Source organism: Amblyomma americanum, chromosome 3, assembly GCF_052857255.1.
Source record: "Amblyomma americanum isolate KBUSLIRL-KWMA chromosome 3, ASM5285725v1, whole genome shotgun sequence".
Taxonomy (NCBI): domain Eukaryota; kingdom Metazoa; phylum Arthropoda; class Arachnida; order Ixodida; family Ixodidae; genus Amblyomma; species Amblyomma americanum.
In genome coordinates, this window is record NC_135499.1 from 103,708,455 (window position 1) to 104,143,454 (window position 435,000).

Here is a 435,000-nt window from a genome sequence, read left to right on the forward strand (position 1 = left end):
TAATCCCTCGGCCTTCGAACACTTTCAACCGCCTGATTATTTCACGACTATGCCCTTTTCACTCTTTCCTTTATCGCTAACCTAGACATTACTTGCTCAAACTACCCGTAAGAATCTCAGACAGCCACCGTCAATCCGTTGCACGTATTCAGACGTGGACCTCCGCCATGAACAGCTCGTTTCTCCTCAACGCTATAGCACTTTAAAACCACCTGCCCGATAGTATCATCACATGCTCTCGTCGCCAAGTGTTTCGTGAAAAACTGGTTGCTCACTCTCTATAAAGTTGTAAGTGGAAAGAAAAGATGTTGCTAGCCTCAGCCTCTGCCATCACAACCTGAAGCACCTGAGCTGCGGCGAACGGGAGAAAATGGACAGAGAGAGGGAAGCAAAGGGAGAAGCAATAGATATAAAAGCTAAGGGCAGGGAGGCAATATGGTATACGTAAAGATACAGAATACGGTAATATTTCACTAGGTTCATAACCAATTGGTCGGCGCTGCGCATTAAATGCCATTTAAACTGTCCAAACAGTATTACGTCGTTTACGATGCCTTGTTTTTTTCACATCCTAATTATTGCAGCCTGGTCTAGCTCACAACACCTAAAGAAAATATTCATAGACTAAATGTCTTGCAGAAGAAAGTTGTTCGCATAATCGCAAACCTACCATATTTTGCGTCGGCACGTGCCTCATTTCAAAAATATGGATTGATAAACGTTGAACACAAATACGCATATCGCATTCTATCTTTTTTTCACTCCACTGCCACAGCGCTAAAAGGTTTTCTAATATCGACGGGCTGCCTGACAGCTGATGTCAGTGATGCACGTACGCGTAGCACAGACCTATGATTTGTGCCTCATTTTCGCACTAACTACAAGCTACAAACGTTACACTACGCTCTTCCTGCCAATTTTAACAAGCTTCAAGACACAAATTCTTACAAAGGAGCAGTTCTGGCAATATTTTGTAAATATCTAAGGTTTTATTGTGTCAATTCCTTCGTTTGAATGTGATGTTCAACAGAGGCATATAATTTCTTTTATTATACTTTATTCAAACAGGCGCTGCAATGCTAAAAATCTGTTTCTCATTATAAACTGTGATATACAATGCCTTTGCTACATTTCGTTATGTCGTGCTTTGTATTCCATTTGCCTTGTAGTTTTTTTTCGTTATAGATGCAAAGTAACTCAACGGTCTTTCAATGTGAAGTTACAAGTTGTGTTTCTGATTCTGTGTTTGTGAACTATTATTGCATTTTCCACTGTATTTGTGGTCTTTATAATGCCAAGTGGAGGTTTCAGTGGCCACGTCAAGCTGCCCAGAGCAGCTTTTAGCTCTGAAAGCCTTCCAGTGCAATCTGGAAAATACAAATTCAATTTTATTCAAGTCAATTCAAGTATCGGTGTCCCTTATATGTATCTTGAGTGCCTGCCTTTGCATTGTTTCTTCTGTATCCCTGGTTTTAGATTAAATTTTATTATGGTGACCTTTTCTTTTTCTCTTCATTTTTCTTTTATTTTGCGAAAACTTCAACATATAGAAGCGCCCCCCCCCCCCTTTATCTAATGCCTTCGGGCCTTTCAGTAAATGAAATGAAATGAAATCGGTGTCAAAAGTAAATGACCCCTCTCCATCTTGCCGCATTGCATGCTGGCATCTGATGAGGCGCTGATGGTGTCGAGACCAGCGCAGTGGGTCAGTTAATTTCATCCTCGATACTACTGCAACACGCGTCGCCTTGCACATAATTCCCCTTTCGCATACTGTCACCTCCGTTATTATCACATATAGAGCTCCGTAGCTGGCCGCAGAAGCGTCCTGGCTCGCTGCCAGTTCCACCGGGCGAGCCGCCGCCGCCGCCGGTGAAAGCAGCGGTACGGCATGTCACATGATACGCCGTACCGCCGCTCCTGTCTCCCGAACCAATCCAGCGATCAATCGGGCTAGTGTGACAGGCCGCATTTCCTCTCCACTTGCACCATTCCCGGACTTGGCTACTGCGTTGGCCCAGTCACCACCCGTCGCCCTCTCGACACCCTCTCTTCCCCTCCCTTTTTACCTCTCACTCCTCTACTTTTAAAGTGGTGAGGGAGATTTTCTGCCCTCCACTTTACCCCCTCTCAGCCACCTGGCAACCATCCTCCAGGAGTAGGTGGTGGTGGTGGTGGTTTTTTATTAAAATAATAGTAAAAAGGAAGGAAAATATTTTTGCTAGCCCCGGCATCTGCCATCGATATTGAAGCACCTTAGCGGGGGCAGCGGAAATAAAGGATAGCAGGCAGAATGGAGAAATTAAATGAAAGAGGTGAGGGGACATGAAGGGAGGATAGGGGAGATTTCCAGTAGACAAGATGTCGATTTTGATTACAGGCGCTGTTCGCGTTTCATTTCAGCATGGCTCAGCACGAGAAGCAGTACCTATTACATACGTTCAAGTCTGGCCCTCACAGCTTCAAGTTTTGTCCACCAGGTTGAAGTCTGAGGAAGGCTCGTTTTCCCTTTGACATAATAAAAAAAGAAAAGGTCTAGCTATGTCACCAAAATGCTTCTGCGAACAGGAAAATACGTGAGGGACGGAATTATCTCTTTTAAACATGCATTAAGTTCAACGATAGAGAAAAATCAGAACATTTGAGTATATATACCTGGAACCCTCTAGGATACACAGGAGGCAAGAACAGTTGAAAAAAAAACATTAAAAATTCACGCAAGGCGCGCACTTCCACGGTCACAGAATTGCAGGAATAATCTTAAAGAAATCTGCAGACTTTGCCCTAATAATTATTTTATTCATCACCCAAACCTGTTTCCACACAAAAAAAACATCAGCTGCCGTGTCCTATAGTGAAGGATTCTGAAGCGTTAGAGCGGAAAGAAATTAAACCACCGGGCTGCACAGCCCAGGCTGGATGTTGGAGTTCCCGACATCCTTTTCTATTTATTGATTTCGAAAAGCAAGTCAATATTCTAGAAAAAAAGTTTCATTGCCATTGTGGTGTGTCCAGCATGCACCTTAAATATAGTCGGCTTCAATGACTTCGTGAACACAATACAAGGCGCTTCAAGAGAGAAAAATTGTGGAAAGACGCGGGCGCCAACCTAGGCGTCGTGCCACAAAGGGTTATGTACACAAGCTGTTTCGAAACTTGAAGAGTAGCTACGAAATTTACAGTTGGTGCATTTTTGAACCACTTAAGCTATCAAGGCGTTGCGTCCAAGCTGGCAAAAAGGATAAGAAACCAGCAATCAGAACCAACAAAGGAAGCCATATAGCTTTCCTGCACCATCGCTCTTCTGTGTCACATGCATCTTCGTTGCGGCATCCTGCACAGCCTTGCATAACAGATTCCCAAAATTCCTCATTTGCTTTGAAGTTTTAGTGCCAGATCTCTAAATTGGTCGCTAGCAAAAAAGGCATCCTGCGTCGGAATGAAGCCGTAGGAGCAACAACAGCTGCGGAGCTTGTGCTAGTGGACACCACCGCCAAGTACCACAAGGTGCGATTGAGGTATCCACAGACGCAGGGAGGCACTAATGCACCTTTTATTTCCTTAATATAGAAGTAGTCTACAATATTGTCAACGCCAAAGAACCCAATGAGCGCCGGTGGCCCTTTTATCTAGCTTAGCGCTTCTGTGACAACGTTGTCAACGTTAACGAATGCAGCGCGCCTGTCTGTCACTACTTCCACGTAGCTCAAAACGCGTCAGAGGTGACCACGGACCAAGTGGAGAAGTTACAATTGCTGCTAAAGAAAACTCTGGCGCAAGCGGGACCCAACCCCAATGAATACGAACACATTTGGCGGGTGAGAGACAGTCTTTCCAGAGGGGAGTGATAATGGTTTTGGTGTGTGCTCCGCTCGTAAGACGAAGTTGAGAAGAGAAAAGGTTCCTGTATACTCCGGGAGTAATGCTTGTAAATATCGTCTGATACCTACTCATTGCTTCTATGCTATCGCACATATACGCATTGATTTACAAGCAATGAAAAACCTTAACACTTCTTTTTGTTCCTCTCTTTAACATACACTAGACATCTGCTTCAGTAAGTTTCATTTGAAAGTGACGCTATATCTCTGTAAAATTTTTGTCTTGTACGGCATATTTTTTACCTTCTTCAAAACGAATATTCAACATTGAAAAATTTTTAGAAGATTTGTGTTGTGAAGGGTATTTCGGAAATGTTACTTCTTTGATAACAATTCTTTTAAAAATTTGGCGCTTTCAGAACAGTATACGTGACTAGATTTGTCAGAACCAGTGAAGCTCCACTGTGGGACTTTAACCTTTATTGATAACGTACAGCAAAAGGTTTCACATTTAACGGTTTGTGCCTGCTTAATGTCCAATACGTCTTTTTGTCAGCGATGTGAAAAATCTGTGTTAATATGATATTTCCTGTGGGAAAATTACCCTTTCTCCAAAAGCTCGACATTAAGCGCAAATTCTGCATTGCTATCGCCATTAGGATAAACATGCAAGGATGAAAGGCACCCAGTGGAAAGCTAGGCACGCAAACCCCACTCTCTACCCCCACATCCTTATCAGCTGCGTCTGCAGCCCATGAGGATGCAGATATGAGTCATGGCTGCAGCCATGAGGAATTTGCACTGAAATCGGTCCTTTTTTTGTCTAGCGGCTGCTTATCGAGCGGGGAAAGAGATAGAAAGAGAATACACTCTATTGACGAACTGGTATTTAGAACTGCTTGACGATCAGATAGATGACGTCATCATTCCAAAACTCCACTGGCCCCGTCAGCTTCATGAACCTGGTAGATGAGCTCCAGCTGACTTGCCAAGGACACGCTACTAAGTTGAGCATAACACTGCTCGTAAGACGTTTGTGTAGTTTTTAAAGGTTCATGCTTGTCCTCACACTCCTTTGACCGGTGGAAAATGAGGAACTTGTGTCACGCCAGAGGCAGGTATTGAGTAAGATACATTTTAATTTATTTATGTATGTCTCAAATTAAGTTTTCTTGTATTTGGAGTAAGCCTAGACCGTCAGTCGCACCTAGGTCTTTTCGTGGTGGGGGTATCTCCTATACGGTAATGAGATAGTGTTGGTAGTCGTCCTCTATATTTTGTTGGAAGGGATGTGCGGTGAGCATAGGAAGGAACCGCTCTGTTAATCAGTGCTCGGGATAGGTCATGAGCCACCTCGTTGTCCTCTAACCCGTGATGACCCGGTGTCCAAGTATATCGGTGATGTTCCTGGAAAGGGGAAGCAGCAAAATTTTCTACTGCTCTTTTCGGTGGTCTGCCGGCCGCATAATAACAGAAAGCGTGCTTTGAGTCTGTGATGGCAGCGAAAAAGCGCAGTAGTGGGTGCTTTCTCGCTGTCTTTATATGATGTTCAAGAGGTCCGACCCATCTATAATACAGAGTAATTTTTTTCAGACACAAACGTCCGTTTCCTCGCTGCAAGACTCAAAATCAAAGCGTGACCTACAGGAGTGGTATATGGATTTTTAATGTCATAAAGCTGCACATTGCCTAGTGTGAAACTCCATGGTGGAAGCGTTCGGTGTAGTTAGGGCCACCTGGACTTGGTTAAATTAGTTGTAATCAGAAAATACTTGGGCATTTTTGCATTCCGTCTCTACCAAAATTGGGCCCGTGCGGCCGGAATTCTTTTCCCGCAATCTCTCTTTATATAAATTGACATTTGCGGCACAATTTGGTCAGTTGTTTGGGTCAGCTTTATTAGCCTTCTCGCTTCGCCGCTGCCTTTTCCACAGCGTGCTTAATACCGGCCGATGCTGCACCCGTCACGGCTCCGATTGCAATGGCTTTGGCAATGAGCAAAATGAGAGAGTGCTCGTCGGTTTCTTCCCCCGTGAGGCTCAGGGCATTGATGGCGTCCAGCACACTGTCTCGCTCTTCAGCCGTGTTCATAGAAACGTCGCCCTGGAGGAGCTTTCCAAGGGTTTCCACTGTCTTTCCGGCTTTAGCCAGGGCAGCTGGATTGACATCTGCAATCGGTAGAGAAAACAGAGAAGTCTTTTGGTGCACTGCGGTCGCTAGTATGTGCCTCTGTATATTTTGTGAGAGGTGGCGGCTTAAACATTTCAGCGAAACTTATTTACTTTTGAAATGTTGCGATAGATTTGTGAGCAGTATGAGCTCCCAGAGCTGAAACGCGTGCGCGAAGAGGTACCGTTGTCACATTATATTAATTATAAGGAATAAAGAACCGCTGCGTTACACCAGCATTTACAAGAGTCCCCATAGCCGAGCACTTTGATATGGAGGACAACTGCAACTAAACTATTAGTTGGGAGGTTTGCCATCCTGATGCACTTTATTGATTGATGTATCACGTACAATGGGTTACTTTGCACTCGTAATAAAAAAGCAGTCATGAATGAGTTACTTTTTGTCTCTCGGGTGGCTAAGCTCAGCACAAACATCCCCGTAACCACGCCTCCATTTCGGGTTGTCGACTGTAAGATGTCACGCCTGCTTAATAGTAAAGGAAAACAAAAACTTCTGCGGTGATGAACACAATAGCTTTAGGAAGTGCTTTTTCAAGGCAAAGCAAATACGACGGAAAAACTAAAATGCATGTGACCTCTTCTATGTTGTTTATTACTTTGCTTTGAATGGCTACGGTTTGAACCAAAATAACGGAATGCATTTTATTGGCGGTTCTTTCACCCATAAGGTAATTGAACAAACGCGACAAGAATGATGAAAAATGGAGATGGCATGGAACGTAACAGAGTATTGCTTTTACAAAAAATTATTAACAACTGGGGCTCATCTAGGAGTGAGCGAAGGGTGAGGTGTGAAACTCATGACTGCGAATCCTCGCACCCTCCAAGAAAAAAAAAACACTGAACAAGTGCTTCGAGGAGAGGATTCTTCGCCTTTTCCTGGAGTGAAGTATTTTCGAAAATCTCTTGAGCAAGCTTTGAATCTATGAAACATCATTAAATGTATTGTTAGAACACCTATTCTTTTCGAAAAAAATGACCACATCGTAAGGTACTTTCAGTTATTGTATTCCTTCAGTGAGTAATTCTGAAAAAATTGCAATAAAAATTGCTAGCCAGTTGACAACTTTTCATGATTTGAACGAGCCGTTTCGAATGCAAGAAGTCAGGAGCCCCAATGTTCTAATAATATGTATATGAACAGCTCATATGCAGAGCCGTAAGGGTACCACCGGAATAATATGTAGTGCATCAAACACGTATATTGGGATACAACTGGTTAAAAAATCATTAGTAAGAGAAATTTGCTTCAAACGCAGCATTTCTCACCTTTCCAAACCTTCTCCCCTTCAATGCCTCCTGCTTCTTGTCTGAAAGGCAAGTATACCGTTTTTCAAGTTAGGAAATACTTGCCGCGCTTATCTTGAGGTGTGTCGAAGATAATATATTGCTTTTAGGATCAGAACACAATGAACGATTTGCATTCAGTCGCAAGGGAGCTTTATTACATGACTTTTCTATCTTAGAAATACGACAGTAAACTCTATGTTGGAGGGAACAGCAAGAGCAGAGACTGCAACATCAAACACTTCGCATTAACAGTTACTGCACCTGCAGACAACAAGCAGCTGCCACACGTCAAACGTATGCTGAATCGATATTCCAGAATTTTATCTATATCAAGGTTTAGAACGGATGACGCTATTACATTGAACCGTGAAAATTGTTTTGCCTGCGATTTTCAGTAGTGATTTTATCCTAATAAGGCCGCGACGATGTTCGAGCTCCTCCTTAATATTTCGGGTAAGTGCTTGGAAGTGCAGTCGTCTATGCTGATATTTCATATTTACACTGCCTTCGCTTACAGCTTGTCGTGCACCATCGGAGGCCGCCAAAGTACAATCCGTGCGCGTTGCCGTCGGCGACGTATGGTTTCGTTGGAAAAGAGTTTGCGCGCTTAAATTTTACGGCTTTGGTAGGTGGCGTCATGATCGGGCCCCCTAATGGCGATTTGTGCTGCAAAGAAGCCTGAACGAAACCGTGAATTTGTTTGACTAACACCTCTCGATATTAAATGCTACCCTAGAAAGCCTTCGTATTCTTACCCACTAGTTTCACAGCTTGGACTCCTTAAGATTGTCTTATTCGAGAGCTCTTCAGTTGTCCTTTGAATGATCCGCATTGTTGAGATGAAGGTTTTAAGCAGATGCAAATCGAGGATTTGTGAAAAATGGTGCCTTTCTGTTGTACGTTTACAGTCAAGTAACAAGCAGAAAGGAGCAACATGGGCTCACTATATAATTTTTCTGTTAGCCATACAGCAGGTGAGAATTTTAGGTAATGTCACGCAGCCTTAATATTCGCGTTTCACTTATTCAAGAGGAAAAAGAAAAAGAGTTGAAATATGAAGACACACTTACACAATAGCCGCATCTGGTAGGCATGAAATGAAAAAAAGTAAGAAAAGAAATATTAGTATGGTATGCACTTAAAATTCAGAGTTCTAAAGAATCGTCGCAAGTTTGCGCTCTGCTTCTGTGTTCATTGCTATGGATACTGCCAGGGTGACTGAATACGTCCCTAGGGATCATGTAGCATTTATTTATAGGTATCAGAGTTCTGCATGCCACAAAGAGTGACACACCTTACATCTCTTGAGGAGCAGAGGCTTCTGTTTCAGATGAGAGCTTGCCGTCATTCGCAGAAATATTGTACTGGGCTAGCTGAACGCGAAATTTTTTGCTGCCCAACATAAAGTAAGCAACTTTGTCATGTAGGCTGTAATCGATGACTTTATAAGTGTTTCCTTTATCAATTAAAAAAAAGCTTGTGTAATATCCTGTTGTGCACAAATGAAAGCCACTGCTTCTTCAAGGTTATTAATTTAAAATATTTTTTGATGCCCATGGATAAAGCATTTGATTGCATCCTTCATTCGGTTCTACTTGATACGCTTGAAATCTAGGGTATTCGAGGGCACTGTGGAAGCCTTATAAAATCGTATCTTGATAATCGCTATCAATACGTTGAAATAAACAATAGCCGCTCAAATTTGAAACATATCACCAGCGGCGTTCCTCAGGGTAGTATTCTTGGCCCGTTCCTGTTTATTGTATATATTAATTACTTAGTAAATATCTATAAAGATGCGAAATACGTAATGTACGCAGACGATGCGAGTATATTTTTTTCATCACCTGACATTAGTAGCCTTGAGAATACAGCTAACACTGCTCTGAAAATTCTTCATTTATGGTCAAAACAAAACTGCCTACAAATCAATATTAACAAAACAAAAGCAATAATCTTTAGGCCCAAATCTAAGCAAATAATCGGTTCCGTCAACCTTGTCTATGACGATGTAAACATAGAAATTGTAGATAGTTTTAAAATACTTGGAGTTATTTTCACACAGAATATGCTTTGGGACATGCACATAGAATCGACATTGGGCAAATTATCTCGTGTAGTTGCCATGATGGTGCGGCTGAGACCACTATTACCTTACAGAATCAAGGTTCTTGTTTATAACACCCTATTTTTCTCTACACTTTATTACTGTCTGCTCGTGTGGGGTACCACATCACGTACGAATCTAGAAAAGATACATATACTTCAGAAAAAGATTTTGCGAGTACTATTAACATGCCTTACAATGCCCACACATCAGACTTATTTCCGAAAGCAAATATAATACCCGTGTTTAACCTTTATCATTACAAATTAAGTCCAGCTTTCAAACCAGAGGTAAAAGAGAATTTACAGTTCCTTCATGAGTTATCTAATCTCACCAGGAACACACCTTCTTACATCACAAGGTGTACGGAACAGTGGAAGGTAGTCACTCCGCGTGCCAATTATTCTACACAAAAGATATCATACACACTACCAACACTTTTAAATTTGTTTCTGAAATCAAGTCTTGATATTTATATAACTGATGTACGAGCTTTACGTCAACACTTTGTCACTCAATCTTTCTTAAATAATTGAAGAGCGTATTTCAGGTAATTTGTGTTTTTGCGTTTATTTTTGTGCAAATTTCACATGTGGTCAATTGCTATGTATATATCCTGCTCAATCGCTGTTTGCCTTGTAAAGGAGGCTGCGGGCTCTAGCGAAGTCGCTTGCCTCTAAAGCGACTTTTACTCGCAGTCTCCACCATCACTGATGGAAATAAAGAAGTTATTATTATTATTATTATTATTATTATTATTATTATTATTATTATTATTATTATTATTATTATTATTATTATTATTATTATTATTATTATTATTATTATTATTATTATTATTATTATTATTATTATTATTATTATTATTATTATTATTATTATTATTATTATTATCGCCCTCTCTCAAAGCAAAACGTATGTCTAGACAAATGCAGACGCGTAGTCGGCTTTATTTTCAATGGTGTACTCTGTCGTCATTCGTAATGACCGGTTTCTCCCCGCATCCAAAATATCAGGCAATTCTCGTGACCGGTCAAAAAGCGCAATCATAAAACGCTAACTAGAGCATATTGCTTCCAGGAGCCGTTTTCTTTATTGAGCAAATAGTTTGTAGCAGAGCGCAATGAAACTGTCAGTCATTCCTTGCGAAGAGCACGACGCAGTTTATGAAAGCAGTAAACGGACGCCTCACATCGGATATTAAGATCTTTAAAACTCTTAGCATCGTTGCTGCAGACAACAACTTAAAATCTTTCAAAACGAATGTGCACGGGGTCGATTACGTCTTCTTAAGAACTAATAAGGATAAGAAAATTTACTGTTATTAATTTTCTTTCTGCTCATTCAGGAAATCAAGGTTTCAGTCTTAACCTTAATATCTACCAACCAAAGTAAAACAATAGGCTTCATGTAAAAGAAAACGGATGCTTTAATGCTTTCGTATACTGATGGTCACATCTCAGCAATAAAAAGATTATAAACGCTAGAAAACATATTCCAGGATGCTGAAATGAAAAATGAATATCTCCCTATTATTCTTTCTGTATATGTTAGGGGCAGTCAACGTTAAGAAAGATTTATGCGTGACAAAGTTTTACGTGTGGCATATCTCGAGGTCTGAAGGAAACAAACACTCACCTAATGTTGTAGTAACAGCCAAAAGGACCAGAAAAATGAACATCTGCATGTTGAATAGTTTCCTGTGCAAAAAGAAGTCAATAGGTTGGTAGTATATCTACTGTGTATGAGGCTATTTCTTATAACTTTGAAGCACGACCTGTGCTTTCGAGCCGCGGCAGCTTAAGACAAGTAGCAAGCAAAGATAGAGCGGAAGGAATACCATTTTCCGAGTTCTTAATCATCATCAGTTCTTTAGCAACCGAATCTCATTAATTGCTAGGCTTCAATATTTTCTTCTGCACAAAAAAACGACACAGCAAAAGAACTTTATGCATTACCGACAACATTCTGGCTTGTCAGAAACGAACAATGACCACGGAAAGGTTAGGTAAGTTAAGGGAGTTTAACATTATGAAACAGCGCGTCAGCTACGAGCGCACAGTAGTCGAGGGCTCAAGATTGATTTTGACCATTGGAGGCACATGACGCTGACTTTCTTTGTACTCCACACGGTTGTCTTTGCATCGCGCTTGAAGAAATCTTGGGCGCCGCAGTTTGTGTTTCATACCGTCACTTAACCCTATTTAGTTTGGGCTTCACGATTTGCAAGGAAAATTCATATTTAGGGATAGATATTGATATCTGGATTATATGTGGAACATATATTTTCATAAAGTTCGCGAAGTTATGAAAATGCGAATGTCTTTTACTAATCCCAACACCTTAGTTTCCGGGTTTCAGTTGCAATAGAAAGCAAAGCGTTTCAAATAGGTCATCACATTAAATGCAGGGCTGCGGTCTTAGCCGAGTAGACCTAAGGCACCGAAAAACGAACCTCCTGAGTTTCCACTAATACTCAGACGTATCGCACTTGGCTCTACAGTGAGGAAAGTTTTTCGCTCATTGTAACGAAAAAGGTCGAAATTTTTTCAAGCATGTGCGAGACACGTTTGGCCATAGGTTCCCTAGAGTTTCTGGATGATGTCAAAAATTTAAAGAGATGAAAGCTAAAATTTTTTATGATGAATGAAAAAAGAACGAATATACGAAAAATCAAGCGCGGTAGAAAAATCAGACGCGAAAGCACAGCCTTAGAGAGAGAAGTTATTCAAACATGCAAAGATGCGAGCACAATGAGACGCAAAGGCTACGCTAAGTAATAAATTAGGAAAATAAAAGTTTATAGGAGACAATTACTAGAAACAAAATGAATGCAAAGTTCTGGGCAGGCGATATAATTTTGGCTTAAAAGGGCTGCTAAAATATATTGCGGTGGAGCACTGGCGGAAAGGAAGAATATAAATTAAGGAACAAAATCTAAAACAGTGAAACAAGACTGACTTCTACAACATTCGAATCCGTTGTAAGCCCGTAGGACTTGAGACTGGTAGAAACGTGGAGCTGTCCGCGCTACCTTATATCGTGTTAATTCGAAAAAAGTAATGCATACTAGTTGAGGGCGCACACCAGATGTTCAACTAAGAGGTTTCTCAATTTTTCAAAACAGGCTTTTGATTTCCAAGAGCGCTTTTCCGGCCTAGCAGTGTGTGCGGTGTAGCGCTTCTGAATACAGCTAAGACATACTAGCTATTAGGTTTGTCAGTAAATATCGAATAGCTCACTTTCTAATTATTATTGTTAGTGCCGTTATTAAGTGCGAGGTGTATAGCAGGCCGCAAGTGATATCAATATCAGCATTTGTAATTTCTAAACGCAGTTAGCCATGGCGCTGTGGCTGAACAAATTCTGGCTGCATTGCGCCAAAAAAGATGCACTTTCAAGGACCTCAGAAGGAGAAGAACGTCAACCTTCCTATTTTTAAAAACTGCTGAACATCTTATAATAAAATCCGGTTTGGGTATATGACATCGAAGCAGTTCGTAGAAAATTATTATATCCGACGAGCACGGTACCAGTGAACAGCACTGAAATATACTGGCTTGGTTCAACTGAATCCTCGACTGGAAGTCATGAAAAAATACGTTGCTTGAGTGTGCAAGAAAATCTTTCAGAAATTGACCGATTTAGAAATAGTTTCACTTTATTATGCCACCCAAGAATTCACATGCTAATTAAAAAAAAATTGGCGAACTTGTGTAATAATAATTATAATATTTTTGGTTTTGTATGTAGAATTGGAAGAAAATTGCGCATTTGGAATACGTCATCTTCTGTTTTTACGCTTTCGGTAAGACCGCATTATATAAACGAGGCTCTGAAATGTATAGCAATATTTAAAACCTGTGCTTTAGGAGCTCTCTCTGAAGCTGCATTTTGCTCGTAGTTGCATAGAGAACATTATATAAAGGAGGCTCCAAGATGTGTAGGAATATTTAGAGCCAGAGCTCTAAGAGGTCTGTCTGAAACTGCATTTTGCCCGTAGTTGCAAAGAAAGCTGCACTGCAAATAATTAACGGCTGGCGCTGCAATCTGAATTCAAGAATATCACACATGCAGGCACTTTGAAAAGCAAGGCGGCTTACCTGCTCTCTCCACCTGAAAGACAGAGGACGATGCTAGACGTTGTGAAGGGTGGCTTTTATATAGCCTAGACATTAATGTCAGCGCATTTATCATGGCGAGCGCAATACAATGCTTTGATGGCAGTGGACACGAGCTGCGATATCATTTCCTACTTGAGTGATATCGAGAACTGCCAGACAGGATAATGCGATTGCGTAGGCCACATTCAGAATATTATATGAGGACATCGCTCTTGACAGAATTGCTCTCGGTGCAGCTCTGAACGATAGGATACACGCATCATCTAGTCTCAGTGAGAAATAAATGCATTTGTCTCGTGTAGCCGTGCTGCATAGATAATCCATCATTTAAACTCCTCCGCTTCTGCAATGATGTGACCATGCAATAATATTCGACATAGCGGAGCGTGGAAAATTCCATTCGCTGCAAATTAACTGCAATATATATTCGCTGTAAATTTCATGACCAATCTGAGCGTTCATTGTACGGATCACAACACTTGTTGATGCGTGGTGGATAACGATCAGTCATATGGCTGTGTTATGCTAAAGAACGTTAGTCGGAACCTTGCTAATTACTATTGACGAACGAAAGCGTGCATTGGAGACGGCGCTGAATTCTGTATGAAAATTATAATTTAACAATTACAAGGCGTATTCATTTTTATGTGCCGGTGTAACAGCTCAGCCTATAAATTCAGGGCTGTAGGTCAAAACAATGCGGTCAAGTAGTATTGCACTTTTGTTGAATACAGGAACGCCCTTTGTTTTGTCATTTATGGCGTTTTTGGAAGTACTTTTGCATTTTACTGCATATTTATGATGGATGTAAAGGCCGCGGTATTGCGCGCCTGAGGAACAACACACTCGAACAGGAAACAGAACTCCTCAGCCACAATATGAAAGAATGATCTCGGGTGCACCATCACAGTAGCCATCTCGTGAGCGACTCTGCGCGATCACCAGGAGTCTTCCACTATGTCCAAAAATATCTCAAAACTAATCAAGCACCTGCTTTTCATCCCTTAATACAAAACTGCCTGATGCCAGGCTTCTGCACTTTCGCGATGGAAGCATCGCAAAGCGCCTGACAAACATCGATGCTCGCCGATTGTTCACGTCTGATGCTGCAGCACACCACAATTGAATGGCTTCCTCGTGTCAGCGCAGAGCTTTACGCGAACCGCACGTCATCGCAGACTTTGTCCTGACTTCTTTTAATGATGGCAGTTTTGCGCTGATCTGTTCTTACAGATAGAGCAGCCAAATTCCGGTGACAGCCATAGGGCGGCCACAAAAACAGATTCCTTATGTTTTGCGGCATGAACGTTCGCCGTCATGACCTCAGCAGCGCAGACCCTCCACGTACCATGAAGCCATCATGTCCATATAGTCGAAGCTAGTTTGAAAATTTAAATCAACAGCGCCCACGACAGACCTGCTGGCACCTTTAGAGCATGCATTTCTTTAAATTACAAGGGCGTCAGTATCTGACAGGACGCTTCATGTCCCTTTTACGTGTATAATTTTTGTACATCTAATTTTAACCAGCACTTTATAGTAGTCTCTGATGTGTTCTTTCAATTTCCTCTTTTTCGCTTCATATTGCGTCAGTTTCCAGTTTCCAAAACAACAGTAAGTTAAATGTGTACCAAGACGTGCTTCGTATATGAACCAACGCAGCTAGAAATGCCCAAGGCAGACACAGTTTTCGCTCAATAACATGGACACAATACGGTTCAGACGGTGACTGACGTGCTCGAACTGTGCATAACACTCTCGTCATTTGAGCTCCTCAGCAGCTGGCTGACTGGTTTTAAGAGTGTAAAAACCAGTTACACTGCTGAAGCCCTATTGGGTATTTGATCTCCACTCTCCTACATGTCATTTTGAGTTCGCCCTGGACGTGATGACTTCAAATTGAAAATATCAAGAGTGATTTCCCCTAAACCGTTTACGGTGCAGCTGCCTTACCCATGAAGGCGTTCTGCGCTTTCAGAGTTTTTCCTCATCGCTTGCCTCACGGAAGCAGGATATCTCTGATATTGCTGCTGCGTGTGTTATCTGAATTTCATGCCAAAATACCCATATACCATTATGACAAGAACCTGACCCTGTATCATTAGAATATCGGCAATTTGTAAATAGTGGGACTATTATTATAGCTTACTTGTATAAACTTCTTTCTAGCCATTTATTCCTAAGCAGATAAGACAGGGTGCGGTAATTCTCATGCGATCCTGCATAAACAAGTTGAAACACGATTTCTTCACCGAAAATCAGTGGTAACAACCCCATGCGTAGCGATGTGTTGCCGTTTTAGTTACGAAAATACAACCTGGTGTTGTAGTAGATAAAGGCCTAGTCGCTACTTTTAAACTCAGTTCGCAACTGCTTTTTAAGGGCGGCGTGTACAAAAGAAGAACACCCTTGCCTAATCAACGCGTGTTTTTTAAACGAACGCAGGTTAGTAAAAAACATAGTCGCCTGTCCACAATACTGCAACTCGGAAACCAATATTAGCTTTGATGCGTTAAGGCGCTCAAATATAATTTCTATCTATTAGTCATCAGTGTTATCCCTGTGGGATGATTTCAATGTTGTCAGTTTTTCTGGCTTTTTCTACCTTGTAATGAGATATATTAGGGCTAAAGCGGATGATGTAGACTTCGTAATAGTGAATAAAGATTTCTTATGGACATCGGCACGTCAAATGTTTATCTTTGACGATGGTTAGTGGTCTTAAAATGTGCTCTTTGCAATATGACTCACACTGGCCAGGTGCTGCACCATCAAATATCCAGGTATGTCAGTTTACGCGACCAATGAGGACAAATGTTCATTACTTAGGTTAGTTCGTTTATCAGCATACTGACAAAGTCAGGAGCCTTGAATTTTACCTGTGGCAAGCCTTTCTTACAAATTAAACCTGGTGATATCTTGGTCGATTCATCAGTCTGTAAGCTCTGCTTTTGGGTAACAAATGGCAAGCAAGCTGAAGGCCTGCTTCTGAACGAATGGATAGATTAGCGTCGTTCTACTGCTCTACAACTGACAAACGAAGGATTCTTTTCAAAGTTCCAGCTAATATTGATTGCAGCTGACCCACAGCCAAAGGTAAAACTTATGAGGAACCAGGGTATGTTCCGAACAAAGCAGAACCACACACACACACACACACACACACACACACACACACACACACACACACACACACACACACACACACACACACACACACACACACACACACACACACACACACACACACACACACACACACACACACACACACACACACACACACACACACACACACACACACACACACACACACACACACACACACACACACACACACACACACACACACACACACACACACACACACACACACACACACACACACACACACACACACACACACACACACACACACACACACACACACACACACACACACACACACACACACACACACACACACACACACACACACACACACACACACACACACACACACACACACACACACACACACACACACACACACACACACACACACACACACACACACACACACACACACACACACACACACACACACACACACACACACACACACACACACACACACACACACACACACACACACACACACACACACACACACACACACACACACACACACACACACACACACACACACACACACACACACACACACACACACACACACACACACACACACACACACACACACACACACACACACACACACACACACACACACACACACACACACACACACACACACACACACACACACACACACACACACACACACACACACACACACACACACACACACACACACACACACACACACACACACACACACACACACACACACACACACACACACACACACACACACACACACACACACACACACACACACACACACACACACACACACACACACACACACACACACACACACACACACACACACACACACACACACACACGCGCGCGCGCGCGCGCACGCACGCACGCACACACACACACACACACACACACACACACGCACGCACACACACACACACACACACACACACACACACACACACGCGCGCGCAAGAAGTTTATACAAGTAGGCTATAATAATAGTCACACTATTTACCGTTCACTGTCCGTGAGGCAAGCGATGAGGAAAAACTCTGAAAGCGCAGAACGCCTTCATGGGTAAGGCAGCTGCACCGTAAACGGTTTAGGGAAAATCACTCTTCATATTTTCAATTTGAAGCCATCACGTCCAGGGCGAACTCAAAATGACATGTAGGAGAGTGGAGATCAAATACCAAAATAGGGCTTCAGCAGTGTAACTGGTTTTTACACTCTTTAAACCAGTAAGCCAGATGCTGAAGGGCTCAAATGACGAGAGTGTTATGCACAGTTCGAGCACGTCAGTCACCGTCTGAACCGTATTGTGTCCATGTTATTGAGCGAAAACTGTGTCTGCCTTGGGCATTTCTAGCTGCGTTGGTTCATATATGAAGCACGTCTTGGTACACATTTAACTTAATGTTGTTTTGGAAACTGGAAACTGACGCAATATGGAGCGAAAAGGAGGAAATTGAAAGAACACATCACAGACTACTATAAAGTGCTGGTTAAAATTAGATGTACAAAAATTATACACGTAAAAGGGACATGAAGCGTCCTGTCAGATACTGACGCCCTTGTAATTTAAAGAAATGCATGCTCTAAAGGTGTCAGCAGGTCTGTCGTGGGCGCTGTTGATTTAAATTTTCGAACTAGCTTCGACTATATGGACATGATGGCTTCATGGTACGTGGAGGGTCTGCGCTGCTGTGGTCATGACGGCGAACGTTCATGCTGCAAAACATAAGGAATCTGTTTTTGTGGCCGCCCTATGGCTGTCACCGGAATTTGGCTGCTCTATCTGTAAGAACAGATCAGCGCAAAACTGTCATCATTAAAAGAAGTCAGGACAAAGTCTGCGATGACGTGCGGTTCGCGTAAAGCTCTGCGCTGACACGAGGAAGCCATTCAATTGTGGTGTGCTGCAGCATCAGACGTGAACAATCGGCGAGCATCGATGTTTGTCAGGCGCTTTGCGATGCTTCCATCGCGAAAGTGCAGAAGCCTGGCATCAGGCAGTTTTGTAATAAGGGATGAAAAGCAGGTGCTTGATTAGTTTTGAGATATTTTTGGACATAGTGGAAGACTGCTGGTGATCGCGCAGTGTCGTTCACGAGATGGCTAATGTGACGGTTCACCCGAGATCATTCTTTCATATTGTGGCTGATGAGTTCTGTTTCCTGTTCGAGTGTGTTGTTCCTCAGGCGCGCAATACCGCGGCCTTTACATCCATCATAAATATGCAGTAAAATGCAAAAGTATTTTCAGAAGCGCCAGAAATGACAAAACAAAGGGCGTTCCTTGTATTCAACAAAAGTGCAATACTACTTGACCGCATTGTTTTGACCTACAGCCCTGAATTTACAGGCTGAGCTGTTGCACCGGCACATAAAAATGAATACGCCTTGTAATTGTTAAATTATAATTTTCATACACAATTTAGCGCCATCTCCAATGCACGCTTTTGTTCGTCAATAGTAAATACCAAGGTTCCGACTAACGCTCTTTAGCCTAACACAGCCAATGAGTGGTCGTTAACCACCATGCATCAACAAGTGTGGTGATCCGTACAATGAACGCTCAGGTTGATCATGGAATTTCCAGCGAATGGAATTTTCTAAGCTCCGATATGTCGAATGTTGTTGCATGGTCAGATCATTGCAGACGCGGAGGAGTTTAAATGATGGATTATCTATGCAGCATGGCGACACGTGACAAATGCATTTATTTCTCGCTGAGACTCGATGATGCGTGTGTCCTATCGTTCAGAGCTGCACCGAGAGCAATTCTGTCAAGAGCGATGTCCTCATGATATATTCTGAATGTAGCCTACGCAATCGCATTATCCTGTCTCGCAGTTCTCGGTATCACACAAGTAGGAAATGATATCGCAGCTCGAGTTCATTGCCATCCGCGCATTGTATTGCAATCGCCATGATAAATGCGCTGTCATTAATGTCTGGGCTATATAAAAGCGATTCTTCACAACGTCTGGCATCGTCCTCTGTCTTTCAGTTGGAGAGAGCAGGTAAGCCGCCTTGCTTTTCAAAGTGCCTGCATGTGTGATATTCTTGAATTTAGATTGCAGCGCCAGCCGTTAATTATTTGCAGTGCTACTTGCAATGCAACTACGGGCAAAATGCAGTTTCAGACAGAGCTCTTACAGCTCTGGCTCTGAATATTCCTATACATTTTGGAGCCTCCTTTATATAATGTTCTCTATGCAACTACGAACAAAATACAGCTTCAGATAGAGCTCCTAAAGCACAGGTTTTAAATATTGCTATACATTTCAGGGCCTCGTTTATATAATGCGGTCTTACCGAAAGCGTAAAAACAGAAGATGACGTATTCCAAATGCGCAATTTTCTTCCAATTCTACATACAAAACCAAAAATATTATAATTATTATTACACAAGTTCGCCAATTTTTTTTTAATTAGCATGTGAATTCTTGGGTGGCATATTAAAGTGAAACTATTTCTAAATCGGTCGATTTCTGAAAGATTTTCTTGCACACTCAAGCAACCTATTTTTTCATGACTTCCAGTCGAGGATTCAGTTGAAACAAGCCAGTATATTTCAGTGCGGTTCACTGGTGCCGTGCTCGTCGGATATAATAATTTTCTACGAACTGCTTCGATGTCATATACCCGAACCGGATTTTATTATAAGATGTTCAGCAGTTTTTAAAAATAGGAAGGTTGACGTTCTTCTCCTTCTGAGGTCCTTGAAAGTGCATCTTTTTTGGCGCAATGCAGCCAGAATTTGTTCAGCCACAGCGCCGTGGCTAACTGCGTTTAGAAATTACAAATGCTGATATTGATATCACTTGCAGTCTGCTACACACCTCTCACTTAATAACGACACTAACAATAATAATTAGAAAGTGAGATATTCGATGTTTACTGACCAACCTAATCGCTAGTATGCCTTAGCTATATTCAGAAGCGCTATACCACACACACGGCTAGGCCAAAAAAGCGCTCTTGAAAATACAAGGCCTGTTTTTAAAAATTGAGAAACATTTTAGTTGAAACATCTGGTGTGCGCCCTAAACTAGTAATCATTTCATTTTCGAATAAAAACGATATAAGGTATTGCCGACAGCTCCACTTTTCTACCCTTCTCAAGTCCTACGGATTCATAACGGATGCAATAGCTGTCGAAGTCCCGTTTTGTTGTTTTAGATTTTTTTCTTTACTTGCATTGTTTCTTTCCGCCTGTGCTCCGCCGCATTATATCCTTAGCAGCCCTTTTAAACCGAACTTTATATCGCCTGCCCGGAACTGTGCATTTATTTTGCTTCTACTAATTCTCTCCTCTTAACCTTTAATTTTCCTAATTTATTACTTATCGCAGCCTTTCCGTCCCATTGTGCTCTCATCTTTGCATGTTTGGATTATTTTTTCTCTCTCTAAAGCTTTCCTTTCGTGTCTGATTTTTCTACTGCGCTTGATTGTTTGTATATTCGTTCTTTTTTCATTCATCCTAAAAAGTTTTAGCTCTCATCACCTGTAATTTTTGACATCATCCAGAAACTTTAGTGAACCTGTGGCCAAACGTGTCCCGCACATGCTTGAAAAAAATTTCAACCTTTTTCGTTACACTGATAGCCATGAGCGAAAAACTGTCCTCACTGTGGAGCCATGCGCAATTTGGTCTAGTGTTGGCGGAAACTACAAAGGTTCGTTTTTCGGTGCCTTAGGTCCACTCAGCTAAGACCGCAGCCCTGAATTTAATGGAATGGCCTATTTGAAACGCTTTGCTTTCTATTGCAGATGTAACCTGGAAACAAAGCTGTACGGATTAGTAAAGTTGTTTGCATTTTCACAACTTCTCAAACTATATGAAAACATATGTTCCACATATAATCCCGATAACAATATATATCCCTAAAAATGAATTTTCTTTGCAAATCGTGACGCCCAAACTTAATAGGGTTAAGTCAAGGCATGAAACACAAACTGCGGCCCCCAAGATTTCTTAAAGCGCGATACAAAGACAACCGTGTGGAGTGCAAAGACTGTGCAGCGCCAGTGCCTCTAATGATCAAAATCAACCTTGAGCCCTCGACTACTGTGCGCTCATAGCTGACGCGCAGTTTCGCAATGTTAAATTTAACTCACCAAACCTTTCCGTGGTTATTGTTGGTTTCTGACCAGCCAGCATGTTGTTAATAATGTGTATAGTTCTCTTGCTGTGTCGTTAATTTGTGCAGAAGAAAATATTGAAGCCTAGCAATTAATGAGATTCGGTTGCTAAAGAACTGAGGATGATTATGAACTCAAAAAATTGTATTCCTTCTGTTCTATCCTTGCTTGCTACTTATCCTAAGCTGCCGCTGCTCGAATGCAAAGCTCGTGCCTCAAAGCGATACGAAATAGTCTTGTACTCAGTGAATATCCCACCAACCTATTGACTTCTTTTTGCACAGGAAACCATTCAACATGCAGATGTTCATTTTTCTGGTCCTTTTGGCGGTTACTACAACATTAGGTGAGTTTTTGTTTCCTTTAGACCTCAAGTTATGCGACACGTAAAACTTGGTCACGCATAAATCTTTCTTAACGTGGACTGCAACTTATATGTACAGAAATAATAATAGGCAGATATTTATTTTCTATTTCACCATCCTTGAACATGTTTTCTAGCGTTTATAATCTTTTTATTGCTGAGATGTGACCATCAATATACGAAGGCATTAAAGAAGCAATTTTTGCTTACATGAGTACTATTGCTATACTTTGGTAGGTCGATATTAAGATTAAAACCAAAACCTTTATTTTCTAATGAGCAGAGAGAGAAAATTAATAACAGAAAATTTCCTTATCCTTATTACTTCTTAAGAACACATAATTAACCCCATGCACATTCCTTCCGACAGATTTTCAACTTGTTGCTTGCAGTAACGATGCTAAGAGTTTTAAAGATCTTAATATCCCACATGAGGCGTCCGTTTACTGCTTTCATAAACTGCGAGGTGCTCTTCTCAAGGAATGGCTGACAGCTGCATTGCGCTCTGCTACAAACGATTTGCTCATAAAAGAAAACGGCTCCTGAAAGCAATATACTGTAATTAGCGTTTTATAATGGCCCTTTTTGACCAGTCACGAGAATTGCCTGATATTCTCAATGCAGCAAGAAACCAATCATTAAGAATGACGCCGGAGTACACCATTGGAAATCAAGCCGACTCCGCACCACTGTTTCTCTAGACATGCGTTTTGCTTTGAGAGGGGGCGTAATCCATGGGCATCAAGAAAGAATTTAAATTAATCACCTTGAAGAAGCAGTGGCTTTGATTTGTGCACAACAGGATATTACTTAATCTTTTTGATTGATAAAGGAAACACTTATAAGGTAATCGATTACAGCCTACATGACAGGGTTGCTTTATTTCTGTTGGGCAGCAAAAAAAGTAGTGTTCAGCTAGCCCAGTGCAATATTTCTGCGAATGACGGCATGCTCTGACCTGAAAAAAAGCCTCTGCTGCTCAACAAATGGTGCGTGTGTCAATCTTGGTGACATGCAGATTTATGATACCTATAAATAAATGCTACATGATCCCTAGAAACATATTCAAGCACCCTGGCAGTATCCACAGCAATGAACACAGAAGCAGAACGCAAACTTGCGACGATTCTTTAAAACTCTCACTTTTAGGTGCATACCATGCTAATATTTCTTTTCTTACTTTTTTTCATCTCATGCCTACCAGATGCGGCTATCGTGTAAGTGCGTCTTCATATTTCAACTTTTTTCTTTTTCCTCTTGAAAAATTGAAATGCGAATAATAAGGCTGGGTGACATTACCTAAAATTCTCACCTACTGTATGGCTAACAGAAAAATTATATAGTGAGCCCTTGTTGCTCCTTCATGCTTGTTACTTGACTGTAAACGTACAACTGAAAGGCACCATTTTTCACAAATCCTCGATTGGTATCTGCTTAAAATCTTCATCACAACAATGCGGATCATTCAAAGGGCAACTGAACAGCTTTCGAATAAGAAAATCTTAAGGGGCCCAAGCTGTGAAACTAGTGTGTAAGAATACGAAGGCTTTCTAGGCTAGCATTTAAAATAGAGAGGTGTTAGTCAAATAAATGCACGATGGCGTTCAGACTACTTTGCAGCGCATATCGCCATGTGGGGGGCCCGATCATGACGCCACCTACCAAAGCCGTAAAATTTAAGCGCGCAAACTCTTTTCCAACGAAACCATACGTCGCCGACGACAGCGCGCGCGGAGTGTTCTTTGGCGGCATCGGATGGTGCACGACAAGCTGTATGCGAAGGCAATGTAAATATGAAATATCAGCATAGACGACTGCACTTCCAAGCACTTACCCGAAATTTTAAGGAGAAGCTCGAACATCGTCGCGGCTTTGTTAGGAGATAACATCCCTACTGAAAATGCAGGAAAAAAATTTGGCACGGTTCAATGTAATAGCGTCATCCGTTCTAAACCTTGAGATAAGTAAAATTCTGGAATATCGATTCAGCATACGCTTGACGTGTGGCAGCTGCTTGTTGTCCGCAGGTGCAGTAACTGTTAATGCGAAGTGTTCGATGTTGCAGTCTCTGCTGTTGCTGTTCCCTCCAACATAGAGTTTACTGTCGTATTTCTAAGATAGAAACGTCATGTAATAAAGCTCCCTTGCGACTGAATGCAAATCGTTCATTGTGTTCTGATCGTAACAGCAACATATTATCTTTCGACACGCCTCAAGATAAGCTCGGCAAGTATTTCCTAACTTGAATAACGGTATATTTGCCTTTCAGACAAGAAGCAGGAGGCATTGAAGGGGAGAAGATTTGGAAAGGTGAGAAATTTTGTGTTCGAAGCAGTTTCACTTATTATGTTTTAACCAGTTGTATCCCAAGATACGTGTTTGATGCCCTGCATATTATTCCCGTGGTACCCTCATGGCTCTGAATATGAGCTTTTCATAAATATAGTACTAGAACATTGGGACTCCTGACTTCTTGCCTTCAAATGGGCTCGTTCAAATAATGAAAACTTGTCAAATGGCTAGCAATTTTTATTGCAAGTTTTTCAGAATTACTCACTGAAGGAACACAATAAACTGAAAATACCTTACGATGAGATAATTTTTCCGCAAAGAATAGGTGTTCTTACCATACCAGTTAATGACTCCACAAAGATTCAAGGATTGCTCAAGAGTTTTTTGAAAATACTTCACTCCAGAAAAAGGCGAAGAATCCTCTCCTCGATGCACTTGTTCAGTGTTTATTTTTTTTTTTGGGGGGGGGGGGGGGGGTGCGAGGATTCGCAGTCACGAGTTTCACACCTCTCCCTTCGCTCACGCTTAGATGAGCCCCAGCTGTTAATAATTTTTTTTTGTAAAAGCAATATTTTTTTACGTTCGATGCCATCTACAATTTTCATCATTTTTGTCGTGTTTGTTCAATTTCCTTAAGGGTGAAAAAACCGTAAATAAAATGTGCTCTCTGATTTTGGTTCAAAACGTAGCCATTCCAAGCAAAGCAATAAACAACATAGAAGAGGTCACTTGCGTTTTAGTTTTTCTGTCTTATTCGCTTTGCCTTGAAAATGCACTTCCTAATGCTATTGTGTTCATTATCGTAGAAGTTTTTGTTTTCCTTTAATATTAAGCAGGCGTGACATCTTACAGTCGACTACCCGAAATGGAGGCGTGGTTACGGGAATGTTTGTGCTGAGCTTAGCCAACCGAGAGACAGAAAGTAACTCATTCATGACAGCTTTTTTATTATGAGTGCAAAGAAACCCATTTTACGTCATACATCAATCAATAAAGTGCATCAGGACGGCAAACCTCCCAACTAATAGTTCAGTTGCAGTTGTCCTGCGTATCAAAGTGCTCGGCTATGGGGACTCTTGTAAATGCTGGTGTAACGCAGTGGTTCTTTATTCCTTATAATTAATATAACGTGACAACGGTACCTCTTCGCGCACGCGTTTATGCTCTGGGAGCTCATACTGCTCAAAAATCTATCGCAACATTTCAAAAGTAAATAAGTTTCGCTGAAATGCTTAAGCCGCCACCTCTCACAAAATATACAGAGGCACATACTAGCGACCGCAGTGCACCAAAAGACTTCTCTGTTTTCTCTACCGATTGCAGATGTCAATCCAGCTGCCCTGGCTAAAGCCGGAAAGACAGTGGAAACCCTTGGAAAGCTCCTCCAGGGCGACGTTTCTATGAACACGGCTGAAGAGCGAGACAGTGTGCTGGACGCCATCAATGCCCTGAGCCTCACGGGGGAAGAAACCGACGAGCACTCTCTCATTTTGCTCATTGCCAAGGCCATTGCAATCGGAGCCGTGACGGGTGCAGCATCGGCCGGTATCAAGCACGCTGTGGAAAAGGCAGCGGCGAAGCGAGAAGGCTAAGAAAGCTGACCCAAACAACTGACCCAATTGTGCCGCAAATGTCAATTTCTATAATGAGAGATTGCGGGAAAAGAATTCCGGCCGCACGGGCCCAATTTCGGTAGAGACGGAATGCAAAAATGCCCATGTATTTTCTGATTACAACTAATTTAACCATGTCCAGGTGGCCCTAACTAAACCGAACGCTTCCACCATGGAGTTTCACATTAGGCAATGTGCAGCTTTATGACATTAAAAATCCATATACCACTCCTGTAGGTCACGCTTTGATTTTGAGTCTTGCAGCGAGGAAACGGACGTTTGTGTCTGAAAAAAATTACTGAGTATTACAGATCGCACTGACCTCTTGAACATCATATAAAGACAGCGAAAAAGCACCCACTATTGCGCTTTTCCGCCGCCATCACAGACTGACAGCCCGCTTTCTGTTATTATGCGGCCGGCAGACCCCCGAGAAAAGCAGTAGAACTTCTTGCTGCTTCCGCTTTCCAGGAACATCACCGATATACTTGGACACCGGGTCATCACGGGTTAGAGGACAACGAGGTGGCTCATGACCTAACACAAGCACTAATTAACCGAGCGGTTCCTTCTCATGCTCACCTCACATCCCTTCCAACAAAATATAGATGACTACCAGCATTTGCACAAATACAGTGGAAAATGCAATAATAGTTCACAAACACAGAATCAGAAACACAACTTGTAACTTCACATTGAAAGACCGTTGAGTTAGTCAGTTTGCTTCTATAACGAAAAAAAAACTACAAGGCAAATCGAATACAAAGCACAACATAACGAAATGTAGCAAAGGCAGTGTATATCACAGTTTATAATGTGAAACGATCAGATTTTTAGCATTGCAGCACCTGCTTGAACAAAGTATAATAAAATAAATTATATGTCTCAGTTGAACATCACATTCAAACGAAGGAGTTGACACAATAAAACCTTAGATATTTACAAAATATTGCCAAAACTGCTCCTTTGTGAGAATTTGTGTCTTGAAACTTGTTAAGAATGGCAGGAAGAGCGTAGTGTAACGTTTGTAGCTTGTAGTTAGTGCGAAAATGAGGCACAAACCATAGGTGTGTGCTACGCGTACGTGCATCACTGACATCAGCTGTCAGGCAGCCCGTCGATATTAGAAAACCTTTTAGTGTTGTGGCAGTCGAGTGAAAAAAAGATAGAATGCGATATGCGTATTGGTGTTCAATGTTTATCAATCAATATTTTTTAAATGAGGCACGTGTCGACGCAAAATATGGTAGGTTTGCTATTATGCGAACAACTTTCTTTTGCAAAACATTTAGTCTATGAATATTTTCTTTAGTTGTTGTGAGCTAGACCAGGCTGCAATAATTAAGATGTGAAAAAAACAAGGCATCGTAAACGACGTAATACTGTTTGGACAGTTTAAATGACATTTAATGCACAGCACCGACCAATGGGTTATGAACCTAGTGAAATATTTTTGTGTTCTGTATTTTTACATATACCATATTGCCTCCCTGCCCTTAGCTTTTATATCTATCGCTTCTCCCTTTGTTTCCCTCTCTCTGTCCTTTGTCTCCCGTTCGCCGCAGCTCAGGTGCTTCAGGTTTTGATGGCAGAGGCTGAGGCTAGCAACATCTTTTCTTTCCACTTAGCACAACTTCATAAAGAATGAGCAACCAGTTTTTCGCGAAACACTTGGTGGCGAGAGCATGTGATGATACTATCGGGCAGGTTGTTTTAAAGTGCTATAGCGTTGAGGAGAAACGAGCTGTTCATGGCGCAGCTCCACGTCTGAATGCGTGCGACGGAATGACGGTGGCTGTCTGATATTCTTAAGGGTAGTTTGAGCAAGTAATGTCAAGGTTAGCGATAAAGGAAAAAGTAAAAAAGGCATAGACGTGAAATAACCAGGCGGTTGAAAGTGTTCGAAGGCCGAGGGATTATTTTATTTAAGTAACACTGGTTTTTCTTGATTAATTTGATGTGAAAAAAACGGGCGGCTCGATTTTGAACTGTTTATAGATATGAGGTGAGATATGGTTACGAAGTATGCACCACAGATGACACGTTTTCTGGTTTCGGACGGACGAACTTCATGTATGACAACTGTTTAACGTCGGAGGATGCGGATTTTAGATTGCGCGGGAGGTAACCAAGTGTGCCTGGTGCCTTAAATCGGATGGTTCGGATATGTGAGTCATGATAACGATAACGTAAACTGCACTTCTAGCTTTTTATAACGTTATATTGAGCCAATGGCAACTGGTTTATTCTGCTAAGTGCTGCCAGTTATTGTGCGTTTGTGAGAGAATGACATAGATATGCATCCGTTCGTATTAAGTGGCACGTGTCATTTATCGCACCACCATGTGATAGAGTTTACGTCCTGTAGGATAGTAGTGATGTCGATAGAGCTTAGGATGAGGCTGCAAAAGATGCAGTCATCGGAAAATAAACGAACCGTAAATTTCATGTTAGCAGGCAGCTCATTGATATATATCAGAAATAACAGTGGTAATATGTCTAGGCCTTCCGGGACACCAGGTGTCACGTTACTGAAAGATGAGCGGCCGTTGTTTACATAGGCGGATTGCTGGCGCCCTTTGAGGAAGTGTTCTAAACAGCGCAGCAAGTTTTGTGCAATTCCAAAGCATGAGACATTTAGAAGAAGAAGAATATGAGAGACACGGTCAAAGAATTTTGAGAAATCTAGGAAGTCCGTGTCTACCTCAACAATGTCTTCTAAATACTGCAAAATATCGTGAGTGAATTCTGCGAGCTTGGACTCGAATGATAAATGCTTCCGGAAGATGTGCTGATCGGTGCAGAAAAAATCTATGGACTCATTGAACTGAAGCAAATAATAAGCTCATGTATTTTAGACGAAATACTGGGGAGAGAAATTGAGCGATAGTTAATAGGGCTTGTGCGGTAATGAGCTTTTGTAAGAGCGTAATATTAGCCTCTTTATAATAATTAGGAACAACCCCGGTTTCTAGAGATCCTGTAAAGATCTGATGCAGTGACTGCCTAAAGAATAGAGTGGTGTTTTCAGTAATTTATTGCTATTTTATTATAAGCTAGCAGATGTTGATGGCTTGAGAGACGCGATAAGTTACATATGCGCTTAGGGTGGATTTCGCTTCGGGACATTTGTTGGGGGTGTGTGCGTGTACCTGCGTGTGCGCGTATGTGTGTTTGTGCGTGCGTGCGTGCGCGTACGTGCGTGTGCACGTATGAGTGTTTGTGCCTACGTGCGTGAGTCCGTGTGTGTCGCCATGTACCGTGTGTTTCAAATAGTTTACAATCCACCGTACAGTTCTTCTCTATGGCGCAGTGGACAGCGAATTTTCGCAACAGATAGTCCCGCCCCAGTGACATCAACTTTCCATCAGTGACAGGCAAAGAAACTAGTGTATAAATGTAAAGCCCCGGCAGCAGTATTTAGGAGGCGCTTCAGCAATCAGACTCAGGGAGAGGCTTACCTAACGAAACTTGGCAAGTGCTTTATACAGATGTTAGTATATGCCGCCAGTGCGCTCATATGTGATTCAAAAAAGTTATCATATCTTCTCTACGGATTACTTGTAAAGCTCCAAACGCTGAATCGCACGTGCTTTCAATATTTTGTCGGCGCCTGTAAATACTGCTTCTCAAACCTTTTATACCTTCTCTTCGCGCAGCGTGTACCCAAGAGTAAGAACGCTCGTGCATGAGCTGAAGCGTTGTGCTTTTGTCTATTTCCGGTGGCTTTCCTAGTGCATCATGATCCGCTGTATATATATATATATATATATATATATATATATATATATATATATATATATATATATATATATATATATATATATATATATATATATATATATATATATATATATATATATATATTCAACCTTATCTTATAGAAGCAATGCAAAATATTTTTGTCTTCTATATTTCTGCAACAAAAAAAAGGCCGCCACAGTCTGGAAGACGCTGAAGTAAAGAGCGTTAGCTGTTTGGTTTACTAGATGAAGAAAGCGAAGAAGAACGCACCGCTCGTCTTGAGAAACGGAATGCAATACCCTTTGAAACGGGGTGGATTGCCCCATGCTCGGCTGCGCGTGCACGCATGCCGCTTAGCGGAACGATCGCCGCCTAGCGCCATCTATCAGAGAAATTACGATGCACGTTTGCCCATTGTCGAGTTGCACCCATCAAGATACGTCCCAAGCGGAATTTGCTTCGTTTGGGGTGGTCAAAGTGGGCCTGGAACTCGGCTTGCGGTTCGATATGGTAACGCTTCAATTAGTAATTGCATGTATACGTTGTTTACCTATTATTTAAGTGTGGCTTTTTTTCTATACCACCACCAATAGGGTTTTATTTGCCTACAAAATTCAGTATACAACCGACCCCAGATCGGTGCCCGTTGTTCCTCTCCTATCTTTTACCCCTCCGTAGACTATCTGTTACTTCAACTTACGGGTCCAATTAGACTTATTTTTGGAAATGTAGTGTAGTTTTGCTTGGTGCATGGTCGTGTACGAAGTTTATATCGCTTCTCGGCCTTTTGGCTCTATCAGACGACAAGGACTTCGCCTGCTGATCGCCTGCTCTGCCTGCTGTGTTCCTGCGTGCGTTCCGGCCGCCGGCTTGCGTCGGTGGCCGGTGTTCGACCACCAAGAGTGATCTTTTGTTCCGGTGCCCTTCGGCTGGCGGGCGCCTCAACATGGTGAGCCAGCCACCTACAAAGGCCCTTGCCTTTGGTGTCGTCGTCCCTGAGGGGGCTAGTCCGGAAGATGTCGTCGATGCGACAGCCTCCGTAGTTCGTTTGGAAGAAGTTTACTGTGTCCAGCACTTCGGTGGACGCAACTACCAAGTTACCGTAAAGAGTGAAGCCGCCATGGCTGCAATCGTTGATGCGTCTTGCCTCATCATCGGCAACGAACGCGTCCCCATCGTTCCCCTGAGCCCCCAGGTGACTCAGGTGACTGTTCTTTTTCTGCCCGCCCGAGTACCAAGTGATGCCCTTGCCAAGGCTCTTTCTCCTTATGGCAAGGTGCTGCACATAAGTCGCGGCATCATGGGGTCGCGTCCCACTGTCACCACCGGGACGCGGTATGTCCGAATTGAAATGAAGCCCGAGTCGCCCGTGCCTAACTACATCAAGGTCGCTGGCCACCGCATGACATGCGATTACAAAGGCATGCAGCGTGTTTGTCGACGTTGTGGCTCGACATCACACTTCAGAGCACAGTGCACGGCTCCGTTCTGCGCCCGCTGCGGCGTCTTTGGGCACCAAGGCCAAGGTTGTGTGCTGCCGTGTCGACGTTGTGGTGATCCACACGCTACCGTGGCATGCGCGATCAAGCCCTCGTACTCTGAGGCTGCGGCCCGACCTGCACCTCCACCGGCTGCACAGGCAGCCGATGAAGCCATCAAGGAACGCGGCGTTTCCGACACCAACGGCTTTGTGAGTGGTTCCTCGGCGTCTCTGAATGTATCGGTGGAGGAAGCGGTGCCTACGGCTGATGCGTCCAGTGATGCACCTCGCAAGCCGGCATTAAATGTGCCTGCTATGTCAGCCTCAGTCTCTCCAAGTGTACCTGCCGCTACGGAGGCCGAGCCCATTGCGCCCCTGCAGGTCTCTGATGCTGGGGACAGGCCGCTCTCGCAGCCTGCGCGGCAGCCCGCAGCCAGCGTTGCGGTTTTGAGCGACAACGCCAGTGTATCTGAGGCCGATGGTGACGAGAGCAGCTTGTCGTCCTCAGCTTCTTCAGTCAACCTCGTCATCGACGAGACTATCATCGTGCCTGGGCAGGAGCCGAGGCCGCCGTCGTCATCTCCTTCGTCATCCCAGTTTAGTGTCGGCACAAATATTTCGCCTGGGCAGGAGCCAAGGCCATCTCCTGACGTGGAATCTGTGCAGTCGCCGTCCTCTTCTGCGTCGAGGATTAGCGCCAGCACTTCTAGTACTCTCTCTTCGGATGTTGAGATGGTCGCTTTGAGCTCCAGCTTAAAGCGTCCACATACGTCGACTACGGACTCGGACAACTCTTCTGGTCGGGCAAGGAGGCATCGTGCCTCCTCTGGTCCGACTCTACGAAAACAGTGAGATGGTTTGGCGCCGTTCGTAGCGCGCATTGTATTGCTTAGACATCACAACTCGTTGTTTTTTGTCTTTTTTTTCATTACCAAAATGGCTACACTTAACATCATCACGCTTAACGTGCAAGGGTTTCGCAATGTTATGAAGCAGACCGAGGTGGTCGCTTTCGCTCGTTCATCGGGCTGCGATATCCTCTGCCTGCAAGAAACTAATTTTTTTCGCCTCAGTGACGTGTTGGAATTTAAGCGTAGGTTTGGTATCGATGCTTTCTTTTCGTACGCTAGCACGCGTTCTAGCGGAGTTGGCGTTCTTGTTCTGAACCGAATACTTCTGCGAGACCATCATGTTACCTACGATGCGCTTTGACGCGTGCTGGCGTTCGACTGCACGTTTAACTCACTTCGTCTGAGACTTCTTTGCATCTACGCACCTGCGCATTCTAATTTGGTAAACTCATTTTATAAAAATCTTGATGTGTATTTTCTTGGAGGACGAAACGTTTTGATGTTGGGCGATTTCAACTGCGTGCTCGATACGGTCGCTGATGTGCAGGGCCCTGGCAGAGGCAGACCAAGCTGGAATGCGCGCGAGTTGCGCCGCCTAGTCAACCAGTTTCTGTTAACAGATGCTTATGAGCTCCTGCATGGCGGCGTCTTTGTGTGGACTTGGCGTCGCGGATTGTCGTCAAGCAGGCTAGACAGGGCGTACGTACCGACGGGCCTTTCGAGGACAGTGGGTGCTGCTAATGTAATTACGCTGCCATCCTCACCAGTACACATATCAGACCATCGCCCCTTTCTTCTGTCGCTCAGGGTTCCGGCGGCTGCAGTGTCTCCTTTCAGACCATGGCGTTTGGATGTACGCATCCTTCACGATGCCAGCACGAGAGAAGGACTAACGCGGGCCTTGCGGTTTTCGGTTGTTGGGGCCGTGCCTGGTGACTGGGATCGTCTGAAGGAGCAGTGGCGTCACCATTGCGCCGCTTCTGGTCGAGCCCTTAGAGCTCGCGTCTCAGCTGAGGTTCGTGTTATGACGGCGAGGCTCCGTATAGCTCAGCGCACCCCGTCGCCATCGGCGCTTATGTGTGCATGGAAAGAGGAACTTTCAGAGCGTCTCCAGCGTCTTTTACGATCATCCTCTCTGACAGCGGCCGCATGGCGTTGTCGGCGCAATCCAACTTCTCATCCAGAGGTGCTTCGGTTTGCACGCCAGGAGCTGTTGTGCGCTCAAGGTGCCCCTGCTTTTACCTCTTCCGTCGGTGCTGTGGCCCAGCCAGTTGGCAGGAATTTCAGTGCGTTTTTCGTCCATTTCAGGGATATTGCTCAGTCGCACTTTTTGGTTCATCGCGATGACGTTTCCGCACACCCTTTTTTTGCAGGCTTGCCGCAGGTTGCGGATGAACTTCATGATGGCCTTATGGCTCCGCCAACAACAGATGAAATCAAGGAGGCGTTAGATTCCATGAAACGAGGCTCAACGCCTGGGCCAGATGGTCTTCCTGTGGAGTTCTATTTACAATTCTGGCATATAGTAGGCCCCATTTTCACGGAAGTGTTAAAAATCTGTTTCACTCGGAATGTCCTTCCTAATTCATTTAAAAGAGGCCGCATCGTTCTGATCCCTAAAAAGTCTTCTTTCTCGACATGTCCGGCAGATTGGCGCCCTATTACCTTACTAAATACAGATTATAAAGTATTAGCAAAATTACTCGTCCGCCGTTTACGGGCTCTTCTCCCGTCCCTCATTTCCTGCCACCAGGTTTGCTCCATTCCGGGCCGTGAAATACATAGTTTATCTTCTGTAACGAGAGATATCCTAGAGTATACTATACGGCGGCGCGCACAGGGTCTTCTTGTTTCTCTAGATCAAGAGAAGGCATTCGACTTTCTAGAGCATGAGTATATTTACGGTACACTGGATGCTTTCGGTTTCCCACCTTCTTTAGTGCTACTTATTAAAGAGATGTACAGAGATATTTCAAGCACTCTGTTCCTCGATGGCTGGGAAAGTACCGCATTTGATGTTGGCCGCGGCGTCCGTCAAGGTTGTCCGCTCTCCCCTCTTTTGTTTGTCTTAGCATTAGAGCCTTTCCTTTTGGCAGTCAATCACCATTCTCTCATTAGCGGTCTGGCATTGCCAGGCAGTGAGAGTGTACGCGTCACTGCTTATGCAGATGACATCACGCTATACTTAGCTGATGAACGCAGCCTGCTCGAAGTTTTAAACGTTTTTCGAGAGTACGCCTCCTTGTCGGGGGCTGCTCTTAATTATTCCAAGAGTCATTACTTTTTTGTAGGGTCACCTCAGAGACGTATAACGAGTACAATACCTTTGCAGTGGTGTGAGCAGATGCGCATTTTAGGAGTGACCTACGACTGTGCTGGAGTATGGGATGGTATGTGGTCTTCGGTCGTAGAGGGTATTACAGCTCGTGTGCAGAGGGCACAGACCTTTGACCTTCCTCTGCTTGAGAGGCGCTACCTGGTTCAGTCGGTCGTGCTGGGTGCCTTTTGGTACCTTTGCCACATTGTTAAACCACCCCTGCGCGTCATAAGGCGGGTGCAGACTACAGTTTTTTCTTTTTTTTGGTCAGGCGGAACCGAGCTTGTGCCTCGTGCTGTTCTTGGACAACCACGTGAGAGAGGTGGTTTTGCCTTCCCAACGTTGACCATCACGTCCTCACTGTTAGCATTGAAGTGCATGTTGCGTATCCTGCTGGGGGACGCGTCTCCGGCGCGAACCCTGGCGCGGTATTTTTTGGGCCCTTCCTTGCGCTTTTTGGATCCCTCGGCCCCAGTTAATCATGGTCCTCAATCAGAGAAGCCTACCGCTATATATACTACGGCAGTGGCCTTTTTCAGGCATGCAAGCGCAGTAGCACCTGACGTCAACATCCTTACAGACCGTGTCGTGAATATTATGGGCTCGCTGTTGTTGCCTGTTGTGCCGGCGGCTCGCCGTTCACCGATGCGCCGCGTTCAATGGGCGCGCATAACATCGACGCCTCTCCCAGACCATCTACGTGACTTTGTGTGGAAACTTGGTTGGGCAGTGCTGCCTACTTGTGATCGGCTGGAGCGGTGGGGCGTTTTACGCTCCAGTACCTGTCCGAATTGCCCGCTTCCGGAATCTAATCGCCATGCTACAGTCACCTGCATGGTAGCACGTGTCTTTTGGCGCGCCGTTCATGCGGGATTCCGTGGGCAGGGCATTTCGAGCTTTGTCTCCCGCGGCCGCTTCCCCAGCGGCCGTTTTGCTCGCCTGTTAATTGTTGCAGGTCTTTTTAGTTTATGGCGCAATCGATGCACCGCGGTCGCTGGTGGCTTTCGACGCCGAGCTGTGTGGCCAATACTTGGCCGTCTTAGAAGGGAGCTGATCAGTTTCTTGTCAGAGGAGCTCTTTTTCTTGGGAGAGGAAGAGTTTCTCCGGCAGTGGTCATGCCCATTCATTTCTGTTCACAATGAACGTCTTGTTCTGGTCTTTAGACCAAACTGGCGCTAAGGTCTTCTTCTTTATTTCCCCCCCCCCCTTTTTTTTCCGTGTCAGATTTTTCCGGTATCACTCACTGTTAATAATCATGCCACGCCGCTTTAAATCGCACACAAGAAATTCCTGTTAGTTATTCAAAGATGTTTTGGCACTCTAATTGGCTCGCCTTACATGCTGAGCGTCATGTCAACTTGTGAATGTCAAATGTATCCGGTAACCTTGGCATGTGTACATATGTAAATAAAATTTTTTTCTAATCATTTTTGGAAATGTGGCGGAGAGTTTTAAGGATGCTTCAGTCCCGCAACCCGTTGGCCCGGTATTGCACTGCCTCCGGGATCGGCCTTGTCTTTAGCGCGTCTTTACTATCCTGTCTTTCTATCCCATCTTTCAACTCTCCTACTATCTGCACGTGGTAGCGATTGTGGCTCGGCTTGAGCCAGTGGGCAGTCCTGAGCACTTTACTTTTCTTTCTTCCTGGCGACAACCTCACTTTCTCACTCTTTCATCACGCGGCAGCGAGCGTGGCTCGGCTTGAGCCAGTAGGCAGGCCCGTGCTCTTTCCTTTTCCTTCTTCCTCCCAGCAACATCAATCAGTCAGGCAGGCAGTCAGTCAGTCAGTGTGTCAGTCAGTAATTTATAGCGGTCTCGTAACGGGGAGTTTTCTTACCTGTTTTGGGATATTTTTTGTGAGGGGGGGATGAGAGAGCAGAACTAATTATAATGGCCGCCATCTTGCATTCACGCAACCAAATCTATGCCGCCATTTCGTCCCCTGACGTCATACTCGCACAGTTCCACCTCTATCCACCATATTGGGCAGTGATGTCATCATTGGCACGCGTCAGATGGTTGTTTCCGCAATGCTATTGTAGATGGCGCTACAAATGCGAGATGCGCTATTTGCAGCCACAGGTCGCGCTTTGATCTCAGGGTGGTAGGAGACCTCACAAAATCTCGAAACGTGATGAGTAATTGCTGCCACAGATGGAGCAGTGTTCAAGGGTGGTAGCAGACCCCACGAAATCTCGAATCGTCATGAGTAAGAGCTAACGCTCATAATATTATAAAACATTGCTGAAAAGTAAGGAATTCCAAAAGGGCAGCATTTAGGACCGTAATGGCACAAAAACAGTTAAGAGCCGCGGACTTAAATTTTTTCTGACTATACATCCGCTCCTTTTACTGTTGGCGGAAAATTCTCGCACTTGTATAGCGGTGAGATATTTTTATTCAGGCGATGAAATCATCTCCAATTGAAAAAAAAATTTTGGAAAAAGGAGAACTTTGACGGAGATTTAAAAAACGCTTGCTCTCCGATTTTCATTTAAAATTTTCTCGAATACCTTCAGCACCTTGTAATTTCATACCCAATGCACAGGAAATTGTTGCATTGTATTGCAAGCTATCAAATAAAATCCTAACACTGACCATGTTTCCTTCAGCTACCGTTACTGGATATCGAGCAGACAAGGGAGGGAAACGAGGGGCTCGTCCTGACATAATGGCAGAAGCCAAGAGTCACATAAACCCTGGAGTGTAAGGGATGTTCTGGTTTTCTTTTCTTTTCATCAGTGTGATTACAATCCGGTAATATTATTACCATTTTAACATAACTGATTCAAAAGCACAAGAAAAAACAACCACATGCCGCTGATGGAATACGAACCCACAACCTCCGAATTTGGCATCCGGCACTCTAACCGCTGAGATACGGCAACGGTTATCCAACCTTCTACTTTGGGGGTATTTGTGTGTAGTGTAACCGAACTTTGAGAGTATTCGCCAGCGCCACCCTATTTGATAGCGGCGGACGTATAACTTCCTGTATAACCGCCAGTGCTACGCATAAACATGATCCACCGGCGAGGGCGAAAGACGTGCCACAACCATTTTATGCGACCTATGGCATCAAGACTGCCAGAAGCGAGGCCCTCGTTAGCAATTCAGCCATCAAGGGAATGGGAGAGAGGGGCTCATTATGCATACATAGGGAGCATAGGGTACGTTTTCAATATCTTTTTCTGTAATCAGTGACTGTTGGCATCCTTCACATATCTATATATAAAAGGATAAATCCACCACCCAGCGAAACCAAGCAGCAAAGAAGAATGTACGTCTTTTCGTGGTGGTGTTGACAGGGAAACTAATAGTGTATTTTATCGCTGATAATAAAGTATATATATATATATATATATATATATATATATATATATATATATATATATATATATATATATATATATATATATATAAAAATACGGCACAGGCACTTGAAATAAAACAAATAATGCGTGTAATAACGTAGTATGAAAGAAACAAAGCTAGTATTGTACAGAAATAAAACAACAAACAGATCAAAATAAAATATCCAATTATACTATAATGCGCATAATACAAAATATACAAAATCTCTTAGTCCATGGTTTGCTTTAACAAATGCTGGAAGGATTGTAAGTTAACCTCAGTAGCTATGTATGATGGCAGTTTGTTCTAGTCTGTTATGGTGCGAGGAATTAATGATTGCGCGTAAAGCGATGAACAGCATGTTATGCGTTTAGTTTTGTTATCGTGGTCACGGCGAAGAAAGACAGAAGGGGGTGGCAAAAAGAAGTCGTCGTGGAGGGTGGGATGATGATAGAGCTAATGAAGTAAGGTTAGGCAGCGAGATTTCGTCGTCATGATAGTGGGTCGAACTCGGCACATTGTTTTAATGTTTTTACAGTGGTAAAGCGTGAATAATCTGAAAAGATAAAGCGAACAGCTGGGTTTTGAAGGAATCCTATGTTGTTTATGACGTATGCTAGTTGAAGATTCCATATGGTTGAAGCGTACTTAACTCGGGTGGATTAGCGTGATGTAAGAAGTCTTTTTTTCTTTAGTGCGAAGGCGCGTGTTTGATATTATGTCTAAGAAGGCCGAGTGCACGGTTTGCTGATGTAAGATTGTGTTAATATAGAAATGCCAAGAGAGGTCAGGCTGAAAGTTATACCTAGGTACTTGAAAGTTGTTGTAAGTTCTACGTTATCTTTATTGAAGAAGTAGGCAGTAGGAATTCGAGTGGAGCGGTTAGTAAACGAAATTAACTTTTGTTTAGATGCATTTAGAGATAATATTCAGGAGGAACACCAAGCCATTACAACGTCAAGATCTGTTTGAAGGGACTGGAGGTCGGTTTCATTAGTAATATTGTGATTTGCACCGCAATAATCCGCGAATAACCTAATTTCACAGGATACAAACTTGGGTACATCGCTCATAAAACTTTCAAAAAGCAGAGCACCAAGTATTGATCTCCCATTCAAAAACACGGCTGCGTGCTTATGCCTGGTGCCTTCTGCAACACCCTCTATGGACATTCGCGCAAAACTCAATAAGCCGAAGTGCAATTCCTGAGTTCATTCCCCTCTTATTTAAACCATAATCCTCGTTCTTCAGCGAAGCTCTAAAAGCTTACCAGACTGCCTGGGCACCTATGCAGGGTGCCTGCACTGCATTGTGCCAAATTTTAAAAGTCCCAGCGTGCTTTACGACGATTCGACTACCGCAGTGCTGTATGCAGTCCTCCTGATCCTACTAACCATTTCTGAAATACTGCTCGCTAACTAAATAAGAGAGATAATTCAGCGAATTTTCTGTTATCTTAAACGTAAAGGTTTCTTTGGAATTTTGCATCACCTTCAGAAATGCTCACATTTTCCTTTACGTCACAGAAACTTCAGCGTGTTTTTTTTTTCTTTCTGAGCTCACAAGAAAGTTTTGCAAGGTTTATCAAATCTCAGTGATAATATGCGCTCTCTTTTCGCAATATTAGCTGCCTCGAACTCCCCCTGACAGAAGGAAGAAGGTCGCAAGAAGGATGAGCACATCGTTTTTTAGAGTCATGGTGCTGCAATTATAGCCCGACCGCGTTCGACTGGAAGAAATTACCTCTGCTATGGCGTAAAACACGCTACAGCATGGTTGTGATCGTGGTGCAACATCATGGTTATGAAGACGTATTTCAATTAGCAATCCGGAGTACGTCTTCGTGCTTCACTAATTGACGAGCCTGCTTCAATTAGTGATTTGGACTCAAGTTTTTAATTTTTGTGGGCCCGTACGCATTTTGGGCTCATTCGAGAATTCAATGACGATGTTTCAGATCGCCTATCGGAACAAGCCAACAAGGAAACAAGTGCCTCTGTTCATCGCGAAACCATTGCTTTTGACTGCAGGCCCCTTGAATTCACTCTGAATTTGTGCAGCCCCGTTCAAGCGATAGCAATGCATTTGAATGGGCTTACGTCCCGACTTGCGAGCGAAGTGATGAGGCAATTTACAATTTTATTTATCGTCATCTGAAATTACTTTTACTGCTGGCTTGTTTTGAATTCAGCTCAAAAACATTGAAAATACTAATTATTTTCGAGAAACCCACCTAAATGCGAATTTCTTAACATGCTTTGTTTTCGCTGCCCCATCTTAGGTGTATGAGTGTTGATGGCAAACGCAAGCGCTCGCAAAAATCTTTTCGTTTATTTTATTATTATTCTAATAAACCACCTACTGTTACTAGATGCTTTGCATCGTTTCCATTGAAACTTGTGTGCTTTGGTCAATTTTAAAAATCAAACAAGCTATATTTAGTTACCAAATCAGGCCGAATAAAACGCGCAGATCAGCTGACGGCTAGAGCCTACAGCGCTGCAACAGTTGAATCTTCGTAGAACACGTGCTCCTTTCTAGAATTTCCACAGCATGCAGGCAACACCCCGTATTCTTCTCATGGGTTCCCGTACTCTCTCAAGCACAATTGGTTTAAGGGGTCCTGTTAGAGCCTCTCCGTGAAAAAAAATTGAGGCAACGTTTCTCGTTATTATAGCAGCGGATGTGAGCATCCGCACGAAGATAAGATAACGAAAAACAACTACTCGCAAAGTGCAATATCAGGCAGCTCGCGTGCGTCCTCCATCAGACCCGATTGGCAAGTACATTTTTATTTCACTATAGCCACTCTGTCAGTGCAGCGAGAGAGGTTATGCGCGATAATCAACGGTCGACGGTATTGCTCAAGAGGTAGAAGGCTCAAAGTCGATGTCTCCCCAGCATGAAGCGGTAGGAGACGATAGAAAGTAAGAAAAAGCGCAGAAAAATATAGATGAAGAGAAAAAGATTGAACTATGTGATAGCCTTAACAATCGCTCAGTTAGGAACAATTCCTTATATCAGAAAAAACGTATATGCAGCGAGATAAAAGCACTATACATTTGTGGGCCCAACGTCCAGGAAGAAAAGCATTCAACTGTTCGAAACACTTTACCAGACCTAAAACCATAAATCATCTCTCCCGATTTCTAATTTTGTTTGTGTATAATTGAGCGATAAGAGGTTACCGAAGCAATGACATTAATATACATCATTACAGTGCCTTAGTGCATCATTGCTTAGTGAAATTGCAACCTGATAATGGAAAGGAACTTGCCACCAAGCTTTTTTGAATTCCGAAATAATCTTCTTGAGACCATCGCAAAGAATAAATGCTATAAAACTCTGCTTAACTTTTTTGCCGCTCCCAGTGCTATAACATCATCATCATCAGCCTTACTACACCCACTGCAGGGCAAAGGCCTCTCCCATGTCTCTCCAATTAACCCTGTCCTTTGCCAGCTGCATCCAGCCTTTGCCTGTAAACTTCTTAATCTCATCCGCCCACCTAACTTTCTGCCGCCCCCTGCTACGCTTACTTTCTCTTGGAATCCACTCCGGCACCCTTAAGGACCAGCGGTTATCTTGCCTTCGCATTACATGCCCTGCCCAAGCCCATTTCTTTCTCTTGATTTCGATTAGGATGTCATTAACCCGTGTTTGTTCCCTCACCCACTCTGCCCGCTTCCGATCTCTTAACGTTACACCTATCATTTTTCTTTCCATGGCTCGCTGCGTTGTCCTTAACTTAAGCTGAACTCTTTTCGTTAGCCTCCACGTTTCTGCCCCGTAGGTGAGTACCGGTAAGATTATGCTGTTGTACACTTTCCTCTTGAGGGAAATTGGTAAACTGCCACTCATGATCTGCGAGAATTTGCCATATGCGCTCCACCCCATTCTTATCCTTCTAGTTATCTCCCTCTCATGATCCGGATCAGCTGTCACTATCTGCCCTAAGTAGACGTATTCCGTCACTATTTCTAGGCTCTCGCTGCCAATTGTAAACTGTTGTTCCCTTGCTGGGCTGTTGAACATTACCTTGGTTTTCTGCATGCTAATTTTTAGACCCATCGATCTGCTCTGCCTGTCTAACTCATTGATCGTGATTTGCAGTTCACCTCCTGAGTGACTCAGCAAGGCAATGTCATCAGCAAATCGCAGATTATTTAGGTACTCTCCATTTATTCTTATTCCCAACTGTTCCCAATTCAGGCCTCGAAATACCTCCTGTAAACATGCGGTGAACAGCATTGGCGAGACCGTGTCTCCTTGCCTGACGCCCTTCCTTATTGGAATTTTATTGCTGACTTTATGGAGGACTATAGTAGCTGTGCAGTTGCTATATATATCTTCCAGTATTTGGACATAAGGCTCTTCTACCCGCTGATTACGCAATGCCTGTATGACTGCTGAGGTTTCCACTGAGTCGAATGTTTTCTCGTAATCAATGAAAGCTATATATAGAGGTTGGTTATATTCTGCGCATTTCTCTATCACCTGATTGATAGTGTGAATATGATCTATTGTGGAATATTCTTTACGAAAGCCTGCCTGATCATTTGGTTGATTCATACTATGCGCTAAACCTGGCATCATTCAGGATGTGGCCGTCCTCGGAAAGGTACGTTGTAGCGGCCACAGAATGGTAAGGTCTAGAATTAGCTTAGACTTGAGGAGGGAACGGAATAAGCTAGTGAAGAGGAAGACCATTAACGAGTTAGCCGTAAGAGGGAAAGCACAGGAGTTTAGGATAGCGCTGCAAAACCGATATTCGGCTTTAACTGAGGAAGATGATCTTGATGTTCATTCAATGCACGATAATCTGACATCAATAATTACGGAGTGCGCAGTAGAAGTAGGCGGTAGGACAGTTCGAAAGGATACCGGGAAGCTATCTCAGGTGACGAAAGATCTGATTAAGAAGCGCCAAAACATGAAGGCATCTAACCCTACCGATAGAATAGAACTAACGGAGATATCAAAGTTAATAAATAAGGGCAAGGTGGCCGACATAAGGAAGTTTAATATGGAGAGAATCAAGCATGCTATAAAGAACGGAGGTAGCCTAAAAACAGTGAAGAGAAAACTAGGCATGGGTAAAAACCAGATGTATGCATTAAGAGACAAGCAGGGCAATGTCATTAACAATATGGATAAGATAGTTAACGTAGCCGAAGAGTTATACACAGACCTGTACAGTAGCCAATGTAATCAGAGCGCTAATGAGAAAGACAGCAGTGCACAGCAATGCGTCATCCCGCCAGTAACGAAAGATGAAGTAAAGAAAGCCTTAGAAGCAATGAAAAGGGGAAAAGCAGCTGGGGAGGATCAGGTAACAGCAGATCTGTTGAAGGATGGAGGGGACATCGTGCTTGAAAAACTAGCCACCCTGTATACGCAATGCCTTATGACCTCGACTGTACCAGAAGCCTGGAAGAATGCAAACATTATCTTAATTCATAAGAAGGGAGACGCCAAGGACTTGAAAAATTACAGGCCGATCAGCTTACTATCCGTTGCCTACAAAGTATTTACTAAGGTAATCGCTAATAGAGTCAGGGCAACGTTAGACTTTATTCAACTAAATGATCAGGCAGGCTATAACAATGCATGATCAAAAGTGATTATTAAACCACGTGGATGTAGCAAGGGAAAGCAAAAGTTTCAGCCTGTTTGCTGATCTACTGTGAGACGTTTTCTTCTAAAAATGCAAGCTGAAACATAGCCACTCCTATACCATTGCATGCGGTACATAGCAAACGACAAACTATTTATGAAGTGCACTGCCGTAAACTTCGCGGCGCACACGAAAACCGGAGCCTCGACACAGTCTTGAGTCGTTATACCCCGAGAAGAAATGGATGCTTCCCACACGGTGAGGCAATTGGTGGCGCTCTACGCAACCGCGTCCTCAGTACTGTAGACAATGGCCCAAATTCAGTATTTGGTCCACACTGCCGAAATATCGCACTGGACGAGCCATTTTGCTCGTGTACGTCGAAGCACTGTGTTCCAAGCAATCGTTCTTAGGTACTATTGTAGCGGGGAAGAATATATTTACAAGTATTTACAGAGAGACATATATCGCAGCCGGCATAGCTGCGAGCCATGCCGACAAGACCGAGAGAGAGAGAGGGGTCTTCGTCGTCTTCGTCTGCCGTCGACTTGTGGCATTGCGCACTTCTTCATCGTAGTCGCTACATGACGCCGGGCGGCAGAAGCGCCGTTCCGGCATCAGGGTACCAGAGAGTGCCAGCGACGTGGTAGGGTTTAAGGCGGCGGACGTGGTCGATGTCAGTGACGGGGAGAGCGGACGATAGTGAGGACGCCATGGACAGCGGTTTCATAGTAGACGTCAGTCACTCTGCGCATCACAGGGTAAGGAAGGGCTAATGTTGTGGGAAAGAATTTTCTCGTGGATACCTACACGACGCGAAGGCGACCAGAGGAGGACGAGTGATCCAGGTTCGTAGTTGACTTCACGGCGTCTGCTGTCGTAGGCGGACCTCTGGGACGCTTGCTTGACAGGCTTGGAGCCGACGGCGGGCGGTTTGTCGCGCCTGGGTGGCTCGAATAATAGTGTCACGGGCGTAAGCAGTCGTAATGACTGGAGAAGGCCGCATGACTGCTTTCAAGGGCCATGTGGGTGCCTACCAACAAAAGGTTGAAAGGGTAGGGGGTCGAAAAGTGGTGTCATGCAGTGAAGAATTGTATGCGAATGTCACATAACGCAAGGCACTGTCCCAGTCTCGGTGGTCTGGGGAGACATACATAGACAACATATCGGTAAAAGCTCGGTTGAGCCGCAATGTAAGCCCATTGGTTTGTAGATGATACGCTGTGGGGAGCTTGTAGTGCGTGGAGCCTGAACGGAGGATGTCTTCAACGACTCTGGACAGACAAGTAATGTCCCGGTCTTTGAGTAGTTGCTCAGGAACGCCATGCACCAGAATAACATTTTGCAACATAAAATGCGCAACATCAGTAGCGCCTTTCGTCGGCAAGGCACGTGTGATGGCGTACCGAGTCGCATCGTTCGTTGCTAAAGTGGTCCCTTTGTCTAGGGTTGTAGGAAGAGGGCCAAAAAGGTCGGGGCCAACACAGTAAAAAGGTTCCAGAGGGACATCAATGGGATTCAGAAGACCGGCAGGCAAGTGGAAGGCCTCTTCTGACGTTGACACAGGTCACAAGGGCCGACGTAAAGCGTGACAGCACGTTATAAATAAGGCAAAAAAAGTGGTGTCGGATTCGAGAGTGCAAGACACACCAAGGTGTCTAGATCTCGGTATATTATGGAGATCTTGAAGGACAGAGGTGCGTAGCTGTAGAGGAACGACAAGTAGTAGCTAAGGTCCATCAGGGCTAGACCAAGTTGGTTAAGAATTCCATTCTGACGATCATATACTGTCAGGGACGGATTAGGGTTTTCTGAGCTCAGGCCATCAGCGAAGGTTTGTAAGGATGAATCTTGGCACTGTTCATCGGCGATGTTGAGAAGATCAGAAAAGCAAAGCGACAAGGCACAATATGAGTTTCACGAAGATCACAGATTAGTGAGACAAGCAGTCAGTGTCTTGGTGGAGACGCCCTGAATTGTGCATGATGGTGTACGATTATTCTTGGAGGTATAGCGCCCAGTGCCCAATGCGGCAGGTGGTGTCTTTCATGGAAGAGAGCTAACAGAAGGCGAGGTGGTCCGTGTCGACTCAGAAAAAACCGCCGAAATGGTAGGGCCAATATTTTGCGACTGCCCAGGAAAGGGCGAGACACTCAAGCTCAGTAAATGAGTAATTTTTGTCGGCATTGTAAAGAAGCAGGCTGGCATAAGCAATGACGCGGTCGTGACCGTGGGCACGTTGCGCGAGCACGGCGCGAATCCCGTAACCACAGGCATCGGTGCGAAATTTGGTGGGAGCAGACGGATTTAAATGGGCTAAAATGTCTTGAGTGGTGAGCAGCCGGATGAATGAAGAAAACGCTTTCGCCTGGCAGGGCCCCAGGCAAAGGGGGTGTCGTTTTTAAGAAGATCGACGAAGGGAGTACCCGGAGAAATGTTTAATAAAACCGTGGAAGTATGAGCACAAGCCAACACAACTTCACACAACCTTCAAAACCGGGATAAAGGAAAATATTTCACGGCTCAAATTTAAGCGGGATCTATCCGTACTACTGAGGCGTCAACCAGATGTCCGAGAACGATCAGTTGTCGGCAACCGAATCTGTATTTGGAGGAGTCGAGCTGCAGTCTGGCTGTACGGAACACTGCCAGAATACTCGTTAGACGGTCGAGGTGCATGGTAAAGGTAGGCGGAAAGCCACAACATCATCACGTAACAAAGGCAGGTAGGCCACCCAAAGCCACGAAGAAGGCAGTCCATAATGCGCTCGAAGGTATCCGGCGCGTTACGAAAGCCGAACGGCATCACTTTAAGCTGATACAAGCCGTCAGGTGTCATGAAGGCGGTCATGTCATCGACAGTAATTTTCCAGCACCTAGACCGAAGATCTCTTGAATAAAAGTACTTGAATTCATGAAGAAAATACAATGCACCATTGATCCTAGGCAAATGACAGACGTCCTTCTTAGTGATGCGGTTGAGGTTCCAGTAATTGACGCATAATTGTCATCTCCCATCGTTCTTTTTAACGAGGACGACAGGTGAAACCCAAGGGCTTGACGATGGTTCGATGGTGTTTTTACAGAACATCTTGTCCACCTCAAGCTGTATTGTGGGACGTTATGCACTTGGGCACTCTATTGGCCGTCTGTCAAGAAGGGCGGCATCACCTGTGTTTAAGCGATGCTTCAAAATAGACGGTCACCAAAGTCGAAGACGTCGCGAAAAGAAAATAGTAGATATCGCAGATCTTGGGCTTGAGCTTGTGACAGGCCAGAAGTGATCATTTTGCCGTAATGGTCGGTTGGTGTCAGGGTAGGCAAAGGGCGGTGAGTAGAGTGTGAGAAACAGTTGGCCACAGCCGATATGTCACGTTCTGCGGGGGTGAGCGTGGCGAGCGGCATACCTTGCGGGAGCGGCTCGACATACGAGGCAAAGTTGATGACTGGAAGGTACGCTCGATTTGCAGATATTGTGACGACGGTATGGGCAAGCGCAATGATTCGGCTGAGGGACACATCAAGGGCTAGACTGACGATGTAATCACCATCGGGGACGAGTGTGACACAGGAAAAAGACATGTAAATGGCGGCGTCAGTGCACGGACGGACAAATTCGACTGTAGAAAGATGGGGCACAACTTGAGGCGGCGACTCTGCAGAAAGAGAAAGATCAAGCTTAACAACTCGTGTCGCGCAGTCGATTAGGGCGACATAATCAGAAAGGTAGTTAAGGCCGAGATTGACATCGTGAGGGTACGAGTCTAGAACGGGGAAAAGAACGGAGCTGTGGCGGCCAGAGGTTGTCGCACGGGCTGTGCATAGTTCGACTAATAGAGGCATCCAATCACCGGCTACACGACAATGGCTATAGGGGCTGGCGTAAGTATTTTGCTGTGATGGCGGCATAGGTGTGAACTTTTGACGGATACTTGCGCACCGGTATTGATCACGGCTGTGACAGGTACTTCATCAACGTGAATGCCGAGTGAATTACTTCGTGCACGAAAGGCTAAGCCAGGATTTTCGATCCGGGTCTATATTGCAGCATTACCTCCAGACGCTGCTGCCCCTACTTTTTCATTTGGAAGCGTCCGCTGGGGCCCGGACAGGTGAAGCGGCGACGTTGGGGCGAACAGGACTGGCGGCGTAGAGTGAACGGTAAGGGGCTCAAGCGGGGAGTCTGGACGTCAGCGGCAGTGCTCTGCAGGTTCGCGCTCGGGGAGAAATCACACGAGCCGTTCTTCGAGTGCAGCAAAAGCTGGGCATGCAACTGGACGTATAAGGAATGAACCCGTGGCTGCGACAGTGGCGGGCGATGTGACCGACACTCGAACAGTGGAAAACAAATGGGCCGGCCATCGGGTGTCCGCGAGTCGGAAGGGTTGCGTCGGCGCAGGGCGAGGTACTGAGGTCGTCTATAATTAATGCAGTAATGTACGGGGCTTTAGAATGAGGCATGGTGCTGGTAGACTAGAGACACAGGCTGCAAATTCTTGGCCTACTACGGCGGGGTTGTGACAGGTGGCGGGCAATTGATAGTCGGCATCACGTGGCTGCTGAGGGACTCTGAACATATCCTCAAGTTGTCATCGGATGGTGCGGGTGACAATATCAGGTGGTGCGGAGGTTGTCGGGGCAGCAGACTAAACATGATAATGTCGCAGCCGTGTTGGAGACACGGGCCAACTTCGGGCTAATACGCCGGCTTTTGGCTTCCTCGAGGCGGTGACATTCCTTTTTGATACCAGCTTCCATTGAGCAATTTTGATAAACTAGTAGGTTGACAGTGTCATCTCCAATTTTATTCAAAACGTGGCCCACTTTGTCCGATTTAGACATTTTACCGTCAAGTTTGGGGCAAAGGGACAGTACGTGTTGCATATATGAAGTCGGCAATGAAACGTTGTATTTGGTCGAAGTTTGGCCGCAGGAAGCAAGGTCCCTCTTGGCAGCAAGTTGTCGGCCGGGCATTATTCCGAACAGTTCGCGAAGTTTTTGCTTGAATGTGTCCCATATGGTCAGATAACCTTCACGAGTCTCGTACCACACACGAGCGGCGCATTTAAAATAGAATATTACATTGGCAAGCATAAGGCCCGGGTCTCATTGGTTGTACGTACTTAAACGTTCATACATGTTGAGCCAGTCTTCTACGCAGGCGGCACCTGTGCTGGAAAATGTCCCAGGGTCACGAGGGTGAGCCAGAACGACCAATGGCGTGACCGGCGGCGTTGTTCGCTGCGAGGGGATTTGGGGCATGGCTAAGTTGCTGAGCTGGCGTCCGCTGTGTAGCTCCGTCGCTTGCAGAAGGCATTGGCGATATCTGCACTGACCAAATTTGTAACGGCGAAGAATATATTTCCATATATTTACAGGGAGACAAATACCAGCAGCCGGGATAGCTTCGAGATTATGCTGAGCTGGGTAAGATTGAGTGGACGAATCATGGAAAATTCAGCGCAACAAGGACGACTGCAGCGCTCGTCTTTTTCTTCTTCTTTTATACTCGTCCTTTTGCTGCAATGCCAGGGCCCCATTCCTTGTTCATTGGTTGGTTGCAGCAGATGACCAATCTGGTTCAGGCGCCCACCGCTCCGCGCTTACGTCCTTTGGGTTCGGAAGCTGATCATCCTTCTGTGGTCATCATTTGCGCTCCACGGGGCCAAAAACAATATAAGCAACAAAAGGCTTCTGAGGTCTCTCTTCCGAAGAGCGTTATGGATGCACCTTCTATGGACTGTGTGGATATGAAGTCGAATATCCGCGCCCAGATACGAAGTGGGTCTCCTTTGAATATTGCAGGTACATCTTGCCCCCAGTTGAAGACAAAGAAAAATAACGCTAGTCAAAATCCCAAGACGAGGATTCTAGAAAAGGCACTCGCGGCTACGGAACTCCAACCAAGGCAGGCTTCTTAAGAACACTCTGGTGGAATTGCTGTTCTATATTCTCAGCTTCAACAGATTTAAATTTCCTATGCAACCAGCTTCTACCAGATTTATCTGCATTGCAGGAAAAATTGCTAAATACAAATTGCAATTATCATATACAAAAATACTGTACGTTCCGGCTTGACCGGTCATAACGAGGGGGAGGGTTGTTAGTGCTCATCTCTAAAAAGTTTTTTCACAGGGCATGCATTTCTTTCCAATATGCGGACAATAAATGTGAACTCCTTGCTGTTGACCGTGGTGTCCCAGGTCAACAGCCCTTTACGGTAGCTAACGCATATGTACCGTCAAGTGTGCATGACTCTCGGCCTCTTGACTCACTCATGTCTAGTAGCCGTCCTCAGGTTTTATTAGTTGGGGACTTCAATTCGCACCATGTGACGGGGGGGTTTAAAACAGACAGCTTTTGTTCTAGACGATTTGACTAGGTTTCGGACAACAGCTTTGTCTGCAATAATTCCGGATTTCCTACATTTGTACGGAGTCAATGCTTTTCTGCCTTATATTTAACGTTTTCCGCCTCAGGAGTCTCTGTTACGTCTTGGGCGCCTGTTGACTCCGCAACAAAGAATGATCATCTACCGATTAGTTTCAATTTTTCGTGTAAATTAACTCTTTCAGAGCGACATCATCGCTCATTAATAAATTTCACTTGCTTTAAAGAAACGCTAAAATCAGCTCTCAGAATCACTTCAGACCCATGCGCTGAGACAAGTATCGAATGCAAAGCTACACATCAAAGTTCAGTGTTGGAACGTGCAAGGCGAAAGTCTGAATGTTTGGTCAAGGGAACTAAGGATACAATCGCCAGTAATTGGTGGAACGCTGATTTCACGCGTGCATATACACGACGGAAAGCAGCTTAGAACAAACTTCTCATAAATCGCAACCCAAAAAATTGGTTGGATTATTAGTATGTCGCAGTAAAATTTAGGCGCACTGTCTTCCGCGCAAAGGAGGAGTATAATACAAAGCATTATGATTTTATTTCCCAATCAGGAAATAAACGAGGTTTGTTTAATTTCATGAGGAGAAAAAAAAGTGGTTCCACCGACTGTCAACATTAAATCCCTCTTTAAGTCTCCTGCTGACGTCGCCAAGGCCTTAGAGGATATTGTGTGTGGTCTGGAGCTTCGCTTTACATCTGCTCTACCTTCTCCAGCTATAGTCATATCCACCTCAAGTCATTTCACTGAGGTGTCTATGCCTGAGCTGTAACAAATTGTTCTGCGCTTATCCCCAGCGGCTCCTGCCCCCGATAAGGTAACTTCATCCATGATTAAAATTTTGTTTAATGAATCTCCTGAAAACGACTGGCTCTAGTTAAACATTAAATTAAAGGACCTTTGATTTCCCATTAGTGGCGTCTTGGCGAAATAGTTCTATTGCCTAAAAAGCAAGGGGAGGGTTTTACTTTAGGCAACATACGACCTATTTCAATAACATCGAACCGAGTGAATTTGGTGGAAAGGGTCCTTCTCAGGCGTGTCATGTCATTCATATGGGAAAACGCTCTCTTGAATCTGTGTCAAATTGATTTCTAGCAGGGCTGTTCAAACTGGTGTGCTCATACTGACCTAGAGAGTCGTATTAAATAAGCTCGCAACAGAAAACAGTTTTCTGCGTTTGTCACTTTGGATGTCAGTAAAGCCTACGACTGGGTTGAGCAATCGACTCTGTTACCCAGATTACAGAAACTCAATTTCCCAAACTATTCTGTAGCCTGGATTTATGCCTTTTTTATAGACATTTTTATTGCTGCCGAAATGTTGTTTTCTTTAGGATATTCCAACATACAACAAGTGTACCACAAAGGTCAGTTCTCTCACCTGTTCTTTTTAACAATTTTCTAAGCTCAATTCCATGCATTCAAAATGTGAAAACATAATTATACGCCAACGATATTGCATTATTTTTGCATCAGCAGGTGACATTCACCCTCTTTATCGAACCCTGCAAAATGACTTCATTCTTCTTGACGACTGGTTAGGAAGAATTCATCTGTCCTTCAATGTGAAGAAATGCGCATTGTTGGTATTTCCGGTTTCTGTTCCTGCAAATATCTGCCTGGTCTGTAGAAACCACATTATTCTTCAAGTTCAGAGGGTGAAATATCACGAAGTAATATACGACACTACTCTATCCTGGCGGCCACACACTGGGCAAGTTATTGCAAAAGAAGCTCGGGCCTTTAGCACCCTGCACAGGCTTTTCAGTGCTAGATAAGGCATGATAAGGCACACAATTCTGCTGATTTATAAAATGTACGTCAGCCCAACTTTGTAGTTCGGCTGTGTTTTATTCTCAATAGCTCTTGAGTTAAAGCTCCGCCCTGTTGTGCTCTTGGAGCGTGAGCGTTGCGTCTCTGTCTGGGGCTTCCAAATTATATCGCCAATGTTATTCTGCTCCTTGAGGCGCGATTCCCACCTTTATCAGCTAGGATTCGTCTTTTAACAGTTTAAACGCTTTTAAAATTGTGCGACTCGCCTCTTCACGCCTCCAGTATAATATTTCTTAGTCAACCTGCAGTCTCTTTAGTGCCGCCTGGTCTCGTTTGCATACTCCGCAGACTTCGCATACTTCGCATCGTGGACTTCCTGCCGTGCCTGAGCCCGTTCTGGAGAGTCAACGGAGGACGCTACCACCTTCTACGGCCAAGGGTTTCTCCAGCGCTGTTGCACCCATCCGGGTAGTGCCTGCAACGCCAACAACACCGGCATCACCTCCACGGGCGCTTAGACCGGGAGCTTATACGACTCAGCCACCGACGCCAGCCCAAGCACGTCGAACGCCACCTCGACGCCGGCTACTGGATCCATACAACGCCGCAGCCGCACCGAACATACCGTGAGCACGAACGCCGACCACAAACAGTAGAACGGTAATAGTAGACGCTGGTAGCAGGGTTCCCGGGTCATGTGTATTTATAGTCTTTGGGTTTTGTGTTAGCTTTGTTAGTTTTGTGTTCTAGTGTGTGCCTCATGTAGGGTGTATTAAATGTGCGTCTGTGTGGGTACACCTTTCGCCTAGTCCATTCTTTCGCTCCGAGTGTTATTCGGGGAGATCCGTGACAGGAACTCGTTACGTAAATGAATTGTCTCGGCTTCGTCACGATCACCACAAACGCCATCTTTCGGGCACGCTGAGCGCCTTCGGGCGCTCAGGGCGTCCACGAGGAGCCCCGGGACTGTGTGACCAGCTTCGCGTAATTCCCGGCGGACGCCCTCTCAGGTACAGCTACTGCCGTGGAAAGCCGCACCGCACTTAACGAATGTGAGCCAGCCAGCTTTATTGAAAACAAACTCCTTTAAAATTCGACCATCCTACACGGGCATCTTTATATTATTCATATCTGTAATATTGGAGTTGAAAGTGCAACAAAATGTTCCAGATATAGGTAACGCCTCCATGGCTAAAACTATTTAAATGCGTTTTCGAAGAACCGCTATACGGAACCATTTTAAATAAATGTTTTTACAGTACGTAACAACGCTGCCACGTGTCCCGTTCTCATTGTCTCCTTGAAACCTTCATTTAGTTCTGACCCCGCGGCTTGAGCTCAACTGCTCTTCACAACGACTAAGTGTTGTTGCTCAGCGTGTAATTTTAAAGCGTCCCTGTGAATGACAGAAGTGCAGAGCTCATATATGAGAATTTACGTGTTTCCCTAGCCTGAATTTGCAGGATTGAATACATATAACGACTGTATACGAATCGTCAAATCTAAGAGATTCTTCAGGCGTTTTGAAGCAGGCTGATACTGACATTATGACGTCGTTATTTATTTGTTATTTATGCGTTTTATATCCCACACAAGTCCATTATAACCACAATATCATTCGCTGAATCCGTTAACATAAAATATAGCTTACTGTCGAACAGCTGAACGTTTTCAAGAAATATTTAGCTCGTAATCGGAGCCTGGCTCTTACTAGGAAAAAAGCTCCTTGTCCCTGGTGAATATTTCCGACACCCTAAGTTCTATCCGAAACAAAAGATTCACCCGCCAATTCTGCCTGCATCGGCTGAGATGTGAGTCGCATGCTCCGAATTCATGAAATGGCGTCGTGCGATGCCTAATGCTCATGACAATCCAGTGATCTTGTCCCAGATCTAAGTCAACACAATCTGCACCGACCAATAAGCCCAAAATCAAGTGCGCCTAAAATACGGTTCTTTACCTCAAGGTTGCCCAAGCTGTGATCTGAACTTTTCGATTATGTGTCACATAATCTGTAGAAAGTTCATTATGTGCGCTGTCAGATTTTCATGGTTCTTCTCGTATGAGAAAAGTTAGGAAATACTGACAAGAACCAATAGTTTACTTTAAATTAATCCAACAATTCTGGACCAACTCGGTCACTTCTTCGGGGGTCGGGCTGTTTCTTTTATGGTCAGAAATTCTCTTCGTCGTAAAACCTCACAAGCAAGGCAAAGATAGTAGGAGATCTACGCGGGTGCATTAACTATTTGTGCAGAATCATATTTTATGGAGCCTGCAAATATTCTGTGCGTTCGGGCTAACGTACACATAGCTATAACAATATGAATGTGCTTAGAACTTATCCGCATTTAAAATGATTACAACACACTCAGAGTTGCAGATGGATAACGCTTCCACGGAAAGAAAAAATGTGCCCAAACAGAGCTTATGCACACGATCCTCGCAAGCAAGACCTAAGGTGGTGCCCATTTTCACAAAGTGACACAGCCTCGAAGCGGTCGCGAAGAGACAGGCCGTCATTGTAGTGTTATCACAAATATTCGAGGTATCCACCTGATCCACCTATTGGGCTTATTTGTGTGGGACATGGCTACGACAAGCGCATGAAACCCTAGCGAGGCCGCCGTGTCTTCTCGAGTCCTGTGTCGGAAAAACGGATTACTTCATTTGCATGTAACTGAAGGATGAGAGATTGTACCTTGTACAAGAAGAAAAGGATGGTATTCATAAGCCGATGCCCCACTTGGTACGCATGTGTGAGCAGTGAAATTGAGATGCAAAGATTTTATGAAATATTTTTTTTTAATTTATAAAAAGGCAAACTGACGCGGAAGCGACCATTCTGTTTTAGTAAATCAGGCGTAGAGGTACTTTGTCTCCATTGTACCCTTCGTACTAATTAGACTCTGCTTTTCCCATCTTGATTTCAACTGATGGCGCTGTGTGCTGACCATGCGTGGCTAGGTGGCTTGAGCCATTGCCCGATTTAAAGGGTTGAGCCTTATCCATCCATGCATCTTATCCATCCATCCATGCATGGGCTGCGTGATTGAATTTACATAACTGTGTGAGGGCTCAGTATGATTTAGTGGCGAGTAGTGCATCATCCCGTAAGTCTTTCGTGTGTGTTTCTTGTATGTATTCAGGCGCTATATGCCGTTCTTTAATATACAGATCCGTGTAACTATAGGCTCGTGTGTTCTTTGTTCAAGAAAATGAATTAATAGCATCGCTGAATTTTTGTGTAAACTTAGCGGCTGAAGTTGAACTTTTGACAGCCAGAATGGCATGCAGATTATTTGACCTGGTTTTCTTTCTTAATTCACCAGCATCACTTTCAACACTACCCACGTGCATGAATTAACACTTCGTAGTGGTAATTTCTTCTGTCATCTAGCTCCCTTTTCAGTGCACCACCTGCGGAGCATCCTTCTGAAAACAACGCTCTGTAGCTATGGTTTTTCCGCTCCAAAATACCTTCAACATAGAGCGGTTTATGAAGACTCCTTTTCTATCGACTAGCGATGCTCATGCGAAGTGCACAGTTCCTAAAGCTATTCAAATCTTAGTGGTTTAGGGTTGTCAGTGTCATGGGTAACCGAATAGTGTGCAGTAACATAATTTGATTTTGACCACCCTTCTGCACTGGCACTATTATTATGATATTCCGTGATCGCTAGACACACTGTGCCAAAAGATCCAGTCAACATAGCCAAGTTCATTTCTTCGCCTAATGATCTCTGAAAAAGCGAGCTTCATAGCACTCTCTGAATGCGCGAATTTCATTGAACAAAACAGTGTGTGAAACCCATTTACTGTTCCGCAAGTATCTATTCAACGCATTTCCAGCTACTGCATTGAATTAAGTTGTCACAGCTGCTCACCAGTATGAGTATGCACGTTGAAAACTCATCATCCGGTACAAGGAAGCTCTCGTGTTGCTTCACACAGTTTTTCAATCCTTTTTCCTCCTCCTCAGAACAATTGTCTTCGCGCTGTGCACGCCTTGCGTCTTACAAGGGTGTACGGCTCTCCAGCTATGAATAACGTTACTCCCAAATTTTTTTTTCGGAATTGAGGTGCAACTTAATATTCGGTTCATTACAAAGTTCGAAGTTTTCAATCATATAAAAATTAATGGTCATTAATTTGTCTAGATAGCTGCCTTGAAAATTTAAAGCATCGCTTATGTTCGTCTTTATAAACGTTTGCCACTAACTAAATAGAATTTCAGGCACTGCCACTACGCACCTTATTACAGAAGCATAACGCCATGGATGATGTCGTTTGATCGTGAACAACACTAATGGCAAGAACGATACCTACTGCAAACAACTCTTGGTGGCACGGATATAATCAACTCTTTATTGACTGCGAAAAATTGGTACGCTAGAGTGGCAAGTCACACTCATGCAGCGTTCACACACTTTATTTGTCGGCCAGTCATTGTCATGATTAAGCGCTGAACATGAAAACTAAGGTTACAGCTTCCAGTGTTCAGTGCTCTATTGAAGAACGCTTGTTCCCTTTGACAAAATAGGATTCAGATTGGTCGATGTCCTGAGACGTCTCTTCAAAGAGTTGATAGCAGTTGATAGCAGCCGGCCAGGGCAAATTAATCGTGTTCAGGATAAGGATCTGGCAGGAAAGGGGGAGGGTTCCATGGTTTCTGCCACGGCTTGCCAGGCCAAAGTGATCGGGCGACCCTGGTGAGCTTGCGGTCCATAAACGTAGCCAGGGGCTCCTCGGCTGTGTGCTCATCTAGTAGAAAATGAAGGTAAGTTGAGAAAATCTATACAATATTCTGTGTATTATGCTATTTAGGCTAAGCATTTTTGCTTTTTTATTCGTGTAAAAGAGCGTACTATGCCTTTATGCACAGCTGGTAAATTCGCAGTCACCACACTTCTCCTTGTTTCATTTCTTTCAATTGTCATTCTGCATTCTTAGGTTCATAGCTATAGTTTCATTGATGTGCAACTTTGCGCAAAGTATCCTCAAATTATTTATTTTACTGATGTTTCTCTCAGCAAAACTAATGAGATGTCTACCGACAATTCCATCTCCATAACATCTTAAAAGGACCAAAATTGGCATCAAAGTGCGTAGAAACTGGTACGGGTGTAAGCGAAAAATATCATGAGAACTTCCAAGACCTCCGATGATCGATTACAGGCAAGTTTCTGGGAATACTGATGAATTTGATTTTAAAGTCGAAACCGGTTTTGTCGGAACTACTATACTAGTAGATGAGGACGATTTAAACATGAACCGAGCAATTACTTGCCAGCTGGCTTAATAAAAGCAGTGCAAATCCAGTTAATTCAAGTACTTAACCTATGAAATATACGGTGACACTAACATCACCTTCCAAAGCAACGCAACGACCATACTAGCGACATCTGCGAAATCACTTAATTTATTCTCGATTGACACGCGGAAAGGACTCTTCGCTGGAAGAGACTACCAGCTCTTCCCTGAAATGTGGATCCTTGCTGGAGCAGTGAATGGAGTTAAAGGCTTTAAATCTAACCTCTTGATCGCAGCGGTGGCCTAGTCATTAGAGCATCTGCCTCGCATGCGAGAGGTGCGGGGTTCAATCCCCAGTGTCGCCGCGTACCCACCGGCGATAAAAAGGGTACAAGCTTCCCCATCGTCTGTTCCTCGGCTTGTTTAGGGTGAAATGCTTGGGAAATGGGTCTTTGACCCCGACTTGAGTAGAAGAAAATATCTTATGCCATGGCGTTTTTTGGCCACAGATGCCCTTGCGCCATAAAAATCTATAATAGTAAATAATACAAATAAGCTCGAAATGCTTTCGCATTTACAAAATGCACGTTAATTTTTTTCTGTCCCGGTTTAGTTACTACGACTGCAGGACACTATGAATCATTGTTAGCGGACGATGTAAACAGTCTGCTTCGAAAACGAAGGTACAGCAAGCTAATAAAAAATGAAACAAATAACTTAGGCAAGTAACCCACCCGATACACGGTCCTCTCTCACTACGTGCAATTTTCGGCCCCCTGCTCCTTCGCAACGACGGCGGTTATAATGACGAGACTTTTCATGCGCGCTGCAGTGCCTATGCTATACGAATGCATTATTGTTCTACATTTAGAATAGTTCACTAGGCACAGTAAGCTGGTTAGTCTTCAAGCTTTTAACTTCTTGGCGTCTCATTTATTATTGATAAATATTACGTTAGCGTCCTTCGGGATTTATAGTAAGGCGGAACATAAAAATTACAATTCCTCATCATGACAACAACACAGGCGGGGTTTCACTTCCTAAGGGTCATTGTCATTATGATAACCATAACTGTTTCCGCTGCTGCTCAAAGGCCTTTCCCATATCCCCCATACTAGCATTTTCATCTGTCAGCTGTGGCCACCATATCCCGTAAACTTCCTAATCTCGTCCACCCAGCACACTTTGTGACGATTGGTGCTAAACTTGTCTTCTCTTTAAATCTGCACAGGCCACGCCCACGTCTTCTCGATTTCGAATTGGACATCAATATCTCCGGTCTACTGAAATAACCAGCATGCTCTCTCTGGATAACTATGAGCTTTGCACTTATTAGTTATATTTCCACAGCTGATTGCGCTCTTCTCTAATTAAGTTCAACCCTCCCCTCCACTCTCCACGTTTCTGTCATGTAGGTTACCACCGGTAACATACGACTGTTTTATAGTTTCCTCTTGATTCATATTGCTAAACTACAATTCATGACCTGAGCCTGCCTGCCTAATGCTCACCATCCATTCTTAACTCTCCGAGTTAACTCTCATGGCTCTAATCAGCGGTCGCTGCTGCCCTTAGTAAGTGTATTCCCTTACCATTTCCACGATATCTTTGTCTTGAAAACTGTTGTTTTCTTTTGAGAGTGCTGAACATTTGTTTATATTTCTTTATACTAATTTATATGCCCACATTTCTGCTTGGGCTTACAAGGTCTTCGATCATGCTTTGCAATTCCTCCCCTCCATTGCTTAGGAGGGCAATCTTATCAGCAAATCAGAGATTAATCACATATTGTCAATACATTTCATTCCCAACTCTTTAGTTCTCTAGATACTCTTGTAAAGAAGCGGTGAATAGGTCTGCAAAGGTCGTCTCGCCTTGCCTGACGTCCGTTTTTATTTTTATTTTATCAATTCCACGTGTATGACTATGGTCGCTGTGCCACCGCCATACACTTATAAAAATGCTTCTTGTGCATTCTGGTTACACAATACATTCATACCTGCTCATATTTCGACTGAGGGAAATACTTTCTCGCAATCTATATAAATATACAAGATATATGTCCTTCTGTATTCGCCTTGGTGGCCCAAAATCCTTCACCAACACTGGCTGGCATGTCAGCACCGTTTTGACGCCGGCTGAATTCTGTCCCTTTCATTAATGTACTTCTCAATTTATCTCGAAATCTATAAAGTCCATATGAAGAGGTTGGTGATGATGTGCTTATTTTTTTTCACCTCAATGATGTCGTGAATATAGGCCGTTTTTGAGTAGCCTTTCCGAAAACCAGACTGATTCTTTGCATGACTAAATTCTAAGGGCGCTCTCATACTATTGGCCATTACCTCACGAAATAACTTCTAAACGAGGCAGAGTAAGGAGGTCGGCCTTCAAGGTTTTCACTTCTTGACGTCTCAGTTGTTATGGATAAATATTACGTTAACGTCCTTCAAAATTAGTACCCTCGAGGTAATGAGGAACTTAGTACACGGGGTAGCAAGTCTTTCCAGCACATTGTCCCCACCGACTTTCAAGAAATCTCAAGATACCTTGTCCTCACCCGCCACTTCACCATTTGTGTTGCCTGTAACGCTCTTTACTTTCCCTTTTGTTACAGAGGGGATGCCCAATCATTCCACACAACAGGCTTCATCATTGTCATCCTGTTTATTGCGGGCACTGTAAACATGTGTGTAAAGTTCCTTAGACAATTTAAAATCTTATCTGTGGTGGTGACATTCTCCTCCTTGTTTGTAAGGGCGAACATCTGATTTTTGTCCTTGGCCGACTTCTTCTCGACCAGTTTTAGGCTACCTTCCCTCTTAAGAACCTACTCGATCCTCTCCATAATATACTCATTTATGTAGTGTCAGCATCACTCTAACTACATCTACTTCAGGACAAAAACCTATCCTATATATCACCAGTTGGTTCTTTTCTGTGCGAATAGCCGCCATATTATCCCGGAAACTTCCTAGACTCATCCGCCAATTTGGCTTTCCGCCGGCACCTGCTTCACTTGCCTTTCCTTGCAGCACAATCCGTTAGGTTGAAAATCCCTTATCTTGCCTTCACAATGCATACGCAGCTTATGACATTTTTTCTTGATGCAAACTAGGATTTTATTAGCTTGCCTTTGCCCTCTAATTCATTCTGCACTCCATTCTGTTAACTCAGCACCTATCATTTTTATTGCGATAGCTCGCTGCGTTGTCCTCAATATAAGTTCAAACCTTTTCGTTGGTGTCTATGTTTCTTCCCCATAGGTAAAATACAGCTGTTATTTACTTTCCGCTTCAGGGGTATTGGCAAACTGCTATTCATCACCTGAGAATGCCTGCCCCATGTACATCGAATATTTTTTTATATTCCTGGTTATTTCAGTTTCGTAGTCCTGATCTGCGGTTACTGCCTGCCCTAAGTAAATGTTTTTCATTACCACTTTCAATGCTGCTCTGTTGTGATTGTGGATAAATGTGATTGTGGATATTGTGATTATGGATAAGTGTTAGGTGAGAAATAAGAAAAGGAATAAAACTAGAAAAAAGGAGAATGCGCTAGCACGTCTACTCTAAGGCGAAGCCTATACGTCCTCGTAATTTTTTTTTGTGGCACAATCTCTCTACAGTCTTTTAACGAATTCCTATAGTTACTTGATCATCGCCTGGTTCTTTTCCTCTTTTCATTGCCTGTACGCCTTTGTTTGCTTTCTCTTTCGTTACCAGCCGGATACACAATTCTTGACTCCACTCTCACTTCCGCCATTATTATGTCGTCAACTGCGCAGACCTATGTAGAATTTTTTGGCTACCTTGACTGCCTCAGCCATATTGCTATCGATACTGCCCTAATTACTCGTGTTTTGACCGTCACCGTGCACGATTTCGGTGCAGATATGCTTTCCCACACAGGGTATTGCTGTCTTCCGGATGGGCTGCTCTCAATGCAACTTTTTAGAAGGACTCTGAGGAAAAAATCATTTCGGCCCTGTCCATCGGTTACGGCATTCTAACATCAAAATCGCTACTAGCACTTGAAGCGGAGCTTTTACAAGCCAGAAAAGCCAGTGATGTAATAGAGGTGTCGCTATCATCTGCCAATTTCGGAAGAAAACTGCGGTTCATGTGGACAGTTCTTTTTCGCGCAGATTCCAGAGGATGAACGCTACGATGACACTAACATAAAGACAGTATTCGCGGAGTCTTTCTCGGTAAAGACGTCAGGAGTTCGAAACGTATGACGAGAAGAATCTCAAACGCAATTTTCACAGCAACAAACCTGTCTTTTGCTCCCACACATCATCGACATGGCCAGAAAGAGGCAAAACATATTATCTTAAACGGAAAATTTTGCATCGGTTGTCTTTTGGTGTCCCTTCAAAAAGTCGTAAAGATGCAAAAAAATTTTTCCTTTCATCAAATAAAAGTATGTTCTGCACTACGCTGTGCTTATGTGACCTACAAAGCAAGACTTGATAAAAATCAACGTACTAATCTGATGATTAACACGCTAACTCTCGCGGAGTTTTCAATCCATTCTGCCGGTTGCCACCATCTATTATTTGCGTGTAAGCGCATTTTTTAAGGGGGAGAAAGGAGACCGTTTAGTACACAAACTCTTAAACTTACCGTCGTCATCTTGGCCCGAGTATCTGTAAAGAAGACATCAAGATAAATTGAATATTTTTTTTCTAATTCCAACAAAAAACAATGCAGACTTTTTTGTACACAATTAAATGAAGTTCGGTGGCTCCAAACAAATAAATTTTATGATGATCTCCTTGGCAGAGACATCGGCATCGCCTCTGCTGCGCACAGCGCACTCGCTCACCGAATATTTTATTATATTCCGCCGTCAGTTTTGCGAAGCAGATCTCTAAAGGGTCACTGAGACAGCATGCTTGGCTTTACCTTGAACGCTTTGTTTATTTTTATTTATTTATTTATTTATACCTCACAGGCATCGAAGAGCATTGAGGAAGATGGTATCAAGGAAAGTAATATATAGAAATAATAAACAACGATAACGGTCCAAGGACGCGGTACAAGGCAGCACAAAGATGATTTAAAACGGTAAGAGCACAAAGTTGATTTAAAACGGACCAAAAACATCTCAACAAAAAAACAGAAAATGCTAAAAAAGCGCAAAACACGAATATGCGAAGAAGTAGTATTCAGGTGCACTCAAAAACAGTGGTACATCAGAGAAAATATAAAACCAACTGAAATTGTAGAACAGCATTTGAAACAATACCAAAGGGATAAATGCGTACATAGGGCCGTTTTAACTCTACAGAAACCAGACCACGGTATTATGTTGTCCGGAAGATTATTCCAGAGCCTAATTGCGTTAGGTAATACAGGTGAGTTAAATTAATGTGTTTTGACATATATACGATTGAAGCTAAATTGAGTTTGATCTGCAGTCTCTCGCATGTGAACGATTAGCGCCAAGTTATTTTTCATACTAAGCAGCAGTCTCCACGCAAGCTATCACGTTACACACTTACGCATGTCGCAGTACTAATCTGACGCCGTCTCTAATGCCAATTGTATTTTTCGTGCACCATACTATCAACGCCAGCGTATTTTTACCGATCAAACTCGGCCGGTTTCTCGTCGAGTAGCAAAACCTGCCACTGGGACTCGACCTGCTTCCTGTCAATGAGAAGAGCACGCTATAAGGACCGAGCAAGCGTCACTCCCGGTCGCCTCCTCTTCCGCCAACTCCGTTATTTAGGAGTTTCAGAGCAGTGTCACATAGTGGTCAAGAGAGTCACGTAAGCTAGAAAATAGCAGAATGACTCCATGTGAGACTATTTATTGGAGTGAACTTGCGCCCACAGACACATGTCGACGGCTGCTATAACAGGATACGCGTTCTATAGACGTCGGGTTAGATTGCGCGGTCTTGTCAGGCGCGCTAAGCATCGGCATGGGAGTTTCGAATTGAGGAGCCTAAAACACCATCCACAGTGGCGAACTTCGTAGAAACAGACGCGCTGACCAACACCCTCCCAGGGCGCTCTGGCTGTGCGTCGCGTACCGAAGAAAGCGATGAGGCTGTTTCCCGACGACTACAAGCAAAACACATAAAAAAATCATAGACGCCACTTCGCGGAAATTTCTTCCATGCAGGGTGGTGATTAAAATGATTAAAGGAAACATTTTCGCTACTTTGAACAACCCGACAATAAAATCCAATACTGTCTTTTTTTCCTTGGGGCAAGCTGCCATTTGAATCGAGTACCTGCATCACGAAACTAAGCTGTAGTGATTAGCCAAAGAATCCCAGCCTCGCACGCACCTAGCTGGTCTTTCTGGTTTTCCTGCTAGGTAATCCTGGTTCCACTGACGACCGATCTGTGAGAATGCCATCGTGTCACTAGGTGGCACAAAAGGTGGCGGGTTCTGTGGACGCTCCCATGGAAACTTGCCCCAGATGCGATACTCATCACTGTTGTCGCCTGCAAAAAGCAGAACATAATCATAGGTCTTATGCTCAGAGATCTCCAAGACATTTCACGCTGCGGACATTTCACACTGCGTGAAAATGATCGCCCTTATCCGTTTGTTTGTAAACCAATCTATGTTTCCTTCTGCTCAGTTTACGAAATTAACAAAACTCCTTCATAATTCCAAATTAACTGTTACATGAAGACAGTAGCATTTACAAACTGTGATAAAAGACTTAATAAACAGGAAATAACTATTTCAGTACACAGAACAAGACTACTTCTTACAGTTATCTGTTCACAGAACTGATGATTTACTGCTTTAAACCTAAGCGTTAATTCACGACATTCGAAATAATGACCGCAGTGGTCTTACTTGCTCATGAAGCTTGAGTACAACTTTCTTTGTCATTGTGCATATGTCCTGCTTTTAATAAGTGATGTATTTAAATCAGTCGATGCCATTGTGATCTCACTATGCACCCTATCCCCTCCAACTATCCACCTCCCACACGTGTCAATCGCCCTGCTCTCCTTCCCGCCCTTTCTTTCCCGCTCTCAGCTCCCCTCTGCATTAAAGTCTCCTCACAAAAAATATCCGGCATGGTGGTTTGTGAAACATTCGCTGATTGATCGAGTAAGTTATGACGTCATCAGCTCATGTTCCAAGTCACATGACACCCTTAGCTCAGCCCCTTTCTTCATCTGCCAACCGTCCGCCTCTCCTGCCTCCACTCTCCTCGCCACATTAAAAGCCTAATCACGGAACAAAAAAATATGTTGATGTATGTAATCAAAAATCGCTTATTGGTGGCATTGTGGCTTGTCACAAATTCTCTCATTAGTCGCGACAGTTATGACGTACTCGGGTCAAGTAAAGTGAAACCTACCAATTGTGCTCGGCATGGACAGAACAAACACGCACGAGCGCCAGCCAGCAGCCTGCAGATGCCGTCAGATTATCACGTGTAATCGGCAAATAAGCGTCTCCCTTGTTGCAGCACATACTCTTGCTTTCGGAAGGGCAAATATTTTACACCATAAAGTAAGCAGCTCCACAAATTTGGAATAAAGTGTCAAAAACTCCAGTTTTGAGTTAGGCAACTGTAACAGGGTAAAGAACATGTTCAGTAGTGACGGAAAACGGTAGCTTTAGTTTGGGATTGGTAATCGTTATAAATAACGTGTCCAGCAGAGTTAACTTCTTCGAATGTATCCCACTGTCACATTGACAAAACGCATCCAAATGAACTCCAACTGCCAATACAATTCTGAACTCCAAACACAATCCACACTTCCGGCTGAGCGAGGGCCTTAGTTGTCTGTACAATTTTTCTGAAGAAAACTGTTCTACAAGAAAATTGTTACAGCTTTTGCTTCGTCAACAAATTGTGCCCAACGTCGCGAAATGACATCATACCGATTTTTAAAACACGGTGGCCGAGGCAGTTTTCTAGCTTACTTTTTCTATCCTCTACGCATCTTCTTCTTTACAATGTGTTTACTAGCTCTCAGGGTTGCAGGTATAACTGTAGTTTTCTTCATCACTACTATATTTTTTGAAAGTTATATGCAGTGTTTTACCTGTATGATACACCGTGGAAAGTGCCGCTCCAATCTAATTTGACATATCGTGTTGAATAGAATCAACTTTTATTCTTTAACGCTTCGCGTGAAGAACTTTCTCTTCAGCGCATAAGCGTTCTTAGTTTCTGCCAAGAGCACGCCGCGAACTTCAAGATCTGCGCTGCGTCGATCGAAATATGGTGTGATGGTGCGTTTACATTAAGTCGAATATTTTGGTGCCCAAAGCCGAAATCAATGGGATCCTTGATCATGTTGTAAATGGTGTTGTTTAGAGCGATTTCGTTTGCATTGATTTTTATTTTTATTTTGACGCCTCCTGAACGAAAATACTTGTTACTTACCTTGGTATTCCTTCAAGATGTCTCTGAAATTAAAACAGAAGGATGAACGTAAGGTTCTTCTTCAGAAACCATTATATTTTTTTGCACTACGGGCGCGAAAAATATTGTCACTTAGTTCATAAAGTGCAAGCAATCTGACATTTTTGCCGCCCTGAAAGCTTCTGACGTTCTTGTAAAGGCGACGTTCAGAGCAAAAAATTACGAGCCTTCATCCTTTAAAACCAAGCAGATTTTTTTTTAAAGCGGGCAGCTGCTTAAGCAGCCATTTTCAAAGAAAACACGCAGTAATTTTTTTGTTCTCCTCTGAGTGGATAAAGAGGAATATGACGTAATGATACTTCAGATGCAACAGCAGAATGGACTCCTTTGTATTAACAGTCTTGCCTTGTTTATTGGCAGCATTCTTTAGAAGGCAGCCAAGCGAACCCAATTTTGTTCTTATTAGGAAACACACGTATACATTGTAAACGTAATCTAGAGGAATATCAATCGAATACACCATTGTCGCTTTTTAAAAAGCACACTAAAGCAATCTAGTGCTTGTCGCAGATTTACTTAAATCGCTGTTAGCCTGAAATATTCTCACAAGTACAAGAATGGATAGTGGGATGCGTTCTTTTTGGTCCGCTATGAAGGAAAAACACCGCGCCGATCCAGGACAGATTTATAGACAGAACTGTGCGCTGTACTTGTCTCTATCTGCATCTCTCCCTTTTGTGCATGATCTTTTTCTTTGATTATGATATTTGCTGAAGCGCCGATTATTGTGCGATTCATTCATTTTTGAAAAGCTGTTTCGCACTATTTCTTTACCTGACATGGCTGCAGAGATTATAATAAAATTCTTTCACTTTGCTCGCTATGCCCGGTATAGAGGTATCGTCTCAGACAATAGAACTTACATAGCTCCTCACGCTGCGTAGCCTTCCAGTAAACTCTGTTTTCTTAAACTTGCGAAAGCATTTTTTTTTGCTCATTAGCACCCCGAAAACATTTGAAAAGAGTGGGACAGCGACAAGAAACACGTACACACACAGAGCTGCGCTCTGTGTGTGTACGTGTTGCTTGTTTCATGCATATATAACTATGAATCCCTCCCGACAAACTGCCATTTTATTTTTATGAACGTCATCCAAATTCATGTATATATGCCTTATAATACCTAGGACGAAATGCCCCGCCGCGGAGGCTCAGTGGTTACGGCGCTTGGCTGCTGACCCGAAAAACCAGGGTTCGATCCCAGCCGTGGCGGTCGAATTTCGATGGAGGCGAAATTCTAAAGCCCCGTGTACTGTGCGATGTCAGTGCACGTTAAAGAACCCCAGGTGGTCGAAATTTCCGGAGTCCTTCGCTACGGCATCCCTCATAGCCTGAGTCGCTTTGGGACGTTAAACGCCTAAAAAGCCATAAGCCAAACCTAGCACGAAATGACAGATCGGTATGATACACTAGCAAAAATCAAAAAGGCTCACGTTCTTCCCGCATCCACGTAACGGAATGGAAAAAAGTTAATTTTGCGAGAAAACAGTGTACTATGACGTGAGCTGTAGCGAAAATCTCTACTATAATGCTAATTACGTAAGGCTTTTAACCTGTACCTAAGCCTCAGTAATTCGCGTTCACAAATGTGTCTCATAGCACTGAGTATTGCACCTTATACCCATGCTCAGCGTATGAATACCTTAGCATTGAGCTAATGCAGCGGCTTCAAATCATGACGAAATTTCTAAGGAAAGGGTTAAGTCCAGAAACGTTTTATAAAGCCTTTCAACCCTGTTTAATTAGAACCGTTTCTGCAGCGTTTGTTAGAGAAGCCAGTGCTTTAACTCAACCGTCGTGGATATATGCAGGCCTTACTTACCTCCAAGGTCCCGAGGGGTCGTCCGATGTCCTCTTTAGGCTCCTCCATCGGCCGGTCCGGGGCATTAGGAAATCATCTGGCGGGAAGATTGGCGGCGGGTTTCCTGGCTGGTCCCACGGGAACTGGCCCCACTGGCGGTATTCGCTCGTCTTGTCGTCTGGCCAAAATGCGGCATGCCGGAAAAGACCAAGCTTAATGTCACCTAATGCACGCATCTCGGGTTTCTAGGGCTCCAGTGCTCAAGAAACAGCAGATTTTTTGGGTACCCTCTCGGGAACTAGCATGAATGCTGCACTTCCCGTGCTTTTCACAGCGTAGAAGGCGGCACTGCGAAGCGAGTAACGTTAATGCCCTCTAATGCAGCCGGGTGGATGTTCCTAACCTCTGGGGCATAAGCATCAATACAAACAACCTCAGAGAGCACCGGGTTTGACAGAAATAAACAGAGCCCCAGAGTTGAGTTGAGTTGAGTTCAGTTGTATGCTACAGGTAGGATTAGCGTTGCTTATTCTGCCGGCAATTTCTCCACCGTCGCGTCACTTATATGTTAATAATGACCTAAAACCTGTCCGATCTACTCCGATATGCGCACAGTCACTTATAATAGCACATATTCCAATCCCGCAGTAACCATCTATGCACACATTCACTCACAGTAGAACATAGTCCACTCAAGAAGTCACCATCTATGCACATATTCAGTGACAGTAGAACATAATCCATTGCAGTGCCACCATCCATGCACACATTCACTCACAGCATAACATGGTCCACTCCAGAAGACACCATCTACGCACACATTCAATCACAGGAGACCATAGTCCGTTCCTGCTGTCACCATTTAGAGACAAGATCAGTGTCCTGCAGAAATGTTAAAAGAAGCTGTGCAGCCTCCCAATCGCATGTACACTTCAAGCTTAGTACTGTGACTTTTCCACCACAATTATTCTACTGCATATTCGTTGGTATGTGATTTTTTTACAAACATGAGTTTCACCCTCGATCATTCTCATAAGCTTTCCGAAAGATGTCGTGGCTGTGATGTTAGTTTGCGAAACTACACATCTACTGCCTGCAGCTAACAGCGGGCCCAAGCAATAACATATTCTAGACAAATGCTTTTGAAATTTAACAAAGCTGAAGAGGAGAACGTGCGATGCTTAGGTAGCTCAATAATCAGGACTAAGACATCATGGAATTGCAGCGCTGGCAGAAAAGGACACAGAGAGAACACACACATACAATTGCGCTGATTGCATGTGTGTGTTCTCTCTGTGTACTTGTCTGCCAGCGCTGCGATTCATGATGTTCGACAACTACCCACTAGCCCGGCAACATACCCTGCGCATGTCTAAGAGCATATATGCGCCTGCAATCCCCGTGCTATAAAATTCTGAAGATGTAGGGAACCGTTAAGAACGACCAGCGGCATGCAGGTTAACTGTGTGCTGCGGTTTGCACAAAATCAAATACAGGTAGGACCATAGCCTAACGCAAGGATACACTGCCTGGAGCAGCACTGCCGTGATTGGCATTTAGATGTAAACCTCTTTTCGCATTTTCCAGATTGCTCTTCTATGTAAACTTAGCTAGCTCTGAGCGAATCTTGTTTATTATCGGTCATTGTAAGGACGGCTTCCTTTTAATGCCTGTCAATGCAAGTAATGCCTGTAATGCCGGCGCATCGCTTGGTGTAGATAGTAAAAAAGTGTGAGCAATTTTTTTTCTCGTCGCGAAACAATTTTATAAATACTAAGTAACTTGCTGAAAGAGTCTTTTTTCAACATATTTATCGAAGCTAGGTCGAAGTATCAGCCTCCAGAAATCCAGAACGCCTACTTCCGGGTCAGTCTATATTTTCAAGCTAAATCTAACACCAAAGCAGCCTAAAATTTATGCTGCATTGCATATAAAGAAGCCGGTTTGAATTTTGCATTTGATTTACTGTGTGCTTCCGTACTGGAGCCCAGTTTTACTATTCATTAGCATTCAGAAATCATCAAAATGAAAACTAAATATTTTGTCCGATATCTTCAATGCCTGGGATCAAACGCGGTCAAACAATGGTGGAACATATCGACATAGCTATAAAATTGGTGCGAATAACTTTTTTTACATCGTTTAGAGTAGACGACAGCCAGTTAATGGAATTCATATGGCAATAGCAAGATACAATAAATGCATTCACAACGTTCCACTGCTTCCAGCACTGACAGACGATCTCTTCAGGGAAGTGCTTACTAAGTAGAAGTAGTGTAACGCTGTGGTTCACTATTTATAGATATTTCCGGTAATTTCGGCACGAAAGAAAAAAATGAGCTGAAGTGGATTTTTCTCACCTTCATTATCGTTGTCCAGGTGCCTGAAATGTAGTGAAATAAAACGTGCCGAAAGGATTGAGCATCACTCAACATCATCACGACTTTGTTTGAGGCTAATAATTTATCATCATTTTGCTCTCATTCAAGCGACAAAAGTAGATAAGCTTCCCGCTTTTCATTAAAAATGCTTATTTTTTAACACACGCGCACCGGCCTACTATATAAACTGCACATGTCGGATTACACACCCCTTTATGGTAGCAAGGAGTAGCAGTTGCGGCGGCTCATTTCCTCGTTTTTTGTTCCGCTTTCAAATGCAACTTGTATTATCTTTTGTCATGGCCTGGAATTCTGTCATGCCGCCGGTTTCGAAAGCATTGACCGGCAGCTACTACCGTTTATATAAACGGCGCAAAGCGAAATATAAAAGGACATTTTGAAATTTCCTACTTGGCAAAAGAAAATCGAGCTTAAGTTCAACCATTCATTAACCGATTGAATTTGAAGTCGAAAAGTTATTGTTTTATTCCTTGAAGGGCTTATGGAACAACAAAAACTCGAATACAATTCAAACATTTACTACAAAATATTACAGTTCTTTTTGCACTTTTCTGGTCTTCTGTTAATGTCTGCCCAGCATACGTTAAAGAGCAAACGCAAATCTAAAACGTGTGCATCAGTCAAACATGCAACATAGTGCAATGTTCAAGCAGGTTACTGCACATTCCATGTTTGAATGGTTCTTTTCTAAAGCTACGCTACAGCTAACATTAAAAATTCTCTAGGAAACTACCAAAACATTCGTAATTGTTTCATTCAAACCGCACGTACATTCTATCCGGGTTCGGGTGCCTATTCTTCAGCATGTCCTTCGCTACGCGAAAGCGAACTTTTTTTTTTAGGCGCAGCCTCTGTTTATTATAGAAGCAGAGGGATTCAATATAGACAATGTAGAGACTCTTTTATCTTTTTTTATTCTTCCTTTACTAGAACTTCCTTGCTATATACTTACTGCTCAGTAGCCAGCGTGCGTAGTGAGGCAAGACAATCCCCTTCACGTCGTGGCTCTATTTTAAACTCTTTCTTTATAGCAGTAGTTTTAAAACGATACTGAGGTATAAATTATTTGAGATTTGCTTAAAATTGTGCTAATTGCATTAACACCTTGCACCGCATGCCCTGATTCGCTATTTATAAATTATTTCTAATAATCAATTAAGACCTTAATTAATAAACAGACTCACACTGTCGTTGCTGTAAACAATAAATTTCCTTACTGCGCACAAGCTATCATCATACACATTTAGCGTATTCTACTCGATCACACTGAGTACGTATATAAAGCGGGATAAATCCTTCTTGCAAAGGTATTTGCGTAAAGAATGGACTCACGTTCGGAAAGCGGCTCCACCTGAAAGGAATATATTTTCCCAGCATTAAACACCATATACTGAAAAGCACTAATTGCCGAATTTGCAACTGTTCGGAGCAAGAAAATGCAACTCACAGGCGACCGCGAATAGACAGGTAAGCACGAGAGGCCCCGCAAGCTTCATCGCGCCTGAAATAATAAGGCGAAAAAAAAACAATTTTTTTTACTTCCACCTATCAGGTTCCTCCGCAGTGAACATTGCTTACTAGTTCGCAAGTTTTTACAACAGGCCAATTTTGAGAATCAAGTTAAGTCATGGCTACATTGATAAAAAAAATAATTCATGCCATGAACTAAACGATGTCAAATCGTTCGTGTCGAAGGTTTTCAAAGTGCACCGCATAGCTTCAGATACCTTCATTGACATATTGATTGAAGGACAGCGAAGAAAAAGACGAGGCACTTGAAGGAACACACGACGAGCGCTCGTGTGTTTCATCAAGTGCCTCGTCTTTTTCTGCGTTGTCCTTCAATCAAGATGAACCATTACCAACATGCCCAACTTCTCGCTCTGCTTCGATTCACTGACATATTTTCGCGTGGCAACAACAAGTCATAGAAAATCGCGGTGACCTACTTGACAGTGAGTCTATCGGTATGAAAAAGGAATACAGCCTGGCTGAACCCGTTCTGAGACACGCACAATAGGCAGCTGCTTATCGAATTGCCCTGGCTCGCAGGCGAGCTCTATTCAGTCCCGACACCAATACTTTAGGATAGCTTACATGCAAGGTCATCAGCTGCCAAAACGATTATGACTCGTGAGCATGACCGCGATGCTTGACGAGATAACTAATAGCGCCGTTAAAGCGTAACTGAAATAACTTGCCGAATACCATAGGGCAGGTTGTTTATAGCCGTATTAAGGTGCCACTGGCTCAGCAGTATACGCAAGGTTATATTTATGGAAATAATTATATGCGCATCAGAATAAGCAACGTGAAGATGTGTTCAGAATTATTTTATATCGCCAATAAGCAGAATCGCGGTGGTACACTCAAAGCAAAATCACCGTTAGCACACGCGGAATCAATAAACTTCAGTGAGCTAAGGTTTAAAATACGGTGACAGGCTAAGAACGCAGAACATTTAATGCGCTCAGTGTGGACAGAACAATGACTAACGAAAGGAGGTGCCACATGAACGTAGCGCAATACCAACCAGTGCGGCACTATTGCAGTACTAACTAGCCTCTCTTCTCACATTGCTGCTAGTAATCAACAGTTAATTACCCGTAATATATTACACGTAGAAAATTCACCGTGATCTTTAGCCTCGATTATAGAGCATCATCACAAATTTTCAGGTCAGTTTTAGTCACTGAAATGTATTTCATTCTCTGAAGCATAGTGACAAAAATTATGCTAGCTACATGTGCATAACAAAGGATGCTAAGGCGATATTCCTTTCAACATCCGGCGTATCGCATACGTTGAAAACAATTAAAATAGCATAGACTTTACTGTTATCCCCCTAAAGGTAGTCATATTTTTGCGCTGCTGAAAAATCTCCTATCCCGGCATGCTTACGAAAGCAAAGAAAAATTTACAGCTGCCTGAAATAAAGAAGGCGTGCTGAAAAATCATTCATTAATAACTGCATACGGAGGTAAAAGCCACTAAATTTCCCAAGACCTTACTTCTGCGTCAGGATTACAGTATGAATTTGAATATTGCTGTTCATTTATATTATTGCGTCTGGCTAAAGAGCGGCAATTCTATCCTTCTCAGACCTAGTGAAACTCATGTAAAGAGCTAATAATAATGTCAGTCGCATTAATCTGTCCTCAATAAATGTAGCTGTTTCTATTTCTAAGGTGCTGCAATGCAAGGGCCAATACCAACAAAATATTTCGAGTTGTGAATTTTTTTCGACTTTTCCATTTCCCGGATGTGTCAGGAATCAAGTGTCCTTCCTTGGTACTGCTTGTTGCTAAATGCAGTGGGTAGCTCCTGTTGCCTGTTCGTTTCCTGTTGCCCCGATAACTACGAGCTAAAGCACCGCCATTTCAGTGCATTGGTGCTAGAAAAACACATATCGTTCGATCCTCACGCTTTCTTGGCACTTCAACTGGGACAATGCTTCTAATCTTATTTGCTTCTTTGCTCGAGAGGGGTAGTGAGGCTGCAATATAGCTGCTATCTTTTCTCGCCCTGAAAATCCTGTTTTCTTGCACTTTCCTCTTCCTTGCTTTTTCTTGACCATTGATTACGGAACATTGTAATAATACTTCAAGTACACACATGTATCTTTGGTATTTCGCAGGCAGGTGTTACAAAAGTGCATACTGAATGTCGCACCCATTTTGGTGACTTGAAGATAAAAAGAGTTTCAAAGCCACCAGCATTCACATTGCATGCCACGGAAGAACTTAAGGCTTAATTTTCTTCATCACTTTTCCTGTAGCATCTCTCGTACCCCTTAATTATGTACGCAAACTCTCCTAAATGAGATAAAAATAAGATCAGCACTGTTTATATGAAGATATGAAATTGGTCCCTGGTAGTCTTGTGCGCATAGCCCTGGTCCTGTCCAATTTGCGAACGTCTGTTCATTGCGACCGTTCATTCGAATGAAGCTTCTTGTAAGCTTATGCTGAAGCCTTCCTGCAACCAATCTTTAAATGAGTTGTTCTACTGTTTGAGATCACAGGAAAATTCGGTGATTACGGGATCACGTTGTTTCCTCATAAATAAATCTGTTCAGCAAAAAAAGCGTAATTTGTTACCTGTTCCTTCCACGACATTTTTAGGGCCCAATCAATAACTTAAAGGAAACTAACTGCAGTATTCCACAAGTTTTCCTCAGTAGCGACGACGTTTGGATTCGAGAGCTGAAGCCCCCGGACTCTATCCCTGTCGTGGCGAATGCATATTGATAAGGCAGAAATCCAAAACTCTCGGCAGCCTGAGGTTTTGGCCCACGTTAAAGAATGAGGCCTAGGCCCTCTACTACACTGCATTACTTCCTATCCGACAGGGTATCTATGACACATTGTACTTAATCAGTCAATGGCATCTGCGTCTAGTAACTAAGAAGTCTGAAAGCTCACAGTCCTTCCAAGCGACGAAATAATATCCAGGAACTTGTGTGCGGACCAAACAATCGGTTTTGTTCGAGATTTAAACCGCTCAATTTAGTGGTTTGCACTGAGCTATTGCCATGCAATGCTTACGGAAAAAGACGCCCATACACTAAGCTTTTAAATCATAGCGACATTCATGCTCTCTGCGTGACATATACTGCCAACCTTCGTGCTTGCATCGTTCAAGAAAAAAAGGCAGACATAATGTCATGTTGCATGCGACATTGAAGTATCTATTTTTGCGATTGTGATTGTTTATTGATTTCTTTCTAATACAAAGAAAAGTTTCCAATACAAGGCAGTTTATACCAAGAGTAAGAGAACCATAAGTGATTACAGACTTTTTTTTGGTGTCGCTCAAGTCCCTACCTGCTAGACGTGCTCAGGTTTGGTAGCAGAGCTTCCCAAATAGCGCCAATAAAGGCGTGCGCTAATCAAAACTAAGCATTTACAAAACTAGGACAAAACATACATGAATACATATGGTGCACTCTGAGCATGACAGTCATAAGCAATATATTTTTTTTTCTGCAGAACGCTCATGTATAAAAAGCTGCAAAGCAGTCATAACTGCTACAAAGTTTGTTACTTACTCGCTTACTCCTGTACGAATATCAGCCACGAAAGATGGCACGTCCTACTGCTCACAACGCCTCGCGCCGCATTTATACCAAAGGACAGAAAGCTAGGCGACTGGTGGGCAGCCATTGTTAGCCCTTATCACCGCCGCTCTTCTTAGATAGAACGGTCTCTCGGGAAGTTTCCGCAACCGCTGCAACTTGAGGCGTTTCGCCGCGTGCGGTTTTGCATTTGTTTGTCTCCGCATTTTTTTTTCATGGCAAGCGTCTCGGGACAACATGACTGCCTCAACGAACTATTATCGGCGGCAGCGAGCGCTAGGTATACGGTAGCAAAACTCCCTGCATACTCACTAGCCGCACTTATCGGGTGGCGCAGCTTTGGAAATTCTAGAGCGTGTGGATTCGACGTATCGGTTGCGAGCGATTAACACACACGCGTGTGGCAACTACGATTCCGCGTGACCTAAATACTTGGAGGGGCTGCCAGTGCACGTTAGCCGTTCTTTGAGAGCAAACAACGATAAAGTAAGCACGTGTTCCGGTGACGAAGCCGGAACCGGAGCAGAGGTGTTCAAAGTGGTTCTCTAGCGGGTTATTGGGACCTCGCCAAGCACAGAGTTCACATCCGCTAACGGCCGTTCTACCCTCAAAGGCTTCTTCACGTGCCAAATTTGAAAAGTAATAGAAAATTCTTGACAAAAAATTTCGTTCAACTCCAAATGTTCCGTCTCTCTTTTCCTACCCTGCTGTGGCCTTACGTTTTATGAACCTGCAGACACGAATAGTAATGGCACAAGCTCACATCCCCCAACTGCTAGATAATGGTGCTTCCATTGTCATTATCTTGTATTCATTCCCGCTCTTTGTCTCCATGTGGTGAGCCGGTGTACGTCACCGGAAATATGGGAGACAGAAAAACAGCAATGAACAAATCTGAGCGTCTAATTCTTTATCTCTGCGGCGCTTGTATTACATCTGATTAGTCGAGGCGACTGCACCGCGCTGCAAGTGCAATATCAAGGCACCTATGGCGGCAAAAAAGTTAAAAGGGTGCGATATGTAGTGATGTGGTAAATAGCTCGGTTGAATTTTCGCACGTCATCTAAGTTTCCAACAAAGCGTACCATGGCCGTGAAAAGATTATGCGCTGCCTACACGTTAAAGCAGTATGTCTACACTGAAAACGTTTCACTATGCCATTAGTTTTCAGGCGAGAGGCTATTATAAAGCACACTGGTATTCTCTTCAGTGAACAGTACCAGCACAAAGTGATATAATCAAATGTGGCATCATAAACTCAAGCCGCAATGCGAACACATACAAATTTGGTTCTTGCCCCGAGAGTAAAGCGGCCTCTCTTAATCCGAGATTTCTTAAGTGGTGTAGTAAACAAGATACTCGTCTTGTCTGCCTGCACTGTGAGCCGACAATACATAAGTGATATCTCGAGATGGGAGAGTCTGATTTGTCTGCAGTGGACGCACTCAAAAGGACCGACATATGTCTGAAAGCAGTTGAGTTTCTTTTAGTTCTGTAAATAGAACACAGTTCTTGTATTTTAAAGAGGCATCGAACAGGTTTTCTTCTGTCACATGCCTATGAAAGAATAACTAACTTAAATATAATGAAGGAAGGCAGAATTAACATAATAAAAAAACAGCAGAAAAAAGTAAAGCAAATATTTCGCGCACAAGAAAAATAAATTTATTTTCAGAAGCACCACCTCTATTCAACAGTTTATGTTTGCGTGTTTGTTCTCAGTCGCATAATATGGTGGTATTTATTAAGGTGAACGGTCACTAATAATGCACATGAGACCATTAATCCGCACTGAGGGAGCGCTTTTCATCAAAAAAAATTTAAATACTTTAAGTTGAATATTTCTAGCGCTGAGATAAATTCTGTATTAAATGCATTCGTCTTCAGAAGCATAGTTTTTTTCTTTTCAAGAAAACGAAAAGCCCTACAAAACTTAAGAATTGAGTACACAGATTTTCTGACGTCACATGACCTCTTCTCTATTATTGCTGTCTAAAGTAGTCGTTTAGACAATGTTTAGTTTAACGAACTCGAGAAAGGGATGGAATGCGGTCGTCAAGAGAAAGGAGTGATGTGTAAGTTTTCCTGAACACACACTTCGAGGGCCAGCGCCACGTAATTTACTCTAATGTGTTTCATTGTGGAGAGTTAATTTTCCTTCACCGGCTTAACAACCTCACATGGATAATAAAAGGATACTGAAGCAAATTCTGAAAAATTGGATGAAAACACTGAGAATGCAATCTCAGTAGGGAATTATACAAGATGAAGGCTTCACTTTGGGTATTTTTCAGCGGATGGCTTTATTTTTTCCATTTTATGAACCCGCACCAAGCTTCCTCGGCAAACGCGAGCCGAAGAGTGCGACGTCATAACACCCTTATCAGACAGGTAACCGGCTGCAGTACCTGAAGAGCGCTGTCGTAGAGCTGTTTGACAAAAAACCTGGCTCTGCTGAGCTGAGAATTTTATAAGACAGCGCCAAATACGACTCAGTGAGTGAAGTAGCTTTTTGTTCACAGGATTACAAAATAGCAGCTCTGGCTACAATTGGTTACCGCCAAGCGACCATGAGAAAGCGCGGACAGCGTACTTGGCGGTCGGGCTTTTGAGGCCAACACCTGGAGGTTTTCTTCCGCTTGTTCAACCTACAGTCGCAGCAAAAGTTCAAATAACGCGACGTCGGTTGATATGCAGTAGAGCTCACGTGGGAAGTTAAGAGAGAAAGCTATTAGGATTCATTCCATCAGTGCTCCACTGTATCATCCGTCGCACCGGGCTGTCCAACGCGAGTTGACCATTACAATAGCATCGGCCGTTTCGACCCACATTGAACATGAAGTTGAAGTTTCATGGCAGTTGCAAAAGCGAACTCATGCAAACGTGAGCACAAACTCAAACGCAAACACACCAGTAATCGTTATCATTCACTGCACTTTATTACACTAATCTAAGCTCCACACAGAACTAAGCTCAGCACGAAACGAAACGAACTCGAATGCGCGTAGTTTAACACTGCTTTAAACTCATCACTGCACTTTCCAACGGTTACATTGCATCCTTCTATATATGAGCACTGAACATAAGCCTTTTCATATGTAAGAAAAGGGCAATAACCTGAAATTTTCCGACTTTGCCTATCACTAGCCAACATCGAGCTCCCTTTACGCAAAAAAAAAACGCAATGTGGCTAATGTTTTCCAACGGGAAGAACGTTCAGTGTATCTCGGCTTATAAGAAGGATGAGGAGGACGAAGCGGCTTATAAGGAGAAGGAGGAGGAGGGAGAGGAGGATTAAAGGTGGGGAAGAGGAGAAGAAGAAGACGTTAACCGGTAGATGTATCCAGTTTGCTAAGCTGAACACAACAACAGTTTGCTACCCTGAACTGGGGGAAAGGGATGAAGGGACATAAAGGTCAGAGAGAAAAGAGGAGGGAGAAGAAAAACCAGAAGGCTAAAAGGCTTCGGAAACGTCACAGCCTGTCGTGCAAGTCCTACAATCCCAATGACCGCAGGAGGGTATGGCAGGCCCTCACCACCGATGATCGCCGCGGCCAGTGTCCAAGAATCTTGAAATCCGTTCGCGGGCGTGAATCTATGTGTTCTAGGGCACGGCGTAAATAATGCCTTTCAGAACTTTACGCTGGGCAGTCATAAAGAATATGAGATGTGGTCTCATCGCAGCCACAGATGTCACATGCAAGGTTGTCAGCCATGCCGATCACAGTAGATTGTGTGAACGCGACACCAAGTCACAGGCGACACAGCAAAGTTGCCTCATATCGTGGTAGGCTGGATGAATAATAATAATAATTGGTTTTGGGGGGGACAGGAAATGGCGCAGTATCTGTCTCATATATCGTTGGACACCTGAACCGCGCTGTAAGGGAAGGGTAAAGGAGGGAGTGAAAGAAGAAAGGGAGAGAGGTGCCGTAGTGGAGGGCTCCGGAATAATTTCAACCACCTGGGGATCTTTAACGTGCACTGACATCGCACAGCACACGAGCGCCTTAGCGTTTTTCCTCCATAAAAACGCAGCCGCCGCGGTCGGGTTCGAACCCGGGAACTCCGGATCAGTAGTCGAGCGCCCTAACCACTTAGCCACCGCGGCGGGGTAGGCTGGATGGAAGCCATAGCTTCAGGTCAGGCTCTGGGCATAATAGACGCGAGTTTGAAAAGTGGCCGGGATTTTTTTCAAGGCAAGCGTGATCTCCCGCGCCAGTCATCGAAGCCTACGCGCTGCGTCGGCTCTCGAGATGGGGATGGGCACAAAATCGCTCTCGTGGAGAGTTGTTCGCTCGACCTCGTCCGCGCGGTGGTTACCTGCGATGCCGATGTGCCCTGGCAGCCATTGGAAGACAATATAGTCCCATTTACTGATGACGATGTAGTGTAGCTCTCGGGTTTCCGCGACCGTTTTTTCATGAGATCGTGACGAAAAGCAGATTGTAAGACTTCGAGGGCTGATTTTCAATCAGTGAATACAGATCATTGCAGGGGTGCTTCTTCACTGATATGCTCAATGGCGACACGAATAGCGGTAAGTTCTGCACCAGTCGATGAAGCCCGGTGTGTTGGTTTCACTTTCTTTATCATGGTCCTTACGGGCTGACCGCGGAACCCGAGGAATTGAAAGGGGGACGGAGCCATGGGGTAAAACGTGAAGTCAGTGTCCATTCTTCTTATGCAAATATTCAAGATTGGTCTATTTTAATGCTCTCGGTGATTAATCTCACTTCCTTTTTGATTCCTGGTATGGAAAGAAGCACACGACGTTGGCGCAGGCTCCATAATGAAGAGGTTGGTATAGAGGCTAGTGAAGCGATGGGCAGCAATCATTTTCGCATGGGATGTACGCAGCCGGCTAGCAGGAGTACTGGCAAGATGGTGTGTGGAAATCTGAGAGAGTGGACGAATATGCGCTCACAAGGGGTCGATTGTTACGTAGGTAGTCACTGGATTCTCCTCGGCGATGAGTACTGTTGCGCCTGTAGACGCGCAATTTGGCAGCACTAGGCACGTCCGCAGAGCTTGAGCTTGAATACTTTCTAGACACCGTATGTTCGTTTGCCTCAAATTTCCTAGTGTAGGGATACTGTATCAAAAGAATCCCATGAATAATGCCGTGTAAAGTTGGAGCATCGACTGCACTGATGCTCCCCACGACTTCCCTCCGAGAAAGGAGAGAACGTGAACGATCGATTTCAGTCGCCTTTTCATGTACGAGACATGTGGGCTCCATTGTAGATTACGATCGAGAATTACTCCAAAAAAAGCGATGGCCTCTTTCGTAGGGTATTGTTGACACATATATACGTACGGGGTAATGGGTCATGCTCTTACGTGTAAAGGCAACAACGAACATTTTACAGTAGAAATCTCCAGGCCTTAAAGGCAGGGGTAGGCAACAAGAATGCTTGCTGCATTTTGAAGCCTTACTCGAACTTGTGGTCGCAAATTTCCTGATGCCCAGATACAAATATCGTCCTCATAGACTGAGAGTTGCGCCGAATGAGGTATTACATCGATAAGACTACAATAGCAAGATTGAAAAGCGTTGGGCTGAGTACTCCACCCTTTGGGACCCCACGGGAAGTGAAATGTGAAGACGTTCGTCTGTCCTCAGTCGGCATAAAGAGTGATGTGCTGGATAAATAACTGCGTATCCAGCAGAATATGGGACCACGCAGTTGCGCAGATTTCATAGAGTCCAAAATATCTTGATAAGTGAAGTTGTCGTGCGCCCTTTTAACATCCAGAAAAAAAGCCGCGGTGAAGCGCTTCAGATGCTCCAAATGTTGAACTGATGACACCACGTCAGTCACGCTATCAATAGACTAACGTATACGTTAAATCCCGGACATTAAATCTCGGTATATTTGGTAGCACTCCAGATGCCACTCAACTCGTGTAAGAACCATAGTTTATATTAGTTTGCCCGCGCAACTAGCAAATGCCATTTCACGGCACGATGCGGGGTCAAGCGGCGATATTCAGGGTTTACGGACTGGAACCAGATGACTTTATTTCCACGCGTCCGGAACTGTACCTGCACACCATGATGAGTTGAAGTGGTCTTAAAGAACACGTCGAGACTCCTGACCAAGATTTACAAGTGCAGAATATGTTACTCCATAGGGCCCCAGTGATGAATACCGTCTCCAAACAGCCATGGTGGCGTCTAGTTCTTCAATGGATAAAAAGAGGTTCATTCGCGGATTCCTATATCTATGCACTTCGTAGCAATTGAGAGGTGTGGATTGGTTCTAGGGGCCTGCTATTTTTGTGCAAAAGTCTTCATCCATTTTCGCTTCGCTACGTTCTTCATGAGATGTTCATAGACCACGCACCACACTCCGAATGCATGAGAGAGGTTTTCCAGGATCCGCCGATTCATAGAATGCCTTCCAGCGATCAGCCTGCGAGATTTGAATTCCGTGCTGTATTTTCTACTGCTTGCGCCTTGCATCGCTTTGTAAAGCGGCGGCTTTGTGCCCCTGTATCTTCGTTCTGCTCTTCGTCAGAGTGATTGGAGGCGCTGCAGCTCTGTATCCAAGTTTGTGAACTTTGGCATTGGAGTGAAGAACCATCTGGCGTTTTTCGTAGCCTCCTTGATGCGCTCTTCAATACCTTTTCTAATGACCTGCCTGCAGACATCTTCCATGAGGGTTTTAAACATCGACCAGTCTATGCGTACGAAGCGTTTGGCAGATCTGCACCCAGCGAGACCAGCAACGATAATATATGTGGGGATGTGGTCACTTCTATGCGTTTCTTTGTCGGTTAACCATCGGACGCGTCTTGCAAGGCACCAAAACCCAAACGCCAAGTCCAGATAGCTGCTGTAAGACAGCCGGCGAATGCACGTTGTATAACCGTCGTTAAGGCATTCTAGGTCGTGGTCAGATGTGAAACAGACAAGACTTCTTCCCTTCGAATTCATCCGTGTGCCTCCCCACATGGCGTGATGCGCATTAAAGTCTCCAGTGACGATCCAAGGCTCAGGTCTTACAGCCAGCAAGTCCGTCAGTCTGTCAGCGTCAAACCGTGTTGTTAGAGATAAGTACGCGCCCACAAGCGTAAACGTCAGGGTGCCCTTTTTCCCCGTTAGAAAGACGTAGGGGGAACCGTATGGTGCACATAAGTAGCCTCCCTTCTAATGCAGACGATGGCTTTGCTGTTACTCCTGTGCGTGCAGGATGCAAATGCTTCATAGGCAAAAATTCAGACGGGCTTTTGTAGATTGGGCTCACAAATTACAAGGATTGGAAATCTGTGTTTATAGACGTATTCGCGAATCTCCGAAATGCGGGAATTGAGTCCACGGACATTCCAAAGGACAATGGATGCTTCTAAGACTTAACTTTAAAATGCTATGCTAGGAGAGCCATTGCGCCTGCTACTGGAAAGTTGCAAGCACTGGATTTAGCGTGTCCAGTGCCTGCAAGGCATTCCGTCCTGATGGCGGGTGAACGCCAGACAGAATCACACGCATAACGTACATAGGGAACCTCAAGATGACGATCACCTGCACCTCCTTACCTAGGGCTGGATCTCGGCCTTGCGCTCGCTCAACTGTAGGCGTACGACAGTGGGAGCGTGGCGCGTGCTCAGACACCGAGGTCGGGCGTGTCTACGGCAGTAGTGGTCATGTCACCAGTGAACCACTCGTTTCGGATTCACCAGTCACCGGGATTACAATACTCGTTGGAAAGGGAGGACAAGTAGCAGGAGCGATGAAGGCTTCCCTGCCGCTGTCAGCCGATTGTCTAGTAGACCTTCGACGGTGAGAAAGACGCCGACGCACCGTAGAGGCGGCCTCTCTGTATGTTGATTGGTCTCGCATCATTTGCTTCAACATCACCCGTTCTTTCTTCAGACGGGGTCAGACTTTTGAAGAAGCGTCATGAAGGCCACGGCAGTTGGCACACTTGAAACCAGTAGCGCGGCAAATGTCACCGTTATGTGGCTCACAGCAAAGCGGGTACGCTATGCTGTTATCACAAACACCTCTTACATGCCCAATTTTCATGCACTTCCAGCACTGAAGCGGGTTCTGAACGAATCGGCGAACTGCATGACGAAACCGGTCACCCTTCTCAAGCTATGATATACAGTTTGCCTTTAAAGGTTAGCTTGACGCACCTTGACTTGCCGAGGCCCTGTAATTTGGTCATTTCGTCGCTGTTCATCGCTGGTTTAATGAGTATCAGCAGGTGATTATCGGTGAGTCGTAAATGACGCCAGCGGTCACGTTATTGTTTACAAAAACAATAGAGTGGACGGAGATGTCTTCGATCTTCTTGATGGTGGCTAGATTCCCCAAGGCACTCCGCTCCGTTACGTCAATGTCGATGGCAAGGAGGTTCATTGGGTTGTTGATCCTGACGTCCTTGATGACTCCCGAGACCCGAGTCTCGAGAAACACCGACGTAGCTTGTAGGAAGCTTTTAATAAATGATACCAGGGGCCCATTCAGCGCTGTTAATTTGAAGCACACTCAAATAATAAAATGACTATTAGTATTAAACACTTTCGCGCAGCTGCCACCTATGCAGTCCGGAAATAAATGGCGACTTCAGTGGAAAAGAATAAAATTAGGGTGATTAATTGGATCACTTGTCAAGGTCCATCCACTGCAGTAGATACGCGCCATTAATTCCTTGAAGATAACAGCAACTGAAGAGCATCCTTCTTACGCTCCCAATCTATCCAGTTCTGACTCTTTTCTGATTATGATTTATTCCAATTCTTACTAGATTGTCTTTTGCTCCCCAATGCACTTGAATTCTGATTGTATTCTAATTTCGACCCCGCCACTTCTAACAATGGGCCTCCTGGTTAGAACGTTGCGAGTCCTCATGTCACTACCGCCGTAGTGGCGCATCAGTTAGGGATGCGCCACTTCACGGGCAAATCGTTCTTTCAAACACAGCCACCAATGTGCGGCGCCCCGCCTGCAGGGGATGACATGGCAACGTTAATGGGTGTCCTCAGTGCCCTGGGGTCCTCTCTGCGTATCACTTTGTTATATCTTGGAGAGTCCTCATACCACAACTGGCACAGTGGTGTAGCCGTTCAGCGATGCTCCGGCAAGTGGCTGGTTCAAAAACAGCCACTGGTGAGGCTTGTGAGTCTCAGGATGCTCTTTGCGAGCTTTCCACTTATGCGCGTTGCCACACTAGACAGGTGTAAATTGCAGTGCATTGGTTTTAATTAATTTCGTTACCATTTGTCACGGGGAGGCAGGTAGCTCACAACCATTTGGCCAGGCTGCCACCTCCCATGGCTGCCAGGTTGTGATGGCTTCATAAGGTCAAGTCATTTCGCTCGACGTATCATCAATTTAACTGACCTGCTACAGTGGGAAGTTTGCTGCAATCCGGTAGGCATGTGTGATGACGTCACAAGGTCGCATGAACATGGAGGCGCGCGAGTCCCTTGCTTTTCTCGACACGCCAACACCGACGACAACGGGTTTTACGGTGAACGAGCTCCTAATGCTTTCACATTAAAAATACACTATTTGAAAACCCACTTTTTAAACAAAGCAAAGCCGACTCTCAGCGAAGGTGCACTGTTCGAGGTGGCATATTCAGCTCGCAAATCTATAGTTCATTCAGGTTCAGTGTTTATATTCGTGAATAACAACAACGAGCCTTCACGAAACTGAGCACAAACCGAATCGCCCTAGAAAAATGTCAGCAGTTTATTCAGTAACATTTTTAATGCTTGCATCTGTCATCCGTTCTCACTAAGCCGCTTTCGAGGGTCGCTTTCGTCACATGATGGAAATATCCTCTCTTCTAAACCCCTCCCCTTCTCTAACCGGCCACCAAGGAAATGCACGCCGGTGCAGCTGCAGTTTCAATGCATGGTATGTTCGGTGGGAAACCGCTTTTTTGCGTGTCACTGTACTGCCGTCCATATAGTAGACGGCGCACCGGGGAGTCTTCATCGCGCACATGGTGCACGTAGACGTTCGTGCACAAATTAACGAAGCTGGAAACAACAAAAAATTACAGCTACTAATGTTAATAATATTCATAATTAGAACGACCTACCAAATCTCCACAAGAAAGGAGCCAGTAAGTTCGCAAAGGTGGGAACGCGCTGAAGAATATTGACGAAACCCGCGAATTGCTGCGATACCTGTCTGCCTGCTTGCTTTTCTATCTATATGTCTGTATGGTGTTTTATGTTTTTTTATTGCCCGATCTACACCTGTGTCTGTCGGTCTGTGCTTTTTTTTAGTTGAGAAGGCAGCAGAACCCCTCCCGAAACTGGAGAAATCCGTCACATCGAACAGTAATACAAGCAAGCAGAGCATTAGAGATTAGAGTAGAGGAAAACGTCGAGACCCGTCAATCAGAAATCAAGATAGGTTATCTCGCGCACGGCAAAGATACCGAAGGCTTTCTGGTGCACGATGCCGGTTTGCGCTTTAAAAGTTATTCGTGACTGATAGGCTTCTGTGTTTTGTTCTTGGTTTTGTTTTCGTTTTGTTTGTGCGCTCACTCCTTTTATCTGTAATTAACTGAAGGCCAGGCAGATAAACTCCTCTAGCTTGCACAACTTCCACATCATGCCGCGATGCGCCGAGTGCTCAAAATCACCGCGGGAATTTCAAATATTCGTTACATCCCATTGATCTTCTATGGCCGTCGGAAATGGTTGGTATGAGCCCATGAAGCCTTTTATAGTTCAGATATCTGCTGGTAAGAGTGAACCTGATATCTGCCATATGGACGCAGAACCTCTGGAGATTCTCTAGTTTCCTCAGAACAGCAAGTTTAAAATGTTACTTTTTAGTTACGTGGTGGTTGTAGCAGGCAGCCATCATCTAACGCTCATTGTTGATGTCCAGGAAAGGTGGTCCTGCGTGCTGACAAAATGAATGCAAGCAGTTGATAGTAAGCGGTTTTTTGTGTCTTCTCTTCCCACTGTGGACCCCTTTTTGCACGATTTCGTGTATGATGTTCAGAAACGAAACTTCGCGGCGATATGCACTGATGCATTTGTTGGAGAAGCTGCCTCTTCCTATATGATCCGGCGGACCACTAGATGAGGCTAAATGGGAGCACACACGGTTCGCGAACCCTTTCCAACAGAGGCATAAATTGTTCATTTAAGGACTTTTCTGAGATAATTGTTTCTTATCGACAATTTCTCTGAAATGCAGTATTAGTAGCCACGTGACACATTTGCGACATATCAAGCCTGCAGCTTTGTTTGATATCCAGAAACTTCTCAGCTGGTGACGCACGTTTTCACTTCCCAAATTCTAAGGCCTGACTTTTGTTGCACCAAGTGGTGAAGGCAGGGATTTAGTTTTTAACTTCACCTGCTTTGGTTCCTTACTCTTTCTAGATGCGTAGCTGGATCCAGCAGTCTGGGAAGCCTTGGCTCGGCATGCTAAACTAGAGATTGTTTCTTGCGCACTCATCGTGTCGACACTTATCAGACAATTGGTGCAACTGGGAACTTTTTGCCACATCGTATTGCATGCACCTATCTTGCTCCTGCGCACAAATCACAACAGGATCTCCGCACAAACAAATCCATATGTAGGGAGTGCGCTCGTCCTGTGCGCTTCTTTTTTGTGTCCCGACCTTAGCGGAGTTTTTATGTTTGCAAACGTTTCTTTTCATGCCAAAATATGCAGGCGTAAAAAGTTGCGTCCATAGTTTCTGCTACACGAAGTATAATGGTAGACTAAGCCCATATTTGTTTGTTCAATGCTACTGTTAGAAACGGGCCACAGAACGCAGTCCTACAGCATGCCGTCAAGGCCAAAAATGTGCTGGCACGGCGACGACAGGATGATCATGACATCTTCGCACTGCGCTTACTAAAACACATATCAGCTTCTACTGTGGGGTCAGGGTGTCGGAATACATTCCTACTATGTTGATCCCGGAGCACAGTAGTATTGGTACAGATTAAAATGCATGTTCACACTAAGTTTCTTATTGGTATCCTTGTCCGACAAATGCTTGATTCTTGATTCTTAAGTGCCGAAGCAATTCCCAGAATGCGAAACTAGGCTGTTGCAAACTGTATCTGCATGGGACACGTTGCTTAGATTCACTACTAGTTTCCATGCTGTAGGTCAACTAGCAAGGGTTCCATTGGCTCAGCACCTCATTAAATATTCAAATATTAATATCCGACGGTAAAACCTGAAAACCTGAAATGTGGAGAAGTAACTAGGCTACTGAGTGGCTCTTTTTTTTCTGCCGAATAAGAACTGCCTATGAACAGATGTCTTTGTTCAAAGAAATGTTGATGCAGCGAAGACAGCAAAAAAGACATTGTCAGTTCTGTGCAAATATGAATGCTTCGGGTGCCTATGAGATGTGGGCTCAATAACCTGCAATGTATTTTTGGCTGAAGATGTCCGTCTTTATATATGCACTTTTAGAGTGGCTTACCTCATTTTCTTTGCCAATAATAGGCATTTAGAGATGCGGACGTCCCATACAATCCTCCTTTATTGGCTTTTATTAAATTTTGCTGGACGTAGAGCTTACAATTTTATATTGGTTCTTGTTTCTTTCCGACTTTCTGCCAGCACTCTAAAGGTAGTCACTGTGGCGATTAGTTGTTTACCCCAGGCTGCGAGATCGAATCCCGGCCACGACAGCTTCATTGCAGTGGCGACAAGCTGCAATGACACTCGTGTGCTGCGTGATTTCCGTCTATGACAAGTAACTCCGGGCAGTCGATATTATTCTGCAGCCCTTTCTGTCTACGCCACGCTCTAAGCCATATGTGCCTACAGCCTAAATAAATCTTCCGAACGTGGAAACACACATTCTGCATCACTGCACAATTCTCCAGTTTAGGCGAAAGTGTTACAGGTAGATAGAGGGTAACGCTCACACTTGCGACGGCCTTATTATAAAGAAGATTAATAACCCTAGAGAGAAACACAAAGAACTACTCGGCACAGAGAATAATTAGTACTGCATTAATGGCTCTGATGTTGTTGTAGAATGGGAAATCAAAGTCTAGCTTTCATGGAATGTCTCAACTTTACCCTTACTACCTTCGCCGCCCTCAGTGCCTCATAATAAGAAATGGCGCGACAAACACAGTATCTCGGAATAATTTCAACCTTATTTTAAGAGCGACCAAAAAGTAATGTTTTTGTTGCGCCATTCCGCTCAGGGAATCTAGGTACCGACCAGCCCAAGTAGCCACTATTCTTAAATTCAGCGCCGACGTGGGCAAGGGTAATCTGGGCCACGCCACCACAAAGGAAATACTACTTATTCGTCTCTCCTCAGACTCGCCTGGACGTTCTTCTTAGTAGGCAAAGTAACGACAGCTTCTGTCAATCTCCCCTTCTTTGATCACATGATAATATTAAGTGTCCCACGAATGGTCCGCGAGCACGGCAGATGTCGCTGCAAAAGGCAAGCCACCTCATTGCAGTTTCCGTAGTCGTTCTAAATTAGCCGTTAATCGTTTATTTTTCCTCATCAAAGCCACCACCTGCCGACTTGAATTCGTCACGTATCCAACACAGGAAGGAACGCGACGATATTCTCTCATAACGCGACGATATTCTCTCTTGGATGCTGAACGTCAACGAGCAATATTAGAAGACCAGCGCAGCGACACTCCGGCGGACACGTGCGTAGGTACAGCCCGTATTGATACCCGGCATCCAGTTGCACTGGCGCTGCCCGAATTCTCATCCAATGACATTAATGTTAGGGCGAGGTCGAGGGCGACGCGGGGGTTGAGGAAGGACGCTTCCTGGGCGCCAAGGTATTGCGAAGCACGGCACTCCTAATCCGCAAGGCAGGCCGCCCTTCAGTCCTGTTAATGGTTCCTGTAGATCTCCCACGACATAGTCTTTGAAGAAAGAATCCCCATCTGTAAAAGAAATTGTGGGTGTTGTTTAGTGTCTGCATTGGATCTTCCGAGCACAAATGTGGGCTTTTTACACAACAGGAAGGCTCTTTATCTAACAAAGCAACAATTATGCAGGGTTGCACCTTTACATAGCACGTACAATGCAATTGTTTCATGAGGTAACATAGGACTACGTCCGATATAGTTTTCATTGACCTGGTTCTTGTTCTTGTGATTTCGTTCGGGTTATTCGTTCACCTGCTTTTGTTCTGTTATTATAATACCTATGCTTATGTAGTTTTTTTTTCGTTTTTGGTTATACTAACTACTTATCCTATGTTCGTGCCTTTGCAGTGTACGTTGACAATATTTATTCTTTACTCCATATCTGTATAAATGTAATAAGTACCATTTTTCAACATTTTGTAAATATTTACACAATGCGATCGACAGTAGACTTATTCAATCCGCTACTTCATTCTTTACGTGGTAGCTTTGCTGTATTTGCGTTCTACCATTTGTTATTTTTCCTTAACACGCTCACTGCTTGAATGTTCTTGCTAATTCAAGACCACTATTTTGTCAACATAACTATGCCCTCCTCTAACAACGTCAGAAGAGATAAGCAGTGTGCATAAATAGATAATCTAAATATGCCTTTGATTTGGGTTGAGGTGCCTTGTCATTGCTTTTACAGTGCAATTCTTCTGCATGGCTTTTATAACTGCTCTACTTCGAAATACTATAAAGCTAAATACGAAATTGTTCCAAACCTCTACCGGTTTTAGTCATATAAATAATGTTTGATATGTGGGTATTGAAGACACGAGGATGAAATAACGCCCGATGTGCGACGGGGCGAATGCAAAAACATTCGTAAGACTTCACTATTTAGGAACTGAGCCAATGCAAATGGAAGCACCACACTCGAAGACAGAAGCTGCTGGACGCAACGTGCCACTAAGCGCAAAATGCGAGGTAGCTAAGTGCGAGGTAGCCGCTTTTAATACATAGGTTACCTGCATTCAACAACACCCTGCAGTGTCAGTGTGTTCCTTCCGGAGGCATGATGTGTCGGCGCACGGAGAATTTCATAGATAGAAAGGTAAAGAGGAGGAAGGAAAGAAAGGGATGTTAACCAGAAAGGGGTTCCAGTTGGCTACCCTTCGATGGAGAAGAGGGATTAGGGGACTAAGAGGAGGAAGAGAGAAAGGGAAAAGGCGTAACACACAAACACACGTACAACGCTCAGGCCTCTTCTCACCCCACGTACTATTCTTGAAGAATTTGATAGGAAAGGTTAAGAGCAATGCGAGTCTACTTCTAAGATTTCAAAATAATTGTAACCTTATTTTAAAAGCTCAGCATAAATAACATGTATGCGCACTAATTTTTCCATGTGTCTATTTTAAAGCTTATTAGATTTAATGAAACGTTCGTAGAGTAGCACCTCATTCTTTGCTTATAATACAGTTTTTCTTTACAGTTCCTTTGCTGAGTATGCAACCGAAATAATGCGCCCGCACTTGTTCGCTGGGCTATCTAAAGGTAATCTTATTTCTAGTATTTTACACAAAACAAGCAAAGTTACACCCATTTTCGCCCTAATATAATATCCTGAATTCTTCAAATATATTAGGAGCGAGTAACCAGGTCGCAAAGCTATGTTTGCAAAGACTTGAAAACTATTCTTCCGACTACATTGCTTCGGCCCATTGATTGTGACAAAAATGTGGGCTATTTTAATGCCCTTAAAGACACAATGCAACGCTGCTTGCAATACTGAAAGATGGCCTGTGAATCTTGAAAATGTTCCAACATTCAGTCTAGACTTTGTTAACATTCGGACTATTTAGATGGCCGCAGAATAATACGCACCTTTCCCGACTTCATCTTGGCCCCTGTAGAATGAGAGAAGAAAACAGATAACTGTTACGGCGTTTCTCACAACGCCAAGCACGCTGATCAACAATACTCAGATTTTTTTTAAATCCAAGATCCAAATTCTCGCAATAGAAACAGGTTTATAGTGCGCCAGTCATCGATTGCTCAGGTACGTACGACTGTGCATGAAGAGGAAACGATAAAAAAGGGTTCACCATGATAGTAAGTTCCACTTGTACAATACGGCACTGACTAGCGTCCATCAAAGCTGTCAAAGAAGAGGCTACATCGCCCATACCTGAATATATATTGCGCGTCTCTTAGTGAGGTAAGTACCATTACTATAGGTCTGACCGTCCGCATGTCGCCATACGTCTCCGCAAAGAGCATCTCCACAGAACATTACCAGCTGAGAATTACGTTTGTAAGCGGTATCCGCACTTCTGAATGTCTTCTCTCGCTTTATTCTGCTTTATTGCTTTTTTTATTGTACCGATACATTATATTGGCCCCAGTTTTTCTCTCTAATGTTTTTTTTCAGTCTTGTTATTTGGTCAATCACTATTTTTACCTCGATTTCTTTTTGGCATTCGATTTCTCGGTATCTCTACAGTGTTGGTGTTTCACATTCTCAGCATGTTATACTCTCGTAATTAGGACATTTGGGGTTTTTCTGAATAAGTAAAAATGTAAGTGGTACCAAAATGAGACAAATGCACAACATTGTAGGGTATTATAAGCGCACACGGGCTTTTCTAACAAACGCTGGCAATTACACGGAACATTACACGGAACGTTTAAGGCTTCATATATAAACTTTACCCAATCAAAATAATTAAAACCTAGGGTTTTCCCTCAAGTGCACTGTTCGCCGTAAACTTACGCATTAGTCGGGGCTCCATCTGGAAAGAACACGTCAAGTTTTACTATCAACTCCTAGGACAATAAAAGGAGTTAAGGGGAGAAGAAAAATACTGTTTTGAACACATTTCGAAGTCACAGAAACTGATTTACTTACCAGCGGTGAGACCGGCAAGTAAACATAGAAATAAAATGCCGACACACTTCATGTTCACTCCTAGTTTCAACTTGCGCTTTGTGCCTCTTCTGGACGCGCTCGTCTGAATTAAAATACATGCATATTTTAGTGCTGCGAATCATCATTATATTGGACATTATTCCAGTTTATCAGTAACTCTGTGTAGAAGTCGTCAGATAGGTATAAAGGGAATTTGAGTTATACATGTTGCTGCCTTTCTTGGTGAATATTTGACAGCCGGGAGAAGCACCGCGAGCTAAGGACAACAACGAAAAGAAAAAGCGAGGCGTGCACGCATATCCTTCCTCTCTTTCTTCATTTACTTCTAATGTTTGATTTGCGCTCCCGCTCTGCTACTGAATTCACTGAAAAAAAAAATCCAGAATTACATCACTCGGTTTTACTACTACACCAATTGCGCATTCCACTGCGGTGCTGCCAATCTATAAAAACAGCTTGGCCATACTGCTTTAACGTCAGCAATATGCGGCGCTTTTCTTGTTCCTTTGGATAGATGTAACTTAGGAAATACTCCTAATCTAGAACATTTAAGAGACGATTACAAATGGAACAAACGTGCTTACCACTCGTCGCCTGGGAGCTGAGTTTGGCTGGTCAGAGATGCTCAGCGCATGTGAACAGCACCCAGCTAACACGATGCAGGCCGTTCAGAATCAACAAGCCGCCGGTGTGCAGGGGCTCAAAGTCTGACTGCACTTATATGTTGAATTTAGCGACCACATGGGTGGGGCTCAAATATTGTTTGGGGAAGTTCCTCATTGAAGGGCAATTGTTGGTTGCCTGTCTTATCTTATCGCTCGATTAGGATCCTCCCTGCCTAGGTTTGCGGAACAAAACAATATGAGAATGGCGACTGGTATTGCTACAGGTCTCCTCTTCTTTGCATCGATAAAGGACAGGTTATTTGGTGAGAAAATCCTGAGGCAAACAGTTCTTGGCAATAGTAAGCGATTAGATATTATTGTCAAAGTGGACAGAAAAACACGCGCTGCAACTAACGAAGTGTAAGCGCGAGTGGATATTTTAGTTTCAATGCCTGCAACAAAAATATTGGCGCCGACCTTGAAAGGCAATAATCGGTTTTCCATAACAATTTTCTTGACTTCTGTTGTCTTTTTGATCAAAGAAGTATGTGAAGAGCGATAACAAGACACATGAAAACACCTAAAAAGACTCGCTTCCAAGTTAGAGTACGCGTGGCAAAAAAGCAACAGCGCTAATTGTTACCATTAATGCAGTACGATGTTTTCATCCCTATGATTGCCATCCTCTGTGAGTACCTGGACGCTGAGCATGTCCACAATAATAGCCATACTACACTGGAAGATTACGAAGTCCGGCACTGCTTTCTCGTTGTGCTTTGCGCTTGTTTCCACGTGTGCTGCTCTGCAGCACTGTGGTATCACGCAAAGAACTTTACAGCTGTAATGATAGCTCATCGCAGCTATTTATCAGAGGTAATTCGTAACTGCAACAGAAACGTCTATTGGATGCGGATTTAAGTTCTCTTTCTGTGCACCACATACGTGTACGCGCACGCTCCCCATACCCAGATTTTGTGGCGTGCTTTTGCCGAAAGCGGAGCTTACACCATTTTCCCGTATGTCTGAATGAGCTGTTCTGGTGGTGATGCCGTAAAGAACGTAAATTATGCGAGTCTGTTTTCGGTAGCCCTGCAGTCTATCAAATTTTATTAGTATTTGTGTGATGAAAATGAACAACTAATGTGGTTAAGCGAATGTCGGTGGCGCGTTTTTTTTTTAATATAAATTTCCCACTTAACAGGAACCGCATGGTTTCTGTTACGAGAGTTTGGGCATTCTCCTAGTCGTCGGGTTTGCATGAGGCGGCAAGTTTCTTCGACGCGGCATAAGACACTCACGATCCTGCCCTTCCGGCTATTTTCTTCCACCTTCGCAACTCACCACGGTAGTTCAGGCACAAACTATTACACTTATCTAGACACTATTCATGCGCGAACCCCTCCGCTGTTACAAATCTACCTCATACCATCGAGCTCAGCTTCATATGAAAAATTGAAAATTGGTTTTGAGGAAAGGAAATGGCGCACTATCTTTCTCACGTATCTCGGTGGGCACCTAAACCGCGCCGTAAGGAAGGAATAAAGGAGGGAATAAAAGAAGAAAGGAAAAAAGAGGTGCCGTAGTGGAGGGCTCCGGAATAGTTTCGACCACCTGATGTTTTTTAACGTGCACTGCTATCTCACAGCACACGGGCGCCTTTTGCGTTTCGCCTCCATGAAATGCGACCGCCGTGGTCGGGTTAGAACCAGGGTACTCCGGCTCAGTAGCCGAGCATCCTAACCACTGAACCACCATGGCGGCTCCCAGCTTCGTGTACTTTTGTTTCTGAGGACAGCTGTAGTTTCTAACGCATGACCGAAACAGAATAAGACGGTGAGTATTTGGAACAGTAATGTTCCAACGGAAATAAACTCTGATGTGCACAAGACCAATCACTTGATGTCATGGTGTCTATGAGTCGTACGAAAAATTGGGTCACTGGCCTTCTTCTGAACGCATTTCCTTTTGTCTACTACACTTGGCATTTCTTCTTTTCAGGAAACTGCCCGCTCGTAGAAAGCTCTACCAACCGCTGCAATAGTACGCTGCTTGTATTCGAGCGACTTCGATTCCCACAAAAGACTTGGCGGAGCATTCACTGCCTCCTATGCACTGAACTAAGCAGTGGCTCCTACAGGCAGTAAGAGCGCCTTAACACACATTGTAACCTTGACATGGTATGGTGTCGTATGGTATGGTATGGCATGGCATGTTATGGCATGGTATGGTATGGTATGCCATGTATGGTATGGTATGGTATGGTATGGAATGGTTTGGTATGGTATGGCATGGCATGGTATGGTATGGTATGGCACGGTATGGCATGGCATGGCATGGTATGGTACGGTACGGTATGGTATGGCATGGTATGGTATGCTACAGTATTGTACGGTGCTGTACGGCACGGTCGGTACAATATGGAATCGTATGAGAGATTTAATTTCTTGTTCCTGTACAGTGAGCTCTAAGAGACTGAGTAGTGAAGAACTGAGTAATAATTTCGACCCCCTGGAATTGTTCTATGCAGTCTCACTTCGTGCAACACATGAGTGGTTTTGCAATTTGCCTCCGTCAAAACGAGGCCGTAGCGGTCGAGACCCGAAATTGAGGCATCCGCAGCCCAACTTCGATTCCACTAAGCCACCACGGCGGGTAATTTGTATGCGTTGAGGTGCAAGGCAGAGGATCAAAGATCAACTCTGCTCTTTTAGGGAGCACCTATAGCAACGCAGCCTTCGCCTGATGTTCCTCTATACAGGGAATGTAACAGAAATGTTTCATCTTGCGCCAACCTACTCGATTTCTCATTAACTGTCTCTTTGTTTTCTATTTTCCGTACGTGCTATTGCCAGTACTTCCGGAACCTGCATCGCAAGGCTAGCGCTTTTTTTTCCTAGCCCATTGCGCGAGCAATTCCACTTATGATCACACACTGAGCGAAAAAAAAACTTTCCGGCGAAAACTAATTGCACTCGGGGCGCGAGAGAGTGTTCAAGGAACGTGTTTTTTTTTTTTTTGTCCAACGACCGGTTCTAGCCTTTACTCGGGGCGCTCTCGCCCGCAGTAAGGGTCAAAGAGGTTCAAGGTAAAAACTGGAATGAAAATGAGAATGACCCTATCTTACAGAAACAAAGAGACTTTCCCTCTGGCCTCAACTACGCGATCACGACCGCATGCTTCGGCCGCTTCAACTCTAGTACTCTCATTGCTTTAAATGTAATATTTTGCCTGCGCGATTTTGTACTGTTACGCCTCGCGACAAGGACCCTGGAAAGGAGGGTACCGAAGTGAAAGAGGAAGCAACAGAGCGCTCGATGAGAACTACAGCAACAAGAACGACAAACGAAGATAGTAGGACCGCGATAAGCGAAGTTGTGTTCGGCGACGGCAGTACAAAGAGCTTAGGTGCCTTTATCGCGACGCGCGGTGCGCCTGGTAACACCGACTCCACTTGACCGTTCCCGTGAAAAGTCTGCAAGTGCGCCTTGACCGTTGGACTGCTGCGCGACGATGGATGCAAGTTTGCTCCACTGGACAGGCCCATGCCCAGTTTGTAGGGGAGGCTATCGGTGAGAAACACAGTCATTGTCATGGAGACTTACTTTCGATGGAGAACCCCTCATGGCCTGTACTTCTTTAATGGCTGCGTGGAATATCTAAAGAAACCCGCTGAGGAAACTCGCCCATAATGATTTAGTAGAAAGACATCAAAATTTTAGATGTGTATTTTCAAGTTAATTTACAAAAGTGGCTTAAATTATTTAACAATATTTCAATAGCCCCTTCATGTATATGACATTTTTGTTCCTTTTTAGGCAGTTTCCTTGTCAAGATGCGCAGAAGTGGCATCCCTTATCACCGTATTATTGTGTCGCCACCACAAAGGGCATTTTTAGTGCTTGATTTTTGTATCTCTCTTATGCGCCTCCCCAGTGTGTCAGTAATGATCATTCAGAGGAAGACAATGAGCAATATTGAAGAAAATTTCACTTTGCTTGAACGTAATTGTTTTTAAAAGCAGGCTGCGTTGCCGTTATTTAGGCTATAACAAACGCTGCTGAAATCTCCCCATCGATGTGATTATAGCTGTCTTAAATGGTGCATTTCTTGTGGCAATGCGCGTACCCCTTGCTTTCGGACGTCTACTCGGCTTAACATGTTAAAACACTACCATTCTTTTTTCGTTGTCCTTGTAAGAAGACGAGAACCTGGTCTGTGGTTAGGGTGCAATTATCATCACAAAAGCGGGTAAGAAAACAGGGCTGATAGCAGCTGCTTATAGGATTTTTAGGAAGTTAATAAGCAGTGACTGCCTTCTCAAGTTTCGTTCCGCTTCCTTTCCAAAAGAGAACTTTATGTCGCAAACTGACTCACAGTCTCTCTCAACGTTTGTGGTGAACAATAGCGGGTTACCCTTTGAGGTGAACAATAGCAGATTACAAATATGCTTCATCTTTGAAGTAGACAATAGTTGTAGCTTACAGCTGCTCACGTATATGGCGTTAAAACTTGGAGGCTAATATAAAAGCTTCGAATTAAACTTCCTTCAAGGCAGTGAGCTATGCTGATTTAAATGTTAAAGAGATAGTCTACATAGCTTTGTAAAATATATTTTCTTTCCAGCAATCGAAATGTCTTTACCGAGCTATATGCCTAGCTGTGAGGTTCAAAAGCATAGTAGTTCACTTGAAGGCATCATTTTTTGACATTGTATTCTCGCTTTCTATTTAGTAGTTGGTATTGTATTTCCAAAAGGCTGACACTAGAGATGATATGGAGGGAAGAAAAAAATTTAGGAAAGGCCTTTTTGACACGTTTTTCGAAGGCGGAAGTCAGGGTTTCACCCTGTCAGAAAAAAGCTGAGATCACTGAGTTCCCGCCGCGGTGGCTCAGTGGTTAGGCGCTCGACTACTAAGACGGAATACCGCGGTTCGTTCACGGCCGCGGCGGCCGGATTTCGATGCAGGAGAAACACAAAGGCGCCCGTGTACTGTACGGTGTCAGTGCACGTTACAGGTCCCCAGGTGGTAGAAATTATTCCGGAGCCCTCCGCCACGGCACCTCTTTCTCTCTCTTTTTTCGGCCGCTAGGGGGCCGGGGCGAGCTGACGTATGTCACGTCGGCTCTGTCTTCCTGCAGTGATTTCTAGCGGCAAATGTTGTCGGATCGACCAGAGCTGGTTAAAATCGCCAATCGGAAGTTGAGAGGACTCTGCGGACACCAGCGTTTTTTCCGTAAGTGGATTTTTCGCCATTTTAGAACCAAACGTCTGCCAGCCGTGTGCCGACGCGCTAACCCGAACGCCGGCTACTAGGCCTAACGAGGGCTAAGGCTTACCGAGGCCCCCGGTGCCGCCGCGTCAGCTGTGCGGCAGCCAACAGGAGGTATGAATATCGCCGTGGAAGGTCGCAGCGCCGAAAAGGGCGAGCTCGACGCCCCAGATTGGATCACTGTACTCAACAAATGCAACCTCGAGGAGAAATGGGCAAGGAAAACCAAGCTCGTCTCAGAAGAAATGAAATTGATAGACACCCCACCACCATCAGCGAAACGTAACGTCAAACAGCAAACGGAGAAATCGATCGCCTCGAACCAAGTCAAGCTTCCCGAGAATGGCTGGAGAATCATTTTCCGCCCCAAGGGAGGCATGGTAGTCAAACAGTACGATGAACCAACCCTGACCGAAGCCATACATGTAAATGCGTAGATTGAATGGAACAGAGCGTACCAGCTCGTCAAGAACGAGAAGCAAGGCATTTTGGTCTTCTTCGGGCCCAGCACGGAGGCAAGAGACAAGCTCCTACGCCTCACGCATCTGGCCATTGAAGGGAAAATGCACTAGGTGACCGTTCACCTGGCAGTAACCGACAACTTCTCGAGAGGAGTCATCCGCGGAATAGGACTCACGACCTCACTGCAAAAGATCAAGCAGGGGATAGCAGAACATGAGGAGAACCCCAAGGTGCTGGAGATCAGACGACTAGGACAGAGCAAGACCATCATGCTCACATTCACCACCAAGGAGGTACCGAGGAAAATCAAGTGTCTAGGTGCCATCTTGAACTCTTATTTGTACAAGAAAAAGTACGACGTATGTTATAAGTGCGGAGACCTGGGACACCGATCCGACGTATGCGAGAGCAACGAGGAGAAGTGCAGAGGCTGCGGCATCCCCAACCCAACCGAGGGACACGACTGCAACCCCACCTGCAAGCTGTGTGGCCAGCCGCACCCCACCGGCGACAGAACCTGCAAGGAGATCTTCAGAACCCCATACATCGTTAAGAAACGACAATGGGAGAAGCTACAGCAGCAGGAGGAGGAGGAAAAGAAACTACCAGAGCATCGCAGCAGGCGGGACGCGAGCAAGACGCGGGCCACGAGCAAGGAGCGACGCCGGTCTACATCCTTTCCAAGGCTACCGCAGCAGGCCACCCCAACCCCGCCCAAGAAGCAAGGGGCACCACCCACCAAAAAGGTAGGCTGGGAAGCGGAGAATTCCCATGACTCAGACATAGTGAGGGAGCTCAAAGTGCAAATGAAACAACAACACGAAATGATGAAACAGCAACAGGAGCAATGGAAACTTTACCAGGAGCAAACACAGGCTCAGATGCAGGAGCTCCGTAATCACATTATCGAGTTGCAAAGGGAGAACACTGAGCTCAAATGAGTCAACCGGAAGCGCATCAGGAGGCCATGGAAGATAAGTCGTCTGAATCCGAGCCAGAGGTACCTACACCGCCAAAGAAAAAACGAGTTAAAAAGACCGATTCAGGCCTTACGAAGACCGAGGGCAGGGCAGACAAACTTGAGGTAGACATGCAGGAACTTAAAAGAGGTAGTACAACAGGCGGCCATAGCTACCCAGCGTAACGCGGAGAGGATAGACCAACTTTCCGTCCAGCTCAGCCAACTAGTTATTCCAATGGGAACTAGAATTGACCAACTGGCAGAACAGCAAAAACAAATCCTTCTGCGGTTGAATCATGGCCAGACTCAACACTAGGGCAAACACAATATGGCAATGGAACTGTAGGGGCTTTACAAAAAGAAGAAACGTTCTCCAAGCCTACCTTGCGGGACGCGATGGTCCCGACATCATCGCGCTGCAAGAATGTGGGAAAAACGCTAAACTGCGCGGATACAAAACGTACCCAGGCCAGTCGCCAAACACGCAGACTGCTACCCTGGTGAAGAGAAATATCACTGTCATGCAGCATGAGGTAGGATGCACGCAGATTGACTATGTGTTAACGGAGATTATACCGCAGAGGCGGAAAGAACGCAGCCTGCTAGTCTTGAACGTCTACAGCTCTCCTAAATTTAGGAAAGGCTGCGGCTTCAGGGAGGTCTTTGCCAAAGCGCAAGCACTGGCACAAGGTCAGCAGCGTCTCGTAATAGTAAGAGATTTTAATGCGCCACACCAAGCATGCGGATACAACCACTCCCAGATAAAAGGGAGGGAAGTATGGGACGCCATGACACAGTGCAATTTAACCCTCCTTAACGATCCGCTCGCACCGACGAGGCAGGGGAACAGCGTTTCATACGACACTTCCCCCGACCTGGCCATGATAGGAGTGGACGTTGAGGCTACATGGCACAACACGAGAGAGAACCTAGGCAGTGATCACATAATCATAGAGATCGTTATCCAAAACGGGGTCAACATCAAACGGGAAAGGAAAACCCTCAAATCCATCAATTGGCAGTCCTTCCGCGCCAACGGAGGAGGTTGCGGGGAGATCACCGACATAGCTGAATGGGCCAATGGCATCAAGCAGGCGTGCAAAGCACCTGAGGAGGAAGTGGAATTAGATGAGGAACAAAACTGGGTTGACAGCCACATGAGACAACTGTGGCAAAAGAAAAAAGAGGCAGAAACCGAGCTCGCCCAAAAAAGGGGCAACCGTAACCTGAGAAGGAGAATAGGTGCTCTCAACAAGGAAATTGAGAGCCATGCCCAAACACTAAATAGACAACACTGGAACGGCATCTGCGATAGACTAGACGGCCAATTAAGCTCAGTCACCGCCTGGAAACTATTGCGACACCTCCTGGACCCAGGCAGCACCAAAGCTGAGACCAGGAGAAAAATGCAAAGACTAACCCACAATTTCCAGGGATCGGAGGAGGAGATGATCAACGAGATAAAAGAGAGGTACATAGGGGAAACAAACACCGAAACATTGCCCGACTATAGCGGCGAAAACAACGAGGAGCTATACCAACCAATCTCCATAAGAGAGGTCCAAGCGGCCTTAAACAAGCTCCGCGGAAAAACTGCGGCTGGCCCAGATGGGATCAGCAATAAGATGCTTAGAAATCTCGATGACGACTCCTTCCAGCAACTAACAGCATTCATTCAAAAGTGTTGGGAACAGGGGGAGATACCCGGAGAGTGGAAAACAGCAAATCTAGTCCTCATCTCCAAACCTGGAAAAGAACTCAAACTTGAGAACCTTAGGCCAATATCGTTAACCTCCTGTGTAGGCAAGCTCATGGAGCACGTCATACAGAATAGGCTCAACGGATACTTGGAAGGTAAGGAACTCTACCCAGACAGCATGGTCGGATTCAGACAACTGTCCACAAACGATGTCATGCTACAAATCAAAGAACAAGTATTGGAAAGGAACACTAGTGACTCGAGAGTCATAGTGGGGCTTGACGTTAGCAAAGCGTTTGACAACGTCAAACACCAAGCGATCCTGTCGCACCTCAATCACCTAAATGTAGGACTCGAGCTATACAACTACATCAAAAGCTACCTCACGGACCGAACGGTAAACATAGAAATCGGGGGCACAATAAGAAAAAACATTAAGCTAGGCAACAAGGGAACACCGCAGGGATCGGTGCTCTCTCCTATTCTTTTTAACATTGCAATGATCGGGCTGCCAGAACGACTCACAAAGCTAGAGGGCCTCTGCCACACTCTCTACGCTGATGACCTCACCCTTTGGGTTGACAGAGGGGGGAGCGATGGGCAAATAGAAGACACCCTACAAATGGCAATATGGGAAACGGAAAGCTATCTGAGACCCATAGGGCTAAAATGCTCACCGGAAAAGTCGGAGATGCTAATCATGAGCCAGCAGCAGGTTAATATCCAGCTCCTGGTCAACAACACCCCGGTCCCAAGGGTGGACAAGATCAGGATACTGGGTATGTGGATACAACAAAATGGGAGAAACACCGAAACAATAAACCGACTTGAAGCCACGACCAACCAAACATGCAGGCTTCTCATGAGGATAGCAAACAAAAACGCGGGGATGAAGGAGGCGAGCCTACTTAGGCTTTTTCATTCTTTCATTATTAGCCTAATCACCTACGCTATCCCGTACATAAAGACAACTAAAGCAGAGAGAGACAAGGTAGACATTCTCATCAGGAAAGGGGTAAAAACTGCCCTAGATTTACCAGCGTGCACATCAACCGAGACGATCCTCCACCTAGGAGTGTCGAACACACTAGAGTAAATGTGCGAGGCTAAACTCACGGCACAATATGTCAGACTAACTGGCAGCAAAACGGGCAGATCCATCCTTAGGAAACTGGGCTACCAAAACCCAGAATCACGAGAGGGGATAACCACCATCCCCAAAGAGATTGCCAACAAATTAAGAATACCCCCCATCCCAAGAAACATGCACCCCATACACAACGAGGAACGCAGGAGAAGCAGAGTCCAAAGACTCCAAAGCTCCCTCCTCCAAAAACAAGGGGTTGTGTACACCGATGCGGCAGAGTACCCAGAAGACCACTACGCTGCAGTAGTAGTGAGCGACAAAGGCGAGCTAATCTCAGGCTGTAGCGTAAGACACTCTTCACCAGAGGAGGCAGAGATGGCGGCGATTGCCCTGGCAATCACAAACCCATCAACTAGAATTATCATCACCGATTCTAAAACTGCAATCAAAGCCTATGACAACGGTCAAGTGTCCAAAGAGGCCGGAAAAATTCTGCAAGCAGGCAAGGAGAACGTACCTAACGACCTAGTTAGCATAATATGGGCACCCGCCCCGTAGTGGACTCACAGGGAACGAGATCGCCAACGCGGTCGCCCGAGCACTCACACACCGGGCCCCAGCGCAGGCAGAATACTCCCTGTCCAAAAAGCGACACTTAATCACTTACAGGGAAATTCTAGAACACTACAGAATGGGGAGGAGAACCCTGCCTCCCCCCCATACATCTCTCACAAAGAAGGAAGAAGTAATCTGGCGAAAACTGCAGACGGGTACTTTTCCAAATCCGTATGTCCTACACAAATGGCATCGTGAGGTGCACTCTCCAATTTGTGAAGACTGTGAAGACATAGCAACCCTAAATCACATGCTGTGGGCTTGCCCAGCGCTAAATGGTCGACATGGAAACAGAGAGTCATGGGAATCCTCCCTCCATAGCCAGGAAGAACAAGTACAGCGACAAGTCATCGGTCATGCCCAGGCCGCCGCCGGAAGTCAACTGATTCCGTCTGACGTCTAGGGGGGAGGCAGACGGTGAAAGGGGAGCTGCGTCTCACCCATCACCCATACTCTCTGACGGGTGCAAATAAAGTGCTTTCTCTCTCTCTCTCTCTTTTTTTTTCTTTAACTCCCACTTTCTCCTTTACCTTACGGTGCGGTCCGGGGGTCCACCGAGATATGAGATAATTACTGAACCATTTCTTTTCCTCAAAAAACAATTTTCAACATTAATTGTGTGCAATCGACCGCACTCCTCTACTTCACCAACAAAAGAAAAAAGATGTGAATAACAGGGTTCTATCGCAAGCACTCACATGAAAGTATTCTTTTCTTGTTTTTCCACCTCGGAAGCGGGGAAGTAACCTGTCTAGAAGGTATGGAATCTAGGATGTTTTCTACTTCACTGTGTAATCCTAAATGCATGATGTCTAGTCAAGTGATAGACACATAAAGGACACAAAACAACAAGACAAACGCTAGCCCTGTCATTTCCTGTCTGCGTCTGGTAATTGGCTAGTGGTATTGAATTTAGAAAAGCAATATCTTCAACTTTAATATGGTGATTAACAGACAAGCTGTCTTACACCAGACCGCTATTTTCGACGTTTATTCTGGCCGAAAGCTTTTAGCACTTTCCTGAGCTATTTGCTCGACGTGCGACGATCTAGTTGTTCCCGCCTGGCGAGAGAAACATGTCAAGTGACCTCCAAAGCCCTCTGCGCACCTTCCGCCCCGACATGAAACAACGCCGCCAGTTGCGGGAACATCGTCGCCAGCTGCACTTTATGCTGCAGTCATGGTAACATAGGAAACTACTAATAAAGTTGTCCATGCATTCGCGGCAACAGACCTGGCCCTGCCCACAAGAAGCTATGAGAAGAAAAAGCCACTGCGAGCCCTCGGCCGAAAACACAGACACGATGGACTTGCATCCTTCACGGTTGGATCCTGCAAAATAAAATAAAAAATGGGACTGGAGTTCCTGTAGTCTGAATGATTATCCTGCATAGGGAAGCCTATTTTATTTTGTTTATTTCTTTACAGAATACTGCAGACCGAATCGGTCCAAGCAGGAGAGGGTACATACATTTTTTAGTAAGCATTATGCCTTGGAATCAGCAACAATTGTAAAGTTACAATTTGCAACAAGAAAAATATTAACATACATAAGCAAGGTTATAAAGCAAATACACTTTGTGAAAGTACACGCCCAAAACACACGCACATAGACAAAGAAGCACACTATCCACTGTTAATAAATAATCATCATTTCTAACCGTACAGTCCGATGTATAGGCTCTCAAAAGGTTGAAGAAAGGAGAGGTGAATCATGAGGCAGCGAATTTCAGTCAGATATTGTTTTCGGGAAAAATGAATATTTTTAGAAGTTCGTGCAAATATTCGCTTGATACTATGGCTATGTTTGTGTCGTGAAGGTCTGGTTGAGTCTCTTTCGAAGTAGTCCTATCCTCATATCGTAGCATCGGCGGCCGCAACGTCGGCTCAAGAGAAAGTTCTCAGCCATCGCCTTAACAAGGACGGAAGCCTGATGGTTACAGTGTCGACACTGCCCGCCGCCAACCGTCTGCTCATATTAACTGAGCTGGTTGGAGTGGCTGTGGAGGACCGCGTCCTATACTCGTACATGGCTTGTTATAGCAAAGTTCAAGATGTACTTGCCATTTACTCAGATAAAGACCTACAGGGGTGCCACATGACCCAGGCGTCGTCTCAGCAAAGAGGCTCCTCACTTACAGCCCCGAAAAAGTAGCATGATCACAGAGATACGTCGTCGCTTGGTTATCTTGGAATGCTTCATACAATCACCCCTGCCTGAACGGGTTGTGATTCGATTCTGTGGTTACCCTATACCCGAATACAGTGGGGCAGTAACACAATGTTACAAATCCTAGAGGCATGGTCACATTTCTGGGCATTCTACCAGTTCTATTCTTTTCAAAGTGGGGCGCCCAGTCTCACAAGGAATACACCTCGACAAGACAGCCTAAATGCGATAATTGCGGTGGTCTGTAGCAGCAGCAGCAGCGGCCTTACGCAGCACGAGCGGCCCAACTGCCGAAAATGATGACGCTGAAGTGCTCAGTGATTTTCTCAGCCTCCGTGTTTCAGTGAAACAAGATCTTCGTTGCACTCCGGCACAACATGTTTTCGGGTCGCCCCTACGTGTTGCTGGTGAATTTTTCCAGTCCACATTTTGTCTGCAAGTCATGGCCCTACCGATTACGTGACGCAGCTCCGCCATTTTTTCCGTCATCTCCGAGCGCCACATCTCCGGCGCCAGTCTCGGCCATCTTCACACGTTCCATCCGAAATAGCGACTTGCACACACGCCCTTGTTCGGCGGCACTCTGTCCGCAAGCCGTTTCGGCGCCCCTACGACGGCCCGTTTCGTGCACTCGCAAGAACAGCGAAGTTCTTCATCGTCGACATTCATGGGCGCACTAACACAACTTCAGTCGACCGCTTGAAGCCAGCCCTCACAGAAGACGTCCCGCCCATTGCACCTACATGTGCGGTATCCCTGCCCCAGCCGGCCGGCGGCCCTCCTCCCCTATCTTTCCCTGCCACTCCTCAGAAGCGGCACGTATCGTTCCGGCTCTCAGCTTCACCGGACTCCTTCACAAACAGGGGGACCTACCGCAGCAGGAGCAGCGGCCTTACGCAGCACGAGCAGCACCAGCCGCCGAAGATGATGACGCCGAAGTGCAGGCGAATTGAGCTCCCTCCTCGTGCCGGTGTCATGCACCGTTCGGTTCTCTCTGGGTCAAGGCATCATATGCTCTAGCACTTCAGTAGTAAATAAACCTTTCCTCTCATCGCGCCGGCCTCGTACAGATTGGTGCGACAGGTCCACAGCCTTCATCATGCGGAGGGAGTATTAAAAAGAAAGCTGCTACGCTTGCTCACATGGTGGAACAAATAGAAAGGAAACTGCCCAAGCGCCAAGAACCACCACCTAACCCCGAGGTGGTTTTCACAATGCTTCATACCTCTACCAAAATCCATCATCGCACGGAGAAAAGACATCTGGAAACACATACGCAGCTGGGGTCAGAAAGAAGCTTGGCAAGCACAGGTTCATCGCCTCCTGCGAAGCGAAAGCAGCATTGCGAACAAGGCCTGCCAAATGGCCACTCTCGCCCAAAGGAAGCAAAGCGGAGTGAACAAGACGACACACGCTGTTTGCTGCCATCAAGCATGTTGTCCGCGCAAACCACTCGGGAAGAAGTCTCCCAGAAGTAGAACCTCTCTTGGCAATGGGGCCATTGGCATCAGCAACACATGTTTTGCAGGGGCGTAATACATCACGGCGGTAATACTGGTTTATAAGAAGGCATCCTCACCTCTGCTGGCCATCTGCAATATCCTTCGCACATGCGTCATATTCTAGTGTAACCATCAAGAGTTACGCTCGAAACTTTCAGACTTCCGGCAGATAGTGCGAGCGTGCCGCTTACCTTTCATGGTCATCCATGAATCCCACGTCGAGGAACATTTTCGACTGCACTGTACTTGTTTCATTAATCACAACGGACCGATGACAGAGCAGATTACTGATAGCTTGCTCAAGGATATCCTTGCTTCTCTGGTGGATGTCCCGCCTCACAGTGAAAATAAATACGTGCGCACCGTAACAGTAATTGGCAGCCAAGAGCACTCTCTCATTGGAGTATACATGGAACCAGGCGAGCCACTCTTCACTTCGAGGCTTGAAAACTTTATAGCAGCGACGCCTTCCCGGCAAAAGTATTTGTGGAGGCTTCAATGCTCATAATGGAATTTGGGACAGTTCACGCACATGTGTGCAAGGTGACAGGCTTGCAGACCTTCTTTCGAATCATCATGCCTCGTCTGGTGTTTAACTGTAACACAGTATCGTGCTGTGCATTGCACATCATCGTCTTCATCATCTATTACTACTAGCGAACTAATGTCGTAGCCACACGTGCCGACGACCCAGCAAAGGAAAACAGCAAAACAAAAACATGAGCCAACAAGGCAAAACACGTGCGTTCGCACGTCTACACGGTTTAACTACATTAGAACCCTGCAACTTTTTTCTGTTATTAATTCTTCCACCTAATTTATCACCTTAGATTACGCAATAAGGAAGGAATAACCTGGTTTCAATGTGCTGTAAAGGAATGATAAAAAATATTTTGCATAAATACGTTTCATTCACGGCTGGGTTGCTAGTTGTTAGTACCGAATCAGCAACAAAATTTTACATCCTCACGACGTTTCTCCAGATTGATAACGACATAAAGCCCATTATCATGATCACTAAAGGAAAGTAACGTCTACAAGTTTTTAGTTAGATTTTTGTCCGCGAACGCTGCAAGGGATGCCAACCATAGAGCTCTCTAACACTTAGCAGCAGCAACTTCAAGGAGCCCTGAAATAAAACTACACGCCCCTAATAACTTCTTTGCTGTGTTCTTGGCTGCACACGAATGGTGTTAATGCATCCGTAGTTGAAAGACGGGGAAGAGAAAATTTTCAGCTCTCCTTAAGAGCACAAGAAAATTTATTCGCTGATTTTTACTCTACTTGGTCGCTCGTGCCAATACACCGCTGTGAGCTGCAAGACCTACGCAATGGACTTGGGCCTGTACAACACTCCGTTTAGATTAGTAGAGTGTTGTACATTATGGTAACGGTGTCATGAGCCCTGTGTTTCACAAGAAACCGCGCGGCTGCAGTTCCCCTCTCGCAAAACGAAAGTAAGTTTTCTACCAGCTTCAAACACATCACGCTTGCGCAACTTCTCGAAACACGATAATTTCTACAAATTTGGACGCAACCCTTTGTCGGAACGGCACAGGAAAAATCCACAGTACGATTAGCACTGTGTAACGCGGGATTCAGCGACAGCTTTGAATGTATTTACATTTCAGGATATCTTGAGGTGAAGACTAAGAAAATGACATCATATCTGTATGTATTTCTATAGCGTTATTTTCAACTTTCTTCGCATACTTGTTTTTCGACTAGCTCTCCTCTCCAGTACGCCGCTATAGGTGCGCGGCGTCACCGATGACCTTGTGCTTGGGTGGCGTGTTCCGAAGCAGCCGGCGCAGACGGACTACGCTACATTTCTTCGCTCTCACCAGACACGCTTCCTTCCAAGGTAGCCCTCCTTCTCCTTCTCCTTACGCGGTAACATCCCTCCAGGTAGTTCCCGTGGCAACCGCCCTCCGCTGTCACCTTACTCTCTTACATACCATCCTCCTTCCAAGATAACCAACTTCCGGCTAAGCTTTCCTGCGCTCTCCCGATACCCTCCCCCTTCCACGGTAACCACCCTCCGGATGATTCCGTAAGTAACCACCCACCAGTTACGCATTCATCCGCCCTCATCATACCCTCCACCTTCTAAGGTAACCATCCTCCTACTGCTTCTCATGGCAACGCACCTACCGGTTGCTCCAATTACTACGGCGCCAAACCCAGGAACGGGCACTTAGCAGCTCTCGCTGTAAACGTGGTGGCGACGTTAAGATACGCTTGCAAAATAGAACATGTTGCCGGGGAAGTTGGTGATTCATTCTTTCTAGGGAAATAACTCAGTGCTACTTTTTTCAGACTAGAACACTTAAAGCGCCTGCCTTCTCAAGTGTGTATGTGTACTCGTCAGAAAAAAGTGGCGCTGAATTAATTGTCAAGAAGGTGCTGGAAGGCGGGACATCCTCTTTTTTTCCTCTATTATATGTTTCCGGCTAATGTCACTGGCCGTTTGGCACTGTACTCAGAAGGCAATTTTCTACCAAAGGATCAAATGTTAGAGCAACTACAGTTTAGCTGTCATTTTAGGAAAGAGCACTGAGCGTGTGGCGTTGATAACGTCAGTGAGTAACATAGCCTAAAAGCTAAAAGCAGTGAGAGCGGGTGCAGAAAGTGTTGTAGGGAAACGATCGGTAGTATCAACATCAAAGTTACGGTCGTGGCAAGATTTTTTCCCAATAGACAAAGCAGTGCGTCCACGCTAAGATATATCTTATTTAGAAATTCACACATTTTTCTCGATTGTCGGCTTAGGCTGGCTTTAGCAGCCCACATTTCGGCACGCACATTTGCCCCTCTTCATTACAAAAAAAAATCAATTTTATAAATACTGTCCCAAAAAACATAGAATACAAAAAAATTCCGAGGGACGGCGAAAGGCTTGTGCGAGGGTTACAAAAAAAACATGTTCGTTTGCTTTGTGCCCCATTCAGGAAAACAAAACCCACCAGCAACTAACACAACAATCCCACTGCTTTCGCTTGCTCTAGAAAACTTGCTACCGCTGTTTGCGCTGTACGTCAGCAGTTGAACCTTTTGTGCTGTCGTTGAAGTCAGAGATCTGTTTCCTGATCTGACCTTCACAAAGCGCAGCCGGCCTTGAACCCGTTGCGGAGCGCAATGCGTTCTTGTTATGTCTCTTCTTTGTCCCTTCAATGCAATTCGATGAACACGTCTCGAGTAGCACTCCTCGATGGTCGTCGTATAATAATCGGGTGCGATTTGCGTGTGAGCCCACACCTTCATTGGTCACTCTTCTTTGATCACAGCACCCAGCTCACTGCGTGCGGCCACTCAGCTGTTCGGCGTCATTTCTACATGGGCCTTAACGCATGGCCATCCATTTCGGCTCTCTCTCCATACGCGATCAGGCACGCACAGCCAACAATGGCCTAAATGGTAACTCGAACCGCGGCGACGTCGCAGCACAATCGAAAGCCATCCATTCGCGGGGAATCCAGCCCCGCGTTATACTCCCCTCTCCCGTAACCTCCCCTGCATCGCGCCAACGATGGGCGGACGACTTCGACGGCGCGAAGCCATTGTGTCTCGGGGTGACTTCCGCCTCAATCGCAGTCAACGATGCGGGAAACAGGGGAATGATTCCCCGCTCCGGCGCCGCCCGGGGATCTCGCGTTTCTTCGCATCGCCTGTTGGTTGCGTTCCCCGTCGCCACCGACCGGACGGCTTCTGCAGGGAGCGGGAATAAAGGGAAGAGGCTTGGCACGGGAGGGGAAGAAAACAGGAATCAAGGCGAACAGAGCGCGAGAAAGAGCGGCGTCGGGAAGGGAAGGGAATGCGAAATCGGCACGCTGGGCGTCTAGGCTTCCCATATTATGCACTGCGTGGGCATACTTCTCGTACGCCCTCTTTCCCGCAGAGGGTCGTTAGGGCGACAGCCAAGCTAGCGACGAGGAGAGATGCCCTCGCCGGACGCGAGGTCCGGCTGTATTGTGTGCGCGAACGGAGTGGCCGACGCTGCTACGCGCGCCTCTCGCCGCGCAGCTACTGCCCGTTATGGTGCACATAAATCACGTGAATGGGCTCGAAGCGGCGGCTCGCCTATTGTTGGCCGGCACTGTACGGCCTCCGTCATTTAGCGCAGTGCGAGCTGTGTTCACGTGAAAATTGTACCCTGTGGCGACACAATATGTAGCGAGGTTTGGCTCGGTCAGTATGGAGTGGCTGGCAAGCATCGTTTCATTTCGATTTTCGAAAAGGAGTGCCTGTGATTAGTGGTGGTTCGTGTAGTTTTGTAGGAGCATTGCGCTCACAGGAGAGATAGTAGCCGCCGTGACATCCGCCGTTGTAGATAGCTGGGGCCGTGTCTTCTAATATTATTTTCTGTTTGTTTTTTCATTAACTCAAGCCTGTGACTTTAGGGCGGATATCTAAAAACGAGTTCACGTAGCTGGCTATTGTATCAAAGATAAGCAACAGCCATGCAAAGAGGAATCATAATAAATTGGAGAACAGTAACGATATATAAATACTGCGCCTCGAAAAACCTTTTATGGCAGCAAAAGCTCCCTATCACCAGCAGAGAAAGTGACATGAATTGAGGTGCTAAGCCGGCGATTACCATTTTTTCAACCAAATCTATACATTGACCTTTTCCATCTTTTTCTTATTGCAACAGTGCGCCTGCTGGCATAAAGTATTATCTGGCCCTAATCATCTGATCTGCAGCTGTAGCATCTGCAAAATTTCATATCTGTATTGCACTGTCCTCGCGGCTCTCTTTCCAAGCGTAACAGTTACTAGTGAGCACTGCTAACATCCAGCCCAGTGGTTACATCAAGTAAGTGAAGTTGGCACTTACCTTTCCAAATAAATTTGTTTAACCCCATTATGGGTGTGGCGTCTTACAACACGAGCCTGACGTATGTTGCAAGAATTTAAACACCCGCCGCGGTGGCTTGTGGTTAGGGCGCTCGCCTACTGGTCCGGAGTTCCCGGGTTCGAACGCGACCGCGGCGGCTCCGTTTCTATGGAGGCAAAACGCTAAGCCCCCTGTGTGCTGTGCGATGTCAGTGCACGTTAAAGATCCCCAGGTGGTCGAAATTATTCCGGAGCCCTCCACTGCGGCACCTCTTTCTTCTTTTCTGCTTTCATTAACTCCTTTATCCCTTTCCTTACGGCGCGGATCAAGTGTCCGCCGATCTATGAGACAGATACTGCGCCATTTCCTTTCCCCAGAAAAACAATTAATATTATTAGCAGTTTAGACGTATGCCGTGAAACTGAAATTGGTTGAAGTTGTATCGTACGCGAATGTTATTCATATGTTTGGGTGACTCGTTCAGCATGCAGTTGCAGCCACTCGCAAGGGCATTTAGCAGAGCTGCTTAGCTGAATTGCAGTACTGATCAGCGCAAGAATATGATGTGAAATGTCACTGCTCAGCATAGTAGTGACATTTAACTACTCCGCTGAGTAGCAGAGCACTCTGCTATTAGCAGAGTAGCGATATTTTTAGCTTAGACGATTTCCAGGGCCCATATTCTTATTTCACATTGTTTAATTATAATAATTGGTTTTTGGGGGAAAGGAAATGGCGCAGTATCTGTCTCATATATCGTTGGACACCCGAACCGCGCCGTAAGGGTAAGGATAAAGGCGGGAGTGAAAGAAGAAAGGGAGAGAGGTGCCGCAGTGGAGGGCTCCGGAATAATTTCGACCACCTGGGGATCTTTAACGTGCACCGACATCCCACAGCACACGGGCGCCTTAGCGTTATTCCTCCATAGAAACGCAGCCGCCGCGGTCGGGTTCGAACCCGGGAACTCCGGATCAGTAGTCGAGCGCCCTAACCACTGAGCCACCGTGGCGGGCTCGCATTATTTTCGAAATTATGTTTTTGACGACATCTAATTGACCGAAATGTCGGAAGCTGATGTCAGTTCTGCTGCGATTATGTGCGGCGGCAGAAGTCAGTGCGTTGTATTTGCCGCAGCTAGAGGTCTGGTACCAATTTAGCTCTTTTCCAAAAAGCGGAGCACGGCCAAAACAGAGAGGAGCCAGATGTTTAGTTTTGTGTCAGATGCCAGAATAAACTGACAATCCTAAGCAGGTCGATTTACCTAGCACACCTAAATAAATACGAAAAATATTACCGCTCGGTTTTTGTTTTTCATTATACAGGCGGTAAACGTACCTAACGAACAAGTAAAAGTAAATTACGCCCTTTGGGCTCCTTTTTAGAGATGAATGGCGGCTGCTACAGCCGCCTTTGATTTTTTGTAAACAACAGGAAATCCAGTTTGTTCGCACAGCATGGCGTTTTACTTTTACTTTCGAGGCGAAAACGAACAGCGATGAAAACCTTTGGCGTTCACTTACTCCCTACACAAGTGAAGCATGCTCGTTGGCATGCTGCTTGTTGCGGTGGCTATGTAGTGTTCTCGGCTATTTAGCCGTTTAGCCGTAGTATCCAGGTTCAAACCCGGACCCGGCGGTCATGGCAGCCGCATTTCGGTGAAGGCGAAACGCAAAGGCGCCCGTGTGCTGTGCGATGTCATTGCACGTTAAGGGTCTCCAGGCGGTCGAAACTACTCCGGAGCTCTAAACTAGGGCACCTCTTTCATATTTCAGAACAACTTCCTCGCTTCCCTCGCGGCGTGGTTGAGGTGTCCACCCAAAAGTCAGAAAGTTGCTGCGCCTATCATTTTCTGAAAAAAAACAACAAATGGCTGCCGTGCTCAAAGAGTGAGTCAAAGTGACGACTTTCATAAAGCAGAGCGATACTTCCTGCCTGCAGCATCAGTAAACGTAACTTTCTGCTGTGATCGGAACTCCGTTGAAACGGAAATCACGCTTGTAATCTTTTTTGCAGGCACTGCCGGAACCGCGACACAAGGCTGTTAGGCTCCTCTGAAGTAAATTATGAAAACAGATCATAGGTAGAACTCCTTGCTGTATTCACTGCCTTAAATGTGTTGGCATACCTTACCGTGAAAGTTTTCGGTGGTTCACCATGGCGCGAATCTCTCGAGGGCGCACTAATGCCTGAAAATTAACTCGCAAGCTATACTACTTCTCCCCCTATCCTCTATTCCTCTCCCCTCACCACTTTCATTTCATCTCTCCATTCTGCCTGCTATACTTTATTTCCGCTGCCCCAGCTCAGGTGCTTCAGTATCGATGGCAGATGCCGGGGCAAGCAAAAATGTTTTCCTTCCTTTTTACTTTTATTTTAATAAAAACACCACTACCACCACCAGCTAACGCGCGAGCTCTACACGGAGAACGAGTAAAATTTATTTATTTGCATTTCAGTGTTGAGAAATGTGTGAGGGAGGTCCCCATATCCAAGCAACCCTAGAGCTGCTGCAACCGCTATCGGCCGGGCGGTCAGAACAAGCTGGTAGGCCGATTTGCAACGCTAGCCATGCTGTCATTTCCCACTGCTCCAGGAAGTGCTAGGAATTCGAGGCACCACAGGATAATGTGGCACCCCCAAGTGGGGTGGTAAAGGGTAGGATGATCGTGGCACTACACGCAAGTGGAAGGAAATAGGAGAGAGTGGACGTTGCAGTATAATGAAATGTCGAGGAAAGTATTTGTCTGAAGATGTTGCTAGCGGACAGACTGCGCCCGCGAGAGTTTCAAGTGAGGGGGCAGGGAAGTGCGACCATGTGCTTCTCAAGTGTTCGAGGACACCGCGACCGTCGGAGGAAAGGGATATTTGCTAGGTTGGGGCAACCTTAAAGAATAAAAAATAATAAGCCCCTTTCTGCACTACTGACGAACAACAGCCATAACGCAAAACGAAAATAAATAAAAAGGCCCGAAGGCAACTTCTTCAGTATGCCGAAGGCAATGGTATGCTTTTGCCACCCGTAGGTAGGGAAAATGAAAAAATGAGGAGGGGGTAAAAAGCTACATAGCTACCCACAGCCGGGGCAGCGGGCCCGGGGAGACTCCCCTGATCTCCCCTGAGACGTAGCGGAAGGGGTTGGATAACAGGTTATAGGAATTGGGATAGGAATGGGCAGCGAGTTCTTGCTCTGATCCTTCATTATCTCGACTCCATCACTGGCCTTCCTGGCCAGGACAGGGAAGGCGTCAAGATTGCCCAATGGTACGGCCCCGCTCATGGGATTCCCGAGTACCCACCAACGCAACGGGCTCCGACCTCCGGAGAGAGGAAGACCTAACCCGGGGTCCGCTACTTCGGACTCCTCCACGACTTTGAGGGTTTGTTTCTGGCTTGCCAGCTACTTACCGTCGAGTGCTTTTCGCGGTTTTTCAGACACCGGAAGTATGTGCGGTGTGATCCAGGCAGTAGAGGCTTAGGTCGTCAGCCTACCGGCCCTCCGGCCCTCGGCACCATGACCTAACACCTCCAGGGTACTCACCTGTGGTTCCAACCAACCAACCATGCACTTATTTTCTCCCCTAGCTTGCTACACACCTACAGCGGAGTGAGTGTTCAAGGCTGGGCTGACTGGGCCACAAACCAAGAACGTGGCTTAGGGTGAAACAACCCGGGCCTACTCCGCCGGAACCTCACAACATCGACGGTTTTCGCACTGGTCGTACTACGCACCCCTATCTCGGCGTCCTGCAACGACCCCAATTGCCTCGCGGTCAGCCGTGAGGCTGCCTCTCCGAGGACATCGATTCCGAGGAGCCAGGCGACTGTAAACCCCCGAGCTTACCTGGCCTCTCCGTAGCCAGAAACCGGCGCGTCGGTCGCCAGTCGCGCACGCCCTCGCGTCCAGAGGCTAGCTGCATGTATTTGAAAACCTTTAGAACTTTTAACATGCCTTCCGTGCCGTATTCCGTGGGTCCAGCCTGATGATATAAACAGGTCTGCCTCCGCTCAGGCATCGGACCTCACGGGCGAAGCTGGCCCTCACAGCTGCGTGAGAGTCGCTGCCACTCCCATGGTGTTTTGCATCCCCAGAGGATGGGCCCCGGCCAACCCATCCCCACCGCTGGCGTTGCACCAGAACAAAGCCTAGTAGCCGAAACTATACACCGGCCCGTATCCGGTGGAGGAAGGTGCCACGAGCAGGCCGCACAGTCGGATTTCCTCCCCGGAGGAACGGAACAGAAGGAACAGCTCTCATCCGCCGCTCGGTAGGTAAGCGCTCCGACGTTCGAGACAGCGGCAGCGTTTCCAGTTATCCCGGCGCGGCCGCGTGCCGATGGAGACGGCCATGCAGGAAGTTACGCGCGGCGGCTTGCGAATCAGTAAAGATGAGAAGGCAGCGGCCGGCATGCAGCCAATCCTGGATAGCGAGGGCGATGGGGCTATTCGGCTCCTAGAACAGTCCTATCTGAGATGGTAAGGGCGGTGCGGACAAGGGTTGAGCATCTAGGGCCACCGCCACCATAGTGCTGCGCGCACCATATGGTTATACATCGACGCAGCGGCAGTGCGAGTATTCACTGTAGGGACACTGTAGCGCGTGAGCGCCCGCAGCTCGTCGACCAGAGTGGAAGGTAGGGTGCATGTGTGGAGGAATTTCCAGGACTGGGTAGGTCTGTCCAATGAAGGCCGAGGTGCCTTCCATGCCGTTGATCAAGTAATGGCAGACAGAATAGCCGAGACTAGCGAGAAGGGCCCGACCAGGCCGACTAGGAAGGAAGCGTTCGCTGTGGACGGTGTGTTCGGCCTCAGCATGTTCAGTAAAGGATTTGGAGATGCCTGTTCCATGAGCCTAGTAGTGGACGTACTATGTGTGAAACCCAGAGCCAGTTTGTGTGCCCGCCGCCGGATGGCATCGACCTGATCGGTCTTGCTCTTGGAAAGTGGATGAGAGAGCAGGCTATAGGAGTCGCGGCCGACGATCAGGGCCTTTAAGAAGCGGATTTGGTGTGGCCCCGCCGCCGGGAGGCTGCCAGAGTGAGGAGTCAGGCCACCCGGAAAGCGATGTAGTGAGGCGACGGATGATGTCGTCAGCGCCCCGGTGCGACTGGGGCTACATGCCCAAGATGTGAGGTTGATAACCTCTGGGATCGGTTGCCCTTTCAGCATTAGTTGCAGAGGGAATGTCTTGTCGTAGTGGGAACGCTGTACACGTAGAACCTCGGACTTCTCCGGGGAGCATATGGGACTGCAGGCTTGTGCGCACTGTTGCACTAGTTCAGAAGCCCCCTGCATGCGGTGGTTAGCCTTCTCCCCTAAGGAGCCTTTAGTAGCCCAGAGTGGGAATCCCTCAGCGTTTATCACATGTCTGGCACCAGTGATGGCATTTAGGCGTATGGGAAGACCCGCTATTGCTATGTTGATCAGCAATGGAGAGACGGCTTACCCTTGCGGGATGCCCCTGTCAGGAAGCGAGTGTAAGTCGCAATGAAGATTGACCACGCCGAGTTCCCCGTACGGTTCGAGAGAAAGGCTTTTCAGGTAAGAGCGAGCCAGCTGGCTACAGTTAAGCGCACCTTGGTTGTAAAGAACAGCGTGTGTTAGACATTGTCAAAGGTACCAGAGAGATCTCAAGTGAGAACCTCGTGCTCCGCGTAGGTAGGAACGTTAAAATAAACCTTTCCAACTTGCTGGAGGATGTCCTGAGTCGAGAACCCGGGCCGGAAGCTCGACGCGGAGCCACCTCAGCGCGGCTATTGACGCCAGTAAATGACAACGAAATACCTCCTTTGGCATGTCAAACGCGTCGGCGCAGTGACGCCTCTCCGGCCACTGACCATCCACATGATGATCAGGTTCGTGCCATCAAACATTGCGCGCGTTTAGGATGCATTTTACGGGACGTTCAGCTCTGTGTCACGTTGTTCAACGTGCTCAAACGGACACGCAATAGGTACTTCATTGATAGTTGCGCCATCCGGTTTTTCATAGACTGTATCAATTTTGGCAACAAGCCGATATTTCTCCTTAGGCCAAAGCGTTGCCGCATCTTCAAACGAAAAAAAAAGAGGGAAATTTATCGCACATCCGGTTGGTTATGGGCAAGATAATACAAGGCGGAAGTCCTGTACGTGCGCTATTTATAGCCAGCTGGCGTGCCGAAAATCGAAGTAACGCCGACGATTTCACTCCGAAGAGGAAATCCACTTCAGGGCGCGCCGCCATGTTGGCTATTTTCCTCCTTGCGGTGTTTGAGAAGGTACTACGGGAGCGTACGCTGTGTGTGTGACATCACCGTCCAGGTTCTCCGCCACTTTTCGCTGCATCCGAACGGCGACATGTGCTTTCGGCGTTTCACCCAATCAGGTGTCACTCAAAAAGACGCTTTCGAAGTAAATTCTCAACACGAGTTCATTTTGGCAAAAACTCCGTTTCCCTAACTTCCTGAAAGTTTTAGAAATCTATCGACACTATTGCTGCGTTAGGGATTAAGCTTGATGTAACATTGCGCACACGGGGAGCATTGCAGAAAAAACACAGCTGAGAAAAACGTGTACTTTTTATTTCTTTCTGACTCAAGCTCTATCAGAGTACATTTTATCAGCTTCCTGGATTGTCGCTGAGGTTACAGCGACACGGAAGTTTAGTTGCATAGTCTGGAAAATCCACTTCATCATTTCCCTGACATTGTTAATGTCATAAGTGCCGGCGCCAAGGCCTCTCTTATAACTATAACCATGTTAAGACAGCTGCGGACTCCTTTTAAATGCGTTCTGCTGGATAGGTAAAAGCATAAGGGCTCTAGCCATTTATAATGACGAAAACTGAGAGTCACTGGATGTTCCAAAAACAAAATAAAAGGGCGGCAAAAAACGAACGACATGATCAATGACTGCACAAGGTGATTCAGGGAAGACTATGTGATTTTCAAAAATAGGCTTTCTGGGGTGAAAAATATGGCTTTTGTGGCATCGTATTATCAAAGTTCGCGGACACCGGAAAGCCGTTTAAATGTCTAAGTAGTAAGCTGCTTAACTAAACTCTGATAATTATCTTTCTAACTGCACGGTTGGGCGACTGGTTGCAATTCGAGATTTGTAGGCGGTCGTTTAGATAGCCTTATCAACATTTAGAATTTAGAAAATGCGATTATCCCCGGCGCTGTGGCTTTAAAAAATTTGGCTACATAGTGCCAAAAAAAAGCACTTTCGAAAAGAACGCAGGAACCTTGCAGCGCACGTAACTACTCAAAAAGGGCAAATTTTGTCGCGCCACAACGCCAAGGCTAATTGCATTTTCTAAAATCTAAAAATGTATATGGCTATTAATAACGACCGGCTACATACCTCTAATTGCAACTCGGGACTGAATACTAATAGCTAAAAGTTAATTATTAAGCATACGTTGACCTCTAACTACTTAAAACGATTCGCCGATTTTGTGGTATCGGCCAACACTGGTAATACTACGCTGAAAAAAGCCATATTTTTACCTCAAAAAACCTATATTTAAAAATTAGTTAAATATTTCTTTGAAACTTGGTATATTTTGGAACGTAGGTCGAGTCAGAAAACAGGCACTTTGTTCGCCCAAAGGCTAGCGCAGGGTTCATAAGAAATAGTTTCGTCTCAAGCCTTTCTAGGTGTATTTGAGACAGGGCATACTTTAGTAATTAGGTTCTGTTTCTTCTTCTTTTCAGGGGAATTTTGTCTTTTTATTTCGTAGTGCACTGACATGTAGCCACATACGCAACGTAGCTCACAAGCACTGAGATATCAATGCTATTAACATTGCACTAAAAGCCTTCATACCATATCGCCTGAACTAAAAGTTGGGGTAGATTTCAAAGGCCTCTCGAGCTTCAACTAAAATCAAATATTGAACCTACCTTCGCTAGTGGCATTCGATGTTTATAAAGAGAACGCTGGATAAAAAAGAAATTTATAAGATTTTTTCAGAACTGTTAAGATGGCTAGCGTGTCATATAGCTCTCTTAAGAAAGCACTTTCTTAAATGTTTGATCTAAGTCCAAGGAGTTCTTCATATACAGGTAAGACCCAGTCTTGCACTGAAATAGTAAAGCACCGACGCGTGGTTATCTTTTTCTGCAGCTCCGCGTGTCGTTAGCTTCGTCATGAGGCTTCTCATTAGCTCTGTGAGCATAACAAATATTGATAGAAGCTACATCCAGAGCAAAAAGTAGGAGCGTGGGGAGGGGGACAAGAATAAGAATACTTTATTAACTTCATGCCCTAAACACGGGTCCGAATATTGTACATTTCAGTGACATTCTTACAGCCCGGCCGTCGACAAAACAAAGCTTCGGTACCGAGGTATAGAAACGTTTGTATCCTATTTTAAAGGCGAATTCGCTGTGCCTACATATATACTGTTCAAAAAGCAAAACAAAGAATCCCATATCCTTGCGCTGATCGCGTACTCAAGGTCGGCAGAGCTGCCCGGAATCAAAGAACTTCTGCTTCTTTAAAGAATCACTTGTGTAAAATGAGAGAAACAAAAACAAAATTATACGAATAGCTTAGCAAGTCGAGGTTGGCCTTGTTGGCGCATGGCGCATGGCGAACCAGCAGAGCGTGGTTACAAGGCAAGCGCAGGGGACGACGTTTTTCTGCAATATTTCATTTTCAGAAAGCGGGAAGCGCGTGCGTTAGTAAACCGTCCATTTCAATCAGTGAAGCTGAGGTGGCTTTTCTCGAAGGGTGTCTTTATGCTTTAATGTTTAGAAGGTAAAACACATCCAAGGACAGCAAACTAAGCAGATAAGCATAGTTTGTTGTTTCTGGATGGGGTTTACCGGCGAAAAGAGAACTTTGTAGAAACCCATACATTTAGTACTTTGACGCTGAGAGGATTTCTCTAAGGTTTTAAGTTTTGACGCTAGCTTTAGTACCTCAGCACTGAGAGAATTTCTAGAAGGTTTTAAGTTTTCATGTCCACCAATTTTTCCGAGCTTATTGTTGGTCATTCATTCGTTGTCACAGGATGTGTTAAAGCAGGAATTTTGAGATTTCGCTCCGTTTGCCTTGGCCAAGCGTGCGTCTTTGTTGTGAGGATGAATTGCTTTGCTTTTGGTTGTGCGCTCAGATAATCTTGTTACCTAGTCCAAAAATGTTTGCTTCTTGGGCGTGTAGTACTGAATGTATCTTCCAGTCTGTTAGAAGTAGCGCCTACTTCCTGCATTGTGACTGTTGTTGACAACTTCTTATTCTTTTGTGATAGGTTACAGAGATACGGCTTGAGTGCTTCATAAAATGTAAGGGTTTGGGTTAATAAACCTCAGAAGCAAGTTGGCGCCTGTCCTGTTGTGTTCTTGTGCCTCTCTCGTCCTTGTTCCTTTCGCGCCGTCCTTATATCGTCTACAGCTATGAACCGACGAGCCCAAACCAAAGTACTTCTTGGGAACACTCGAAGAGCACGTATAAACTCTTCTAAAAAGGCAGTCTTAATTGTACCCGCGGCAAGATAGAACAACGCACCGCACACAACTTGCCGCGTCCGCCTGTCGCTAACGCATCATTTGGGTACTAAGATAGTCTGTTGGCTCCAACATGTTAAATGTATGGCTGACCCGACCTGTCCATAAAGCTAGCACCATCCCGCAGGGGAGCGCGCCTGCGAGAACTTAGACAAACATTCAGATGAAGTGATGGTCTTCCGGTAGATCAACCGGCTCAATCAATCTGGAGGTGCTGGGTTCGACCCCCAGTGCCACCGGCGGCCCACCGGTTTTCTAATGAGTACAAGAGTTCCCCTGGTCTGTAGCCCGATTGCAAGACTTCTAATATGTTCAGCACATATTACCATTATTTACTGTGCTTACTGTGCTATTAGGTATCTGCCTCTTTTGAAGTGTTGCTGGGCAAAGCGCATTTCTGCACTTCGGCGAACGCAAAAGCGAATTTTGGAGGACTCATCAGAAGCAGAATTACTGTAAAATATCTCATAGCAAAAATATGAGCGTATGAATGAAGAAAATATTCTATGAAATTTTCCGCTTCATCTTCACGGTTCCTTTAACTCGAGTGGCCCATGTGGGAACCGCAGTTTTCGCATCCACTGGAAACGTTCTATTATTGCCTTCGCCGAAATATCGCGCTCAGTGGCCGCTCTAGACAATGCTGGGGATAAGTCATCTGTGCATGCTCTGAGCAATGTGTTATAAAACATAAAGGACAAGATATTTTGCTAAAATGTCAAGACAATCTACGTTCTTACCTATACCATTTGTCAAAACTCTCCACATAACTCTCGTCAAGACAAATTAGACGTGCGTACCCCGATTTAACTCTATGTTAAAAATAAAATGAAGTGCTCTATGATAGATGCTCTAACTAGCTAGACCTATCAATCCGCAGGGTTGATCTCCCGGCATGCGACAGCAGGCATTAGGCAGCTTCAGACAATCTTGCCACTACAGACAATAAATAACTTAGCGAGTATCGCCAGGCGCGTAACCTTGAACCGCCTCGAACACACCGTCGTTCCATCGACGGACAGCCGCTCCGTGGCTCGCCCTTGCGTCGCACCTCTCGGCGCAGCGACACGTAGCTTCTCGAGTCTGCCACGAGATGACTCTCCCAGTCGCACAGACGGCGGCGGCGGCTCGCATGGCTAGAACCGACGCCCCGACGCTTCGAGGCAGTATGCGGCATAAACCACGCGCGCGGCGATCAACGTGCAGACGCCAGGCGACGACGCTGGCAACAAACACACAAGCGAAACAGCGTACGGCCCAGCACAAACAGAAGTGGACAGAGGGGCTCGAGGAAGGCTCTCTGAGCGATCAGCGCGCGAGAAAGACCCTCGCGTCGCCGTGATTTTCGGGTCCTGTCCCCGGCTGACTGGGGCTTTGGGAATGAAGAAAGGAGAGGAGGAAAGGAGGACCGTGAGATACCGATCTAGGAGCGGCTGCTCACCATCCGGGAAGCGGGGATCATATGCCGGCGACGATTTCGGCGGCGCCCGGCGAGACCACAGAGCCGGAGCCGTCGTTAGCCCCGCACGCACAAACACACGCACCGAATCTCGCGCCCGAGCGGCGGCGGCAGCGATGTGTGCTGCACTTGGCGCGATGAGAAAACACTTGGTGGACCGAGTAATCACGTCGCATTACCGGCGGCGGCTCTACTTCGCACTTCGCGTCCTTGAGGAGGCCGTCCGCCGCGTCTACGGTGAGATGTGCGCGCCGTCGAAAGAGGAAAAGTATCCTGCCCGTATCAGAACGTTCAGTGCCGGTGCCGCGGCAGCAGAGAAGCTTTTATTATTCGGAGATCTGCGTCTCTCGACGGCGCCAGATACATGGATGCTCCGAGTGTAGATACGGGGAGGCGTGTCGCATTATTATAACTGCTGGTGCCAAGCGCGATGACTTGTTTACCGTTCAGAAGTCTTGTTTTCCTATTATTTTTTGTGGCGAGGTATAGTTGAGGAGAACGAAAGTTATGCATTAACTGCATTGGTGGCACGTGTTTCATTTTGCATGATAATTAAAGAAGCAGCGGTGTAATTCCCTTCCAATCGACATGCTCTGGAAAACGACTTTTTTAAGAACAACTGTAATACTTCGGCTGCATATCCTTTTTTTATTTTACAAGATGTTTTCAAGATCAAGAGTTCATGACGCAAGACGTCTTGGCTCATACAGCAGCGTGACAAAATAAAGATAACTTCTCAGCGGATAGACCTAGTTGGAATAGTTAATATTTTAACGCGACAGCGTTAAGGAACTCCAGTCGCAGAAAAACCGGTGTCGTCGGCGTCGGCGGCGTTGGCCGTGAGCGAAAAATCCTCCTCCTCGCACTCCTCCTCCTCCTTCTCCAATGCACCCCACTACCCTAACAGATAGCGCGCGACGGCAGCGCCTCCCACTCGTTTCGTTCAGGTACAGAGAGGAACGAAAAATCCCTCCTCCTCCTCCTTGCAATGTACGCCACTGCCCCAAAAGATAGCGCGCGACGGCCACGCCTCCCGCTCGTCTCGTTCGGGCGCAGTGTGGCCGTGCGGGCACGCAGGAATCACGCGGTGAGCGGCGAACGCAGCGCACATCCAAAGCGCGTTCACCACGAAGCTTGCGGCTTGCTGCCCGTTCGTTCGGCGCGGAAGCTTTTGCTGGCGTTCGTGGCATCGGATTTGTCGAGAACGATGTGCCGGCGAACTACGACTGCAACTTGAGTCCCGCGCGTTTCGGGCAAGGCGCCTGGCAGCGCTTCTACGTGGTTTGCCACCCCATGCTTCCTTTTCACCGTACATAGCAGAGCGATTTGTCTAACGGGCAAGGCGTCGCGCCGAACGGGCGATGGACTCCCGTTCCGTGGGCTCCCTGGCAATACTGCAACTCGCTGTCGCGTTTCACTCTTAAAGGCAAAGCTTAAGCGTCCTCCAATTTTTTCGCGTCCGAACGCTAATCCCACAAAGTGAAAAAAAGACATCGAAGTCGTTCGTCACATGTGGAGACAGCAGCACATTAAGAAGCATCGCAGGCCCAGAACAGGTCATAAGATCTCATCTATACTAGAAATAACCGGGTAACCGCTAATATGTTTTCTTCCATTGTTTATTTGGCAGAAGAACCGGCAAAAACGAGACATTAGCAAGCAGGAGCAGTGAATGGAGTTAAAAGGCTTTACAGATCTACCTCTTGACCACAGCGGTGCTTTAGTCGTTAGAACATCCGTGTCGCATGCGGGAGGTGCGGCGTTCGATCCCCAGTGGCGCCGGCCACCCACCGGTGATACAATGGGTACAAGCTTTCCCTTGCACGGTGCTCGGCTTCTTTAGGGTGAAATACTTGGGAAATGGGACTCTGACCACGTGTGAACCGCGCTGGACCTAAACAAACAAGAGACCTGTAAGGACTACAACAGTCGATACGCGAACTTTCAACTAATTTTATTCCGGAAGTGTTACACTTTTTATCTGGAACAGAGAATAACATGACGATCTTGGTTACAAAGAAAAAATGACCGTACCACATACAAGAACATTCAATACTCGTGCCCATTGCTCAGCGCGAAGAACTCAGCCGCAAACAGACAAAGCTGGCAAAATGAATTCATAATAGAGAAAATGGCGAAGGAATAGGAAAGTGAGCACGCTAAATTGCTGGGCCGTAACACTGATGCCAAATCAAAAATAGTAGCTGTTCAACTTATATCGGTGCATGTTGTTCTAATGCAAGCATGTCCATTTTATCTACTTTGTAAGCTAAAACAAGGGCTTCGAATTGCAATACAGCACCCTGAAGTTACTTGCAACAAGAAATTTATTAATTCACTTCACTGTACGTCTAACAGCTGCTCTCTTTAAGAAGCGTCCCTTAAGCCCCCGACGCGGAGACAACGTGCGGAAAGAGAAAATAAGAAACACAGTCGAAATAATGGGCGCGGGGCACGTAAAGTATGGTGTCATTAATGCATGGTGTCAATTTTGGGAATTTTTGTCAATTGTCAATTTTGTCTGTTGTCAATTTTGTGCGTATATTTTCTTACTTATCCCTACTGTATTTTTGCCCTTGTACGTTCACAAAATTCGCAATGTATTCCAATGTTTCCAGTATTTCTCTGCATTTGTCATGACTAAGCTGTTTCCTCGTCATACTGTCATGTGGGGCGTTATGGGGCTTTTTCAAGCCGCTGCATGCGGCTTTTACCCTTACGTCCGCTCTCATTCTGTATTCTGTGGAAAGAGAGAAATAAAGATTATTATTATTATTATTATTATTATTATTATTATTATTATTATTATTATTAATATTATTATTATTATTATTATTATTATTATTATTATTATTATTATTATTATTATTATTATTATTATTATTATTATTATTATTATTATTATTATTATTATTATTATAAAGCAATTTGCTTCAACTCGCTCCGTTCACAGTCGAAACAAATTCAATAGAATTTCCTCTGTAAGACTTTATAATGAGTCGAATTTCATAGAGCTTGTTTTGTGACTTTTCTTCATGAACTCTCTCTGTTCTGAGTCATAACAGATTCTATAGAACATGCTCGCTAAGACTTCAAAATGAGTCTAATTTTACAGAGATCGTTTCGTGCCTTCGCTATATGAAGTCTCCCTGTTGTGAGTCAAAACAATTTCAATAGAATTGCCTCCGTAAGGCTTCATAATGAGTCAAATTTTATAGGGCTTGTTTTGTGCCTTCGCTGAATGAATTCGCTCCATTCGCAGTCATCTATGGAATTCTCTAGATAAAACATCTTTATCAGCCAAATTTTAAAGAGATTGTTCACTGTCTTCACTGTGTCAGTTCGCTCTGTTCGCGGTAAAATTTTAAACCAAACTGCACCTGAGCTAGCTAGAAATAATTCAATGCGAACATATAGCATTACATTATCAAAAGGCACCGCTGAATCAACCACTGATCTCGAGTAAGAATACGGCAGAACTCAGCGGCTCATATATGTATTCGTTTCCTTTATTGAGTAAAAAACAACCTCATTGTCATTGCGATCGCTTGGAACCTCCGGAAACAGGATCAACAAAGCATACAAATGTCTCTAAACGAATATTTTTCCCTCAATTAACGACAAAATATGATCAGCTCTCACTACTGACTAATGAGCGCAAATAGGAGCGGCCTTGATCATTGCCGAAGTTACTGCATTCACCATTTTTCTAGTATGTGTTTATTAGAGTCTGCATAAGTTATTTCCTATTTTTCCTGCGGCGAAAATATGAACCTTTTTCCCGTAACGTACGGTGTATAGCATAAACATTGCGCACGTGTTCTACCCCAAACGGTGTTTGTCGACCAACCACATGACACACTGCAGAATAATAATTCAGTGCAGTATTAGCAGAACAGTTCCAAAACTTCGAAAGTCACGTTTCCTGCATAGCAAAAACACTTCTACCACGGCCTCGCTGCCCGTCCTAGGGGCAGGAGTTCGGTGCAGAGCTGAGTACTGGCAAAGCTGCATTTCACCATTCCGTCGCGATTGCAGCGGGTTGAGGGTGCATTTCACCTGCGCATAAATAATGTCTTGGCAGAGCTTCGCCTAATCCCTTTATCGCCTTAACAACACAAGCCAGAAGCGCGTGCACGAAAGGCGCGCGACATTTTTTAACAATACATTTCTCTAGTGCTCCACTCAATCTGCCCCTAAAACAGGTTTGGCCTGATTAGTGAAGATCCCTTCCGCTGTAAAGAGAAGCTGACTTTGAGGGTTCTGCAAATTAAGGGCAATGCCGACGCAGATTCCCGCGTCGTCCAAACACGCCCCGGCCCCAAGCGAGAACATGCAGTCTCGTTCTCAAGTTTTATTGTGTAGTAATCAAGCGCATTAAGTACATCGCTGCCAAAGTACTGTGTGAAAGGAATGTCCACAGGCCCGTCAAGCACATCTGTGGCTAGACGCGAAGCCAACACTGACAATTCCCTCACGCAAGCCCGAGAAGGTATTGTGGAGCGGCTTATAATGACCAAACCCCGCGCATTCCTTTCCAGCATAGAAAATATATATTTGAGACTGGCGGCCGCTACAGGAAAGAGGCCCAATGGTATGCCAGCATTGCTCCTAATTATGAGTCCTGCCGCGAAAAAGGAATTTTCACTCCCAAGAGTGACCGGATCCGGAGGAAACCGAAACTCCCGCCAGGAAACTCCCGCCAGGTGGCGGGAGTTTCGGTTTCAAAGCAAAAAAGCAAAAGAAAGGTTATCTCATTGGTGGCTAAAATCAAGAGAAGAGTAAAATTTCATAAGTCATGGCAAGGTGGCTTGAGCCACCGGCCGATTTAAAGGACGGACCATATAGCGCTTAAAACACCAGGACGAACAAAGAAAGAGACAACACGAGCGCTAACTTTGAACTGAAGCTTATTCATTGCATGTGTAGAACTTATACAGGCTGAATATCGCAGAAACACTGCCAGGCTATCATGCCGTGAGTCACCACGTAACACGTACTTACTTTTTATTTACATCATCGAGTAGTTCAATTTCTTTCTTTGAGAGCGAGATAGATGCTGCACTAACACATTTGACTTTCAGTTTTCGTATCTGTATGGCTTCTACAATCTCACGTGTTCCTTGCTGTTTATTTTTACTTATTATTCGGCATTCCTTGAAAACTGGATGGAACCCCACCGGCTTGCAATCCAAACTGTGTTCGGCAAGGTTTCCTTTGCCGTGTCTTAAAGCTATGTGGTCCGTCATTGCAAACCATCTCGCCCGAACAGACACTCTGATCGATTTAAAGGGTTCAGCCGTATCCATCCATCCTTTCATCCATCCAAAAAAATCACGTCGAAGCCAATCCAGTGCAAACCCCAAAGTCACCAGCTGCGGCACCATGTTCTTTCTGTTGCCAGGTTGCGGGTTGGGCGTTTTTTTTTTTTTTTTTTGTCTAGTAACGTTGCGTTCCGTGTTGCGCCTTGCGTGGCCTTTTCGTGCTGTGGTTCTTTGAATGTGTTAGAAAATTGCTGTGCGACTTATGCGCTTCGAAGGACGTTCTGATGTGCCTGAAGGGTTTTTGAATATATCATAAGACGTCGTATTGCGCCTTTCACCACGCCGTGACAACGCCGGCAACAACGTGGAAGAAAGGACGACCTGGCGTATTGCTTACGAATGTGAGTAGAGTCCTTGAAATTTTTTTTCAAAATATGGTGGGGTGAGTGAAGTGCGGTAAATGCTGCTGAGTGTTGTCTGATAACTTTTTCGGAGTGCAGTACAAGTTCGAGTTCCACGCAACGGCTTTCGCAAGTGTGTTGTTTTCACGTGACTGCGAGCCAGTCACACAGCTATGGAAACCGTCGCTTCGCGCCTATAACTTCACCGCAGCGAAGAAGCTGCGGTACAGCCTGCCTATTCCGCGTTACAAATGCGCACAGTACGTAGCCGTTCAGTGCCTGGAAGTGGATGACGATGCAGCTACAGCTGTCTGATTTGCGCACGTCAAATGCACAAGAAATGTTGCGGATGACTTTCGGCTCGAAAATAACTTTTCTGAATTCCTTTCCGGCGTTGTTCGCTCACAGAGAGAATTGAGCATTTTGTGGGCACTAAATTGGGTTGATTATGGTTTATTTTTGGCATTTCAAGCATGCTTCAAACTGCTGCTGTAATGAACCTCTACAAAAAAAAATAGTAACACACCTTTACACCTTCCAACATGTCGCTGCACTGTGCTGGGAATGCTTTCGTTTTTGTAATTGCACGCATTGGCCTGTACCATCACAGACTGCGCATAATGTTTTTTTCAACTCTGCTTTTAAATAACTTTATTTCAAAGGACTTGATGTGCGCAATGTTGCCACATCCAATTCCGCCAGAGTTCTTCAATGAGAGAAGTACTGACACTTAAATTTCGCCGAGATGTGCAATTAGAGCTTCCACTCATTCGGTAGTGTCGTGCCGTAAAAAGCTTGCTATTTTGCATTGTGTTTTCGCATGTCTGTGGCATTGGCGCTAATTCATTCGCCTGGCTGTAATTTTATTGCTTTTCTGCTGCAACTGAAACAATGCTTTATTGATATCACTACCAGAGTGCTACAATTTCGTGAGTTTTTATTTTGCCTGTAACTAAATGAAGACATTTAAATGCAGGCAAAGGATTATATGGGTTAGCAGTTTGAAAAGTAATTTGACATTGTTAATACACCTACTAGCTTTTTACGACTATTTCAGCAGTATTAACACTGCGTTATTGGAGCAGGAAAGGGAAAAGTATTCTAAATAGAGCAGGATCAGAATTCATGAAGGGCTTTCCTCCTTAGCAAAGGGGGTCGTCGGCATCACTGTCTTGTCAGATGTTTAGTGAGTGCAATTACTGTGTTTGAGGCACCAGTCCGAGAGACCCAGATGTAGATGCTCTGTGCTGCCTATCAGCTATGGAGGTTGAGTGACAGCTGTTGTCACAGTTTTCACTGCCCCTAATTTTTTTTACTGCAATTAACCGGTCACTTGTAAAACACAGAAGGTGAATTAGTTCTCTAAAAGCAAGTGATTGTTAACGTCATGAATTATAATGGCAGTAAATATTTAACGTTTCAGAGGAATATCGTTGCAGCCTAACGTAATAGTGCTATTATTCTCATGAAATATTTCAATATAGAAAGGGTATCAGTCAGAGCTGGATGGTGTTTACAGTTGTTTTCTAAGGGTACAATTTACCCTTAAGTCATGTTTTGAATTCGTACTTTCTGTATTAATTGTGCTTTTAGCATTCTTTTCAAAGCTAGATGGCCAGAGTGCTACTGCTTAAAGATACTGATCTGATTGTTGCTTCTGTTTGCATTAGCGTGAAAGCAGTTGTGTGTTCAGTCTCAGTGACGGATTTTTTTCTTTGGCCTATACGCAGACATCTGGGTACTTCCGACTGGCAAGCATGGGTGGCGCCTACCTGATACCTCCTCATCTCTGCACAGACAAGAACGACGCACCACATAATCTGCCAGCCAGGTCACATCTTTGGCTTACTGCAAGTCATCAGCACATTTTATGATAGAAAATACTGGTGTCTACGCAATTTAATTATTCTACTGCGGGATATGCACAATGAAGATCACATCCAAAGAATAGCTGGAAGTGCCGGCATGCACTAACAGCCTGCTTTTGCCAATTTTTATTTTCTCAATAATGCAATCAATGAAAAGATCTGAATTACAAACTAAATATGTTTACACCAGCATCGTTAGTAAGGCAAACCTCGTATCAAGCGTTTTCATATTTGAAGTGTGTGCTTTGAGTTGTTTGTTAATATCCCAGCACATTTATCCTTCTTACTATTTACTATAAAAATGCAACAAACATGAAACAGATTGGTTTTCGAAATATTTGTTTGTTTCTCCTCAAAACCGGATATGGCTTTTCTTCTCATTTTTAGTTTTGTTGACTTTATTACTACAGCACATTTTATTACTACAGCACATGATACCTTTCTTGAGAAATGAATTTGGCAGCCTGCTTCTGATAATCTTTTAGATTGTTAGAAGCAAGCTGCCTATTGTGAATCCAGAGGCAATGCAGCTCAGGAAAGCATGTGCATTGGTATAAAATTAGTTGCATGTTGGCAGCAGCAGTTGAGTGAAGAAAGGGGGCTGAAAAACAGATGACATTCACAGCTTATGTGGTCACCTGACAAGGATTGTCGAACAGCCAACTCTAAAGCGTCCTATTTTAACCGGTCTCTATTTTCTATTGATGGACCAAGCTGTACATGCAAGCCAGGGCAGGAAAAGACAAGTGACGTATATGTAATAAAAGAAACCGGTCCTTTTGTTGGGCAGAGTCATGAATTTGGTGTACAACTTTTATATGGTTAATAGCAGGTTGTGCAAACTAGTCACAACTGAAATGCCAACCAATGCACAGCCTTTTGTAAGCAATAATATGCGTGATGGTTAACTGGCTCATTACTGCTCAGTATCAGATATTAAGTTCTTGAAATTTGCATTGTCATGAGGCGCTGTTTAGTCATGTAGAGTAGAAATGAATACTGCACCCTTTCTTTTGCTCATTCTTGTATTTCATGGCTTGTTCTTATTCCTGCTTCTTAATGGAGTATAGACACGTAACGTATGGGGAAATGTTTTCTGCTTTGTAATGATGCATAAGGCATTACTATACATAGATTACCATGTGGTATTCTAATACGACCGCTAAATAATTTATAATCGACTTTCTTTCTCACACTGTTTCGTTTTCAACAGCCGAACGATGACTTTGACATCAAAGTATGCTTATAATTCACGGTAGACATGAGGAAACTGCATTATAATCGCTTCTTTGTCACTTTAGTTCGCTGCGATGCTAAAGGCAGCCGGTCTCAACAGCCGGAATGACAATAAATGTCAGTGATTTGCTGTTTTTTCATTCCTCACGTGACCTATAAGCAGTTTAACATCACATTCATTGTTCAGCTGTTGAAACAGAAACAGCATGACAGAAACACTCTCTTATCAATTATACCACCTGGCGTTTCATGCATAGTAGTATCTTCTGCATCATTGTAGAGAAGAAAACTTGCCACCAAAATTAAGTGTGTATATTCTTTCATTAACAGGTCAATTTAATACTGCACAGATCTCGCATTTGCTCTTCCAACAATTTTGATCCCTTGGTAATGTTCGCTTCTTTATTATGCTCACAGTCCTTGGACAGCTATAAACAGTGTCCTTTCAGAATGTTACATAAAGGCACATAGTGCTTTCTAACTTAATTTTCGTAGAATCAACATGCAGCTAGCCTTTTACTATGGCTCCAGCTAGCATATTGCACCTTAAGTAGGGCATAAATGAACCAAAATTAAGGCAGGCTCATACTAAGAGGTATTCAAGGGGGAAGGCTAGGCAGTATTTGAGTCGGTACTCAGCTTTTTTTTTCATGAAAACATGCTCTCTTTCAGATGTGATCTTCGTTGCCCATGTGGCATGGAAAATATTTTTAATCTAAAATTAAGTGTGGCAAATAAAATGTGCTCATACTGCTCACATGCCACACCTCCTACCAATATTCATCATAACTGCTGCAAATTACTAAGGCTCGTCAGGGGCTGCAAACATTTAATATCATAAGCCACTGTAAAAGTTGCTAAGTGAAATAAAGTTACTTGAGTGCATATGGTGTGCTGTTGCTCTGTATTTCTTGCATGCCTACAGCATTAACAGTTGTGACACCATGCTCTGTCGGGCTCTTTTCCTTCCCACCAAGAAATAGAGAACAATGTGTAACTCCATTCCATAGCAATGTTGTGGCCAAATGACTTACAGAATTTTTTTCACATTCAAAAGCAACACGCTGCAACAAAAAGGGGGTGAAAAAGCATTCCTAAATAATTCCCGAAGAGATTTCTGTAAAGAGTAATAACAGTGCATCTCTTGAAATCCACTAGCCGAGCTCTGTAGGAATTTGGCGGCCATTTAGTTATTGGAACTCATTACTCAAATCTTATACACAAACAAAAATATCACACTGCAATGAAATGAATGCATTCAAATGGATTTCTATAAAATTTCTTTAACTAGTTTCAAAATAGAATGGTTACAGTGTTTCTTTTAAAGTACATTAGCCGTGTCCCTATAACAACGCGGTTGCCAATTAGTTATGGTAACACTGTACCCTAATTCTACACACATTCAAAAGCAACACATTACAATTAAACGAGTGCACTCGAAAGGGTTTCTAAACAAACTTCTCAAGGAGTTTCTAAAGCAAGTCATAACAGTGTTTCTATTAAAGGACGTTAGCCGTGTTCCAATAATCATGCGGTGGCCAAATAGTTTTCGAAACACTGTACCCAAATTATATATAGATTCAAAAGTAGCCCATTACAATCAAGCGAGTACACTTATAAGGATTTCTAAATTTCTGAAGGAGTTTCTGAGGCAAGTGATTAGAGTATTTCTTTTAAAGGACATTAGCCCTATTCCTATAACCATGCAGTGGCCAATTAGTGATTGAAACACTGTACCCAAATTCTACAAAGATTCAAAAGGATCACATTACAATGAAAAGAGTGGGCTCAAAAGGGTTTCTACACAGACTCTTCACGGAGTTTCTGAAGCAAGTCATTGCAGTGTTTCTTTTAAAGGACGTTAGCCGTGTTCCTATAACAACGCGGTGGCCAATTAGTTATTGAAACTGTGGACAAAAATTTCGTACAGATCTAAAAGAAACACATTACATTCTATTGAGTAGATTGAAAATATTTTCTAAAGAATCAAAAAAGCAATTAAATGCAAATAGGATAGGTAGGCTGATTTCCCGCACTAGTCTACTTCCGTTATGTTTCGGGCGACCATGAAAGGGGCTCTTTCTAAGAAACATGGGAGTACATGCAACACAGGAATGGTATTTGTATTTCCTTGACCTCCAAAGTGCTTAGTGTGTATTCCTTTGTTCATCATATAGCGTGGAACAGTAAGATGCCTGTATTTGAGAGGCTGATACGTTAACACGGGAGAGGCGTGGCGGTGTTGCGCAACGGTTCAATTAGTTGGTAATCCATCCTGGAAAATTACGTCCCAAGCAGACAACCTGCAAAGAATGGGCACCACAGGCGCTGCTGGGTCCGTTTCTTGCTCCGTCTTTCACATATTTGTACCTCTAGTTTTCGCGATGCAGGAAGGGTTAGTATACCATGCAACACTGCAACATGCTGCGATGCTGATATCTTCTCCGGCCAGCTGGCAACACTACTCTGAACAAATCGAGTTGTCGATGTAAGCAAGTGTACCATCGATCGTTTCTTGTAGCCAACACTGGGAGATCATTCGTGACGTGCCCTTGCGTAACCTCAAGACGTCTTCATTCGTCAGTGCGTGTTAGAGAGCACGCGAGGATAGAAGCACTGGCTCACTCCTATAGTACAGCCTGAGCCCAGTGTTCCAAACGAGCAGCCACTAGCTGCGCTTATGGGCAGCGCGGATTCCGCAGGCCCTTCGCTTGGTACATCGGATTCAGCCTGCTGCGTGCTTTCTCCGTTTCCTTCTCTCTCTCTCTCTGTCGTTCTTTTTTCCTCTCCTGATGTCCGGGCTTAAATGCCTGCAAGAGTGGGCCAGTGGTGCCTCATTATGCGGCGTATGCTCGTGGCGGCCTCGGTGTGTCCTTGCGCACATTCGGCATTCGGAAGAAGCGGAGCTCACAGAGCGCTGACGCTTTCGCCGCCATGTGGCGCTAGCTACTTGACGACCATTTGCGGGCGCGTGCCGCAGTTTGACACTCCGCAAATAAAAAAAAATGCAAGAGTAGAAGCAGCTCCGCACAGAGGGCGATGCCGAGAGGCGTGAACGAGGAGGAGAGAGAGAGAGAGAGACGAACGTTTCCTCGCGCACTCATTCCGTAAGCCGCGTAAATCGAGTTGAAATGACTTTTCTGCTAATTGACGCGAGATTAACGTCCGCCTAATTATTCCGAACCGGGGCCTAGCGTAGGCTTTTGCATGCCGGCCTTGTGACGTTGCCATCGCTGTCTTCGCGTGTTGAGCCAGATTTCTTCGCGAGCGAGCGAGAGAGAATTTGTTTAACTTGAGCGCCACTTAGAGCACGAAGCTTCGTATAGTTCGGCGGAGTTTGAACTGCAGGAGTAAGCGAACAAAAATGCGAGATTTGCGACTGGGTCGTATTCTCCGCCCAAGTGCGTCAGTGAGCTCCGGTGCGTTCATTAGAGAGACAAAAGTCGAGAAATTGGAGAGCTAAGAGTGCTTATTATGCGGCAAAAATCGAACGCCCCAAGTCGTCATTTTAGGCACATATCAACAGACATCATAGCCCACAAACTACGACGGCTGTTTAGGAATTGTTTTTTCAAGTGAAGAAAAAGGGAAAGACATAAAACCGGCAAAAGCGCTGTTTTGCTCCTAGTCTCAGTCACTAATGCTCATGTGAATAACGATAAATATTGACATCTGTTCGCTTTCATTACGGCGAACTGTGCTTACATGAAATGGATGTTTCCTTGAAATGTAGCGAAAAATTTATGAAGCTTTATTTTTGCTCGAAGGTTGTAATTACTTCCTGTGCGTTTTGCTCCTTGATATTCCGTCCGCGCTCCTGACAAAACTTGCCGTTTGTTTTGCGTTCTTCATGGTGCTACAGCGAGAAAGAAAAATAGACCTTTTTGCGCTCTTTGCTTAAATCGCGCAATTCTGTGCTGACCTGCTCGCTCCGCCGTGGGTTTGAGTCCTAGTCACGGAAATAGTTGTTTATTTATTTATGGTATGGCCAAGGTCACCGTCAAGGTCAAGCTTCACACAATCTAGAGGAGCTGGTTTGACCTCGTCAAGTAGTGCTTTAGCGCTTTAAAATTAAGTTTGTTCTAAAACCTCCGCCCCTTTCATCGGCTGCTTAATCCCAACCTTCACGGCACGATCCAGTTCCTCGCCCACCCTAGGAAAGCTACCGCGCCTGATCTTACAGCGACTCTTAACGCGTTTACAGACCAGCTCTCTCTCTCTCTCTCTCTCTCTCTCTCTTTGTCGCTTCTGCTGAGCAAAGGCAGTCCTGCCTCGACTTATGCCATGAAACGCAGGATGGCATAAAAGTTGTCATTTTTATTTTTAGCATAAACCACGCGCCAATTCATGTTCATTCCCTCACACTCAGCGACACCAGCGCCATCCATCGGATGCGTGTTGTGTGAAAGGGGCGCGTGTTGTGTGCAAGAATAGCATCCGCCAACATGCCCTATATAAAGACAGCTCTCGATGGAAAACTTTAACGTAGCAATATGACAGAAACCTGCTATACTTGAATCCTTGCTTGCTTTCTTCAGTTATTCGCTTTGGTTTCAGACAGGGTAGATTAGTTGCGTATCTATGTCCTAAGGAGCACCTCTTGCCTCTATTTTTGCCTCTTCAGCGTATGAGAGAACAGTATGTTGCTCGTTTTAGCTTACTCGCAATAAGTTCGCAGCGCTCTAAGCAGTAGTTCTCAGCTGAGACATCATTTCCGCTTTATTCCCATTTATCTGACTGAGAACAAGAGTGTCGTCCGTCATGCCATCCAAAACTTGTGAAGCCCTGGACACAAAAAACACAATAAATTAAAAAAAATAACAAAACTAGAAGTCTTAGGGAATAATGAACGGTAATTAGTGGCGCGTTAGGAGTGTTTTTGTGAGGCAGCCAACAAACGCTCTGTTTACTATGTAGTGCCGAAAGAAAAATGACAACGAATCAGGTGCGCCAACATTTCGTTTTTCACTTCGGTTTCCGTTCGATGCTTGGTTTTCGAGGTCAAGCAGGCTTGGACAAAGATCGGCGACATCGGTGAATGGAGGCCATAGTGCTAGCGGCCAAAAATGTGATGAAATTGTAGAACGCATATGCGGTGCCGGAGGTAACGGCCAACTTATACGCAGTTTGAAAATCTTAGGCAGAATCCTGAGGTAGGAGGCAGAAGAAAAACGTAGGTAGAAGACGTCGAGGATGCAGTAGAGGCATGAAGTACTTGTACACGATCTTTTAACTAGTTTTTCTTGCAGCATATTCAAGCTTTTAAGCAGATCGTAGGCTGACACGTGAAATAGTGGAAGCCACCGAGATTTTCAGGCACGAGGGTTAATGTGTAAGCGCACCCTCGGTTTCACTGACGGAAAAAGAGTTAGCCTTTCTTTCTGGTTCTGTTTGACTTAATCTTGGTTTTACCAAGGAGTTACATTCTCTGCTTTTTTCGCCAATCTCCCTTTTATCGATTTTATTACTATCTTTTTCTTGCTTTTAGACTTACTTTTGTTGAATTTCATTTTTTGGTATTTTATCTTTCTCTCTCGGTTTTACTGCATCTCACCTTATACCTTTAGCCGTGTTTTTTGTTGGCTTCACCTTTCTTGCTCATCCCCGTTTTTGTATCCTTCAAGTTATCTAGCGCACTTCATCTTCTGTGTTAAGCTGCGTTAATTGTTGGCTTCATCTGCTTTGTTAAATTTTCGTTTGCGTGCCCGATCACTATTGTGTTTTCATTGCGTGTTTCTTTTCTTCCCACTACGCCTTTCCCATTTTTCATCACGTTTGATCTTTGTTGGTTTGTATGTTTTGGTTCAATGTTATCGGACCCCTTCTTGCAAATTCCTTTAGTTAAACCGCACCACTATTTCACGTGTCGGATGTTTTCTTTTGTTGATGACTTGGTAAAATATATTTTTTTTCTCATCTTGTTCTGGTTTTATCCTGCCCTGTTCATTTCTTTGGTTTTTATCCCTTGTCATTTTACCACTACCTGTCGTATCATTTCTGTTGTCACGAGTGCACAAAAAATTTTCGCCGCTTCTCGGCGCCTGTGTTTTTTAGGTGTATATGCAGTGTTTCGCTGTTCTTGAATAGAGTTGAAGTTCAGCGCCTGTGACGTCGTCTTCTATGTCTTCTGTCCGAGTTTTTTTTTAAGAGCTGTCAACAAAACAATAGGCTAGTTGTTGGTGTGACGTAAATTTTGCAGCTGTCCGCCTGAATTCTTACGCTAAGCTTTCAAGGCATCTAAAATTGAACTGTACCTCGAGATGAACTCTTTAAAACCTTCAGCCTAAAGGCTTGATTTCAGCAACGCTCAGTACTTGTTTGCGCATTAAAGTTAATACAGTTAGTGTGCATCGCCACAACCAACCCGCAAAACGTGCTCTTGGGACGTATCAAAGGCCTTGAAGGCGGTGAAGCCCCTTCAGTTTAAACATGGCAACCGTAGGCTTTCGCGAACAACAACAATATTATAAATTCTCCTAAAATACAGTTTTGGTTTATTTCTAGAATAGTAGAAGCTTCCTTCAACACACTGCGTACATCAGCAGTGAGCGGGCTAGGAGCAGGAAATTCCTATGAATAATTTCTCTTTTCTCACAAGCCTCCTGAACAGTTTCCCAGGAGCTTGTTCCTTTGGCTCACGAGATTTAATGGGTGAAACCAATCACCTCTAGTTCAGACGATGTTTTCCGTTCAGCAGAGATTGATTTCAGTACGATTCTATAGATAAACTATCAAACTCATGAATGAATCATTCTTTGTGCAGAATAAATTGCACCGTTTTGCTATCAACCAAGAATGTGAGTCACGGCGTTCAGGATATCAAAAGTTGAAATGTGTCGCAAATCGAGAGCATTAAAGGGTCCTGCTCAAAGGCTTAAAAAATTAAAGGTGACGGGGCACCTACTTCTCACGCATCGTCGTCTGCGCTTTCCTGATGCACAGCATACGGCGTGTACCTCGTTTTACGAGCCCTTGAGGAAGAGTGAGAACCAAGCTCTACTATTTCGCCGATTGAAATCACCAACAGGTGCACCAGCATTGTGGAATAGGAAACCACAAAGTGCGCGTTTTGAGCGAGATCTTTCGACGATTCGCTCTCGGACCTTCTAGTTTCCCTGAGGGCAGCGGCATCGTTGTCGATGTCGATGTATTCCGTAAGCGAACATTTTCGCCGTCACCTTCTGATCAAGGATTCATCAGGCTGAGCCATAGCGGGACCAGTGAGGCGTGTTGCTGCCGCTCTGGTGAGCACGCGCATCTTGCCGTGTAGTTCAGAATAGGAAGGGCAACGTGAACAATGGCAACCATGGCAGCATGGCGCGAAAATCCGGGAACTCTTTTTTTTTCGCTCTCTCTCTTTTGAAATCGATAGGCTGGATATATGCGTCCATTGCGGAATTCGCGTTACCACCCCAGAGGGTATGGGACTGCTTAGGAAACGATGCTAATTCAATAAATCTCCGTTTCCCAAGCTGCGTTCCTGTAGTAGCCATCGTTAAATGAATGCCCATACGACTGACGTTTATTAAGATTCATTCTCTTCCGAAGGCCGCGATATCCATCGCTGGCGCCAACGCCTCCTGCTCTGCGAGTTGTCCAGCTCAAACGTTCTCTCAGCATCGGCTGAGGGAGCTGATCGCCTCTCTTCAGGGCTAAGGATAAATCGAAATCGCGAAACAAGGCAGCGACGAGAGACGACAACTCTTCCATGCTACAGCGTTGCCGCGCGCGCCCAACCCGCGTAGGCTCCCGGCAGGAATAGCTCGCCGTCAGATGCCGCCCGGGAGCGCTTGCTATTCGGCAAAGCAAACACAGCCACCTATGCGGGAGCTCCGGGTTCACGACAGGGTAAGAGGATGGCTCGGCGCCTGCACACGCGCCCGCCGCGGTGCCAGCGGCGTTGCTGCCGCCGCGCAGTCAAAGTACACCGCCTCTATCCTTTATCTCAACTCGGTGTCGCTGTAATTACACCGGAATTGATGACTGTGGGTCCCGGGTACAAATGGAACGCCGTCCCCCGAGGAGAGAGAAGAGGATAGAGGGAATAAGAAAGAAGGAGAGAGAGAGACGAGGCGAGAGTGGGGTGAGTCGCACGGCTGCGCCCGAATACGTGTCTACCACCCCGCCGCCACTGGTGGCGACTGTACGTAGGGTGCGGACGCCTGCTGCGCCTGCCGTTACTTTCTAGACGGCGGGAAGCGAACAAAAATAAGCACTGTAGAAACATTAAACCGTGGGCCCATAAAGCAAATGCGGGCAACAAATCAGGATATTGTCACTTTGCTTGGAGTCACCCCCCTTGTGGGTCGCCGCGCGGTAGGGGTGTGCGTGGCGCGGTGAGGGCGTGGTGGGTTTTGTTTTTGTTTTTTTATTCGTCTTCATCTTTCTTTCTGCTGATCTCGCTTGACCAAAGGCAAAGTAGTCCCAAAGGAAGCGCTGATATATAGTGAGCGCCTTTTGTGCGTGCGGCAGAGTCGTGTCAAACGAGTGCCTGAGCGAGTTAGTTGTGACGTGCTGAGTGCCGTCGCTCCAATCTGATTTTAGACAGCACGCTGCCGCACGCAGCCACTTGCGCATATATCTGTACAAACTTAAATAAGTCACAAATAAAGTACGTAAACATGTTAGATACATTTTCACGCGATGTCAGAATGCAGGTCAGCCTGCATTGGCAATGCTTGCCGCCTGTATTTCGTTGATAATCATAGAGGAATTCGCTTTAGCTGAACCCATCCTCATAATCAACATAATCAGTTGAGTGGTGTCAAACATTTTCAGCATGCCATCTCTAAACTTGCGCATACATCTAACCAGCCGCAGATTTGTACTGCGTAACCCTAGTCCAATAAGGTGGCGGTTCGGGCTTGTTGGTAGTGCATTACGTATAAAATAGCGCAACATCAGAAAAAGGACATGAAAGGACACACCTCGCCTTTTCTTTCATGTACTTGTCTGCTGTTGCGCTATTTTATACGTCATACATTGCCCTAGTGATCGGCGCATTCCAGTCCGCACTACTTCATTTCTAGTTCTTGTGAAACCACTCCGTGAACGAGCAGAATTTACCCTTGATCACTGGCAGATTGAAAATTCCTTAACAGTTGGGCAACGCGATTTGCGCTCTCTCTGCCCATCGCACCGTCACTTGATGAAACTTCCCATGAAACTCCTTTGTCGTAAGTTCACTGTGGTTGTGTGAATGCGCTCGCAATCCTTCGCGGGAAGAAAAAAAAATTAGTGCGAACGAGTTTAAAAGCAAACCGGACAAAGACACTAGTTTCATGTTTATTTTTCCTGCGTCGATTACGCTGCATCGCAACGACACAGTTACGTCACTTTACGTAAAAGGGAGAATTCGTTGAGTAGAAGGAAAAGACACCGCATTCATAAGCTCGTCGACGCAGACAGTAATGTAGCGCCCGCAGGGTCATGCCTGTCGGTTGGGAATACGAAAGCACAATTATGCTACGTCGTTCTGTCTCCGTAGCAGAACCCTCAGGTATGTTAGCAATGTTTAGAAGGGAAAAGAAATCTGCAAAACCGAAACAACTCCCTGGACATTTAACAAGAAAAAATAATTTTTTCAGCACCTTCACTCAGTCAGGCTGCACGTAGTTCGAGATTACAGGACATGACATCCAACAAGAACCCTAGGTCAAACCTCCAATTTTTTTATTGCACAATGAAGGAAGTAATAATACAAGTTGGCGTGTTATGTTCGCCACTTTGCTTGAACTAAGTGGTGTAGGAAAACATGGTTTCCTTTAGAACGGAGAAATACATATGTATCAGCAGCGCGAACACAACCAGGAAAAAGATGCAGATAGGACAGGGAACAGAACTTCCAACTTTATTTGAAGAAACCCGAAACCCGCACTTACACAACGTGACACTCACGGCGCGCGAACGAACTGGGGATCACACTTTGTCGAGGATATCAAAAGGTAAGTCTTCTTCAATTTAACAATTGGAAGTTCAGCGCTCTTGTCCTACCTGCATCTTTTTCCTGGTTGTGTTCGCGCTGCTGATACATATGACTTCATCCGTGCTACAGAAACCATTTTTTCCTACACCACATAGCTCAACCATGGTTGCGAACATAACACGCAAACTTGCGTGTTATGGATCGCAACCAACTAAGCCCGGCTGATCGTGTGATTTGAGAAAGAAAGCCGTTGTTCTCTACTACATGCATAATTTCGTTTTAAAAAAATCTAAACGATCCTACTTTTGTCATTAACACTTTGCCGTAAACATCCACTCGTTTGTTGTAAACATAAGCTCTTTTTTCTGCGTGATTCTAAGAAAAAACCTGTTCTCTTTTCCGATACCTCTTTCCTAAAAGCATGAAGGAAGGCAACATTCACCGAAAGCTATAACTGTAGAGACCACAACAATAAATGCTGATCTTGTTACGTGAATGATTCGAATGTTCGGTAATTTCCGCACGCATGACACACATTTACTCTGTATTGTGATAACATTACATATAATAATATTAGAGATGTGTATGTGACATTTGTCTTTTCTTGACTTCCCTTCTGAACATTAAGCTACAGCCCTTTCTACTTCATCAGCGAAGGCCGCCTTCTTGAAATACTTCATTGTTGGGAGAGCGACCGCTCCATATTAACTGCAATCATACCTATTCCGGCGCAAATCAGGCCATAGGCTTTTTGTGACGTGCCTCATCAGCAATGATGTAGCTCGTGGGCACGGCATATGCTAACGAGCCGGCATATAAGTGAGTTTAAAACACTACATAGAGCTGCGTTCACATCCTTCCTGGCACTTCTCTAAGGCTTGTTTATAATTCTAAAATATGCCTCGTACTGCAGTTTCTGTAGTAAGCACCACATAGAGCACCTGCATAATGTAGTCTACCGTAATCTCTATCTTGAGGCGCTGCGCAGGCGCATACTGCTGGCGCACCCGATCTTAAAGGTGCACTGAAAAGGAATCTGAACTCGAGTTTTTACCGCGGGAACTCGATCTACACATCCCGAGCATTTTTAGAAACTTCAAATTATTGTCCTGTGTGGCCGATTTCACTAAGTTAAACGTCCCGGATCCCGCCTTTTTTTTTCTTTTAAACTCAAAGCTGAAGATGGCAGGACTCGACCAATGCGTGGAGTGCCTTTCAGCCATTCCTGTGGTGGCTTCGCTTTCGCTTTTATTTTGTTTCTTAGGTTTCTGTGAATAAACACTTTAAGTCTCGGACGACACAGCCGCAAATTAGGCCCATGGAAATAAATAGAGACGTGGACTCTGATTTACGTATCACTCCGGCGATGGCAGAGCGGCAAGCCGCCTCGGGACTGGCTGAAAGGCACTCCTCGCGTTGGTTGGCTCCTCCTACCTTCAGCGTTGAGCTAAAGAAAAAAAGGCAGGAGGCAGGACGTTTAATTCTGCTTTAATTGGGGAAATCGGCCGCAAAGTACAAAAATTCGAGGTTTCTAAGAATACCCAGAACGTATAGATAGAGTTCCCGCGGTAAAAAGGCGAGTTAAGATTCCTATTTAGCGCACCTTCAATCTGCACATATCGCGCCATGCCGGGAGTCTGCAAACGTGCTCAAACGAGCATGCGGCGCATTGCTATCGCGCAAGTTGGCTTCCAGAGCCCGCCGTAGACGGTATTCTGGACCAATAGGTGCTAGAGCGACGTTTCAGCGAAGAGGAGGTGAGGCAGTTTGTGGAGAGAATGAAAAGATTGTATACCTATCACTCAGATATTAGTTTGGTTACTGGAATCGCTGCGTGGAGAAGGAAATTATATGGAGCGCTACGAAGATTTTGCGCACGCACACTGGAGCTCTGAAGTGCTAAGCTGACAAAGAGGACCCAATGCCCATACAGTACATCCGCATACTCCAGCACCAACAGTTCCACAGCCGCAAATGTCCCCCGCCAGACAAGCACAGTAACCTCTGCCAACTGGCACCATCTGCAAACAAACACTTATTCACACCTACAAGCCGGCCACTTGGCCATTCTGCTCACGGTACATACCTTGTACCGCACCACTTGGTTGTGCCCTAACAACCCGATCCACCTCAGAAAAGCGTAGCCACAAAAATTTGGGAAATTGTCAAAAATCGCTCCGCCCCACGTATAGGAATTCTCACGATTCACTGCGGTGACATGAAGAGGTCTTCAAGAAAATGAATAGACCTAAATAAGCTTAACCAGGGGCAATTAAGCCAACACTTCACTGGGCACCGATGTCTGGCTGCAAGGTAAAAGTAAAGTTTTTCTAATCGGCGCGTCACCAGAAAAATTAAAATGCTGAAGCCGAAATTTTCCTAAAATAGCGATGTTGGTCACTCTTGTGAGGTGTTAGCTATGAAACCATGGATATGGCTCTTTAATTTTAAGCACGCTAGGATTTTATCAAGATTAGTAGGCCAGGAAGGTCAAATCGAAAAGAGCGTACTACGCGAAGCGATACGTGCACCACGTTTATTAGAAAATCTCCCAGAAAGAACCTACTGCCCTGAAGGCTTTGAGATACGGTGCTGCGGGCAGCAAAGATGAACAGGACGGCCAAGAGCCGCCGCGCGGTTCTGCGCTTTTGCGCAACCAGATTCTATTAACCGAGGCTTCCTGTTAGGAGGTGCAATACCCCAGTGCAGCTCTCAAGAAAAATAAATGCATCGAACGGATTAGGCAACGTGGCTGAGAGTCTATTCAGAAGATGAAATAAAAAATGCTTATCGCCTGTTTTTCAATGCGAGCAGAATGTGTGGAAATAAGAGCCTGGAGCTGGCACGCGCGCGGCTCAAGCGCGTCCACTTGCTTGAGCGCTGTCCGCTGCGAGCCCTCTCGGGCGTCGTACACTGGCAGGCAGCTGGGAAGGCAGGCGTTCTTGCCGTGATCGCCCCTTTCTCTTCTGTCGAGCTCGCAGCGTCGCCGCCCGGGGGCTGCCACCGTCGCTTTCCATCAAACGACGGCGATGACGCTCCTGCGTCTCGGCTTTCCGCTGGGCGGGTCTCGAATTCCGCCCGGCGCCCAGAAATGGCCTTCAATCAATAAGCAACCCGGCACACGACGCCCGCGTTAGGTGGGAGACAGGCACACTAGGGAAGCCTGACTCCCCACCTCCTTCTCCTGCCTCGCTTTCTCTATTTCTCTTATCCTGCCACCCGCAAATAAATCGGTCTCAATTAAAAGCACTTCTCGCCTCCTAAGGTGCCCCGCCGCGGTCTCTTCCTTCAATCTCCCCCTTCTACTCCTTCCGCCCTGGCCCGCCCCTTACCCTCCATATATCCTTTTAGCTCTTCATCAGCACGTTTCGCTGCTTCGTTCACTAAACACCCAAGCGCTTTCATCTTACTTTCTCTCCCTCCCTCCCTCCCTCCCTCCTTTCCTCTGCGGGGTTGGCGCTGAGCCGGAAAGAACAGCGTTGGACCTGCCCTCTTCCCCCAACCTCCCCCTCTAGGACGGATAGATTCATTCCTCAGAATTCGCGAGGCCTGCTGCAACAGCCCCTGCCTACATTTTTCTTCGGGCCCCGTACACCCTAGCGCTAGCGCCCGCTGTGCTCAGGTTTAATCACGGGTCGCTGTTAAGGCTGGCTGGCTGCACGCGTTCATCTCGCATTTGCCGGCATTTATTTCTCGACCTTTTTTTTCCCTATATGACTCACCTGAGAACGCGCAGGAGATATATATGTGGGGGACGCTATCCTGTCAAGGTGCAAATGCGTTTCCACGTCCCATTTGCCGCCGTTTCTGCTAGGCGGACGGAGAAACCGCAAAAACAAAAGAAACGAAAGGGCGCCCGTTTTGTCGTGGTCACGCAGGCCGCACTAGGAACGGATGAGTTCGAGGCAAGCGAAGGTTGTATACTTGGGACTGGCCTCGGGGCAGAGTAATTTGTATCGACCTGTTCAGCGGTATTTTTTTTTGACCAGAGGCCACCTCTTGGAATTGAGAATTTGAAGCAGGCCCGAAGCAGGTCACGGAGAAATGAGATTTGGGTTCCCTTGAGTGTTTTGGACTTAATGTGATCTGGACAAGCCCGCGGGCTCTGAAGGCAATGTTACGTGTAACCTCTTCGAAAAACAGGCGAACTTGGAATTTCTCCAGAATAATGACACTTTCTTTTCTCTTCGGTAGGGAATAAATACTTGCGCAGGTACGGTTCGAAGCAACTCGGAATAAAATGAGCCAGGCTTTCGGCCCTTTCATGTTAGGACAGTCATAAACGTGAATTTCTAGCTGAACGCGAAGGGAAAAGGAGACGTGTTGTTTGTCTGCGCTCGATGCAGCTTTAGTACTCATCACATGCCAGACGTAATACGCCAGAAGTCAACGTCTGGCAGCGCAGTTGCATACGTTAGTGTTAGGACTAAGGCCCCTTCGATCGGTTACGAGCGAATATGTACAAAAGGCACAGTTTCTTCTCATTTTCGCTGTATATACATGAACTATGACTACCTTCAGTTGAAGACAGATAGTAAAAGGCGTGCATACTCAGGACAATGCTTTGGGTGCCTTTGTGAAAGTCATACTGCAGACCTCCGCTTTCAAAAGCAACTAATCAGCCACAGCGCATTCTTTGTTATGAGCACTGCACGGCGGCCGCAGTCTGGCCAAAGAAAGGCATTTCAACACGAGAGCAGTCGCGTTCTCATCGTCGTCGAGCTGATGGGTTGCAAAATACAAGCATTCCTATTCTCCGCACAATTTTGTTATGCTAAGTCATAACTTTTAATGATAGTAGCAGTAATAAATTTTGATCAGAACGACTCTAACATGTGAAAGCAAAATAATGAGGCGCCAGAGCTGCTTCGTATCACAGACTTTCGAGAAAATCCATGGTATGGTAGCCACGGCTCCGGTCCAAAAAATGTAACGTCTTTCTTTCACGCTATTAACTTTTTATCTTGTCTATGTAAAAATTGATTTGTCTGTCAGAACCACTCATCTCTTATAAAATAAATTAAACATCATTACTATGAGTTACGTAGGAACGCGAAGGCAATGTTCTCTCTTCGACCTTTGGGTAAGTGTTTCGCAGTGCAAGGAACTGTTTTGTGAACAACAAGCGCATTGGGAGCTGTTGTTTCATCTTGCTGCTGTACCCATTTAGAGCTGCTTAGTTGCGCTCTCTTGTACACGTGCAATTTCCTTCCGGCGAGGTTCACCTTTACATCGTGGCTACGCGCACTCCCGATGGTGATGCAGTCGATGGGTGATAGCCCTGGGAAGTATGGGGATAAATCAGACTAAAATATATCCCCAGCCCCCCTCCTATCACACAGCGCTCTGGAAAAAATAAAACATAAAATTTACGCTTAGAGTGATATGTTATGATATTCCTTAATCTCTCAAGATTTCCTTCGTTGATTCATTCAGCTGGATAATTTCCGCACTACTTCTCATCTTGCCTCTTATACTCTTGAACGCCCTAAAAACTAGAGTTCTTTGGCCAGTCGTGAATGATTTTTTTTATACTTTACGCTTCCTCTATCCAGGTGTTTGTGATTAAGGCACGGTAAACGACCTTTATCTGTCCAGTTTCCGGTCCTCTACATGCGCGTCCACGGAAGGGCAAGCGCACGCAGGCTACCACCACAACGGAAATCGCCTGTTCTCGCAATCTTGCGAGCTAGCCGCAAGTAGGCGTGCGGGGAAAATCCTCGGTCGTTGTATCGACTGTCTGCGGTGGTGGGTTCCGACTCCGTGTCTCTCTGAGGTAACACAGACTCCAGAACAACGTGAGGAGGGACGAGCGATGAAGAAGGTATTACATACATACAGAAACATAAAAACACGTTGAGCACAAGGCACATAAAGCGCGCAAGACACCCCGCGGCAAAATGGGGAGGGGATGGGGGGGGGGGGGGGGGGTACGCGGGTTGGAGGGGACGCGCTCCCTCAATGGGTTCGGGGAGGGGAAGGTTTGGATTTCTATTTATTCCCAAGGGCAATCTCCCGTCCTACTCCCCGAACGTTTCACGACGCCAGTCAGGGAACGGGAGGTGTGGTCGATGGCTCCTGGGCAGTTCGCCGCCCGGTGGCGCTACAACCGAAGGAGGGCCTCAGAATGGGGAATGGCGCGGTGCATGTATGTACAGAAGAGAGGGATGGGGGAAGGCTTGCAGTTTTGGGGCTGCCATGGCAATTAGTTGGATGCAGTGCTGCGGGTTGTGACAAAGGCGTCTCTGAGGTACGGTAAGCATGACGTTACAACATCCGATTCAGGACGAATAGTTTCGGTCGAGGTAACCGCATGACCAGGTCTAGGCGCGTTGCTTTCTGAAATCTGATGCGGTCCTCGAGGAGCCCGACTGTTCGCGGGGGATCTACGACACCCTGCAGCAATTAGCCTTGTGTGCGTGCAGTTAAAGAGCATGTTCGCAGCTGATTGCGCTGCTGGGCTGCACAGGCAGTATTCATGATGAGTAAATTCATAAGAAATAGAACAACGAGGGGCTGGCCAGATGGATTCGCGATAGAAGCGATATCTGTGTGACGCTCAGAAAATTTCTACCTAAATGCGGCGCCCCACAAAGGTAAGCATGAAATTAGGTATAATTATTTAGTGGAAACGCATGCAAAAGTCGCACAAAAAATGGCCTGCCCACAGGCACCAAACCAAGTTTTAGTGCGTTTGCAGCCTTGGTGCAACACTTTGCACAGGACTTTATCAAGTTTGTTTTTGAGCGGTAAGCAGCACAATAGAGGAAAGGACACGGTGATGTGTAGGTAGTGTGGTGTTATGGGCCCAGGTCCGCTCAGGAGTGCCGGGCAGAGACACCATGTTCACGCCACACGTTTGTTGACAGATACAGACAGACAGACTCTACGATAGGGCCTAAATGGTTAGGCCTTCGCCAATGCCACTGCTCTATTGACGGTAACGTATATTTATACAACGAGAACACATGGAGTGAAGGATGAGATGCTGCAGCAAACAAAGCGATCTCCTACCACCACAATTTAAATGTCCTACATTAGGCGCCGGGGCGCGAACCGTCGTTCTTAGTTGGCGGCAGAGCGGTGAAAACTGGTCTGGTTAGCGGTCATCAGGTGTCACGTGACAGAAAGGTGCCAGGGGGCAGCATGAGCAGCCGTACCCGAAACCTATAGGTAGATGGTCAAGCTCCAAAGCAAACGTGTCCCAGCACAGCAATGCACTGCCACATCTCCGTTTGCCCACCCTAGCGTTGTCGTCGTTGTTGATGTTGTTGCCTCTGTTAGAGAGGCACATACCCCAGGCTCGAAATTGGCCAGGCTTTTGTGCAGACCGAAATGACAGATGAAATAGTGGTGCTAAGTTAATTCTAATGGCATAGGACGAATATTCTTGGAGATGACAGAATGGTAAGAATGAGGCTTGGGAAAAGAAGGTATTTTTGAAAGGAATTTGAAGATGAACAAGGCAGTCTTCCGATTGCAGTGATATAACAATGCAGGAACTCGCACATTCGTTTCAGTGCGTGCCCTATTATTGTTGTAGCTGTCGCATCAAATTCGATCGCACATACCCACGGTGGGGATTGACCAGGGTTTGGTGCATATAGATGTTAGCAGCGAGGAAGAGAACTGGAAGCGAAAGAGAGAGCTTATCTATCGCGAAGTTAATCTACAAACAATTTATTCTCTGACACGTAAACCATCGGAAGCTAAGAATATAGTGACTAAGAAGCTCTTCCTAACCGCATGATTCGCAAAAGTTGAACTATGTGGAGCCTCAACGGCGTAAATAAAAAACTTCGACGTAGCATATACTGCAGAGCAGGAGCGTCATGGGTACATTCCTTGCTTTTAGCTACACGAAGGTGCGCGCCCTGAGAATATGAAATGCTAGTATTCCACTGTGGCAAGAAGATGCTTATATGGCTCAGATAGCGAACATGCTGAAGTCGATCGAAACAGGCCGCGTTATTCCAGTCACGAGCTCGGGCTCGCCTCACCGTTGGATACGCTTAATCTTTGCCGTTGTGGTTCCACGGATTAACACAATTTACATCATCACATGTAGTTTCTTTTAGGGGTGTTATGTTTATTATCATTAGTAACTGTTATCACGCCACCAATGTATTCTGCGCCTATCAAATATAAAGGAGACACAAAAAATGAATTGCTACGAAGCGTTTTCTTCCTCCAAGACTATATATTTTCGTGGTTACAGCTGCCAAAAGAACGTTTTCTTGTCTTTTTTGTCTTCTTCGCTATAATTCTGTTGAGAATAATATATACCGGCTGCATTCTCCCCAAAAATTAATGCTAATTACCACGGGAACCTATATCTACCTAAATCGCAAGGACTCAGAATACATGCGAAGTGTGATTGTGCCCAAGCAAAAAAAAATAATGAAACAGAAAAAAAAAGAATGCAGACCGACGGTGACATGAGTAGGCAGGAAACCGACGGCAAATAGACTCAGGACGATGCTGTGCATTGCTCAATACTCTGGCATAAGACGTACGTTATCTGTGCGTATTTCTGTGAGAAGCGCTGGATGCAGAGAAATATGGCGCGGCGTGTATTGTCATAATATTACACATGTAAACGGCGAAACAGGGCGCATGCCTAAACTATACACGACGGCTGGATGTGCATTTATTTTTCTGCCAGGCGCTTAATTCACAATGGATGTTGCTGATACTTCCAGGTAAATCTAACTAGTCTAAATAGTAAAAGTGTCATAAGCTTGAAAACGGTCTCATCGGTTTAAATAACAACTGAGTGGCTAAGACAAACGCTGTACTAGTAGTATGCACCAAGCACACGAGTTAGCATTGAAATGCTGGGAGTCTAGGATGCTGCAAGTAAGGCATGGGACGTTATACACCAGTGAAACGTTCACTAATGTCCCCCAGCTCGCGGACTCTATTTGAAAAGCCACGAAACCATTTATATAAACAATTATGGGTGTTGCAGGTATAAACGAACAAAATAAAATAAATATGTTCATTAATTACCATATGATTATATATGTTCATTCGTCTCGTTCTTCAACATCATGTAGAGAGAAGCGTCCTTGCATAAAATTCGTAACTCATTTATATCCTAAAAACTGCGACAGAATCTGGCCACTCATCCGTGTGTAAAACAACACTCCAACTTTTACGCGTGAGGGAGCATATGAGGATGTCCCCATCAGTTGACCAAACTGGGCTAGCTGTACAAGATGCACGCGATAGATGGCGGCGTCACCAGAAAGCAGGAACTCCGCCATCCTCTGCAAACACGAAACGCTCGCGAACATCCCTGCCAACCGCGTTTGCATGTAACTGGCATCACAAAACTGGACAGAGCGGAGCTTGGGGAAGAAGTTTGCAGTGCTTGAAGATGGGCGAGAAGAGCCGGGGGTTAGGATGCCGCGTCGAACAGGACGAGCGTATAGCTCGCAGTAGAGCACACCGGCAGAGGGAGAGGGCAAAGCAGCGCCGGCTCATCGTTGCGCGGGCGGGTGGGGACCGCGCACTCGATGCGACCAGAATTGGGGAAGCAGGGAGCAGCGCGAGGGAGGCTTCTCCCCCCCCCCCCCCCCCTCCAGCTACGGTCGCTGGGGGAATATGAGGACTGCGCACGGCGCGTGAAGATTATCGCGGCCGCCAGCGGAGTCCGAGCCTTCGAATCCCCTTTCCCGGTATTTCCCCTCGAGCCTCTTCAATCTGGCCGTCTAATCCAGCGTCTATCTTCCCCCGAAACGCCTTTGTTTGTGTTCTCAAGGAGCGGAGGCACGCAGGAAACGCCTCGAGCGAGCCGTGAACTCCTGGCTCTGTATTTGGCTTCGACACACTGCGTGTCGGGAACATGTTAGAAGGGCGCTCTTCCCCTCCCTCCCCCCCCCCCCCAATTCGTTGTGTTTTTCTTCGCCATTTCCAATATTTTCTGCCATACTTCCCCGTGGAAAACGTCTTTTTTTGTTCTTTTTCTTCTTCATCTGTACTTCAGAAACATGCACTTTTTACATTTACAACTGCCATTTATCTGTTTGTGCGTTTTCATTCACGTAAAAATCAAAGGAAAATGTGTAACCAGCGTAAACTTAAGCACTTGCAAAGGCTGACAAGAAATTTCGGCCGAGAGAGTCCCTCCGGGAGATGTGTGTCACAGAAACGCATGCTGCAAACGAGAAGGCAATAAAAAAAAGAACAGCGTTGCCTTAGCAACGGCGAATAAAAAGACAAGAGCGCGACTGACTAAACTCCACTCAACTCAACTCGTTTCGAACCTAACCAGCTTGTGTGACGCTGGAAGGGTAAAAAAAAATTCACAGAAAACAGGGCGTAACCTACAGCTTTGCGCCGGCAATAAAAGGGCTTCAAAGTTTCTTTTGAACGTCACGCGAAACACTGGCGGAATTTCGGAACACACCGGGGGAGCAGAGCCTGTTCTGGCTTATCAGTTCGTTTTCCTTGTCAGTTTCTATCTCTCACTGAATGCGCACCTTTGACTTACGGGATTGTTTCCAGGTTTTGTGTTGTGCAGTTAAGCATGCTGTTCTACCTCGGACCTTGACAAATTCCCGAAGTCACCCCTTTATGTCACAGGTGGCATAAGCTTTTTGAGTTAGCGGGGGCTTATGTCTGGCGAACGTGTCGTTTTGCCAGCGACGTTTGAAATGCGTGAGCTAAAGGAAACCTGGTTGCAACCAGCGAAAACTAGCGCAGGACAAGGAATAGGAGGTACAGAAACAGAACACCGTGGTGCTGTGTGCGTCTCGTGTTTCTTGCCCTGCATCCGTTTTCCCCGGTTGCACCTTCTGTGCATTTGTGAATCAACTAGCCAATCAATTTACGCTCTTGAAATTTGGTTATACGAAGACACTGGTCTTTCCGGTAATAGAAATATACCCCATTCGCGAATATAAAATCACGCAGATCTCCCTGGAGGCATCCCCCGAATTCAGGTCTAATTTCGTAGTTGTCACCTATGGTATCTGTTTTGACCGATTCGAGAACATTAAACTGGCTGGCCAGGGTTCGAATGAGGCAAAAAAAGAAAACAAAACAAAACGGGGAATAACCACGGGGGACGGATGCAGGCTGTTCCGCGCTTATTTGGCAGGCAGGGATTGATGAATGGTCTCCCAGCGCAAAGGAGCTTATGCGCTGGTTGGCGCCTCCGTGTACAGCGCGGTGCCAGTTGAAGTATATCTTTGCCGCTGTTCACCAGGCGCGCCACTCCCCCACCGCTCGGCGCAGCACCAGACGCACGCGTATTCAGGCGCACACTCCACTGTCGCGCTCACATAAGCTTGCGGCGTGGCCTGTAAAGCTCTTCTCGGCTTCCTGCATAAACCGATCAGCGGACCGACCGAGTCCATTGACGCGGCTCAGAGCCCGTGACAAGTTAGTCTTGGGGAACAGGGGAGCATTCAAAATAAAGGACCACTTTTATTGTTTATTTTGTTAGGTAAAACAAGAAGAAAGAACCACGTAGGAAGAATAAATGCAGAGCGGTGTGCGTGTCCTAGGATGAAAAAGAAAAGAGAAAAAAGTTGGGGAGGCGACGGTTCCTATCTGGACTCCCCCATGCACGGTGCGAGTCCCTGAGTGACGAGCGGCGCTGAGGCGTAGCACGTTCGTCGGTAGTCGCTGCGAAGATGGCGCGCGTCGCTTGTTTGGGTTTGGGCGGCGTGACGTGTCAGCACACGTGCGGCGGCAGCACTCTGGAACAGGGGCGCCACCATGCGACATAGCGGCGGCAAGAAGATTGGGGATCCACCCCATCACCCTCCCTCCCCGTGGAAGGGCAAAAGGGAGAGGATGAATAGGTAAGGAGAACGGGGGAGGAGGCGGAGGGGTCGGCAACCTTATACTACTAGCCCGCATGTCGAGATTGGCAGAGAGCTGGGAATGTTTTTTGCCAGCGTGGGCAGCAATCAATGGGGGTATTTCTGAGAGAAGGGCTCCAACGCAGAAAGGTTAGGTAGGCGTTTGGGGACGGATCATAAGAAGTGGGGGAAGGGGAAGGTGAGGGGGGTTTAGGGGGGGGGGGGGGGTCATAAGAAGTGGGGGAAGGGGAAGGGGGGGGGGGGTGTAGGGCGGGTTTCAGCCGGGACGAGGATTGGAACCAAAGCGCGGCGCGGAGGTTGAAGTACCCTCCTCTCCTAGCGCACGAGGGATTTCAAAAGGAAGAAGGCGCATGCAGTGTTCGTTCACAAAGTGGTTTTGACCGACTCCTTGTCGTAGGGATTGATCCGGGCTTTCACGCATTTGGTTGAGAGTGTCAGCATACGCGCATGTGCGTATTTATTTTCCCCCACCCGTGCCTGTGCCAAGTGCTGAGCAGCGATGAGAGCGGCACAAAAGAAACATACGGTTCGCGCGAATTGGAGCGGTGATAAGCCAGACAGGCAATGGCCTCGCTGGGAATCGGATCTGAATAAACAGGAGTACGGTGTCGCTCCAAATCCTCCTCGAGTGCTTGCGTTGGGTAGACTTTGGCTTTTCAGTCGGTCATGCATAGGCTGGGAGGAGCCATACGAAGCCAGGAACAATACGATAAAGAAGAAAGTCGACAAACAATATTCGAAGAACATCATTTGGGCGCAATGAGAACACTTTTGAAATGCCGAATCTGTGGTATTGCAAATATTGCTCCTTTTAAGATAATAGAAGGAAAGCAAGTAATGTGAAATCATGCCACGTTTTACTTGGTTTTTGTTTACTTAGTTATTTAGTTGCTCACTGTTGTCACTCCCCCCTTGTGAAATTATTGAACCTTTGCACACCCGTTTTATTTGATGGATGAGCCATGACATACAATAAGAACCCTATTTCAATCCAATCCATTCTCATTCTGACTATATTCGCCCTTCAGCAGTGAACGTCACACCGCAGTCATTTCCACGGGATGGGATTTGGCGTCGTAGAAGATTACAAACGGTCAAACCTAAGAGAACATATTCACCAGACTTCCCCTTTGAAACGCATCCAATGCGCCAGCATAAGGTCGAGCGAGCCACTGACGTGACTTTAAGCTGCACTGACTGTATTTCCCTGCACAGGAACCACAAAAACGTTTCCTGACTAACGACGACGCATTTTACCCGGCATCTATTTTCTCGCAAGTCAACAACATGGCTCGGAAGGAATTGGTTGCTATAAATGTAACGCCTTTGTCAGTCAGTCAGTCAGTCAGTTTTTATTTGCAGGAAAATCACATCATCCTGCGGGTGGTAGAGACTAAAGGCATGGTTGCCTGACGAGGTCTCTACCCCCGTAACAAAAGGAGCAACCTACAGCAGTACAGTAGAGAGCTGGTAGAAAAAACAGAAGCTGCGTTACAGATAGTACACGCATACATACAACATATGGCTGTACTTAAGCACTATGGACAGTTTTTTTTTAAAATCACATTGAAGATTCACTCAAATATCACAAAAACACGTAAAAAGAAGTCAACAATTGAAAACAGGTATCTGCGTTAATAAAGCCGACAAGGGCCGGAATTGCAAGCAATAATTGCAATTTCGCAGTATTATGCTTGTTCATTCCATACGAATTATTCCGTCGCGATCATCGGCCAGGTTAGGTGTACTACAATAAAAAGGTCACTGGCAGTGCACTCGTTTATCTCTTTCCTTTTCCAGCCGCGTCCACCAAACACTCTTGCAAGCCTTGTAATGCATACATCGTTTGTCTGTCCAGTAAACTAGCACAAAGGCGTCAGTCTCTATGTACGTCCTCGTAAAAGCTAGTTAAGGCAAGGCATGGAAGAAAAAACAATAGTTCAACTCGTTGCTCCCCTGTAAGCTATTTCTCTCTGCAAAAAAAGTAATTCAAAAGAAAGCGACGCTGCAATTTTATTCGCAGGAACAGATTTAGCGAGCAGGAAGTCGGTGACAGGAAATTTTTATATATTTCCTCTTACAATAAGCATTGGTCAAGCACTGTTTCGAGTTAGAGTGCAGAAAAGAGTGGTGGCACAACAGCACTCGTTTTTGTGTCCCGTCGTCTTCTTGTCCCGTCTGTTGCGCTGATAATTTTTGTGTGGTGGTATGAGTACGTCATTCCTGGAGTGTAGTAATGAAGTGAAAGGTACTTTTCACTGCTTTACTACACTCCAACATGAACGTTCATTTTCAGCGTTACACCCCTCCCCCCCCCCCCCCCCCTTCCCCTTTAGTTCAGTAAATAATCTTTAATAAGTGGCCTTCAGCACAGAGAGAAATGCTTATTATGAAGGACGGCGCAGAGGTCGGCTGGAGCAACACTTTAGCCTGCGAATACAGAGCAGGGAACACGGAAAGGGGTAGTGACACAATAAAGAAAACAGTTAAGAGGCGAGGGTGAATTCGCCTTGCCACGTTGGGGCTGCATGAACGATGTCCGAAACAAAATGTACATATGCAAACATACAACATTTACACGTACATGCTCGCAGGTATCATAACATTTAAAAAATCTACCGGGACGGACATCAACGCCGGTTTCACGTGCGGGGTCCGCGCACATCCTTCATGGACGGCAGTCGGCCTTGCAAAACTGGATTACCACTTTGGACACGATGCAAACGAACATTTGTCTTGCAAGCAACCAAGAGAAAGTATCCTCGGAGGAAAGGCGCCAGCCCAGTTGTTCGACCGTCTCTCTATGTGCTCTCCTCTTATTCGTGTAGGGAGGGCGCACACGTCCATCGCGAAAAACTATCTCAGCTGCATTGCAGAGAAACTAGCTAGCGCCGTTTCTATGTCCAGCCTTTGCGAAGGTAGCGCGTCGAATATGCAACGATAGGCCTCAATTGAAAGAACAGAGCAAGAGTGGAAACTGAGGTCAAATTAAAGCTGGCCTGCATCGATAAACAGCGGAATTCTAACGACAAGGAGCATAGCCGAAAACACAGACTTCGTAACCTAGAGAAGACCAAAACTTGAATTACAAGTGTCGCCATCTTTGGTCGATTGTTCAAGTAAACAGCATGCGGCGAGACCAAATTTTTGGCCCTGATCCCAGAGGCTATGCTACGCTTCCGTCCACTTCAAAATGGTGACCAAGGAGTCCATCTGAAGGGAGACGTCCCGAGTTTGATTCCAGCAGCGGGAAACTTTTTTTAATTAGATTTTCTGAGCCATAAATGCGTTGTTTGCTGCCGGGCAGATGTTAGCGTACCCAGAAAAAGCTAGAGAATCAACTTTTATTCAGAACAACAATTGAATGTAGCTATCCTGAGAGCCCTTGTCTGGCCTCGTGGAAACTGTAACGGAAACTATACTGTGAGCCCCCAGTCAGCCTGTAAAGGCAATGCTGTCTACGCCACGCATCAGTCCAGTGCAATTGTGTGTCAACTTCTACAAAATGCGCTACTACTGGGGTTGCAGCAACAGAAATTGGAAAATGCAACTCTGATTGAACGTCTGCTCTCATGGGTCAGTCTTCATTAAACGCATTCTTGTTCGTTACCAGATATTCAGCAGTAGTTAGGAATCGGTTAAGGGCATATGGCGTGCTTAGCCCTATATGCACCATCATTGAAAAGCACAATATTAGCAACTAATTATCCATACTGTGCACTGTACTAGGTTCTTAGGAAATACCCGATACGTTACGATTACCGATTCCAACGCGAGTTCTCGTAGTCGGGCTGGTAAGTTAAACAGTTAAAGGAGCCACAAAAACCAAACCAACCATGAGAACGATGACGTCAATAAAAGTAATAAAATACTTTTGAACGGTGTCTTTCTCTTTTTCTGTCATAGTTGCTCCGCGCCACAGGGTGCTTTGACAAAGACGAAGACGCAGTTCAAGAGAAAAACAAAACAGTATATATATAAAAGCCGAAAAGAATAACCTGTGTCGGAACTGAACTAAACGCCGCAGGGAACATACTGAAATTGAATGAAAGGAGAGAGGAAGCTTAAACAAATGAGAATTCAGTTTAGAACTTGCCGTTTTTGTGGGTTGGAAACTGAAAAAAAAAAAAGTAAACTACGGCCGCTGAAAGAGGTGTTAGGCCACGCAAGTAATAAGTGGAAAACAGTGTACGCCCCTTTCCGCTCATTCAGTCTCTGCTGGCCTTCAAGGCACCAGCAACATCAAACGGAAACGAGATGGTAAAGACATAAGCAGAAAGGAAAGTGTTGCAATCTAACCGAGTGCAGACTTCCGGATTCCTCTTTTCGGTCTACAAAAACCTAACTTAACAAGTTGGTCTGAGAACTTAGCAGAACATTGCAACATCTCACCAAAATAACAAATATAGGCTCAGCGAGAACACCCGCCGCAGTGGCTCAGTGGTTAGAGTGCTCGGCTACTGATCCGGAGTTCCCGGGGTCGAACCTGACCGCAGCGGCTGCGTTTTTATGGAGGCAAAACGCTAAGGCGCCCGTGTGCTGGGTGATGTCAGTGCAGGTTAAAGATCCCCAGGTGGTCGAAATTATTACCCCGAGCCCTCCGCTACGGCACCTCTTTCTTCCTCTTATCTTTTACTCCGTCCTTTATCCTTTTCCTTACGGCGCGGCTCAGGTGTCCGCCGATTTGTGAGAGAGATACTGCGCCATTTCCTTTTGCCAAAAAGCAATTTCCATTTTTTTTCAGCGAGAACCGCTTAAATTTAAAGCGCGTAGTCTTTCGTGAGGAGTTTCTACTGACTACCTCCGGGACGGCGGGCTGATGTGAGGTACGATTTCATTTACTTTACATATTCAAAAAATGATGAACACTGAGTACGTTACGTAACCTCAAACCTTAATAAAGGCAGCATCGCGTAGAAAAAAAAGAGAGAACTCTTTGGAGAAGACTCCCAAGTAGTTCCGAAAACGCCTCTGTTTGTCGTCATTTCTGAGGCATGATGGGAAAGCAGCAATCGTTTGTCAAGTGTAGATTGTCGCACCCGTTATGAAAGGGTCGCAAAGATGGAGCACTGGTGTAACGGCCTCGGCAGAAAGAAAAAGAAATAAAATATATATATACATATGAGGGCCCGCAGCGTACAGCTGGTGACGCAGTTTGTGGCAGGCAGTGCCCGAAATCCTTACTCACTCTTCGTCTAAAACTAGAGCTACGCTCTGCCAATAAATTAAAAAGCAAAGAAAGAGAGAAAATGTTGTTCTCTCCTTATATTTGCTTCTGGCTACACTTTGTTTTCTCTTTTCACTCAGTTGAAACAAGGAAACAGAATACCGCACCCTGTCTTGAAGAACCTCCTTCCTGTGCACACAGCGAAGCCTGCGTTTCTTCAAAAGCCGTAGAACCCAAGAGTTGGAAAAGACTAAAAACAAAACAGTAAACCAGGAAACGGGAGAAAGAGGTTCACGCCTCCTCTCACCCCCTTCCACTCCACTCCTGATTTCGGCTCTCCGGCCGAGTTACGGAGCGCTCCGCAATCACTCTCTGGTTAAAGACGAAAAAAGAAGAGAGAAGCAAATCGAGCCGAAGCCAGTGTATGAAGCCGGAGCCCTTTGTCTCTCGGCGAAAGGAAACGAGCTTGGAACACACTTCGGCGCGACGCCAGCGGCAGCGTCGACGGCAAAGGTCGTTCCGATGCCGACGGCGACCAGGAGACAGAGGAGTTGAGCGCGCGGGGGGTGGGGGGGGGAGTGCGCGATGCGAGCAAGCGTGCGCGAGCGCGCGCGAAGTCCATGAAAATTTGTCAGCGCGGCAGTTTTCGTCCCATTCCACGACGGCGAGAGTCTGAGTGCTTCTTCTTCTTCTGCTGCCTCTTGTTCTTTTTGTTCCGTTCATTCGGCGGAGAAGTCGCCGCCGGTGGCTGCAGCGGCGACGGCGGCTGACGCCCCGGCGAAAAACGCCTCGATCCGAGCAACACTCGGCGCTCGGGATGCCGCTCAAGAGGAGGAGGAGTCAGAGAGAACAAGAGAGTGAGAGAGGAAAGCGAGAGAGAGAGAAAAAGGGGGGGAGAGATGGGGGAGGGCGAAACTAAAAGCGCGCATCTTGAGTCATTTGCCAACGACGCGTGAAATTGGAGTTTTTCCCCGTCAGGCCCTGTTTTTCCTTTGAGTGACGGCTTAAGGAAAAGATACGCCCCTTCTCAGCGGCTCCCAGCTGTCCTCCCTCAGCGCCACATGCACCCTCGGCTGCAGAGCCGTGGCTCGCTCGGACTCTCGCTTTTCTGTTTTCACTTCCTCGTTTAGGAGCAAAATGGGAAGAGGGCTGTCAGGAGAAACAAAAGGATGGGAGTACAGACAAGCCTGGTGATGATTAACGCAGATGAGCGGACGAGGCAGGCGTCAAGCCTAGCCAGAGCACCGTGCCATACCCTCACCTCTCAGTTCAGTTAATGCTCAGGGATCCCCGCCCCCCTCCTGCTTTCTCTCACTACAGGCCGTTTTCGGTATTCTTGCTGCCTTCACCAAACGACCGCACGGACTCAGTATATGGGCTCCTCGGCCGAGTGCTAACAGTTTTCAAGTGCCCCGGGGACGCTCGGTTAAAAGCTCGTTCTTGAAACGAAGAGAGCGCTTGGTTTTGGTGGGATGGCGCCGTGTATTTTCCATCTTGTAAAGTGTGTTAGGGGCGAAGTGTGCAAAGGCTCGGGGTGATGGGTTCCGCGTTTCGTTTGATTAACTAGTGACGTCACGGCAATGGCGAGTGGTTCGTCTGTGCGGCCATCGTTCGCTAACTGCCTGGTCTTTCTAACCCCGCGTTTGAGGTAAGGTCGTCGAACTCCTCCTGAAAAAAAGAGATGAACTCCAGTGTACGTGGCATGAGTGTGTCGTTCTTCAGTCAGGGCAGTGTAAATTAAGCAAGGCTGTTTCTTAGGAGAACTTCGCTTTCAAAGCATTGTTTATCTTCGCCGAGAAATGAATGACCGCGTAATTTAAGTCACAGTTCTGAGAGAACATCAATTATGAAATTTATTGTAGAAGTTTTTTACGCACTCCGCGAGAATAGTGCTATTAGTCTCGGCTATATTGCATGCGTCGCGAAATTTAAACCGGTACCTCAGTCTGCATCACTTGTATTTTGGTTTGCCACTGTTGCTAAATACGACAGATGACCTTTGATATGGGGCCACCAGAGCATTTTTTTCCCCTGGCAGTTGGCAATTAGTTAGCAGGTGCGTGTAAAGCCCTTTATCACCTCTCCACACGATACGCACGAGCCATGTTCGCGGCGGTAAGAACATTGCCGCATGTTGCCATATGTTGCACAACCTGAGTGCCCCGAAAATACGCGGGCAATTCAACTTGACCTTTACTCCATGCATTCGCTTGTAGCTTCAGCCCATTTGCACATAAATCTGCCGGTTTCCAGCCTCGTGCAGTTAAACACACTTGCTGCATTAGGCAATCGCCCATATGGTTCATAAAGCGCTCTGTGCGCCGCTCTTTATCGCGCCGCCGCGCGCAGCTGTCCATTGCGTCAGGATTTCTGAGTGTAAAGCCAAGCCTAAGAAAAAAGAGGGATTTGCTACGAAGTTTCACAGACAGTAACTTTCAAGAGGGTACTTAAAGAGAGCGCTATACTGTGTCAAGTGCCAATCATACTATGCAAGGAAATTCTTGATTATTATCTGTTAGGGAGGTTTACGCTCGTTGCCATGTGATGAAATGTCCTTAGAGCGCCGATTTTTATTTCAAACCGACTTAGTGAGATTCACTTATACACTGTCTATAGACAGTGATCACTAAAATTTCATTGCAGTATACTGTAATTAAATTTTAGTGATCATACATTTGCGTCTTAGGAAAGACACTTTATTTCCGCGGCAATTTCATTTTCGGATCGTAAGTTGGTGTTATTTTCTGCAGGTGCAGCGCTTCAATGGCGCTCGAGAAGAAATAGAATATAACGCCGGTTCTACCGTAATTTGGTTACGACAAATTCAGAGCGTATGCTATCCCGGTTGTACATAACAAGGTTACGATTTAATATCCAGGATTCTCATCGCCGTGCAGTCGTGCCTATTTCTAAGAAATCTGACGGTCACAAGGAGGGCGTTCCTTGTATCCGATGTTCGTAGTAAGAGTACTCCCCGCAACGCAGGCAAAATTACTAAGTCCGCGAAAAGTGGCGTAAATTTCGTAAAAACCGCTTCATTCGTGTCTACTTCTTGAGAGGAGAACCTACCGCGGCGATCTCTAGGACGGTGCTGTTCTTCTGGCCGATACCCTGCTGCCAAAACTGTGCTTTTGGGGACGGGATTAAACTAATTGTGGTTCAAGCGTCCATAGCAGCTGGTGGCAGATCAGCCACATAGTATCAGTTTTCTAACAGTTGGGGAGTGCTCTTACTTTGCGTACAACGGTTTCGTCAGAGCACGGCCCTGCGATTATTGTGTCCGCGAGAAGGTGGCCATTCGAGTCGACATCTGACCAGCTATGCATCAACGACGTGTTGCCACAAATATACATGAGTCTGATCATGTCTGTCCTCAGCAAACTCATCGGTCGTTTCTGGGCACATGCGGCGACGAAAGCAGCGCAGCGCATATGTGCGCAGAACGTATCAGATGCACTGTCTTCTATCTGGCGCGGCCGTAGCAGCACAAAAGGTAGAGCCGACTGGGTTGGCGGCGTGTAGAACTAGCGTCGCTAGCAATGCATTAAAACTTCTGAAATCGCTGCTGTTATTTAATCCGCGACCATGCGCAGTAACTTTTCCTTCCACTTTGGCATGCAGGCAATGATCACCTTGTAGGGGATCGGCGCGTGCCTGAGCGGCGGTTACCTGCAGTTTCAATTCCGACTTTTTTTTTTCTTACAGAGGTGGTGAAGTGGCTGAGAGACGCTCCTCGACCTCCGCGTTTGCTGGAACCGCAAGTTTTCCGAAATTCGAGGCCGAATTTCTGACGCCTCCTGGTTCGCTATAACGGAATTCAGTGACCACCGCTGTTCGTTGTATCTGAGACGAATTGTCATTGCCCTATTGGATATTTTGACGGTAGCACCGCAAACGTTTGTAATTAGCGAGCGTTCGTTATATCTCGGGCCGTTAAAAGTCACCTTGACTGTGCATCATTTGAGGAAACACACTGTTCCTGCCGCCAATTGTTTGTATTACCTGACTGCACACGGTGCAGTCGAATTTAAATGTACATTATTTGAAAAAAAGGGTTGAAGTTTCAACAATAAAGAGAGCATTCCTAGATTATTGCCGTTTATAAAGGAACATTCTGTCTGCCCACTTGTGCGATTTTCGTTGATGTGGACCAGCCTGGAAGGCGCCTGTCTAGCTTGAAAGCACTGCCGGTCTTCATTGAAGCAAGCTTTTCGTTCACGCATAGGCGCCGTTTCCCCGACAAAATTGTTTCTTCGCCTCAGCTGCTACATACACAATAAGGAAAAGAATGTCTACTCATTCAAGTCACCTCTAACGGCTGGTATAACTTCGGATAACTTCGTGTTCGAATGACCTGTAATACCAGGCTAGTTGGCAAAGCTGGCCATTAAGACCAAATGCTGAAAATTTTGAGCCTCCTAATCATAGCAACTGATCATGTCAGTCCAAGTGTGATCGTTATCATTGACCGCTTTCTTGCGATGTATGTTAAGCTATGTGGCAGTTTTCTCACGGATAAAAAATGCAAAAGCGTCCGTGTGCTGGAATTTCGGTGGATCTCGGAAGAACTACACTCTATTAAAATGATGCAGATTTCCCTACTGCAGTACAACGCTCCGCCATAATATTGCCTCCCCAATCAGCACAGGTAATTACATGTGCCCAACATTGCAAACGGATAGTTTCACATTCGATTCCGTGATACACTATTCTGTATTTTGGAATAGTAAACCTCTCAATAAACAGTATTTAGCCTATTTCGCTTAAACTTGCACATTTAAATTGAGAGCTTCATAGAATATTTAACAAGACGAAAACACCCTTAATGTAAGTTAGTGTAGGCCGCTATCCTGTGAGCTCTCGGAGTCATTACCATAAAGGTAATTTAACATTTTTTTACAGTGGTAGCTGCAAAGCGAATTTGCCCCGCCTCCGTACTGAGCGGTGGCGGCGATGACGGTGAGGCCCCAGTGTCAACAATCCCGTGACGCACTGATCGCAAACGCGCTGCACGTCAGGGCACTGAAGTTCGTGCCAACGCATTCCTTGCACGGCAGAGCACTCGATGTATCCCTCTTTGAATAGAAGCACAATAGTTACACACTCATGCCTGGCAGCAGCAATCAAAAGAACTCCACCTTTATCAACAGCACAAGTTGGACCTCCTAACTCCGATCAACCGCATTAAAATGGGTGTATTCGCCATTTAATTTTGCGAGCTTAACTAGTACGAAGTCTAATTTCTCAAATATTCGCACAAGCACTATATAAAGCGAAAGGAGAGGCTAATTTCTGCGCACTTTGTCTATTTGTTGTCATTTAAGTCGCAAAGATGTCGTTTCTTCATTACCTTCCTCCCTCTCACTAATTTAATCTAATCTGTGCTAGTACGTTAACGCGTGGTTCGGGCGCTTCAAATTGCCCCTAATTTCCTCCCAATCAACAAACATCGCCGACACTCGCGCATTCTATTCAGGACACGCGCCGACCGATTTGCACGTGTTCAAGCGCTGCAAAGTGACGCCAAAGAAAGTGCTGAGTGCTTAGCCTGCTGGAACAAACTGTTGGCGTCCCACTTTACGCATTCATCATTTGTCGCGCACACTTCTTGAAGGCAGCCGCATTTCAGCGATCGCTTCAGCGAACAACCCGAACAGAGAAAGAAACACGTGCGTCGACGCCACGTACTTCGCCTCGAAGCGACCTTTCTTTTGGGTCCGCATCCTGCCACTTTTGGGCCTCCGAGTTGTGGCGTTCAACTGCAGGTTACCGCGGCGCGAATGGAGGCAGGCTCGTTTCCAACGGAATCCCCTCCTAACTACTTACGTGCTCTGCGACGACAAACTCCTTCCCGAGGGGCCAACTCTCGCTCTGAAGACAACTGGAGCGCGAATCGACTTTAACCCGACTCATCTAGCGAGAAATAAAACAAACGAGACGCGGGCCCGCTCTCTCGAAGTTTGAATGGCAGGGGTTAAGAATCGCGGATTCCAGGATTTACCGCCAGACTCTACTGCGAGCCGTGTTGTGGCGACGCCGGCGGCGCCCGTGGTTCGCGCCTGTGGGCGTTCGTTATATTTAACCGCTTTACCGAGATTTCTATCGAGGGAGAGGAAGATTGTTATTAATCGTGCGACCGGCACCCGTTTGTCTTCGGGGATGAACCCCCGAGGCGGTTCTCGCGTAACACCTCGGCCCTTCGCTTCCCGACGCTCAAGCGGGAAGAGCGGGATGAAAGGAGGAACGGGGAAGGAAAGGTTTGCCCGAGAGAGAGAGAGAGAGTAGGCTGGAGAATTAACTTGAGCTCCAGTGGAGGGGGGCACCGACAGGGAAATTAATGAAACGGCCGCAAACGGAGGGTACGAGGGAGATTCAGTGGGATGTGTGTAGCGAGGTGTCAGTTGTATAGCCCGCTCCCCCTTTACCACAAAGCCTTTCTCGAGGGGAGGCGCGTGTATGGAGGATAAGCCACAAAGACTGGGCTCTAGCACGACCTTCGTTCCCGATATCTAGGAGGAGGGAAAGGGGTGAATATTTTGCGGCGAACGTGATTCCAAAGCCGTGCGCGGTATTTTCACGTGTGGACGCCGCGGTGGCTCTGTGGTTAGGGCGCTCGGCTACTGATCCGGAATTCCCGGGTTCGAACCCGACCGCGGCGGCTGCGTTTTTATGGAGGCAAAACGCTAAGGCTCCCATGTGCTGTGCGATATCAGTGCACGTTAAAGATCCTCAGGTGGTCGAAATTATTCCGGCGCCCTCCACTACGGCACCTCTTTCTTCCTTTCTTCTTTCAATCCTTCCTTTATCCCTTCCCTTACGGCGCGGTTCAGGTGTCCGCCGATATATGAGACAGATACTGCGCCATTTTCTTTCCATAAAGAACAATTATTATTATTATTATTATTATTATTATTATTATTATTATTATTATTATTATTATTATTATTATTATTATTATTATTATTATTATTTTAACTTGTGGACACCACTGGCGTTTGTCGCATTGCAGTTAATTTCGCGTATTTTTTGTTTCTTTTTGTCAGATTGGCTGTAAACCGCACCCTAATTTTTAAGCGCCGTTGAGTTACGTCAGCGACGCGCACAAGAATACGTGGACCATTCGTGTGGCTTTTTTATCGGCAGGGCGAGGGTGCTTTACATTCGCTGGATATCTATTCTTTCATCACCTTTCTGTGTATAGCTTTCATTGCACAAGCCATAAATCATAGCCCTGCCTAGTTCGGCTTGATTGTGCGTCAGTTTCATGTTCAAGTTCATGTCTCGCATTTACTGATATCTGTTGCGGTTTGTACGCGGTTGCATAGGGCACCATGACATTCAGCGGGATAAAAATAGCATATTACAATATCGTGCTGTCGGCCGCGTCTTCGACGAAAGGAACTATGTAGCATGTAGAACCGAACGTGGAGGCCTCAGCGCACTTAACTCTGAAATTGAAGCTTCAATGCATATTATCTGTTCCTTTCGTGGTTATAGTCGTCAAACTTTAAATGCACCAAGCAGACCGTTGAGTTTTGCGACTGAGTCTTCTCGTGTATTGTGTTTTACAATGAACTACACCGGAGCCAAACTCAGCGGAATATCTTCCTTTCAGAAGGAGAGGCCCTTTCATGGCATGAGGTGCCTACAGCGGCAAAAGTTCCGCCGCAGTGGTGGCACCAGAGATATGTCTTTGTTTCTTGCAGTTTAACGACATGAAACAGTGGCTCTTTTTCAGCCTCCAGACTTCATGTGCTGAGCCTTTAACCCGAAGCAATGCTCTCTTCGGGATGATCTGTATAACACAAAACTTTTTTTTTCCGTTTTGTTTCGAGCAGCGGTATGAGGTCAGACGCTATGATCATGAAGAATGCTAGTCAGAAAAATATGCGTCTGCTGCATTACAGTTATAGAGAATAAAAAATATCGTGAAAGAGCTTGCTGCAGAATCGCCTAGCTTCTCGCAGTTCTAAATCTAAAACGCACAGCTTTATGCTATTCACATCTTAACGTATCCCGAAAACAGTATTTCTCTTATTTTGTTTAGAGACGAAATTTGTTGTCAGGAACTCTAGCTGTGAACTGTGGGAAGCTTTCCAACTGCGAACTTGATTGCCCCGGACTGCCGTTTATGTAGTTGCGTCGAACGGTTCGTGGCGGCTTGATTATGATGGCGTCTGCGGATTTCATCCTTTTTCTACCCTTTTGAAACATCGGATGCCAAGTGCAAACGCACTTTTGGTCAAGCTAGGTTAGCATTCTCGAAACTAGAGAAAGGAACGGGCCGGCATTCCTTAGAGGCGGAACAAATGACGTCATCAGGTAATTCCGATAAAAGTGACTGCAGGCATGGGCGCAGCTCAGAAAATTGTCTTAGCTGCCGCCTAGGAAAGTACTCCAGAGTGTTCTACCGCCCCTTTGTTACTGGTACCCATGAGAACACAGCTGAGAACTTTGAATGAGGCGACGTCTACAACATGGCGACTTTCACGCTACGACCAACTTCTCTCTGGAATTAGCTGTGTTAGGCCATTAGCGTCACCGTTTTTCGGTTTCCCGATGGCAGTTTCAGTTTTCTGCCATTGCATTATGCTTCGCGTCTTCTTGCAAGAAAGAAAAAAAGCACCTGGAAATGTTTTCATTGAGCTCTGATGTGCAGGAGTTATTCAAAAGAGCCGTGATTGGTGAGAAATAGCCGAACTTGCTTATTGCATACTGGCTGCGCTGAAAACCTATACAGGCACTGATGTCAACTGTATCTAATTGCTGTTCTTTGTAAATATCGATTCATGGCTCTCTCTAGCTTTGTCGATGTTTGTCTGGTAGCATATTACGCATACATTGCAGATAAATTATACTTCACAATTTCCCACACCTTGATGTGAAGTCGCGCCATCAACACCCAAAGGACTCTGTGATCACACTTTGAAAGTGAAGGGCTGTGTAGCCTGACATCACGGATCCCCAGGAAGAAAATATCATTGGGGCTCTGCAGTTTTCTTGCGAAAAGGGCTGGTGGCGGCGTACCATTACTTAAAACTTTCCCGATTCTCTCGCTTTCCCGCTCGTTTTTTTTTCAGTGACGCAAGCGTCTTTTTCATAAGGGTGCGTTTATATATATAGACACTGGCCAACTTCATTCCATCCTAAGCGTCCCTTTAGAATCACAGAAACAGAGACATTATGTTGGCTACGCTCTAAGGAACCCTAACGCCACGAACTCGGGCCTTGCTCTGATCTGAAAATCAATTAGGAATTTCAGTGCAAGAATGTTCTGGCTCGCTCAAACAATGTTCAAGTTAATTACACGTGCTGGAAATCACGCCGATAGTAACCACGTTGGCACAAGGAAAAGCTTTATGACTGCAAGCGTGGGCTATACAAGGCCAAGGTCAGATCCTATGGATTCACCGTGGAGCCGTAGGTTTGAGCGAGTGAAACGGAACAGGTACATCGTTTGAAACATGTAAAAATACAAAAGTGTCACCGATGGCTGTTATGATAAACTAATGATGGGGTCCACGTGTTGGCCTTCCACGTGGAGAAGCGGGAACCTCTACATTCAATCAGAATTTTTATCGATGGTCCACGCGTCGTGTACAACGAGGTTGCCTTTGAAAGACGCCGATACTGGTCACCGGTACAGCTCGTTTAGAATTGATTTCTTTTGCCGGGACATTACCTGCACGGCAGGCGGCCTGGTCGGGTTCGATGATTTCTGTTTTCCAGATTTCTTCCGCGCACGTGTAGTCACGTTGAATAGTGTCCGTGTCGCCGAAAGCAGCTTTGAGGCGCCATGTTGGCTCATTACTGTCATTTTCACAGGCGCTTTTTACGTTGTACGCCTACTGGCGCGTGATGAGTGGAGCTTATAGAACTTAGTTTTCTTCTCCATAGTACTATGTTGTATGTGGAGTTTAACATCCAGAAGCTTCACGTGAACTATGAAAGGCACTGTAGTGGAGGTCTGGAGATTATATTTAACAGTCTGGGGTTCGAAGATTTATTTCGTTCAAAATGAATATATTGTATAGCTGACCTAAACATGCATTCTTTCACTTTTTTGCCCGATGAATAATGTAAACAACCAGGGATCCTAGGCTTTGCTAATATTTTGACAAGGCAGAGTTCTTTTTTCCACAACAATTCAGCGTTTCTTCTGGACAACACTGCAGCAGCCGTGATAAGCGCTTTGGGCCTAAGCTCGACAATGTTTTTGGTCCCCAGTGACTAAGCCTTCTTCAAGTTTTTGCAATGGCGCTTATTGCGGGATTTCAGTGGATGCTGAAAACATTTTGTCAAATTTTCCTGGCCAAGAACGATGACAGCATTATGGAAAAGCTTGAACAAAAAAGAGAGGAAAAAAAACAGAACCTGATTCAGATGAACGGCTTGAACTTGCTGCTAGTTCGGATGCTGTCAATCCTCTAAAGAGTAGCAGTGCGGATTACTTATAGGAACGGAGAGCTTTGAGAGGAAATAGACAAGAAAGTAAGTGTACTACCGGTGCACGAGTCGTATTAAAATCAACCAGTCGAGATGGACTCAAGCGCCCAAGTACAACTTTATTTTTTACTATAGCGTGCTGCTGAAAGAACTAACGTTAGGTGCCAGGATACTTCAGTGCTTTGTAAATTTGATTTGTCTGTTGACGAACCCACCGAGCGAACTTCCTTCAATACACTAAGCAGGAAAGGCTGCTCTATCGGTTTTGTTTCTTAGCTTAAACTGTTTGAATGTTCTCCGAGAGCAGCACTACGGACTATCAGTGATAGCGCTGCCTTTAGAAAGCCACAGCGCTTTCTTCACTTTTAAAATGCGCTCAAAAAAGCGCACTACTTTGTGCTGAGCCCTGAGCCCCTCTTTTCGCATAATTCTCTCCATTTTCAGAGATGCGCTCTCTCTTCGAATGTTTTGCGCCCGTCCGACTACACTGAGGCAGCGCCGCCTTTTTCTTGCTCGCAGAAAATGTTTTGGCTTCGTGCTTTAAAGAGCGTACATAGTTCTAGAACCACGTGTAGATAACACTTGGCGCATTCACGGAGACGGGCAACGCGCATATAAGTGAGAATAACTAACTTTTGAAAGCTGAATTTTGATTCTGTCGTCTGGAGATTATGCAGCCGGCTGATTACGTTTGGAGCATGAGGCAGGCAGACGCTATACTTCTTCGGATAGCACTTAGCCTCTACCTTGCGAATATATTTCATACTCGAAGGCCCTAAAATAGAAACAAAAAGAGAAATCGTATATAAATTCTGCTTAGTCTTGCACTATTTTTGACACAGCATGCATTAGAGCCCAATAAGGCCAGCCTTCGCTTTTACTAGTGATGAATGCAGTCCTACCTGGGCGGCTCAGTTCCGGACATCGGCTGCTAAGTCCGAGTTCGTGGGATCAAACGCGAGCCGCGGCGGTTCGATTTCGATGGAGGTGAAATGCAATCACGTCCGTGCGCTGCGCGATGTCAGCGCGCGTTATAGAATCCTCCCACGCGGGCGAAATAAATCTCTAGTTCTACACCGCGGTGACGGTTCCTCCGTCCCTCTTTCCTCCTCCTCCTTCGTTCTTCCCTCCCAGGGTGGCTCAGGTGTGCACCGCCAGGAAACAGCACCTGCGCCTTTACTTTCCTCAAAACCGCCGTACCAAACCCGTCCGTACAGCGGGTACAGATTCACTACGACGCAGTAGTACCGCAGTTTGATTTCATGGGCGTTACTTGTTAAACGCTTTGGTCAAAATCTCAGGGGCCTGAATCAGCTGTAGACGGTTGTGCTCGGGCACATTATGGAGGCTTGTGCAGGTGATAGACGAGTAGAAATCTTGTCATTTTCATTCTAGAATTTGCAAGCTTCAGGTGCTGTGTCCAGTAATACTCTAATTAGCACTGTACACCTTAGGGCATCCTTCCGTTTTTGTCTTAGCTGCATGCCTTTAGTTAAGGTGTCATCTTATTCGGGTATCATGTTTGAAAATGAATACTTATCCAGTGTTGTGCAAACGATTTTTACTTAAAACTTGTTGGCTGTAACTTTCCTCTGTAGTCTTTGTTTTCTGTTTTTCGTTTTCTGCTTCTTTTGCTAAACCTGTTTAACTTGTCGCGTTAATTTTTTGGGGATTTCTTTTCGATAATCAGCTTTGAATATTATAGGGTGACAGCAAGCCGACGACTACAGAACAACGTTACCAATGGTGATCGCATGATATAAGGGGTGCGAGCCTATCGCGAACTACCCATCCCTGCCACAGCCTGCTTCGTCTTCTTGTCCCTGACAAGACTCGGGGCCACCGAGATATCGTACTGATGGTGAAATAAAAGGGAACTGACAATGACAACAAGGACTTGACGAAAGACGTGACAGTAACGTTGTTCTGAGAAGAAAGAAGCTTAAACGACTTGCCGTGGCTACTGAGGATAACACGGTGATCAAATCAGCGCTGTTCTACGAAGCTTCTGGGCCACAGGTCACCAGAAACCGACGGCCAAGACCTATGACGCAACGAGCAGCAGAGGGAGGCTTCTCGGATCGGTGGGGTCATCACATCTGGTCGCGGCGTCGTCTTCGATTCTTCCCGTCTATAGGAGGCAATCACTCAAGCCATAGTGGTCGCCATTTTGGCGTCCTTGCAGCACGGGGAAAAGCTACGGTGCGTGTCTAATCGGGCTTATCCCCCCCCCCTCCCTCTCCTCCGGCCTACACCGCCGAAGCTGGGTGTTGAACGCAAAAATGCCGCCCGTGACGTCACGTGAATACCTCCTATTGGTAGGCGCGGCAGACAGCGCAGTGGGGAACGGCGAGGTCGGACCTGGTCTGGCACGCTGTGGCACAACCTGGTGGTGCGTACCGTGAATAGGCAGCCTACGACCAATGCAGACGCAGGACGACGAAGCTTCAGGACCTTGATATTGAGGGACGTCCGCAACTCAACCAAATATTATGGCTCATTGGCGTTTAACGTCCCAGTGCGACTAAGGCTAAGAGGGACGCCGTAGTGAAGGGCTCCGGAAATTTCGACCACCTGGGGTTCTTTAACGTGCACTGACATCGCACAGTTCACGGGCCTCTAGAATTTCGCCTCCATGAAAATTCTACCGCCGCGGCCGTGATCGAACGCGCGTCTTTCGGGTCAGCAGCCAAGCGCCATAACCACTGAGCCAGCGCGAAGGCTAACTACACCAAATATTACATGACGCCAAGCCGATGAAGACAAAATGACATGACGGATAGTGATTGTATGGCTTATTGGGCGCAGACACAGCACGAGCGCACCGTCCCGCGCCACTGGACGCTTCGCCTTCTTCTTGTCCGTGACAGTATGGTGTAACCCTGCCGCAGCGGTTCGGAGTAAACGCCTGCTTTAGTGTTCTGCTAAGTGACTTTGACAAAGCTGTCTACGTATATGAACCTCGAAACAACTCCCACGCTGCTCTCTGACTTAGTTACCTCCACTCTAAATCTTAATATTTGCGCTGCCTCAGTACAATATTTTAAGCGCACTGATGAAACTCTTGACAATGCCCGTAGTTTCCATTGACGACATAACTTTATGAAAGGTTTATTTTTCAGGCCTTGACGTCTGGTCGAGCCAGTGAACAATTCTAGCCGCTTACTATTTGCCCATTAGGATAGATTGAAGGGCTTTAAGCAGCTTCTTAACATTGCGTAAGGGAATCAGCGACTGAATGAAAGATGCTGGTAGAGAAAAAACTGCTAACGAGGTTTTATAGCGTGCATTATTACGCTGATCTGGCACAACGTGACTCCTGTGCACGTTAGGGATACGTTATGAAATGATGTCCGCCAAAATATTTGGATATATCACTAAGGCATCCATCTGATAACGCGCATTGCTAAAATACGCGTCTACACATTCTCTACGTGTTTTTGCTGCGTCTCTAGGTGGTGGTGGTGGTGGTGGTAGTAGCGTGAAGATGCAAGCGGAATTAGCCTTACAGAGGGCTGTCGGTAACTGCTCCGCCTTTGCCATTGATTTAAGAGGTTGTGCCCCTACCACTGCTCCATAAGACCAGTGTCCCCTAAAGATTTCAGAAGTGATCTTGACACTAGTCGTCCCTTAGTTCGGGAGTCCTCCGTGATGACGGTGCCTAAGAATATCAAATAGTCATTTATCTGAAACAGATCGGTATTTATGTTTCCTAAAACCCGTCTAATTACTTCAATATTTTTGCGTTATAACCAAATACTCAAGATTACCCCCGCTGAGTTTCCCGAAAAATATGACATGCTGCGGTCAAGATCGTAATTAGATCATGCATCATCACAGAAATATTAAACGAAATCAGGAATTGGAGGTGCGTTCTTTGAACAATCACAAGCACATTAATACCAAATTCGCCATTTGCACTCCGGGATCCATCATATGGCATGCGGCAGCTGTAACCTGTTTTTTTCCTCCCGGTCATCACAGCGCGGATACAGCGCTGGACGCGCTTGCAAACTGTATGATTTAAATACTAACGTATTAAATACCAACGTACTTAAATACTAACATATTTAAATCGTATTTAAATCATACAGTTTGCAAGAGCGTCTTGCGCTGCATCCAAGCTGTGGTGACTGGGAGAAAGTTCTAGCTTATTTAAAATTAAAGAGAACCGGCAAGAAGAAGGGACTCAAAGTGGCTTGTACATTCCTGGTACTTCGTAGTCTTTCCCACGCATGCCTTGACCGCCAACGTTTACTCTCCACTAACTGCGGGACCCCGGTCGCCAATGGGGTGAAGAGCGAGCAGCTGTTGCAGCCGTCATCGCCTCTCACTCTCTTTTTTATTTGCCCGGTGCCACAAGAGGGGGGGGGGGGGGGGGCAGGGTTGAGGGCTTCGCTCCGCGTCCACTGGGTGGCGCGGGCGCCAGCGGGCGCGCGCGGCGCTGCTCGGTCAGGTACAATGGGCGAGGGGAAAGGGCGGCGCGAAACCCGGAGCTTGAATCCCGGCGCGTGCGAGCCATCCGCGATATTCGGCTCGGCACTCCGGACCCGGACGCAGGGCGCGTTGTCGCCGCCGCTCTCTCGCGCCCCACCGGAAGAGGACCCACAGCACGGACCGCGTGTTGGGGCGAAGAGAAGTGCTCTGTCGGAGGAACGGGGGGCGCGCTCCGCTTTGATCGCCGCCGACGAAACACCGAGGCGAGCGCGGGACGCTTTTGAGATGCGCTGCCGCGTTCTCGTCCCCGACGGTTGTTGGCTTGTCAGGGTGCGCTGTTCTGGACCTCTGATCGGTGCGCCGCGTCCTCGCTGATCTGGTTCCGTGTTCGACGTGCGCCCGGAACTTGTCGGCGTTGGAGTTGTGTCGCTCCGGCGTAAATGGGCATAGCTGCCATGACTCGGGGACGCTTGGTGTTGGTGCTTCTACAGGTCTTCGCCACGCTCGGGCGATTGGCGGTGACGGCTCAAGACGGCAGTAAGTAAACGCTCTGAAGACTTCCGGCATACTTTATTCAGATACTGAGCTTCAATTTAGTATTTGCTTTAGCGGAAGAAAAAACACAGGCGTCGTGTCCTAAGTTCTTGTGTAGGGCTATTCCACATCTATATTTAACATGAGGACTGTGTCGCTTTAATCATTGAGAAAAAGAGCGCTTATTTTCTTTTTTATTAATTACAATTCGAGGTATTTACCTGTCGGGACTCTCAGTTAAACAAAAACTTCAGCCGCCTCTGGATACGTAGGCTCTTCGTCAGAAATGAATGAAAAACGCCAAAGATCTTAGGCTAAAGAAAAATCTACGCTCGCATAGACTCGTCTGGAAAAAAAAAATGTGAAAGTTGTGCCTGTTCGATTTTTTTTTTCTAGTTTTGGGTGATGCAGTCAGTTATTCACCGCTATTTGAATGACCTCAAAATGAGAACTCACGCGTATGCTACAACAAGGTCAGCAGTTCAAGAAAAACTGGACTCGATGTTATAAACAATGGTTTATTTTTCCGCAGTAAAACATCATAGGTGCACAATTCACTCTGAGATACATCCTCGGTGCTTTACTACTTTGTCAACATTGGACCCATTGCTTCATGGGACATAAAATGTTATGAACCTATTTGGTCGGCTGATTACTTCTGGCACTGCAGGAATAGAAAAGAAAGCTATAAGGAAAGGTTTATAAAAGTTGATTTCTTGCCACTAAAAAGGAGGAAAAGTATACTGGTTCCAAACATATTTCTCTAAAACAAGAGCAGAAATAGCCGCAGTAGAAATGTCAGAGTTAAAATTTCGTAAAATATAATAGGCTTACCAGAACTCGCAAGCGCCAAATCAACAAAAATATCCAACATATGAGCAAAAGGTTTCAATAGCCTATCGAAAAACAGAACAAAAGTTTTGTTTGTGGTCACAACAGGATTTCGCCTCGCATTTTACAACCTAGTTCTGTAGCAACAAGAGAAGTTTCTGCCATAAACACAGAATTTTCAGTAATCCGTCCGAAGGGACCCAGCCAGTCCTGTCGATAAAAGAGGCGAGTTCGCAATACTACAGAAAAATATGTCATTATGACAGAACAACAAAATAGTTTGTTGTTTGGGACCATTTACGTCGCATTTTTCGACTGCGAACATAAGGGGCAGCTTTGAACGAATGAACGCGACTTCAGTTTTTGAAAGTTTAAATAAAAATTGGGCTCATGAAGATCTTTAGGGTTTTTTGTATATTCTGGCCATGGGCGATTAGTTTTTCCATTATGGGACGAAATCGTGAACAGCGACCAACACAAGCTTTCTTAAGCATGGTTTATTATTTTCGTTTCGTATGTGTAGAAAGTGCGTCCATAATAATTTCTATTGCGGCATTAAACTTTGTAGTGGCATAACCACGGTTAGAATATACATCCGGTAACTGCCCTCTAAATTTTATTTTCAAAATTCATGAGAGTAGAAGCGTTCGTTAGTTACACCTTTAATGAAACGCGTCATAGAGCAGCCGGAATTTCTGTGACATAATCAGGAATTTTTTTTCTCGAGGAAGGCGCCGAAATGTTTCATGCCAAAACATGTGCGCATCGATGATCCGCGAAGAATCGTGCTCGGCGGGCAAAAAAAGTAGATTCACTCGCAAAAGAATGGGAAAATATGTACTATGTTTCCTTTCGCAGGCGTTTCGCAAATATGCGTATAAAGGCCATTAGTTGCAATAAAGAAAGCTGACCGAAAAACTGCACTAATTATTGATTATAAGTGCAGGTAAAAAGCGTATTGTGGTATCTAATCAAACCTTTTGATGCCTCTCTTAAATTTTTTGTAAAATTTCAGCGTGCAATAATTGTTGACAACTTCTTCTTAAGTGGGGAAAATGCTGAAAATGTAGACTTCCCTCAATGAACGCAATTATTTTCTTTTTGCACTGAATTCAGGGCCTAAACTTCATATCACCGTATTTTCTTTCATATGGTATTTCTCTGCATGACAACAGAAATGTGCGGTTTTTTCAGCGCACCAATACCTATATATTTGAACTCAGTTGAACCAATTTTAGGCAAAATACTATATTTATATGCACATTATAAAATTATTTGAATCGGCCGCACTGTTCCTAAAAAAGAAATTTAATTTTAGAATTTTACCAGCACAAATTTAATTTTTTTCCAATTTTGTTCTAGCATGCGCTCTCGCAAAATGCCGATGCCGGTGACATTGTGCATGGGAATCAAATCCTTGGCTTGGCAGACAACAGGGAAAGTAATGAAAAAAAGAATAAATTGTAAATTGCTGGGTTTAACGCTCAGAAGCAACACATGCATGGACTGGGTGAGACGCCGCAGAGAAAAGCTCAGAATTAATTTAGATCACCTACGCTTCTTTGAAGTGCACTGGCATCGCGCAGCACAAGAGCATTTTTGAATTTCACCTCTAACGAAATATGACCGCAGCGGCCGGGATAAAAACCGTGACTTTCAGTACAGCATCGCAATGGCAAAGCCACTGAGCCATCGTGGTGCGTCCAGAAAAGTATAAAATTAAGATATATATATTGTTGGTACGCTCCTGAACAGCGCTCATTGAACAAGAAAGAGACCAAAGGAATCCGCCGTTGCTTAAAGCTAGGCAATTCCGCGGAGGTTACAGAAACTTTGAACGCCGGAGAAAGCTTGACGTTGCAACCATACCAAGCAAGTTAAATTCCCTGAAGATAATGAGATGCAGCGGAGGAGAGACAGAATACAGAAGAGACACGGGCAAGTATTCGTGTCTCTCACAGTATTTTGCCTCTCCGGACCTACATGTAATTTGCACGAACTAGCACAAAGCGCCACCTCAGCGATGTTGAAAGAGGACTGAGTGGAAAAATGATAGGTAATGTACACTAGCTCAAGAAAGACGCAGTTTGAAAGTAATCATGGCGGATGCCGTTGGTAGACGTTTTGATTTAAAAATAAGCCGCCGTCATACTCTATTTTTTTTTTGCTCGTTGCTGAAACTGCGGTCTTAGAATGAAGCAGCTTACATCTGAGATACACAATAGGTCTGGTTGAACGGTCGTCTGTATTTTTTTTTACTTTCAAAAGAAGTGTGCTTCAGCACAGTAAGACTAGGCTTGCAGTCTGGAAGTCTCAACGTAGAAGTAGGAAAACCCTGTTTTGTATTTTTAATTATCCTTTCAGTAAGTTCAGGGTGAGTTCCGCGTTGCTCGACGATATTGTCTACGTTAAAAGATTTGGCTAAACTGAGACCAGTAATGTTCTTTTTCCGGGCATGGCATATATGAGCTCGCCATTACATCCCCCGAAATATGAGGCAAGGCTTGAAATGAGCTGCAGTGAAGATCCTTATGGAGGCATAAATTTAGGCTGCTTCGCTCTGAGCTGGCAACATCATTCTCCACTTAAGCTAAGAATCCCTGACCTGAGCTCATATGGGGTCTGCGTAATGCATGGTTGTCTGGACCGTCTCAAAGGTAATTAGGCACGGCGCGGCCTAACTTTAAGTCTCCCAGAAAAGGTCTGTTGGCTTCTCCGGCAAAGGTTTCTGCGCGGACCGATAAGAAGTCGATGCTGAAGTTTCTTTAGTAGGAAAAAAAAATCTGCAATACCGTTCACTGCGCGCTGCATTAGGTTAGTGCGGGAGGTGGTGGTCATAATATCGTTTAATGAAGGGAGGAACAGGAAGAGGTGACGTGCTGTGTTCGACCTCAACGGTGTGGCGTCGTTGATGCGCACTAAAACGGGCTTAGTAATTTTATGTTATAAAATAGGACATTCAAGCCACTTCGCCTCACTTATACTTCTTTATACTTCTTATACTTCTTTATACTGCTTATACTTCTTTATATAACTACTACACGAACGAAAATATATTGGCTCTTCTAAAGCTAGGGATCCCTAGCTCTGCTCGTAAACAGTAGTTATCTTTCCTTATTTATTTTATTTCCGCTCCTGATTGGTGGTCAGTGCCTTTGAAATGAGATTGGAGAGGTAGGAAGGAGTTTAGTGCCTTTCCGGTTATGAAGTTAGATGGAGTGGTGAGCGCTGACACAAAGTATAAAAATTCACAGGAAGGTTACCAGATTGCAACGCACATTATCTAGCTTTAGCTGGCTTATGATAGCGAAAAAATGCGGAGGTATTAGACCTGATTTATTAGCACATTTGCGTCGTATTCGGGGAGGGGGGGGGGGGGGGCAGAGGGTGCGGACGTGCAGGACGTGCAGGAGGTGCTTGGATGATGTGTCGGAAGTGCATTTTGAAGCGAATGAAAGCTTCGCTACGCTACTTGAAGCCGATTACACCGTGCGTTGCCGGTTGATCTTGAAGGGAGCCAAACGCAAAGTATGGCTATAGGCCTTACCATATGGGGTCCACCACGCTGTCACACCACTTGACCTTTGACCTTCTGATTCGCCGGTAGACGGCGGTAGAATAGTCAAGTGACAATCGTATGATGTAACGCGATGGAATCTGCCGTTGTGACGTCAGTCTGGGGAGAATATACAGGCCGCAGCGTCGATTGGATGACCAACATCTCGCGATAAAGCCTTAATTTAAATGTCGCCTGCCAGGGTGTCAGGTGGGCACACTGCCTTTCCAGTGTGCGGAACGAACTCAACATTACAGACACCAAGCCGCGTTTAGTTGCCCGATACACCACAACTTTCGCTCTCTAACCAGGTTCAGCAGAAGTTAAACCGCAGCTAATTTTGTTTACCGCTGGGGGCAAAAAAGCAAAGTTTTACCCAAGGGTGCACCCAAATGTGGGCTTGCGGACGCCGACGCCAGCGGCGCAAAACCGAGAAAGGAGCGAATAACAGCTATCGCTGTAATCGCTAGGCTACCGCCGCAGAGGCCTAGGAGTTAGAACATCCGCGTTGTACGCGAGAGGTGCTGGGCACGTAGCTGGCTAGTAGTTTTACCGGTGGGTGCCCGGCGGTGGGCCCTGCGGATGGCGCTGTCGGTGCCATATTTTGGAGGAGCCAGCTAAATGGCTCAAGCTGAAGAAAAAAAAAAGTCTGAATTGGTAAGAATCGCTGCAAAATATCACTCGATTGGTTTTTTTTTTTCTGCGAAGCAAATTATCAGCGACTTCATGCTTCTACGGTTCCAGAAAACAGGCATTCCTTGACAACGTACTCGAAGCCTGACTAGTCACATACTCGGCCGATGGTGTCCTGTCTCGGAGAGTATCGACCACAGAAGAGTATCGACCACAGGCCTGTGGCGTCACTGAAGCGCTTTGTTATCCCAGACACCATTATTAAATGCATTTTTAACCCAGAACAATTTTCATCATTAACAGCGTGACGTTCACTTTAGATTGTAGGCACCAACGGTGAATTAACGTTACCTCTCTATTCCTTCAGCCTGGTGCACTGCGTCTTTGCCAATCTGTTAAACTATTCACTAGAATTGGTTTTAAAAACCCTGTAGAAATTTATGGCACTGGATTTCAGGGTTGATTTTGGCGAGGAAATGACCAAGCTTAACTCTACTACGTAAAGCTGGCTCACAAGTTCATATAAACAAAATATTTTCAGTTTCGTGACAGCTTAGTGCCGACAACGCACCCGTAGTTTCAGGGGCTTAATAATAAAAAGTACAGTCATTCCGGTGGAACGCGCACGCCCATAGTGCTTGTCTGAATTGCGTGTACGCTCTAAACACGAATGAGCCTATATGGAGTAAGCAGAGAGTAATTTGTCCTCTAGCGCAGTCCTCTTTGGGTGCAGGGTATACCGCCCAAGTTTTGAAGTAGACTTCGATCACTAAATAAATTCAAAGCTTGCTATTGGCAACAGAAACCCACTCCCATCCCAAAGAATAGCAACTTAATTCAGTTGACAATGAAAAGCGGCTTTTAAATGCGGCACTGAAGGTCTTGAAGTTAGTAAATAGAGGAGGCGGAAACCTCAGCTAAAATCTTTGTAGCTGCTAGAATTTCGCATGTTTTTTAAAAGGGAATTTGTTTCCGTTTGCAACCGTAAGTATTCCGTATTTTCAGTGGTGGAAATCTACCTCAAAGCTTGGGCAGTGCACCATGTTCCTAGAAGGGTGTGCGCCGGAGGACAGCTTAAACCCTATTACTCCTCTAGAGAGTGTAGGTGCCTTCTCAGGAGCATAGCTCTCCACGGCGGCGCTGTTGTGCTCCAAACTCCGTGGATATTGTTTCCTACTTTGTTCGACGCTTTCGTATGAATTTTCCACCATCGTTGCTACCTGGTCAGTGTTTCAATAAGAACTTCATTCCAATCTGCCTTATGTGGTTCATTATTTTCAACCTCAGCTGCCTGACCAGCTTACTTTGTTGAAATTCATTCTTATCTGCCGTGTTTAGTCAGTTATTTCAAGGTTTTATAGGCCTAGACGATCTCTGGAGCTCCGAAAACTCTCTGAAAAATGTCGTTACTGATAGCCAAAAATAACAGGATGCTGAGATCACCAGATGCAGCAAAAATTAGCACAAACTTTTTGTTGGTGCATGTTAGCTTGCCTGCTCCATCATTTACCCCTCGCTCGCTTTTCTTTGTCATCGTGAGGAGAGAGTACGCTGCTCAATGTGCCATCGCTCAATGCCTCTGTCCAATTCGATTCACATCGGTTAGTTAGCTGTGCATGTCGCCTGAACTAGTCATGGCATTTGGAGTTTGTAGGAGCCTACAGGACATGTAGCGCGCAAATGTCATCGAAGGGATACGCACTCGTTCGAAGGAATTAGTGTTCGACTCATTTCTGTCTAAGTGATTGCAGTTCGAAAGTTCAAAACAACATTCTTAAATTTGTTCTAGCAAAGAATTGTTCTAACTAGGAAGTAACCGATTCCTACATACGGCACAATGAGCGCAACCATGTGAACTTTCGGGCTCACGCTAATACTTCTTAAGGTCTCCAGACCACTGAAGGGTAACGTCTTTAAATTCATCTTCCGCTTCCCCTCCTCAGTTTTCAATTTCGAACGCCGGCTTTGCTTTGTCTTTTTGTTTGTTTTGTACTTTGCTCCAATGGGCGCGGCTCACTTAAGTCTCCCCATTTTTAGCCAAATGAGCCGTTGCGCAAACCCCCTGCGGGTTAGTCGCAGCCATTTGGGGTAATCAGGTCGCTGTAGAGCTCATTGAAAGCGTCTCTACGTGTCTGGCAACCATAGACACGACTCATCAACGTTCATTTTTTAGCTGAAATAGTTGCTATTATACGTTCGATTATTCTGAAGCCTGAAATAACATTAACAAACTTATGTCTGAGTTTTCCAGGAAGGAAGTAAAATATATACGCATTTTGATAAAGAGTTTTGATTTGTTATTACATTCCTAGCGCCATGTTACGCTGACCGACCTAATACCTAGACAATCTCCCCAAAAGCTAACTGGGCGGAGTATAATAAGGGCTAATCAGTAGTAGTAAGTAAGTTCTCAAAACTCAAGCTATTCGTAAAAAAAAAAACGCCCTGAGCATAGAGAGTGGCACATCAGGAACGCAATGTCAATGATACGCATGCAGTTAAACGTTCACGACGTTAGCATCTATTACATTACAAATGTTGTACAACATGAAGGTACGCACAACTGAGCACATCAGAAAGGAAAGTAGTTTTCCTAGTTACGCATCACCTTCATTCTTATGGTGCCTCCTGTCACAGACAGTTCTATTGAAAGAAAACACAAAAATCAGCTGTCCATTTCCTTTTCAGGAGATTTATTTAGCACTGCGGCGCACTGCAATACAGAGCCGGGGTGCGATTCGAAAATATTTTGCACGTTTATATTTAGGATATAACCCGTTCGCTATTCCCTCTGATGGACCGCATACTTCGCAAGAAAGACTTAGTAGCGTTTCGGATCACGGCGCTTTCGAGGAGAGAAACATAATGAAGACAATATATTCTGGACATACATCGGGGACATGATAACACCCGATGGGTAAACAAATAAATAAACAGAAGAATAAAACATATTCGAGCTAGTGCAAACTGCTTGTGTCTCGGAATCAACACATAATTAGGGAACATCAGTGTTGAATGTCAGCGAAGGGGCAATCGAAGGGCTTATCAACAATCGTTTCGTGCGCAATGTCTCATAAGGAGTAGCAAGGAGAGCTTATATATTCGCATATTTTATTACAAACCGCTCAACAGGCATGCTGCGCTACTTTTGATGAGCAGGTAAAAGCAATTGGCTGCAGTTCAGATTGTTCTGCCATCTAATGAAGCGTAGTTGCGCAAGTCTCATGCGGTTCTGGGACTGGGATTACAGATCCAGAAGCTGAGTTCTTCCGCGGCTTCGACCACCGAACTGGCCCAATGGTTACTCTACGGGCCACTTTTTAAAAATTGCATCACAGAAAGAATTTAACACATTTCAACAGAAAAAAAGGCAGACGCCAACCAAGGGTTTTTGTCAAAACAGACGTGGGAAATGGCTTCTATCATCGCCAAAGAAAAGAACTGGCTTTCACGCCAGTATCTCGAGTCCTTGGTGATTCAGACCACCGAAAAAAGACAACCGTAACATCGGCAATCTCCCGCCAACCTATGCAAGATGCCTTGGACGATTATTGAAGCCTATTTAGGCTTCGCGGTTCTACAATAAAAATTTAGTGAACAAGGCTTCCGTATGAAAGCCGAAGCGTCTGTTTTGACAAAAACCTTTGGTCGGCGTCTGCCTTTTTTTCTATTGAAATGAGTTACTTACTTCCCGACAAGACAAGATTTCTTCAGACCTTAGATTTAATAAGAAGGAATTTATTTGTAATTTTGGCGATCCCTACGACGTGCGCCGTATCTCCTTACAGTAACCGTGAAGAACCAGGGATATTAACTTAGAAACATCGCATACTTCCGTTCATATACCTGGCCAGAAATAAGCAAGTGTTGTAAACAGAATCTCGCATATATCCGTCAAGAATAAAACGTTTGTCCAGCACTGTAATCAGTAATCATACTATAAAACATTGCTACTATGTGAACCGACTGAATATCTCATGAGAGGCGTATTCAAAATTTTCTAAATTTTCTCGCAGCGCACAGTCGCGAGTAAAAAAGATTAGCACAGCGATGGCACTGGAACAGCGAAAATCGCACTGCGTGGCTGGCGCGGCGCCGTGCTTTGCTTTGCGAACACAGCTCACACTTTTATTATCGGTGTGGTCGTTACCGCAGCGCCGAGCGTTGCTAACTTCTGCTTCGGTGGTACGTCACTAGTGTTAATCTATTCTTTATTCGCGACTGCACTTTAGCTTAGCAAATATACGCATAGCTTAGCAAATATAGGCATTGCATTAGTTCATATTTGTTATTTCCCTTGCACTATTTAGACGAAGCATCAAATTTTTGTCGGTAACCTTGTGTTGGTAAGTTTCCAGTGTTCTACTGTCATTGTCCCTCTGTCCTTAAATATAGCGAATAAAAGGAAGGCGTGTACGCATGTTCATAAAAGAGAAAAATGTTTCAAAGACGAGTTTTATTTGGTTTATTTTCCTCAAATTGCATATGTATAAGTGCACGGTGCTTACACGCGTTAAACATACAGGAATTTCAAGAGCAACAGAAGCAGAAAGCTCCGCTAGACTGAGAGATTATAGTTCTGGAGCTCTGCCAGCACAGAGTGAAATTCTGCGCGAAGAGATGACCTTGCTCTTGAGAAAATTTGGAAGTAACTCCTAGTTGTTTTTTCTCGATTTACACACTTAACGAAACCACTTTAGTGTAATACTCCGCGGCAATACAGACAAATGAGCTAACCTGCCGGCCTACCCGTGTAAAATGAACGAAAGAAGCGCCACCTTTCTTAGAGGTCGTACTGGCTTTTGGAACAATATTTAACATGTGGCACCACCATATAGGATCCCACTTTACTGCCTTTGGTACTGAAGTCGAACTCACCATTCAGAAAGAGCGTGAACGCCGCTGGGAACATGTGACTGGCTTGGGCCCCTTAAGTCGCTGCACACGGCGCGTCACGCAGGTAACTGGGCGGCATCCGAAACCAGTTGCGAATGGAGCCATCTTGTAACAAGAAAAACTCGCTTACCTTCCTCGAAGGTAATTGTGATTCATACAGCGAAAGCGATGAACAAGGATACGCTTTACCGGGCGCAGTTACTGTAGTCCTCAATGAACGTGGTGCCGCCTTTTGCTTACACGTACTATTTCGACTTTTCCAAGCCCTGTTCTTAGCCACGTCAAGTTCACAAACTCCAAGCCAAGTTCACAGACTCAAACTTTGTGAACTTGGAATTAGGATTTCTCCATCTAGCTAGGCATAGTATCCCCCGTTAGCCTCCCTTTAGACAGTTTCTTTCGCACCTTAACGAAGGAGGCTGGACGAGACCTTTGAAGATTGTAGTTGAACACTTTCTACCGGGCAAAAAAAAATATATAACTTTTCTACAACGTCTCCTCTCAAGTCTGCACACTTAGTCCCACAAGGTTAATTTTTTTTGTTCTAGCTAGGAGATATCCATCGTCAAAGGCAGCCGAAGAGGCACTGATGTGGAAAAGTTCACGTTTATTGAACGAAAATTTTTATACTTTTATGCTTTTATGCTACTTTTATTTCTTTCTACTTTTATACAGGCGAATCCGGAGATGAGGAGGTAGTGTAAGGGTATCCTAATGAGACGGCACTTCGCGCAAGCCGGGAGTGTATTATCGAAAAATTCCCCACTTGGTTTTCCACTTAGGTGTTCTCTCATCTACGACAACAGCTTTGCGTAATGTATTCTTGGTATTGTTTTGTATTTTAACAGCGATCGACAAGGATTACTCCTTTTCTGGCCCAAAGAACAGTGCCATCACCTTCCCAGCTGAAAAAATCTTCACTGCTTTTTTTGGAACTCTTCAGAGAGACGTTGCCTGCAGCTTTGAACACTGCCAAATATAGAACATAAAGCTGTGACATTCAACGCAGGAATACATTTATCGTCTGCATCGTAGGCATTCCTGCAGTAGTTCAGCCCTGGCGAAACACTTCTTAGCCAGCAAAATTTTATTTCGACCACAGCCATGAACAGACGCAGAGATTACATAATATTGCAATTAAGACCGCCAAACACTTCCTGAAAATGTCCTTTAAGGCGGGCTTTGCGTCGATGCTCAACAATTGCCGTACCTATCCCACAAACTATTCCTTTTGAATTGCTCGTCACAAAACTTTGCCTACTTTTTATAGTAGTAGAAATAGTAGTAGTAGTAGTGGTCGTGGTTTATTTAAAAATAAATTAAAAAACTGAAGGAAAAGAATGTTGCCGGCCACGACAATTGCTATTTAATATCTTAAGCACCCGAGCTGCAGCCGGCGGAGATGAAAGGGAAAGGAAGAGGATAGCGAAGAGAAGTAGCAACAAAGGACATGGGAGAGCTTTGTACACCATTTACAAAATACATAAAGCAATCAAGCTCGCGCCGCTCTCGCGCTAATGTTCAGGCTCTTTTCGAGCGAGATGTCTTAAACTGAATTTTATTCGGTTGTACATGCGGTGAAAAATTTCAATTTTCGGAAGGGTAGCCTGGCGGCCGGTCCTACTGGCCAAAATATCCTCAGTCCAGGACTCCGACAGTTTCTGCTATCTTACAAGCGCGCACGATAAGCTGTTACTGATCAGTCAGGTTAGAGTTGTACGGAACAGCTTGCCAAGAGGAGGCATTGGTCTTAGGCATAGGTGGCCACCGTGGACACTTTGGACACTCCCAGTTTTAGGGGTATAGGGTGGGCTCGGAGGAGATGATGGTATGCTTGTGGTGAAGATTTCCGAAGGAGATCGTCTGGAGTTGGTCCTCCATAAAGATGAAAGATGAAACTTCAACTCAACTTGAAGAGCTTCTTTTTTCTTCAGCGTGCTATATTCTGCCGATGTTTAATTTCGTTCATTCAAGAGCAATCCATCTTCATGACTTCTGTGCAGGCCCCATGGTAATTAACTGATGCCATCTTCGCTGCCATCTATTCCTTAAAGTAAATATGTTCGATAACTGGACTAAACGCCGTACTTTCCATTTTAGTTGCAACAGCTACAGCTGTCTTTCTCGATTGAAACGCATGTTGGCCGTTAAAGATTTCTGGTTCTATCACAAAAATATACCACCTACGTCAAATGTTCTTCGGATGACGAATATATATATATATATATATATATATATATATATATATATATATATATATATATATATATATATATATATATATATATATATATATATAATTATATTCTTAGTAGGAAGCTCTGGAGGCAGGCTGAACTTTCTTGTCGGCTTCAGATAAATCATATGTTTCTACTTATATTTCTGGGTTGCAACGGAGCACCTCGGGACCTTCTCGATAGACCTCTGTGCACCTGTTCCCTATCTCAACCACTTCTTTGGACTGCCACCATCAATCACCCTTGGCCTAAGTCCCGAAGAAGGCGATAGGTTCCTGCTTTTATATAATGTCTTCTTTCGTTAAAAAAGGACAGAAACCCAGCATTTTTTTCATAAAAGAAAGAAAATGGCAATTTATTTTTGACCTACTTCCCTTTTGCAGTATCAAGGCTGAAATCGGCAAGAAGTGAAGGAACGCTCGCAGCAAACTTTCAGCTGTGTCTTAGATGACGCGGTGCCAGCACTTGGCGCCTGTTCTAGTATTTATTCGTTCGCATATAAAATGCCATATTATATCGGGTTGCACTAGGCAGAAAAAAGCCATACCTAGTAACCATCAGCACCGTCTCTGCGCCGTTGACAATAAGGTGCAAACCGGATTATAGATGGCTGCAACGCTGCCTGCTCATTTAAACCTTTTTTTTCCTTTCTTCTGCAGAAACGTAGCAGCCAATGAAAAGGTGGGCAAGCATGCATTATGCACACGGACTGCTTCACATAGGGGGCAGACTTGTCTTGTATAATGGTCTTGCATAAGGCGAAAAAAGCGCTCTTGAACAAAATGCAGTGCAGCTTTTTTCAGGGCGCTGTGAAACTCGCTTAGCTTGTTGGTAGAGCAAAAATAAAATAAATGAAGATGCTGAACTGCTTATCTAGCTTATAATTTTTTTTGAGCTTCTTGACTACCTACTTTCCTCAGCTTCCAGAGAATTGTTGAGAGAATAGTTTAGCTACAATGGGCTTTATTGTCAATAAACTCGAAATCCTCGTCACGTGTAAAGATTTTTTTTTCGAAGAGAACGGAGTGTAAGTACATTTTAGCGCTCCTTAACATGAAAGCCTCTTGCACGATCCGAGAAAGTACCAAAGTGCGATATGCTATGCAGATATGACAGCTTCGTTCCCTAAGCTGACATCTGCTTGCCAACAAATACGAAGACGCCACTGCGGTTTTCTTCTTTCTATCATTTCGTCTTTTTCACGCCGGTCGATTATTTCTTCAAAACAGTTATCACGTTTACAGAGCGACGTAAAAAAAGCACCAAGAACTTTTGCGACCTGAAATGATTCTATTTCCGCGACGCAGGGTCGTGAAATCATATCCCCGGGAGCATCCCCTGCTAGCATCGCAGAACTCGGGTTCGCGTTAATTACTCGCCACTCGAGCCCAGGCAGGCACCAACGCATCCGCCTCAGAGCCCACCGGCCACGAAAGGGGAGGGGGGGGGGGGCGCAGCGAGGCCTTTCCAGCCCATACAGCGCGCGGTCAGCCATCGTGGGCTATACGACCGCTAAACCCGGCAAAGTCAAGCTTCCATCATGGTGTGGATGTTGGAGAGGGGGAGGGAATGTCAGCAGACGCGAAACGCGCACACAAGCCGCAAACAACGGTTGCGATGACTAGCAACACGGACGTGGTCCTGTCATTATGACGCTGCCCAGCAGGCGCGCCATAAAAGTTTGAAATAAAAGGCAAAGGCCAAGGTAAACAGCGCTTTATTGTGGAAAGGCAAGCGCAACAAACGTTCGAGCCCGCGTTTCAAGCAGCTACTTGGGTTGCCCCTTTGCCGCGAGCTACGCTCGGAGCGAATGCACAGTGGATAGAAAAAAGAGGTAAATAAGGCTCGGCCGTCCGGCGAAGCACGAGCCGCAGCGGCGGACGTTCGCACATTAATCTTGGCCCGCTCGTCCTGCGCCGCCCGAGAAGGGAGGTGAAGTGTCGACACCCGGCCGCCGGTCACGTTATGAGTGATGGCCCCGGGGAAGCAACGCATCCGTCCGGTGCGCCACAGAGGCAGGTCCGGTGGCCACTGCGTAACGGTGCGCCATAAGCGTAACCGAAGCGCCCTTACGTGGAGTAACCTAACGTGTATCATCTCCGGGAGCGAAATCAGGGTGGGCTCGAGAATAAACAACCGCCACTAATGCGCAGATTTGGTCATTTTTGAAAGTGAGTGTGACGTCCGCGACCGGTCATTAGTTATACGAGCGCAAGATTTCACTCTGCGTCGGCTTGAAGATGGCGGCCTCATGATACTGGCCGTGTGAATGAACAGACAAGTGCGGTCACGTCCTCACAGCGACGGCACTGAGAGTCGCGTCGTCCGGAACCGGTTTTTAATGCGAAAGCACGGGGTTTATTGTCCACGAGGTCGTGTCACCAAAGTGTGTCATCAAAAAATGTCCGCATAGACTGTGTCGTGCTCAAAAACGGTACCATCAAACGAATAATTGTGATGGATAGAGGACGATGTGAGGATGATGCGCAAAAATTTTGATGTCAATTGAATGATTAGTTAGTTAATTAGAGTAAATAATGCCGGAAACGTGTAAATAACGCCGACGTAGATATAGTGAGTGGACGGGAAAACAGCCGAGGATGGCAAAATAGAATAAAATAGGGAAATTAGTTATAATAAAGGTTTAAATGGTATAAAATGTTTTTGATGAGTGATATTTAAACGAAGAAGTTTGACCGACATGGATTAATTAGTCAATTAATTAGAAGGAAACGTCAATGGACTCAAAGAGAGGCAAAGAGAGGCGACGAATGTCGAGGAGGCGTCAATGCTTTTGCATTCCTCCAAAGCGGGTAGCCGTAGTGACCTCTGACGTTTTTCGAAGAAAAATCTTCGCGCTCAGTAAGATCTTGAAATGAGTTTATTTCTTGAATGGTTACATGGGACTGCTTGGTTTGACCGATTCCCAGAACCTGTGCTGCGCTCTGCCCGAATACACTGAAGGCGCACACATTTAAAGCCCCCGCCAAAGAAGTGCCACGAAATACTAACCCCAAATTGTTGTATTTGTTTAGGTATTAGTTGTGTATTTTTTTTCTAGATTTGAAAGGGTTGCCCTCTTTCTCTATATTGTGTGGCTGCTAATTAGACTTCTACACGTTGGATCCGATGTTATGCCCTTTGGGTGTAACTGATTCAACATATCAACGTTTAGTCCAATGAACAATGAAACAGACTTCATCGTATATTAACTGCAGTACTATGTCTATCACAGGCATCCCTTATACTGTAAAGTTTGATAAACTTTGATAAAAAGTGAGGTTCATAGTGACGGTGGGATAACTATCCAGTTCAACATAGCGCTTTGCTGTGTTAGCAATGTAACGAAAAATTGCAGAAAACGATGTTTTTCTGCACCGAATACTCGGAAAGATGATCCACGCAGTTTGCAAAACTGTTATTTCCCTTTTCATTACCTTGAAGTGCTCTGCGATCCACCCGCCTAATTTATGAAGGGACAAACTGAGAAGCAGCTCAGGTTAACAAGAGTGCGCTTTTCCTCGTGCGGGGCTGTCGCGCAGACAGCGCCCTTTACAGGGTTTAAAATTAGTAGCGGAAGGTAAGCGCGTCTTGAACCGAAAACTATCGACCATGATACGTTAGCGCAGCGATTACAACATTGTATCTTCTAGTCTTCATTTCACATTCGGAAGCACTGCCGTATAGGATGTTGTCAATACAGAGCCAATATTTCGCAACATATTTTGCCTACCTTTAACGCTACTGTTTAGGTGGTATAACTGGCTCCGCTTTTTCACAATTTCCGGAAGTGTCCAGGGCTTGAGACTGCAGCTATCATCAAGCACGGTTGTGTTCCGAAAATTCACTTACGAAGCCAGTTCTTCCCGCTTATTGCAAGGATATTCCCAGCAATTGTCACCACTTTTGAAAATCATCTACTTTTCTTCACAATAATCCATCTATTGCAGTTTTTTAAAAGAAAACAAGCCATCATAATTATCAGTCCAAAATAAAGAAAAATAAAAGCTAAAGAATTTATAAATATTCCGCGTACCTTCGCGGTGCTCGACCTTTTCTCCCTAACCTTTCAATGCATGGCGTGCAGTCAACCAATCAATGACACGTCAGTGAAGAAGTAACTGTTATTGAGTAAATTGTAATTGTACAGAAACTTTCCTAATTAATAAGATTGGGTCATCACACATGTCACCGCACAACCTGATAGCTTAAACGCAATGTCATTAAATACAAGGTTTTTCTGAGCAACTAAAGCTCAACTATAGCTTGTGATTCCCAAAGCAGATGTCAGAAAGAAAGCATTTTTTATTTTGCTTTCTATGCACACTGCTCTACTTTTCCTTCTGGATCGCAACTTGAACTGAATTTTTTTATTTGCATCATATCACATTACTCTGGAAGCGCGAGCAAAAGTTGTCTTAAGATCAATTTGGCAAAGCCCCACGCTCCCAAAGTGAGGTCACGCAACAGTGGCAAAACTATTTAGTAGCAAAAAACAAATCAAAGAGCAAGAACAATAATAACACAAGCACAAGGCTTATAAGTTGGAATTCGGGACAACAAAGTCAAACGTAAAGAAAGAGGCAAAACTGGCTAAAGAACTGAAAGCAAAAAAATACAGGAACAATTTACAGAGTATGCGCACAACGCAGTTAAGAAACAAGCCACACAAAGCAGCATACGCTCTTTAAATCTTACTGTTCCAGGAGTTACTAATAATGACTGTATTGTTTTTAAGTTAACTGCATTAAGGTAACTGTGCTAGCTATCAAGCCAATGTCGTTGGTTTAAAAGACCAAGTGGTTTAAAAGGAGTACAAAAGGATTGATTTAAAAAAATAAAAAAGGGGTCCACGCACTGGAGGGAAAACACGGGGTTCGTCCTGGCCGTGCTTCACAGAACAGGGGCAATGTCTTCTCCTTGTGGACGCTTTTCGAATGATGCTGTGGATTTCATCGAAATTAAATTTCACCTTTCACTGGCCTTCAGGTGATCAGTGAAATAAAAGTGTTAGGAAGCTAATTTTTGTTTTGTTTTTAATCTTATCATTTTAACAAGTTGAGAAATTCCCTCTTCGCGTTTTCTTTTTCTTTCTGTTAGGCCGCTGCTTTATCGGGATTTTATGCAGGGCTGCTTTATAGAGAGACGTTCCTTAAATTTTTACGCTTACTCAACGCGATTTTCCTTTCTCTTATGTAAGAATTTCGGTGAAAAGAGTCTGTGAAGCACGTTAAGTTTCTAACAAAACTAAGCACGCGTGTGCCTTCATTAAGTCTTAACCTTTCTGGCCCTTGCATCCAGAAATGAGGACAGACAAAGCAGTTTTAAGCCATATGTTTTGAACTTTGTAATGATAAAATGATTTTGTGTAATACATGTCTTCATTCAAATAAACTCGCATTTTTATGCTTCCTCATTCTTGTCCAGGTAGAAAAAAAAAGAAAATGAGGAAGTCGGTCGATGTCAGAAAACATGCACACCGCGTTTCATATATATTCTATTTTTTTTTTTGTTTTTACTCTTTCTTTGGGCCTACTGAGAACATGTGTGTTGTTCAACTTTCTCAGTGAATAACGCACTAAACTGTCCAAAGCCTGAAGTAGGGAGTAAATGCAGGGGGACGACTGTTGCGTAATCTAAAAACGAGAACTGCACGGCTTCGTGGCTAGCGTGCCACACGCGTGAAGCTATAAACTATCATTATCATCAGCTTGGTCACACCCAGTTTAGAGCAAAGGCCTCTTCAATATACCTCGAATTTACCCAGTCTTCACTACAATAAGCAAGAATATGTCAATTATAATCGAATTTACCAGCTTTTATTTAAAGTAGTGAAGCTATACCTCACTTCTTCACATTCACGTACAGAGGTTCTGTTCTAGATTTGGGATTCAAGGAGACGCGAAATATACAGAAACTGTAGAAGAGGCAGAAGTGAGAAAAGATGCAATAGTAGAGAATAGAATTTTAACGCGGCAGTGTTAAACGCTCTGTTGCGCAGAAAATCCGCTTTCAACGTTGTCGGTGTCGCCGTTGCCGGCGTTGTGCGCTCAAAATGACGTGCATGACCGGGGCACGTGATCCCCAGAGGGCAACCTAGGAGGCAGGCGGGCCACCTAGGACACGGGACCCTGCTGCGTCATCACAGCCTGCCCACCGGATTTGTGAACAAACTGCCCGCCGCGGCGGGTGGCAGTTAAATTAATGATTGGCGGCTCGAGAAGAGCCACGTAGGTCGCTCAAGAACCACAGCTGGCAGCCCCTGCCATCGAGGGTCTTCGTTTAAGCGATGCACCATTGCACCAGGACTGGTATGAGAACTCCCAGAGACCTATGACTAAAAAGTCGAGAACGATCAATTCCCCATATATGAGTGTTAAACCACTAAACCGGTCGCGCCATACCCTTAAGGTGAAGCTTCAGTCTCTCTACCAATTCCTCTTGCATTCAGCCTTACTGTAGCCGAGGCATTGACAACAAACGGCATTACGTCTCATCATAGGAAGCATGGTATGCTATCATTTTCTTCACTGAGCTGCTGAGAAGGCCAAGGTTCTCGAGGTAGGCCCCGATTGAGAATACTCGATACTACCAAATCGCTCGATGACCATTTTCAGCAATTTCACAGAAACAATGTAAGGCCGATGAAGACTTAAAGTTCAACATTCAAGTTTAGATGCTTGAACGTCGAGCTGGAACATGCAGATTTAATTGCTAAACATGATACATATATAAGCACTTGTTCAATAGAAATAAAAGCTCTAAGGCTTTCCACTTGCGCTGTTTAATGCTTTCAGCTTCATTTATGCTCAAGATAAGGGAGAAATAATTTTTCAACAGAAATAAAATCCCATGCCGAAGATGATGGTCAAAAGACCAAGTCGCGTATCGATGGAGGTTGTAACCACTCGACCTGTCGTCCTCATATGACAACGCGCTGTCATTGTTCAGTCCGTGCATGGACGAAAATTTTCTATTTTTACAGTTTCCTTGCTTACACGTAGTTAACGGCCCAGTAAAAAGTTCCTGGACAGAGGAAAAGTTGAGGGCTGAAAGCGTTCAGGTGAAATTGGAGGGATGGCTGTTCATGACAAAAATAGGAAAAACAATCATCTGCCAAACACGGGGTATGTTTTAAAATTAGTCATCGAAAGCAGAAGACATGCTCTAGCATAACAACTCGTCTAAAGCAAAAACGAAAACTGTATGGACATAATCGATTACGTAATGACGCCCTGTCGTTTCTGTTTCTGGCTAATGGGCGCTTTTTCGTTCCACCGAAAATGTTCCGGGCGTGTTCTAGACATGTACAACTGCTGAAATTTGGGTCAGCACCAATGAGACGCATAGCTTGCCGCATGGTCGTTACCATGGCGACAAGCTCCAATCGCGAGATTTTCAACGTAGAGAGGTACCAGCACAACAGGCATCTCACGAACGTTATGCTTTCATAAAAGATGCATCGAGGGCCAAACAGAGAAACCGCTCTATCCGCGCGTGTGCCTGCATTTATTTCACTATTCATTTCCTGCCGGAAAAAAAAAATGGGTCTATGGATTGCAGGTTTACTTCGCATGCATATTTTCGCATTGATTTATTCTTTCCTCATGCCTGGTGGACGCAGTGTACGAAGGATTTTGCTGAAAGGATTCGTCCATATATGTAGCAGGCAGCATGTGCGACAATAGAAAATAATACGAAAGAATTCAGATGCATGCTTATGAAAATCATACAACTATACAGCACGCATTATAACACGTGCTCTTTTATAGACAGTGCTATGACCCTTTACATAGCTTTCCAATAGATCTTTATAGAGCGCAGGATCTGCTGTATACATTGACTCGGGTGCCAGTCACGCGATAGCGTCATTTCTTTTGTGGAGGCGTTGGGCACATGTCTCAATGCGTGACTATCGATTAGAAGGTGGCGCCACTTGCCATGGCCAGACCTTGGTGGTAAGGCAGGCACCATTGGGTGCGGATGCTACGTTATCTGTTCCTGTAAGCCTTACATAAAATATAATTTCCGTGTCGAAAGACTCATTCAGAGTGCTCTGAATGTCGTTCGAAAGATGCTTCAAACGACCTTCTTTTATATTGTAGGTTTTGTTCAAACGAGCTACGACCAACGCCTTGTGAAGAGCGCATATGAGCCCGTACGCAGCACCATATCATGTAATTTAATGCCCCAGATTTGAAGGGAAGAAAAGATTTATCTTAGGAAATTACTCTACATTACGCCATAAATGTCCAATAAACATTTCTCACATGTTCGAATGTCACCTGCGGTTCAAACATGCGACTAGCAGCGTTTTTGCGTGCGCCCACCGATCAACAAAACTCGCTTTTCAGAACCTATGCATGAATCTGGACGCCGGAATCTCAAATCATATCTCCAGGTATACGTGCAAGTGGAGATAGCGTAAACATATTCTTGCATGTATAGTAATTAGGTTCACGAGAGCTGGGGTCATGCCTACCTTAAACAAAAACAAACAAACAAGCGGAGGACAAACCAAGCTGGTTCGGCAGTGAAGCACTTTTGTGATGTCGCGCTTCGCCATGCGAGTGTGCTCTGCCTTTACATGCCGCTAGCGCTTTCCGAAACGTAAGGGTGATACACCAACTACCGCCAGTAGTAGCTTCTCTTTCTCTGATTTGGTCAAAAATGGAAAACGAAATAAAACACCCTATCTCACGGTCATCTGAATGCACTGGCTAGAATGAATTGCCATCATATCATCTACCTAACCGTGTTCACTGCAGGAAAAACGCATCTAGCACATCCCTACAACTAACCTCTCCTGTAGCAACTTCCTGCACAATGTGCTCGCAAACTTTCCAATCTCCCCTTCCCACCTGACTTCCTACGGCCTACTGCTACGCTTGCCTTCTCCTGGAATCCAGTCCGGTACCATAAGAGCCCATCGCTTATATTTCCTTCGCCTTACAAGCCTTGCCTGTACACATTTTTTTCTTGGTTCGAGTATGGTCTCATTAACCCGCGTTTGTTCCATGGCCCGCTGTGGTCTTTCCTATCGCTTTACGTTACACATACCATTTTCATTTCCAAAGCTTCCTGCGCTATCATAAACTTGTAATTGCTGAATTGACAGACGTTGTGAAGTGTGTTACTTTCAAGTTGCCTTCCTGGAAGCTCCAGCCACCTTTGGTCAAACTTTCTTTTGTTCTTCTGTGACCAATTAACGGTAGTTGCGCGCCATCTCGCTTGTGTACTCATGCTGAAAAGTCTAATTTATGTACTTGTGAGCCAAACTTTCACGTCTCTAAAATCTCGCCCGCTGATCAGATCTTACTGGACCACTATCGGTTCTCCCTAACAGCCTATGGCTCAAAGCGACAAAAATACTGCCCCTTGTTACGCGTACGCTTTTCTCGATCACTAATGACCACGCAAACTTTGCCGTTGTTGCACAAAGAAATCCGTTGTGCCTGAAAACAAAGCATAAGTTCAGTCCCAGCCAAGAACGAAGCATTCTGGGGCTCACCGCACCGCGACTCGCATGGTCGCCTCTGCACAAAGCGGCTCTCTGTGCTGCGGCTACCGACAGTGCTTGGAGAGATAGCGCGAGATAAAAGTTTTGCTCAGAACAACGGTGCGAGCGCCAAGCGTGAGATATTGTGGTCGCCCCGTTCCGCTCCTACCCTTTCGAGTTGCGAAAAATATAAGCTCCTCGTTATCACCGCGAGTGTGCTGCCGGGCAGTCTATTCCGCGGAGGAGCTACCGTGGTCGTTCAGCGAGCAACGTATGAACAAAGTGCGCGTGAACGCCAGTACTAAAAGTCCGATTTTCCTGGACAGCACGCTGCCCGTCTGCCGCCCCAAAGGATTTGCTGGGACACGCTTAACGCCCGTATGTAACCCGGATAGCGGTGTCGCACGCACCGCCTCTCCCGATACGCGTCTCTCGAAAGGCGGAATGAACACTAGCAGCCTGAGCTAGAACAAATCCAAACAAATTCAAAAGCGCCCACGAGGTAACGAGTAGGGGAAGCGTAGGTGAGGGGAGGAGTGGTCGAAAAGAGAAAGCGCAATTAGCCGCTGTCGCCTGAACGCAGGGTCAACATCACCGTGCGTGAAGATAACGGGCATGGTCGCCGCAGCTCGAGCCCGTAAATAATACAGCCCTTAGCAAGCTGTGCGGCCGCTACTGCCGGCCGTCCCATTTATGAAATTAAAAGCCGCAGGTGGTGCTCCGGTCGCAAGCAGGGTTTGGGTAGTTGGCTCGGGGAGGGGTCGGGCGGGGGGGAATGGCCGTGGGGAGGTTGTAGGCAGCAGGTTACGTCTCAGCGTTGCCAGCTCTGCCTCAAAGCCGCTTGCCGTTCCTGCGCACGCACACTTCCTCTTCCATAGCGCTGCGAGACGTGCGGGCGAGAACGTGTCGAAGCGCGCGACACAGTAGCGCTGTCGCTCGGGAGATTGTCGTGACAACCAGGCACGCCACAGAATACGTAGCCGAGGACAGAAGGAAAACAAAAGGAGAACAGCGCGGGGTGGGGCCGACACGCAAACAAGACAGTGACTCGTTGTTAGCCGATCGGTGAGACGCGGCCGAGGAAGGAAGAGGCGACGAGCCGAAGAGGCTTTCGGCCGGATTATGGTTGAACGCGCCGCTTAGTGCCGTTGGCAGCCATGCGAATGACAGCGGCTGTCGGAGGAACCAGAAGAAGGAGAGAAAGAAGATTCACTGGACACCCGCTAGGTGTCGCGCGCGCGTCCAAATTTTGGTTCGGCAGTGAAAATAGGGCCCTTAAATTAGTATCCTCAGTTTGCACCGCGGAGGGTGTAGTTCTCGATTTCTTTGAAAAAGAAAAAAAAACTTCTTACACAAAGCTTGTTCACGCTTGGTTAGCCTCTAAGATATTTATTTCGTAATTTCTGCGTAGTACTATCCCAGTAGTTTTTCGCAGTGCTTGCAACTCTCGCTGCATAACCAAATCGGCCTCTCCTCTCCTGATCATACCTTTCCACTATTTTTTCCTGCCATATGTAAATCGTAACGCGTGGCTTCTTTCTTCTTTTCGACAACTGAGCACATGCTTGAGCAGAGTACTTCGATATTTTTTAGTGGCCCCGAAGTTTTAGTTTTAGAGGCTAGTTCCAAACCACGAATAGCAAATAATGGTTTTTGGTGTGTCTCTGCATGCATAGAATTAGTGTTAAGTACTGATGTGGTACTAAGCTGGAAAACGGCTTTAAGCGCGACTGCGAATTTTTGTGCGAACGCTGCAGAGAACGCATCACAAAGGAAGAAAATCCCAGAGTTCCAAAAGCACGAAAAGCTGCAGCGTTTTAAGGGACTCTGTTTCAGGTTGTCTCGTGGCAACATTGTGCGCCCAAAAGCGGATAATATTTATTTCTCGTCCGATCTCTTTTATATGCATCCTTGATTTCTTTCTTGTGCATCGCTGTATACAAAAATTATAGCCTGTTTTTATCAACCATTACCTTGTTAATGCCGGATTTATTGCACTAAAACCATTACGTGACCGCCATTTGGTCTTTGCATAAGCTTCTACGACCAGGATACCATTTGAAAGGAATGGGGTATTTGGGGCACGGGAGAGAAGGGAGGGAAGAGGGGGAAGGGAAGCATTCTCATTGGCTATAGTGAACTGACATCACCAGACGGGCGCATTCCCACTGGCTAGAAGGCAGTGACGTCATCTGACCGGAAGTGACATCTTTGCCCTAAAGGCACCAACAGCTGCACATGCTATCGCATTGTCAACACATGAAACAATTAGGTGTCCTATTTTAAGAAGTGCTTGGGATTGGACTGGTTGAAACGTGATGTAAATGGAGCACAACGTCGCAAGAAAACAGGGACTTGAACACGCAAAACACAACACAGGCGCCCACTAGCAACTGTTTTCATTATCTAGAAAGAACCGCTTATAACCACAGGATAGGAACAAAAATATACAAAACACAGGCGGCGTGAGAACGGAGAAGCAGATTAATAAACTGGCATAGAACCGCGCAGAAAGGCATTCTAAGGCTATCTCTTCGTCCTGTAAGGACGCAGACGGCTTACTCGCGCACACGGAGCCCCGCTGGTTAATCGGGTATGCCTCCATTATTTCTCTTTCCAGCCTATCTTACGACCGAGCCATTAATCTGTCTCTGTTGAAAGCAGGATAACATGTGCACGGTAAGTCGCCCCGTGACTCCCATATCCAGCATTATCCGTACAAGGACACCTAATGCACCCTGGCCAATCCCCCGCCGTGGGTACGTGCCATTTAGCCTGAGGACATCATCATCATCATCCAGCCTTCACCTGCGTTCTGTGCTGTCTCGCTCTATCATTGAAGCATTGCCCAGTTTGTCCTGCATATATTCCAGACCATAGCTAAGAGGGATGACATAGATGACATTAGCGGTGCACTCTGTGAACATAGTTTCATGCTTTTTGCGACATTCTTTGAGACCTTTATCCCTATTTAAGTTGCAAACCTGTGATAACTTGCACGGAGCAGACAGAACTACATTGACTTTATTGCGGTTGGCCAGCTTCTTGATATTATGTGATAGACAATGGATGCACGGAATTACCACGACTGGGCTCTTTTCTTTGTCCTTTTCTGTCTGATTATTCTTTGAAGCAGGTTTGAGCGTGTCCAAAAGTGTCTCACTGACATTCGTGGCTAAATGGCCCGGGTAACCCGCTCTTCGCAGTCCTTTCATTTGCGCGTTGAATCTGCGCACTACTTCATGATCACATGTTTTGTTCAGAGCTGCAGTTAAGGAGGTAAAAATTATTTCACGTCTGACAAGCTTGAATGTGCACTATCAAACGGAAACTGGTCTGTAGATGTGCGGGGATTGTAAATCCAGCAAATATGGCCGTTCTCTTTGAATACCAATCTTAAATCTAGAAACTGCAGGATATCTTCGCTAGGCTGTTCCCACGTGAAACAGGGCCCGCCGGATCCGCTGGTGAAAATGGTGACCATGTCATCAGAAATGCTGCTTGGTTTTGAAAGAGCTGCTTCCGTTCGATAGTGCCCATTCTAAGCTTGTCAAACGTGGAATAATTTTTACCTCCTTAACTGCAGCTCTGAACAAAACATGTGAGCCTGAACTAGTGCGCAGTTTCGACACGCAAATGGAAGGATTGCAAAGAGCGGGTTACCCGGGCCATTTAGCCCCGAATGTCTGTGTGACACTTTTGGACAAGCTCAAACCTGCTTCAAAGAATAATCAGACAGAAAAGGACAAAGAAAAGAGACCAGTTGTGGTAATTCTGTATACCCATGGTCTATCTCAAAATATCAGGATGGTGGCCAACTGCTATAAAATCAATGTAGTTCTGCCTGTACCCTGCAAGTTGTTGCAGATTTGCAACTTAAATAAGGATGAACGCCTCAAATAGTGTCGTAAAACGCATGAAACTATGTTCACAGAGTGCACCGCTGATGTCATCTATGTCATCCCTCTTAGCTGTGGCCTGGAATGTATAGGACAAACTGGGCAGTGATTCAATGATATGGCGAAACAGCACAGAACGTAAGTGAAGGCTGGATGTGGTAGTCACATGGTTACACACTGCAGTACGTGCAAATGTTACCCTGGTTTCTACAGAACCAGACTGATAACTCGGTCGAAAGATAGGCTGGAAATGAAAATAATGGAGGCAGACCTGATTAAGCAGTGGGGCCCCGTGAGCGTGAGTAAGCCGTCTATGTCCTTAACAGACGAAGAGATTGCCTTTCTGCGCGGTTCTATGGCAGTTTTTTTTACCTGCTTCTCCTTTCCCACACCGTCCGTGTTTTGTATATTTTTGTGCCTCTCCTGTGGTTTTGAGCGGTTCTTTCTAGATAATAAAATCCGTTGGCAGTTGGCGCCTGTCCTGTCTTTTGAGTGTTCCTGTCCCTGTTTTCTTGTGCCGTTGTATTGCATTTACGGTGTCTATTCACAACTAGCTCCAACTGAAGTCCTGCTGGATAATATGCAAGACGTACGCTACTGAGATTTCCAAGGACAGAGTCTAAGGCAACATCGCTTAACCGCTTGTGTTGTCTTTAACACTGTCCTTGCAAATCTTAGCAGCGCACATCTTGTATGTGTTGTCCTTTTTTACCCAGTGTAAGGCTTTTTTTGCTTCTTTTTGGTCGACGTCTCCTGCACTTCTTGCTCGTTATCATAGAGCTTCCGCTCTCAATACGCGTGGTCCTCTTCGACAACCTCTAGTTCTCGTGGCAGTCCGACCCGTCTTCAACTTCACGCGTTGGCTCTCGACCTTTATCACTTATTAGCTTACAAACTAAGCTAGACAGGTCATTGTGTCAACGCAGGGCACGGGAAATTTAATTTTTATTACAAAGAGAAAGCGTGCCATAATTGCCAATACACTGCAAAGTCTGCCCACGTGACCGAGTACTCAGCGGTATCAAGACACATGGCAGGAGTGGTTGCGCTGTTGCACGGGAAGGAGTCGAAACTTTCGATATTAGACGTTTTTAGCGTACCGGAGACGTACTACCGGAAACGTATACCGGTTTACCGGACCCCTCTTGCGCATGCGCAGTGGCATTGTTGGCGTGAGGGGGGACACTACGCATGCGCAGCCGGCGTCCGGTATACCGGTATACGTCGCCGGTATGCTAAAAATGTCCATTAGTAAGAACGGTAGCGTTTCTGTCCCTGATCCCTCTAGCACGTTTCATAGCAAAGGAGATTGATTTCCTGAAAGATGCTTATGAAGGATTTCTTTTTAAAGTGACGGCTCTATATGCAAGCTATGCGTTTTCTCTCTGTCCAAACGTTTTATCAGGTTGCCCTTCTCTTGTTTTTGTTTATTTGCTTTTGTGATTTTGTTTTTAAATTTTACATTTAACTCTTTTTTTTCTACGAATGCTTCACACTTCTTTTCGGCGTCTTGAACCCTATTTATTTTCTCACATCTTCCATTTATCGCCGAAGCTGTTTTCCATGCTTGATTTTCGAAAAGTTCATGTGCGTTTTTCATTTACCCGTTCCGGGTTTTGTTTCCAACGCAGTGGTTGGCTGTCTGTCAGGGACGCGTCAATTGAATTCCTGGCTTTGGGTCAATGGGCTACGTGACGCTGCTTCTGACGTATATAAATATGTGACTAGCTGCTTCAAATATATAAATTTTTAGCTTGCACATGAAATGTCGTCAATCCTATGTCGCTTTCTTCGCGCGTTTTGTGGTATGAACAAACTGGATTCTCTACTGCATTTTGAGTGCCGAATTGTTACTTAACGCATTTGACTCGCTCCACTACACTGCAGCGCTTTTGAGTAGCTTATCACCATTATGCAACAATCCTATTTAGTATTTCGAACAATCGCCGCGATTTTCTCAACAGTTTAGCAACATTCAACGTCGCCTCTGAACGCAGCGAGTGGCCCATTCTGTTTTCAGGAATTTCGGCAATCGTTCCTCGAGTGAAAAATCTTCTTAACAAAAGACGGCAGAAGCGACTGCTGATGGCCGATGGGACTACAGAACTATGGAACTAAAGCGAATAGAACAAAATAAAAGGATATATTATAAAATGATGGTAAGTACATGGATGAAGATTACTAGCGTTATGAAGGCCGTAATAATTTTTTTTTGCGTTTTTTCTATTGCTCCTAATCTAGGTTCCTTGCGCCTTAATATATTTATGAATTCACGAGTGCGATTAAGTGGAGATTGAATAGTCCAGCCATCTAATATCAGCACAATAGGGTCTCCATGATATACTGTTTCATCCAACAGTTCCTTTCAAATGAAATGCCCTTTGAGGGGCTAAGGTTGAAAGAATACGCCAATGCGCCGTTTTCACAACACACAATTTTTTTGTCTGAGTAGAAAAGACTGCTGCATAGAAATAATGTCGAAATACCGATGCGCCTAATTCAATCTAGACGCAAACACTCATGTTTTATTCTCTCTAGTTTTCTATGCCTTTGTGTCGCTTTCAGCAAACAAGAGGCATTTGTTTGGGCTCTCAGAATGTGTTCTTTCAGCCTGGCTCAAATCAATGGCAGCCTAGAAACGCCCACAGAACACTGAACTCTGGCATGCTAATTAGAGCTTAGAGGTTGCAAAACTCGACGAACGTTCAACATTACCTGGTATTAATGTCGGAACGCATGTGAAATGCGAACGCATGAAATGCATTAGTACGTTGAGTGTTTCATGTCATTATTGGCTTTTATGTTATTCTTTTTTTCATGATTACAGCCGCAGGAGTAGACGAAACAAACTTATTTGAGGCGCGTTTTTTTCCCTCATTTCTAGCCGAACAATATCGAAAAGCAAACGGTGAATTTAGTAGGGCTTGCATTGATATAATCTTCAATACCTCACACTTACATACCTGTTTCGTGTTACTCTTCTTGAAATATCGTGGGGAAATCTTGTTGCAATAGCTTCCAGAAACCAGAAACACCACCGAAGGGTTTGCCCGAAGCACTAAATGTCCGAAATAAGCTTTTAGGAGCAAATTTATGACGTAGCCCCTGCGGCAGCAGCAAAAAACAGGAACATCTAAAAAATAGTCCTGTATACATGTTACTGAGTTAGTAGTATGGTGCCTTATGTGAAAAAGGCGTGCTCGTTTATGCGTGTGTGTGTGTGTGTGTGTGTGTGTGTGTGTGTGTGTGTGTGTGTGTGTGTGTGTGTGTGTGTGTGTGTGTGTGTGTGTGTGTGTGTGTGTGTGTGTGTGTGTGTGTGTGTGTGTGTGTGTGTGTGTGTGTGTGTGTGTGTGTGTGTGTGTGTGTGTGTGTGTGTGTGTGTGTGTGTGTGTGTGTGTGTGTGTGTGTGTGTGTGTGTGTGTGTGTGTGTGTGTGTGTGTGTGTGTGTGTGTGTGTGTGTGTGTGTGTGTGTGTGTGTGTGTGTGTGTGTGTGTGTGTGTGTGTGTGTGTGTGTGTGTGTGTGTGTGTGTGTGTGTGTGTGTGTGTGTGTGTGTGTGTGTGTGTGTGTGTGTGTGTGTGTGTGTGTGTGTGTGTGTGTGTGTGTGTGTGTGTGTGTGTGTGTGTGTGTGTGTGTGTGTGTGTGTGTGTGTGTGTGTGTGTGTGTGTGTGTGTGTGTGTGTGTGTGTGTGTGTGTGTGTGTGTGTGTGTGTGTGTGTGTGTGTGTGTGTGTGTGTGTGTGTGTGTGTGTGTGTGTGTGTGTGTGTGTGTGTGTGTGTGTGTGTGTGTGTGTGTGTGTGTGTGTGTGTGTGTGTGTGTGTGTGTGTGTGTGTGTGTGTGTGTGTGTGTGTGTGTGTGTGTGTGTGTGTGTGTGTGTGTGTGTGTGTGTGTGTGTGTGTGTGTGTGTGTGTGTGTGTGTGTGTGTGTGTGTGTGTGTGTGTGTGTGTGTGTGTGTGTGTGTGTGTGTGTGTGTGTGTGTGTGTGTGTGTGTGTGTGTGTGTGTGTGTGTGTGTGTGTGTGTGTGTGTGTGTGTGTGTGTGTGTGTGTGTGTGTGTGTGTGTGTGTGTGTGTGTGTGTGTGTGTGTGTGTGTGTGTGTGTGTGTGTGTGTGTGTGTGTGTGTGTGTGTGTGTGTGTGTGTGTGTGTGTGTGTGTGTGTGTGTGTGTGTGTGTGTGTGTGTGTGTGTGTGTGTGTGTGTGTGTGTGTGTGTGTGTGTGTGTGTGTGTGTGTGTGTGTGTGTGTGTGTGTGTGTGTGTGTGTGTGTGTGTGTGTGTGTGTGTGTGTGTGTGTGTGTGTGTGTGTGTGTGTGTGTGTGTGTGTGTGTGTGTGTGTGTGTGTGTGTGTGTGTGTGTGTGTGTGTGTGTGTGTGTGTGTGTGTGTGTGTGTGTGTGTGTGTGTGTGTGTGTGTGTGTGTGTGTGTGTGTGTGTGTGTGTGTGTGTGTGTGTGTGTGTGTGTGTGTGTGTGTGTGTGTGTGTGTGTGTGTGTGTGTGTGTGTGTGTGTGTGTGTGTGTGTGTGTGTGTGTGTGTGTGTGTGTGTGTGTGTGTGTGTGTGTGTGTGTGTGTGTGTGTGTGTGTGTGTGTGTGTGTGTGTGTGTGTGTGTGTGTGTGTGTGTGTGTGTGTGTGTGTGTGTGTCCCTCCGAGCGCCCCCTGCACCCTCCAGTAGCTTCACCACCTTCACCTACCTACCAATAGCCCACAAAAGGCCACTGCTCACCAGAAGCACACGCATAAAGTGACGGCCCAACCAAATTCGAACACGCAATGGCAGAGCGATCGATGTAAAAGCGAAATCTACTGTCATTACTGCTAAAGTTTTTCGCTTATCCTCGCATGACCTCATTTGCAACATTTCTTCTTGCAGGATTTTCAAGTCCTTGTAGCACAGGGTGTTTACAGCCGTTTACAGCAATAGCTACGTGTAATATTTGTCCTATCAGTCCATAATATCCCTGGCAAAGAAACTGTGTCCGCTTATTATGGGCGTGCACCAGCTTACTCAGCCTGCCTTTATGGGCACGCTCTTTTGCGGTGCGTCACAGCGCGTGCCTATTTTCCGTGTCAAATGAAACACGAAAACGAAAATTGGAACGCGAACAGGAAAACGAGACCTAAGTTGAAGCAGTCTCAATAGCAGCTCTGTTCAATTTCTACTCGAAGTTGCAAGGGCCGTACATTAGAGGCGTTAATTATTCTTGCCTCAATTTCAACTATAACGGCTTCTGCACTTTTAAATTTGCCTTCGCATTTCATTTTAAGCTGACGGCACACCGAAAAGATGTGTAACAGCGCGGAATTCTTCGAAACGTTTTTGGAATGCAGCACGCAGCTTCTGGTGGTCGGTTTCCCTCAAGCTCGCAGCTACTTTAGTTTCATCAGGCCTTTTAAACAGCAGTAATTTTCTTTACCACAGGTCATTGTCCAATACGCTGTAAAAATCTTCGACGTGCTTCGATATCACGCATTAAAGCTGCGAACTGGGCGAGTTGGTATTGATTCATATTTTATTGCGCTGTTCAAATATGAATCGATATCACGCGTTGGTGTGGTTCTTGGGTGAAAGAAATGCGCCGCTGAGCGAGATCAGTTCGTCGTACTTGAATTCTTAGAAAACATTTCCTTTCACCACGGCACACTGAGTCGTCAGTAAAGACGTCTCAGTGCGACTTGTTTATGTCTGCTTATCCCGACAAAAGACGTGAGCCCCTAAGAGTGGTTACTGTGTGTTGCTGATGGCACATAATGAAATTAAGGCGAAGACAAGTGGCCCTGGTGAAAGTCTGTAAGTTCAACGATGACATACTTCAAACACAATTAAGGTTCTTCGTGCCTTACCTTTATCCCTAAGATTATATTCAGGCTACTGAGCAGGCTACTCTTGGTGCTGCTTAAACGATTGTTCAGGTCAATATATTTTTTGGAATGAAGAGACATGAACTGTGGACATCACTTTGCGGGCCATTTTAAGTTCAATATAATTGTCTCATGGAGGCTCCAATCTTTGGCACCTCATATAGACAGCACTCACGTTAGCACAATTGCATGAAATGTAAATAAAGCACGCTCTTAAATTTAAGTGCTGTTATTTGGACGGCAGGTTGGGCGACTTGTTACCGGTATATTAGAAAGCAACACCAGAGGAACGAAAAGGAGACAGGAAAAAACACTGACTGCAAACTAGAGCTTTTCTTCAGAACATCAGTAAAAAACCCACTCGGCTGCGCTAGCTATGCTAATGTCAGATGGAATAGACTTTTGTTCATGATTTTTTTTAAATGCGAGAGCATTATATGGCTACTGGCCAGCGAAATCCGGCTTCGGCGTTGACGAGCCGCATTGGTCCCGAAAATACCAGATGACGTCACCGTGGTATCAAAGAAAACTGATAGTGCGGCGAATTGAACCCAGGACTTTGACACTGCGAGGCAGGCACACAACCCATTGGCCACAAAACCGCGTTGGTTCTTGGCGGACAGAGATGAACCTAGATTATGCTTTGCTTATGGCTGTATTCTAATGAGTATTTGTGTCATTATAAAAGGATAAAAAGAAATTAAAAATAAAGTAAAAAGAAAACACTGCTTTATCATTGTAGCTACCTCAGTAGTCTAAATTGCCCTCCGTAATTTTTCATGCTGTTTTCTTTCCTTGAACGAGAACGCATCTACAAACGCCGCTGGCAGGGTATAAAATTTAAGTTTTGAGCCAAACATCTAGTAGGCATTCAGCGCTTCACTCATTCACATTTTATCTGGTGGTCGCTTCTTCGATGCTGCTTTTGCCTCGCAGAGCGCAATGGGGCACATTCTCTTAACACCGAAGTCGCACGCAGTGCGCGTTTGTGAGAGTTTCAATGATCCGGTTACCCACCCAAAACTGCGGTCCTCAGTTCTCAATGCGGCAAAAGGAAGCGTAATTAGATAAAAGAACCCAGTTCGCCTTAGCTTTGACGCGACTGGTACGTGACGACCTTCCAAGGCCGCCTCTGCGCTTTAAGGTCCAAGTGCTTCAGGCCGCAGTATACGCTCTTCAATCGCTACTGAGCACATAACGAGGCCACCCCTGTACAGCAAAGGGGCGCGCGGCCGACCAGGTCTGGTTCTCACTGAAGTGAGGAATCACGGTGCTTTTCGCTGTTTTCTTCCTCTCTCATCCTCCGCGAAAAGCCGCTTTATTGGCCTCAATCCCTGTTCCCAGTGCCGCCGTTTCTCTCGCGACCATCTGGGGAGTCTTACGTATTTACGAAGTGGCCACTTAGGTGCCGAGGAGAGCGCCGGCTGCCGCGGCGGTGAGCCGCTCCGCGCTGCAACATTGATCAGCTGGAAAGCGTTCCAAAAAAGGCGCTGAAAAATATACCACCTAGCGCCGTCATAACGGCGGACGAGGAGTCGTTCCCTGGGTGCTAGAGGCAGGAAATAGGCGCCGGTAAAAAGAAAAAGTATAAAGCGCGGCTCCACCGAAGAAGTAGGTCCACTCCGGTAACGAGAAACTTTATTATCCCACCAGCAGGAAATGACAGGAAAAACGTTCAGGCCGCCCGTATATACACCACGTCACTTGGCGTACTGTTCCGTCTCAGGCGCCGGAAAAACTGTCGGTCATTAGAAAAACCGCTAGACTTGAGGGGAATGATGAGCAGTTATCACAAGAAAAAAATAGCAGAAGACAAAGAACTGTATATGAAAAACAATAAGTCATTTGTCATGCCTTAAAGAAAAAAAATGAATTTGACTCCCGCTTGATCATCATTAGTGGCACGAGCTAGAAAAATAAAATACTGGGGAGTTGTTTGTAGTTTACTCGATACAACATTAAAAAAAAAAGTTCTGAAAGCACAGGGTGGTTTTCCTGAAGGCAGTATGCACAGTAGTCGAGTTGTCATTGGGGAAGCAGTTTCGAGCGGTTGTTTTTTACCTCTCAATGTTATGAACATATTCAACTCCGTTAATTACAACCAATTAATATAATGTTTTGGAGATAAACATGAACGTGTTACTGCGCTTAATGTTTTGCTCTCCGCTGCCTTCTCTGGGTTGACACGGCCACTGAATGTTAAGGAATTATTCGGAAAATAGCATGATGATTTCGCATAACTGAATATCTGTTTTTTTCTCTATATTATGCTATCATCATCATAATCATCATCATCATCACCACCACCAGCCTGACTACACCCACAGCACGGCAAATGCCTCTCCCATGTCTTTCCAATTAACCCTGTCTTTTGGTAGCTGCGTCGACCCTACGCCTGCAAACTTCTGAGTCTCATCCGCCCACCTAACGTTCTGCCCCCCCTTGCTACATTTGCCTTCTCTTGGAATCCACTCCGTTTTCTTTAAGGTCCACCGGTTATCTTGCCTTCGCAGTACATGCCCTGCCCAAGCCCATTTATTACTCTTGATTTCGACTAGGATCTCATTAACACGCGTTTGTTCCCTCGCCCACTCTGCCCGCTTCCGGTCTCTTAACATAACACCTAACATTTTTCTTTCCATGGCTCGCTGTGTTTTCCTTAACCTTTTCGTTAGCCACCATGTTTTTGCTCCGTAGGTGAGTTCCGTTAAGATACAGCAACTGTACACTTTTTTCTCGAGGGATATTGGTGACCTTGTATTCCTGATCTGAGAGAACCTGCCATATGCGCTCCACCCAATTCTTGTTCTTCTTGTTATTTTCCTCTCATGATCCGGATCAGCGGTCACTGCCTGCCCTAAGTAGACATATTCCTTTACCACATCCAGCACCCCTCTACCAATTGCGAACTACTTTTCCTTTGCCAGACTGTTGAGCATTACTTTGGTTTTCCGCATGCTAATTTTTAGACCTACCGTCCTGTTTTGCCTGTCAAACTCATTAATCATGTTTTGCAATTCATCTCCTGGGTCACTCAGCAAGGCAATGTCATCAGCGAATCGCAGATTATTTAGGTGTTCTCCATTAACTCTTATCCCCAACTGTTCACAATTCCGGCCTCGGAATACCTCCTGTAAACAGGCGGTGAATAGCTTTGGCGAGATCGTGTCTCCTTGTCTGACGCCCTTTCTTATTAAAAATGTTATTGCTGACTTTACGGAGGATTGTGGTAGCTGTGCAGTTCCTCTATCTTCCAGTGTTTTGGACCTAAGGCTCATCTACACACCGGTTCCGCAATGCCTGTATGACTGCTGAGGTTCACACTGAGTCAAATGCTTTCTCATAATTAATGAAGGCTATATATAGGAGCTGGTTATATCTGGCGCATTTCTCTATAAGCTGATTGGTAGTGTGAATATTATCTATTGTGGAATATCCTTTAGGAAAGCCTGCCTGATCATTTGGTTGATTAAAATCTAAGGTTGCTCTGACTCTATTAGCGATTACCTTAGCAAATACCTTGTAGGCAATGGACAGTAGGCTGATCGGTCTGTAATTTTTCAAGTCCCTGGTGCCTCCTTTCTTAAGATTTAAGATTATGTTTGCGTTCTCTCAAGCTTTTGGTATGGTTGAGGTCATAACGTGTTGCGTATACAGGGCGGCTAGCTTTTCTAGCACAATCCCCCTTCGACAGATCTGCTGTTACCTGATCCTCCCGAGCTGCTTTTCCCCTTTGCATTGCTTCTAAAGCTTTCTTTACTTCCTCTTTAGTTACTGGCGAGATGACGCTTTGCTGTGCGCTACTGTCTAGAGACAGATTATGCTATTGGAGCATATTAATTTTTTTGGTTTAGTTTATAATGTTTAATGCCCGAAAGAAACTCTCGCAATGAGGGACGCCGTAGTGGGGAACTCCGGAAAATTTCGACCACCTGAGGTTCTTTAACGTGTACTGACATCGCGCAGTACACTGGCATCTACATTTCCCCTCCATCGAAATGCGACCGCCGCGGCAGGGAACAATCCCGCCTCTTTTGAATTTGCAGCCCAGTACCATAACCACTGAGCCACCACGGCGGCTAGCAATTAATGTGTCATCAAGCCCGAATAATGCTGCTGATCAGCTACAATTTTAGTCTAACTGTGAAAAAAGCCGGAGTCGAATGTGTCTCAAACTAGGTCGGGCCGTTAATGCAGCACTCTCTTTGCTTGATAGCTGTCGCTGTTACGGAGTACTGTTCTTTGTAGTGGAGTGGTTAGTGATGATCATGATAGGTGCCACCAGATAGGAGTAATGGCGACAGCTTACGTATACCGTAGTACAGAAGTAAAGCAACGAACGAAACCGGAAGGCAAGCGCTGGGACCATATTCTATAAGCTGCCCATTTTCCATTGTGCATTTCGTGTCCATTTTGTGTCCATTTGGTCCTCTGTCATTGATCAATCAGATGGGCATTGTGACTGAGGGTTGAAGCTGTGGAGAATCAGCAAAAATGTAGCGTAGCATTTTTTTGCGTCATCTTAAATGCTCTTGTTCTCTTCAGTTTCGCAGATAAAGCAGAAGGTGTTTTATTACATGTTCTAATCTTTTTTTCACTTTTCTACTGTGTCTGCTTTCTGATATTCTCTTTTTAGTTTGCTCTTTTTTTGGCTCTTCCTTCTTGCGTAAAACTATTTCTCGTTCTGAGTGCCACCTCATTTCTCGAAAAACTGGATATATATCGCTATTTCCCCTTCTGTTGTTTTCTCGTCAACAGTCCGAAAACGTTTATGGCGAGCACCAAATAGATGATCTTTCGTTCATCCTATGTCCAAAGAAATACCGAAAGATAGAAGTAGAAACAATAACTACAACTAAACAATCGCCTCTGAATAGGGACTATGAAGTAACACCAAGTGTCAGAGTAAACAAAGTAAATGTTTTCAGCACAGGAATGACAGGCTAAAGTTACAGGAAAACCTTATTTTTTTAATTTGAGAAGTTGCCAATGTCGTCTAGGAAGGAATTTAATGAGATTGTGGTGGTGTTAAAGAAGTAACTGTGCCTGCCTAATGCATGGATGAGGATGTGTGCTAAGGTCTTGCTTTGTCTATCTGGAATGAAAATTTTCAGGGGTAGTTTTCTCAGCGTGTTCCTTTCTTGATAATAGTCATAAAATGAGCAAAGAAGGCATGCAAGAGATATGAGATGACATAACGCGATTGCCGTCTACTCAAAAGTAAAATTTGCTAAACCGGCTGCTCTACGTTTCTAAGATCACATTTGTCGTGTATTACTCCTCTGTGGCTATGCTGTTCGCGTGTTGACATAGCGCGACGCGTCATTTCATACCGTGGCCTGCTGCCTGCGGGCGAGAGGTGCAGGCGCGCACGTAATTCGCCACTGTGGCAGGCACTGTGTACGATGTCAACCTGCCTTTAATACTTCGTGGAACGTCACTTGCGCGAACAAATTTAATTTCTTTGCATCCAGGATGCACTGCTCGAGATTTTTTGGTCCACTGGGCAATTCTCACAATCACATCTAGACTACGCATGTATATATTTCGAGCCGTTGAAGAAAGTAGGTTTTTTTTGCTAGTATCGCCTTTCATAAAATTTTTACTTACGTTGTCCATTAAGTACGCGGACCTTTTTCCATCCTACGGACGAGGAGAACGAGTAATGTCGGCCGCTGGTTCTCATCTTCCACACGGGATGAAGTCTGGATAGTTGAAGATTCAGAAGGGTGACGACGCGCCGTGGTCATGCGCTCTTCTCTGTCATGTGTTGCTTGTTCGACTGGTTGTCGCTTTTCTGGACACGCTTCATCCGCTGGGATGCCATTCAGCCCTGCTATATGTGGCGACATGCAAAAAAAAGACAATGTCTTGCGGCGGAAAAAGACTGTGAAAGAAAGACGCGCTCCTAGTGGCGATGCCTGGAAGTGTGTCATTATTCAGTATTTTAAAATGATTTTTTTTTTCAGTAGCGTCGTTTTCGACCGTGCATTACAAGCACTATGCGTAGCAAAAACTTGACTAGCAGTGGTTCAGGAAAGTATTAAAGTCAAGTTTTTCTAATTCATCGCTTGAAACATGTCCTTGATCCCTGCTCAACTCCACCACGTTTTTAGCAATTCTTATGCAAGCAGATAAAGAAAACTTGATGGCGGAACAAGTCGATCTAAGTTCGTGCAGTCTATTCATGAACCCCATCATCACCATCACCATCATATTAACCACACCCATTGCAGGACAAAGGCCCCTTCCTTATACGGAGGTATTTACAAAAGGAAAGAAAATTTCGACCCGTGTCGGGAAAAAGAAGTTAGAAGCGTTTACAAACTGCATTGAGCTCGTCCTTAAATGATGGGAAGTTCAAGTGACGACGAAAAAACACAAAAATTTTGAGACGCAATAAAGTGAGCGCTTCTTGTAAATGTAAACAAGAAACTAGAAATAGAGGAATGTTTACAATTCCCGAAAAGTGTCTTGTCTTTTTCCAGCTCACCTTGTGGAGCCAAGATCTCCCATCTGTATGCAGAATATCTGCTGTGTTCAGGCTAATCTACGGACTATTAACCTAGTATTTCGACAGCAAAATGAACACGAAACACCTCGCTTAACCCTTAATTGCAGAAAGATTCGCTGCGCAGCGGGGTATTGTCTCCAGAAACAAATCGCTTAATTTCACTTCTTGTTTCAGAACTCATATCAGCCGGGGTGCCTTGAAACGCACTAGAAAACCACTCGTCAATATACATCCGTTGAGAATGGGTTCATTTTCCGTTCGTGATTACCTCCTTTTTCCCGCTGGCATACCCAACAATTCCGGACAAACGCGTTTTTCAGCGGAAAGCCGTTTGTTTATAAACGCAATTTTTTCTCATAATGTATGATTTCATTACAGCTGTTAACTTATCAGCAGATCACTTTTTTGCTATCGTAAAAACCGTTGCCAATTGTTTTTCTATGGCTTTTTTAACTGTTTGATGCGATCGATTAAAACACTTTAAAAGAAAGATTTTGCTCCATATCAGAATAATGGGTCACTACCTTCTATATTTCCATAATAGTATCTTACAATTTTCGTATTATCAAAATTTTTGTCCAAGAATGTTGGACATGTTTCCTCAGAGCTGAGATAGTGCACCTAAAGATACGAACATACTGCTGCTGTCATTAGAGTTCCTTGCGTGCTACTCGCATTTCGCACTGATCGTACGCAGAGGAATGTGGAAGGCAGTAAGTAGGCCGGTACCCAGCGCAGTAGCCGGGTGTTCACTGAAGACGCTTCTGCACGTTCCAACTATGTGAAATACGGAGGCCCCATTAAGGGAAAGCACGTTGCCATTGCTCAATTAGCAGCGTGAGCTCTTTTCACAGTGCCGATGCACCTCGCTTTTCGAGGCGTATGGTGCGGCTTGATGAAAAATGGTATCCAGTCAAAGCAACACCGGGTCTTTTAATTCTGTCTGAGGGTTCCTGCTGAGCGCCGAAGATTTCCATTTTCGATCCCTGCTGCGTTTGGGATATTATTCAGTAGGTAATAATTTGCAGCCTCTTTTATTTCTTTCGCACCGCAGTATGTGCAGTATCGTACCAGACCTGCACTACCCGTACTGCTTCGAATAGCTTAGAGAATACTACCTGATTGTGCTTACTATATGAGGGTGGCCTCTTTGCAAATTTTCTTTTCATAGTGTTTGCCTCGTAAAGAATTTCTACATCTCCAATTTTTCCCCACATAGCATTTGAAAACAGCTTGGAAGGGTATTGAATTGCAAATTTTCCTACCCACATGTGAGAACCGACCCTTTGATGGGAAAATACTGGGCGAAATGCTCGTCCGCTTGTCTTTGCCCATTGTTTTAGTGGTTCGATCAATCCACTCTAACCCATTTCATAAAATTGCGCACCACAGAACAAAGGTTAGCCCTGCGTGTTATGGGTTTCGTAATGTTGATTTAGAGTTGCAATTAAACTATAGCAAGGTAGGCGTGTCATGTCTCCTGCTCTGTAGGTGATGGGTACCTAAACAACATAAGATTAATAAAAAAAAACCTTCATATGTAGTTTTTCGGAAGCTTCTATCGACCGCTTTTTTTCTATCTATTCTCCATAGGCGGAGGTAACACGCTGAGAAAGAACAAACCAGATTGTTGTGACACGGCTTACATTATTTGTTGATTGAAGGACCGAGAAACTTACTGGTTATATGATTTTTAACAATAAGCTAATGCTGGTTTCGATTTGTTTTCGTTCTTTTAGCTCAATTCACAATTTTTAATTTTTTTATTCCGCACGTAAACAAATTTTTGTCTGTATCTTGTTTGTTAATAGCTTTGTTTTGCATCGCTATCAGAGAACGCGAATTAAGTAGAAGTAATTTATTAATGTATTGCTTATGTTAAAAAATGCATTTCAAGCGGGAAGAAAAGACCTAAGTGCAACGCAGCTGCCCGAAAACCTCGCGTGATCTAATTTGAGACCCCAGCAAACGTATAACAGAACTCCATCTGGAAATGTCATGTCAGCTGAAGACCATCCCACCGGTATGTTTTTTTTTTGTGCGTGTGTGTTCCACCTACGAGGAAGTAGAAACAATGCATGGATGTAGTTCGAGGACCTAATGGCGACAGAAACAAAGAGGTCTGAACCAAAGATACTGCTAAAGAAAAACTTCATGGTCTGTAGATTTGAGATAAATAAAAAAACGCGCGCACTAAAGCTTGACGAACGGTGTACAACTGTTCATGCAATTACAGAAAAAGGGGAGGAAAGGGGGAACGAAGGAAAGTTTTGTTGCTACTCGGAGGCAGCAACAGACGACGAGTACCCTCCACAAGAGCAATGTTCGTTCTCAGGTGTCACTGGCAGAAAGAGCAGTGCGCACTACCATTCCATTTGCTTCGTGCGTCTGGAAGCACTTTAGCCAAGATAGCCGGCGTAGCGACGAACCCTGGAAAGCTCGCGATATTGCGAGTTTAAACTGCGGGTATGTTCTTGCGAGAAAGCATCAGAAGAAAACAAAACAAAACGAGAATGTAGCCAGGTCGCTCTATTTCCTTGTGTACTTGCTTAGATGGCTTCAACATGGAGACCAAGAAAAAAAAGACGGAATGTTGCAAAGAAGTTTCGAAAATCAGAAACCTCCATCTTTTTATGAAGTGTGCGAAGCCTAGTGCGTATTTATATTTTCGCTCTGCATTTTTTTTTTGCAGCCGTGCAGTATGAGTCTAGAAGCCACGAGCAGGGCAGGTTCCCCGCCCTTCCATCATTCTGGTTGAAAGAGCGGTGACATATCAGTACCTGGACCAGCTTTTCGTGTGTGATAGCTTATCAAGTTTACCAGAAAAGAAAACATAGTCTTCGAAAAGATCTTCGACTATTTTTTTGTCTTAGCTGCTTTCTCTGCTAAATACTGAAGCAGAAAAAAAAAAAACTGGCGCGTAGTTGACTCAGAAATATGGCGTGGGCAGCAACTTCAAAAAAAAAAAAGCCTACTTGGAGGCTCTCTCAAGATCCCATTTCTATTTCTTATACGTTTGCTTGCCATCTATCAAGCATCTTATATGCGCACGCATGGTACAACATAAAAAAAATCAGCACTCATGCATTTGCTGTCGAGCTCCACAAGCTCAGAGAAGGCGTTCTGAAGGCTTCTCAAGAAAAAAAATATTTGACGCCAACACTGCCTCAGTGTTCGACTTAAGAGCGTTAGCTACACGAGCTTCAAGTGTTTGCAACCGTGTGCTCAGCAAACGTGGAAGTGACCAAATCCAAACATTCGCGGATGTTTCCTTTCCGGAAACATCCCTTCTGAGACATAAGCAGCGCCATCTACCTCAGGGTTTTTGAACTTCTATTGCAATTTACAGCCACCTTTGCTTTATACGTATATTTCCTCGTTATATTAGTTATTAAGTTTCTAAACGTGTTCATTACAACACGAGCAATTGTTTGACGCCATCCCGAATCCCCTGCGATAAACGGTACGGCCGTAATGGCTGTGTGAAGGTCCGCGGGATGCACGGTCTGGGGGCGGGAAGGTCGTCGTTTCGAATCCCATACTTACTTTGGGATTCATCTCAATTATTAATTTTATCTTCAGGAGCAAGCTAAGTCATTTGACACCACTTCGAACATTCTGCGTCAAACGTGCGTCTCCCAAATTTTGTGCAAATGGTGAGAGCGGAAGGGGGGGGGGGGGGGGTGAGGTGAGTGTTTCCACTTCTACGGCTCCTATACTCGCACATATAGTATAAAGGATTGAGAATATAGGTATCAACATAGGCGCCACGCGCCCAGTGTTGCTATGCGATATAGTGTGGTCAAGTGGTAACTGTTTTGGTATACTTGGCCTTCAATGCAGGCAGACACGTTCTTGAAAAACGTAAGTAGTAAACGCTACCACTCATAAACAAGCAGCTGGGCATCTGGAGTTCACCCCTACCTTACTGAGCATTTTAGACAAATACAACTGACCACGACGGTCCGCCTACGTCGCACGGCACGTAAAAACCTGTAAAGATTGTTAGCGACGAAATACGTACCACCGACTAAGCCAGCAGGGGTTCTCAATTCAACTCCACCGCCTACAAGACCTTTCCAGCCGATTGGCTTGGACCTCCTCGGCCTTTTCCCGACGCCGCGGCTGGAAACAAACAGCAATGGTCGCGACTGGCTACCTGACCCGCCACGCCAAAGCAAGAACGCTACGAAACGACACACTAGAAGAAGTCTCAAAATTTTTAATAGAATGCGTACTGCTTCGACATGGCGACCCCCAGTTACTCATAACTGATAGAAGAACAGTGTTCATGTCAGAGCTGGCGAAAGCTATCATGCGGTACAGTCAGGCGATGCACCGGAGAACTGCATGCCATCCGCAGAAAAACGGCCTTGTCATGCGCTAAAACAAGACCGTCGCAGGTATTCTTGACCAGTATGTGGACGCAGAAAACAAGAGCTGGAGTGCCGTCCTCCCTTACATCGTCTTTGACTACAACACTGCAGTACAAGAGACCACCCTTATGACGCCTTTTCGGCTCGTCCACGGAAAGGAGACTACTACACTGGACGCTATGCTACCAAACGTAACTGATCAAGGTAATCCTGTCGTCGGAGCCTACCTTCGGCGTGGAAAGGAAGCCTGATAGCTTCCTGTTAAGGAGTACGGACCAAGAGCGCTCCGGCAGCCGACTCCATAATTCCTTCGCCATCACATGGAATACAAGCTGGGCGAGTGTGTATGGGTGCCGATGCCACTTCACCGTCGCGGACTGAGTGAATAGCGTTTGCGCCGTACATTATCTCTCGTCGAATCAAATAACTCGACTACGAAGACCTCCCGATGCACTCAAAGCATCCCAGTGGCGCCACCAGAAGTTGTGCATGTCGTGCGCCTAAAAGCATATTATGCTCGTTAATGGACGCTTTGTGTTCGCACTCTGTGTTTATTTTGCAGTGTCCATCTTGTTTTTGGCTTCCTTTGTTTTCAGTCAAGCATCGGAGACAGCCCACCTCGTATCGTATCATGTCTATTCTACAATATAAAGTATTACATGCTCTTATCGGTAAAGAACACGATAACTCACGCATTAGGCTCCAGTATTCTGCGATATCCAACGATACCTTAAAGACGCTGTGCAATTGACTGGAACAACAGAATAAACAATACATTACACTCCTTTCTACAAAAAAATTATCTTATGACTGAAGCTTTATTGCTGCCGTAGACCGTTTCAGAATCATTTCGATGACGAATTTCAATATTCTTTTGAGGCAGGGGGTTGTTTTAAAAGATTTTTTTGTTACAAAGAATTCCTACATCAGTATGTTTCCTCTTGTTGCTAAAGACCTGAATATCGTTTTAATGCAAAAGCATTACTGGTTCAATTATGAAAAAAAGCCGGCGACGTGTGTGTGTACTCGCACATGGCACAGAAAGTCTCAGAAATGCAAATAGGGCGCCGTCATCAAGCGGCCGTATAACGTACACAGCAAGCCGACCACCGCCGCTTCATACAACCATATACACGTCATTTGTCTATATTCATTCACCACTGGCCGATCTCCATGTGGCTCTAGTTTTCCGACATTCTTACTTAACTTTTGGCGCTACCATTCGTGGTACAGCGTTTCGGGTGGTGTCATACGGTTTCCAGTTGCCTATACTACGTTACATGCGCTGGCCAAGTTGGAGGTCAGCTTGCTGCAGCGACTCTAACCGACGACATATGTACCGTGCATTCCCACACTTTCCTATCAAAATTGTGATGCAACTCTTCTCAGTACAGCGTTCCGGGTGGTGTCATACGAGTGTGTGTGTGTGTGTTTAGGTGGTGGGGCGCAAGCGTATAGGTCTTGCTTTTTAGTTTGCTGGTTTTGACAACTAAATTCAGCTCCCCACAAATGCGTAATTTGTGTAATCTTCTGTCGCAGTAAAGTGCAATGTTACTTCCAACCCCGTGGCGTTAACGTAGCATCTTGTTATTAATATTCATTCTGCAAATTCTCGCTTAAGCGCGTACGTGCGCAGTCCTTTGTTTTCTTAGTGTTTGCCCACCTGTGTGACGCAAAGCGACGGCGATTGTTTTGTCACACCACCGTCGGAGAACGTGCAGTGCCACACCCACTTGAATCCCTCTCTTGCTGGCTGCAGCAGTTGAATAAAGAAACTTTCGCTTTCAACATAAAATGGCAACAACTTGCGAAAGACGTAAAGCTGTCAGAAAATTATCAGGCCAAAAAGCAGATCAAAATGATCGTTGGTTAGAGTGCAAAAACACTACCTTACACGGTGAAACTCAACCACGAATCGTGTGTGAATCCTCTGAGTAACTCGTGTAAACTAGGGTTAGTTCGGAGGAGCGTCGCGCAAGATGCAGCCAATGGGAGGAAGCGCAGGAAAGTTCAGAGGAGCGTCGCACCAGCAGTAGCCAATGGGAGATCAGCTTAATCTAGATCAGTACTTAACCGGAATTTAATATCGTTGCCAGACATGCCGACGACGCAGCAAAGCAAAACCATGAGTGATCCAGGCTAAAGACATGCTCTCTAGCACGCCTATTCGGTTTAACTACGTTAAAACCCTACAAATTTTTCTCTTGTTATTAAAAACAAAAATACTTTAGTCTTCTAACAACACATCTAAGACCTTTTTGACTTCAGTCTTGATTGCCAGAACCATGTCATCTGTATTTCATCCGCTTTTCTTAGGTTTTGTCAGGCTGCATCACTTGTTGACTGATGCGGGCTCGGCGACTGTTTTTTGCCAGCCCTGTTTACTACAAAGTTAAGTCAGGGGTGTGTTCCTGAATTAGCCATGCATTCAATTACACTCCTCAGTTCACCAATAGGTACCGGTCAAAGCATACATGCTAACGAAACGCTTAAACTTAAATGCAGGGCAGCGCTATGAAATATGCGGAAATCGGTAAAGATAACTTTAAAAGACAGGACCACAGCGCTCACAAGAGCGCGAGCTTGACTATATATTATAGCTGGAATCAGAGGTAAAAATAGACCTGACAGGGATCCGTAATTCATATAGCACAAAACCTATACCCAGGTAAATTCCAAGAACAAATGAAGATGAATTCGGTGAATTGTGAATTGCCAACGGAGCGAATGAAGCCTGCACCGGCAGGAAGTAAGAGGAGAGATGAAATGGGGGGTGGGGACAGCTCCTGTTATGAATAAAAAGTCGACGTCACAAAGAGAAGGCATTTGCCTTGCATGAGACGAAGGCTTCTCAGAACCTTATTAGTGTGGTAGTGATGATGGTGATACCTGTGAGACGAAGTGAAAAAAATCCCTATATCCAAGAATTTGTTTTCGTTTTTTAACCAGAAAAAAAAAATGTGGAACGAAATTCTGTTCATTATTCCCTGCCCCGCAAGTCTGCGTTTTTGCAGGCTTTTGCCGACGGGCAGCTGCGCTATTAGCGTCCGAACGAAGTTTTTGTGCTGAATGGGCCTAATAACACTTTTTGTTTCGGAAAACTGCGATTGCAAGCGGGCATTTTGAGCGCTAACTTGCAGCATGACGCAAAGCAGAAGTCGTAATTTTTGTGGAATGCTGTTTATTGACGTAATCAGCTGTAGTTGAGCGCATTGTCACATTCTGTCCAAGTGATGATGAAGCAAACAATTTGAGGAGGTTTCACTTTGCCCATTCAAATCTGCCACCCTGTTTACTAGCACTCAGAGCGCACGAATTTCAATGCATAGTTAGGTCTGCGGCACACCAGTGCAAGGTACACCGTTTGACTAAATTAGTTTGGGTTTCTTTGGGGTTTAACTCCCAAAGGCGTATCAGGTTATGAGCGACGACGTTGTAGAGGGCTCCAGATAGTTTCGACCACCTGACGGTCTTTAATGTTCGCCGACATCACAAACTACACGGGATTCTAGCATTTCGCCCCAATGGAAATGCGGCCGCCGCGGCCGAGATCGACCCCGCGTTTTTGGGACCAGCAGCCGAGCACTTTAACGACTGGTTTACGCAGGAAAATTAGCACTTTAGAGCTGCATAATATTCTGCGACTCCTTGAAAGATACGCTTCGTTTTGCAGGTACCTCGGTCATGCTCCTCAGCCAGGTTGGCCCAAACAAGTCTCGCATCGAAAACGACAGAAACCTTATGAAGAGCGGATACCTAATCCCAGTGGATGACTCGGCCCTATTACCAGCCCTTCAGGAGAGATACATCGGCACTCAAACGAAACCCCCTACTCTCCGGAGCACATCGGAAGCCCTTGAAAAAAATTTGAACGCGCAGATCACGGAAGAAGAGCTGTACTGCGCTGTCCAAGCAGCAAGGCAAACTGCTGCAATGAGAGCAGACAAAAATAACCAATGACATGATTCGGAACCTGGGAGGAAGCTACATTCGCGTTCTCACAAACTATGTCAACGATCACTTGGGGGGTATAGGTGAAGCTCCGGCTTACGATAAACAGGTAGAAATAATGATGATTTAAAAGGAGGAAACGAAGACCAGTCTAGAGGCTCTCCGCCGAATCTCATTCACCTCGTGTATGGGGAATTATACGAGACAGGAATCCAGAAAAGGCTTCGAAAGTACATCAAAAACAAGTCTCTTTCCTCACGCCATGCCGGGGTTCAGGTCAGGTCTGTGCACACAGGACGCCTTTCTGCTCCTTGAAGTAGAGGCCCTGCCTGACATACCCCGTTGAAGTGAAAACCTAATCATGAATCTAGACCTAAAAGGAGCCTTTGATAATGTATCGCACGAGGCTTTACTAAGCGTGCTAAGCTCCATAAACGGCGAGCAACGGGTATTTGACTTCGTGAAGGCCTTCCTGCTGGATCGAACGGCAATGATAGGGATGGCAGAAGAAAGGTGCGAGACTATATGGATGTCTAACAAAGGCCCTCCAGAAGGATCAATCATCTCTCTCCTGATATTTAAGATTGCAATGATAGGAACAGCGCGCGAACCTGAAAAAGCACAGGGATCGGCTTCAACCTATACGCCGACGACATGAACCTTTGGAGATGTAGGGAGTTCAGCAGTAGGCAGCCACCTGCGTTGAACAACACGCGATCAACTGCAGCCTCCGATTTGAACAGGGAAATATCCGAGGTCATCAGGATCCAAGAGACCTAGCGCAAAAGACCTGAGGAGATCAGCATCCAATTAGAAGGGGAATGCATGAAATTAGTACCCACAATCCACAATCTTTGTTTTTGGCTACAGAGCAATCGGAAAGAGGGACACGCCATTAAGGTCCTCAAAATCACCGCTCAAAATCACCAAAGGTGATCCGCAGAATCACGAGAAACTGTAAAGGAATGAGAGAGGGCGACACCCTAAGACTGGTCCAAGTGCTGGTACATATGGAGGACAAAAAACATGGCTGGTACGGAGTAGGATCTCCTACGGCCTACCTTACCAAAAGCTCGCCAAAGGTGACATAAGCGGTGTAAGACAGTTATTCGGGGCGCAAGTATTGCCCTGGGCTTCCCAAAAAGCACAGCTAAAAACCAGTTCGGATAGTTTGTGGTGACCAACAGCTTGGAAAGCATCAGAGAACCCCCGTCTTCTGACAAGAAAGCTCGTCTACAAACCAACAGGCCCGGCCAGGCCATCTTGGAACGAGTAGGTATCCCCGCGAACACGACTGAAGCTAACACTAAGACAGACTAAGGGTGGGACGCTTGCCTAAGAACATGCATAAATACACCCATGAAGGGGGGAGAAGGGTTCGCGACGATAACATACCGAAAGCAACAAGAAATAATACGGAGACCGTATAAGTCGATGCCGCCATATATCGAAGCACCAAGAACGTAGTAGTGATCCTCGGCCACAGCCTGACTGCGCTCACCGTCATCTCCATACCATACTTCACACCTGCGACAGCAGAAACGGAAGCAATAGCCCAGACCATCAGGCAGGGTGGAGCCTAAGGCCACGCCCTGCACGTAATCTCTGACTTCCATGGGGCCTGTCGAAACTATCTGAACGGCAGGATTTCAAAGGTAGCGGCTGCTAGACTCCGCGAGGTAGGGAAGCCCACCACCTCCAGAAAGACCACATTACGTGGACCCCTGGCCTTGAGGGGCTCGAAGCGAAGGAGGCGGCCGATAGGCTAGCTCGAGGGTACACTAATCCTGTGGGTAACGAACCGAGCTTAACCCCGCTACCCGTTAAATATCGGGAGTCGCTCGGGGTAATCATAGCGAACAAGCGGCTATATCTCCCTGCACACAGAAAACTAAATGCAGAGGAGGCTAGGGCATGGCGCCAACTCCAAAAAAATTCTTACCCAACCTCCATAAATGCAGTCTAATGTACCCAGAAAAATACGAACATCTCCCCTGCCGCGCACAGACGGCTACACTGTACCAAGTTACGTGGCGATGTGTAGGCTCAAGACGATTCAAAATAAAGACACATGTCTCCATGGAGCAGTTGGAGGCGGCACTGTCCAGCTGGAACCTGGAGGAGAAACGTAACCTAGTGACACAGGTCAAACGGGCAGCTTAAGCCACCGGCGTCCTGGAATGAGGATGTCGACCATCGGACTCTTCAGCAACCTCTTTTTTCTCAGTAATGCTTTTATATCTCTCTCTCCACGCGTTTCACAAGGAAATCTGGCGGAACACAATAAATTGCCCTTTATTTAATAAGAAATGTGGCAGCAGCGTAAAATGAAGCTTAAACCCTATTTACGCGATAGCGTTAAAGGCCCGGGTACGCAGAAAATCCCGGGTTGGCGTTGTGATCGAAAAATTACGGTCACGGCTCTTGCAGGTGATCCCCAGTGAGCAACGTAGTAGGCAGGTGGGCCCCCTGGAACGCGTGACCTTACGGCGTCACCACAACGTTCCCCGTAGATAGTGAGCAAACTGCCTACCGTGGCGGGTGGCAGATAAATTAATGATTGAACGCTCGGCAAGAGCTACCTGGGCTACAAACTTGGGCCGCACAAGCGCCACTGCTGGGAGCACCTGCCATATCAAGACAATGGCGCATTGCTTAACCGTTGGAACACTGCGCCAGGAGGGGTAAGGGAACTCCTAGGTATACGTATATGAATGTTAAGTAGAGAATGAGCTTCTACTTATACGGAACTTAACTCATTACGCTATCGCGCTAGTCTCTTAAGGCGGAGCTAAACTGTCTCCAATTTTTCTTTACCCTTTTTTTCCAATATCGGCCAAATCCAGAAACCGAAACTAATTGGAATTAGTAATGGGAAGCAATGCCATGTATTATTTCCATGCAAAAACCATGATAACGGAAGGCGCACCGTAACGGCTGGATAACCTGCATGCAAATGTGATTTCAAATAAAAAATGAGCCACGTATAGGTGATGTACAGATGAAAATGACAGAAACCGAATCGTGACAGCCTTCTTTGTCAGCTTGAGCCACATGGCTTGGACTGTTTCGAATGCAGTTTCAATTATTCTTTCTCCACCGTTACCTTACGGTTGATTGTATATAAAATGAAAACACTGGCGGAAGATCTGAACCCAGAACACAGCGATAACGAATGGATCATTAGGCCCGCCGCCGAGGAAGCAACGATGCACCTCTGCTACTTTTTGCTTACGCATGTTTAGTTGGAGTAGTTGGTATTGTCTTACTAAATTAATTGTTACCACTGAAATGACAGACGTACATAGACAGGAAGCGAAAGGACTAGTCAATTGTCCTATCGTTTTGTGTCTTACCGGCGTCTCCCATTTCGCGACTAACAATAATTTAGAATGTCATTAAATTTTAGAACCCATGCATTCTAGCCATCATGCTTTCTCGCTGCCGATGTGGAGTCATAGGATAAGAAGGCTATCACCTGTGCGCCCGTGGCAGGAGCCTGCTATTTATTTTTACTTACTTGCGCTGGTCACGCAACGCAGCTCCCCTGACAACACTTTATGAATGCTCCGATTATTTTTCTGCTCAGTTCAGAGCGTTATACTTTGTAAACATGCTTTAATTACAGAGTTCGAATTATTACTGCGAAAGTAAAGTTTTTGGAACAAGGTAGGCTAAGATACGCAGTTTCACATCGTGGCGACCCAAATACGATTTTTACATGCCACTACTGAAAGAATTGTTTTCAAAAATTTTCAGTGTATAATAGTCTACTGTTGCTCCAACTTACATGAAAAGTGATTCATAAAATAGCTTTGAAAATACTGCAGTTTATGCGGATAACAAACTACCGTGTTTTTCTCAATTCATTTTCAAATTGTATTTCACTCACTTCCGAAAAAAACTATGCCATTAAATGTCACATGAAAGTTGTAATGAAGATTCCTCTTCAACATTTTATACGTGAAAGCATTGCAGGATAGACATCTCTTAACGTTGGCAAAGCGAAAACGACGAACCTGCGGCCACACTTTAGGCGGGCAGCGACTTCGTAGAGATACGCACTCGTCGATGCGCCCCTTTAGTTTCTTTCACTCGCATACGTGCCTGTGTCGATTCAGCCTTGCATTTCGTAAGATAAAAAATCGTTCCCGAACGGAAAGCGGCAGAGTCCAGCGGAGGAAGTCGGGCGGCAAGCCCCGTCTTTTGCGCAGTGGCCGAAAGGGGGAGACTCTGCCGCGCGTTGGAAGAGGGTTCGGCTGGGAATGTGTGCACACTGGGGCGCGTAGGACGCGAGGATCTTCCCAGAACTTGCGAGAGGAAAACCAAAACAAAAGAAAACAAAAAATGGAAGCAAAGAAGAAAGAACGGTATGCGTAAGGTGCTACAAGGGTAACAGGAGTTGGGAAATGGGAGACGCCGATAACAAATACACAGTCCAAACCTGAGCGCAAGTGCAAACACGACAGTAGAAGGATTCCTCGCGATAGAGAGCGTTGCCCCCTTTTTGCTTTGCGTGTCTGTGTTCGTCAGCGCGGTGTATGAATCAGCGAAAAAGACGCAAAGCGGCAAACGGCAACTCTGGCCAAGAGAACAGAAACGAGCCCGCAGCGCGGTGGAAGCGGCGGCAACAGCACAAGTCTCGCAAGGGAGACAAAATTAGATTTAGTGCTCTATACAGGAAAGGAGGAAACGGAGGAGAATAAGAGGCGGACTCCGCCGAACCACATCTCTCTGTGTGGACACTGGTCGAAGGTGAGATGAAAAACAAAAGGAGAAGGGAAGGTGGGGGAATCGGAGGAAGAAAAAAATTGTCGAGCTTCCAAGAAGGAGACAAGTCTAAGCGCATAAAACGTGGCGATACATAGTACGTACGCAGGACCGCCAGCAAGCACACGCCACGGAAAACGTGCATGTCACGAGCCGGCCGGCCGGTCTCTTCGTACGGGCAAAAAATGCTCGTACGAACAGACACGAAAACGTACTAGCTACGAGCACTGCGGGAGAGCGTGATAGAACCAGTCGCGATGCAAGTCGGAGAAGAAGAGGAAGGTTGAGCTTCGATTCCGCTGTTTCCTTTTGTTTGTTTTTTGTCCTTAAGGACGCTGGAAGAGGTTGCTGCCGGCATGGGGAGTGTGAGGATCGCCGCTTTACTTCCTGTCGTCTCGTTTCCTCTTTACCCGGCCCCTCTCCCTTCTCATGTTTCTTCTGTTGCTTTTTGGCTCGTGCTCAGCTCCATAGTACTTCCGATTTGCCTTCCGTCGCCGGTCCTGCCTGCCTGTCCATCGCCGAGTCGTAGTCCTGCCAGTGAAGGCAGCACGCACGCACTTCACGTCGTGCCTCTTTTTTCCTTTTTTTTTTTCCTGGACGAGTTAGAGTCGTCCTATCCCGGCACGCAGAAGCTCGCCAGGCTGGACCTGAGCGAAGTTTTTTCGCCTCTTCCACGTCCATATAGTTCCACTCGCGTCTTTGCTTTTAGCCGCCCGAAACTCTGTTCGCGTTCCTGTTTTGCTTCCTACCCTGTTCCCCGCACTGGTAGCGACTGACGCGCTATCGTGTGGCGTTTGTCGTCGATGTCTCTCCAACATCCTTCGCTGTTCCCTTTTTCGTCACCACCATGCTTGTTCGAGGGTATACCTTTATTTTTCCTATTTCCTATTTTTCATTTGTATATACCGACGCTCCGTACCGTTCTCACTTGGCGCTGGTAGTTTACCTTGTTGGCCCATATTCGTCGCCCATAGTACTTTCCCCACTTGTTCCATCTTCACGTTCGATTCTTTCTTCTGTTTCGACACAGGCTCTTCTCAACCTTTAGAGCGGCGCGTCCAATCTAGGCGGCCTTGTTTCCGAGTTGAGCGGCTTGCGTGTCCAGGTTCCCTCCTTTTTTAGCTGTGGGCGAATTGCCTGCCGGTCACGCGACTGTCTTCTATGCTTGTCTTTCTATCTCTCTCTCCTCCGAACGAAGCTATTCTCTTTCACTTCCTCTCTGGTATCTCCCTTGTTAGCGACACGTCTAAGGACAAGGTACTAATGAACGCCTTGGAAAGCAAAACTAAACAAAAAAAGACCGGTAGAAGTAGAGCTGGATGCGTCTGGAAAAGCAAGCGAGGTCTGGAAAAGAAGAGGCAAGAGGAAGGCCGTGCTTACAAAGCGAGTCCGCAAACGACAACCGAGCCTCGGCAGACGGAAGGCAGCGGGGTAAGAAAGGAGGGTGTCGCGGAAGAGAGCCACCATGACCAAGGCGTCGCTAGGAGCGCGACAAAACTACAATTCCTCCAAGTCCCCTCCCCCTCTTTGTCTCATCCTCCCGTGTATTGGTTCCTTTCGTTTCTCTTTCTTCGCTGTCGTCTCTTCGTACTTTCGGTATCGTTTTTTTCTCCCTTAACGCTTCTCCTGCCTCGTTCCACTCCTGGACAGTTGGCAAACCATCGCCTACGCGTGTGGGGACACGTCCCCTGTCTGCTTCCATCAGTCCGCGTCACTTTTTCTGGGCCTTCCGTACCGGGAAGCGGCAGGTTTTCTGAGTCTGCGGACCGGGACTATAAGGAAGAAGAAGATGTGGAGCCAGTGAGGCGAGCCAAGGCGGCGAGAAAACAAAAGAAGCAGAGCACACACTCGCACGCGTGCCGGTAATTAGGAACGCTGACTCATTCCAGGCCACCGTGCGCTGTGAAAACGGTGTTTATCTTCGTTTAGCCTCGGCCTCTTCCTCCTCCTTCTCTGCGGTTGCCAGCGTAGCGACGCAGTGCCCTCGTGAGGGAGCGAAGCCAAGCATATGGCGGTGCTGCGGCCGCACTTGGAACACTCCAGCTCCGCTTCCCTCCCTTCCCTTCACTTCACTCGCCCACTATGTGCTGCACCTCCGTGTGTATCTCTATCTGCGCGCGTGTTTGTGCACGCGAGCCTGGCCTGTTCAGAGCTGGCGCGCACTGCCTCTTCCGTACACCCGGACGATAGTTGTAGTCGTCAGGCGGCCTCGGTCGCGCGAAGCGTCGTTGTCGTCGTTGTTTTTCGCAGCACCAACAGCTCCGCCTCTTTCCCTTTCGTCCCTGTACTTTCTTGCTTTCATTCCTCGTTTCCCTCTCTCACTCCTTTTTTTATCGCACCGCAAGTGGCGCACCATCCCAGTCCGGCTCCCGGCGCTGTTTCGGTAGCAGTTCTTCCCCAAACTTCGTGTTTCCTGCGGCGTGGTCGTCCCCGTCGCAGAAACGCGCGTCAGCCTTTCTGGTCGTGGGCAAGCTGCACATCCGTTTCTCGATTTCTTTCATTTTGCCTTCTTCTTTTCTTCTTCTTTTGCTTCGTCTATTCTCCTGGACCTCTCAGAAGGGTGCCGAGTAATGGGTTTCTTCCAGGGGTACTCTTGTCGTTTCTGTATCGGCGTTCTTCGCTGTGCCTGTAAATCGCACAGTTTTGTTTGCCGAAGCCGGCAGACCAGCAGTGCGAGAGAACGCTGCGAACAGAAAGAAATATAAAAGTAGAGCGGCTTGAAATAGCCTGCGAGCCTGTGCCGTGCTCGACCGACCGCTAGAGGACACGCAGTGCTCCTGTTACTGCAGTCTTCGTCTCAGTTCTCTAACACCCCCCCCCCCCCCCCCCTTCTCTTTTACCCGCCTCTTGCCGAAGTGTTTTCTGTCGAAGCAACCCGCCTGCGTGAGTTTCCTATCGTCAGCGCAAACAGGGTGCGCGGAGAAAGTGAATGAGAAAAAGCAATTAGCGAATTGGGAGGGGATCTTAACCACAGGGCATCGCACATCTGTGTCAATAAACAATTTTTCCCGTCGTACTCAGCGCATTCGCTCTTTTGCGCCTGCAGAACTGAGTGGTGTTGAATTCCTATTATTCTAACGCTGGTACTCCATCATTTCGCCCGCGCTGTGGGCGGACCGATGAGCTTCCGGCTGTTTTTAAACCCTTCTTTGGTTGAGAAGAAAGAAAACTAAACACAGCAGTGCAGCCATAAAAAATAATATCATGCCTGTGTCGATATGATTGAAAAAAAAAGACCAAGGATGAAAATTGGTATTTAAAAGATAAAAATAGAGATGCGAAAAAACGTCGTGCGGGAATGGCCAACCATATAAAAAACCAAACTGCAATGAAAGAGCGATATTTCGAAAGGAAGGGTACTTAAATTCGGCGAGAAATCTCTTAATAGTCCAATCCTTTTCCAATTACGGTAACAGAGTATTGACTATTAGCCATCGTCTCGACCGACCGGAGAGGCTGACTTTATTCTCCCCTGAGCGAGTTTTTTTTTTTTTTTAGAAGCCGACAGGCATGGCGTTCATATAACCTTCGATGCTAAAAACCTAAACCGAAAGAAGCGTCACATTCTACGTCCCTTGGTCAAAGTAGCGAAGCGTAAAGAAGCCTGCAAAAGACACCAGGAAGCGCCAAAAAATCTTGAACAGCCAGTCGAGGGGCAAAAAAAAACGTATTAAAAGTAATAAGAAAAGAAAAAGAAGCACGCACTCTTCGAAAACATGGGCCAGCCATCGTGGCAGCACGTGCGAATCGAAGACACGCAGGCTGTTCGCGAAAGCTGGTGGGGAACACGCCATCCCTCTTTTTCTCTTGCTCTCCCCCACCTCCGCACGCGCTCGCGCATTTCTCGACAAAGTTTGACGGCTGCTCCCCAGTCATCCCGCACTTGGGCTCGTGTTCGCGAGAGCAGCTTGCTACGCGGCGGCGCCGCAGCACCAAACGGCTCTAGCAACGAAGCAGCCCCGTGAGCGAATGAAAAATCGTTTCCCTCAAGCGGCGCGAGCCGCCTAATGAAGTAATAAGGCCGCGCACGCCCGAACGCACGGACTGACCGGCCGGGCCTCCAGCAAGACCAGCCAATTCCCTCCGTTCAGCTGCGTGAAGAACGCACCTCGGTCCGAGCACAAGCAAGCGCCGCCGGTCTTGTGAAAAAGGATGAAGAGGGAAGAAAAGGAGGATGGGGAACTGCCCAGGAAACGGGAGCATCGGCGGCAGCACCAAGGAGAAGAACGGAGCGAGCGAGCGCGCGGCTGATCGCTCGATACGTGTCCCACGCGCTTTGGCTTTATCGAGCCGTATTGACAAATGATTCGAGCCTCCTGTGTTCCATTTTCTTGCGCTCCGGCGTCAAACGCGCCTTGATCGACGGAGCTGCCGCCGCCGAGCTGCAGATGGGAAGCGAGCGTGCGCGAGCGCTGCCTTGTACGACGCCGACGCGCTTTTGTCTCTGCTTCCCCCTCCTCACCGCGGTCAATCCCCTCCGCCCTTTTTTTCCTCATTTTCTTTTCCCTCCTTCGTTCCGTCACGAATTCACCCTCTGTCTATCCCTCATCTCCTTACTGACTGCTGGCGCTTGGCTGCTGTACCGTAAGCTGGCGTCGCACCTGGATCGATGTGTTGAGCTCCTTTCTTTCTATGCAGAGCCCTCTTAATGCGACGTAGTTAGCTGATCACAAAACCATCCTAGGCACCGGCCGCATTGAGGCTTTGCGAGCCCCACGAGGAGTCGTACGGTGCTTCCCACTAACGGCCACCGCATGCTTTCTTCTATCTGGGTCGGGAACCTGCCAGATCAGCAACAAAGTGTTTCAAGCGATGCGGAGGAGGAACGGGGATAGGGAGGGCGCTTTGCGCAGCGCTTAATGCGCTTTGTATCTGGCTATCCAGAAGAGGCATAACTGACGACACACGGTAGAAGCCGGCATTACGATGATAACGAGCAAGGCCCTCTAACGTTGGCTTCACAGTAGTAAATGTACGCAGAGATTTGTGTGGTGGTCCCTTTGAACCGAAACTTTGCGCTTTATTTCATAAGGCGACGACATGCGTCCCGAGGTATTCTTCGTCGTTACGTCTTAACAGTGAGAGACACAATGGGCCGATTAATATGCACTGACTAATGTAAGCATGCGAAAATGTTTCGTGCATACATAACGGAATAGTACTAACGAGGCCATCCGCCCAATCGACTCGTTCTTTATGTGACCAAAATGGTGACAGTTTAGCGCATCAATGGTAAGAAGAAAAAAGAGCCAGAAGGACGCCGAATGAGCTATACTATTTACTTTTCAAGCAACCAGCGCCACACAAAAGCTCTATTTTGCCTTGATGTCAGTCTCGGCTCGATACAGAACAATTACATGTTCAAAGAAAAAACTACGGTTGCTTACCTCAATGGTACAGCGAGCGATCAGTGCTCGCTCGCTCATGATTTCATCGAAGTAATGATGAGGCAACGTATAAACAGTTTGGTGATTGCTGCTTTAGTGGTGGATTCAAGCTTTCCCAGTACATGACAAGAATGCGTATTATTGCGCTCTGCCTCAGCCTTCATCGTCCCTACGCTGTTTCCGTTTCTTCCATCCTAATTATAAGCCTTCTTCAAGATGAGGAAAGTGCGGTCGTAAGAACGCAATCGATTTTACTCCTCACTACCTGCTTGAATCCAGATTGTTGGGAATGTTTCTTGTTGTTGTCGACTGTTCTTGCCCGGTTTCAAGTGGGAGGTACCCTGTTGCGACGTCGATGATGAATTTCTTTCGGCACAAACGTCTATTGGTGAAGTGCGGCAGGAAACCAAGATGGTGTTTTCCTAACAGCCGTTTCGAGACGTTTGGAGGCGTTTTGTTACGACAGTGCACCCAACGTCCACCCTGTAAACCTCTCTTCTGGTCAAACATTTCCATTCTGGATAACTGGTGAACGGAATTACAAAGAGTGAAAGCATTGTTTAACTGCCATGAATAAGTATAGGCGCCGTTCGTAGAATCCAAGAAGTGCAAAGAAGGTGTGCTGATGCCGTGTGGTTGAAAATCAATATGATGATAGCATCAACACTGAGCCCTCAGCACGGATCCACACAACGCTTTTCATCTGCTGGAGGCTTCAGATTCAAAACTATCTTTGAAAGAAGCAAGAAAAGTGAAACTTGCAGGAGAGCGCTCTAATATGTTGGGAACTACAGGACTGACGCCTGGGCTGCTTGGTCCAGCTTTACCTGAAAAGCTTTATTCAAGATGATAATGATGATTTGGTGGGGGTGGTGGTTGTCGGGGTGGTGCTCGCTAGGGACACTGCAATCTTCCTCTCCTAGTTGCGTTACATTGAGCCAGCCTCAACGAGATTTCATAGGTTGGTTAAGAATAGCGTCTACTTGGTGGCTTATGAGCAGCCAGAAATAGCATGAAAACGCCATGGTAGATTATATCCTGTGCGTTGGATTCCGTTTTATCGGCACTCTAGACTACTCAAGAACCGAGCATTTTGCTTTGCGCGGGTAGCACGTTTATACCTCATTTGTATACGCATGCGTGGCGCTCCGCAAGCCGTGGAAATTCACCGACTAATCTGGCACCGAGTCCTCTTAGTTTCCATTTCTTCTGCAGGGATCCATTTTTTTCCCTGTCGTCTTCAAATTTCGTTACTTTTTAATGTTGACCGGCGCAAATCCTGCCTATATATAAAATACAAAAACGCAGCCTAAAACTAAGGGCATTTCCGGCCAACAAAAAAGATATTTCATATTTTCTCAACACATTGTTAGGTTCAGAATACTTGACGGGAACGCGTTTAATTCTTTCACTGTCATACGCACATAAAAAACTTGTTCTTTCGCGACATTTTTATTTGTCACAATGGGAACCGAGGAATACTGACTAGTGTGCGTTGTAGTTCTGTGTAAAACAATCTGAACGCAAAACAGAAGGCTGAGGACACAAGCACTTGATTGTTTTATTTCGAATCCTCAAATGTCTGCTTGTTCCTCTGAAGCATCTTTATCTGTAGTGTTTTTGGTTAAACTAAAGCTGCTGCTTTTCTCTTTTATCTACTTCGCGATATACCTAAAAGCGCACTTTTATGGACATTTTATTGCCGACACCAGTACGAAGGATGGTTCTTCGTTGTATAAGTGAATACATCTAATTACTGCTCTCTAGACGTCCTCAATGCACGGTCAAAGAAAATATTCGCCATTTCTTTTGAGAAAACCAAGTCATAAGAAGTGCCACAAGAGGGCGAAATTGCTTTTGCGATAATTCAAAGCCGCAATACATTCTGGTATAAGCTTAAAGCGCTGAAAGACGTTTCACGGGCTGCGCTCAATTTATTGAAGTCTTCACAAATGTCACCGCGGTGCTATCTTTCCCAAAGTACTCACGTTTCAGGGACGAAACAATCGCTCAGCTTTTATGCGTACGTTTCCCCTATTACAGCGACATCTACACCACTCCTGTCTTTATACTTTCTTTCTTGTCTAGGCTTGTAGAAACGCGCCAATTTCTCTCAGCGGCAAAATTTACCTTCCTCAGGCAAGCTTTCTCACTCTACTTTTACTTAGCGCTTCTTGCCACCCACAGCACTTATTGTCAAAAGAGGAGGCGCAAGGCATCCATCTTGAGGCATCCGGTGCTCACCAAAAAGAGCACTTCTAGCGTACCACAGCTGACCTATGCTATTGATAGCGAACCCGCCGCGGTGGCTCAGTGGTGAGGGAGCTCGACTACTAATAAGGAGTTCCCGGGTTCGAACTCGACCGCGGCGGCTGCGTTTTCATGGAGGCATAACGCTAAGGCGCCCGTGTGCTGTGCGATGTCAGTGCACGTTAAAGATCACCAGGTGGTCGAAATTATCCCAGAGCCCTCCACTACGGCAACTTTTTCTTCCTTTCTTCTTTCACTCCCTCCTTTATCCCTTCCCTTACGGCGCGGTTCAGGTGTCCAACGATATATGAGACAGATACTGCGCCATTTCCTTTCACCTAAAACCAATTATTATTTACTAGAAGTGCAATATGGAAAGACGAGCATGTGGCTAGAAGGTGTTCAAGAGCAAAATCACTCCTTTTAACATTTTTTTTTTAATTCAACCCGAGCACGCGCCTCCGGGTAACAATATAGCAAACTCGTCATTTCACCTCACAGAGTACCACGTGGCGTTGAATAAAAACAAAGTTTAGAAGAGCAAAGAGTGAGCTGAAATCGAGTCATTTACCTTCGGGCGAGCGGTCTCGCAACATACTCGCCGAGGCAAGGAATGAACAAGCTTGCGGACCGTCGTGCCATTACCCGCACCCAGCTCTCTGCTTCCCAAATAGGCGTCTCAAATTGAGCGAAAGGCGTGGTGTATACGACGGGAGACGCTATTAGCTTCAACCGACAGTTGAAAAGGGCGGCCAGCTTCTCCATTCCGGAGCCAAGTGAGATTTAACTAGCTCCATTGTGCCGGGAAGCCGTTGTACTCCGCGGCCACGTTTCGCGCTATAAACGGCAGGGGGGGTGCTGCTGCGTTGGCGGCATTGGAGAGGGCTCCGTAACGAGGGAGAGGGAAGCTGATTCCTTCTTCTAATTACCCCTATTCACGGCTCCTGATTGGAACGTTAATCACACCCGAATGGGAGCGAATAGAAAGGAAGAGGGAAATGAGGTAGTGGCATGCGTGAGGGCAGAACTGGTGGGCAGTGGTTAGCGGCCCCACTCTGGGTCTGATGGGTACAGTTCGTTCCGCTTCCGTTGAGGAGCGAGACCACGTTGCTGCTTGATTTTAGTTTCCGCAACTTCGCGAGCATGTTTTTGCTGCGTTATTTATCGTCCGCGGAGTAACGGGGCATACTTCGACGTTCTGATTCCGAAACGTCAGCCCATGCTCTCCAATTATGCCCTAAAAGATGGATGACCGTAATTTCTCGACCGCTGCCAGCAGCCGCCCCCTTCAAGTCGCGAAACGGTTGCCGGTTAGCATTTTATAATTTTCTGTTCCTTCACGACTGAAACGCACTTAGTGTTGATGAAGGAAAAAAAAAACTCAATATCAAGAACGGAAAGAACCGGATTCATATTATTAGTTCCGGATTCGGGTAGCCGTGCAGCGAGCGTCCGTTGATTGCGCTGATATTTAGTGTAGTTCGACTTTATTTGCATTGTTGTGGAGCGGCTAATGGCTCGGTTAGATCAGAGGAAACTAAATTAGATTTCACGCCCTGGAGCGAAACGGCTGCTATCACTGAAGCCGATTAATTTTTATGTGCAATGACGCTGCTCTTCTCGCCTATATGTACTAACTCTACGCCATTACCTTCAACTCATTATTTCTTACCTAAATCAGGCCAAATACAGGAATATACTAAGGCTGGTTCGCCCAGCCTTTAGCATATGTTGAGCAGCAACTGTTAGAGAAGCAGCGAAATGAAAAAAAAAATGAGAGATATTAGCGAAGAAAAAACATAACTTTCACTTTTATGTAGGAGGGGGGTGGAAACTGTACTCGAATACATGAACTAACTGCGGCAGCATCCGGGTTAGAAACTTATCGAAAGTGCGTGACTGGAGTCTGGTGTGAAGAAATATTCAACATGTATAAAACAAACGCATGTGCAATTTATTTCAATTCTTACTAGTTTTTTACTAAATCTGGGTATCTTATAACATAACAATTGTTTTTTCTCCTTTTCTGATACGTATTCACCGATTACTGACCCAAACGCCCGTTCATAGGGCGACAAAATTACAAAAAAAATACAACTAACAAAATCGCTTAAATTCCCCACTACGGAGGTTCGTACACCCTCCTGCCTGTAGCAGTCGCCATCTAGGCACACTTGCTCGTTTCTGTATGCTAGTCTCTCAAGTATCTGCACTAGAAAAGAACATTCACTTGATGACTGTGTGAGCTATACTGATTAAAGAAGTTCAAAGATTGTTCGCACAATCAATGATTCGTGATGAACCTGGCAACTTCCTTCAATGATGAATTCGTACGAAAAGTTATCAATTATTTTTGTTCCGTCACAACCACGCACTGCTTTACAGCCGTATGTGATGTGCAACGTTCATTTCAAGATTATTCGAGAGCTGTTTTATGCTGTCCACGCCACAATTATCTGGGAACAAATTTGAGAAATTTACCTCGTTCACTGGGTCGCACGCGTGGGTTGAAACATGCAGCAAAGGATTTCTGGAAGATTACATAAAGTTTTCTTTTTTTACATAACATCTTAATATGATGTTTCCTTTAGTCGAACTCACCGGCTAAATGTGTTTATTTATTTACACTTATCTGCCAGGGTTTGGATATGCAGCGTATACGGGGTCCAGCTCAATTAATAGATTCGACTAAACTCGCACTCTATAACTATCTTTTCTCTTTGATGCAATCTTTTCCTGCGCTGTAATCGCTATTCGCGTCGTGTTTGCGATTCTGCCAAACTACTCAATTCAGAAAATGCCATTGAGTGTGCATCATCCACTGATCCAAGCTTTTAAAATACTGGAGAGCTCCCTGCCCTCAGTTTATTTGCCTAGACTCTAGTTAAAATAATAGCGCTAGAATTTCAATATAAAAAAGATACAAAAGAGGCTACCGTTTTATCAGAACGTTCACAGAATGCGCGTGTGCAAAACTGTTTACCGCGTTCTTTTAAATGGCTCTGCAATGATTGAACGGCGTTATCTTTCGCCGAAACTATTTTCAAACTAATATTAAACGAGTCTGGTGTGAAAAATTTCTAGTTTTAATTTCTCTTTCTTCTGGGTGCATGTTGGTTTTTTTTTAATTCCAGGCCTTCTCTTCTTAGATCTCCCTAGACATTTCTATCCATCTGCCTCTTTTGCCAGCGTCCTGCTACTTCCGGGGTGCATAAGTGGCGCAGCTCTTTGCATAGTTAAGCTATGAATCTCTTATCTTTCAGCATCAAATTTTTTGCTTGCTTAATTGCTTCAGTAAACGATGTTCACTGCGTTAAACTGTTTTTCATTCTGGGGAAATGGCTGATGTGATAGTCATAGTATAACTGCGGCATATGTGTTTTACTTTATTGCTTTTTGTGGAATAGCGTAGGGTGCGGTTGGATCTCACAAATGCTTTAAAATCCATTATCCTGACTGGTCAATACGCAAAGCGGTATCATACATAAACATTATTCAGCTCATGAGACTATGCTAGTTGGAGATGAACTATAAACGTTACCGAATATCAGAGTACACCGCTGGCGCAGAGCTAAAGCTTCAAGGTAATATTAAATGTTTTTGATGGGTACAGTGAAAGTCCACTTATAGATTACTCAAAGAAAAGGAATGTCTAAAGGGCGAAAGCTCGAAGACGGCTAATTTTAGAAGTTAGCCACTTTTTGTGAGGCACCACGCCTAACAATGCGAACAAGCTGCTGATAATCATAGTTTTTTGTTCAGTTATTTTTAGTTTCCTTTAGGGCATTCAGATCACTTTATTTATTTATTTATTTATTTATTTATTTATTTATTTATTTATTTATTTATTTATTTATTTATTTATTTACAAATACTCCAGGCAGCAGTGCTGCCCGGAAAGGAGAGGGTTACAAAAGGTTAGTTTGCCAAGAACGCTCAAAGGTATTAATGTTAGCACATTCAACAATCGAAGCAGGCAGGCAATTCTATTGTTCGATTCTGCATGAGAAAAAATATTTTTGGAACTGCTTAGTCTTGGCATTGCACGGCCTTATCACTTTTGTGTGGTTCAGCCTTGATGATATTTGTGGTGCGGAAAGTAAATACGATTCACGTGGCAATCCTGTTTTGTTATGATATAGTAAGTGCAAAAATTTTAACCTGGCAATCTGTGCGCATCTGGAGCGGCTCCAACTTATGGTGCCTCAGCATATTAGTACCGGATAATCGTTTCCGGTAATCGGAGGAGATAAGCCTGGCTGCATGACGTTGGTTACGCTCCACTTGCTGGATGTTTTTTACTTGGTACGTATCCCACACAAAAGAGGCGTACTCTAGGACTGGTTGAATCATAGTGCGACATGCTACAAGGCTTAAGCTGGTTGGGGACCCTTTTAATTTCTTGCGTTGGTAGCATAATTTCCTGATTTATTTCGAGCAAATATCATTGAGATGCGTATCCCATTTAAGTTTGGTAGCAATTTTCAGGCGCGGATATTTAATGAATGTGACTGCAATTATACATTGGTCTTATATTTTCTAAACATATTCTAGGGGATGGTTCTTAGTTGTAATTGTCACTGACGCTGTTTTAGAAAAATTGATTTTCAATGCCCTTTGTTAACACCAGTCCGCGAGTTTACATAAATTGGCATTCAGTAGTCGCTGACCTGAAGAATTCTTGATGACGCAATAAATGACGCAATCATCGGCAAAAAATTTTACAGTGATATCTTCATCAAAATTTTGAGCAATATCAATAATATATATGAGGAACAAAAGCGGTCCCAGCACTGATCCCTGAAGTACACCGGACAGAACATTCAGACCTCATTCCACCACTTTCAACAAACTGTCTGCGATTCTCTAGGTACGCTTGCAACCAACTGATAAGAATGTCTGGCATCCCGATTTATTTTCACCAATCAGCAAGTTGCGCGGCACAGAATTAAATGCCTTAGATAAATCCAAGAAAATCGCAGCTCTTTGTTCAGGTTTATTGATGGCCATAGAAAAGTCGTGAATTTAGCTAGTTCAATTTTTTTTTACTTTTCTCACGGTGGCATTTACGACCGAAAATTATACTTTAATCAGCAGTTCTTGCGCACGCAGGGTTCTCATGAAGGCTTTGGTGTAGTAACGTTTATACTGAATTCCTAAAGTTTTAATTCGTTGGCGAAAAAATCGAATCAATCCGTTTCTCATCCTATTAGGAGCAAAGCTTGCAGCAATAAAAGCAGTGCACTTTCAGAGACGGAAGCGGAAACGTTGTCCCCTTTGGAGATTGCGCACTACTTCTGAAGGAGCGCAATAGCATGTTTGTGGTTCTTTACTTTGAAATTCTTCTGACAGCTAAATTAGTTTTATGAAGGCGTTTGATGAGGTTCAAAATGTTTTTGTTACTTTCGTTTCAGATGCAAGCTGCGAGTCGCTCCATCTACGTTCATGTCCTGTTTCTCAGCGCATTCAGGCATAATACAAGAAATCCTGTATGCAAATTAGGGAACTAATTCTTAGCTTCCCAATTAAAACGATGGTTCTATTAATACGCTATTTCAAATTCTCTCAACTCCGCTTCATTCTTAGCCTTCTTATCAGCGAGTATGATGCCAGAAAGAACAGCTCCGCTATTTCAGCCTTCGCAGAGATGGGAGCGTTCATGTAATTCTTTAGGCTTAGCGCAGGGAAAACTAGTCTGCGGCATACACACTCTAGAAAATTGGCAGTGGCTTAGCTCTGCTATGCCAGGATATACTAGCGAAAGCTAACGCATAGCTTGGTTAGCCTTGGTTAATCTTGATTGCAAGTCCAGGTTAGTCTGGTTGTCTAGCTATGTTGTTGTTGCATTAAAGACGACACATAACATGCACGTCTTGCTACGGCATATTCACGGCGGCGTTTAGCCAGTCGTTCGGCGCGCTGTTCCTCTGTTTCCTGGGCGATCCGTTTCGTGTTCGTCTCGTTCCGATGTCGATTCCAGAGCTACTTCTGCTTAGCAGACTTGTCGCCGTCCATACTGCAGCCTCAACTGCGATTGCGGCGCACGCGAGCTCTCCGTTTCATTTCTCCGACTTGTTATCAGGCATGCGACACAGCTGGCGAAGCGAGCGGAGGCGAGCGCTACGAGGAGGAAAGCGGTGTGACGTCATGCCAGATGGCGCCGCGAGCGCGCGGCATCTAAATCTTTAGCGGCGTCCGCCCAGCTGCGGCGTTTGCTAGGCAACGGCTCAAGGTCTCTCTGTGCCTCCTCGAAGCACCGCCACAGCGAAATCGCAAGTTCGTGGCCAATGTAGCTTACGCTACAAAAATATCACTATATAGATGGAAACCTATCAAGGATGAGCCACTGTCCATATAATGGCGCAAGAATGTACCCTTTCTGCTAGCCGTCAGATGTCGCACAGCACTTTCATGGCCCGCCGTTGTGGATACTGCAGTGCTGCAACTTGGCTGTGCTAAGCTGGGCTCTTCGAAAAAGCACCAGTGTCGTCGCTCCACTTTTAGCAAAGGAATTTTTCTTGCCGCTGTCGGAACTAATCATTATCCGAAAATATGCTTGTGCTTCTTACAAGACATCTCTTCTTGATGAAGAATGCCGGCTAAGGAATCTAATCGCTTGCGGTGTTGTTATCGAAAGAAATCGAAAGTGGTCGGTCCGGTAATCACTTTTAAGTGCAGAGCACGTGCTTCAGACGCATGCACGGCGGACGTTATGGCTGCCTTCATTCCCTTCTCCTTTACCTTTTTTTTTTCACTGGGACTAACGTAAACTTAAGTGACTCTATTCACTTGCACGTTCGCAAGAGTGCTTTTGCACACTTTTCTTTTCGACGGAATATTAAAGAGTTTTGTGTTATGATATTTTACGACGTCAAGCTTCGGATAGATTTAGCAGTGCTACCACTGGTACAGTAATTTCGGTAATTTCACGTGCACGTCCTTCGCATAACTATTTTTTTATATTACGCTCTCTTTTAGCCAATGTACGCTTGCGTTTAATTTTTCATTGCTTATATGTCTTCTGGAGTTCTGCATTCATCTTTCCAGCTTTGTATTGCTCCGCGGCTAGTGCAGGAGGAGCAATACCAAGGCATACACACACGCGCGCTTTGCGGAGCTGGCAAATTGTAGTTGCAGACAGCATGTTTCGTTCTTCCCTTGGTTATGGCATCACGGTTACAATTGATGGCGTGTGTGAAAGAATCACACCGTTTGTCTTTGAAAGAAAATAAACAGCGCTCTTATTACAGGAACTTTTCATTGCTGCACCGCAAAATAATGCGAATGGCTGTAACTGGGCTTTCTCACTTTGACGTCTTTACCTCGCAGTGAATTCCTTGGAATACTACTAAGTGCTTAGAGGCATTGCGATTTTTTAGTAGTTGTGTTAAGCGGGCACTTTCGCGTAGTTGAGAAATAGTTACTTGCTAGCTGTAAGACAAAGAATTGTATTATTTTTTTAAAGAAAGCAAGAGTGAATTGGAGCTACGCTGTCAACGCAAGGTTTTCAGCCAAGCCAACAGCCCTAAGGAAAGCGATTAAGCGTTGTTTCTTGCTCACTTATCAAGGCGTCCCGAAGCAGTGCGCAGTGAGCACGAGAGAAAAAGAACCAGTTAGCAGCAGGAAAGCTGCTAAGTGCAATAAGCATTATCCGCTCTCTCGACGTCACTTCCATCCGGGCAATTGAAATTATCCGCTACTTTGGCGTCACTTTCTTCTAGCCAATGAACGAATTTTATGACCGATGAAAGAGTCGATAGCGCTTAAACATTAGGCAAAGACGACATACACAGTCGCGCATGCTCTATCACCATGCAATCACACTGCCGCCTACGGACAGATTCCCAGAGATAACGAAAGCACTAAGGCTAAAAACAGCGCGACCAAAGTGCAGGGTTCGACAAGCTGCTCTGAAATGAAGTCACTGCATTTTGCCTTCGACTGCGCCGTGCAGCTGCTTGAACGTTGCCAAATAAGAGAAGAAACGCCCAAAAGAGTGCACAGGAGCCCCTCGTTTTTGACTCGTCCAAAATTTAAAACGCTTGTAAAGTTTCATCTTTCTCTCTGATAGTTCGCATTCGCGTGGCGGTACAGAGCCGCTATTGACTTCGTCGACGTTCCGTCATTTCAGGTTAGGTTGCCCAGCCCTGTACATCCATGAAGTGTGGTTATCGGCAGAAGCAAGTTTGCAGCCTTCTATTTATATAAATTTTCTTCGCCTTGCATCATTCCCCCAACATGCCGTTGAAACCGGGCGACAACAAGCGACTATTCACTCTATGACTAATGGCAGTGGCTCAGTTCGGCTATGAACGCGCACGCGCGACTTCGGTTGAAATCTCTGCCTTGCGTGTGTATGAAAGTCAAGTATAGTATATTAAATCGCTCAGACAGACGCGGAGGTAAATGGTTTGAACAAAACGAAGAAGCAAGAACCCCGAAAAGGAGCAGCAAACGGGTTGGTTATTCCGCCAGTCTTCATTACTTTCTTGCCTCTCTTTACAAACGCTACAGGTGCGGCCTGACGGAAGCAGGAGCCTGCACTTGGAAGTAATCAGTTTTGATTATGAACCGAAGCTGCATGCTCGCGTACTTTCTCTTGGTCTCTCCGAGCCATCGGTTGTGGTTAGTGCGCATATATAGCTTGCGTGTTACTTGGAGCGCGTTCAAGAGAATTCGAGATATTTACTGTCTGAAGAACGCAACGTGCTGGCAATAAACTGCTTAGCTATGCGAGAAAAATGACGCGGATAACCGTCCTTCCCACTTCTGAAGCACCAGGTCGGGAAGCACTTTCATAAAGTACTATTCCTTTTTGCATTCCTTATTCTCGGTTATTTCTCTCGTTGTGCACGGCAAACCAGGATAAATGTAAAGGCGAAGGCGGAATGTGAAATGCGAAAATTCTTACTACGCTATTTTAGTTAGATGGAATGAGGTCTACAGTAACAAGATACTGCTTCGCCACAAAAACACATCCTTTTTGCAAACACTTTTTTACAAATACACATCATTTTTGTCTAGACGTAGGAGCGGTAGCGACCGTTGTTCTTCGTCGCAGGTAACACGCTAAAGCAGAAACAAGTAGGAAAGACACTTTGTGCTCGGTCACTAGCTGGTGAATTGCTTCCACGTGCATCTCTGACGGCCTTTAAGTAACTCGTATGCATGTGGCCGCAAATTACACCGGTACCCCTCTTTCTCCTTTCATCGCTTCCTTTCTCTCCCTCTCTCTCTTTTCTCTATAAAAGAGTGCAAATGCTTCTTTTTTTAACTTCGTTTCAAATTTTCTCTCTAACCTCCTTTTCTCCATCCGCCTCCCGCGCGGTCCCCAAGGGGAGCAAAACGTCCGAAAGGCCGCCTTCAAGCTCATTGACAAACGACGTCTCGCGGTCCGGCCGCTGCAACCACCGGCATCGGCTTTACAGCGTGGCACCTTCCATTCTGGACACGAGCCGTCCGCTCTCCACCGATCTATATACACACGTACGGACACACGCACACCAGCACATGCACGCACCTTGCGCAGAGGGACCACACGAGAGAGGGAGCAGAGAAGGGGAGAGTATGCGGGGCCTGGGGAAGGCGGAGAGGAATCCACGCTTTTCTTTTGACCCAGCAGCGCGGGCACTTTACAATCGACTTTACGCAGCCTCAGAAGCTTTCGCTGAATAAGTAATCCGATGCATATTACAGCGCGCGCCAGGCAGCTCGGCCGGCCCGCTGCTGCTCCTGCTGCTGCATGCGTGGTTCCCATACCGGTGGCCCGTGGCTCGTGCGCCCGAGCGGCTTTTGTGGCGGCTCCGGGGCCGCTGCTGACGAAAGAATATAAGGGTTCATATTTTAATGCTCGCGCGCCGGCCATCGCGCCAAAGTACAGCGGACCAAGCCTTTCCTCCCTCTCTTTCACATTCGCTTCCTGCTTTCCCCGCGCACAACGCTTCACAGAGAAAGCAAGCCTTCTCGCCTCAAGCGCGGAAAGCGGAGGCTTGAGCTCCCAAGGTGTGCATGTGGCGGGTGCCCAGCGATACTTGGGGAGAGGGGGAGCGGGAAGAGAAAAAAGTGGCCCCGGGTCGACTTTTGCGTGCGCATACAGGGGATGCCTGCTGGATGAAGGGAAGGAAGGAAAAAAGAACGCACATAAACGCAGACTAGAAACAAACAAGAGAGTTCGAAATATTTCTCGTTTCTTCGCGCCTTCGGGGCGGACACGGGCGGTATGTATGTTTCACGGAACGCCGGTAAATGAAGATAAATCGACCGCGGCCAGCCGCCGCAGAAGTCCTTGCTTCTGGGCAAGGCATCGAAAATATTAAAGGGAGCGAGGAACTAAAGGAGTTAAGTCAAAGGGAGGAAAGAGGTGGAGAGAGGAAGAGTTCAAAAAATAAAGCGAACAGGTATCGAGGAAGGGGCAGAAGAAAAAAAAAAGAATGCACAGCGCGTGTTTTATGCGCGGGAACAGTAAAATAGTGGCAGTATAGCAAGTAGCGCATCTAACATGAAAGTTGGGGTCCCCGTCAGGAGGCAGCAACAGCATGAAATAAACTAAGCGGGATGTATCTGCGGTTAGTGCGACCTCTCATACGAGGTGGCCCCCCGCAAGGAGACGCTTCAGGAGCGGGCTAGTGGGAACGCCTCCTCAAGCGCCGCATGAGATGCTTATCCCTCCTAGTGGTGCTTGGCCTCCCGGTCTTCGGTTAAAAGGGAAGCGGGCAGCTTGCTAAGATCCAGTCCACCCACGAACACTAGCACAGGCGTACTCTCGAACCACGTGTATTCTATGGGGCTCAGCCCTCGAATCCAACGGCCTTTTTCCTCTCGTCTCAGCTTCGCAACATAAGAGAAACAAAGAACAGGACCGCATCTGCTACCTCCTGGCTTGCGTCTGCAGATCCTTCCGCAAGGCCCTTCTTAAGCGGTTAGCCTTTACGTCCACATACTCTCTCCTCCTTCTCGATCTTTTCTTTTTTCTGCGCTGTGGTTCTTACACCGCTTCGTCGTATACATGCCCGCCTTGCTGCGAGGGGCGCCGCCTTAAATGCATTATATTTTACGGTTGCTCGTACAGTTTATCTGGACGCAGAACCCACACTAAAGACCAATTCTGCCTCCTCGAAAAAATGTTTCAAGAGAAAAATGAATAAGTAAAAGGGGGCCTTTAAAATGCAAGCTGACCGCATTTGGTCCCAGTGCTACAAGAAACTCTTCGCAGCTATCGCAGGGCCTGTAAGGCGGCGAAGCGTTCCCCGAGGCCGCGCTATGGCCCAACAAAACTCCCTCCAAGTGCGATGCCCGAGCGCCGCTCTCGCCTTCCCGAAGCGCTCCAGCGGCGGATGCCCGCCTTGTTTTCGTCTCTCTCGTGGGTGTGTAGTCTTTCCGCTTTATTTCCCTTCCTCCCCATTTTCTTCCGGGTTTCCCCCTTCTTCCCCGCGGCGCACGGAACCTGCGTCCACCGTGCACCAATGCCCACGAGCCCCTCCTAAAAGAGAATGCGCGCGCCGCTCGGAACGCAGAACCAACGGTGCGGACTCATACTCGACCACAAGAGCACGCGGGCTGGACGGCTGGTAATTTCGAAAAAGAAGACGTCGGGCACACAGTGGGTGGGCGCTCCGCTCGCGCCACTTTTTCCTGCTTTACGTGAGCGCGTACTCCGAGCGTGTCCTGCCAGAACAGAGACGTCCAGAACAAGAGGAGAGGGGAAGAGAGAGAGAAAGGCCCCGAGGAGTGCTGCGGTACGTAGCTCCGCTGGTTCGTGGCTACCACCGTGCTTCTCTCTGGCCATGATTCTGCGGTGATACCAGCTCTTGGGGGTTGAGGGCAGCCATATATGCGCCAGCGAGGAGGACGCTCGCACGCACACGGCAAAAAAAAAAAGGCTTCCGCGTACGGAAAGTGGAGGCGTGTTATGAAATATTCAGACCGGCCGCTCTCTCTACGCCTGGTGGCAGGCGTGTTGGTTTTTTATTGTCCCGAGACTCGGGCCAGACAGCAACATTCCGCGCCGTTGTTTGCTTGCCTGTCTGTTCGCTTGTTTGTTTATCTCTGGGCGTGTCTGCAGCATCTTCGGCTACGTGGGTATATCTGTCCGCCCGCCAGGAACTTCTTCTTCCCCTCTTTTTATGTTAGCTTTCCTGCTGCTTTCGAGACCTGCCGCGCCAAGAGGCGTCCTTATGTATGGCTCCACCCACCTCTTGCATTGGGAACGAGGCTCCCGCTCTGGGGACGATTCTTTCACTTCTGCTACTCTCGCGGACGCCGCTCCTGCTCTTGTGTGCGATTTTGCTTCTGGAATCCTATATCACCCTTCTTCGCTCTCATTTGCGGCTGGCTCGCATGTTGACCGGCTGCCTTGCCATAATGCAGGTGCATTGCATGCCGACACCAGACGGGGGGTCTTTCCCTTGCCGCGAAGGAGCGCGAGATCACGGGGCTTGCGATGCCCATCGCTGAAACTTTTCCGAGCCCCCGGCAAGGCTTTGTTTTTGCGTCGTTGAGCACAAGCACCGCATCGATGCTTCATTGTTTTCAACTGTTTTTGTGTTCCATCGTCTTGGCGCAAGGTCTTCATTTAAACCCAATGTAGCTTTGCTTCAGCGTGGTTTGTAGTTACATAAAATGTCTTGGAGGTTTTGTCGTGCGTCTCATCTGAACAGTGGCCTCGCCACTTGAAGCGCCCTTTTTCCATCATTGTCCTCGACTCAGTGTGTTACTAAGAAAACAGTTCTAGCGTAAACCGCCGCCTGCCCCGCTACCTCCCCCCGCCCCCTTTCGGCGAATTTGAAGTCTACTGCCATCAGCACAAGCGCTAGCGAGTAGCCGTCACTCTCCACTTTCATTCTCCAGAAGCAACTCGCACTAGTCACCTCCATACTGCGCAACTTAGCTAGGTGGCTGCCTTCACACCTACCACCACGCTAGATCCGTTACCCACCCACTCACCCAACTCTGCCACCCAGATGCACCACCCGACAACAACCACCTACCACAACCCTCCAAAAGATCTACAATGACCATAAGTCCAAATCGAACTCAAAGACGAGTGGGAAAGTCAGCTGCTCACCAGAGACACCGTCCACCGCCCCTCCCCACTGTACCACCTCCACCCTCCAGACCAATTCGGTCGTGCGTGTGAAGCCTACGCTTAGACTAGTAAATGTATTAATTAGAATAAAAAGGTCAAAATAATCATCAATGGCACACCGAACTGTTTAGCAGAATTTCAGCGACCCATGTATAAACTTCCCGTAATTATTTCACCATCCACTTCATCGCTGTCAGTCAAATTTGCGTGTCGAAAATTGCAAACCCGTCAAATTCCTCAGTGCATGTAGTCGGTTGTGTAGTCTTTCATACTTGCCCGGCACTGCAGCCATAACTGCCCCTTAGGCTGATGCAGGTTTTATTGTATGCTTGTCTCCATTACGGCGAGGTGTTTTGCTCTGTAACAATATTAACAGCTAGCATAAACCGCAAATGCCGACCAGGCTGCTATAGACGCTTTAAAGCGCCATATCATGGGGGCTGCCATCTTTGGTCACGTGAGAACGCCGCCATTACACGCCTCCTGACTGCTCGGCGCGTGCTTAGTGGCGACGGCTGCTGCGTCTGATGGTGCGGTTCCGACAGGTAGTGTTTCGGCTGATACGGTTGTAAAGGAGTGGGAAGACGACACTATGGTTTGCCCAACGAAGGACATGTCAGAACCCAAATTTTATCACCTGAGGCGTGAAAACATGATAGGTCTTCACGTCGCGGAGAGCCACTCAGCTTTCTTCGAGCCAACGGATGGATCGTCTGAATGCTTATCTGCATCCGCGGAAGGCTTTGCTTAATTGTTTTGTATTGTGATTATCTAAAACGACAAGATTTAATGCTCCTACGACAGCGCAGGTCGTTGTCGCATTGTGCACATGCATGCAGACACCGCTCTAAAACGTTCAATTGGACATATTTGTTTACAACATGTTAACGGTGCTTAGGAAACCAAAAATGTTTTCTGCTGGTTTGTTAAACACAGAAAAGCGACAAAAATAAATAGACACAAATGCTAACTATCATGGTAGCAGTACCATGCATCAAGAAGCCTTCACGAGCTGGCGTGAAATTGTTTCGAAGGATTCGCGATATAATTAATTGTCATAACACGCGCACATCAACGCGTTCATACTATACCAAGTTCACAAATATGTCAGCCTCACATATAAAATCGCGGTACCCTCTACACTCGATATGCGGACATGAAAATGCTTGATGTCTCGTTGATGGCAAGTATTCAACTTCACTCTGAGCACTGGCCTGCGACGTGGCATTTAGTGACTGTATCGCTGTGACCGTAACTGGTGACAAACACACACCACAGCAGCCGTAACGCAAATGCTTTATTCGGAATATAACGAAGTTAAACAGTATCATCCAAGATGACATGTAATCACGGACTGACGGTACGCATTGTCCGCTCGCACGGTTCTGCGCTGAACAATCTGTATTAGCGGCATCTAGGAGCTTAAGTCGTCCTTCTTTTCCGTACCTAATTCGTCCTCTGGCACTCTTTTTACTATAATGGCCGCACATCTTAGCTTACGAGCATTGGGGTCTCGCAACACACGCAAACGCAACTGCACAGCAACTGAAAGCTCGAAGTGACGGTTTGAGTGGCAGATCAGCTTATTCCTTCGACTATGTTCTGCACTTACCCTCACAGATTTTCCAAGATCGGAACCTAGCGTTCTTTCTATATTGACTATCTAGCGCTGGCGAACGTGCTTGTTGCGTTCGCTCGTTCGGAAAGGGTGCATGGCTAACGGGCGCGAACAGGGGCAGTACGTCATTGTGCAGTTCAGTTCCGCGAAACTCGCAAATAATCGCATCCCGCACCTTTAACTCCCTGTCGCAGTTCTTGCAATCCACAACACAGTACGTATTTCCTCTGCCTTTCCACACAATCGTAAAAAGAAAACATTCGTCAGGCACCCGCGATATTTCCATTATTGCTTTGATGCGTACACGCCGGCGACTTACGAGGCACGTAATGGCGCCGTGTTCCGAGCGCGATTGTGGCGCCATCTGATTTCAAATGGAAGAACTGCGCGCTGTAAACGGTCTATATGGGCTGCACTAAACAGAACGTCTGTCGCTCAGTTTGTCTGTGCTAAACTAATCGCCAAAGCTACTTTTAACATTTGCCTTTTTTGGGTTCAGCCATATTTCCACGGGGCTGTGAGAGAGCGTTCAGATTGGCGGATTTCATACGGGCATCTACTGCGCATGCGCAGCATAGCCCAACGCGCACGCGCACTCGGACAAGCTGTAATAGTTAACAAGGTCTATAATGCGTCATCTGCATTGACACTGTGCAAATTGGGCTTCTGCTTCATGTGCCTTCGCATGAAAGGGGCACAGAAACCTCTTAAGCAGCGTCAATGGCTTTCGTTTTTCCAGAAACGTAAAGCAGGGAAAAGACCTATCACTTCATGTGAACCTAAATGGTCTCATCAGCAGACTAAACCAGCTTCGCAACTGATGAACGACTCACCACCTCAGAAGAAGCGCACATAGATGCATTAGTGCAGGCGGGTAATCGGAGCTGGATCTGCCTCTGTGGAGGAGTGCAAGAGAGCGGGCAATGCAAGGGAGGAAAGCGTGTTCTGCCATGATCCTCGCCGAGGCTCGCAGGTCCGTCGCAACGGGATGCGCAAGCACGTTCACGTCGTTCTCATTGTGTGCTGCATGTTCTCAGAGGCCCTGGCGGCGGTTGCATTGAGCCATAGCCTTAAACCTATCTTCTCGCCAGCGGCAAGTTAAGACAGCCTTATGTGATAAGCACCACTTGATTTCCGTCGACATACCACGGAAGGTTACTCACGATGAACAGGGCGACCGGCTCAGCGGGCTGCTGTGTAATGATAAGACTCTCTATTAGGAATATTAAGAGCATAGCACGGCGAACGGGTCCGCATGCGCGCACGACCGAGAATGGCGACAAAGAGGGCGCGTCGTATGCTGTGTATCATAAAGAAGATAAAACTGCTGATCTAGGTACGACCAATGTGGGAGTAGTAACATTGCGCTCGCCAATGCAGGCAAGCGAGTCATTCAGAAACCCACCAGTTGCATCCGCTCGGTGTGGTACCTAGATTACGAGATAGCCGTGAAAACGCAATATCTGCAGTATGGTTTCGCTTGTGTGATTATAAAACAACCTCAATTAAGAAGCAGCTTCGTCTTAGAACGTGCATTCCGGTTGTCGCCCAGGATATGATCCGTGAAATCACGTGGGTCTTGAGTGCGTAATTCGAGAACAGTAACGATAAAATAGCGGGGTGCTTTGTAAATCTACCGCATATGCATGGTATGATTTAGGCCCTTTAGAAAAGAGGTGAAAGCAGCCAAGTCATCTGTACATTCGGTTCAGATGTGAGCAAAAGTTTGGATTTTCAGCAGTATTAAAGTAATATATATTTCTAGCTAGTCACTGTTTCTACGAGCCTGTACAAAAGAAAAAAAAAAGACAAAAACATTTCTTATTCCTCTGGACTAATTTCTCCATTCTCAACTTTACGGCTCTCTAAGCCTTCAGGGGCATCGAACAAGGACTTTCGACGTATATTTAGCTTAATACGAACATGTCAGAATGCATATATAACTAAAAATAACAAAAACTCTCTTAATGCGTTAGTGGCATTGTACATATTCAAATCAAAATTACATATAATGTTAAGGTGGAAAACGAGAAACTGGGGAGATACTATTCGACACTGTGCACAGGAGGCTGGTTTCGACAACGAAACCAACTTGGAAAGCTTCTCAGAGGACGCATGTCGATGCCCGTATTACTTCAAAAGAGAACAACGTGCGGGCAGAATCAGTACACACTTTTACTTACAATGAATTCAATAGCAAAATTGATCATTTTGTTTTTAAATGTTGTGAAAGGAAGGATGTTCATTACAATTTACAATGTACGGGGGGCACGGCGAGACAGTAAAAGCATCCAGGCTGCTGCTGTGCTGTTGTTGCCGAAAAAGCTTTGGGGTCTGTTTGATAACTCGCGATACCACTTCCGCCCTTTTCTTGTTCTTCAGAAAAGCAAGACTGCCCTCAAGTTTAGTGCAGTTAGGTCAAAAACCAGGACATTCGAGGAGCAGGCGCGAAACTAAATCCATCAGAGATGCAGTATTTGCGGGCCGCCTCCTATTCAGCTTGCTCTTATCACTGTTTTTCTGTGTTTTCCTAGTCTTTTTACTAAAAACATTTGTCCCAACTTGGGCCATAACATCAACCTGGTGATTGGTGAAAAGAATGGATAAATAAAGGCCATGCATTCAGCTACCAACATCCAAAGGGCTCCCAGCAAAGAACGCCTGAAGAGGACATCGCTTTCAGTATCAAAACTAAAAAAAAGTTCTCTCTAATCAACACATTTTACAAAAGAAAAGAAAACGAAAACTTTCGGCTTACCAAAACATTCTCTCTCTCAGAGCAGATGCCTTTTTGTGCGGGACAAGTGAGCGGCGCCATTTATCTTTCCAAAACAAAATATGAACCCAAAATTTTATTTTGCATCTTTACCATGGAAGTGCTTGCAGTAGCACTCTTGCGCGGCTCTCAATTTTGCAAGAGCGCCGCTCATTTTTCTAAAAGCCCGCCGCTTCGAGTTACAGCAGTGGTGGCGTGTCTTCTCGTGCGGGTCGCGTGCATTTTTCCCATCGGGCCTGCGGGAAAGAAATCTGGAAAGCAGCCAACAGAAGATTCGCCCCGCTGTACAGCCTGATTGTGCAAATATCACCCTCGGGTCGTTTTCTCGTTACTACAGCATGTTGCATGCGTCGGCATTATTGTCTCTTTCAGATGCGCCAGATATATCGAATGGATTTCATGTTAATATTGTTGAATGTGTTACTGGATGGGACAGAACTAGAGGACAAAAAAGACGCGCTTGTATAAATTGATGGTAACTTGCTTAATCTGACACTGCAGTGCGCTATAGCGCAAGCGCATTGAACTCGATTTCCGCCCGCGCCTTGGCTTGCGTCCCTGTCCCATTGCAGCTGATTTTAGCACCGTTTACTAAGATGAACTTTTAATGCAGAAGCATTATATTGCTCATCGGCAGCGAAGCACGACATTGTAGACAGTTTGTTTATGTATTTCGGGTGTTTTATGTTTATGTGTTGTTTCTATTGAAATTTTTTCTCAACCATGCGTTGCTAGTAGAACTGTATAATTAATCTGGTTCGTATTTTACGCCTGTAGAAACTTTTGATATGTACAAAAAAAGCGGGTTTATATTTTCTTTTTCTTCGGGAGTGTTTTGTAAAACATGTTTTTTTTGTTTCTCATCCGTTTCCGAACAGTGTCTCTTTTTCTCTTTATCTGTACATAAGTGCCAACCGCTGCTTGCCACAGGGTGGCGTGACCGCGTCAGGCAGTTTTCCACCTTTAGTCACGTCTCCAAAGACAATGATCTATTATTCTCTTGAATAAAAAAAAGGGGGGTCACGAGAAATACGAGATGACGTTACGGTGTTGTCAGAAGAATATTTTTTGCGAAAGTGCGAGGAATCGAACCCACGACTTTGAGATTGCAAGGCGAGCACGCAACCCACTGTCCGCAAAGCCGCGTTCCTTCTTCGTGGACGAAAATGAGGCTAGTGTATGCGTTGCCTTACGACTGTATGGTAATAAGTAGGTGTGTTATTAGGAAGATAAAAAATAAATATTACAAAGATTAAAAAGAAATAAAAAGAAACAATTCCTCCCCATTCAAATCACATAGTCCTTATTAAGTGGCCTCCGTAGTTCTAACAACTCGTTGAGCTGCCTGTTACTTTGCGTCCTGATGGTTGTTGCCATTGAGCAGATTTCACGACAGACACTGCCCATGGCTCACTGCACAGCTCAGCGGTGTCTTCAACAATATGAAATACATTTCAAAACACAGGAACACATAATTACATAACGTGTTGGCAACGCGACGGCATTCGCAGCTGTTCATTCCTTTGGCGGGAGCTACTGGTGTAAGTTCAGAGACCCAGGTTGTTTTCTCAGAGCATTGTGGAGAAGGTATAGCTCCCGCAATCTCCTTTTTGATCATGACAAATTTATATGGCACGCGGGCTACTGTGACCAAAGATCTCAGTGCATAAATTCTTTCGTCTAATCAAGCGGGGTGGGGGGGTGGGGGGTGGGGGGACCAAAGACTCATTTCTCAAGGACTTCACCCCAAAGAAGCTGAGCACAAAGCTAGGAGCAAGCTTGTAGACATTGCATCACCGGTGGGTGCAAGACCGCACTGGGGATCGAACCCCGCACCTGGGCATCTGTGTAAAGCCTCCACTTGCTAGGTGTGTTTAGAGAGATTTTCCTCACTTCGCCTCCCACCTGTCGACCGACCCCCTGACCTTTTGCCCCTCTCCCCTTCCCCCTATCGACCTGTAGGGGAGAAGAGAAATGACTCAGCAGGAATAAAAATGACTATGAAGAAAATAACTTGCACATCGGCAGGCCAGCGCGAAAAATATACAGACTCCCGAAGAACCCATCATCATCACCATCATCATCATCATCATCATCATCAGTCTTATTACACCCACTGCAGGGAAAAGGCCTCTCCCATGTCTCTCCAATTAACCCTGCCTTTTGCCAGCGTCATCCACCCTTTGCCTGCAAACTTCTTGATCTCATCCGCCCACCTAACCTTCTGACGTCCCCTGCTACGCTTACTTTCTCTTGGAATACAGTCTGTTACCCTTAAGGACCAGTGGTTATCTTGCCTTCGCATTACATGCCCGATCACATTTCTTCCTCTTGATTTCGACTAGGATGTCATTAACCCGCGTTTGTTCCCTCACCCACTCTGCCCGCTTCCGGTCTCTTAACGTTACACCTATCATTTTTCTTTCCATGGCTCGCTGTGTTGTCGTTAACTTAAGCTGAATTCTCTTTTCGTCAGCCTCCACGTTTCTGCCCCGTAGATGAGTACCGGTAAGATACAGCTGTTGTACACTTTTCTCTTGAGGGAAATTGGTAAACTGCCATTAATGATCTCAGAGAACCTGCCATATGCGCTCCACCCCATTCTTATCCTTGTAGTTATTTCCCTCTCATGATCTGGATCAGCTGTTACTACCTGCCCTAAGTAGACGTATTCCTTTACCACTTCCAGGTGCTCACTGCCAATTGTGAACTGCTGTTCCCTTGCTCCCGAAGTACTATCCGTACAGAAGTTAAGCTTGCCGGAGCTACTCCTTATAACATTTCTCAGGAAGAGCTACCTGCGTCTCACAACAAGCCCTACCGGTGGCTGTGATAGAAACAGCCACCTGCCAGAGCAGTTGTGCATCGCTTAACCGCCGCGCCACTGGGCTGATAGCGGTAAGAGGACTCGGCGCGATCTATGAATGCGGCACATTTTGCCAGTTGCGTAGTCGAAATTTGAAGATAATGAGAATTGAAATATATAGGTGACTGAAAGCCAATGAACTCAGAAGTGCAACAGGGTCGGAACTGGAATTGACTGCCGAGTGAAAGAAGCATGCTACCGGATTTCATCCGCACGAATCAAGCCCAACGTCACTAAGTTTTCTTCTTAGTCCTTAGGCAAGACCACCTGCCACCTGCTACGGTTGGCGAATGAAGGCTTCACATAGACGAAGCCTGTCTCGTGACGTTCCTTCCCTCTTTTCAATGGGAATTTTCCGGCGTGCTTAGTGACGTCACTGTCAGTCTGGCGATGTCATGTCCCTCTAGCCCACAGAATTGCTTTGGTCTGGTGGCATCACTGATGATGTCACGTCCCACCAGCCAATTAGCGAATTTTGCGACAGTTGACGCCGGATGTCGTCGCATTTTTTTCTCCGAATGGGCTTTAAATGCTAAATCATTATTATATTTTTCCCTTACCTACAAAGAGCGTTCAGCTGTATAGAGAGTGCCGTTCCCCTGCTCACTCAGGGCTATGGCCGGTAAGCGGTGGAATGTAATTCGGAGGTTACTTAGCTGACTTCTTTTGCTTTCTCGGATCGATTGAGAAATAAAATGACGGCAGCGTTGCGGCAACCTCGGAAATTTTCTAACTCTTGGAGCACTGGGCAGTGGACTAAGTGCACCACGCTGAGGTTATTTTTGATCGCCAGTAGAAGCGGCGCAAGTGTATATTTATATGCATCAACGAAGGCAATAGGTTTAGCTCACTTTCTCGAAGTGGAGGCCGGTGCACCAGTTCTGTAATGGACTATTGATGCGCACACATGCACACGCGCACGCTCACTCCCCCCCCCCCCCCACACACACACACGCGCACACGTACGCGCGCACACGTACACGCGCACGCATAGGCACGAACGCACGCGCGCGCGCAAGCACAAACATAATGTCACTGGTTCTTTCGGAAACCCGGGAAGGCAACCGGGAGATGGGCCAGGCGGTCCTGAACGTGAGGCTTAGCAAGAGCAGGAGCCGGGCAAAACGGTCGGGACTCAGTTCACGCGCACTCCACACGATCCTCTACTTCTCCGCTGCCGATCTGCCCCGAGCAGTCGGCTGCAGGGGCAGGTGCCACGCAAGACACTACTCTCCTCCCTAAAGACGCATCGTCCCGGTGCGCATACAGCCGTAACTAAAAAGGGTAAAACGTAAGTAGAGCCGGAAAGAGTTCGAAGACGTGCTCTTATGGGTCACAGTAATCTTTGAGGCGCACCCCGTGAACGTCAGACTGATGGGGCCGACGGGATGTTCGTGGCAGAATCGGAAGCACCTCGTAATTTACGTCGACTATACGGCGAACCACCTTGCACGGTCCAAAGTAGCGGTTCAGGAGCTCTCGCTGAGACCACGACGTCGAACTTGGAGTCCACACCCGCACTATATCGCCAGGTTAGAAATGAACATCACGGTGCCGGAGGTTGTACCTGCTTGCGTGGTTGTACCTTGGATGTGAAATCTTGCCAGCTCTGGGGCTTCTCTCGCACGCTGGGTAACGAGTTTAGCATCATCGTAAGAGTAGGCCTCTGAGTCCTGGGACAGCATAGCGTCGAGCTTGTAATTATCTATCTTCCATGCACAAAGTGGAACGGCGAAAACCCAGTGGTCGCTTGCAGAGTGGTGTTATAAGCAAAATTAACGTAAGGCGTAACTTCGTCCCATGTTCTGTGCTCAACATCCACATGCATAGAGAGATGTCTGCCAAGGTCTTATGGAGGCGCCAAGTGAGCCCGTTCGGTTGGGGATGGTATGCGGTAGTTCTACGATAGTGGGTGTGGCTTAAGCGCAAGATCTCTGCCATTAGTTGAGACATAAACGCGGCACCACGATCAGTGTACAGGACCTCTGGGACACCGTGACGAAGGATGATGGACTCGACGAAACACTTCGCCACATGCGCAGCTCCCCACGAGGGCAAAGCTCGCGACTCGGCGTAGCGCTTGAGGTAATCGGGACATAGCAAAAGGTCCAAGGAGATCCACACCTATCTGCTGGAACGGAGTCACCGTCGGGGGGATAGAGTGAAGATGTCCCGCAGGCTGCACGGGTGGAGTCTTACATCTTTGACATTCACGGCAGGTCCGGCAGTAACGACGAACCGTGTTAGCTAGTTGCGGCCAGTAGTACTTGGTGTGAATTGGAGCAAGTGTTCGACTAGACCCCAAATGTCCGGATGTTGGGTCATCATGGCAGGCCTCTATAACTTCGTTGCGTAGGGCAGCCGGAAAAACTAGCAGCCACGACCTGGCACTGGCTGCCAAGTTCTTCTTGTCCAGAACATTATGGCGTAGGCTTATGTACACACGAATAATTAACATAAATCAGTGGCTTTGGAAGAGCCACAATGATAATGGAGGCAAAAATGCTAAGTGCAACTCTTCTTTTCCTAAAAAGGCTTGCGCATTATTTTCATGAACGACTGGAGTCTGCATGACAAATTCTTTTCTCTAATTAGCGCCTGCGTTACTAATAACACGTGCAATCAAAGCTGCGCTGTGTATATGTACCTAAATATCTCCTACATAAAAAGAAAGAAAGTTTAATTAGCTTTCACGTCTACGAGTCAGTGAACACGCTTCTGGTACTTAGATACTTGAACTGCCCTTGATGACAATATATTGCCCTCTTGCGCGCCCTGGCTACAAGAGATTTTTCTTCCGGCCGGCATTTCTAAATTTAGTCATGAGTCAACGTCGACACGCCGACAGCCGCGAAACTTTACGTTCTTGATGTCGGCGACAACATGCCTCACGCAGAACTGCCGCTCAGTCTCAAGGCGCGCTTGCGCTACGTTTTTTTACTGCTTAACGACCACTAAGCTGTCCCAGCTACCAGTGCTGTAATAGAGACGAATGGGTCGTAAATTTGGGTTCGAGTGGCCGGAGAAACCGCAGTGCTCCTGTTTGCACCCATATAACCCCGACGCGACCGAAGAGAAAAAAAAAAGAAACCGTGACGCATGGAGCAATTTCACAAGAGCATGGAATGTTAAAAGCAGCAAGACGAGAGCTGAGACGGGGCCCCAGTACGAAACGGGCCCTCAAGGCCCAGTGCGGGGCGGGGGGGGGGGGGGATTTTTTTTCATGCTATATACATGGTTTCCCTATTTACTTTAGCTTCTCCTCTCCCCCGGTAGTTAAGGGGTAACCGATAAAGGAAGTAATAAGACAGAAACTATGGTCACCAGTTGCGGGCCGACAGCCAGGAAGGTTGGACGAGCTGACGTGACTATAGAAGAAAAAGTTTCCCGCATCACAGCCAACGTTCAGGAGCAAAGAAAAAGCTGTTCGTCTTGTTGTGAAGATTTTAGTCGGTCATGTTGAATGCAAGCCCTCGATAGGAGGAAGGGTGTACTGGAGTGTTTCTACCGCGGAAGAAACCTTGCGTGCTCAGAATGACCGGACGAAACAAAGAAAGAAGAGAAGGCCGCGAGGGGGAAAGCGATGCATGAAACCCACGGACAGGGCTTGACCATAAAGTTTACGGTTCTCCAAGGAGGCCCCGCCGTGGAGGGCGGTATAGGAAGCCGGATGGAATGAAGGCGCTGGAGGGGTTGAGGGTGGGGGCGAGGATGCGGATTCTTGCCAGCCTCTTCCGCCTATCGTCAGCGGGTAGGAGGACGTCCATGCTGGTCAGTAAACAGCAGGGGCGAGGCGGCCAACATTCTCGACCGTTCACTCCTCTCCTTTCTGCCCCAGCGAGGGGCAGGCGCAAGTCTCAGGCCCAGATATCCGCCGTGCTTCAAACCGGACAAACAGCGATGGAAACGGTTCGAGATGCCCCCTTCCCGCATGCGCTACGCCTCTCGAGCGGGCCAGCCTCCTCTGTCTTTTTTTTTCTTTTATTCGATGCTCGAGGAGAAGAGAACGCGCGTCCCTGTCTCTCGAAGCGGACCTGTGTATGCTCTCGCGAGCAGAGATACACCTTTCGATTGGTTTTGTTTCTCGGAGCAAAGAATTCCGGGGAACACAAGAAAACGAACGAGCCACTGCGATGCGGAAGACGACGGGAGCCTGAGCGTGTGGGGCTTGGACTGGAGGCAACGACTCCCGGAGGACCTGGCGGATCGCCGGCTGGACCGGAGAAAGAGAGCGCCGCGTATTGGAGGAGAGTCGAAATTGGCCATGGCCCATCGCGACATTATTCTTCGCTTGCTTGCCGGAATGCGGCCTTGTTTTTATTTCTGTTCGATTTGGCTCGTATTATTTCGCCGGAAAAAAAGGGGGGGGGGGGTGTTGCGAGGGAGGGCTTGTTCGCTTTGTCGTAAAGCGGGGGAGACAGGAAGCGTATTCGAGCTCGGAACAGAAAAAAAAACACGAATAGCAGCGGTCATGCCTGCCTCAAGCGCATGGGATTGTCCCGAAAATAAGGCCTGTCCGCCGTTGTACGTGACTCCTTTGACAGTGTGTCCATCTGTGCAAGCAAACAGGCGGCCTGAGGGAAGGGTGATGAAGTATCATGGCGTTCAGTAGACACTGATGACTATATAATCATTATTTTCTCCTGTCCGAACGGGGATACAAGCAAATGTAACAGCAGCATATTAGCAAAACACAAGTTAGCTACAGGGCTGGTGGGAGACTTATTGGGTATAAATAAGAACTCGACATTTGTGAGAAAAAAAAAAACACCTTTGTGGCTAAGCAATCACACTACTCGAGTCGCGTACTTAACAGAAGTTTTTATTATCAGTTTCATGCTTTAAAAAGAAAACACTTATCCATTTATTCATACCCATTTGAAGCAAGCCACCAGCCTTTGAAGACATAAAATTCATGAGGGCATGTTGCGCTTCTTTTTGGGTGTTTGCAGAGGATCGCATGAGACATGCGTCGGTTTATACGCTTTCCACTAGGCTCAGCGAAATTATCCATTATCTGAAGTGGTTGCTCCGGTAATAGCTTTCTCTACTCAACACCGCCGCAAAATACAAACCAAAATGGTAGCACTTCGCTATATTTCTTGCATTCAAAGAGCATTGCGTCTATGCTCTACATGTGCTATTGTATGTTCGTTGCTTTATCAACCCCAGGAACAGTAACCGCATGTATGGGCATGTTTGAATACATGCAGAAAGAAAAAGGTAGTGTTGTTTTCAAAACTACGGCGTTTCAGTAGATATTCTTTTTGGCTTCGCAGCACATTTGTTTATTTTTAAAACTCATTTTTTGCCCAGGAGCGTTCCCGCTTAAACGCCTTTGAAAAAAATTTAGAAAAATATAGTGCGAAACTAAAAGACTACCCCCTGAAGCTTCAGCTTTTACCTTAATGGGCATGCGCAATAGCTGTAATTCTTTTTGTTTCTATATTGGGTTTTTTGGGTCTGCTACCACTGTGTTGTACATAGAATAAGAAAAAAAAACGACGGCCTTCTGGAGCGGCTCCCATGCCAGGACATTCCAGGCGAAGCATACCTCTGCTAGCAGCAGGTGTAAAACAAGCAGAGTACACCAGCGTGCCATCGAGACGCTGTCAGAAACTAATTGTGATTAAGTAGGCTGCCGCCTGCAGAGAAAAGTTCGAGCCAGCCGCATGCCCTTCAGGCCGTGATTCTGCCAGCCCGAGAGGCGCTGAGGGTCGTCGGCCGCATCGGGGTGCAATCTATTTAATTGGAAAAGCAGTGTTACCGGCGCCCTTTTCTTCATTCCTCTATCCGAATCCCATTCACCTTATGGGCCACTCCCAAACGATACCTTCCCCGTAATGCTAAATGGTGGTCGGGGCGCAGGGCAGCGAGAAACTATTGTCTTTCTTTTTACTGCTACTCCTTCATTCGTGCCTGCTTCCCCTCCAGTCCGCTTTTTTTTTTACGCGGTTATGCTTTTTTAGCCCTTATTCTGAAACCTTCGGGGCCGAGATTGGACGGATTTGGGGTGCGGTCGCACGGGGGTCATCGAAGTCGCATGCATCAACGTCGTGATGGTGCTGGTTCTTTTGCGAGTATGGCAGACGGGAGTGAAGTTATGCCACGGGTTTCCAGCTTGGTTTTATGAGATAACGTACTTAGCCATTGCTCAAGCTCGGAATTCCTGACTATTGGGGGTGCACTTGGCGGTTCTATTCGCCAACATTCATACTATTGAAGGCTCCTTTGGGTTTCTTCGTTCTTGCTTTCTTTCTTTCGTTATTCATTTCTTTCTTTCCTGCTTTTTACTTTCTTTCTTCCTCTTCTTTCTCTACTGCCTTTCATTCTTTCTTTCTCTCTCTATTCAATTATTTCGTTCCATCCTCCTTTTATTTCTTGCTTTGTTCTGCCTTTCCCTTTCTACTTGCTTTTTTCAAGGGAACAAAGTTTCATATTACTGCGTATGATGACTTGTCTGAAAGCACGTAAAGGCTGCGTAAATGATAGGTGTAAGGTTAAGAGACCGGAAGCGGGCAGAGTGCGTGAGAGAACAAACGCGGGTTAATGACATTCCAGTCGAAATCAAGAGGAAGAAATGGGCTTAAGCAGAGCATGTAATGTGAAGGCAAGATAAACGCTGGTCCTTAAGGGTAACAGAGTAGATTCCAAGAGAATGCAAACGTAGCAGGAGGCGGAAGACAGTTGGGTGGTCGGAGGAAATTAAGAAGGTTGCGGGCATACGCTTAGCGCAGCTTGCAAAGGACAGGTTTAATTGTAGTGACACGGGAAAGGTCTTTGCCGTGCAATGGGCGTAGACAGGCTGCTAATGATGATCACGAATTCAAGTCAGTTCATTACGGGCTAAACTCGCATAAAAACGCTGGCGAAACTGCGCCTAATGGTACGCTCACCTTTCTGTCTGCATAGCTGCACAGACTCATATACATGCGTGCAAAATAGCCTTGTTATAAAACGAAAGGAGGAAGTAAGGATTCTCGATGCAGTTTTATTTCTTACTGCATTCTTTTCCAAAGGGGAAAGAAATGTTTCCAAGAGTAGCTGATTTGCACACTGAGTTTATCAAAGTAAGTGAGCGGAGCGTAACAACAAAACAAATTCCGTCGCGCTATCAGTGTCGGACCCAATTTGCGACTACAATAAATGATCCAAGGGGCGTGCCACGTGGTCGAGACTGACCCCACTTGTGTACATGCATCCCGCGTTAGCTGCCTAAACTGAAGTAGCGCTGTCTCCCTAAGTAAAAAAGGCAATGACAAAATCATGCAAACACGCAGAACTATATCCATACATTCTGCTGGTACCGAAATAGCACCCACATTTAAGACACTAGGTGCCGTTTTCCAGAACAGTCTTTCTTGGGACGCACATATTATTTACTGCGCAACAAAAGTGCCTATGTTGTAGGTTCAACATACTGTTATTTATTTAAAATGCGCTTTTCTTCTCCGGACGTAATTTTTGCCATTAAGTATAGGGAACTACGACTAAAGAAAATTTTCAAAAGCATTACAGAAAAGGTTTCACCCAGCTGCGAAAAATGTGCATACCCGTTACCACACTCACGAACAGTTCATTAGATACAACGTTATGCCAGTGATAAGGGCTTCTGATCACAGGTTGTGTAGAACCTTCACAGAAAAATAAAAAAGGAAGCTTCTTCTCTTTTGCGGCACCTATAAGACCTGCAGAAATGTTAAGGCACATAACACGCGTCATAATGAAGATTGGAATATAAAAATACAGAACAATATACGCAATGCAGACACTACAAAACAAACTACCCAGGATACTGAATCAATTACAGGGCGATCAAATCTCCTTCAGAATATCTTTTTCAAAGACTTAAAAGCAGGTTTCATGACTTGACAATTATTTTCTTAGTGAAGTCTGTTTATTTACCTGCTTCGTGCCTAAACACAAAGCTATGCTGTGCTGTGCAGTTTACTACTGCTCGTAACTAGGCAGTTTCCTTTTGTATGATGTCACTGATAACCTGTCTATTAATCTGGCTCTAATCTTTTCAAGATTTTGTTATAACTTGTTTTTTCAACGCTGTGAAATGACCAGCGTATAGGGGCCTGCGGCTTCGTCAAGCGGTTTTCCCGAGGCCAGCGTCCTGTATATTGTAGTTGATGCAAAAAAAAAACATTATTGTTATTATTTTTATTAAAATAAAAATAATCAAGATGTCTCTAGGACGCGCATCTTTTTGTTTTAAAATTACTGGTTCTGTGGTGTCCCGTTTAGTCGTGCCGCGCTTCATTTTTGGAGTAGGGTGCGTATACGCTTAATGTAGGATACAACTGAGGTATCCAGTTGCAAATCGGTTCAAAGGAGACCCTCAAGCGAATAGGGTAGAGCAATGGTCTTGAAGTCACGGTGATCCTCCTTGCACCTGCCAGCCGGGACAGGTGCAAAGCGATTAACCATGGTGTCATGAAAAGGCGAGATACTATGCGCTTGGATGTCCTCTTTTGAGCGACATTTGCCGCTGCATTCTTGAGTTGTTTGTTACTATAGCACTGAATATTTGCTTCATCGTTCGTATATTCACTGTCCTAATTGGTGGTCTTTATTCACTACTGACACCCTTGTATTCGTAACTCTTACACATCCTCCATAAAAGCAAGCCATTATTCATGCTTTAGTAATTTTTGCTACGATTTGTGTGCTGTAAATATAATAGGTGCCAGGCCTGGAGAATTTTATTTAGGTATTTAATTATTTATTCGCAAATTCTATAGGCACCATTGAAGCTTAACCACGAGACGATTACAAAAAATTACTTTACAAAGAACGCTAAAAGGTATTTTCATTAACACATAATCAAATCAAATCAAATCAAAAGAATCTTTATTTTATATTTCAAGGAAAATTTGCACAAAATATTTGAAACGATAGCCTACATGGCTAGTGTCCGGTCCAATACACAACAAGACATTTAGGCAACCGCATAAATATGTAAAGTAAAAAAAAGAAAAAAAAATTAAAACAGAGAAATAAGACAGCAAAAGCATACAGTGTCCGATCGGATGCAAAACAAGGCATTTGGGCAAAGGTATAAGGAAGCTGCACACCAGCATATAAGCAAACTATAAGCGGGGAATTCAGACAAAATGCAAACACAGAAACACAAAAGAGAATCGCATCATTACTTGATTATGGAATAAACATAATTTCGAGGACGGTTTAAAATTTCTAGCAAGCTTAATTTCCAGTGGCAATGTATTCCAGACTTTCGTCCCAATGAACTCAATTAATTTCTCACCGTATGTATCGTGATGGATCGGAAAATTAAAATTACCGTTTGCAGCGTGTCTTGTGTTGCGAACAGGCAAAGTGAATAAGCTCATCGGGAGTGGAGAGTTAGTTGTTAACATGCAATTTACTAGAAGGGAGATTTTGTAGTTGCGTAGAGCGGAAAATTTTAGTAGTCGAATTTCTTCGAACAGATTGTTGCTTGGATGATGCAATGAAGAAAATGTTTTAATCCTTAGTGCTCGTTTCTGTAAGCGTAGCAGAGCTGTGAGATAAGTTGAGTATGTGTGCCTCCATAATTCGCTGCAATAATTCAGGTGACAATGAACAAATGAAAAGTACAAGCTGCGTAATCTGTTGCGAGGAAATTGTTGTCTAGCCTTAATAAGGACGTAGCAGCCAAACGCAGCTTTATTACAAACGCTGTTCACTTGATTCCACCAGTTAAGGTTATTGTCAAATTTAACACCAAAATATTTAAATGAAGGGACTGATTCAATTACACAACGGTAATTACATGATAAAGGGAAGCCTCCTTATATCAACAGCTGCGCTATCTTTTATCGACGAGATATTTCTTTCCACACGGATATGTACTCTTACTGACCAATAGTAGTGGTTAACCTAGCATTTTAATTTGGAAGAGAAATGGCCTGCCAGCGGCCCAGTCCGCTGCTTCAAAGGTTTTCTTCGTTTATAAGGTTAGTTGCATGGCAAACACACCAGGCTCTAAACAACGCTATCAAAAATAACTAGAGCAATGACAGGCTGGCGTAATTAGCATTAATTATTCAACTTCATTGAAGAGACGAGGACAGGATGCGTTACCTTTTCATGAAGCGCTCCGTCCTTGAATGGGGTGTACGAGACAAAAGATGTTAATTCTGAGAGAGAAATGATGCGTGCCATTCTTTTAATGAACTCCTGTGACGTGCAAAACACCTCCAGAAACTTCGGCCAGGTTAGTTCACGCATGTAGAACAACGGAAACTTCAGAATTAAAAAGTTCAGAGTAAGCTAATTAAGATAAGTGTTCAATGAAATCCAAAATGGCAGGCTTGCCAGGTGTAACACATTGAGAGGCAATCGCCATAAGGGCGTAATTGTGTAGCTTGCTTCAGCAGCTGCGCTAAACTGTTTGGCTCGGCGAAAGAACGGAGCTTAATTGCAAAAAGAAGAGAGAAGCGAATAGTTTATTCTAAATTTTTAGGATTATTAAGGTCGGTTAAGGCAAAAAAAATCAAATCATTCTATAGATCCGCTTTTGTTAAGGGCCCGACACAATGAGGTCGGGCACAAGGCCATAAGTGATCGATATTGTTGATCAGATTTGGCTTGCCGATTCGACGTCTCCAAAGAAAGGGTTGTACAGGACCCCTCTAGACTTCTGCACCATGTATAATTCCTCCTGCACACGCAATGTCTATCGTACACCGGGTTTCGAACACCTACACCAGTTTACCTGCGCATTATTCCAAAATTCCGCAATGGGGTTAATGCCTCTGAAATAAGAACTGGCTTGTAGCGCACAGAGCGTTTCTGTAGGCCTGTTGCACGCTCACGTACCCGTGTACAGCGGATGTCAAGCGCACGAAAATGTCATACATTATTCAGGATGAGCTGAGAAATGGCAGAACCTGATATTGTCGATCCAGCTAGTCAGCAGCAGCAATCATTGGAGCATTCGCGCTTTGAGACATTTCTTCAATAAATGGGCTCAATCCATTATTGCGTTTCCCGGAGTGGCTCAATTGAGTTAAACTGTCTGCACCTCTAACGTTTCCCCCGTGCTTTAATGCATTTATGAACGAGGTCGTATGGACACATCGACTTAAGGGTTGCGTGGGGAAAAACGAAAATCCCGGCAGAATCCTAACGAGGAGATTGATCCACTTTGCGCACGTGCATCTGAAACGACACGCTAGGTGCCCGCAATTATGTGCCATCTAGTACGCTTTTGTGTACGTGTTTCAGCGCAGTGCTCGATATTCCAGTGGCATAAGAATTGCTACATTATCCGACATAACCAGCGATAACGCTAAAGAAAGAAGCTGACCCGTGGTACCACGAGACTGCAGAAAGCGACTGGCGAAGTTAAGGGCACTGAGAAATTTGCGTTATAGTCGAATAAAAGCTTGTTGGCCTGTTTTGGTAGGGAGTCTACAATGAGATTTGACGGGCCTCTCAGGAGGACCTCTGTGCCTTTCTTTGTAAATAACCTTCTCTATAATCATTTGCGCGTCTTATCAGCCGCTGTTTTAATGCGTTTGATTCAAAACCTCCATTACCGCAAAAATGCCCGGCTTTGGCGGCGACGCATGAAGCCTCGGGGGAGAGGAGGAAATGTGAAGACAAGGGGTGGGTAACGAGGAGATCGAGAGAGAGGTAAGGAAAATGAAGAGAGGCCGAGTCTTTGGGAGGGGACGGGTGGCAAGAGGGAATCCGCGGTGGCCAGTCAGGATCGAGAGGTGTGCAGAGTGACGAGGGGATTGACGTGGCACACTGCGATTGCTAGATTGAACCGGGCAATTGGTGAAGGGGTATGGCGTTTCACGCGGGGAATGATGGACTGTGTCACGGAGGAACAGTAATGCTAACCCACACTCTTCCACATGTATCTCAATGGTCATCAGCGGCTTTTTAAGTATATTTTTTGCTGTTCTTCATTGAAACCAATTGCGTCTTCCTACCATGCTTCTGATGCTTGCGTCTCATACATTACCGAAGCTTACAGAATATTTCGTTGTGAGGTTTAAAAGCGTCCCTTTGCCAACAGCGTCAGTGGTGCTCCAACTAACTCCGCAGAAAAAGCCCCTACACCATATAGAAGCAGTTTTAATGAAGCTCATGACCCAATCCGATGAGAAGAAAACATGTTTAGCATTGCTTTAATTCAGACCCCGTTCGTTGAATCCGAGGTAACGGCGGCCAGTCGTAATAAGCTTTTGAGCTTTTCTTATGAAACGTGTGTCAAAATACTTGCTGCCATCAGTCAATAGCCATACGATAAATATAGTAATATTTTTGAGTGATAAAATTTAAGGGCCTTTTATTTCGGCTAAATGGCAGTATCTTTCTCGAGTTAACAACCTCATTTCAAGAGATCTCCCGCAAAGCTTTCGGTAATTCGTTCTGCTGACTGCTTAGGCAAGTGCTCGGTAGACTGCATCGCCCCTAAAGAGCAAGAACTCAGTCGAACAATTACAAATCCCCAATCAGTCTGTCCAGCCGCTGCATATCGATTATATTTTGTTCACGACAGATTTAACCAACATTTTTACAACCTGTCGTGTAATTGCCTGCAGCTAACAATGTCCGCCCCCTGATTATTTAGCAGAGGTAACCTGATAAGGCACAAAGGCGGCATTTTATAGTAAGGAAATGCGGCCATTTTTTATGCACTGTGCCTTTTGCTCAAAAGCAAAATCCTGCCTTCCACCGTGCGCTGCAGTAGAGGCACTATGTGAGAATGTACTAATGCTAACCATTTTTCAATTATCTCTATCAAGACCTGGGAGATTTTCTTTTAATTTTCTAGATGTCACAACTGACAAGCTTAGAGCGAATATCTTTCACACCCTTCTGTGAAACAGATGCAGCGAGCACAGTGTATGATACCATAGTCCTAATAGCTCAGAGAACCCTGGAATCATCTTTCACTTCATGTACCATGCACTCCGCCGCGGCCATAGACTGCAGTATAGAAATATATCTTTCTTATATAATCTGCGCATTACGAATTTCGGGCGAGCAACTAAGAGCTCCCTTAAGCACAACATCATTTCTTGTTACAAGCTACGCAGCTGCTGCTGGGTGGTTTTAGATTTCGGCTAAGGTTCTCGCTATTCGTTGGCGCGCCTAAACTTCCGAACAGTGGCGGTGATTGATCCTCTGCACATATATATTAAATGAAAATAAAAGGTAACCGTAGACGGCATGCTGATTGTCGAAGGTAGGGCCACGTATTGATGGGTTGTCACGATTAAGTCACAACCACGGCTGCCCTCTCCACCCGTTTTCCCTTGTCCGCAGAATCCATTACAAGGTCCACATGTAGCCACGTGAATAACATGAATATCATGGCCACATAGTACCCTTCCCCCCCCCCCCGTTCCCCTGAGGGGTGGACACACCTGGAAGGGAAGCCTTTCATGAACATGAAAAGACGTAAGTTTTTGGCGATGAAATGCTAAGCCATGCTGACGGCGAAGCCGGCTGTCTCGGAGAAAGCCGCATGTAGAATTGTAGCTACAAACATCCGTAGTCGGTTTACTATAAAGATTTACTCAAGGCGGGGTAGTGAGTGAAGCCGGCTGCTTACGGCCATTCCACGCGCCTCTGAACAATAAATGGCTCAGATAATTAATGGCTCTGCATTGTGGGGCGACAAATAGCCCTTGATTTATCGCCATGCGGAAAAAATAATAAATTTCAATACCAGTCGAGCCAACTTTTAAAGAGCACGATAGTGCACGTGGATTGCGGTCACTGCATCCGTAATTCGTAGAAAGTGCCCTCTCTCTATCACAGCTAAAGAATACAGTCAGACCAGAAGAGGGGCGCTTATTTCTAGACTAGATGGGCGTTTATTTCTTTAAAAACTTTGTTCTGGGCGTTTGTCGCTTCAAAGCAGGCCCACTCAAGCGCTTTTCTAAGTTCTACAGTGCGGTCTTGATCCCGAGGCCGAGAACCTTCCTGCGTACGATTCGCCTTAGGGACGAGATAATACCGATAGCGACTGGGGTGTTCAAGACAACTGATGTGAAGTCGGTATCCTTATCTTCGCATTAGACTACAAACAGACGAAAACCTCACCGATGTCACTAGGTTCTTGTTTCAACTTTTGCGCGGAGATAGAGCCATGTGTAAACTAGATCTTCACCCGAAAACCATCACCTTCTGTCTGATTTCAGTTTACATTGATTCTTGCGCACTGCTCGACCGCTCTACACTGGGGTGACGCAGACTGGCTGTCATCTGCCCGCAGCCTGTACGCGGCAGCAGAGCAGAAGACGGAGAACCACTTGAATAGGTGCGCTACATGACATGATTGGCCGGCAAACATACCGCGTGACAGGTAGTCAGACTGCCCGTATTGCTGCCGTTGGTTGACCACCAGCCATGTGAAGTATAGTTTCGCTTTCAATGCTTCCCCTGTCTCGCTGTTACCACGCTACTTTTCCAATATTAAAGGCTTTGTCCAGCTAGCACATACGTGCGCACTGACTGACCTTATGACCTGTATGGGTGCGCTTGGACTTCGGTTAACTGCAGTTTCAATACAGCCTTTTTATTGATTTTGTCGGTCCACACGTTCTTTGAGGGAGACCATGGGACCGAGGACACTCTTCGTTCTGCGGTGTGGCTGGAAGCGCGCTTTTTTGTACTACAGGGATGGGTTTGAGCGCCTCTTCGTTCGCTATAACCGAGTGGTGCTGCCAAGGTTGTTCGTTTTATCTGAGAAGCAGGGCCATAGCCATAACACTTATTTTGACAGTTGCACCGCACTTGTTCGTAACAACACAGCGTTCGTTGCAAGTGCGGTTATAAGCGGACTCGACTTATAGAATTGGGTGGCGTTCTGTTTCTTCATTTTTGAAGCGAAAGCTTCACTACGCCAGGTACTGAAGAGGGTAGTGTGGTTCCGTTTGTGTCGTTGAAAAGCTTTAGAGGTCAAACCGTGGAGCGGTCACGTAGGCCATGGAGCAGTGACGTAGGCCATGGTGGCGAATATATGTCGAACCAAGACGGTGGGCCCCCACCAAATCTCTCGAAGGTCAAGTTCAGAGTCAGAGTCAAGGTCAACGTCAAAATTGAAGCGAAAGCTTCACTACACCAGCTTTTAAGGAGGGTAGTGTGGTTCCGTTTATGACCTTGAAAAGCTTTAGAGGTCAAACCATGGAGCAAAGTCACCTAGGTCATGGGGCAGTCCCATAGGCCATGATGGCGCATATATGCCAAACCAAGATGGTGGACCACCCTCAAATCTTTCGTTCAAGATCAAGGTCAAAGTCAAGGTCAAGGTCAAAAATTGAAGAGCTGGGACAACTTGCGATGCTGTATGACGGGGACGTCATATAAAATGAATTTGAGTAAACAAGCACATCAATCATAGAGATAGGTATTCTGCTTGACAACGGGGCCGGAGCCACCGTCTGTGACGTCAATGGAGAGCTGTGTATGTATACCAGCCGCGAGCCGGTGCGGGTAGAAACCGGTTTTTTGATGGAGGAGGAAGAACGATAGCGCGTCGGAAAGCGAAGCTTCAACGTTTCAATGAGGCTAGGAAGAAACGCTGCGCCGAAGACACAGAAAAAGAACGTGCAACACGGGTCGAGAAACGACGGAAGAGTGCTACTGGTGAAGAAACAGCGGAAAATACTTCAGGCGGTACGTCCAACAAGTGACGCAGAGTTGGTTTCTTTCGCTTCTCAACAGTTTTAACCAAAGCTAAACCACAGCTAAGATATTTTCCCCGATAGCTGAAGGTTATGCGCACTAATGTTGCATCAAACTATGAACAATTACAAGTACCCTTGCTGACCTATTCTTGATAATGCTTCTTAGCACGTTGCACCTTCTTCAAAGGAGCGATTCTTCACTGAAATTTCAGGTTAAATGAATTACTCAAAAGCAGCAATGAAAATTTGGCAGATATACTTCAGATTGCTTACATGTGTGAATGCGAAAACATTACTGTGCCTGGGTGCACTGTTTATACATAACGTTTGTACATGTTTTTTTTTTCTACGAGTTTTTGTGTTTCCGTATTGGTTGCGCACCGGAACGCAAATATTCGGGCCCTCTCGCTGCACGGCGTTGAGGATAGCCCAGTTTGCACATCGTGGATGCAGCACGTAAATGTCCGGTTGCGGTTTGAAATTTGATACGAACCCACCCGTAACACACACACACCCAAAATTTGTGACGATCCCACACGCGCGTACGACACCACCACCCGGGACGCTGTAAGATGAGCGGCTGCATCACAATTGTAATTCGAAAGTCCAGGAAGGAATACAATTGAATGTGGCATATGTCGTCCGTTCCAATCCCTGTCGCAAGCTAGCCTCCAACTTGACTTGCATGTGAAAGCTGGTTGCAACGAGAAAGCATATGACACCACCCGTAACGCTTGTAGTGGCGGTGCTGGACTTGCTGTGTACGTCATACGGCCGCTTGATGACAGCACCGTTTTTTCTAGCCATTTCGGCGATTTTCTGTACCATCTGCGAGTGCAGTCAGATACACATATACGTCGCCGGCTTAACTCGTAAAGCGAACAGTGACGCTTTCGCATTAGTAAATGCTGACGTAGCACAGCCGGCGAAAGCGCGTAGGAAGTTAATCGTTTGAGGACTGTCATCCTTGAAATTCTTAGTGAAAAGAACTCGTATCCTTTGTACACGGCTGGCCAGGAAGAATTCACGGACAGCTGTCTTCAGAAAAAAAAGAACACTTTCTCTGAGAAGTGCGGCATGTCGCCTTCGGGATAGCGCACTTTGCGAATGGCGGTTATCGTCGATCTCCCCAGTGCCGCAGTCATAGCAATCACGTTGCTGATTTGGTTAGGCTATATATGAGCACCTCGTGTTGCTCTACTTTAAGTATAGCGTAAGCAAAGCAGCGCTTGTGCAAATTTTCTCTCGTGTGCGCTGCGCGGCCGCCTTTGCTACGTGAAGAACAGCGTGCTGGTGCACCATTCCCAGGCGCTGGTACCGAGTCCCGTCTAAATTTACTTCAATCACGGGTACGCAGCCGCCTTACTGATGTTTACATAACATAGTGCAGCACTGACGGAGTTTTAATATTACTCTACTAAATTGCATGTTGATGAAGCCACCGGCAAACAGAACTGGAACGCTGTCTGTGGGACAATCATCTCCTATGCGGTCTGACAACAGCGGCCTGGCACCACTTCGCCGTACGACTGATTGCTGCATGATTCGCAGTATCCGCGCACGTTTTATCGATAAAGCATCACTGGGCAGCATGACTGCTCGTTTCATCTCGCATACGGGACGGCATCCTGCAGGATTGACGAAAACCAGAAATTATATGGAGCGACGACAAGTCAGACGCGGGAAAATGATTGCGGCTTCTTGATGAACGGTTCCGCCAGAACTGACATGCTTGATGACGGGCCCACGGGGCAGACTTCTGCGCTAAAGTGGCGCTCATCACGCCAACGTTGCTTCGCCGACAGCGCTCACAGGACGACGAACCAGTCGCGTTTCCATTAGTCGAGTGGTGCCATATCGTGACTGAGGTAACAAACCGACCGAGTTGGTTCATCAGTTTGGGCCGAGTGGAAACAACATAAACTTCATTATGCACTGCACTTAAATATACCACAGATGAGTTGGCGTTTTTTTCTTCTGATTTCTCAGTTGTTTCATGCAGCATTCTCGAATTCGATTCGGCAGATAGTGGACGCTGATTTCTAGTAGAGAGATGTTTGCTTGATTAAACGTCTCCGAAGGTTGCATATTTACAGATAAGATGAAAATAAGAAGGATGCGGCTGTCGGCTCAAAAAAGTTTCAGACTGCTTCTGCGGCGGGAACAGGAGTCATTACTGATGGCAGATGCAACTTACCTGAGAGAAATAAAAAAGTGAAAATAGATTGTTCGTCTAGAGCCAGCCAGTCAGCTCTCCCTGGCAAAGTTTCGCATTTACTGGATGCTGCACGTTCTGTCGATGGCAAATGGCAAGCTAACGCGCTGAAATCGAACACTACCTGCAACTAAAGGGCATCGGAAAGCGTAAAGACAATCTGATGTATTGCGCACGGTACAGCTTAGAGTTACCACTTGTGTGACCAGATACGGCCATAAATTCTTGGGTTTTCCCTGCCGCCTTTATAGTTTAGCCATCAACTTCAGATGAAGCCTGTCGACTGCAAACTAATATGGAGGTCGCGCAGTTTATTCGCGTCGTGGTTGCACATCTATGCTCTTACAAAACGCAGGTCTTCTTTAGCTAGGATTTTCTACGGACAGGCATAGAGCTAAAACGGCAGGTTGCTGTTGTTGTGGGCTTTAGTACATGACACATGCTTAAGTGGAAGAGATTATGCACATGGTCACGCCTCATAGGCTCATAGGCTCATAAAAGAAAAGCATAATTTGAACGAAGAATACAAAAATAAAATAAAAAGCTCAAATTTAAAACTCATAGAACTTCGAAAACTAAAAACAATCCGCATAACATTTGTACCATAAAGCAAAAAGAGTTCAGCACAGAATGGAAAAGTGCGCGTAATCAAGAAAACCCGAACGTCTTTGGATCATGAACGCACTGATGTCTTTAACCAAAGTTTTATTATCTGTGCTTTGAACACCTTTGCACCTAAAGCCGCAGAAAAGCTCCTAGTAAATTTATTTACCTATGAAAACTGCACAAATTTCGGGATGCTCAAAAGAAGCACCCGGGATGAGCATAGACTAACTACAGTTTTTTTTTCAGTGAATTTATGTGGCCATGAATATACTTTAGAAGGTCCTGGAGGCTATTTTCACCCAGAAGCCTCAGCAGACTCTGGCACTTAGTGTTTTCCGTCAGCCACAGCGAATCTCGTAGCCGATAGGCGAACTTCCCGTGTAGTCGTCGTGTTCTTGAAGCCCTTGTTCCGAGAACATGTCCGCAGCAGGGGGTGAACACTCTCATCAGTGGCGGGCATGAAACATTTAAGACATGTGCTAGGAACTGTTACTTATTGAGGGCCCTATCGGCATGTTACCGACGCGTTGAGGGCCACATCATCCCTAATCTTTCTAAGGGACACATCCACCATTCTTTTTAAGTTCCGAGGAAGGGTTAAGTGCACGGGGGAATCAGGGCACGTGCACTACTCCTTAAAGTTAACGTCAAGATGGTAAAAGCGGAGGCAAGTTGTAGAGGCATTCGTGGGAGGGGCTTGTTGTGTTAGAACGTCTGCTCTGCTGTGGTGAACATTCTGAGCTTCTTCTTCTGTCCTGTAAACAAGGGTTTATTTCATTTTGTTCCTCCTGAGAGCATATATTTCTTGTGTGATGCTTAGTGTATTTTAACTCTTTTAATTTGCCTAATGGCCGCAAAAAGAGTCCATGCGAGTATGGGCTTCTCTTATAGATACAAAGTTGTTTATAGCCTCCATACCATCACGGATAGCGTAAATCTACATCACAAGAAGGTCAGGGTGGTCAGAGACATATTTCCGATGGGTGAACACATCAGTGTATGTCGAGCTAGTAGTAGATGTTGAACCACCCTTGGCTATGATCAACGCATCCGATAACGATACATGTTCCTGGACTAATTCCCACCATAATTCGATGCATCGGCTTCTCTTTGCGAAGTAACTTAGACGTCTTATTCGTGGTTATTGTCATGCGTGTCCACAGATGGGATCTGTAATGTTTGGTGTTATTGGTGTCAAGTCATTACAAATGACTTCTACTGGCAAAATTTACTTGCTCTTTGTCACGTTGCCTCTCGCTGTTCAACAAGTTTATTCGATGTATTTAGTTGAGCATATGCTTGGAGAATTGGGGCGGGGGGAGGGGGGGGGGTTAGTTTTGTCAGTGATGTAATGGTGCGCATTGCGTTCCTGTTATCGTTTTCAGCACCGTAAAATGTTGCTTGTCAATAAATGCTGCTGTGTGTGGCATATTATCAAGTGTTGAATTACTGAACCTACAAGACGCCTGGCCATCTCAGTCCGGGTTCCTCCTCTCCTATATGATATGCGTTGGATGAAGTGCAGCGTAGTCGCTGTTGCTTTATTTGTCCTGTGGAGCCACATACCCAGCAATTCTGCACAAAATCATTTTTGAACGGGAAACCGTTTATGAACGCAATTTTTTCATATAATGTAAGGTTTCACAATAACCGTCAATATATCCACAATTCACCTGATGGCCGTCTTGTATTTTTTAATTTCTATTCACGTTTTTGCTATCGTCAAAAGCGTTCCTTGTTGATTTTCTAAGGCACTCTTAACTGTTAAATGCGATCGCTGGAAACACTTTAAAAGAGAGATTTTGCTACATATCAGAATAATGGAATACTACCTTCAATATTTCTACACTAGTGTCATACAATTTTTCAATTTCCTAAATGTTTATTCCAGAAAACTGGACTTATGTTCGTTTGCTAGCCTTATGAATCTCAATGCAGAGGACTGTCACCTCGTTCACTTCTTGTAATGCCTGGTCTCTAGTTTTCAACGTTGTTAGCCACGTGAATGTAGCTATATTTCTTTAGCGTCAGTTATAATCCTGATTCGTGGGCGTTCTATTTTGACGTATTTACGGCCTCTTGTAATTCAATGTTATGCTTCTCCGGTGGTTCTGAGTGGACCATGCCGTGATATCATCTGCATAAGTCATGAACTCTACATGTGCCATTACCTTTAATTTCCAGCCCAGGGGCATGAAAGCTATATAAGCGGCTGCCTCAACGTGTGACTCACTGCTGTGAACAGTTTTTAGTTCTTGTTCGGGAGCTAGTTCACTCCAATGAAGGCTTTCGCACTTCCTCTTGTCAATATTAATGTCACTAATTTTCTTTCTTTTGTACCAAACCACTGCACATTCTGCAATCATTGTTCGCTTATTTCAGTGTTGTAAACTGCAGATTTGAATTTATATTTTGCCCATGCATTCTTTGTAGTGTTTTATGCTTTTGTTGTTTTCTAAAAATGAATTGGTACGCATTGGCTGTGTATAAAGCCCACCATATAAAAGCCCACTCCGGCCCAACTCCTCGCACTGAGGACAGCAATAATTAATTAATTAATTGTAATAAACGTGTTAAAACTGGACCTAGTGGTATCCCTCTATTTGAAGTATCAGTACCGATTTGTACTGCATTAAGACGAATAGAGTGTGACAAGAATCTAAGCAGGTTATGCACAACTTTTGTAATATGTAAGGGAATTCCTATGTCTTCCATATTCTCCTTTATCTTGGCGTCTGTCACATCGCCATAGGCCTTCACCTCGTCCGTAAACTCCACCGTGCGTACAAAGTGGCTATAAGGCGACACATGCATGAACTGTTCAGCCAGCATAGCTGATCCAGCTTCCGTGCCTAGATTGGGCCGGAATCCAATATGTCCAAGATGGAATTTTCGCTGAATGTATAGATACTTTGACAAGCGCACAGCAATTAACTTCATATAAATTTTGCGAATTGTGGGCTTAAGAGAGAGAGGCCGTAATGCTTATGTGCTGGTGGGAGGTTATCCCAGCCTTTAGTGTCGGGACCACGACCGAATGCTTGCAGTACAGCGGAATTTCCTCTTTCTTGCCATCTCTTACGATATCACATTTATTGCTCCCAAAGGGACATCAATACATATTGTATATTGCACCCTACCAATATCCTTTCATACTATCGTTCCCCCTTTCTTTCCCCCTCTCTCTCCTCTCCCTGTCCTTTTATTCCCGCTTGTCGTAGCTCAGATGCTTCAGGTTTCGATGGCAGATGCCGCGGATAGCACCATCTTTTCTTTCCGCGGTTATTTTGTTAATAAATAGCCGCTAACAATATAACTTCTCCTTCCAAGTTGTTGAATGCTCGCTTCTTTAACAGCATCCAGTAGGCAAAATGTGGTAAATGGTAAAATTATTCCCGTCGTGTTTTACATTTTCAGCGGCATTGTGCCAGACTAAACTTTAGTGATATAGTGCATGAATCTCAAAATAAATGAAGCCTTGATTTTTGCACCCTATATGATAAGCAGATGCGACAATAAGCGTTCTTCAAGGCAGAATTGGTGCTCTGGAACGGTTCTGTTACTCTTACTGCCACTCAGATGCGGGGCGTACATGGAATTCATGTGGAAGCTGTCATCGCTTCGATGCGCGCGGTGGCTACAAAGCGCTTGCTTTCTTTCCACATCTTTATGTTCATTGCGTTTATATGTACTCCATCCTATCACACGCGGCCGTGGTAGTGGCGTAGTTGCGCCAGACTGTCTGCCCTTGCATTTTCATTTTCCTTCTCCATACATCCACTAAGTAATGCTACTGCTACTGCAACTACTACTACCACCACCACTACTACTATTAAAGATCCTACTACTACTACTTATACTACATATGCTACTACTACTACGACTACTACTACAGTCACTACTCCTAGTACAACTACTACTACTACAACTACAACTGCTACTACTACTACTGCTACAACTAGAACGGCTGCTACTACTACTACAACAACTACTGCTACTAGTACTACTACTAGTAGAACGACTGCTACTACTACTACCACTGCAACAACAACAACTACAACAACAACTACTACTACTACTACTCCTTTGTTATTTCAGGGGAGGGGTCGGCTAGGCTGCAGACCTTGCCTGCAGTCATCATCGTCGATTAATCACGTGCGGTGACTGCGAGCCACGACAAAATGTTTCCTTCTCGGTTACTTTCTACTCTCCGTCTTCTCTGCGCGCGCGAAGCTGGCAGTGGATTTTTTTGGTGTCCGTCGAGATGTCTCCGTGTCTCCTCGCTCTATAGCCCGCGACGCGATCCACTAGCGTTAAAACGTTCAAACGCCCGAAGCGAAATTTTATGAATGCAGGCCGTACAACAGTTCCCTGTCAACGTATCGAAGTAAAGTAGGCTTCCTCTCAAGTAAACTGTATGAAGAGGAATATAACGTGTCATCACTGCCCCTCCTTATTTTATATCCCTGCGCTTAGCAAACATATTTGAGGGACATCGACCTAGGTTGCCATCTGAGCCAAAAAAGATGACTATGAAAACACGGAGAAAAAAAGAAATGAAGAGATTTTAAAAGGATTGACGAGCGAACAACGTGCAGGAGGAAAAAATTGGAAACGAAATGAAGACTACACGGGAACATCTCACAGCACTAAATTTTCACCTCGACCGTACCAGAAGCTTGCAAGAGCGCAAATATTATCTCTGTTCATAACAAAGGAGACGTCAGTTACCTGAAAAATTACTAACAAATCAGATTACTCTTTGTTTTCTACATAGTGTTTACTAAGATAATCGCTAATACAGTCACGACAACCTTAGACTTCAATCAACTAAATCATCGCCCAGGATTTCGTAACAGATACTGAACAATAGATAATATTCGCACTATCAATCAGGTGATGGAGAAATGCGCAGAATATAAGCAACTCCTATATAAAATTTCACTGATTACGAGAAAGCATTTGACCCAGTGGAAACCTCAGCAGTCATGGAGGCATTGCGTAATCAGGGTGCAGAAGTGTCTTATGTGAAAATACTGGAGAGAGAGAGAGAGAGAGAGAAAGACAGAAAGGCAGGGAGGTTAACTAGGCAGCGCCCGGTATGCTACCCTACACGTGGGAAGGGGAACGGAGGGAGAGATAGAAAAGGGAGAGAACAAAGGGATATGATCACTTTTTCACGTGTCCGTTGGTTTTTACTTGTAGGGTACACAGGGCACACACTGATTGTTCACAATCTTGCACTCAGTCCTGAGTCCTTAAAGAACTTGAAAAGTGCCTTCAAAGCTGTCCTCTGGGATGAAGGCTTACACCAAGGACCCAGAATCTTGGCTTCAGTAAGAGGCCGATGATCTAAAAGGCGGAGTGTTGCAGCCAGGAGTGCACACTCACGCCGAAACCGAGGGCAGTTACAAATAAGGTGTTCTATAGTTTCGTCGCATCCACAGATCTCACACACAGCAGAGTCTGCCATTGCGATTAAGTGGGAGTACGCATTTGTGAACGCCACTCCCAGCCACAGGCGACACAAGAGCGTAGCATCGCAGCGGGAGAGGCCGGACGGAGGACTGAGTCGGCGTAAGGGGTCTAGGCGGCGCAGACTGAATACTGGAAGACATCTGTAAGGTCTGCATAGCTAACATAGTCCTCCATGAAGTCAACAAAAAAATTCCAAAAACGAAGGGTGTCAGACAGGGAGACACGATATCGCAATGCTGTTCACCGCCTTTTTACAGGAGGCTTTCCGAAGACTGGATTCAGAACAGTTGGAGATAAAAGTTAATGAAGAATACCTATGTAACCTGCGTATCGCCGATGGCATGGCTTTGCTAAGTCACTCAGCAGATGAACTGCGAAGCATGATAAATGAGTGAGACATGCTTCGCAGTACTGTTTTCCGGGTGGCACTTGTGCGATGTTAGGTAGGCTTCAATTATTTGATCCAGCTTGCTGCAGACTCCCAGCTTCAGTAGCCTCTCGGTTGATGCGCTGATTGAAATGCCGAGGGCTCTCTTATATTTCTTCCTTATCAGGACGTTAATTTTCTCCTTGTCTGCTACTATGAATCTGAGGTACGGCGTTACGTACACAATTATGATGAACATGAAAGCCTGTACTAGCTGCAAGGTGCCTTCCTCTTTCGTGCCTCTTCTTCTGCTGGTGATTCTGCGATCATTCTTGATTTTTGTTCTGTCGTCTCTGCTATTCGTTTTATTTGCTGTTTTTTATAGATGTTGTTCGCCATAGTTAGTCCAAGCTTTTTGGCCCGTGGGACATTCTGAATTTCGGTTCCGTTAAACTCCATATCGATGTGATGGTCATTTCTACTTTTTGTGAATTTTAAGAGTTCTGATTTGTTCGAGGCGCATGTAAAGATGCATTCTTGTGCATACACTTGTACTGTGCTTGCAGCTTTCTGCAGTCGATGCAGCATTTCTCCTTCGTTGCCACGCTCTTCAACAATCGTCACACTCTGCCCTTCCTACGCTGAGAAGGCGGGTGCAAATCGCGCGATCTCCGCCGCTGAAAACAGGCTTCGTGACGCCGTATTATCCCTGTTCGATTCTGTCACAGTCTGCGTCGTCTAAGCACACGCGACGTTCGGAAATGCCCGTGGTCGCGCCTTCCCTGGTGCGCACTGTAAAAAACAAGAGAAGTAAAAACGAAGTAATGCGACCTGGAAGCGGCATAGAAGGAAAGAGAGAGGGCAGGCAAGAAGCTTGGCCCCCTCTCTTTCCTTACCGGTCCCTATTCTCCCCATTTCCCGTTTCTCAAAGGCTGCTCGGGAGGGCACGAAAGTCGCTCAACGTAGACCGAGAGAGCGTATCTCGCCGAAACAGGGTCGCAATCGTGCCCTGCCTGCGTATTTCCCCGGCGAACGGCTTTTAAGAGTTTTCCGACGGCGCGAGCAGGAGACACGGACGGACGTCCAAAGCTCCGCAGGGCGTGTAAAAAGTTGGCGACGAATTATGACAGAAACCAAAAAGGGAAGACCCATGACAAGAACGACAGAAAAAGAAAAAGGTAGCTCGAAGGCGAAAAAAGAAAGCAAAAGGAGCAAGTTTTCACGCTGCGCTTAGCCAATCGATGCGAGCGATGTCCTCCCGTGTTTATGAGTATTGCCTCAGGAAAACTGCCTGCGCTGTCCTCTCGCTTGCGTGTCCATGTGTGTCTACGCTTAGAGATTCAAAGACCCGTTGACGGGACGGAGTGGAATAGAACTGAACCCTTGAAAGAAAAGCAGGAGCAGCTTAGACTGCGAAAATGTGCCCGCGAAAAAAAGTGTCCAAGCTGGAGCAACTGTGAAAGTGTAGATTCGTGGTTGCAGGGGGGTGCTTTCTTTCTTGGGGGAACGAATAAAAAAGGAAGAAGCGACGAAAGAGATAAAGACAGAAAGAATGAAATAAAGAGATAAATAATGAAAGAAAGCAAGAAAGAAGGAAATAAAGAAAGAGAGGAATAAATAAAGAAATAAATAAAGAAAGTAAGAAAGGAAGAAAAGGAAAGAAGGAAAGGAAGGAAGGAATAAAGAAAGAAGGAAAGAGAGAAATCAGGAATGAAAGAAAGAAAGAAACAAAGAAAGAGAGGAATAAATAAGGAAATAAATAAAGAAAGTAAGAAAGGAAGACAAGGAGAGAAGGATAGGAAGGAAGGAAGGAAGAAAGAAAGAAAGAAAGAAAGAAAGAAAGAAAGAAAGAAGGAAAGAAAGAAAGAAAAAAGAAAGAAAGAAAGAAAGAATTGTAGGAAGAGCGAAGAAAACAAAGATGGAGAGACAGAAAGAAAGAGAGAAAGGAAAGACAAAGAGAGAAGGAAGGGCACAAAAAAAGAAGACGAAAGAGAAAGATAGAAAAAAAATTAAATAAATGAAGTAGAGCGGGCAAGTTGTCGGGACGACAGAGTGCGTTATTCACTAGTTAGAAAAAAAACACATGCAGAGAACTAGGCTTCTAGTTATTCCCGCGAGATCTTGGCGACATCAAATGTAACAGACGAACCCCCGTCGTTCTGTGAAACGCTAAATCCTTGAAACCGAGTGGAAGAGATAAAAATAAGACGCAGGAATAACTGCTTCTGGCGAGACATTTAGGAGCAGAAAACCGAATCAAAGGGAGACATACGCTGGAAACAACGCTGTATATTTAGCAAAGCGTGGGCTGAACAAACGCCGCTCGGTCAGCAGTGATACTGCGCACTGCGATATGTTTGCATGAGAGCTTCGAATAAGAAGCTGTATTTTTTGACCATGTGCGACGCTTATTTCTCGGGCTAATCCTTTGGTGTTCAAATCGTTCCCTTCGTGCCGGCTTAGCAAGTCGGTTGACTGCGGCCTGCTTCCGCCTAAAGTCAATAGCGTGTCCCGCGGTGATAGCCATTCTTTCGTAATGCTCCACTGGCTGTCGCTGGCGCTCGAGGCAGCTTCAATATTTAAGGCTGCCGCAGGGTTCGTGATAGCAGTGTTGCATAATAAAGCAATTTGAAGTGCCAAAACGCCATTTGCTAGACTCGACGTTGGGGCACTTCAGCGGGCTTTGAAACTGCTTTCCCGGAAAGCACGTGTTCTACATAATTCCGGGGATATTTTCACCAATAGCTGTGACAAGAAATCATCCGCGTAGATCGCGGTGGCTTTAAGCATTCGAATTTAATTTGTTTTGCAGATTGCTCAGTTTATGCTCGCACTTTCAACTGCTACACGTATTCGCTGCTACAACGAAGGGGTGCGGATAAGGGATCAGAAAGACGAAGCACATTCACGAAGAGTCGGATATTCGAGAGATTGTACTCCAAGGCTAAAATCATGTTCAACTGCTATACTGCGAGTGTGTTTCCTAATGAACGACGCAGAAATTAGTGAGCTGTTTTATTCATTAATTTTCACTGTTTTGCTTTGAGCTAGCTGAGGTCTGTGTGCCTGATGTTCTAAAATAAAGGAATGACAAGTTGGACCCGACCATGAATCAAAAGAAAGCAGCCAAGTCTAAATAGCAAACGTGCATGGCTAGCAGCAGCACGTATCTGTGAAACAGGCAGGTGATCCTGTGCACTGGAATGATTAGGTAAAAACAGGTTTAAGTAAACAAGACTCATGCACCTGTTCAGTAGCAAAAAGAAAAACCGCATTCTTTTAAAGTCACGGAGGAAACTCTGACGTTTTTTCGTTTGCAAGGAAGCCAAGCTAGAGAAAGAGACGGTATTTTTTGTTTAGTACGCAAAACTCATTGCATTTCAATTCGTATACATGGGCGGAAATAACTAGTTCACGCAAACTCTCGTGGTATTTGGGCAGCTATGGAATTCTACGGCCTACTTGCGTGTAAATTCAGGTTCCTCAAAGGAACCCCGGGCTACGGTAAATATTTCTCACACCCCCAGAACAACAGCACTGTTGTGCACAGTTTGCCTCCAGGGAGAATAAAATTTACTGCCTTCAAATATTTATATATTCCCGTAACTCAATAGAGTTTGATCAAGTGTATCTTTAAAACTGGCTTACATATCTCCACACTAAATGTTAGTTCTGTACATCTCGAATAGAAGTGAAAACAACCGTTCCGACTTCCCCACCTTAATCGAATTGACACTGAGCTTCGAGCGCACATAGTATTTTCTTGCCAACCCACGCTTTTGAGAAGAGTCGTGCGCCCTCATTACCTCCTATTTAATATTTCGCCCAAAGTATTTCTGCAGATTTGGATTTGAAGAACCGGCAAAAACTCTTTCCTTCCTGCGCTTGGAACGTCTTTATTTTTCAGTTTTTCCTCTCGCGTTTTTCTCCGTGGGTTGGAATGTCGCCACTGATATTCAGGGGTCAATTTATCGGACCATTCGACAAAACTCTCACTATTTCTCCTTGCCCTCGTTTCCTGTTAAAGTGACGAGCCGCTGTTCACGCACGTTTAATTAAACCATCCGAATTCTTCATTGCGGCGACTCTGCGGCCTCTAAAATATGTAAAGCTCGCCGGGTTCCTATCACACTGACCACCGGTGTGTTCTATGCAATTTGTAATTACGGACGGGTCGTACGGCAGTGTAATGGCGGCTATTCGTTTCTGAAGCGGGAGAAAGGTCACCAAAGCGAAGCTCTCGGGCCATTAATTTTATAGTTTAATATTTCTCAATTACCGAGCACCCATTTGAGTGCAATTACAAACGCGCGCTGAAACCTGACTGCGTAATAATAGGAATGTGATGGGGATAATGGCGTTGGATACCCTGGAAGCCTGTGTTCTAGGCTATTTTTGTACATGTTCACTTCGGGCAAATCGCTCTGATGGGGCGTTTCAGGGCTTGAGGAAAGAAGTTTCCCGCACTCCCCAATGAGCCACTGGAATTAAACATGTTTTTATGCTTGGGAATGTAATCATCTTGACGGTATTCGCATGAAATGGGTTGTATAATTATGCCTGCTAGTACCCAACGTTTTCTTCGAAACCGTGCGCCAATACACTTTACGTGGTGGTGTAAAGACACAGGAACAAGAAAGCAGAAAAAATAAAGCATGAATATTGACGCTTACTTTTCTTCATAGTTCATTTTATGCAATGATACCACTGTGCCCAGTTTCCGCGCAATGTGCTGAAATGAATCATGTATGCGACACACCCGTTTACACAGCTTAACGCAGAGATACATACACACAACGCACACAGACACGCGTCCATCATAGCCTGAGTTGCTTTGGGACGTTAGAACCTACATGAAGCATAGAAACCTAAACACAAAGACACGCACACACAGCACACGGGCGCGTGAGCACTTTGCACACACGCATATCATACGGCGGTCTTCTGACATGGTTATGTCATGAAATGGAGTGCCATGCAATCTTCGAACTTCAAAACGCGGATGAAAGGAAGTTACCCTGAGCCCGCGTACGCCCTCATCGGGTCGTTGGCCACCGTGGTTCACCGTGAACTTCATTAACTGCGCGTTACTAAGCCGGTGTATGCTACGAGTCCAATCTCCGGTGTTAAGCTTACTGCAGTGACGAAGGCTAGAAAGAGTCATGAAGAAATAAAGTCCATGATTGGACTAATGTTGAAAATAGAGAACTCGACCCTTCCGTCAAAGAGACAGGCTGCACGGAAGCAGGGGAGCAAAGAGGGATTATTTGGTTGCGTTTAATATGCGCTGTCATAGAGCCAACTTCTTGGAAAAGGGCGACAACGATGATTTAAACTGGGACGTGGGGACTCCGTGTGCGAGAATGAGTTCAAAAAGAACCTGAAGGTCATGCTCTGGGTGGCCCATTACTCTTCTGCTAACGGGAAGGGTTTTTTTGTTTTTAGAAGAAACTATTAAATTAAAACAAGAAAAATATACAACTCGAGACGCTGGTTTGGTGAGTCGCCGAACAATTATGGTATTAGTCCTGGAAGTGTGGAATATTATGATTCAAAATGTAATATATTATCAACGGAAACGTATAGGTAACTCGGCGCTACCCTCGCGAGAGCCTCTCCTCCCTAGAAGATATGTCCTACGCGGAGTATAAGGACCCAAGAATGTTTGTAACAGATGAAGTGGCCGGATGTGCAATACAGCAATGATTTTTTGGCTTAGGGTGGTATGCCCAATAGACATGATTGGAGCAGGGGAGTTGTCTATAATTTGCCGTTATCATGTGGCTCATTGTAAAGCGGCCAAACCGGGCGATGCGTTAATCAAAGATTAGGAGAGCATCAACGGTTACTGTGGGGATATTCTCTTGATAACCTCCCTGAACATTGCTGCACGTGTGTTACGAACAGTAATAGATGAAGCCCTTGCTGTCTGTAAGAGTATGACTTGTGGTTACGAAAGCTGCGCGTGTTCTGAGGTGCATTTTCGCCGTTGTATGAATCTGAGCTGCCAGACTGGCTTACCACCAAGGTATTGCTAGCGCGTCACGGGCAAGTGAGAACAATGATTCTCCTTTCAAGATAGTGAGCTGTTTAGTTGCAGAAGATACCCGCTATCTCACTCTTATTTATTTACTTACTTATCTATTATTTTATACTTTTAGTTCTGTACTCTTAATGTAACGGTGAATAGCAATCTATCACTACCAATTCTTGGCCGATCCCCCAATGTCGGTGTGTGTCTTCTGTTCTTATAAGCCAACAACAATATATCACCCTCTTAGAATGTCGTCTTCAAATATTAGAGAACTGGGCTCCAGGAGACTCCGTCGCTGTTCTAAAGGGGAGGGAGGGGGCGTCTGTTGCAGTTGCATAGACGGTGTGCAGTTCAGTTGTGAGAAACACAGCGGACGAAATGCTGGTCTTTCTTCCAGCGTATAGCTCTTGTACAGGCATGCCGCCTCCTGCTGATTGGTTCGTGAAAGTACTAAACCATATTTGAGGATAGCAACCTTGTTAGCTTTATTTCTTTGTACAGCGCGCCCTTTCTTTTTTTGGAAGTTTGATACTAGCATCACTATTGGTAGTGCTGGCTGGATGTTGCTGTTTTTAGAAAACAACGCTCGTGCAGGAAGTTGTGAAACGGGGCGCCGGAAGGTCACTTTTTGAAATGTCATCCATATAATCCCAACTACGGATGGGTTGTAAGAATATTTCTCAAGGGTAGTTCTGAATGGAGCTCAGCAAGTATAGCAAATACGAAGGAACATCGCGCCGACCTATAGCCGACCTACAGAAATAGACTATAGAAATAGGCGACTATAGCGTATACTCGTTTGGTATTATAGGCAATACCTCTCGTCTCTTTCGCGCCTCTTTCGCTTCTGGTCGCTGCTCGGACGGCTATTTAATGTCTACAAAATATTAATGAGAAGAGAAGGCTTACAGTAAACCACCATCGCCAGCGCTGTATTAACTACGTTGGCATATGAGTCGAAGTCCTATAAGCGACTATATTACCAAGAGCGGAATTCACTTAAAATAATTATATGGCTAGAAGTACATAAAATGGCGCTTTGAAAAGTAACACCAGTTATTTCACTATGGTCAAGAACCTTTTGTGTAAATAAATCTGGGTCAATGTCTAAGCAGAAATCCTAGTTCAGAGGGAACAAATAAACAATACTCATGCAGCCAACGCCTTGTCCCCGGCCGCTAAAGTCAGAGAGGCGCAGCGTCCACACTTCACGTTTACACTAAGCTACTTTTCTGCAACCCAAGTCTGAACTACAGTGTTAAACCAAAGAAGCAAACTACCACCTCAAGATTCGTTCACGTAGTGCATACATTCAACCTTGCTAAGTTGCACCGGAGGGAGCATGTTTAGTTTGATTATCGCATGCATTAACGAAAGAATGGCAATCAGGCATTATGACTCCTCATTTCATTTCTGGGCCATGCCCAGTTTCTGCCTGTGAAAAGGCCCCACTCGTTCCCAGGCGCAAGCCTGTTCAGCAAAATGCCCTGGCCTCTCATCTAAAGAACGCTAAGCCTTAGTAATTCGAAGCCAGCTACAAACTTTAAAAAAAAATCTGCGGCAGAAGCTTTGCGGCAGGTAGAGAAGTGTAAACGCTTGTTCTCTATCTCCCATGGGCATCACTGCGTTATCTTTCTCTGTTGCCTATCGCGCAAGCTTGCTTCTGTTTGTCCCAAAGTGGGGTTACCTAGAACGCAATAAACAAGTGAGCTGCCGCGGTGGCTGAGTGGTTATGGCTCTCGGCTGCCGGCCCAAAAGACGCGGTTTCGATCCCGGCCGCGGTGGTCGAATTTCGATGGAGGCGAAATTCTAGAGGCTGTGTGCTGTACGATGTCAGTGCACGTTAAAGAACCCTAGGTGGTCTAATTTCCGGAGCCCTTCACTACGGCGTCTCTCATAGCCTGAGTCGCTTTGGGACGTTAAACCCTCATAAACCATAAACCGCAATAAACAAGTGGCTTCCTTAGACGAATCTCATTATCCAACGTGCGCCAAAATCTGTCTTCCACAAGAGCGATACTCACAGACATATGTTTGCAATCTACGAGCCTTCTGATAGAAGCCTTGATAGGGGTCTTCTGGGAAATTTTGAGGAGTCTTTCACTTACTCAGCGGCGCAGCCGATCCAAGATGTAAGTTCAGGGTCCCTCTCTTCTGGACATAGGAGAGCTAGTGCAGTAACTGCCGCACTCCCTTCCGATGCGGGCGGCGATCATGGCGCTGGAGCACGCATTATCGTCGACCATTCCAAGCTCCATTCTATATCTTTGTCTGGAGGGTGAATGGACGGTGAATTGCGAAACAATAATTTGCCTGCAAACGATTTCTTTCTTCGTTGTGCGTTTTTTAATGTTAAAGTTGTGTTGTCCTGAAATGCATAGGGAAAGCGTTCCACCATTCCATTCGTCTGTGGGTGCATGCGTGTGTATGTACGTGTGTGTGTACTCCCCCGTAAGAAGGGTGCCCTAATAAACTAATACCCTAACGGAACGATCTGTTTCAAATTCAACAAAACTAAAGAATCTAAAATCAAGGCAGGCTTTGTCAGTAGCCACCCAACAGTGCTTTTTCTTTGTTATTTCGCGATAATTAGTGCATAGTTCCGAATAAGCAATCAGTCTGGGGGTATGTATTTTTACTATCGAGGCAGAAAGCCGGCAGAGTTTTGCGCCTGGCATCACAGCATGCTTCTCACTGTTGACGCCGCATTTCGAAGCGAAAAAAAAAAACGCAACAAAACAGAGCGGCAGTTTGAGACGAAAACAAAGTGCGGAGCATAAATTATGCCATTCACGCATTTGTTTCCCCAGCCCGCCGTTCGGTGTGCTGTTCAGGCTCTCGAGACATGTTTACGACGGGACGTAACCCACGTGAGCACACTCGTATGTGCTAACGACGAGTCGCCGATCACAGTTGTCGACGATGGGGGCGAAGGAGGGGAAAGCACAGAAGCGGAAAGCTCGGGAAACAGGGGGGGGGGGGGGGGGGGGGTGTATGCAGGGTTGTAGCGCCGTAAAGAAATCTATCCCGCGCTTGGCCTACGCGGCGCCTCTCCGAGCGGGCGGCTACCAGCAAATTGCCTCAGCGCAGAGATAACTTGGCCGCTAAGGCGCCTTGCGTCCCCGCTTCATCCTCATCGGGAAGCCGTAGGACACAAAGGAAAAGGGAGGATGGAAATATAGAGAGCAGCGCCAAGGGCAGGAGGAGGGAACGACTTTGAAGCCAATGCAGCAGTTCTGGTTGTTTATGGGCCAGCGTAAAATTCCGTCCGCGTGCGCCATTCGCACGCCACGCGTCGGGCTGCTGTCGGCGAGTCGGGCGAAGCTTGGGAACAACAGCGGTACCAGTGAGTGAACGCGCGCCGAACATCTCCCATTCTGCCTCAGCCACCCTCTCCCCAGCATCGTCCCGTGCCTGCTACAGTCCTCAGACTCCCGCCTCGCCTGCGTAGCAGTGCGCCGTCGTAAAGTGTTTATGCCCCTGCGTCTTGTCACTGTCTGCTCCCCCCCCCCCCCCCCCAGGCTTGCCCCCGCCCCCTTCCTCTTCACTTTTTTCTCCGGCTGCACTTTCGTATTTATTTATCTCCGCCATAACTTTCCCATTTCTTGCCATTTTGCTCATTTCCTTTTGTTGCTCTTGCTGCGTCCAGCGCACATTGAGAAGGCTAGCTAGGAGGTGTATGCACGAGTGACTTGAGACAGGAAGGCATGAAGGGTACTCCGGACGCCCTGGCGGGCCATCAACGCGTCTTCCCTAGTCGGATGACGTCAATACAGGGGAGACTCATCGATGATTCCGCACTTGTCTCGCGCTGCAGCAATGACTGTCGGATATCTTGGCTGCTTAGCCTTAAGGGACGCACAGCTCCTGGTCCGTGTAGTTTATGTGCAAAGATTTGGGCGTAAATCACGACCCGGGAACATAGGCGTTATACGTTACCGTCGAAATATGTTCGCCCGAATTTGCATTTCACTTCGAGGTGCACCCCCTGTCGGCCCTGTCGACGAAGTTGCGCAACCTTTGAGTGCATAAGAACTTGGACAGCGAGCGTAATAAGAAGTGCAAAAATAAAGAAATAAGCTAATATACAAACACACTTTTCCTTCTTTACGGCTTACGCAGCCTCTTTTGGCGCGCAGCACTGATTCACGAACGTAGAGAGCGGTTAGTTAAGAAGAAAAAGATAAACGACAGTGCGCTTTAAAAATACGCATAATTTTGGTTCACTCAAAAGGAGCCATAGAGGCGCATATCTTTCAGATGCGCAATAAAGGCAGGTTTTCAGGACGCAAGACACAGTTTGGGCATAAAATATAAATTAAAATTGAGCTCACGTAGTTTTACTCGTTAGACGAGGGTGCGCATGCATTTTAGTGTTAGCCCACTTACTAACAAGAACTGGAATCCTATTGCTGAGGGCGGCTCGGTCTGACCTCTACCTACAGTGCTGTGCATACAAGTTATAATGAGCTTCTTTAGCTCCAGCGCCGCACTTTGTTACCATTCTTCCAAGAACTATTTAACGACCTTTAGTTGTGTGCATGGTAGAGAGAAGATGGTTCTTGATAATTTCAAAGCGAACAAGGGAGGGAACACCCGGGGAGTCAAGCACCCTCAGGTTTGGTTAGTGTGATCCATAACAGCGCGACAGACGGGACAGAGAGAAGAGGACACAACACAGAGCGCTGACTCAAAACTAAAACGTTTATTGGCCGCCAGCCAGTATAAATACTGCCCTGGTGGCCGGGAAGGTTACAAGCACGCTTGACTTGCGTGACATTCTAAATCACCAGTACACCAGGCGCGTGTCAACAGGTAAGAGTCATACGTGGGAAATATCACCGCTACAGCAGGCACAAGTTTGCATTCACAAGTTAGCATTCACAATCAAGGCAACGGTTTTCCATATCTGACAGTGCTACAGAGGGAGTACTGATACATTGGTCAGAGGTCCTAGCTATCAGGTGGGCTTCTGTTGGTATTGTGGTTAGTGTGAGCAGCTTTGAAGATGACATGAAAAATGGGAGACGAAAACGTGTCGGTGCACAGACACACGATGTCAGAGCCTGCTACCATACTTCCCAAGCTTTATTAAATACGGTCGTCCCCTACCTCAGTCATCCTCGTCTCGCTGATACGCATCAGTGGAGCGTGACTGCATTCGCTCACCTTTGCTAGACATATTAAACGGAGTACGTGCCAGATTTACACCTTTGATTACACCGCCACCTACCACAGCGTCAACCGCGCCGCTAGATTGCAAAAAGCTTTCAAGAGGCGTGCGCAGTGCTTGAAGTGTGAAGCATGCGCCAAGCAGCGCTATCAATATTTGACGCTACTCCGGAACAGAGAAGTGCTACTGTCTGAAATAAAATGTTTTTCATTAAAACAAACAAAGCAAGGTAAGAGAGAAAAATCAACGTGCAGCACAGCCGTTTATCTATGAATGGGTCTCCATGCTGGCTAACGTTTGAGGATAAAAAATTCTTTCAGACCTTCTCCCCCCTCAATATTTTATTTCAAAACGTTTTTTTCAACACAGCCGGTGTATCCAGATTTCAAAGAAGACAATTCTCTAGTTGTTGAACGCAAAACACTAAGGGTCGGTTTCTATAGACCGTTTACAGCGCGCAGTTCTTCCGTTTGAGACCAGATGGCGCCACAGACGCGCTCGGAACACGGCGCCATTACGGACCTCGTAAGTCTCCGGAGTGTACGCCTCGATGCAGTAATGGAAATATCGCGGGTGGCTGCCGAAGTGTTCTTTCTGCGAAGATGGGGAAAGGCAGAGGAAATACGTGCTTTATTGTGGATTGCAAGAATTGCGACAGAGAGTTAAAGGTGCAGGATGCGATCGTTTGCGAGCCTCACGGAACCGAACTGCACAAGGAAGTATACTGCCCCTGTTCTCGCCCGTTTGCCATGCATCATTTCCGAACGGGCGAACGCGACAAACACGTCCGCCAGTGCTAGATGGCCAATATAGAAAGAAAGGTTACGATCTTGGAAAATCTGCGAGGGTAAGTGCGCAACATTGCTTCATGATCAAAGTGTTCCGCCACCGAAGCCGTCACTTCGTGCTTTCAGTTGCTGTGCAGTTGCGCCTACGTGTGTAGTGAGGCCGCATTGCTCGTAAGTTAAGGTGTTCGGCAATTGTAGTAACAGCAGCGCCGGAGGCCAGATGAGGTACGGAAAAGAAGGACGACTTATGCTCCTACATGCCGCTACTGTAGATCGTGCGCTGCACAGCCGTACGAACGGACAACGCTTACCGTCCGTGTATTGTATGCCGTCTTGGTGCTACTCTTGAACTTCGCTCCAAGTAGAGCGCTTTTCGTGGACCAGATTCGGAATACAGCATTTGCGTTACGGCTGCTGGGCTGGATGATTGCCACTTCCTCGCGGTCCATGCGAGACAGCCACTAAAAGTTACCCCGCAGGCCAGCGCTCAGAGAGAAGCTGATTACTTACCACCAACGAGACCTCGAGCATTTTCATGTCCGCATATCGAGAGTGGAGCGTACCGCAATTTCATATGTGAGACTGACATAATTATGAACTTCGTGTAGTGTGAATGCGTTGCTGTGCGCGTTATAACAATTATATCGCGGAATCCTTCGAAACGATTGCGCGCCAGATTGTGAAGGCTGCTTGATGAATGGTACTGATATACATGGTAGTTAACATTTGTGTGTCTATTTATTTTTGTCACCTTTGTGTGCTTAACAAACCAATAGAAAATATTTTCGGTTTCCTAAGCACCGTTAGCAGGTTGCAAACAAATGCGTACGATGTGCATGCGAGCGTTTTAGAGCGGTGTCTGCGTGCATGTACAGAATACTACAACGACCTGCGCTGCCGCAGAAGCATTAAACCTTGCCGTTTAAGATAATAACAATAAAAAAACATTCAGCAAAGCCTTCTGCGGACGCAAAGACAAGTATCAGGAAATCCATCCATCGGCTGGCTATGAAACCGGACACCGTTTTCAAGGCCACAAGAGATCAAATTAGAGTTCTCACGTGTCCTTCGAATCTTTGGCCAAACCATACTGTCTCCTTCCCACTATTTTACAACCGTGTCAGCCGAAACACAGCCTGTTGGAACCGAACCATCAGACGCGGCAGCCGTCGCGACGAGGCGCGCTCGGAGCAGTCAGGAGGCGTGCAATGGCGGCGTGCTCACGTGACCAAAGATGGCAGCCCCCATGATACGGCGCTGTAAAGCGTCTATACCAGTCGTGTTCAAAGTTTTGTATAGAGCTTCACAATATATTAAAATTATAAAATAAAAATAGGATTTTTAAATAAACTCCAAAGGGATTGCGTGCGTAGTTTTTTGTTTTGAAGATGCGTAAGATGCTGTAAATTAAAAAAATAACAAAACAAACAAATGAGCCTTACCATTCGTGGAAAATACAGTCTGCATCATCCCGTTCCTTGTCGTACAAAAAAAAAGCTTATTTGCTTTATAACCGCAAGGTGTAGAGCACTTTGGAGAAGTGGTCCGAGATGGCTATGTACTACATAATGCATGCGGCGCCTTAAAGCGTAAAGGGTAGGACACTGCGCGAGACATTAAATTTGTTGTTCCACGCCGGCAAGCAGGGACTGTATTGCTGAAGTGCAGATGCTGTTCTATTTTACACACCCTGTCATACCTTTTCATTTTGCCCAATTTCAGCAATGTCACGCCAGATAACGCCATTAACAATCTCTCATACCGTTTTAACCCCTACCAAAGATTTCAAGGATAACAATTACTTATTGTAATCTATTTCTTTTTTGTACTTTCTGTTGAGTTGGCTTTCAGGGGTAAAAGGATTACACTGCTAATTTTGCCGTGATCAATATCTCGAATATTAAAATTATTAAAACAAATTTCCTATGCTTTCCTCAGTTCCGGTGACTTTTCGCTAGCTTCATACGTATGCGCATGCATAAGCATTTGCTATAGTGTCCTCATTTACAAAGTCTATGCTGGACAGTGAAACGTCCTACACAGCTTTGCTGATCTCAACAAAAACGGTGTCTTCTTGGCGCAGCTCTCTGCCACGAGTTCTGTTAGCGCCGGCATTAGAACGTGAACGTCGTTTCAGCGGAATTTCTAGCATGCAGCTTCTCCTGATGCCGGGCCAAAAAAAAAAGCGTGGCCTGGTGTATTGTAGTGCCAGAAAAAAAGAAAAAGCTTAATACGCCGTAATTTCTGCCAAGGGGGCATTTTCTCCAAACTGTAGCCGCCCGTGGCCAAACAAACGTCTATTCATCACCCTAGCGAAAGTATTAAGCGAGGGACGATGACATGCATGCATCCTAACTTCGTAGAATTTGCGTCCAGCCGTTCCTTAATCCCAGTAAAAGCGGATTAAATTTCGTGTATGCGTTAACAAAGAAGATGCCCGTGTTAGACAACGTGAATGCATCCAGTAAATTACGATGAACGCGTACAACTTCAAGAGCTTTTGCGGTTCAAAAATGAAGGCCACATGCGACATTCTATGAAGCTCGCGGGCCAGGTTGGACCTTGAAAGCACGTTCTCTACGCTGTTTCACAACCTCTGCTCGTGCTCTAAAATGCCGCTTCACTCTAGGAAAGCGCTAGCAGCCTTGGTATGTTGAAAACGAACGGAGTCCTAATCCACTTCGCTTCACGTAATTTGCAGCCTGACGTCCTGGATTTTATGCGTCGGCGGAAGCCAGTGGCACGGTACACGCAGGAAAAAAAAACAAAGCAGAGCTGAAGGAAAAAAAAAGACTGTGTGACGTGGGACGGAAAAGGAGTGGGCTCATGCACTAAACGGTGCTTGCAGTCGTGACAAACAGATCCCTTAATGGCCAACCCATTATGCGCGCGTGGGGGCGCGGTGGCTTCGGAACGTCATCTCGGTGCCTGCGCCGGCTGCGCTAACCCTGGCACCGAACAACGCAGCCGCGTGACAAAAATGAGCGAGCAAACAAGAGGCGATGAAAGGGGAAAACGTCGCCGGCCACGGAGCAATTTGGCGCGGGTCTCGTACTCTGCGGCGGCGCGAAGTCACCGTGACGCGGCCCGCCTGTCTGCGTGTGCGACGGCTCCAGTGAGAGAGGTGCCTACGTGTGTAGCGGAGACGAAACTGCCCCCCCCCCCCTCCCCGGCCCCCCAAAATGGCGGCGTTAGCCTGAGTCGAAAATTGCCCAGCGCTTTCTGACCACGCAGTAATGAGCATCGGTATTGCCGCGGCAGTTGTCTGGCCGTACGACTCTTTCCCCCTCTCCCAGGCAGGCGGTGTGCGTCTGCAGATGTGTGCGTTATGTGCGCGCGTTAGGTGTGACAGGCTTCGCTGATCGCGCTGATCGTTTCAGGAGAAAGGTCTGCGCCGACATTAGCAGATTCCAGAAGTCCACACCAGTTCGGCAAAGCTGAACGCAAGAATGTTTGCTCGTGCCCCCATAGATGGCTGGCCAGCGCTTTTCGCAACGAGCGAAAAGGAACGCGACAGATCGCAGTACAGACCGGGGCTACTGTTCGCCCTGCAGTGAACGAAGTATTTGCCGCGCAAGCACCAATTTTCTTGATGAATGCACGCTGTGAATATTTAGTGCTTGTAAAAAACGGCAGCATTGATACAACTCGACATTTGCAACACTTTGAAGTGCTTATTTGATTGTTATTTAAATAGGTCATAGCTCGTAATTTATTGCTGCCTTATCATAATGCGATTATAGTGCTTGTGCTCCACTATGCAGCACAAAACAACAGCGGAAAACAACAAAGTGAAGCATCATAAGACACTTTTTCGAAGGCTCACAAGCAACTACAAGATATGTTTTGGTTTGTAGAACGGGAAATGCGGTCAGATGAAAGTGTGGTTGAACTAAGTAGAAATGGCTGTGGCGTCACTTATTTTTTTGTTCAATATTTGGGGAGTAAGTCATAGGGAAACTGATGAAGCTGAAATTGCCAAAGTTAATAGCTATGGAACGCTTATGTACGAAAAAAGAGTTATCTTGTTCAAAAGAAAACCAGTTTTGTACGTCATTATAAAAGTAAGTAAAACTGATAAAAATACCCAAAAGTTGAAACGGTTGAATAAATGGAGAAAAATATTCTTACTATTTACATTATTCCCAAGACTGCCTAAAATGCTGCGCCTTCGTGCGTTTCTAAGATGACAGCTTACCTTTTGGAAGTCTTGGACTTTTTGCCAGAACGATAATGGGTAGTTTCACTCAGTTTTATTAATTCAGGCTGCAAAGCGGGGAAAGGGGGGGGGGGGGGATAAGAGTCACCTCGTGACCATCAGTTGTAAAGAAATTGCCCTCCTTACTCACCTTGCTCATCCTCCAGGGCATCACAAACAGTATTGTTCCCAATGTGTTGTTACCAAGGAAACGTGACCTCTTCTACCAGAATGCAAAGTGTGTACACTGCAGGAACAAAAATATTTCTCTACAGCACACAGTCCACAGACAGACGTTCGTAGAAAAGACAGTTAAATGCTGGTTGGGCGTTTTTGCCGTCCCAGCCTTCACCTAGGTTTATGCTTCTACAGCCGAAAGGCGCACTTTGTATCGGAAACACCGGCAAGAAATCTGTTTTCCCGCGTGCACCGGGGCGATACAACAGCTGAAGGCACAAAAAGTTTCTTGTGCATCACACGCGTCACGCATAGGGCTTCGTTATCTTTCTCTGCAAATAGTGCTGAGCTTTCGGACGATGAAACAATCGTTGGCCGAAGAAAAAAACAAGGTGTTTGGAACGAAACCGCTTCTAGGGCAGTACGCATGAACTGATCTCGGGACAAAAAAGCCAGCTTTGCAAACATACACCACACCGAGTGAGACAACACGTTATCGACGCAGTACCAGTAAAAACATAAAAAAGAGCTTGTTGTTTTGTAAATTCTCTGGAATATCCACTTTCCTTGTTCGGGTTATTTTGTCACGCGAACTTCGCATTTCGAAGCGCCTGCAATTCTTCCGCTCTTTCATTATTCCCCGTCTGCAGCATATTATTTGCATAGTAATTAACATTACATACCACCAGCTGTATGTTGGTTCTTATCACTACAATCCCGCCTTTCAGGGTCCTGTTTCCATTTATCGCAAGTCTCACTTCCTCTTAAGAAAGAGTGGGACATTCACTTCAAGCATCCGCAACGACGTGTTGCGTGTTAATTAAGGGCGCTATTTGATCCCAGCGCACTGCTTGAGGCACCGCTGCAAGTCGTTAATGGAAAGCGGCAGGTGCTTTGAGGAATTTATCGAAAGCCCGGAGATGTTTGTTTTTCCTCCCTTGAAGCGGGAAGGACTTGCATCGCAGCCAGACCCATTTCACTCAAGTGCCGGGCGTGCTTAACGAGCCGTGATGCAGTTCGGGAGATGGGTTATAAATTCGATAAATGGAGTTACGAGGGGGCAAAATATGCTGCAGGGAGCAATGCTAGAAAGCCCTTAAATATTCACTTGAATATGCACCTCCGAGGAAGTTTCGCTCCAATAGTTCACTTGGCCCTTTGGCGCGCAGTGGGAGGCATAAGTAATAAAATTTTGAGGGAAGTGAGTAGTTTGCCTCTGAGAAAACGGTAGATCGCCGAATTATCATGAATCGCTAATAAGTAACCTTCACAGCTTTTTTTTGTTTATAACCTACCTGAAACTGTCCGTAGAATGCCAGCAATTGGCTACACATTTGAGTCAGTCTTTCGTATTAGCGCGCAGACAATTTTCAAATTTTCAAATTTATTTCTTATAAATCTTATAAATCTTATACGATCTTTTGTGTTGTTGCGACTGTTCTCTTATTTTTTTAACCTTTAGTTCTGCTGTATTGAACAAGTGCTTAACAAGCAAGCAAACAATCTTTGTTTTTGACGCCATATGAGAATGACGGGCCATGGCCCAAAGGTACGGCAAGTGATCATCCTTATCTGGCTCGCAAAATGATTGATGGAACGGTGGCGCAATCCATATTGAGTGTGCCGATGGCTTCTGTGATGGTGGTGGTGGCGGCGGCTTTGTGGTTAATTAATGAATGACGAGAACGCGTATTATGCACGTGGCGCGTGGTTTATTGTCTCTCTGCCGTTTTCTCGTCTTGCGTCATGACTATGCCTTTACTGCATGCGCTTAAAAGAACGCGTACATACGGGCGCCTTTTCTTTTACACATCACTTGAACTCCGTTTCGATGCACGTGTTTCGGGATGCCCACTGCGCTCGACTGTTCTCGGCAATGCGATCCCTTGGTGCGACGTCGACGAGAAACTGCGTGCGCTTCAGGATGTCAACGTTGATCTTGACAGCAATGGCGATTGACGAAGCGCCATTGAAACTTTTGGGAAAGGAGGACGATCTTCAGGATGTTTCCCGGAGAGGCGTTTCTATGCGTTCGGTGGGGCACCGTCGCAACCACACGCCTTAACCCATGTAGAGGAAGGCTGCGTCAGGCGCGAGGCGCCAACAGCCTTCACGGAGCAGTCACGTGACCGGCCTGTGCGGTGCCTGAGCACTCGACATCGACGCGGACAACTGCGCAAGACCGGGCACTACTAGTCTACTGCTGAAAGCGACGTGAAGAGGCCTTCGTCTTCAGAAAGGAACCGCGCTTTTGAAGAATATTCCTCCAATCTTTCGGGCATCCAACTCTGAAAGGCAACACTGAATGACTGAATAAACCACTACTGCTCACAGCAAAGACAAGAACTAAACACGTAAAGAACAGGACAAGCGCAGACTCGCGACAACTTTTTTTGTAAAAAACACAGGGAATATATCTAGAGAACAAAATATCCCTTAAACAAACCTGTTTATTCAGTCATAAGCCACTACCAACTAGCCTAACTTGCTGCTCTAAGACTGTATGACTCAAGTGACACTGCGTATGAAAATTTTCTTCGTTGTGCCCCGATGCAGAAATTAATTCCGAAATAATGAAGATGATTCTGTGGTTGCGGTAGTTGCGCACGGTCGTAGATATATCTGCAAAAAGAAATTATGAAAACGTCACGAGCAAAGCGGACAATGCATGGATTAGTACGTACTATTTATGATTCCTACTCATTTTTTTCATTAATGATTGTACTTCTGTAGTTGCTTTCCTCCACGCTTTGCGACTGGGCGCTCGTGTTACATAACTTGCATGCGAATGATGTTAGGCAAGCTTGGGAGCCTTATCGCGATCTCTCTTCGGTTGTCCAAAAGAGTGCTTTTCTGTAAGCTCTCATCAACAGTGGGGAAGACAACTTCAGAAACCAGAGAGAATGCTGCGTAAACCGGAGGCAATATTCAGGGCTGGCTTCAAAAATTCAGCCAGCTGCTAAGTAGGGGAAGGAAATGTTAAAGTGGAAGGAAGAAAAATATAAAAAGTTCCAGAATAAAATGTAGAGAAAAATTCTTCGAGATATTTGAAGATTTACGAAAGAAAAACGAGAAATCCGTGTTGAGAGTGTGAAATTCCCCGCTGGAAACATGATGAAAACTCCCAAAGTCAACGAACTTGCGAACTTAAGCAAACACAGTTGACTAGATTGTTTGAGGTATTGTTTTTTGGGAACGATGAGAAGCGCCAGTTACTGCTTAAAAAAAAAAAGACTAGAATCCTGTGGTTTTAGGAAAAGAACCGGTCATAGCAAGCAAAACAAGGCAATCACAGGATGGAATATTCTAAGGAGAGAAACTACAAAAAAAAACGACAGAGAAGTCTTCCAAATGGCAGCATTCGTTAAAATGGAGGCATCGTATGTTCTGGGCCGCTTCCACGAAGGCGCAATAATAACAGCATAGTTATACGCCTAATGCAACACAGACAAACTGCAATTAAATTCCGCTAAAGCAATTAGGGGCTATTCCCTGCGCTCCCCGCCCCAAATTTTGATGAATGTAGTCCAAAATGACAAAGATGCATATAAAATAACTCTCACCGTTAAGAGCAACGTGCTGCACTTGACGTCTGGGACCAAAATTTAAAATCAAAATTATTTTCTCTTCACATGCTCCTGCGTTTCTTTCTAGCTTTGTCACTGGCCTTCCGTACTTTTAAGTAGACTTAACTTCTTTGGGTCTTTTTAGTATTTTATTTTTCAGTATAGAAACCAATGATATTGGTGCATTCTTTATGTGCATAATTTATAACCCGCACTGTTATATCACTGCATGGTTACACTGTATGAAGTTTTCGAGAAGGCGTAATCATTGTGCGAGGAATCACAAGGTAATTCAAGCCGCTGGCACACCTGTGTAATGCTACGTTTTTCCGTAAGGCTGCATATTGTTTAACAATGAATGTGGGCACGTCACTACGTTTCATTAAGTTTCCGTATCCAGATAAATAGCCCTGCAAATGCATCTGTGTTTAATATATGGAGGAAGCCCTATGGTAATTACTCTTCTGTTCCATTAAAGTCCCTCTTCCTTCTCCTCCTCATCTTCCTCCTCCTCCCTATGGTAATAAGGCATTACAAACAATTGCACCCTCTTTTCTGGTACGTCCACAGTGACGTACATGGCCTTTTGTGTTATTTACACAGCTGAATGAATAAGTCTATATACTATCTCTCCTCTTACTGTCAACTCATGGACACGGAGAGCACAGAATACTGATGTTCTTGGTTTAACTTTCCTTAAGCTTATATAGAACCTTGAAATAAAACTGAAGTCTTCTTGAGTTTTCGTGAATTTTTCTTCTTTTTGCCTTTCCAATGACATCGTCTTTTGAAATCTTCGAAACTAGGGATATGGTATCTCTATAAAAGCCCAAGTGCATTATTGTGAGGTTTGCGGCGTTGCTAGCACGTTAAGCGTAAACCTCCTCTTCAATCCTTGTTAAGCGCAGCCCCGTCTGTGCAGGCTTTGGAGGCATATGAATGAGGCCTGCAGCGTTTGTCTTCATCAATATCAAATTCGCGTCCCCAAACTGAGCGCCGCGAAAATCCATTTGGTTGACACAACAAGCTTTGTGAGAAATTGTAAATTAAAATTAACGCAAGTAGGCTGTCACGAGGAAGGCGCGTAGCGGGCGGACACTGCGTGAAAATTGTGCTCGGCATCATAAATATCTGCTGAAAATTTGTCATTGACCGTTGCATTAACTACGTATTGCGCTTAAGCGAATATAAGGGCAATGCTTTTTTTTTGTGCGACGAGGAAAAAGGATTCTTCTGAAAGAAAACAAACAAAAACAATATTGAAAAGAGAAATGCAATATAAGCAGCTAAGCTAAGACTGCGAAACTTGCATAGATAGTGCAAGGAATCAACACTTTCCAGGCTGGCTTCAGGACATTGAATGCGTTTTCACATGTAACATTCGATAAATGAGAATTCTGTAAACACATCGAGGTATTTGAGCACAGGTAGTTATCGCATATTACGCACTGGGCACAGTGATCGGGTCACCCCATTCGTTTATGGATAGCCCTCCTGCCCGGCGTCTTAAGATTTTTGTGTATCCCAGGCATTCAAATATTGCTCAAGCGCTTGACCTAGTCGTTTTAGCTGCTGTGAAGTACTTTGCAGACGCAGTGGTAGAAGTTAGCAAAACAAGTTTGCGCGTAACGTGAATAAGCATCATAAGAGTCAGATATAAAAATAATAAGAAAAATGCTTAATTCTCACCGAAATAGTTTTTCACGACTCTTAACAGATCCATACATATCAATATCCACATATTTCGCTTGAAACCACGTGCCCTTTACTACATCGTGAGCTTAACCTTTGAGTTTTCAGGTCACGGACTGTATTTTCCAAAATCGTAAGCTGTGCAGGGATTGTGTGGAGACTTGCGGCAGTATTTCAAGCGTCATTTCAACCAAGCTTCACTGTGGTTACTCTGATGCAAGTGCGCATAGCCTGTGTAAAGCTCCATGAATTGCTAGTGTCCTTCTTATATTTTGCTGCGACAGGTCTAGCGTTACCCGATCAAAGGCTTGTGTTTGTGGTATAAGCCATGTTGATAGCAAAAGCTGATGTTTGATTCTTTCGATATGTTTCTTGAAAAGACAGTTTATTTCCATCACCCTTGCGATGCTTCCGACGGTCTCTAAGTTAAACCACTTTTTTCTTTACGAATTTGCAGAGCCCCCGCACAACAGCCGGCCGACGATCGTCGTGAACCAGGGCCAGCAGACGGAGCTTCCGTGCGAGACGCGCAGTCCCACCTTCAACAGCACCCAGCACGCGCTGCGCGTCGAGTGGTTCCACCTGGGACCGCACAGGCGCGCCCAGCACGGCTCGTCGTCGTCGACGACCGGCGCCGTGTCCGGCACCGCCTCCAGCCAGCCCATATACACGGTGGACTTCGGGGCGCCCAAGGACTCCGCCGGAAAGCTCACCGCCGGAGCCAGGGCAAACCTCCTGCAGGTGAGTGTTGCGCTAGCGTAGATGCTCGAGAGCGGCCCATTAGCCGGCCCACGTGTGACGTAAGGTATACCGTTTAACCCCACCAGGGCTTACATGTCACATGACAGGCACGCGTGGGTAACATTCTCTTCGCGCACGCATTGAACGCGACAGTTCTTGGAGGTTACGTATACTGCGAGGCCTAAACTGCGCGCACTTCCTTTTAATATTAATAATAATATTATTAGTACAAACATCAGGAATTATGGGTATTCATATCTAATGCGTACTCAGAATGAGGGAGCAAAGCACTGACTATTCTCGGAAAGCATTATGGGGGTATGGCTACATGACTGAAAAACAATTTGCCGATCTGGTGAAGATCACGAGACACTGATGTGCCCTTGCGAACCGAAGAATGTTTTTGTTGCGGCTCCGCATCCAAATGAATTAGTACTCAGCACTCATACAGCCGGAACAAGGAGGCCAAAGACGGAGCGTTTGCTGGCTCATTATTTGTAATTTCTAATATCTCGGCGAAGGCTCTCTACATGGATTATAACACTGAGACTTCATTTTGAACCTTACTGTGTTATTAGCAGCATGAGAAAAAAACATTGGTGCTCAGTGTACCTGCCATGTATAATCGTGTGCATGTCAGTGACATTACAATAGAGGGATATATATATATATATATATATATATATATATATATATATATATATATATATATATATATATATATATATATATATATATATATATATATATATATTTCTAGTGCTTTTTTAATTTATAATTAATTTTCTTTAAAAGGCAATTGATTAGCACTAGAAATTAAAAAAAATAGAAAAAATTCTTCTATGCACCTGGGTTTTCGGTGACTGTTGGTTTCCTTAATATGTTTGTCAAACGAGCCCCTCATTTCATTTCTTTGTCTGCTAATAGCTTAACGGGGGTCTCGGTTCTGGCAGTCTTGATGCCATAGGTAGCATAAGAGGGCTCTCGCACAGTTTCTGCTCTCGCAATTAGATGACGTTCTACGTCACACTTGCGGTATTACAGGACGTGCTACGTCCACCGCTATGGACGAGGGTGGCGCTGGTGAACACTCTCAAGGTTCGCTTACACGCAAAAACATAAATACCCACGAAAGCAGAAGATTGGACAGCCGTCGCCGTAGCTCAGTTGGTAAGAGCACCGGACGCGATATTCGGAGGTCGTGGGTTCGGATCCCACCGGCGGCATGGTTGTTTTTTTCTGCTGCTTTATAAGTAATTTTCTTTAAAAGGCAATTGATTAGCACTAGAAATTAAAAAAAATAGAAAAAATTCCCCTATGCACCTGTGTTTTCGGTGACTGTTGGTTTCCTTAATATATATATATATATATATATATATATATATATATATATATATATATATATATATATATATATAGAGAGAGAGAGAGAGAGAGAGAGAGAGAGAGAGAGAGAGAGAGAGAGAGAGATTTCGGGCCAAGACTCAGCTAGAATGCGCAAGGTGTATATATATATATATATATATATATATATATATATATATATATATATATATATATATATATATATATATATATATATATATATATATATATATATATATATATATATATATATATATATATATATATATATATATATATATATATATATATATATATATATATATATATATATATATATATATATATAGGAGAGAGAGAGAGAGAGAGAGAGAGAGAGAGAGAGAGAGAGAGATTTCGGGGCAAAGACTCGGCTAGAATGCGCAATGTATTGTTTGGTAGTTGTAATGAAATTGCAAGCCAGCGTATTTGTATTTTGTAATAAACAGTCCTGGTTGATGAATCGCGTTTGTGTGGCAAAACCTGTGGGATGCTGGAAACTTGACCAGACTTTTTTCTCGCCACCGATGCCAGAAGATAGTGAATCCTTTAGCACCCTACGATCACGTTAGCCATTCGTTCGATAATGTAAACACCGCCACTTACCTGTTTACAGGAAACCTCGTCCACTTTCGAAGTGGAAAAAGTAATGAGTTCTGAAAACAGTACCAGCCTTTGCATATCTCTGCTCCTTCTTGTGCACTCATAGCCACTGTTTAACCCAGTGACAAGTTGAACAACTAGCAGGATCAAACACTGCCATTGCTTCAAATTTTCCGTACGCCGCAAATAAATCTTCCAGGAAAAGTTAATTTTCTTTCCTTGTGTGACACATTGTCGCCAGCGAAGCTGCACCAGACAGTTTTTTTGGCTGGAGAAAGCCGTAGTCTAAAAGCGAAGTAATCAGATCGTCATGTTAACGCGTCCCGTGGTACAACGTATGTCACCTATAGCACGCGCGCAATTTAATATATTGCTAATTGTAGCCGTCAATAGTTGATTACGGCTGCAGCCAATCGAAGGGAAGAGAGAGAGGGGATTATAATACATGCATCGGCAGCTGTGCTTCTCTCACCAACGTAGGAAGCTCTTCATGAAAAGGTGCACATGTCCACGCGAAGTGCGCCCACCATCTGAACACCGCTCACAGAAAGCGCAGCCTACTGCTGCTGCTCCAAGTGAGTGACGTGCTCAACCTGGCAGGTATGCCGAGCAAAGCGCGGAGAGACGCAAGGTTACTCTGTACTCACCGCGGTGGTGGGGAATGTTTGTTAAGGCGCGTCACCGGTGCCAGCTTTGTAAGCTTTGTTATGCTCAGAAAAACTCTAGGATACCAGACCTTCCCGCCAGTCGCCGGAGTCAGCTCGCGTAGCTTAAAAGTACTTGGTACTCGATAGAGATGAGTGCAGGGGATGTTGCTGTTCAGATTTCGCAACAAAACCTTACGTTGTGGACAGATATATCTGCTGCAAGGAACACAGCTCGTCGCACGGCACCATGCTAGCTTCGGTGAAAAACGCGTGTCTCACGTCACAAAAATGTGCATGTTTATTTGTCAGTACTACCCCTATTGGTTATGCCCACTTCCAGCTTTGCGGGTGTTTTAGTAATTACAGCTCGTAACTACAGACTAAAATTTCAGGGGTATTTCTACACAAACGCGCCTAGCCGTCTGCAATTTGACTCGAGAGGCGGGCGCAGTTTCAGAGCAGAACAAAAGAGTGGAGAATGAAAAATGAAGAAAGGGATCAGGGCACAAAAAGGTAAAATAAAGAGATGTAAACTGCAAACCCAAAGGTCCTACTATGCGCGAAGCGTTAAAATCGCATAACTTTCAGCTGGTGAAGGAATCGCTTCTTGACAAAGCCTAATCTTAAGAGTGAATAAAGCTGGCGTGGCGTGGAGAAAACAGAGTATCATTGCCGACACATCAAGTCGGATGGCGCATGACGGCGCATAGCTCCAGCACTGTGTGGTTAGTGTGCGTTAGTAAATAGCATTTGTCAGCAAAACTTCCCCTCCTCCTGTGCGTCTTAGGCACAGGCAGACAAGCGCAAAATGGTTAGAGCGCTGCCCAGAGCTGACAAAGTACTGCGTTCACGTATTACGTTAGCTTGCGAGCAATGCCCAAATGTCTATTACAAGTTACTGCCTCCCGCGCGCGATGAAAGAATAAGAAAATGGCAAGTGGCGGTGTAGTTTACCATCGTCGTTATGAGAGAACATTGCCTAAGGCCATTCTGTTTACGACCGCTTTGCACGGCCATTGCTTTGCGAGCAAAGATAGAACAGCACACTTTTCGCCTCCTACTTACGCAAGAGCCATTCATTCGCTTTGCAGTAGACTGCGCCGTCCCTTGCGTGGGAAACACTAGATTTATTGCACGGAAAAGAAAATGTCTTCGAGTGTTCACAAGAGAACTGCCTACCCCACGCTAGCATTAAACATATGCGAACGTTCATTAAGGCTAAGTTTCGGCTACGCTTATAACTGCGACGCGGTTTGCACTGAGCGCTGAATTAGATTGTTGGACTGTATCCTTGTAGAAACACCAATAGCCATACGTCTCTGCTGAGCTTTTATGGGTGATAAACTGTCTTGCAACGACAAAACGAATACGAAGATTTGAGCGAAGATCGCGTTGCGCAAGAGCGCATGCTCCGAGAAGCTGGTGCTTGCCGCAATGAGCGCGCTAATAAAAAGAACCGCCTGCACTGGACAGCTGCGTCAGACGTCGGAGCCCTACATGAATGGCCGACTTACAGTCGCTGGTCAACACTGACTGGCAAGAGAGGAGGAGGAAGGAAAAGGCAGGGAGGCCAACCAATCACAATGCGCAGTTGGCTACGTTGAGAGGGCGGTTAAGGAAGCAAACTAATCTAGAATAGTTGAGTCTGTTATCTTCATGACGTCGATTCGTCAAAGAGGGTTGACAAGAACTAGAAATTCGCTACTTAGGTCACGAAAATTCTACTGGGAATTCGCAATGCCAAACACCTCTTTATATGACGAGGCTAGCTGGTAAGTTATGATGTTATTCAAGACTAGACCGCTGGACTGAGGGCGTCCAAGACGTGCAATGTGCCTCTGGACATTAGGGTCTGCAGCTTATGAGGCATTCCAGTGACGTTAACATTGCGATGGGGGAAAATGCGGTCCCGTAAAGCAAATGGCCGCCTAAAAAGGCATCGCACGATTACTCACGGTGCCTACGCAAGAACAGTTTCGGGCGGCCGTCCCGACGTGCTGATAGCAGCGCTTATATATACCAGCGATCTCGACTAGTGCATTCCCTATCACTGAATATTGAACCAAGTGGCTATTAACCAGTGTCGCCCTCATGTCAAGTGACTTGGATTTCTTGACTCAAAGTCTATGCTTCAGATCGACAAAAACAAGAATCGAGCTTCTCTTCGAGCATTCCCTTCTTTTTGAAATAGGTAGAGAGGCAACGAAAGAGGGCGTTAATTGTATAGAATCAGTGGCGGAAATTAAAGTTATTACACGAACTCTAACGAACATACCAGGATAGTAGGGATGGGCTGAGTGGCTTTGTGGTTAACTTTCAAATTACGATCATTCCAGCAACGTATCTTTCTTGGAAAAAAAAACCAATCACTGTATCGAGTCACTACTAATGCCGCTGAGAATTAAGAAGGAACTAAGACCAAGAGGCAGATAAGCACAGAATAGTGAGCCCCGCAAACGAAAATCACAGACGTAACGATGACTGGTTTAGAGAGAGAGAAGTGTGGATTTATAAAGAACTCCAGTTTATGGTCGCCTAACAGAAGTTAACAGAACAGAGCGCAGCTGGCAAGCGCACGTAATGGTTTAAAGAGGTAACCGGTTTTCTCTTATGATGACCTGATTCACGTTGCCAACTAAAAAGAAATGTTTGTATTATTGGACGGAACTATGCCGGAACACGGAGGCAGTGGCCGGAGCAAGGCAAGGGCAACGTAAGACGACTGGGGAAGCCGACATCAATTGCGGTGGTGGTGATGAAAGAGCACTGGAAATAACGGGCGGTGGGTGCGCGCATGCAGGTGGTCCGCTGGGCGCGTCCCGAGTGGCAGGGCAGGGCCTACTTCCACATGGTGGGCTACCCGTTCTCGCTGAAGGTGACGGGACTGCGGTACGAGGACACCGGCGAGTACGTCTGTGTCGTCACTTTCCGGGACGGCACCGGCCGCAACGCCAGCGTGCGCCTACAGGTCGTCGGTAAGAACCCCTTGACACGTGTGTGTGTGTGCGTGTGCTGGGGGGGGGGGGGGAGAACGCATGCATCCTACCCTGAAAAAAAACCTTTAAAACATTTTCAAATGGTGGTGAATACGTGGCACAAGTGCAGTCTGTTCACGTGCAATCTTTCTATGTTCCGTTTTCCAATGCTCGTACCTGTAGCTTACGTGCTGTAGAGGCAATGGATTCAGCAGGCGCTACTGTGTAGTTTGTACTGCTCTGCAAGCATATTCCGAGAATTGAAAAGTGCCGCCCCAGCAGTCAATACCGAGGTTTTTCTTTTGCATTTTGAATAAGGCAAAACATTGATAAAAGTAATGTTGTTTTTATCAACGCACATAACTTCGGTGCACGTTTGTTTTTATGCTAACGGTTGTTCTATAAATGATATGCGGAATTTATAAAACAGTGGTTAAAACGACAGGACTTAGGGAGGTCTAATATATGAAGACTTTATTGCGTGGACAATCTTGCGCTTAGTGCCTCATGTGTGGTCGGCGTTTTATTTTCGGAGGTACACGGTGTCGCTTTTTGACTGTTTAAGATAAAGTTTCAATCAGAATGCGCATGCGTCAGTGCTATACGAGGAATTCTAATCTCGAGACATGGCTCAAAAAACAAATCATGCCCAGTTACGACCACTCATGGTAAACTAAACCGCAACTGAGCCAACTTTATTGCTCGTGTGCTATTTTGACCCAAAACTCTTTCAAGACAAAGACAGAACTTGAACGTTGGCGAAAGGGCATGCTTTGAAGTGTAATAACTCTCGAGCGTTACGTTAAAAAACAAATATTTTTCCTTCTTTTCTCTGTCACAGAACAAGAGCACTTTCGAAAATACACCAACCCACACAATTCAAACCGTGTCCGCGCAATGCTGCCTTCCCCCCTGACTCTTGCCCCGGCATCGCTCGCGCCTTGTATACAGAAACATCAGCAAGCAAAAGCGGCAAAATGTGATATCGCGGCCAAGCAGCAAGATTTGCTTCTATCTCTCCAGACGCAACTAGGGTTGAAATCAAATTTCTAAGCGCCTTTCGTTCGCCGATTTCTCAGCGTCGTCCAATTCTCGGCTCCCTATATCCTTCTCTTGGCGGCGCCACTTGCACCTCTGCTCACCACTTCAAATCCACTCTTCTTTTCTCCGTGCCCGAGCCGCGGCCCGAGGAGCACCCAGGAGACGTGAGAGTTCGTTTCAGCTCGGGCGTGGAAGACGAATGGGTCACTTTGAGGCGGCAGCGAAGGCGGCAGCGAGAAGCGTTCGCTCGGGCACCTAGAGCTGCGCGAAGGTTGCGCCAGCCGGAGAATGAATGAGAGCGAGAGAGAGGCAGAGGGAAAGAAGAAAAAAAAAACGACTCCCGCTCAGAAATGCAGGCAATATATAGCGTATAGAAACACAGCACTACTCCCGAAAACCCCGACTTCTCTCACGCGCGGTTCTCAGGCAGGTCCCGTCCAAAACTAGCACGAATATAGAGACCATAGCACTTTTATGTACTATACGTTTTTAAAGTGTTCTGTTTCAAAACCCTTCTCTTCCTTTTCCGCCTGTTCTACGCGTCGCTATTTTCGTTGACTTTCTCTCTCTCCCCTTTCTCTCTTCCTAGTCTCGTGTCGAGGGTTGAAGATGGCCAGTTTTCTCGACGTTGGCACGAGAGCATTCATCAAGCCATCCGAGCTTAAATTGAGTCCGCCCCGCTCCTTGGTTGCTGGCGTTCAAAGACCGAAAGTACACCGTTCATGCGTACAAGCTGGCTCGCGTGGCGAACTATAGCTTGTCGCGTCGCCGTGAGCGTAGTCTTTCGAGCTAGAGTCGATAGCAAGCGAGGCATAGATCAACCTGTAATCAACGAGCTTCATGACGGACCGTAAACTGGATGGGCGGGTGGGCCACGGTCCTGCGTTCGTCGCTCGGGATCACTCTTTCTGGCAGTTCTGATGAGCCCTCATCTCCATTCTTTTTTCTTGAAAAGCTCTCTTCCTTGTGCAGAGAACGCAAGATCCTCCGCTACTGACACTCAGGACAAAGTGAGTTTTAACTCCTGTGGGCGTGCCACGAATGCGTTTAATTTCGCGCGCCCGGCGTTCGCGCCAAAAATTGCTACGTTGTTTTATTGTTTTCGCTCTGCGTTAAGTGGAGGCGCAATAATTTGCTTGCCTTTAGAAATGTCACGCCTCCTTGTCTTCTCTGCAATGTTAAATACAGCAGTGACAACATGTTGAGAGGAAATAGTGAAGTCTTTTGCCTTCTTAACTACGACAGGCCTTCCACGCAATAAATTTAAGGCTACAGAGATCGTTCCCTTGGCTCATTCGGAAAGAGTTCCGAGTCCTTCACATTTTATTGTTTTCAAAGTTTCTTCCGCGAAGGAGACACAAAGGCTACAAATCATGCCGTATTTTATAGAGGCCTTCTTGCGCAATCAGTCTGCAGTCTGCAATCAAGTACACTCGAGAATGCGGCTCACACAAGGACCCGCCAGGCTTTCTAAACCAGGCGTTGCGAGGCGAAGAAACAGCTCAAAAGAAATATTATTAAAGCGCTCAGCCCGTAAAAAGAAGTGACGAGAAAATAAAGGGTTCGTTAAAACTAAAAGAGGAGATGGAGAAACTGAAGCCATAACCTCAAGGACAGACGAAAAAAAAAAGCACTATCTATTAGGGGAAGTTCAGCTTGCCTTACACAAGGAGGGTTCAGCGAAATGTCTTGTTCGTAACGTCGTCTATGGCTTTACTTATCTCTTAAACGCGTCTTGTAACCATGCTTCTTTTGAAGAGTTTAGCTAGTATATGTGTCGTAAAAAAGCGGAGTGACTACACCAGGACCAGAATGTCTAATTCAAGTTATTAACAGAAGTGACTTTTACATATATATGTGTCGTGGACTGCTTAGTCACAAACAGAAGTCTGTTTCGTTCGTCACATCGGGACCATCAGAAAGCTCTAAAAAATGTTGATTGTACATGTATATTAGGAGAAACTAAATAAAATAAAAATGAAAATAGAGAGCGTTATGCGAAAGAAATTTCAAACAATGGTTTCGTGGGGTTTAACGTCCCAAAGCGCCTCACGCTATGAGGGACGCCGTGGCGGAGCGTTACGGTAATTTCGACCACCTGTGGTTCTTTAACGTGCACTGGCATCGCCACAGTACACAGGCCTCTAGAATTTCGCCTCCATCGAAATTCGACCGTCGCGGCCGGGTTCGAACCCGCGTCCTTCGGACCAGCAGCCGAGCGCCATATCCACTCAGCCACCGCGGTGGCGCGATATTTCAAACATTTTTCTCGAGTGTTAGCAATACAACACTTCTGTCTGGTTGGGCTTACTTGAGGTAATCTTTTGTTGCAATTGATGGGACTGCAAATTCTGGTCGATGTTATTCATCTCCAAGATATATAGTTTTATGCTCTTCTTTTGGAACTGAAGTAAGGTAAAAAAATGTCACCCTAGAAACAACAAAACAGTAATGGTCAATGATGTACAGTACTCACGGATTGAAATAGGACATTCGGAGCGCGTGGCCGTCGCTTCATGGAGCGCCGCCCGTAGACGCTCATGGAACCAAGGTGGTGCATTGTGGTATGGCGTGAGAGGGAGAACATCTACAAAGCAGAATTGTTCTTTCCAGTAGCCAATCAGCCGGCCTGTGGTTTACCACATGCCTGCGTGGCACGGCAAGGCTAGCGCTCCGAATGTCCTATTTCAATCCGTGAGTACTGTACATATATGAGCATGCTTTTCTAGAGCACTAGCGTAGTGTGCTGCGCAACAAAGAGTGCCAGTTTTAAATGCGCGTAGTATTTTCACAAGAAATCCTGCGCTGAAGCGCTGCCACGTATCTGTAAGAACAACAAAGTCACAAACAAGCGCCCGGACTTAAACAATGCAGGTGCTCTAAGAGCTTATTGGAGCGAAGCTTTTTAATGTTTTATTTGTTTGCGCTCACAGTTGCCGGCATGATTATTATTTTATCGCTTTGTGAAGCGAAATATAACTAATTTATGTCGAGTGAGTGCAGCCAAGAGCAGCTGGTTCTACGCTATTCGGGACTGCAGTAGGTGATTTTCACGCTTTATCTCTCAAGTTCATCTTCAGCTTTATATTTAGCTCGGCAGTGAGTGGTGGTAATTCCCTTTTTCGACGACCCCCAAGGACGCTTGCTATCGCCGTCACCGAGTTGTTCAGTTCATTGTGGGCACAATTCAGCCCAATAGAGAGCTCGTTTCAGTACATCGTCGGTGCGCTCGTCTGTTGTCCACGGTGTTGTCACCAGTACGCGGCATTACTTCATTTGTCCCGCAGCTTACTGCTGCAGCACTCTGGAAAAGCCTGCTCACGTACATACCCAGCCTCAAACGAAGCTTCGAATGCTGTTAATCGAGCTACCTTCTTAGGGTGCAAGCTGCATTAGGAGAGGAGGACCACTATTAGGACGTTCATTGCCAACCCGATGACATGTCCAACGTTCAGGGACAAAGATTTTGAATATTAGAAAACTGTATGGTACTTTAATGAGAATATTGGAGGTAATGGTACATTTTTTCAATGTCTAGCAAAACCTTTCTTCTAAAGGTTTCCATCGCTCGCTTCGGGCATTTAAGATTGCCATAGAAAAAGAATAGGGAACGCTTTTCATGACACCAAAAACGTTACTCGCAAGAAGATTGAAGCCTGTCTGCGGGATATCTGCGGATATATTAATCTTGATAGTGAAATAATAAAGTATATAAAAAATTGCTTCCATAAACACTTTCCGGTTCAAAAATGCTTTTGTCTAGAAATTTTGGGTATGAAATATGACGTCAAAGAGATAAGGCGTTCATGGCGCGTGGCTTCTGAGCGTGCAGTCATTCAGGCGTTAGCTGACGTAGCAGAGCTAGGCAACCGACCCGGAACGACCGCCAGGTGAAGTCGGCCGTCGTACAGTATGTATCATAAGGGAACACGAGAAATGGTTAAGCCGGCTCTTAAAGCGGAAAAAAAAAAGGATTCACCGCGAAGCAGGAGCGGGGCTTCAGGCTCCTCCTCTTGAGCACTCTGCGTCTTTATTTTTGCTTCATTGTGAAACCTGCTTTTCTCTAGTTAAGAGCAGTCTTACCCATTTCACGTGTTACCTCTAAGTAAGACGCGTACTGTACATAGTAAAGTATGACGCATTCTGTACTTAGTAAGATAAAAAATGCTTTTCTCCCTTCCTGTGCACTTAGAGAGGAAAGTTATTCGCACACAATGGCCCAGCCGTAAGTTCGATAGTAGAACGCCTCATGTGGTTTGAGTTTACTGGCCGATTTTATTATTCACGCAAACAAGGTAACCAAATTACGTGGGAACGATAAAGTACCTATTGTTGTCACACAAATAGGGAAATTAAAAATGTGTTTTCGGTTCTTATGGGGGTTTAACGTCCCAAAGCGACTCATGCTATGAGGGACGCCGTAGTGAAGGTCTCCGGAAATTTCGACCACCTGGGGTTTTTTAACGTGCACTCACATCGCACAGTACACGGGCCTCTAGGATTTCGCCTCCATCGAAATTCGATCGCCGCGGCCGGGATCGAACCCGCGTCTTTCGGGCCAGCAGCCGAGCGCCATAACCATTCAGCCACCGCGGCGGCTGAAATTGAAAATTGGTTTATAGGGAAAGAAAATGACGCAGTATCTGTTTGACATATCGGTGGACACCTGAACCACGCCGTAGAAATTAAGGAAGAGGTGCCGTCGTGGAGGGCTCCGGAATAATTTCGACCACTGGGGATCTTTAATGTGCACTCACACTGCACAGCACACGGACGCCTTAGCGTTTCGCCTCCATCGAAACGCAGCCGCCGCGGTCGGGTTCGAAGCCCGGGATTTCCCTATAAGTAGCCAAGCGCTCTAACCACTGAGCCACCACGGCGGGTACACAAGAAGGGCCCAAACTCTATTTTTGTTGTCCTGAACTTTAATTCCAGTGCTAGTCTAGAATGCTGCCACGTTTGTAATGACATAACACAGTTGAAAATCCTTGGAATGTAATACTATAGGACAACCACTCTGAGTGTTTCTGTTAATTATTAATTATAAACATAATTGTGGTACTCTAATAATTTTACAAATTTTTAGGAGGACAAATGCCATATTTAAAAGCGTAGGCACCTGCAAGCACTTTTATGGCTTAACTGGACGGAAGCTGCAACAACGGATATTCATACCTTGTTATTTCAGGGCTATCGCTACACGCGTAAAAGCAGATGTTATAAATTAGGGAATTATTGACTATGTGATAGAGGGGCGCTTCGCTTGTTCTCATATGAAGGTGATAAGTGATCATTACCTCAACAAGGAAAAAGTTCGCAGCAATGGATTGGTGTGCACTGTCCGGCTGATGAGGCCAACGTTGGAGCTGTGAATTTCTGCAGAAACGAAATCCGTTTTTATGGCGATGGACATAGACAAACCACTTGAAACTCACCCTGAGCCTTCTTCCATGGTTGATCTCAACGCCAATGTGTGTGTTTAATTTACAACCTTAAATAAAAAAATATTAATTAACAAGGCAATCAGTCTCTTTAGTCTCATCAATAAACAATCCAAATAGTCAATACATCTCATCAATTAATCATTAAATTATAAGCCCAGTCAAGCAGGTAAACAAGTGAGCAACGAAATTGTAAATGCCAACGTTTCATTACTACGGCAGGTGAGCATCTGATCCAAACAGTGAGGGAATGAATGAAAGGGGAAGGAGAAAGCGGCGCCTTATTATAAGAAAGTGGATAAATTTGTACCCCCTGAGTGTCTTTAGCGCGCATTGGAAGCGCACACCACATGGGAGCGTTCGCTTTTCGCCTGTCTAGAAACGCGGCCACCGGGGCCGGGGTTCTATCCGGCGACCACTTGTTGAGCTTCCAAGCGTCAAGACCATGGCGGGTTAAAGAGCTAAGCAATTGCGGTAAAAGGAGAAACGCTAATACGACTGTTACTTAGGAGAACATTCGCATTAACAAATCATCTGCTCAAAGGACGTTTAAGAGGATACACTGGAACTGCGCTGACATTTCTAATGTCGAGGCCGCGAGACTACATGCTGATGTTTTCCGGTACCTCAAGTCGATCTCGGGGGTGTTTTAGTACCTACCAGCTTTATTCAAGCAATGTTCAACAGCGCACTGCACAATTCTACTCCCTCCCAATAGAGCATTTAACAGTCTAAGCCTACAGCGTTTACATGGTTCCACTGAAGCCTTTCATAAATCCCCTCCGCCATTGAACACTGGAAAGAACTGGCTGAGGCAACCGCAACTGAGCACGACCCGAATAAATTCAAAAGCCTGCTCTTAGGTTATCTTCATTCACAGACCCACTTGCAGTGTATTGCCCGTTACTTTTGCACCACTTCTGCACTAATTACATTTTTTCGAGGTGTTTGAATCCTTCCCTTCCAATATACATGTATGCATACAGTGTTGCCGTTTTGCTCTTCCTGATATTGCGCGATGGCCACAGTGTATTTGTGATTGTTCACAGTTTCGTTGTTTAATGACTGTTTAAAATTTGTTTGCCTTCTTCGCTGTTTAATTCCGAATGTTTTTATTGCTTGCGCTATTCTTTTTTCTTCGCCCTCATGTAATGTCCCGTCTAGGGGTCCTTAAGAGAAAATACATTATGGGAATGATGATGATTCTGAAAGGCCCATCATTCATCCTTTGGTTCATTTTGCTGAGAGCTAATGCTAGAGTGCCTCGAAATTATATTTTAACCTCATGGTGGTAAGTGTATATATTCATTTTCAGAACTGCCGTTAGTATATTTCTTGAGTCATTTTGAATGCATTTGAATGCCTTTCAGTAGTTTTAGCCACGGTTTTAGCGCCGAAGCAAATAGTGCATTCTCACCCGCCGCGGTGGCTCAGTGGTTAGGGCGCTCGAATCCGGAGTTCCCGGGTTCGAACTCGACCGCGGGAGCTGCGTTTTTATGGAGGCAAAACGCTAAGGCGCCCGGGTGCTGTGCGATGTCAGTGCACGTTAAAGATCCCCAGGTGGTCGAAATTATTCCGGAGCCCTCCACTATGGGCACCTTTCTTTCTTCCTTCTTTCACTCCCTCCTTTATCCCTTCCCATACGGCGCGGTTCAGGTGTCCAAAGATATATGAGACAGATACTGCCCCATTTCCTCCCCCCCCCCCCCCAAGAAAAACAATTATTATTATTCTCTCTCTTTCCTTTTCTCTGTCATCATTTGGTGCGGCGAATAAATGCATCGACTTTATTTAGGAAACACTTAGCGCGATCTATTGTCAAAATAAGACGGGCTTTTTAAGGCTTTCGAATGGCGTACGCCAACCTTGTGGTTAATTGCGCGTTCAAGAGACATGTTCGTGTCGCATTCATGCCAGTCACCTTAACCGAAACCATTCTGAAAGTAATGAAACGTTTGTCCTTTTTGTACGCAGTGCCTCACATTTGAGACGCCGCAATGATTGTGAGATCTAAATTTCGCGTACCGTGGAAAAACTGCCCTATTTTTTTTTTTCTCATTGCCCTGTGTTCGAGATTCGATTGCCGTAGGTGTCGACTGCGCAAACTCGCACATTAAACCCCTCGTTGCTTGACAACCCACGACTAAAGTGGCCCGAAAAGCCCAACAAAAGCCAAAAAAATAAGTACTATAAAAAGTGGTATACAGTTCGACAACTCACAATATTAGCTCAGACTCTGCGAAAAGTTCGGCCCCCGTAATCTTACTGCTCAGAGTGTCGGAACTTTCTTTACTGGGGTATTGTAGTTCCATTTGTTAGTTACTAGCAACCGAACTAATGTACCAGGGATAGAAGAAACCTAAAATAACAACAGCCAACTAAAAGCTAACTCAAGGCGGACAGGCGCGGAAGCCGTAGGAGTCAGCCGAAAGAGGCCTCGGCTGGAATAGAGCCCACGCCTGGCTGATCGATCAGGCAACACCCCATTTGAACCGCAAACACGTCAGCCAGCTCAGTCTATACATCTATCTATCTGTCCGCGGGCATCTCCCGATTCTTTTCCCACGTTCCTTATACGAACACCGGCTTCATGCGTTATAGAGAGATGCGCCGTGTCTACGTACAACTTTTTTCTTTTCTCCTCTTCGTACAGTTTCATCGTTGTTTCGGTTTGATGAACAGTGTCTTGAAGGGCGGCAGGGCTGGGAAAAAAGAACTGTTTGTGCGGTGCGTAGGGCGGGGAGCGAGGGGAAGGAGTGAAGAGGGCGTTGCGAGCGGCGAGTTATTCCGCTTCGCACAAGACACCGCTGTCCCACTCTTTCAACCAGTTCATTTTTCCAGTTTCCGCGGCTTTCCTCCTGGGCCGAGCCGCTGGACGGCCGTGTAATGCACGAAACAAAAGTAAGCACAAGAAAACCGCACACACGAAGACTCTGCGATTGAGGCGCGTGTGCGGTGCGCTGGATGGTCAGCGGCTCCGACCAGCAGCGCCTCGCCCCCCCTCCCCCCCTCCCCCTCAACTTTTTTTATCATTTGATTTCCTCGCAAAGCTGGAAAGAAAAGCTCCGAACAACGCGGCGCTATATCGACGGTGAGAATGAAAACGACACAACAGAACAGAAGAACCGATGAGAAGAAAGACGTAAACTTGAGGAGGAGGTTTTTCTCGATCGAGACTCGGCGCGGCGCCCAAAGCTGCACGCTTCAGGAATTGAAAACGCCGCGGTCGGCGGCGCGCGACCTCTTTTCATTCATCGAAGCGCTTCTTTCTTTTCATTCCTGTCCGGAGCTCGCTATCCTCCTTTGTGTGCGGCGAACTCGTCGGCCGCAAGAACAAAGTAAGCTTGTTAATATTTCAAAAGAAGGCTTTGCTCTCGCTTCCAACCTCTCCTCCATTCCTTCGCCTGCGCACTTCATTCCAACCTCCTCTTTCTCCTCATCTCTCTCCCTCTCTCTTCATATAACATTTCCCCACTTCAAAGCTCCCTTTTCATCGCTTCCAGTATACATTTTATAACAGGCCTCCAGCTTGCATCTTCTTTTCTTGACCTGGACACCGACACCAGAGCCAAGCGTACTTTTTGGTCTTTCCGTATCGTTTCTGTCTTCTCTTCTTCCCTTCAATTTTATCTTTTCCTAGCGCCCAACTCTGTGACGCTGGAGATCCGGTGAAAACAATGGGCGCAGTGCTCCTCGTTTGTCACTGACACCCTTGTTTTATTCCCGGCGGTTTCCTATGGCCCGCCCCCCGCGCCGTGCTTCAAATCTTATCGCGCGCTGCTCCGCATTCGTCTTTCTCCCATAGCAGATTGTGCTTGTTATGTGCGCCTATATACAGCGCGGACGGCTGCTGCTGCCGCGGCTCCTACTGTTGCCGCCGCGGAGTTTTCTGAGCTCCGCTCGGCCGGCCTCCGCTTCGATGGCGTATGTCAAGGAGGAACAAAGAGCCTTTTGAGTCGGAGTTTGCCTAGTCCTCCGCTGGGCCTCAATAGGCGTGAAGCTATATCGGCCTCTCTTTCGGGCCGCCAGAAGCGAGCAGGCAATGGCAACTTGCTCATTTTCTTTTCTTTTTTTTCGCATGCTTCTCTGCTCTCTAGTGCGCAACGAAAATCCTTTGATTATGTTGCAATGAGTACTGTGAGGCTCTTTGTTCACTGCGCTGTTTGTTGGCCTGTTAAAAAACTGGAAAGTTAAGTCAACTAGCAGGTATAGTTCAATTGTATTTCACGAGGAAATTTATAAATAAAATATATCTCTTACATATCAGCTGATTCGCACTTAGAAGTGCCTTTAAACCAGGCTGCGGGTACTGGTGGAAAAGCCTGGCAATAAATAGAACGTGTGTACATCAAGTTGGCGTTCAGTGTGCCATGCGCTGAAAGCTTCAAACATCATGTGCAAAGAATTCCGCTCAGATAAACAAAATGGAGTGCCTTTGCGCGTCCTTCGTTGTTACAAAATTCGCACATTATTGTTATAGAAATAGGCAATTAAGAACAGAAAGCATTTTGGGACTGTGTTCGCGAGTTTCGCTACTTTATGCTGATCATAGCCTTAACTCAGAAACTCGGAACACAGCGAATTAAACTGTCAAGTGTCTGAATGCGCAATGACCCCGGGTTCACTTCCTGGCACAGTTTATGACTTTCTCCCAAGCGCGAATCACGTGAGCATCCAAAAGCACGAAAGAAAAAAATCAGACACTGAGGAATGAGAGAAAGACCTTGAAGGCTTTGCTCTCTTTCATATGCATGTGTTTATCTTTTTTGCTCTATGCATTCTCGCACAAATTTTGAGCCATCCCGAATCGTAGGACTGCTATCAGAGAGGTAAGTTGACAATGCTGGGAAGGCAGAAGACTTCACGCATTGTGCCTAAAACTTATACTGCCAGGCAGACTAGTTCAGACTCGTGCTGAGTAGCTCCTCTTCATTAACTTTGGAGTATCATAAAATGCGAGGTGAGTTGTCCTTCTCCATAGTGCACTTAGCACTATTGAATAGTGGGATTAAGCACCCTGAAGTCCTTGAAATAACTAAGGGAAACAAGAAAAGTGTATTGCGCTATATTCATTGTCATCCACTGAGAAGTTTCATTATGCCTCCAAACTGCATCGCAGCACGCAGCTGCCAAAGTGGCTTGACCATCACTAGAGACCGTGCGGATGCACTTCATAACGGTTCGGAAAAAACTATACCTCTCACTGATTCTTTGATTTTGTTAACTCGGAAATGATCATAAAGTGAACCGACAGAAGGTAACACATGCGGCAGCTTTTCGAGGCTGTGATTGAGCCTGCACAATTGCTGAGCAGCACCTTAATGTGATTGTTAGAGTAAAGATATTTTTTTCTTACAGCTCTTTGTGAAACGTTCCAAATGAGGACTCCCATCATTCGTTGTCCGAATGTCTCATATCGATACCTTATGGGACATATGGACTCAATACCGAGTAACAATAAAATCTAATGCGTGCTAACCACACAGATATCGGATTCGCTTGCCGCTCACGTTTCCTGGCAGCTCCAACAGTACGGTCGTTCACAGAATAGCTTAGACAGCTTGGACAGCGCTCTGTGTTAAACATTTATGACATTCCCCACTGCCTGCCGGGTCCGATAGAGCGTTCAAATACTTGACAGTTGAACACGGTCCACGGGAAAATGCACGAACGGTAGGTTCTTGTGGTCAGTCCTGAGACCTTGGTAAATAACGCAAATGTACTCCCCGCTACGCTGGTCGAGCTCTCTAGGCAGGTGTGTTGACGACGGCATGTCATTATACGCTTTAACAATTTATGGAAGCTATAGACGACATGCCGATAAGGTGCGCATGCAAAGTGCCTTATAAGATTTAAGTTACAAAAGCATTGAAGCTCCACGTGTCGGAATTTTACGTAGGTTGTCTTTTCGATATCAAACGACCGTGCCGTGCTTCAGCAGTACTTAAGCTTGGGTTTGAAACTATCCACCCATAGCTATGTTCTCCATTCGCTACTTTTAAGTAATTATAGGACACAGATGCTTCCTTTTCTTATAAGAAATTTTAAAAAGCAAAACACAATAAATTTCTCACTCTGTATTGAGCTTTTAACAACATTCATGTCACTGGCTTCTCCGATTTGAATGGGGTGAATTCATCCTCATTGAGCTCGAACCCGTTCTGCACTGCTCATTAAGGCTGCACGGCGTTGTTGCTTTGCCGACAATCTATAGTGCTTCACTAAGTGTTCGCAGCGAGTTGTAATCTACAGCTGACGCTTCGCGGTGGCCATGTGGAGCGTTAACGCCTTTTGCAGCTTTCGTTTTTAAACGGCTGTGACCTCGGCATATCGAACCAAATTTAACATTTCACCTGCACGAAGCTTGTTACTTTCTAACTAGAAAAAGCAAACAAAATAAGGACAGTAAGAAAACGCCCCTGCCTCTGTAAATTATGCTACCTTTATGTCTGACAAAGTTATCAGTAAATATATCGTAATCGCGACGGGTGCCCACGCTGCATTCGAAAACACTGTAAAAAAGAAAACGAAAATAACAGAGCCAAAAATCCCTACGAGTGTGACACCTGCAAATATAAGGAAAGGAATAAGACTACGCAAGGCTTAAGTGCTGTTCAGTACGCGGGTTTTAGTTTTGAGGCGTTATATCATTCTTTTAGAGTTCTTCGTTAAACTGTATACGTCTCTGCCAGGAGCCGGATTGTAGTGGAGCATTTTTATTTGTTTTCTTCATCTCGCAGCTTTCGTGTGCACCGAGCGCATTTCAGAACTGGTAAAGGTAGCTTCTAACTGGATACAGTATTTGAAAATTTCAATACTACCTTTAAACGGCAGATAATCACCCCGGAAATTACGTGGCCGCTGCTGGGTCGAACCAAGACCGTCAAAAAATTCGTCACGCGCGCATGTAGTACACCCAAGAGTCCAAGCTACAAGCTCACTCTCGTTCACTATACCCTTTTTTTTTCCTGCTACGAAAAGCGGTGGCCTCTATGAGGAATAAATAAACCGATATGACAGAGTCCGCACGAAACGCGCTGCCAGGCGTGTCGGGAGCGCTCCATAAAGGGCATTGAGCTCGGGTCTTTCCTATATAGCGTAGCAACAAGCTAGGCAGGCGACGCAGCAGTTTTCTTGGCAAACAAACGCACGCACAAGCGGCAACAGTAGCAGCAGCACCACCACCAGCAGCAGCGGCAGTCCACCAGCTTTGTTTGCGGCCCATCGTAAACAGATGGCGTCGGCCATGCCCACGGTGTGTGCAAGAAATAAAAGGGCTCTTTTTTTCCCCGCCCCGTGGTCGGCTGTAGCTATATAGCGTCGCCGCCACGTCATGGATTGCCGCCAGTGGCACTGCTGTCGCCGTTGCTGCCGCCGACGTATATATATACGAGAGACTGATCGGCGACGCAACGCAACCGTGGTGGGACCTTCGGCGCAGAGTGCTGAATTGCCACTTTGTTCGCCCTGTTGATAGCGCTATTTCGCGCTGTTGCCGATGTGCTTGTCTCGTCGTTTCGGCTTTTTTTTTTTCGTACCGCGGGGCCGTAGATAGGCTGCGGGTCTTTTTCGCTTCGATAATTTGTATTATTAGGGTCTTGTGCACCAAAGATCAGTCGAAATGCTTTGGGTGAGCTTCACTTATATGTACCCAAATTATCTAGAGGAATTGCTTTAGTTTTCCTCTGCTGCGAACAAGTTCTTTTTTCTTTTCTCTCAGGTGAGCTTCAATGAGTACCTTTTATCGAACGTCCATTCACGCGAAATTCCGGACATTGTTGGGTTGCTAATGATGTTGTTGCTCTAGAGGAGAACATTAACTGCGACAAAAAAAAAAGAGCAGTAACGGTTTTACGGACAGGTTCAACGCGCCATTTGGGATCTCTGTCAGCTGCCATCTCGTGTGGCCCTTTACCTCCTTGGCAGTGCACAATATTTCCTCTCTCCAATAACACCCAACTTTCGAAATACTCAGAGTTCGCTTCGATGCACACGCGCTTTACAGAGCGGGTGGAAAACATGAATGATACCATGCATATCTAAAACACCATTACGATACCCAATGCATACGCGTGCGCATTGTCTGTGGGAAGCTATCCGTCATCGGGAGGGCAATACTCCTTATCCATTTCTCCAAGCGGCGTCTATATATAGACGCCGCTTTTCTGCCGTCTTCCCTGCTTCACGTCCGTAATTTTTATTGCCAATGCGAAAGCATAATATGTGTATGTCGCGGCAGCAAAAAGTGTCCGTAAATTTGGTCGGCACGATTGTGTCATTCTGTGGAGATAAATGTGAGACGTTTGAACTGTGCTAGATAGTGCGTGAGTAGGGCTTGAAATGAGAAAATTTGTTTGATGAATTGTAACTAGTTAACTAATTAAACCGAATTAATGAAAATAATCGTTGTGTTTGAAGCAGGTGTTGTGTGACTGATGTTATGAAAAACAATGTAAATGCGGGGAAAGGCGTACTTATTATTAAAAAATGAAAATAATAAGAAAAGGCAAATAAAATTGTTAAAATAAAATAACAAAAATAAATAACAATAAAAACATAATAAAATTTCGGATAAAAATAAAAATAAGAAATGGAGGAAAAAAGAGAGGAGAGGAAAGCGTTTCGAATTTTAGCTCTTAAGAAGAACTAAGTGCAATGCTGTTACTTTTTCATTTAAAGCCCTAGCTGTTAAATCCAAGATTCCGGGTATCGGCATAGTGTAGGCGCAACAAGAGGGCGTAAAACGCATTGGAAAACGACTCAAGATAACATTTTTTTATGAATGCATGACGCGGCATCTGGCGCGCCTGCTTAGTAGCAGGCGTAGAAGTCATGATAAAGCCATCAACGCCGACGTTTCACATCGGTCGCATTGCGTGCAGGCCACGGGTGCAGTTGAGGCGGAGCGATGCGTGCTGGGAACGCTTCAAGTATTCGGGAAGCCTGACGGTGGTAGAACAGACTGCAAAAGCTCTCCAGACGCTGCCTGTAAATACTTTGCAAGACAAGATGCTCAAGTACGCGTAAACACGCGCCTTACACCATAACACACGCCTTGTAACCCTCTCTAAAGAAAAGCACAACCGTCACTAGCTCGTGGATGGTAGTGGCGTTGAAAGAGAATGGAACGAATGCAAAACCACGGGGTGGACCAGACAGCGCCGATCTGCCGGATTATCAATGGTGTAATCACCATTATATATGTTTAAGCTCATCTTTCCTTCCCGAGTGCGACTCCAAATACCCTGGATCACACTTATTTCATAATCAGCGCAGTACGCCTTGTTTATAGTCTTTCACTGTGGAAGCAAGTCAATGACATCAGGGTCATTTTTCTCCAACTAAGTCATGCCTCTGCGGAAGTTCAAACGTATCGGACTTTTAAAATTTGTCTGCGCTTTCGATTTTAAACTTTGCTACTCCTCTCCGTCGTTTCTTCGCCGCGTGCGCGAGTTTTACCTTGAACTGCGGAGAAACCACGTGACAGCTATGACGTCAGTGAGCCGCCGCCGAAACCGAGCGCTCGGCTCTGTTTCTATAGTTCGTCGGCGTTCATTGTGTTCATTGGGGTTGGCGTTGACAACGTTCTGGACGCCAATGATTTTGAGAAAAGGAAAGGCGCATAACTGGCTCCCTGGCGCAGTGGACGCCTCAATCGCGCTTTGAGCTGCACGAAGGAGGAGGAGGAGGAGGAGGAGGAGGAGGAGGAGGAGGAAAGGCAGGGAGGTCAACTGAAACTATAATCGGTGGTTTGCTACCCTACACGGGGGGGGGGGGGGGGGGGGAAGGGGTGAGGGGAGGAAAACTGAAAGAGAAAGAAGAGTCACCATGAAAGTCAGCCTTCGTAAACATCACAGCCTATCGTGCAGGCTATAAGTTCGTAAGAAGCGGAGCAGTGCCTTGGAGGCCTTCACCACCGACGATCGCCGCGGCCAGTGGCCGAGAATCTTCATTTCTGTCAGTTGGCGTGGATCTAGACGCTGCAGCGCACGGAAGAGCGACTACATTTCAGGGCAGTCACAAAGAGTGTGGGATATAGTCTCGTCATACCCGCAGATGGCACATGCAGGGCTATCAGCCATTCCGATTAAGAACAATTAATGGTTGTTGAAAGGAACACCGAGCCACAGGCGACACAGCAAAGTTTGTTCACGTCGTGGTAGGCCGGATGGAAGCCGAAGCTTCAGATCTGGGTCCAATGCTTTTAAATGTGAATTGGAAAATTGGCCGGAATTCCACGCGGCAAGCGTTACGTCCCGCGCAAGAGCGCGAAGCCTGTCCGCTGCGTCTGATCTCGAAAAGGGGATTCACACAAACTCGCCGTCGTGGTGAGCACTTCGCGCGACCGCATCCGCGTGGTGACTGCCTGCCATGCCGCTGTGCCTCGGTAGCCGTTGGTAGATAATATAGTGCCCTTTATTTGTGCCACATTGATGTAGTTGTCGGATTTCTGCGACCAGTTGTTCACGGACTCCACGGCGAAGAGAAGCTTCGCCGTGGAGCCCCTGGGCCTTCATCGAGCTGTTCGTACAGCTTTGATCCCAGGTGGCCATCTTGCTGGAGAATAAAATATGATTTGATTTGATTGATTTGTAAGCCTTGGAGGGCAGCCCTTGAATCGGTGCAAATAGACCACTGCTGAGGGCGTTGCAGATTGATGTGTTCAATGGCGACACGAAGTGCAATGAGTCCTGCACCCGTCGAAGAAGTCTGGTGAGCTATCCTAACTCTAAATTCTGTAGTCCTTGCGGGAATGACCACGGAGCCCGAATAACTTGTAGGGTTCACTGAGCCGTCGGTGTAAACGTGCACCCGGCGTGCATGGTGCTCATGGAAATATTCAAGAGTGACTTGTTTTAGTTCTATGGGCGATAAATCGATCTTCTTCTTGATGCCAGGTATTCAAAAAGCACACGGTGATTGTACACGCTCCAAAGTGGCGAGGACGGTCTAGAGGCGGGTGTAAAGTGGGACGGCAGAATGGCGCGATGTGCATCAATGGCGTTTGTAAACAATGTGCGCGGCCTGGTAATAAGAAGACTGGGAAGATGGTGAGAGGGAACCCGGGATATGTGTGAAAAATGTGCCCTCAGTGCGTCAACTGTTCGTTAAGTGGGGAATGGATGCTAATTGGCGATGGGTACAGTTGCGGATGTAGAAGCATATTTGGACAATCCTATGCAGTACCGTGCAGCTTGAGCTTGAACGCTGTGTACACTTCGTACGTTGGTTTTTCGAATGTTTCCAAGTGCAGGGAGGCTGTACCGAAGAAATGCCATGAATAAGGCGTTGTACAGCTCCATCATCGATCGTGCTGACGTCCCGCACGACTTTCCCTCATAGAAAGGCAAGAACGTGAGCAATCACTGTCTGTCTCTTTTTTATGGATGAAATATGGGGTGTCCATGATAGACTTCGGTCAATGATTACTCCCAGAAACCGATGGATCTTTGCATATGGTATTGCAGTACCGTTTATGGATACCGTATAACGAGACATGTTATTGCGTGTAAAGGCAATAAGCGAGCCCTTTTCGGCTCAAATCTGTAAGCCTTGCAGATGGAGGTAGACTGCAAGAAAACTTGACGTCTTTTGAAGTCTTGCTCAAACTTCTGGGTGCGTAACTCTATCTGCCCAGATACAGATGTCATCCGCAGAGATTGAGAGTTGCGCCGACTGTGGTAGTATGTCGACAAGCCCGACAAGTGTAAGGTTTAACAGCGTTGGGCTAAGCACTCCACCCTGCGGTACTCCACGGGAAGTGAAATGAGAAGATATTGGGCCATCCTCCGTCTGTACAAAGAAAGATCTGTTGGATAAATTATTTTTTATTTATTTTATTTCTCATACTGTTGGTGCCACTGGGACTGTTACAGGAGTGGATTTATAAGCAAGATAAAAAGTAACAGACAGTAACACAAAGGTCAGCAATAAGGTTTAAAGGAACAAGATATTAAAGCATTAATAAACGGTCACATCGAGTGCGGCATAGTTGGCGGAAGATAGTTCACAATTCTGGTCTTCAAAGCATGCGTTCAAACACATCCAAAGCAGTAGAGGCAATTGGCCAAACATTGGAATCCGTATTAGCTGAGGCCGGCCTCACAAAGGAGCAGGATGGAACCATCCTGCTACATTCCTTCATACAGTAAGAAACTAGGCACACATCGAGCGGGCAACAACACAAAACCAATAAAGACTGAACATGATAATCAGGTCTTGCTTGTTGATTGGACCGATGAGGCTGCGAGCTCACCGAACTTTTCAAATGAAGTCTGCGCAGTTATAGATTTATCCAGGCCGTTCCATTCTCTTATGGCTAGGGAAAAAAATAAATGTAATATGTGTTGTTAGCACAAGAATATTCATTAATTGTAAATTCATGCTTCTGACGTGTTTGTCTAGAATCATTAAAACTAATGTAAGTAGAAGGATCCATGTTGAATGCGTTATGAATTAATTGATAAAGAAACTTTAGTCTATGGAGTGTGACGCGGCTTGATAAGGTGCCTAGGCCTGCGCAGGAAAGCAGCTCTGTGGGAGAATTCGTGCGCCGGTACCTGTGGTAGATAAACCGAACAACTTTACGTTGAACTGATTCGAGCATGTGTACATCTCTTTGCATATACGGAATTCAGACGACGTTCGCATATTCTAAGATTGGACGGATAAGGACATTATACGCGAGTAACTTGGTATCTGAAGTTTCAAAGCGCAAGGGGCGTTTAAGGAACTGTAAACTTCTCATTGATTTCTTGGTAATGTTTTGTACTTGGGCTTTAGAGTTCAGATCACGAGAAATAATCACACCAAGGTGTTTCTTTTCAGTTACTGTTTTGAGAACGCCGTTTCCCATGCCACAAGGGAAGTTAAGTTTTGTTTTCTTATTTGTGACAGACATCACTACAGTTTTTTTCCATATTGATTACCGTTTGCCATGTATTGCACCACTGTATAACGTTGCCCAAAGCTGTGTTTAACCTTACCTGGTCTGCTTGAGCGTTTATTTTTTGATATAGCACGCAGTCATCCGCAAAGAGACGCGCCTTCACATCAACGTGGTGTTATGTCGTTTATGTATAAAATGAACAAAAATGATGCTAGAACAGAGCCCTGCGGCACGCCTGGAATGACCGGAACGATATTAGAGGTATGGTTATTGTATTGCACATATTGTCGGCGTTCTGATAAGTAGCTGGCTATCCACCTTGTAACGGGACCATGACCAAGTATTTTTAAGTTTGAAGTTCAGTTTAGCATGTGCCACACGATCGAAAGCGTTTGAGTAATCGAGGAAAATTATATCAGTTTGACTTTGGTCGTTGATTCTCTGTGCGAGGTCATGAAAAATTTCGGCCAGTTGGGTAACAGTAGACAAACCTGCTCTGAAGCCATGCTGGTTTTGGTGAATGAAGTTTTGAGTCTCTGTATGTTCTTTAAGAAATTTTAGTATAATGTTCTCAAGAATTTTGCAACAGGTACATGTGAGGGACATAGGTCGGTAATTGGACGGGGACGTTACGTCGCCTGATTTGTGAATAGGGACAATTTTGGCTATCTTCCATTCAGCGGTCCGACAGCTGTCCTGAAGTGACTTAGAAAATATGAGATAGAGATATTCACTGATTGGTTCGGCATAACGCCTAAAAAAGCAGTTCGGAATTCTATCAGGACCACAACTCTTCTTTTCATCAAGGTTCAACAACAAAGAAATAATAAAGGTACACTAATGACCGGATCGCCAGAAAGTTGTGTTGACTCATTACTATGGCACACTGATGTTCCTAAAACACCACTGTCGGCGGTGAAGGTCGATTGGAAGTAATTGTTAAATGAGTCACTTTGCTGCTTCCTACCTGTAGGCGAACTAGCAGCAACATTGTTTCTGTTTACATACCTCGAGAACTTGGCCTGGGAATTTTTAATGAACTTGTTAAGTGTAGTGCCACAAAATTGTTTTCTAGCTTCGAGTACTTTATTCTTTAATTGTTTTGTTAGCGAAGTTATGTTGACCTTTAGTTCTAAGTTTGCTCGTTGCCTATTTCGTTGCCTTAACGTATTAATTTTTCTTTTAATGTGGATTATTTCACGAGTAATCCACAGATTGTGCTTGCATGTGGCCTTCTTTTTCAAAGGGATGAAAATTTTGATGCAGTGCATCACATGCTCTTTAAATTGTACCCACAAGGCGTCAACAGTGGCAGTACTCTGAACATACAAGTCATAAAAATCATTAAATTCATGCATAAGATAGTACGTAAGACTACGTATCCAGAAGAATACTCTACCACAAAGCTCTGCAGCCTCCAGAGCGTCCAAAATAGCATGGTGAGTTACGTTGTCGTATGCGCCCTTTATATCCAGGAACAATGCCGCGGTCAAGGGCTTCAAATGATTTTGACGCTAAACGGATGACACCAGGTCGACCACGTCGTCAACTGAAGAGTGTTCACGTTGAAACCCGGACATTATAGCCGGACATATACGGTAGCGCTCCAGGCAACACTCAATACGTGTAAGTACCATCGTTTCCAGTATTTTGCCAACGCAGCTAGCCAGCGCAATTGGACGGTATTATGTCAGGTCAAGTGGCGATTTCCCTGGTTTGTGGCGTTTACCACCCAATGACGAGTATGTTAATTAGGGGGCACTTCGGCCTCATATTGCGGGTTCCGGCCAGAGCAAGCTAAAGGTACAGCCAGCGTTTGCTGCGCGCCTGCGCTCTCGCTCAGAAGGAAAGTAGGCGTAGTCAATGAAGAGCACAAGTGTTTATTCCACAGTAAGCTGCATTACAGAACACTGCACTAATCCCCCGACCTAAGTACATCCCATAGACCAGCCGCAGCACCCGAGAGCAGGCCTGCGAGGCCGCGCGCGCAGAGACTCATATACGCTCGTGACGACGTAGCTGAGGGTGATCGCATGCTACACGGCCAACCAAAGGGTTAAATCGTGCGGCGAGACACAACACGAGGGAGGATGGGGGATGCGCGGAGCACATCTTGACGACGCAGGTCGCACGTCGATGGCTCATCGCGCGTCGTCACCGGCAATGGCCGGCGATGACGGAGAACCAACCAGATCAGGTTCTCCCGAATCAGGAGAGCGTGAGCGCCGCACAGGCCGGCGACGGTATTCCGGAGGCTCGGGCCTGGGCTCAAGCGTACATATTAGGTGCGCAAAGTTACACCACCCGCGCTCTTGGTCGCCCGGCAAAGGCCGGGGCACCCGGGAGGTGAAATTTACGCACCTTTCTGCTGCCCGAGTCAGTGGCGATCTCCCCGTTCACGTCCCGCTCAGGGATTCTCGCCGAAACAACGCCCCTCAACTGTCACTCGGAGTAACCCAATGAAGATGCGAGGTCAAAGCGGGAAGAACGGAAGGGAGGGTTATTTACAGCGATTCTTCAAAATAGCGTCCCTTGGAAAGGAGGACAAGCAGCGCTGCTGCCTGCATTCCACTCGCAGACACCCCACGGAGGTCTCTTACGAGCAAACAGCAGCAGCGGGCGCGCACTCCGATCGCTCAAGAAGCCCAGTTCCCACCGGTTTCAGGAGCGGAACTAGAGTACTGGGTTTCCACTCGTCTGGAACTGTGCCCTCACTCCATGATTTGTTGGAGTACTCCAAAAGGACACGCCTAGCTTCTTGTCCAAGGTTTGAAAGTGCAGAGTATGGCACACCGTTGGGTCCCGGCGATGATGACCGTCTGCAAGAAGCCAGCGCGGCATCAAGTTCCTCCACGGAGGAGGGAAGGTACATCCGAGAATCCTGAGAAACGGGAACATCGCTGCAGTGCAGCGTTGCGGATGAAGTGGATGGTCCTGCTACCCTAGCGCAGAAATCCTCAGCTACCTCGACCTCGCCACGTCATTGGTAGAGTGCGAGAGACTTGAAAGGGTGCAGTTGGTGTGGGGATGTTCGGAGGCCACGAACGACATTCCAGATGCGTGACAATAGTTCTCTTGGATCAACCGTTTCACAGAATGACCTCCAACGTGGTGCTTGGAGGGCTTCAATCCTGCGCTAAATTTTCTTTTGCATGAGCCTCGCATCTCTGAGGTCAAGGCTCGACTTTGTGCACCGGTATGTACGCTGTGCCCTCCGACGCAGTGATCGCAGGCGCTGAAATCCTATATCAGATTCCGTTCACTTTGAAACTGGGGTGTATATCCGTGTCGCGTTTTCCATGGCCTCCTTAATTTTCCCTGCCACACCAACGGAGGAATCTTCTCTGCAAGCATCTTCCATAAATGCTTGAAACAGTGACCAATCGATGCGTCGTATGTGCGTGGCAAAGGTGCGCCCCGAAAGGCCAGTACTGATCAGATATGTAGGGATATTATCACTTCCGCAGGTTTTAATATCTGAAAACCACTGGACGTTGCTGATAAGGCTTCGAGAAACGAATGCCAAGTCGTGGCAGCTGCTGTAGGCTGTCACTCGAAGATAGGTTGGGGCGCCGTCATTTAGACTCTGAAGGTCATGGTCAGAGGCGAAGGACACAAGCTTTCGTCCCCTAATATTCATTCTAACTCCTCCCTACATGGTATGGTGAGCGTTAAAATCGCCCATGACGATCCAAGGGCCGGGTGTAACCGCTATCAAGTCACTCAATCGTGCGGCGTCAAATCGACTTAATGGCGACAGATACGCACCAAGAAGCGTAAACGTGAGATTACGCCTCTTCACTGTTAGGTAAACATACTGGCTGTCAGTATTGGGAGGAACTGGATGAAGCACATACGTATGTTCACGCCGAATGTAGACGATAACTTTCGTGTTCCCTCGGTGCGTGGGAGATTCAAATGCCTCGTAGCCTGACAGTCGCAATACCTTTGGTACATTCGGCTCACAAATGACAAAGATTGGGAAATTATTTATGCAAACATATTGCTGAAATTCGGGACTATAGTCCGCGGGCATTCCATTGAAAAATAGAGGCTTGCTTGAGCTGCTGTACAAATGTTAATGGTGGGGTAGCAATTGTTCCTGCTACTGTAGAGCCGCTAGAACTGGAGTCAGCTAGAACTGGAGTCAGCGCGTCCAGTACTTGCAGCGCATTCTGTGCTGCTGGCGTGGGCAGGCCTCCTAGCACAGTGCGAATGGCACTCAGGACGGACTTGAGCATTGCCATAACCTGCAATTCTTGGCCTTTCTCCTGATCAACAGTAGGCGTAGAACTTGGAGATGGCATGAACTTTTCTGGCCCAGTGGACGTGCTGGTCACTGGGCCAGCCCTAGGTGTCGGGAGTTATGGCCAAGTAAAGTCCGAAACAGCAAGTCCGGCTTCTACAGCCGTCGGGCTCTCTTGATTTAGTACGGCAGGTGGAGGAGGAGGACGAGATGCAGCAGTGCTAGAGGCCTCCGTGTCAGGAGTAATGGCTTTCTTTGAAGTCCTTCGACGACGCGAACGACGTCGTTGCAACTTTGCAGTGGCCTCTCTGTGAGTGAAATGGTCACGCACCATTTGCTTCAGCACTGTGCGTTCGTTCTTTAGGCGGGGATAGTGTTTTGAGGAGGAATCGTGTGGGCCACGGCAGTTGGCACAGTTCAGGTTTGTCGCGAGGCAAACGTCGCCCCTGTTTGACTCAGAGCATCTAGGGCCCACGAAGCTGTTCTTGCAGACGCCACTCACGTGTCCGATCATCATGCACGTTCTGCATTGAAGTGATTGGGCGCGAAAGGTTAAACCGAGTGGTGAAAATGCCCAAACTTCACACACACAGGTATGGAGTCGCCCTTGAATGTAAACTTGATGCACTGAGATATTCCAAGGCTCTGTACTTCCACTATTGAGATGCTGTTGGACGCTGGTTTGATTAAATAGGCAAACCAACGTCAGCAATAGAAATTTCGACGTTGTAAATGACGCCTGCTGTAGTGCCGCTGTCTTGGAGGCCATGGGAGCGTACACTCACGTCGCCGAGTTTGTTAACGGCTGTCAAACTTTGCAGTGCACTCCGCTTCGCGACATGAATAGCGATGACGTTTTTGTAGGGGTTGACTAACGTCTTTACTCCCCCCAGGGGCGAGGCCTTCAAAGAACAAAGACGGGGCTTGACTGTTCAGGTGATTGAGGCTTCCAGTTGGCGTGTCAGGCACAAACAAGACGGTATGTGTCGGGGGACCTCGCGTCTTGACGATCGTAGACGTGCTTGATGAGGACGAGTCCTCACGCCGGCACAGTCTTCGCTTGGTTTTCTTGCTGAGGACTGGTACAAACCCATCGTCCGTCGAAGAGTCACCACTGGCCCCCGAGTACACCTCGGCGGCCTGGTTGCTGGCGTCACTAAAATCATTGAGGCGTTTTCTCTGGGCGGCTGCTGCCGACCCACCGGTTTCCACGGGAGGCCCATGAGCCTCCACTTCCATCGCCGTGCGTGAAAGGGAGCGGTGCCTCCCTGTTTATAGCACTAATTACAAAAAAGTGCAGAGGCGTGAAGGCAGCGTTCTGGTAAGAACAACTTCTTCGTCTTCCCCCCTGAGGTACGCGGAGGTGGTGAGGGAGAGGTGTGGGCTGCATGCGTTAGGGCTGACAACGCTGTGGCAGACACGCGGCACTGCAGCAATGGGCCGAACGTTCTTTGAATGAGCAACATCTTGCGATCAACCATTAATTTAAGTGACACCTGCCAGGGTGTCAGGGTGGGCGCGCTGCCTATCCAGTGTCCGGAATGTGGTCAACGTTACAGACGCCAAGCCGCGTCTAGTTGCCCGATACACAACAGCTTAGCAAAGACCGAGCTTAGCCAAGTATACCTACGCATAACCTTATGTTTTCGCTTTTTAAACTGAGGTTTAGTCATGTTAAAAGTTTGCTTAATGTTTCTAGATGTAGCCAGGGGCAGATGTGTCATCTTCTCTTGTAATATTCAGATTAGAGTCATTTTAACGCGATAGCTTTAAGGGCCCCGTGTCGCAGAAAAGCCGGTGTCGTGTCGGCCGCGTTGGCCATTAGCGAAAAATCCCAGAAGCGTTAATAAATGAAACCGTGTAGGAAATTGGTCGCGCTGGGGAATCGAGCCAGGACCTCCGGAGTACGACACGAGCAGGCTAACCACTCCGCCACACCAGCTCAATGCTTTGGAATGGCGCGTCTTGTGACTACGGTGTTGTCTTAGAAGGGTGCTTTAGAGACATGTACTGTGGTGCATGTTATTAATGATGAACATGGAAATTACACAAGTCACAATTAAGCGAGTTGCAAACTACGTTTCCGCTACTTTTCCTCTTCGCTTGGCGTGCACTAAGCGCCATCAGGCGGCACCCACTAAAACTACCTTCTCCTCTTCGCAATGTATCCCACTGCCCCAAAAGATAGCGCGCCGGCAGCGACTCCCGCAAGTCTAGTTTGGCCACAGTGGGGCCGAGCGGGGACGCAGGAATCATGCAGTGAGCGGCGAACAACGCAGCGGCCGTCCAAGGCGCGTTCATCACGAAGCTTGCGGCTTGCTGCCCGTTCGTTAGGCGCGGAAGCTACGCTGGCGTTCCTGGCATCGGGTTTGTCGGGAACAATGTGCCGACGAACTACGACTGCAACTTGAGTCCCGCGCGTTTTGGCAAGGGGCCTGGCAACGCTTCTACGTATTTTGGCGCTCTGCGCGTCCGTTTCACCCTACGGACATCAAGAGCATCAGGTTCACGCGGCACCTTCTGCATATATGGGAATTAACCCGTTACGCTATCACGTCATACCCTTAAGACAGAGCTTGAGTGTCGCCCCCAATTTTTTAGTAAGCTCCAACAATCATGGGCGCCATCCACAGCAAAATTCATTCTAATAATAAAACCCCACTTGGCGTACGTGGCATGGCGAACCTGAATCGTGCTTCCAAAAGTTTCTTAAAGCCTGTCTACGAAGCACTCAGGTTGTTTTTTTTAGTTCTGCAAAGGCCAAGCTGATACCTACGGCTGTGCCCCCCTCCAGCGTTACACGTTTTTGCCCCTCAGAAACGGGCATCACAGCCTCGCTGCGGCCATCCATCACATGGCAGCACAAAAAATCGTTTTTTGTTTGTTTTACTCGTGGTATTCCTCCCGAAAGCTGCGTGATATGTGTTAAAACTTTTTTGACGCAAAAGTAAAAGCGAGAAACCCAATTCTGTGGAAATGCTTTTGAAGTGATTGCAACATTGTAATTGATTTACATGCGTTTAACACCACTTCATTCAATGACGTCACACTGCCGATTGAGCCTTTCATTCAATGCGGTTCAACTGCCGATTGAGCCTCTCGTTCAATGCCGTAAAACTACAATTGATCCTCTGCTTAGGACAGTGAGATCGATCACCTGTGCAAGCGCGAAGGGGCGCTGTCTAGACGACGAGCAGACGACAAAATGAGATGCAAGAAAAGCAGTATGCTCGAGGGGTGTTTGATCTGGCCTGATACAGTGCGGGTCGACCTTGTCTATGCGGAGGTTGCTAATGGAAACTTTCTGATGCATGCACGAATGAACGATGTTGGGCCAGGAGATAACGCTAATCTCAGCTTACGTGTTTTTATAAGAATTTGTTGTCTAGCGTACCTTGTATTCCTGTCTATAGGGCTCTAACACGCGTATTTTCCATAGCATTTTGATCTCCCATTGCCCCCCCCCCCCCCCCCACCACAAAAAAAAAAAAGTTCACTTGTGTTTCTTTCCCGTGGACTCAGAGTGATTAATCTACAGCGTTCGCAACCCAGATATACAGGGAGACTACAATTAACTGATAGATTTTAGAGCGAAGCTCTGTGATTGGCGCAACTGGACTCCTCTTAGTGTGTCGGGGCCGTTTCCCGTTGTATGATGCTGCTCGCTATGTCAGGCGCCCAGAGATGGCGCGACGTGATGCGCAACACTAGAGTCACTGGAAAATTCCAGTAACTCTATATCGCAAAAGCACGCGCTCAAGTGTTCCCTCTAAATGTGCCTTGCCGTGTGCTATACTCGTGGCATTTTCTTTTTCTTGGCTTGCGTTTTTTTCAGTATACATTGTAACTTGGCTCAAATTATGATGCAAATGTTGGTATCCCCAGGTGTTTGTGCTTCACCGTACTGCGGGTATGAGCTTCTACATGCTAGTGTTCCTTATTAAAGTTTAGAAGCTTCCGATATATTAGTAATTTAATAAATATGTCATTATAACTCAGCAGTGTTTCGTATAATACGCCTAAGAGCTGCTTGGATGTAAGTAATGAACAAAAATGCCAGTAGTTTTGTATGTGAATCTTGTTCGCGAAGGTATGGACTTACTTATCGTTTTTCAAGCAGAATTTAAATAGCTGCAAAGGTATTTCTCTCCTGAATATTTATTAAATGATATGAAGTAGTGTGCACACCCTCTGCAGTACCTTGGGCCCTCAGTTTCCTGACGTCTTGTACTATGGTTTTCTGTTCAAATGACTGAGTTGGCTTCTCTATTAATTTTCGAAAGCGGCGTAACTCTAACATTCGCCTGTTTTGTTGTTGTTTTTTATTGAAGGCTTGATGCAAAATTAAAGCATTTAATTTTAGAGTGGCAATAAGCGGAAAACTAAAAACAGAAATGAATAAAGCCGCGATGGCCAGGAAAGCATCGTAGGCATACATTGCATGTATACACTGTACTGAAAGGAAATTTTGTGTTTAGTGTTGCCTGCTCAACGTCTATATTGGCGTTGAAGTATAAAAAGTTGATATTGTAGAAGGTAAAGAAAGAAATGTAAACAACGAATATAACTTTTGATTTACTTGAGCTAAAGTCTAGGAATGTACTCCTTTTTAGGAAAACATTACAGCAGAATCTTTGCTGTGTATAGGCACTCTGAGCATCAAACTAGTCAGCGACGCGCGCACCTCTAGCGGTGGCTCGTGCGTCCGGAGGGGGAATGCGACGGCGATGAAGCAGCCCTAGGGGAGCAGCATCTTGCTGTTTGTCGCAGAATTTCTTTCCTTCAGCAGTGGAGTCTAAAAATTAGAGTAGCGCTGACTGCTGTGATGTTGGATGCAGCAGCGCTTGTGGAAAGTCCCCGGGAACTAAATTTTGCCTCTTTCCGACGCAGCATTGAGAGCATGAACGGAGAAAACTTTGCGTAGATTCCAATCGTTTGTTGTCAGAAGTGAGCTCTTGTTAGAATGTTTCTCCGTCATTATTTCCATCACGCAAGTGTTTATTGTCGTCTTAAAATCTGTGAAAGGCGTTGAAAATGTGTTCTTTGGAGTGAAACAATACAGTACTTTATGTGTTCTTTGAAGTGAAACAATAGAGTAACTAAATAATTCGCTCATTGTTTCCTTTGCCGCAGCTCCTTTGTCGTCGACCTGTGGTAGACAGTGACGCTACTTCACTCCCATTTTAAGGCGAAAACCTTTCTTGGCTCATCAGTGGCGTGGACGGAAGTTGTAGATGGAAGCTGTAGAAGGAAGTTGTCCACACGAACTGCCAATCATAAGTTGTGTGGTAAATAAAACAAAAATGTAAATGTTTATTTAGCAACAGTTCTTCAGCAACGTTTATGCATTGAAATAAACCAGAAATGAAAAAAAAAATGAAAACAAAAAGTAAAATTTAATAAAAGTAAAAGTAAATAAAAGAAAAGAAACAAGAATTACATAAAATAACAGAAAATAAAAAATGAAGGAAGAATGAGAACAGGAAAAGGCTCTCGTATTTGCGATCTTAAGCAGACCTAAGTGCAATCCTGTAATTTTCCAGTCATGCGTTTCATCACGTCGTAGACATTGCCGGGTTCAAGAGCTCAACGCCTTTATTCAAGTTTCCACCTCGAAATGAATCCCTGAGGCCACTGACCAGCCGAAACACTGCTGCGTTTACAAATACGCCAGCGGACGTCGGAGAAAGACTGGGGTATCGTCTGCGCCGTAGCCTGTTAAAGTGCGCGCTTTGCTTTCGTTCGCTTATCACGCCGTTTGCGAACTTCTTTTCATGTAGAGCAGTCTAGGCTGTCCAATTTGAATAACTGTATCAGTGATCAAGAGTAGAGCAGGAGCCTTCTACGATTCCTGCACGAAAACAGCTTACATGATTTCCCTTAATTAGTGTGCAGCGAACCCGAACTATGCCTCTATGGCACGTGTGCGAAATTAAAGAAAGAATAGTGTAGCGCACGCGGCAGCATCTGAGACACCGCGAGAAGGTTGCGCGATTTTGGGAAATAACCAGACGATATATCACCTCTCGGGGATATGTCCGGCTTCACAACACACATTTATCGCGCTGTTTTAAAATAAATTGCCTTCGAAATGACGTTGCATACTTTTTCTCAGTATTCTTCAAATCACTGGCCAATTGTTAACGAATGGGTGCCCCCATGAGTAGACTGTGAGTTGTTGAGAAAGTTTTGTTCGCGTGTGTTTCTATGGGACACGCTCCCGCCTGGTACCGCCAAACTGGGTTGACGCACGCACGCTCGTATCGCGGTGTTTTAAAAATGCTTCGCCTTCTAAACGGCATTTCAGACTTTCACAATGTGTTCCAGGGTGTACTGGGCTCTCCTTCAGGAAGGGATGTCATCATAGGTGAACTTTGATATCATAAAACTGTTTTGAAAACTTTTCTGGACATCTATTCCGATGGAGCTCTTTTTTCCTCTGGACGCGAATCTTGCCACAGGTGGCGCCAACAGTGAATGCACCTGCCGGCTGCACGGTTCTTATAGCTAAGAATTAGTGACGCATAAAGTGAGTAATTGGGGAAGTATGTGAAAACAATCAATGTCGCTCATTTGAAGGGATTTTATTATCACCTGCTTCGTATCTCTTGTGATCCAAAACGCCTTCCTATTCTTCAATGAGCAATGCAACTGCTCCGTATAAAGAGCACGAAAAGTACTTCTTTATCCAAGTTCCATGACACGTGTTAACGACGCCATGCGGGACCATCAGTCTCGGCTTTCTGGATAACGATATCGGTTTTTATCTTACGTTTGTTGTCGACTTTTCAGTACATGTGCGACTTTATCAACAGAAGACAATGCGATCTAATGATGTTGACTCTAAATTTTCCTATATTTTGGAGGAGCCCCTAAAAATACTTTATACCAGTGTCGACTATGCAGCTGTTCCCAACAATGTCGCTCGCACTTCCGCAGTTCCCGAGCGACCTTACCATTTCCTGCTCTACAGTATCGGTTCTCCGTGCCCAGCCTCTTTCCCGCAAACTCAACTCCCTTCTCTCCCTGATTCCGCAGTGCCACCGGAGCTGCCCGTGATCGTGGACGAATCGGGACGCAGTCTTCACGGCACCGTGGGGCCCTACGACGAAGGCTCCCGCCTGAGCCTCCTCTGCCGGGTCAAAGGAGGTGAGACGGCGTCGCCGGTGCTCAGCGTTGCGTCTCGAGCGCCCCTAATGGAGGCGACACGTTAATGACCACGCAGCCACCTTCTTCCGAGGTCTCGAGGAGCAGCGCCCGCTCGTCGAGCCGGTTGCCGGCATCTTTACCGCAACCGCATCGCGAGCCTCCTTTCACGCGTGCTGTTTTCGCGTCTCTAGGGTGCCTCCAAACGAGCGCCGGGGCAGCGAAACGAGGCTACTGGCGTGGCTTCTCTCGGACGACTGTAAGCGGCCCGGATGAGTTGTTGCGGCGGCAGGAGGGAACGAGAGAACAGGGCGTTGGAGCAGAGCACGCATTTTCCTCGTCTCCGCGGTCTCCAGCGCAAGCGCGAGTGATACATAGCTAGAGAGAGAGAGAGAGTGAGAAAAGAAGTCATGAGGAGGAGCAAGAGAAAAGGGGGCTTGTCGTGGTTTTGTGCGCTCTAAATGCCATCCTTAGGAAAGGGCGCGGTTTAGAATTAGGCGAAAAGTCGCACACGCTGCTCCGGGGCACAGCGGCAGGGCTGGGATGGCTCTCAGGCGCAATCAATCTGGACCTTGCTACGCGGAATACAGTGCTTACAGTGTGCAGGTTTTGTTTGCGTGAAGTCACTAGCTAAAATTGTCTCTCGCTCTTCGAAACGACTTTTGTCTTCGTAGTCTGTCGTATCTTTTTCGTAAATTTTCGATCTCGTCGAAGCTGAGTTACTAATGTTTGCAGAATCTTTTTGGGACCGAAGATTTCCATTTCAAATCTTTTGTGTTGGTGTTGGTGACTGGACCAAAACATGCATCTCTCACCCTATACGAGTCTGGATCAAATATGCCGTTTAGGTTTTTGTTTTCGTGTGGGTAAAGCAATTTTTTTAATCCACCTGCACCTACCGTCATTCCAAACAAAAAGCATTTTGCATTAACTGTGTGGTTTGCTTACATAATAGGCTAGCACTACAGAAATATTTTAATTGATTTTTTTAGTTCTGCACTGTCTTTTTTCTTTTTTACTACGCTACACTAGGTGTGAAAACATGACGGGCCGCGCCAGCAACCTTCTTACAAGCCTTAGAGTCTTAGATTAAAATAGGCACTTTGCGCTTTCGTATCCAAGCAGCGGCAGTGCGAATCTGGAGTTCAACCTGCGCGACCTCTCTGTGAAATAGTTTACAGTTCTCGTTACCATGCTTCTAACTTTAAGAGCCGTGTGCAAAGGCATAATCACGAACTCAGAAGTTCTCAGTCAAGTTTTAATTCTCGTCCTCAGCAAACACTCTATTTCCTAAAGATTGTGTGCAGAAACAGACACAATAAACAGTTTCACTCGTACTTTGTGTTCTCGCGTTTCCTGGCAAATGACTATAACATACAAAGCACCCTTGATAAATGTAAAGTTGTCTGGGAAGTGTGTAACTAATATACAAATTCGATAAGGACCGCGATACTTTTAAACATGAAAAGCATGAAAAACGAAGAAAACAATATTCAACTTTTCTTTCTCGCGCGACATGATGAAATATTGCGCAGGCGCCGGGAGAAAGAATGTGCAGAAATGTAGCCGCCGCAATCAAAATACAGCAAAGGCATAACATTAACCGGTGCATGTTTTTTTTTATAATGCGGCGACGCAACGATAGCTGAAGCTTATTCCCCTGCCTTCCTGGGATGACAGCGCTGTTGCCGATGTCGCCAGCTTCACATCACCAGATGTAGAGCATTCTTGGAAGCACCCATTTTCCTACCAGACAGCCCCCCATGGCTCCGCCCTAACCAACATTCTTTTGTGTTAGCGGGCAAGAGCGGGGGTAATTGTTATAACACGCACTGGTTACACCAATGACAACTCTCTTTTTAGCTTAAGAAACATTTCTTAGGCTGTTCCTATTGTAAAGAAGGTGACCAAGGGCTGTTTTCTATAACATGTCCATTTTAAAGCAGCCTTTTCGAGTCCGTCTGCTCCTCTGTGTTTGGTTATTCAGATATACCCGCGGCTTTCAAGCGTCTGTTGCAAGCGACCCGGCCACTGGGTGGTTGGCGACCGGACCTTACCGGTGGCTGACATTGACTGCTATTTTCAGCCACTTATGAGGCACATCGCACTGCTCTGTCAACAGGAGGCGACCGGACGTTCCCATTGGCTGCCATTTGCTGCGATATGCCGACAACGGTGTGGTCCGGTCGCCATTTACCCAGTGGCTGGGTAGTTTTCAACAGACGCTTGAAAGCCGCGGGCATATCCACGTGATGAATGACATAGGACCAGATGGACGTGAAATGACCATTTTAAACTATGCAGATTAAAGAACGCAGCCCCAGGAGTATTATTTTGACTCTATCTACTTTATTTGGTCTTGACGTGAATAGTGATGAAATAATCAATAACAGGCACAGCCGGCCTGTCGTACCGTCGCCACTACACACGTGTTTGCTGGCGCATCCGTCCCGGCTGAGCCACATCGACCACGCTGCGGCAATTGGTTGCTGAGACAACACCCGGTTTCTTTGCGGAGGCTGAATTAGCGTTCATAAAGCTCGACAGGTGTGTCCAACGCATCGTTACGCTTCATCATACAACTGCGTCAGCGCCCGTCACTGTTACATGGGCGTGGCACCGGTTTGTGCAAAAAAGTGGCATCATGGACGCGTTTCTGCCAGGCGTAGCGTGGCATCGTTCCTGATGGCCTACTTGGAGGAGCGACCAGGGGCCGAAGGCCAAGTGAATAGAAAAAGAAATTTATCGCAAGAAAATAGCACCCCTAAAAGTTTACACGAAGTTCCGTTTTCATGATTATGAAGTAAGTTGCAAGTGCATTGCCGCCGAACAAAACTCTTGTTGTTCACGAAAAAAAATAAGAAGAAGACAGATTTGATATACCTAGGCTAACCGTCATCATCATCATTATAAAAAGCCGCAAAACGTCCGCAGCCAGGGCGAAGGTCTTTGTTAATGTACTCCAACAGAAACGGTTCAATGCCTGAACAAAGTTGCGTTGCCTGTAACAATCGAAGCGTCACCGTGAGGAAACTGAACGCGTGAAATTCACTCTAAAATGTCCTAAATGTCAAGGCATTGCAGCTAACGCAACTCCAAGACAGCTCCCTCACCAGCCTGAAAGTTAAAAGAGACTCGAGCTTTCCTCCGGAATAAGCACTCACTCGAGCAACCGGGCGAAGCCACCCGCTCGGACGAGCACGTCCAACCGCCGATTCCCGCCACGGTGAATATGCGGCGCTACGAATATGGCGATTCCCTCCTTCATTTCCGGCCCGCAAGGAATCCCCCTCTCCCGTCCCATCCGCCTTCCGGCGCCCCCTCACGCCCACTGTCGCTCCTTCTACTTCGCACAATATGCGTAGTGGACGGGCGCCGAGAATAGGACATAACAAGAGGACAGCTGCGAGCGCCTCACGAAGCCCCAGACGGCAAACTTTCCCAAACCGTTAATGGAGGGATAATCTGGTGGCCGCACTTTTTGCTATAACAATGTAGCCGTTTCCCTTGACGTCCTAATGGATTGTCTTCCACTCCGATTGAACGCTAATACGGCGGTAGGCGGGCTTTGTCAAAGAATCCCCACAGCGAAAAGTATGGACGCCCTCGTCTGTGCCTGGAACGAAACCATAACTCCGCGAGCGAAGGATTTGGTGCCTATGTGGGTTATATTTTTCATTCCCCATAACGGCCGCGTGAATCGAGTGCTGAATTTAATGCCCGTTCGAAATTCTATTTAAAAATCCAAATCGGCTCATTTGGCGAGCTCTAAAACATTCATTAATGATGCCCGTATTGTACCGGCATGTTTTGAGCTTGGCTTAGTCGCGCGATTCTCGGCTCCCGTCAGCTGTGGCTGGAAAATGTGACATTTATTTCATCTTCAAGTGCTACACAGGTGCAGTTTCGTGGAAATGGAAGCAGATTCATTACTTTTTTCATATTCCTCACGCGAGTATGTCCAGCGAAACACAGTTTACTAATGCCTTAAAAAAGCCCTCAGGTGGGTCTGTTAGGCTTCGTTATCCATTTAACAATACAGGAATTTCTCACACGGAGGAGCGCTGTGCTTCTTTAATGGAATAGGATTACTTTAGCTGGCTCTTATTAATGAGCATTAAGCTGGATTGCTAACGCAACCTATTCCACATGCTGCGCATTTGAAGTCAGCATGGCAGAATAAGGGACAGATGCTGCAAAGTCCTCTCTGACCATTTTATATTAAGAGGCTACATATCTGACGAGCCCTCTGTTCCTATTATAATTACACGCTATTTTATTGCGGCCAGGTAAGGAATCAACGTTACTAAATATAGCATTAACTGTCATAACAAGGGAGTAATAAGTGTTTCGTTTATAGTGGTGCATAAGAGAACTTCTCAGTAAAAATTAAGGTACAATTACCAATTTCATTCCTCTGCAAGGTCCTGGAGGCCAAAGACTGTACGGAAAATGTTATTTCCAAATAGAAGCTTCTCATCTTTCTCACCTCCATCTGCCGCTGCATTCAACATCGTGGGCTGAAAACAACAGAAATATTTATTATGAGTCCTGATTTGCTAAGTGTTTACGCAGCCTTTCTTTGAATAAAAATTGTAAGGGACGCTTAAGCTCCGCATTAAGAGCATGACGCGAAAACTTTAGCGGGTTAATGCCCATATATGCGGAATCGGTCATTCTCTATTTGACATTCATACATACCTGAGAGTCGTCATACCACGTCTGGCACAGGGGTGCAGCGTTTAAGCAATGCGCCACTGCCCCGCGATGACAGGCGCAGCCATCCTTGGGCGACTCGGGTTGCTCTTCGCGGGCAACCTCTAGTTACCAATCGTTAATTTAACTGCCACGTGCCATGGTGCGTAGTTTAGGCACAATTCATTGCGCAAGTCGGAATGACGCCTTAAGGTTACGTGACCTAGGTGGCCCGTCTGCCTCCTAAGTTGCTCATCTGGGGATTTTAAGGGCGTGAGCTCTTATCACGTTTCCAGATTTCGTAAGGTCTCCTACCACCCTGAGATTAAAGCGCCATCTGTGGCTGCAACTAGAAAACAGCGCATCTCGCATTAAGACTTGTAGCGCGATCTATAATAGCATTGTAGAAACAACCACCTGCCGCGTGCCAATTATGACGTCATGGTCCAATATCGGGCATAGAGGTGAAACCACGTGAGCATGACGTCAGGGGACGAAACGGTGGCATAGTTTCGGTTTCTCCAATCTATGATGGCGGCCATTAAAATTGCTTGTGCCCTCTCATCCCTTCCTTCCTTTCCTTCCTCAACAAAACATGTCCTAAATCAGGTAGGAAAACTGCCGTAACGGGACCGCTATACATGTATACACTGCTACTACTGCTGTTGCTGACAGGAAGAAAGAAAAAGAAAGTGCACGGGCCTGCCATCTGGCTCAAGCCGAGCCACGCTCGCTGCCATGTGCTGAAAGTAGAAGAGTTAAAGGATTGGAGAGCCAGGACAGAAAGACAAGGCGCGCGCTAATATGCTTTAGCGATGACGTAGATGTAGAACATCCGCCTCGCGTGCAAGAGGACCGGGGTTCAAATCCTGGTGCCGCGCAATTCTCCACCGGGTTAAAACAAAAAAATCCGCGTGTCGATGGAATTGCATAACCAGGCCTGGAGTGCGGCCTGATCTCGGTGACCAGAACCGACAACGCACTCTCTCACCAGAGCAAGATTTGGCCACCCTGGTGTAGTACTTGGCCACAACCTTCTATGATCAAACCAATTAACCCTCGGCCCTCAGTCCCCAGCGGCTGCAGAGCAACTGACCACGGCGGTGGTCAGACCTGTGACGCAGCGGAGGGTGCTAAGAATCTCTGGCTCTGGACAGGCCCCCATTGGAATCTGAACCTGGCAACGTTTAACGCTATAACTTTAGCTAGTGAGGCTAGCCTAGCAGTGCTGTTTGAGGAACTAGCGGGAATTAAATGGGATGTGATAGGGCTTAGCGAAGTTAGGAGGACAGGTGAGGCGTATACAGTACTAAAGGACGGACACATACTGTGCTATCGCGGGTTAGAGGATAGACGAGAACTAGGTCTGGGATTCCTCATTAATAAGGATATAGCTGGCAACGTAGAGGAGCTCTACAGTATTAACGAGAGGGTAGCAGCTATAGTAATTAGGCTGAACAGGAGGTGCAAGCTGAAAGTGGTGCAGGCCTACGCACCCACATCCAGCCATGATGACCAGACCGTTGAAAGTTTTTATGAGGACGTAGAATCGGCAATGAATAAAGTAAAATTGCAGTAAACTGTACTGATGGGCGATTTCAATGCGAAGGTGGGCAAGAAGCATGCTGACGACCACGCGGTAGGTGACTATGGGATAGGCTCTAGAAATAGAGGGGAAGGTATTAGTCGAATTCGCGGATAGAAATAATTTACGGATCATGAATACCGTCTTCCGCAAACGAGAAAACAGGAAATGGACCTGGAAGAGCCCCAATGGTGAGATTACAAATGAAATCGACTTCATACTATGCGCTAAACCTGGCATCATTCAGGATGTGGCCGTCCTCGGAAAGGTGCGTTGTAGCGACCACAGAATGGTAAGGTCTAGAATTAGCTTAGACTTGAAGAGGGAACGGAAGAAGCTAGTGAAGAAGAAGACCATTAACGAGTTAGTCGTAAGAGGGAAAGCACATGAGTTTAGGATAGCGCTGCAAAACCGATATTCGGCTTTAACTGAGGAAGATGATCTTGATGTTCATTCAATGCACGGTAATCTGACATCAATAATTACGGAGTGCGCAGTAGAAGTAGGCAGTAAGACAGTTCGAAAGGATACCGGGAAGCTATCTCAGGTAACGAAAGATCTGATTAAGAAGCACCAAAACATGAGGGCATCTAACCCTACCGATAGAATAGAACTAACGGAGATATCAAAGTTAATAAATAAGCGCAAGGTAGCCGACATAAGAAAGTTTCATATGGAGAGAATCGAGCATGCTATAAATAACGGAGGTAGCCTAAAAACAGTGAAGAGAAAACTAGGCATAGGTAAAAACCAGATGTATGCATTAAGAGACAAACAGGGCAATGTCATTAACAATATGGATAAGATAGTTAACGTAGCCGAAGAGTTCTACACAGACCTGTACAGTAGCCAATGTAATCAGAGTGCTAATGAGAAAGACAGCAGTGCACAGCAATGCGTCATCCCGCCAGTAACGAAAGATGAAGTAAAGAAAGCCTTAGAAGCAATGAAAAGGGGAAAAGCAGCTGGGGAAGGTCGGGTAACAGCAGATCTGTTGAAGGATGGAGGGGACATCGTGCTTGAAAAACTAGCCACCCTGTATACGCAATGCCTTATGACCTCGACTGTACCAGAAGCTTGGAAGAATGCAAACATTATCTTAATTCATAAGAAGGGAGACGCCAAGGACTTGAAAAATTACAGGCCGATCAGCTTACTATCCGTTGCCTACAAAGTATTTACTAAGGTAATCGCTAATAGAGTCAGGGCAACGTTTGACTTTATTCAACCATATGATCAGGCAGGCTTTCGTAAAGCATATTCCACAATAGATCATATTCACACTATGAATCAGGTGATAGAGAAATGCGCAGAATATAACCAACCTCTATATATAGCTTTCATTGATTACGAGAAAGCATTCGACTCAGTGGAAACCTCAGCAGTCATACAGGCATTGCGTAATCAGGGGGTAGAAGAGCCTTATGTCCAAATACTGGAAGATATATATAGCAACTTCACAGCTACTATAGTCCTCCATAAAGTCAGCAATAAAATTCCAATAAGGAAGGGCGTCAGGCAAGGAGACACGATCTCGCCAATGCTGTTCACCGCATGTTTACAGGAGGTATTTCGAGGCCTGAATTGGGAACAGTTGGGAATAAGAATAAATGGAGAATACCTAAATAATCTGCGATTTGCTGATGACATTGCCTTGCTGAGTCACTCAGGAGGTGAACTGGAAATCATGATCAATGAGTTAGACAGGCAGAGCAGATCGATGGGTCTAAAAATTAACATGCAGAAAACCAAGGTAATGTTCAACAGCCTAGCAAGGGAACAACAGTTTACAATTGGCAGCGAGAGCCTAGAAATAGTGACGGAATACGTCTACTTAGGGCAGGTAGTGACAGCTGATCCGGATCACGAGAGGGAGATAACTAGAAGGATAAGAATGGGGTGGAGCGCATGTGGCAAATTCTCGCAGATCATGAGTGGCAGTTTACCAATTTCCCTCAAGAGGAAAGTGTACAACAGCATAATCTTACCGGTACTCACCTACGGGGCAGAAACGTGGAGGCTAACGAAAAGAGTTCAGCTTAAGTTAAGGACAACGCAGCGAGCCATGGAAAGAAAAATGATAGGTGTAACGTTAAGAGATCGGAAGTGGGCAGAGTGGGTGAGGGAACAGACACGGGTTAATGACATCCTAATCGAAATCAAGAGAAAGAAATGGGCTTGGGCAGGGCATGTAATGCGAAGGCAAGATAACCGCTGGTCCTTAAGGGTAACGGAGTGGATTCCAAGAGAAAGTAAGCGTAGCAGGGGGCGGCAGAAAGTTAGGTGGGCGGATGAGATTAAGAAGTTTGCAGGCAAAGGGTGGATGCAGCTGGCAAAGGATAGGGTTAATTGGAAATACATGGGAGAGGCCTTTGCCCTGCAGTGGGTGTAGTAAGGCTGATGATGATGATGATGATGAATATGCCCCGGGCCGATTCCAGAGGCAGTGCAATACCGGGCCGAACCGTGCCAGAGTGGTCCAAGCCGAGCACTCTGCCGTATTCCAAAAATAGGTTTAATATCTTGGCTCCAAGGACCCGCAGCGGTATCAGGTATCAGGTATCAGGTATCAGGTATTATGCTCCTCCTCCTCCTCCGTCGTATGCATGTATGCATTCGTTCCGCTATGTATACTGCAACAACTGGCACCCATCCGGGGACAGTTTTATACCGAATTTGGTAGGCAAAAAAACCCCTATGGGTTGTGGTATAGAAATAAAACCACAATAAAATAATAGGTAAACATTGTATACATGCAATTACTCATTGAAGCGTTACCGTATCGCACCGCAAGCCGAATTCTAGGCCCAACTTGCACCGCAAACGAATAATTGGTTTTGGGGGGAAAGGAAATGGCGCAGTATCTGTCTCATATATCGTTGGACACCTGAACCGCGCCGTAAGGGAATGGATAAAGGAGGGAGTTAAAGCAGAAAGGAAGGAAGAGGTGCCGTAGTGGAGGGCTCCGGAATAATTTCGACCACCTGGGGATCTTTAACGTGCACTGACATCGCACAGCACACACGCGCCTTAGCGTTTTGCCTCCATAAAAACGCAGCCGCCGCGGTCGGGTTCGAACCCGGGAACTCCGGATCAGTAGTCGAGCAAACGAAGCAAATTCCGTTTGGGACGTATCTTTAGAGGATGCAACTCGACATTGGGTAGACGTGCATCGTAATTTCTCTGGTAGATGGCGGTACACGGCGATCTTTCCGGTAGGCGGCGTGCGTGAATGCGTAGCCGAGCGTAGCCGAGCGTAGATAGATAGATAGATAGATAGATAGATAGATAGATAGATAGATAGATAGATAGATAGACAGACAGACAGACAGACAGACAGACAGACAGACAGACAGACAGACAGACAGACAGACAGACAGACAGACAGACAGACAGACAGACAGACAGACAGACAGACAGACAGACAGACAGACAGACAGACAGACAGACAGACAGACAGACAGACAGACAGACAGACAGACAGACAGACAGACAGACAGACAGACAGACAGACAGACAGACAGACAGACAGACAGACAGACAGACAGACAGACAGACAGACAGACAGACAGACAGACAGACAGACAGACAGACAGACGGACAGATGGACGGAGGGAAAGGCAGGCATGTTAACCAGAAAGGCTTCCGGTTGGCTACCCTTCACTGGGGAAGGGAATAAGGGGATTGAAAAGGGAAGAGTGAAGGAAGGGGTCGTTCGTAAAAAAAACAAAACGGTGCCTTGTAAGTCTTGATGGCAGTCGACTGTTGTGGCCACGGACCTAGGATCTTGTCTCATGTGAAAGGGCGAGGATCAATTGCGAAAGAGAATGAGTTAGGAAAATACGCAAAAAATGTGCTCTCAAGTCTTCTATCCGCAGAAAAACGGAAATCAGAGCTGATTAGCTTATCATTACTAATTAAACCTAATTTTCTCTCGTTATTCAATAACCTTGATTTCTGACACTTCTGAGCTACTTTTGAAGCTATTGTATTTTTACGTCGTGATCAACACTGTAGCGCCTTCACACCCACCGTGGGCCTTAGGGCAGTGCTTCCGGACCTTTCTGGTAATCGGCGGTACTTCCATGCATAAGCAGGCTGTTCGAAGGAGGGTGACGGCGAGGTAAAGAAAAACCGATTTGTGTAAGTATTTACAACGGCAGAGTATATATAATAGTATTTACAATAGTGCGGCACAGGTGCGGACAGCATTATTGCACCTTGAGAAGGACCTGGCCCGTTGATGGCTTTCGAAGACAGGCACTCAGCGTCTCTCTCTGCGCTTCTGTCCTCCCTGTTATGGTCTCCACTCTCCCTTTTCGACCTGCGGGAGGTTTATTATTATTTGCGGGCCACTTCTGACACAACCATCATGCAGCAGCTATACAGTTTCCAATATTGTCACGTAGTGCTGACGGCAGTCCGGCGTGCAGGAAGACAACGAAAAGGTTTCCAAACGAAACTATCTATAAGGCTGACTTGCGCCCACAAAGAACAGAATGACTCGGCGGCGGCATAGCAACAAGCGTGCTTGGCGGTCGTCGAAGAGAATGCGCCCCGCTCTCGGCCGTGCTCAAATTAAAGCTGATAGCGAACTTGACATACGGCGCGCAGAGGTAGTACAACAGTCTGGAACAAGGTAACATCGGCTCCGTCTGCATGCGATCAGTCGAGATAAATCTGGTCACATCTTACATCACTGAACTCTTACATCGCAGACAAAGCAATAAAGCCACGTGTCGGCACCTTTGATGAATATCAAACTAACAGCACAAAGACTCGCGGCAATATTTCCAAGAGGAAAAACTGGCGCCTCGATCTACGCGATGTTCTTGAAGAGCACTTCATCCAAGGCGGGAATACAGAAAATACGAGGTTTCGTATTTGGCTTGGCTTGTGTTGTTCCAAAAACTTGTGTTCTGCGTCTCAGTCAGCAGCGTCGCGGTTCTGTCCTGTGCGCGCAGATGGAATTAATTTCAGAGAGCGCTTTGCACCGCTTCAATAAATTTAACACAGGGATGAGGCCGGTATGGAAACTTTCACAGCATTTCTTCGAGGTTTGCAGCGAGAAGAGTCTTATTGTTACGGCTAAACTCACGTTTCATGCTCAACAATAGGGCAGACAATTTCGCAACCTTATCTCCACGAGATTCCTGCTCGTCTTCTTAGTGGATGAAGTGCAGGGCTGCCTCCTTTCCCTCTCTTCCCTCTATGTCCCTCCAGGCACTATTGAGAAACTCTAGGACATCAGCCGCATCCACAGCTGCCGCGGGACGTTCGCCGGGAGGAAGACTCCAGGGCACTGCCAGATTTCATAAGCCAGTTTCACGGCAGTTCATGCCCGCCGAGGAAAGTCTGGGCGTTGTTGACCGCTCGTAAGAGGAAGATGAGTTGCATTCCGCTTCTTAGCCTTGTTGCTGGCTGCAGTAGGCGGACAGCTGCATGAACTCTCATTGAAACATTCCCTGGCATAACAGCGCCCAGCATAACTTATACACCAACACCGATCTGTGACGTAAGCATTGTCCGTAGCACGGCTGTCCCCGGGTGGGGGCATAGCTAGGGATGCGGCCACTTAGGAAATGCATGTAATCAAAAGTTGTCAAAGCAATTTTCTGATTTCACAGTGCACCTGTGAGGTCGTTTATTTGTTAACAAACGCCGAGTGTATTCTAGAAAACAATGTGAAAGCGTGGAAGGTGATTACAAAGCCGATGAACTTTTAAAGCACCCTAATGCGTGCATGTCGGTGGAGGGAGGTGAGGCGTGGTACGGGGTGGAACAGCAACCTATCAAAATAAATGTAAACAACTCTTCCTGACATAATATTCCCATTTCACGGTGCACCCTTGAAGGCGGTCGTACGTTAAGTGCTTGGACAATGTATCTTAACATCTGCACCGTCATTTTGGAGCTCATTTCTTTTCAGAACATCACTCTAAATGTGTAAGGTCATCCTCCGCCATACCGCCAGTACCGTCTAAGCACTCAGTCAGCCGGGGGTTCCTCCAAAGCGAGCAAACTTCTGTTGTAGTCGGGCGTGCTAGCACGCGCGCTACAGATGGTCGCATACGCAGTCGTTGAAAATACGCAGCTCGGCACAGAAGGCAGTTCTCAAACAGCATGATATGCGAACGGCGCACCGTAGCAGACGATGGCGCTGCCTGTACCAGCGGCCTCCGCGAGCTACCCTATGCTTGTAAACACGACGTTGGTCTGTACTTGGCTTTTCTTAAGTTTGCCGATGTTATTACAAATGGTATTTTGCTTTCTCTAATGTCATGTGGGATTCGGCAAAACACCAAGAGGGACTATTTCTGTCATTGTGCCTCGATTGTCTATGTAATATGTCGCATTCTTGAAGTTATAGTTTGCAACTTTTTGAATGCGTTCAGGTAAACGTTTTTCAGGTTTTGCTGGCGTGTGTGTTTACGTCAGTTCGCTTGCCACGATTCGTGAAATAATTATGTCAAATTTATCCACAGAACGCCGCCCTAAGTTGGCAAGATGAATTTCCTTTCCGTCAAGTTAGTCTTAGGCACGCATTCCTTCTTGAACCTTCTAGAGGTCTTCTACAAGCCACGGTAGTCATATGCCTACGCTCACTTTTTACATATGACGAGTCCAGCTTGTCATGCCTTTAATGGCACTCTGTGCTTGTTTTAAAGCGAGAGGGATTTGTACATCGCCACTTTTTTTTTAGCTTCGCCAACAGATGTGTTTTGTCGACCAAATAAGGGTTGGTCTCTTGAAAAAAGAATTATGACGTTTTTTGTGCTTTGGATAAAGCGCATTGCAATTAACTGAAAAAAATATTGTCCATCTACTACGGGTGTTTAATATAATATGGTCCGTGGGGGGTTAAACAGTAAAAAAACTTGGCAGAGAAGTGTCATATGCTGCCTGGTTTTGTTTTTTTTTGCGGGAGGCTCACTTTATTGTTTCGCTAATGATATTGTGGCGGTTGCAGTCACTTAGAGTAATGGATTAGGACAATATTTGCATGCCTAAAAAATCTCGTAATAGGCCACGTATCACTACGGCAATATTAAGCAATTAACATTGAATAATGGGCGGCATATCATACCTTTCAACCTTTCCACTGAAATTTCTATCCGCCAGCCGTCTATTAAACATATCCGAGATTATTCAAAGGCTGACTTCGCGAGCATTAACGCCCATCTCGAACATTTTCTTTGCGCTTTTGGAATTTCCAGACATGCCAAATCGGGGAATGAAAACTGGTGTCTTTTTTTAAAAAAACTTTTATCTCTTGTAGACGCTTACGTCCCGCTTATCCGCATTCGAGGGGGCGCCGGTAAACCATGGTATTCAAATGCGCTGAGGAAACTGTCTCGAAAGAAGAAACGCTTTTTACGCAATGCCAAGAAATCAGGATGCGCTGTGAGGAGGCAGAACTACGTCGATTACCTACGCGAATACATACAGCTATTAAGGTCTTCCAAAAAAACATTTACTGTCACGACCTCATGAACGTAATACAGGTGAACCCGAAAAATTTTGTATTCTACTCATGACCAATAAAAACGGTTCCTACAATATTTCTTTGAAGGCGCAAGACAGCTGCGATGTTAGAGATTTCGAGCGCTATGACTTAGTCAATATGTATTTCACCCCTGTTTTCACCCATGAGCCCGCAGAAAGCAGCAGCTTCGCTCTGCCTAACCTTAATTATGCACCTATGGCACCTATTGTCATCACATCGCAGGAAATCTCAAATCTCATTGACAACCTGAAACCATCCACTTCCCCTGGTTCAGACATTCCCGTCAAGATCCTCCAATTAACAAAATACCTTGCAAGCCAAATCCTGCAACTGATTTTCGCTCAATCTCTTGAAACTAGCGGACTTCAGGAGGACTGGAAGGTAAACAGATGTGACAATTTTCAAACCTGGAGATCGCAGCGACCCCTCCAATTTCCGAGCGAATTCGTTGACATGTATCTCGTGAAACTCTTCGAGCATATATTATACTCTCATATTGCATCGCACCTCGATCAGAATTCATTTTTCTTTCCCAATCAGCATGGCTTCAGGGCAAGCTTTTCGTGCGAAACACAACTCTTCGCGCTCCCTACTGATCTTCACTTAAATATAGACCCTTCATTTCAAACCGATATCACTTACTTAGATTTTGCCAAAGCCTTCGATCACGTCCACTACCAACGTCTGATGTCCAAACTCTCCCGTCTTCCACTCGACCCTCTTACTTTATCCTGGATCCACTGCTTCTTAACTAACCGCCAACAGTTCACAGTCATCGCCGGTCATATATCCCAAACTACTATAGTAACCTCCGGAGTCACCCAAGAATCGGTGCTTGCTCCGTTACTGTTTTTAATATTTATCGACGACCTACCTTCTGGTATCTCATCAACCATCCATCTATTCGTGGACGATTACGTCATCTATCACCGCATCAGCAATAGCAGTGATCAGACAATATTACAGGAGTATCTCAGCAGAATCCAGAAGTGGTGCTGCGACTGGCTAATGCAGCTCAATGTTTCAAAATTTAGATTCATCCACATTTCATGCAAACGCTCCAGTATTTATTTTCCATACACCCTGAACTCAATAGCCTTGTCTCAAACTAATTCATACAGATACCTCGGCATTGAGATAACGACCAGTCTAACATGGACAGATGACATAACGAAATTATGCGCAAGTGCATCCAGGTCACTTGGATTTATCAGAAAATCACTTGCCATGTCTCCTCCAGCCCTCAGATAACTAGCGTATGAAACATATATTCGCAGCAAACTAGAATACACCTCAACAATACGGTGCCCTCACCAGGCCTACCTGACTGACTCACTCGAGGCCATCCAGAACCGGCAGCACGTTTCATCACCTCGCACTCGGAACCTAGGCTCAGTGTTAATGTACTGAAATCATCTCTCGGTCTCAAATCATTAGCGCTTCGCCGAAAAATTTCAATTCTCTGCCTCTTCCACAAACTGTACTTTAACTTTCCAGCACTTTGGGAAAACCTTCTGCGCACTCTGGTACCATCATCTCGCCGCTTATATAATTCCTTTAGCATACAGCGCTTGCACTGCTCCACTAATGCATTGAACAAATCGCTTCTTCTTTGTGCGACTGAATTCTGGAATAACCTGCCCGAAAACATTGTCGTTAAGACTAATCCTTCCAACTTTAAGTAGCTATACGCATCGACCATTTCAAGGAGCAATAAAACTTTCCTGTACCCTGTATCAGCAACGATGCACTGCAAAACGATCAAACACTTTATTGGACACGTTGTATTACTGTAGTGTGTATTTCTGTATGCTTCTTTTGCAGCGATAGCTACACTACGCGAACAACTTCGTGAGGTCAGCGTGGCTGCGCGCTGAGCCGTGGCCCCACCGCTCCCCCAGCTGTGCGCATGCGCTGAGTGATGTCATAGCCCGCAGCTGGTGTGCGCACCGCGCGCCTCGCCGCTGCGCCGACGGCGGAACAGACGCCACCCGCCTCGTCAGTTGTGCGCATGCGCGCATTGACGTCAGAGCACACAGCTGGTGTGCCTACATTAGGCTACAGTGTAGCAGTGTGGCAGTGTGGCCCACACTGTGGCAGCTGCCGGCGGCGCGGCGTGCCGGCGAAACCGAGCGGGGAGGGGGGAGGACTGTAGAGGGAGAGAGAGTGAATCCACGTCCAGGGACAAAGATGAAGAAGGAACGCCTCGCGAAACGCAGCTGCGAAAGACAAACTTAGAAATTCGACGGAGCGAGTTCCACTCGGCTAGCTGTAGCTATAGCTCCACTCCTGGTTTAACCAGAGCTAAACCACAGCCATTTTTTCACATTTTCTTTGAGTGACTATATTATTTTGTTACTCTTTTACTTTTCCTAGTTTTCTCTCATTTCTTTGCCTTTTCATATCTATGGCCGTCGGACACTTCTATCCCCCCCCCCCCCCGTTATGTAATGTCCCTACCGGACCCTTAAGGGTTAATAAATGATGATGACTATAGCCGTGTGTCTTCACACATTTCACCCTGTTTGTCTTCAGCTCCATGGGATATCCAAGAAAATGTTAAATATAAACCTTCTCAATAATACTTTTTAGGTCATCGCTTTTTCCAATGGAGGTGACGAAAACCTCTATTCACCAATTTTCGCCTTCATACCTTTAGAAATTACTGACTGGTTTTTATATTATTATTATTTACATAATTATAGTGTTAACTCCTTTTCATAGCTAGCAATAGTTAATGAAATCTAAGAAGGCTTAGGGGAATGATTTCCTCAATTTTTTAAACACTCTTGTTCGGACTCAAAAATCAGCAATATAATTTTTTACGTGAAAGATAATTCTTCAGGTATTTGAAGAACAAACAAGCATAAGACGCTGGTCGGATCCCAGCTCATGACCTCCGCATGCTGCATACGGTGGTCTACCAACTGAGTTATGGCGGTGGCTGCAAGACGCACATAGTGCGATTACACGCACACTGACGCTCCTGTCATTGCTGTCCTATTCCGCTATCTTCCTTTCTTCTCCTTTTTTTTCGCCAGAGACATGCGAGTAGCAGGTCTATCTACGCTTGTCTCTGAAAATTTAGTACTCTAGAATTAACACCATTGCAAATACTATACTTTTTGTATTCTCTGTTGCTTTCCTATAGATATTTACTCTGCGATTCAGAGTCTATAGACAAAAGTCACCTAAAAGTGTATGACTCTAAATTTGTATATATCTAATTTTTCAAGAGACTTTATTAACAAACGTCAATGAACAGTCTATTGACAGCCTAAAGAAGTTTTTGTAAATGCATGCCACGAAATCATATTCAGTCTTATCTATCCACCTAAGCACTTGAATTGGCGCGTGAATTCCTTCCAGTGCTTCTTTTAATCCGCATTAAAAGTAGTTAACTGCGATCCCACATGCTAAAATAATGCTTCCTTTTTTCATACCACCGGCACTCCCAAAGACTCCCTACGATTGAAAAAGCACAGAAAAGCGAAAGAATAAACTGCCAAAAAAATCCCTAAAACCCGAGTCTCAAAACCCGCACGTGTAATGGAGGAGCACTTATCCAGCGCCTGCAAGTAGCGAGATTAGCCTTTTTCTACCTCCTGCGCACAGGTCCGACGGGGTAGAATTTGTAGTCGGACGAGGTAGAATTGAAAGCAACCAGAAAGGAAGACACACGGAGGCCTGTAACATCAAAAGGGATGATGGCTGTCGCGTGCACCTAGAACTTTGCATACGCTCCGCATACGGTCACGCAATGCTTCAACATGCAAGTTCGACACACTCGCTAACCCGGCAAGGATACGCGACGAACGTTCCTGTGCGTGACACAGGCGGGCAACGACGAAGAAAAAGCAATTCACCCGAACAGAATGAAAGGGCCGGAAAGCGAGAGCGGCAGACGTCCCGCACTGTTATTAATGTTTGACGGCAGAATGATAAATGGCACTTTGAGCCGGAAAAACCGTGCGGGGTCCCGTAGAAAGTGTCCTCCGAGGAATCAAAATGAAAAGCTCGCGAAACGCGGACCTCGGTCCGCACAGGGTTATACGCTACGTGTGTCGCACATTTGCTGCCAGTTGTGTATGTATGGCATACAGGCGGAGTGTGAACGACCGAGTCACTTACGGTGCCCTCGGCCCCATTCGCAACTGCGGAAAGAAAAAAAAGGAATGCACAGAAGTGTAGGTGTATACTAAAAGTCATCTGGAATCCATCGCGAACTCGCGCTCTGGGCGCCCTTCTAATACGTTTCCTCGGACAGACGGTCGAAGCTGCGGAGTTGCGAACGGACTTGGGAAATATACAGGCGATGGGAATTACAGAAACGTTCAGGAGGGCTCCCCGAAGAGAAAGGAATGGGATGAAATGAAATGAACCGAAGAAGCGGCTACAGTTCAGAGAGCAAAGGTCAGCCAAAGTTGTCCGAAACAATGACGACTTAGAGCGTACAGAGCCTGATCTATCTACTTATAGAACCGCTTCACTTTTTCTGTTGTTTTTCTTTGTGCTTCCTTCTTAATGCTGCTCTTATCACGACTGCTTTGAGAGCAGTGTCTGGTGGGGGCATCGAGGGATCATTTTGAAATCCGGGCATTTCGTCTATCCCCCAACAACTCGCATGCGGTTTACCGTTCTTTTCCGTGGAAAGCAGCAGAACCACGTTCTGATAAATCTCCGAAAAAAAAAGTGCAAAGAAAGTTGGGTTTAACAATCTTCTCGAGACCGTCTTTCATCATGTTTGCAGCAGCAGATTGGAGTCCGTGTACTAACGCCAACGTTCTCCCTGTTCGCAGAGAGGGGAATGCTGGGAACTCCGCTGCTTTTATTTGGGACGCACTAACAAAAAAATTTAATCTATCTGGCATCAGACTTATAGAAGATCAAAGATGTTTTTTTTAAGCTGGTATGTCTCCCAGTGGCGTTGAAGCCAGCAAACCAGTGATGAAGAGGCCGAAAAGGAAATGTAAAAGTTGGTCGTGCAAGAATGAACAATAACAAATTTCGGTCACAGTGTCTAGGCTTAACAGTGGGCACCTCCTCACTGCCTTTTCATTTGAGCCATATTTTTTCGTTTATAGCTTAACCAAGATCAAGCATGAAAGAATTATTCTTGACGCAGCGTTCTTCGCTGCCCTTCTTACTGTGAATAAATTCATGAAATATTCCTTTCTTTTTAAATAGCGGATGAGTTCGAGCACTGCGAATGCACCCATTCGGCATTATTCATTTGATTCCGCGCCTACGCATCAACCCTTATTTTTCGATTCGGCTTCGTTTTATCTATTGCTTATCTCATAATGTTTCATTTCTATGCCTTTTTTGCTTTGATATTTACGCTACGGACGAGCCAAGCGCCTGGTATGAATTGCATCATTCTTGTCGCTGTTACATTCCCACTTATTTGTCGTTACCATTGCCATCCTCCATTCAACTTAAGCCTGTTTCGAAAAATAATATTTTACTTATTTGCCTGACTTCTTTTTTTTCTCCTGACAAAAGCAGAGTACCAGAGCAGTTTGATTTATTTGTATATCTGTCTTACACTCAATATTGTTGTATGCATGTCTCTTCGGTCACAACAATTGTGAGACCATTTCTATGAGCGGTACATAAAGCAACTTCGCGGCAGGAGGAGCTTGGCTGCCTTGTAGCTGTTATTTTCAAGAAATCAGACATGGTGCATGTGCAGTCGAGGTCTGTTTGCAGCCGCGTTTAATTAAACATAATTGTTCCCATGTTTTTGCAGTTTGTGCAACAATTAGGGAACTTTTCTGCCCCTAAGGCGCCTTTCTGTTGCGAGATCGCAACCGCACATTCGTTCTTCAACTTTTTTTTCAGACACTAACCGCCGTCACACTCGTTGCTGTGCGTAAAATGAGCACAGTTGAAAGCACTCTGCACGCTTACGCGATGATGGAAAAACAAGGTCGTGCGTTTTCAACTGGTTTGCACATACGAGAGGCGCCGGCAATTCGCGAAAAGAAGACGAGCTCTAACTTCTCTCTAGACTAAGCATTAATATTGAGGGTGCGCTCCCGAATGGTTGCGGGGGCTCACGTCTTTGTAGACCTCACTCAGAATGAATGCACACGATTTTGTGCGCATGCAACCGTCGCACACTCAGCGACGTATAGGCGTATGCGTGCGCGTGTGGGGGGGGAGCCCGTGCGGTGGTACCGCTTTCACGTTTCTTACATATAAAAGTACACTGTGCAAAACAAGTGGCCAGTTTAGTAGGCTTCAACTTCTAGAACGAAAAAGAAGCACAGATATTTCTCTACAGTTACACCTGAATTGGTGAGGGATTTCGGTGAATAGTGCCCAGGACCGGAGTGAAAATGGTAGTAAAGATACAGCAACATCAGAAACACTGACAGGGTGAAAAGCCCATAAGCCCACTTGATAGAAAATGCGTTGAGAAGCCTGAGTTTGCACTTGGATACCACTTGTGATATGAACATATAAAGTAACCTGATCCATGATTCCCCCCCCCCCCCCCCCCCCTGCGATATAACTCCACGAGGCGACTGTCGCACCTGCGTGACAAAAAATGATGTGATAGTCTACGGATCCGGACATGCCGTCATCGTAAGCGGAATCTCGAAACATGAAAAGCAAGAAGCTTATAATATCAGGGTGGGAAGGCTATCAGGAGCTTCAAGGAGATGTGAGAAGAGTTGAAAATCTTCCATGACCGCCTGCAGCAGTTGGCGCAGCACAGGGTAGCAATAGATTAATGTACGATCTCATTGACTTGTCATGTACGTTCCCGCTCCTCTTTCAGACAGTATTTATATTTTTTCCATTCGACTGTGAAGTGCAGCCTTACCTCCAATTAGTAAGTATAACCGTAGTCGACTACAATTTCAGGCTTTCGTTTTGTGAAACGGCCATCGGAAAAATAACTATTCAGCATTGAGATAAGTTTCGTAAGGAGCCTCGTGGCTTACTTTGCTACACTTTGCTCGTGGCTTATCGTGCTACGCACAGGGACATTTCAAAGTAACTTCCCTCGCGAAATATCCTATACAAACAGCGGGTTCTCAGCAGTGTGAAAACGGTGTGTGCACAAAACTGTTCGCATATTACCTTGCAGCATTCTCAGGCTGCCTTATCTATGAAAAATAACATTTTAACGAAGATATTATCTTCTGAGCGATCTATTATTCAACATATTTTTCCATGACTATCAAACTGCCTATCCGTAACGCTATCTTCACTTGGTAAGAGTGAAAAAGGCGCCTATTGTCGTCTTAAGCGCAGCACCCTCTTTTAAATTCTTGGTCTCGTTCTAATCTTAATACCCACTATTATTATAGAAGAAGTTGCTTCATAGAAAATGACTTGTCCTTAACCCATATTCAAATAACAGCACCGGCTATCTAAGGCAATAAAAAAAAGTGGCGCTCATGTAAAAATTAATTCGCACAACGAATGCACTGGTTCTCTATGTCGCTACAAACATGTCCCGCTGTATGCATGTGGAGTGACTAAGGCAGCGGAGGTGAAATGACAGAAAGTTGCCTCACTAGGTTCTCGCAAGCACCTTCTGTACAACGCACTGGCCCCATTCTGCCGCTGCCAAGAGACAACAGCTTCACAATCCATTTGCAATGCGATGCTCTTAAACTGCGGTTAAATAGTGTGAACGAGTGACGAAAATGCGAAGCCACCTCAAGACATAAGCTATCTGCTGAGCTTCGGTTTTTTGCGTTCGGTATGTATATAAGAAGGCGCTGACGCGGGCGCTTTATTCTTTATTTTTCTAGTAGCCGTAAGTGCTTGCTACTTTTAGCAATTAGTCTTTTTTCTTTCACAGCTTATTCGCACTCAGACGGCACGATTTTTCTACCGTCTAGCGAGCATTAACTGTGCTCATTTCGCACCTCATGGCTGATGTTATATATAAAAATCTTTCTCGTCACGTTTGGGGCCTGACAGAGACTTGCCGCAGTATTTGACTCTACTAGTTGTTACCGCGACCACACAAAAACAACTTGAATTGCACCACTTCATAATCCCAACAAAATGTTCCAAGTGTTGAACCTGTAAGGTACTAGAATAAAAATAAAATATCATCAGAAATTCCGACAATTTTAGCTACTAACGCATGTATTTCACGTGTTAGAGAGGTTGTGAGGCTGTGTTCGTTTGTAATAAACATGCCGCAGTCTTGGACTCGGCACTGTTAGTTACAGTGACCACGCGAATACAATTTAAATGGCAGCTTTTTATAATCCTGACACAATTTCCCAAGTTTTGAACCTGTAAGGTACTAGAATAAAAGTAAAATATCATCACAATTGGCGCAATTTTAATTACTAACGCATCTATTTCACGTAACTAACGTCAACACCCCGAGACGCCCCAATTTTTTCCTCTTTCACGCTGATAACGGTGAAGGCGGGCTGCGTCGCTATTCACATTTTTTTAAAAACTTTTTTACTTCTTGCAGAGAAGGCACAGCATCACCGCCCATTGCTGCTTTGGTGGGCTGCGCACACTTCTCGCAGCTAACAAACGACTGTCAGTGGCGAACAGCAAGGCCGCGCACTGTTTTCAAACCCATCAGCCTGCTTGAGGGGGCACTACAAAGTGTCTTTTGCTCGCGGGGGTTGATCAGGCGGCGCCTGGGCGCGTCTAGCGCGAAATTCGTTATTAAGGGGGCGGCGCAAAAAACACGCCGTCGAGTCGGTCCGTCGGCTGCCCACTAAAAGGCCGCAGCGGGCGGGAGTGCGCAGAGCATGAAAAAGTAATTTAATGAACCGCGACGTTTTTAATTAATTCAGCGCTGACTCGAAGGGCAAATGCAAAAATGCGAGCGCGCGTGGGTTAGCGAGGGCCTGAGGCCGTGTTACTTTGTTATGCTTTTTTTTTTCGAGTCGTTCAGTCCGTTCGAGGGCGAGGTGGCGAATGCGGGCGGTAAACATTATTACCGACAATTGGCGGTCGGCGCCACATACGCAAGAGAACGGGCCTCTCCTTCTCTCTTCCTCTTCAGCCCTTTCCTTCTCTCTCTCTTCTATGCTTGCACACTCGCGTCGCGATCTTGGTCGGCCGGCAAACAGGTCACGTTTTGGGGTTTTCAAGTCCGCGCACCAAGAGCGTATGCCATGACGTGAAGCTCGGTAAAAATGGAAACACAGAAACGCGAAGCGAAGATCACCTTATTTTTCTTTTCATCAACCCAAATGTGTTTCTCCTTTTCTTTCATTCAGAAAAATACGCACAAGCAGTGGTGTTTTTCATTCGACCCAAGGGGCAGGAAAAGTGAAGAAAGAAAAATACACGAACAACGACATTAAAAAAGTGGAAGCGGTGGGCCGCAGTTGCAACACTTATAAAGCTTCTTTTTCAGCTCTGTGGCTCCGACGGTACTCTCGGGACCTCGCTTTGATGATCCGCGAGGTAAACTGAAATTCCTCTCGCTTGCCATCACAGGCCGCGTCGACACACGTCTCAGAGGGAACGCTTATTAGACAGAATCTCTGTCCCAGAGCGCATAACCCTGCACCCGAACCGCGCCCATCTCTCCCACGCAGCCTCGCCCATCTGATAAACTTCCGGGTGAGAGAAAGCCAAGATGTGGTTTCATTTTGTTTTTGTTTTTTAGTTTTCCTTCTGTACGCTTCAGAGCGTCCCTGCTTTCAGAGGACTATGATTGAGGATTGCTTGTGATCTCTTTCATTCCTTTACTTGGCATTATTTTCATGGCTGCATCATTAAGGTTTTTTAGTTAAATGACAAATTTCAGCGCTGCAGCGCTTTACTGCGTGCTCGGCTGCTAACCATAGCGCACAGCAAGAGAGCATGATTAATCTCAGATTTAGAAGAGTTGACAGCCATAACAGCAAAAAAAATTTTTCAGTGGCTTTAATTAGTAGTCGCCGGTCGCCACAACACAGTGCCGACCAAGCATGCTTCTACGTGGCTTCCGCATGCATTTATTCGCCTCCCATTTTCGAAAGCTGCCCCGGAAAACTCGCGTAGTCGCATCATCCTTTGGAAGATGTCATAAATTATTTATAGGTTATTTTCAGTAGCTTCCGTCAACATACTAAACTAGTTGCAGTATCCTGTTTTAATATATGCGAACCACCTAGATAAATGATCTGTTTTGGATATGCGACGAAATGAGTACATAAACATGAACAATGATTGTACCTCTAAATGACTACGATCATAATATGTATCCGTAAATGAGCATAATGAGTGCACATTTAAATAACTGATATTTGGGTTTCACAATGTTCTAATCTGAATTTACTTTTCTTTGTTTTAGTGATGTAATAAACTATGGTGTCATCGCTCTTACGGCATCTACTTGCATTAGTCACGGTTTCTTAAATTTTCCAACACTAAAACAGTGTGATAAAACTTGCCTAGTGCCAAAACTTTCTTTTTTTTCTTTCTTTCTTCCTTCCTTTCTTTCTCTCTTTCTTTATTTCTTGCTTTCTTCCTTTCTTTCTTCCTTCCTTTCTTTCTTCCTTTCTTTCTTTCCTTCTTTCTTTCTTTCTTTCTTCCTTTCTTTCTTTCTTCCTTTCTCTCTTGCTTTCTTTCTTCCTTACTTTCGTTCTTTCTTTCTTTTCTTCATTTCTTTTTTCTTTCTTCCTTTCTCTCTTGCTTTCTTTCTTCCTTACTTTCGTTCTTTCTTTCTTTTCTTCATTTCTTTTTTCTTTCTTTCTTTCGTTCACCCTTTCTCTCTTTCTGTCCTTCTTCCTTTGTTTCTTCCTTTCTCTCTTTCGTTCGTTCTTTCTTTTTTCTTCCTTCTTGCTTCTTTTTTCTTTCTATCTTATTCTTTTCTTCCTTTTCTTTCTCTCCCTTTCTTTTATCCTTTCCTTGTTTCTTTGCTTTTCTCTTTCTGTCTTCCTTTATTCTCTCTGTTTTTCCTTCTTTATTTCTTTTTCTGCTGTTATTTTTTCTTTGATTGACGTTTTCTTCCCAGTTGTTTGCACCTACATGTCAGAAAATCGGAAATATAGGAACCTTTGCTACTCTATCCAGATCGAAGCAACAATTGTTTTGACGATTTGTTCTCTATTCGTCTCGTCAGGCAAGGTGACCGAACGACAACCAGTTGCCTGCCCTGTCCACATGCGCTCGAATGCATGCCGGGAGCCCCGAAGTTTCGTGTTCTCTGCTTATCTGGGACACGCGGCAACCTTTCTCTGCATCAAGGGACTGTAGGACTCTTAAAGTCGGCGTCACAGTTTTTTTCCTGTAATTCTACTAATTCCCGTCCTGTCGATGTATTATCTGGCGTTCCTCAAGGGTCAGCGCTTGGCGCTTCATTATTTCTGATATACATCAGACTTACCTCGCCATGTGACATCACAAATACGCCTCTATGCGGATGACCGTGTATTTAATGAAGTAATTAAAACACATGATGATTACTTGCAACTAAATGCCTCATTTACTAGATTTTGCACCTGGTGCAATTAATACCTGGCAAATTAAAAGAACTTTTACTAAAAGTGCAGTGATGTCTTTCACTAACTGCATGTCTCCTTCACTGTTTAATAATGACGTCAATAATTCACCATTGCACCGGACGTTTGAGCATAAGTATCTTAGTGTTATATTCACAAACAACGTATCCTGGGTGGAACATCTTAGTGTTATATTCACAAATAACATATCCTGGGCGGAACATATTAATTTTATTTGTAATAAAGCACTAAAAACGCTTGAATATTTGAGGAGAACGTTAACTAATGCGCCGAAAGAAACTAATCTGTTAATGTGCAAATCAATAATTCATCCCGTAATTGAATGCGCGTCTCCCGTCTGGAATCCTCAAAAAAAAAACAATGTGAAATTGATCAAATCGAGAGCATCCAAACGAAATTCATGAGGTTCATATATCGCCGGTATGATTGCCATTTTTCACATTCTTCCTTGCCCGCCTTGAATCTAACCCCTCTGTTCGTGTGCCGTCACGTGGGTTCACTGAAGTTCTTCAACTGTATTGTCCATTCACTTTATCACATCACACCTAATCTCTATCTTACACCTGATATTCTCCGATCAACCAGGAGTCATCACATCCCTTAATGTTAAGATATGCTTCGCCCATACTAATAATTTCAAACACAACTTTTTTCGTAGTACTATTGAACATTGAAACTTAGTTCCTGCCATAACGCGGTCTCTTCGATAAAACTCATTTTTAACAGCTATCGGTGCCCCATGAGGTTTTATTTGTGTTGCGTTCATTGTGCATTGGTTCAATTTATTAGTTACAACCTATCAAGTTGTTCGCGCTATGTATTAAAAACATGTTATATGTGATCTTTGTTGGTGTCTGTGGTGTACGTTGCCGTTTTTCAGGAATTGTTAACCGCACTTCTGCAAGAGCCCCAATAGGGGCTGCAGTATGTAAACATAAAGAAAATAAATAAATAAATAAACGCCTGCTCGCTGCTTGTCCAGACAGTCAGGAGAGCTTTGAAACAACTGGGACAGTCAAGACAATGTGTCGTACCCGGCCATGGGCGACAGCTCTTTTATTCGCGCACCCATCACAATGGTTCATCAGTAACTAAAGCGTCCTGCTCTTCTGACCATGGTCGCGATTCGATCTCGGCCCCGGCGCTTTATTTTACATTGAGATGTGATGTCTGAAAAATAAATTGTGCAGGGACGTTTCGTAAAATGCAGGCGTTCGAAATTTGCGGCCGTTTTACTTCACTCATCATCATCATCAGCCTTACTACACCCACTGCAGGGCAAAGGCCTCTCCCATGTCTCTCCAATTAACCCTATCCTTTACTTCACTAGAAAGGCATAAAATGCAGGAGCAATGAAGCGTTGTAAACAGGAAGTCCTGTGTCAGTCAGTCAGTCAGTCAGTCAGTCAGTCGGTCGGTCGGTCGGTCGGTCGGTCGGTCGGTCGGTCGGTCGGTCGGTCGGTCGGTCGGTCGGTCGGTCGGTCGGTCGGTCGGTCGGTCGGTCGGTCGGTCGGTCGGTCGGTCGGTCGGTCGGTCGGTCGGTCGGTCGGTCGGTCGGTCGGTCGGTCGGTCGGTCGGTCGGTCGGTCGGTCGGTCGGTCGGTCGGTCGGTCGGTCGGTCGGTCGGTCGGTCGGTCGGTCGGTCGGTCGGTCGGTCGGTCGGTCGGTCGGTCGGTCGGTCGGTCGGTCGGTCGGTCGGTCGGTCGGTCGGTCGGTCGGTCGGTCGGTCGGTCGGTCGGTCGGTCGGTCGGTCGGTCGGTCGGTCGGTCGGTCGGTCGGTCGGTCGGTTAGTCAGGCCTCCGTCAGCGAACTAAAATGAAAAACTAGCCATATATCACCAGCGCATTTACAAGACAAAAAAACTAAATAACTAACCCGAGTTTGCTGTAAACATGGTGCATTACGGCTTCGTTATTTTTTTACGCAAGAAGTTGCGAAGTTTTAGACCGAATAATAGTAGTAGTCCGGTTATGAATAATCGTACCAAGTGTTTCAACAAAGATGTATTGCACTTTCTAAAAATAGGCTTTCTGGGCTAGAAGCCCCCTTTTTTGGGGCACAGCATTATCAGCGGTGTAGTGCATCGGAACAAAACTGAGATGTTCTAACCAGTAGGCTGCTTAACTGATATTGGGCAGTTAAATTTTTAACTATTACTCTTACCCTCCGTATTTACTGAGAGGCGTGGAGCCCACCGTAAGAAATACCCACATCGATTTTATAGAATACCAAAAACGCAATTACCCTCGGCGCTGTGGCCCAGAAATTCTAGCTACATCGCGCCAAAATGCATGCCATTTCTAGAAGCTTGCTGGCAAAGCACCCCTCCAGTGCACGTCACTCATCAAAATTGCTAAAAATTGTTGGACCACAGCGGCGAAGGTAACTACGTTTTGTAGATTGTAAAAACTGATAGGGATATTACTTCCTGTGGGCTACATGCCTCTCAGTAAATATGAAGACGAACTCTAATAGTTAAATCAGTTAACCATTCAAAATTAGTTAACCAGCCCACTAGTCAGCATCTCTTAGCTGTCATTGATGCTCTACACGGCTGCCAGTGCTGTCCCACAAAAAAGGCGCTCTTCTTGCTGAAAAGTCTTTTTTCGAAAAGTGCAAAACATCTTATTTGAATTGCCCAGTATAAAGGTTCCGTTTATCGTTTTCAATTCCAAAATTTCGTCTAACGATTTCTACGTGCCAGCTGATCCTTACGCTCCTTTCAAATCTGAGCGCACCGTCAACACGAATACTTCACGCAGCTGCCATGCAAAATTCAAGTGAAGCGGCAACACCCTGCGTTAGCAAGTCCTATACTCAGCGCATAATATTTAAAACGAGCAAAGCCATAACTTCCTTAGTTAACCTTTTCCAACTTCATGCGAGTAGTGCACAAAGAGTCTTGTTTACGCCGATTTATTACCTAATCATTGAGGCTGGTGTTGTCACGATCTGATCCTTTAGCTGGTGGCTGCGTTTGCTTCGCCCACAAACGGGACCACACTATTAACCCTGGCAGTGTCCGCTGGAACACCGGGTGAGGTCTTTCACCCGTCATAAGGAAGCGAATGAGATGCAGTCCAAAGACTTGCAACGCAATCCTTATGTCGTCAAAGAAATGGCAACACAGAGAAGACAGTTTTGCACGAAAAACCAGCTAATAGCGCGGAGAAGTTTAAATTCAGAGAAAGCCCATTGCAAACACAGGCAGGCAATAGAGCGGAGATGTTTAGAACAAAAACTGGAGGGGACACTTAAGCTGCGCCTTATCGGTGTGACGCGACAGCGTAACGACTTCATTCCCGTATATGCAGAAGTTCAATCTCTACTTTGCATTCATAAATCACTGGGAGTCCTTGTACCTTTCCTGGCGCAGTGGTGCAGCGGTTAAGCGATGCGCCACTGCCCTGCGATGGCAGGTGTCCCCAGCAGTAAGCCTTGTGCGGCCCATATGTTGCTCTTTGAGAGCGACCAATCATTCATTTAACCTCCACCTGCCAAGGTGGGCAGGTTGTGATGCGGAAAGCTCACGTGACCTAGGTGGCCCACCTCACCCCTATGTTGCTCTCTGGGGGCCACCTGCCTGATCCATGCCCGTGATTTTTCACTCACGATGCCGACGCCGACCACGCCGACGCCGGATTTTAGGGGGAATGGGGCCTTTAAGGCTAACGCTTTAAAACAGGTAGTAATAAAGGGGTACATGACCGTCCGTCGACGTGAAGACACGCAGGAGATATCTTCAGATCTCCGTGGAGATTTACGTCGATTCTTCCGCTGTAGCACACGCTCCCGGCTGGCTGGCTGCGCGTCAGTTGAGATGGCCCTAGAGCGGCACACGGGTTGTCGGTCACTGGAGGAAGTTGTCGCTGAATGTGTGTCGTTCCGTGCCGATCGCGCAGACTTGACCTGCCGAAGCCACTCTCTCAGGTCGGCCGGTTTACGGGCAGAAGCATACAAACTAACGGCGCGTATTTGCAGGATAGACGGTTCTTCGGTATGGCTGTCTGGAGGAAACGAGTCATTTGTTATTTGAGGTGATGCCCTTTCCGTTCGCAACTAATCACCAGACCGACGCTCGCATCAACGTGGTCCTCACACCATTGACTCTTTCTTACTTATTTTTCGTCGGCGTGCATGATCTCTTCTCTCAGAAGGGAACAAAAAGTTAAAAATTACGGGATTTTTTCTCACAAGCAGCCGCACATTTTCCTTTACGATGTGGACCGAGTATTATGAGAAGCTTGTGGCAGTAATCTGGAATATTCTCTGTCTTGCGCTGCGCTCTAGAGCAAAAGGGCGTACCAGCCCCCGATCTGCGATGATTATGTCGCAGTTGGATCTAAAAATACAGAACTCCTCCTCGTGAAAACCAGAAAGCTTGTTTTGTGTTGTCAAGAATCCCATCTTCCTACCCTCCCTCTACGAGTGAACTGTTAGGTTACGTTTTAATCCACGCAGTTTTCAGTCGGGAAAGGCGGAGACGGGAAATTGGTGGTGGACAACATTGCGATGCGTATATCTCAGCCAGGAATTCAAAGCAGGAAACCACCAGTACTTGAGAACACTCTGATCCCATACAGCGGAACACCCTGTCGACATTGATCCTTGAAAACGGTGAGCAACTCGATATCCTAACAGCGAATAAGCTTTTGTCTGCTCAAAGGGTTACCACAAAATTGCCTTCTAAACACTGCAAGCGCCTATAAGAACTGGTGGTACGCCAATGCAAACTAATTAATTGCCTAACCAGTTTAAGTGGCGTGTCAACCGAAATAAACACTGCAGAGAATGATAACTGTGTTTTGACAGCGCTTTTTATGATGTAACGTGAAAAAAAAAACGCACATTTTGCCTAGGACATAAGTGCGCACCGCTCATATTCTCTTCGTACAAGAAGCGTACTTTCCATCAATTCAACAATTTATGAGAAAAGAATGAACTTTTAAATATTAAAAAAGTAGCAAACAATTCCAGCGCATACTCTTCTCACTGCCATAAGAGATCTCAAATGGGTTCTCCAAACGGTAATTAGGTGTAACTGTAGGAATACTGACTGTATGTGAAGCAGGGCGTGTGCCGCAAGCCTTCCAGTTTCATATGTAATACCTATTTTTATATGCACTGCCTATTTTCAGCTGCTATCGGTACATTGTTCTGTACTGCCCTTTGAGGCTGCAGAACGCTGTCTGCAAAACAGCGTTCCATGAACGATGAAACACATGGTTTGCAATAGTTTTTATACAAAGCGGCAGCGAATTTTCTCAGTACCTGCCATTTCCTGCTTTAGTAGTGGGGAGCTATTCCAATAATAGTTCTTAGTACTAATACTGAATATTATTCCGCGTCAAGACGTTTAATCTGTTCTTGATAATCACACACAGAGAACTACATGTGCAACTCGTACCGGTCTTTCCCAAATCTGTGCATCTCTCGAGGCTTTTAATAACCCTGTAATGCGTCCTTTGAGGTTGGAATGAATAAAATACATAACTATGTCATTACTTCACAGGAAAACCGTCACCGATGTTGACGTGGAAACGAAACGGCAACTACTTCCCCACCAAGACCCTGACCTCGGTGGCCGGAGACGTGAAGCAGTCCAAGCTGACGCTGCCCTCTCTGCAGCGCAGTGATCTCATGGCTACATACACGTGTGTCTCCTCCAACAACGTGTCCAGCCCCATGGAGGTGTCAGTTACGCTAGAGCTTAACTGTGAGTAACCTACGGGCTGGTTGTTCGTAACAGAAAAAATTCATATAACGGTCTCTTGAGTCGGTAATTTTTCAGAAATTTTTGCAGTACTTTTGCCGGAAAGAAAAATTTAGCCCTTCCCAACTCGTTTTGCATAAAAATGATTTGAATGTATATGCTAAAGCAAGATATTTTAAAATAGACAGCATGTTTGTCACTCACTGCGGCGGTCGATTCGAGGTGCGCTTTGTCATTCAGTGCAGGAGGAAAGCCCCTAGCGAGTATTGCTTGCTCAGGAGTGTCCGGAGGCTCTAGAGTTAATTTTTTGTATCGAAAGGCAGGCAAGTGAGCTTGATCACTCGAAACTCGCCCTCCCCCCCTTCCCTGTCACCCGTCTGTTTAAACATGCCTTGCACGAGAGATCTGATAAGGACATAATCATTTCGATAGTTGGCACTACGACTTTTCTGGTGGATATTGCCTGTTAGTTTTACAGCCTTCTAATTTACTCACAGCTACATTCTAAGTGTTTTTCCAGCTACAGTACCTAAATATTTTTTGTATCTGCTGCGGAAAATGCTTCTAAGAACCTGTGTGACTACACTTGTCTGAGCTCCAGTAGAACCGGAGTTCCCATATTTGCCTTGACCTTTCTAACTGCACGAGACATGGTCACTGCCTTTTTTACAGAACTGCAGTGAGTAACCACGGAAAAGTGGATTTTTTCTGGCATTGAAAATTTCGTGCGCATCCTCTCATGCTTACTCTGCGCTTGTTCTTCGTCTCGGCAGTGGCGCCGACGCTGGTGCAGATCCGCAAGAGCGAGGCGCCCATCTCGTCGGGCCTGACGGCCGAGATCCTGTGCGAGGTGTGGGGCTCGCGGCCGCCGCCCGAGATCACCTGGTGGAAGAGCAGCGACCAGCTCAACCAGACCTTCGTGCACGTGTCGCAGGACGGCAACCTGACCACCAGCGTGGTGGCCTTCTCACCGCAGCGCTCCGACAACGGACAGACGCTCGTGTGCCGCGCGCAGAACCCCCGGCTGCGCAACAGCGCCCGCGAGGACCAGTGGGAGCTCAGCGTCCACTGTGAGCGCGCACGGGGGCGTTTCACAACAAGGGGCGATGACGTGCCGCTTCCGATGGAAGCGCTACTTTTACCATACGCTTTATTCTAAATTAGGAAAAACAATGACTTCGTGGTTTCAGATTTACGCTTACTGCCGGCAACACAGTCCGCGTGCTGGTGCACTGTGCTTGTCAAACCCGAGGTCAGCGGCTGACTTTACATGTATTACATTGTGGATTAGGTGAATATGACCTACCGCAGCAATGGCCTAGTGGTTTGAGCATCCGCCTCGAATGTGGGAGGTGAGGGGCTCGATCCCCAGTGCCGCCGGGTACCCACCGGTGATATAGTGGGTACAATAAGCTTTCCCCTGATCTGGTGCTAGGCTTCATTAGGTTCAAATACTTGGGAAACGGGTCTTCGACCCCACCTTGAGAAGAAAGAAAATACCTTGTGCCAAGGCGCTCTTTGCCCCAGCAGCCATTGCGCCATAAATGTTCACAATCATCAATAATGAATATCATAATGAACATGGCTTGATTTTAGGAGATAGCTACTAAACGGCGGTCATATAAGTTGAGCGTAGCTGTAGTCGGCTTAACCGGTGGTTGGTTACCGTGGAGGGGGCAGGAGGAGGCTCGCGCTGACATAATTCATGATGGTACTAGACGGCGCCTTAGTAACGCTTCATACTGAGCAGTTCGAACCCAGTGACCCCTCTTGTGACAGCTAGTGCCTCTCATTTGCCACTTCTCCCCCTATTGTCGCGACCTCCAGAAGCACATGCTCAGACTTCGTCTTTCAGAATCAGGCATTGGTCTAAAACCTCGTACGCATCTACTGCTTCTTCTCAGATCAAATGGCTTCGATCGTATATATAAAGGACTAGGAGAGAAATGCTAGTTAAGAAGCGAGTAGGTCGGAAAAATAGGAGCAGTGTTCTTACTTGTGCTTACGTGTGTCGCTCTCAAATTCATGACCTCTATAAATAGCGAGATAAAAATACGCAGACAACTGTCACTGAATATCACGTTACGAGGAAGTAACATTTCCTGCGCATTTTTTAAACGTGCTAGCATATTCTGGCCAAAAAAAAAATGCCATTGATAATTTTCGCAGTAAATATCGCACCTCTTACTCGACATGCTTTTCCGGAGATCTAGAAGCCTTATGGAAGTGACAGCACGCCGTTCAAAGCTCATACGACGCAACTAGTTCAGAAAACATAATGTCAAGTAGCTAGTCTATTATTACTCTATCCCCTCAGTAGAGGGGTCTTGCCCGAAGCACGCGCATTACGAATGCGCTACCATCTTCCCAAAACCGAGAAAAATGGCATTGCGAACCGAATAAACATCACCATGTTGTCGTTTCTCTCCTAGTGTATTTTTGCAAGCGGGTGTAAAAAGAAAAAATAACCTTAAGCAGATGACAAAATAAAAATCGGAGACAGCATCATGTCAAAAAATTGGCAGCCGAACCAAAACTTATTCATGGAAAAAATCCCATCACATGTACTAGCGTACGCTGTTGCCTGCGGGGAGCAGGAGAACAGGAGACCCACAGTGAGGCATTTGTGCAATAAATACACAGCCGTCCAGTACGGGGGGGGGGGGGGGGGGGGGGGGGGGGCACGCTAAGTACGGAAGAGTGTAAAAGGAAACATACCTTCTAAAGCTGGCCATTGTTCTGTACAGCTTGTTTTCCTTCGGAGTAAGCGGTACTGCACTCTGCTGCGGAACTTAAAGAAGCATCTTCTGAGAATGAAGGTCATGAGAACGAAAGTAGTTACTGCACCAAATCGGGCAATAAAACTGTTTTCCTACAAATTACCTATCCTTTTCGTTATCGAGAGCTACGCACCCACTGATTAAGTTGTTTTAATAGTCTTTGATTCAGGAAGCGTTTGCTTCGACAGACAGACTAGCTTGCGCTTGAGGAGACCAGGCGTAAATTGTTGTGCATTACAGTATTAAGTCAGGAAGAAAATTCAGTTATGTTGGACATTGAGTTCCTGTGAAGATCATGTCCAGCAATTTCGGACAAAAATTTTGAAATTTTGAAAATTGTAAGATACTTTCGCGGTAATATTGAAGGTGATGATGGTTCATTCTTCATATATGCCGCAAAATCTTTCTTTTAAGGTGTTTCCATCAGTCTTATCGAACAGTTAAGACTCCCATTGAAAACCAATAAGGAACGTTTTTGTCGATAGCAAAAACGTTAATAGAAAAAAAAATATTCAAAACTGCAGTGGGGTGGTTGATTGTTATAGTGAAATCTTACAATGAGAAAATTCCGTTGGTAATGGTATCCCGCTCAAAAATGTTTTTCTTCGGAATTGTCAGGTATGTAGCATATTATTTTTTTTTATGTTTCTCGGTATATTATATTAGTTGAAAGAATGTCCAGCCCAAACACTTACAAATGTTTATTTCTCCCCAGAGCATACCGCAGGCTGTTTGATTCGGAAGTGAACGCTGACACGTAGTGAATGGACCTGCTGCCTGTTTCGACCAGTTATTTGCGCAATACCAGACAACGCGCCCGAAATATGAAGCTGTTATGCTTCATGTAATGGGTTTTGTGAAATGAAAGGCTTATCTCGCAGCGTATTTCATTGAATAAGCAAGTTAAATCTCTGATCGGCTTTCACCTAAGTAGTGCTCTAAACTGTTCAAGACTGTTAACAACACTTGCTTTCATTCAGATTCCTATATACTTAAAATTTCTCCATTTTTCCTGAACATCCTTTAGCAAAAAATTTCTACCTCTGCCATCTTTGAGCTCCACCTAAGGGTATTTGATGTCACAGAACGTACGTATCTTGTAGCATGTTTGGCACGCTTTCAAATGAGAAGCCAGCTTGTTAGAAATTCGGCGTAACGGCCTTCATTAGATGCAGAACACCTAGAAAAACAATTTTTTTGTTAGGTCTGCAAGAGGAAATGCTACAGCATATATTTATAACTACTTAAAGTTAAAAAAGATAATGTGTACACCTGCTCAGAAAAACAAAAAAAAAAACATCCTCGCCAGCAAGATTGCTTGTGGCATTTGTAGCGGAGTTGTAATCCAGGCGTTTCAAGGATCTGGCAAAGAGGGAGGATACTTCGTCTGCTCGAGAAATTCAGAGCAGCGAAGATCCAGGAAAATCGTATTGCAATCTTTGCAAGCAAGCGTAGTACCCTGGGCGATTCTGAAAAGAATGGCGCTTAACAAAAAGTACGCTTAGGCTCCGCCGTTTCTCAGGCGTAAGTGCCAGGTCATTGGATTATTGGGTTCGCAGGGAAACTTCAGTATATTTCCTATTTCAGTGGAAGTATTCTCTCTAGTTGCCTTATTGCAAGTAGTCTTGATGATTGCTATCAATGCGTAAGCAAAATGCTAACTGGTCAATCCGGAAATCTCGCCAAGGCGGGGATAAGTTCCTGGGTCACGTGCCATCTTTACTCACGCGAGTAGTTCAGTTTTCATTGCACGATACTAAAACTCAAGTCACGCTTCTTTCGCGCAGACAAGCCACGTGTGCAGCTGCGCCTCGGCCACCAGATGTCGTTCGACAACATCCGCGAGCGGACGGACGTGACCTTCTTGTGCTTGATCGACGCCAACCCACCCGTCGAAGAGGTTCAGTGGACCTTCAACGGCCGGGACCTGAGGCCCGCCCCCGCACCTCCGGACCCTGCCACGGGGAAGAGGCCGCCGCGGAACAGCCTCGTCATACGCAACATCGGCACCAGCCACTCGGGAAACTACTCCTGCATGGGTGCCAACTCGGAGGGCGTCGGCACCAGCGCCGAGATCAATGTGCACGTGAAACGTAGGTCACGGCGTACATTTATCACTGCACACTCTGTTGTTCATGTAAGCAGCAGTTGAGGAGCTTGTAACTTCTAGGAGAACGAGTAAGGCGACGCAGATCCGGAGAAGGAAAGTCGGAAGGAATGCTGCCTTAACAAATCGCGTGTTCAACGTCGTTCTTCAGGCTCAATTTTAGAGACGCCAGTAAGGGTGATACTATAACCAGTAGCCATGCATAATATGAATATCTATAGTAAAGTTTGAGTATTTATTCGTCCTACATGCTAATCACATAACTGAAGACTATCGGACTTGCGCAGAGAGAATGTGCAGCGAAGGTAATTCCAGACACCCCTCGACGTCGTCCAACTAACGTTATTTTCACACAGGTGATGCGTTGAGTTCACCTTTCGTAATGCAGACATGTCGTGTTGAGTGTTCTTTATCCCATTTGCTGTAACCATGCTTTCCCTTAACGCGAATACCACTTCTACCCTGTCTGAATCTGCACGGCTCATTTCACTAAACTCAAGCTTTCCCGATACTGAACGTGTCTTGGGCCCACAGAAGATTCGAGTAGCTGCGGCATTTTTTCCAATTTTAATGGCAGCAATCAGAAATGGATGAACTACATTTTTCTTGTGAAAGAGAAGTGCAAAAAGAAACTGGCTAAAAAGGTCGGCGATGCTTGATGAACCGTCGAAGAAACGTTCCAAAGATATGAACGCTGAAAGGCAAAATATTTTATGTAAGTAATAAAGATAGTTAAAAAACTCGCGTTTCGCTTAACAGGGTCGCTAAGGTACTAAGTAGAAATGAATTCCTTCACTATACAGCAGAAAAACGAAGAAACGAATGATTATGTAGAGGAAACCTGGAAGGACATACTAAGACATTAATGAGATCTGCTACAGGTTTCCGCATCATTTTTATTGTTCTACTGTGGTGCACCTAGTGCGAGTTTTCAGGTGGGCAGTTTATGCATCCTAATAGTTCTAGGGCTATTATTAAAATTAAACAACACCGCAACTGAAGGTGCACGAATGTAGCAACCGAGCATACAAAGAAGATTATGAAGATAGCGTATTGATCTATGCCTCATCGTCATCAGCCTAACTGCTCCGACTGCACCACAAAACCTCTTTCATACCTTTCCTATTAACCCTGTCTTGCGGCAGCTGCGGCCAACAACATGCGAGCTCCATTAAGTGCTGAATCGTTTTTTCATTATTTTAATTGGAAAACTTGGCTGGTTTTTAATTGCATATCAGTAGAATTGATGGCAAATCCGATCTTGTTTTAAACTGACTACGATGGTAGACATAGTTAAGCATGGTGCAGAATCGGAATAATTATGATGGTGATCACTTCGCGGTCAGCTCACTCCGATAATTTGCTCAGCCGCAGTACTTAGTTGCAAGGAGACCTAAAATTAAGCGTAAATAACTGCTTCTTTGGTCCAGGTTACCGTCACCACTGCAATTTTCACCGAATTAGAGATCATCACTGCGGAAAAGAAGAAATATTTGTGTCGATTGGCTAGCACAAAAGCGACGCTGACGCTGTAGTCTTGTAGTAGGGTACTTTTAAGTTAAACACCCTAAAGCCTTCGAGTTCATTGAGACCACTTAGATCACTCAGGATTGATTGGAGCCAACTTTGCCAACCCAGAGAGCGACCTCTTCACTCCGTTACCCCAGACCTCCCTCCAGACCATGACGACTAATCTGTGCGCAGATTCGCCCGTGTGCCGCGCCCACCAGCGCGTGGTGTACACGGCTGCCCGCGCCGAAGAAGTGGACGTATCCTGCGAGGTCGAGGCCCACCCTTCGGCGGTCACCTTTCTCTGGCTCTTCAACTCGAGCTTGCAGAGCCACCAGCTCGACTCTGTCCACTGGAACGGCACCCAGAGCACGGCCCGCTACGCGGCGCATACCACGGAGGACTACGGCACGCTGCTATGCTGGGCGCGCAACGAGGTTGGCCGCCAGGAGCAGCCCTGCGTCTTCCTCGTCGTGCCCCAGGGTGAGCGGAAGCCGATTGGCCAAAATCGCCGCCGACTCTGCCGCAATAACGCACGGGCCATGGGCAGCGATCGCGGTCGTTGTCTCTGTTTCTCCCGGTCTTTCGCTGGCATTGCCGACCTCTCCGTGCGCCGGCAATAGTCGGCATACCAGTGCTGCTCGGCAACAACGGGGATGTCCTCCCGTATATATCCTTCTGGGGATCGTTCCTCCGATTGCATGGGCGCGAAATGAAAAAAGACAACGTCAGCACTGAGCGCAGATGATATTGTTTGTTCAACTTGATCCATTCGCCGTACTTTGTGCGTGCTTGATTCGCCAAGCTGAAGGGTAGCCGGACAGATATTGACACTGACAGAGAAGGAATTAATCCTGACACAAGCAGAAATTTAATTCCCACCCTCAACCCTTCCTCATTCGACCTTCGGCAATTTATTTTTCAATGAATGCTAATTATAATACCTGAAATATAGTATTTAGGACTTTTATAAGTGGCGCAGCTTCTTTAAGGTGTATGCTGCACAGCGAACAAAGAAGCAACATATAGTCCGTAAACTGTTTAAAAGTGAATTGCGCTTGATATCCGGCGTTGGACGTGCCCATTAAACGTAAACGACGGGTGATTACAAATCTTCGTGGCAGGAGGACGTTCTGAGTCCACCGCGCCTGACAGCGCTCCCTCCCCGTTCTGTTGCTAGCGCCGAGTGAAAAATCGAGCAGCCGCAGTAGCTATATAACTGTGCTCGAATTGCAGAAATCTTGTAAACCTGCTGTGTTTCACGCCTTTCTGAATCCAGCAAAGCTTTGTCGTGAGATATGAACAGCACCGTATTAGAGCCCATTGACATATACTTATTACCATCCGTTCATCACCAGCCTAAGTCCACATAAGGACATAAGCCTTTGTGATATCCTTAACCCTCTCCTGTGCTAGCTGCGGCGACCTTATTCCCGCAATCTTTGTCGCCTCATCCGCCCATCTGACTTTCTGCCGCCCCATGATATCTTGCCTGCTATTGGAATCCATGCATTCCGTTGCCCTTAAGGACCAGCGGTTATTTTTCCTTCGCATTACATGCTGTGCCAGAATTCAAATCTTGCAGGCTGACCGTTGGAAAGCATTCTGTGATTCACTGGATCCTCGAAGGCTTCTCTCACACATCTCGAGTGTGGTGCGTGGATTGCGAACATCTCCTCAGCAGCTCTAACCATTCAAGTCTCTCGCGCTTCACCAAGAACGTAGCGAAGCAGAGATTGGTGAAGATTTTTGCGCAAGAATAGTAGGTCCCAGGAACCAGTCCAAAACTCAATTGCTGCGAAGTGCCTAGATCTAGGGATTCGCGAATGGCCCTTCTTTTCCCCATGGAAGAACTAGACGCCGCCATGGCCGGTTGCCGACGGTTTTCATCGCCGGGGCCCGATGGAGTAACATACTGTGCACTTGTAAACCATGGTCAGGAGGCTTGAGATGTTTTTTTAGACCACTTCAACTCATAATTGTGTGCGGGTACAGTTCCAGACGCGTGGAAATCGAGTCCTCTGGTTCCAGTCCTCAAACCTGGATAATCGCCGCTTGACCTAGCATCGTACCGTCCAATCGCATTGGCTAGTTACGTGAGCAAACTCATGGAAAGGACGGTACTTAAGCGAATTGAGTGGTATGTGGAGCGCTATCAAATATACCCAGATGTAATGTCCGGGTTTCGGCGGGGACGTTCGTCTATTGATAGCGTGATTGACCAGGTGTCATCATTTCAACATCAGAAGCATCTGAAGCGATTGACCGTGGCGTTGTTTCTGGATGTTAAAGGGGCGTATAACTCACTCATCAAGCTTTTTTGGACGCTCTGGAAGCTGCATAACTTAGTGGTCGCATGTTCTGCTGTATACGCAGTTATCTATCAAACCGATCACTATTTATACAGACTGAGGACGGACCAACATCTTCCCATTACACTTGCCGTGGGGTCCCGCCGGGTGGAGTACTCCGCCCAACGCTTTTCAATCTTGCGCTTGTCGGCGTTGTCGATGTGCTACCACAGTCAGCGAGAGTCACAGTCTATGCACAGACTATATTTGTATCTGGGCATCAGGAGTTACGCGACCACAAGTTCGAGCAAGGCTTCAAAAGGCGGCAAGCAATCTTGCGGCCTACCTCCGCCTGCTAGGTCTGGATATTTCTACTGAAAAATGTTCCGTTGTTGCCTTTACACGCAAGAGCATGTCCCATTAGCCCGTGCGCATAAATGGGTCAACAATACCCCTACGAAAGAAGCCATCGCTTCTTTGGCGTAAACATCGATCTTAATCTAGCATGGAGCCCACATGTCTCGTACATAAAAAGGCGACTGACATCGATAGTTCAAGTTCTCTCCTTTCTCGCAGGGAAGTCAGGGGGGGGGGGCGGGGGGGGGGTGGGGGGCATCTGTGCAGTCAATCCTCCAGCTGTGCACCGCAATATCCATGAAATTACTTCGGTACAGTATCGCTGCACGAGGAAACTTGAGGAACACGAACATATGGTGTCTGCAAAGTGTTCAGGCTCAAGATCTGCGGACGTACCTAGGGCGGCCAAAATGCGCGTCTACAGCCGCAACAATACTCATCTCTCAGGAGAATCCAATGACTGCCTATGTAACAATCGGAGCCTTGAGAGCGCATATTCGTCATCTCTTTTGGATTCCCGCACACCATCTTGCCAGTCTTCCTGCTAACCGGCCGACTTCATCGTTTGCGAAAATTATTGATGCCCATCGCAACTTCCTACCAACCCAATTTACACCAGCCTCTAGACCGTCTTCTCTATTATGGAGTCTGCGCCAACCTCGTGTGCTTCTTTCCATACCAGGCATAAAAAAAAAGGCTGATTTATCGACGAGAGCAGACCACTCTAGAATATTTGCATGAGAAACACGGACCCGACTGCACGTATACACCAATGGCTCAGTGACCCCTTCAGTTCCTCGGGCTCCGTAGTGATCCCCGTAAGGACCATAGTTAAGAAAGTGAAAACATCACACCGGACTTCATTGACTGTTGCACAACTTACTGGTATTCGTGTCGCCATTGAGCATATCGGTGAAAAAACACCCCAACAATGGTCTCTTTTCACTGATTCAAAGGCAGCCCCCAAGCGTTACAATCTGCTCTTCGTCATAGGTCCCATGACACACTGGTCGCGGAAATCTGAGAGCTCCAGCACACCGCCATCAATAAACGGCACGATATTGTATACCAATTGCTGCCAGGACACAGCGGCATCACAGGAAACCACCGTGCGGACGAGTCCTAGCGACCTGCGCATCCTGAGGGTGATTGTGTGTCCATCCCCATCTCGAGAGCCGACGCAGCCGTTAGGCTTAGGCCACTGTCGAGGGACATCACGCTTGCCGCGTGGCATTCAGTCCAAATTTCACGTTCGCGTATAAAAACCTTGGACCCAGATCTGAAGCTCCGGCTTCCATCCGGCCTGCCACGACGTGAAGCAACTTTGCTGTGCCGCCTGTGGCTTTGGTGTAGCTTTCACCAAGCACTACTGCTTCTTAATAGGTATGGCTGATAGCCCTGCATGTGCCATCTGTGGGTGTGATGAGGCTATAGCCCACATTCTTTCTGAATGCCCTGCCTACAGCGCCGAAAGACAGTCTCTCAGCCGTGCACTCGAGCATCTAGACCTGCGCCCACTGACGGAAACGAAGATTATCGGGCGGTCGTCGGCGGTGAAGGCTTCCAAGGCACTGCTCCGCTTTTTGAGGACTTCTGGCCTGCACGATAGGCTGTGACTTTACTGAACGCTGTGACATTGCATAGTGACTTCAATTTTCTGCAACTGTCTTTTCTCCTTCATCTTTTTCTCCCCTCACCCCATTCCCCCCGTGCAGGGTAGCAAACCAGCTATTCGTCTGGTTAACCTCCCTGCCTTTCCTCCTCCTCCTCTTTACTTTCAGGACATGCATGAGTTTTCCTTCAACTCTTGGTTTTCATTACGTGAAACGCCCGGTATATCTATTCCCGCAATCACCCTCTGCCTTCATGCCCGTGCATTTATTTCCACATTTTTTTTCTCTTGTTGAACAAGTTTACAGTCGAGCAAGCAATGCCAGATCATTTCTATAAACTTTTGGCATCCATATAGTAAAAAAAAAGACCTCAACATCAACTTTGTATTTATCCAGTGCTCTCAATTTTACCAGTAAAGGAGTGACTATAACATTGTGATTTTTTTCGCAGCTTTGCAAAGTAAATAATGTCTTGCGAGAGTTATATGGACTGATTGTTTGTTTCAAGTATTGTGTCACTGGCACTGAAGTCCCGCTGTAGGGGCGCTTTTGTGTTGAACGCTATAAATTCGTGTTTGCTGACACCACTGACAGAACAACATATTGCATGCAACATGACTATCACTCCATAAAAGTTTAATTCTTGCAAACATTACCAGTCTTTAAGCTGGTAGTCGGTGAAATATGACAGCTTCTTTATAACCTACTATATATGTCGTGATTCACCACTGAGTTGACTAAAAATATTTTTATGTAACTCCGAAAGCAAACGCAAAATATCCCCCAAATAGGAACCTCCATCAATAGAACCATAGGAGAACGAAAACGCGCTGCACGAGTGTTGCTCTGGCCCGTTGCAAGAGCTTCCCACATGGTAACCTGTTTCTAATGGCGTATTCAAATTGGTGTTCCGCAGCGCAAAATCCGACGCAGTATCGGTAAATCCAAATCAACAAAGTATTCCGGGCTGCGGGGAGCTAGGCGGGGCGATTCGCCTGGGAGCGGGCGGCTCCCGACGCACTATTGAAACGGAGGACTTGAATCCAAAACGCCCATTAAAAACGGAGCTGCAGTTCGCGATGCAAGAAGGGGGGGGGGTCTGGATCGACGATTGGAATCCTTGGATGCGCCATTTTTTGTTTCCGTCAAAATGTCATATTTTTTCGCCTAAATTGTGTATTCAGGCCTTAAAAAAGACAAACTGCTAGTGGTAAAGCGCGAAATACTAGTGGTTGCTTTTTGCAGGGGTGCGAAAATTTCGCAAAAAGTGTCATAATTCAATAACACAGCAACATCGAAATAATGGTGACATGCTAAGTACACATCCGATGTCATCATCATCATGGTCGTCACCTGCCTGACCATGCCCACTGCAGGGCACAGGCCTCTCCCGTGTCTCTCCAAATAACCCGGTCCTTTGCCAGCTGCGCCCAACATATCGTGGAATTATTTCATATTTCGAAGGTGCACATTACGTTGAAATTGCGATAAACAAAATGGTTGTGTTACTCTTGGCAAAATACGTGTGCACAATAATGGCGACGATGTGCTGTTTCGCTTATTCTTAAGTGCAACGTTATTTATTGAGTTCGCTGTATGGCTACATGAAAGCGAAAGATGCAAAATTCACCTGAATCAAAAAATGGCTGCTGGGTGCAGTCCTCTCTCAGAAAAAAGCTTCGAGTTTGCTTTGTACAAAATTGTGTATATAACGTATCGAAGGGTCGAGCAAAAATTAGAGCGGCGCTTGACCTACTAATAAGAGTACAATACGATAGCGTCGCGTCGAACGTTCGTCGGAGTTGTAAACTGAAGGTGTCTTCAACTTCCTTAACGAATCCCCATAAAGGTTCTCACGAGTGTGTCCAGTCAGTGCGGCTAGGAAAGGCAAATGATGACTGAGACGCCTAATAAGCACAGCTACTAAAAAAAGGTGGCTTGACGGTTTTGAAAAGAAACAAAACGCGAAACAGTTCAATTTCCTCACTGTGCGCTTTTCTTTAGGCCACCTCTATAGCCTCTCCAGAAGGCAGATTACTCAGGCACTTCCAGAGTATTTGTCGCCGGTACCGGTGTATCGGAAAATTTTTCTGGAGTTGCTTAACAGCAGTGTATTAAAACGTGTTAGGTGAATGTGCATTTCTTCTGATGCAAAGACATTCTTCTTTAAACTGCACACATCCACACTGCCTGTGAAGGCATACCTTCACGCTGAGGAGATGCTTGCGCCATGATTCTCTGAATTGCGGCCTGTCGAATACACCAGAGACAATTGACCATTATTTTTTTCTGTGCACTGATGCTATGTCTCTTCTGGGACGTATTAAAAAGAACAATTAAAAAGGAGATTGACATCACACCCTACAGTATCCGTTTTTTGCCTGTGGAGAAACACTGTTGTGCCATATGATCTATATACGTTGCTGGATTATTTAGTCTCTGGAGGAGCCGCATGATGGACGGCCACCCCGAATCACCACGGTCGTCGAAATCTTCCTTCCGTTTGCAGTGCGCTTGGTGCGGGCAGTATATGCTGCCCTGGAAGAGCCGCCTAGCTGGCTCCCCTATCTGGATGCATGTGTGTGTCTCCCAGACTTTCGATGTTTGGGAAGGTGGGTTCGTCAGGCGTATAGGGGCCTAGTGTTTTGTGGCCTAAGCATGCTTAGATTTTTTCTTTTCGGCACTATTTCCATGCAATAAAGAGCAAAAAATTCCTCAGCATTGTACAGGTATGGTGCCCGGCTCGCAACCCAAACGAAAAGGTTCGATACGCTTGAGCTCTTTTTTTTTTCTTTCAGGGGAAACTGCTTTTCTTCTAACCACACTTCCGACCAATGGTGCTTTTTTTCGTGTCACGTAAGCATAACGCCGAGGCCTGTTTTTCTCGAGAACAGAGCCTCCAATGCTATCACATTAATTAGAAAATTCATAACGAACTCTCAGTTTTATACCGAAAAGCAAAAAAGTTACAGCCTTTACAATGATCTCTGGCGGTCGCTGGAGCTGCAAACCAACCTGTATAAACCGCAGTTTTCACTACCGCGGTCGCTGTGCGGAATATACTGAAGTAACAAAACAAGTCTGCCAGCAATGTAGTTCATATCATCTGAAAGTTCCTACAGCAGACAACGTATTCAGAAAGGACATATGGATAGAACACGTAATCACCGAAATAATCCCAAAGAAGAAGTTCAGCGCGAAGAGCACGTACATAGTGAACCTATACAGCTCCCCGAAACAAAAGGACGGCGATTTTGGAAAGCTGTTTACGGAAGTAAGCAAGATGGCCAAAACGAACGCCCTCGTGGTAGCGGGAGACTTTAACGCCAAGAGTCCGAACTGGGGATACCCATCGTCCGACCGCAAAGGCCAAGGCATATGGGACGCCGCGGAGAACCTGGGGTACGAACTAGTAACGGACGAAGACCAACCTACAAGGATAGGCAACAGCGTCAGCGCAGACACGTGCCCGGACCTCACCTTCGTGAAGGGCACGAGCCAAGTAGAGTGGGAAAACACCCTAGAAAACCTGGGGAGCGACCACTGCATAAGCCAACTCACGATGGCAGCGGAGTCCACCAAACGAAAACTTGGGAAAGCCCGCCTCACCGACTGGGACGCCTTTCGGCAAGGAAGCAGGGATCTGACCGGGCAGATCACAAACATCCAAGAGTGGTGCCAACAGCTCAAACAGATACAGGAGACCTACACGCAAGAGGTAGACAGAACCGAGCAAATACCGGAGGTGGACAAGCGCCTGCTCAGGCTATGGGAGGCAAGGCGCGGGCTCACCAAACGATGGAGGAAACAAAAGCTAAACAGGAAGCTAAAGAAGAAGATAGCGGAAATCACGGCCAAGGCAGAAGAATACGCTACACAACTGGCATGGCAAGGGTGGCAGCAGTTCAGCAGCTCGCTAAACGGCACCCTGAACACGGCCAAAACGTGGCGAATTCTGAAAGCGATAATAGATCCGGGAAAGACGAAGACCGAAAGCAGTAAAACGATACAAAGACTGATCCACCAGTACGAAGGAACGGAGGACCAAATGATAGAGGACCTCAAAACCAAGTGTTACGGGAAGGAACGCCCCGAAGAATATAGAGGAACGTATCAAGGCAAAGAAAACCCCGAGATGGACAGGCCGATCACGCTGGCAGAAGTGCACGAGGCGATGGGGGCCCTCACTAAGAACACGGCAGCTGGGGGAGACAGGATACGCAATTCCCTCATACGCAACCTCAGTGAGGAAGCGGTAAACCAGCTGACGGACTACCTCAACCAACTCTGGGCTGAGGGCTCGATTCCGGCCGAATGGAAACACGCGGAGGTAGTGATGATTCCCAAACCGGGCAAAAAGCTGCAGATCGAAAACCTACGACCGATCTCCCTCACCTCGTGCCTGTGAAAGCTGTACGAAAGAATAATTACGAAAAGAATCCAGCTATGGATGGAGCAAGAACAACTCTATCCACACAGCATGTTTGGATTCAGGTCGAAGCTGTCTATGCAAGACGTTCTCCTACAACTCAAGGAGGACGTTCTCGCCAACATCCCGAAGGCTGGAGAGAATGTTGTCATGGCCCTAGACATCAAGGGGGCCTTTGACAACGTCAGCCACCCGGCAATAATGGAGGGCCTCCAGAACATAAATTGCGGAGAAAGAACTCACAACTACGTGAGGACCTTTCTCGCAGGCAGAACTGCCACCGTGGGGCTGGGAGACGTGAGAAGCCAACCCTTTACCACCCCCCACAAAGGAACCCCACAGGGGTCGGTGATTTCGCCCGTGCTCTTCAACCTAGCCATGATCGGCCTGGCCAAAAGATTGGGGGAAATCGAAGGCACACAACATGCCATGTATGCGGACGACATCACGGTGTGGACCAACCGTGGATCGCCAGGAGAAAAACAGGAGTGACTACAGAGAGCCGCGACCTGCATCGAAGAATACGTGAAGGCAAGGGGCCTAGCGTGCTCTACAGACAAGTCAGAGCTACTCAGAGTAGCGAGGAAACCCACGGAGGCGAGCCTAGAGATCAAGCTCGAAGACCAAAACATACCAGAAAGAAGCACCATAAGGATTCTGGGAATGTGGCTGCAGAGCAGCGGCAAATGCAGCCACACGATCAGCCTGCTACAGAAATCGACCGAACAAGTCGGCAGAATGATAAAGAGAGTCTCCAGCAGAAGACACGGCATGAAGGAAGAGGACACCCTCAAACTAGTCAGGAGCCTGGTAGTCAGTAGGGTGACGTACTCCCTCCCCTACCACCCGGCGATCAAGAGGGAAAAAGAACAGATCGAGGCATTAATAAGGAAAGCCTACAAGACCGCACTCAAACTACCGAGAAACACCCCGAACGATATGCTACTACAGCTGGGAGTCCACAACAACTTCGAGGAGTTGGCGGCGGTCCAGCTGAACGCACAGCTAGAAAGACTAGAACATACAGAAACAGGCAGGCAACTCCTGAGAAGACTTGGCCACAGAGTGGAAACCACAGCAGATCCGGACGAGAACATTCCGGACGAAATCCGGCAAACCCTCAGAATCTGCCCACTGCCGCGCAATATGGACCCCAACCTACACGCGGCCAGAAGACAAGCAAGAGCAGAATACGTGGAGAGACACCTAGCCACGCAGGAAAACACGGTGTACACGGACGCAGGACTATATCCGAGGGATAGACGCAACAACATCACGAGAGTGGCGGTGGCGGTCGTAGACCACACGGGCGACACGATCAGCTGCGCATCCGCGAGAGGACGTACGGTGGCAGAAGGGGAGGAGATCGCTGTGGCGCTTGCAGCGGTCGAAGGCTACCGCAGAAACAAGCCACAGATTATAATAACGGACTCCAAAACGGCCTGCAGACGATATCAGCAAGGAAGGATCTGCAGGGAGGCCCTACGCATCCTCCTCGGCGCAAGAGCCTCGGGGTTCAAAGCGAAGCAAAAGGTCTTCTGGGTACCGGCACACACCGGAGTCGAGGGCAACTCGAGGGCTGACAGCCAGGTTCGCGAGATCAAGCACCGAGCCTTGCTGACGGAGGACCTCGAGAACCCCTCGATGGTGGACCCGACGTACGCAGACATCCTAAATCACTACAGAGGCTGCAGGTTCAAGTGTCCCCCGCCCCACAAACTCCTCACACAGCAAGAAGCGGTCAGCTGGAGGAGGCTGCAGACTGGCACCTTCTTTAACTTACACGTCCTAAGCAAAATGTTCCCCACCCAGTACAGCGACAGCTGCCCCTGGTGCGGGGACGTCCCGACACTTTACCACGTCACATAGGAGTGTAAACACAATTACACCTTCCACAAACAAACTAACCAGAGTGCGGAGCAATGGGAGGGCCTGCTCACCAGTAGCGAGCTCAACGCCCAAAGGGCACTGGTGCAGCACGCGTGCGAGGTGGCCAGGACCAGTGGAGCCCTGGAATGAGGGACCACCCTTGCTAAGGAGCCCCCGACGGCGGCGGCGGCTGCGGCAAGCGCCAAGACGCAGCTGCAAGGAGACTCTCCGGAACTGACCAAAAGAATTCAATAAAGTTTTTCATTCATTCATTCACTGAACTGCCACATTCTCCTGACGGCGCCGATAATGTGACGATCTAGTACATGAAACCATGGAGCAATTGTTGCCGCTGAGTGCGTTCGAAGCCATTGGACGCAACACACAAAGTGCTTGAAAATGGCGACAAGAACACTTCTGTACCACAATCCATCTAGGCTGAAGAGTGAACGGCGCAACCACAGGCCTATGAGCCTAATAGCAATGAGCAAATACGACGAACGTGGGCTGCTATTTTGGTAAAACCCTCTCCTTCTCTCTCTTGACATCGTAAGAAGAGGTTCACAGCACTGGACTCAGGGGTTCTTTTGAGTTATATTTGGCGTTTCTCAGTTGAATTGTATCCGACTCTAGTCACGCGATATCGGTCTAGGTGAAGGGGGCACTGAAGACAGCTATTTTCGATTCTTATTCTTTGAAAAAATCGATTCATGAGCCCTTTCTCACTACTTTCATACTTTTCGGCAGCAAAGAACTCATCTGTTGCTGAAAAAAAATGAAGTTATAAAGATGAAACTCTTCTCTGCCCCCGCCTGATCAAACATGGCGAAGTACAGGCGAGAACGGCTCCTCCGTGACCACCGCTTTGAAGTGAATGGTGGTGTAGCGAATAGCGAATGAAGTGAATAGTGGTGCAGCAATCCGTATCGAAAAACTGGCATCATCACTCCGCGTTTTGCTTGCAAATGGTGGTGGTGGCGATGCTTGCATTTGATTTTTTGTTATTGGATCTAGCCTATAAACGCTCCGTTTCCACTCAAAACAGTTTTGTTTTGTTAATAAAATGCAGTTGTGTATCGAGAAGGCCAACTTCATTTCATTCCCAATGTTCCCTCAAAAGTTTTGCTTTCTGATTTTTATACCGACTGGGTAGGACAATAGTAATTTATTTTCCTTTTACAAGGCATTTTATCATTTTGAAACAGCGTGTGAAAAGAGGAATTTGCTTATGGTGTCCACATTTCAATTCTTTACGCCTGTGGTCCATCGTAAGGATGCTGAATTTCAAATTTCTCCTTTGAATCATTACACGCACATATGAAGCTTCGGGAGAAAATGCGTCTTTTTTTTTTTTGGAAGCATAAGTATCCTATCCGACGAGAAAAATTTTTTTCATAGTCCTTTTTCCTGGTGCTGCGTAGGGAATATTACGCAATTGGCGTGAAGGCGAATACTGTCCCTGATTTAGAGCGTCCCGTTTTACAAACGCCGTAAAACAATGCTGGATCTTACGACTTCAAAGGTATGAAATATTGGCGCCGCCCGCCGACGGTACCTTCTTGAGAATTCCTTGCGTGCTCGGTTCGAGCCTTTGAACCCTGGAAATCTTCGCCGGTCTTTGGCTGAATGTCTGTTGAGAAAGAGTCAATATCGGCGCCGCTGAATTCGCATGCAGCAGAGAAGCCAGCTATCAAAGGCCAAGTCGCTTATCTAGTTTTCCCAGCTTTGTTTCTACCCATTGCGGCATTGCATCGATCTCTGGATTCTGCTTGACAAAAGGGCGGCCTGCGTCCTTTAGCGTGTATAAATGCGGGCGGTTTCGGTGAAATATGACCCGGCGGCAGAATGAAATATAACGGCCTAGCCAGTCGGTAAAGCGTTTGCTCTAGGGAACTTTCGCTAGGTATTTATCTTCGAGCAGGCGGTTACGCGACCTATCTTGGACCGCACCCGTTACTGCCAAGAATGGCTTGCAGAAACCTTCCGGTTGGTGAAAAATGCTGCGGCGCATACGTTATTCTTTGTTCAGAGAGTTTTTACAAGTCCAATAACTGACTTCTTTTTCCCAATGTGTGTTGTGCGTTGGGGGGGGGGGGGGGCTAAAAAAATATAAAGTTCACACTCGTCTGTTTCTTCTTTGGAAACATAGTCCTACATGATGCCAAAAAGAATTTGGCCTGATATGAAGGGTAACACTTGTGCTTTGCGTTGTTCACAGTTTATGCAGTAAATTAGAAGGTGAGCTGTGTGGGATTACCTGCAAGTCGCCGTGCTAAAACAAGTCTAACCAGTCGACCCACAAGTAAACTTCCACGTCTACCTTACACAAAGATGAATGCGAGATTGAACTGGAATTTAGGCACAGAGAGCTGTAGCAGCTTTGGTTTACCTGTACACTCCTCCGTCCTACCGCGTGATGTATAGCGTCAGCCGTGAGACCTTAATTACTCTGCGAATTAATTTTTTACAACTAATTATTACAATCTAATTTAATTCAGGGTAAATATTTTACTCAATTCAGTTCAAATGTCTTATGGCCATCGTCGCAAGTGGAAAAGTAGAGAGAGTCCTTCTGTCTAAGTTTAAGGAAGAGAAGAGAGAGCACAAGTTTAAGAGAAAAAAAAGAGAAAGAAGGTGCAAGGCGACTGGTGGCCAAAGAACGAGCAACTGGAAGCAGGCTGCAACGGCAAGTAGCGCGACAGGGTGGTTGGCCTGGAAGGAGGAGGTTACAACGAGGCCCAAGGAATGCGCAACTTGAGCGTGGTTCCACGATATAATACAAAGCTATATGATGAAAGCAAAGCTATGACAGCATTCGTTGATCCATGGCCCGGCCTAAGCCGGTAAGCCTAACTCTAAAATTGCCTTTTCTCGTCCAGCGCAATATCTTATAGTCAACCATGAACGCTTTAAACGTTTTGACCGCCGCCACGTTTTAGTGGCTGTACGTAGCGGTGAGTTTCTGTGCCCTATATCGCGAGTTGGATCCAAACATGAGTGACCGTATACCTGACTAGAGACGCAAGGCGAAAACAGGTGTACACGGAGTTTAAGAGCTTTAGCTCTTGCCAATTAAGTTTGCCAAGGACGCGTCTGTCTGCAATTAAGGTCAAATTGACAAAAAACGTTACCAGGTGAGCACACTATATCGTATAGCAGCAGAGGGTGCGTAATCCTCAATTGTTACCTATACTTTCGTTCCGTTATACAGGGTGTTTCAGCTAATATTTTACGCATTATTTAAAAATTGGATTTTAAGTTAGAAATGCGCTTTTTTTGGGAAAGGATTGTCAGTGGTGCAATACAACAGAATACAACTCAGACATGCTATCTAGCAGGCTGGTTAACTAATATTGACCAGATAACTAGTTAACTATTGCTGTTAGGCTCCTTAATTATGAAGAGGTTTGTAGTCCTCTGTAAGTATTGTCTATATGTTATTAGAATTTCGAAAATGCGGTTACCCTCGTCGCTGTTGCCGAGCAAATTTTTCGCTACATCAGGCCAAAATACATGAACTTTTGAGAACCTTGCTGGCTAAGTAGCCCCTCCAGTGCACGTAACTCGTCGAAATAGCCAAAGAACACCAGCACTGCGACCAGTATTAAACTGTAGTTGATTGTGAAGAAGGTGCGCAAAAGGGAGCAGAGAGAAAGAATGCATACAAATACGGTGGGACCGGTGTCTTATATGTCCCTTCTTTGTTCCTGCTCTCCTTTGCACCGTCTTCAGAATCCGTTGCAATTATGAACCAAGTAGACCGAACCAAAGCATTTCTTGAGAATAGTATTAAGTCAGGGCAAAGTTTCATACATGAGTACGTTTGCAAGATTCCGCGTCTGAAACTCTCCACGCTTAGGCGAGCATTATACACGGAAACAGTGATTAATACTCGGCAGTGGAACCATGTCTTGTGCACAGATCGTGAGACGCGAAGCATAAGAGAATTGCAAACGGCGACTGCAGCGGGCACTGACATTGCCTGTGTATGAAGTACGCATGAGGTGAGTCGTCTCGACTGCAACGATCATTCCCAGTTTGCATAGTGAGGAGAGAATGGGAGGGCAGGGCTGTGCTTTTGAAAGGTTGCTCGTTCCGATGGCGCCTCCTTTCTTTGACACGCGCGACAACTGATTCCGAAACAACAGCGTGACAAACTAATTTAAGATTCCCTTTGAACTACTGCTGGTGCGTATCCGACACGTGGAGCAGTGTAGATGGGAAAGCCAAAGATTATAGCGAAAGGTTTTCTCGGTCACGAAGTAAGTCAAGCGTTTAAAATTTAACGCGGCCCCTTAGCGCTCACCAACTCAAGGAAACTTACCTTACGCTCTTTGCATGGCATTCACCAGCAGTTTCGCTCGTACTAGGGTAATGCGTTTTTAGACTGCCACTCGCCGAAAGTCACTGTCGAGCATTTTAGAGCAGCAATGAAAAAAATGAATACATATATCTCAGAACATCCAGTGCTATCCGTTGTTTGGCTGGCGCGCTTATAAACCGCTTGGATAAATCTGAATATGTGTTACTAACAGCAGTCTCGTTAGTTGGAAAATTAAGAATGTTTCATAAAGTTGCATTCTCTTTAGGCCTTGTCCTTGTTCGCTTTGTCAGCGTTAGTCGAAATTTGCCTATGGGGCGTTGCTGTCCCCATTAACGCACACAACTTTGAGCCGTGGGTCCAAGAATTCTGTCTCTGTGACTGTCCTTCGCCATTTCAACTATGGGTCAATATCCCGAGAGAAGTATACAAAAATTTGTTAGGACGATTGATTATTTAAACGGATACGGGGAAGAATATATATTTATATAAAAGGCCAAGCAACCAACTTGTAAGACTACTCGGAGCTCTTTCATTGCTACACAGCCCTTACGAAAATTTCTCTAGAAGTCCATAGACTTCTGTCCATGATGTCTATAGACTTTCTATAGACAAATCCTACAGAGTAGTCTACAGGCAATACAAATCTGATAGCCAGTCTACAGACAATCTATAGAATTATGGTCATACAATTTTATTAGAATTTTCGCTATGGACAGTCTTTTTAATATGAATAGACAAGAGATTATCTATAGGAAAGCAATAGAGTCTATAAAAAGTCTCTTGACAGTCTATGGACCATTTTTATAAGAGATTGTTTTAAAAGAAGAATACACAAAAGAAAATATAATACTCTCTGATTTCCATCGCGCCTTAAGGTAGAGAAATTGCGCATTTTTAAACACATCGTGAAAGTGATCTGTGCATTATGAAGTACGCGCGCGGTCTGACAGTGATGTATTTTCCAGCCGCCAGGCAATGAGTCAAAATGCTTCGTTGTTGGCTGTGCCCCGTTGTCTAACGCTGCTTCCTTGGATGCTACGCAGGGACCCGGCTGCAGCTGTCGGACGAGACGCTACTGACGATGCTCATATCGGCGGTCACGGTGCTCTTCCTGCTTCCGCTGTGCATCATCATTGCGCTCAGGCTGCGCAACAAGAGGAACTATGAAGAAGGTACACGAAATATCTCTGTGCACTCATTCGCTATGTGTTGTCTTGGCTCGCCAGTGCCGTATTTTACTGTCTGATCTCATGTGTCGTTTCTCTGCCGGAAGCAGTAAATCATGCGGAATAAGCGGGAAGTGCCCTACGCGTAATAGAGCTGTAAAAGCTAAGCGCACAGTGAAAGCAGTGGAAGCATGAACAGTGGAAATGGAAATGGAAACGCTCGGCACGCGCTCAAAGGCCGCTTTCATCTTTGCTTTCCCGCCGGACTTCTAAAAGCACGGAATATATGCTTTGCGTCTACTAGAAGACTGACCAGAGAAAAGGGGACTTGCCGACCATACTTGAGGAGCAGTACGGGGATTTCATATTATTGGATGATTCGCTTCTGCGTAGCTTCAACTTAAACGGGAGAACCGATAGCTGTGCGGCAGCTTAGGAATTTCCAGGGCGACCATTTTCTTTTATATAACAAGCGAATAGGAAACGCAAAGTGCTTTCGTAAATAACGCGACCGCATGTATTTAGCCTGAAATCAAGGCAAGTTAACACACGACGAAAATGTCGTACTTTGTTCATTCCTTATATAGCATCAAGTGGTGATGCGCCAGCGAATTAACGGCGAGGAGAGCGGTCCCCTGACGTCAGTAGCCCTGGAATGACGTGGTCACCGCAGTGTTCGAAAACCAAAGTTGAAATATTACCTAATTTTTTTTCTCACTAAAATGTAAGTAAAATTCCAGGTTGAAATCATAGTGGAATATGTTGACCAACTGAAAAATAAAACTGTTGTATCGCATTGCTTTCAACTGGATAAAGTTAACAAGATCTCACTGACAACCAAAGGACATTCAGTGCATTTTGGAATCCACTTGCATCCATTTGAACCAATGACGTTCCATCGCCCTTTGGACGATGAAATGGATTGATGCACTACTAAACTGTTTGACGTGTAGGTTAAAATCCATTCGTCATTGCTGTCTCTTTCTCCGGCCACCTCTTACAGTAGTTTATTAAAAAAAAAAACAGAATTAAGGCGTCACCTATATTAACTAGTAATCAAAAAAGAACCCGCAACAAAAAAGATGTGTTTATAGAAGGAACCAGTTCGTAGTTAAGAAGCGAAACAGGAGGATAGCTACCGTATTAGTTGAAACGCCCACGCAGACTCAAAAAAGGGTGGAGTTCAGTAGTTCCCGTTTACTAAAAGTTTTCTTTGAATAGCTTAACGCACTACAGACGTCTCCTCAACAAATGAAATTAACGTGTCTCTGAACATTAGAGCCGACTTAAGTGCTCACAAGGAGCTTACGTCAATAAATTATTGCCTTCCTCTATTTCCAATTTCGCGCTAGATTAATGGCATTCCATGATTAGTTTCTAAATAGGGATATTTTATTTTGCGGAATTATAATACCAATGGGGAGGATCACGCGCTGAAATGAAGATCATGAAAGGCAGATTCTTCAAAAGCATGTTGTTTTAGCATAATAGTTTTTTGTTTAGCTCGGCGTCTGGACTAACTCCTCATGTTGGCGCTTTATCGCTTGCCATTTTGGGCCAAATACTCTTGCTAAATTTTGGCACACGATGCCATGAAGTGAAACTTCACTGCGTGTTAAAATTGGTCATCCCTTATTTTTCCTCCTACCGTGTGTGCTATTGCCTGGTTAATAACTACTCCTTATATTTGAGCGCTCACCACTCACCCAGGTGCGAAGTTTCGCGGCCGCTTAAGGCCATACGCCCTCGAGCGACTTGAAGAACAAGACTACTAACCAGAGTCGTAAATCCGGCAACCTTTGCGCACGTGAATGTTTAGTTTTTAATGTTTTGTTTCTCAGCTCATCGCGGTTGCGCACAAAGTTGAACTGACAGTTTAGCCTGCAGCGCACTGTCAGTGTCGCGACATCAGACTGCAATCGATTTTTGTAGGTGCCTGCCATGCGTTCGCGTCCATTCATTTATCGCTATTAGGAGGCTCTTGAAAAACTACGCGTCGTGTTTCAGGGCGAACTTCCCCACCTCTTCTAATGCTACAAATCGCAGCAGAGTTCGCAGCTACAGGCTTCGTCAAAGTGACACAAGAAATGTAGATTATAATCTGAGAAGTCGACCAGCGCTCGTGTTTGTTTTAAGCGCGAGCAACTTAAATGCCGGCAGGCTGTTGAATAAAGCAAGTAAAATACGATAGTAGAAAATGAAAGTCCAGAGGAAGTAACGGGGTCATAAAGGGATAATTTTTCGGGAATTATACGAAGAGCGCCTGGCGCGAGAAATTCTCGAACCAACTTTTAACCGCGCGAAGAGGAGAACACCAGCCGTGGCGGCCTCTCGCAGCCAGCTTCGCACATACCAGTTGCGGCGTCTCGTCTACTGCCGAAATATAATTTGTCCCGGCCCACCACCGCTCATTTCTGTTAGCGAGAGGCACCGCATAGGAACTAACTCTCCGCATAAAAGCTTTCTCTCTCGCGTTGCTCTTTCGCGCAATTATAACTCTCTTACGGGTTTCCACGCCAAACTCGCCGTGCTCGCCGCTCTTGGCGGTCGAGCGAAAAAGCCTCTCTAATGTCGTCCTTTTTCATGCGTGTGCGCACTGAAGGAAGGGTGCCGCATCCAATTCAATTACCACGAAGCCGACGAGGGGGCGCGACACATGCGTGCACGTTGGTTAAGCCTGTTTGTCCTTTTTTCGCGCTCAAAATGTGCGCCGGTGCCCCAGTTCTCACACACGCGCTCTCTAGCGGTCTAATCCGCCGACGCCCACGCGGCGGCTGGCCTTTGTCTTCCCGGCATTCCTCCGCTGTCTTCCTTCCCTCTCTGTTCTGCGTATTTCTCTATTACGTGACAAACCTTGTTTTCTGTTATGCGTCCTTGTTTCGTCTGCCTCGGTTTCTTTTAGTCTACTTTTTGGTGGTTGCTTTCGCTGACACGTTTTTGGATGCAAATTAGACTGTGCCTTTGAGGTTTGTGCACTCAGTTTTTTTCTTTTCAATTATGAATAAAAAAAAATAGCTCCTCGCGTAAGACGCCTTCCCTCCCACATTGCTCTCCTTCATCGATCGCACAACGCACCACACGCTACCTAGGATTACTTGATAGTTATATTTAATTTTATTTTTCATACATTGCGTGTTGCAAGCTCATGTTTACATGGAGTGTTACTGTGCAGTCGAACAATGCTATTAAAAATTTTTAGCCCGCTGGCATCGGTTCTGGGTCGTCCTTAGCTTATCGCACAAAAATTCCTAGAGCTCCAAATTTTGGCATGGTCACGCTGATTTCATTCCAGCCTTGATGTGCAAGGAATGTAGTTAGAGCTCAGTTATTCAGCCTATAGTCAGATACAACACTAAAATGAAGCGGCAAATGAGGCTCAAAGGAGACCCTGCAGCCAATGGTGTTGACCGATTCGCGTGGCATCGTGGTTAATCCCATCGGACCTCTTAGCCTCGCATCGCAAGGGGTGGAAGTTGAAAGGCCACTAAGCACGAACTAATCGGACAAAACCGCGACGTCATGAAACCAGTTGCTGCTATTGGTGGCACCGGCTTTTTTGATGGCCATCTGCACTTCGCACTCGAGTTGTATTCGAATAATGGAACCAGAACGGCATTCTAAGACCTTGTTGAATAAACCGTAGACTGTTCTAGGATGCCATAAAGTTATGAATACCGTATATTGCGACTATGTATACAATATCTTAAGGACGAACAAACAACACCCATATGTGATCTGAATTAAACTGCTATGTCGCAGTTGTAACGGTCACTCTGCGGCATGCGTTTGAGACTAGCTGTTGCGGTGACCATGTTGTCAGCCAAGTCCATTGGAGCTTTCGCTGGAAATACACAGCATCGACATTGACATTGCTTTCAAATTATGCAGATGACCTACACGTGCGCAGGCTTCAGCTCATTAAGTCGTTGAGGGAGGTAAACTTTGCGGTATATTTTTTTTTGTTTCCCGGTCAATATCACTGACGCGCCGAAAGCGCATGTTCCAGTTTGTCTGCACATTTATGTTTGTCTTTTTATGTGAAGTTATATCTGCTTTGACAAACGGCATTTCACCTCCTACGCCAGGCGGTCGGTATCGAACGCACTCCGCAGCTTTCGCTGAAAGCCTCCCAGATTTCTTTCCTGCGCTTTTATTTGATTTGAGTTGATTTGATTTATTTGTTTCTTTTCTGATACAGAAAGAGGAGCAAGAGCAAAAGGCGAAACGCCTAACGACGGCTCTTGCCCCGCAGACAGCTGGGCACAAACGGTTAACATAACTTTAAGCGAACAGTTTCACGCCAAAATCTTCTGGGGGAAATAAGAAAATGTCACACAGCACTGAGTAAAAAAAAGGTAAATAAATCATGTAACGAAAAATAAGCGTATGAAGCAAACAATAATTCGTACATGGCGACACAAATACTTGGTATCAAGATACAAATATAACAAAATTCTGAACATGGTTGTTTGCAAAATTAGCAAGAACAAAATAGAAACATCATAATAGCAAAACACAGCTGCAAGATTAGCACTCATTAGCACTCAGATCTGTTAATTCTTGTCTTTTATTTAGAAGGTTAGCTGTTTCTATATTCAATATGTTGTCGTCCATAATTCGTCCTTTTTTTTTTGGCGGCTGTAAAGTTTCTTTACGCAGTGTGTACGCTGGATCTGCATAGCTTTTGAAAAAAAATTTCTCTCTGCCGCTCAAATGCATCTAAGCTGAAGGCTCTTCCTTGTTTTTAGGCTCTGCAATATTGGGCTTTCACGGCAACATGTATACGTTATGTGCCACCCCGCGGCAGAGAAAATATTTCTACTGTACCGTTGTGCCGGCTCAAGGACAGTAAAAAGGACTGTCGCTAATCTCTGCTTGGAATCCGCCTCTTCACACAGTGCGGGAAACTTTCGGCACCCTATGTAAAAGACAGTTTTGCAGAGGATTCCGTCGCTCTTCAAGTTACAGGAGCCGGAGGTACAGGAGGCCTGGTTGAGAAAATTGCGCCCAGACTGGCAAGGTTTAAGTTGATTACAAGTGCTTCTTAAGGCATTTTCTAAAACAAGCCTGCTTATGCGCGCTCATGGATTGTGAAATGAAAAAAAAAAGATACGTTGCGATCGAAACATTTCAATTGTTCTGACGATCAAGCACAGAAAAAAATAGCGCGAGCGGAGTGAGACAAGAGCAAATAAAATTCTCCTGACGTGTCAGCTCCGTTGTTCCTTCCCGGAAAAGTATTTTTTTTCAGTTGGACGATCAATTGAACGTAATTATTATTTGGGTCTTACTACCCGCCCATAGCATTCCATACGACAAGCGGGTCGCTGCATAAATTACCGGGCACGGAAGCATGCACTGACTGTTAACAAAGAAAGGCAAACACTTGCCTGTGCAATATTTGCTGTTTTTTTAGTTACCCTTTCTTGAGATTAGGATTTTAGAGAAATTCGAAAATGGCGTATCTTGAGAAAGTTTAGAAGCCAATAATGACGCTACAACAGGCGACAACGGCATCAGTAAGCCTTCAGTGTACCCCACAATCGGAGAAAGCTTGTTCGCAATTTCTTATTGCGTAATTATAACAGACGATTAATCAACTGCCGGTGTTGCTCGGGTGTTCACATCGATTCCTTTTTTTGCGTAAGTTTTTAACAGATACAAATTGGTTGTGGCACTCGAGCTCTGTTGTCCCTGTTCGAGATCAAACTCATTTCTCCAGATAGCTTTAGCAGTTGTAGTGCCTCTCGACGTAACAATGACCAGCCAATTTCGAAAGAGAATTCCTTAGCATATGTCAGTGTTTAAATTATTGAATATTATTGTCATGCAAGCGCTAATACCGTGCTTATTTTCATTAATTTTTCATTATTTTCACTTCATAGAGTGCCTTTTCGCGCGTTCATAATGAGACGTGGGAAACCAAGATGGCGTTTCTTATATCCTTTAGGCGCCACGTACCGCTATGTAACGAACGCCTCCTTAACTTCAGCCAGCTTATGTAATGCTCGGCTCTGTACTTACCTACTTTGGTCAAAGATAGTCAGTTGAGAGCTTGCCGCATGAAGGTGTACGCTTCACGTTGATGAGATTGTTATTTAAGCTTCTTTACCTGAGAGCGGCGGGGTAGGCCAGAAGCTACATCGAGGATCGAAGCTAGCCTAATCAAACTAGGAGAATTAAGGCACGCGGCAGGAATCTCTGGTGCATTCCGACCTTCAAAAAGTAAACTTTCGCCATGCCATAATCTCAGTCAAGAAGGTCTTTCAGCGAACCCAACTAAAGGAGATAAGAAAAGATTTTACAGTATGAACTGTGCGAGTACACGGCAAAGAGCAGCTAAAATTAAAAAAAAAATATTTTTAATATTTGTGATAATAAGCAGGATCTCCCGGAGTGTGGCAGGGGTTTCGCAAACACTGCAATAAATGACATCTTCAAGATCAGCGCTGAAAAAGAAGCAGACGAGGGGGCAGTATGAAAACCGTTTTAAGAGAAGAACAAAGGCGGACTCTCACTAAAAGCACTGAGGACGGCCGGAGCTGACTGAGCGTTTTAGGGCGAACGAGCGAAGAGGCTTTCCGGACCAGAGTGGCGAAGAATCGGGAATCCCTTCCCCCTCGTCCTTTTCCCTCTCCTCCAGTTCCCTCTTCACCCACGTTATCCCTCGGTGTACATCCTTCTTTGGAAAGGCGCACCAGAAAGTGTGCGTGGGTGTGTGTTAGGCAGGGAAGGAGGGGGAGGGTACTCGTAAAGAAAATTACGCGTCTCAGAAGGCCGCTCTCTGCCATATATACCTTGCGCCGTCATCTCTTTAGCAGCTCTTTCCATTTTTTTATTGTTTTTCGCGGCACTGCTTCCCGATTTCTGCCATTTCACGGAGCGCGACGCGCACTGCCACGCGCTCCTGTGAGCTGCTTCAGTTCACCGCTGGGCAGCCTGGTGCGCAGAATCCTCTCAACTTCTTTTTTTCTCTCTCTGTGTTTCGTTCAGTTTGTATTTTTCCTCACGGACGTAGATCAGGGAGAGTGCTCTTTTTTCTTGCCCGACCTTCTTTCATTTCCTCTTCGTTTCTTCCCACACACTATCTCCTGTTTCTTTCCTGTTGACCGTTGGCAGCTTTCCGCACCGCGACGACATGAGCTCTGAGGTCGCCCCCAAGCCACGTTTGACCCGAGCCAGTTCGCGCCCCTTCTCTCTCCTTCTGCAGAAACGTAACGCTCTCACTCTCAATGTGTTTCACGAGGATGGCTTTGCATTAAATTAATTTAACCCTCGTAGCCAGCGCGCCACTTTAATTGAAGTGGTCCCGCGAGAAAGGTGATGCGCGCTGCCCACGCGTCACGTGCGTTTTTCCAGTCTGGATTTCTGTTTCATTCTCCAACTGCTGCTTTCTTTTGATCTTCCCTGTCTCCTTATTGGCGCAGCTGCATCACTGCTCCGGCCGCGGCAGCCTAGAGCTGTTTGCACAAACTTTAATTTAGTAACTGCTACCCCGAAGACGCGAAAACCCACTAAATCTCGTAAGACGATGTTGTCTTTAGAAGACGCCGCGGGTGAAACCGGGTCAGGCCATAAGCGAAGAACACCCGGTACTGCCGGCTGTAATGAGAATCCTTCGTTTGGAAACACCGCCTCCTTTTTGTTTTGATTTTGCTCTTTCGTCTAACGCGTACACAAAGCCGCCCTGGCAGTATTCTCATAAGCCTGAAATATTAAATGCAACCGCTGTTTGCTCACGTCAGTGGAATACTGTGTTTGCCATAGTTGGCTTTCAATCTCTCCGCAAAGGTAAACCACACAACCGTGGCTTGAAGATCAAGTTCGGCGACTCACGTGAACACTCGAAGGAAAATTCGACGAAGTAGTCGTTCTTCGAGGCTGTTTTTTTTTCTTCTTGAATTGTAGTGAAATGTAGAAGCGGGTGTCGTGATGAGGAAGCCACGCGTGCCTCAGCTGGTTGGCTTAGATGCAAAGAACTTGATTTTGTTTTCCCGGAACTAAACGTAAAAAAACTCTTTTGATCACCATACTCGAGCCTGTAAGCTCTGGAAGTTATTGCCTTAAAATGAGAGGGAGGCCATTCTAGATCTAAAGCCGTCATTTGCCTGAGCAGTTTTTCAATATCAAAATAAATTCAACGCAATGTGACCTTCGCTCGTAGTTAGCCTAGCACAGCGCACAGGCCATAAGATGACAGCTACTGCACCAGGCATAGTTAAGTGTTACCTTCGTCGTCATTATTTCTCGACAACTGAGAGCAATACCGAAGGTTATCGACATTAACACTGTCCGGCTTCAGGCTTTTCTTTATGGTATATGGCACTTCCCACGTGGAGTTTGTTGTCATGAGGCTGCATATAGACTGTGAGAGACGCAGTAGTGTAGTGTTCTACATTAATTTTGACCACATCGTGGTTCTTCAGAGCGCATACATCGCTTAATACGCACACATTGTTAGACTTCACCTGCATTGAAATTCGGCCACCGCGGCCATGATTTAGCCCGAGTCCTTTGGTGTAGCATCTGAACGCCAAAATGGTCGAGCCACTGCGGCAGGTAAAATACATTTGTTGTGTTTTTAATCGCTACAAACAATCATGAGTAGAACTACCTCAACGAGAAAGAGGAGGAAAGGCAAGGAGTTTAGCCGGAAGAATAACCGGTTTGCTACCTTCCACGGGGGGAAAGCGGTGAGGGAATAAAAAGATGAAGGAGAAAAGAGAGTAGCAGAGAATTAGTAAAAAATTAATTAATTATTAATTACTTTATGATTAGTTCTTAAAGTGCACTGTTTTAGAAACGCAGCGAAGACATGGGACGCGAAAGCTGAGCCACTTTGGGCATGTTTGAAAATGTGCATGTTTCAAAGTGTGCTTGCTTTGTGTGTGCACGTGAGCGTGCGTGTGCGCGCAAATTTCAATAATAGTGGTGACAGAACGATACGAAAAAGAATCTCAAGACTGCCCAGCATAATAATAAAGCCTAAAATGTGATCTTCAGGATGGAGCGCCAGAGCACGATAGGCATAGATTATACTGATTGATTTGGCGTTCATGAATTCGTGTCTAGCATTCTGCGGCTAATGACGCAGGTCTTCACCAACTCCTTTCTTTTCAGCAGTTTCATGAATTCCTTTTTTTTTACTGCTAGACCAATTTCCGAGATTTAAATTGCCTCTCCTCCTATTTTTCTATTTTCATATCTGGCCAATTCACAAGCAGAATTCACAAAAGAATTTCAAATGTCTGACCTATCATCTGTCCACATGTAGATGGAAACCCAGATTTGACTGCCGGATTTAAATTTGTTAAGGACTGTCGGTAGCCAGTTTTTCCCTGAATATTCCTTTCTTTTAAAAAAATGCCATGTGTTCTGCAATGCATAGACACCACTAATGCTGTTACGCAATCGAGAACTGGCAGCGTTACCTAAACATAAATTTTGCTATCTATCTCTTAGCGACAAGGCTCTTCTCTCAGGCCCTCCTTTATCCCTTTCATTATGGCGCGGTTCAGGTGTTAACCGAGATATGCGAGACAGATGCTGCGCTTTTCCCTATCTCCAAAAACCAGTTTTCATTTTCATTATCTCTCTCTCTCCCTCGAACACACAGATGATATCGCTCAGTCTGCAGACAGCAGTCTGGCTCATTCAGGCTATATGGCTTGTTCTGCAGATAGCACGTGCCTTGTGCGATAACAGTCCTCATTGAAGAAGCCCGGGTGGTCTAAATTACTCCACAATCTCCTTTCTTCCTGAAATCTTCTCTGTCCCTCTTACTCTTTTCTCTGTGACGCTCTTCCACTCCCTCCTTCATTCGTTCATCGCGGAGCGTTTAAGGTGTGCATGGAGAAATGAGACATCTAGTGCATTTTCCCTTTCCTCAAAATAAAACATTTAGATAGTACTAGTGCGAGCTGTCAGTTGTATGCGTTCAGTGCAGATCCGAATGGCCTCAAGACGTGTCTCACTGATATATCTAGAGGTCCTTAGCACACCGTTATAGCTCCTGCACTCTGCCGCATGGCCTCGCGCAGAAGGGCCCCAGACACCCAAGAGCAGCAACCACCAGGCCCAGCAGCAGCAGCAACAGCAACAGCAGCAGTCGCACGCCCACTCGGGCTCCAAGTCGAGCGGCAAGGGCGGCGCCCACAGCAACGGCCTGGGCGGGGGCAAGGCGGACGACTACTGGATCAGCCGCGAGACGACCACGTAGCGGGAGAGTCCGGAGTCACCGCCGCCGTTCGGCAGGGCCTACACTGCGGCGGCGGCGACTCCCGAGCGGGGGGCGGCCGAGCCCCTTCCGCCGTGCTGGTGGTCGGACTCATCGGCGAGGCACGTTCCTGCGGCGGCTGGGACGCCGGGCCGCCACACTCCCGAGCGAGAGGCGGTGCCGCTGGCCTCTTTCTACGCGGGACCTCCTGCCCCCTCCGCACAGCCGCAACAACAGCAGCAGCAGCAGCAACAGCAGCGCAGGGTCCTCCCGCCGCACCTGCACCTGGTGCCGCAACTGTCGCCACACGAGCAGGAGCTGCAGTGGCGCTTCCTGCAGCAGCGGCAGCAGCAGCAGCAGGCTGCCTGCGTCATGTCGGCTAAGGTAGCCGCTGCTGCTCAAGGGGGTGACACCGGATACGGAGTCTGAGGTACGCTAACCGTTATTCACGGCGGACATCTCAGAGAAGAGAACGATTCGGCGCATGTATAACGCCTAGAGAGCATCAGAGGCCCATGTACTGGGCGATGTCAGTGCACATGAAACAACCTCAGGTGGTCGAAATTGTCTGGAGCCATCAGGCTGCATCACATGACCTGAGCCATAGCTTTTGCCACTTTGGGACTTTAAACACAATTAGCCGTTAACTATGTATGTGTTTTGTGGAGTCACAGCTTCTCTATGCAAAGACGGAACTGGAAAAAGATAGAATGCAGTGGCCTCAGTAATACTAAAGAGAACCTATGAGCAACCGGTGCACTTCCTGTGTCTAAAGACAACATTAACATCTCGATCATTCCTTAAGGCCAACAGCGCCACTCTCCTATCTTGTTTTGAAAACTCGTGGCACGATTCTGATACGGGGTAATGCGTTAACACAGCGCAGCCTTGGCGGGTGATTCTTGCGAATGAATAAAAGAATCTTTTTTGTTATTTTTATTTTCTAACTGAAGTATCAGAGCGGCTATCACAGCCGAATCTTGGCGGCGTCGGAGCAGTGCTTTTGCAAGAACGGCTTGTTTACAAGCGCTGTTACCAGGTGTCCTAGTAGTGTAGTGAATTCCAGGGTCCTTTCCATGTGCCCAGACACTTTATGATTGTTACTACGCCAATGCCTTTAACTATCTGTACGTGCTACACAGCACGCACAGGGCGTCCATGAGGCTTTTGAAGGGTTTGGTCGTGTCTTACAACCACGCGCCCCAGCCGGTGAGAGCCAAAGCAGCACTATGCACGATTTACGACCTGAGTACACATGGTGGTCACCTGATCGCAGGGAAGAGCTACCCGTAGTCACTTCATCAGGGGTGACCGCTCGCTCTACCCGGAGAGCACCGTGTTGGCTGGAGGCATGTGTATGGGGCGGTAACGTGATTCAATGCGATAGCAAGGCGGGCGAGTTGGTGATACATATTTGAAAAATTACAGCGCGGAAAACGGGGATTTTAAGGGTAGAAAACACAGGACAAGCGCTGACTCTCAACTAAAGTTTAATCACAGCAAAAAGGCAAATATAAGCGAACAGGCAACAACCAAACATCAAAACCACAAGGCACGTACACTATGTTGGGTCAAGATAGGCAACCTCACTGTCGCGCAGGAGCAGGGATGATTTGCTGACGCACAATCTTGATTTTTTCTCATCTTGTATGCTTCTACGATTTCTCTGGTCAATTGATCGGGGTGTTTGTACAATATGTCACTGTAATACAAGGCACGAAAACATGATTTACACTCTCAGCAATGATCAAGAGTGTAAATCATGTTTTTCTGCCTTGTATTACAGTGACATATTGTACAAACACCGCGATCAATTGACCAGAGAAATCGTAGAAGCATACAAGATGAGAAAAAAATCAAGATTGTGCGTCAGCAAATCATCCCTGCTCCTGCGTGACAGGGAGGTTGCCTATCTTGTCCCAACATAGTGCACGTGCCTTGTGGTTTTAATGTTTGCTTGTTGCATGTTCGCTTATATTTGCCTTTTTGCTGTGATTAAACTTTAGCTGAGAGTCAGCGCTTGTCCTGTGTTTTCTACCCTTAAAGTCCCCGTTTTCCGCGCCGTAATATTTCAAATAGGGTAACGTGATGTCCTGCACAGCCTACGACGCTCAACAAACCAGGCATAAATAGATGTAAGAGCTCTCGCATTTTCCCACCGGTTGACAACAGTTCTGTCTTTGTGCCCTTGGTCACCATAATACTGCCATATGTGTTGGGAGTGGCCGCTCTAACGAACAAGAGAACCGAACTCCTTCTACACAAGTAGGCGTCCACTATAAAAGCACAAAGCATTCTCTATTTCAATGCCAGCTTCACGGCTTGCTTCGAAATGGGCCTCGTTTGAGCGCCTAGGTTCGTTTGCTGGTCAAGATGTGGCGCCACTTATACTGAGTGGCGGCTTAAGGGGAGGGGGAGCATGACTGCCGAATTCGCCTGCACAATGCATCGCATGACGAAGAAGACAAGGAGAAAAACATTGGTAGGGTTTTAACCAAATTCAACCGAGTAGAAGTGCGAAAGCATTTATTTAGCCTTGTTCGCTCATGGTCTTGCTTTTCTGGGTTGTTCGCGCGTCAGGCGACGATGTTAGACTCATGATAGACTCTGATCGAGGTTAAGCTGATCTGATCTGTTCGGCAAAAGATGCAAGCTCATGAAGACGACGGTGTGCAATGCACAGCGCGAGAGTGTGTTGTAGTTTAACACGAGGCCAATCCCCTACTGTGGGTATTTGCCATTCCTCCAGAGGCAGAAGACAACAACACGACGCGTAATCGGCTGCGGTGATAGCACAGTGCTCTCGTTCCATGGAGGAAGAAAACAACCCAGGAGAGGCGGCTATACCACATTTTTTGAAGCCGGCTTCCCTGCATGCGCGCAGCTCTCCTTACATCGCCGCCGTCTCAGCGCGCTTGCGCATGAGCAGCAGACAATGCAGCAGACTACGCCGCTGCTCCCAGTGCTACTATTGGCTGCGCCGGCGCCCAAAGACTCCAAGTAGTCCTGGCGACCCAATCCCTATATATATATCTATATATATATATATATATATATATATATATATATATATATATATATATATATATATATATATATATATATATATTAGCAGACAAGGTAAAGTAAATGAGAGGCCCGTTTGACAAACTTATGAAGGGAGCCAACAGTCACCGAAACCAAGGTGCATAGGGGAACGTTATTATTATTATTATTTTAATGTGTTGTGTTTATAAGTGGGATAATATTACTTAGATTAATAAATCGCTTAAAGAAAATTAATTATAAAACAGCAAAAAGAACAACCATGCCGCCGGTGGGATCCGAACCCACGACCTCCGAATATCGCGTCCGGTGCTCTTACCAACTGAGCTACGGCGACGGCTGTCCAATCTGGTGCTCTCGTGGGTATTTATGTTTACTTGTTGTACGCGAACCTTGAGAGTGTTCACCAGCGCCACTATCGACCATAGCGGCGGACGTAGTACGTCCTGTAATACCGCGAGCGTGACGTGGAACGTCATCTAACGGCGTTAATCTAAGTAATATTATCCCACTGATAAGCACAACACATTAAAAAAATAATAATACTAACGTCACCTTGGTTTCGGTGACTGTTGGCTCCCTTCATAATTCATAAGTATATATATATATATATATATATATATATATATATATATATATATATATATATATATATGTGTAATAACCAAAATTGAAGAAAGATAACAGGATTTAATTCACGACGTTTTGGCTGGAGGACCAGCCTTTTTCGAGTGTCGAAAAAGGCTGGTCCTCCAGCCGAAACGTCGTGAAATAAATCCTGTTATCTTTCTTCAATTTTTGGTGATTTTATATTATATTGACCAAATCAGCAGCCAGAAATCACTTTTAGTATATATTGCCACGTGCCTAGCGCCGCGCGACAGCCTTGTTTGGTGCCGACGACGACGAAGCGGTTGCTGTGGGCACGAGCGGCGCGCTGGTGCTGGTCTCTGTGACTCTATGATCGGAACGGCAAGCCGACCTTATTCTCTCTGGTCCTCGGCAACGTGTACCTTCCCTGTGACTTCAGTCGTGACACTGGTGGAGGTGCCATCGATGATCCCTTCTCCTGCGGACGATCCTACGCGGCCGCCTCTCGTGACCACTCCTGTTCATCGTACCAGCCGACGGCTCCGAGGCTTGCCCCCCGAGGCCTTCGCTCTTGACGAAGAGACCCTAGCTGTGGCAACGACACCGCCCGCCCGTACCATGACTGTCCCTTCCACCCCTTCGTCCTGTCTCATCCTTCAGACCCCACGCACCCCTAAACCATTTCACGGTGAGCAGTTTGATGACGCCGAGGACTGGCTAGCTCACTACGAAAGGGTCGCGACGTTTAACGGCTGGGACGACGCTGCGAAAATGCGGAACGTCTACTTCAGCCTTGAAGACGCTGCTCGGACATGGTTCGAGAACCGCGAGGCCACATTCTCTACGTGGCCGGCCTTCCGAAGCCAGCTCCTCGGTACGTACGCCAACAGTGACCGCCGAGAGAATGCCGAGCGTGCCCTAACCTCTCGAGTTCAGCGTCAGAACGAAGGGGTCGCAATGTACGTTGAAGACGTCACGCGCCTTTGCCATCGCGCCGACCCGTCCATGAGTGAGGAGAAGAAGGTGCGGCACCTGATGCACGGCGTCAAAGAACAGCTTTTTTCCGGCCTCGTGCGGAACCCGCCCACCACAGTCGCGGCGTTTCTGGCTGAAGCTGTGACCATGGAGAAACTGCTACAGCAGCGATGCAGCCAGTACGGTCGGCCGCTGAATTCCATCTCCACACTACCGCCGTCTGACCGAACCGACTACAATCCCGGGCAAGATATGAGCTCCCTTCGCGACCTCATTCGCACCGTGGTTCGCGAGGAGCTCCAGCAACTTCATGGATCATTTACTCCTGGTGCAGCTTCCCTGGCCAGCATCATCCGTGAGGTGGTCCAGAACGCACTCACGCCACCGACAAGTACAGTCGTTCCACAACCACCCCCGGGCCCCACTCAGCGGATTACTTATGCTGATGTCACAGGCCGCCCAGCCCTGCTACCTACCTCTTCGCCTTACACGCAACCTCAGGTCGCTGTGCACGCTGCGGAACCACTGCCCCTTTGGGCAGATCGGCGCCAGGCGCTCCGGAAGACTGATCTCTGGCGCGCTCCAGATAACCGCCCTCTCTGCTACCACTGCGGCGAAGCAGGTCACCTCTACCGGCAGTGGCCTTATCGTCAGATGGGCCTTAGAGGATTTTCCCCCGACAGCCCTCGTCCACGGCCTGGTCAGCGGCCTCAGGACATCGCCGAGTACGTCACCCGCCAGCGTAGTCTGCCACATTCTCCTCGTCGCGAGTCGCGCTCGCCTTCGCCTCGTCGCTCTTCGCCTTCTGGGCCACGGTATACCGCTGGACGCCATGGTTCCTCGAGCCCTCATCGGGAAAACTAGCTCCGGCGACCTTTGGGGGCGAAGCCGCCGCACACCGATTCGCCGTAAAGCTTCCACCGCCGCACCGCTCGATTCGCCCCGACGTCGAACGCCGAATTCCTGTCCAGTTTTCGCCGCACAGACCAGATCGCCCCGACGTCGTCCGCATCGCCGACCAGTTATCACCGCCGTGTCGCTTAAATTGTCCCGACGCCGACCACCCAACCGCCGTCCAGCTTCCGCCGCCACACCGCTCACTTCACTCCGAACCGACGTCGACAGGCCCTGGTCTTGGCCGGGTCTCCCTGGACATCCCTATTATCGTCGACACGAAGGAGGTCAGCGCTTCAGTTGATACGGGAGCCGATTATTCTATCCTTAGCGGGCGGCTTACAAGGACACTGAAAAAGGTGGTGACGCCATGGAACGGACCAGACATACGGACGACAGGCGGACATGTGGTTGCACCACTGGGTATGTGTACAGCCCGGGTTACGGTGCGAGGCTGCACATTTGTTGCGACTTTTCTTGTTCTACGCGAATGCTCTCGTGATGTTATTCTTGGCATCGACTTCATTCGTGAGCACGGTGCCACTATAGATCTACCGAACCTCTTGGTGACGTTTTCCGCCAAACTGGCCACTGAAAGGCATGAGTACCGCGGGTCCCACTCCACGCTGCGAGTCGCCGATGATAGCCTCACAGTGCCACCACGTGCCAGCATCCTCTCCAGAGTTACTTGTGAGGAGCCACATCACGGCCTCCGGGTTGTTGAGCCTAATGTCTCCCTCTCACTCGCCTTGGGAGTTTCTGTGGCAAGAGGTCTTTGTTTCCTTCGTGGAAGAGAGACGGAGGTGCTTGTCACCAATTTCTCCAATGAACATCGACATCTGTTCCGTGGCACTGTCATCGCTTACGTCGACCATCTGCACGAAGTCGCCGAATGTTTTGCTTCAGAGGAAGCCACGCCTAGCACTGAACCGTATGAGGCCGTACACGCTGTCGACATTAATTCTAGCCTTTCCTCCGTTGAAAAGAGGCAACTCCAAGATCTATTGCTGGAGTTTCGTATGTGCTTCACTTCTTCATCTAAAGTGCAGCAAACGTCGGTCATTAAACACCGGATTATCACGCATGAAGGCACTCGACCCATCCATCAGCAGCCCTATCGTGTGTCTCCTCGGGAAAGAGACGCTATCCAACAGCAAGTCAAGGAAATGCTCGCCGATGGCGTCATTCAACCTTCAAGCAGCCCATGGTCGTCGCCTGTAGTCCTCGTTAAAAAGAAAGACGGAACACTTCGTTTCTGCGTTGACTATCGGAAACTTAACAGTATGACAAAGAAGGACGTCTATCCGCTGCCACGGATTGACGACTCTCTCGACCGACTTCGCCGAGCCAAGTACTTCTCCATTGACCTCAGGAGTGGTTATTGGCAAATTTAAGTTGATGAGAGGGACCGTGAAAAAACTGCCTTCGTAACACCAGATGGGCTCTATGAATTCCGCGTCCTCCCATTCGGGCTCTGCTGTGCTCCTGCCACCTTCCAGCGGATGATGGACACTGTGCTCACAGGTCTTAAGTGGCAGACATGCCTTGTTTATCTCGACGACGTGATAATTTTTTCACCGACGTTCACAGAACACCTGCGCCGCCTGAGAACTGTTCTCGAAGCTGTCCGGTCTGCCAACCTTTCTCTCAAGCCTCAAAAGTGCCACTTCGGGTTCACCGAATTGAAGTTTCTTGGGCACATCGTGAGTGCTGATGGCATCCGAGCTGACCATGAGAAACCTGCTGCCGTTGCTGCCTTTCCCGTCCCCGCCCACAAAAAAGCAGTCCGACGGTTTTTGGGGCTGTGCTCCTATTATCGTCGCTTTATCAAACACTTTGCACAGATGGCCAGCCCTCTGACTCTCCTAACTCGAGATGACGCATCCTTTTCCTGGGGCGCCCGGCAGCAGATGGCTTTCGACGAGTTACGACGCCGGCTCCAGTCACCCCAGATCCTGGCACATTTCGACGATGATGCCGACACAGAGTTACACACGGATGCGAGCAACGTCGGCCTTGGTGCCGTTCTTGTTCAGCACCAAGACGGGGTCGAGAAAGTAATTGCCTACGCCAGCCGTGCACTTTCCCGTGCAGAGTGTAACTATTCCACCACTGAAAAAGAATGTTTGGCGGTAGTATGGGCCGCTGCCAAGTTCCGCCCGTACCTTTATGGCCGTCCGTTTCGTGTCATCACTGACCATCACTCATTGTGTTGGCTGAAAAACTTAAAGGATCCTTGTGGCCGCTTAGCACGTTGGGCATTGCGCCTGCAGGAGTTCGATTTCGATGTTATTTATAAGTCTGGCCGGAAGCACACCGATGCTGATAGCCTGTCCCGCGCACCCGTCGGCCCTCGTTCGTCAGATGCCACCGACGACGATAGCTTCCTCGGAGCAGTCACTACGTCCGATCTCGCCTCCTAACAGCGTGCCGACGACGAGCTGCGGCTGATTATTGACCATCTTGAAGGTGGGCATCCTACAATACCCCGGTATCTTGCCCGGGGGTTGTCGTCGTATTGCCTCCGCAATGGGGTGCTTTATAAGAAGAATCCTACGTCGAGTGCGAAAATATACCTGCTAGTCATACCGGCTGATCTAAGGCACGAAATCCTCCTGGCCTGCCACGACGAACCAACTTCAGGGCATCTTGGCTTTACACGCACCCTAAACCGAGTCCGGCAGAACTATTACTGGCCACATCTTTCTCCGAACGTTAGACGTTACGTACAGAGTTGTCGACAATGCCAGCGGCGAAAAAAAACCACGCTCAAGCCATCCGGTATGTTGCAATCTATTGAACCACCCCTCACACCTTTCGAGCAAGTGGGCATGGACCTTTTAGGCCCATTTCCTTTATCCTCGAACGGACACAAGTGGATCGTAGTAGCCACAGACTACTTAACACGCTACGCCGAAACGAAGGCCCTTGCCCGAGGTACTGCCGGCGAAGTTGCTCGATTCTTTATGAACGACATTGTGCTCAGACACGGTGCACCGTCGACCATCATTACTGACCGAGGAAAGGCGTTTACAGCTCGGCTACGGCGGGACACCTTAACTCTCAGCCATACCGAGCATCGCACAACAACAGCGTATCACCCTCAGACAAATGGATTAACGGAACGACTAAACAAAACTTTGGCGGACATGATCTCAATGTACATCGACGTCGAACATAAAATGTGGGACGAGTTCCTGCCGTATGTCACCTTCGCCTACAATACGGCGCCGCAGGAAACCACGAAGTTTACTCCGTTCCGTCTCGTATATGGCAGAGAGGCCCGCACGATGCTGGACGCGATGCTCCCGTGCGGGGAAGAAACGGTCGAACCCGATGCCGCCCATTTCGCAGAAAAGGCCGAGCCAGCCCGTCAGCTGGCCCGCCTGCACATCAAGGAGCAGCATGCCACCGACGCTCGCCACTATAACCTCCGGCACAGGGAAGTCCACTACGAACCAGGGGACCAAGTGTGGGTGTGGACCCCCGTGCGCCACAAAGGCTTGAGCGAGAAACTACTCCACCGCTATTTCGGACCCTATAAAGTCCTGCGCCGCTTAAACAGCGTTAATTACGAAGTCATTCCAGATGGAACTGTGACCGTCAGTGTTCGACGCCAGCGGCCTGAAATTGTGCATGTGGTGCGCTTAAAGCCTGACTTTTCGCGCTACTGAGCGCTTCCTGCAAGTGAAACCTTGCGTTATTGTACAGTTCACCTCATTTTTTTTATTTTTTTCTTCCTCTCACCTTGTCATCGCGACGATGTTTTCTTTCACGGGGGGAAATAATGCCACGTGCCTAGCGCCGCGCGACAGCCTTGTTTGGTGCCGACGACGACGAAGCGGTTGTTGTGGGCACGAGCGGCGAGCTGGTGCTGGTCTCTGTGACTCTGTGATCGGTACGGCAAGCCGACCTTATTCTCTCTGGTCCTCGGCAACGTGTACCTTCCCTGTGACTTCAGTCGTGACAATATATATGTGTCTTGAGAAAGGACAAGCTCTGTCCGAAACGTCGACTCAAAATAAATCTATGGCTAAATGAAGCGTTTTCAACTTTGAATTTTATGTATATATATATATATATATATATATATATATATATATATATATATATATATATATATATATATATATATATATATATATATCTTTTATCGATTACGAGAAAGAGTTTGACTCAGTTGAAACCTCGGCATTCATGAAGACATTGCGGAATCATGTTGTAGAAGAGCCTTATGAGAAAATACTGGATGATGTCAACAGCAACTGCACAGCTACCATAGTCCTCCATAAAATCCCCATAAAATTTCTAATAAGGAATGGCGTATGGCAGGAAGACGCTATCTCGCCACTGCTATTCACCGCCTGTATACAGGAGGTATTACGAGGCCTTAATTGGTAACTGTTAGGAATAAGAGTTCACGGAGAATACATCAATAATCTGTGATTCGCTAAGGAAATTGCCTTGCTGAGTCACTCAGGAAATTAACTGCAAAGCAGGATCAGTGAGCTAGACAGGCAGAGCAGAACGACAGGTCTAAAAATAACATGCAGAAAACCTAAGTAATGTCCAACAGTCAAGCAAGGGAACAGCAGTTTACAATTGGCAGAGAGGTGCTGGCAGTTGTAAAGGAATACGTCTACATAGGGCAAGTAGTGACCGCTGATCGGGATCATGAGAGGTAAATAACTAGAAGGATAAAAATGGGGTGGAGCGCATGTGGCAGGTTCTTTGAGATCATTAATGGCAGTTTACCAATGTCCCTCAAGAGAAAAGTGTACAACAGCTGTATCTTACCGGTACTCAGCTACGGGGCAGTAACGTGGAGGCTAACGGAAAGGGTTTAGCCTAAAATAAGGACAACACAGCGAGCCAAGGAAAGGAAAATGATAGGTGGAACGTTAAGAGACTGGAAGCGGGCAGAGTGGGTGAGAGAACAAACGCGTGTTAACGACATCCTAGTCGAAATCAAGAGGAAGAAATGGGCTTGGGCAGGGCATGTAACAGATTACAAGACAACTGCTCGTCCTTAAGGGTAACGGATTGGATTCCAATAGAAATCAAGCATGAAAGGGGGCAGCAGAAAGATGGGCGGATGAGATCAAGAAGTTTGCGGGCATACGGTGGGCGCAGCTGGCAAAGGACCGGGTTAATTGGAGAGACATGGGAGCGACCTTTGCCCTGGAGTGGGCGTAGTCAGGCTGATGATGATGATGATGACTCCTTGCGAAAGAGCGTGATTTCCGGCACACTTTCTTGAGTGCAACTCTGATAGCGGGAGCCTGTCGCATGTTTTCCTTATGTCTCGTTCACTGGCCAGGGAAGCTGATCTGTTCGCTCCCCCGCTGTTTCGAAACCCAGTCGCGGCAGTGGTTTATGGTTTAAGGGGGTTTAAGGTCCCAAAGCGACTCAGGCTTTGAGGGACGCTGTAGTGAAGAATTGAAAAAATTTTGACCACATCGGGTTCTTTAACATGCAACATATATTTTATTTATGTATTTATTTACTTATTTATTTGATTCAAGCTTCAGCGATGAAACGGCTTCTGCAGCTTGGGTCGTGAAGCATAGCTTTCGGTCTAAAATTTATTCGCCTCTTTTCCGATTGTCATACCATGCTGTACCCCTGTCCATTTAGTGCCCAACGGACATGATAGAGAGTGAATTTTAGCGCGTAATATCTTAGAGTAGGACAGGGCTTGATCCGACTAAACCGACTCTTCTGGCTGTCATTTGAGTTAAGGATGCCTTGTTAAGGCTCACATGGCCGAGGTGTTGGTGTGATTGAGAAAGTGCCAGCTGCGTTCACGAGCTCCTAGGGGCATTCGGGTCAGGTGCTTTCCTGGTGGTTGCACTGCAGGTGTAGTAATTATTTATCCACTCTGCCGAGCAGCACAAAGTCATAAAGCTTTTATAGGCCTTCTCCCGACTAATGACATCTGATATAATGTTAAGCGAAGTATTTTTTTCATTTTAATTCTCGGCTCACCCATGTCACGTCGGAAAGGAGCTTTGCGGCTATGTCATTCTCTTGACTGCTTAATAACATATATTGAGTGGAAATTTGGGCGTGAATTATTCGGAAAGCAAGTGTGCAAAACGAATTGGGCTAAATGTAACCGCCTCTAGTTTCCTGCATAAAAAATGCGGCCTGCCTGCAGTGTGTAAAACTTAGTGAAATAATGGTATTCAAACATGACATTAACAACGACAGTTATCCTATCACTTTACGCCGGTCTAGTCGCATAGCATACTGGAAAAATCGATTTGCGTACGATGTCAATAGTTTTATTTTCAAACATCCTGAAATCCTATCTTTGACCACCGCAAATATGTGTTTTGGTGTTCAAACGTGTTCTCCTATTGCGGTGTGACTTATTGGTATTTCATTGATTTAGCACACAGAAGTATTGTACCATTGCTTTTTTTTTTCTCTTAGAACTATACTCAGAGTGCCTCCTTCCAAGGTTACCAAAAAATCGGCACTCAAAACGCATCCTCGGTAAACTTGAGTTGGGTGCAGTCTTAGTATCTGTTTCATTTATATGAAGCAACGTCAAGTTGGTCGCGCCTTTTTTTTAATATCAAAATAGCGCATCGTGTTTTTCACGTCAAATGCACGAGTGATTGCGATGTATGGTAGTAAATAATTTGCGTAGAATATCATGGAAAGCATATGTTTATAATTACTTGGCTCCAAGACAAAATAGGTGCTTACGAACGTGGGATAACGTTACCGAAAGCCGTGAAGAAGACACAGAACGCATTCCAACAGAATTCCTTAAAGACGTAAATATCTTTTCGCGTTGGGACAAGTAACTCGTATCTAGTCAAATCAATAGGAGTGGTTTAAAATGGAAACTTTTTGTTGCTTCGGGCTGCCCTCACGCCACGTGTGTTCGTTAGGCCTAAGATTAAATAACTAACATTTTCTTTTCCGCGGAATTAGGGGGACGCGTTTTTGTGTATACTTTAACAGAGTACTTGTTTTAGCGTTTGTTGCCATGGTTCTGCCCTAAATTTGTCACTGGTGCTGGCGACTGGTATGGCCTGGCTTGGGTAAGCCCCTACGTTCGAGGGGATATAGGAATGAAAGCTAAAGGAATAAAAATTATCTACCGTTGGTACAGGCCTTAGAAGAAAGGGCGGCGGCGAATGTCAGTGAATATCAAGCTGCATATTGTTGAAAAGCATCTGAAAGCAGCGAGGACAGGATGGACGTTGGTAATAGCCGCTGCAGAAAGAGAAATACAGCATGAAAGAGCTTCATTTCAATCACGTGAAGGAGCAACCCATGCTATTTCGCAGCGCGGGCGGAAAGCACGCCATTTGAGGAAGAACTCACACAGTAATCGCTGTACATTTCCGCACAGCATGTTTATCATCGTCTCACTGAGGATTAACGTACGGAGCGCTTCTTCCCGAAGCGCATCATTAAAACCAAAAGACAATAATTATAGCCGTTCTAAGCTTGCCGCGGTTCCTTGCTCATAAACATGCGAAAAGCGAAGTGAACCGGGAATTGTAATGAGCCCACTAATACACGCGACGAACTAGAGAGGGAAAGCAGGATGGAGCCGGAATATAGCGGGGCTTCAACGGCGACGTGAATTTGTGCTCTCCGCTAATGCGGCTTTGCATGAACACGTTCCGCTCTCCTTGAGCAGAGTGCATAAGGGTGCCACTCAAAATGCACCCCACCGGCCGGTCTCTGTCGCTGGGTGTCCGCGGGCCGGCTCCATTTATCACGCACGAGGACTCATGTAAATGGGAACGCGCACCCAGCCCCGCAAGCACGGGCTCGCGCTGTTGGGGATGACGCTTATCTCCTGGCCCTGGAGCTTTTTCGGCTCCACTAACGAAGGCTGGGAGAAAGTTCCTTCTTCCTTTACCCACTCCCGCTCTCCAACACGGAAACGGGAGAGCATTGTGTCCCCCTTAGTTGTGCTTAAGTTCAAGTGTTTTCTTTTTTTTTTACTTTTTATCCGGAGCATTAGTAGGACGCTCCTTTACTGTTACGCACGCCCACTATCATACAGGCTATTTTGAGCTACCATGCATAGCTCCAGATGGTTGTGGCCCCTTGCAGATTTATGCGGTCGGTTTCTTTTTTTTTTCATGGAGCTCGGCTTTCGTTCGTTCCACAAATTTTAGAACGGGAGTGCGGCGCGAACTTATCTTTGCCAGCCAAAATAGGAATCAAGATTACGGACTGAGTGGAACGAGAGAATGGGGGGGTACGCGTATGGGCCTGTCGTGGGGTGGTTCGAGAAAATAAAACGAGCGAAAAGAAACATGGAAGCAAGTATGAAAGAATAAAGGCATAAGAAGAAGGTAAGAGTATACGGCATGCTCACCAGGAGCTGACGACCGTAGCGAGAGAAACTGAGACGAGGAGCGCAGTTTTATATTTTCTGCGGCCATCGTTGTTCGCTCCAAACGCGATTCACTTTCACTGGCGTCCTTACTAGCATTTGGTTTTCACAGCAAGGGTCCAGGTTTTCTTCGATAATGGAATGGGGGAGTTTATTTCTTGCAGCACTGGTGCGATCTAATCAGTTGATAAGTGTTTCAAAGTCAGTTGAAGAGCAGATGGCCCAGCTAGAACAACTATTGTTGAGGGGGACAGAAACCTGTTTCTTATCTCTGACGCAGAATGTAACTGGCATAGACCTACGGGCAGATTCTTGCCAGGTTGATGCTGCAGTGATGTCGGTCTGCAGAATGTCAGAGGGGATGTTTAAACTTTGGCGACCAGATGGTGATTTCTTGAAATTTAAGAACTTTGGAGCGGTGGCTCTAGAATTTTAAGCTGAGTAGCCGTGAATGGGCTGTATAGAAACCAGATTGTGGTTTTTGTACAGTATTCTGGCACTCGAGTCAGAAAAAAAGAAAATAGCACAAGCGCGGAGCCCTCCAACAAAGCAAGTGCACTAAGATTAAGATTTTTCTTTTATTTGCTATGCAGCACACACCTCCAGTGCTTTAGATCAGTCTGTTCATATCTGTGCACAGGTTCCGAGGCAAAATAAAGCAATTAGTTTACAGAAATATCTGCTTTCTTTTTTTTTTGGGGGGGGGGTGGAGGGGGAGGAGGGTTTGATACAGAAGCAAAGTTTACTGCTGGTTGCGTACGCAGCAGGGGCAAATGTTTACAGGATTTATTTATGCTTAACGGGACACTGAGGGTAACCTCATCCAATCTTTGTTCTCTTCCCTAGCTGCTTTGACGGTTGTCCCGCAGAGGGGCGCAATTATTGCTGAGAAAATTGCATTTAAAAACAACCTTCCACACGATTCAAACCTAATTTTCACAGAGAAAAAAAGGACTCCATGATTACTGTTTTGAAATGAATGTCGGCGCAGCGTGGCCTTTGGGATCTGCGCCAAAAAACTGTCTGCGCAACGCAGTTTGCTTCTGAAATCAGCTGGTGGTGGCGACACTTGAATTTCGTTCTTTGCACTTTCCTAGCACGTACACTGTTAAGCCAACGTAGCGTGCTTGCTGCGGCAATGCGGTAATATACACTCTAAACAAAACGGAGTTAAAAAGAGACTGTGCTAGAGGAGTGCTTGCTCCGTTTGTACTCCTATATATGCGTACTCGTGTTCAGCGTGTATCGATGTAGGCCGGCTTAAATTTGTGCTCGGCGTTCCTTTAGGATGCATCACTGAGACTTTAACCATGAGAGCCCTGGGCACAGTTACAGTTAATTTCAGTTTGTTACGCTAATGACGTTTCTACGACCATTTTGTGACGTGTAATTTGGCTTCGAAAGTGGCCATTCTTAAAAATTTATTCACAAATAGAAGTTTCACAGAATAAATAAAATCGCAATGCTTCATTTGTTTCAAGCAATGGCTGACACCTCGTTATCTTTATTGTTTTCTGAGCTTTGAAAGTGACACTTGATCCCTCCGAGACGCGCAGGACTATGTATACAAACGCTCACTCTAGCTGGTAGCTACCTCGGGTGCCCGAACCTGACCGCGTTATGTTAACGGCCAGTACACGAGGGCTCCTCGCGTAGTGTGCCCTGTACTCGCGCTGCATCTGCGTACAGTTTGTCTTTTCGCAATTCTTTCCAAGGTCGAATACGTCTCTCGCCTTAGTGTACCAGTTAAATTGCTATAATACTTGTTGTTGCTGTTTTTCACTGTCTGCTACGCCGTAACTACAGCCTGTCACATAATAAGTTTTGTTTGAAATTCCCTTATTTTCGCTAGTTTAATGGGCTACTACAAATTTCTAAAAGTATCTATGCCTGCCTCAGGTGACTGAAGGTCAATGGATTTGGCTATCCCGACATTAGCGTCAGTGTATTTCACCCTCTGATTAGCAATAAGCGCAATATCTTGATTACAGATTGTGGTTTTTAAAAAACTATAGGCTGCAATAACACTTCCTTTAGTTTTCCAAGTCCTTCGTTCTTTCTCTTCAAAAAAGAATTAGTACAGAATCAATGTCGTCTATATTAAGTGCCATGTCACAGGCTCAGCAGAGTACTCGCGTAAGAGGATTACGGTAGCGGGCGTGAATTCATGTGTTTAAAGACAGTCTATTGGTACACCAGCGACGTTATTGCGCACAACCAATAAAGAAAGCGCGATGACCAACTTCAAATGTGCACTTTGGAGCTCTGCAGTTATTGCTCAATGACGACAGGTCTTTAAGTCTATAAAACGAGCAGTGTCGAGACGCAATTGCTAACAGTGCAAAAAGGGCCTCGTAATGAATATGATGAGGCCCGGCCGCAGGAACTGCACCAGCCAAACTGCACGCAGGACGCTTGAAATGCTTAGATGCCGCTGATATTGCAGCAAAGACGTTAAAAGAACAGTTTTGTTGGTTGCTAGGCAGCCGTCATTAAAGCCTCAAGGTAGATGAAGAGAAAAGAAGTGGAGCAGGTGAAGAGGTAAATAGCTGGAGGGGAAAACGATTAAGCGTTTGGGGCAGTGTCTACTATTGGTCAGACGGTACCTTACAAATGGCGTTCGCAGCTTCTCAATTCAACCAGTCCTGCCACCGTGCGTCGTGCTTTCAATCAGTGACCGAAGGAAACATATCACACCTATAAACGAGAAATATCTCCACTCAGGAGCATTGTCTATTCGTATTAGTGAGAATAACCGCCATTGCTTATTATTTTTAAATAGAATATTACTAGTTAATTCATAAAATACTGGCGTGCCTTGTTCGCCAGTATTCCTACGCTCTTTTTTTTTTAAACACTGCTGATATTAAACGAAATGGCTTTTCTTCATTATTTTAGGACCGACTGCTTCAGTGTTTTCTGTTCTGACATTTTCATATATATGCTTACCGTTGAGCTAGAATGGCGTGCACACTAGTTTCAACAGTATAGGCGGCACAATCAAAAAACGACTTTACAATAATGTACAGGACAACTGTCGAGAGCAAATATCGCGAAAGTCACGGCCGCACGCGCACAAAAAGATTTCTTGCTTAGTTCGGACCTATTGCTGCCAATTTTTTGTACATGGTCAATTTACTCTCATAGTTTACTTTAGTATCCGTTTTTGTAAAGCCTTTGTACTGGCTTTCAGAGTTTTTTGCAGCGCATATAAGTGCTATAAATCTTGCACAATGCATTGAAAAGGCTGCTTCTCATTATTTTCTTAAAATGTGGAAACGAAATGAAATATTTTCAGTTCGCTTATTACAGTCCTAAAATCCTTCTATTAGCGAGAACTCTAAAAATCCGGTGCAGCATTGAAGCGGGTGTGACATCTTCGATTAGGAAAAACGCGAAACTTATTTGAAAATAACGGCTACTAATACTTATTCGCAAAAATCAGAGCAAACACTGAAGAATTATTTCTCACAGTCCTGGCATCACTAGTGCCAACTTATTGCAAGGCAATCTGAATAGGTTCACAGTAAAATATAATGAAATTTAAAACTTCTAAATGTCGCGTTTTGCCCCAGCTGGGCAAAATGAAATAGTGAACGGATAAAACCCAAGCAGCAATGGTAATCATACGCATTCCTTGCAAAGAATGCGTATGAATCCGGCTCCAAGGAAATCTAAACAATCCCTCAAAGCACATTCGACTGACAGACGCTGTACTTAGACCGGACGCGACTTCATTTTGTTCCAAGGCGCATTAAATTCTACGCAGTTCTATTAGCGGACCCTGCGTGTAGCTTCGCCACTCGATGTTTTTAAATTTCCTTCTTTCATCGGAACTTTCTTGTATTTTAGTATCACAGTTATTGTTATTTCGCTCTGCCATGTTGAAAGGATATGCGATTTGGTTCGATTCATATACCTCGTGAACACGAGGGTCTGTATGCGATTGAAGGCCAGAGAGAACAGCGGCTGATGGCTTATACAAGTAGCTGTCCATGCTCGCTGGACATAGTGCGACACTGAGGTCCGCAAAACTGTATAAAAAAGGTTTTGTCTTTTGTATTCTCTCAGTTTCTTTTCTGTTCTGTAATAGGCACTTTTGGGAGCTCCATAACACTTGATGATGCCGGCGCTGCGTGTGTCTCTCCAGAGCTTTCTTCATGTTTGCAGCTCAGCAGCCAGTATTCATTGTTTTAGTTTTATATGTTTTGACTATAGCAGAGAGCGGAAACACAAGAGTAGTGATTTAGAGCACGCAATGACCTGATTACATTTTCTTCATTTCCTCCAGAACTTCACGACGTCACGTTTTGCGTCGCATGTAGCCTGGTGCTAAAATAACACCTTGTTAATCACTTGGGGCGCACGATTTCAAAACGTTGCATATGATAATGCCAAAATCTAATCTAAAATTTGCCCTAATCTAGGACGCCAGATTGATTAAGCTGGAAAGCTTTGAAAAATGTGGCGTCTAAAATTTAGTACCTTTCGTACTGCTATCGCGTTCGCCAAAGCTCACTTCGCAATGATTTGCAGTGCTTAAAACGGGCCAATCTCGTCAAAATTAAATTTAACTGTAGTGGATACGGTGCAGTCATGACATCCTAATGTCAAGTTAATATAATTCATTGCAAAGTCAGGGAACGCAAATGGTTTCTTGACACACAAAAAGTGAACAAGAGACCGGAAAGCCCCAAGGTGCTCGGCAGCGTTTCGACAAGAGGACTTGTTTTCTTCTACGGTAACACTGGTTAATACATATAACGGTCATTTAAAAGTTAGGGGGCGCTAGGTACAGAACTATCGCGTTTTGTCGCATGTTGTGTTTTCCCCACTGTACTAAGCCACAAACAATAGCGTTCACCACGGGGACGAGCACCCGATAAAGCCGTTTAAAAAACATACGCAACAATTCTGGAAAAATAATTTTTGAGTGGAAACCTTTTATGAACGCAATTTTTTATGTAGTGTAGTATCTCAGAACAACAATCAATATATCCGCAGATCATCCGATGGCAGTCCAGTATTGTTATTTTTTTTTGCTAGTAACTTTTTCGCTGTCAAGAGCGTTCCCCACTTGATTTCTATGACAGCTTTAACTGTTCGATGCGATCGATGGAAGCACTTTTAAAAGAAAGCATTTGTTGCATATGAGAATAATAGAGCATTACCTTCGGTATTTACATAAGACTGTATTACAGTTTTCAAAGTTTCAAAATTATTGGCCGCGAATGTTGGACATGCCGCTACTTCTGTCATTGCAACATCTCCGGTCGCCATACTAAAGGAGTCACTGTGACCTCCCAGGTTTTAAATGTTGGCAAACCAGAGTTTCTAAGAACTAGCCTGAAGACGACGCCTCGGAGAGCTGCACATTTTAAGTCTTTCGACAAATTTTTGTTCATGAATAGGGGAAACGTCGCATGTGGGTCAGCCCATCCAGAGGCGGCAGTCGCCGTAGCGGAAGGTGGCGGGACGGCGCGAGTTGCGTAAACTGTGGTTACGAAAGCGTCCCTGCTTACGAAAGGCGGTGTAAGCGAGGTAAAGTGCTTTATAATCATACTCATAGCGAGCTCAGCTCGAAGCCATTAAGTGCTGGCGTGGATGCAAACAGTGGAATAGACTTAGAAAAGTAATTAAGGACAAAATTGCCTGCATCGAGTGCAGTACTAAGAACCCCCCGGGGTGCATAGGCCACGAATATATGAAGTTATGCACTTCCTTGATTTAAATGCCATAGAGAGCAGCCGCTTTTGCGAAGTCAAGCCATCTCCTATCACTCTTTCTTCCACTTTCTGATGCGATAGCCTTTGTGTCTGCGTCAGAAGTGCAATGACAGAGAAAGAATGCCCTAACTAGCAACATACCATGAGTAATGGGCGAACAAAATATGTTTTTTTGATAGTTTATATGGTTTTCTTCGCAACGCGATCCATTACGGAGGGGCCTTCGGCACGCCATACCAGCACACGGGAGCATGGCGTAATTTACTGTTATGCCGCTAACGTGATATGATGATGACGGCGCCATTTAAGTGGCGCCACACCGCGACGACTAAACGAACCCTGCAGCCATAACGTGCGCCGGTGGGAGCGAGAGATGTTGCCGGCATCGAACTAAAGGAGGCAGGGAATAAACTGAGGAGATTTTTCTGTCAGTTTTCCTACACTTTGGTGCAAAGGCAGAGTCAGTTACAGCATCGACTGGGCGGATCTTGACGGGTTAAGCAGGACAACGCTGGACGAACGAACAGCATTAGTTGTTCGAGCGCTTTTAGCTCACACGCTTTTCCGATTGGTTTGGTTGTTCGGGATTTAACTTCCCAAAGTGACTCAGGCTACGAGGGACGCCGTAGTGAAGGGCTACGGCAGTTTCGACCACCTGGAGTTCTTTAACGTACACTGACATCTAGAATTTCGCCTTCATCGAAGTTCGACCGCGGCAGCTTGAATCGAACCTGCGTCTTTCGGGTCAGCAGCCGAGCGCCGTGACGGTTACCGAGCAACATTTGTTGAAAAGCTTAGATAAGTATGCAAAACCGAGGGTTGTTTAATTAATGCTTTCTCGTCGTTTTATATATCAGCGTTCTTGAACCGAAGAAGAAAATCCCGCGGGGTGCATTTAATGCTTTACTTGCTTTTCTTTTCTTGTCTCGTCATTTGGAATAGGCTGTCGTAACACAGTATCTGTTGTCCTGCACAACTATTTCTAGCAAATCCGCAAGGCTCTGAAGCCCCATCGCTCGGTGTTTCTGGACTATTACATTGTTCATAAGATCGCTTGGATTTCATTTCGTAACAAACAGCACTAGAGAAACTAGTCACTGCTTTTAGTGCCCTACACATTAGAGTTTAAACTGATTCTAAAGCTCTCCAATGGCCTGAAAAGAGTTTTAAGAGCTGTATTCAACTGCTAAGCTTTATAAAAATTCATTCCGAAGCTAGGCGTCATGGCAGGCATGTGAATTTCATGGTGCATTCCGAACCTAACGCCTAGTTCGTATGATTTGGGGTGACAAGCATTGTTCCCGCTTTAAGAATTTCGGAGCAAACACAAAAAAAGACGCATGAGCAAGGCGCGGCAGACAATAATAAGGTTAGTCGGTGGGCAGCGCCCTCTTATCTGCGTTCTTTTTTTGCGCTCTGACTGGCTCGATAGTGCCATGTTAGGTGACTGTGACGCCGCTTCTTGAGTTTAGACCAAGCCTGCAGCGCTGTTCCGGATAGGGTTACAGTGGTGAATGAAAATTTACAATAGATTAATCACTGGCGAAGGTAGTTATCATCATTGCAGCTACTGACGGTTGTAGCTCAAAAGCTCGGGAACTCTACGATAAGAGAGTGAATGGCAACAGAAGAATCAACAACAAACTCTACGAAGCTCTTCAAACCTCATTTCGATGTAGCGAGAACATTTTCCTCAACGGCCCGTCCCCCTACTATCCATAGCAAAAAAGCTATGGCAGTGCATTTAAAACTTGGAAATCTTGATATTGTTAACCGTGTTGCGCTGTAACGCGCAGATATCCCCTGTAAGCCTGATGGCTCCCGTTAAGTGCGATATTCAACCTCCAATAGGAAGGCCTCACCCGGCCGTATAAAATTCGAGCCCGCGGCCTCAAAGTGCTCGTTTTTTTCAAGCGCCGTGCTGACGTTAGCAACATTCGATCCATTTTTCCTTTGGAATGCTAAGAAAGCAACTAGGAGAAACACCAAATCGGACAGCTCCGAAGTGACCTCGACCAACTGATGTCATTTCACGTGCGCTGAATGCTCGGCGCAGGGCTGGGGATTCGAATCCGCAAACTCGTGCTCGGAAGCACAACGGCGCAAAGAATAAAGTGTCAGGAGACAAGCGCCGAAAGCCACAGCGCAGGCTCGGCAACGTTGTCGATGAAGCAATACCGACAGGTTTGCGAATTACGAATTAGCAGTAATGCGCGTCACGCGATGCGTACAGACGACCCCAAAGAAACCGCGACCACCACGCTTCGCGGGTTACAAAGCCCCCGGAATACATCTGGGAGACTGGCTGTCCCAGCTGCTGTTTAGGAAAAGTAATCAAGAAAAAAAAATGACCACCCGCGCTGTCTTCATTTCCGCGCTCGCGTCTCTTTTATGCGAAGTACTAGAAGGAAAAAAGAAAAAAAGGCCACAGCGCAGATGTTGCAACAAAAACACAGCGCCCAGCTTAAAACAGATGGGCAAGCATCGTCCCGTAACGAACCGCGTGTCGTGCACATTTTGGGGAACGGCAAGGGTGAAGGTGGGAGGCGGGGTAACAGGGGGCGCTGCGGGAGTCGCGGAAAGGGGAGAAGCGGGGCAGGAGGGAGCGGGAAGCGAAATTGCGTTCACAGCGGGACATTAATAGAAGCTAACGCATTAGCATCTGCTTGCGGTGAGCGCAACGCCCGCGCGGGGGCGCTCTGCCTTGAGAGCCCGCGCGAAGCGCTGCTGGCTTCGCGGCGCGAGCTCTATTTGCATGTCTATTTGTGCGTGGCCGCATCCGACGACAGATTCTTGTTAGCCGCTTCATCGGACGCGTGTCAAATCGCCGCTTCGCCTGTTTTCTTTGTGCTTGTTCATGGCTGCACGTAGGAAGCGGATCACGCACAGTCATTACCTTCGGCGGTTGAAGATATATGCGGGAATATTATCTTTGCACAAAAAAAATTAAAAGAAGAAAAAACACGTAAACGTGAGTCAGAATACTTCTGTAATGAAGGGCATGACATGCGACAAGGAATACACTTTCCGGCGCGCGCCGCATATCGTGTGCGAGGTCTTCAAAGCGAACCGTGGTGAACGGACAAGTATGGGGTACTTCCGCTGAAGTTTGCGGTGCCGATTGCAGCGCTATAACACACAGCCTAGCGAGAAGAGCAAGCAGTTTTGGGTAGTACTCTTAGTACTTTTCTTCGCCAACTTCAGAAGCTTATTGGCGTGAGCCTCCGCGCTCTGTCGAAGGCGCACATGCCGTGCGTCAGCTGTCTGGGCTACGCCGAGAGAAGCTTGGAAATGAATGCTGTCAGCGAAAGGCGGGTATCTAATCACGCAGCATGTGTTCTCGCGTTTGCAGCGGCCCAAGTGGCTGACAAAAGCAGTTTTGAGTCACCGAATGGAACAATTGCAGGGCCACCTTGGCAGCGCAGGTTCCCCATTGTGTCACCGAGTTAGTTTTTTGTGGCCGTGTGCTGTGCGATGTCAGTGCACGTTAAAGATCCCCAGGTGGTCGAAAATTATTCTGCTGCCCTCCAGTTCAGCACCTCTTTCTTTCTTACTGCCTTCACTCCCTCCTTTGTCCCATCATTTACGGCGCGGTTTGGGTGTCCACCGAGATATGTGACACAGTTACGTCGCCATTTTCTTTCCTCAAAAACCAACCAATTTTCCAATTTTTTTGTGACCTACAAAAGTTTTCTTTCCTCTCACTTGTAGCCATTAGCTATCTTATTTTAAATTGTAGTCTGAAAATAAATGTCATTTGATTGAAGGACAAACTTTACATGCTTAAATTGCACCGTGTCTTTAAAAATCACTGAGATGCGACTAGTTTGAAGAGAAATGAAGGCGTTGTGGAACTCGATTTTGTGCCGCAGTATGAGCGTGGCACTTAATATTTTTACTTGTTTGTTAAGCAAACATTTGTAACCAGTTAATTTCATCAGAGTAAAAGAGACAAAGCCGCACTATAACTAGTTAATAGCAGTCAATGACATATGTTAAGATCAGCAGAATATTTCCCAACCTCCCTTTATGTTTCTTGAATCCAAAGCACCCAAGAAGGGCGTAAAAAACATGTATTAGCCTGTTTTGTTGCTTGTGCTTTCAGTATTAGCCTGAACAGTTGGTAATTGGTTTTTGGGGAAAGGAAATGACGCAGTATCTCTCTCGTATATCGTCGGACACCACATATGAGACAGGACTTGAATAGGGTCGTAAATCATCTCTGCGCATGTTGTGCGGGTTGAGTTGAGACATGAGCCGATAATTTTCTTCTCTCACTCATCTCCAGCTCCCCAGCCCACTCTTTAAATGATAGCCAGTTTAGGCCTTTAACAATGGCCCGTGCTCGCTAATATCGGACGATGCGTTCACCATGCACACGACCTTACGTCCTTTCTGGTTAAAAATTTCTAACCAAAAAAAAAAAAACTTGTGACTTAGTTGTTTCGGATCGTTTCCTCCTTATAATAGTAAAGCAATAAATAAGTTATGAACATAATTGTCAGGCCAACAAGAATATGAAGACGGCATAGAGATTGATTTTCAGCAGATCCCCTTGAGGAAATACCAAATGGATTGAGCCTGGGAGCTTTTTCCTCAGGTCTATTTTAGCGTGGAAACAAATCGCAAATTAGTCGTTCTTGCCGAGACGTGGCGTGCCGGGATCTCAGCGAAAGATAAACTTCACGCCTATCTCAGGATTATGGCCATTAAAAATGGTCTGTTCTTTTAATACATGTTTTATTCCCTTTTGCAGAAACAAGGTGCCTTACGCGACGACTGTAAAGAATTACTGCCGCTCAACAAGCTCCCCTTCAGTGTGCCCCATCCCTCGCCGTAGCAAACTTTTTGTGAAGTCATCTGTTAACGGACGCCTGTGCTACATTTACGGTGAGTGAAATCTCAGAAGGCTTTTGTCTGTGTCGTGGTTGTGCTGCCTCGTCAAATCCTCTCGCTGGCTGCATTATCATAATTTAGGTATATAAATCAGCCTTTCTACATGACTTTCTATAAATAGCTGAGAAAACAAAAAAAAATTATGAACGAAACATCAGACTACTTGAGTGTTTTGAATTCGAATTGCGAAAGCATTTCTTTTAGTAAATATTTATTTTTAATGAATTTTTGCTTCCTTTCTAAAGACACACCAACTTATTTTCATGCATTCTTAAGACAACGCATATACTAGGCTTACCTTCGTTCGGCAACCAGCAGTGTATGGGATACGATTCCTGGACGTTGAGGCGGATCTTCATAGATACGATGTAATTTTCCTTCTTAGCCTGCACAGCATTTGACGAAGCAAGATGGCTGTACGACACTGCGATGAAAATGCGCTGTCTGCCCGAGATTAATTCGAAGAAAACATACTTAAGCCGCGTGAAGTGTAGAAGGAGCTATGGTTTGGAGATGTAGTTATCAGGGTTAATGGGAGAGTTGTGTTTTTTGAAAAAGTTTTGATTTTCTCACGTGGGAGAAACACATGCCCGCTCTTGATGTTTGAGAGCAGCGCAGAAAATAATAATAATAATAATAATAATAATAATAATAATAATAATAATAATAATAATAATATTAATAATAATAATAATAATAATAATAATAATAATAATAATAATAATAATAATAATAATAATAATAATAATAATAATAATAATGATAATGATAATGATAATAATAATAATAATAATAATAATAATAATAATAATAATAATAATAATAATAATAATCATTATTTGCGCCATATGATATGACACGGGAGACCGGCAGTAAAAGCTGCCTCATAGGACAGCTTGACAAGGCCACCGGCCCCCCTATACACTTTACAGCAAGGCATGGCACATTACACACAAAACAGGAAGAAACTGCAGGAACTAAGAAACTGCAGATAAATAACCACATAAAGTAAACGCAAGTTTATACACAAGAATACATGATTCATTTCATTTTTAATCAAAAACAAGCAAACAAAACAATAAAAAAAGGAGCAAGCAAGAGGTCACTCCGGCAGTTTAAATAGCAGTAAGCAGGAATGGAATGGTGATGAGTTAGGTGATGAATAAATTATATTCATTGCTTGTGTGAACAATATTCAAGAATTATGTATATCTAGAGTGAGAAACGCGACAAGGAAAACATATAAATGGCAGAGAAACTTTTACTGTGTAATAAAATACTTGCGAAGTTCTTTAAATGTCATCTTTTCAAACTGATTATGTGCACAATGTAATCTTTTTAACAATCTGGGTAACTTGTTTTGTAAATTTTGTAAGCCAAATGTGCTTTTAAACGTTCCCACTTTCCAAAGTTTTGTGTGGCATGTCTGGCGTCTAGCAGTATGTTCTTGTAACCTGACTAGATGATGTAGACGTGTACCATTATTTGCCTCTCGATTCTTAAAAGCCTTACAGACATAATCAAAATATTTAGTAGCAGGGAATATGTTGTATTTGCTGGAAAAGTGATGTGTATGTGAATTAAAAGGCAGATTTTCCAGTACTCTCAAATATATTTTCTGTAATTTGTGAAGCTTCTGCAAATTTACATAGCTTGTTGTAGCCTAAACTAAATGACAATATTTAAGTCGACATGAAAACAAGGTATTATAGAATTAACATAAGAAGCTTTGTTGGCAGTACAGAATGATTGCGGTATACTAACCCTATTACTTGAGCCAGCTTGATTACCCTACTGTCTACGTGAGCATCCCATGACATATTTTCGTGGATGTGTTTGTGATATGTTGTAAGCTGTCAAAAATGGCAAAAAAAGACAAAACATCCGGTTCCGTGGCGTGCTGTTTGTGTGCTCGCCTCGCAGTCTTAAAGTTTCGGGTTCGATTCCCCGCACCTTTAAAGAAATTTTGTGTTTGTATTTCAGGTCACGTTGATTTTAGGACTGCACTTTTTTGGGACATCGAGTTTCGTTTCTAATGAGCCATCAGATGCTTTCGTATTAAAAAAATATAAAAAACGATAATACGCCATGCTTACTATACTACAAGCAGGTTGACTCGGCGGTATTTGAACGTCAAATTGGCCTCCTAAACTTATGCTTAAACCACAAAAGCAACCCTGGTAAGACGGAGAGTGGAAAAGTAAGAAGAAAGAAGGGCCCTGAGTTTAACGAGCAAGAGAAGCCGGTTCGTTGTGGAATTAAGCAATCAGTGAACACTCAGGCTGTCCCTGGGAACCGAAAGCACCCTTTTTTACGCGAATGACACAAAGGTCGTTGCATTTCTCTGTTACAGATGCCGAAAAGTCTCGCCTCTGCATGTCTCCACAAGACAGGTACAAGCCTCAGGGTGGCTTAGTCTCTGCGAAGTCCAAGAAAGACACCTACAAGACTGTTGCCGGACGTCGAGAGTGTAGGATGTGACTTTCGCAGAACCATGACTTTTGAAATTGAACTGTGTCTCAAGAAAGTGAGCTTGAAGAAGTAGTGACAAAATCACAAGAAAGTAAGACGGTACACAACGGGAAATACATAATGTTGTGCTGTAATTACCCTATTCATTTCTTGATTCACGTAAGCAGTATCATGTACTTCAAAACGTAGTTAGCATCAGTTGTGGTAACAAGCTGGAAATATTCCTTTCTCTTCAATGTTTCAAGCCGTTTCTAGACAATGTGCATGCACCAATCAGGTCCCATGCGGCAGTGTTTTCTCACAGCTTATCTCTTAGCTAGACAATGTAGTATCTTTCACCATTATGTAAATAGATTTTGTGCTTGCATAAAAAGAAGCATTTACGTCATCAACAACGACTGACTTGTCTACGTAGTCGCTATTCGATAATCTTAATTATGCGCTCTAAATTGCCGACTCGCAGCTAGAAGGTACTTTCTGTATTGCATCCTAAGCAGAACATTCCAACTTTTTTTATTTAATTTTACCTTTGGCTGATTGTCACTACTGTACATATTTATTTGTATATAAATTTATATTTAAAGCTAGCTAGGTATGGAGCGATCGTGGGGGCATGATAATGTGTTTTCCTGATAAGTACTATGACAACATTTTACTAATAAATCACGTTAAAAAATCGGCTCTTAGTACGATTTTTTTACTAGTAGTTAGTGCGGCCTTTCCTTTTTTTTTTACTTGTCCCTGGCTGCGGCTTTGTCTGAGCAAGAATCGCGTGTCGGGAATAGTGAGGTATGAGAAGCTGCGTTTAAAATAATGCGGTGCGTGTTATTTTCGTGGTGGTGAGGTCAGAGCCTGGAATACTAGTGCACAACGGCGCTATGCGCAACTAGACACTTTCGCACAAGAAAGATGCAGCACAAGCGGAAATTCATTGAATAAAGTTAAAAAAGATGTTTACTTAATAGGACATGATCTACTTTTTTTCGAGTGCTAGCTCTTCTTAACGGTTATTGACTGCCTTCGAATCGGTATAAGATCCGATCTTATCTAGGTGTTCACGTTCAACGACTACGGATTGAGCCATTTTTGGTCTACAGCAGCAACTTTAGCTTTCAACACATGTACCTCTCAAGCCACGCACATGCAGCATGACCCGTATTACCTGTTTGCAATCGCCTAGTATACGGACTTTTCTTGAACACCTGAATGCAAAGGTAGTTCATGCTGGGAAACGGGAAATTCGCTTACTTCACAACAACAGCGCATGCTGGATGGTTGCAAGCGGTATACATTTAGCAATAAAAAAAAAACTCCTCAGAATACGAGCAAAGCAATGTGTTGTGTGCCTCAGCTTTAAGTTGCTTTTCCCGTTAAACTGCGAATAAGCTCACGATTTCGGCGAGCATCAGCTTCAGCCAATGTCCATACATCTGTCTTGTCTGACTCAACGCTCTTCACTGCGATTATGTTAAGTGGGATTACTCATCGCTTTACAGTGATGTCTAACGGGTCAGATGTGCTTAGACGTAGAACTGCTAGCGGTTGACGTGATCAACGCAGGGCTAAAGCCGCTGCCTCCATTCAAAAGCGTTGATTTCTGTCTGGCTTTCTGTGGTCTCCAAAGTGTAAACTCACGAACTGCACTAATATTCTATGCCCTAAGGAGACGTTATTTACTGGCTTGACATAAAAAGCCGCATTGTGTGACCAAATGCATTTGATGAATTCGGAAGTTAGTATGTGTTTATTTATTTGCGCATTTTTTTTTGTAATGCAAATCACGTTCGGGATTTTCCGACGTGTGGCACAAAAATTTCGCGCTCATATTCAATTTCGATGCCTTTAGTTTGAAACCAAAACACAAGGACAACAATAAGCTGTCTAGACGACCTCCTTTGGTGCCCTCTGATGACCTCCTTTCTTGGATAGCCAACGATCGGAACCTCGATGAAAAGAAAACAGAAGGAAAGAGCAGGTAAGAAAGTAGTGCGCCCTTGGTACGATAACATCCGTGATCCATCTGAGCCGTGGTGAATTTGTGAGATGTATTTGTCTAGTTTCGCCCGGTCTTTCATCATAAATATTTCAAAGTGGTACGAATAACGCGACCAGTTCTTAGTCAAGGAGTTTCTTTCCTCCGGTCCATGTTGCCTATCGCTGTTTTCAACATCTGAGACATACGCTAGACAAAATGAGTAACTTCACGAATATTCATTACGCTAATCACTTTGCAGGTAAGTTAAATCGTAGTTTCTGGTACCATTTTGGGCACAATCAGGCCACTCTTTGTGTGCCGGTAAGGGAATACAAATTAGAACACTCATCGTCATTATCATCATCATCTTAAGTTAAACAACATCATCGGCAGGAAAAATTCCTATGTCATTCAACTCCAGTTAGCCCTCTCCTGTAAAAGCCAAGCATCCAATGCGCACAAACGTAGCAATTTCATACAAGATGGAAGCGTCCGCCGCAGTGGCTCAAGGGTCATGGCACACGGCTGATGACCCGAAAGACGCGGGTTCGATCCCAGACGTGGCGGTCGCATTTCGATGGAGGGGAAACTCCAGTGGCCCGTGTTCTCTGTGATGTCAGTGCACGTTAAGAAACCCCAGGTGGTCGAAATTTCCGGAGCCCTTCATTATACGGCGTCTCTCACAGCCTGGGTTGCTTTGGGACGTTAAACCCCCATAACCCATTACCCATAACACAAGGTGAGAGCAGCGGGAAAACACGGGCACACGAGAAAGGACACTGGACAACGCTAGGGTAACAACTGAAAGTGTTTAGAAACGCATGCTTATCGGGCACAGAGCTCAGCACACATACGAAACAACAGTAAAAACGTCCTTACCACAAAACGCACACCCAGAGACATGCTGTTTTCTTCCGTTCCCAATCTCATTCGCCCATGGGACTGTGCGCCCATCTGTTAGGTTTGCATTCTATTGGAATTCTGTTGGGCAGGACGCTGAGCGTAAACAAAAACAAAAAAAAACGGAGGAACAATGCACTTTGCCACATGGCTATGACGACAGACCCTGACGCATACGTGGAAGGCAAGCAGGCTTGCGCAGTATGCCATACTGTTTAATGAACCAGCTGTTGCCCTTAAACAGAAACTGAACTCGAAGGCGTCGATTGGAGCAACAGCACTCAGCAGTCGTGGGCCTATCTGCCCATCGCCCTCGGCTACACTGTATATAAAATATGACTAAGATCTTTCGAGATATGGCACCCAAAGCACTCTGAACAGCCACAAACACTGCAAAACCCATGGCGCGTGGTCACTGTCATTCCAAAAATATCAGGTCGCGTCTTGAGTTGTAAACAGATTGATGCGACTGTGTGTTGATAGCCATGAACAAAGAACATTTAAACGAAGAATTACAAAGATTCGGGACAATATTTTGATTAAGATGATGTCGGGAACTGTGCGACTGCCTCAGGTAGTGCGGTGGTGCTTCTTCCGCGGCTTTCTGTAAAGAAAAGCTCACTATATTTGTATTTTCAAAGAGAGAAAACCAATAAGGCTTTTTTTAAACGTACACTGTGGCGTTCAGTATTAGTTTGCCGGTTCAATTTATTGCCTTCAATATCTTTGTGATATCTTAAAAATATTCCTCTTTAAATGCCAAAAATCAGTTTTAGATGGTCTTGCCGTTCTCGACCACCTTTTAGTGCGAAAGGATTATTTACCTCATAACCTGGAAAATGCCGGCAGGTGTGTGCTGAAGCGTCTGAGGTTAGTCATATGATGCATGAAAATGGCGGCAAATATACGAGACATTTAATTGGGGTGACCTTGGCCAACCAAGGAATAAAATGAGTATTGCCGCGACTATTCTAACCCGAGCGGCGCAAACATATCAGCTTCTCTAGTTTCAAACAATGTCGAACAATCAATGACAAACAATCACGCAAAACTGCTCACTGCTGGCTCAATTCTCACCAACTCTACAACCTAGGCAGAGCAGGGCTGCCATTGCGCTAGCCATGACCTCCACGCCAGCCACCCAAACCTCTAAAACCACCGCCCAACCTCTGTAATATTGGCAATGTACACCACCACCACTCTACTCCATTTTTTGGGTCTTACCTGGATTATAAAAGCTCTGTGTTTTTTGCAGTAGCCCCTCTCTAACCAAGAGCTCGGGATACGTCGAAAAGGAACGACTTCAGTTTGTCTTGAGCGCCCCATTGCAGTTCATTTCTGAAACCGCCTGTCATTAATTTTTATCGCCTCCAGCACGCTGCCTTGCTATCTTTTGCTTACCATGCGAGCGAGATTATCGTTGGTTTGATCGCAAGACTATACCAGGTTCTTTCGAATGATAAGCAACACACAACTTCACTTGTAATGCTAGGCGCTGTTTTCGAGAATCGAACGTTCGCCAGGCTCCCAGTCATCATTTAACAAATCCCGGCTAATCTGAGGAGCGCTCATTTTGAATCCAAGGAATGTCCAGAACACGCTGCATGAACGCCACTTGGACGTTTTCTTAGAGAGAGAGTAAACCGAAATACTAACAAAGAAAAGTTTTAAAAATGTTTCAAGAATGTTCAGTGTTTTCTTTCTTTTTTAACTATTAACAAAGAAAGCTACACTGCGCTGATACATTATTCTTCGAGAGCAATACTATACTCCAATACAACTTTTTCTGCCAATGGAGCTGAACCTATGAAGTCGAAACCAGCCCTCTCTACCTACGCGGCGCAATATTGTCCCTGTTTGCAGTTATCAGTTGCTTCTTAAAACATACTATGTTGTGAATATTCTTCATTTAATGCCTATTTTTAACGCAACCACCTACAGTCAAGGTTATAAGCTGTAGGAAAATACAGTTTTCTTGATTACAGCGAAATTTTTATTCACGCCTTGTTACAAGAAGCTTCTATAGATGATAAAAGATGAACCATCGACTTCCGACGCACGTGCAGCCGAAATATTTGGCGGAATCGCACATGTACATACGGACGCTCTGTCCCTGTAGCCTTCCTGTCATTGCCAAAAAAAAAAACTGCCACCGGGTATAGGGTTTGTTCTGCAAGAGAACTTTACTTCATAGCACGGAAAATCGCAAATGAAACTCCCATGCATTCGAACGTACAAGTGAATATGCACTTCTACGTAGCGGCATCAGTTTAGTGTCATACTCTGTCACTTCTTGGCGAATCCTGATAAACAAAACGGCTAGGTGCGCCCAATAAACGGACCTTTGTTACAAAAAGGAGGAGCCACACAGTTTACAAATAGCGTGCTTTATGACATAGTGGTCCCAGAGTTCGGTGGTAGCAAGAATTACGCTGAGAGTTTGCGCTTGGTTATCCTTTATAATGTTGTGCATGAAGGCTTGCTTTGCATGAAGCGAATGGCGCTTCGCAATCACGTATCTCGACGCATTATTGAAGCGAAAAGCTTCACTACGCCAGCTTTTAGAGCCGTCGGTGTTACTGCGGTTTTCACCTTGAAGAGCCTTGAAGGTCAAACATGCAAAAGCAGTCACGTAGGCCACTGTGTAAGTCGCATGGGTTACCAATTGGTATATGGTTCCTAGCCAGGGTAGGCCGCCACCTAAGGTCAAGGTCAAAGATCAAAGGTCAAACAAAAAATATGAGTAAGAAGGTGAAATTGATGTCACTGTGACTTGAATGGTAGAAATGCCACCCAAGGTGAAGGTCGAAGGTCGAACAAAAAATGTAAGGAGGTGAGATTGACGTCATGGTGACGATAATGGTTATGAATGTAAATAAACAAAGAGATTGATCGAGGGACGGTCTTGACGTCATAATGGAAGGCGGGGCGTTTGACGTCAGGGAGAGAGCGTGTATAAGCGGCCGGGGGGAATCTGCCACTCGGCAGAAACCAGTTTAAACAGCTTGACCGAGAGTCTGATTTCTCGAGTTTAGCTTTTCGCGTTCTTCCAGGTTTAACCGAAGCTAAACCACCATTAATTTATTCCTACGTCCAGGGAACTTGCTTGTCGAGGTAATATACTGACCAGATAAAAAGCAGTGGCCACATTGTCATGTACACCCTTTACTGTCTTCCCAACGTCGAAAACTGTCATTTCGGTAATACTTTCTCACAATTAACTGCTACTCTCCGAAGAAAACACATGATGTACTAATCTGACAGCAGCGATCTCCGTCGATAGCGTGATTCTAACCTGCACCTTGATCGCCGCTTTAAACCGCCTTACAACAGCGATTTGCACCGTTAGCTGTTATTGGTTCGTTGTTCGAAAATGTGGCGTCAGCGGCGCTAACGCAGTCCACCGCCGGGCAACCTCCGGGCGGATGGTGACCTATCGTGCAACCGCTCACAGTGAACACACGGCGCAGCCTACCGGCACTCAGCACCTCCTTGACCTCCCAGAACCTCTCGAATGCTGGGTGTATGTTCTAAGGCTTCTACAATGGCGGCCGAGTGGCTAAGCATCCACGCGTACACAATCTCTGACATTTAGTCTCGATTTCCTCGCGATCACTGGAAGCAATATGATGAAGAAAACCTTTCATGACTGAAAATAAATAACACTGTTCAGAAGTGCAAAAATATTGTCTTTAAAGACATTCAAGTATTTTCGAAGCAATGAGTGGTTCATTTTGTGCCTATTTGCGTGCAAGCATTCTCGGCAGTATCATGATGGGCCACAAGGATTCGCACAGGCCTTCTATCCGCGTTTACCACACTGGCAAAAAAGTATTGCAAGTGAGAACGATGGGCGAATCGTGGCCGGCAGAAAATTCACTTGAGTTAGCATAATTTCCACAATTCCGCATCGGCGTTGCTACAGCCTTTCGTTTTTACGTAATTTTCTGAATTGCACATGCTCTGTTCTCTAAAAAATGATGTATTTGCTGTCGTAGGATACTACCCTCTGAGTCGCACTGCACATAATAATTCCCTTTAATGTCAATGCCCGTCTCTGCCCCAACAACTAATTAGTTTTTCAGTGTATCTGCGCACGTACTTTCCGGAAATTTTTCTTTGGCGTGATTGTAAATTGTGAAAAAAAAAACGCGCACAAGAAATCGCATCCACCATAGAGCATTTTCGACGCACTGAGGCGCCCCACTTCACGGAGTCGTTAGCTTGAGGGAACCACAGTGGGGGCCAATAAATGGCGCTACAGGAATGTAATGATGTGCGCAGGAAAGTCGCTTTGAAAGACAAATGGCTTCAAAGTTAATTTTCCTAACCGTAGTTGTAACTTCAAAGAAAAGTGCAGGTTGCTAGTGGTCGCACAAAATTAGTCTCCGGTGTTACGAGCCTCGAGCGTGTTTTAGTACGCTTGCACTAGATGCCTGGCTGGCGAAAAAAGCTGTCCTGTCTGCGGGTCAACCCTCCGCCTGTCAGCTTCCAGCTGCCACCTGCCGCGGTTGTGAGGTGGAGTGTGCTAGCACTAGATGGGTCACCAGCGAAAAAGACTGTGTCATGAAGTAGCCTCCAACTGCCTGCTGCCATTAGCAGGTGGTAAAGTGGAGAGAGAGAAATCCCCCCTTTCTTTTCGTGCGCTGGCACTACATGGGTCACTAGCGAAAGGGGCGTTACGTGTCCTTGTGAAGCCTGTTGGTGTCCTGGCTTAGAATGCAAACCGGTTTCATGGCAGCTACAGACAAGTTGAATGTAGAGTAACGCGTCTGGTGCAGCTCAGTGGAAACGGAACAAACCGGTTTTGACGGCAGCAGCAGCCAAATGGAAAGTCAGAAACCGCGTCGCGCCAGCTGCCACTTACATTGTCTGTAAAACCGTCGTAAGTGACCTAGGGGAAAGATTATGCTAGAGCGCCTACGTGGCATATCGTTTAACGAAGTAAATATGGGGTTCATTTTTTACCCGCCCCGCTAAAGACTCCACATTGTTCCACAACCTAGAATATATTGTGTATTTAAACAATATGAGAGAAATATGCTATTTATGAGGAATGTATAAGAGGATATCAAGCGTCTTTTTGAAATATTAAACATGCGATGGATTTCATCCCTTAGAAAGGGGCCCGCCAGAACAAAATGCTTGCGGCACAGTTGGCTTGTTGCGCCATCTAGTACTCGTGCCGACCACTTCGTCGAATGCCTGCAATAGAACTCGAAGTTCCCTTTATGTGGAAGACATTTGAAAAGGTGCTTCGATGGAAATTCCTAGCTGTCTTCAAAAAATGTCAAGATCTTGATACCTTAAAGGTAGCAGTCATGTTGTTCTAGGAAATCCTCAATGTCAGTTTATCTATTACATCCATCCATCTGTACACTGCCAGTGATTCAGAAAATCCCACCTAAGAATCCTTCATGCTACTAAGCATTGTGTTTTGGCTCCCTCCAGCGGGTCCATCGTAAACAATAGGCAAGCGTTGTGATCATGTGGGCTGTGAAAATCGATAGCGACTCGGTCTTCAATCTGCGCTTCCTTTTGGCAGATGGCGCCAGCGGCCAACGATGCGTCCGGGTAACGGGGGCGCGGGAGTGTTCCTGTTTCCATTCTTTCGACGAACGGTTTGGCGGTACAGTGGCGTACTGGCGCTTGTAGGCAATATTTTGCGTGGTATTAAAACATTTTTGCTATGGGTTGTTGTGCTCAGAGTCGCCTATCGCCTTGAAAATAAATTTTGGAATTACAGGCGGCCTCAGGAGGCAAAACAGCGACACTGCGGTATGACTGCATAAAACAGCACTGCACATTGTTTGCGTAAAAACCAATGCAAAATTAACTTTCCTGGCTTTTTTGGTGCACAGATAGCCTGTGGAGGAATGAAAGAGAGGTGGAGAGTTTGGTCGCACAGACCAGCTTCAACTCCAGCGGAACGTTGCTTTTTTGCAAATGACTCTCTCTCTCTCTCTCTCTCTCTCTCTCTCTGCGTAAAAAGCGACAATGATGCAGGACCAGTTGATGCGCGTTTACCTATCACATGAAACAAGAAACACAGAAAAGATGGAGGTTACCGGGATGAACGCTGGACGTACAGTCGACCGACTTTCTAGCCTGGTCCTTGCACTCTGAAGTCAGAACACGCAACACCTTTGGCCCCTGGAAGACTCCACGCAGCCAAACTGGTTAAAGTCCACTTCATTAATTTGCGACCGACAGTCATCTAGCCAGAGAGGAGGAGGAGGAAGAAACCTTTATTTGTCATGTGACAAAGAGAGCAGGGGTACGGGTTAAAGGTAAGGTTCAGAATGCACGTGGGCCCTCTCGACAGGTTAAGTTTCTTGAAGTCCATGCTTCATTGCGACCTCCAGGAGTTGTATCTCAGGGTCAGGGCAGGGCAGCGCAGTCTCCCATTGACTTTGATTTCAGATTTGGAAGCTCAGAGGCGGTTGGTTCTCTGTGCACTCGAATAGGTTGTGATTTGAGTTGGGTACACTAGTGTGAATGCGCACGCTTCCTCTAGAACGATGCCTTCAAGTGTCTGGGAGTGCTATCCCAACCCGCCTAAACTAGGATTTATACCAGAACTTCACACATGCACCTTTCCTGTATTTGCAGAGGCATCGAGTCACGATCCGCAGCAAGCTGCAAGAGAAGTTCTAATAAGGGCGACTTCTGGGGTTTGCCAGTGGAGCAATAGGGTCATATAACGCTTGGGTGGTTTTGGGGGAAATTGGTTTTCAGAAGTAGCGGCAGCTGGATTGGTCCAGTATTTATATGCACGTTGTACGTAGGATCAAAATTCGTGATTGCACT

At 45.8% G+C, this 435,000-nt stretch overlaps 4 protein-coding genes and 1 long non-coding RNA gene across 6 annotated transcripts; 2 read left to right on the forward strand and 3 right to left on the reverse strand.

The window, feature by feature from the left end:
- Positions 1-5,693: 5,693 nt before the first annotated feature.
- On the reverse strand, positions 5,694-11,110 carry LOC144124784 (uncharacterized). The gene is made up of 4 exons (XM_077657659.1): positions 11,049-11,110; positions 8,374-8,386; positions 7,283-7,323; positions 5,694-5,989 (listed from the first exon to the last, which is right to left on the reverse strand). Exons 1-4 carry the CDS (start codon positions 11,095-11,097, stop codon positions 5,721-5,723), a joined length of 372 nt encoding a protein of 123 aa, XP_077513785.1. The 5' UTR covers positions 11,098-11,110; the 3' UTR covers positions 5,694-5,720.
- Positions 11,111-22,096: 10,986 nt separating this feature from the next.
- On the forward strand, positions 22,097-26,109 carry LOC144124783 (uncharacterized). The gene is made up of 4 exons (XM_077657658.1): positions 22,097-22,180; positions 23,403-23,415; positions 24,468-24,508; positions 25,814-26,109. Exons 1-4 carry the CDS (start codon positions 22,132-22,134, stop codon positions 26,080-26,082), a joined length of 372 nt encoding a protein of 123 aa, XP_077513784.1. The 5' UTR covers positions 22,097-22,131; the 3' UTR covers positions 26,083-26,109.
- A 29,941-nt stretch (positions 26,110-56,050) lies between these two features.
- On the reverse strand, positions 56,051-74,664 carry LOC144124786 (uncharacterized). The gene is made up of 9 exons (XM_077657662.1): positions 74,569-74,664; positions 70,966-71,019; positions 70,851-70,869; positions 69,477-69,499; positions 67,138-67,294; positions 65,277-65,299; positions 63,201-63,360; positions 61,523-61,545; positions 56,051-56,405 (listed from the first exon to the last, which is right to left on the reverse strand). Exons 2-9 carry the CDS (start codon positions 71,012-71,014, stop codon positions 56,260-56,262), a joined length of 600 nt encoding a protein of 199 aa, XP_077513788.1. The 5' UTR covers positions 71,015-71,019; positions 74,569-74,664; the 3' UTR covers positions 56,051-56,259.
- Positions 74,665-88,044: 13,380 nt separating this feature from the next.
- LOC144123198 (uncharacterized) lies at positions 88,045-92,120 on the reverse strand. Of its 2 annotated transcripts, XR_013313041.1 has the most exons (4): positions 91,969-92,120; positions 91,364-91,466; positions 90,340-90,362; positions 88,045-88,482 (listed from the first exon to the last, which is right to left on the reverse strand). It is a non-coding gene; the product is annotated as an uncharacterized LOC144123198 (long non-coding RNA). The 2 variants fall into 2 exon arrangements; XR_013313042.1 differs by lacking the exons at positions 88,045-88,482; positions 90,340-90,362 and adding an exon at positions 91,228-91,247.
- An 80,025-nt stretch (positions 92,121-172,145) lies between these two features.
- Positions 172,146-425,995, forward strand: LOC144123200 (neural cell adhesion molecule 2-like). Its single transcript, XM_077656072.1, has 12 exons — positions 172,146-172,665; positions 298,070-298,353; positions 303,787-303,961; positions 334,617-334,727; positions 365,481-365,684; positions 366,455-366,751; positions 370,249-370,554; positions 372,273-372,560; positions 388,004-388,132; positions 398,167-398,772; positions 422,704-422,837; positions 425,197-425,995. Exons 1-10 carry the CDS (start codon positions 172,569-172,571, stop codon positions 398,343-398,345), a joined length of 2,070 nt encoding a protein of 689 aa, XP_077512198.1. The 5' UTR covers positions 172,146-172,568; the 3' UTR covers positions 398,346-398,772; positions 422,704-422,837; positions 425,197-425,995.
- Positions 425,996-435,000: the final 9,005 nt, after the last annotated feature.

What these genes read in the sequence shown, in the direction of transcription:
- LOC144124784 (XM_077657659.1), bottom strand. Translation starts at nt 11,097, where the DNA reads ATGCAGATGTTCATTTTTCTGGTCCTTTTGGCTGTTACTACAACATTA. An exon ending in AGGGGAGAAGGTTTGGAAAG is followed by an intron (nt 5,990 to 7,282) that starts GTGAGAAATGCT and finishes TACCGATTGCAG; the next exon opens with ATGTCAATCCAGCTGCCCTG.
- LOC144124783 (XM_077657658.1), top strand. Translation starts at nt 22,132, where the DNA reads ATGCAGATGTTCATTTTTCTGGTCCTTTTGGCGGTTACTACAACATTA. An exon ending in AGGGGAGAAGATTTGGAAAG is followed by an intron (nt 24,509 to 25,813) that starts GTGAGAAATTTT and finishes TACCGATTGCAG; the next exon opens with ATGTCAATCCAGCTGCCCTG.
- LOC144124786 (XM_077657662.1), bottom strand. Translation starts at nt 71,014, where the DNA reads ATGAAGCTTGCGGGGCCTCTCGTGCTTACCTGTCTATTCGCGGTCGCC. An exon ending in GACCCCTCGGGACCTTGGAG is followed by an intron (nt 65,300 to 67,137) that starts GTAAGTAAGGCC and finishes TTTTAATTTCAG; the next exon opens with AGACATCTTGAAGGAATACC. An exon ending in CATCTTGAAGGAATACCAAG is followed by an intron (nt 63,361 to 65,276) that starts GTAAGTAACAAG and finishes TGCTTTTTGCAG; the next exon opens with GCGACAACAGTGATGAGTAT.
- LOC144123200 (XM_077656072.1), top strand. Translation starts at nt 172,569, where the DNA reads ATGGGCATAGCTGCCATGACTCGGGGACGCTTGGTGTTGGTGCTTCTA. An exon ending in CCTCTGCCGGGTCAAAGGAG is followed by an intron (nt 334,728 to 365,480) that starts GTGAGACGGCGT and finishes ATTACTTCACAG; the next exon opens with GAAAACCGTCACCGATGTTG. An exon ending in GTGGGAGCTCAGCGTCCACT is followed by an intron (nt 366,752 to 370,248) that starts GTGAGCGCGCAC and finishes TCTTTCGCGCAG; the next exon opens with ACAAGCCACGTGTGCAGCTG.